The sequence below is a fragment of the Mobula hypostoma genome, chromosome 7, assembly GCF_963921235.1.
Source record: "Mobula hypostoma chromosome 7, sMobHyp1.1, whole genome shotgun sequence".
Lineage (NCBI taxonomy): Eukaryota > Metazoa > Chordata > Chondrichthyes > Myliobatiformes > Myliobatidae > Mobula > Mobula hypostoma.
In genome coordinates, this window is record NC_086103.1 from 139654060 (window position 1) to 140230775 (window position 576716).

At 42.0% G+C, this 576716-nt stretch overlaps 1 protein-coding gene across 1 annotated transcript; it reads left to right on the forward strand.

Annotated features, from left to right (window-relative positions):
- The first annotated feature begins 25910 nt into the window (after positions 1-25910).
- Positions 25911-317118, forward strand: ddx10 (DEAD (Asp-Glu-Ala-Asp) box polypeptide 10). Its single transcript, XM_063054140.1, has 18 exons — positions 25911-26120; positions 47376-47436; positions 51070-51200; positions 53153-53311; positions 60793-60913; positions 62705-62894; positions 68505-68631; positions 71974-72136; positions 76675-76759; positions 103980-104081; positions 110066-110153; positions 111959-112047; positions 114422-114872; positions 189301-189423; positions 198313-198474; positions 206319-206369; positions 263866-264011; positions 315096-317118. The coding sequence occupies exons 1-18, from the start codon at positions 25938-25940 to the stop codon at positions 315295-315297; spliced, it is 2634 nt and encodes an 877-aa protein (XP_062910210.1). The 5' UTR covers positions 25911-25937; the 3' UTR covers positions 315298-317118.
- Positions 317119-576716: the final 259598 nt, after the last annotated feature.

Below are 576716 nucleotides of genomic sequence, written 5' to 3' on the forward strand. Positions count from 1 at the left end.
GGCATCCAGTCTATCATAGAAGGATTTTCACACCTATCCAGAAAGTTACTGGTGCTGATCTGCTCAGAATTACATCAACGCTTCTGCACAGAATAGATATCAGTGTAGAGAACTCCCCTATGTTTCATGAGAACAATCCCTTGATAACAAGTTGGGCAATCAGAACAAAGTGCCAAAGTCTACAGTTCAAGTTCAGAGTAAATTTAACAGCAAAGCACATACAGTATAGATCACCATATTCAAAACTGAGATTTATTTTCTTGTGGGCATACTCAATAAATCCATAATAGAATCAATGAAAGACTGCACAAGCTTGGACATTCAACCACTGTGCAAAAGACAAACTGTGGAAATACAAAAAGAAAGAAAAAAAATAAAAGTAAATAAATAAACAATAAGTATCGAGAACATGAGATAAAGAGTCCTTGAAAGTAAGTCCATAGGTTGTGGGAACATTTCAATGATGAGGCAAGTGAAGTTGAGTAAAGTTATCCCCCTTGGGTTCAAGAATCTGATGGTTGAGGGGTGGTAACTGTTCCTGAACCTTGGTGGTGTGAGTCTTGAGGTTCCAGTACTTTCTTCCTGATGGCAGCAGTGAGAAGAGAGCATGTCCTGTGAGGTGGGGGTCTCTGATGATGGATGCTACTTTCCTGCAACAACGCTTCCTGTAGATGTGCTCAGTGGTGGGGAGGACTTTACCCTTGATAGACTGGGCCGTATTCACTACTAATTGTAGGATTTTCCATGCAAGCACATTGCTGTTTCCATGTCAACCAATCAGTATACTCTCCACTACACATCTACAGGAGTTTGTCAAAGTTTGAGATGTCATGCTGAATCTTTACATACTCCTAAGGAAGTAGAGGTGCTGCTGTGCTTTCAGAATCAAAATCAGGTTTATTTTCACCGGCATGTGTTGTGAAATTTGTTAATTTAGCAGCAGCAGTTCAATGCAATACATAATATAGAAGAAAAAAAATAATAACAATAATAAATAAATCAATTACAGTATACATATATTAAATAGATTAAAAATTATGCAAAAAAAGAAATAATATGTATATTAAAAAAGTGAGGTAGTGTCCAAAGATTCAATGTCCATTTAGGAATCAGATGACAGAGGGGAAGAAGCTGTTCCTGAATCGCTGAGTGTGTGCCTTCAGGATTCTGTACCTCCTACCTGATGGTAACAGTGAGAAAAGGGCATGTCCTGGGTTTTGGAGGTCCTCAATAATGGACGCTGCCTTTCTGAGACACTGCTCCTTGAAGATGTCCTGGGTACTTTGTCAGTTAGTACCCAAGATGGAACCAACTAAATTTACAGCCCTCTAAAGCTTCTTCGGTCCTGTGCAGTAGCTGCCCAATATCAGACAAGTGATGCAGCCTGTCAGAATGCTCTCCATGGTATATCTATAGAAGTTTTTGAGTGTATTTGTTGACATACCAAATCTCTTCAAATTTCTTTGTAATTAAAAGTTGCTGACCACCTCTGAGCCTCCGATTTGTACTGACTCATCATCCTCTGGTTTCCTCCTCCTGAAATGAATAATCAGCTCGTTGGTCCTGCTGACGTTGAGTAAGGGGCTGTTGTTGCACCACTCAACCAGATTTTCAATCTCCCTCCTGGATGCTGATTCATCATCACCTTTGATTTCGCCTACGACAGTGGTGTCATCAGCAAACTTGAATATAGCATTGGAGCTGCACTTAGCTACACAATCATAGGTGTAAAGTGAGTAGGGCAGGAGATTAAATGCAGAGTCTTGTGACACACCTGTGCTGATGGAGTTCTTGGAGGAGATCATGGTTTATCATTGTCACATGTACCGAGATACTGTGAACATCCGGGAAAACAGGTTGTGAGGTAGGTACCACGTCTAGGCAATGGTATGAGTGAAGCCTGCTTGAAGCAGGTGGGTACCTCAGACCAGTGAAGCAAGAAGTTAGAGATATCAGTGAACACTCCAGCCAGTTGATCAGCACTGGTCTTTAGCACTTGGCCAGGTAACCTGCCTGAGCGAATGTTTTTCATGGCTTCGCCCTCATGAAGGCTGCCCGCACATTGCCCTAAAAGACTGAAATCACAGGTTCACCCCGGGCTGTGGGAGTTTGTGATGGTTCTTCCATGTTTTGATGGTCAAAGCGAGCATGGAAGGCATTGAGCTCATATGGAAGTGAAGCCTTCTCACCAGAGTCGTTTGATTTAACTTTATAAGAGATTGATTTATCAACCATCAGTACTTAATTATAACCCCATTTATAATCTGATCAATTATAAAGCACTATTACAAATGGTTACTCGTGGATAAAAATTACTTACAAGTTTTTTAATCACTGTAAAGAGCAAGGTAGTTTTTCTTTCAAAATGATTGGACTTGACTGATCTCATTGGACTGTTCCCTGTACTGTTGGCTACTAAACACCAAGGAAAATAATTACAAAGGAAAAACAATTACTGAATGTTCCTTATGAATCATGGAAGCTATCTGTCTTGTTTTAAGATTCTAATTCAATCAAGTAAGTCAGTTGGAATTTCTTAATAAGCTTTATGGATCTGTTAAATATACAGTCCAATTGCTGTTAGTGGATTGGTTTGTGTACCGTAATCAATTTAAGAATTTAATTTTGCGGGGAGAGTCATTGAAACTTTTAGAGATTATCCTGATAAACATGCATACGAGTGACAGCAGCTTCCACATTTCACATGCATATTGTCTGGGAGTAACGGCCAGTGATTGCTCTCTGACACTAGACACTTCAGGCTTTGGACTGCACTTCTGATGATTCCATACATTTATTATCTGGACTCCTTAAGTTCGTTATGTCCAGCTCACGTGGAGTTCAGGAAATGCGTACTTATTGAACTTAGAACATACAATCATACCACGTTGGATGGGCCATTTGGCCCATTGCGTTGTGCTAATTTTTAATGCCAATTTATACTAAATGTGCTCCGCCTGAGTATCATCCATATCTATTCATTCCCTTCAGATTTATGTGTTGATCTAAAAGCCTCAAACTCCACCAAACTGCCTGCTTCCACTACTACCCACGGTAACCTATTCCAGACAACTCCCATTCTCTGTATTAAAAAAACTTGTCCTTCTCATCAACTTTAAACTCCCACCCCCACCCCCGATGTTTGACATTTCTACCACGTGGAAAAGATAGAGAACGTCTACTCTATCTATACCTCTCATGATTTTATAAAGCTCTACCAGGTCTCCACTCAGTTGCCAGCACTCTGCAGAAAACAACCCAAGTTTGTCCAGCTATTCCTTCTAGGCAGCACCCTGATAATCCTCTTCTGAACCTTCTCCACATCTTTCCTGTAATGAGGTGACCAGAGCTGTGTGCAATGCTCCAAGTGCGGTCTGGCTAAAGTCTTATACTGTATACCGTAGTTACAGCATAACTTTTCTACTCATACTCAACACCCCTACAAATGAAGGAGAGCTTGCCACATACCTCCTCTACCACCTTATCAACTTGCACAGCCACTATCAGTTAACTATGGACCTGGACTGCAAGATCCCTCTGTACCTCAATGCTATAAGATTCAAGATTTGTTAATGTTATTTCCTATACACAGGTGTAAGGAGAACAAAAGAATTGTCACTGTAGCTCAGATGCAGCACAAAAAAACCACAGAAGATAAAGAAAACAATAATAATAAAAAACACACAATAAATATAAATACGTAAGATAGCTTTTATACGTAAATTGATCATAAAGTGATGCTCGGCTGTACAAAAGGTAACTGACAGGAAATAATGAAGTAGTGTTGGAGTTAGTGGGTGGAGGTGTTGATCAGCCTCACTATTTGGGGTAAGTAACTGATTTTGAGTTTGGTGATCCTGGCATGGATGCTACGTAATATCATCCCTGATGGGAGTAGGACAGACAGTCCATGAGCTGGGTGTGTGGGATCCTTCATGATGTTACTGGCCCTTTTCCAGCACCTTTCCGTATATATGTCCTTGATGCCGGCTAGGCTGGTACCAGTGATGGTTTGGGCAGTCTTGAGCTTCTTGAAGGCCACAGTGCAGTTTCCGTACCAAGCAGTGATGCCCCTTGTTAGGATACTCTCTGCTGCTCATCTGTAGAATGACACCAGTGTAGATGTCCAAAGTCCAGCTCTTTTCAGCTTCCTCAAAATGTAGAGACTGGTCTTTAATTGTATGTTTTCTCCTTCAATTTGACTACTTCCCAAGGTGCAATACCTCACAATTGCCTTGAATAAGTTCCATCTTCCATTTCTCAGTAATTGATCTCTCTCTCTCTCCCTCTCTCTGTCACACACACACACACACACACACACACACACACACACACACACACACACCTCCTCTCTCTGTCTTCTATGGGCAAGCCAGTTCTGAATCCAAACTTGCAATTCAACCTGTGTTCCACGCGTCTTTATCTTTGGAATCAACCTACTATGAGGGTCCTTATCAAGCGCCTTACAAAAGTTGATACAGATAACATCCACTGCCCGACCCGCATTAGCACCTTGGTTACTTCATCAAAAACTCAAATGAAGATTGTTGGGCATGACCTGCCCCATACAAAGCAAGCAACACACACAAAAAATGCTGGTGAATGCAGCAGGTCAGGCAGCATCTATAGGAAGAGGTACGGTCGACGTTTCCGGCCGGGACCCTCCGTCAGGACTAAGAAATGCACACAAAGCAATGCTGTTTGTCTCTAAACAGGCCACCCTTTTCCAAATGCACATAAATCTTATCCTTCAGTATCCTCTGCAGCAGTTTCCTTACCCCTGATGTGAGACTCATTGGCCAATAGTTAACTGGATTATTCCTATTTCCTTTCATGAACAAATGCACCATATTGGCTACTGTCCAGTCCTCTGGGATCTCACCTGTTGCTAGCAAAGGTACCAAGATCTTTGTCAAAGCCCCAGCAATCTCCTAACTTGTTTTCTTCCAGTTTCTCGGATATATGCCATTGGGGACTTATCCATCTTAGTGTTTTCCAAAAGACTAAGCACTATCTCCTTCTTAATCTCAAAGTGTCCCAGCATATAGTATGCCCCACCCTGCCTTTACTATCCTCCAAACCCTTCTCCTCGGCAAACACCAAAAGAAAGCATTCATTTAGTACCTCACCCATGAGCTCTCATTCCAACACAAATTCCCTCCTTTATCCTTGAGTGGACCTACCTTCTCCTTAGTTATCCTTTTTCTTAATGTAAGTGTAAAATTCCTTGCGATTCTCCTTGACCCTGCTCGCCAAGAACATTTCATGACCCCCTTTTAGCCTTCCTAATTGCTTGCTTGAGTACTTTCCTGCTATCTTTATATTCTACAAGGACCCATTCTGATTTTAGCTTCCTGAATATTTTGAATATTTCCTTTTTCTTCCTGACTAAACTTAGGACCTCGGGTCATCCAAGTTTCCCTTACCTTACCATTCCTGTCCTTACTCGTAATTGGAACATGCCGATCCTGAACTCTGATCAGCTGGTCTTTAAGCAATTCCCAAATGTCAGACATGGCCTTTTCTGAAAGCAGCTGCTGCCAGTCAACATCCCTCAGCTCCTGTCTCATCCATTCATAATTTGCCCTCCCCCACTTAGTACCTTACTGCAAGATCTGATGATATCTTACTCAGAACTATCATAAAGTATAATGAGTGTGTTGTCTTTACCCATAATAGTCCTAGTGTTGAAATAATCACAATTCAGCCCCATCATGTTCTTTAATCTGCCCTTTGCTTCCTTTCTCTTTGCGATTTACACAAGAAAGTACGAGTAGAAGTCTGAAATGTGGCCATGAGTTTGCCCCGAGGTTTGCTCTGCTTTTCAAAGTGATTCAGGCCTCAACTCAACTTTTGTACCAGGTGCCCATAGCCATGAATTGCCTTATCATTCAAAAATATGTCTACTTCCTTTAAATATTTCCAAATATTTTAAATACTTCCAAAAATCTAGCCTTCACAACTCTATAGCATACAGAATTCCAGGAATTTGCCATCTTTTGCAAGAAGAAATTCCTATGCAATTCAATTCTAAATAACCCCCTTACCTTGTGACTCTGGCACCAGTGGAAACATCCCAACAACTACCTTGATATAGTAAGATCAGCTCTTATTCTCCTGAACTCTGAAGAATACAGATCTGCCTTCTTTAGATGCTCATGATAGGAAACCCTCTCAGCCCAGGAGTTTGCCCAGTGACTCCCTTATGGACTGTTTACAAAGCTGTGGTAGCACTGCAGTTATTACAGTTCGGGGCGTTGGAGTTTGCAGTTCAATTCCAATGTCATCTGTAGGGAGTCTATACATCCTCTCCATGGAATACGTGGGTTTTCTCTGGGTGCTCCAGTTTCCACCCATTGACAAAGTCATACCAGTTAGTAGGTTAATTGGTCATTGTAAATTGTTCCATGGTTAGGCTAGGGTTAAATTGGGGGTTGCTGGACGGCATGGCTTGAAGGGCCGGAGAGGCCTATTCTACACCGAATCTCAATTAACAAACAAACACATGAATTAGTTAATTAATTGAGAGACCAAAACTCTGCACAGTCCTCCAGGTGTGGTCTCCACAGTGTCCTGCACAATTGTAACAATACTCCATAATATTTAAACCCCAATTACAATAATGAATGTAGCATTTACCTTCCTAAACACTTAGAAACCATAGAAACCATAGAAAAACTACAACACAGAAACAGGCCTTTTGGCCCTTCTTGGCTGTGCCGAACCATTTTCTGCCCAGTCCCACTGACCTGCACACGGACCATATCCCTCCATACACCTCCCATCCATGTATCTGTCCAATTTATTCTTAAATGTTAAAAAAGAACCCGCATTTACCACCTCGTCTGGCAGCTCATTCCACACTCCCACCACTCTCTGTGTGAAGAAGCCCCTTTAAAGTTCCCTTTAAACTTTTCCCCCCTCACCCTTAACCCATGTCCTCTGGTTTTTTCCTCCCCTTGCCTCAGTGGAAAAAGCCTGCTTTCATTCACTCTATCTATACCCATCATAATTTTATATACCTCTATCAAATCTCCCCTCATTCTTCTACGCTCCAGGGAATAAAGTCCTAACCTATTCAACCTTCCTCTGTAACTGAGTTTCTCAAGTCCCGGCAACATCCTTGTAAACCTTCCCTGCACTCTTTCAACTCTAGTTATATCCTTCCTGTAATTTGGTGACCAAAACTGAATGCAATACTCCAGATTCGGCCTCACCAATGCCTTATACAACCTCATCATAACATTCCAGCTCTTATACTCAATACTTCCATTAATAAAGGCCAATGTACCAAAAGCTCTCTTTACGACCCTATCTACCTGTGACGCCACTTTTAGGGAATTTTGTATCTGTATTCCCAGATCCCTCTGTTCTACTGCACTCCTCAGTGCCTTACCATTAAGCCTGTATGTTCTACCTTGGTTTGTCCTTCCAACGTGCAATACCTCACACTTGTCTGTATTAAACTCCATCTGCCATTTTTCAGCCCATTTTTCCAGCTGGTCCAAGTCCCTCTGCAGGCTCTGAAAACCTTCCTCACTGTCTACTACACCTCTAATCTCTGTATCATCAGCAAATTTGCTGATCCAATTTACCACATTATCATCCAGATCATTGATATAGATGACAAATAACAATGGACCCAGCACTGATCCCTGTGGCACACCACTAGTCACAGGCCTCCACTCGGAGAAGCAATTCTCTACTACCACTTTTTGGCTTCTTCCATTGAGCCAATGTCTAATCCAATTTACCACCTCTCCATGTATACCTAGCGACTGAATTTTCCTAACTAACCTCCCATGCGGGACCTTGTCAAAGGCCTTACTGAAGTCCATGTAGACAATATCCACTGCCTTCCCTTCATCCACTTTCCTGGTAACCTCCTCGAAAAACTCCAATAGATTGGTCAAACATGACCTACCACGCACAAGGCCATGTTGACTCTCCCTAATAAGTCCCTGTCTATCTAAATGCTTGTAGATTCTGTCTCTTAGTACTCCCTCCAATAACTTACCTACTACCGATGTTAAACTTACTGGCCTATAATTTCCCGGATTACTTTTCGATCCTTTTATAAACAACGGAACAACATGAGCCACTCTCCAATCCTCCGGCACCTCACCTGTAGACAGCGACATTTTAAATATTTCTGCCAGGGCCCCTGCAATTTCAACACTAGTCTCCTTCAAGGTCTGAGGGAATACTCTGTCAGGTCCCAGGGATTTATCCATTTTAATTTTCCACAAGACAGCAAGGACCTCCTCCTTTTCGATCTGTACAGTTTCCATGATCTCACTACTTGTTTCCCTTAATTCCATAGACTTCATGCCAGTTTCCTTAGTAAATACAGACGCAAAAATCCTATTTAAGATCTCCCCCATTTCCTTTGGTTCCGCACATAGCCGACCACTCTGATCTTCAAGAGGACCAATTTTATCCCTTACAATCCTTTTGCTCTTAATATACCTGTAAAAGCTCTTAGGATTATCCTTCACTTTGGCTGCCAAGGCAACATTATGTCTTCTTTGAGCCCTCCTGATTTCTTTCTTAAGTATTTTCTTGCACTTCTTATACTCCTCAAGCACCTTATTTACTCCCCGTTTCCTATACATGTCATACAACTCCTTCTTCTTCTTTATCAGAGTTGCAATATCCCTTGAGAATGAAAGTTCCTTATTCCTATTCACTTTGCCTTTAATCCTGACAGGAACATACAAACTCTGCACTCTCAAAATTTCTCCTTTGAAGGCTTCGCACCTACCGATCACATCTTTGCCAGAGAACAACCTGTCCCAATCCACGCTTTTTAGATCCTTTCTCATTTCTTCAAATTTGGCCTTCTTCCAGTTCAGAACCTCAACCCTAAGACCAGATCTATCCTTGTCCATGTTCAAGTTGAAACTAGTGATGTTATGATCACTGGAACCAAAGTGCTCCCCTACACAGACTTCCATCACTTTTCCTAACTTGTTTCCTAACAGGAGATCCAATATTGCATCCCCTCTAGTTGGTCCCTCTATATATTGATTTAGAAAACTTTCCTGAACACATTTTACAAACTCTAAACCATCTAGACCCCTAACAGTATGGGAGTCCCAATCAGTATATGGAAAATTAAAATCCCCTACCACCACAACTTTATGTTTCCTGCAGTTGCCTGCTATCTCTCTGCAGATTTGCTCTTCCAATTCTCGTTGACTATTGGGTGGTCTGTAACACAATCCCACAAATGTGGCCATACCTTTCCTGTTTCTCAGCTCCACCCATAAGGACTCAGTAGACAAGGCCTCTAATCTGTCCTGCCTGAGCACTGCTGTAATATTTTCCCTAACAAGTAATGCTACTCCCCCACCTTTCATTCCTCTGCCTCGATCACATCTGAAACATCGGAACCCTGAAATATTAAGCTGCCAGTCCTGTCCCTCCTGTAGCCAAGTTTCACTAGTTGCTATAACGTCATAATTCCACGTGTCAATCCACGCCCTCAACTTACCCGCCTTCCCCGCGATACTCCTAGCATTGAAATATATACACCTCAGAAGATTTTTACCACCACTCACAACCTTTCTATTAGTGGATTTGCTTGAACTTTTAACATCATTTATTTTCACCCCATCCACACTGTCAGCTCTGGCACTCTGGTTCCCATCCCCCTGCAAATCTAGTTTAAAGCCTCCCCAATAGCACTAACAATCCTCCCTGAAAGGATATTGGTCCCCCTGTAGTTCAAGTGTAACCTGTCTCTCTTGTACAGGTCCCACCTGCCCCAGAAGAGGTCCCAATGATCCTGAAATCTGAAACCCTGCCCCCTACACCAGTTCCTCAGCCACTTGTTCATCCTCCAGAGCATCCTATTCCTACCCTCACTGGCACCTAGCACAGGTAGCAATCCTGAGATTACCACCCTTGAGGTTCTGCTTTTCAACTTCCTACCAAGCTCTCTATACTCACTCTCCAGGACCTCCTCACTCTTCCTTGCTATGTCATTGGTACCGATGTGCACCACGACATCTGGCTGATCACCCTCCCACTTCAGAATGTCATGCAAGAGACATCCTTGACCCTGGAACCCGGGAGGCAACAAACCATTCTGGATTCTCTGTCACGACCACAGAACCTCCTATCTGCACCTCTAACTATCGAGTCCCCTATCACTACCGCTCTCCTCTTTTTCCATCCTCCCTTCTGCACTGCAGAGCCAGACTCAGTGCGAGAGATCTGGCTACTGCAGCTTGTCCCAGGTAAGTCATCCCCCCCAACAGTATCCAAAGCGGTATACTTGTTGTTGAGAGGAATGGCCACAGGGGAACCCTGCTCTGCCTGACCTTTCCTCTTCCCTCACCTGACAGTGACCCAATTTCCTGTTCTCTGCTCCTTTGGCGTAACTACCTCCCCGTAGCTACTATCTATAATCTCCTCATTCTCCCGAATGATCCGCAGGTCATCCAGCTCCTGCTTCAGTTCCCTAACGCGGTTTGTCAGGAGCTGCAGCTGGATGCACTTCTTGCAGGTGTCGTTGTCAGGGACACCGGAGGGCTCCCTGACTTCCCACATCCTGCAAGAGGAGCATTCCAACATCCTGCCTGGCATTCTCTCTACTCTAAACAATCTGAACAAAAAACTTACCGGAACCTACCCTGGCCTCTGCCTGTTCTCACTGAAACCTGTTGAGCCAAAGCCGTCCCACTCTGACTCAGTCCACTCTGACGATGGCCGCTGTATATGGCGGTCTGTTTTTTATATGCTTTTTCTGTCTGTTTGTCTTGTTATACAATACATTGTGCTGTTTATGATTTATACACAAGATCATCTAGATCCCTCTGAACTTTTCACATTTACATTTTTCCCCAGTTGGATAATTGTCTGCCTTTGATTTCTTTAATTAATGGAAATGCATAACCTCACACTTTTACACATTAAGCTCCATTTGTCAAGTTTTCTCCTATTCGCTCAATCATCTATATCCTTTTGAAGGGTATAAATATTCTTATTACAACGTGCTCTGTTTTAGTGTCACTCACAAATCAGAATACCTTACACACTTGCCCCTCCTCCAGATAATTAATAAAAATAGCAAATAACTAAGTCCAAGAACTTATTTTAGGGGAACTTCACTAGTTAGAACATTGCAACCTAAGAAAGACACATTTATTCCAATTCTCTGTCTTCTCCAAGATAACAGTCTAGTTACTTGCTAGATACTTACTCCAAACCCATTACCTTTAGTCTTGTGCATCAACCACTTATTTTGCACCTTGTCAAATGCCCCTTAGAAACTAAGGGAGGGGTCGATAGGAAGCTACAAGCCATGACAACAATCATTGTCAGCATCGCAGCTGAACGGTTCAGAGAAGAGGAGAAGAAAGGCTCCAAAACATCTTACTCGAAGAACCAAAGAGCATTGAGGATCCACAACATCAGGCAGAAGATGAAAGCGCTGAAGTCCCAATACAAGGAGGCAGGAGAAGAGGAGCGCATTGGCTTGGCCCAGCTGATGTGCATACTACGAAAGAAGATCAGGGTCCTCCACCGGGCAGAGTGGCATCGGAGGCAGCGTCGTGAAAGGGCCCGAAAACGTGCTGCCTTTATCGCCAACCCCTTCAAGTTCACCAAGGAGTTGCTGGGGGAGAAGCGCAGTGGGAAACTGGCCTGTTCGCAGGAAGACATAGACCAACATCTGAAGAAGATATATAATGATCCTGAAAGAGAGCAGGAGTTGGGAGAGTGCGACATCCTAATAGACCCACCTGACCCGGATGTGCAGTTCGACATGTCAGAGCTGCAGCTAAAGGAAGTCAGAGAGGTTGTCTGCAAAGCAAGGGCAACGGCCCCAGGACCAAGCAACACCTTGTACAAAGTGTACAAGAACTACCCCAAGCTCCTGCTGTGTCTGTGGAAGATCCTGAGAATCTTCTGGAGAAGGGGAAGATCCCAGAACAGTGGAGAATGGCTGAAGGAGTGTGGATCCCAAAGGAGGAAAGTGCCACCCAATTGACCAGTTTTGCATCATCTTCCTGTTGTGTGTCAAGGCGAAGATCTTCTTCAGTGCCGTTTCTAATCGGCTGTGCACCTACCTAGCAAAGAACACCAATATTGATACATCAGTCCAGAAGGGTGGCATTTCAGGGATGCCGGGCTGTCTAGAGCACATCGGTGTGGTGACACAGCTCATCAGGGAGGCCAGAGAGAACAAGGGCAACCTGTCAGTGTTGTGGCTCGACCTGGCAAATGCATATGGCTCCATTCCGCACAAGGTGGTGCAGCTCACACTGATCAAATATCACATCTCCAGCAGAATCAGAGACCTCATCATTGATTATTACAGCAACTTCAGTATGAGGGTCTCTTCAGGAGCAATTACATTAACCTGGCACAAGGTGGAGATTGGCATCATCACAAGGTGCACCTTCTCAGTGACACTGTTCTCCCTAGCCATGAACATGTGAAGCAATATCAATTACTCCAAAAGACTGGAAGTAGAGTAAATACTGAAAGGCTTTTATTAACAGTAAAATGGATCCACGCCCATGCTGTATGTCTGTCCTGGACTGTGGGAGGAGCAGTGACACAATCTCCTTCATTCAGGGGTCTGTGGGAGGAGCCACAGGAGCAGTCAGCAGAGGGGCGTGTCCAGGCATGTCCAGACAGGTAACCCAGTTACAACCTATATACATGGTTTACCACAACATGCTCACTAAATCTGCTGAACCAGAGTGCAGAGGGCCCAGAATGAATTCCGCCCAACGGCAACCACCTATCTGGGCATTCATGGATGACCTCACAGTCAACGCAGAATCAGCCCCAGGCTACCGGTGGATTCTGCAGGGGCTCGAAAAGCTGGTGGAGTGGACCCAAGTGCGTTTCAAACCAGCCAAATCAAGATCGATGGTGCTGAGGAAAGGGATGGTGGAGAACAAGTTCCGGTTCAGCATCGCAGGCACAGCCATCCCAACCATCACAGAAAAGCCAGTCAAGAGCTTGGGTAAGGTTTTTGACAACTCTTTAAGGGACACAACATCCATTCAGGCAACCTGCTCCGAGTTGGATGGCTGGCTGAAATCTGTGGACAAGTCTGGCCTACCTGGGAAGTTTGAAAGCCTGGGTGTATCAGCATAGCATTCTTCCCAGAATCCTGTGGCCCCTCCTCGTCTATGCAGTTCCGATCTTGACAGTCGAAACCTTACGAGAGGAGGGTTAGCAACCACCTCAGGAGATGGCTGGGGCTGCCAAAGTGTCTGAGCAGCATCGCACTCTGTGGACACCACAACAAACTGCAACTGCCCTTCAAATCCTTGGAGGAAGAATTCAAGGTAACAAGAGTCAGCGAAGTGATACAGTATAGGGACTCAAGTGACCCGAAGGTGGCTAGAGCAGGGATCCAAGTAAGTACTGGCAGGAAGTGGAGGGCAGAGGAAGCTGTTCAGGAGGCAGAGGCGAGGCTGCATCACAGGAGGCTGGTGGGAGTGGTCACATGAGGCCGAGCTGGGCTAGGATCCTTTCCAACTCCCCAAATGGACACCAGAGGGAAGGAAAGGCGTTGTCTAGTTCAGGAGGAGGTGAGAGCAGTAGTGGAGGAGATGAGAGCCTGCAAGGCGGTGGGAATGAAGCAACAGGGAGCTTGGACAAGATGGGAGAATGTGGTTGAGAGGAAAGTGACCTGGGCTGATCTTTGGAAAGCCGAACCACACCGCATCCAGTTTCTCATTCAGGCGGTGTACGATGTGCTTCCAAGCCCATCAAACCTGCACACATAGGGCAAGGCAGAGTCATCTGCGTGCCCACTGTGCTCCAAGCGAGGAACCCTGGAGCACATCCTCAGCAGCTGTGCAAGGGCACTTGGTGAGGGACGGTACAGTTGGAGGCATGATCAGGTCCTGAAGACCATCGCTGAAGCCGTCAGCGCAGGAATTGTGTGGGTGAAGCGGTCCCGACCCTCCAAGCAGACCATTGCCTTTGTCAGAGCTGGGGAGCAGCCAATACCTGCCAAAAGAACATCTGCAGGCATTCTGACCTCTGCAAGGGACTGGCAGCTGTTGGTGGACCTCGAACGGCAGCTGAAGTTCCCCAACCATATCGCAGCCACCACCCTGCGACCAGACATTGTCCTAGTGTCTGAGTTGTTACGAGAATACACATAAAATTAAGATGTTTGCTGGCCTGGGTTAGCATCAGTGACATCAGCAAGTGGTCTGCTACCTGCCCTCAGGGGAAGGAGAGATAAGGAACAATGGAGCAGCGTCTGGAGATGTGTAATGAAGGGATGCGGGAGAGAGAGCTGTCTGGAGCGGCTCCCCCCTTTGAACCTTGAACTGTTTGAAGTGATGGACAGGCGATACCCCAGCAGGGGGATAAAAGGGACAGGTTCGCTAAGGCAGGACACACACGACACCCGAGGTAACGAGACCCTGGAAGCGGTGCGCCTCTCACGAGTGGTGAGAAGTATCAGACAACGACCAGGGTGGAAAGGTACGATCAGCGGGAACCCGGTGTGTGTCCGCCCTTGCCTGGGTGCCGGGTTCACTGCAGAGGATCGACCGCATCTGGAGGAGGGGTCACAGTCGGTGACCTTAGGTGACATCACCAAGGACCCGCCCAAAAGTTGCTTGTGAGCAATCTCGCCGGTCTGTGAGTGAAGCTGTGCTGAATGATCAGTTGTTCCTGTTCTATCTCTCTCTTCCCCCACGTTGTCCATCGCCATGGCAACGATTACTGCGAACTGAACTTTGAGTCACTTTGAAATTTGGTCATTTACCCCTAGACAACGATAGAGCTTGATTGATGCTGTTATCTTAATTCTGTGCACATGTGTGTTTATCATTGTTGAACTGTTGCATTTATTATCCTTTCGATTACTGTGTTGCTTGTTTCTTTAATAAAACTTTCTTAGTTCTAGTACTCCAGACTCCAACTGAGTGATCCATTTCTGCTGGTTTGGCAACCCAGTTACGGGGTACGTAACAGAGTCTACTAAGCAAGTGGTGCTGCTGGAGCTGACAGTCCCATGGGAAGATAGCTTGGAGGAGGCCTTTGAAAGGAAGCTCTCCAAGTACGCAGGACTGGTCAGCAACTGTCAGCAGGCTGGATGGAGAACGAGGTGTCTCCCAGTGGAGGCTGGTTGTAGGGGATTTGTAGCCCGTTCTTTAGTTAGAGCCTTCAGCAAATGGGCATCAAGGGAGAAAGGAAGAGGAGAGCCATCCGCAGTACCACGGATGCGACAGAGAGGGCCTCAAGATGGCTGTGGCTCAAAAGAGGGGAGCCATGGAGTCATAAGTAGCTAGCCATCTGGACAAAAGCTGGGATCTGATCAGCTCCAGCTGGGTCACCTGGAGGAGGGTGTATGATGTTGGAAGACCCGAAACACCCGATGATTCCAGGAACATCACTGAAGATGTGTCCAGAGGCATCAGTAGATGTATGTACACAGCTGCCTTTGATTTCTTTAATTAATGGAAATGCATAACCTCACACTTTTACACATTAATCTCCATTTGCCAAGTTTTCTTCGAAAAGGGTATAAATATTCTCATTACAGCGTGCTCTGTTTTAGTGTCACTCACAAATCAGAATACCTTACACACTTGCCCCTCCTCCAGCTAATTAATAAAAATAGCCAATAACTGAAGCCAAGAACTTATTTTAAGGGAACTTCACTATTTGGAACATTGCAACCTAAGAAAGACACATTTATTCCAATTCTCTGTCTTCTCCAAGATACCAGTCTAGTTACTTGCTAGATACTTACTCCAAACCCATTACCTTCAGTCTTGTGCATCAACCACTTATATAGCACCTTGTCAAATGCCCCTTAGAAACTAAATGTGCTGCATCTGTAGGTTCCCATTTTTATAGCAATTCTTATGTCTTTGGGCTGCACTGCTGCTGCAAAACACCAAATTTCACAAAGTATAAGTCGGCAATGAGAAACCTGATTCTGATCTTGAACAACTTTGCTTTTTGAAGACATTTGGAAAAAGTGCCAACATGATTTATCTCTCATAAAATCATTTGTCTTGGTTTGATTGTATTGAACTTTTTGAAATGTCTGAACATTTCTTCCCTGATTTTAGACTCCATATTTGAAAATTCTCAGCCGAAATATCTCTGCAGCCACCTCCCTTGAAATACTAGGATGCAGATATGATTTCAGCCAAAGTCTGTGATTGTTGCAAGCTCTTGTATTATTGAAACTAGACCGTCTGTTTTCTTTCTGATATCTACCATGTCTGCCATTTTGAACATCATGTAAAATATTTGTTTAATTTATCTGAAAAATTTCCCTGCTTCTCTTTATTAAGTCCCCCTTTTCATTCTCCAAAGCTCTAACCCTGTTCTTTTTATGCATCTTCAGAAGTCCTTATTGTTCATTTTCTTAATATTTGCAGGGATTTTTTTTTCAAAATCAAATTTCTCCCTCCTCTAGTCTCTTGCTACTGGTTCCTGAAAAACCTGTAGGCTTTTCCAAGCTCAAGGTTACAATTTAATATTTTTCTTGGTCATTATTGTTAACCAGAGATATTTTATCTTAATCATGGAAATTCAAGTTACAAATTAGCATAAACTTCTGTTAAGTACATTGAATTAACTGCTTAATTATCTGGTCATCCACTGACATATCCCTTAGCACATTTGCCCAGTCCACTCTAGACAATTCCACTTTCATATCATTGTGACAGCTATTATTTCATGGGAAGACACTGGTTTTGGATCTGTGATGTTTGCCCTCAAAATGTATCTGGATTTCTACCATGGTGTGTCACAATTTCCTTAATCAAAAGATCTATTATTATAACTATCTCATTACAAGTGACCACATTTCTTTAGAGATGGAGGACCTTGGTAAGTGTTTGTTAATTTAGATATTTTTTAAAGCAATCTTTTGGGTCTAAGTTTTAACCGGTTCTTTGTTTTTTCTGTTTTTTACTTACTCCATTCTTGGGATTGAAAGTTGCTGGATAAACAATATATTGCCAACCTCCAATTTGCTCCTGAGAAGCCATAAGCAGAACAGTGATTGCTGGCAGTTCACTGCTCCAAGGAAATTATTTAATATTTTGATGACAGTTGTTGCCTTTTGAATTGTAGTTAGGGATTTTGAGATGGTTCCGATAAAAACAACCAACAGGCCAGATATGATTTGACTTATGGGCCATATGTTGTGCACCAGTGCTTTCACAGAGATCCATGGGACAAAAAAAGTCTTGTTCGTATCCATGCGGATCCATTTTCTAACACATAACCAAACTCTTCAGTATCATGGCATTTCAGGTGCCCATGTAAAAACATTAAATATTGAGAGGGCCTTTGTCTCCGCCACGCCCTTAGCCTCTGCCATCAGCAAATTTGCTGATCCAGTTTACCACATTATCATCTAGGTCTTTGATATAGTACATTGTACTATAGTATAGCGGTTGGGAAGCTTTTCAACCTGAGGAGACTTCAAGCTATTACCAAAGTGAAGGAGACTGTTCCGAGAGACTTCCTCTTTGCCAATGACTGCGCTCTGTATGCTGGCTCGGAGCCAGAGATGCAAGTCAATATGGACAAATTCTCCATGGCTTGTGACAACTTTGGACTCACCATCAACATCAAAAAGACCGAAGTCATGCAGTAGCCTGCCCCTCATGGACTGTACACAGAACCCAAAATCACAATCAAAGGACAGAAACTACAGGCAGTGGACCAGTTTATTTACCTTCACAGCACCCTCTCCCGAGCAGTGACTATTGATACAGAAGTTAACGGCAGAATAGGGAAGGCAAGTTCTGCTTTCGCTAGACTGCGCTCCACTGTATGGGAACGTCGAGGAATCAGTCCAGCAACAGAACTGAAGGTCTACAGAGCCGTGGTACTCACTACCCTCCTGTATGCCTGTGAAACGTGGACTGTGTATCGAAGGCATGCAAGACAGCTCAACCATTTCCACATGACTTGTCTTCGCAGAATATGAGGCATCAGATGGCAAGATAAAGTACCAGACACTGAAATTCTCTCTGGAGCAAGTCTACCATCAGTCCTCACACTGCTGATGAGAGCATGGACCTGGTGGGCAGGTTATGTCATCCGCATGCCGGACGAGCGCATACCCAAGCAGCTCCTTTTTGGGGAACTCTCTGCTGGAAGACGCTCACATGGAGGGCAGAAGAAACGTTACAAAGACACAGTAAAGGCCTCCCTGAAGTCACTTGACATAGGCACGACCTCTTGGGAAACGCTGGCACAAAACCGCCCTGCCTGGCGCGGCCTCATCCACAAGGGCTGTCAAGCTTACGAAGCAAGGCGCATTGCTGAAGCACAACATAAGCGCGAGCTGCGCAAGTCCAGAGCCACCAGCACAACAACTGCAGTGCCTACACATGTCTGCCCAACATGTGCCAGGACATTCCATGCCTGAATTGGCCTGACCAGTCATCTTCAGACATACCGCGTCCAGTCTCAAAGTGACTAATGGTGTCGAGGTCTTCATCGACAACGATGGACGAACCACATGATAGATGGCATACAACAATGTATTCAGCACCGATCCCTGCAACACACCATTAGTCACAGGCCTCCAGTTAGAGAGGCAACTATCTATTACCACCCTCTGGCGTTTTCCATGAAGCCAATGTCTAATCCAATTTACTTTCTCACCATGAACCTTCTTGACCAACCTCCCATATGGGACCTTGTCAAATGCTTTGCTGAAACCCATGAAGGTAACATCCATGGCCTTGCCTTCATTAACTTTTCTCGTAACTTCCTTAAAAACTCTTTAAGATTGGTTAGCTATGAATTACCATGCACAAAGCTATGTTGACCCTAATCTGTCCCTGTCTATCTAAATACTTATGTACTCGGTCCCTTAGAATACCTACCAATAACTTTCCCACTACTGATGTCAGGCTCAGTGGCTTATAATTTCCTGGCTTGTTCTTAGTGCCTTTCCCAAACAATAGAGCAGCGTTAGCTGTCCTCCAGTCAGTCGGTTCCTCACCTGTGGCTAAGGATGTTTTATACATCTCTGCTAGGGCCCCTGCAATTTCCACACTAGCTTTCCACAGTGTCCAAGGGAACCTGTGTAAGACCCTGGGGATTTATCTTTTTCTGAACCATGGTCTCAATCTCTCAAAAACCAAGGATGCTTAAACCTGTTATTCCTGCCTTTCATTCTGACAGGCACAGGCAAGCTCCGTACTTTCAAAATTTCGCTTTTGAAGGCCTCCCACTTACCAAGTGCACCTTTGCCAGAAACAGCCTGTCCCAGTCCACACTTTCTGATACCATCAAAATTGGCCTTCCTCCAATTTATAATCCCACCTCGTGGACCAGATCTATCCTTTTCCATAATTACCTTCAAACTAATGGTATATGATCACTAGATGCAAAACGTTCCCCTACACAAACTTCTGTCTCCTGCCCTACTTCATTCCCTACAGGGACATCTAATATCACAACATTAAGGATGCATACAGCTCTTCTCCCCTCCCACCACTGGGAAGGTCAGACCACAACCTGGTGCATCTAAAACCCAGCTACGTGCCTCTGGTGAAGAGTAAACCAGCAACCTTGAGGACAGTGAGAAAATGGTCGGAGGAGGCTTATGAGGCGCTCCAGGGTTGTTTTGAGGTGACAGACTGGCAGGCACTCTGTGAGCCACATGGAGAGGATATTGATAGGCTCACAGAGTGCATCACTGATTACATCAACTTCTGTGTGGACTGCAATGTTCCAACAAGAACTGTCCTTTGTAATTCAAATAACAAGCCATGGGTGACAAAGGACATTAAGGACATCCTGAATGTTAAAAAGAGGGTGTTTAGAGATGGAAATAGGGAGGAGCTGAGGGCAATTCGGAGGGACCTGAAAGCCAGGATCAGGGAGGTTAAAGACAGGTACAGGAGGAAGCTTGAGTGGAAACTCCAGCAGAACAACATGACAGAGGTCTGGAGGGGGATGAGGACCATCACTGGGTTCCAGCAAACTAGCAACAGAGGAGCTGAAGGCAGTGTGGACAGGGCCAACGAACTTAACCTGTTCTTTAACAGATCTGACATTGTGGCCCCTGCCCATCCCCCACATGAGCCATCTGTTGTCGGCCCCCAACCAACACATATTCCACTCTCCCCTCCTACCCCTCCTCACAGTCCCCCACCCTGCTCTCATGACTATACCCCTTCCCCACACGAAACCACCATGGTGGGCTACACAGCTGAACAGGTGAGAAGACAGCTGAAACGTCTCAACCCAAGCAAGGCTGCAGGACCGGATGGTGTCAGTACCAGGGTGGTCAAAGCCTGTGCCCCTCAGCTATGTGGAGTACTTCGCCATGTATTCAACCTGAGCCTGAGGCTCTGGAAGGTTCCTGTGCTGTGGAAGACGTCCTTCCTCGTCCCTGTGCCGAAGACGCCGCGCCCCAGCGGCCTCAATGACTACAGACCGGTGGCATTGACCTCCTACATCATGAAGACCCTGGAGAGACTTGTTCTGGAGCTGCTCCGGCCTATGGTCAGGCCACACTTAGATCCCCTCCAGTTCGCCTACCAGCCCCGACTAGGAGTTGAGGATGCCATCGTCTACCTGCTGAACCGTGTCTACGCCCACCTGGACAAGCCAGTGACCACTGTGAGGGTCATGTTTTTTGACTTCTCCAGTGCGTTCAACACCATCCGCCCTGCTCTGCTGGGGGAGAAGCAGACAACAATGCAGGTGGATGCTTCCCTGGTGTCATGGATTCTTGATTACCTGACTGGCAGACCACAGTACGTGTGCTTGCAACATTGTGTGTCCGACAGAGTGATCAGCAGCACTGGGGCTCCACAGGGGACTGTCTTGTCTCCCTTTCTCTTCACCATTTACACATCGGACTTCAACTACAGCACAGAGTCTTGTCATCTTCAGAAGTTTTCCGATGACTCTGCCATAGTTGGATGCATCAGCAAGGGAGATGAGGCAGAGTACAGAGCTATGGTAGGAAACTTTGTCACATGGTGTGAGCAGAATTATCTGCAGCTTAATGTGAAAAAGACTAAGGAGCTGGTGGTAGACCTGAGGAGAGCTAAGGTACCGGTGACCCCTGTTTCCATCCAGGGGGTCAGTGTGGACATGGTGGAGGATTACAAATACCTGGGGATATGAATTGATAATAAACTGGACTGGTCAAAGAACACTGAGGCTGTCTACAAGAAGGGCCAGAGCCGTCTCTATTTCCTGAGGAGACTGAGGTCCTTTAACATCTGCTGGACGATGCTGAGGATGTTCTACGAGTCTGTGGTGGCCAGTGCTATCATGTTTGCTGTTGTGTGCTGGGGCAGCAGACACCAACAGAATCAACAAACTCATTCATAAGGCCAGTGATGTTGTGGGGATGGAACTGGACTCGCTGATGGTGGTGACTGAAAAGAGGATGCTGTCCAAGTTGCATGCCATCTTGGTCAATGTCTCCCATCCACTACATAAGGTACTGGTTGGGCACAGGAGTACATTCAGCCAGAGACTCATTCCACTGAGATGCAATACAGAGCGTCATAGGAAGTCATTCCTGCCTGTGGCCATCAAACTTTACAATTTTGCTGTGTGTTTCAATGTTTTGATGAACACATGACAAAATAAAGCTAATCTTCTTGTGTCAAATTTTATTAAAGCTTGACTGTGAAATATTTTATTTCCCTTTGAAGTTTGAAAGTTTCAGTGGTGCAACTGGCTCAGAGGAACAGAGGCCTGGATTCAATCCTGACATTGGATAGGGCCTAACTAACCCACTTGTTTTCATTCATGGATTGCAATTCCCCTGTTCTTTTCACTCACTGGGGCTCTGTTCCTGGGTTCACTTTAACTCTCCTGACACTGTCCCTGGGTTCACTTTAACTCCCCTGACCCTGTCCCTGGGTTCACTTTAACTCTCCTGACCCTGTTCCTGGGTTCACTTTACCTCCCCTGACCCTGTCCCTGGGTTCACTTTAACTCCCCTGACCCTGTCCCTGGGTTCACTTTAACTCCCCTGACCCTGTCCCTGGGTTCACTTTAACTCTCCTCACCCTGTCCCTGGGTTCACTTTAACTCCCCTGACCTTGTCCCTGGGTTCACTTTACCTCCCCTGACCCTGTCCCTGGGTTCACTTTAACTTTCCTCACCCTGTCCCTGGGTTCACTTTACCTCCCCTGACCCTGTCCCTGGGTTCACTTTAACTCCCCTGACCCTGTCCCTGGGTTCACTTTAACTCCCCTGACCCTGTCCCTGGGTTCACTTTAACTTTCCTAACCCTGTTCCTGGGTTCACTTTAACTCCCCTGACCCTGTCCCTGGGTTCACTTTAACTTCCCTGACCCTGTTCCTGGGTTCACTTTAACTCCGCTGACCCTGTCCCTGGGTTCACTTTAACTCCCCTGACCCTGGGTTCACTTTAACTCCCCTGACCCTGGGTTCACTTTAACTCCCTTGACCCTGTCCCTGGGTTCACTTTAACTCCCCTGACCCTGGGTTCACTTTAACTTCCCTGACCCTGTTCCTGGGTTCACTTTAACTCCTCTGACCCTGTCCCTGGGTTCACTTTAACTCCCCTGACCCTGTCCCTGGGTTCACTTTAACTTCCCTGACCCTGTCCCTGGGTTCACTTTAACTCCCCTGACCCTGTCCCTGGGTTCACTTTAACTCTCCTCACCCTGTCCCTGGGTTCACTTTAACTCCCCTGACCCTGTCCCTGGGTTCACTTTAACTTCCCTGACCCTGTCCCTGGGTTCACTTTAACTCCCCTGACCCTGTCCCTGGGTTCACTTTAACTTTCCTAACCCTGTTCCTGGGTTCACTTTAACTCCCCTGACCCTGTCCCTGGGTTCACTTTAACTCCCCTGACCCTAGGTTCACTTTAACTCCCTTGACCCTGTCCCTGGGTTCACTTTAACTTCCCTGACCCTGTTCCTGGGTTCACTTTAACTTCCCTGACCCTGTTCCTGGGTTCACTTTAACTCCTCTGACCCTGTCCCTGGGTTCACTTTAACTCCTCTGACCCTGTCCCTGGGTTCACTTTAACTCTCCTCACCCTGTCCCTGGGTTCACTTTAACTTCCCTGACCCTGTCCCTGGGTTCACTTTAACTCTCCTCACCCTGTCCCTGGGTTCACTTTAACTCCTCTGACCCTGTCCCTGGGTTCACTTTAACTCCCCTGACCCTGTCCCTGGGTTCACTTTAACTCCCCTGACCCTGTCCCTGGGTTCACTTTAACTCCCCTGACCCTGTCCCTGGGTTCACTTTAACTTTCCTAACCCTGTTCCTGGGTTCACTTTAACTCCGCTGACCCTGTCCCTGGGTTCACTTTAACTCCCCTGACCCTGTCCCTGGGTTCACTTTAACTCCCCTGACCCTGTCCCTGGGTTCACTTTAACTTTCCTAACCCTGTTCCTGGGTTCACTTTAACTCCTCTGACCCTGTCCCTGGGTTCACTTTAACTCCCCTGACCCTGTCCCTGGGTTCACTTTAACTTCCCTGACTCTGTTCCTGGGGTCACTTTAACTCCTCTGACCCTGTCCCTGGGTTCACTTTAACTCCCCTGACTCTGTCCCTGGGTTCACTTTAACTCTCCTCACCCTGTCCCTGGGGTCACTTTAACTCCCCTGACCCTGTCCCTGGGTTCACTTTAACTTCCCTGACTCTGTTCCTGGGGTCACTTTAACTCCTCTGACCCTGTTCCTGGGTTCACTTTAACTCCCCTGACCCTGTCCCTGGGTTCACTTTAACTTCCCTGACTCTGTTCCTGGGTTCACTTTAACTCCCCTGTTCCTGGGTTCACTTTAACTCCCCTGACCCTGTCCCTGGGTTCACTTTAACTCCCCTGACCCTGTTCCTGGGTTCACTTTAACTCCTCTGACCCTGTCCCTGGGTTCACTTTAACTCCCCTGACCCTGTCCCTGGGTTCACTTTAACTTCCCTGACTCTGTTCCTGGGGTCACTTTAACTCCTCTGACCCTGTTCCTGGGTTCACTTTAACTCCCCTGACCCTGTCCCTGGGTTCACTTTAACTTCCCTGACTCTGTTCCTGGGGTCACTTTAACTCCTCTGACCCTGTTCCTGGGTTCACTTTAACTCCCCTGTCCCTGGGTTCACTTTAACTTCCCTGACTCTGTTCCTGGGTTCACTTTAACTGCTCTGACCCTGTCCCTGGGTTCACTTTAACTCCGCTGACCCTGTCCCTGGGTTCACTTTAACTTCCCTGACCCTGTTCCTGGGTTCACTTTAACTCCCCTGACTCTGTCCCTGGGTTCACTTTAACTCCCCTGACCCTGTTCCTGGGTTCACTTTAACTCCACTGACTCTGTCCCTGGGTTCACTTTAACTCCCCTGACTCTGTCCCTGGGTTCACTTTAACTCTCCTGACCCTGTCCCTGGGTTCACTTGATCTCTCCTGGCCCATTTCCTTGCTTCCTTTAGAATCACTGGAGCTTTGATTTAGATGCTCACCTTTTATACACAGGAACTCAAGTTGCTCTGCACCGTTTTAAATAGTGGGGCCTTGATTCTCATGTTTCCTTCAAATCATCGATGTCCCCATTTCCGTGTTTCCTTTCACTGCTGGGGGTGGGGTTGCTGTCTTCAGTCTTAATGGATTTACTGACACATTTATTATTCTGATGTGTCAGGGCAAATTAAAGATGAGTTGAAATATTATAGGTATAGCATTCAATAGTGTAGAAAATCAGAAAATGCTAGAAGATCTCAGCACATCAAGAAGCATCTCTGGAAAGAGAAACAGTTAATGTTTCCGTTGGAAGACACCTCATGACAACTGATGAACAGAACAAATGCTGTATGAACTGCTAAGTTATTCCAGCATTTTCTGGTTGTGTCTTTGATTTCCAGTATCTGCAGTTTTACTTTCTATTTTTTTTGGTCCTGAAAAATTGATGAGTCCAGCAGCATTAAGGTCCCAAATTTGTCAGATTAACAGAGTTTACTGTGTTGAACATTAGCTGTAGGAACACACAGGGTGCTGGAAGAACTCAGCAGGTCTGGCAGCATCTGCGGAGTGAAAAGGGCAGTGTACGTTTCAGCTCCAGACCCTTCACCTAGAGTGGACAAATTGTAGGGATCAGATCAGAACAGATTTAATATCACTGGCAAATGTCATGAAAGTTGTAGCAGCAGTACATTACAATACACAATAAAATATAAATTACAATAAAAAGGATATTTAAACAAATGAAATGAAACAAGTTATGCAAAAAGAGAGCAAAAAATGTGAGATAGTGTTCTTGGGTACATTGCCCATTCAGATATCTGATGATGGAGGGGAAGAAACTGTTCCTAAAAAGCTGAATGTGTCTTCAGGCTTCTGTACCTCCTCCTTGATGGTAGCAATGAAAAGAGAGGATGTCCTGGAATGGGGGTCCTTGATGGATGCCGCCTTTTTGAAGATGTCCTCGATGCTGAGGAGGCTAGTGTCCCTGATGGAGCTGGCTGAGTTTACAGCTTTCTGCAGCTTTTTACAATCCTGGTGCGGTGGTCCCGTTAGAATGCTCTCCACGGAACATCTGTAGAACCTTACTTGTGGCTTTGATGACATATCAAATCTCCTCCAACTGCTAAAGAAATACAGCCGCTGTCGTGCCTTCATCATGATGAATTGGTATCTTGGACCCAGGATCCACCTTCAGAGATGTTGGCACCCAGGAACTTGATCCTGTTCACCCCTTCCACTCGATCAAGACTGATGTGTGTTCCCTTTCCCGAAGTCCACAATTAATCCCTTAGTAGGAGTCAAGATAAAAGAGTGGAGTATGAAAAGGTCCGTCGAGTTTACTGTTTGCTGCGTTGCTCGGGCCGTCTCCATGATACAGAAACTTTTCCCGGGTTGACCGCCCGCGACCTGCCGTCGGGTACCCTGACATCATTAATACGCGACAAGCTTGACCGCTGGCGTAATTACTGTGCGACGGAAAGTTGATCATTTCCACGTTCTTTTCAGGCATGGGCTTCGTTGGGGACTCGGCTGCTAGTGCTAGTCGCAGCGATATTATCAACAACTACGAAAAATGGAAACAGAAATACCAAAAGAGAAAGGCCAAGAAGAAGTTGTGGAGGAAGAAACGAAAACCCGAGTGGCTGTTGGAGAGGGAGCAGATCGCCAGGCTGGTTCGTCGCTATTCGCAGGTAGGAACGGTGACGGTGGAGTGAATGTCTCCGCTCGGCACGGGACCCGAGCAGGCCCGAATCTGTCCCCCCAGTTCGGCTGCTTGGTAGTGAAGGATGCTGGCGGACTCATATCCCTGCATCGTGTGGAGCGCAGTTCAGTCCCGGTATCCATGGAACTAGATCAGGCCGTAGCATTTTGCGAAGCACCAGTGATTGGTATGAATGACCCAATTATTATTGGCTGTAATAGTCCCAGGAAGATACAATATGTTGTCATACGGCTAAAATGTGTAAAAAGTATAGTTAAAAAACCACTGATACCTTGCAGAACCTTGGTTTAGACGTGTTGTTTTCCACAGCAACACACAAGGTGCTGCAGGAACTCAGTGTGATTGTTGTGATTGAGGAACTCTGCGGGTCAGGCAGCATCTGTGGAGGGAAATGGGCAATCGACGTTTCGGGTCGAGACCCTGCACCTGAACTGAAAGATAGAGGGGAGATAGAATTAAAAAAAAGTGGGGAGAAGGGATAAAGCAAGATCTAGCAAGCGGTTTATTGATAGCAATGGATAATTATTTGCCGATATCTGTGTATGAGTTTATAGATGCTAGGTTATGTGTTTAACAAGGTATTTGTGAAATATGACAACTTAATATAGTTTGCTTATCTTGAACCTGGTGGTTTTATTTGAAAGCAGCGCTGTAAACTCTAAATTATATAGTTTTATTTGAAAGCTAACAGGTAAATTATTTTGAACTCTTTTAAACTGCTTCATGAAGAATATACAGTGGATTCTGGTTAATCAGGACAGCAACTTATTTGGGACAACTCTTAAAGAGCAAAAACCAATTGAGAAAATAGCTGGGATTCCTTTTGATTATTTAGAATTTATTTAAATCTTGCATCCATTCCACGACGTGAGGGAGTTAAAATCTTTGTGTTATGACTCTGCCATGTACAGACATGTGAATTTAAAAATCTAATGGCTTGTAGAAAGAAGCTGTCCTGCAGTCTGTGGTCCTGGCTTTAATGTTGTGGTACCGTTTACCAGACAGAAGCAGCTGAAACAGTCTAAGGTTGGGATAATCTTCCAGGCCTTCTTTCCAGACCTGTTCCTGTAAATGTCCTCAATGGAGGGAAGTCCACAGATGCGCTGGGCTGTCCGTACCACTCTGCAGTGTCCAGTGATTAAGGTTGGTGCAGTTCCCATACCAGGCAGTGATACAGCCAGTAAGTATGCTCTCAGAGGTACCCCTGTAGAAGATCTTGAGGATTTGGGAGCCTATACTGAACTTATTTAGCTGCCTGAGGTGGAAAAGATGCAGTTGTGCTTTTTTTGCCACAAAGCTGGTATGTACAGTCCAAGTGTGTTCATTGGTGATGTGTATACCGAGGAACTTGAATTTACTCGCCCTCTCAACTGCAGAGCCACTGATGTTGATTGGGCTGAGCCTGTCTCCGTTCCTCCTGTAATCCACAATCAGCTCTTTTGTGTTGTGGACATTGAGGGAGAGATTGTCAACCTGGCATCACTGTGTTTGGGTGTCAACCTCTCCTCTGTAGGCTGTCTCATCACTGCTAGAAATAAGGCTGATCAAAATCATGTCATTTGATCAGTAGATTGGAGTTGTATGTGTGGCAGTACAGTCGTGGGTATAAAAGGAGTAGAGAAAAGGACTTAGAACACATCCCGGGGGCATCTGTGTTGAGGGGCAGAGGTGAGGGAGCTCATTCTTCCCAGCTGTCGGTGATCGGATAGGAAGCCTAGGATTCAGCTGCACAAGGTGGGGTGCAGGCTGAGGTCTCTGAGCTTCCTGTCAAGTCTGGAGGGAATTATGGTGTTAAATGCTGAATTGTAGTCTGGGAACAGCATTCTAATCTTCTCCAAGTGATTGAGTGCAGTGGCTCTGGCATCATCGGTAGACTGATTCTGTTGATAGGTGAAATGTAGGGACACTGTTCAGCTGAATTGGATCAGGAGAGTGTTCGTGAAGAGCTTCTGACTAGAATCAGATGTATACACTTGAGTGGTTACGCTTAGTGTGAACGGTTTTTAAATAGCATCAGTAGTGTGCGCTTGTGTTCAAAGTGCAGTGACTTTTGTTACTGGTAGTTGGAGAGGACTAAGCAGTAAGACCGTTCAGAACCGTTTTGCTCACTGTGATTTCAAGCATTTAGGCTTGGAGATGCTGCAAACGGCTGGGAGTGAAAATGAAAGGATTTTGCTACTTCCACAAGTTCAGAACTACAAAGAATTTGAAGGTATCGACAATCATCATGAATGTTATAATGAAAATGAAGATTAGGAGGATGCCATCGATGATAGCATTGAATGAAGGCAGTCCATTATCTACACTAGGTATCTGCTGATTTTGTTAATTTACAGTGAATCAAACAAATATGTACACTAGATGGATTTCTCTGTCGATAACTAATTCAGTTTTATGGTACCTGGTGGTATTGATTGTGTTCAGGACAGCATCCCTGAAGTGGCCTTCTAGCTGGACGGTTTCATCTCTTTTGGGCTGACAAAATTCCCATGATCTCTGGCAAGACCCATGTTGGAGGTGTATGTATCTACGTTAATAAGAACTGGTGTGTGAATGCTTTGGCTTTGGTAGTGATGGCACTGTTCATCTGTGGTAGAGTTCTTAAAGGTGAAGAGCAGGCCTTTCATCTGCAGGTTTCTCCCGCCATCCGAAGATAGAGCATTCCTGTGAAACGGTTCGTAAACTGGAATGTCGTAAAGCAAAGAAGCAATTACCAGTTATTTATATGGGAAAAATTTCTGAGAGTTCGCAGACCCAAAAATAACCTACCAAATCATGCCAAGTAACACATAAAACCCAAAATAACGGTAACATATAGTAAAAGCAGGAATGATATGATAAATACACAGCCTATATAAAGTAGAAATACTTCTCTACAATCGTTGCCGCACTGTTCTCCGTAGCGAAAACCTTATGCAAGCGCTCTCGGCAGAAAATCTCACGCAAGCGCTCTCGGCAAAAACACTCTCCAGTAACCTTTAAGCTATAAAGCTGCCAAATCATGCCAAATCATACCAAATAACGCATAAAAATACACAGCCTATATAAAGTAGAAATAATGTATGTACAGTGTAGTATCACTTACGGGAATCAGGAAGACAGCGCAGTGCACATGGCAGTTGCCTCTGATCTGGGCCGTCATTCATGTGCTGGGGGGGCACCTAATTAATTAGCTTGTTTATTTCAGCTTTTTTCTTAAAGATGTGCTGGGTGCGTCCCGGCTACTGCTGCATTCTTCGCGACCCGACTACCGCTGCATTTTCCGCGGCAATGTACCGGTCCGCGGCCCGGGGGTTGGGGTGGTGGGACACTGGGGTGTAATCTCATCGTTGATCAGGGCAGGCAGGTCATCTTCTATGTCTGCCTGCCTCGATGTTGAAGGTCGAGGTTCGTCGTCTGCTGTGGCTGATGTGGAAGGCTTGCTTGATTGCTTAGCCTCGCGCATTTTTAGATCATACAGTTCTTTGTAAGGACTCAAACTATCCTGCAAATATGCCCTAAACCGACGTACCCTTTCAAAATTAAGGTCGTACTTTATCATTGCAGCAAAAATCTCACGCAGTTGCTTCACGTTCAGTTCCTGGACGACTTCACTTTTGCTACTGCATTCAGTTTCGATTGTTAGCCTTTCCTCTTCCAATTGCATCAGCTCTTCATCTAGCAGATCTTGGTCATGGGATGCCAAAACATCTTCAACCTCATCTTCGTCAACTTCCACAAGCCAAACTCACTTTGTCCTTACTTCGTTCACCACGATCGAAACACTTAATTATGTATAGTTTTACGCTAAGTGTAACACCCTTATGAGCTCTTTTAGGCTTTTCCGATACCTTAGAACTCATCTTGCTAATGGTTGCTTACAGGCACGTGTTAAAGCAACGCCGGCGAGAATGCAGTTCCGAATCCGGGGAGAGCGGCTGCTCGGGGCGCATGCTGCCTTTTATCGTGTGCTGCTTTTTTTTTGCGCGCTGCCTTTTTTCATAACAGTGAAAACACCTGTTAGCGAAAACAGGTCACTAATGTAGGTTTTTCGTAACAGTGAGGTTTCGTAAAGCGAATGTTCGAAAAGCAAGGGACACCTGTACTGAGGGAGTTCACTGCTATTGTGATTTTGGCTGCAAACATCACCCTCCCCCCCCCCACCCCTGTGCTAATGTCACCCTCAGTGACCTGCAAACCACACACTCTGATGGTTTCTTTATTGTTGTTGGTGACATCAACCATGCTAACTTTAAAACAATTCTGCCTAAATTCTATCAGCAGGTTGACTTTGCTACCAGAGGGAAGAACAAATTTGACCTTGTTTATACTGACATCCCTGGTGCATATAAAACTGCTCCTGTCCTTACCTTGGATTCTCTGGCCACTTATCTGTTGTGCTAATTCCTGTATGCTGACTACTGAGTCAGGTGTCAAACCAGTTGAAAGGGAGATGAAAAGCAACACACACACACAATGCTTGAAGAATTCAGCAGGTCAGGTAGCATCTTGGACATGAGTACAGTCAACGTTTTGGACTGAGACCCTTCTTCAGGACTGCGAAGGAAGGGGGAAGATTCCAGAGTAAAAAGGTGAAGGGAGGGGAAGAAAGCTAACTGGAAGGTGATGGGTGATACCAGGTGGATGGGAAAGGCCAAGGACTGGAGAAGAAGACGAGGAGAGTAGACCACAGGAGAAAGGAGGAGGAGGGGATAGGCAGTTGAGAAGAGGTAAAAGGTCAGAATGGGGAATAGATGAAGAGGGGGCAGGAAGTTTGTTCAATGAAAGGAGAAATCAATTTGCCTGCCATCAGGTTGGATGCTACCCAGACGGAATGTAAGGTGTTGCTCCTCCACCTTGAGGATAATTTGATGGATGCGGACGCTGTTCGGGTGGTAGGTAAGGACAAGCGGGACTGTATCATTACGGTGGCCGTATGATGGGTGAGCGTGAGTGTACGGGAAATGGAGGAGATGCGGGAGAGAGCAGCGTCAGTGGTAGAGGGAGGGTATCCCCATCCTTTAAAGGAGGAGGACTGCAGTGGAATGGAATGCTATGCATACTCTAGCCACTAGGAATCACGGTAAGCAGTTACTTGTAAGTAGTTTTACAAAATACAAACGTAATTGTTGAACGGCAATGAAAGTGACAATTGAAGAGTTGGATTCAACAGTCTATACACTGGGGCTAGAAGTACAGCCAGGTAATTGGACTTTCCAAAGTGTGGGTATGCGGATGGCACAGTAAGTGTTCTTCATGGTGGTATAACTGTGGCCAGGTCTGTTGGTTCTTCTGGCTTCACAGGTGATATATTGGTGATAGTTGTTCAGAGACTTCTTCAAGCTGGCGTGTTTGAAATCTCCCGCAATGACAGGAAATGAGTTGGTGCACGGTTCCGTGCCTGCTGACTATGGAGCTTAGCTCCTCCACTGCCTGTCTGACGTTGGCCTGAGGTGGAATGTTTATCACTACTCAGATGATGATGGAACCTCCCTTTGTAGATAAAATATGAATTGAGTTGACTTTATTTCTTACATTCTTCACATACATGAGGAGTAAAAATCTTTACATTGTGTCTCGGTCTGAATGTGCATTGTGCAAATTATAGTAATTTGCAATAAGTAGTATGCGCAGTAAGATATAAAATAGAACAGTCAGTATAACATAGAAATACAGTAGCGTCAGTATGAGATAAGCAGTCTGATGGCCTGGTGGAAGAAGCTGTCCTGGAGCCTGTTGGTCCTGGCTTTAATGCTGCGGTACCGTTTCCTGGATGGTAGCAGCTGGGACAGTTTGTGGTTGGAGTGACTTGGGTCCCCAATGATCCTTCGGGCCCTTTTTACACACCTGTCTTTGTAAATGTCCTGAATAGTGGGAAGTTCACATCTACAGATGTGCTGGGCTGTCCACACCACTGTCTGCAGAGTCCTGCGATTGAGAGAAGTACAGTTCCCATACATGTTCTCAGTTGTGCCCCCATAGAAAGTTCTTCGAATTTGGGGACTCGTGCCAAACATCTTCAACCATCTGAAGTGAAAAAGGCACTGCTGTGCTTTCTTCACCACACAGCTGGTATGTACAGTCCATGTGAGATTCTTGGTGATGTGTATGCTGAGGAACTTAAAGCTGTTCACCCTCTCAACCCCAGATCCATTGATGTCAATAGGGGTTAGCCTGTCTCCATTCCTCCAGTAGTCCACAACCAGCTCATTTGTTTTTGCGACATTGAGGGAGAGGTTGTTTTCTTGACAGCACTGTGTCAGAGTGATGACCTCTTCTTTGTAGGCTGCCTTGTTATTTGAGTTCAGGCCAATCAGTGTACGACACAGTCATGGGTACACAGAGAGTAAAGGAGGGGGCTTAGGACACAGCCCTGGGGGGCACCTGTGTTGAGAGACAGAGGGGCAGAGGTGAGGGAGCCCACTCTTACCACCTGTCGGCGGTGTGACGGGAAGTCCAGGATCCTGCTGCACAAGGCAGGGTGAAGACCGAGGTCTCTGAGCTTCCTGTCAAGCCTGGAGGGAATTATGGTGTTGAATGCTGAACTGTAGTCCAGGCACAGCATTCTCACATCCTTCCTCTCCAGGTAAGTAAAGACGAGGCTATTGCGTCATCTGTTGATCGGTTGGGTTGGTAGGTGAAGTTAGGGAGTCCATTGTGGATGTTAGCATGCTGCAGATGTAGTCCTTGACCAGCCTGTCAAAGCATTTGCGTATTATTGAGATGAATGCGACGGGACGCCATGTTACCTTTGTCTTTTTAGGTAAAGAGACAGTGGTGGGTGTTTTGAAGCAGGAGGGCACTCTATATTGGGAGAGGGAGGGATTAAAAATGTCTGTAAACACACCAACTAGTTGTGCCGCTCACATCCTGAGCACTGGCCCTGTGATGCCGTCCGGTCCCACAGCCTTGTGGCTCTCCACTCATTGGAAACGCCTGCGTACTCCAACCTCAGAGATGACCACGGTGCAGGCTGCTTCAGCAGCTCTCCTCGGGGGCTCAGTGTTGGCGACATTGAACCGAGTGTAACAAAAAGATTGAGCTCATCTGGGAGAGAGGCAGCGATGTTGAAAACTCCACAGCCTGCAGAGGAATATACACAGACAACACTTGACTACTCATGTTCTAGGTTGGGTGAGCTGGACTGAGACAGGGCTACCACGTTTGTGCACCACAATAAGTTCATCATAAACATATTCTATCTCCTCGGTGTTTAAAACACTGAGCTGTCCTATCTTTGCGAAGAATGGTGAAGTCATCTTGCTTCAGTGCTGCATCTGAAATAGCAGGTGTTAGCCATGTTTCTGTGAAGCAAAGTACACAACAGTCCCATGCACAGAAGCCACGGCCAACAGTACAGATGTCTGGACATTCCTGAGAAATCATCATGCTGCCTTCAGATTGGAGGACAAGACAGTTCCCAGGTCAGCAAGAGCTGTGTTCTCTTGTGTCATTGGGAAGCAAAACGGGATTATTCATGGAGAGTGTACAGCCATTTCTGGGACATCAGAGATGTGAGGTGCATGTGGCAGGGCATTCAGACCATAACACCACAAATCCACCTTGCAAGTCAACGACAGAGATGCCTCTCTTCCTGATAGGTTGAACATCTTTTACGCTTTGTTTGATGTGAGAAGTGATGTACTGACAAGGAAGGCCACCCTTCTCTCTCCCATCGATGAGCAGGCAATCTGTCTGGATGTGAGGAAGACCCCATCTAGGGTCAACCCATGTAAAACTGCAGGGCCTGGTAACATACCTGGTCGGCTGCTGAAGGACTGTGCAGCCCACCTAACGGAGGTTCAAACAGACATCCTCAGTATCTCTCTGGAACAGTCCACTATCTCCTCAGGCTTCAAGGCAGCTGCCAACATCCTAGTGTCTAAGAGAGCAATAGTAACCTGTCTCAATGATTACCATCTAGTGGGCCTGACATCAACAATAATGAGGTGCTTTGAGTAGTTGCTTATGGATCATATTAAATTCCATCTTCCTGCTACAATGGACCCTTTCCAATTTGCTTATTGCTCAAATTGGTCCACTGATGATGCTATAGCCTTTGCATTCCTCTATCTTGTCCCACCTGGAAAATGGTGCCTCATGTGCCAGAATGCTGTTTGTTGAGTTTAGCTCGGCGTTTAATATGATCATCTCTCAGAAGCCAGTGTGTAAACTGTCCTCATTGAGTCTCAACACCTCCCTCTTTATCTGGGTCATGGACTTTTTGACAGAAAGGCTACAGTCATCTGTGTTGGCAGCAACATCTCCAGCTCCATCATGCTGAGCACCAGTGCTCTCCAGAGCTGCTTGCTCTGCCCGCTGCTGTTCACACTGCTGACGTATGACTGTACTACCAGATCTAATTCAAACCGAGTCATCAAGTTCATTGATAACATAAGTGGTTGTCCTCATGAATGACGACGAGCCAGCGTACAGAGAGGAGGTGGAGTGGCTGGTAGAATGGTGCGAGCACAACAACTTGAGTCTGAACGTAGACGAGACCTAAGAGATGATTGTGGACTTTAGAAAGGTGCAGGCTGTCCACTCCTCACTGCATGTACATGGCTCCTCTGTGGAGAAAGTTAGTAGAACTCAGTTTCTGGGAGTGCACATAACAGATGATCTCACAACCTCTTTGGTCAGGAAAACACAGCAGAGTCTCCACTTCCTGAGGAGATTGAGGTGAGTGAGGCTCCCCTCGCCCTCCACCACTTTAACCAATTTTTTGCAAGAGCACCTGACCAGCTGGACCAAAGTTCAAAGTACCTTTATTATTAAAATATATATGTTATGTACAACCTTAAAATTTGTCGTCTTACAGGCTGCCACAAAAACAAAGAAACCAGTAGAATGCATTAAAAAAGACTCAAATATCCAGTGTGCGGAAAAAAAATTGTACAAAAAATAAAAAGTAAATCAATAACATACAGAGAGTGAGACCACAGCTACGAAGCCAGTTTGTCGCTGTAGCCCGTCAAGGAGCCCATCGGTTGCAGGCCACACCTCAGTTCAGCGCAGAGACAAGTAAACCTCGAGGAGCGGTGGGCTGAACATCAGCCCACCGCTCGCCTCTGGCCCTGACACCCTGACCTTTTCAATTTGGCCATGCTCTTAAATCGGCCAAACCTTGGCCTGTTCCTCGCTCTCAGGTCCGAGCCCCGCTACCTCAATTTGGCCCAAACCCAATCTTTTCATTTTGGCCCTCAGACTGTTCTAGCAATGGCCAAACATCGGCTCTTTCTTCTCTTGTGGGCCTGAGCCCCTCCACCTCAATTCAGCTCAAACCACACTGCACCTTCGAAACTCCAGTTCAAAGTCCCCCAGAACACTGCCAGGTCATGCCACTCCAAAAGGGAAGTTGTAGGCTATTGATTACAGTTCCAACAGACTGCTCCGGCAATTTACGCCCGTCAGTTTGGAATAGTACTCCGGACATACTGGGCAAACTGAGCTGGTTTTTCCTTTCAGTCTGGGGCTCGATTCATTATCATGATCATTTCTGAGGGTTTCCAAGGGACATAAACCCCAACAGTCCATTCCACATTACCGTCTGTTGCTTGTGGTTTGGGCAGTTGTCTAGTCGGATATTGCCCTGGGGTGCTAATTTGGACCTCTTCCAATTGCTGGGTAAGTTCTGCCACTTCTTCCCCTGATCTCTATTCTGAGTTTCTTCACGCCTCTTATTTCTTGGATTTAGTTTTACTCGCTCCCCTATACCTGATCCCTCAGGGTCTCAATAAGGATGTGCGGAATTATAAAGTGGAGGGGGTGCTGAGGCATGCTGGTTTGGGCCAGGGGGTATCAGGACTCTGGGAAATAATCCCCATTCCTCATCCCTATCAGTGTCTTCTGAATCATCAAGCAGGGTCGGTATGCCAGATGTAGGATCGGGATCCCGGGACCCTTTTTGCTCTTGTTCACCGCGCTTTGCCTTAAACCCTCCTTTCTATCTTTTTCGGCCTTTTGCTGTTTTTGCTGTTGTTCTTTTTCCCTCTACTGTCTGCCCATTCACATTCGCTTCAAGGGTTTCCCAACTCTTAGGAGTTCCGTCAACAGCACATACCTCTATTCCTCTATCGCATGCGTTATTCCTCCAGCTGGCCAGTAAAGTATTATTCCATTTTACATCTGCTTTATCTTTCCATTCCTTAATCAGGAATTTCCATTTCTTTCCACAGTTCTTTTTCCAGATTAAATTAACTGCTTGTTCACATGACTCTATATCCCAAGTTCCCCAAGGGGACCAAATATCAGATCCCTAACATTTAGTAAGTGCAAAACTTAATCTTCGTAAATCGTCCTCTGATTTGGGTAATTTTTCACACATACTTTGAAGGGGAGTTCCTTTTCCAGCTGTATCAAGGGCCTGTCCCATTATTGCCCTTATTATATTATCAGTTATTCTTATTTGTCAAGTCAAGTCAAGTTTATTTGTATAGCACATTTAAAAACAACCCACATTGACCAAAGTGCTGTACAAAGCCAAGCAAGTAGCTAAAATCACAAGTACATGAAACACAGACAAACCAACGAGGCAAACAGCTTATAGGCACAAAATACACAACACAAAGGCCTAGGCACAAGCCAAAAAAACAGTCACTGTTTATGCCACTGGGTGAGAAATTTAGCCAACCTGCCTCCCCCTTAATCAATTTCAACAGGCCATATTATCAGGAGGCAGCTGATATGGTCAAATCCATCAGGTAGCGGTGGCCGCCTCTTGGGATCGGGATCCCCAGTCCTGACTCTTTCCTTAGGAACAATACAGAATACCCAATGTCATCTGCAGCCTTTAATTCTCACAAAAACCGCTAGCCTATTTTCCATTAATATTCGCAAAAAAAAACTCTCACATACTCCGGAGGCCTTTCCTCCTTTATCCTGAACTTGTCTCATTAAATTTCAACCGGCCATATTTCTGCTGCCAAGGTGAGAATTTTACCGGGCTGCCAGTCTCATATCATTTTCAAATTTCAACCGCCATATCTTGAGACATGTGCAACCCCTTTTCCGAATCATCAAATTTCAACCAGCTATATCCTGTCACCCATAGCAACGTAAGAGAGACAACTGCTTACCTTAAATCCTGTATCCAAACGGGTTGTCCGATCCCTTCAAGGTACCAATGGGCGAGGGGCAAAAATGCTCGGTTGGACACAAGGAGTAGCCAGAGATAAACTACCTCAGGGTGCCTGCCACTCAATTGTGTTCGTTTCAAGCCCCCTGTCACTTACTCAGCCCAGAGAGACTTCCCTTGTGTTGGGATCTGAGTCACGGCACCAAATGTGGAATTAAGTAAAATCGGACACCGTATAATTTCAACCAACCGTTTCTTCTTTATTACAACTTCAGCCGGTGAGAGATCCGAGATCTACAGTTGGCAAGACTCAAGTCTTCTTACCGACCAGGCCTTCCCAGGATCTCTGATTATACTATAGATGTAGCTTATTTTATAGTCATTGAGTATGTGACTTGGATAAGGTTCACTCATTGTGATTATAACATTGTTAACCGTCATGCTGAATCAGTTCCCCGTTATCAGTTCCCCTCAAGGGGGCTAATAAGACAATAGTTCATTGTACTAGACAGCGATTCTACCCATAAGTTAATCACACATCAGAAACAAGTTTAGGTAGTTCAGACAGTTTCAACTACAAGTTAATTATAAAACAGGAACAAGCTTAAACTGCTAGGACAAGCTATTTCATTGCGGTTACAAGTACTTGACAAGACGTGTTATTTTGCTAATATTTAAAAAGAATCGGCAAAACATATATTCACTCTTTAACTTCATTAATGCACTTCTTTATCATCATGTATGAAGCACCAGTAATATTATACTGTTTACTTTTTAACTTGTGTTGTATATGTACCTTATTGTTTGTTAATTTATTTCTGTTAATATTACTTTGTGTTATGTGTGTGAGTTATTTGCACTGTGTTGATGCACCTTGGTCAGGTTTATACATGCTGAATGACAAACTGAATTAATAATAAGTTTTATTATTTGCACCATTTTCTTTTGAACATTGTCAGTCTTCCTGTATAGGTTTTTACAATTTTATTCTATTTTATTTTCCTGTAAATCCTTGCACAAAAATGAATCTTAAAGTAATATATAGTGACATATACATATTTTGATAATATACACTTTGAGTTCAACTCTGAAGAAAAGAGAGTACCAGTCCAAAACTCAGTCTCAGCTCAGCCTTCTGTTGTGGCAGGACTTGCACATGAAAATGGACTACAAAATGCAGTTGGTTAGCATCGCCGACAACACAACACATCCCATCCCAGTGCACGGTTGAACAGAAGGGAGCTGGCATGTTACCTCCCAACCCGATGGCCTTCTGTGCAGCTGAACTGTTATGGATGTAAGATGAATCTTCCAGGGAGTGAATCCCTGGAAAGTGTGTGCCTAGATGGTGTCCAAGGCCATAGGTATTTACAGACACTTCTCTCCTCTCTTTGCTTCAATCTGTGGTTCTCTTCTGGTTTAAGAACATGACTATCATCCCAGTATGTAAGAAAAACAAGATAATATGCCTTTATGACAACCACCCATTGGCTTTGACATCTGCCATCATGAAGTGCTTTGAGAGGCTGTTATGTCCAGCTTTCTAGACAGTCTTGACCCACTGCAATTTGCCCACCGCTGAAACAGGTTGATGGTGGACAACATCTCCTTAGCCCTGCATTCATCTCCAGAGTATCTGGACGGTAACGATACCTATGTTAGACTACTGTTTATTTACTACAGCCCTGTCTTCAACACCGTCATTTCAAGCAAGCTCTGGACTCTGGGAGTCAACACATCCCTCTCCATCTGCTGTCTCGTTTTCCTGACCAAAAGATCACATTCAGTAAGGGTAAGCAGCAACGACTCCACCATGATTACTGGTGCTCCACGAGGATGCACTCTCAGCCCCTTACTCTGCTCCCTGTACACTCATGACTGCATGGCCAAATTCTGCTCTACCTCCATTTATAACTTTGATGGTGATACTACCATAGTTGCCCATACTTGAAATAATGCTAAGCTGGAGTACAGGAAGGACAAGAAGTTTAGTTACAGGGTGTTGTAGCAACAACCTTAATGTCAGCAAAACAAAACAGCTGGTCATTGACTTCAGGATGGAGTGCAGTGTCTATGTCAGAGGTGTAAAGGTCGAGAGCTTTAAGTTCCTTGGAGTGAACCTCGTTAATGGCCCGTCCTGGTCCAACCATGTATATGCCATGATCAAGCAAGCTGACTAATGCCCCTACGATGGCATTTGGCTTGTCACCATTGAACCTTAAAAATTTCTAGAAAGCATCCTGGCTGGATTCATAACAGCTGGTATAGCCGCTGCTTCGCCCGTGATTGCAAGAAACTGCAGAGTTGTGGACGCAGTCCAGCACCTTACAGAAACCAGCTTCCTGTCCACAGACTCTGATTATGCTGGCTGTCCTTAACAATGGGCGCTGCCTTTCTGAGACACCGCTCCCAAAAGCTGTCCTGGGTACTAAATGCTCAGGATTTAATACCATTATTCCCACAATCCTGATAGAGAAGTTGCAGAACCTGGGCCTCTGTACCTCCCTCTGCAATTGGATCCTTGACTTCCAAACCGGAAAACCACAATCTGTGCGGATTGATGATAACATATCCTCCTCGCTGACAATCAACACTGGCGCTCCTCAGGGGTGTGTGCTTAGCCCACTGCTCTACTGTCTGTATACACATGACTGTGTGGCTAGGCATAGCTCAAATACCATCTATAAATTTGGTGGTGATATAACCATTGTTGGTAGAATCTCAGGTGGTGACGAGAGGGTGTACAGGAGTGAGATATGGCAACTAGTGGAGTGGTGCTGCAGCAACAACCTGGCACTCAACGTCAGTAAGATGAAAGAGCTGATTGTGGACTTTTTTTATATAGAAACATAGAAAACCTACAGCACAATACAGGACCTTCGGCCCACAAAGTTGTGTGGAACATGTCCCTACCTTAGAAATTACTAGACTTACCCACAGCCCTCTATTTTTCTAAGCTCCATGCATCTATCCAAAAGTCTCTTAAAAGTATCTGCCTCCACCATCGTTGCTGGCAGCCCATTCCACGCACTCACCACTCTCTGTGTAAAAAAACAAACAAACAAACTTACCCCTGACATCTCCTCTGTACCTACTTCCAGGCACCTTAAACCTGTATCCTCTTGTGGCAACCAATTCAGCCCTGGGAAAAAGCCTCTGACTATCCACAGGATCAATGCCTCTCATCATCTTATACACCTCTATCAGGTCACCTCTCATCCTCCATCGCTCCAAGGAGAAAAGGCTGAGTTCATTTAACCCGTTTTCATAAGGCATGCTCCCCAATCCAGGCAACATCCTTGTAAATTTCCTCTGCACCCTTTCTATGGCTTCCACATCCTTCCTGTAGTGAGGCGACCAGAACTGAAGGGTAAGGTGACTTCAGGAAGGGTACGACGAAGGAATACGTACTGATCCTCATAGAGGGCTCAGAAGTAGAGAGAGTGAGCAGCTTCAAGTTCCTGGGTGTCAGGATCTTGACGATCTAACCTGGTCCCAACATATCGATATAGTTGTAAAGAAGGCAAGACAGTGGCTATACTTTATTAGGAGTTTGAAGAGATTTGGCATGTCAACAAATACACTCAAAAACTTCTATAGTTGTACCGTGGAGAGCATTCTGACAGGCTGCATCACTGTCTGGTATAGAGGGGCTACTGCACAGGACCGAGAGAAGCTGCAGAAGGTTGTAAGTCTAGTCAGCTTCACCTTGGGCACTAGCCTACAAAGTACCCAGGATATCTTTAGGGAGCAGTGACTCAGAAAGGCAGCGTCCATTATTAAAGACCTTCAGCACCCCGGGCATTCCCTTTTCTCACTGTTACCATCAGGTGGGAGGTACAGAAGCCTGAAGGCACACACTCAGCGATTCAGAAACAGCTTCTTCCCCTCTGCCATCCGATTCCTAAATGGACATTGAATCTTTGGACACTACCTCAATTTTTAAAAATATATAGTATTTCTGTTTTTGCACATTTTTAAAAAATCTATTCAATATATGTAATTAATTTACTTGTTTGTTTATTATTATTATTTTTTTTTCCTGATAGGTTATGTATTGCATTGAACTGCTGCTGCTAAGTTAACAAACTTCACGTCACATGCTGGTGGTGATAAACCTGATTCTGATTTACTGATGCAGCCAGAATATAGACAAAGACTCTAGTTATCCAGGACATTTTCTCTCATCTCCACTTCCATCGGGCAGAAGAAACAAAAACCTGAAAGCATGTGCTACCAGGCTCAAGGCAGCTTGTACCCCGCTGTAATAGACTACTAAATGGTTCCCTAATACTATAAGATGGACTCTTCTTACGGTCTACCTCATTACCTGCACTGTAGTTTCTCTGACACTGCTACATTTTATTCTATGTTGTTATTGTTTTATGTTGTTCAACTTCAAAAGTATTGATCTGTATGAACAGTGTACAAGACAAACTTGCCACTGTATCTCAGTGCGTGTGACAAAAATAACAAAAAATCTTATATGTTGCTCGTTCAATTGAATCATATTCCACAGAAAGGAGGATGATAAATTTGCCAATTTTACTCCTGAATGATCTTGCTTTAATTTTATGATTATACTTGGAGGAAACGATCTCATTATTTATGATATTTAATAATCTTTGAATTAATCCATTCATCTATTTAAACAAATAAGGTTAAATAGTTTTTATCCATTTAAATAATCTGGGTAATTTAACATCTCCAAATTACTTTGCAGATGATTTAAAATTCTATTCTCCCAATTTTCCAAAAAAATTACTATCTCAAATTTAAAATACTTAAGACATTATTATAAATTTCTCCAGTACAATAATTTGTAAGTGGAAAATATCTGGTGATTGGTATGATCCTTAACAGTGTTGATGTGCATCAGGATCTTGGGGTTTCCAAGTCCATAGCTCACAGAAAATGGAGCACAGCTTGATAAACTGGAAAAGAAGGTTCAGTTGGCCTTCCTTATTTGCGAGGGATTGGTTCCGGGACCCCTCGCGGATACCAAAAACCATGGATGCTCAAGTCCCTTTTTCAACCTGTCTCAATGCAGTGGACCTTCGGACCCAGCGGAACCCCAGACCTTATTTAACCTGTCTCAGTGTGGTGGGCATTAGGACCCGGCAGCGGAGCTCTGAATCCGCAGTGTTCCTGTTCACGAAAATAATCACGATCACGATTGAAAATAAAGTGGAAATAATAAAGCGATCGGAAAGAGGTGAAATGCCATCGGTCATTGGAAAAGCGTTAGGCTACAGTCGGTCAATGATCAAAACAATTTTAAAGGATAAAGTGAGAAAGGCCCTGCCCTGATGAAAGTAACAATTATTACTAAGCAATGCAGTGGCTTAATTATTGGGTTTTGGGGTTTTGGGTTTTTGATCCTCCACATCAACCCGGGATGGATGGACCGCGCTCGGGAGCAATCTGTCACTGGATCTAACTCGGGAACTTCTGTTCCTGATCCTGGCGCTGAAACATACAATTCTTAAGTGTTTTATATGCACAGAAAGGTAAAATATATACTATATACTAAGACAAACGTTTGACTGACTGACGCTAAATAATACCAGATGTACCTGTTCCAACTTACTGAGTACGAGAACTTCTGGTTTTTTATCGATCCCGATCCACGATAACCTACGCACATCCTCCCGTATACTTTAAATCATCTCTAGATTACTTATAATGCCTAATACAATGTAAATGCTATGTAAAATAGTTGTTATACTGCATTGTTTAGGGAATAATGACAAGAAAAAAGGTCTGTACATGCTCGAACAACAAGTGCTGGAAGAGCACTTCTGGGTTTTCTTGATTTGCGGTTGGTTGAATTCGTGCATGCGGAACTCGTAGATAAGGAGGGCTGACCGTTTATGGCATGCTTGGCTCCTTTCATTTGTCTCAAGTGTTATGTATTCAGTTTTTAAGAAGAGAAATCAAGCTGAATGCAGTTTTGAGTGTTTCTTATTCATGAACCATACAGTTATACCAGAACCTTTCTATTTTTATATTCCATCCTCCTTGCAGTGAAGACCAACATTGTAGAGCTGGGGAAGAGAGGAAACAAGTTAGTTTTATATAGCACTAATGGTGGAGAGGAATGCTTTGGACAAAGGAAATATCTTGGCACGGCTTTTCATAAATCAAGTTCTGTATGACATTTGGAGAATGTGATTTGTATTTGTGAATACAAATATATTCTGTCAAGGCTGCTGTGGGAATAAACAAAAGATGTAAATTGATTTTTAATTTTTCTACTCAATTTGAGAAGGAAAATATTCAGGAAATATTGAGCTCTATTCTGGTTGCAAATTGGTAACATTTTGGACCAAAAATTGGCAAGGCGCTCTATTAGAGAATATCAAATGTGAGTACTGTTGAATGCTTTGTAATCTTTAATTTGATAATTTTAAAGCTATTTTCTTAGTAGTTATTGAGACTGGGGTAACTTGCTACTTTTGCTTATGTGATCTATAAGCACTTAGATCGTTACGGTTTGAGAGTTAGTTCCATTGTTAGGAAATCCCTCTACTTTTGTAGATGATAAGTGGTGACCCCTTTTTTGTGTAGCTCCAATGGGAATCATCAAATATTCCCATTTAGGGCTACTACAGCTGAAATCCACAGGCACAGTCATGGTTACTTCAGTAAGTAACATCGTTTTAAAACGTTTAAAAAAATCTATATACTGTATCCTCAATCAGTAGACCCCAGACTGCAGACATGGGTTGCGAGTGCAGTTTCCCCTTAACAAAAAGGAAATGAGGAAAGCATGCTGGTCTGAAAGTAACGCAGAGCCCTTAGTACCACTTTGTACTATTCTACTAGTGCATGTACAGTTTCTAGAAAATAAACCTAAAGACCTCAGAGCAAGATTGCAGTACCAGAGGGACATCAGGGACTGCTGTGTACTTTGTTTATGGAAACATGGCTCATCCCCGTCATTTTGGATGTTTGCTGCAGCCTGGGGGCTTTACCATCCACTGCAATGATAACTGAATCTCCTAAAGGTAGAGGAGGCAGAGTATGCTTCATGATTAACTCTTCGTGGTGGTTCATGCTCAGTCCTGCTCACTGACCTGGAATATCTATGGCTCAAGTGTTGTCTATTTTATCTACTGAGAGAGCTTTTCGTCATAATCCTGGTAGTAGATGTCAGGGACACACTGGAGGAGCTGAACATGGTGATCAGTCATCAGGAAACAGTACACCGAACCCTTACCAGCTGCTGCGGTGGATTTCAACCAGGCCAGCTTAAAGAAGTCTCCAAACTACGATCGCCAAGATATCACCTATTGAACCAGAGGAGCCACCGCGCTTGACCACTGTCGCACCACCATCAAGAACGCTTGCCATACCACCCCATGCCTGCACCTTGGAAAGTCCAATCACCCTGATGTACTACTTCTCCTGGCATACAGGCAGAAAGTGAGGACTACACACTAGTGGTGAAAACCACAGAGATATGGTCCAGGGAGGTGGAGGAGCACTTGCAGGATTGGTTTGAATCAGTGGACTAGACAATATTCAACGATTCATCTTCAAATCTTAATGAATACACCACAGTTGTCATCAGACCTGCTTGGATGAGTGTGTGCCTTCGAGAACACATTGGATATATCCAAATCAAAAGCATTGGATGAATCAGGAGATTTGTAATCTGTGGCATTCAACACCGGTGATCCAGAACTATGCAAGAAATTCAGGTGCGGCCTACAGAAATCTATTTTAAAAGCAAATAAACTATTCTGATTGAAGTTGGAGATGGGATCTGGTGCTTGTCAGCTCTGGCAGCGTCTGGAGGCTATTACTTCCTACAGGATGAATTTTAACACCATGAATGGCTATGATGTCGCACTTCCAGATGGCCAATGCCTTTTATGCATGCTTTGAAAGGGAGAATAAAACTACACCTCTGAGTGGTTGCAGCATCTGGTGACGTTGTGATCTCTTTCAGAGGCCAGTGTGAGAACATCTTTCAAGAGCATAAACCCTTGCAAGGCACCAGGCCCTGATGCTGTATCTGGTAGGGCACTGAAAACTGATTGTCAGGAGAGTTCAAGGACATCTTCAAACTCTCACTGCTGCAGCCGAGTTCCCACGTGCTTCAAAAGGGTAACAGTCATACTCGTGCCCAAGAAAAATTAGGATGAGTTGCCTCAACGACAACAGCCCAGTTGCACTCCTATCTGCTGTGATGAAGAACTTTGAGAGGTCGATTGTGGCCAGAATCAGCTCCTGCCTAAGCAAGGATCTTTTCCCACTGTACTTTGCCTATCACCTCAATAGGTCTACAGTAGACGCAATCTCACTGGTTTTCCACTCGTCCTTGGACCACCCGGACAATAGCAATACCTAGGTCAGGCTGCTGTTTCTCACTACAGCTCAGTGTTCAACATGATCATACCTGCAGTTCTAATCACCAAGCCCTCTGTACCTCCCTCTGCAACTGAATCCTTAACTTCACTGGCAGGCCGCGGTTTATGTGGATGGGAAACAACAGCTCCCCAGTATTTAGAGCACCTTTAAAAAGTACTGCCTCAAAAAGCTGGCATCCATCATTAAGGACCTCCGTCATCCAGAACATGCCCTCTTCTTATGACTACCATCAAAGAGGTAGTACAGGAGCCTGAAGGCACATATTCAATGTTTCAGGAACAGTTTCTTACCTTCCACCATCAGATTCCTGAATAGACAATAAACCCATGGAAATCATCATTTTTTTTGCTCTCTTTTTGCACGATTTCTTATTGCAAGTCATAGTTTTATTTTGTTTTGCATTGTACTGCTGCCGCAAAACAGCAGATTTCACGGCATATGCAGTGATACTAAACTTGATTCTGATAGTTTTTCAGAATCAGTTTTCTGATAAATTTTTTGTGTGTTTTGCAGATGAAATTCCTAAAAGATATGCTGTAGGTTTTGGTGTTGTTCAGGGAAGCTGCCTTGGTCCCCTACTCCTCCCCTTTGGAGACAGCCTTAGAAAGCATACATTTTGATTTCCACAGTTATGCAATGGCACACAATTGTATTTCATGGTTGAACCTGACGATGAAAACACTCTGCCTTCTCTGATATCTGGTATGGCTGCAATAAGCAAATGGAAGAGCAATAATTTTCTAAAACTAAATGAAGATAAAACTGAAATACTTTTGGTTGGTCCCCGAGTCAAAAGAGATAAATTTCTTGATAAACTTGGGAACTTGGCTGTCCTTGTAACTAGCCTGAATGTTACCCTTGGTTCAGATTTGAATTTTAAGTCCCATGTAAATAAAGTGACCAAAGCAGCATTTCTACACTTAAGAATTATTGAAAAGGTATGTCTGTTTCTATCACTTAATAATGATGAAAAACGAATTCATGCCTTTATATCGAATAGACTGGATTACTGCAGTGCACTTTTTACTGGCCTTCCAAAGCAATAAACTTCAACTCATTCAGAATGCTGCTGCTGAACATATAACTAAAACCAGATGAAAGAACTTATTACCCCCATCCTAGCTACTCTGTATTGGCTTCCTCTTGTTTTTAAAGCTCTTCGTGGTTTGGGACTGAAGTACATCACTCAATCATATTAGCTTTATAATCCTGCTCAAGCTCTTGGGGTTTCCTCCACTAGACTCTTAAATTTAAACAATCTCGTTCAAAAAGTAATAGGCAGGTCAGCTTTTTTGATCTATGCTCCTGAACTCTGAAATTCAATATGGGATGCAGACTCAGTTGACACTTTTAAATACAAGCTTAAATCCTCTTTATTTAACCTTGCTTTTAACTAACATCTTTTTGTCATTTATTTTCATGTTTATTTTATTTTTTAATTTTCATATTTGTACTTTATCCCACTGTAAAGCACTTTGAAAAGTTCTCTATAAGTTTTGACAAAAATTGGCTGTTCTATGCTTTGAATTGAATTCAAAATAAGATCCTGTTGATACAACTTATCAAATATTTAAAGTTTTTTGGTAGTTCTCTGAAAGAGTGTGACTTCGCAAGAATCTTTAGAAGTCGACTCCTGAGTTCTTACCCTATTTGTAAGAAAAGTGAAAGATCTACTGTAAAGTTTGTAATTGGAAAGTGTTTTGAAAAACTCGTAACTTGTATGAAAAGCGCAAAAAGATTCAAATCTCTTTTGTGAAATGTGCTAATTAATATTTTTCTGACTTTCAGATAAATGCCAACGCGATACTGCAATTTTCAGATTTTCCATTGTCCAAAAAAACTATTAAAGGTATGTTCTGTTCTACTTTTTCCATTGCTTTTGAATTATTGATCTAAGTCAATGTATTGTTTGTGCTAACAACAGGAATTCTGCAGATGCTGGAAATTCAAGCAACACACATAAAAGTTGCTGGTGAACGCAGCAGGCCAGGCAGCATCTCTACGAAGGGTCTCGGCCTGAAACGTCGACTGCACCTCTTCCTAGAGATGCTGCCTGGCCTGCTGCGTTCACCAGCAACTTTTATGTATTGTTTGAGCTCTCTATATTGCTTTGTAAACCGCCAGTTGGGTTTGCTTGAAGCACAGCAGGGTATTGGTTGCTCACTTGCTATTTCACTTCTGCTCTTGCTCTGAGATCAGTATTCTCATTTAACCTATTGCTGCTTGCAGCTAAGAGATCTGTGGGTGAAAATGTGCCTACTTGACTGACTGGAAGTTAGAAGTCTGGCTGATTTTTCTGCACTTAGCGAAAGTGTTGCAGCATTCAGAGTGTGAGAGTTCAAAGTTCATTTATTTTCAAAGTTTGAGCCACAAAAGAAACACAATAGAACCCTTTTTTAAAACACACACACACACACACACACACACACACACACACACACACACACACACACACACACACACACACACACCTACCTGTTAAACATCCAATGTTGGGGAAGAACCAATTGTGTAAACAGTAAAAAAAAAGTAAGCGAATAACACACGGAACATAAACCACAAAGTCCCTAGAAGTGAGTTTACAGCCACAGAGGCAGTTCACTCGCTTCAATGTTGAACCTGGCCCAGGAGTCTGGCACCAGGTCATGTTCAGTGTTGTGGCAAGTGCTGATGGCTGCAGAGTCACTTCAGTACTGAAGTGCCTTGATTAAGTTACACAAATAGTTTTAAAAAAAATGTCAACAAAAATACATGGAAAGTGAGTTGCAGATTTCCCAAAAGTGACTGCGCAGGAGCCCGTTCAGTGCTGAGTGAGTGAAGCTTGTCTAGGAGCCTGAGGGCTACAGGGCAACAACTGCTCCCAGAACTGGCAGCATGGGATTCAAGCTCCCTGTGCCTCCTGCCCGATGGTGTTAGTGAGAAGAGAGGGAGTTCCGTCAAACACACGCAGATGACGCTGAATAGCTGTTTGCTTTTTGCTGTCATCCGCGACTATTTTAATGTTGGTCGACGCTTTAATCGGTGAAGAGTAATGGCATTGCTGCAGTGTCCAGCTTCAGCGATGACCGCCACACCTGTACCTACACTCTCGTGAATCTATTTATTGCTACGTTGCTGTTCTGGGATGCATTTTTACAACGTTCAAGGTCAAAGAACTGAATTATTTTTGTTACCTTAGCTGGAGAATGGAGGAGAAAGGAATTTTGACAGTGAATGTTTCAAAAATTGTCGAACCATGTATGGGAGGCTAGATAAGTTATGTTTTTTTGGTCTGTTTCAGTGAAGCTTAAAGACCAACATACATGGCTGTCATCTAATACTTGACATGTTTACTTTGTTTTCTTGGGTTATTAATAGAAGAAAACTAATAGAAAGTTTACTGATTTACTGCCTACTTTTGTATGTCGGGTAATTTTTTTTCAGAGATGGTACCAGAGGTTATAGCTGAGGATAAAAAAGAATAGGCCTAACTCTTTTTTTGGAAAAGTGAGGGATTAACCTGATCAGTGATTAACTTCATGTAATGGACTAATAGGTTAGATGTGGACATGTTGCCATGGAGCAATGGATAACAAAGGGCTTGATGCAGCTCAGGTTTAATGCAGAGAAATGAGAGATGGTGCACTTTGTTTGGAAGAATGAAGAGAGGCAATATCAAATAAAAGGGACTGTTCTAATACAGATACAGGATCAGAGATATCGATGGTAATCCCGAAAGCACTCTTAATCACAATTTTATATACCCTGAAGCTGCATTTTCTGTGTGTATAACAAAACGTAAATTGGGGGGAAAACACATTTTGTGTTTCTTATTTGCTTTTCTTCCACATAAATTCTGTAACACCAAATTTTATTCCATATCTGAAATTTTTGGCTAGTGACTTCTGAATTCTCTAAGGACAAAGTTCTGTTATCTCCACTGCCATAATGTAGGAAGCCATATACAATTCTGGGCTTGATCAATATAGGCATGGAATATAAAAGGAAGGGAGCTATATTAAATCTTTATTAAAACACTGTGTTTGCCTTAACTAGAGTACTGTTTTCAATCAGAAGGATGTGTAGCATTAAGGTCCAGAAATGATTTATGCCATTGCTTCCTGTGAATGATAAGGGAGAGTGGCTTAGAGAGGTTACAGCCATGTTTGTTATTGGAAAAGGCTGGGGAAAATTTGATTAGGAGTTTATGAAATAGACTCTGTGGATAGGGGAAACTTGTTCTCTTTAAGGATTTGGGATCAAAATTCTCAAGTATAAAATAAGGGCAATACTTAAAAATGTGCTGTCAACCTGCTGGACCTGTCACACAGCTCCTTCAACAGTACCCCAGAGCTCATGACTTGTACCAGCAAGAAGAAAGACTTTAAGTGCATGGAAATATTATTACCTGCCCGTTCCCTGGCAAACTACATGTTGGAGACACACATGATTGCAGATGCTGGAATCTGGAGCAACAATAAGATAAAAAATCTCAGTGTGTTTGGACCAGATGCGGCTCTTGACCTGAATTGTTGACAGTCCCCTTTTCCTCCACAGATGGTGCCTGACCCACTGAGTTCGTCCAGTTTCTTGTTTGAAATTGCAAACTGATTTGGAAATTTAGATGTTATCTAATTTAAGACATTTAACAAACTAACATCAGTATTCTCTTGCAAGATTGTATCCCCAGCTCTGAGGCTCTAAATGCATATCCAAAATAAGTTCTAAAGGATTTAAATGTGCTATTTTTGTTTAGTTTTTAAAAACGATTTCTTGGAATTGAACCAGATCTAAAGTAAAAGAAAAGCCAGTAAGCTGGAAGTTACTAACGTTTGCTACTAAATTCTGAGTCTGCATCTAAGAGTTGATCACAGGAAGAGTTTCCAATTTTTTGGGAAAAATGCTTTCATATAGCCCTCACTATAGACAGGAGTAGGCCACTCAGCTCTTCGAGCCAGCACCGCCATTCACCGTGATCACTATGAGAACTCTTTCCACTTTCATGTAGTATTTATCCCTGAAAGATGTAATTATATTTCTGTTCATATTTAGGAGGAACTTTGATTATCAAAACTTCTGTGTATGTGAGTAGAATGACATTATAAACTTGTAAGTAGATATTTGCATTCCTCTCCAGCCCCTTCTCCACCGAGATAATGCTGTTTTCTTTTGCAGGTGATAATGGTAACGAATTGAAGGGAGGTTTTTCTGATGTGTGCCAGCATTTGGTTTCTTAAAGTATTTTTTTTCCAAATAATTTTAATAGTTGAGGATCATTTTGATAACTGATCTTATTTTGGTTATAGTGATAAAGGAGTATTTAAGGACTAAAGTGAAGCACATTGTTGGACACTTGATATTGCAAGATGTTCTATTTACATACAGATTCTTTCAGTGCAGTGCTTCTCTTTGATTGGAGGGGAGGAATAGAGTATGGTTGTATTAAGCAGCAAATGCAGTGATGCTTAACTGATTTGAAAATCTGAAAGCTGTTTTCTTCCAGGCTTGATGGAGGCTGAATTTCGACTGCCAACTGAAATACAGAAGCAGACAATTGGCCTCGCCTTGCAAGGCAAAGATGTACTTGGTGCTGCAAAAACTGGATCTGGAAAGACATTGGCCTTTCTTATTCCCGTAAGTAACTGGGACTTAATGCTTTGTAAAACTGGTTTCTTTAGCATTGGCCCAAGCAAACTTGAGTACTTCTAAAGGAAATGTTTGTTTTGTGATACAATTCTATGTAATTTCTTTTTTTATCTAGCTGTTCTTTTAGTGAAAGAATGCAAATACACATAAGCCATTTCTCTTGTATTTCTTCAAATTTCTAACACCATAATTACAAATGACTGTGATTTGTACTATAAGGGTGAAGCTGCATCTGCATCCCTATTCCAATTATTCCTTAATCTTTTAGTATTAGGAGGGGTGATTGATAAGTTTGTGGCCTAATGTAGAAGGAGTCCATTTTAGAAAACCTAGCACATTTATTTTTCAACATTGTCCCCTCCTACATTTACACACTTAGTCCAGCGGTTGTGGAGCATACGGATCTTGGACCTCCAAAAAGTGTCCACAGCAGGGGTGATTGATAAGTTCGTGACCTAAGGTAGAAAGATGAGTTATTAACTTCAGACTTTATGCAGAATAGTGTTGGCATGTGGCCAAGTGGTTAAGACGTTCGTCTAGTGATTTGAAGGTCGTTAGTTCAAGGCTTGGCTGAGGCAGCGTGTGTGTCCTTGAGCAAGGCACTTAACCACACATTGCTTTGCAACAATACCAGTGCCAAGATGTATGGGTCCTAGTGCCCTTCCCTTGGACAACACTGGTGTCATGGAGAGGGGAGACTTGCAGCATGGGCAACTGCTGGTCTTCCATACAACCTTGCCCAGGCCTGCGCCCTGGAAACCTTCCAAGGCGCAAATCCATGGTCTCATGAGACTAACGGATACCTATAAATATGCATAGTCACTCAAAGAGTTGAACTGCATGTGCATTTAGTAAGAGCTGTATAACACATCTCCGTCTACCGTAGGCCACGAACTTATCAATCACCCCTGCTGTGGACACTTTCTGGAGGTCCAAGATCCGTTTGCTTCACAACCGCTGCACTAAGTGTGTAAATGTAGGAGGGAGCTATGTTGAAAAATAAATGTGCTATGTTTTCTAAAATTGACTCCTTCTACCTTAGGCCACGAACTTGTCACCCCTCATATTTCACTGAAAGCCTTGGTTCTCCTTGGACCTTACCATGAGAATTAATGTTATATTTGTTTAACATGCTAGTAAAGTAATAAATTACAATAAAAACATTTTGACTACTATTTTACTCTTATATTCTGTAAAAACAGCCTTATGGAAGAGGGCAAGTAAGATGGTGTTCACTGGCAAAATATTGTGAGCCAACTCCTTTGAGTTGTATGGTTCCTAGTTGCAGTGTAGTTTGGTAATGAGGTTTTGGAGTTTTATTTGCCAAAGCAATGGATTAAATTAGCTACAGCAGGATTTCAGTCAGCTGTAAAGTTTGGTGTAAATGGTAAGTAGGGCTTTTGGATGGTTGTCATTCTTAAATCTGCTGAATGAGTATGTTATTCTAAATTTTATACATTACCATTTAAATATGTTTATATTTGGTTAAATCATACCTGGAGTAATATTTAGTTCCTGGCATAAAAGAAGGAACATACTGGCAGTGAGAATGCAGTATAGATATAATAAAAATGATATTTGGTTGCAGAGTTAAATTTTGAAGGAAAATGAATCAAGTTCAACTTAAGGAATGAAGGGCAGAAGTATTAATCATTGGTCAGCAAGGATTCTGTTGAACAGCAGAACAGGCAGGAAAAACTAAATGGATATTTATTTTATGGAACATAAATTTACATGCAACTTGGTTTTTTTGTGTTAGTTGTGCACCTGAAAAATATAAACTTTTCAAAATAGTAATACTGTTGTGAATATAATAAGCAATCACATAAATGCAAATTCAAATTTGACAGCATGATGATAAGTTGGTAGAAAGTGATTTTTTTTTTGTTTTCTTTTTTGAACAACTGGTCTTCAACAACTTATTTTTTGCTATTCCTTAGGTACTGGAATGTCTTTATCGTCAGCAATGGACTTCAGAAGATGGAATGGGTGCTCTCATTATATCACCCACCAGAGAACTGGCTTATCAGACCTTTGAAGTCCTGCGGAAAGTGGGAAAAAACCATGAATTTTCAGCTGGACTCATAATAGGAGGGAAGGTGGGCATTAGGAAAAATCACTAAATGCTTCATAAGTTGAGATGCAAAGTTGTTCTAAGAAACATTTTTGTTTTAAGTATTGGGGGAACATACAATATATTGTAGGTGTCTGCCATAAATATGTTAGACAATTAGCAATATTACAAGTTTTCCCGGCTATCCGAAGGTAGAGCATAAGCCGGAATGTCATAAAATGAATAAGCAATTACCATTTATTAATATGGGAAAAATTTTTGAGCGTTCCCAGACCCAAAAAAACCTACAAAATCATGCCAAATAACAAATAAAACCTAAAATAACAGTAACATATAGTAAAAGCAGGAACGATATGATAAACACACAGCCTATATAAAGTAGAAATACTTTTCTGCAGCATTGTCTAGCGCAGCTAAAATCTCACGGCAGCACTCTCCGCAGAAACATGGCACAAGAGCTCTCGGCAGAAACTCTCTCTCCAGTAACCTTTAAGCTATGAAGCTGCCAAATCGTACCAAATAACACGTAAAAATACACAGCCTATATAAAGTAGAAATAATGTATGTACAGTGTAGTTTCACTTACCAGAATCGGGAGGACTCCAATAAGTTGCAGTTTCGTCACAGTTAAACACTTATACGAATAACTACCTTCTGTAATTAATTTCTTCAGTTCTGTTGGGAACTTTTTGGCAGCTTCAGTATCAGCCGAAGCACTCTCTCCGGTAAACGTTTAAATATGAAGCTGCCCTCGCTTCAGAAACGTATGTACAGTGTAGTTTCACTTACCAGAATCGGGAGGACTCCAATAAGTTGCAGTTTCGTCACAGTTAAACACTTATACGAATAACTACCTTCTGTAATTAATTTCTTCAGTTCTGTTGGGAACTTTTTGGCAGCTTCAGTATCAGCCGAAGCACTCTCTCCGGTAAACGTTTAAATATGAAGCTGCCCTCGCTTCAGAAACCGATCAAACCACCCATGACTACATTTAAATTCCACTTTCGCAACACTTTCATCACCATCGTCCAGTGCTTTCTATTTCAGCTTATTAAACAGACTGACTGATTTCTCCTTAAGTATAAGAAAACTTAACGGAACACCACGCTTTGTACACCCATCAATCCACTCAAGCAATAGACTTTCCATTTTATCTATTAGCGGATGCCGACTAAGAGAGACCACTTTGCTACGAGCAGAACCAACAGTAATGTCGGCAGCTTTCAAAATTCTTTCTCTCTGCGTATAAATAGTGCGAATGGTGGACGCAGGCAAGTTCAACGCACGGACAATGTCCTTACTTTGTTCACCACGATTGAAACGCTTAATTATGTCTAGTTTTACACTGAGTGTAACACCCTTACGAGCTCTTTTAAGCTTTTCTGATACCTTGGAACTCATCTTGCTAACGGATGCACAAAATAAATCGAGATAAAGCGCGTGTTTAAGCAATGCCGGCTAGAATGCTGTTCCGGGGGAGGAGCTTGGCTGTTCGGGCGTGTGCTGCCTTTTTTCATAACAGTGAAAACACCTTCTGTTAGTGAAAACAGGTAACTAATGTAGGTCTTTCGTAACAGCGAGGTGTCGTAAAGTGAACGTTCGGAAAAAGGGGGCCACCTGTACCTGCAAATTTCAATGTTCAGCTTCTCTTTGTTATTGCTACCAATGCTAAATTGTCTTAATTAGTGATTTTTTTTGGGAGTATTTTCCATTGCTTTATGTTAATTAAGTGAGCTTGGAAAGATTGAAACAGTTAAAGAAAAACTGTCTTAAAGCTGGCAGTTTTGGATGTTATCCTGCACTTTGCTGTCAAAATATTATTTATGTTGTGGCTCTCCCTGTTATTTATGTGTAAATGGTACATCAGCTTTCTGTTTCCAAGCACTTAAATGTCCAAATTAACTTATGATCTTGTTATGTTGCAAAGAAGGTGAATGACTTCCATAACATATTCTTGCACTTTGCTTTCAAGGTATCCTTCATGCTATTCCCCTTAAATTTCTTACAAAAATGTCTACTGCATACCAACTTTAGTAGTTTCCTTTTGACCTATGTTCTTGGTTAAAGAACACTACCATTTTAAAATGTTCACTTTGGTTTGGAAATCTTTCATGGTCTTGCCCTATGCTATATTCCTTTAGCCTTATAACCTTATGAGATAAGTGCATCCAATTCAGACCTTTGAACTTCTCTGATTTTAGTTGATTCACTTTTTGTAGTTGTGCCTTCAGCTGTCATGGTTGTGTGTGGTGGAATATCCTGCATAAACTTCTCTAATCGCTTGCCTTTATTCCTTGAAGATGCTTTTTGAAATCTACCTCCATTCAAAAAATTGACCTGAATATCCTGTTCTATAATTGGTGTCAGTTTTTTGTCTGGTGATACCGATATGTTTTACCATGTTAATTATACAATACAAGTGGAAATGTTTGCTACAGAAAGTTTAGTCATTTTAATTCCAGGTATTTTATTGATAATTACCTGTCAATCTTTTGACAACGACTGTTAAATTCTATAGTTGCAATGTTTCATTCCTTCAAATGTTTATTGGTTTTGGAGGGTTTATAGATAATCTGGATATAAAAATTCCCAACTCCTATCTGTCCCATTTTTTTTCTCACTGTCTACTGATTATCCATTTTCATGTTCATCAGCATACCCCACAGAAGGTTTAATGCCTATACATATAAGGACAAAAAAACATGGAATTGTTTGCTATATTTCCTTTTGAGAGCTGTGCTGCCTGTAGTATCTACCTCAAGGCACTGGAAATCTGACACCAGTGGTCTTGTGCAAGTCATTCTTTAACTCCAAGGGATGCATTTGTCGACCTACCTCTCTACCAGAGGTCTTTAGGTTCAGATCCAGGGAAAAATTGTCAAGCACAGTTTGCTTAAAACTACATATTGTTTATTAGCAAGCTTGTGTTGCTCAGTTGATGAAATAGAGTCCCCGCTCGCACAGCCTGGGGAAAATCTGCAAATCAAGCGAGCAGCAGAGTACTGTCTGGGCTGCTGTTTTACATAAGTTATCACATACATACTTTGATAAGGGTACACAGAGCAATTTTCTCATGCAACAAACACTTCTTTGTTCATACATTATTCTCACAGCATGACTTGTCAAACTGCCAATAAATCAGTTAGGTTTTAGCCCTTTTAATTCTTCATGTAATCCCTTACATAGTCTGAGTTGGGATAGTCAGCATAGCTTTGAGAAGGTAGGTCATGCCCTATGAGTCTGATTGAATTCTTTGAGCAAATGACAAAACAAATTGATGAAGGTAGAGTGGTGGATTTGTTTTATATGGATTTTACTATATTGCTTGACAAGGTTCCCCATGGTTGGCTGATTCAGAAAGTCAGGAGGCATGAGATCCAAGGACTTGGCTGTGTAGATTTAGCTGACAGAAGTCAGAGGCTGGTAGTAAATGAGGCATATTCTGCTCGGAGGTTGGTGACTAGTGATGTTCTTCAGGGGTTTGTTCTTGTACCCCTACTGTTTGTGATTTGTATAAATGACAGATGAAGAAGTATAATGGTGGGTTAGTAAGTTTGTAGACGACACAAAGATTGGTGGTGTTGTGGCCAGTGTAGAAAATGTCGTAGGTTATAATGGGACATTGTTATAATGGGTGCAGAGCTGGGCTGAGAGGTGGCAGATTGAATTCAAAGTATGTAGTGATATGCTTTGGAAGGTCAAACTTGAAGGCACAGTACAAGGTTAATGCAAGTATTCTTAGCTGTGTGGAGGAATCCTCAATCATGGATCCCTCAAAGCTGCTGTGTAAGTTGATAGGGTGGTTAAGAAGGCCTATGGTGTGGTGGCCTTTATTAGTTGGGTGTTTGAGTTCAAGAGTTGTGAGGAATATTGCAGCTCTGTAAACACACTTTAGACCACTCTTGAAGTATTGTGTTCAGTCCTGGTTGCTTCATTATAGGTAGGATGTGGAAGCTTTAGTGAGGGTGCAGAGGATGCTACCTGGATTAGAGAGCATGTCTTATGATGAAAGGTTGAGTAAAGTAGGGCTTTTCTCTTTGGAGCAATTGTGCATGAGACGTGACCTAATAGAGGTGTGCAAGTTGGTAAGAGGATTGGGTAGAATGGACAGCTAGCGCCTTTTTCCCAGGGTGGAAATGGCTAATAAAAGAGGACATTATTTTAAGGAGATTGGAGGAAAGTATGGGGGGTGGTGGGAAATGTCAGAGGTAAGTTGTTTACACAGAGTGGTGGATGTGTGGAGCCTGCTCCTGGGGGGGGGGGTGGTAGAGTGGGATATAAGAGACACCTATGTAGTTGGGCACGTGGGTGAAAGAAAAATAGATGGCTCTGAGGGACGGAAGAATTAGCTTGATCTTAGACTAGTTTAAAAAGTCGGCACAACATCGTGAGTCAAAGGGCCTGTACTGAGCTGTACTGTTCTATGGTCTGTGGATTGTTAAAGAAGTAGCAAGCAAATTTATTTCAATTGAAACAAGCTCAAAATTGTATTAAAAACATAAATATAATGCTTAATTAGAGTTCAGAAACACTTAGTTCTAAAAAAAATTTATGTCTGAGATTGTGCAGTGTATACCTTTAAGCAACTTCATATACTACTAAAACTCTCATGCTCTGTTTGTTTGTGACCTCCAATTAGCGCAAAAAGTGCATTACAGCGGCACTTGGCTAAATCGAATTAAATGCGCTAACTTACAGAATGTAGGCAAAGTTCAAGGTTTTCTATTCGTATAAAATTGCTCCTTCGCAAAAATCAACAGGCTCGCATTTACCTGAGAGCCGGTTCGCCATCATGGAAATCGGAAAGTAACAGCCCGACGCATGCACACGGCTACCCTCAGCAGCGACACCTACCGGAGCAAAAGGACAGGGCAGTTCTATTTCGAGCAGTCACATTCTGCTAATCACCATCAGCATGTGCAGGATTGGGACAGATCAAACTGAGACCCATCAATAGGAGATAATTACATCTTATTGAATGACGCACTTCGAGACACCCATCAAACCCTTTGCTGCAGTCAAAGGACAGCGGCGACTATATCACATCCATTTAGGAGAGCGCCAACCACATCATCAAGAATAATTAGCATCCTTTGGTGTTACTGCTTCGTATCTTCTATGCAGCATTAGGGTTAAAGAAAAAAGGTCAGTGTAATTATGCCGCGTGGAAAGGGAAGGGGGACATTATGGTCAAGAGATGACGCCAAATGTCTTTGGGAAGTGGCAAGGAGAGGGAAAGAACAAGAATCGGATGAGGCCAAAGCTACACGACTCCTGATCAAAGAGTCAGGACAAAAAAAGAAGAGAGAAGAGGAGGAGAGGCATGTACGACTCCAGGATCAGAGACAAAGAACAAACAGCAGAAGAGATGAAGAGACGGGGGATGAGAGGACTGCACGTCTCCAGAATGACAATGAGAGGCACAAGGGTGGCAGATAAACGAGAAATGATGCCATCAAAAGTGTCCTTGGTTAAATGAGAAGGAACTATATTTGCTTTGCTACATGTCGTTCTTCTTTAATAAACTGAGGTTTTCTACTTCAGTTTCCAAAGCAAAGCGATACCAATAGCATCCAGGAAAATTTAATGTTCATTCTGGTCACATCAGACTGCACTACCCTTCTCTCAAAGGGTGTCTCAATGGGTCATCCCATTGTCTAGTTTCTCCTAAATTTTGTTTTTACGGCTATCCTGCTGAACACTTTCTGTGTCTGTCTGTGTAAAAGAATCCAGTATAAACAGTCTGTACACTTCTTTCCTATACCTTGTATCTATATTCTGACACTCAAACCATTCTTCAGAATGGCAAAATGATATGTGGGTTGTGGGCCTTTCTGGTAACATATTCTTACTGAAAAGCAGTGTGATACAAATCAGTATTTTAAATATGAACTAAACTGATAGTAAAACTGGTATGGTCACAATATGGCTTATCAGCACCTTCTATCGCGAAGAAAGGAATAAGCAATAAATGTTGGCCTTGCTAATGATGTATGCATGCTTTAAAATAAAATTTCTTCACAGTAGCAGAGTAGTCACCTCCCCTTTTCCTTTGATTCCTGAATTTTCACGACAGCCAGAACTGTGCCTAGTACTGCACACTTGGCCATATCCATGTGTAATCCCAAAGAAGATGATTTTCACCTCCCAGGGAATTGTGTTCTGTTCTTCTGCTGTACATTCCAAGATCCAATTAGCTTTCTTTGTTCCTGACTATCTCAATCTGACAAAGCAAGATGTCTCTTCTACTCTGTGTCCTGCAACCTGGCGGGACTTAATTTAAAATGCCCCAATTACTTTTCTTGGCTAGTTTTGGTATCTTGCATTTGTCACTGTGTTAATAATAAGTTTCCACTCAGTGTAACCGATTATTTCCCAGGTGGCACTTGCATCTTTTTCTCATGATTAATATGTCTGTCATTAATTTGGCTGCTATTTCTGGTTTTGCTAACTACTTTAAAAGTCCTAACAACTGTTTGCTTCTCGTGTTACCTTTCTGTCCTTTACCCTTCATGGCCAGTAAGTGACTAACATAGGAGAAAATTTCAGATGGTCATCATATACCATCTTATGATTTATGTGACCTATGTGTTGGTATCTTTGAATTGTAATAATGATAATGTATGTGTAATATTGATGTATGTTAGTTTACTGATACCTATAATATTGTCTGATTGGGAAAAGTCTTAATGGAAAAGTTAATTAGGCAATATGTTAGTCCTGTATATGCTTATATGTTTACAAGAGGAGAGGAGAAGATGGCGGCGCGACGCAGCTCGCAGCGGCCTCTCCGGTGATGATGTCTGTTATTTGTCAAGTAGGGTGCCGTGCACAATCCTGATTTGATGGAGACAGACGTGAGAGCACGGAGGAACATCTGGTGAAACTTCTGAAATGCCTGCTTCGCTGCTGCTGCTACTGTGTGGTCCGAAATCTCCAGAGGGGGAAGGCCCCGAGTCCTCGGCTTTGCTTGTTGCTCGGTGGCCGGGGCGGGGTCGAAGCGCTCGGCAGAAGATGGTGCTCTATGCCTGGTGTTGAAGGGCTGGTCGGAGGCTCGAAGTTTTCAGACGGACTCAGAGTCCGCTGCGGTCGGGTGCTTCCAATGGTGCTGCATCGGCAAGTTGGCGGCGCTTGGAGGTTCATGGCAGGGAGAGTTTCTCCCTTCTACCGTCTGCGTGAGATGATGAGGCTATTGGGACTTTAAGACTTTTTTTTACCGTGCCCATGGTCTGCTCTTTATCAAATTTTGGTATTGCTTTGCACTGTTGTAATTATATGTTATAATTATGTGGTTTTGTCAGTTTTAGTCTTGGTGTTTCTGGTAGTCCTGTGTTTCTTGTGATATCATTCTGGAGGAACATTGTATCATTTTTTAATGCATGCATTTCTAAATGACAATAAATGAGGACGGAGTGTCCTCATAATCTAATCTAATCTTTCTTGCCCTGTTTCTATTGTAGTAGTCAATTTAATGTAATTTTTAATACATATAATTACTTGCAATAGGATTTGGAAGGAGAATCGGCGAGGATCCATCAAACTAATATTGTCATCTGTACACCTGGCCGTCTCCTGCAACATATGGATGAGACATCATATTTCCATGCTTCTGACCTTCAGATGCTTGGTAAGTATGTCTGGGACAATACATCCCGTTTGTGGTGGTGGGAAAAGTACTGTCTTCAAACATAATTGATATTGATTACTTTCAGATATAAATGTTATTAAAATATCTCTATATAGAGCGATGGATCCTTGTCATTCAAAAGAATTGGAGTTTACAAAATGTCTCCATTTTCCTTCCTTGTCTCCCTATCCTGCCAGTCTTGGTTTTGAAGTTTTTACTGTTGGCTGCTCTAGACTATTAAATAGTGAAGCAATGAGCAGGGTGTTTTATAGAGTGCTAGGTGGTGCATATGATCTGCACTTAATGTTGTAGGAGAGATTGGAATCCAATTGCCTGTGATCTTGTGATGCAGTGTATTGGTGCTTCAGTGCACACCTCTAATTCACCACTGAGTTAAACATCTCTAATGCACCACTGAATTAATTAGCTGGTCATGGTAGAGCAAATGTGTTGAGCTGAAGTATTCAGATTTTCCTGTCCTAGTTGTTACAAGTAAGTGTTTTATGCTCCTCTATTAATTTCTGTAGTACTTTGCTGCACATTTTCTAATTACTATATAGTACATTTCTGAAAGGTATGCAACAATGATTAGTGTTAATTTGTTTGAATCCTTTTCCGTTAAGAAGTGCCTAGCCTTTCTTCCATTGCAATGTGTTATATATTATTTTTCTTTTGAGAATTGGTCTCCTTGTCTTCATTGAAGTTACCAGAATGATTAAGGTGAAGAAAGGAGCCTGACATGCCATAACTCACTGGTGGATTCTTTCAAGATTTTTCTGGAGTAAACCCTGACTTAGGCAACAGGAAACAGACTGAAGTTTATAAAAGTTGACTTGAATATGCAGAAAGTGGAGAAGGACTTTCTGCATGTTTGTGTACTTTTGTTTTTATAAGCTAGGGCATATGCAAAAGCAAGGGTAGATTCGAATTGGGTTTGCCTGTGTAATGAGATTAATTACTATAAATGAATGGTATATTTTTAATAGCTGATGTGAGAAGAGGTTGAAGTAGTGTCTGAATATTAATACCTGGGAAACGAAAAGGATAATACTGTGCTTGTCTGCGTGTCCCACTCTGTTTTGTCACCATGACATTATTCTCATGTGCTGGACAAATGTGGGTTGAGAAAAGTTTAGTGTACAAAGATAGTGTGCCTTGGAGAGCTGGATGTTGAGGTAGGGACTGAAGCAGATGTCCCTGTGTGAATTGTAATGTGCAAGAATATTGATATTTTTAATGAGTGACTCCAATTGAGTTAAAATAAACAAGTGACCTGCATGTTGGGTAATTTATAATTAGTTTTGTATGCTTCTCAATGCTTGTTATGTGGTAAAAGATGCCTTGTAAATAGGTAATAGAATAACTTGTAGCTTACCAGGGAGAGAAGAGCTGAGATAATTCATGGGCAGATCATAGCCCGTTTCAAAGGGTGGAAAACTTTTGGTGTTGCTTGGAAGTCAGGTTTATGAATACATACCTTGTTCTTTGGGCACAATGTATTGGAGAAGTAACATCTACACATTGCTGCTCTGGGGCAGTGTGATAATTTCTAGGACTGCAAGAGGATAATGTTGGGGATAATAGAAAATACTGAGATTGTTTTGAAGCTCTCGTGTGATTTGTATTAGACCCTACATTGTACAAAATTGGAAGAGAATGTATCGATATTTATAATGGCCAGTCTGAATTACTATTATTATAATGGGTAGGTTTCAGCAATAGACTGTATTCTTATTGTGACTAAATGTATATAATCCTTGCCTTTGTTGAGAAGTATTTTTTCTCTTTTAGTATTGGATGAAGCTGATAGAATTTTGGATATGGGATTTTCTGAGACGATGAATGCCATTGTTGAAAATTTGCCCAAGAAACGCCAGACGTTGCTTTTCTCAGCAACTCAGACAAAGTCTGTGAAGGATTTGGCACGATTGAGTCTGAAAGACCCAGAATATGTTTGGGTGCATGAAAAAGCTAAATTCAGGTAGGTGTTCATTTGGATGGATATAGTAAGTTTGTAAGTTACAACGGATTCTCAAACTTTTGTTTCCTTTAGGTTAGGCATTAAATTCTGGCTTTGTCAGTGAATTCCTTGTTTCAATGGACCACTTTTAAGCACTAAATGTTCTTTGGCTATTGACATCTTTCATAATTGACTGTTTCTTTAACATCTGGCTGGTTTTCTTTCCAAGTTCCAAATTTAATTAAAAAAATATCATGAAGCTACAATACAAAGATACTGTTTACCCTCTTTGGACTGCTTCGTGAGTTTTCAAGATTTTAATTTATTTTTATTCCTTTCATTTGCTCTGTTTTTGCGTGCATATTCGTTTGCATATGGATTTGGTGGTGATTGCAGTTTGCATATGGTTTCTTCCATTTAAAATTGAATAAAGAATAGTGGATTACACTGCCTTAGTAACATGAAGAATGGACAATCTACATTTCTTAAATGGCGAAACAAAATTGCAAATTCCATGAAAAACAAATAAGGGAAGCATATATACGTCTCAAAACAATATCAACACTATTTGATTATTTTATAATTCCTAGTAGGTACTGTAATTATTCAAAGGTGAGGAATCTTAGATCAGTGGATGTTAGTGTTTTCTAATTGTTTTCTAACAATTTCACCATTACAATGTAGGATTGGACTGGAGTTATTTTAATTTCTTATTGATGAAAGTTCATTACCTACAAACTTGCATTATTTTATCTACTGAACTCAGTGGCCATTAAAATAGTTGTCAGTTAATTGGAAGACCCCAATGTTTTTGCAGCATTCCTCTTCGGAATGAGTATTCTTCTTTTCTTACATTTACCTATTCCCTTCTACTTCCCATTCTTATTACAAACATGGAATAACTTTTTAATACTGTGCTCCCTAGACATTATCATGAAACCATCTAATGTGGCTGCCTTCTCGCAGGTTGGGACAAAGATGTTGAGAAAACTAATTGTCATTGTCAAATTTCAGTCTTAATGGAGAAAGTGATGAACCTGCAGATTTTAGATTTAATACTTGTTCAATTTGCTAAATTTGGAAACAGTGTACATAAGCATTGCTGAGCTTTGCAGGTACTTGCCAATTTTTTGTTAGGTTTCATACAAGCTGTACGACGTGTACTTTTGGATGAGGGAACTGAATGCACAATCTGTGATGACAGAACAGCGGCATCAGTTTCCAAATGAGACAAAATTGTAATTTGGCATTGTATGAGATGTGTTTTTTTTTATATATAGCAATACAGTGTTGCGTAAAATCTTGTTTAGTGAGTGGGGACAAAAGACCTTAAGATATAAGACCGAGAATTATGCCATTTGGCCCATCGAGTCTGCTCCACTCACTAATGATACGTAGGTTAACTATTTATTTACAGGACAAGGCAAACACTGAATATTCAGTAAGGCCTTTAAGCTGTACTCAATTACAAGTACTTATATAAACTGAGTGTCTGAATTGGAAGGATAAACACACTAAATATACGTACAGTGGCAAATAGCTAAAGTGTGCGCCTGGACCCTCTATACTACGTCACACCTCCATATTTTACCATTTCCATGGCACACTTGACTACCTGCTTCACGATGACCCAGAGAGCAAAGGAGATCACATAGTTACAATGTGAGGTATTTAAACTACCGGTGCTGTGATGTCATCAGTTAAATGGCAGGTAGTGGGATGGGCTGCAATGCATGGGGGAATGGCTTTTGATGAACGGGCAAGCTAGACACTTAATGCAACAAACATTTACTCATTAACTCAACAAAGCATCTATTTCTAGAGAGTTGTATAAATTCCTAAATTTATATTTCTTTGGTTCCATTTATCTGGTTAAAGCCGTCAATTCAGAGTAATGTTGGGCAGTCAACTTTAATGAATTTCATTCAGGCTTGATCATACTGTTAATGATGCTACTTTTAACTAGTTGTTCTCCATTTAATCAGCAGCCACGTATTTCAGTTTTATAGCACAATATGTATATTTACAATGGACAATTTCTGTCATTATCTTAAAGTATTTCATAACTATGGTAAAACTGCAAAATCTTTGAATTTTTATGGTATGAGAAATCTATTTTTCCCAATGAGTCCATCCTAATGTAAAGCAATCTATTTAGACTCATTCTTCAAGAACTTTCCTTGAAAATATTGTATTCTCAAGTATTTATCCAGCTCCCCTTTTTAAAACGCTGAAAGAAGCTGCAGAATCTTGCTCCATCTTGGGCACTAGCCTACAAAGTACCCAGGACATCTTCAGGGAGCAGTGTCTCAGAAAGGCAGCGTCCATTATTAAGGACTTCCAGCACCCAGGGCATGCCCTTTTCTCACTGTTGCCATCAGGTAGGAGGTACAGAAGCCTGAAGGCACACACTCAGTGATTCAGGAACAGCTTCTTCCTCTCTGCCATCCGATTCCTAAATGGACATTGAATCTTCGGACACTACCTCACTTTTTTTCATACACAGTATTTCTGTTTTTGCACTTACTAAAAACTATTCAATATGCCTAATTGATTTACTTTATTATGTTTTGTTTTGTTTTATTTTATTATTATTATTTTTTTCTCTCTGCTAGATTGTGTATTGCACTGAACTGCTGCTGCTAAGTTAACAAATTTCATGTCACATGCCAGTGATAATAAACCTGATTCTGAATAATTGTATTTTCACCTTTGCAGACAGTGACACCTAGACCTTAATCACTCAATGCGAGAAATAATAGATTCTTTTTCCCTAGCAATACACACAATCTGGAGGAGCTCAATAAGTCAGGTAGGATCTATGGAGGGGAATAAGGCTCCCAGGATTTTGGTCTGAAACATTCACTGTTCATACTGTGACGGGGTCATAAATTACCCCTATGAACTGTGCTGTTGAAGAGAGAGAGAGGTATTTAACACCGACATCTTGTTGTGGAGAGAGACAGAGAGAGACACGGAGACGGAGAGACGGACGGAGACGGAGACTAACTTTGGGATTTCTGCTAAGTTGGAGAGAGAGGGCACCGAGCAGCTCGTAAGTCGCTATGGTGACTGAGGGTGGCGTTATTTGATGGACAATCGATGTTATAGTTTCTCTGGAGTGTGTTTATACTTCCCAAGAACATGGCGTGCTAGTGCATTCTTACACAGACAGAGATGGGAGGAGTTATTTGAATGACAGTTGGTACTCAGTATGGTGAGATAAATAGGAGGTCAGATAGACCTGAGGCACATGTTTTTTGGACACTGAATGAGCTTTGTTGTGCCCAGAGAAAAAGTGGGGTTTTGGAGGATCAATCAGGTGAATCGATCAGTAGCTCTTGCAGTGAGAAAAGGTAGTGACCGGTGGGGAGTTGCCCATGTGTCCACCCTTGCCTGGCTTGATGATTCCACCATAGAAAAATGGTCCCCTTTGTTGAAGTCACAGTCGGTGACTTCTAAAGGATTTTGGAGGACAACGAGAAGAGTGGCGTCAGCTCACCTGAAGACTCAAATCTCTTCTCCCCCCCCCCCACCTCCATCACTACTCAACTCAATACCACGAACTGAACTGAACTTTACTCATCATCGTAAGACTGCATCTATTTACCCCTAGACTTGAAGAAGCTTGGTTTTCCTATATATTCCACACTTATATATAATCATTGCTAACCTGTTTGATTTATCTGCATTTATGTCATTGTATTGCGTAGTTACTAATAAATATTATTAGTCAATAGCAATACTGGACTCCAAAGTGTTTTCCATTTCTGCTGGTTCTTTAACCTGTCACGGGGTACGTGACAATACTCCTTCATAGATGCTGCCTGACTTGCTGAGTTCCTGCAGCTTTTTGTGTTTGTCGCTCAAGATTTCCAGTATCTGCAGAATCTCTCTTGTGTTTATTCTTTTTCCTTGCATTCTTTTTACCCGCAGTTCACCTCATAACTTTTGCCCATTACTTTGAAACAATGTCATCTGGTACTTTAACCATCCTGTGATGAGAAAAGTTTATCAGTAGTCACTCTGTTTGAACCTGTCATAATCTTTGAACACCTTTTATTAAATTAACGTCCAACAATCCGTACCTCAAGAAGAAGAGTCTAGATTTATAACTGGAATCTTTCAATCCTAAAACCTTTTACAGTCCTAAACTATTCTAGTGTATTATAAAACAAAATAGGCAGGGAAAATTCGGCAGATAAAGTTGTGGGTAGAGAATCATAAAAACAGTTCTGATCAATTGTCCTGGACCTGAAACTTTAACTGTTTTACTTTCTGCTGGTACATCTGAATTGGAGTGTTTCCAACATTTTCAGTGTTTTTTATTTCAAATATCTGGCATCTGCAGTTTTTTTTGGTTTATTGATCTTTGCTTATCAGTGCACAAATGCTGTCTTGTGTTTTTGATTTTAAAAAAAGCCAAGGGACAGTCCCTTGGATTAGTCATTGAACTTCATCTCGTATACAATAGCAGTGATCTTGGTCGACGTATCAGAATTTGTAGTCCATTTAGTTTGAAACCTTTATCCCCGATATGGCAAAGCAGATTTTAATAGTCTGCATCTATTTTACATCTTCTGTGTGTTTTGTTAAATAAATACAATGCCAAAATAATATTGGGTTGTGTATAATGGGATTCTGAGAGTTCTCTCTAAAAAGCAGAATTATTAGAATAATTGACATCAGTTAAAAATGATTAAATCATGACAAGAGAAATGAAGAAGAAGCAAAGATGAAGGTAGCAGGAGTAATCTTGAATTTTATATGTAAATTAACTTGGATTTTATTTGTACAATTTTAATAACTGAAGGAAAAGATTCAAAGTTCCGAGGTATATTTATTATCAAAGTATACCACTCTGCGATTCGTCCTCCTGCAAGCAGTTATGAAACAAACACCATTTAAGAAAATATGAAACACCCAACGTGCAAAATAAAAGAACAGATTGCACAAATGGCAAAAAGCAAATAGACTATACATAGAATATCAAATCAGGAGTCCAGTATATCCAGTTTATTTTAGTTAAGCATTGCGCTGCTAGCGGACTGCAGGCCACAAGGCAGAGCGTTCTTTTCTGAAGCGTCCCAGACCGCATCGATGTCCTGAACAAACCACTCAAGCACGGCAATTAAAAAGAGTAACCATAATCCAGGAGCGTATGCAACATGAACCCTAACCTCCCCCAAAATGAGACTACAGCCTCTCTGGTCAATCCTATCATAATGGATACCAAGATAACTGCACTTTCCTCTGACAGCAGCTAGCGAGAAGGAGAGGAAGACTGGCCAAATGCAGGCAGACAGCTCCAAATGCCCACCTGTCCTCTGCTCTTATCCTTGTTGATTTCAACCTTGCTTGATGCCTCCATCAGAGAAAAGCAATGGAGTCAATAATAGGCTCCAGACTTCCAGTCCTCCAGGCCACACACTCCGCTCCAAACCTCGCTTTTTGTGTTTAACAGAAATCCCTACCTCTAACATTCCCCACCTGTACTTTCCTCCAATTACTTCACAATTATGCCCCTCCTATATTATATACCTGTAAACTCCACTTTGTTCCTGCTTTCCACATATGTTTATTTATAATGTGATCTTCTGCATGAATGTTGACGCGAGTTTTGTGTTGCAGCACCCCTGGAACACTCGAACAGAACTACGTGGTTTGTGAGCTGCACCAAAAAGTAAACATGTTGTATTCATTTGTGAAGAATCATCTAAACAAGAAGACGATTGTCTTTTTTTCAACCTGCAAACAAGTATGTATTTCCATTTCCATTTTGTGTCTTTATTGTTTTCTTGCTTAAACTTATTTCTATATTTTTGGGAATACATTGAAAGATAACTTTATTACAATAAACACACACAAATGCTGGAGGAACTCAGTAAGCCAGGCAGCATCTATGGAAAAGGGTGCAGTCGACGTTTCAGGCGGAGTTTCATGACTGGAGAGAAAAAAAAGATGTCAGAATAAGAAAGTGGGGGGAGGAGAGGAAGTAACACAAGGGTGATAGGTGAAACCAGGAGGGGTGAAGTAAAGAGCTGGGAAGTTGATTGGTGAAAGAGATACAGGGCTGGAGAAGGGAGAGTCTGATAGGAGAAGATTGAAGGCCGTGGAAGAAAGAAAAGGGGATGGAGCACCAGAGGGAAGTGATGGGCAGGTAAAGAGGTAAGGTGAGAAAGGAAAATGGGAATGGGGAAATCGGGGAGCGGGGAGGGGGGTGGGGTAGGGTGGCATTACTGGAAGTTTGAGAGATCAATGTTCATGGCATCAGGTTGGAGGCTACCCAGATGATGCTCCTCGGTCTGAGTGTGGCCTCATTGTGACAGTAGAGGCCATGGACTGACATGTTGGAATGGAAAGTAAAATTAAAATTATAAACCCACTGATTCTTATAGCTGCCTGGATTATACCTCTTTCCACCCTGTTGTTTTTTAAAAAAAAAACAGGCCATCCCCTTTTCTGAATTCCTCCATCTCCATCGCATCTGCTGTGAGGATGAGGCTTCTCACTGAAAATCTGGGGCTTCCCTTCCTCCGTCAATACTGCACTCAACTGCATCTTTTCCATTTTGCGCATGTCTGCCCTCTCCCCATCCTCCCGCCACCCCACCACAGTAGGATTCCTCTTGTCCTCACCTACCACCCCTCCAGCCTCTGGGCCCAGCACATAATTTTCCATAACTTCTGCCATCTTCAGTGGGATCCCACTACTAAGTACATCTTCTCCCCCCCCCCCCGCTTTACGCAGGGACCACTTACTACACATCTCCCTTGTCCATTTGCCCTTCCACACCCATTTCCCTCTTGGCACTTTTCCTTTCAAGTGGAAGTAGTACTACACCTCCCCCTACGTCTTCTCCCTCACAACCATTCAGGGCCCCGAACAGTCCTTTCAGGTGAAGCGATACTTGATCTGTGAGTCTGTTGGGATCATTTACTGTATCCCATGCTCCCAGTGTGGCCACCTGTATGTCGGTGAGACCCGATGCAGATTGGGAGACTGCTTCGCCGAGCACCTACACTTCATCCACCACAACTGTGCTTCATCCACCAGAACAAGCAGGATCTCCCAGTGGCCACCCATTTTAATTCCACTTCCCATTCCGACATGTCTATCTATGGCCTCCTCTGCTGTTGCGATGAGGTCACACTCAGTTTGGAGGAGTAACACCTTGTGTTCCATCTGGGTAGCCTCCAACCTGATGGCATGAACAGCAATTTCTTGAACTTCTGATAATAACCCCCCCCCCCACACACACTTCATCATTTCCTATTTTCATTTCCCTCTCTCACCTTATCTCCTTGCCTGCCTATTGCCTCCCTCTGGTGCTTCTCTCCCTTTTCTTTCTTCCATGGCCTTCTGTCCTCTCCTATCGGATTCCCTCCTCTCCAGCCCCGTATCTCTTTCACCAATCCACTTCCCAGCTCTTTACTTCGCCCCTCCAAGTTTCACCTATAACCATCTGGATCTTCCTCCCTTCCCCAACGACTCATTTTTTTCCCCAGCTCTTCTCCCCCCCCCCCCACTGTTTCCAGTCTTTTTCAAGACCTATGAAGGGTCTCAGCCTGAAACATCAACTGTACTCTTTTCCATTGATGCTGCCTGGCCTGCTGAGTTCTTGCAGCATCTTGTATGTGTTACTTGGATTTCCAGCATCTGCAGATTTTTCTCTTGTTTGTGATTTCATTTAAATAAACTATATGATTGACATTTCCAGACATGAGCCCCAGGTGAACATAAACATTACTGAGCTCTCTGCCATAATGTGTTTTTAGATATGGGCTCTCGGGCTTGCAACTTGGAGAGAAACCTCATCTTGTATTGTTCTGAGCTGTCACCCATTCACAGGACAAAGTTAGTTGTAGTCTTGATCTGAAGGAAAGCTAACAGTTGGAAGACAGAAATGCTTGCACATCTAATCCTTGGATCCTTGTTATCAGCAAAGGAAAAGATGAAAGTTTGATTAAAAGCGAAGTGTTGACTATTATACTTAAGTGCATTTTCAGTTTACTGAATTTTGGACTGAGAGCAAATGAAAGAAAATGTTCTGAATGTGATACAATAGAAAGAAATATTTGTTCTTTTTCCATGTAGGTATCAAAGTTGCCCTCGCATCTTTTGAAGGATTAAGGATTATGGTTTGTTATATAGTCTTTTGGGTAAACTGCAACCTGCTTTATCTTGTAAATGGGTGACAGCTCAGAACAATACAGGATTAGGTTTCTCTGCAAGTTGCAAGCCTGAGAGTCCATATCTAAAAACACAGAGCTTACTTGGCTTCATATCTGGCAATGTCATACAAACCGTTTATTGTAATGAAGTGTCTTTGAAGACTTGTCTACAATGTAGATCTTTAAGAAAATATTTCAAGTTCAAGTTTAGTGTCAGTCAACCATTCAGATATATTCAGCTAAAAAAAACAATTCCTCTTGGACCAAGGTGTAAAACACAGTACATTTATCACAAGCAACACTTAAAAATAATATTAAAACAATAACAACAAATAGAGAATTAAAAACTCTATAGATGTACAAATTGACAAAGTGCATATATGACATAATTAAACATACACCAGTATAATGCTACTGGTGCTGTCATAAATAATGTGTACTGAGTACACATAAATGTGTAAATAATGTGTACTGGGAAATCTCACAGCATGCTATCTAGCCTAACAGACCTTACTCTTTATACTGTGGTACCTTCCGTCTGACTGTAGAATGTTGATGAGTTTGTGGGATGGATGGGAGGGTCTTTGATAATACTGAGAGCCCTGAGAATGCACCACTTCTGGTATATCTCCTGGATTGAAGAGAACACTATGAGTTTACCCATATAACGGTTGAATGTTAGTGGCAAACAAGATTTGCCATAATATATTGTTTGACTAGCATCGTGAATTAAAAGTGGGATTGGGAGGGGAAATAAACAATTCTTGAAATGGAAGTTTGAAAAAAGTGTTTTACAATTTCAGTCCAAACACCTGAGGTGAGTATTTTCAGCATTTATTGGTTTTATTCCAACAAAAAAACAATTAGATTAACTTTTAAAACTTTTTAAGAATTGTAACCTTCACATTTATGTTTCTCTACATTAGGTCCAGTATTTATTCCGGGCATTTTGCCGTCTGCGTCCTGGATTACCAGTCCTAGCACTTCATGGCAAACAACAACAGATGAAAAGAGTTGAGGTCTATAATGATTTCTGCCGGAAAAAGGCTGCTGTCCTGTTTGCAACGGATATTGCTGCTCGAGGACTTGGTATGTAGTCTACAGGATGAAGAATGTAGGCAAATGATAAGGGCAATTCGAACTTTATTTTTATCTATTGACCTGAATAACCTGAGGAATTTTTTATTGTATGTATTTAATCAGCATCAGGTGTAATATCAGAGGCATATGACATGAAATTTGTTTTGCAGTAGCAGTACATTGCAATATGTAAAAATATTATAAATTACATTAAGAAATATATATTTAAATTAAATAGGGCAAAAGTAGAGGGAAAAAAGTAGTGAGGTAGTGTACGTGGGTTCATTGTCCGTACAGAAATCTGGCAGAGGGAAGGCTCTTTCAGGCTTCAGGCTCCTATATCACTGCCTTGATGGTAGCAATGAGAAGAGGACACGTCCTTCGTGATGGGAGTCCTTTATGATGGATACCACCTTTTTGAAGCATCACCTTTTGAAGATGTCCTCGATGCTTTGGAGGCCAGTGCCCAATTTGTCAGTCTTCCTGACTTTTGAGTGCAAGGTTCTTGGTACGACACTACCCAACAACTGGTCTATCTCTGTTCTGTACGTCTCCTTATCATCTGAAATTCTGCCATAATTGTGTTGTCGGCACTTTTGTAGATGGCATTTGATCTTTGCCTAGCCACACAGTCATGGGTGGAGAGAGAGTAGAGTAGTGGGCTAAACACACACCCTTGAGGTGCAGCAGTGTTGATTGACATTGAGGAGGAGATGTTATTTCTGATCTGCACTGACTGTGGTCTCCTGATTAGGAAGTCAAGGATTCAGTTGCAGGGTTTCAGATTTTGGAGTTTGTTCAGTCATACTGAGGGTATGATGGTGTTGAATGCTGAGCTGTAATCAATAAACAGCAGGCTGATGCAGGTATTGCTATTGTCCAGGTGAATCAAGACCAAGTGGAGAGCCAGTGAAATTGCATCTGCTGTAGACCTATTACGGCGATAGAGGCAGTGGAATCAAGTCCTTAGGCAGGAGTTGATTCTGGCCGTAACCAACCTCTCAAAGCACTTCATCACAGTAGTGGACCTGAGTGATACTTGATGGTTAACACAGGTTTTCATTGTCCTACCAGGTACACCATCAGGGCCTGACATCTTGTGAGTGTTCATGCTCTTGAAAGATGTCCTGATGTTGGCCCCAAGACAGAGGTCACAGAGTCACCAGATGCTGCAGGGATTTGCACAAGTGTAGTTTTATTCTCCCTTTCAAAGTGTGCAGGGAGCTCATCTGGAAGTGAGGCATTACAGCCATTCCTGATGTTATTCTTCACTTTGTAGGAAGTAATAGTCTGCAATGCTTACCAGAGCTGATGTGCATCAGAATTGTTTTTTTTTTGCTCTTAAAATAGCCTTCCATAAGTCGTATCTGGACTTCTTGTATAGTTCTGGATCACTGGTCTGGAATGCCACAGATCTAGCTCTCAGCGGGCTATCAATCTCCTGGTTCATCCACAGCTTATGGTTTGGGTATGTCCAGTCTATTCTCAAAGTCAAACACTAATCCACATGGGTCTTGGTGAAATCAGTGACAACCGTGGCATATTTATTCAGATTTGAAGATAAATCCCTGAATATTCTCCAGTCCACTGATTCAAAGCAGTCCTGTAACCTCTCATCCACCTTTCTTGACCATACTTTCATGGTCCAGAGTGTGAGCGTGGGATGGCATGGCAAGCATTCTTTCTGGTGGTGTAACAGTGGTCAAGTGTATTGGTCCCTCTGGTTCCACAGGTGATATGTTGGTGGTACTTGTTCAGAAATTTCTACAAGCTGACCTGGTTGAAATCCCCCCGCAGTGATCGGTGGTGCTGTTTTGTAACTGCTGATCGCAGTGCTCAACTCCTCCAGTGCCTGCCTGACATTGGCCAGGAGTGGATTGCACACCACTACTAGGATGACAGTGGAAAACTCCCTCGGCAGATAAAATGGACGTAACTTGACCACTAGATGTTCCAGGTCAGGTGAGCAGGACTGAGACTCAGCTATCCTGTCTTTGTGGTGGATGGTAAAGCCTTCGGCTTGCAATGCAGCATCCAAAATGATAGGGGGTGAGCAATATTTCCATGAAGCAAAGTACAAAGCAGTCCCTGATGTCCCTCTGGTACCGCAATTTTGTCTCAGGTCTTCAGTTTTATTTCTGAGAGACTGTACATTTGTTAGCAGGCTAGTAGGAGGTGGGAGGTAAGAGCTCAGTGTTCCAAGCTTGCTTGCAGACCAGCATTCTTTCCTCATTCCCCTTTTCTTAAAGGCAAGCTGCACTCGCAACTTGAGTCTGCAGTCCAGGATCGGCATTTTTTTGAGGATTAATAAGATTTTTAAATGTCTTAAAACGATGTTGCTTATTGGTACCCATGGCTGTGACTGTCGATTTTAGCTGAGTCCTTGAACGTTGTCCAGTCCACTGACTTGAAGCAATCCTGTAGCTGCTCTTCCGCCTCCCGTGACCCTCTCTTTGACGTCCTAATCTCTGGAGTCTTGCTTTTTAGCCTCTGCCTGTGTGCAGATGGGAGAAGGACAGCCAAGTGATCAGATTTTCCAAAAAGCGGTCTGGGTGTGGAAAGGTAGGTATTCCTCATCATAGTATAGCAGCGGTCTAGAGTGTTGGGGCCTCTGATGCTACAGGTTATAAGCTGATTGTAATTGTGCAGGGCTTTCTTCAAACCGGCCTGATTGAACTATATAGTCAGGATCACAGAGGAGAACTCTTGGTAAGTAGAATGGTCAGCATTTGATTGTTAGGTGTTCAAAGTCGAGAGAAAACAAGCATGTCAGAACCGCCACATCAGAGCACCACAAAGTTTATCATGAGAGTTTCGTCTGGGTTAATTTGAAGTAGCCAACTAAGTTGTTAATCATGTATTGGGACACGAAAGGAAACTGAAGCACATGGAGGAAACAGACATGGTTATGGAGAGAACTTGTGAACTCGGTACAGAAGGCACCCTACATTGTGATTAAACCCAGATCCCTGGAGCTGTGAGACTGTGGTACTAACTGTTGTATCACTTGGCTGTCCTGTTGTATTCACCTGCATCTTCCTTTCTCATCTCATTTATACTAAACTCTTGGTAGCCTGGCAAGGCTTTATAGTTTGGTTAAAGATCCTTCTACTTCCTGATCTGCGATTCACAGCGAGGAAATCCTCTGTAACAGTGACTCTGCAAACATGGTGAATAGGATACTGTCAGAATATCTGTGAGATTAAAACTGGTAATATGTTGAGTATCTTTACTACCAATAATAGTAGAAATTGGTTATATTCTGGCTTAGTATCTTCCTAAGTTTGACGTTGAAGACAGGATCAACCCTTGTTCAATAATGACTGCAGAAGAGCTTGTTAAGAACAGTGCCAGTCATACCTGAGAATTTATTTATTTAACGATATACCAGGTGGCTCTTCTGGTCCTTCAAACCATGCCCCCCCAGCAACCCCTGACAAGCCCAATTAACCCTAACCTAAACCTGGGACGATTTGTAATGATCAGTTAACCTACCTGGTATGTCTTTGAACTGTGGGAGGAAAGCAGAGGTCCCAGAGACAACCCACGCATTCCACAGGAAGGACGTACAGAGACTCCTTACAGAGGCACTGGAATTGGACCCCGGAAGGCTCTGAGCCTTAATAACGTTGTGCTAACTGCTATGCTACCTTTTCAAAGTAGGGGAGCTCAAATGATGAGACACAATACAGAACTGCTTATATGCTTAGCAACAAAAATAGTATATGATGAGCAGAGCTAAGTGATCTTGCAGTCAGCTAGTCAGATCATAGCTCAGGAGTCTGTTTCATTTAGTCGTGAATGATCATGGGCAATTAAACAGCTAATGGACAAAAGAGGTTGCAAGAATGTCACTATTCTCAATTTGGTAGGGTTCAGCATCTGTGTGCTTAAATAAAAAGATTGAAGTATTCGTATCCACATTCAAACAGAAATGTCAAATAGATTATCCATATTTGCTGCTTTTATAGAAACCAATCACAAAGAAACCTGTCTCTGGCCATTTTAATTCACTGCATGTGATATTCAGTGCCCACAAACCTTTCTTGATGCAGCCAAGGTTTTGAGACCAGACAGGATGCCACCTATCGTATTGAGAATTTGCAGAACAAAACTGCCTGCTCCTCTAATTAACCAGTTGCATTGTAGCATTAATCCAGCAGTGTGGGAAATTACCCATGTATGTCTGTTCAGACAACATAAGGCATGAAATGATAAGTGGCAAGTAATATTCACATCACAGTAGTTCAGGCAATGACCATCTTCAACAAGGATGAAGTCAAAGTGTCAAAATAATATAAAAAGGACAGCAGGAGATCATGCTGGATATTCGACAGGATACATGTGGAGATACTTTCATCTATGGGAGAATCTTGAACAAGAAAACATAGTTGCATGATTAGAAGCTTGTCATTTAAAACTGAAGTGAATAGGAACTTGTCACAGAGGGAGATGATATCTAGAATTCTCAAGTTCATGTGCAGAATATACAGCTTTTTATTATACTATTGAAGTGTCTAATTAAAAGAATTTTTTTTTTAACCCAGATTTCCCTGCTGTGAACTGGGTTCTTCAATTGGATTGTCCAGAGGATGCTAATACTTACATTCATAGAGCTGGGAGGACAGCCAGGTATTGTGAAATGAATCCATGCTTATCTAACTGTATTCCTGTTCTTTTGGTGAATTTTATTATAGATATCATTTGAGTGCTTATAATGAATAGATTATATGTAACTTTATAGATTAAAATGTAACTTGACTTTTAAAGAGTCATACATTTTCTTTACCTAGCTTGATAAATTAATTTCTTTTGGTTATTTTCTTTTATGTTACAAATTGTTATGAATATTGCAATGGTTTTCTTGGTCTCTGTTTAATGCTACTACCTGTGTTCTGGAAGAGGCAAAAAGAGTGTGAGTGGATTCAAAAATGTTGTACTGCTGAATATTTCCTGACTGAACTGGAAAAATATGTTAACTTTCACACTTAAAATATTTTTTAAAATTTCATATTTAAAATGTTAAATTGTCCACCATTTAGTCAGGCATTACTTGCTCTATATGTGGTATATCCTGGGGGGTTCCCAGATTGACCTCAGAACCCATCGAACTGGAGTGGAGACAAATTCTCCTTGGTTCCTCAGGGACCACCTGAGAAGAAAAGAATGTCTGATAGAGATAAGAGACTGCATATGCTGGAATCTGGACCAAAAAGCAATGCTGGACAAATTCACGCAGCATCTATGGAGGGAAATAGACAGCCAACATTCTGGATTGAGACCCTTTGTCTGGACTGCAAGATGGAGGAAAGATAACCAATATAAAGAGAAGGGGGTGGGGGGAAAGAGTAAGAGCTGGGAGGCGATGGGTGGATCCAGGTGAAGAGGGATGATTGGCGGATGGAGGAGGGAAGAGTGGATATCATGGCAGAGGCTGGAGACAATAGTGGAGACATCAAAAGGCTATTGCTGATGAAGTCTGAAAGGAAAGGAAAGTGGAGCAAGGAGCCAAGTAAAGGAGATGGGGTGAGAAGGAATGTCTTTCAACCTTCACACCAAATTTATATCTGTCATACATTGAAATACATTCCTTCAAAAAGGGCAATACAATATTTCAATCACCTGATAAAGGTAGGCACCAATTGTAGGGAGCATGAAAGTATGAATTTCAGTGCTAAACTGATGGATGTTTCTTTGGAACTTTATTGTAATGGGTGTTGGAATATTTAGTAGTATGTCAGCAAGTCAATACTTAATTGGTAATACACCAGTTTCCATTGCTTATGTTGGAAATTAATTTATTTTGGCAGGAGCATTTTAAAGAATTTATTGTACAATAAATTATGTAAGATTTCATGTCTATTTACTCGAACACCACAATCTGCTTCATGGAAATATTTATTGGATTTTTGAGATTACATTTAAGATTAACTGTAGAACTTTGCAATTTGCAGTGACTACTCTTCAAAGAGGGGAAAATTTGGTTATCTTTAATTTGTACATTTCTGAGGATCTGAGCACTGTTGGTAAGATGAACTGCTCAAACTTGTGAAGGTGGTGGTGTGAAGCTGTCTTAAATGGCCAGAGTCCTCCTGTTGGGTGTGGAGTTCCAGGATTTAGATCCTGTGATGACATGGAAATGGTGATCCATTTTCAAGTTGGGATGTTGTGAAACTTCGAAGGGAACCTGTAACTGTTCCTCTTCTTAAAGTTCTCATTTTAGTAGTCAGAGAAAGGTCATTTCTTTTTTTTTAAATTTTTAAAAAATATAATTTTTATTAAATTTTCAAAATGAATACATGGAAGATAATATCTACCCTCCCCCCCCCCTTAACCCTCAATATAAATTGATAACCATGATCCCATAGGATTTTTTTCACTGGATTAAATTTCTTCCTTCTCTTCAAAAGTTCATAACTTATGTCAGGGTAGAAAAAAATTTTGTTCCCTTGAATCATCAATGGCCCTTTTCTATTCTTGGCAGCTTGGGCAGCTGCCTGTAGAAACCTTTCCTTGTCTTGAAATCTTAAGAATTTTATTAAAATTGCTCATGGATATTGGTCATCTTGTGGTTTTGGTCTTAGAGCTCTATGTGCCCGCTCGATTTCAATTGATCGGTCCTCCTCTTTCATTTGCAAAACTTCCGGGATCCATCTTTGAAAAAATTTTATTGGATTTTTTCCCTCCATACCTTCTTTAAGACCAACAATTTTAATATTATTACGTCTACTGAAATTTTCCAACCTGTCCACTTTCTCCAAGAGTCGATTTCTTTCCGTGTTCCAGACAAGCAGATCATTTTCTGTTTTTTCCACGCTATCATTAATATGGTCCATTTTTCTTTCCATCTTCTGAAGCTTCTTATCCATTTTATCCTGTCTTTTCATAGCTTTATTATAGCACATCTTCATGTCTCTAAGCTCTGCTCTTACTTTTCTTAGTTCAGCTGTTAATTACAATAAAGCCTCTCTTATGTCTCTGTCATCTCCTTTACTTCCAATCTCTTCCAGTTCTTCCTCCTCTTCTTCATCTGTATTCTCTGTGGTATCCGATTCTGACTCTGAGTCACTTTCAGTTGCAGTGGCGGTCGGTTCTTGTAGTTTGAGTTGTGTCGATTTGCGCATGCGCATTTCCGGCATCATCTTCCGAGAGACTGCTACCGCCGCCATTGGTCCCTGTTCTATGGCGGGGATAGAATGCATCTCCTCCAAAGGAGATCCAACCTGAGTCCGAGGCTCCATCGCTGCAGTAGGCCCTTTTTTCTTCCCATCTCGCGGCGGCTTCGCAACAACAGACTTCTTCTGTTGCGGTTTAGGAGGCATATTGTAAAGTAGTCTTGCAAAGTTTATAAATAGTTTTCGGAAAGTATTTATTAACTTTGTTTTGTTTAAACGGTACTTTGCTAATTTTTTACGGGAGAGCTGGATTTACATGTCTGAATCCCACGTCATCACGTGACGCCCCCCCGAGAACGGTCATTTCTGACAGTATCAGAAATCATTGGTGAGTGTGGACTGGGACAGCCTGTTTTCTGGGAAGGGTGTACTTGGAAAGTGGGAGGCCTTCAAAAAATGTAATTTCAGAAGTACAGGGCTAGTATGTGCCTGTCAGAATAAAAGGTAAAGATAACAGGTGTGGGGGAACCTTGGTTATTAAGAGATGCTGAGGCCCTGGTTAAGAAAAGTAGGAGGTGCACAGCAAGTATAGGCAAATAGGAACATATGAGCTGCTTATGGAGTACAAGAAATGCAAGAGAACACTTAAGAAAGAAATCGGGAGGACTAAAAGAAAGTGTGAGGTTACTCTGGCAGACATGGTGAAGGAGAATCCTAAGGGCTTCTACAGATATGTTAAGAGCAAAAGGACAGCAAGGGACAAAATTGGTCCTCTGGAAGACCAGAATGGTAATCTATGCATGGAGCCAAAACAGATGAGGGTGATTTGAAATGCATTCTTTGCATCTGTATTTACTTGGGAGACGGATACAGAGTCTATAGAAGTGAGGCAAAGCAGTATCAACATGGACCCTGTACTATAAACGTAAATTCACTGGATCAAATAACGACAGCACAAAAAAAATCGTTACTTTTCACCCATTTATTTCTTCGAGCTCAGCCGGCGAGTGAACTTGGACCCGACATCAGGGAGAGAAACATTCTCATCTCCCAGGAGGTTCAACAAGTTCGCTGCCTGATGTCAGAATTGTTAGAAGTTATAAGGCCACCGATACAAAAGAACAATCAGTTTGATAAGCATTCCAGCCAAGTCAATGGACTATTGATACAGAGAACAATCAGTTTGATAACTATTCCAGCCAAGTCAATGGACTATTGATACGAAAGAACAATCAGTTTGATTACCATTCTGGTCAAGTCAATGGATTATTGATACAAAAGAACAATCAGTTTGATAGACACTTCAGCCACCTTAATGAAAGAAAAGAATGTCCTACCTGGTTTGTTGGAGCCACAATTTAATTACAAAGATGCATCAAATTTATGCTTTAATTAAGAAGGGAATGTCCTGTCTAATTTTCATCAGGTACTGCCTTTTGTCAAAATCAAAAGGTCTGAAAAGCCCAGAGACATCTTATGTGGATCTGGGTGAACTTTAACCCTTATCTTGCTCCAAAGAAAACAGCTGTGACACATTATTCAAACACACTGCAGTCACAGACATAGTCAGTACTTAACCCATTGTTTACAGGAATCTGAGAATCCCCCATTCCCTTAAACTTTATCAGTACAGATTACAGAGGAGGAGATGTTTGCTACTGTGAGGCAACTCAGGGTAGATAAATTCCTAGGGCCTGATAAGTCGTTCCCTCGGACCCTACGGGAGGCAAGTGCAGAATTTGCCAGGGCCCTGGCAGAGATATTTAAAACATCCATAGCGACAGTAGAGGTATCAGAGGATTGGAGGACAACCAATGTTGTTTAAAAAGGGTCTGAACAGAATTCAGGATATAGACTGGTGAATATGATATCAGTTGTGGGAAAGTTACTGGAAGGTATTCAATGAGACTGGATATACAAATTGGCTTTGCGGGAGAAGTCAGAGTGGTAGTAGAAGATTACTTCTCTAACTGGAAGCCTGTGACTAGTGGTGTGCCGCCGGGGTTGGTGCTGAGTCCTTTGTTTGTCATCTGTTTCAATGATTTGGATGACAGTGTAATTAACTGGATCAGCAAATTTGTGGATGACACCAGGATTGGAGGTTCGTGGACAGCGAGGAAGGCTATCGTGGCTGCAGAGGGATCTGCATCAGCTGGAAAAATGGGTTGAAAAATGGCAGATGGAATTTAATGTAGACAAGTGCCAGGTTTTGCACTTCAGTTGGACCAACCAGGGTAGGTCTTGCACAGTGAACATAGAGATCTGGGAATACTGGTATATATTTTGCTGAGTGGCATCATAGGTAGATAGAGTTGTAAAAGCTTTTGGCACATTGGCCGCCTTAAATCAAAGTATTAAGTCCAGGAGGTGATGTTATGTTGAAATTGTATAAGACATAAATGAGGCCTGATTTGGAGTATTGTGTGCAGTTCTTGTCACTTACCTACAGTAAAGAAGTAAACAAGTTTGAAAGAGTGCAGAGCAAATTTACAAGTATGTTGCTGGGTCTGGAGGACCTGAGTTATAAGGAAAGATTGGATAGGTTAGTACTGTATTTTTTCGAATGTAGATGATTCAGAGGAAATTTGTTTGAGGTATACAAAATTATGATCAGGGCCTGATCAGTGGCATCCAGGTCTGGCGACCAAGTTTGAATATTGGTGAGACCTGACGTTGATTGGAGACTGCTTTGTTGAATACCTCAAGTCCATCCTCTGAAAGCAGAATTTCTCAATGGAAAATCATTTCAATTCCTATTCCTATTCATGTTATGACATGTCAGTCCATAGCCTCCTCTTCTGCAAGGACGAGGCCACTCTCAGGTTTGAAGAACAGCACCTTGTATTCCCTCGAGGAAGCCTCCAACCTGATGACATGAACCTATTACTCCAACTTCTGGTAACTTTTCCTTTCCCCCTCCCTCCTCTTCATTTCCCCTCTTTGTCCTCTTGCCTCTTCTCCTCACCAGCCTATCACTTCCCCTGGTGCCTCTCCTTCCCCTTCTCCGATGATTCTCTTTCCTTTCCTATCTAGATTCCTTTTTCTCCAGCCCTTTGCCTTTTCCCACCTCCCACCTTATTCTGACTTCTTCCCTCTTCCTTTCTGGTCTCGATGAAGGATCTTGGTCCAAGTTTCCATGGATGCCGAGTTCTGCCATCATTTTGCATGTTGCTGTGGATTTCCAGCATCTGTAGCATCTCTTGTGTTAATTTATTAGTCCTTGGTGGAATGCTGTCTAGATCTTGCTTTATTCAATTGTGGACTGGTGTATTTGCTAAGGAGTTGTTAAATCAGAATGAATATTGTAAAGTAATATCAAAACTTCTTTCCTTAAATATCTTCTGGTCAAGATGGTGCTTGCGTACAATGCTCCTTTGCTTGACATCTTCAGCATAGATCATGAAACCATCTTTTTCACGTCTTTTATGTTTTTTTCTTGTAATGAGTGTGATTCTGGAACTGTTGGAGCCTGTGTTTTGTTGTGGAGATCATTTGGGTGCTTCAGCACTCTGCAGTCTCCAAGAAAATTCCAGGAGGCAGAGGCAGTGTGAGCGAACCTTGTGGCAGACAGGCTGCATGATGGTGTGCGAGATGATTTGGGAGTTGATTTGCCTGTTTAGGTTTTTTTTGTGGGAGGTGGGATTTGGGGGTTGTGCTGCCTTTCTTCTTTCTTGGTTTCATGGCTACCTGGAGAATTGAAGAACCCTATACTTTGATAATGAATTTTTGAACCTTATAATGGAAGGAGATTCACTTATGGTTGTAATGAAAACAGAAAGTCAATGTCAGATGAGTCAATTTTGATGAAGGATTCTCAACCTGAAGCGCTGATACTTTTCTCTTTCCACATATATTGTCTGACCTCCAGAGCCTTTTCAGCATTTCTGTCCTTGTATCAGATTTCTAGAGTTTGCAGTTTTGTTGTTTTTATAATTTTTTTTGTTTATTGATAGCTGCCCTGAGAAACTCCTGCAGTAATTGAGGTTAGATATTTACTCCATCATATTCACTGACTGCAGGTTTACCAGATTTCCTTGATGTTACGTTTGATCAAATGCTGCCTTGATATTGAGGGGAGGGAATGTTTGATAGATCCCAGTATTATAACTGTAATGGAACAGCTTGGTCAGATTGTGTCTTGTTCTGGACCTCAAGTTTTGAGAAATAGAGCTGAAATGTTTTCCTGTCTCATAGCTTTAGATAGATAGATAGACAGATATACTTTATTAATCCCGAGGGAAATTTGGTTTCGTCACAGCTGCACCAACCTAGAATAGAGCGTAAATATAGCAATACAAAAACCACCAACAATCAAACAGCAAAATGCAAACTATGCCAGATGGAAAATAAGTCCAGGACCAGTCTATTGGCTCAGGGTGTCTGACCCTCCATGGGAGGAGCTGCACGTTTGATGGCCACAGGCAGGAACAACCTCCCGTGCCGCCTAGTGTTGTATCTCGGTGGAATGTGGCCGAAGTCCAACAGTAAAAAGTTCAATATCCAGTCTGCAAGCACGTTCCTCAATCGTAATATGATCGGAATTGCACCATCTGTTGTTAACCAGATCAGTAAGCACCCAACTCCTTTACGCTTACTGCTCTTAGTGCACTTCCGGTCAGCCGGAACGGTATTACCCACCGAACTCCTCTTCTCCATAAGTCTCTGTTGTCTCGACCTGGTCCTCTTTCCTCGACTTTGTGATCCCCCTCTGCATCCTCTGTGCGTTTTCCTCCGGATTTCAGCAGGGGTGTCTGTCTCTCTGCTCGCTAAACCGGCCGGCATTAGCTGGAATACACAATGCGACCTTGCTTCTGTCCCGCATGTCGGGATGTAACCATTTCCAGCGCTTAAAAAAAAACCCAAATAAAACTCTCTCTACCAGCATGTTAGAGAGGGTGCAGCTTTGACGTGTTACCGTGAGAGAAAAAAATACAAAAAATAAAGTAAATTAAAAAGTAAGAAGAAGGAGGTAAGAATAGATTGGAACGGCTGTACTAGGCTGCATGCACGACCGGCCCATGCGCACTTATATAAGTGTATCCATTATAGAGGTGTCTATTGCTCTCAAATCATTCTTGCTATCCCATGGAATGAATTCATTTGGCAGAAGACCAGCTTCTATGATTGTTGGCATTTCAGGAAGAAGAGAGATGGGTCGGATAGTTGGCACTGTTGACTGAATTATTTGGTGTCTTGAAGATGATAAAGTAATTTTAATGTGCTTCACTGCTGCAATGTAGGAGGCAGTCAGCCAGACTGCACAGAGACTTCGCAAACTGTAATCAGCTATGTTGCTTGAGTGCTAAATGTTATCCAGGGCAATGACATCCTTGGTCCTTTTCCATATCACTGAGTCTCTTGCATCTGCCAAAAAGGTAGAAGTCAAACAAAGTCCAAATTTTAGAACAGGCACTATTTATCTCTGATATTTATCCTTTTACTGTAGTTGAGAGTTTATGACTAAAATGTAGTGGATGACATGTAGCACAGTCATACAGCATAGAAACAGGCCCTTCAGCTCAACTGGTCAATGCTGATCATGATTCCCATCTAAGCTGGTCATATTTGCTTGCTTTTGGCTCATAGTCCCCTAAACCATTGCTATCTGTGCATATGCCCCAGTATCTTTCAAATGTTGTTAATATACCTCCCTCAACCACTTCCTCTGGCAGCTCATTCTATATTCATACCACCCTCTGGGGTGGATGGAGGAGGGAGATGGGGCACTGTGGATTAAACCCTCTATGCCCATCATAATTATACAAACGTTTGTACTTTCAAAGGTTCAAAGATCCAATTTAATGTCAGAGAAATGTGTACAATATACATCCCGAAATGCTTTTTCTTTGCAAGCATCCATGAAAACAGAGAAATGTCCCAGAGAATGAATGACAGTTAAACGTAAGAACCCCAAAGTCTCTTCCCTCCCGCACGTAAACGACAGCGAGCAACAATCCCCCCTCCCCCATCGGCAAAAAAAAAAGCAAACATTGGCACCTCCAGTGAGCACTCCAGCATGAGCAAAGCAATAGCAAAGACACAGACTTGCAGTTACCCCAAAGACTTTGTGTTTCACCCGGCATACGACATGTCACAGGTTCTCTCTCTCCCTAATAAGGGAGAAGGAGGTGTCACCATTTTTCATTTTCCCAGCGAGTGGGGACTCACTTGTTTATGATATTAAAAGTCTGTTACGTTGCTTTTTCTGAGCTCTGTTCCCAAAGATCTCGGGTCTTAGATTTTCCGACTTCCCTGAAGACACACGGGTCTCCTGTCTTGACACCAACCCTGGATCCGCCCGTCTCCAGAGCTCTGAGATCTTAGGCTTTCAAATCCGAGGCAGACTCTCAGGCCAAACCCTTGGCGTGCCGAACAACAGCCAGTCCTGAAACCCTGAGAACGGGTCTGCAAAGAACCGAATTCAGTGTGTAACTCCAGGTCAGGGTCTTCAAAAGAACCCTGAAAGGGAAAAATAAAGATATTAAAGATGGAAATAGAGCTGTTTCTGAAGATGCAAGCGAAGGTGTTGTCGTTCAGCGTCATCTTAACTTTGCTCCGCGCCCCCCCCCCCACCGAAGATACAAGGTTCCTCTTGCCTGCCTCAGAGGTCAATTGATGGTCCATTGATGTTCCTTATGGAATGACCAAATCTGCCCTTCATGAGATGCTGAGGACCAAGTTGTGTTGTGAGCTGTCTCCATTGCTTCTCTTTGTCCTCCACTGTGCTTACGTGATCTTGCAGCTACACCCTCAGCTATCAACTGCAGATCTTATCAGGTTCCTGGACTACTTGGCTGTGATAATTGCCAGAGTTTAGTTTGACTGGCCAACATTTAGTTCACGTTGAAAATTAAAAAAAACTGCAAAAATAAAACTAGAAGATGCTGGAAACACTCAGCAGGTCAGGCTCCCAATGAAAGTGAAACGGAGTTAATGTCCTGTTCAGGATCCTTTGTCAGAACTGGGAAGGAGGAAGAAAAAGGATGTTAGCTTTCAGTAGGAGAGAAGGCAGGGGAGGGATAAATAGAACAGCGAGTATCTCTCATTGGCTAATACTAGATGTATAATGGGTGCGGTAACAAGCCTTTGATGCTTCTCTAACCACCTGTTGTGTTGCAAATGGTAAGGCCGCAGGACATGTCCAGCATGTAGACTATATGAAGCAAAATAAAGACAATAAGAAATGGCCAGTTCTGATACACACAAAAAAGAACAAGTTATCTGACACTGGAGAATTCAGTACACCCAGACAGAAGGTGAGGTGTTGGACCTCGTTCTGAAAGTGCAGGAGATCACAGGTCAGAATGGCAATGGGATGGAAGATTAAAGTGGTAGGCAGCCCAGGGCCATTCCTGTGGACTGAACGGGTTTGGTCATCCGCCACTCTTAATTCACCATTCCAGTCTTAAGGAAGCAGAATTGAAAGTTATACTTTTATTATAGCGAGTATTCTTGCTTCTGACCCTATAGAGGAGAACAGGCCATTATCAGAGCAGCAGAAAATTACTGTGTCTTGAACAAAGCCTTGGGAAACCGCTGCAGAGAAATGCAATGATGATTGGCCTCCAATAATCACAACAGTTTTCTTTCACCAGGTCAAAGACAGTGACGACTTATTTTCTTTAAGTTTTCTTCTGCTGTGAATTTCCCATAGCTTTGTCTTTAATAATATATCATGCTGCTTTGTCTGTGTAACCTGTTAGTAACCACACCCATTAGGACTCATTCTATTGGAGATGTTCTATCCATCTCTCCACTACCTTTGCACCTGGCTGATAGCAAACTTGTATTTCTCTCTTTCCCAGCTCTGATAAAGGATTTTGGATCTGAGATATTAACTCTTTTCCCTTGTGCTTGCTCCTGACTTGTTGAGTGTTTGTTGCATTTTTGATTAACATTTTTAAAATCATGCACTAGCCTTAATTTCTTATTGATATATATTTTTAGTCAATCAGTGATTTACAATTAAGTTGCACTTTATGTTATAAAATACACCAGTTGATACTGCTTGTCATTTTGTACCCAATTCATCTTGTCCATTTGGTAGATGATTTGTGGAATCAGTAAACACGAGGAAATCTGCTGATGCTGGGATTTCAAGCAAAACACATAAAAGTTGCTGGTGAATGCAGCAGGCCAGGCAGCATCTCTAGGAAGAGGTACAGTCGACGTTTCAGGCCGGAACCCTTCGTCAGGACTAACTGAAAGAAGAGCTAGTAAGAGATTTGAAAGTGGGAGAGGGAGGGGGAGATCTGAAATGATAGGAGAAGACAGGAGGGGGAGGGATGGAGCCAAGAGCTGGACAGTTGATTAGCAAAAGGGATATGAGAGGATCATGGGACAGGAGGCCCAGGGAGAAAGAAAAGGGGGAAGGGGGAAACCCAGAGGATGGGCAAGGGGTATAACGAGGGGGACAGAGGGAGAAAAAGGAGAGAGAGAAAAAGAATGTGTGTATATAAATAAATGACGGATGGGGTAGGAGGGGGAGGTGGGGCATTAGTGGAAGTTTGAGAAGTCATTTTTCGTGCCATCAGGCTGGAGGCTACCCAGACGGAATATAAGGTGTTGTTCCTCCAACCTGAGTGTGGCTTCATCTTTACAGTAGAGGAGGCCGTGGAAAGACATCAGAATGGGAATGGGATGTGGAATTAAAATGTGTGGCCACTGGGAGATCCTGCTTTCTCTGGCGGACAGAGCGTAGATGCTCAGCAAAGCGGTCTCCCAGTCTGCGTCGGGTCTCGCCAATATATAGAAGGCCACATCGGGAGCACTGGACGCAGTATATCACCCCAGCCGACTCACAGGTGAAGTGTTGCCTCACCTGGAAGGGACTGTCTGGGACCCTGAATGGTAGTGAGGGAGGAAGTGTAAGGGTATGTGTAGCACTTGTTCCGCTTATAAGGATAAATGCCAGGAGGGAGATTGGTGGAGAGGGATGGGGGGGACGAATGGACAAGGGAGTCGCGTAGGGAGCGATCCCTGCAGAAAGCAGAAAGTGGGGGGGGGGGATTTTTATTAACGACCTGGACGTGGGGGTAGAGGGGTGGGTTGGCAAGTTTGCAGACGACACAAAGGTTGGTGGTGGTGGTGTAGATAGTGTAGAGGATTGTCGAAGATTGCAGAGAGACATTGATAGGATGCAGAGGTGGGCTGAGAAGTGGCAGATGGAGTTCAACCTGGAGAAGTGTGAGATGGTACACTTTGGAAGGACAGACTCCAAGGCAGAGTACAAAGTAAATGGCAGGATACTTGGTAGTGTGGAGGAGCAGAGGGATCTGGCGGTACATGTCCACAGATCCCTGAAAGTTGCCTCACAGGTAGATAAGGTAGTTAAGAAAGCTTATGGGGTATTAGCTTTCATAAGTTGAGGGATAGAGTTTAAGAGTCGTGATGTAATGATGCAGCTCTATAAAACTCTGGTTAGACCACAATTGGAGTACTGTGTCCAGTTCTGGTTGCCTCACTATAGGAAGGATGTGGAAGCATTGGATAGGGTACAGAGGAGTTTTACCAGGATGCTGCCTGGTTTAGAGAGTATGCATTATGATCAGAGATTAAGGGAGCTAGGGCTTTACTCTTTGGAGAGAAGGAGGATGAGAGGAGACATGATAGAGGTGTACAAGATAAGAAGAGGAATAGATAGAGTGGATAGCCAGCGCCTCTTCCCCAGGGCACCACTGCTCAATACAAGAGGACATGGCTTTAAGGCAAGGGATGGGAAGTTCAAGGGGGATATTAGAGGAAGGTTTTTTACTCAGAGAGTGGTTGGTGCGTGGAATGCACTGCCTGAGTCAGTGGTGGAGGCAGATACACTAGTGAAGTTTAAGAGACTACTAGACAGGTATATGGAGGAATTTAAGGTGGGGGGGTTATATGGAAGGCAGGGTTTGACGGTTGGCACAACTTTGTGGGCCGAAGGGCCTGTAATGTGCTGTACTATTCTATGTTCTATGAAAGATGTGCTGAGTGGTGGGATCACATTGGAAGTGGCGGAAGTTATGGAGAATTATATGTTGGACCTGGAGGCTGGTCGGGTGGTAGGTGAGGACAAGGGGAACCCTATTCCTAGTGGGGTGGCGGGAGGATGGAGTGAGAGCAGATGTGCGTGAAATGGGAGAGATGCGTTTGAGAGCAGAGTTGATGGTGGAGGAAGGGAAGCCCCTTCCTTTAAAAATGGAGGGCATCTCCTTCGTCCTGGAATGAAAAGCCTTATCCTGAGAGCAGATGCAGCGGAGACGGAGGAATTGCGAGAAAGCGATGACATATTTGCAAGAGACAGGGTGAGAAGAGGAATAGAAGAGGACTGTCTACTATAAGCCTACTGACTCTCACAGCTATCTGGACTATTCCTGTTCTCACCCTGTCTCTTGCAAAAATGCCATCCCCTTCTCGCAATTTTCACTCTTCTTCTCTGTAGTTTCTTCCATCCCTTCAGCTTTTCCACATCTATTTTCTTTCAAAGCTGTTGTCTTGTCGAGTTGGCTTTACTTCGTTATAGTACGGGTTTCAATATGGCTTCAGCTTGTCTGAAGTATTTTAAAATTCTAGATTGTTTAATGTAATTTCCTGTATACATATGTAAAAGAGAATGAAATTATGACTCCAAATCCAATGCAGCATAAAAGATAAAGAACACATTAATACAATAAGTACATAAGGTAACAAATACATTGATTGTATGTCCATAAAGTGATGCTGAGCTGTACAATAGGTGACTGACAGGAAAGAATAAAGTAATGGTAGAGTTAGTGGGTGGAAGTGTTGAACAGCCTTACTGCTTGGGGAAAGTAACTGTTTTTGATTTTTGAGTCCTGACGAAGGGTCTCGGCCTGAAACGTCGACTGCGCCTCTTCCTATAGATGCTGCTTGGCCTGCTGCGTTCACCAGCAACTTTGACGTATGTTGTTTTTGATTCTGGTGGTCCTGGCGTGGATACTATGTAGCCTCTTCCCTGATGGGAGTGGGACAAACAGTCCATGAGCAGGGTGGGTGTGATCCTTCATGATGTTACTGGCCCTTTTCTGGCACCTTTCTGTATCTATGTCCTTGATGATGGGTAGGTTGGTGCCGGTGATGCTTTGGGCAGTTTGGGCTATCCGTTGTAGAGCCTTCCCTGTCCACCAGAGTGTAGTTTCCGTACCAAGCAGTGATACAACTTGTTGGAATGCTCTGTACTGTGCACCTGTAAAATGACATGAGAATGGATGAGCAAAGTCCAGCTCTTCATCCTTCTCAGACAGTAGAGGTATTGGTGAGTTTTCTTGACTGTTCTGGGACCATGAGAGGTTGTGTGTAATGTGCACCCCAGGGAGATTTTTTTTAGATTACTTTATGAGGACACTCAGTCCTCGTTTATTATCATTTAGAAACGCATGAATGCATTAAGAAATGATACAATGTTCCTCCAGAGTGATATCACAAAAGAAAGGACAAACCAAAGACTAACACTGACAAGCCCACATAATTATAAGCAATACCATAATTTGATAAAGAGCAGACCATGGGAACGGTAAAAAAAAAAGTCTCAAAGTTCCGATTGACTCCCGATAGCAGGCAGCAGAAGGGAGAAACTCTCTCTGCCATAAACCAACATGCACCGACAACTGTCGATGCATTTGAAGCACCCAACCATAGCCGACTCTGAGTCTGTCCGAAAACTTTGAGCCTCCAACCAGCCCTTTGACACCGAGCACCATCTCTGCCGAGCGCTTCGACCCTGTCCCGGCCGCCGAGCAACAGGCAAAGCCGATGATTCGAGGCCTTGCCCTCCAGAGATTCTGGATCTCAGAGTAACAGCGGCAGTGGAAAAGGCATTTCAGAAGTTTCTCCAGATGTTCCTCCGTTCTCTCACGTCTGTCTCCATCAAATCAAGATTGTGCACGGCACCCTACTTGACAGATATTATTCTCTGGAGTGGCCGTGCAAGCTGCTTCGCGCTGCCATCTTCTCCTCCTGCTGTTGCACCAATGTTAAATGGGGTGTGGGTGGTGCGAGTTCTTTCGAAGTCAAAAACCATCTCCTTTGTCTTGTTGGCATTGAGGAGCAGGATATTTCCCTGGCACTAGGCCTTGAGCTCTTCCATCTTCTTTCTTTAGGCTGTCTCACCGTTGTTGGTGATAAGCATCTGTCATGTCATCAGCAAACTTGACAGTACGTTAGGGAAATCTACTTCATCTTTTTTTTCTCTTCAGTCCTGCTAAAGGGTCTTGGTCTGAAATGTCAGCTGTACTCTTTTCCATAAATGCTGCCCGGCCTGCTGAGTTCCTCCAGCATTTTGCGTGTGTTGCTTGACAATGTGAATACTTGGGTGTTTAGCTGTGCAGTCGTGTGTGAGCAGAGTGTACAGCAATGGCCTCAGTACACAGCCCTGGAGGACACCCGTGTTGAGGGTGATGAGGAGGGAGGGGCAGTTGTGCATCCTGACTATCTGAGATCCTTTCTTAGGAAGTCCAGCACCTAGTTGCACAGCACTGTATTTAAACGAGGAGAAGGAATTTGTTCACCGAAGTCTGTGGGACAATAGTGTTGAATGTTGGACTGAAATTCAGAAACAGCATTCTAGAGCAAGTGAACTTGTTTTCTAGCCCTAACACACCTAGGTGCATGACAGATACTATGGCACATTTTGTATGTAGAGCAGTTACGTCGGTAAGTATGCTGGAGAGGGTCCAATGTGGCAGGGATGGAGGTTTTGATATGTGCCATTATCAGCCATTCAAAGCACTTAGTAATGATTGGCGACAGTAATCATTTGGTTCTGAAGATGTAGAGTTCTTTGGTACAGATGAGAAGGTGGCTTCTTTGAAGCAATGGGGAGAGGGTGTTGAACTTCTTGGATGAGTGAAATGATGAAAATGTCAGTGAGCTGGTGTGCACATTCCCTGGCTAGGGATGTTGTCTGGCCTGGTCGCCTTAGACCGTAAGACATAGAAGCAGAATTAGGCCATTCAGCCAATTGAGTTTGTTCTGCCATTCCATCATGGCTGATCCCGGATCCCACTCAACTCCATACACCTGCCTTCTCACCATAACCTTTGATGCCCTGACTGATCAGGAAACTATCAACTTCCGCCTTAAATATACCCATGGACTTGGCCTCCTCTGCAGTCTGTGGCAGAGCATTCCACAGATTTACTTCTCTCTGGCTAAAGAAATTCTTTGTTATCTCTGTTCTAAAAGGTAGCCCCTCAGTTTTGAGGCTGTGCCCTCTAGTTCTGGATACCCTCCACCATAGGAAACGTCCTCTCCACATCCACCATATCTAGGCCTTTCAACATTTGGTAGATTTCTTTGAGATTCTTCCCCCCCCCCACCCCACCCCGCCGCCTTCTAAATTCCGGTGATTACAGGCCCAACGCTGCTAAACGCTCCTTATACGTTAACCCCTTTATTCCTGGAATTATGCTTGTGACTCTCCAATGACAATACATTGTTTCTGAGATATGAGGTTCAAAACTATTGACTTGCTCTTGTTGACTTTCTGCAGAGTCCTCATATCTGCTGCTGTTACGTTTGGTGGCTGCTCACTTTGGAGAGGTTAGCTTTTATGGCTGGCATTGTGTTGCATGCCTCGAAGTGTGCAGAAAAGTTGTTCAGTGCATCAGGGAAGGAAGCGTCACTGGTAAAGTCGACGCTGTTTTTCCTTATGTAGGGAGTAATGCCCAAATTCAAGAATTAACTGCTAAAGCTCTTTGCTTCTCTAGTTCTCTGTTTAAACCTTTTAGTTGATGTAGCAATACTGCTAAGATGCACCTTCCTCAAAAAGGCAAATAATGCAAGTTGTTGGCCAAATTTAATGTGCAACTCAATTGGAGTTGTAATGCTTAGATTCAATGGAAATGGCAATCATATTTTAATGTAATATATATTTCAAAATAGATAAAATTGTTGGGTAAACAGATAATTGTGTTTTTGCAATATGTCTTGATAATATTGTTGTTTTGTGAAAATGATTTGACCCTAATTAAATCCATGATGAACTTTCCTCGGTACCGAACAGTATTGCTTATGAGTAGCTCGTGATTGAATTCTTACTGCAATTTGAGAGGGCAAAGCATCACTCATGTGTATCAGTTTCACTGTGGAATAAAGGTGATTACAGAGGCACGAGAAAGGAGCTTACATAAGTGTATTGGAGGGCGATACTGGCAAGGATGATGGCAGAGCAGGGATGGTTGAAGTTTCTGGAAATAGTTCACAAGGCGCAGGATAGATATGTCCCACAGAAAAGAAGTTGTTAAATGGCAGGGGTAGGCAACCCTGGCTGACAAGGGAAGTTAAGGACTGCGTAAAAGCCAAATAACGGACATTTGAGGTGGCAAAAGAGTGGGAAGTTGGATCAACACACAAAATGCTGGTGGAACGCACCAGGCCAGGCAGCATCTATAGGAAGAGGTACAGTCGACATTTTGGGCCGAGACTGATTGGGAAGTTTTTAAAATCCAACAAAAGGCAACTAAAAAAGCTATAAGAAGGGAAAAGATGAAATATGAGGGTAGACTAGCCAATAATATAAAACAGGATACTAAAAGTATTTTCAGTTAAATAAAGAGTAAAAGGGAGTTGAGAGTTGATATTGGACAACTGGAAAATCATGTTGGTGAGGTAGTAATGGGGGACAAAAAAATGACGGATGAACTTAATGGGTACTTTGCATCTGTCTTCACTGTGGAAGACACAGTGTGCCAGTAGTCTGTGAGTGTCAGGGAGCAGGATTTAGTGCCATTGCTATTACGAAGGAATAAGTGCTAGGCAAACTGAAAGGTCTTAAGGTGGATAAGTCACCTGGACCAGATGGACTACATCCCAGAGTCCTGAAAGAGGTTGCTTTCAAGAATCACTTGACTCTAGCATGGTCCCAGAGGACTGGAAGATTGCAAATGTTACTTGATTCTTTAAGAAGGGAGGAAAGAGGATATTATAGGCCAGTTAACCTAACTTCAGTGGTTGGTTAAGTGTTGGAGTCTGTTATTAAGGATGAGGTTTCGGGATACATGGAGACTACTGATAAATTAAGTCAAAGTCAGCATGGTTTCTGTGAAGGGAAATCTTGCCTGACAAATCTGTTAGAGTCCTTTGATGAAGTAACAAACAGGGTGGACAAAGGAGAGGCAGTGGATGTCATTTACTTAGATTTTCAGAAGGCATTTGATAAGGTGCCACACATGAGGCTGCTTCACAAGATAAAATCCTGTGGTGTTACAGGAAGGATACTGGCATGGATAGCTATAAGGGCTGACAGGCAGGAGGCAGTGAGTGGGAATAAAAGAGGCCTTTTCTGGTTGACTGCCAGTGACTAGTGGTGTTCCTCAGGGGTCAGTATTGGGACCGCTACTTTTCACATTGTTTGTCAGTGATTTGGATAATGGAATTAATGGCTCTGTGGCAAAGTTTGTGGATGATATGAAGATAGGTGGAGGGGTAGGTAGTGCTGAGGAAGCAATGCAATTGCAGCAGGACTTGGACAAATTGGAAGAATGAGTACAAAAGTGGCAGATGGAATACAGTGTTGGGAAATGTATGGTGCATTTCAGTAAAAGGAACAATAGTGCAGACTATTATCTAAATGGGGAGAAATTCCAAACATCAGAGGTGCACAGACACTCCCAGAAGGTTAATTTACAGGTTGAGTCTATGGTAGAGAAGGCAAGTGCAATGTTGGCATTTATTTCAAGAAGAATAGAATATAAAAGCAAGGAGATAATGCTGATCCTTTATAAGACACTAGTCAGGCTACACGGAGTATTGTCAACAATTTTGGCCCCATATTTCAGAAAGGATGTGTTGTTATTGGAGAAAGTTCAGAGGAGGTACACAAGGATGATTCTGGGAATGAAGGAGTTAACATATGAGGAGCTTTTGGCAGCTTTGGACTGTACTCACTGGAATTTAGAAGAATGTGTGGGGATCTCATTGAAGCCTCCGGAATGTTGTTATGACTAGATAGGGTGGATATGGAGAGGATGTTTCCTATAGTGGGGGTATCCAGAACAAGAGAGCACTGCCTCAAAATTGAGGGTCAACCTTTTAGAACAGAGGTAAGAATTGAATTGAATTGACTTTATTACTTACATCCTTCATATTCATGAGTAAATATCTTTGTTATGTCTCTGTCTAAATGTGCAATTTATAGTAATTTGTAACAAATAGTATGTAGAACGGGACAGTTCATATAACTACTACTACTGCGCTGACTCAGGCCTAGGGGGCCGGCGTTGGGCAAATCAATATAACACAGAAATACAGTTGTATCAGTATGAATTAAGCAGTCGGATGGCCTGGTGGAAGAAGTCTGTTGGTCCTGGTTTTAATGCTGCAGTACCATTTCCTGGATGGTAGCAGCTGGAACATTTTGTGGTTGGAGTGACTCGGGTCCCCAATGATCCTTCGGGCCCTTTTTACGGACCTGTCTCTGTAAATGTCCTGAATAGTGGGAAGTTCACATCTACAGATGCGCTGGGCTGACCGCACCACTCTCTGCAGAGTCCTGCGATTGAGGGAAGTACAGTTCCCATACCAGGCAGTGATGCAGCCAGTCAGGATGCTTTTAGTCGTGCCCCCATAGAAAGGATTTGTGGACTCATGCCAAATTTCTTCAACCGTATGAGGTGAAAGAGGTGCTGTTGTGTACTTCTCACCACACAGCTGGTATGTACAGACCATGTTAGATCCTCGATGATGTGTATGCCGAGGAACTTAAAACTGCTACCCTTCTCAACCCCAAATCCATTGGTGTCAATTGGGGTTAGACTATATCCATTCCTCCTGTAATCCACAACCAATACCTTTGTTTTTGCAACATTGATGGAAAGGTTGTTTTCTTGACACCATTGTGTCAGGGTGGTGAATTATTAGGCGGTAGGCTGCCTCATTATTATTTGAGATTAGGCCAATCAGTGCAGTGTTGTCAGCAAATTTAATTAGCAGATTGGAGCTGTCGGTGGTGACATAATCAAGGGAATGCAGAGAGTAAAGGAGGAGGTTTAGGACACAGTCCTGAGGGGCAGAGTTGAGGGAACCCATTCTTACCACCTTCTGGTGATCTGACAGGAAGTCCAGGATCCAGCTATACAAGGCAGGGTGAAGGCTGAGATCTCTGAGCTTCTTGTCAAGCCTGGAGGGAATTATGGTGTTGAATGCCGAATTGCAGTCCAAGAGCAGCATTCTTCCAGAAGCATCCTTCTTCTCTAGATGTGTAAGGACAGTATGTAGACCAGTGGCTATTCCGATTGACAGATGACGCTTGTGTCGGTAGGTGAATTGTAGGGTGGCCCAATTTGGGTGGTAGCATGCTGCAGATGTAGTCCTTGACCAGCCCCTCAAAACATTTGCTTATTATTGAGGTGAGTACGACAGGACACCAGTCGTTCGGACATGTTACCTTGGTCTTTTTAGGTACGGGGACAATGGTGGGTGTTTTGAAGCAGGAAGGCACTGTACACTGGGAGAGGAAAGATTAAAAATGTCTGTAAACACACCTGCCAGTTGTGCTGAGCACACTCTGAGTACCCGCCCTGAGTTGACGTCCGGTCCCGTAGCCTTGCGGCTCTCCACTCGTTGGAAATACCTGTGTACTTCAGTCTCAGAGATGACCACGGTGCAGGTTGCTTCAGCAGCTCTCCTCGGGGGCTCAGTGTTGTCAACATTGAACCAAGTGTAACAAAATATTTAGCTCATCTGAGAAAGAGGCAGCGATGTTGGCAGCATCACTTTGCTTCGCTTTGAAGTCTGCGATGGTGTGCAGACCTTGCTGTAAGCTGTGTGCGTTGTTGGTGGAGAGTTGTGTCTGGATCTTTTCCCTGTATTGTCATTTTGCTGCCTTGATGACTTTGCGTAGGTCAAAGCTGCATTTCTTGAGCTCTAGCAATGTAAGCTCTGTGTCGAGTGGTAAGTGTTGTTCATACGGAATCGTTGATCCAGGGGTTCTGGTATGGTTAGACCCTGACTGATTTCTGGGGGATAACATTCTCGATGTACCTCCGGATGAAGCGTGACCCCATTTGTGAACTTGGTAACATCCTTGTCGCAAAACACATTCCAGTTGACGTCATCAAAGCAGCCCTTTATCATGGAGACCAATTGGTTGGACCAACAGTAGACGGTTTTAACTATGGCCGCCTCTTGTTTCAGCTTTTGCCTGTACATCAGCAGAAGCAAGATGGAAGAGTGATCCGACTTTCCAAAATTGGGCGCAGGAGCACTTTATAAGCATTGCAGAAGGGAGAATAGCAGTAGTCGAGTATGCTATCTCCCTGTGCGCTTAGCTAGATGTGTTGACAAAACTTCAGAGAGAATTTTGACAGTGACGCTCTATGAAAGAATTTTTTTAGCTAGAGAGTAGTAAATCTGTGCAATGCTCTGCCATAGACTGCAGTGGAGGCCAAGCCTGTGGGCATATTTAAGGCGGAAGTTGATAGTTTACTGATCGGTCAAGGCATCTAAGGATATGGTGAGAAGGCGGGTGTATGGGGTTGAGTGGGATCCAGGATCAACCATGATGGAATGGTGGATCAGACATATAACATATAATCATATAACCATATAACAATTACAGCATGGAAACAGGCCATCTCGGCCCTTGTAGTCCGTACCGAACTCTTACTCTCACCTAGTTCCACCAACCTGCACTCAGCCTGTAACCTTGCATTCCTTTCCTGTCCCTATATCTATCCAATTTAACTTTAAATGACAACATCGAACCTGCCTCAACCACTTCTGCTGGAAGCTCGTTTCACATAGCTACCACTCTCTGAGTAAAGAAGTTCTCCCTCATGTTACCCCTAAACTTTTGCCCTTTAACTCTCAACTCATGTCCTCTTGTTTGAATCTCCCCCACTCTCAATGGAAAAAGCCTATCCACGTCAACTCTATCAATCCCCCTCATAATTTTAAATACCTCTATCAAGTCCCCCCTCAACCTTCTACACTCCAAAGAATAAAGACCCAACTTGTTCAACCTTTCTCTGTAACTTAGGTGATGAAACCCAGCTAACATTTTAGTAAATCTTGTCTGTACTCTCTCAATTTTATTGACATCTTTCCTATAATTCAGTGACCAGAACTGTACACAATACTCCAAATTTGGCCTTACCAATGCCTTATAGAATTTCAACATTACATCCCAACTCCTATACTCAATGCTCTGATTATAAAGGCCAGCATACCAAGAGCTTTTTTTCACCACCCTATCCACAAGAGATTCCACCTTCAGGGAACTATGCACCATTATCCCTAGATCCCTCTGTTCTACTGCATTCTTCAGTGCCCTACCATTTACCATGTATGTCCTATTTTGATTAGTCCTACCAAAATGTAGCACCTCACACTTATCAGCATTAAACTCCATCTGCCATCTTTCAGCCCACTCTTCTAAGTGGTCTAATTCTCTCTGCAAGCTTTGAAAACCTATTCATTATCCACAACGCCACCTATCTGAGTATCATCTGCATACTTACTTATCCAATTTACCACCCCATCATCCAGATCATTAAAATATATGACAAACAACATTAGACCCAGTACAGATCCCTGAGGCACACCACTAGACACCGTCCTCCAATCTGACACAAGTTATCCACCACTACTCTCTGGCGTCTCCCATCCAGCCACTGCTGAATCCATTTTACTACTTCAATATTAATACCTAACGATTGAACCTTGCTAACTAACCTTCCGTGTGGAACCTTGTCAAAGGCCTTACTGAAGTCCATAAAGACAACATCCACCGCTTTACCTTCATCAACTTTCCTAGTAAGCTTTTCAAAAAAATTCAGTAAGATTTGTCAAACATGAACTTTCGCACACAAATCCATGTTGACTGTTCCTAATCAGACCCTGTCTATCCAGATAATTATATATACCATCTTTAAGAATACTTTCCATCAATTTACTCACTACTGACGTCAAACTCACAGGCCGATAATTGCTAGGTTTACTCTTAGAACCCTTTCTAAACAGTGGATCCACATGAGCAATATGCTAATCCTCCGGCACCATCCCCGTTTCTAATGATATTTTAAATATTTCTGTCAGAGCCCCTACTATTTCCACACTAACTTCCCTCAAGGTCCTAGGGAATATCCTGTCCTGACCCGGAGACTTATCCACTTTTATATTCCTTAAAAGCACCAGTACTTTCTCTTCTTTAATCATCGTGCTTTCTATAACTACCCTTCTTGTTTCCCTTGCCTTACACAATTCAATACAGGTTTCCCCCACCATCTGAAGGTAGAGCATTCCTGTGAAGTGGTTCGTAAACCGAAATGTCGTAAAGCGAAGAAGCAATTACCATTTATTTATATGGGAAAAATTTGTGAGCGTTCGCAGACCCAAAAATAACCTACCAAATCATGCCAAATAACACATAAAACCTAAAACAACAGTAACATATAGTAAGAGCAGGAACGATATGATGAATACACAGCCTATATAAAGTAGAAATACTTTTCCACAATAATTGCCTGCACTGTTCTCCGTAGCGAAAATCTCACGCAAGCGCTCTTGGCAAAAACACGGCGCAAGCGCTCCCCAGTAACCTTTAAGCTATGAAGCTGCCAAATTATACCAAATAACACGTAAAAATACACAGCCGATATAAAGTAGAAATAATGTATGTACAGTGTATCACTTACCGGAATCGGGACAGCACCGAGCACACTGATGATGGTGTGTTAGACTGAGTTGTCGGAGGTTGGGGTGGTGCAGTGGCCTCCACCCTCCAGGCAGCGAACCGATACCGATCCGCGAAGTGTGCAGCGGTCCAGCGGTGCCCGGGATGCACCCAACACATCTTGAAGAAAAAAGCTGAAATGAACAAGCTAATTAATTAGGTGCTGCCCAGCATGTAAATGTTGGCCCAGATCAGAGGTGACGCAATCGGTAATCACCTCTGATCTGGGCCGACATTTATGTGCCGGGCGGCACCTAATTAATTAGCTTGTTTATTTCGGCTTTTTTTCTTAAAGATGTGCTGGGTGCCTCTTGGCTACCGCTGCATTCTCCGCGGATTGGTATCTGTCTGCGGCCTGGGGTTTGGGGTGGTGGGACACTGGGGTGTCATCTCATCGTCTGTTTCCATGAGGGTAGGCAGATCATCTTCTTCTATGTCTGCCTGCCTTGATGTCGAAGGTCGAGGTTCGTCATCTGCTGTGGCTGATGTGGAAGGCTTGCTTAACTGCCTAGCCTCGCGCATTTTTCTATCATACAGGTCTTTGTAAGCACTCAAACCATCCTGCAAATATGCCCTAAACTGACGTACCCTTTCAAAATTAAAGTCACACTTTATCATTGCAGCGAAAATCTCACGTAGTTGCCTCATGTTCAGTTCCTGGACGACTTCATTTTTGGTCTGTTCGCTACTTCATTCGGTTTTGATTGTTATCCTTTCCTCTTGTAATTGCATCAGCTTTTCATCTATCGGTTCTTGGTCATGGGATGCTAAAACCTCTTCAACATCGTCTTCGTCAACTTCCACAAGCCAAATTCACTTTGTCCTTACTTCGCTCACCACGATCAAAACGCTTAATTATGTCTAGTTTTACGCTAAGTGTAACACCCTTACGAGCTCTTTCAGGCTTTTCCAATACCATAGAACTCATCTTGCAAATGGCTGCTCCCAGGCACGTGTTTAAGCAATGCCGGCGAGAATGCCGTTCCGAATCCGGGGGAGAGCGGCTGCTCAGGGCGCGCGCTGCCTTTTTTTTTGTGTGCTGCTTTTTCCGCGCGCTACTTTTTTTCCGTAACAGTGAAGACACCTTCTGTTAGCGAAAACAGGTAACTAATGTAGGTCTTTCGTAACAGTGAGGTTTCATAAAGCAAACGTTTGAAAAGCGGGGGACACCTATATCCTTCTCCCTAGTGAATGGCCTAATTCTACTCCTATCTGTTGTGGTCTTATTTGGATTCCAATGTCACTGAACGTGATCTCAGCCATCCATTGCACGTATACCAGCTGTGAAGACATATTGACATAATTAGCATCAATTTAACGTTGCATAGCAAGTGTGAGAATCAAGTAGCAGTAAATTTCATATTGTGAGATCTTGCTTGCAGCCCATTATGAAGTGCTGCAACTGCTTTTGAATGTTAAAAAATTTTATTGAGAATTTGCCTATCTATGTGTAGTATACGTATCAGATATTTTGTGATGTAAATTAGTCCAAATGAATTCTAATTTTCTAAGGAATTAAAGATTATTAGATTTATTTCTGCATTCGAGTCTGTCATTATTCTGAATATACAGTAGATTCTGGCACAAAGTTTTGTTCAATTGATTTCTGCACTATCTCTGTTAAAATCTCAACCTGTGCAATTTCCATGTATTTTTTCAAAATACAGAGAATTGTATCTTGCGAAGGTATGAAATGGAGTATTGGTTGCATCAGGAATTATTCATAACTCTGCTTTTTTCAACTGTATAATTTACTCAGATCACAATGTTTTCAAGATGAGTGATTCTATAAGAAGTGGAATAATTTTTTCCTTTTATGCTTATTTCAGTTGTATGAAGTCTGTTGCAAGTTGCTTTGGGTTCAAAATGATTAATCCCAAAAATATTTTTAACATGTGGGTGACTGTAGTAAATTTAGTTTTTATATAGCGACTTGTTTTTATATAATGGTTTGTTTTCCATGAAGAGCAAATAGCTTTCCATAACACATTATATTAGGAACACAGAGCACTGCGATAGGAAACATCGAACATGGAATATAGAACTTTTATAGCACAGGAACAGGTCCTCAAAATTCTCATGCATGTGTTGATTGAGTATGTTTGACCCTCTATTCCCTGCCTGTGTTGTGCCCATATGAATGCCTTTTAAATGTTAATATGCTGTCAGGGGAAGTGATAGAATGTTCCAGGGACCTACCACTTCCAGTGTAAAACAAAAATAACATATACTAAATTGCCTTGCATATCTTTGAAACTTCCCACTCTCACCTCAAAGCTATGCCCTCTAGTATCTGATATTTCCATCCGGGTAAAAACCCTATCTTTGGCTTTTCATAATTTCGTTTCTGGCAGGTCTTCCCTCAGCCTCCAGTGCTCCAGGTAAAATGATCCAACTTTGTCCATTTCCTTTTATAGCTAATACACTCCATTCCAGACAACCCCCCCGTTGAGCCTCTTCTGCAACCTCACCAAATCTTCCACATCCATGTCGTAGAAACCAGAACAGCAGAGCTTTATGTAGCTACAACATGGCTTGCCAACTTTTATACTCAATGGCTCAACCAATGAAGACAAATGTGCTGTATATCACCTTTGCCACTCTATTTATTAGAGTTGCCTCTCTCAGGGAGCTATGGACTTGCAGTCTAAGAACCTGCTGGCTATCAGTGCTTTTAAGGATCTTGCCATTTATTTTATATTTTCTTCTTGCATTTCACCTCACACTTCTCGAATTTAGATTTCCTCTGCCATTTCTCTGCCCTAGTTTCCAACTGACCTGAATCTTGCTATGGACAGACTTCCTACTATCCACAATTCCACCAGTTTTTGTTTAGTCTGCAAACTTACTAGTCATGCCATCTACATATCCATCCAAATCATTTACATGTGTATATTGCAATCAACAGACGTGCCTGCACTTGTCTCTTGTGGAAACGGTGCTGGTACCTCTGGTCAGAAAAACACCCCTCCACCACAATCCCCTGTGTTTTATGGCAAAGCCAATTTTGCACCCAACTTATCAACTCACCATGGATCCAATTTGACTTAATTTTCTGAATCAGCCTACCACGATGGACCTGTTCAAATGCTTTACTAAAGTCTATGCTTACAATATCCATTGCCTAATGGAAAAAAAAACTCCTCAAATTTGTGAGGCCGGTCCTCTGCTGTGCAAAGCCTTGCTGATGATCTCTAAGTAATTACATGCTTTACCAAATTTGAGTAAATCCTGACTCCTGGCACCTTCAATAATTTCCCTACTACCAATATAAGGCTCACAGGATTATAATTTGCTGTTCTGTCTCTCTTGTCCTTTTTAAACAAAGGAACAACTGCTTTGGATCATTTGGATTATCTGTAGTCAGTATGTAACATGACATGGTAGTGCAAAGAATAAAGTAAATGTACTTTAGTGGCATTAAAGTTGTGATTATGGGCACTTGCAAATGTCATATTGTAATATGATGGAAGAGTTATATCAGAAGAGGATAATTTGGGAGAGCAACTTTTCCAAATGCAAATAAATCAAATCCTCTCCAGTAGCTTTCCTACTGGGCCTATAATTTGCCGGATTATCCCTATTCTCCAAAAGTAAAGGAACAGCATCCTCAACTCTCCAGTCCTTTAGAACTCGTCTCTTTTAATGCCCAATAATTTCCTCTCTTGACTCAATTATTTTGGATAGATTCCCTTAGACCCTGGGGACTTAACTACCTCAATTTTCTCTTGGAGACCTTCAAAACCACCATCTCCTTGATATCACTAACATAGAACATTATCAAACCCTACTCTGATCTCTTTATCCACCATAATCTTTTCCTTATTGAATACTGATGTCATGTTCTCATTTAGAACCTTGTACACTTTCTGTGGCTTGCAATATAAATTCCCCCCATTGTCCCTTGAGAGGCCCTACCTATTCCCTAGCTACAATCTTGTTTTTAATCTATGCATAAAATGCCTTTGTATTCTAATTAATCCTGCTTCTTGAGGACACTGAGTTCTGATATTCATTGATGTGGATTTTACCATGCACTGGTATTTAAATCTATCTTTCATTTTCATAGGTACAAGGAAGGAGGTGAAGCTTTGCTTGTTTTACTTCCAAATGAAGAAAAGGCCATGGTGAAACAGCTGGAAGAGAAGAAAGTCCCCATCAACAAAATAAAGTAATACTTTTACCTCCTTGAATTTTAGTGCAGTTAGTGCATTACACTGGCTAAGAAAATCACAAATATTGCAGCAGCTAAGTGTTTCGAAAATTACCTGACTTGTTGAAGTGGTCTTAAGTGAAGCTTAAAGCAATGCACCTAATTGTTTCGAAGTCAATCTTTCCGATCCGCACAGAAAAAGTGCACAATTTTAGTTTAGATTTTCTATTTGTACATGATGTAGAGGGATGTATTGATGGTAATGTAAGTAGATTTCTGCTATTTCTGATGTAATCCTGCTTTGCTGGGGGAGAAGCTGACAGTGATGCAGGTGGATGCTTTCCTGGTGTCATGGATTCTTGATTACCTGACTGGCAGACCACAGTACGTGTGCTTGCAACACTGTGTGTCCGACAGAGTGATCAGCAGCACTGGGGCTCCACAGGGGACTGTCTTGTCTCCCTTTCTCTTCACCATTTACACTTCGGACTTCAACTACTGCACAGAGTCTTATCATCTTCAGAAGTTTTCTGATGACTCTGCCATAGATGGATGCATCAGCAAGGGAGATGAGGCTGAGTACAGGGCTACGGTAGGAAACTTTGTCACATGGTGTGAGCAGAATTATCTGCAGCTTAATGTGAAAAAGACTAAGGAGCTGGTGGTAGACCTGAGGAGAGCTAAGGTACCGGTGACCCCTGTTTCCATCCAGGGGGTCAGTGTGGACATGGTGGAGGATTACAAATACCTGGGGATACGAATTGACAATAAACTGGACTGGTCAAAGAACACTGAGGCTGTCTACAAGAAGGGTCAGAGCCATCTCTTATTTCCTGAGGAGACTGAGGTCCTTTAACATCTGCCGGATGATGCTGAGGATGTTCTACGAGTCTGTGGTGGCCAGTGAGATCATGTTTGCTGTTGTGTGCTGGGGCAGCAGGCTGAGGGTAGCAGACACCAACAGAATCAACAAACTCATTCGTGAGGCCAGTGATGTTGTGGGGATGGAACTGGACTCTCTGACGGTGGTGTCTGAAAAGAGGATGCTGTCCAAGTTGCATGCCATCTTGGTCAATGTCTCTCATCCACTACATAATGTACTGGTTGGGCACAGGAGTACATTCAGCCAGAGACTCATTCCACCGAGATGCAACACAGAGCGTCATAGAAAGTCATTCCTGCCTGTGGCCATCAAACTTTACAACTCCTCCCTTGGAGGGTCTGACACCCTGAGCCAATAGGCTGGTCCTGGACTCATTTCCTGGCATAATTTACATATTACTATTTAATTATTTATGGTTTTATTACTATTTAATTATTTATGGTGCAACTGTAACGAAAACCAATTTCCCCCAGGATCAATAAAGTACAACTATGACTAACATATGGTTTGTTTTACTTTGGGCATTATTCTACAGGTTACTTGCAGTAAACAGAGAAAAATAATCTTGCCATACATGAATAATCATCAGGTGGGGTGTATTTAAGGTTTCAGATACATATAAACTTTGGAATAAAAAGTTGGCAAGGATATGTCATTAATTATTGATGGTTAAGTCATGAGAATATTCGAATATACGGATGTAGTTTCCAGTAGATTGTGCAGCAAACAAAAATCATTTTGCATAAATTATATGGTTTTACAATATTTAAATGAAAGTTATACCTTTTTACAGGAATGATTTTGCTTCTGTTGCTTTGCATCTGCTGAGCTCTGTAATATGTTTCACCCTTTGAAAGCTGTTTATTGATTACGATTCAGTGCTCAACACAATCATACACTCAGTTCTAATCAACAAACCCAGAACCTGGGCCTCTGAACCTCCCTCTGCAACTAGGTTCTTGACTGCCTCTGCGAGAGGCTGCAGACTATGTGGATCAGAAATGACATCTCCTTGCTGACAATCAACACTGGCACACCTCAAGGATGTGTAGTTAGCCCACTGTGTTACTCTTTCTACCCCCACGACTGTGTGGCTCGGCACAGCTCAAATGGCATATATAAATTTGCTGAATATGCAACTATTGTTCACAGAATGTCTGGTAGCAAGGAGGCATACAGGAGTGAGATAGAATCTGAATCAGGTTTAATATCACTGGCATATGTCGTGAAATTTGTTGTTTTGCAGTAGCAGTACATTGCAATACATAATTACAAATTTCAATAAGTGTGTATATAAGGAAGAAAATTAAATGAAATAGGTAGTGCAAAAAGAGAGGTGGAAGATAGTGAGATAGTGTTTATGGGTTCATAGAAGTTCTCTAACTTCTCCCCTTCCTTTCCAGTCCTGAAGAAGGGTATCGGCTTGGAACATTGACTGTTTACTGTTTTCCATAGATGTTGCCTGGCCTGCTGAGTTCCCCCAGCATTTTGTGTGTGTTGCTGGCAGACTTTGCAACTTTCTGCAGCTTTTTCTGATCCTGTGTAGTGGCCCCTCATGCCAGACAGTGATGCAACCAGTTAGAATGCTCTCCATGGTACTACTGTAGAAATTTGTGGGTCCCTTTGGTAACATACCAATTTTCCTCAAACTCCAAATGAAATATAGCCATTGTTGTGCCTTCTCTGTACTTGCATCAATATGTTGGACCCAGATTAGATCTTCAGAGATGTTGACACCCAGGAACTTGAAACTGCTCACCTTTTCCACTTCTGATCCCTTAATGAGATTGGTGTGTGTTCCCCTAAATTCACCCCACCTGGTGAATATTTGTTTACAGAAAGATTATTTTTCTCTGTTTACTGCAAGTAACCAGTACAATAATGCCCAAGGTAAAACAAATGAAGGAAAAAAAAACAATAAATACCGAGAACATGAGATGAAGAGTTATCTCCACTGTGTCAAGAGCTTGCTAATTTCAGCAGCGAGAAGGAAGCATGACCTGGGTGGTGGGATCCCTCATGATGGATGCTGCCTTCCTGCAACAGTGCTCCATGTAGATTTGCTCAAAGGAGGGGATGGCTTTGCCCATGATGCACTGAATCTCTAAATAAAAACAAATATGAATGGTGGTGTTCATGGATTGTTCACAAATCTGATGGCGAAGGGAAAGAAGCTGTTCCTAAAATGTTGAGTGTCGATCTTCATCCTACCCATGTAGTAATGTGAACAGGGCCTGTTTTGGATGGTGAAGGTTCTTAATGATGGATGCTACATCTTGAGGCACTCCTCTCGAAGAAGTGCTCGATGGCAGCGAGGGTTGTGCCTGCGATGGAACTGGCTGAGTCTATGACCATCTGTAGCCTCCTGCGATCCTGTATATTGGAGTCTCCATACTGGGTGTATGGCAACCAGTCAGAATGCTCTCCACCATAGATCTGTAGAAATTTGCAAGAGACATTGACACCTAAATCTCTTCAAATTCCTAATGAAGTGGAGCAGCCGGCTTCCCGTCTTCATGGTTGATTCGATGTGTTGGGCCCAGGATAGACCACCTGAGGCGTTGATGCCCAGGAACTTGAAGTTGCTCATCCTTTCCACTGCTGACCCCTCAATGGGGACTGGTGCGTGGTTTCCTCACTTGCCTTTCCTAAGTTCACAATCAATTCCTTGGTCTTGCTGAGGTTGATTGCGAGGTTGTTGTTACACCTCTGAATCTGATCACTTCTATATACCTCATTGGCATCTACAATCAACAGTGATCTCATCAGTGGTATTTGAGCTGTGCCTGACAAGCTTGGAGAGAGCAGAGCAGTAGGCTAAGCATGCATGCTTGATGTGTGCCTGGGTCGATTGTCAACAAAGTTATTTTGAAAACTGGTAACATGCTTGAACGGCCCTTGTGCAGAATGAGCTGGAATTTTATTTTCCATCTCACTCGATGAGTACAGCACAGAGGCATCTCATTTGCTGAAATCATTGGGCAAGATGGATGAAATAGATATGTGCAGAGTTTACTTCAGCTCTTTCCCCTTTTAAAGTCAATAATTTGTACTGTAAGTCTATCTTAGACCATTCATGTTTCCATTCTATTTAAATACATCATAGTAAAACGTTGCATCAGATGTTGCTGCATTCACTTTCCAGAGGGGGTCACTGGATTTCCAGTAATATTATCAATTACTGCAGTTATTATACACCTCAGGTTTGCCTGCTGATTCATCCTTACTTGAAACATTAGGTATGAATCTCAGCTACTTTACTGCAGGTTGGGGATTGTAGTTTGTCCTGCTGCTCTACTGAGCTGAATATCATGGTACAGAATGGATTTACCTCCTTTGAAAGTGAAATTGATTCTTGCACATTTTTTCCCAACCTCAGCAGCAAACTTGCTTTCTCCTTTTAGTTCAAATTAATAGTGTGAGAATTGTACTTGACTGCTATTATCTGTCGAAGAAGTTAAAGTACACTCTTCTTATTTGGTACTTATGTTCTGGGAATGCTACGGAGCTATTCATTTCCTCCTTTGTGGGTTTGCTTAATTGATAAGATAGCTCCTTATATCAGCAGAACCTTTGGTTGTTCTTCTGGCACTGGCCTATATGTGGACTGCAACAAATGAGTCCCACTTCTCATTTCCCCTTTACTCTTCCTCCACTCCCTTCAGACTTCCTTTTCAGTCCTAAGAAGACATCCTTAACGGACACTAGGCAGGCAACGGGAGGTGAAGTTGTTTCAATAATGAAAGATGACATTTTGGCAGCAGTGAGGAATGATCTTGGTTTTGAAAGTCAGAAAGTAATACCATTTTTTATGGTGATCAGAGAGAGCAAAGGAGAGAAATCGTTGCTGGAAGGACCCGTGGGCTCATTTGCAGTGGTATTGATTTATGTACAGATTTACAGTTTAAAAAAAACTTGTCTGTATGCTGTTACACAGGGCATTGAGTAGGACAAGGTGAAACAATAACAATGCAGAATAAACTGTAACAGCTACAGAGAAAGTTTAGAGCAGGTAGACAGTAAAGTGCAAGATCATAATGAGGTAGATTGTGATGATGAGCCACCTTGAACTGCTGCAGTTGAAAGGAGTAAGAGCAGAAAAGTACGAGAAATACTCACCAAATTGTTTCAGATCTGAGAAGCAAAGTTAATGTTTCAGTACTGGAAAAAATATAAATCAAGCATTTTTTAAATTGCTGGAAGGCAAGAGGTGAAGGGAGGAAAGACAATTTCTGTGATATTTCTTCTGTTGACTATTAAGAGAGGGAAATGAATGCTTGTAAAATTTTGCAGGCCTGGAGGACTTTAATAGAAGAGGATAAGTAAGGGCAATGCTGTAAAGAGAAACAAACTGTCCTGGAACTAAGATATGGAGCGCAGTTGCTGGAAATCTCTTCATGATGCTTGTCTTATCAAAAGTGATGTTATGTTCACCTATCATTGTAGAGTAAATTAATTTGTATTGGCTCCAGATGTACTAGTGACTTCATCCTTGTCCTGTATCTGTTTAATTTTCAACTTTGCTCCCTCTTTAATGCTGGCTGTCACTATACCTTCGGTGCCCTTCTTTTATTGCTCTTTTATTGTTTAGCTTCACATTTTTGATTATTATGCTTCATCAGATGGAGGGTCTGGGTCCTGAGTGTTAACGGTGTTGATGTCTGGCCTGCTAGGTGTTTTTAGTATTTTCTATTTTTATTCCAGATTTCCAGCGTTTGCAATTCTTTGAAAATCATTAGTAATCAAATAATTGTTTTCATTACATACACTGCAAGTTTCACAAACTGCACACGTTAAAATTTAACTTGCAGGAAATAGGAGGCACAAGAGACAGCAGATGCTGGAATATAGATCAACAAATTACCGGCTGGAGGAACTTGGGTGGCGCAGCATCTTTGGGGCAGAGGGGCGGGTCGGGGGGTGATGTGGAAACTCTGAAACACTGATTCTTCTCATCATCAACAATTCTTTACCTCGTACAGATGCCGCTCAACCTGCTTGGTTCCTCCGGCAGATTGTTTGTTGCTTGGGTTGATATTTTTTAATTGTTATTTTAGTAGCATTGCTGTGTGTATTAATGTGTTATCAAGAAGTTTAAAAGAAACTTTATTTTATGCAGAATCAATCCCGCAAAACTGACAAATATACAGGCAAAGTTGGAAGCTTTTTTAGCTCAAGAGCAAGAGCTGAAGGAAAGAGCGCAACGAGTGAGTACAATAACTTTTACTGTGATTCCCTTTTTTAAAAAATGTTTTTGTTTAATTTGGTGTAAAAGCAATAAAGGCATGAGCACTGTGGATGATCACTTTTCCTCCCTTCAGCTGGCATAACAGGCATTTTGCAGTCACCAATGCACCCGAGAGGATTAGCACAGGTCTAGATGTTGAAATATTGTTTTACTTTGGTTGGAAATTTGATAATTGAGTGCAATGAACACAATGGTGATAATAAATCAAAGCTTGAATCCTGTGGGACACAGCAGAGAGCTACTGCAGTGAGCTATCGGTTTCCTAGTCTTGGTATCAAAAATGGTTCCCGATATAGTATAGAACACAGCAGAATCGAAAAACTGCCTTTCAAAGAGGCTTGATTTAGGACCTTTTATTTGAAGTTATTGCCTTTCATTGGTAAATTGTTTCATTAATTAGTATTGATAAGTTTAAGGAAGTAGAAATTTTTAGAAGCACTCTAATTTGGATTTTTATAAGATCAAAGACCAAGGAGCAGAATTAAGCTATTCAGCACATCAGGTCTGCTTCACCATTCCATCATGGTCGATATATTCTCAACCCCGTTCTTCTGCCTTCTCCCCATAACCTTTGACACTCTATCCACCTCCACTTTAAATATACCCAATAACTTGGCCTCCATTGCCAGCTGTGGCATTGAACTCCACAGTTTCCTACTCTCTGGCTAAAGAAATTCTGCTTCATCTCTGTTCTTAATGGGCGTCGCTCTATTCTGAGGCTGTGCCCTCTGGTCTTAGACTCCCCCACTATAAGAGACATCCTTTCCACGACCACTGTACCTAGGCCTTTCAATATTCAATCAGTTTCGATGGCGCTCCCCCCTCATTCTTTTGAACTCCAGCAAGTACAGACCCAAAGCTATCAAATGCTCCTCATGCACTAACCCTTTTATTACCAGATCATTTTTGTGATCCTCGTCTGTACTTTCTCCAATGCCAGCACATCTTTTCTTAGATAGGGGGCCCAAAACTACCGACAATACTACAAGTGCAGTCTGACCAACATCTTATAAAACCTCAGCATAATATGCTTACTTTTATCTTTTAGTCCTCTTGAAATGAATGCTAACATTGCATTTACCTTGCTTGCCACTGGCTCAACTTGCAAGTTAACCTTAAGAGAATCTTACCGAGGGCTCCCAAGTGCCTTAGTACCTCTGATTTCTGACTTTTCTGCCTGCTTAGAAGATGGTCTGCATTTTTATTCCTTCTACCAAAGTGCATGACCATACGCTTCCCTATACTATAATCTATCTGTCACTTTTTTTCCCCTTTCTCCTAATCTGTTGAGGCTTTCTGCAGACTCCCTGCTTCCTCAACACTACCTGCCCCTCATCTTTTTTTTGTTTCATCTGCAAACTTGGCAACAAAGCCCTCAATTCTGTTATCCAAATCTTTGATGTATAATGTGAAAAGAAGTGGTCTAACACAGTCCTCTGAAACACCGATAGTTATCAGCAGCCAAACCAGAAAAGGCTCCCTTTATTCCCACTTGTTGTCTTCTGCCAATCCTTGTTAGATCTTTCCTGTAATACCATAAGCAGCCTCATGTGCAGTACCTTATCAAAGTCCTTCAGAAAATCCAAGTCATCAGCATCCACTCTCCTATGGCTATTCTGCTTGTTCTGATACCTTTCTCTGTTGATCTGCATACCACTGTTTCATTGAGTTGGGTTTGACGCATGCAATCTTAAGTAAATAGTATTGTAACTTTGAAATTGTTTTTAATGTCTGAAATATATCTGTTTTCCTTCTCTGTTCCAGTGTTTTGTATCCTATGTGCGATCGGTCTACCTGATGAAGAACAAAGATGTTTTTGATGTTTTCACACTATCTTTGAAGGAATATGCTTTGTAAGTAGCATTTTTAATAGGTGATAGTTGTGGGGTTTGAGTGAGGGCATGTAGTAGCTAGATCAGGAACAACTTTAACAGGAACAGAAAACATTGCCACGTTCAGTAACAAGTGACCGTATTGTGCAATCTCAGCCCTATTAGAATGTGGACTGCTTGAAATTATGGCTCCTTGCTCGTTAAAAAAATAAACATTTCTCTTGCAATTTGATTTTTTTAAAAATTTCATTCTCTGCATCTTAGTTGTATTTATTGGGTTATTGTTAGTTAAATTTTTGCCACATTGATTTAGTTTGTTGTAATTTTTAAGTGCACTTCTGTCATTCCTCAAGTTCCTTTGACGTTATTTGTTGTCCAAGAGAATATTGGATTTTTAATTGGCATCCATCATTGTAATGAAAAATTAAATATTTGATGTTTACAGTTTTTGACTGCAGAGGATTATTTAATGTATTTTAGTTGCTTTTTTTAAAGTTTGTAATCATTTTAAGCTCTGATCAAAAATAAGGTCATGACAGCTTTAGCAGTGTGCAGATCCTGGGACTATTCAGCCAGCTGTCTGCTTTTTATCCCCCACCAGTATTTTCATAATGGGATTTTTGCTGCCCAACCACTTCTCCCACGATGCCCCCTGATTGACTTGAGTAGAAGCTACGGACTTTCAATTTTTTTTTTTGGATCTGCTAATGCCCAGTTATTGCCAAAACCATCCTGATTTTAAAATCGTAAACACGAGGAATTCTGCAGATGCTGGAAATTCAAGCAACACACATCAAAGTTGCTGATGAACTCGGGAGATGTCCTTTTTTAAAGAAAGGGGCTTCCCTTCCTCCACCATCAACTCTGCTCTCAAACGCATCTCCCCCATTTCACGCACATCTGCTCTCTCTCCATCCTCCAGTCACCCCACTAGGAATAGGGTTCCTCTGGTCCTCACCTACCATCCCACCAGCCTCCGGGTCCAACATATTACTCTCCATAACTTCTGCCACCTCCAACAGGATCCCACCACTAAGCACGTCGTCCCCTCCCCCCCCCCACTTTCCGCAAGGATTGCTCCCTACGGGACTCCCTTGTCCATTCGTCCCCCCCCCCCATCCCTCCCCACTAATCTCCCTCCTGGCACTTACCCTTGTAAGCGGAGCAAGTGCTACACATGCCCTTACACTTCCTCCCTTACCACCATTCAGGGCCCCAGACAGTCCTTCCAGGTGAGGCAACTCTTCAACTGTGAGTCGGCTGGGGTGATATTCTGTGTCTGAAGCTCCCGATGTGGCCTTCTATATATTGGCAAGACCCGACACAGACTGGGAGACCGTTTTGCTGAACACCTATGCTCTGTCCGCCAGAGAAAGCAGGATCTCCCAGTGGCCACACATTTTAATTCCACATCCCATTCCCATTCTGATATGTCTATCCACAGCCTCCTCTACTGTAAAGATGAAGCCACACTCAGGTTGGAGGAACAACACCTTATATTCCGTCTGGGTAGCCTCCAACCTGATGGCATGAACATCGACTTCTCTAACTTCCGCTAATGCCCCATTTCCCCCTCGTACCCCATCCGTTATTTATTTATATACACGCATTCTTTCTCTCTCTCTCCTTTTTCTCCCTCTGTCCCTCTGACTATACCCCTTGCCCATCTTCTGGGTCCCCCCCCCCTTCTCCCTGGGCCTCCTGTCCCGTGATCCTCTCGTATCCCTTTTGCCAATCACCTGTCCAGCTCTTGGCTCCATCCCTCCCTCTCCTGTCTTCTCCTATCATTTTGGATCTCCCCCTCTCCCTCCCACTTTCAAATCTCTTACTAGCTCTGCCTTCAGTTAGTCCTGACGAAGGATCTCGGCCTGAAACGTCGACTGTACCTCTTCCCAGAGATGCTGCCTGGCCCGCTGCATTCACCAGCAACTTTGATGTATGTTGCCTGATTTTAAAATGACAAGATCCTGAAAAGAATCCAGAAAGCCCACTTTATATAGAAAACCAGCTGGAATTCTTTTGTCACGTGAACAAGGAATGTACAAACTGCCTTGTAATTTTGTTAGAGATTAGTAAGAGTTTGTAGTGCCAGAAATGGACAAATTATTTTGTTTTGGATGGAGTGAATTCTTTTGTGGAGATAGAAATAGACACATAGTTCTGTTTTGCTTCCCTTTCCTTAAATAACCTGATTCTCCATCTGGAGTCATGAAAGTGTGACCACATTGAGAAGGTAAGGTGAATAGTATAAATAGATTCAAAGTGCTTCTGGATAAATAAATAAAGAAGAGAAAGAAGATTTATGATGACAGTAGAACAGGAGGTGACCTACTTGGGTGCTGTCTTATTTTGAAAGATCAAGTTGTGAAATATGTGATGTTCCCTCTTATTACAGCTCCTTGGGTCTTGCTGTTCCTCCCCGAATTAGATTTCTTCAGAAAGCACAAAAAGAAAGAGAAATGCTTTCTATGAGCAATATAGCCGAAGGTAGCGAGCCAGCTGTTGTGAATGATTCTGCAGCAGAAAGCTCTCAAGAAGGAGCTGATGAGGAATTAGAAGACTTTAAGGTTCTATTTCGGGAACAGACCTCTTCCCAACAAGAGGCCAAGAAGAAAACCAAAGAGAAAATAGCTAACAAGGACAATTTGTGCTTTCTGGATGATTCCATTGATAACAACGATCCAAGCACTGAAGAAGAAGAGGATAAACAAGAAGCAGCACTCCAGCTCACTGATGATGATGATGATGCTTTTGATGACCATGATGATTCCAACCTTCTTGTAGTGAAGCGGAGAAATGTTTTCGGCTTTAAAACAGAAGAAATTGAAGAAACTGAAGAAGAAACAGTAAGTTGGTCTTAATTCATTTGAAGTAAAGAAGAGGGCTTGGTTTATTGAACGTGGTTTACATGCAAATACTTCCTTCCTTGCAACCACACTTGTCATATTTCTGCCATCTTAAATACTATGCAAATTTCCAGAGGCTGATTTTCAATTTTTCAATTTCATGAATAGCAACTTACATGAATTAATAGAAAGTGAGTAGAAAAATTTCTAATAATGAATTGTTAAGCATTTATGAATATATTAAGTTCATGCAATTACCAAAATATGCATAAGTGTTTTAAAACATTGTACCATGTTTCTTTTTCTCTGAAGTAATTGATTCTGAAAATGTCCTAATTTAAACAAAGATACTTTTTTCGTAAGATAACATGTGACTAGTCATTATGTGAGGTATATTCTCAGTTAAGTAGGGTGTTGACTATCACTTCAGACTATGTGCTTTCTTGAATCAGAATCGGGTTCATTATCACTGACATATATTGTGAAATTTGTTGTTTTGTGGGAGCAGTGCAGTGCAGTACCTAAAAATTACCAGTGCAAAAAGCGAGCAAGATACTGAGGTAGTGTTCATGGATTGTTCACAAATCTGTGGTGGTGGGGAAGATGTTCCTAAAACGTTGAGTGTGCATCTTTAGATTTCTGTACCACCTCTCTGATGAAAGAAAAGGGTGTGGCCTGAATGGCGAGGGTCCTTCATGATTAATGCTGCTGCCTGAGGCAGGAGCATTTTGAAGATGCTTCCTTTTGAAGATGTCCTCAGTGGTGGGGAGGCTATTGACCACAATGGAGCTGGCTGAGTTTTCAACTCTCTGCAGCTTTTGTGGATCCTGTGCATTGGTGCCTCCGTACCAGACAGTGATGCAGCCAGTTAAATGCTTTCCACGGTAGAAATACACCTGTAGAAATTTGTTAGGGTCTCTTGGTGACATACCAAGACTCCTCAAGCTCCTAATGAAATATAGCTGCTAGCATGTCGTCTTTGTAATTACCTCAATATGTTGGGCCGACAATAGATATTCAAAGATGTTGACTCCAGGAGCTTGAGGCTGCTCACCTTTTCAGTGCTGACTCCTCGATGAGAACTGCTGTATGTAAGAACATAAGAAATTGGAGCAGGAGTAGGCCGTCTGGCCCATCGAGCCTGCGCTGCCATTCAATAAGATCATGGTTGATCTGACCATGGACTCATCTCCACCTACCTGCCTTTTCCCCATAACCTTTAATTCCCCTATCATGCAGAAATCTATCTAACTTTGTCTTAAATATACAAACCCCATTTCCAGAAAAGTTGGGATATTTTCCAAAATGCAATAAAAACAAAAATCTGTGATATGTTAATTCACGTGAACCTTTATTTAACTGACAAAAGTACAAAGAAAAGATTTTCAATAGTTTTACTGACCAAATTAATTGTATTTTGTAAATATACACATACTTAGAATTTGATGGCTACAACACACTCAACAAAAGTTGGGACAGAGTTAAAATAAGATTGAAAAGTGCACAGAATATTCAAGTATCACCGGTTTGGAAGACTCCACATGAAGCAAGCTAATTGGTGGCAGGTGAGGTATCGTGACTGGGTATAAAAGTAGCGTCCATCAAAGGCTCAGTCTTTGCAAGCGAGGATGGGTCGTGGCTCACCCCTTTGTGCCAAAATTTGTGAGAGAATTGTTAGTCAGTTCAAAAGGAACATTTCTCAATGCAAGATTGCAGAGAATTTAGGTCATTCAACATCTACAGTACATAATATTGTGAAAAGATTCAGAGAATTCAGAGATATCTCAGTGCGTAAAGGGCAAGGTCGGAACTGTTGAATGCGCGTGATCTTCGAGCCCTCAGGCGGCACTGCCTAAGAAACCGTCATGCTACTGTGACAGTTATAGCCACCTGGGCTCGGGAGTACTTTGGAAAACCATTGTCACTCAACACAGTCCGTCGCTGCATCCAGAAATGCAACTTGAAACTTTATTATGCAAGGAGGAAGCCATACATCAACTCTATGCAGAAATGCCGGTGAGTTCTCTGGGCCCGAGCTCATCTCAGATAGACTGAAAGACTGTGGAACCATGTGCTGTGGTCAGATGCGTCCACATTTCAGCTAATTTTCGGAAAAAGTGCGTGTTCAAGTTCTTCGTGCCAAAGATAAAAATGACCATCCAGATTGTTATCAGCGAAAGGTGCAAAAGCCAGCATCTGTGATGGTATGGGGGTGCATCAGTGCCCATGGCATGGGTGAGTTGCACGTATATGAAGGTACCATTGACTCTGAGCCGTATATTAGGATTTTAGAGAGACATATGTTGCCATCAAGGCGACGTCTCTTCCCGGGACGTCCATGCTTATTTCAGCCAGACCACATTCTGCACGGGCTACAACAGCGTGGCTTTGTAGACACAGAGTGTGTGTGCTTGACTGGCCTGCTGCCAGTCCAGATCTATCTCCTACTGAAAATGTATGGCGCATCATGAAGAGGAGAATCAGACAACGGAGACCACGGACTGTTGAGCAACTGAAGGCTTGTATCAAGCAAGAATGGACAAAATTTCCAATTGCAAATCTACTACAATTAGTATCCTCAGTTCCAAAACGATTAAAAAGTGTTATTAAAAGGAAAGGTGATGTAACACAATGCCTCTGTCCCAACTTTTGTTGAGTGTGTTGCAGCCGTCAAATTCTAAATTTGTGTATATTTACAAAATACAATTAAGTTGGTCAGTAAAACTGTTGAAAATCTTTTCTTTGTACTTTTGTCAGTTAAGTAAAGGTTCACGTGAATTAACATATTACAGATTTTTGTTTTTATTGCATTTTGGAAAATATCCCAACTTTTCTGGAAATGGGTTTTGTATTTACTGAGGTAGCCTCCACTGCTTCATTGGGCAGAGAATTCCACAGATTCACCATTCTCTGGGAAAAGCAGTTCCTCCTCATCTCCATCCTAATTCTACTCTCCCGAATATTGAGGCTATGTCCCCAATTATGTTTTCCAATTTCCCCTTCCTGAAGGCCATGTTCAATTCCTTGCTTACTGACATTGACATCACTGAAGTAGCTGATCGATCTCACTCTTGTACACCACCTCGTCACCATCTGTGATTCTGCCAACGACATTTGTGCCATTGGCGAATTTATAGATGGTGTTTGAGCAGTTCTGAACGATACAGTCATGAGTGTAGGGAGAGTACAGCAGTGGGCTAAGCATACATCCTGTGTTGGCAACGAGGGGATGATGGTGTTGAACACTGTTGTAATCAATAATCAACAACCTGATGTTGGTATTGCTGTTGTCCAGTGAGATTGCATCTGCTGTAGCCCTGTTGTGGTGATAGGCAAACTGCAGTGGGTCCAGGCCTTTGCTCAGGTAGGAGTTCATTCTAGCCATGATGGACCACTCAAAGCTTCAATTTTCACCATCTCTTTGTCATATTATTGCCATTGTGGTGACACAATGGTGCAGCATGTTAGATTCTGATCAGTTGTGCTTTATATTGACAATTTGTACTTTCTGTCTGTGACTTGAGTCAATTTCCTTCAGGTTCTCTGTTTTCCTCCCACAATTCAAAAGCATGTAACTTAATTGGCTATGTACCTTACTCCTCTGTAGGTTAGTGACAAATTAATCTAAGGGAAGTTATTAAGAAAATGAAAGTGAGAATAATTTACAGTTTCATGAAATTGAGAGGGAGAATGGAACTGATTGGTTTGCTCTGTTGATAGCCAGCGTAGGTCTGTTGAGTCAAATGGTTGGTTGCTTGTATTGTAAGTTACTGCAGTGGATTTTGGCTTGATCCTTGGTCTTGTCCCATTTCCTGGGAGTTTCTGAAAACACTGCAGTTTCTTTTAGATTCAATATTTTAAGGTTCTGTTTTCACTCAGCTTACCTTCAATGAGATGGGGTGGCATGTGTACATAAGAGAGGTTAAGGCCATTTCATTTGAAAGATGCTTGCATCATTGAATATCTTTCTCAAATGGACATAAAATTCCATGCATTACTTTGAAGATTGGGGGAGTTAAATCATGTGTTCCTCTCTCAATATTACTCAACTAGTTTTATTTCATGTCCATGCACAAATCGGTTGCAGTATTTTCCTGATTTTGTATTTTACACAAAGAGCAACCTTTCACCAGCAGTACTTAAGAGACTGGTTGGTGATTTAATGTTGTACTTATGCAAGTAGTCAGTCATAATACAGTAATTTAAATTCCAGACCATTCAAAGTATTAAACATTAAGCTTTTAACAGAACAATGAGCTTTGTTTTCTTAAAGTAAATAGGTTAACTCAGGCAAAACATAATTCAATAAAATATTTACACAGAATACAGAGAAGCATTGCTGTTTTCTTTAACATTAAATGTGTGTCTATAAAAAGCATTAGGTTATATTAAACATTATATGAGACTGCACCAATAATTGATGATTACCGAAGAACTGCAGGGGCTTCTTGGTCCCAATGGATCCTTTAATGTATTTTAGCATTGAGGAAAAGTTACGATGGCGTGTCACATCAGTGCAACTTTATAAATTTTAGATCAACACTGCCGGCCAAATAATATTTGTTTAACTGTAAATTTTTAGTTTCATAAGGCATGAATTTTTTTTTATACAAGGAACAGCAAAATAGTGCATTTAAAAAAAATTTTGCTAATGACATCAGTGGAGTGCTGGAACATCAGTGAATTAAACTTGTTTTTTGTCTTATTAAAGTAACACTTTAGTTTGTTCCTGTGCATGGCCCAGTGTTTTTTCTCTGCACTTTGGCAGCTTTTTCACATTTGATGCCAGTTTTTACACTGTGTTCAGCAATTCTTTCAGTAACATGATGAGCTCCAATCCAGTTACACTGAGCATATCCATGTCGCATTCTTCTTTCATTAATATTTGTAGACAAAGCACACACAAAAATGGGTTAACTGGATATCACATTATAGATTCCTACCTGGTTTTATTTATTATTTATTTGTAATTTTTTTAAAATCAACATTTGGTGATCTACAGATTAGGTTTTAGAATATGCTTTGTTCAGGATTTTTTGCCACCACATTTAAACGGGCTACACATTTCTCAGTCCCTCACATACCAACTCCAACTTGTCAGGGTTACTATTGATCATTGCACCTGGAAAAGAATAACACATGTTCTTCAAGCTATCGAGATAGTACTGGAAACTTTCATTCCCCATTGTTCTTCCAAAAACAAAATCGGTTGCAATAATGTTTCCTATAATACTGCAGTTGAGAGAGAAGAGGAAATAAGTAGTTAAATGTAAAATTGAATGTAAAGCTACTACTGAAATCCCAAAATGGACCCTGATTTTGTAAAAGCAAAATTATGCAGATTCTGCAAATCTGAAATTTAAAAAAATATAGCATATTCAGTAGTTCAGGCAGTAGCTAGTGAGGCAGGAACCGTTAATGTTTCAGATTGATGGAATTTTAACTCTGTTAAATGTTAGCACCTTATTCTAAGACACTACTTTTCCTAGCTTTGTCTACTGGAGGAAATATTCCGACTGTGTCCATCGTTTATCTTTTAGTAAGGTCTTCTAAACTCTATAGGTTAAACATGGTAGATGTTCTTGCACAAGATATTCATATTTTATAAAATATTTCATATTTTACTGAAATCTCCAAGATAAGTATATTCTTTCTAAAATAAAGGGAGTAAAGTTGTAGCAATTTTTTTTTCTATTTTTGTACACCTCTTCACTTGTAATATAGGCTAACACTTCATTTGAAGAGCAGAGTCGATGGGCCGAAGGAGCACAATTGATCCACGTGTCTTGTGTACATATTTGTCTGCCCACTTACTACATTTTTGTTTTGTATATGTTAATATTACTGGTCTCGCACAATTCAATTAGCATTCTTTTTTTCTGTTCTTCTGGCCAAAGTGGAAAGCTCAATTTCCTCACATCATCTTACATCTGCTATAGCTTCCCAGTAACAGCACCTTTTTTTTTGTTATCTTAGTATTTTGTGTTGTCATCAGAAATGTATTTCTCACCCCCTATATTTACTACAGTATAGCATCTTTGGTCACCTTGCCTAAATTATAAAGATAATTTGTAGATAGTAGAAACCATAGCTGATCTCAATGGCACCCCACTTTTGCAGATTTCTAAGTGCGTGGCACTTGGTTACAAACAGCTCCAGCATTTTCTCAATTGCAGAGGTTAACGAGCTTGTATTCTTTTCTTTTGCCCTTTTTTAAACTATGGTGTGACATTTGCAACTTTATCTGCTGGGATCTCTCCAGTATATAGTGTAACCCATGAAGGTTGCAATTAGTGCATCCATGATCTCTGCATCCTCTTTCTTTAGTACCCTTGTATGTAGCTTAAATACTCCTTTCAGTGAGAATGATTATTTTTCTCACTCCATTTTCCCTGCTGAATTTCAATTATTTCTGCACATCTTCTCAATCTCTCTTGTGGGGAAAAAAAATGTTTAATACCTGTTGCTTATACAATTTCTATAATTAATTTCCTTGTCTCTGTCTTTAAAAGAGCAATGTTGATTTCTCCATCTTTTGGTAACTCTCTTTCTGCCTTTTATCATTTTGACTAAGTATAACTTGTACTCTTTGGCTTGTATCAAAGCCTTGCTATTAGCAGGCCATTATACAAAGAAGCATTATTTGATCCTATGTGGTTCTTTTTACTACTGTATTTACTCATTTGGTCTTTCTTTAATCAGCGCTATTTCCTTTGATCTATCCATCCCTACTACCACTGAAAACTAACTTTTGTTTTTCTCTGTTTCTCAGGCCTAATGAAGAGTCTTGCACCTGAACCGATAGCTCTGTTTCTCTTTCTATAGATGCCGCTGAATGGCTGAGCTTTTCCAGAATTTTGTCTTTTTTATTTTTATTTGCAGTTTGTTTTGTTTAGTTTTCATTTATATCATATTCTCTAATATAATTTCTAATCCTTTGTCATTGGTTCTTTTGTTCACATGTAGATCTACTGTATATTTTTAAGTTTTAAGACATTGGTTTTGGATCTGCATTTGCTACTTTCAAGCAGAATGCATTCTTCTGTTGTTATGCTCGCTCTTCCCCAGCTGAAAGGGCTAATTAGTTTTATCTCCATACATATTATCAAATCAAAAGTAGGCTATTTCCTGGAATCCTGGAACACTGAGCTGCCAGGCCTGCCCCTCCTGCAGCTAAGGCTTACTAACAGCTACAGTGTCATAATACATGAGCTCTCCAATCTGTCCTGTCAGTGCACTCAAGGCATTTTCCCTGACTAGTAATGCCACTTCTCTCCCTTTAATCCCTCCTGCTCTCTCACGTCTAAAACAATGGAATCCTGGAACACTGAGCTCCCAGTCCTCACCCTTCCTGCAACCAATGCTTATTAATGCCTTCAATGTCAGAATTCTAAATGCCAACCTATGCTTTCCTACATACTCTTAGGGTTAAGTACAACTTATCTGTTGCAACTTTATAACACTCTAGTTAGGCCACATCTGGAGTACTGCGTACAGTTCTAGTTGCCCTACTGTAGGAAGGATGTTGAGGCTTTGGAGAGGGTGCAGAAGAGGTTTACTAGAATGCTGCCTGGCTTAGAGGGCACATGAATATGTTCCCTGAACTCATTATCACGAGATTTGACTGTTGATATCATGTTGAGGTCACTCATGATAGCTGTTGAGTAATTTTTTGCTGAACAAAATGGCTGCTATTAAGTTGCCTATTAACTATCCCACCAGTGATTTTATTTCTTATGCTTCACCTAAACTGGTTCTATCTAGCAACCTTTTGAGAAAAGGTTATTTATCTCTGTTGTTCTAATGTCATTCTTTTTATCATATTTACTGTACTTAATTTTACAATTTGCCCATTCTTTTGGTGTCAAGTAGAATATTCAAGCTGAATATTCAAGTTCCAACATAAATCATTTTGCGATCATATCTCTGGTATAGTTATTAGATCATACCCATTTATCTCGGTTTGCGCCACCATCAATTCAGCTACCCTTTTGTGCATTTTGGTAGAGAACCTGCAGCTTTTGACTTCCAGGATCCTATTTGCATACACTCTTCCTATAATTTTCTGACACTGACCATGTCCGACTACTTTCTCTTTTCTCTTGTCATTTTGTGCTGTCTCCCCATCTCATTCATCCCCACTCTTCCATTTGCCATGATCCAGTCTACTCACTGAGTTTGTCATGTTCTCCTGTAGCGTACATACTCTGTACCCACAATCCCACCGAGTTTAGCATTGTCTGAAAGCTAGGAAATATAACATTTAGTCTTTTCAGGTAAATTGTTGATTTAGATCAAGAAGAGTTTGGACTCCAAGTACAAACCCCTACTGTTATTAGATACCTTCCATTAATTACATTTTGCCAACCAGAGAATGATCTGTTTATTCTCACCCTTTGCTTTCTGACTAGTATCTAATTTTCTGTCTCAATTTCTATGTGCTTTAACTGTGTTGACCAGGCTCATGTGTGGGCTCTTAGCAAAAGCCAAATACACTGGATGCCCCTTACCTATCCTAATACTTAAATCATCAAAGAACTCAAGCAGAACAAATGTGTTCTCCCGCCCCCCTTTTTAAACATGTGCTGACTCTGCTGAATCCATTTACTCTTTAAAGTTTTTTTTTGCAATTACTTCCTTCATTATAGATTTCAGCATTTTACTTAACACCACTGTCAGGTTGGAGTTTGCGTTTCCCTGTTTTTTCTTTCTCTGCTTTCTGAAGTAAGTGAAGTCATACTTTATACCTTCTGATCATTTCTGTAGAGCCTTGGAAGACGATGACCAGAGTATCCTCATCTCTAAAGTTTTGTCTTTCAAAGCCCTTGTATATGGATCATCAGGTGCTTGGACTCCAATTTTAAAGTGCACCATCTTCTCTAATGACACAGGATATTGTCAAAATCTGGATATGCTGAGCAACACACACATAATGCTGGAGGAACTTGGCTGGTCAGACAGCATCTTTGAAGGGAAGGTCAGCCCTTTCCTTTCCAGTCCTGCTGAGTCTCAGCCTGAAATGTCAACTGTTTATTTCCATCCATAGATGCTGGCTGACCTGTTGAGATCGTACAGCATTTTGTATGCTTTACAGTATCTTGTCAAATACAGGGTCCCCCTAGGTTACAATAGACTTGACTTGTAGAAATCTATCTATACAAATTCTCCATAAATTTTTAAAGAATTTTTCAAGATAGTAATAATGAATATCGTGAAACATTTTATTGTTAATAGCTGGATGTAGGACATGTTCCTTTACTTTAATTATGTTTAGTGTTAGGGTGAACGTAGAAGATAATTGATGTAACGAAACAATTGAAGCAGTATATTTAGTGCATTGAGATATGGGTAGCTATAGAAAATGGACATCTTCGACATGAAAAAGATGTGTTTAAGGTAATTTCTGAGCAATAGAAACCTTGTGCATCTCGGGGATTGCTTGTCCTACTTTATGACTTGATATTTCCTCATTCCCTTGTTCTCACTTTACCCTTGATGCTCTAGAATGTCCAGCAGATATTGTGTGCCTTTTGTAGAGCTAGATAATAAGCCAACATTTACTCTCACTGATACATTTTCTTCCGACATGCCTATAAAAGTTCTTGCAGCAAGTTTTTGGGTTCTTTGCTATTTAGTCTCATCTTGATCAGTTTCTCACTTTTCTTCTGCTGGGCTCCAAAATGGCTTCAAGTTCTTAGACCTGTAGCTGTTTCTGACGACCAATCAAGTATCTTTTTTAAAATTTAATTCAATCTCTAATTTCTCTGGCTACCTGTAGATGAATCACTTTTCATTCTGGGCTTTTGTATCTTAAAGGAATATAGGAATTTGTGCATTTCCTTAAAATCTAGCTGTTGCCAGCGCACTGTCATGCCTTTCGGTATATTCCTCTCATCAGCCATAGTCTCCTGTTCTTCCATAGCTTCATAGTTTCTTTTTTTGGCATTTAAAATCCTTCTTTTGGTTTGAGCTATATGTCTCTGGAATCCAATGTAAAATTTGATTATGTTATACTTCATCCCTCACAGTAATTCTTGACAACAGCCATTCACTGTCATTGCACCAAACAAGATTCATAATAATCTTTTCCTAGTTGGTCCCTTCTCAACATATTGATCTAGAAAAGTGTTGGATAAATGCCATTGTCCATATCATAACACAGTTCTCCAGCCCATATATACTGTAAGTTATATTGCTGTACCTTTGAATCAGGTTTGCAGGAAGGTGAGTGAGACAGAAAACACTGGCTGTGAATAACTGTATTAATCATTTATTTACAGACAGTAAAAATTTGACCAAACGTTCATGTTCTCCAAGTTACAGAATCTACAAAGTTGAAAATTCAACAAACGTACTTTGTTAAAAGTGTATGCAGAGCATACTTTTCCAATGGCTATTTACGCTGCTTGCCTTAAACAAAGGAAGAGTTAGCAAGCCACTACCACATGCTCTTTTATACTGGGATATTTGAAACTGGACACCAGACAGCTAACCAATGGGGAGAAAGCAACTGCAGTTCTTAAACTGACCAATCACAATGAAGGTGACTTTTGACAATCAAAATAAGCCATGCACCCCACAGAACAAGCGCAGCAACATGACAACTATTATTTGGTGGCTTATTGATCTTCACATCCTTTTTTCTTACCTTGATCCACATTGATTTTAATTCTATTTCTCTTAGGTCAAGGTTATTTCCCACTAATCTCCTCCCTTATTATACTACACTAATCCTTTTCCTTTTTTATCCGTCCTTCTTTAACATTTAATACTCTGGAAAATTTAGTTCCAGGTTTGGTCACCCTTCAATGCACTACTGTTATTTTCATGGAGCAAAAAGCCCGAGTGCTGGAAGAACTCAGTGGGTCAGACAGCATCTGTGGAGGAAATGGACAGCCAACATTGTGTGCCAAGAGGCTTCATCTGCACTGAAAGAGTAGAGGGGAGGTAGCCAGTATAAAGAAGTGAGGTGCTGACGGGTGGAGTGAGGGAAGAGTATGTCCTGGATGATGGGGTCTTAATGACGGATGCCGCTTTTTGGAGGTGTCCTCAATGCTGTGGAGTCTAGTGCCCCTGATGGAGCAGGCTGAGTTTACAACTCCCTGCAACTTTTTCTGATGCTGTGCAGTGGCCCCTCCATACCAGGTGGTGATGCAACAAGGCGGCATAAGGGTAATGTATGAGGTTAAAGAAGGTGCACGTGAATTTTTGCTTCACATGGAAGGACAGGTTAGGTCCCTGCATGGATCTGGAGAGCTCCTATCACCCAGCTTTGTTCTCTCTCCCCCCCCCCCCCCCCCACCACCTACTGTTACCTTTTGGCCACCTTTCCTTCCTAATTTGGTTCCACTCATTATTTTTCCTTTCAGAATCAGGTTTAATATCACTAGCACATGTTGCGAAACCTGTTGTCTTTGGGATGCATAACAGAAGAAAAGGGGAAAAAAAAAGAACTGAATTACAGTAAAGTTTTGGAGTTTTTCAGTCTGAACTGTAAACGCTGAACTGTAGTCAATAAGCAGCATCCTGGCATAGATATTAGTATTCTTCAGGTGATCCAAGGCTGCATAGGGAGCCAATGAGATTGAATCCGCTGCAGATGATGGAATCTTAGCAGACTCCATTATCTGCAGCCCTTTGATACCTCCAGCTATTTGCTTTCCCTCCCTGCCAGCCAGTTATCCCTTCCTCACCTGGATTCATGTATCACTTTCCTGCTCTTGGCACACTGTTAACCCCAACATCTTTATACTGGCTATCATTACTCTTTTGATCCACGTGAAGGGTTGTGTCTTGAAATGACGAATGTCCATTTTTTTCCACAGATTCTGTCTGACTTGCTGAGATCCATCTGCAGCTCATTATTTTGTGTTGTGTGCCCATCTTGAGCTAGTTGGATGTTTCAGGCAAAAATAAATAAATTTAGTTCCACAATGTCAATTTTACAGCAAAATTAACAAGCACCGTGTGTGTTATATTTTTGAACATTTGTCTAATTGAATTCACCTGTTGTGGGTATTCTTGAGGCTAAGCAACATTTTGTAAAGATATGTTGTACATTAAGTTCAAGGAAATGACGGTTACAGGTTGCTATTTGGTGTAAAAATAGTGCATAGTTCTTTAATCACTACGACAGTATAAGAGATGTGCAGCATGACTGCTGCGAATTTTAAAATGAGGTTAAGATTTATAGATTTTTGTAACAGCTTGCTAACAATCATCCATTCTGGCAATATGTCTGATAGTCTGAAATGGTTGTTTATTATATGTCACTGATCACTATAGAACCTGTGGGTAACTTGGGTTGCCAAGTGTTACATCAGGAAATGTGATTCGAGGTGATTTTAAGTTATATACGATGTTGTATCATGTTGTGCTCATGTTAAGTTGATAGTGCACCATTTGCTTTATGATTGTACAGTAAGGTTTGTTTCAGAAAGAGTTAATTCTGGTTCAATGGGAAGTACAGATTAACTGGTCCAATTGGTTTCAACTGATGGCTACAGATACTGCTGAAGTTATTATGTTTTGTAATTCTTAATAGATGGCAAGCATAGCTATTGCAAACCTCAATTTTAACATTTTTGAAAAGCTCTGACAAATGACAGGTTGCTTATATTTCCATAAACATAATAGTTGTTCAGTAAACTTCCTGAACAAGACAAAGGAGGTGATTATTAACTTCAGGAGAGCTCGCACCACTCACACCTCCCCCTTTTAATCAGCGGCACAGCAGTGGAAACTGCAAACAGTTTTAAGCTCCTGGGAGTGCACATTACACATAACCTCTCATGGCCCCAGAACTCGTCCTACATTGTCAAGAAAGCTCACCAACGAGGAGGCTGAAGAAAGCTGGACTTTGCACATCCATACTCATGTCATTCTACAGATGCGCAGTAGAGAGCTCCCTAACAAGCTGCGTTGCTGCTTGGTACGGAAACTGCACTGTGGCGGACAGGAGAGCTCTACAATGGTAGTCAAAACTGTCCAATCCATCACTAGCAGCAGCCTACCTCTATTAAAGACATTTATATAGAAAGGTGCTGGGAAAAGCCCAGTAACATCATGAATGATCCCACCCACCCTGCTCATGGACTGTTTGTTGCACTCCCACCAGGGGGGAGGCTATGTAGCATCCACACCAAGACAACCAAACTCAAAAACAGTTACTTTTCAAAAGCAGTAAGACTGCGAGCTCCATCTTTAATCTATTGTTTCTCATCAGTTACCTTATTGAACAGCCTAGCGTCACTTTATAGACATACAATCAATGTATATAAGCTATCTTATATATTTATATTTATTGTGTTTTTTAAAATTATTATTGCATTCTTTATTTTTGGTGTCTTTTGTTCTGTATCTGATCTGGAGTAATTTTTTTTTCTCCTTACACTTAAGTGCAGGAAATGACATTAATCAATCTTGAATCTTTAAATGAGGATCATCTCAGCAGTTGTCTTACTGCCCAGCATTGCTGTCAGCCTTTTTTCGGTCAAATTGCAAGGATTTTTTTTCAGCCCTCAGAGAAACCTGACCTTTTCCAAACCACATCTTGTGGCACAACAGGTAGGCAGGATGGTGAAGAAAGCTTTTGTCACACTGGCTGTCATCGGTCAGGGAATTACAGATAGAAGTTGGGATGTTATGTTGCAGCTCTACAAGATGTTGATGAGGCTGTTTTTGGAATATTGTTTTCACGCTTGGTCACCCTGCTAATGAAAAGATGCTATTAAGCTGGGAACAATGTAGAGGAGATTTATAAGTGTGTTGTAGGGAATTGGGGTATTATTCATTGAAGCATAGAAGAATCAGAGTTGATATTATAGAGATCTATAAAATCATGAGGGGGCATTGAAAAGGTCTCACACAGTCTTTCTCAGAGGATGTTCTGTATATTATGCGAGCTGCCAGAGAAGTGTTTGAGGCATTTAAAGCACGTTTGGGCAGGTACATGGAAAGCAAAGGTTGAGAAGGTATGAGCAAATGGGACTAGTTTAGATGGGAATCTGGGTTGGCATGGAACACTTGAGCTGAATGACCTACTTCTGTGCTGTGTGACTTCAAGACCCTATCTAGCTAAATCATAACTCGAGTTGCTTATAGCGCTCGTTAAAATATTGTTTGTAGGCAGTGATGATTTCTTCTGGTTTGTCCACTTCCAACAAGCATCAGGTGACTTTTATTTATTCTTTATTTGTTGGGCTCGTGGCCAAGTGGTTAAGGCGTTTGTCTAGTGATCTGAAGGTCGCTAGTTCAAGCCTCAGCTGTGGCAGCGTGTTTGTGTCCTTGAGCAAGGCACTTAACCACACATTGCTCTAGTGTCTGTGCAAGGAGTGGCGCCCCACACAGACTTCCAATCTACGCCTTGTAAGGCATGAAAATGCCCGACGCAGGCCTCTCACGGTCTTGAGTCGACATTCCCTCCCTTATACAGGTACCACTAATGTGTCACCTGTATAATATACATTGAATGATAGATGTATGCATGCTGGCATTTCACCACAAAGCAGTGTTTAAATGTGTATTTTACATTAATTCTGTATATCAGTCTTTGCGAATTCAGCAGCTCACATATATATTGTACGTATGCAAGTACATAGATTTTCTGCCAACAGCCAGCAGAACCAAAGACAGATAAAATGTAAAGATGGGTGCATTAAATGCAAAGCAGCTGAAGTTGTTGAGCATTTCACAGGACAAATGAACAGATGGCTTTGTTAAAATGTAGCTCATTAATAGAACTCTGAGAACTCTGAATGAATTATTTATTTTGAGAAATGGCATTACGTTAGCCATGGGGTGGTTTTGAAATTAGACGATAGTTTTATAATTATTGCTAGTTGTTGTTTATTCGTAGAAGTCAAAGAATCATACGGCATGGAGACAGACCAGTAGGCTCAATGCATTCATGCCAACGAGTGGACACCCTTACATACTCATCTGATCCCCCCCAGTGCTTGGCCGATAGGTGATTCAGATGCTCATCCAAAAACTTTGTAAATGCTACCAACAACCCAGCTTTAATCACTCATTCCAGCAGTGCATTCCAGGTACTTGCCACTGTCTAGGTGAAGGTGGTGCCTTCATATCCTCTTCAAAATCTTTGCCCTCTTACCGTTAATCTGTGTCCTCTAGTTTTATCTCTGAAATGCGGAGTAGTTTCCTGAGATCCACCTTATCTATCTGAATCAGGTTTTCTCTCAACATCCTCAGCTCTAGAGAGAACAGACCTAGCTTCTCCAGTCCCTTCACATATCTATCCCAGGTAGCATCCTGGTGAATTTACTCTGAACCCTTTCCAGCACTATCACACACTTCCTGTTCACTGGAACTTCACATGATATTCTACCCGAGGCATAACCTCCCTATTTCTGCTTTTGATGTCCTGGTTAATGAAGACCATTGTACCATATGCCTCCCTAACCACATTTGGGACCTGTGTTACTCCTTCAAAGATTTCTCTGTTCTTCAATACTCCACTATGTCTAAAGGCCAATTTATACTTGTGCGTCAAATTGACGCTGTAGGTAGTAGCTGCATACCCTACGCTGTAGCCTGACGTGCACCTCCCCAGAAATATAACTATGCGTCGTGGCGATGCAGACCGCAACAACTGTGATAGGTCTGCTTGGTAGCATCACATTTCCTCCTACGCTGCAATAGCTTCCCATTGGGCGACCGAAGAGCAGGGATGGAACTCTGGCTGCAATACTTTCCATAAAGCTTTACAGACCTCCGAAATTATGGAGGACCCTGTGCTTGACGCCAGTTTGAAGCTAGCTGCTACAGCCCGTTGACTTCCACCTGAAGCTAAAACTCGAATGGTGATCGTCAGTCTCTGAGTATACTGTGCGTACACTGATGCAAAATAAATGGTTGGAGACGATGAACCAAATCGTCAAATTCACCTGCCGACATCTGAAAATATTTGAAATGCATTTCCTCGTCTATGTCTCTCAGTGGCCGGACAAGCACAGAAAATTCACCCTCCTTCAGTTTCAGTCGCCATTGTTTGAAGTTTGAGTTTCTTTGTGTTGAGTTTCAACATGAAGAAACTCAACACAATGGCACAGAAACCCCACCGCCAACTAGCGTTTTGGTGAAATGCAGAGCAACACAGACACACCAACGCACACGTATAAATGCTCACAACAGCGTAGCCCACTTGCGTAGGCTACGGTGTAAGCTAGTACGCACAAGTATAAATCAGCCTTAAGCCTCATTCATGCTAACAAGATGTACTAGTTTATTTGTCTGAATTAAATGCCATCAGCAAGACTGCTTTCTGCGCCATCAGCAATTTTACCAATGGCTCCCATGTCCAAACCATTCACATTTATTACAAACAGCAAGGTCCCCAGCAAAAAGAACTCTCAAGCATCACCTTTTTTTTCTCCTATTTGCTTGACCTTTTGTTTTATTCTCCATTCCCTTATTGCTGCATTTCTTTTTAATCATTGTCAGTGTCAATTGGCATTTGTGTAACTACTGAGCATGTAGTAATTTATGTTTAAATGTATAATTATAAACCAGTACCAAAATCTATTTTACTGTGACCTTTAGAAAGTTATTGAATCAAGTATAGAATAATATTATGTAGAGAATTTTTTTATAGAATTGTTTGTTGGAGCAGTTGGGAAGGGTTTAAATTAATTTAGCAGGGGGTGGGAACTGGAATAATAGGGGTGAGGATTGAGCAGATGGTATACAAGTTGATGCAGTGTGCAGTGACTGTGAGGAAGGACAGGCAGATAATAGGGCAAAATTGCAGTTACTGGGATGAGTTGAAGTGTAACATGGGGACAACATTGGACAGGGTGATGAATACAGGACAAGGTGGAGTATTTGAATGCACACAGTATACAGAATAAGGTAGATGATCTTGTAGTGCAGTTAGAGACTGGCAGTAAGGTGTTGTGGGAATCACTGAGTTGTTGCTGAAAGAAGATCATTGTTGGGAGCATAGCATGCAAGGATACAGTTTGTATCGAAAGTATATGCAGATAGGCAGAGGGGGTGGGGAGGCTCTGTTGCTTAAAAAAATGAAATCAGATCCATAGGAAGAGTCCAGTGTCTCCTCTCGCCTCTCTTACTCTTTATGTATTTGAAAAAGCTTTTGGTATCCTCTTTTATATTATTGACTAGCTTCTCTTCATATTACATCTTTTATCTCCTTATGGCTTCTTTAGTTGTCCTCTGTTGGTTTTTAAAAACTTCCTAATTTTCTAACTTCCAGCTAATTTTTGCTATATTTTATGCTCTCCCCTTCCTTTTATACTGTCCTTGACTTCATCTTAGTGTTCTAAATGGAGTTGAACATTGCCTCGTGCCCCATCTCAAAGTTTCTTAGCCTCAAGGACATTTGAACTCGCTTCCTGGAATATCTCTCCCCCCCTTCTCCCCCCCTTCTCTCCCCCCCTTCTCTCCCCCCCTTCTCTCCCCCCCTTCTCCCCTTCTCTCCCCCCTTCTCTCCCCCCTTCTCTCCCCCCTTCTCTCTCCCCCCTTCTCTCTCCCCCCTTCTCTCTCCCCCCCCTTCTCTCTCCCCCTTCTCTCTCCCCCCTTCTCTCTCCCCCTTCTCTCTCCCCCTTCTCTCTCCCCCTTCTCTCTCCCCCTTCTCTCCCCCTTCTCTCCCCCTTCTCCCCCTTCTCTCCCCCTCTCTCCCTTCTCTCCCCCTTCTCTCCCCTTCTCTCCCCCTTCTCTCCCCCTTCTCTCCCCCTTCTCTCCCCCCTTCTCTCCCCCTTCTCTCCCCCCTTCTCTCCCCCCTTCTCTCCCCCCTTCTCTCCCCCCTTCTCTCCCCCCTTCTCTCCCTCCCTTCTCTCCCCCCTTCTCTCCCCCCTTCTCTCCCCCCTTCTCTCCCCCCTTCTCTCCCCCCCTTCTCTCCCCCCCTTCTCTCCCCCCTTCTCTCCCCCCCTTCTCTCCCCCCTTCTCTCCCCCCTTCTCTCCCCCCTTCTCTCCCCCTTCTCTCCCCCCTTCTCTCCCCCCTTCTCTCCCCCCTTCTCTCCCCCCTTCTCTCCCCCCTTCTCTCCCCCCTTCTCTCCCCCCTTCTCTCCCCCCTTCTCTCCCCCCTTCTCTCCCCCCTTCTCTCCCCCCTTCTCTCCCCCCTTCTCTCCCCCCTTCTCTCCCCCCTTCTCTCCCCCCCTTCTCTCCCCCCCTTCTCTCCCCCCCTGATCTCCCCCCCTTCTCTTCCCCCCCTTCTCTCCCCCCCCTTCTCTCCCCCCCCTCTGTCTCATTGAAACCTATCAAATATTGAATGGTCTGGATAGAGCGGATGTAAGGAGGATGTTTCCTATAGTGGGTGAGTCTAGGACTAGGGGCACAGCCTCAGACTAGAGGGATGTCCATTTAGAACAGAGATGAGGAGGAATTTCTTTAGCCAATGGGTAGTGAATATGTGAAATTCATTGCCACAGGTGGCCGTGGAGACCAAGTCAGAGTATATTTAAAGTGGAGATTGATAGATTAATATTCGTCAGGGTGTCAAAGGTTAGAGGGAGAAGGCAAAATAATGGGGTTGAGAGGGATAATAAATCGACCATGATGAAATGGTGGAGCAGACTCGATGGGCTGAATGGTCCAATTCTCCTATCTCTTATGGTCGTATCTTTGGTTGTGATCATAATGACAACGACAGTATTAAGAATGCACTGTTATAAATTTATGATTTGCATATTAAGGCTTTATTGATTGGTTAGAGGTAACATGCTTTGAACCATATCATTTCAGTACTCAACGATGTTATTGCACAGTTATATTACATCGATGGAATATAGTGTAGTTGACAGAATAACTGTAGATGCTGGATACTTGTATAAAAAAATGAAAATAGCATGTCTCACCAGATGGGGCTTGATCTGTAGAGTATTTCCAGAGTTAATCTGTTTTCATTTCTGATATAAAAGTTTGTAACTCGGGTAGTCACGCAGTCAGTAAGAAATCTTTACCTCTACAATTATTACTCATTGCATTAATCTTTAATCTGTCAGTTGGTTTCAGAAACCAGCTACTGCACTTTTGAAAAATGTTGCTGACTAAGCCCCTGCTTTAGTGAATCTACCATACTTCTGAAAGGTTGAGTAGTGTAGAAGTAAATTTGCATCTGGATTACCCTAATGTATTTCCTTCATTATGCTCTTGTCACTGTCCAAGTCATTGCTGTCATATTCTCAATTGAGGTCAGAATTGGATTTTTTAAAAATTGTGATGCTTTTTAGATGAATAGTCAAGGTGTCCCAGCTTACTTTCCCATCAAAGGGTTTCCATCATTTAAGGTGCTCTAATTAAATTGCTTGATTAACTCTGAGGTCAGCGGTTTATGAGTTTAAGGTTTTATCCCAGTTTCAATCTTTTGAAAGAGAAGATGCGAAGAAATTGACTGATCATCTAACTTGGATCAGTTGTCTGCTCTTTTCATGAGTCAGGAACACATTTAACATATAATCTTGTTACTGGAGTTGTCACCTTCTCAACATGGTTCAATTTACATTCTACTGGTGCATTCTTCAAGGTAGTTCTCCTGGTGCCTAACAAATACTTGTCTATTAACTACATCTCAGAAACAGGTGAATAGGTTTTTCTTTCATTAAAAAGTACTTGCCAAGGTGCCATTAAGTGATGTGTTTTCAGACTTTTGAAGTTGGAAAGATGGCATTCTTTTGATAGGAAAGGACCGATCGAAAATAATTCACATCCTCTGCTTTTTGTCTCATATGAAAAATCTAACATGCATATGGATACGCTGTCGGGATTCAAGTATTGAGATCACATCCCAGTGACATGCCCTGTTACTCATTTATTAATCAGGAGTGCAGTAGGCCTTGCCATGGCTTTTAATTACCCCAGTGGGCAAATGCATTATCACTTCTAGATTTCTTTTAAGCATATGTTCAATTTGATATTCTGATATTATCCTCTTGAAAATTAATGTGTTAGTTCATGGACAATCTACTTTGAGTTTGAATGCATATCAATAACCGGCAGTGATAATCCTGAAAGCAGGGTGTTTTGAAAGTCTTTCTGTGAGGCGAGGTTGTAGATCTAGGTAGGTGATTAATTACAGGAAGATGAACTCCAATGGGACTTTCCTTCATTCCATCGTTATTTCACACTAAGTGAACACATCAGTGACCATTGATAACTTTTAAACAAAAATGCTTATAATCTTTGTCATTATAAGAATGTAATATATCTTCTATTTTGACTAGAAGTTTGAAAAACAACCGAATAGAAATGACTATAGCGAGAAATATTAACACATTTATGTGGCAAGATTTCATCTTAAAAAAGTTTTAGTACAAACATCAAATGCAAGATCAATTGTTTGTATTTTGTTTTACTTATTTCTTGTTTCAAGTTTGGAATTTCAGTAGTATGTATTTCAGAGTAGTAGTATATAGTTCGTATTTAAGGGATACCGCAGTCCCACATATCCATTATAATTGTATACTTCATGATACCCTTGCCAAACGTTCATTGACAGCCACCTTTAAAGAAATCAATATCTGAGTACCGCACTCTCATAAGAGGGAAAACTCAAGATTTATGCTTCTCTCTGTATATTAGAATTTCACTTCCAGAAGGCCCATCTTTAATTTTGACTCCTTAAATCCAGATTCTCACCAGAGGGGAAAATAAGTCAACTTATTGAATCATTTTAATATCTTTGCCAGCTTCAAATTGCCCACAGCTGCCCTAATTCTTCAAGGAAATAGAAGTCAGATTTATGCACTCATCAACATAATCCTACACTATGACATGGTTTCTTTTACTGAGCGTGTGCTGTACACGCTCCATGTCGACAATATCTTTCCTGTGATACAGTGCTCAATAATGAATGCAATACTGGATAAGCTTTACTAGTTGTACGTTTGTATTAGTAGTATTTCCTGAACGGTTTTGGATGATATGTTGGAGGTATGAGACTGGATCATACAATCAAAAGGTGGTGTACTCACTGTAAAGTAACAGTTATTATCTGTGACGTAGGCTGTAATGGGGAGTTTGTTACCTATAGCAATGAAAAAATCTACTTGGGCTCACTTGAAAGAACAAATTGTACTGGAGATAATTGATTTTTCAGTTGGTGTCCCAACTGCAGAATAAATGTACAGGTGGTTGTTTGCCTGGTGTCCTTTTAATCCAGTTATCTGAGATACTGCAGTCCACCGATAGCACTAAATAGCAATGCCTTTGATGCTGTTTTTTTAACAGATATCCAACACTGCTACTAGTTTAACTTAATTTTGGATTCTTGACCAAATAAGGTTAATGTAATTCTTATTATTCTTAGTGTTTTAAAGTATGAACAATTTTAATGGTTAGTTCTAATTTGGTATGTTGCTGTCAAAATCCTCCTTTGTATAAAATGTTGCCCAAGGTCACCTGCAAGTTTCCTATTCAAACAAAATATTTTTATGGCATAAAAGTGTCAGTAATTTGTGACTATAATGGCAGAATTCTGAATTTGTGTGTTTTTTTTTAATAGCTGGAATAACAGTGTTAATAAATACAACCAGCAAACTATAGTGTGTTTGGTGGTGTGCCTATCAATTTTATATTGAACCAAGATTTTATTATATTGAATGCTTCTCTAAAGATGGATTTTATGGCCAATGTGAGGGGTCACAAATCAGAATTTCTTCAGTACTTGACTGCTTTGACGATGTTGCTGACAATATTTTGTGTGCCCTGCAACACCTCTAGTGGCATGAATGGCGACTTTGCTTTCAGACTTGCTTTGAAATTGGCAATCACCATCTTTATGTTAAGAAACAGGTTTGCTGAAATAATTAGTCTCTGGCCAGATAGATAACCAGTTGAAAAGCAGTCACTTTTGTTATACTCAACAGCGCTATATGATCCTTTGATTGTTCAGCTATATCTCGCGGGCTGCATATCTTTTGTCCCTTATATTTTGTCACGATGTGTTCTACTTGGGTGCTAACCTTTTCTTTTGACAATATAAGGTTTGTTTCTAGCCTGTGCTTGAAAATGGTTTAGTGACCTAATGTTCTGTGTATAAATAGGAAACTGATGCAAATACATTGTTTTTCAGATAAATGTCATGCAGGAATTAATATTGAAATAGGTTGTTGATTTGCATCATTTATTTTCATGAATATAAAATTCACATCATTTCAATAGCAAGGCAAGAGTAATGTTTTTAAGAAATGCTTCTTGGTAACAGAATATCTGCAGCAAGAATTTCTCTGTAAGCTTGGTAATTGGGTGTGGTTTTATTGATTATGGAAATTGTGCCGTGCTCTGCAGAATTGCAATTACAGGTAAATTGTTTCTGAAACAAGTAACTTCCTCGGAAATTCCTGTAGAAATGATAGGTCATGAACACAACTGCTGAGTAGAGGAATTGTACACCCCGATAACATACCTATTGAGAATAACTGATTTTGAAGGGATCTTTCTGATTGATTAGTTTGGATATTGATGGGTGAGGAGGGGGTGGAATTCAAGATTGTTTAATGTGATTTCCTGTACATAAGTGTAAAGGAGAACAAACTATTTATTACTCTGGATCCTATGCAGCACCAAAAAACCCACAAAAGATAAAGAACTCAATAATAAAAACACAATAAATTTAATACATAAGAAAGATATACACTGATTGTACGTCCATGAAGTGATGCAAGGCACAGGAGAATCTGTCCATGAGGTGACTGATAGGAAATAATAAAGGAGTGATGGTTGGGAATATGGAGGGGTGGGTTAGTGGGTGGAGGTATTGATCAGCTTTACCACTTGAGGAAAATAATTGTTTTTGAGTCTGGAAATAGCCCACAAGCAGAGTGGAGCTGGGGGTGGGGGGGATGGGGTGCAGGAGAGGGAGCTCAGGCTCTTTTAGATAATGTCTCTCATCTGAAAGGTGAAAACTCTATGACGACGTCAACTCAGGCCTAGGGGGCTGTCGCTGGGCATGATGACGGACTCTCCATTTCTCCTTCTCCCTCATCAGTGTGTTCAGTTCATCGACATTAGCCGTGCTGCTCTCTTCTAGAAGTGTGTTGACCATAGTCTTGTGAGGGCGCCCAGGGACTCTGGATAGACACAAGATTCTACAGATGCTGGAAATCTTAAGCAATACACAAAATGCTGGAGGTTAGGCAGCATCTGTGGAGGGAATGTTTCAGTCTGAGGAGTCCTGATATAGGGTCTTGTCTGAAACATTGACTGTTTATTCCTCTCCATAGCTACTGCCTGACTTGCTGAGCTCCTCCAGCATTTTCTGAGTATTGCTCCAAAGGACAACAGTTATATATAGGCTTTGGGCAGCTAGTTATTTATAATTTTTATATTCAATGACTTTATTTGTAAAGATACAGAGTTATTAGGTTTCTTTAGCAACAGAACAAATGCAAGAATTTGTATTTTTATGTATTTTATTATTCAACCTTCTGGCTTGAAGTATTTTGGCATTGCATTTTACAAAATGCAGTGACGTAAGCAGAAACAAAAGTAAGCCACTTTGCTCCTTACGTCTACAGTGTTATTGAATGAAATACATGGTTGATTAGTTAACCTCTGTACAACTTTCTTATGTTAACCCTATATCCCTTGATTCCCTTAATATCTAAAAACCTTATTGATCTGTGTCAAGGATATATTCTGACTCAGACCCCAGAGGATTCTTGGATTGAGAATTGGAAAGACTTGCTGGCCTGTTTTATGATTGTACAACAGTGTTTCCCAATCTTTTTTAGCCCAATGTCCCCCTAAATCTGGTTCAAGTTGTGACAGTAAAAGCCTCGTGCGTAACGATGTCCAAGCAGTTTCTGTTTTTTGTGAGTATGCCTCATTCAACAAGGAAGGAGGATGTAAATGTAATGAAGAGCAATTTGGCTCTTTTCCAAAGACCAGGAAACTTCATATGACATTGGAGCCACATACCACAAAAGCTGACATTTTGGAAAAGCATTTTCTTCATCATTCTAAATTTTGATAATTTATTCTTGCAAGCTCTTTTCCTGTTCTTCCACCTTGCCAAGAAATGGGCTAATTGCCCAGACTGGAATTTCCAGTTCATTCAAATCCTTGAATTGTATCTGAAAATCCTTCTTCAGTGACTGTAGGTATAAACAGTACTCTTGTAAGTCACCGTCTATGAAAGGGAGTGCCACACTTTCCATGCAGGTAAACTGAGAACATTCTTCTCCCAATGTTTTGCTTATTTATTTCCAATTTTCCGATAAAAGTGGGCACTGCACTTTTTGCCTGGATTAAATTGAAATTCCCACCCTGCAGTTTCATATTTAGAATGTTCATTTTGCCAGACAGATTGGCTAAGTATGCCACATTTCCACGTAGAAGTTCAATCTAGTTTCCCAAGTTCTTGTCGATTTGAGCAAAAATTCAACCACAGTGTCAAAAGGATGAAAGAAATGTTTTAAGCAGCAGCTGTTTGACAGTCAGTGCACTTCAGTGTGAAGAAGCAAGTGTTCTATGGACAAACTGTTTAATTTTTCCACTATTTCATTACTTCCTGACTGTCACAGTCTGTAAGGAACTTGTATTGTCTAACTGGTATTTTCTTCTTTACGTGTTTACTTTTATTGTCCAGTTTCATATTTCTTGCTTGCTACCCAATCCGGCTGCTTTTGGGTTAAAAGTCCTCATGTCTGGATGTTTTCACTGATGTTTTACAGAAAATTAATAAAAAATATAATTTTACATATTGCTGACTAACCTTAGTTTCAAAAGATTATGCATAGCACATTTAAACTGTATAATGAGAGCATTTGAAATGGTTACACACAACAGGAATTCTGCAGATGCTGGAAATTCAAGCAACACACATAAAAGTTGCTGGTGAACGCAGCAGGCCAGGCAGCATCTCTAGGAAGAGGTACAGTCGACGTTTCAGGCCGAGACCCTGACGAAGTCCTGACGAAGGGTCTCGGCCTGAAACGTCGACTGCACCTCTTCCTATTTGAAATGGTTCATAATTTTTGAAGTGCCGTAAATTCTGGTGTATATGCTGAGAATTTGGCCCTAAATTTTGGTCCTAAAATTAGGGGGTCGGCTTATACAGAGGGTGCCAACTTTGGAAAAACGAATACACGGAAGTCAGGTCGTATTTATTGGCTGTTTTTGAGTCAAATACAAAAGAAAATACAAACAGTCATGAAATCTACGATGCATGAATTCTTTGAATGGTTTGTTTAAACTCACATCTAGTGGCTGGAGCACAGACGTCAAACCACCGGGGATGACTGCAACGTCCGCATTTTCAGCTTTCAATGCTGCTTTTGTCTCACCTGACAAGTGCGCTTTGAACATGTCCCAGACAAGTAGCGACTTTTCCTTCCCGAAACCTTCGGGATGTTGGCGCCACACCTCTTTAACCCACTTCAAGCAATCTGCTTCGTCCATCCAGCTGCGTTCTTGAACATAAACAACACCCCGCTGGAATTTTTCTTTCTTTGGGAATATTTTCCTCTTAAAAATCACCATCGGTGGTAGTTTGGTTCCATCAGCTATACACGTTAACATGGCAGTAAAATGTTGCTTCTCGTGTCCAGTTGTTTTGACAAAGACTGTTTTCTCCCCCTTCTGATTGACAGTGCGGTTGCCAGCAAAATCAAAGAATAATGGTGTCTCCTCCATGTTACCAATCAGTGAGAGCGGGTAAGAATGTGCCTTTGGATGCTTGAGTACAAACAATTGGAAGGCCGAAATCTTATTCTCAAGGTCGCTCAGCAACTTCTGAGCAATCTTTGTTTTTTGTCTCAACACAAGATCACGTTTATTCATAAGTTGGGTGCACCAACTTCGCGTAGCTTTGAAATTTTTACTGACCTCACGGTGTTTTTCGGCCCATTTGAACGCTTGAACTCGAATCATTTCTCTGGTAACAATGTATCCAGACGATTGCTGGTGATTCACCCACTCTAAAACTTTTCCTTCCAGTTCTGGCCACTGGCATGTTTTCCTGCGGTTTGCACATTTCGTCTTTGGCATTTCCCTCAGCATGTCCTCTGCCTTTCTCCACTCTCTCACTTGTTTCTCGTTTACCATAAACTTTTTAGCAGCTGCAGAATTATTCGTTCCTTTAGCAAAATCAACAACCTTCAGCTTGAAGCCAGCATCATATCGCATTCGTTTTAATCTTTTGTACATGGTGGTCGCAAACTCAATACTGAGTACACGTACTGATCCCGCTACCCCGTGTTATGTTTTAACGAGATTACGATGGGCGCTAAATGGTTTCACGGGGGTTACATTTCAGAGGATTCTTTACCATTGGGAACCTAATCCAAAACTTCCCTCCCTGATCCAAAACCTCTACAAAAGGGGTCTGCTTATACAAAGGTAACATGGAAGAGTCACTTTTTTAACCTTGAAAATGAGGGGTCAGCTTATACATTGAAATTTACGGTATGCACATTGAACAATACAACTGACATCTAGTTCTGTGTGTTCAGAGTTGAATATTTTTGGCATGAAGTTCAACTATAAATCTTTTATCAGGTGGAACAATGTATTTTCTGCAACTGTCATTTATGTTGCATCTTTAATGGAGGGGGCATTCCAAGGCCCTTCACTGGAGTCTAATTGGGGGTAAAATATGTCATTGAGTCACATTCTAAAGCTTACTCAGTTGGTTTTTAAGAAGTTTCTACAAGAGAAAAGAGGGATGTGGAAGATGGAGAATTTTAGAGAGGGGTTCAAAGCTTTGAAGCTATACAACTGAAGTCATTGCCACTGATTGTAAAATGAATGAAACTAGAGGTGGCAAATTGGTCAGATTGGAATTCTGTATTAAATTATTTCTATATCCTGCTGTCTATTTTAATGTATCAGTGCCATAAAGAGAAAAGATACAGAAATCTACAATGGGTTCATAATACAAAAAAGTATATTGCTCCTTTTCTGCAGTGCCCTGATGTTCCAGCGGCTTCCATTTCTCAATATCCATTTGGGTTGTCATTTCATATTCTTTGGTGATCTAAACATACAAACACAGAGCTACAAACAGACAGGCACTACCTCTTTACCTCTCTCTGCCTCGATTTCACAGTCTACTTGCTAATTTTTAGTTCAGCCCTTGAATGTGGAATACCATAGATACTGTGTGCGCAATACAATGGTAAAAATGTTCAGTGTTTTATTCTTTATTATACTCATTACTGGTATTGAAAGTAAATTTATTATCAAAATACAATATTTGTGACCATATAGAAACCTGAGATTAATTTTCTTTGGGGCATACACTGTAAATCCAAAAACCAGAATAGAATCAATGAAAGATCGCATCCAACAAGATGCACAGACAATCAATACGCAAAGGATCACTGTAAAAATACAAAAGAGAAAAAATATATAATAATAAGCAATAAATATTGAGAACACAAGATGAAAGGCCATGAGACTGTCCATCGGTTGTGAGAGAAGTTCAGTGAAGTTGAGTGATGTTATTCTTTCTGGTTCAAGAGCTGATGGTTGAGGGGTAATAACAGTTCCTGAACCTGGTGGTGTGGGTCCTAAGGCTCCTGTACTCAGCTAGAAGTGAGCATGACCAGGGTGATGGGAGTCCTTGAAGAAGGATTGGGAAGGGATTGAAAAATTACTTGGGTATGACCTGTCCACAAAATGCTAATAACGACCTCATTTGTCTATACTTAGTGATATATACTTAGGCCCCCGAGGCGGCAGCAGTAGTAGTAGTAGTAGTAGTTGTGATAGGAGATAGAGTGTGCAATACCTTCAGTTAACGGTTACATACTGGTGACTTTGTCTCTCGCTGGAGGCATGTCAAACACTAAGGAAGGGGGCTGTGGTTGTTGAAGATCAATCATCTCAATCCCAGGGCATTGTTTTATGAAATCATTATCTAGTGTTCTTGGCTGAAGCACTTAGTAGCTCTCTAATGACCTTGCTTCAGTTATAACGTTGGAAGTGGGTGTTCACTGATAATTACAAAATGTTCAACTCCATATTTGTCAGTTAATATTTTATCAAATCAAAGGCAATGAAACCTTTAATAATAACTATTATTACTGAAGAATCACACCCCAGATCTAGCCATGCCTCCAGTCAAGTTGTTTCAGCATAGTTACCAAACATAGTTACTCAGCTGTACAGAAGATTGTAAGATGCGTCCTGTTAACAAAATGCAGTACAAATCCACTTTGGATAGTTACTGCCCAGTCTGTCTATTCCCACAGTTTTGGTTCAAAAGTTGGAACAAAAGTATATTCTAAAAGAGAAGCAACACACATAAAATGCTGGAAGAACTCAGCAGGCCAACCATCTATGGAAAAGACTAAGCAGTTGACATCTTGGGCCGAGACTCTTCATCAGCTCTGATGAAGGGTCTTGGCCCGAAATGTCGACTGTTTACTCTTTTCCTTAGATGCTGCCTGGCCTGCTGAATTCCTCCAGCGTTTTGTGTGTGTTGCTTGGATTTCCAGCATCTGCAGATTTTCTGTTGTTTGTGATTGTTCAAATAGTGAAGTGAGGATGATTGTCTTTGACATCAAACAACCCCGATGAAACTAAAGTCAATAGGCATCTCGGATAAAGCATTCCAATGGTTAGAGTCATACCTCATGCAAGAAAAGAGCCTTGTGTTAGCTGTACTGCTCATCAGTACCAGAGAAAAGGTGGTGTTGCTATGTTTGAATGGATCAATCTGCTCTCTCTGGGGGTTGGTGGGTGCGGTGATGAGGTTTGAATAGGAAGAGCAGGTTATGGGGGAGGATATATGTGTTAAAGGACTTGCTGTAAGCTTTATCTTAACTGGAAAAAAACATTTTGTTGGAAGTTTTATCTCTAGACAGTGCTCTGGATATGGATCCTATTGAAGCTTCCTAACTGAAAGGTCACAGTCTGTGCAGATTGGTGATAACATCTCCTCGCTGACGATCAACACTGGTGCACCTCAGGGTGTGTGCTTAGCCCACTGCTCTACTCTTTCTATACCCATGACTGTGTGGCTAGGCATAGCTCAAATACCATCTATAAATTTGCTGATGAAACAACCATTGTTGGTAGAATCATCAGATGCTGACGACAGGGCGTACAGGAGCGAGATATGCCAACTAGCGGAGTGGTGTCGCAGCAACAACCTAGCACTCAACGTCAGTAAGACAAAAGAGCTGATCGTGGACCAGGAAGGGTAAGGCAAAGGTACACATACCAATCCTCATAGTGGGATCAGAAGTGGAAAGAGTGAGCAGTTTCAAGTTCCTGGGTGTCAAGATCTCTGAGGACCTAACCTGGTCCCAACATATCGATGCAGTTATAAACAAGGCAAGACAGCTACTATACTTCATCAGGAGTTTGAAGAGATTTGGTATGTCAACAAATGCTCTCAAAAACTCCTATAGATGTACTGTGGAGAGCATTCTGACAGGCTGCATCACTGTCTGGTTTGGGTGGCGGAGGACTACTGCACAGGACTGGAAGAAGCTGCAGAGGGTTATAAATTTAGTTGGCTCCATCTTGAGTACTAGCCTACAAAGTACCTAGGACATCTTCAGGGAGCAGTGTCTCAGAAAGGCAGCGCCCATTATTAAGGACCTCGAGCACCCAAGGCATGCCCTTTTCTCACTGTTACCATCAGGTAGGAGGTACAGAAACCTGAAGGCCCACACTCAACGATTCAGGAACAGCTTCTTCCCCTCTGCCATCTGATTCCTAAATGGACATTGAACCCTTGAACACTACCTCACTTTTTAAATATATATTATTTCTGTTTTTGGTATGATTTTTAATCTATTCAATATACGATGTGACAACAAACCAAGTAATCAGAAGATTGATGCTGATGAGAGAGATAAGGGAGACAATGGAGAAACATTCAAAATGCTAATAAGAGAGAAGAGAGAGATTAACGAAAAGAGACACAGTTCCGAGTATTGACAGACCGGTTGCTTTGAACCTGAACTGTTTGAAGTTTGATGGACAGGCGATAACCCAGCAGGGGGATAAAAAGTACAGGTTCGCTAAGGCACGACACACACCACGGGATCACGATAACGAGACCCTGGAAGAGCAGTGTGCCTCCACAAGTTGGTGGGAGTTTGGAGGTCTGGTCGCGGGAACCGACCATAGACACACAGGGTGAAAGGGTACGATCGGCGGGAACCTTGGTGTGTGTGTCCGTCCTTGCCTGGGTGCCGGGTTCACTGCGGAAGAACGGTCGTATCCGGAGCGGAGGGGTCACAGTTGGTGACCACAGAAGACATAACAAAGGGTCTGCCCGAGATCTAACTGCGAAGAACATCAAAGGTCTGCTGAATCAGATTTGCATATCTTTCTTTTCCTCTCCTCTTTTCTTCTCTTCTCTTCTCCCCCCCTCTCCCCCTCTCTCCCCCGGCACAACAGCGATTACTGCGAACTGTAGTAAGCTGAATTAAACTCTGCGTCACTTGAGACTGATCATTTTACCCCTAGACTGCGATAGAGCTTGATTGATTCCTATTACCCTAGTTCTGTGTACATGTGTGTTTTATCATTGCTAACCTGTTGCATTTATATCCTTATGATTAGAGTACTATGTTACTTATTTCTTTAATAAAACTTTATTAGTTCTGTTAAACCAGACTCCAACTAAGTGGTCCATTTCTGCTGGTTTGGCAACCCAGTTACGGGGTACATAACAACGATTACTGTAATTTTATTTATTTTTTTTCCCCCTCTTGCTTCTATATTATGTATTGCATTTAACTGCTACTGCTGCGTTAACAAATTTCACAGCACATGCCGGTGATTATAAATCTGATTCTGAACTGAATCTTGCTGGCATTGTTTAGCTGTTCATATGAAGCCTAGAGTTTGGGGAAGGGTGGTCTTGTTAGATTCTCAAAGCGTTACACTGGAGATTTGGAATCAGGATCCTGTACCAGTCTGACTTGATATGATATTTATCTGACTTAAGTGCTTCCCCCAATTGCTTTCCAGTCTTTGGTCTCAACTTTTGCTAATCTGCCAATTATTTGCACTGTCACATTGCTTCTACTGAGAGGAATGCAGATTAGATTGCAGGAAGACGGCGTATTTGACCCCAGGACTAAGAATGGCTTAAAGTTTCTATAAAAAATTTGGATCATATTAGGCAGATGATTGTGACAAAAGAAACATGCCCTCTTTTCTCGGAGCCATTAGATTTGAAATGTTTGACTGTACTTTTACCCATGTTGGTGCGTGGTTAAGGCATTCGTCTAGTGATTCGAAGGTCACTAGTTCGAGCCTTGGCTGAGGCAGTGTGTGTGTCCTTGAGCAAGGCACTTAATCTCACATTGCTGTATGACGACACCGGTGCCAAGCTGTATGGGTCCTAATGCCCTTTCCTTGGACAACGTCGGTGGCATGGAGAGGGGAGACTTGCAGCATGGGCAACTGCTGGTCTTCCATACAACCTTGCTCAGGCCTGTGCCCTGGAAACCTTCCAAGGCGCAAATCCATGGTCTCATGAGACTAACGGATGCCTATTTTTTTTTTAAAAAAAAAGACTTTTACCCACTGTCCAGTTCAGTAGGTCCATATTTTTCAGTCTAGTTATAGCCAAAAAAATCACTGTCAATGGCTTCTGTTCCTTTACTCATACTGTTGTGTTTTGTAATTTTCACAAGGGTCAATCCTTGCCTCCCTCCTAGTTCTCATCTACATGTTTTTTAATGACAAAATTGTCTAAAAAAAAGGTAGCTGTTTCCAGATGTGTAAAAGTGTCATCTAACTTTGCCTTGCAACTGCTTTGCTTGAACCTCTCCACTGTCTTTAAATTGTCAAGCTGGAATTCAGTGGAATTAGCAAAATATTTATTTTAACTATGTAGGAGGGAAGGGTTAGATTGATCTTAGAGTAGGTTAAGAGCTTGGCACAACATCATGGGCTGAAGGTCCTGTACCATTCTGTAATGTTCTGTTGTAGATGAAGACCAAAGATACCATCATTGTTCATTTCACAAGCACTATTTGCTTGCTGATAACTCCATCCTTCTCCCAACTACCATCTTAAACTGAACTTGACCTTTTAAAATGTGCATTATTGAGTTTCCTACATCACATCTGTGGTGTCAACAAGACAGTCTTCCTCCAGAGCATGATCTGACTTTTCCCCCCTCCAGTGACTCAATCTACACTTCCCTCTGCCTTGGGGAAACAGCAACTATAATCAAAGACCCCTCATACCCTGGTCATTCTCTTTTCTCCCCTCTTTCATCAGGCTGAAGATACAGAAGTTTGAGAGTACATTCCGCTAATCCCAGGATAGTTCCTCTCATGTGCTAGAAGATGAACTCTTGAACTGAACCTTGTGAAGGCCCAAAACATCACCTGTTTATTCCCCTCCATAGATGCTGCCTGACTTACTGAGTTCCTCCAACTTCTGTGTGTTACTATATTCTGAGTGCTATTTTCTTTTTACTTCCTTGATTTAATTACATATATATGGCATGATCTGTGGGTGACACACAAAACAGAAGCCTTTTGGTGTACATCTGACAAAAATACTGTACCATGTACTGATGACTTGGCTACTGTCAGATCTTGTATTTGTGTCTTTGTTATCTCCGATTATCTGAATGTTCTTATAGCTGCTAATTGACCTACAGACTTTTAGCCTTTGGCATGTGAATGGAAACTGGAGTAGAAAGAATGAGCAAACTCCTCGCAGACAGCACCCAAGGCCAGGATTGAACCTGGTCTGTTGGAGCTATGAGGGAGCAGTTTACAAGCTGTGCTGCCTATAAAGTTGTGACTTCATTTTGAAACTCTTATCCTTGCTTGCATATTCTACTGTAGCAGGTATCTTTAACCATATAACCCTATAACAATTACAGCACAGAAACAGGCCATCTCGGCCCTTCTAGTCCGTGCCGAATGCCTACTCTCACCTAGTCCCACCGACCTGCACTCAGCCCATAACCCTCCATTCCTTTCCTGTCTATATACCTATCCAATTTTATTTTTTAAATGACAAAATCGAACCTGTCTCCACCACTTCTACTGGAAGCTCGTTCCACACAGCTACCACTCTCTGAGTAACGAAGTTCCCCCTCATGTTACCTTAAACTTTTGCCCCTTAACTCTCAACTCATGTCCTCTTGTTTGAATCTCCCCTACTCTCAATGGAAAAAGCCTATCCACATCAACTCTATCTATCCCCTCATAATTTTAAATACCTCTATCAAGTCCCCCATCAATCTTTTACGCTCCAAAGAATAAAGACCCAACTTGTTCAACCTTTCTCTGTAACTTAGGTGCTGAAACCCAGGTGACATTCTAGTAAATCTCCTCTGTACACTCTCTATTTTGTTGACATCTTTCCTATAATTCGGTGACCAGAACTGTACACAGTACTCCAAATTTGGCCTTACCAATGCCTTATACCATTTCAACATTACATCCCAACTCCTATACTCAATGCTCTGATTTATAAAGGCCAGCATACCAAAAGCTTTCTTCACCCCCCTATCCACATGAGATTCCACCTTCAGGGAACTATGCACCATTATTCCTAGATCCCTCTGTTCTACTGTATTCCTCAATGCCCTACCATTTACCATGTATGTCCTATTTTGATTAGTCCTACCAAAATGTAGCACCTCACACTTATCAGCATTAAACTCTATCTGCCATCTTTCAGCCCACTCTTCCAACTCTCCCAAATCTCTCTGCAAGCTTTGAAAACCTACTTTATTATCCACAATGCCACCTATCTGAGTATCATCTGCATACTTACTAATCCAATTTACCACCCCATCATCTAGATCATTAATGTATATGACAAATAACATTGGACCCAGTACAGATCCCTGACGCACACCACTAGTCACCGTCCTCCAACCTGACAAACAGTTATCCACCACTACTCTCTGGCATCTCCCATCCAGCCACTGTTGGATCCATTTTACTACTTCAATATTAATACCTAACGATTGAACCTTCCTAACTAACCTTCCATGTGGAACCTTGTCAAAGGCCTTACTGAAGTCCATATAGACAATATCCACCGCTTTACCCTCGTCAATTTTCCTAGTAACCTCTTCAAAAAATTCAATAAGATTTGTCAAACATGACCTTCCACACACAAATCCATGTTGACTGTTCCTAATCAGACCCTGTCTATCCAAATAATTATATATACAATCTCTAAGAATACTTTCCATTAATTTACCTACCACTGATGTCAAACTCACAGGCCGATAATTGCTAGGTTTACTCTTAGAACCCTTTTTAAACAGTGGAACCACATGAGCAATATGCCAATCCTCCGGCACCATCCCCGTTTCTAATGATACTTGGAATATTTCTATCAGAGCCCCTGCTATTTCTACACTAACTTCCCTCAAGGTCCTAGGGAATATCCTGTCAGGATCCGGAGACTTATCCACTTTTATATTCCTTAAAAGCGCCAGTACTTCCTCCTCTTTAATCGCCATAGTTTCCATAATTACCCTACTTGTTTCCTTTACCTTATACAATTCAATATCCTTCTCCTTAGTGAATACTGAAGAAAAGAAATTGTTCAAAATCTCCCCCATTTCTTTTGGCTCCGCACATAGCTGTCCACTCTGATTCTCTAAGGGACCAATTTTATCCTTCGCTATCCTTTTGCTATTAATATAACTGTAGAAACCCTTGGGAATTATTTTCACCTTACTTGCCAAAGCAACCCCATATCTTCTTTTAGCTTTTGTAATCTCTTTCTTAAGATTCTTTTTACATTCTTTATATTCCTCGAGCACCTCATTTACTCCATGTTTCCTATAATTTCCTTCAGTTGAAACCTCAACGCTGGTTCCTTGCCCATACCCAGATTGAAGCACTTGTGTTTCCACTGCCTCTTCATCTGTCAAGGTCATAAGTTCTGGAAAATTGTGCTTTCTCATCCTTGCCGTGCCCATCAAAGAAAAACTTCCCTAACGCTTTCTCATTTTGATAGTTTTAAAAAAAATCCTGAAGACTATCCCTTTGACCAATTTCTTGGTCATTGGCTTTAACATCTCCATATATGACCCCAGCTTTTTGTTTTTGTTTGATAATGGTCTGGGATAATGCCAAAGGAATGAAGTTGTTGCTACAACAGAACTGAACTATAAATCTGCATGAGCACATGATGGGATTTCACTGGGTGCAAGAAGACAATGAGCTGAACTCAAACTAAAATTTTACTGCCTTATAATATCTACAATGGAGAATGATAGTTACTCAGAGTGAGATCGGGTATTGCTGAACTTGTTGTCTGCAAAACTAAATAATTGGCATGTTGCTGAACAGAGTGCCAATATTCACCTTGATTTTGAGTCGCATATATGAATCATCAAATCTCTCCAAAATTACCAAAAGCATTTGAAATTGAATTCCTTCCTTGTAATTTAATAGGGCTTTGAATGACAGTAAATAAATTATTAGACTAGATCTGTAAAAAGTAAATCTGCTCTTCATCTCTGTACTTAACAATTTAATGTATCACTAAATCCAGTTTCAGAAATGATTATATGAATACTTTTTAAAATTTGAAGCGCAATTACATTCGGTGGCTACCTATACATCTAATCATTAGTGCAAATATTCAATCAGCCAATCATGAGGCAGAAACTCAATGCATAATTGCTTGCAGACATAGTTGTTGTTCAGACCAAACATCAGAATAGGGGAAGAAATGTGATTTAAGTGACTTTGACTGTGGAATGATTGTTAGTGTCAGACAGGGTGCTTTGAGTTTCTCAGAAGCTGCTGATCTCATGGGATTTTCATGCACAACATTCTCTAATGTTTACAGAGAAAGCAGCAAAAAAACAAAAAAAAATTCTCACAATGCGCTGGAGGAGCTCAGCAGGTCAGTCAGCATCAGTTGAAAAGATTAGTCGACGTTTCGGGCCGAAACCATTCGTCAGGACTGAAGGAAGAACTTTGGGGAGGGTTTGAAGAACTGAAACGTCGACTAATCTTTTCAACTGATGCTTACTGACCTGCTGAGTTCCTCCAGCGCATTCTGACTGTTCCTTTGACAACAGCATCTGCAGATTATTTTGTGTTATAAAAAAAATTCTTCTGTAGGTAAAAACTCTCATTAATGAGAATGGCCAGATTGGTTCAGGTTGACAATTCAAATTCAGATTTAATTGTCATTCAACCATACACATGGAAATAGCTAAACTCTATTCAGAAGACAAGAAGGTGTTAGAACAGTACTGGGCAGAAGAGTGGCTCTGAAAGCATGTCAAACCTTAATGTGGATGGGGACATAGCACTATGAGACACAGGAGCAGAATTAAGTCATTCAGCTCATCGAGTCTACTCTGCCATTCAGTCATGTCTGATCTATTATCCCTCTTAGTTCTCCTCCCCATAACTTTTGATATCCTTACTAATCAACCTCTGCTTTAAATATGCCCACAAGCACAAACAATTTTGCAAATGCTGGAAATCCGGAGTAACACATGCAGAGGAACTCAGCACATTAGACGGTATCTGTGGAATGGGATAAAGTTGATGTTTCAGGGCATGGCCCTTCATCAAGACTGGAAAGAAACCAGAGTAAGGCGTTGAGGGAGGGCAAGGAGTGCAAGTTAGAAGGTAATAGGTGAACCAGGTGGGTGGTTGGAAGGAGGTTGAAGTGATAAGCTGGTAGGTGATGGGTAAAGGGCTGAAGAAGAGGGAATCTGATAAGAGAGGAGAGTGGACCAGCTGCTTTTATAGAACTGAATCCAGCACTATTTGCTTTTGTGTTGAAGAATCAAGAAATTGTTCATTTTACTTGATTTCCTTCTTGCTTTGCCTGTAACACTGCAGCTCTTCTAGTCTGTGCTGGCATAATTGTAATCTTCCTTTACTACTGCTTTGCAGTTCAGACATCATTTCATTATTTTCCTCTAGGTTTCAATTACCTATTTGTTCCACTATTTGTCGCTCTGTAGTACCCGCCCAAGAATTTCATTGCTCTATTAGTAATCTAAACAAACAGACTATCCGTGATCTCGGCATCTTCTCTCTCTCTTCTGAGTTATATTTAAGAAATATTACTATAGAAACATTTTGTATATTGTTCCATCATTCCTGAACCTTTTGTCCTTGGAGATATTAAATTTACAATCTTTGCTCGTATGTTTTTTTTATATTAGCATGTCATTAGCTCATCTGATGTCTTGTTCCTGCATCTCTCTATACTGTAACTTTGTCACTTGCACTGCATGTCTGACTTGGTTTTCCTTGCATTTGTCTTGTGCCCTATCCCCGCAAACAACAGTACTGTTTGCCTGTTCCAGCTCCTTCCCTTCATTTTATTTCTTATTTCTCATATTTCCTTCAGGTACTAGCGACCTGACAACGAGTAGCTTCATATGTCACGTAAATCAAAACATATAGTGAAATGCGTGGTTTATGTCGAGGATATGCTGGGGGGCATCCCGCAATTGTTGCCATGCTTCTGGTGCCATCGTAGCATGCTCACAACTTGCGAACTCTGACCCTAAACATAAGTCTTTGGAATGTGGGAGGAAAAAGGAGCACCCAAAGAAAACATGCAGTCATGTGAGAAGATACAAGCTCCTCGCAGATAGTGGTGAGAATTGAACACCGACCTTACAGGGGCTATTGTAAAGCATGGCACTCACTGCTGTGTTACCTTGCCACCCACCTGATAGGTGACGCTATACAGTATTCTGAAGCATAATTTCCTTGTCAGGACATTAATCCAAATCTTGTGATTCCATCAGTTATTCCTGAAGCTCCAGGGTAACTTAATTTTTATGTTAATAATTCTAATGTGAAGTACAGCTTCTGTCACTTCCCTGACACCTCTTTCATATCCTTGTCAACATTTGAACAATGCCCTTCCTTTACCTGGGCACAGGGAAGTAAGACCATTGAGCTTTCCCCATCATTGAGCACATCTACACAGTGTTGTTTCAGGAAAGCAGCATCTGCCATGAGGAGCCACAACCACCCAGCCCATGCTCTTTTCTCGCTGCTGCCATTGGGAAGAAGGTACAAGAGCCTCAGGACTCACACCACCAGATTCAAGAACAGTTATTACTCCTTGAACCAAAGGGGATAACTTCACTCACCCCACCACTGAATTATTCCCACAACTTACGGACTTGCTTTCAAGGACACTTTGTCTCATGTTCTCAATTTTTATTGCTTATTTGTTTATTGTCTTTTTTTCTTTTTGCATTTGCACAATTTGTTGTCCTTCATTGCTTCTATTTATGGTTTTAATTAGTATGCCCACAAGAAAATCAATCTCAGTGTTGTATATCGTGACATATATGCATTTTGATAATAAATTTGCTTTGAACTATGTAAAGTCTTGTTGATGGATGCTATTCACCCTTGACTATGGAATTGTCTGTAATTCCTTCATTTCTACACTTTGCTGTGCAATTATGTGCTGCATAATTTGCTGGGCTAAAGTGTTGTCATCCACTGTAAAGGCTAGCTTGAATGTGTCACTTTCCTCGAGATACAGTGGCATGCAGAAGTTTGGGCACCCCGGTCAAAATTTCGGTTTCTGTGAATAGCTAAGTGATTAAAAGATGACCTGATTTCCAAAAGGCATAAAGTTAAAGATGACACATTTCTTTAATATTTTTAAGCAAGATTACTTTTTTATTTCCATCTTTTACAGAAAATAACAAAAAAGGAAAAGGGCCTGAAGCAAAAGTTTGGGCACCCTGCATGGTCAGTAATTAGTAACACCCTCTTTGGCAAGTAACACAGCTTGTAAACGCTTTCTGTAGCCAGCTAAGAGTCTTTAAATTCTTGTTTGGAGGATTTTTGTCCATTCTTCCTTGAAAAAGGTTTCTAGTTCTGTGAGATTTTTGGGCCGTCTTGCATGCACTGCTCTTTTGAGGTCTATCCACGAGTTTTTGGTGGTGTTCAGGTTGGGAGACTGTGAGGGCCATGGCAAAACCTTCAGCTTGTGCCTCTTGAGTAGTCCATTGTGGATTTTGAGGTGTGTTTGGGAACATTATCCTGTTGTAGAAGCCAACCTGTTTTCATCTTCAGCTTTTTTACAGAAGCTGTGATGTTTGTTTCCAGAATTTGCTGGTATTTAATTGAATTCATTCTTCCCTCTACCAGTGAAATATTCCCCCGTGCCATTGGCTGCAACACAAACCCAAAGCATGATCGATCCACCCCTGTGCTTAACAGTTGGAGAGGTGTTCTTTTTATGAAATTCTGCACCCTTTTGTCTCCAAACATACCTTTGCTCATTGCGGCCAAGAAGTTCTATTTTAACTTTATCAGTCCACAGGACTTGTTTCCAAAATGCATCAGGCTTGTTTAGATGTTCCTTTGCAAACTTCTGACGCTGAATTTTGTAGTGAGGATGCAGGGTAGGTTTTCTTCTGATGACTCTTCCATGAAGGTCATATTTGTGCTGGTGTCACTGCACAGTAGAACAGTGCACCACCACTCCAGAGTCTGCTAAATCTTCCTGAAGGTCTTTTGCAGTCAAATGGGGGTTTTGATTTGCCTTCCTAGCAATCCTACCAGCAGTTGTCTCGGAATGTTTTCTTGGTCTTCCAGACCTCAACTTGACCTCCACCGTTCCTGTTAACTGCCATTTCTTAATTACATTACAAACTGAGGGAACAGCTACCTGAAAACACTTTGCTATCTTCTTATAGCCTTCCCCTGCTTTGTGGGCATCATTTATTTTAAATTACAGAGTGCTAGGCAGCTGCTTAGAGGAGCCCATGGCTGCTGATTGTTGGGACAAGGTTTGAGGAGTCAGGGTATTTATAAAGCTTTGAAATTTGCATCACCTGGCCTTTCCTAATGATGACTGTGAACAAGCCACGGCAGAATGGCAAATGACATGATTTCTGGAGAGAGACTGCAAAACACTGGCCTTTTAAGAACACAATCATTGAATTTCTGCTTTGCCTTTGTATGGTATACATTGTTTAACACGGACATAGAAACATAGAAAGCCTACAGCATAATACAAGCCCTTCGGCCCACAAAGCTGTGCCGAACATATCCTTACTTTAGAAATTACCTAGGCTTACTCATAACCTTCTATTTTTCTCAGCTCCATATACCTATCCAGGAGTCTCTTAAAAGACCCCATCGTATCCGCCTCCACCACTGCCGCTGGCAGCCCATTCCACACACTCAGCACTCTCTGCGTTTTTTAAAAAAAAACAACAACAACCTACCCCTGACATCTCCTCTGAACCTACTTCTAAGCACCTTCAAACTATGCCCTCTCGTGCTAGCCATTTCAGCCCTGGGAAAAAGCCTCTGACTATCCACATGATCAATGCCTCTCATACAAACTCTTCTCCCTCCTGCCATCTGGCAAAAGGCACCGAGGTATTCGGGCTCTCACGACCTGACTATGTAACAGTTTCTTCCCCCAAGCCATCAGACTCCTCAATACCCAGAGCCTGGACTGACACCAACCTACTGCCCTCTACTATGCCTATTGTCTTGTTTATTATTTATTGTAATGCCTGCACTGTTTTGTGCACTTTATGCAGTCCTGGGTAGGTCTGTAGTCTTGTGTAGTTTTGTGTTGTTTTGCATAGTTCAGTGTAGTTTTTGTATTGTTCGTGTAGCACCATGGTCCTGAAAAACGTTGTCTCGTTTTTACTGTGTACTGTACCAGCAGTTATGGTCGAAATGACAATAAAAAGTGACTTGACTTGATCATCTTATACACGTCTATCAGGTCATGCTCCATCGCTCCAAGGAGAAAAGGCCAATTTCACTCAACCTATTCTCATGAGGCATGCTCCCCAATCCAGGCAACATCCTTGTAAGTTTCCTCTGCATCCTTTCTATGGCTTCCACGTCCTTCCTATAGTGAGGCAACCAGAATTGAGCACAGTACTCCAAATGGGGTCTGACCAGGGTCCTATATAGCTGCAACATTACCTCTCGGTTCCTAAACTAAATCCCACGATTGATGAAGGACAATGCACTGTATGCTTTCTTAACCACAGAGTCAACCTGCGCAGCAGCTTCTAGTGTCCTGTGGACTCGGACCCCAAGATCTCTCTGATTCTCTTCACTGCCAGAGTCTTACCATTAATGCTATATTCTGCCATCATATTTGACCTACCAAAATGAACCACCTCACAGTTATCTGGGTTGTACTCCATCTGCCACTTCTCAGCCCAGTCTTGCATCCTATCAATATCTCGCTGTAACCTCTGACAGCCCTCCACAACACCCTCAACTTTTGTGTCATCAGAAAATTTACTAACCCATCCCTCCACTTCCTCATCCAGGTCATTTATAAAAATCACAAAGAGTAGGGGTTCCAGAACAGATCCCTGAGGCACACCACTGGTCACCAACCTCCATGCAGAATATGACCAGTCTACAACCACTCTCTGCTTTCTGTGAGCATGCCAATTCTGGATCCACAAAGCAATGTCTCCTTGGATCCCATGCCTCCTTACTTTCTCAATAAGCCTTGCATGGGGTACCTTAACAAATGCCTTGCTGAAATCCATATACATTACATCTACTGCTCTACCTTTTTCAATATGTTTAGTCACATCCTCAAAATCTTGAAGTTATTGTCAGTCTTGTGATCCATTGATGGTGAGCACCGCTAGTTTCATTCTAATTACCACTCCAGAATCTGTGTCAGTCTTGCATTTTTCATTTGTTGTGAAGTTCAATCATCAAGGTTAATTGTGAACTAGAGTTTGAACATGATTTTCTAGTTAAATTTCATGCAGAGCTGGATAAATGCAAGTGTGATAAATCCATTCATCTCAGACAATGTTTTAGTAATTTGATCCAAATTACACTTCCATAAAACATTAACTTATTCATGCCATTTGGGAAGGAATGACGAGGGTAGAAAAATTAGTGTGTGCAGCATCAAATTTTTCTTTATTGAAAGAATTCAGAGAGATTTGAATGAAGTGTTCTTTTATTTCTAGGTAAACTCAAGTATATTTGGCGTGCTCTTGATTTTGATCTTTTGCCAATGTGTTTTACAGCTATTTGCATAATGTGAAATGATTGATATAAATTGCTTTCCTTTCTAATGGGGTATGCATGATCTAATAGGGTATGCAAATCCATTCACCATGACTGAAATCAAGAGCAAGTCACATGGATGCTTTGACATGTGGCTTTATTCTCAATTGAAAATTTTATAAAAATTCAAAGGTTCATTTACAATTCTGAGATTCTTCTGCAATTAGCCACAAAACTAAAAAAAAGAACGGTAACATGATCATCAACCCCCCCCAACACGAAACACAGCAAGAACATTGCCCCCCAAAATACTCCTCTCCACGCACAAAAAAAGAACAAAACGTTACAAGAGGATTGACCCTGCCAAACCCCTCCCCCCAAACAAAACAAAAAAAGAACATTAGCCTCTGTATCCACTTCTCCCTGCACAAAGAAACTAACCAAAAAAGAAAAGAAAACCTACCCCTAGACCCCCCTCCCTTGCACAAAATACCACAAGAATCTCGACCCCTAATTCCCCCTCCCCCACACATAAAAGTATGAGAAAAACGGGCAAAAAGCGCAGAATTTCAAAGAAACAGTAAGACTGAAATATTGTCGATCTTATTGCAAAATATATTTTGTTCCTTCATTGGATTGTCTCTCATCAGCTGCTGTGCTTCCTGACCATTTCCCATATGCATATAAAAGAAAGCCTGTGTGGATGTTCATAAGTAGTTTTGAACTTTTTCCCCCTGAAATTTTAGCTAGTTGGTCATTTCCTGGTCAAGTTGGCATTGAGCTGCGGACTCTATTGAGGTTGTGGTTCAGATTTAGTTGTTGGTTAGGTTTGTAGAAATGATTTTGAGGAAGAAGGGATTTAGGGGTGAGGTTTGGGAATGGGGGGTTGGGGGGAATTAGAAATTAGCCCAGATTCTAGTCCTCTGCTCTGCATTCAAAGGCCAGGGATGAGGGCATGGCATAGCTGTGGTTGGATGCCAGGCATGCAGACTAGTGAGGGGATAAGGGCTGGTAACCTCCCCCCCCCCACCCCTTGGTTAGTGAGTCATTGACTAGTTCCAGGATCAACGTTCGTGTTCCATGTTGGCAGAAGACACACAGGCCCCCTAGGTACGTGAATTGGTGAGACCGAAGTTCAGGTCCTAGTGTTCAGGGTCCTGTCATTGGCAAGTACGGAGTTCAAGACTTAGGACCCTTATCCTGGAGTCCACAAGTGCACTGGAGGCTGAAAATGGCCTTCCTTGGGATTGGAGGGCTGGGTGTGTGCATGGATTGGTAGGAGGGAGGAATGGGGCTTGTTTTGTTGCTTGTGTTCAGTGTTCTTCTGCTGAGCATTGTTGCATGCTTTGTTGGCCCCGAAATGTGTGGCAGCACTTGCGGGCTGCTCTCATCACATCATTAGTTTGTGTTGGTAGTTGATGCAAACATTGCATTTCACTATATGTTTCGATGCACGTGTGCTAAATAAATAAATCTGAATTTTGGTGAGTCAGGAATTAGCAAACTTCATTTAGCAAAGTACAACATGTGGGTTTAGTTGCCAAATTTTAAGCATGTATAGTGATAAGGTTATCAACGCAAAGCTTGACCAGACAAAAAAACTTATTTTTGTTTTAAAACTTTTGGAAGATCTAAACTTGCAATATCTGTGGAAATTTTGCATGGAAGTCTTATTTTAGTCACTGAATGCACGAAGCAATTCAGTGGGAGGAGCTTCAAAGTATATCTGGCACGAAGAAAACTGGTTGCACCACATATTGTGCTCATACAGCATTAATGTGTGATTTCTGCCAGCAACTGAGAAAAAGGGTATTTAACCAAACTCATAGCAGTTGGTGGTTGCTGTGTTACTTGAGTCACTGATTTGTGTTGACTTATTCAGATCCTAGGCTGCTTCCTATAATTGAATAAATGCTTTGTTGAATGATTCACTTGGTGTGCCAACCAACATTAACTTCATGATTGGAGTCACTTTTCTTTATTGATCTGTAAAGTTTTGTTGCTTTTTTTTTAAAAAAGCTAAAACTTAAGAAAAATATGTAGGATATCCCTGAATTATGAATGCACAATTTGTGTACACTTGTACATATGAACTAGCTCACATATTATTGAATTCAAAAGTCTGATGCAAGTTGGTCCATTTAAAAAAGGCAGAACTAATTTCCTCTCCCCCCTCTCCCCCTTCCAGCGCTTGAAGACAAAGCTGTAGTCTATAAACAATAGTCTAATGTAAGTGTCTTTACTGTCCAGATGTTCCTGGGATGAATGTAAAGCCAGGGAAATGGCATCTCCCATAGACCTGTTTATGTGGTAGATAAATTGTAGTGCAACATACATCAAAGTTGCTGGTGAACGCAGCAGGCCAAGCAGCATCTATAGGAAGAGGTGCAGTCGACGTTTCAGGCCGAGACCCTTCGTCAGGACTAACTGAAAGAAGAGTGAGTAAGGGATTTGAAAGCTGGAGGGGGAGGGGGAGATGCAAAATGATAGGAGAAGACAGGAGGGGGAGGGATAGAGCCGAGAGCTGGACAGGTGATAGGCAAAAGGGGATACGAGAGGATCATGGGACAGGAGGTCCGGGAAGAAAGACAAGGGGGGGGGTGACCCAGAGGATGGGCAAGAGGTATATTCAGAGGGACAGAGGGAGAAAAAGAAGAGTGAGAGAAAGAATGTGTGCATAAAAATGAGTAACAGATGGGGTACGAGGGGGAGGTGGGGCCTTAGCGGAAGTTAGAGAAGTCAATGTTCATGCCATCAGGTTGGAGGCTACCCAGACGGAATATAAGGTGTTGTTCCTCCAACCTGAGTGTGGCTTCGTCTTTACAGTAGAGGAGGCCGTGGATAGACATGTCAGAATGGGAATGGGATGTGGAATTAAAATGTGTGGCCACTGGGAGATCCTGCTTTCTCTGGCGGACAGAGCGTAGATGTTCAGCAAAGCGGTCTCCCAGTCTGCGTCGGGTCTCACCAATATATAAAAGGCCACATCGGGAGCACCGGACGCAGTATATCACCCCAGTCGACTCACAGGTGAAGTGATGCCTCACCTGGAAGGACTGTTTGGGGCCCTGAATGGTGGTAAGGGAGGAAGTGTAAGGGCATGTGTAGCACTTGTTCCGCTTACACGGATAAGTGCCAGGAGGGAGATCAGTGGGGAGGGATGGGGGGGACGAATGGACAAGGGAGTTGTGTAGGGAGCGATCCCTGCGAAATGCAGAGAGATGGGGGGAGGGAAAGATGTGCTTAGTGGTGGGATCCCGTTGGAGGTGGCGGAAGTTACGGAGAATAATATGTTGGACCCGGAGGCTCGTGGGGTGGTAGGTGAGGACCAGGGGAACCCTATTCCTAGTGGGGTGGTGGGAGGATGGAGTGAGAGCAGATGTACGTGAAATGGGGGAGATGCGTTTAAGAGCAGAGTTGATAGTGGAGGAAGGGAAGCCCCTTTCTTTAAAAAATGAAGACATCTCCCTCGTCCTAGAATGAAAAGCCTCATCCTGAGAGCAGATGCGGCGGAGACGGAGGAATTGCGAGAAGGGGATGGCGTTTTTGCAAGAGATAGGGTGAGAAGAGGAATAGTCCAGATAGCTGTGAGAGTCAGTAGGCTTATAGTAGACATCAGTGGATAAGCTGTCTCCAGAGACAGAGACAGAAAGATCTAGAAAGGGGAGGGAGGTGTCGGAAATGGACCAGGTAAACTTGAGGGCAGGGTGAAAGTTGGAGGCAAAGTTAATAAAGTCAACAAGTTCTGCATGCGTGCAGGAAGCAGCGCCAATGCAGTCGTCGATGTAGCGAAGGAAAAGTGGGGGACAGATACCAGAATAGGCACGGAACATAGATTGTTCCACAAACCCAACAAAAAGGCAGGCATAGCTAGGACCCATATGGGTGCCCATAGCTACACCTTTAGTTTGGAGGAAATGGGAGGAGCTGTAAAAGACATGTTGAGGTGAGCTTAACCCTTCTTGAACACCTCCCCCTGCCCCGGTCGGCCGGTCCGCAAGAATATTGTCAATATTAAACCGGTCCGTGGTGCAAAAAAGGTTGGGGACCCCTGCGATAGGGTCTTTTAAGAGGCTTCCGGACAGGTACGGAGCTTAGAAAAATAGAGGGCTATGGGTAACCCTAGGTAATTTCTAAAGTAAGGACATGTTCGTCACAGCTTTGTGGGCCGAAGAGCCTGTACTTTGCTGTAAGGTTTTCTATGTTTCTAATAGTTACCAGTGAGCTATGCAATGCCATGGCAAGCACAGAGACTCTTGATGTTCTGACATGAATTAGTAACCTTAGTGGTCATCTCCATCCACTAATGGAACTGCTAAACTGTGCATTTCTTCAACAAGTTAATAAAGGAATTATATTCCTAAAGAGCCTTATGTTATAAGAAAAGTTATACAGTGGAACATATAGTAAACACTGATTTTTTTTTGTGCCTCTGCGAGCCCGCATGGATGGTGAGAAGTGACTTTGGGATCTTGTCAAAATCATCCCTGGCAGTAAACCAAAAACCAAGTCGCTCTAGTAGTCCGATCCAAAACGTAGAGAATTGCTTTCCTCCCGTAAGATGCCGCTTGACCAGCTGAGCTCCTCAATCAGACTTTGTTGCTCCAAGATCAAACCATGCTTGTTTGCCAAGTTAAAACAAATAAGTCATGCGTCGGTTGGTTATTATTGTCGGATGAAAATGCATAGGTACTTGAGATTTGTTTATATTTAAGAAACTCCTTTCCAATGACTAAATTCAGAAAAAATAGTTTAATGTTACTGGTTTTTACAGATCTAAGACGGTCTCTAAATGCATAACTCCAGGATGTATTTCAATAGGTAAAGTGTGAAGACAACTGGTTTGATTTTGATAAGATTTCACATCATTTCCTTGCAATTTAAGATCGATTTCATTGAACTTTACAAATAATTCAGACAAAAAAGTAATATCATGCCTAATGTTCTTGAGTTGGTAACTGAGTAAAGAATTTGAGCCTTCAAAGGATTTTATCAGTTTCAAATAGCACATAAAAGCACTTTAGGCAGTTTCTTTATGAAAGCTATCTGACTTCTGTGTGCAACAGCCAACATTCAAACTGTTCATCATTCTCAATACAAAGCTCTTGAAATAGTCAATACAGGTTTCCCCCCGCCATCCGAAGGTAGAGCGTTCCTATGAAACGGTTCGTAAGCCGGAATGTCGTAAAGCGAAGAAGCAATTACCATTTATTTATATGGGAAAAATTAGTGAGCATTCGCAGACCCAAAAAAATAACCTACCAAATCATGTCAAATAACACATAAAACCTAAAATAACAGTAACATATAGTAAAAGCAGGAATGATATGATGAATACACAGCCCATATAAAGTAGAAATACTTTTCCACAATCATTGCCGTACTGTTCTCCGTAGCGAAAATCTCACGCAGGCGCTCTCGGCAGAAAATCTCACACAAGTGCTCTCGGCAGAAACGCTCTCTCCAGTAATCTTTAAGCTATGAAGCTGCCAAATCATACCAAATAACACATAAAAATACACAGCCTATATAAAGTAGAAATAATGTATGTACAGTGTAGTATCACTTAGCGGAATTGGGAAGACAGCGAGCACACTGATGGTGTGTTAGGCTGAGTCGTCGGAGGTTGGGGTGGTGCAGTGGTCCCCACCCTTCCGGCCGCCAACCGATAAATTGCCACGAAGAATGCAGCGGTACAGTGGTAGCCGGTTCGCACCCAGCTCATCTTCAAGGAAAAAGCCAAAATAAACAAGCTAATTAATTAGGTGCCGCCCGGCACGTAAATGTTGGCCCAGATCAGAGGTGACGCAATTGGCAATCGCCTCTGATCTGGGCCGACATTTACATGCCGGGCGGCACCTAATTAATCAGCTTGTTTATTTCAGCTTTTTTCTTAAAGATTGTTACGAGAATACACATAAAATTAAGATGTTTGCTGGCCTGGGCTAGCATCAGTGACATCAGCAGTTGGTCTGCCACCTGCCCTCAGGGGAAGGAGAGATAAGGAACAATGGAGCAGCGTCTGGAGATGTGTAATGAAGGGATGTGGGAGAGAGAGCTGTCTGGAGCGGCTCCCCCCTTTGAACCCTGAACTGTTTGAAGTGATGGACAGGCGATACCCCAGCAGGGGGATAAAAAGGGACAGGTTCGCTAAGACAGACACACACGCCACCCGAGGTAACGAGACCCTGGAAGCGGTGCGCCTCTCACGAGTGGTGAGAAGTATCGGACAACGACCAGGGTGGAAAGGTACGATCAGCGGGAACCCGGTGTGTGTCCGCCCTTGCCTGGGTGCCGGGTTCCCTGCAGAGGATCGACCGCATCTGGAGGAGGGGTCACAGTCGGTGACCTCAGGTGACATCACCAAGGACCCGCCCAAAAGTTGCTCGTGAGCAATCTCGCTGGTCTGTGAGTGAAGCTGTGCTGAATGATGAGTTGTTCTCTCTGTCTCTCTTCCCCCACCTTGTCCATCGCCATGGCAACGATTACTGCGAACTGAACTTTGAGTCATTTTGAAATTGGTCATTTACCCCTAGACAACGATAGAGCTTGATTGATGCTGTTATCTTAATTCTGTGCACATGTGTGGTTATCATTGTTGAATTGTTGCATTTATTATCCTTTCGGTTACTGTGTTGCTTGTTTCTTTAATAAAACTTTCTTAGTTCTAGTACTCCAGACTCCAACTGAGTGATCCATTTCTGCTGGTTTGGCAACCCAGTTACGGGGTACGTAACAAGATGCACTGGGTGTGTCCCGGCTACCGCTGTACTGCTGCATTCTTGGCAGATTGGTATTGGTCGGCGGCCTGGATGTTGGGGTGGTGGGACACTTGGGTGTCATCTTGTCGTCTATTTCCATCAGGGCAGGCAGGTCATCTTCTTCACGTTCAGTTCCTGGACGACTTCACTTTCGGTCCGTTCGCTACTGCATTCGGTTTCGATTGTTATCCTTTCCTCTTCCAATCGCATCAGCTCTTCATCTATCAAATCTTGGTCATGGGATGCCAAAACCTCTTCAACATCATCTTCGTCAACTTCCACAAGCCAAACTCACTTTGTCCTTACTTCATTCACCACGATCGAAACACTTAATTATGTCTAGTTTTATGCAAAGTGTAACACCCTTACGAGCTCTTTTAGGCTTTTCTGATACCGTAGAGCTCATCTTGCTAACAGCTGCTCAAGGGCACGTGCTTAAGCAATGCTGGCTAGAATGCAGTTTCGAATCTGGGGGAGGAGCGGCTGCTCGGGGAGCATGCTGCCTTTTTTTCGTAACAGTGAAAACACCTTCTGTTAGCAAAAACAGGGAACTAATGTAGGTCTTTCGTAACAGCCAACGTTTGAAAAGCGGGGGACACCTGTATTTGAGAGCATGGGACTTGATTTTTATTTACTGCTGTGATAACCGTATTTAATGAGTTGTGCAGCCATTGATTTGGGTGTTTTGCATCAAGATACTGCACAGTGAATGGTAAATATATTAGGTACAGCTGTTTTCAAGAAAGTAATAACCCTCTCCCCCCCCCCCCGGTGGCGTTCTATCATTGATGGTGCCCCATTTGTTGCACAAGCAAGGATGTTGGTGAGCAGAATGTCCTTCTCTTTGAAAAATCGCTCAACAACCCAAGATATTGTCTCCCCCTCTGTATCTGTTTCTAGTCCCATATCAAATAACATTTGAACCATGCTTTCATCTTTATGAAGCAAGCGTAAACCGGAAGCAAAGATTTGTTGCCTGGCAAAGTTGACTTATCCAACTGCAGAGCAAGTTCTGTTGTCCTATGTATGTTGCACAATATGTCTTCCACATTCATCTTTTTGTCGTTGAACCGAGTTGTTGCTGAGCGGAATTGCTTTAATTATTTGGTCTGATGACTTTTGCAAAACTGTGCTCAGAACCTCCCTTACTGATAGCAGAATTGGTTCTTCTCCATTGTATTTCTTTCAATTGTATCAGTTCTTCTCCAATGAGCAGTGAAATGTATGAAGCAAGAAAATCATCACTGTTTTGTTGTGAAGTGCTGGCAAACATATTTTGAAGCATTTTTTGTTTCTAAAAGTTTTCATTAAGTGACTGAAATTGTTTGCTTTCTCACAGTGTATTCACTTCAAATATTCAAGGAGCCTAGATGGTTACATTGTCCCATTTGGGGGAATAAAAAAACTTTTTCCCATAACAGACACATTGGCAGCTGTTGGTTTCTTCGTGCTGGTATAAAACCATATTTCTGATATGATACTTTACAGATAGTATTCTTCTTCTTCTTCGTGTGCCTTGCGTGTTACACGCTTGGGCGATCATGGCTTTCTACATTGAACAATCCCATGTAGCATCAATGATAACTCACACACTTAGATCTGTTAGTTCTTTCACAGTGTCCATGTATTTTCATCTTTGCCTTCCTCTTCCGCGTTTCCTAGGCATACGGCCTTGTAATGCAAGGTATTCTATTTCTCCCTTTCTGATGATATGACCCAGGAATTTAAGTTTCCTCTCATTTAATGTTATTATTAAAGATCTTTTTGTATGGGCACGTTGGAGTACTGTCTCATTAGTTACCCTATCTCTATGTGATATTTTCAGCATTATTCTAAGAAACCACATTTCTGTTGCTTCTAAGTTTCTTTGGAGTTCTGGTGTTATAGTCCATGTTTCTGAAGCATACAGCAAGATTGACCAGATGTAACATTTTAGTAGCCTAAACCTTGTTGTCATGGAAATGTGTCTGTTGGTAAAACTGGGTTTCATTTTTTGGAAGTTGTTTCTGGCAATGGCAATTCTTCTTTTTATTTCTACTTTACTTCTAGCATCTTGTGATATAAAGCTACCAAGGTAATTAAAACTAGTCTTCTGTTCAATCTCTTGGTTACCGATGTACAGTTGGCAGTTGGGAGTATTCGTCAGTCCTGATGAAGCGTCTCGGCCCGAAATCTCGACTGTACCTCTTCCTATAGATGCTGCCTGGCCTGCTGCGTTCACCAGCAACTTTTATGTATGTTGCTTGAAATTCCAGCATCTGCAGATTTCCTCTTGTTTGTGGGAGTATCTGCTGTTTGGTATTGTCTGCATATCTTATATTGTTGATGTTAACACCTCCAATTTTTATCCCATCTAGGTCTTCTATTTCTCTGAGAATCATTTCACTATAGATTTTAAACAATTCCAGTGAGGCAACGCCTCCCTGTCTAACTCCTCTTTGAATTTTAGTCCAACTGCTTGTATTATCATCAATTCTTACTGCCATCGTTTGGTTCCAATATAAATTTTGAAGCAGTTGTTGGTCCCTTCCGTCAATGTTTAGATTAACGAGAATTTGAAATAATTTTTCATTGCTGCATTTTGTCGAATGCTTTAGTGAAATTAATAAAACATGAAAAGACTTCATTTTGATATTCAGTTGCCCTTTCTGAAAGCATTCATAGTATGAAAATTGCGTTTCTAGTTCCTCTATCCTCAATAAACCCATATTGTAGTTTAGAAGTTTCTGGTCTTAATTTGTTTTTAATTGGATATTATGTGACTCATAAGACTGATTGTTCTATAATTTTCACAGTTCCAGGAATTTTTGGCAGAGTGATAAATACTGATTTCAAGTGAGCATCAGGCAATACACCAGACTCATATATGCTATTAAACATTTTAAAGAGAATATCTATGCCCAGACCTTCTAGGGCTTCTATCATTTCCACTGAAATTTCATCAGGTCCAGTGGCTTTACCATGTTTCATGCCTTTCATTGCTTTAGTTATTCCTTCTTTGGTAATAGGTGGGCCAGAATTAGGGTGTTTAATATCTGGGGTTCCCCTCCATTATTCTCAAACAGCTGCTCTATATACTGAATCCACCTTTCACATACTTTATCTGGATCTGTTAGTATGGATCCGTCTGCTGATCTTATGCATCCTGTAGAGGAAGTTTTCTTAATTCCAGTAATTTCCTTAATTTTCTTGTGCATTTTGCTGTTGTCAATTTGGCCTTCTATTTCATTGCATTTTTGATTCAGCCATTCTTCCTTTGCAATATTGCTCAATTGTTTGGTCTGTCTGTCTAGCTCTCTGTATTGCACTTCATCATTCTTCACTAACCTTCTTTGTTCCATCAGATCTAGAATTTCTTTGGTTATCCACTCCTTTTTGGTGTGTTGGATTTCTTGTACTGGGATTACCTCCTCTGCTGATTGCTGTATAGCATATTTAAATCTGTCCCAAAAAGAAGGTGTTATGTTTTCATTGAGGTGTTCTTCTACAGCTGTCTAGAATTGTTGCTTAAGTATGCTATCTTTTTTAAGTTCTCCCAACATATACTCTTTCTCTTTTTTCCATATTTCAGTTTCTTTAATTTTGTTTTGATGGTAGCTATTACTGGATGGTGATCTGAACCATAGTCTGCGCCTTGGTAGGTTTTAGAATTTGTGATGTTATTTCTAAAGCATTCATTGATGGTAATGAAATCTATTTGATTCCTTGTTCTAGCTCCAGGGCTTATCCAAGTACACAATCTACATGGATGGTTTTTATACCAAGTATTGGTGATCACTTGGTTGTTTCTGACACACCTTTCTCCATTTTCATTTTTCTCCCCTAATCCAAAGGGTACTATTATGATATCAACCCTTTCCTGTCCAACTTTGGCGTTTAAAATCTCCCATGACTCATTTTATATCCTGAGATTTGAGACGGAAGTTGTCGCAGGCTTGTGAGAAGCAGTCCATTTCACGCTACATCTCCTGTTCTGTGCTGGCGTTGAGTGCGCAGTCATCAGCAAACAAGAAGTCTCTGATGACAGTCTCTTGTACCTTCGTAACTGCCTGCAGACGCCTAAGGTTGAACAACCTGCCATCAGTCCTGTACCTGACGTGGATTCCTTCTTCGTAGTTACGGAAGGCATCTGTCAGCATGGCAGAGAATACCATACTGAACAGAGTCGGGGCAAGAACGCAGCCTTGTTTGACGCGATTTGTCACTGAGAAGGCCTCCGACTCGTCGCCGTCATCCAGAACTTTCACCATCATACCGTCGTGGAACTGCCGGACGATTGTGATGAACTTGCTGGGGCAGCCAAACTTCTCCATGATCTTCCACAAGCCTTCTCTGCTGACCGTATCGAAAGCCTTGGTTAGATCGACAAAGGTCACGAAGAGGTCGCTGCGACAACTTTGCTCTCACTATCAGTACCAAAAAGATTGAAGTTATGTACCAGCCTGCCCCAGGAAAGCCATACCAGGAGCCGCGCATCATGGTGAAGGGCCAGAACCTCCAGGCAGTCGACAACTTCACCTACCTGGGCAGCATACTCTCTCGCGCAGTGAACATAGATGCTGAGGTCAGCAACAGGATTGCCAAAGCCAGCGCCGCCTTTGGGAGAATCCGTGAGAAAGTCTGGGAGCGGAGAGGACTCAGCCTTACCACCAAGCTGAAGGTCTACTGTGCAGTGGTCCTTACCACCCTCCTTTATGCCAGGGAGACCTGGACTTTCTACAGCACGCCAAATAGCTCAACCACTTTCACCTGAGCTGTCTCCGCAGACTCCTCCACATCAGGTGGCAGGACAAAGTCCCCGACACGGAAATCCTGGAACGAGCTGGGCTCTGCAGTGTCTATACCCTCCTGCTGAAAGCCCAAACCAGGTAGGCTGGACATGTGGTCAGAATGCCAGATAGCCGATTGCCTAAGCAGCTGCTGTACGGAGAACTGTGTCAGGGCAAGCGCTCAGTCGGGGTGCAGAAGAAACGTTACAAAGACTGCCTCAAAGCGTCCCTCAAAGGCCTGGGTGTCGACATCAACATGTGGGAGACACTTGCCCTCGACCGTCCAGCTTGGCGCAGCAAGATCACCACAGGAGCCCGTGCAGCTGACGTCAGGCGCATCATCGAGGCGCAATGAAAACGTGCTGTGCGCAAGGCCCGAGCAGCATCCACTGCCACGACAGCACCCACCCACTTGTGTCCCACATGTGGGCGAGCCTTCAGGGCTCGGATTGGCCTTATCAGTCACCTCCGGACCCATAGCCACCAATCTCCCATTTGACTTTGAAGCCATGGTCATCTTCGACTACGAAGGACGAACAACAACAACATCCTGAGATTTACATTGCTCATAAGCACTGTCGAGATCTTCATAAAACTTGTTGATATCCTCTTCATCTGCATTATTTTGTTGGCACGTAGGCTTGGATTATGCTAATGTTAAAAGGGTTACCAATTAATTTAACTAAAAGCAGCTGATTGGATATCGCCCAATATCCCATAAGACATTTTGATACTGCAGATAGTATACCACATTTTTTTGTTTGGGTCTGCTTCTGCTTTTTTTGTTCTGGATTAACTGTCGCAGTCAATTGCCTATTGTTTAAGTCCAACCTCAAGCGCTGTGGTCAATAAAGGGGAAAGTTAAGATGTCATTATAGGTCAAGCAAAACCTGATTCTCTGCCTGAAGGTAAATAAAGTGGAGCAATGATATCTCTGGGCCATGGGCTAGAGAAATGTGGTCAGAACCATATGAAAAGGCAGATTCTGAACTCTACCCATTGAATGCTATATTCTAATTCACAGGAATTGTGTTACTCTGTGACTAGAGTATGGGAATCATACTAGCTAACACTGTTCTCTAGCAATAATGTATGGCCAGACCTGGAAATAGCATGACTTCTACAGTCTAGATTTCTCATGATATGCCAAATACAGAAGTGCCACATTGTTTTTTAACTACTATAATGTGCTTTGAGCAAAGTCGAAGAGGGTGGTGAGTTAGCAAGAGATGAGGTGATTGCGTGCTCATTATAATCAGTTATGAGATATGACCTCCAAAAAATGGCAAAGTGGCAATTTCAGTCCAAATTTGAATCACAGAAGGATGCTCAACAACTGTGGTAGGGCTTGAAGGCTATCACCTCCTACCAAGTGACACATATGCCAGCAAGGTTTCACTCCTAGATGAGCTGAATGCCTATTATGCTTATTTTGACCGACAAACGTGGAGGCATCTTAATGAACTCACAAACCGTGACGACCCTGTGATTTCATTCTCTGGGGCCAATCTGAAAGTAGCCTTCAGGAGGGTGAACCCCAGGAAGGCATCTGGTCAATACAGGGTTCCTGGCCAAGTACTAAAAACCTGTGCCGATTTACTGGCTGGAATCTTCCCTGATATGCTTAACATCTCGCTTCAGCAATCTGAGGTACCCACATGCTTCAAGCCGGCTTCAATTATACAGGTGCCCAAGGAGAATGTGGTCACCTGCCTCATTGACTGTCCACAAGACCATAAAATATTGGGCTGTTTAGCCTGAGTCTGCTCCGCCGTTTCATCATGGCTGATCAATTTCCCTCTAAGCCCAAATCTCTTGCCTTTACCCCTTATCCCTTCATGCCCTGACTAATCAAGAATCTATCAACCTCTGCCTTAAATATACCTAATGACTTGGCCTCCACAGCTGTCTGTCTCAACAAATTCCACAGATTCACTGCTTTTTGGCTGAAGAAATTTCTCCTCATCTCCATTCTAAATGATGAGGAGGATGTCCTTTTATTCTGAGGCTGTACCATCTGGTCTCAGACTCCCCTACCATAGGAAACATCCACTCCACATCCACTCTATTGAGGCCTTTCAACATTCGATTGGGTTCAATAAGATCCCCCTCATTCTTCTGAATTACAGTGAGTACAGGCCCAGAACCATCAAACACTCCTCGTATGATAAGCCTTTCAATCCTGGAATCATTTCCATGAACCTCCTGTGAATCCTCTCCAACGACACCACTTCCTCCTTAAACTAGAGACTAAAACTGCTCACAAAATTCACCAGTGAGGCCGCACCAGTGCCATAGAGAGCCTCAACATTACATCATTGCTTTTATATTCTAGTCCTCTTGAAATGAATGCTAACATTGCATTTGCCTTCCTTGCCATCGACTCAACCTGCAAATTAACTTTCAGGGAATCCTGCACCTTTTCCACCTCAAGATTTTTGAATTTTCTCTCCATATAGAAAGTGGTCTACCCTTTTATTTTTTCTACCAGAGTGCAAGACCGTCTGCCACTTCTTTGCCCATATTCCGAATCTGTCTAGTCCTTCTGTAGCCTCCCTGCTTTCTCAGCACGACCTGCCCCACCATTTATCTTTGTATCGTGCGCAAGCATGGCCTCAAAGCGATTAGTTCCTTCATCAAATCATTTTCATATAACGTAAAAAGAAGCAGTCCTAACACAGACTCCTGTGGAACACCACGTCACTGGCAGCCAATCAGAAAAGGCTCATTTTATTTCCACAATTTACCAATCAGCCAATGCTTTATCCATGCTGGTATCCTTCCTGTAATACAATGGGCTCGTAGCTTGTTAGGCAGCCTTGTGTGGCACCTTGTCAAAGACCTTCTGAAAAATCCAAGTACACAATATCCACCAATTCTCCTTTGTTTGTTCTACTTGTTATTTCTTCAAAGAATTCCAACGGATTTGTCAGGCAAGATTTTCCCTTGAGGAAACCATATTGACTATGGCCTATTTTATCATGTGCCTCCAAGCACCCCAAAACCACATCCTTAACAATCAAGGCCAATATGTTACCAACCACTGATGTCAGACTAACTGACCTATAATTTCCTTTCTTCTGCCTCTCTCCCTTCTTGAAGAGTGGATTTCAGTACCCAGAATCCAGAATCTATTGAACCTTGAAAGACCATTTCTAATGCCTCCACAATCTTTTCATCCACCTCTTTCAGAACCCTGGGATGTAGACCATCTGGTCCAGGTGCTTATCTACATTCAGACCTTCCAGTTTCCAAAGCACCTTCTCACTAGTGAAGGTAACTTCACACACTTCATGACCCCTGACACACTCAAACAGCTAGTGCCTTCCACAGTGAAGATTGATCCACTATTTCCTTGTCCCCCATTACTGCCTGTCCAGCATCATTTTACAGCAGTCTAATATCCATTCTCGCCTCTTCTTTTACTACTTATATATCTGAAGAAACGTTTGGTACCCTCTTTAATATTATTGGTTAGCTTACTTCCGTATTCAATCTTTTCCTTTTTTAATGACTTTTTTAGTCGCTTTCTGTTGGTTTTTAAAAACTTCCCAATCCTCTTAACTTCCCACTAATCTTTGTTCTATTTTATACCCTCTCTTTGGCTTTTATTGTGGCTTTGACTTCCCTTGTCAGCCAAGGTTGCGTCATCCTGCCTTTGGAATACTACTTCTTTTGGGATGTATCTATCCGGTGCCTTCCAAATTTCTCCCAGAAACTCCAGGCACTGCTCTGCTGTCATCCCTGCTAGTGTTGCCTTCCAATCAATTTTGGCCAGCTCCTTTCTCATGCCTCTGTAGTTCCCTTTACTCCACAGTAATACTGATAAATCTGACTTTAGTATCTCCTTCTCAAATTGCAGGGTGAATTCAATCATATCATGATCGCTGATCCTAAGGGTTCTTTTACCTTAAGCTGTCTAATCAATTCTGGTTTATTGCACAGCACCTAATCTAGAATAGCAGATCCCCTAGTGAGCTCAACTACAAGCTGCTCTAAAAAGCCATCTCCATAGAACCATAGAACCATAGAAACTACAGCACAGAAACAGGCCCTTTGGCCCTTCTTGGCTGTGCCGAACCATTTTCTGCCTAGTCCCACTGACCTGCACACGGACCATATCCCTCCATACACCTCCATGAGACATAGGAGCAGAATTAGACCATTCAGCCCATCGAGTCTGCTCTGCAACTCCATCATGACTGAGCCCCATTCCACTCAACACCATACACCTGCCTTCTCACTATATCCATTGATGCCCTGACTGATCAGGAAACGACCAACTTTTGCCTTAAATATACCCACGGACTTGGCCTCCATCGCAGTCTGTAGTAGAGCATTCCACAGATTTACTACTCTCTGGCCAAAAAAAATTCTTCCTTCCCTCTCTTCTAAAGGGTCGTCCCTCAATTTTGAGGCTGTGTCCTCTGGTGGGGGTATCCAGACCTAGAGGAAACATCCTTTCCACATCCACCCTTTCTAGTCCTTTCAACATACGGTAGGTTTCAGTGAGATCCCCTCGTATTCTTCTAAATTCCAGTGAGTACAGGGCCAAAGCTGCTAAATGCTCCTCATATGTTAACCCCTTCATTTCCGGCATCATCCTTGTTTACCTCCTCTGGATTCTCCAATGACAACGCATCCTTCTCTGAGATAAAGGGGCCAAGGCTGTTGACAATCTTCCAAGTGCGGCCTGGCTAGTGTCTTATAAAGGCTCAGTGTTATCTCCTTTCTATTGTATTCTATTCCCCTTGAAATAAATGCCAGCATTACATTTGCCTTCTTTAACACAGACTCAAACTGTAAACTAACCTTCTGGGAGTCTTGCATGAGGACTCTGTGCACCTCTGATGTTTGAACCTTCTCCCCATTTAGATAATAGTCCGCACTATGGTTTCTTTTACCAAAAGGCATTATCATACATTTCCCAACACTGTATTCCATCTGCCACTTTTTGCCCATTCTTCCAATTTGTCTAAGTCCTGCTGCAATTGCATTGCTTCCTCACCACTACCTACCCATCCACCTATCTTTGTATCATTCGCAAACTTTGTCACAAAGCCATCAATTCTACTATCTAAATCATTGACAAACAATGTGAAAAACAGCGGTCCCAATACCGACCCTTGAGGAACACTACTAGTCACCGGCAGCCAACTGGAAAAAGTTTCCTTTATTCCCACTCACTGTCTCCTGCCTGTCAGCCATTCCTTTATCCATGCCTGTATTTTTCCTGTAACACCAGAGGATTTTATTTTGTTAAGCAGCCTCGTGTGGCACCTTATCAAATGCCTTCTGAAAATCCAAGTAAATGACATCCACTGCCTCTCCTTTGTCCACCCTGCTTGCTAGTTCCTCAAAGAACAGATTTGTCAGGCAAGATTTCCCTTCACAGAAACCATGCTGACTTTGACTTATTTTCTCATTAGTTTCCAAGTACCTTGAAATCTCATCCTTAATAATAGACTCCAACACTTCCCAACTTCTGAGATTAGGCTAACTGGCCTATAATTTCCTTTCTTTTGCCTTCCTCCCTTGAAGAGTGGAGTGACATTTGCAATCTTCCAGCCCTCTGGTATCATGCCAGAATCAAGTGATTCTTGAAACATCATGACCAAAGCATCTGTTATCTCTTCAGCAACCTCTTTCAGAACTCTGGGATGTAGTCCTTCTGTCCAGGTGACTTATCCACCTTAAGACCTTTGAGTTTGTCTGGCACTTTTTCCTTTGTAATAGCAGTGGCACTCACTCCTGCTCCCTGACACTCATGGACCACTAGCACACTGCTAGTGCCTTCCACAGTGAAGACAGATGCAAAGTACTCAATAGGTTTCATCTGCCATTTCTTTGTCCCTAATTACTACCACACCAGCATGATTTTCCAGTGGTCCGATATCAGCTTTTACCTCCCTTTTACTCTTTATATAACTGAAAAACTTTCGGTATACTCTTTTGTATTATTGGCTAGTGTGCCCTCATATTTCATCTCTTCCCTTCTTATAGCTTTTTTGGTTGCCTTTTGTTGGATTTTGTATACATTGTACAAGTTCCCCCTCTTGGGATCCAGCACCCACCTGATTTCCCAATCTACCTACATATCGAAATCCCCCTATACACATGTCTTTAATATATATATATATAAAAAAAAATGTGTGTGTTTCTGTATACACTCACTCATTTCCATCAGGGTCGTTTTACCGTTGCAGTTTTTCTTTAGCTCTACCACCAATGATTCTACACCTTCCAATCCTATATCACCTCTTTCTGAGTATTTGATTTCATTTTTTAACCATCAGAGCCATGTCACCCCCCCCCACCCCCCGCCTTCCTGCCTATCCTTCCGATCCTTCCGATACAGTGTGTATCCTTGGACATTAAGCTTCCAGCTATAATCATTCAGTGGCAGTTGCGTCCTCTGTGATGAAGTGTTTTGAGAGGTTGATAATGAAGAACATTAACTCCTGCCTGATGAGCGACTTGGATCTGCTCCAATTTGCCTATCCGTCACAGCAGGTCAACAGTGCATGCCATTTAATTCGCTCTTCAGTCAACCCTGGAACATCTAGGCAATGAAGATGCATTAATCAGGATGTTCTTCATTGACTGCAGCTCTGCGTTCAACACTATCATCCGCTCAACACTAATCAACAAGCTCCATCACCTAGGGCAATAGATACCCGATTTTCACACTTGCAGCTCCAGTCTGTTCAGATTGGTAGCAAGATTTCCTCTACAATCACCATCAGCACCAGTGCTGCTCAAAGCTGTATGCTTAGCCCCCTGCTCTACTCGCATTATACTTATGACTGTGAGATTAAGTACAACTCCAGTGCCTTATTTAGGTTTGTTGATCAGAGCACTTTCTCGGGCTGAATCGAAAGTGGTGATGAACCACTATATAGGAGGGAGATTGAAAACCTGTCTGAGTGGTTCCACAACAACAACCTCTCACTCAATGTCAACAAAACCAAGGAGCTAATTATTGACGACAGGAGGAGGAAACTAGAGGACAAGGAGCCAGTCCTCATCAAGGGATCAGAACTGGAGAGGTTCAGCAGCTTTAAATTCCTTGGCATTTTTATTTCAGAGATTCTGTCCTGTACTAACATGTAACTGTCATTGCAAAGAAGGCACGAGGCACAGCAGTACCTCTATTTCCTTAGACATCTGTGCAGATTCAGCATGTCATCTAAATCTTTAAAACTAAAACTTTAGAACTGAAGTTCTTCATATTTATTGCTTATTTATGTATGTTATTATATATTTCTTTGTGTTTGCACAGCATGTTGTCTTTGTAGTTTTTCATTGATTCTATTGTGTTTCTTTGCATCTACTGTGAATGCTCACAAGAAAATAAATTTCAGGGTGGTATACGGTGGCACGTATCTGCTTTAACAATTTACTTTGAATTTTGAATTGACCTTTGCCCTTGGTTTTCCTATCTCTGTTTATGTATTTCAACCAGATTTACTGAATTTTGTGATTTGTATTAATGTGAAAATGAGGAATGAATTTTATTGTACATATTGTGGCACAGTGGTCTATTTAAATGTGTCATTTACTGGCAAATGTCCAGTGTTTTGCCACTTGAGATCTGATGAGCATTGATGAAAACTAAGTGATTGTCCGTTAATAATATGCTGCCACTTCAATTTGTACTTCCTGTAGTTCTCATTTAAATTGAAATGCACAGCCCATGTTATTTGTAAATGATATATCTAGGCCTCCAGTGCTAGAATGAATAAAACCAACAGTGTCTTGAAAAAAACAGCTGTAAATTTTCCATTGCAGCTGTGCTGTTATTTTCAATTTTTTATTGTAAAATTCAAAGGTTAACTATTATAACACTCTTCTTTCATTTTCATACAATCATCAGTGCTTCAAGAATGTAAAATCCAAATAATTATTAAAAGGGTTATAGATGTTCTAGAATTCTTCTGATCTGGTTTACAAATTATTTGAAAAAATAAAGAACTTAGCAGCATATCTTACATAAACCAGGCAGAGACCATTAATTGAATTAATTGTACTGTGAATGAAAGCGATTGCATGGTATAATTCTCATGACTTCTTGTGGCTCAAAATTACTATCCGTATTTACATTTCCACTTTACATTTTTTCCATAAATGTTGTTTACATCATTGTTATTTTACAATTTTTAATGATTAATATTTCTCAAATAAGATATTTGCTATTTAGTTCAGTTTAATTTTACCCCATACATCAGAAATGGGAGCATAGGTTGGTAATCATCTCCTTATGCCTGGTTTGTCATTTGATATTTATGGCTAATATTTTGCTTCAATTCCAATTTCCAACATAATCTCTATATTCCACAATTATTTTGATATGTACTGTGTCGATATCTGTTTTCAATGCAGCCAGAAACTAAGCTTCCACTGTTCTCTGTCTTACATCACCCGTAGATCTAGATTTCTCAGTCAGGGATACCATCCTCCTATAACTTCCCTATCAAATTAACTATGCATTTTACACTACTTTTTTCTTGGAGCAAATACTTTTAAATTCTAAAAGATCGAGACCTGTATTTAGGAGAGGATCTCTCCTGTAATGTCAGACATGCTGTCCCAGGAACTACTTTGGTGACTCTTGGCTTCATTCTCTTTATAGCAAGTTTCTCCTTTTCAGGGGAGGTGACCAAAATTATACACGCCACTCCAAGTGGTCTCATGAAGGAAAGATTTCACCTTTTATTTCTCTTAAAAGTGTGGCTTTTTATTTTTAAAGAATGCTGGATCATGGAAAAAAATGACGTTGAATTATTTTAAGATGACTTGAATTCAGATGTACTGACAAATTCAGATTTATTTATCACATGTACATTGAAATGTGGGGTGAAGTGCAACGTTTGTGCTAACAACCAACAGACCCAAGGCTGTGCTGAGGCAGTCCGCAAGACAATATAATATGCTACCATGCACGCCTTATTGTTTTCCGTGGATGTAACGTTCAAAGACCTGAACTGTTTTGCCATTTCCATTTCTAATGATTCCATATTAGGAAGAATATTAATATACTTATAAGCCAGATAAAACAAGAAAAGGATATTCTTTTTTCTTAGCTTTGCTGTTTTCATAATTTATACATTTATCCTACATTTGTATCTCCAAAGCTATCACATTTCATTTTTTTTAAAACTTACTGGGATATGTAAGGAAATTGCATATCTCAAGTTGATTTTGAACTAGCTTATGCATTCAATGTTCGGGCTGAAGAAGAACTGTTTGAAATGAAATTTACATGCAGAAAAATGCAATTAATCCAATAACATCAGGTAATAGATGTGATGGGGCAATTGGCTGCCTCCTTTTCTGTACAGTGTCCGATTTAATAATTCATATCCTTCTCAGTTTTCTTTAAATTGTAACAAATAATTTCCATAAGGCCATAACTTCCATTTGCTATTAAAGATTGGCTGCCATTAGACTGAGGAATCTTCACGCTGGATGATTTCCGATGTGTATGGATGATAAACAGAAGTACAAGACTAGTGATGCAGATATGAAGCAGATTAATGTTGCTGACTGAAATATATTAACTGTTCAGTATGTGTTATGTCTGGTCTCAGTTGCACCATTATTTTGTCATCAGACCAACAGAACCTTATCTTTTCATTATTAATGTAAAGGCTTGGCACAATTCTTTGGACACCTATAACAAGTAGTTTATTATGAGTTATTAATATCTAGTGTTGATTCACAGCAGTGAATTTCAAAGTGTGGATGATTTATTGTCATCACAGACTATATAGTGTGCCTATTTTGCTGTAAGCAAGGTACTCTTGCATTTTCCTGTGTACTCTATTCAGCAACAGGCAGAACAGTCCGATTTCCACCTCTTTACCATATTTGCTCATGTTAATTTTTATAAGCATGATGTAAATCTTACAAATTCTTATATGGAATGTATTGCCTAAAATTGTATTAATATTATTTCTAGTTTATAATGTTGCTGAATCAGCAAGCTGCTCTGAAAAAAGAGAAATTCAAATAAAAAATAACTGAGTCTAAATACATTAAAATATGTAAATAAGAATATTTGAGCTTCATAAAAGTGTAAAAGTTGCAAGTTACATGTAGCTCTTAATAATATCATTGTTTTATTCTCATTTTGTGTTCAGTTTGTGCTCTAAAGTGCATTTTAACGTCAGGCTTCTCTAAATTTGCATGCTATAAATCACTGAAAATAATTACTGAAATGTTTGCTGTTTCAAAAAGTACGTTTGTATTTTTAAAGATGAAGCACTAGAATCACGAGTTTCATTTTGAAAATAATGCCAAATGTTCAAGGGGAGTAGAAACACTTCATTAGTCACATCAGGTGGTCAAATAACTCAAAATGAATTTCTGAAGTCATAGGCTTCAATTCACGCATAACAATGATTCAGCTTTCTTCATTAGAAAATGGTTTCACTTATTGCATTTGTAAAGTATGTATGTTCACAATTTGGTTCTCTTGAAATAAATTATGCTTAAAATACTGATAATAAGCTGAAAATTAGGATGGGATTCTTTTTTTATCCAGCAGTTTTACCAGGGCAGAACATTTATGAAACATTAGGTTTTTTAAAATGAAGTGCTCATCTGCTTTTATGTTCACCGGGCATCCTTGTTAATCTGTTTTTTGCAAACCCTACCCATATACTTATCAGAATCAGATTTAATATCACCAACATATGTCATGATATCTGTTAACTTTACTGTAGCAGCACAATGAAGTACATGATTAATAAATATATAGAAAAACAGAGTTGCATGAAGTATATACAGTATATATGTCTATTATATAGTTAAAATAACTAGTGCAGAATAACATTAAAAAAGTAGTAAGGTAGTGTCCATGGGTTCAATGTCCATTTAGAAATCGGATGGCAGAGGGGAAGAAGCTGTTCCTGAATCGCTGAGTGTGTGCCTTCAGGCTCCTGTACCTCCTTCCCGATTGTAACAGTGTGAAGAGGTCATGTCCTGGGTCATGGGGATGCTCAGTGATGGATGCAGCCTTCCTAAGGCACCGCTCCTTGAAGTTGTCTTGGATACTACGGAGGCTGGTACCTATGATATGCTGACTAATTTTACAATGTTCTACAACTTATTTCAATCTTGTGCAGTGAGCCCCCCATACCTGACAGTGATGCAACCAGTCAGGATGCTCTCCATATAGATCTTTTTGAGTGTTTTAGTTGACAAATCGAATCTCCTCAAACTCCTAATGAAACATAGTCACTGTCAGCACAGAAACGGACTTATTTCCCCACCATGTCATGTTACCCAACTATCTCTCTATACCAATTCCGTTTAACTACTCTCATCTCTCTTACATTTTCATGAAGGGAAGCGTTAACATTTTTTGGCTTTCTACCAGTGTGTGGCTTGCTAAGTGTTTCCAGTATTTTCTGGGTTTTTTTTTGGTCAGTGTTCCAGCATTTGCAGGTTGTTAGATTTCCATTTCCCCTATGACTTTATAAAGAAAAGAATGCCATTTATGAAACAGTTGCACTGAATATTGTCCTGAGGAACTCTTGCACTAGTACCTGGGGGCTCAAATAGTTGGCTTAAGCAGTCACAACTGAGTTATGAGTTTGACTATTTAAATATTAACATGAATATACAACATATTTTATAGCAGGAGAATGTGGCACAATGTAAGCCATATCCACATTACTGATTTAAATATGGTGTTTATTTAAAAATAAGCATTTTACTGCTTGTTATGTGCATTGTGGGTGTTTATAAGCTAAAGCCATCAATATATTAAAAATATGTTTTGTATAACTGGTTCTAGAAAAAGATTCCATTATTTTTTCTTTTTCTTATTTCTTTTGTTAATAAGCTGTTTTGGGTTTTAGTCTTTTAGTTTTTCAACGACTTAAATTATGCACTGAGAGTAACAGGATGCCTCCTTATAAACAGCAGTTTCCATAATCCATATGTGCTCACTTCAATCCAGGATCCAAGAAATTGTTTAATTTCTTCTTCACAAACTCTCACTGTACAGGTATTTCACTAGAAAGACATGGCAAAATAGGACAGAAAATGTGCTAGTTCTCAATCATTTATCCATTAACTGTGATAGAAAAGGGTAATGTTGGTAAATTCAGATTAAGTTTGAAAGAGTACAGAAAAAATTTACAAGGATGTTGCTGGAACTAGAGGACCTGAGTTATATGGAAAGATTGAATAGATTAGGACTGTATTCCTTGGCACATAGAAGACCGAGAGGAGATTTGATCGAGTATACAAAAGTTGAGCGATATAGATAGGGTAAATGTAAGTAGGCTTTTTCCATTGAGGTTGGGTGGGACTACAGCCAGAGGACATGGGTTAACAGTGAAAGGAGAAATGTTTAAGTCTTTACTCAGAGGGTAGTGAGAGTGTGGAATGAGCTGCCAGTGCACGTAGTGGATGTGAGCTCGATTTCAGCATTTAAGAGAAAAGGTATATGGTGAGTAGGGGTATGAATGGTTATGGCCCAGGTGCACGTTATTGGAACTAGGCAGTTTAAATGGTCTGACACAGACTAGATGGGCTGAAGGGCCTGTTTCTGTGCTGCACTTTTCTATGACTAAGTGTATTTTTAAAAGGACATAAATCTTCACAACATATCCAATCATGTATTTAATTTAGTAAGTATGCAGTCTTAACTCCTTATATTATTGAAGTTACGGTTGAAGTCAGAAGTTTACATACACCTTAGACAAATACATTTAAACTCAGTTTTTCACAATTCCTGACATTTAATACTAGAAAACATTCCCTGTCTTAGGTCAGTTAGGATCACTACTTTATTTTAAGAATGTGAAATGTCAGAATAATAGTAGAGAGAATGATTTATTTCAGCTTTTATTTCTTTCATCACTTTCCCAGTGGGTCAGAAGTTTACATACGCTTTGTTAGTATTTGGTAGAATTGCCTTCAAATTGTTTAATTCGGGTTAAACGTTTTGGTTTGCCTTCCACAAGCTTCTCACAGTAAGTTGCTGGGATTTTGTTCCATTCCTCCAGACAGAACTGGTGTAACTGAGTCAGGTTTGTAGGCCTCCTTTTTCGCACACGCTTTTTCGGTTCTGCTCACAAATTTTTTATCGGAATGTAAACTTCTGACTTCAACTGTATTTTCAATTTATTTTGTTTCTGTTTCTCATCATTTTCTTACTACGTACTCCATAGCCCATCTGAAGAAGGTGTATGACATGCTGCTCTTCATTATCACTTTGTCTACATGTATTGCCACTTTTGAGAAACTATGTACAGTACTTGTACCTCGAGGTCTCTCTATTCTACAGCACTCTCCAGGACCCTGTTATTTACTGTGCAAATCTTGCACTGCTTTAATTTTACCAAAATGTATCACTTCACACTTGGTTGAGTTCTGTCTGCTGCTCCTTTGCCCAATTTTCCAGTTGATCTAGATCATGTTAAAACCTGTATCAATGTGATGTAGAGGCATTGTATAAGCTCTGTCTTGGGGGGAGGGTGTGGGGGGAAGACTGGCTCCGCCACAATAGCAGGGTGCAGGTATTTTGTTATAAATATTTGCACAGATCAACCGATAGTCACACCTTCCCCAACTTAATTCACACTCACTGAAGAGAACCAGGGTCTCCAGCTCACCCCCCCACCCCTCATTGTCTGTCCCTTCTGTACACTGTGCATGTGCAGCTTCTGACAAATAATACCAGCCAAGAAACAGTGCCCCGTTTATGCTGAGACGTACCCTGAGCAGTCAAACCAAAAACAGTCCAGTGGGACGCTCAACAGACAACAAACGTAAAACATTCATGTGTTAATAGACTTCATTATTATTCCATGTATGTGTTTGTATTTAAAGTTATTGCAGTGCTGCCCAAGGCCAGTGACTGAGCCCTCTATCACATTACTACTCCTCTCCAGGATTGCCACTGTTCGGCAATCTGGACAGGTAGTCAGCTGTAATATTCTGTCCTCCTGCTTTGTGATGAATGTTGAATTGGAAGGAGTGCAGAGCACTCTGGCACTGTGGTCTTTCATCGTCTGGATTCATGTAAATGCCCAGTGGTTAATGTCTTGCTCAAACTCTTGCTCGACTACTGTATCGGAGGCTGTCGTGCCCACTTGATGGCAAGGCACTCCTTTTCTATGCTCGAGTATCTCAACTCCCTGGACAGAAGTTTGTGGCTGAGATAGAGGATTGGCCATTCGTCTCCTGCCTCTCCTTGTGCCAGCACAGCTTCAATACCTGAAGCCAAGGTTTCCACCTGCACCAGGAAACACTTGTTAAAATCTGGGCTTTACAGGTTGAGAGATAAGCAGTGGTGGACCTTGGGGGTGAAGAAAGCCTATTCACAGTCCTTAGCCCATTCCACTGGATTTTTCACAGACTTGGTGGTCGGATTTGTCATGGGTACTGCAATGGTGTCAATCTGGGGAATGAAGTGCATTTACCACCCAACAAGCCCCAAGAAAGATCACACCTGCCTTTTTTGTACAGGATCTTTGACTGATACGTATGACCTCTACCTTATCACCTTGTGGCTGGCCTTCCCCCAGCTGGTAACGTAGGTAGGGGGTCTCTTGCTTTGCCCAGTCACACTTTTGTAGATTTAGCGTGAACGTGAGTGTGTCTCAGGATCCGGCGCAGATGCTGGAGATGGCCACTCCAGTTGTCTCTGTAGATGATCACATCATCTAAATAGGCCGCACAGCAGCCTTGACAGCCTTGCAGAACCCAGTTCATCAATCTGTGTAATGTTGCAGGTGCTCCATGTAATCCAAAAGGCATGACTGTGAACTGGTACAGGCCTATTGCTGTCCTAAATGCTGCGTACTCCCAGGCCTTGGCTTCCAGGGGAACTTGCCAGTACTCATTGCAGTGATCTAATGTTACAATGTACCTGGCTCTTCCAATTCTTTCCAACGTTATCAATTAGAGGCATAGGGTAGGCACCAAACTAGGAGGCTGCTTTGAGCTTCCCGAAATCCAGGCTGATTCGTAGGGAGTTATTCTTTTTGGGAATAACAATTGGGCAGTTTCATTCACTTTTAGAAGGTTTGATTACCACCATTTCCCTCATAGTTGTAATCTTCCTCTTTAGTGGCTCTAACAGTCTTTCAAGCACCCAGTATGGTCTCTGACAGATTGGAGTGGGGTCTTTCAGATGGATAGCATGCGGTAATGACTGGGTTTTTCCAGCCCTTTGCCAAAATAGGGCTGGATACTCCTGGAACACCCTTTGCAGCTCAGCAACTTGGCCTTCCTTCAGGAGATCTAAATTCAAAGGTGTCTGGTGTTGCCATGTCACACCCCTCTTCTTCATCTTCCTCCACCTTCCGAACCACCAGTGCCATCTCTGTAGTGGTTGCCTCCCTTTCTTTCTGTTCTTTGATGAACTTTACATGGTAGGTTTGCTTGTCCCTCCCCTTGTCTGGATGATGGATTTCATAAGTGACAGGGCCCATCTTGCAGATGATGGTGTAGGGTCCCTGCCACTTAGTCAGGAGTTTGCTGGAGTTGGACGGTTGGGACAGCAAGGCCTTCTGAACAGGCAGGTACTCCCTATGACAGGGTGCTGTTCAGACCACCTCCTGGTTTTGTTAGGCTTCCTGGAGGTTTTTTTGGGCTCCCCCTATCCCCCCGTACTGTTCTTGGTGCTCTTGCATCAGTATTACATACTGCACAGTCCCTTTGTCTAAGGACATTGAAGTTGGTGCCTCCCAGCTCCTCTTCATACCACCCATGCAACAGTTCAAAAGGTGAAAATCCTGTTGATGTTTAAGGCACTCCCAGTGGGCAAGTAGTAAGAATGGCAGCCATTTGTCCCAGTCCTTGCTGGTATCCACTACAAACTTTCTGAACGTATTGTGGGTTTGGTCAAAGCATTCAACAAGTCCATCAGAATCAGAACCAGGTTTATTATCACCGGCATGTGATGTGAAATTTGTTAACTTAGCAGCAGCAGTTCAATGCAATACATAATCTAGCAGAGAGAGAGAGAGAAAAGAAATAATAAATAAAATAAAACATAATAAATAAACAAGTAAATCAATTACATATATTGAATAGATTTTTAGAAAATGTTTAAAAACAGAAATACTGAATATTAAAAAAGTGAGGTAGTGTCCAAAGCTTCAGTGTCCATTTAGGAATCGGATGGCAGAGGGGAAGAAGCTGTTCCTGAATCGCTGAGTGTGTGCCTTCAGGGTTCTATCTCCTACCTGATGATAACAGTGAGAAAGGGACATGCCCTGGGTGCTGGAGGTCCTTAATAATGGACGCTGCCTTTCTGAGACACCGATCCCTAAAGATGTCCTGGGTACAGTCTGTGGATATACCACTCCTTCCTCAACTTTGTTCACAATCACCTACCACAATTAGGATCCATCTCCAACCACACCTGGAGATATACTGAGGCCCATTTTGTACCTTTTAGCTTTGCCCACCACTGGCAATTGTCTATGGCATGTCCCTTCTGCACACTCCACCGACAGTTGTCTATGGCAGGTCCCTTCTGCACACTCCACCGACAGTTGTCTATGGCAGGTCCCTTCTGCACACTCCACCGACAGTTGTCTATGGCAGGTCCCTTCTTCTGCACACTCTACCGACAGTTGTCTATGGCAGGTCCCTTCTGCACACTCCACCGACAGTTGTCTATGGCAGGTCCCTTCTGCACACTCCACCGACAGTTGTCTATGGCAGGTCCCTTCTTCTGCACACTCCACCGACAGTTGTCTATGGCAGGTCCCTTCCGCACACTCCACCGACAGTTGTCTATGGCAGGTCCCTTCTTCTGCACACTCTACCGACAGTTGTCTATGGCAGGTCCCTTCTGCACACTCTACCGACAGTTGTCTATGGCAGGTCCCTTCTGCACACTCCACCGACAGTTGTCTATGGCAGGTCCCTTCTTCTGCACACTCCACCGACAGTTGTCTATGGCAGGTCCCTTCTGCACACTCCACCGACAGTTGTCTATGGCAGGTCCCTTCTGCACACTCCACCGACAGTTGTCTATGGCAGGTCCCTGCTTCTGCACACTCTGCATGTGCATTTTTGGAAAAATTATACCAGCCGCGAAGGAGCACTTTGGTTTTGGCGAGATGTACCCGCTACCGCCAAACCACAAACAAATGAACAGGCAAGCAATCCAGTGGAGCGTTCGCCAAACAACAAATGTAAACCATTTATGTACTAATAGATTTCACTGTTATTCCCATATGTGCTTGTTTGTTGCTTTGTGGTTGTAAAATTATTGCAGTGTTGCCCGAGGCCAGTGACAGAGCCCTCACTGTCATCAATCAACTTGTTTAACTCATTTTCCTAGTTCTGAAGTAGGGTCTTCAGCTTTCACTTCCCCTCCACGTATATGTGCCTGATCTGCCAACTGTTTCCAGTATTTGTTTTCATTTAGATTTCCAGCATCTCTAGGGTTTTTAATTTTTATTTGTGTGTGTTGTGTTTGGAATTATGAGCTCCTCTTGTCAAAGCAGTTACCTTCACAAGCTGAAGGTCAGCCATGTTGGAGATTTACGATTATGTTGGTAGAAGAGAAAGATACCTGACTATACACTTACAGCTCAGTATAAGATTTCAGATTCAGTATCTGTTCAGAATCCAGGAATTAATTTCAGAGGAAGAATTACAGGCTATAAAACTAATGTTGAGTATTTATTATGACATCCATAGCTTGTTCGTACTTGAGCAGAGGTCCATCACTTAGGACATTTTCAGGAGTTAGAAACAATCTAGTAAGATACAATTACATAGCTGTACAGACTGCAGTCACCTTGTGTGCTGCCTTTTGAAGCCAAGCTGTCATACTTGCAAGTTGAGTGTTCTAATTTTGAAGCGATTTGTATTCCTCTCCTCTTTCCCTGGATTCTGTATAATTCACTAGATAAGAGAAGATTAAATCAATAGTTTTCTCCTAACGTGCTTATTACAAATTGTTGCTCGTATATTTGCTGCCTTTTCTCATTTATTTATTCCATCATTTTAGATAAAGCTTTTTGTAAGTCTCAACATCCTCAGAATCTGAATCTGAATCGGGTTTATTATCACTGTTTTATCGTGAATTTTGTTGTTTTGCAAAAAATTACTAAGTTACAAAAAATAATGGCGGGCTGCAATCATAATGATTTCTTGGGCAATGGCAATTAAAAAGAAGCAAGGTATCAGCAGAGTGGTGTTGTAGGAGTGTACAGCATTAGTGGTCAGGATTTTGCACAATGGGTTTAGGTGAGAATAGGCTTGGACAAGCACAGGTGGAGGGAGATTCTAAGTAAGTTTCTAGTAACGTTTTGTTTTTTTCTTTATCGATTAGTACATGGCTGGTTCACTGAGAATGGGTCCAGAGTGATATTCTGGTACGAGAACATCTGGTGTGCTCTTTGTATGAGATGTGGGAACTCTGGAAAACCTCCAGATTTCCTGTTAATTACATCTGCACAAAGTGCACCGAGCAGTAGCTCCTTACAGACTATGTTAAGGAACTGGAGCTGTAGCTCGATGGCCGTCAGCTCGTAGAGGAGAATTGAGGAGGTGAAAGATAATAGCTACCGGGAGGTGGTCATTCCTAAGTTGCTGGAGGCAGGTACCTGGTGACTTTCAGGGGAGGGAAAGGGAATAGATAGCCAGTGCAGAGTACCTTTGTGGCCGTTCCACTCAGCAATGAGTATGCCACTTTGAATACCATTAGGGTGACAACCCACAAGGGAGAAGCTGCAGCAACCAGGTCTCTGTCACTGAACCTTGCTCTGTGGCTAGAAAAGAGGGGAGAGGAGGAGTGCAGTAGTGTAGGCTGATTCCATAGTTGGAGGAGCAGATGTGAGATTCTGTGGATGTGAAAGAAGCACCCAAATGGTATGTTGCTTCACAAGTGCCAGGGTCAGGGATGTCTTGGATCAGGTCTATAGAATTCTAAAGAGGGGGGTGAGCAGCCAGAAGTCGTGGTACATATTGGTATTAATGACATGGGTAGGAAAAGGGAGGAGGTCTTGAATAGAGAATATAGGGAGTTCGGTAGAAAGCTGAACAGGAGGACTCTCCAGGGTAGTGATCTCTGCATTGCTGCCTGTGCCAAGTGCTAGTGAGGGTGAAAATAGGATGATTAGGCAGATGAATGTGTGGCCAAGGAACTGGTATAGGTGTAAGTTTGGCCAAGTTTATGGACACACAGAGATAGGATTCTGCATAAGGATTTGGACAGATTGGGAGAATGCGCAAAGAAATGGAAGATAGAATAGAGTGTAGGGATGTGTATGGTCATGCACTTTGGTAGAAGTAATAAAGACATAGATTATTTTCTAAATAGGGAGAAAGTATAAAAAATAGTGAATCAAAGGGACTTAACAGTTCTTTAACAGGATTCCCTAAAGCTTAACTTGCTAGTTGAGTCGGTGTAAGGAAGACAAACATAATGTTAGCATTCATTTCGAGAGGGCTAGAATATAAGAACAAGAATGTGATGTTGAAGCTTTTTAAAGCATTAGCCACACTGCACTTGGAGTGTTGTTATTTGTTTCGGGTGCCTTATCTAAGAAAAGATGTGCTGACATTGGAGGGGGTCCAGAGGAGGTTCACAAGAATGATTTTGGGAGTGAAAGAGTTAATATATGAGGAGTATTTGATGACTCTGGGTCTATACTCACTGGGATATAGACAAATGAGTGGGAATCTCATTAAAACCTATCGATATTGAAATGTCTCGATGGAGTGGAATGGAGAGAATGCTTCCTACAGTGGGTGAATCTAGGATCAGAGGGCACAGCCTCAGAATAGTGGGACGTCCATATAGAACAGGTGAGGAGGAATTTCATTAGCCAGAGCGTGGTGATTTTGTGGAATTCATTGCCACAGATGGCTGTGGGAACCAAGCTATTGGTATATTTAGTGGAGATTGATACGTTCTTGATTAGTCAGGGTGTGAAAGGTTATGGGGAGAAGGCAGGAGAATGGGATTGAGAGAGTTAATAAATCAGCTATAATGGAATGGCGGAGCAGACTCGATGGGCTTGATGACCTGATTCTGCTCCTGTGACTTTTGGTCCTTTACATTGGAACCTCTGTATCAGACGGTGATGAAACCAGTCAGAATGCTTTCCACTGTACATTTGCTAGAGTCTTGGTGATGTGCCAAATCCCCACAAACTCCTAATGACGTATAGCTGTTAGCCTGCCCTTTTCAGTGTGCTGGCCCAGGATAGATCCTCCTACATGTTGATGCTCAGGGATTTGAAACTGTTCACTCTTTCCACCACTGACCCTCAATGTTCTCCCAATTTCCCCTTCCTCATGTTCACAACCAGTTCTTTGATTTTGTTGACATTCAGTGCAGGAATGTTGTTGTGACAACAGCCAATGTCTTTAGATCATTGAACGTGACTGAGTCTGCTTTACTTTTCCTGTTAAGGTACTCTGTTCTGACTTCTGGACTGGTTTTAACTTTTTTGCTTAGAGCAGTGTTCTCTTTACTGAGCAAGCTTGGACTTTGGGAACTATTTAGTTCAAGATCCACAGCAAGATGGTTTTGTAATTCTATTGACAATCATTCATTTGAGGACAGCAGCACATGAAAAGTAGCTGCATTTCCAAGCCATAGCTTTTCTGATGTAATGTACTCAAGGTATGAAGGCGAAAAATGACAAAAGGTTTTTTTTTTCTGAAAAATCTTCTTTTCTGCTAAATCTTTAATGATGTTTTGAATTTTGCCGTTCTATTGTAGTATTACTTATATGGCACATTGGTTCCAAGGTATTTTTGTATAAACCAAAATTTCAAGTAGCTGTGATTGTTATAGGCAAACTGACTACTGCCTCAGGATAATCTGTATATGCTTTTTAATGATTTTTATTGATTTTAACACAAAAGATCCAGCTGCTTAATGTAATTTAGTAAAGCAACTAATTGTCATTAGCCAATCAGATTTGTTATTAGCCAGTCAAAGTGGGGTTGTTTGAACTAAAATACGTATCACCTTTTTAATTCATAGGTACCTCAAAAAGAAAAATTAAAGAAAACAACAGCAAAGAAAACAAAAGTCAAAGAAGCAAAGAAAGTTTTGAAGAAGAAATTTAAAGTGAATACAAAAATAATTTTTGATGAAGAAGGAGAGGTGAGTTTCAGATAAATGATAAAAAGCTGAAGTACTGTAGGTCATCCCTGCCGTGCAGTAAAATCACAGCTAATACTTCATCTCTTTCCTGCACTAATCTTTCTTTCTTTCTTTTTAAATCTTTTTATTGAGTAAGTATACAAAAAAGGTAAGCCATATAAACATTAATACAATGTTAAAGTACAATAAAATTCCAAAAGATAACAATACCAAAAAGAAAATACTACAAACAATGTAATTTAAGCATAAGAAACCAAGATAACATAATAGTATACTAGATTTTATATATATCAATGGAAAAAAAAAAGAAAAAAACCCCCCCAAAAAAAAACCCACCGTGCAACTACCTAAAAGCAAAGCAAAGCAATGGGCTAACTTGAAACCAAACAGAGTTAAACTTAAAATCACGTCCTCAATCCCGACCTCCATTAAAACAGTGAAAAAAAAACAAGAAGGGTAAATATTACATTAAATGAAAATATCGAATAAAAGGTCCCCAAATCTGTTCAAATTTAAATGAAGAATCATAAAGGTTACTTCTAATTTTCTCCAGATTCAAACATAAAATCGTCTGAGAAAACCAAAAAAAGGTAGTTGGAGCATTAAGCTCTTTCCAATGTTGTAAAATACATCTTTTCGCCATTAAAGTAAGAAAAGCAATCATTCTACGGGCTGAAGGGGAAAGATTACTAGAAATTTTAGGTAGTCCAAAGATAGCAGTAATAGGGTGAGGAGAGATATCTATATTTAATACCTTAGAAATAATATTGAAAATATCTCTCCAAAAAGTTTCCAAAGTAGGGCAAGACCAAAACATATGAGTTAAAGAGGCTATCTGCCCCGAACATCTATCACAGAAAGGATTAATATGCGAGTAAAAACGCGCTAACTTATCTTTGGACATATGTGCTCTATGAACCACTTTAAATTGAATTAGGGAATGTTTAGCACAAATAGAGGAAGTATTAACTAATTGTAAAATCTGCCCCCAATCATCCACAGAAATGGTAAGCCCCAATTCCTGTTCCCAATCTACCCTAATCTTATCAAATGGAGCTTTCCTAAGTTTCATAATAATATTATAAATCATAGCCGATGCACCTTTCTGACATGGATTAAGGTTAATTATCGAATCTAAAATATATATAGGAGGAAGCATTGGAAAGGAAGAAAGTATAGTACTTAGGAAATTTCTAACTTGTAAATATCTAAAAAAATGTATTCTTGATAAGTTATATTTATTAGATAATTGTTCAAAAGACATAAGGGAACCATCTAAAAATAAATCCAAAAACCGTAAAATACCCTTAGTCTTCCAAGTTTGAAAAGCGCGATCCGTAAAAGAGGGAGGAAAAAATATGTTGCCTAAAATAGGAATCGCTAACCCGAATTGATTAAGATCAAAAAATTTTCTGAATTGAAACCAAATGCGCAAAGCATATTTAACTATCGGGTTAGAGACCTGCTTAAGGCGTTTCAAATCAAAAGGAAGAGAGGAACCTAAAATAGAACCAAGTGTATAACCCTGAACAGATTGTAATTCCAATGCTACCCATTTAGGAATAGATAGTATGTCCCGGTCAAGTAACCAAAATTTCATATGTCGAATATTAATAGCCCAATAATAAAATCTAAAGTTAGGTAATGCTAAACCTCCATCTCTCTTAGCTTTCTGTAAATGTATTTTACCCAGTCTCGGATTCTTATTCTGCCAAATAAATGAAGAAATTTTAGAGTCAACTTTATCAAAAAAAGATTTAGGAACGAAAATTGGTAATGCCTGAAACACATATAAAAATTTTGGCAAAAAAAACATCTTAACTGCATTAATACGACCAATCAAAGTTAAATATAAGGGAAACCATTTAGATGAAAGTTGAGTAATATGGTCTATTAATGGTAAAAAGTTAGTCTTAAATAAATCTTTATGTTTACAAGTAATTTTAATCCCAAGATATGAAAAGTAATTATTAATCAATTTAAATGGAAATTTATAATATAAGGGAAGATGTTTATTAATCGGAAAAAGTTCACTCTTACTAAGATTTAATTTATAACCTGAGAAAAGACCAAATTGTGCTAATAACTCTAAAACAGCAGGAATGGATCTCTCAGGATTAGAAATATATAAAAGTAAATCATCAGCATAGAGTGATAATTTATGGGACTTTAATCCCCGAGTTATCCCAGTAATATTTGAAGATTCTCGAATAGCAATTGCAAGAGGTTCTAATGCAATATCAAATAATAGGGGACTAAGAGGACAGCCTTGTCGAGTACCACGAAAGAGAGGAAAAAAAGGTGAGTTTAAGGAGTTAGTACGAACCGAGGCTACAGGGGAGTGATATAACAGTTTAATCCAGGATATAAATTTCAAGCTAAAATTAAACATTTCAAGCACCTTAAATAAATAAGGCCATTCTACTCTATCAAAAGCTTTCTCGGCATCTAAAGAAATAACACACTCAGGAACATTTTGTGAGGGAGTATAAACGATATTTAACAATGTACGAATATTATAAAAAGAGTAACGACCTTTAATAAAACCCGTTTGGTCTTCCGAAATAATAGAAGGAAGTACTTTTTCTAGTCTATTTGCTAATAACTTAGAAAAAACTTTAGAATCAACATTTAATAAAGATATTGGTCTATAAGATGCACATTGAGCAGGGTCTTTATCCTTCTTTAGTATTAAAGAAATTGATGCTCTATTAAAAGATTCCGGAAGTTTACCAAGTTTCAAAGAAGCCTCAAAAACCTTATAGAGCCAAGGAATCAATAAAGAAGCAAAACATTTATAAAATTCAACGGTAAACCCATCAGGGCCAGGAGCTTTCCCCAGATTCATAGAAAAAATAACATTCTTAATCTCATCCATTGTAATGGAAGTATCTAATAAAGAAGACATATCCTGTGAAATCTGAGGGAAGTCTAACTTATCTAAAAAATCATTCATATATTTAGAATCTCGAGGAGACTCTGATTGATATAAAGAAGAATAAAAATCACAAAAGGTTTGATTAATCCCCACATGATCCAATATCAATCGATCATTTTGGTTATAAATCTGATTGATTTGAGATTTAACATAATTAGATTTCAATTGATTAGCCAGCAGCTTGCCAATTTTATCACTGTGAACATAAAAATCACTTCTTGTTTTCTTTAATTGGTTTACAATCGAGGACGAGAGTAGTAAACTGTGTTCCATTTGAAGTTCAGTTCTTTGTTTGTATAGCTCCTCAGAAGGAGCCATAACATATTTCTTATCAATTTCTTTAATCTTGTCCACAATTGCCATCTCCTCCTGCTTCTGTTTCTTCCTCAAAGCAACGGAATACGAAATAATCTGACCCCGAATATAGGCTTTAAAAGTGTCCCAAAGAGTGTTAACCGAAATATCTTCTGTATGGTTAATTGTAAAAAAAAGCTCAATCTGTTCATTCATAAAATTAACAAAGTCCGAGTCCTGAAGCAACAGCGAATTAAAACGCCATTGTCTATTGTTTGGTATATTGGCCATAATTTTAATAGAAAGCTTAAGTGGAGCATGATCCGAAATGGTTATAGAATCATAATCACATTTAATCACTGAAGGAATGAGACGAGAATCAATGAAAAAATAATCAATTCTTGAATAGGAATGATGAACATGTGAAAAGAAGGAAAAATCTTTTTCCTGAGGATGCAGAAAACGCCAAATGTCCGTCGACCCAGAATCAGAAAGGAAAAAATTAATCAAATTTGCAGATTTATTAGGTAAAGTCCGTAAAGGAGCCGAACGGTCCAAAGCTGGAGATAAACAGGTATTAAGATCTCCGCCCCAAATCAATGAAAACTCGTTCAAATTCGGAAACTGATCAAACAATGATTTATAAAATTCCGGACAATCCATATTAGGAGCATAAACATTAACCAAAACTACTTTTTTATTAAATAGTAAACCACTAACCAGTAAAAATCTACCATTCGGATCAGAGATAATATCCTGTTGTATAAAAGTAACTGAGGAGTCTGCACTAATCTTATATCCTTTGATTTCTTTAATATCCAGAAATCTTTCAGTTTGCCTTGAATATACTTTGCAATTTGAGTTCCAAGCAGTGAAGTAGCAGTGAAATTAAATAGCGAAATTTCAAAAAAGTTACTGCTGAATGAAAAACAAAATTTAATCTTATCTGTTCTGAATGGTCAACCCATCTTTTAGATTTTGTCTCCTAGTTCTTGACTTGCCAACGAAGGGAAACTCAACTGTATCTAATTTGCCAAGCCCTGTTAAAATTTTGAATGCTTTAATGGTTTCATCTCTCTTAACAAGGTCCTGCATTGTATAGTATTCATGGTGGTACTTGACATGAAGTAGCTTGTTTTGTGGCAGCAGTATAGTGCAAAGACAGTAAAAATTACTGTAGCTTACAAAATAAAAGTGCAAAAGAAGGAATATCAAAAGTAGCATTCTTGAGTTCGTGGATCATTCTGAAATCTAGTGGCAGAGGTTAAGGAGGTGTTCCTAACATTAAGTGTGGCTCCTCCTTGATGGTAGTAATGAGAAGGAGGCATGAACTAGCTAGTGGGGGTCCTCACAGTTGGAGGGCACAAAGGATCTGAGGCACGATGGCAAACTGAATCCAAAACTGAAGCATGAGAAACTCTGCAGATGCTGGAAATCCAAAGCAATACACATAAAATGCTCGAGGAACTCGGTAGATAAGGCAGCATCTGTGGAAATGAATGAGCAGTCAACATTTTGGGCTGAGACCCTTCTTCAGGACTGGAAATGAAGGGGGAAGATGCCAGAATAAATAGGTGGTGGAGGAGGAGGAAGGAGGAGGGGACCCAGAGAGAGGTGATAGACAGGTGTGAAGAGTTAAGAGGCCAGAGCGGGAAATAGAAGAAGAGTGGAGGGGGAAGGAAATCTTCTTTAATCTCCTTCCCCCAATGCACTGAAGTGTATCCAAATCAAATCAAATCAAGTTTAATTATCATTCAAGCCATACATAGATACAGCTGAACGAGACAGTATTCATCTGGGCAAAGGTGCAAAACATTCAAAATAGCAAGCAAACATTCAAAAAGAGTGAGCAACAAATTCAAAGAAGCATATTCACTCAGGAAAAAATAATGTGTGTGTGTGTGTATATATACACACGCGCACACGCACACACACACACACACACACACAGTGGCATGCAAAAGTTTGGGCACCCCGGTCAAAATTTCTGTTACTGTGAATAGTTAAGTGAGTAGAAGATGAACTGATCTCCAAAAGTCATAAAGTTAAAGATGAAACATTCTTTTCAACATTTTTAGCAAGATTAGTGTATTTGTGTTCTACAGTTTTAGACTGAAAATAAAAGAAAGGAGCACCATGCAGAAGTTTGGGCACCCCAAGAGATTTGAGCTCTCAGATAACTTTCACCAACGTCTCAGACCTTAATTAGCTTGTTAGGGCAATGGCTTGTTCACGGTCATCGTTAGAAAAGGCCAGGTGATGCAAATTTCAAAGCTTTATAAATACCCTGACTCCTCAAACCTTGTCCCAACAATCAGTAGCCATGGGCTCCTCTAAGCAGCTGCCTAGCACTCTGAAAATTAAAATAAATGATGCCCACAAAGCAGGAGAAGGCTATAAGAAGACAGCAAAGCATTTTCAGGTAGCCGTTTCCTCAGTTTGAAATGTAATTAAGAAATGGCAGTTAACAGGAATGGTGGAGGTCAAGTTGAGGTCTGGGAGACCAAGAAAACTTTCCGAGACAACTGCTGGTAGGATTGCTAGAAAGGCAAATCAAAACCCCCGTTTGACTGCAAAAGACCTTCAGGAAGGTTTAGCAGACTCTGGAATAGTGGTGGTGCACTGTTCTACTGTACAGCGACACCTGCACAAATATAACCTTCATGGAAGAGTCATCAGAAGAAAACCTTTACTGTGTCCTCACCACAAAATTCAGCATCTGAAGTTTGCAAAGGAACATCTAAACAAGCCTGATGCATTTTGGAAACAAGTCCTGTGGACTGATGAAGTTAAAATAGAACTTTTTGGCCGCAATGAGCAAAGGTATGTTTGGAGAAAAAAGGGTGCAGAATTTCATGAAAAGAACCCCTCGCCAACTGTTAAGCACGGGGGTGGATCGATCATGCTTTGGGCTTGTGTTGCAGCCAGTGGCACGGGGAACATTTCACTGGTAGAGGGAAGAATGAATTCAATTAAATACCAGCAAATTCTGGAAGCAAGCATCACACCGCCTGTAAAAAAGCTGAAGGTGAAAAGAGGATGGCTTCTACAACAGGATAATGATCCTAAACACACCTCAAAATCCACAATGGACTACTTCAAGAGGCGCAAGCTGAAAGTTTTGCCATGGGCCTCACAGTCCCCCGACCTAAACATAATTGAGAATCTGTGGATAGACCTCAAAAGAGCAGTGCATGCAAGACGGCCCAAGAATCTCACAGAACTAGAAGACTTTTGTGAGGAAGAATGGGCGAAAATCTCCCAAACAAGAATTGAAAAACTCATAGCTGTCTACAGAAAGAGTTTACAAGCTGTGATACTTACCAAAGGGGGTGTTACTAAGTACTGGCCATGCAGGGTTTTTATATATATGTACACACGAGGCCGAGCTGGGCTAGGATCCTTTCCGTCTCCCCAAATGGACACCAGAGGGAAGGAAAGGCGCTGTCTAGTTCAGGAGGAGGTGAGAGCAGTAGTGGAGGAGACGAGAGCCTGCAAGACGGTGGGAATGAAGCAACAGGGAGCTTGGACAAGATGGGAGAATGCGGTTGAGAGGAAAGTGACCTGGGCTGATCTTTGGAAAGCTGAACCACACCGCATCCAATTTCTCATCCAGGCAGTGTACGATGTGCTTCCAAGCCCATCAAACCTGCACACATGGGGCAAGGCAGAGTCATCTGCGTGCCCGCTGTGCTCCAAGCGAGGAACCCTGGAGCACATCCTCAGCGGCTGTGCAAGGGCACTTGGTGAGGCACGGTACAGGTGGAGGCATGATCAGGTCCTGAAGACCATTGCTGAAGCCGTCAGCGCAGGAGTTGAGTGGACGAAGCGATCCCAACCCTCCAAGCAGACCATTGCCTTTGTTAGAGCTGGGGAGCAGCCAATACCTGCCAAAAGAACATCTGCAGGCACTCTGACCTTAGTTAGAGCCTTCAGCATTTTGGGCATCGAGGGAGAGAGGAAGAGGAGAGCCATCCGCAGTACCACCGCACGCAATCCAGCCTGTTATTCCACCACTCAGACAAGGGAGGGAAGCACCAAGGGACAAGGCCAGGTCCCAGCCGAGCCGAGCTCCACCATGCTGCAGTGCCTCCATTTCTCCCACCTGGTCTTCAGCAGTAGGAAACTCTGAGGCTTGTGGCCAAGTTTTCAGTACCAACTGACAGCTCTCATGTCGACTGTCCCTCCACCAGTCAAGGGAAACAGACCTATGGTAATTTACATTATCACTCCCCAACAGAGTCTTACGATCACAAGTGAAATGTCCGAGACAATCTCCACGGTTATACTGCACCAACTCTGATGCTTCCGAGTAGCAGGGAGCAACACGGTCTGCAGCCAGGTCAGCTCCTCCGAACCCAAACCGTATCCTCCGACCTCTTGGCCTTTGACCTCTTGGCTGGCTCTCCCCAAAATCCTAACCTTGGCTGGCTCTGCTGCCGACACCTGTCGGCTATTCCGATCAATGAGCAACTCACTGACGGAGTAGCCCTGCAGTCTCCAATGTTCTTGGAGTTGAATTGTCTTTGGATCGTAAAAAAACAAATTTTACAAAGGGAAAAAAGCACCTTTGGTTGGCACCGGAGAGGCCGCTGCATCTGCATGCGCTGCTGCCATCTCGTGTATGGGTGAAGTTCTGGAAGATGGGATTAATATGGAGGCGGATGTCCGTTGGTCATCTTGGAGATGGTGGGCTGAATGGCTGGTGGGGGGGTTGGGAGAGAGCGTGGTCATAGCGTATTGAGTGAGTTAATCATTCATATTCTCATTGAGTAGACCAATCAGAAATCTGATGCCAGATGGGAAGAAGCTGTTCCTAAAATGTTGATTGTGTGTCTTCAGGCTCCTGTGCCTCCTCCCTGATGGTAGTAATGCAGAGAAGGCAATCCCACATGGTGGGGGGGGGGTGTCCTTAATGATTGGTTGCTTTTGAAGATGCCTTCAGTGGTGGGAGGTCTGTGCCTGTGATGGAGCTGACAGAATCTATAACCGTGTGCCTCTTACAATCCAGTGTCTTGGTGTCTCCATACCAGACAGTGATTCAACCGGTCAGAGTGCTCTCTAGATGCTGGAAGAGTTGATACTAGATACTTAAGAACATACCTATCTATGAAACATTAATTCCCCGAATTAAAGAATTCCTTTCTCTAATTTATGCCTCATTTTCTTGATTACATTTGAGAATGTTTTGTAAGGATTTATTACTCAGATTAACTTTTTTTGGGCAGTTCAATTTCTTCTGGAGGCAGTGCTTTTAAATTGGGGTTTTCATTGTATGTTAGCAGTAATTAAGTTATAATGACATTAAATTTTAAATTACTCTCTAACATAAAGCTGTTGATTTAATTTTGTTAGGAATTTCTTAAATAATGTTCTTAAATATGTTCCTTAAATATTTTAAGCCCTAATTCTTGATTTTAACAAGGAGCTAAAACTAACTCTTTGAATTTAGGCAACTAATTAATGTATAAATCTGAATTTATTACGCTAATTTTGTTATTTTTAATGCAAATTGAAGGTAATGTGTGCGGTTATTTTTATAATGCTGTTGTAAGAAGATATTTTAAAAGTTTTATATTTGTAATGTAATTAAATTTCATTCAGCACCAGTTTGTTCTTCCTGCCATTCACAGTTGTCCACTGTTTTTATACTGTAGGTGGTTCAGCAGTGGCCACCCATCCAAAAAAGCAAAGTAGAGAATATCACAGATGATGATAATGCAGGGGGAATAAATATGGAGATGGCAAAAGAGAGGCTTCGTAAGGAGGATAAATATGACAAAGAAGAGTACAGAAAAAAAATAAAAGAAAAACACAGGGTAAGTGGAATTCTGTAATCTGAGAAATTGAAATTTATACTAGTATGATATTTTTGTTGAGGGAAGTGTGAATGAGGGGGAACTGGACTTTACATTATCCTTCACCCCAGTGAGAAAGACGTTGTCTGGCTTCTTCATGCTCTCTGCTAGAGGTCCAAGAAATTCAACCGTCTTCTGTCTTTCCTTTTCCTGCAGTTTTTCTTTTCCTCTCATCAACTTGTCATAGATGTTTGCTGCATACTGATCCTGTTGTGTTTACCATTATAAACGTACATTGAAGTAGTCATCTCCGAACAAATGAATTGTTAAAGAATGATGTTGAACATCTTTAACTTCAGTTAGACATTTACAATATTTAGCATGGAACAGTACATCACAGTACAGGCACTTCGGCCCACAATGTTGTACCAACCTTTTAACCTACATCTAAATCTTCCCTCCTACATTGCCCTCCATTTTTCTTTTATCTACAGTATATGCCTATCTATGTGTCTCTTAAACGTCCTTAATATAACTGTCTCTACCACCATCCTGGCAGTGTGCTCCACACACCTATTACTTTAAAGGAACTACCTTTGGCATCCCCCTTATACTTTCCTAGAAACACCTTAAAATTATACTAGACCAAGTCGCTGCGTATCCACTTTGTTCATACCTTTTGTCATCTTTTATGCCTCTGTTAATTCACCTTTCATCCTTCTTCGCTCCAAAGAGAAAAACCCCTGCTCACTCAGTTTTTCCTCCTTAAGATATGCTTGCCAATCCAGGTAGCATCCTTGCAAATCTCTGCACTTTCTCTAAAGCTTCCTATAGATAGATTACCAGACCTGAACTTAATACTCCAATTGTGGTCCAACATTACATCTTGAACATTATCTCCCCAGTAATAAACGCCAATACAACATGCGTCTTCATAACCTCCCTGTCAACTTGTGTGTGAACTTTCTGGAGTCTATGGATATGGACTCCCAAGATTCCTCTGTTCTTCTACTTTTCACTACTTGTGATGATTTCAACAAATAATGTGTGTGTACCTTTAGTTCCCTGTGTTCCATTACACTCCTAGTGCCTTACCATACATTGTACAAGTCCTACAGTGATTCGACTTTCCAAAATGCATCACCCACGCTCTCCTATATTGAATCCGGTGGCCACTCTTTGCCCCACTTTCCTGACTGATTAAGATCCACCTGTAATCTACGATGAAAGAGCAGCCATTGTAATGAACGGTAGAACAGACATAAGGAGCGAATGGTTGCTTTCTCTTAGTTCTGTGTCTTTTCTTTGCATCAGTGCTTGACGCAATGTGAAATTTTGTAAATAGGCTTCTTTTCGAAAATGAAGATCAAAATGAAAGATCCAAATCTATTTTACTGAACTTAATCTAGTCATTGGGTTTCAGATTTAAAATTACAAACGTTTGTAAATAATTTGCAGTTAGATACAACTAGAAAAAGAGAAGACTTCTAATGTAGAGAATGCATAAAAAAATCTTTTGATAATGAATCATTTTAAAGCTTGAAATTTTTTCATACTTGAACTGTTTCTCAATAGAATAGGGAGGAATAATTTATGATGGTGTAATTGATTCTATTTTCATCTGTACCTTCATCTGTACCTAAATTGTGTGAACCTAAGCATTGACAGAAAGTTATTACTAAGAGTGCATGGTCTTCAAATTTCAAAATGACTGCATTGAGAGCTTAGCCAGGGAATAAAGTAAATATCTAGCAGATCTTAAATTAAAAAAAATAGTAGGATGACTTGAGTTAACAACGAATATAGTTAAATATTGAAAGGATAACTGAGCAAGGTTCAACAGTGAAATTCGTAATTACCTGTTTTCCTCTTTAAAGTGTGGAAAGTGAAATTGATTGATTCCACTTCAGTGTTGAAATAGAAAATTCAATGTTTGATTACTATTAGTGTGCCACATGGAATGCAGGATGCCCCCGCTATCCGAAGGTAGAGCGTTCCTATGAAATGGTTCGTAAGCCGGAATGTCGTAAAGTGAATAAGCAATTACCATTTATTAAACTGGGAAAAATTTTTGAGTGTTCCCAGACCCAAAAAGTAACCTACAAAATCATGCCAAATAACACATAAAACCTAAAATAACAGTAACATATAGTAAAAGCAGGAATGATATGATAAATACACAGCCTATATAAAGTAGAAATACTTTTCTGCAGCGCTGTCTAGCGCAGCGAAAATCTCGCGGAAGCGCTCTCGGCAGAAACACTCTCTCCAGTAACCTTTAAGCTATGAAGCTGCCAAATCATACCAAATAACACATAAAATTACACAGCCGATATAAAATAGAAATAATGTATGTACAGTGTGGTTTCACTTACCGGAATCGGGAAGACTCCAATAAATTGCAGTTTTGTCACAGTTAAACACTTGCTTATACAAATAAGCACCTGACGCAATCAGCAATTGCCTCTGATCTGGGCCAACATTTACGTGCCGGGCGGCACCTAGTTAATTAGCTTGTTTATTTTGGCTTTTTTCTTAAAGATGTGCTGGGTGCGTTCCGACTACCGCTGCACTGTTTCATTCTTCGCAGCAATGTATTGGTCCGCGGCCCAGAGGTTGGGATCACTGCTTAAACTATGAAGCTGCCCTCGCCTCAGAAACTGATCAAACCACCCATGGCTACCTTTAAATTCCACTTTCGCAACACGTTCATCACCATCATCCAGTGCTTTCTGTTTCAGCTTATTAAAAAGACTGACTGATTTCTCCTTAAGTATAAGAAAACTTAACAGAACACCATGCTTTGTACACCCATCAATCCACTCAAGCATTAGACTTTCCATTTTATCCATTATTGGATGCCGACTAAGAGAGACCATTTTGCTACGAGCAGAACTAGTAGTAACATCGGCAGCTTTCAAAATTCTTTCTCTCTGTGTATAAATAGCGCGAATGGTGGACGCAGGCAAGTTCAACGCGCGGACAATGTCCTTACTTCGTTCACCACGATTGAAACGCTTAATTATGTCTAGTTTTACGCCAAATGTAGCACCCTTATGAGCTCTTTTAGGCTTTTCCGATACCTTAGAAGTCATCTTGCTAACGGATGCACAAAATAAATCGAGATAAAGCACATGTTTAAGCAATGCCGGCTAGAATGCAGTTCCAGGGGAGGAGCTTGGCTGTTTGGGCGCGTGCTGCCTTTTTTCGTAACAGTGAAAACACCTTCTGTTAGTGAAAATGGGTAACTAATGTATGTCTTTCGTAACAGCAAGGGTGTCGTAAAGCGAACGTTTGGAAAACGGGGGCCACCTGCACACACATTACACTTGATGGGTGATCTAGAAGGATTTTAATTTTTAAGTAATCACTGCTGGTTTCCCTTATTCTTGGCCTAGAACATCTGGTTAGCAACTTATAATTGCTATTCTTGCATAATTTTATATAATTTATCACATCATGTTTCTACTTTCCTTACAGCGGTGCTGCTCCTAAATATGAATGACCTGATGATTTTATTTTATTTACTTGCTTGGTCTTGCTGATTTAAGCTTGTTCTTCAGCACTGTACTTCCACTGATTTTATACTCCGTTACCCTGTTTGCACCAAAACAGTGCATCTACATTTGTACAAAATCAGATTCTGTTTTAGAAAGGAAGCTTTTGTTTAGTGCATTCCACTATCTCAATAAGCTATTAGAAAAAGGTAGACTTCCTACACAAGGTCTCCATTTCTGACAGTGTAACATTGCCTTGTTCCTGCACTGAAGTGCTACCTTGAATAAGTGAAAATAATTCTCTGGGGCAGTTTGAACCCAGCTGAGTTGCAACTAGTTTATTTTTTTCCCCCTTATCCAAAAAAATAATACTGGTATTTTTGGAAAGTGGCCGTGAATTTCATCAACAATATCTGCTTTTGCCACAAACTAGCTTTTCAGATATGGGGAATGGTCCATGTTTTCTATGGTCTAGCCACAATCGTCTGGAATGTCTACTGATTCCAGTGCTCCCTATACAGAGTTAGCACCCCTGTGATCACATGGGTTTCCTCCTGCATCTCAAAGACATTATCCCTAATGTGCAGGTAAAGAGCAGAATCTGGGGTTAGTAAGGATAACGCAAACATGAGAAAATCTGCAGATGCTGGAAATTCAAGCAACACACACAAAATCCTGGTGGAATGCAGCAGGCCAGGTAGCATCTATAGGAAGAAGTACAGTCCTGATGAAGGGTCTCGGCCCGAAACGTCAACTGTACTTCTTCCTATAGATGCTGCCTGGCCTGCTGCGTTCTACCAGCATTTTGTGTGTGTTGCTTAGCAAAGATAAAATGGGATTAGTTTAGGAATAGTGTAAATGGGTGCTTGATGCTTTAGCAAGGACTCAAGAAATATGACTATGATAAACATATAGATTAGGAGCAGAAATAGGCATTCAGACCCATGGGCCTATTCTGCCATTTAATAAGATCATGCCTAATCAAACTGTAACCATAACTCCACATTTGGCCTACCCATAGTAACTTTATAACTCCTTGCTTATCAAGAATCTATGTGTCTGCCTGAAAACCTTCAAAGCCTTTGCTTTTATTTAAGCCTGTTATCATCTAAGTTTGAAAGACTTTACCCTCTAAGAGAACGTCTGTTGCTGGTAATAATGTAAAGGGTCTCTGGGAAATCCCATTTCAAGACTGTTGGCCACATTTCATTGAGTGCAGGTTTCACATCTGCTTGTGGTGGGATGAATTATTTTTAATGTTTTAATTGTTCAGTTTTGTTTCAATTATTTTAAAATATCTCTAATTATTGTACAGATTTCAAAACAGCAGGAGGTGACAACGGTCTATTACAATAGTAAGGATTGAGTCTGAGGATCTATTGACTTGAAATTCTACCAATAGATTGTTCTTCTTTACAGTACATCTGCAGCTGCAAAGACGGGCTTCATTCCTCCTGTAGGAGGTTCATGCCGATGTAGGGGGAGTACGGAGAATGAGAAAGTGACAGTAATTAGAATGAACACAAGATGAACCATTTTTTTAATGTAATACTTTATTCCAACAACATTTCACATTCTTCCTCTATTAGTATAGTATCTGCATTGATCTCTTTGTGAGAAGATATGCAAGTATTCAATAACCATGATGACATCTTCCACTTTCACACGCCATTACCGCTTTGGACCTTAATAAATTGCTGTCTTTCCTTTTGTGTTAGGTGGAATCATGCTCCATTTAGTCTGCTGCTCTCATTCATCTATGTGGTACCTTTCTTTGTAAAATCTTCCAAATTCACTGGAAGGAGAGCAAACCAACATCAGCGTCCTCTCCCAGGCCAACATCCTCAGTATTGAGGCCTTAGTTGCATTCAGTCCACCAGATTGGACAAACCACATAATTTGGGTTCACAGTACCTGACTCCAGAAAGTTATGAGCTTTCTGATGGAAAAAGTCTACAAGTTAGATAAAGAAAAATGATTCAAGGCTGTGCTGAAAGCCTCCTTGAAGCACAACATCCCAGTAACTCCTGCAAAAATATGGCTCATGACTGCTCAAATTGGGAATTGAGTTTTCTGTATGGTACTGAGAACCAGGACAAGCACATTGGGAGCACACACAAGTGGAAAGAGTCATTTACGCACTCAGTGCTGTCCTGAAGAAAGGTCTCAGCCTGGAACGTCGACTTTGTTCATTTCCATGGATGCTGCCTGATCTGCTGAGTTCCTCCATCATTTTGTGTGTGCTGCTTTGGATTTCCAGCATCTGCAGAATTTCTTGTGTTTTACCCACTCACCTGCCTTCTCGGGCACCACCTGTTCCACCTGTGGAAGAGTCAGTGGTTCCCACATCTCCTTATTAGCCACCTCAAAACCGCAAACACTGTGGAAGTTAGTCATCCTTGTACAGGAAGGATTTCTTAAAAAGAAGAGTCCTCTGAAAACTGTGACTCTCAAAACCCATGAAACCTTTGTTTTGCAGCTGTCCTACAAGCAGATCAGGCTCAAGAGGGTACCTCTAGGTGAACTGGAGACACAGGAATAGTTAAGTTGTTGAAGTAATTAAAATGATGAAGAATTGTTTAAGATAAACAATTAAAGCCCACTAAATTACTAGTAATTAATTAAAGCAAATATTCAGTGAAATAAAGAAATGTAAATAAAGCTGAAGATTGCTGACGCCATGATGTAGAGGTGGATGGAGTTACAGGGAAAAGAAGGATTGCATGCTGGTTGCGGGGTAAAGGAGTTGCCTTATAACAGCTCAATGGTAGGTCAAAAGGCAAGAAATTTGACTAAAAGCGTCACTAAAAGCACCTTTTCTGAGGTAAATTGTACTGAATTATCACTGCGAACAGTGAGGGGGCGAGCGATGGTGAGGTGAGTTTGGGGATTGAGCCGGGAGGCTGTGCTGCAGCATCGATGCAGATGGAGTGGGCCATTCGAAGAGGAGAGGTTAGGGCAGTGGAGTACAACTGGCGTGGATGCAAGCTGGGATTGCTCTGGGCACTGTGTTGATTTGAAGAGGTTGAGAGCAGCTTCGGGCTGGACGACGAAATCTGGGCTTGGAGCGAGTCACTGGGCAGCGTGGTCTAGGTGCTGAGTACTTCGCAAACAGCCGGGTCCTAGTGCGAGGCATGATCTGCTGTTTTGATGCTGTCCCAGATAGGCTGAAAAGACAGAATGTTGGGATGGAAGTGTCTAATGATCTTCCTTTTCACTCCCGAAGAGCAACCCTTTTATTTGAGGATCCATTATGCAGTTTTTTCTTTGTCAATTCCTCTAAGAATTTTGTGGTCACCTCTCATTCTTCTAAATTTGAGGGTTTGATTTGATCCAGCTCACCTAATACCTCCCTGATAGGGCAGATCGAACATTCCAGGAATCATTCTTGTGGACCTTTTGTTCACACCATCTATCGCGTCCTCTCTTTGGTCGAGGGAGCTTGGCAAGTAAAGGAATTTCATTTATCTGGTCAATTTAAGGTCAATTGTTACATTTTTCTTTGTCCTGGCTAATATGCAAATTTAATTCAATTTAAAAGCAGCAGAGAGATTGATAAATTGAACCACTGCAAAACTTAGGTTTGTTTGATATTGAAATTTTGCAGACACGACTTTCTTTTCCATCTTCAGACGTGTGATAATTCAGTGTTACAACTGTGAAACTGTGATAATCATTGTTACTATTCACATTTCTATGTGTAAAAGTTAAGAAACTCTTTAGGCACTTGGGTCTATCTGCTGACTTCAAAAATCAAGGAAAATTATTCCTTGTTCTAACAAGGAGAAACTATTTAACTTTGCGCTAGGAAGAAAAATAAGTTTGAAGATGAATCAATAAAATATATCCAAATATCATTTTAAAATGTTTGTTCTGCTTTGTTTGAAAATAATCTGGGAATAGAAAAGTTTTTCTTTAGGTGTTATCCTTAAGAAAATTACAATTTGAGTAACTCCTTTAAAAAAAGCTAAATCAATTTCTTCTTGAAATTGATACCACTATATTTGACCAACATGATTGTAGGGCAAAATTTAGCCTGTTTCCTGGAAAATGCAATTTTATGTATCTATCTAATCCCAGTTAGAATTGGGGCCAGAATTCCATAATTCATTTTATTTCAGAATTTACAGTTAATATTTCTTCCTCCACCAGTTTGGCTAGATTATCACATCTTAGTACACTGCACTATTCAAACCTCGGGGGAAATTTTCAAAATCACAAAAGGCAAATTAAAATTGAGGCGATGCTTGATACCTGAGGTTATAAAGAAACAGAATTTACTTTATAAGGAAAAATAAATTAAACTTTAACAATTGGTATGTTATGATTCTTAGAGTTCAACTTGTCAATTTCATCTTTTTTTTTAAGGTAAAGAGGCTTAAGGAAAGAGCAGCAAGAAAGGCCACAAGAAAGAAAGATGTAAGTATTTTACTTTTGTGTATTGTGAAAATTCTCTTCAGAGACAGGAAAAGTATTCAAACATACTGTAACAACACAGAAGAATATTCTATACAAGGCGATTGCTAAACTGGTGTAGATAGTTCAGCTTTACTGATCTGATATCTACATGATCTTCAAGTTAAGTACTTGTAGAGTACCAAAAACTAATCTTGTATTGTCCAAACTTCCTTATTATTGATATCTAAATGTGTATTGGGTGTTTTGAACAATTCCTTTAAAACAAAAAGTCATTTTTTTTACATTTTGGAATTGTTTCCAAGTTATTTAATTGCTTAGTTTTGGGTAATTTAACTGTAAACTATATTACTAGTATCTTAACTCATAAGTTCCAGCTCCTGCAATTGATACTCACTTTGTTCCACCAGAAAAGGTTAATTATTCCAATTTTAGTATGTGTGTAAAATTGTATTCCCTGTGATGTTGGATAGTAATTACTCAGTTTTAGTATGTGTGTTCCCTATATGGGATTAGTTAATTTGTCTTTGATGTTTTAAGTGATGCCTCATTTTCACTGAGGCCTTGTTGCACATTTTGGATTAGCAGGATGGACCTTTAGAATCCAAGGAGGTAAGTTGGAGGTAGAATGGTGTTGGCAAACCAATTAGATTCAGTAAATCCAAGACTTTTAACAGCATTTTATTGTGATTGTCACTTGTTAAATGCAAGTTCAGTTTATTTTGCATTTGAACTCGAAGCTGTCGTAGCTTGCAAACTTCTGTAAGGTTTAGTAGGGTTTTGTTGCATTTTGTAATACTGTCATTGGATATTGTTTCATACTGGAATTATTGTCAAATGGTGTCTATATTGATATAACTGCATTCACTTTGTAAAGTGGTTTAATGTCCATTGTTGAGCAGACATGCATAATAAATAGAAGTGGGTGCAGGCCATTCAGTCCACTTCGGTAGCACTTTGCAGTACTTTTGTCGAGTTCCTTAATTCCCTTATTGTCCAGAAACATATTGATCACTTTTTGAATGAGCATTAAGACTTAGCTTCCACAGTCATCTGGGGTAGAAAATTCCAAAGATTCTTCATCTTCTGAGGACATTTTCCCTTGGTCTAACTGACCAACAGATTTCCTTCATCGTTAGCCACTGGTGAAGTTCCAAAAACTGGAATATTGTTTTGTTATTTACGAAGGGCAACAATGACAAGCCAAGGAACTGCAAGTCAATCAGCCTGACATGAAACGTCAGAAGTATGGAAGTTACTGGAGGGAATTCTGAGGAACAGGATCTTATCTGATGTGGAGAGACTGAGTCTGATTACGAGGAGTCAACCTGGCTTTGTGCATGAAAAATCACATTTGACAAACCTTTTAGAGTTTTTTGCAGAGGTAACCAAAAGGCTTCCACAAGGACCCACACGGCAGGCTGGTCTTGAATGTTAAGTCACAAGGAATCCAGGTTATGCTGGTAGAGTGGATTCAAGATCGGCTCACAGGTAGTAAGCAGAGGGTGGTGGTTGAAGGACTAGTAGAGTGCTACCATGTTGCTGTTGAGACCCTTGTTATTCATTATTTATATAAATGATTTTTGACACAAATACACAAGGTTTGATAGTAATGTTATGGATGACACAGAATTAGGTGTTGCTTGTGAGGAACATAGATCAGTTTGAGAAATGGACCGAGAAGTGGATTTCCAGTTATCTGGATTTCAAAGTAGATAGCTGTGTGGCGATGCATTTTTGAAAATCAAACCATTGTAAGCATTTTGCTATAAATGGTAGAGCATGAGGGAGTACAATTGACAGGGACTTGGGAGGACAAGTGGATGATTTGTTGAAAGCAGCATCACAAGTAGACAGTGGTGAACAAGGGTTTTTGCACACTTCATCAATCAGGGCATTCAGTATAGGAGTTGGAAAATTGTGTTGCAGTTATGTAAGTCGTTGGTAAGGCTGCACTTTGAGCACTGTGTACAGTTTTGGCCACCCTGTTATAGGTTAAACTCAAAAGAGTGCAGAAAAGATTTGAGGATGTTGTCAGGACTAGAGGACCTAGTTATAGGGGGGATTGACTCGGCTAGATCTTTATTCCATGAAATGTAGGAGAATGAGGGATGGGACTTGTAGAAATGTTTAGAAGTCTGAGATGCATTGATAAGGTGGGCAGTTAATCTTTTCTCCAGGAGAGTCCAGAACTAGGAGGCATAGGTTAAAGGTGAAAGGAGTAAGATTTAAAAGTGACCTAAGGGTCACACTTTTCCATGCAGTGTGTACTGACTATATGGACTGAGGAAGTGGTTAAGATAGATACAATCACAGCTTTTAAGAAACATTTGGATGGGCAGGGCTCAGAGGGATAGGGGCTAAACACAGGTTAGTGGGACAGGTTGGATGGGCATGTTGTATCCACACTCTGACTCGAAATCTATCTACACCATTCCACTGGTTTGCTCCCCTTCTGTACTCTATTGATCAGATGCTTAAAGAACTTGACAAATTTGTTAAATAATGTTTTCCTTTCTTAAATCCATGCCAACTGAGGTCAATTCTATTCTATTTATGGTGTTCTTTTACTATACTTATTGAGATACTTGTAGTATTGAAGCAATCAATTCCCTCACCACTCTTCCCATAAAATAAACTTAAAATTGTCAAATTTCTAATGCAAATGTTTGTCAATATCATTCTGTTATTTAAAGGGGAGCGAAGGCAGAGTAGTATATAAGGGCTCATCGTGAGAAATATCTGAAACGGTTGGTTAGGACATCCAGGATGATAATTTATGCAAATAGCAAAGTGGGAAAACAGCAACTTATGAAGCACAAACACGAGGAAATCTGCAGATGCTGGAATTTTAAGCAACACACATAAAAATTGCTGGTGAACGCAGCAGGCCAGACAGCATTTATAGGAAGAGGTACAGCCGACGTTTCAGGCCAAGACCCTTTGTCCTGACGAAGGGTCTCGGCCCAAAATGTCGACTGTACCTCTTCCTATAGATGCTGCCTGGCCTGCTGCATTCACCAGCAATTTTTTTATGTGTGTAACTTATGAAGCAATTTATATGGACAATTGACAGCTATTTGGAAGAGTATATTTGGTTGTATACTACAATTGAAAGGTGTCTATATTAACACAGAAGTTTTACACATTGTAGTAAGTTAATCACCAAGTACAGCACAGTATTTCAGGTGCTTGCAAAACAACTGAGAGATTTAAACTAATAGCCTATGACAGTTTTAAATAATACGTATTATCATTTTATAGATAACTGTTTATTGTATTTTCATAGTCCCGGGAGATGAGACAGTGTCTTGAATAAACATAAGCATCTTGCTGTGAATTTTGGTCTTGATTTTGCTTTCAAAGTGTGTATGATGAATGTCTATGGATCTTTTTTTTAGTAAATCCAAGTATATTTTCATATGTATATTAATCATTTTGCATAAAACTTGCATCACCTTTGAAAAAAAACTCTCAGTGGTAGATAGATTAAGTAGTACATGCTGTCAGTTGCTCTTATTTCTATGCTATTGGTGTGTATGGTGATTATTTGCTAAATAAAGCACTATTAAACAAATATTTTCTGGTATATGACCAAAAATGAGAAATAAAAGCTCTTTTTATACTAAACAATGAGAATTATTACATAAATATAGTCATAGAACTAGGGGTGAAATACAATCCATCAGAAGTAATTACAGGTGCAAAAAGCAAAACAATAAAATCTCTGAAAACAAATAAGAGAAAGTCTGCAGATGCTGGAAATCTGAGCAACACACACAAAATATTGGAGGAACTCAGCAGTTCAGGCAGCATCTATGGAAAAAAGTACGGTCAACGTTTCGGGCTGAGACCCTTTGGCAGGACTGGAGAAAAAAAGCTGAAGAGCAGCGTTAAAAGGTGGCGGGAAGGAAGAGAGAAATACAAGGTGATAGTTGAAACCTGAAGGGGAAGGGATGAAGTAAAGAGCTGGGAAGTTGACTGGTGAAAGAGATACAGGGCTGGAGAAGGGAGAGTTTGATAGGAGAGGACAGAAGGCCATGGAAGAAAGAAGCGGGCGGAGGAGCACCAGACGGAGGCGATGGGCAGGCAAGGAGATGAGGTGAGACAGGGAAAAGGGAATGGGGAATGGTGAAGGGGGGAGAGCATTAACGGAAGTTCGAGAAATCAATGTTCTTGCCATCAGATTGGAGGCTACCCAGGCGGAATATAAGGTGTTGTTCCTTCGACCTAATTGTGGCCTTATCACAACAGTGGAGAAGGTCATGGATGGACGTATCGGAATGGGAATGGGGAGTGGAATTAAAATGGACGGCCAGTGGGAGATCCCGCTTTTTCTGGTGGACAGAGTGTAGATGCTCGGTGAAGCGGTCTCCCAATCTATATCGGGTCTCATCAATATACAGGATGCCACACTGGGAGCACTGGACACAGTATATGACCCCAGATGACTCACAGGTGAAGTGTTGCCTCACCTGGAAGGACTTTTTGGGGCCCAGAATGGTAGTGAGGAAGGAGATGTAGGGGCAGGTGTAGCACTTGTTTGGCTTGCAAGGAAAAGTGCCGGAAGGGAGATCAGTGGGGAGGGATGAAAGGACAAGAGTCGGACAAGGGAGTCTCATGGGGACTGATCCCTGCAGAAAGTGGATGGGGGGCGGTGGAGAGAGGGAAAGATGTACTTGGTGGTGGGATCCTATTGAAGATGGCAGAAGTGGAGAATTATGTGCTGGATGTGCAGAGCTTTTATGTTCCTGTCAGGATTAAAGGCAAAGTGAATAGGAATAAGAAACCTTGGTTCTCAAGGGATATTGCAACTCTGATAAAGAAGAAGAGAGAGTTGTATGACATGTATAGGAAACAGGGAGTAAATAAGGTGCTTGAGGAATATAAAAAGTGCAAGAAAATACTTAAGAAGGAAATCAGGAGGGCTAAAAGAAGACATGAGGTTGCCTTGGCAGTCAAAGTGAAGGATAATCCAAAGAGCTTTTACAGGTATATTAAGAGTAAAAGGATTGTAAGGGATAAAATTGGCCCTCTTGAAGATCAGAGTGGTCGGCTATGTGCGGAACCAAAAGAAATGAGGGAGATCTTAAATGGGTTTTTTTGCGTCTGTGTTTACTAAGGAAACTGGCATGAAGTCTATGGAATTTAGGGAAACAAGTACTGAGATCATGGAAACTGTACAGATTGAAAAGGAGGAGGTGCTTGCTATCTTGAGGCAAATTAAAGTGGATAATTCCCCAGGACCTGACAGGGTATTCCCTCAGACCTTGAAGGAGACTAGTGTTGAAATTGCAGGGGCCCTGGCAGATATATTTAAAATGTCGGTGTCTACGGGTGGGGTGCCAGAGGATTGGAGAATGGCTCATGCTGTTCCGTTGTTTAAAAAAGGATCGAAAAGTAATCTGGGAAGTTATAGGCCAGTAAGTTTGACGTCGGTAGTGGGTAAGTTATTGGAGGGAGTACTAAGAGACAGAATCTACAAGCATTTGGATAGACAGGGACTTTTTAGGGAGGGTCAACATGGCTTTGTGCGTGGTAGGTCATGTTTGACCAATCTATTGGAGCTTTTGAGGAGGTTACCGGGAAAGTGGTTGAAGGGAAGGCAGTGGATGTTGTCTACATGGACTTCAGTAAGGCCTTAGACAAGGTCCCGCATGGGAGGTTAGTTAGGAAAATTCAGTCGCTAGGTATACATGGAGAGGTGGTAAATTGGATTAGACATTGGGTCAATGGAAGAAGCCAAAGAGTGGTAGTAGAGAATTGCTTCTCTGAGTGGAGGCCTGTGACTGGTGGTGTGCCACAGGGATCAGTGCTGGGTCCATTATTATTTGCCATCTATATCAATGATCTGGATGATAATGTGGTAAATTGGATTAGCAAATTTGCTGATGATACAAAAATTGGAGGTGTAGTGGACAGTGAGGAAGGTTTTCAAAGCTTGCAGAGGGATTTGGACCAGCTGGAAAAATGGGCTGAAAAATGGCAGATGGAGTTTAATACAGACAAGTGTAAGGTATTGCACTTTGGAAGGACAAACCAAGGTAGAACATACAGGGTAAATGGTAAGGCACTGAGAAGTGCAGTAGAACAGAGGGATCTGGGAATACAGATACAAAATTCCCTAAAAGTGGTGTCACCTGTAGATAGGGTCGTAAAGAGAGCTTTTGGTACATTGACCTTTATTAATCAAAGTATTGAGTATAAGAGCTGGAATGTTATGATGAGGTTGTATAAGGCATTGGTGAGGCCGAATCTGGAGTATTGTGTTCAGTTTTGGTCACCAAGTTACAGGAAGGATATTAATAAGGTTGAAAGAGTGCAGAGAAGGTTTACAAGGATGTTGCCGGGACTTGAGAAACTCAGTTACAGAGAAAGGTTGAATAGGTTCGGATTTTATTCCCTGGAGCATAGAAGAATGAGGGGAGACTTGATAGAGGTATATAGATAGAGTGAATGCAAGCAGGCTTTTTCCACTGAGGCAAGGGGAGAAAAAAACCAGAGGACATGGGTTAAGGGTGAGGGGGGAAAAGTTTAAAGGGAACATTAGGTGGAGGTGCTTCTTCACACAGAGAGTGGTGGGAGTGTGGAATGATCTGCCAGATGAGGTGGTAAATGCGGGTTCTTTTTTAACATTTAAGAATAAATTGGACAGATACATGGATGGGAGGTGTATGGAGGGATATGGTCCATGTGCAGGTCAGTGGGACTGGGCAGAAAATGGTTCAGCACAGCCAAGGAGGGCCAAAAGGCCTGTTTCTGTGCTGTCGTTTTTCTGTGGTTTCTGTGGTTTCTATGTGGAGGCCAGTGGGGTGGTAGGTGAGGACAAGAGAAACTCTAGCCCTCGTAGTGTGATGGGAGGAAGGGGTGAGAGCAAACATGCGTGAAATGGAAGAGATTTGGTTGAGGGCAGCGTTGATGGTGGAGGATGGGAAGCACCCTTCTTTGAAGAAGGAACACACCTCCATTCTGGAACTAAAGGCCTTATCCTGAGAGCAGATGCAGTGGAGACTTGAGAGAAGGAATGGTGTTTTTACAAGTAACAGGGTGGGTGGGGTTGTAGTACAGGTAGCCGAGAGTCCATGGGTTTGTAATAGGCATCAGTAGATAAGCTGTCTCCAGAGATAGAGAGAGATCAAGAAAGGGGAGGGAGTTGTCAGAAATGGATCAGATAAATTTAAAGGCAGGGTGTCATGATGAGGCCACACTTGGGTTGGAGGAACATCATTTTATATTCCTCCAACCTGATGGTGCCGAACATGTACTTTAGAAATGCTCGAGCTTCTGGTAATGCCCCCCACTCCCTCTCACCTTCACCAGTTTCCATCCCCTTTTCCTTCTCTCACCTTATCTCCATGCCTGCCCGTCGCCTCTATCTGGTGCTCCTCCCTCCTTTTCTTTCTTCCATGGCCTTCTGTCCTCTTCTATCAGATTCTCCCCTTCTCCTGCTCAGCATCTCTTTCACCAACTAACTTCCCAGCTCTTTACTTCATCCTTCCCCCTTCAGGTTTCACCTATCACCTTCTGTTTCTCTTCCCTCCCCCTCCAACCTTTTTAATCTACTCTTCAGTTTTTTTTCTCCAGCCCTTCTGAAGGGTCTCGACCCGAAGCATTGGCTCTACATTTTTTCCATAGATGCTGCCTGGCCTGCTAAGTTCTTCCAGCATTTTGTGTGTGTTGCTAAAATCTCTGAAAAATATCGGTGGTTCTGACGTTTGGAAATGTGAAATAAATTGTTTGTAAATAATTTTGAAATAAATTTTAGTTGTTTTGTTTGCATTTAATATTAAGAGGGTTCTTGGGGTCCAAGTCCATAGGACACTCAAAGCTGCTGTGCAGGTTGACTCTGTGATTAAGAAGGCATATACAGTGCATTGGCCTTCATTAACCGTGGGATTGAGTTTAAGAGCCGAGAGGTAATATTACAGCTATATAGGACCCTAGTCAGACCTCACTTGGAGTACTGTGCTCAGTTCTGATCACCTCACTTCGGGAAAGCCGTCTCTATTTCCTGAGGAGACTGAGGTCCTTTAACACCTGCCGGACGATGCTGAGGATGTTCTGCGAGTCTGTGGTGGCCAGTGCTATCATATTTGCTGTTGTGTGCTGGGGCAGCAGGCTGAGGGTAGCAGACACCAACAGAATCAACAAACTCATTCGTAAGGCCAGTGATGTTGTGGGGATGGAACTGGACTCTCTGACGGTGGTGTCTGAAAAGAGGATGCTGTCCAAGTTGCATGCCATATTGGACAATATCTCCCATCCACTACATAATGTACTGGGTGGGCACAGGAGTACTTTCAGCCAGAGACTCATTCCACCGAGGTGCAACACAGAGAGTCATAGGAAGTCATTCCTGCCTGTGGCCATCAAACTTTACAACTCCTCCCTTGGAGGGTCAGACACCCTGAGCCAATAGGCTGGTCCTGGACTCATTTCCTGGCATAATTTACATATTACTATTTAACTATTTATGGTTTTATTACTATGTATTATTTATGGTGCAACTGTAACGAAAACCAATTTTCCCCAGGATCAATAAAGTATGACTATGAAACTATAGAAAGGATGCAGAGGAGATTTGACAAGGATGTTGCCTGGATTGGGGAGGATGCGTTACGAGAATAGGTTGAGTGAACTTGGCCTTTTCCCCTTGGAGCAGCAGAGGATGAGAGGTGACCTGATAGAGGTGTATAAGATGATGAGAGGCATTGATCGTGTGGATAGCCAGAGGCTTTTTCCCAGGGTTGAAATGGCTGGCACGAGAAGGCATAGTTTTAAGGTGCTTGGAGGTAGGTACAGAGGAGATGTCAGGTGTAAGTTTTTTTATGCAGGGAGTGGTGAGTGCGTGGAATGGGCTGCTGGCGACGGTGGTGGAGGCGGATACGACAAGGTCTTTTAAGAGACTCCTGGACAGGTACATGGAGCTTAGAAAAATAGAGGGTAATTTCTAAAGTAAGTACATGTTCGGCACAGCATTGTGGGCCAAAGGGCCTGTATTGTGCTGTAGAGTTTCTATGTACATTTTTTTTGAAAATGTAAGCAGGCAATATTCTGGGCTAGGCAGTATCCATGAATGCAGCAATTATGGTTGATAATGTTTCAGTAAAGATGAGACCATAGCAGTTAAACATAATTTAAGTTTCAGAGGAGGGTTGGAATGGCGAAGAAAGTGACATTGATAATACAAGAGTTGGAAGAACTGGATGAGAAAGAGTGGTGAAAACCTGTCAATCATCCATGATGTATCCAGAGGAGATTTATGGAAACAGAAAGGTTAATTAAAAAAAAGTGCTGCAACTGAGATTCAGGTGAAAAAAGCAAAACACTGTTGATGCTGGAAATCTGAAACTGAAATAGAAAATGTTGGAAATAGACTGACCGACATCTGAGAACAGGGTGATACTGAGTAGTAAAAATGATGCTGTAATAAAGCACTCCTGGTGGAGCGAACTGAGGTGTTCTGCAAACTGGCCGTTAGTCTACATTGATTTCCAGCATAGAGGGGATTGTTTATCTGATTAAAATAAAATCCAAAGTAAAATGAGAAAAACGGTTTGATCTTCTGACAACACACATTATGCTGGAGGAACTCGGCAGACCAGAGCACAGTCAACGTCTCAGCCCGAATGTCGACTGCATTTTCCAGTCTTACTGAAGGGTCTCGGTCCGAAATGTCGACTGTACTCTTATCCATAGATGCTGCCTGGCCTGCTGAAATGCTCCAGCATTTTGTGAATGTTGCTTGGGTTTTCAGCATCTACAGATTTTCCCTTTTGAATTTCTGACAAAGCACATTACTGTCCTGAGGACTTAGCAATGAATTCAACAGCTTCAGAGAATTGGCTTTATCAGCCTGCTGTATTAGTTTCCAATATACTGGTTTTATTTCAGATTTACAGCATAGCATTCTTTTTGCTTTTGGTTGTTTTTATTTGATATATAAAAATAGCTAAGCACATTGGATACAGCAAAAAAGGCTGTGTTCCCTGACTATATTCTGGCAATAGTACTGAAGACTTGTGTTTCAGAACATGACGTGCCTTTGGTCAAAATTTTCTAATAGAGCTACAATACTAGCATCTCCCTGAAAATGTGGAAAATTGTCTCAGTATGTCCTGCTGCAAGAAGCAGGGCAAATCACACCCAGCCGTAAATACCGTCCCATTACTTGATCATTAGCAAAGTGACAAAAGGGATTATTGATGGTGTATTAAGCAGTAACTGATGGAGCTGGTTGAGTTTACAACTTTCTCCCACTTTTCCCAAGCCTGTGCACTGGCTGCTGATGAGGTGCCTTGAACTCCTGCAGGGCTAGTGGGAAGGTACTCCCAAACTGCTATTGGATAAAAAGTTCTATGATTTTGACCCAGTGGTTGAAAAATGGCAGTTTACTTCAAAGTCAACTTGAAAATGACTTAGAGTAGAACTTGGAGATCTAAGCAATCCCTGTAGCTTCTGTCTTTGACATTCCGGATAATAGACATTGTATATTTTAACAAGTAATTTGGGAAGAAATCTTGCTGTGTTGCTGCAGTATATTTTCAGGCTGGTCCACTTTGCAGCTATGGTGAATTTTGAAGTAAGTGGTTAATGTGGTTGGAATGCCAAACAATGCCAAACCAAATGATGTTTTGTCCTGAAGAGTTTCTTGAGTGTTGCTAAAGCTACTGTCTATCAGGAAGGTTGAGAATGTTGCATTAGGTGTATCATGACTCCTTCCTTGCAGATGGCAGAAAGGCTTTTAGGGAGTTGGAAAGGGAGTTGCACATCACAGAATGGTGTGACTATGGCAAAAGTAATAGACACTTTGGATGGCTTTTGCCTGAGTATTGTCCTGTTGTTGTTGGCAGTTACCATCTTCCTTAGCTGTGGAACGAAAAATTAAACACATGGTACAACGATGGGCAGAATTCTAATGGAGGGTCAGAAATTGATGAAGCTGCTGAAGATGATTATTGATGTGTTATGCTCTGCCCCTTGGTAGAATTTGCATGACTAATAACTATACCCATTTTTCAGTGTATAGAAAATTTTCTCCTTGATTTCAATTGGCTTCAATTACTCTTGAACTCTTAAGGCTCCATTCGATCAAACGTTACTTTTTGATTACTGCATTTCTCAGCCAGCCCCGGAAATTCAGCTTTTTATCCATGACTGAAAACTGTAATGAAGTCTCAATCTAGATGTTTCTGATGGAACACAAACTGAGCATCATCAGGTAAGTTATTGCATGAGTAAGTGATGCTCGATGGCTCTGTTGATAACACCTTCCATCACTTTGTTGACTAAGGCAACACTGAAGCTGTAGGAATAAATCAGATTGGATTTGTTGAATCTTTTATGGACCCTTTATATATGCAAACTTTTCCACATTTTTGGAATTATTCTCTGTTGTAGCTCTCCTGGAACACCTTGACAAGAGGATTTGATAATTTCAAAGCAACTTTCAGATCAAAGTGAGGATGTTATTGGGCAAATTGACTTGGCTGCATCCTGTGCACTCTGTTACAATGTTTAGATTTCTCTCATAAAAGCAGAAATATGTAGATATTTTTGGGGTTGCTTGTAACTTTTAAAAAAATTTAGCGTAGCAGAAATGAATACTCAGTCCATTTCAATACTGCTTGTTGCCCAGTGTTTATTTACCTTTTCTTTGTGTTTTTGTCTTCCACGTCCCCTACACATCACCCTACTACATTAAGACTCTGTCAAGACTTGCACATTAGCACAGCTATTTGGGGAGAGAATAACCCTCTAGTTTTTTGATCTATCTTCATTACAGATATCTCAATTCTTGAAATCTAGTTCACTTATTGTTTGTATCTTGGCAATGTTATCCATACATACAAAATTAACTTTCATTTGTAAAGAAATATTTATCTTTGTATGATTCACTAGCTGCTTAGTTGTCATTAAATTGACTGAACTATGGCATCTTGCAAGAATACATCACATTTAAGTCTTCCTGAACATTCCTGCCATTGGCACAGAATCTCACCGTAAATAGTCAGTAAAACTTAAGATCAGCTTTAATACGCTGATTGACTCTGAAATCAACTATTACTTAGACCCTGTATCAGCACCAAAGATGTCTGATTCCACCTGAGATTCATCAGCAACGTCCACTTCACTTTTGCAATTGAAACATTTGCTAATGTTTCTTACTGTTGATTATGTATTTGAGTGTTCTAAGTGCTAACTGAACTTCCATATCAGAAAATCCTCCAACATCAAGAATTTGCTTGACCCAAGTGCTATCCCATTCATGTCAGTTCCTCCACTCTAAGGACTTTTATTTAAAATCCCTAGGCAGAAATCTTTTACCCGTTCCCCATTGTGAAATTTTTAGATTGTCATGCCTTCTTATACAACCTGCCTACCATGTCACTCTCTATCTTCCTCTTCTATTGCTGGCAGTAGAAGATTGAGCCATCTTTTCTCCTTGCTCTAAAACGTAATCCCTCAGTGCTTTACTTTTGATGTATCTGAATAATTTCCCTGAATCCTGCATAACACTGCCCTTTCAAACACCTTCCCATGCTTTTATGGCATATTATTATTAAGATACATTTTTTTCTATAAAATTACTGACATTGGGAAACAATTGCAGCTTGCTAAAGTAAATGGATCTTGTTCTGATCAATAGAGAAACATAAATTAATCTAATATCTATGCTCAAAGTTCAGATTTGAAGCTATTTGTAACTTGATATGCTTGTATAACTTAATGGTCACATTTCAGCAAATATTATTCTTGCTTCAGGAAGGGCACTTTGCAAGCTACAAGTGTTTGGGCTTCAGCATAAGATCATAAGATATCGGAGCTGAATTAATCTTCATGGCCCATCATGGTTGATTTTCTTCCCAACCCCATTTTGTAACCCTTAACCCCTTCACCAATCAGTAGCCCTATTATTTTCTGCCTTAAATGTACCCAATAAGTTCACCTCAACTGACTCACAGATTTATCATCCTCTGGCTGTAGAAGTTCCTTGTTACCTCAGTTTTTAAGGGATACCCTTATTTTTTCAGGCTGTACCCTTGGATCCTAGATTTTCCTTCCAAAAGAATTTTCACCGCTATCCACTTTTTCCAGGTCTTCATGTATTTGGTAGGTTTCAATGTGTATCTTCTGAAATATGAGCAGGCAAATAAATGGAGCTTGGTTATATGTCATGTCATATGATTGTACTCCAGCTTGACAGCTTGCCTTCTCTAAAATATAGTCACAATATAGTTTCATCAATTTCCTGTTCTTTTTGTGATTTCACTGGCAAGGAGAAACAGATGGTATTATAAATTTCTTAATCAGTAAGAAATAGGAAGACTATCTTTTCCATTTCCAAACTTCCAAAAAAACCTAAGCTTCATTTCAGGTGCAGCTGCAGCCAAGTTGATACAAAGCAAAAATCTGCTAACTCCTAAAGAAAATTTCTTTTGGATGAGTTGTAGCAAGATAAGGCTGACATAAGTGGTGTTTTTCAAAACAGTTCTGCTGTTGTCGCAAGTGAAAATCTTTATTCAGCACTGGTGCTAACATTCTAGTGAAGTAGTGACAATATTGATAAATTGTAGGTAAAAATAGGCAATTAAAAATCTTGTAGCTCAGTTTATTTTTGGTCCAAACATTTTTGTTTGCTTTTTTTTTTATAAACTGGTTGTCTCTTTGTCCATTTCTGCAGACTTTATATTTGAAAAATATATCTGTGGAAATTGCTGAGCGTGGTTGTGATGAAGATATTTCCTTAGGCTTCAGAGTCTTGGCCTGAACTGTGTAGTTAACACTGAACTAATAATGCCGGTCAATGACTTCAAGGAAGCTGTCAGCAAAGATTGATCAATCTCTACGTGGTGGCTTTTCTCTTTGCTACTCTGTTGCTATTCGATGTTTGTGGAGATCTCAAGTTTTGCTATCAATAATGTTATAAAGCAGAACAAATTACATATACTTATTGTGATAGCTAAAGTGAACAGCTTAATTCATTTTCAATATTTTATGAATTTGGAAATAACAATTAGAACATAACTGAAAATATTAAAATTTTTATTTCCACATTTTGCTTGACTTGGTAGCAATTTTGAGAACTGGCAATGTTGCTTACATTATAGGTCATAGTGCAGTGGCTGTGTGGAAGTGGTTCAAAGTTCAATGTAAATTTATTATCAAAATACATATATGTCATCATATACTACTCTGAGATTCATCATCTTGTGGGCATTCACAATAAATAAAGGAAACGCAATAGAATCAGTGAAAATCCACACACAACAAAAAAACTGTAAATACAGCAGAAATAATAATAACAAATGAGCAATAAATATCGAGAACATGAGATGAAGAGTTCTTGAGAGTGAGTCCATAGGTTGTGGAAACAGTTCATTGTTGGGGTGAGTGAAGTTATCCCCTCTGGTCCAAGAGCCTGATGGTTGAGGGGTACTAACTGTTGCTGAACCTGGCTGTATGGGACCCGAGGTTCCTGTACCTCCTTCCTGATGCCGCAGCGAGACGAACGGGTGGCCTGGATGGTGGGGGTCTTGATGAATACTGCTTTCCAGCAATAGCAAACCTTGTAGGTGTCATCAATGGTAGGAAGGGCTTTAACTGTGATAGACTGGGTTGTAACCACTACTTTTTGTTCAAGGGCGTTGGTGCTTCCATACCAGGCTGTGATGCAACCAGTCAATATACTCTCCACCGCACATCTGTAGAAGTTTGTCAAAATTTTAGACGACATGCCGAATCTTCCAAACTTCTAAGAATGTAGAGCGCTGCTGTGCCGCCTTTGTGATGGCAGTTATGTGCAGGCCCCAGGACAGATCCTCTGAAATGAAAACCGTCTTTGCCATATGGGTTCGAATGTAGACTGCTGCAACTTTCGTGGACTCAGGGCCTTGGACTTTTTTTTTGTGTGACTGTATTTTACTGATACCTTGTATGTGCTATATGTGTCCTGTGCTGTGTATGACTGTTTTGCACCTTGACCCTGGAGTAATACTGTTTTGTTTGGTTGTATTTACGGGTATTCATGTATGGTTGAATGACAATTAAACTTGAACAAAGGGGGAGGTCATTAGTTGAAAAGCTTCAATTATGTAACCACTGGCAGTATCTATCTTTATTCTGAAAGAGCAAAACATCTTGGCTTCTAAAGCCTTCCAGAGAATCCAAAGACTCACTACCCCTTGATGAAATTTCTCTTCATCCAAGTCCTGAATGGCTTGTCCCTCACTCTCAAACTGTGCTTTTTGGTCCTAGACAACTGCATCAAGCCAATCAAACTTTAAAAAAAAAGTGTAAGTTTCAATTAAATCCTGTTGCCCTTCGGAACTCCAAAGGATGCAGTCCCAGTTCGTGGAATCTCTTATCATACAGCAAAGCTCCCTATTCCTAGTGCATTTTTGCTGAACTCCCTCTGTGGCAGATACATTCTTTCCTAGTTCAGGACAACATTGGATCTTGGTAAGACCACACCTGGAGCAGTGTACACCAAGCACCCCATAAAAACAGAATTGTCAGTCATCTTCCTTTCATTGCACAAAAAAGATCAAAAATTACTTTTCTAGTTGGTTCTGTAACATTTTGATCTAGAAAACTAGGAAACTGTAAGGAGTTTGTCTGTTCTCTCCGTGACCATGTGGGTTTCCTCCCACAGTCCAAACTGGTGGGTTAATTGGTCATTGTGATTAGGCAAGGGTTAAATCGGGATTGCTGGGCGGTGCGGCTCGAAGGGCCAGAAGGGCCTACTTCACACTGTATCTCAATAAATAAATAAACAAAGTTCTCAAATGGTGCAGGAATGACAAGGTTTACCAGGGTAGTCAGTCCTTTTTGAGGTTGAGGTGGTCTGTGTGTGCTGGGGATACATGATGCTGGAGGCTACAGGGAGAGGATCAGTAAAGGAAGTAAGGCCTTTGTCTGGAGACAATGGCTGTTACTTTATGTTGAAGCAATTGCCCAGAAGACAGGGCAAGAATGTGTCAGAGGGAGTTGGCATTCAACCTCTGCGTGGTGGCTATCAATCTGCCTTGCAACAGTACTTCCTTTACCAGTAGATTTGATGACAATGTTGGAGTAGGTTCTTAGCAGGTGGATTACTGCAAGTAGTGTGTCATTTTTGTCCCAGTAATGGTCATATTAAGTCATAGAAAATGCAGACTGAAATACCATTAAAATAAATCATGTTTTTGAACTTTGAAATATTTAGTTGAGGCAATGACAATTAACACTTAAAGTATTATTTTTAGAGTTTAAGAACTGGTGATTGTAACTGGTCCATATCATTTATACCTTGTGCAACATCGTGTTAGATTTTCATGGGTTTTGGCCATTGAGTGTACATTCCTTCAATAGGGGCAGTGCAAGATTTCAGTATTTTGCAAAGGTGACTGAAAATCAGTGCTGACATACCAGTTTCCATTGCACGCACAACAATGCATTTCATAACCAAGTGGGTCATTATTCAAGGCTGATTCTAGATTTCTGTGCTTAACTGAGCATTTGTGCCTTCAGAAATTGCTGCAGGTTTTGCAGTGTAATCACAATCATGCTAGCTTTCTTATATTTCCACTATAATTGCAAATTCCAAGACATTATTTCAGATACATGTTAAAGGAATACTACATTTGTGAACATTATGTTGCTCTTAAGTACCACTGAAATCCTACCTTTCATTACCTGGCTACAGAGGATGGCCACTAATTTGTCATTACGTTGGTTTTAGTGTAATATTTATAGTGAGTGTTCCAGTGTTATATTTTAATGTGACATACTTTTGCCAAACAACATTCATACATTTCTAAATTTGGATTTTTAAAATTGTGTGTATTTAATAGAATCCAAAATATTTATCAGTGATGGCGGTTTACTTTGATGGAATGAAATTCTGTATTGAAGTTGAAACTGTTTAGATATGTTGTGGTAAACTCAACTTGGAAAAATGACATAATCAATTAACATTTCTGTGGATACTTCATTGATCCCAAAGGAAATTATAGTGTCACAGTAACATTACAAGTGTACAGATGTGCAAATATTACAAGAGAAGTAAGAAAGAGTAAAAATAAGTTACTCCTAACAGTCTCACAGGAGGGGGTCATCACTTTCCTGGCTCTAGGTTGTCTCATTATAGAGCCTAATGGCCAAGTGTAAGAATAACCTCATATAGTGATCTTTGGAGCATCACACCTTTAACATAGTAAAAGGTCCCATGGTACTTAAGAGAAACATAATTAGACACAACATAACTCCAATTCAAGGAAGAAGTTTCAAAGAAAAAATTAATGGAGGAAGGTATTCTGAATTTTATGACTCATACAGTAGTTGAAGGTAGACACAAAGAAGTGAGGAACAAAAGGTCAGGATTGTAAGAATCCGTTATTGATTGTTGTTCTGTAGTACAAAAATAAGTTCAATTTAAAAAGGAGTGAGAAGTTAAAAATTCATCTTTAATGAACAACCATGTATTGTATTTTTAGGATGGTTCATAAAACATAATTGTTAAATGATGTCTCACTTTATAGTGTTTTAAGAGCAAACATAGAACATAGAAATCTACAGCACATTACAGGCTCTTTGGCACACAATGTTGGCCCAACCATGAAACCTACTCTAGAAGCTGCCTAGAATTACCCTATTGCATAGCCCTCTATTTTTCTAAGCTCCATGCACCTATCTTAAGAGTCTCTTAAGAGACCCTATTCTATCCCCCTCCACCACTATCACTGGCAGTGCGTTCTATGCACCCACCACTCTGTGTGAAAAAACTTGCCTTTGACATTCCCCTTGTACCTACTTCCAAGCACCTTAAAATGTGCTCGCCTCATGTTAGCCATTTCAGCCCTGGGAAAAAGCCTCTAACTATCTACACGATCAATGCCTCTCATCATCTTATACATCTCTATCAGGTCACTTCTCATCCTCCGTCGCTCCAAGGAGAAAAGGCCAAGTTCACTCAACCTATTCTCATAAGGCATGCTCTCTGATCCAGGCAACATCCCTGTACATCTCCTCTGCATTCTTCTCTATAGTCCCTTTGCCCCAAAGATCCGATCTATCTTGACTTACTGATTTTTTTTTTGTTAGCTCTGATGTGAATGATCAGAAATCTATCATTTACCAGAATGTACATAAAGCGAGGCCAGTCAATGTGCTTCGTTGTTATTCATTGTGCAACCAACACCCAGAATAAAAAAAAACAATTTAAGTTCATTTGTGAATAACTGTATAAACCCTAATTGAAGTTAGGAAGTTAAACACGAGTGCCATGAGTTTTGTGAAATAGTAGTAGGCAGTAGTCGATCCCAGGGGATCATGGGTTTGCGCCTCTGGTGGACTGTGTCCTTTTCAGGGTGTAAGCCTGGGTGGGAAGATTTGAAGAACTGGCTATGGCCCATGCAGCGGGTTCCCCCTCTCCACATCACTGATGTAGTCCAGGGGAAGAGCAAGCGCTGATACAGCTTGGCACCAGTGTCATTGCAGAGTTGCCAGAGTGAAATTGTAAACAAAGTCAAACTGCCTTAGGGACCCCAGCTTCAGATTTCTTCCTCGGGGTTTACTCCCAAATCCTTTGCCATGGGTGGGTATGGCCACACGGCAGCGAAGGAGTTTTCCTTCTCCTCGGCAGGCTGCCGTCCAAGGCTGACGAGCCCCACCTATCCAAAGCATCTGGTTTTGAGGTACCAGTGGTGCACCTTTGCGCCTTCCCTTATCAGTGGAAACAGTTCCGCCGGGCCTAGTTGCTAAGCCACGCGTGAAGGCCAAGAGTTGGACTTGGTTGTCAGAGGCTGTTACAGTGACATGCCATTTGGAGCACTTTGTAGGTAGTGGCAGCTTAAACCCACTGTCATCCCCAGCTATGACAAGCTTAGGAACCTGTGTGAATTAACTAACATTAATCTGGACATTTACCAAATAGATTGAGGAACTGCTATTTAATAGCGAATTACTGGCAGTAAATGTCACCATAGATGTTGCAAAGTGATGTAATTGTATAGTAATGCATACAAAATGCTGGAGAACTACTGCCATGATGAGGCCACTCTCAGATTGAGGGAGCTACACCTCATATTCTGTTTGGGTAGTCTCTCCCTGGTGCCTCTCCTTTTTTCCTTTCCCAATGTTCCACTCTCCTCTCCCATCAAATTCCCCCTTCTTCAGCCCATTAACTTTTCCACCTACCTCCCCCCACCCAGCTTCTCACTTCAGTCCCCCTTCCCACCCATCCTGCTTCCCCCATCACCCGCCAGCTTGTACTCCTTCCCTTCCCCCCTCACCATTTTGTTCTGGCTTCTTCCCTCTTCCTTCCTTTCTTGTGCTGTTGAAAGATCTCAGTCTAAAAAGTTGACTGTTCCTTTCCATAGATGGATTTGCAGAACTTCTTGTGTTCCTGTATTTGCATGTTTGAATAAATTTAATTGGAAGCTAGTATCAGTCTTTGACTCCACTGTTGGGTTACATGATTGGTTTTTTAGTTCTTCCATAAAGGAATTTTGAGCATGATCTATTTAATGGGATTGGTACGGTGGTTGGTGTGGATTGTGTCTGGGAAAAATTAAAATTAAGGTTAGACTGCACCATCTCAAGATATCATGAAACACTATGCACAAGAGTTAGAAGGAATCTGTTTTTCCTACAAAAGCTTTTGAGGAAGATTGAAATTTTCCAAACTTTTAAAACTGTGATTGATAGATTTTTGTTATGAATCAAAGGAAATGGAACAAACTTGGATAAATGAGTTACAATACTAAATGGTTGTTATTTAAGTGGCTGGTGCATGTCTTGAAGAACAGCCCCCGTCTTTCTTCCCGGACCTCCTGTCCCATGATCCTCTCGTATCCCCTTCTGCCTATCACCTGTCCAGCTCTCGGCTCTATCCCTCCCCCTCCTGTCTTCTCCTATCATTTTGCATCTCCCCCTCCCCCTCCAGCTTTCAAATCCCTTACCCACTCTTCCTTCAGTTAGTCCTGACGAAGGGTCTCGGCCTGAAACGTCGACTGCGCCTCTTCCTATAGATGCTGCTTGGCCTGCTGCGTTCACCAGCAACTTTGATGTGTGTAGCCTCTAATAATGTGGCATTTTAGTGTTCACCCTCTTTAAAAATGAAGAACTATTGGGATTAGCAAGGATATGCTGTAGCATGATCATGGTCCCGTTTTGAAGGGCTGAAGGGCTGAGAACTGCCTTTCTATGAATGTTCAAAGCTTCTATTGATTGTGAAATTACAGTGTCCACTTTGAATTTGAATGCAGTGGTGATATCCACATATAACAGAGGAGTAGATCATTGTTAGACTTTTTATCTGGTGGATTCCTGCAAAGTGAGCACGTTGCTTAGGCACTGAATCATGCTTTTCTATTTATATGACAACTATTTAAGGTGGATAATTGCTTGAAAGGAACACATTCACCAGAGCGTGCCCATTAAGAAGTTAAAGCAGTGCTAAGCATTATGTATTATTGAATGGTGTTTATTTTACGGTTTGGGAGCTGCACTTTTCCTGTAATCTTATAATTAATTTATTTCATTTACTAGGAATGACTATTGCAGTGCTTTAAACCATTGCATTAATTCAAATCTTAAATCTATCTGCCAAGCTTGGGACATATTTTTTGTATCGAGGGGAAGATGAGTTTATTTTGGATTATACAATTTACCTATTCAAAATTTATGAGATTTTCTGACTGCATTATGTAAAATAAATTCTACAGATATTAAGAAATTAAACAGCATTATTCAGTAGAGAATTTTCATTTCAGTAGGGAACAGAAATATTTTTCCACAGCATGTAAACGGCAGGGTTTTCCTTTTGATATGTTTTTGTTTTGTTGGAGGTCCAATGTTGAATGTTGAGAGGTCTGTTAGTGTGGTTGGTGAGAATAAAGGGAAGTCTGTGTTGGACTGGTCTGGAGTGAAATATACAAGCTAAGAATAAGGAATAGTCAAAGACCTAGTCAACCTCAACTGAAGCAAAAGAAAGGTGTATTGTTTGCAAATTTTGAATGCTTTATTTTTTCTACTCATAAATTAATTATCAAATTTATTTTGTGTATCAAATTACACTTCACTGAGGATGACAAAGAATGCTTAGTTATCACTTCACAAAAAAAAATACCAGCTGTCTTTAAAAATGTGGTCGTATTCTAGTGCAATTTCAGATCTCTGTTAGGTGTTGTAAACTTTGATATTTTGAAAATGCAGATCTTCAACAAAACTGGGTAATTAAAAAGGATTGACAATCTTAGACATCAACACCATTAAAACAGCAGATTTGTCAGGTGCTGACAGTTTAGAATCAGGGTTATCACTGGGATGTGAAATTTGTTTTTTGGTAGCAGCAGTACAATGCAATACATAAAATTACTGTAAGTTCCGAAAAGAAACATCAAAAATATAAATAGGTCGTACAAAAAGAGAGCAAAAGCTGAAGCAGTATTCATGGCCCATTTAGAAATCTGATGGAAGAGGGGAAGTAGCTGTTCTTAAAATGTTCAGTATGCATCATAAGGCTCCTGTACCTCCTCGCTGCTGGTAGCAATGAGGAAGGTGCAGGTTTGGATAGTGAGAAGTCCTTAACGGTGGATGCTGGCCTTGAGGCATCGTCTGTTGAAGTTGACCTTGATGGTGGGGAGGCTAGTGCCAGCGATGGAGCTGGCTGGGTTTATAAGCTCTACAGCCTTTTCAGATCCTGTGCATTAGCACCTCTGCACCAGATACCAGACAGTGATGCAACCAGACAGAATGCTCCGGTGAATTTTGCTGGAGTCTTTGGTGACATATCAAATCACCTCAAACTCCTAATGATATGTATTCAATGACATGCTTTCTCTTTAATTTCATCAATGTGTTGGGCCTGGATAGATCCTTTGAGATGTTGACACCCAAGAACTTGAAACTGCTTAACTGGAGTGTGTTCCCTCGACTTCCCCTTCCTGCAATCCACAATCAGTTCGTTGGTCTTACTGATGTAAAGTTGTTGGTGTGACACCACCCAACAAGCTGATTTAGCTCACTCCTGTCCTGTACAACAGTAAATATTATAGAAAATTACACTCTTCCTCTTAATCTTGGTTATCATATTTCTTCTGTTCCATGTTCAAGAAATGCCATCTAATAGTACTGGCTATATAAAGTCTTGCCAGGTTGTCAAGCTGTGATTCCAGGTACAGTGGGATCCAGTTCATTGATATAATGCATGTGATTAAATTGTGCAATGGTAAAACTGGACGGTCTTATGCTCGCCCCCCCCCCCCCCATAATGAAAGTGGTGTGGATGGTTGTTGGAAAAATGAGAGAAAATTAACAGTGAACTACAGGTATATGCAGAAAGTCACAAGAAGCCATTTGAAGATGAAGGGGAGTTATCAGAGTGGAATAAAATTATAACAGCATTTATTGGCAAAGAATAATAATGGTTTAACCCTTCAACAACTCCACAGTGATTTTCTCTTTTCTGTCGATATTGCTGCTGCTTCTCCATTAACTCATACTTCAGTTTCAGTTTCTAATTGAAAGGTCTGATCCTTGTATTCTCCTACTAGATGGAGAAAATATCTTTAAAATTCAAACATTCTGAACTCTCCAACATTTTTGTCATTATCACTTCAAATTGTGAATATTCAGTTGTCTTTCTTTGATGACTGTTAATCATGTTCCATAGGACCACCACCTCACTTGAGTTGTTGCGAATATTCTCAATAAGTTTTGATTAAAGCTTCAACAACCCCCTAATAAAGAAATCTTGTGTTTTCCATCATCTGATCAGAATCTGTTGCAAAAAATGATCACTTCAAACTATCTTGCATATTTGTAGCAATTAATGGATGTATTGTTTATTGTGGAGAGCACATTGAATGTATGTTCAACATTTGGCACGGTATCTAAAACGTTGACAAACTTCTACGTTGTCTCGTGGAAAGTGTATTGTCTGGCCGCATCATGGCTTGGTATGGAAATACCAATGCATTTGAAGGGAAAATCCTACAAAAAGTAGTGGATTCGACCCAGTACATGACAGGTAAAGCCCTTCCAACCATTGAGCACATCTACATGAAACACTGTCGCAGGAAAGCGGCATCCATCATTAGAGACTGTTACCACCCAGACCGTGCTCTTTCTGAATGCTGCCATTAGTTAGAAGGTACAGGTGCCTCAGGACTCGCACCACCAGGTTCAAGTACAGTTACTACCACCAAACATCAGGATAATAAACCCACCTGCCCATCTATTGAGATGTTCCCACAACGGAGGATCTCACTTTAGGAATTCTTTATTTCATTATCTCATGTTCTCATTATTTGTTGCTATTTATTTATATTTATATTTATTTATATTTCCATTTGCACAGTTTGTTGTCTCTTGCACTCTGGTTGATCTGTCAGTGATCTTGTTATAGTCACTATTCTATAGATTTGCTGAGTGTGCCCACAGGAAAATTAATCTCAGGGTTGTATATGGTAACTTATATGTACTTCGATAATGAATTTACTTTGAACTTTGAACAGGAACCTTGTTTCCAAACAAAAGATAGTTAATTAAAGCTAGTAACTGAACAGCATCTTTTAAGTAATGAGTTAAATATTATTTTGTTGTAATTTATTTAAAACGTTCATTTTCTCTGTGTACCGAAACTCACTCCCTCCACTGTGAAGCGTGCTACAGAATGAAACTGACCAGGTTTTCTATCGTCGTACAATTAACTCAGAACTTTGCAGACTGAAATTCATTGAATTGCCATATTTAACTTAGAAGCTCATTTTGGTATACAGAATGGCAATAGTAATACAATCCAAATCCAAAAAGGAATAAAAATGCAAATGTCTAATAAAGCACCTTTTTTAATCGATATTAAATATATTGAAGCTTTGACAGTGACAAATGGTGCTTACCAGAGAATATGGACTCTGCTGACAGATAACAATTCCTTAGATTATCTATTGTACTTCGCTTAAAGTTTATTGCATCAAATTCTCTGTTTCATTAAAATTACGATTTGTATGATAAAAATAACTAGTTTATTTTTAAAATTGATTAATGAAGGATTAAAAACTGATCTTGTGGATCCTGTTGCCATTTCAGTAAGTATAGGTTAGAATTTTTTTTTACCTGAATGTTACTTCTGTTTGGGTCACTAGTTGCTGCAGTTATGTTTAACTGGAATATGTTTAGTTCTGGTTTTAAGAGTTTTACATTCTGATTAATTTTTGGATTTTATAGATTTCATTAAATGCCAGCACGGAGTTACAGCAGAACAATCCATCCTGTCCCTACTTCTAATCACTGCCCTTAGGTTCTCTCCCCTCCTTTACAAAATTCTCTCCCTTTTTCTGTCATTTAGTCTTTTTTAAAAATTCCTGCCTATTCTATGTTTCTTTTCCTTTCTGCAATATTATTCTCATTACCTATTGCTAGTTCTGGCTGCTTCTATTTGCTTTAACCTGAGGGCCTTCATTCTGGGAGAAATAAAATGTATTTATCAGAGTTGAAGTGGTAACAAAGAAATTAACTGGCCATCTGCTATTTTCAGAAGGACTCAGAATTGATATTCAGGAGATGCATGGATGAATCCTCGAATTGAACATAAGAAATAGGAGCAGGAGTCGGCCATCTGGCCTCTCAAGCCTGCTCTGCCATTCAATAAGATCATGGCTGATCTGACCATGGACTCATTTCCACCTACCTGCCTTTTCCCCATAACCTTTAATTCCCCTACTATGCGAAAATCCATACAGGCTTGTCTTAAATTTACTGAGACAACCTCCACTGCTTCATTGGGCAGAGAATTCCACAGATTCATCACTCTCTGGGGAACGCAGTTCCTCCTCATCTCCATCCTAAATTTACTCCCCCAAATCTTGAGGCTATGCCCCTGTTCTAGTTTCACCTACCAGTAGAAACGACATTCCTGCCTCTATCTTATCTATCCCTTTCATAATTTTATAGTTTCTGTAAGATCTTCTCTTGATCTTCTGAATTCCAGAGAGTACAGTCCCAGCTGACTCTATCTCTCCTCATAGTTCAACCCGCTCATCTCTGGAATCAACCTGGTGAACCTCTTCAGCACCACCTCCAAAGCCAGTATATCCTTCCCCAAGTAAGGAGACCAGAACTGCACGCAGTACTCCAGGTGTGGCCTCACCAGTACCCTATGCAGTTGCAGCATAACCTCCCTGCTCTTAAATTCAATCCTGCAAACCAACCTTTTGTGATTCATGCTCAGACACTCTCAAGTCCCTTTGCACAACAGCATGCTGCAATCTTTTACTATTTAAATAATGAGCTGATCTTCCATTTTTCATTCCAAAGTGGATGGCCTTGCATTTACCAACATCGTACTCCATCTGCAAGACCCTTGCTCACTCATTTAACCTGTCTATATCTCTCTCTGCAGACTCTCCATATCCACGGCACAGTTTGCTTTTTCACTCAATTTAGTGTCATCAGCAAACTTAGATTCACTATATTCAGTACCCTCTTCCAGATCGTTAATGTATATCGTGAACAGTTGCGGGCCCAGCACTGGCCCCTGGAGGCATACCGCTCATCACTGATTGTTAACCAGAGAAGCACCCATGTATCCCAACTCTCTGCTTTTCTTTTGGTTAACTATTCCTCTATCCATGCTAATATGTCACCCCCAACTCTATGCATCCTTATCTTATAGATCAGTCTTTTATGTGGCACCTTATCAAACACCTTCTGGGAAGCCATCTGTTCCCCTCTGTCCACTGCGCTTGTTCTATCCTCAATGAACTCCAATACGTTTGTCAAACAGGACCTGCCTTTGCTGAATCCATGCTACATCTGCCTGATGGATCATTTTCTTTCCAGATGCTTCACTATTCTTTCTTTAATGCTAGCTTTAAGCATTTTCCCCTCTACAGATATTGAACTAACTGGCCTATAGTTACTTGCCTTTTGCCTACATCCTTTTTGAACAGTGGCATGACATTTGCCGCCTTCCAATCCACTGGGACCTGCCCAGAGTCCAGAGAATTTTGGTAAATTATCACCAAAGCCTCAGCTATAACTTCTGCCTTTATTTTCAGTACCCTGGGATGCATTCCATTGGGACCGGGGGACTTGTTTACATTTGCTCAACACTACCTCTTTAGTGATAACTATTTTATCAAGGTCCTCACCTCCCATCGCATTCATAGCATCTCTTTTGTATGTTAGACATCCTCTATCGTGAAAGCCGACACAAAATAGTCATTCAAAGTCTCATCCATTTCCCCATTACCCAATATCGATTTCCCCCTTCTCATCCTCCTACATTCACTTTGGACACTGCTTCCACTTTATATACAGGTTCCCCCCCCGCCCCCATCCGAAGGTAGAGCATTCCTATGAAACGGTTTGTAAGCCGGAATGTCATAAAGCAAAGAAGCAATTACCATTTATTTATATGGGAAAATTTTGTGAGCATTCGCAGACCCAAAAAATAACCTACAAAATCATGCCAAGTAACACATAAAACCTAAAATAACAGTAACATATAGTAAAAGCAGGAATGATATGATAAATACACAGCCTATATAAAGTAGAAATACTTCTCCACAATCATTGCCTGAACTGTTCTTTGTAACGAAAATCTCACGCAAGCGCCATCAGCAAAAAGACGGCGCAAGCGCTTTCGGCAGAAAATCTCACGCAAGCGCTCTCGGCAAAAACACTCTCTCCAGTAACCTTTAAGCTATGAAGCTGCCAAATCATACCAAATAACACGTAAAAATACACAGCCGATATAAAGTAGAAATAATGTATGTACAGCGTAGTATCACTTACGGAATTTGGAAGACATCGAGCACACTGATGATGGTGTGTTAGGCTGAGTCGGAGGTTGGAGTGGTCCAGTGGCCCCCACCCTGTGGGCAGCGACCCGATACCGATCCGTGAAGCATGCAGGGGTACAGCGGTAGCTGGGACGCATCCAGCACAACTTTAAGAAAAAAGCCAAAATAAGCATTGCGTTGCCTCTGATCTGGGTCGACAATTGCGTGCTGGGCGGCACCTAGTTAATTAGCTTGTTTATTTCGGCTTTTTTCTTAAAGAAGTGCTGTGTACCTCCCGGCTACCGCTGCATTCTCCGCAAATCGGTATCTGTCCGCGGCCTGGGGGTTGGGGTGGTGTGACACTGGGGTGTCATCTGTTTCCATTAGGGCAGGCAGGTCATCTTCTTCTATGTCTGCCTGCCTCGATGTCGAAGGTCGAGGTTCGTCGTCTGCTGTGGCTGATGTGGAAGTCTTGAAAAATGACAGTATGCTTGACTGCTGAGCCTTGTGCATTTTTCTATCATACAGTTCTTTGTAAGGACTCAAACCATTTTGCAAATATGCCCTAAACCAACGTACCCTTTCAAAGTTAAAATCGTACTTTTATTACTCATTCGATTTCAATTGTTATCCTTTCCTCTTCCAATTGCATCAGCTCCTTATCATGGGATGCCAAAACCTCTTCAACATTATCTTTGTCAACTTCCACAAGCCAAACTTACTTAACCCTTACTTCGTTCACCACGATCGAAACGCTTAATTATGTCTAGTTTTACGCTAAGTGTAACACCCTTACGAGCTCTTTTAGGCTTTTCCGATACCTTAGAACTCATCTTGCTAACGGCTGCTCACAGGCACGTGTTTAAGGAATGCTGACGAGAATGCAGTTCCTAGGGAGAGCGGCTGCTCGGGGCGCGCACTGTTTATTTTTCCGCGCACTGCTTTTTTTCGTAACAGTGAAAACACCTTCTGTTAGCGAAAACAGGGAAGTAATGTAGGTCTTTCATAACAGTGAGGTTTTGTAAGGTGAACGTTCGAAAAGCGGGGGACACTTGTAATTATAAAAACTTTTACTATCCATTTTTATATTTTGTGCTAGTTTATTTTCATAATATATCTTCCCTTTCTTTCGCTTAGTGGTTCTTTGTTGCTTTTTAAAGTTTTCCCAATCTTCCAGTTTCCCACTATTCTTGGTAACTTTGTACACACAAGCTTTTAGTTTGATGCCTTCCTTTATTTCCTTAGTTATCCATGGCTGTCTCTCCCCACCCTTACTATCTTTGCCTTTAACTGGAATATGCTTCTGTTGAGCACCATGAAAAAAAATCTGTTTGAATGTCTTCCACTGTTCCTCAACTGTCCCATTGTATAGCCTATGTCCTAATCTACCCCATCCAACTCCTCCCTCAGCCCATTGTAATCTCCCTTGTTTAGGCATAATACACCGGTTTTCGATCGAACTATTGCACCCTCCATTTGTAGGAGAAACTCAGTTATACTGTGATCACTCTTTCCACGAGGATCCCTAACTACAAGATTGCTAATTTTACCTGTTGCATTGCACAGAACCAGATCCAAGATAGCACGTTCCCTTGTAGGTTCAGTAACATGCTGTTCAAGAAAGCTATCTCGTATGCACTCCATGAAGTTCTCCTCAAGACGGCTTCGACCAACTTGATTCACCCAACTTTAACTGTGGGCGAATTGAAGTCCCCCATGATAACTGCTGTTCCATTCTTACATGCCTTAGATATTTCTGTTTATTGCCTGTCCCACTGTAATGTTACTATTTGGTGGCCTGCAGACAACCCCCACCAGTTATTTATTTTTTCCGTTTACTGTTCATATTCTCTAACCAGATAGATTGAACATTCCGCTCTTCAGATCTTATATCGTCGCTCACTATTGGCCCGATCTCATCCTTAATTAAGAGTACTACCCTACCTCTCTTACCTTCCAGCCTATCCCTCCATATTACCTGATGTCCTTGGGTATTTAACTCCCAATCTTCTCCACCCTGCAACCATATTTCTGTAATGGCCACTAAATCATATCCCTTTGTACTGATTTGCACCACAAGTTCACTGAACTTGTTACAAATACCACAGACATTCAGATAAAGTGCTCTTGCACACATTGTGCCTTTAAGATCTAGTAATCTTTGTCTCTTATGCACTTGACTTTTCTGCCCTCCACCCTTACTTTTCTCTTTTTTAATTGAAGAGTGGGATTATTATGATTTAGCAGCAGCTTTTCAATGGCTTGGACCCACAACACAGCAACACATAAATCTAGGTGTTCTACACAGATTCCTAGAATACAATTGTAATAGTTGGGAGCAAAAGGAAATCTTGGTAAGATTATGCTTTAAGTGTGGCTAATGGAAGAGGCTGATCACTAATTTCTTCCAGACAGATTTCATCCCATATAAATGGAATATGTTGTCACCTGGGTGATATGTAGAATACAGGTAGTTTTGCATTCTTTTTTTTCTCCAGTCCTGATGAAGTGTCTCGGCCCGATACTTTGGCTATCCTCTTTTCCATAGATGCTGCCTGGCCTGCTGAGTTCCTCCAGGATTTTTTGTGTGTTGCTTGGATTTCCAGCATCTGCAAATTTTCTCTTGTTTGTGTAGGCAGCCCTGCTTGTGAATCATGCAAAACCTATGATGGCCATTTTCTTATAGATCATATGATTCTTTTTCTGGACTTTATCTGAATTTTTGTACACATCAACATTCTTCTCAACTCAGTCTCAGTTTGGAACAATATTGCCTGACATGCCCTTCATGTGGTTTCAGGATTTTAATTTTCTGATTGAGCAACATCTACAAATACCTGCCTTGCTGGACTTTGAAAATGACACCTCTTTGATAAGTACTGATCCATTTGCTAAGCACTTCAGCACATTTTCTCCCTGGTGAATGTAAATCTTGGTGCTTTGTTTGACCTGAAACTAAGCTTCAGAATCCACATCATAACAATGATCAGGAACACTTAATGCTACTTCTGCAACTTCATCAATTTCTGCTTTGTCTTCACTCCACATTTTCAGTTAGTGTTTTCCTGCTTTCTCTCACCTACACTTCCTTAAGAAATACAGCTGACTAAACTTTGTAATCTTTAATTGCTTGATGATATGATGATTGAGCTAAGGATATTAAAATAAATTAACATTGCTGAGAGTGGAAATTTTCTGTTTAACAAAAAAGAAAGCCAGAACAAAAAGACCTTACAGATAAACCTCCTCAAACTTTGAAGCAATCTCTTTAAATTGCAGATATTAATTCAAATCTAAATTCAAACCAGTGGTAGCAATTGGAACATGAACCTCGAACTAGAAGCGGTGATGAAAGCAGACATCCAATAACAGAGTGCTCTGCATCCTAATGACTATTTCTTTATAGATCTCTTAATCTCTCACTTCTTTTGCTGATATTTTTAAATTTATGGATTTTTTGGATTGAGCCACTGACAATTGCAAAATCATTTTTCCTTATTGGTCTTTTCGATCCATTAATGAAAATTTTCCTCTCAATTTTCTTAATCATTTGATATCAGAGCCTATTTTTAATATAGTCAATGTTGTGATAGATGTGGAGAAAGAAGTCTTGTTCATTTTTTTATCACTGACATCTCTTGTTTGTTAGTTGCTTTATTCTTCATTATTCAGGTTTAATTTTTGTAATGACAATATGCAGGGAGACACAAACTATCCGGAGCAGTGAAAGTCAGTTAAGCTATCAAACAAAAAAAATTATGTAGCCTAGTTTAATTATTTTGAGTTTACTAGCCTGTGATTGCTGAAGGGTTGTGTCTGTATTTGGGTACTGTAAATGGCAGATTCTGTTCATAATTTTAAAATCTAAGTTGTTAATGCGATGTATTGTAAAATTCCTCAATTGTTTTAAAGCACGTGTAGGGCATAATAATGAAGAACAAAGCCAACTTGGAATTGGAAGGGAAAGTTGGGGGACTTCTGGTAGCGCTCATGGAGTGAAGTCGTGTTCTTGACTCGCTCCATTACCTCTGAGTTTTTCTTCTTATAATCAGCTATATTTTAATTAACCATTAAGGCATCAACTTTTACAATATTTTGAAACAAATTGGGCTCTTCAATAATTGGATGAGTTTAAGGTCTGCTATGTCTAAGAATGGAAAAAACGGGAAGTACGGCAAACCTCCGGTTAGACCGAAAGGTACCGATTTCCCTCCGACTGAACCACCGGTGACTTTGAAAGCTATATCGGAGCTAATTCATGAGGAAATTTCAACTAGTTTCCAGAAAATTGCCGATTCAATCGAGAAGATACAGATATCTATTACGGAACATCGGTCGGCTATATCTGATCTTCAAAAATCCACGCAACAAAGTGAGCTCAAGATGGAGAAAATCGAAGAAACAATTAATGTAATGAAGAAGAAACTCGACTTTCTGATCTTTAAAAACTCTGACTTAGAATCCAGAATGCGACGGCAGAATCTTCGAATGATTGGGGTGCGTGAAGCTGTTGAATCCGATAACCCTATGAAGTATTTTTCTCAACTTTTAAAAGATGCATTTCCTACTGTATTTCCTGACCAACCACCGTTATTGGATCGTGTTCACAGAGTTCCATCATACTCGCCTAGGTCAGATAAACCTAGACATGTCATTTTACGTTTTCATTACTTTCAAGACAAGGAGAAACTGTTTCGTTTCGTTCGATCTAAAGGTTACATTGATTTTCTGGATCTTAAGTTCCGATTCGTGGAGGATTTCAGTAAACCAATCCGGGATCAACAGGTTCGTTACAGATCTGTGATGTCGGAACTCTACAAGAGGGATTTAAAACCAGCGCTGCTTTACCCTGCACGTCTAAGAATTCGTACGTTGGATGGAGCCCTCCGTTTTTTTGAATCTCCATCGGATGCCCAGAGTTATCTGGATCAATTTTCATCTTCAACATCTTAATCGTAATTTTTTAACTATCTCCGTTAATCGGAGGTTGTGAATTTGTCGGTCTTAATTTTTTTTTTGCCCTATATGGGCAGAAAAGTTTATTTTTGATTATTTAATATGGTTGCTAAACTTTCTTTTTGACTGCGTCATTTCTTTCTTTTTCCCAGGGGATTCTGGGTGGTTATTTCCTCACTGTCATTTTACGTATTTCCTTTGTGGCCTTAAATTTTGTAATTTTTTTAAAAATCTATTTTGTTTTGTAGGTTTTTTATAACTAGTTTATGTTAATAATCTCATTTTTTTTTGTTTTGTTTACTCATGGGTCTGGAGTTTATTGCGGTTTTTTTTTATATTTTCTGGCTTTTATTCTGTTATATTATGTGTTTATTTTAATTGAGTTAATCTTTTTTTTTATTCTTTTACTGTTTTATAATCAGCTGATCTTTTTTATATGTACACTTTTTTTAGGGAGCGTATACCGGAAGTCATGGGGGTAGTTTTAGTGCTTGCTTCTTTCAGGCTGGTCTGCATTTGATTTAGCCTTGGGGTCATGGGGTGGGGGGTGGTGGGAGGGGCTTCACGTTTTAGTTTCCTTCTTCTTGGGCTATGTACATTATTGAAGTATTGGTTGCGTTCTTCTTCCCGGTATCTCTTGTATGTTCTGTTCCCTTTCCGGGTTCGTGAGTCGAGCCTATCGTCAATCCTCCTTGTTGCGGGTTGACTTTAGGGTTTATGAAGTCTATTATTAATTTTGTCTCCTGGAATACTAATGGTCTTAATCATCCTATTAAAAGGAAAAAAGTTTTTAAAGACTTAAAGCACAAATTTTATTTTTACAAGAGACCCATGTGCGGAGGGGGGGACAGACTACGTTTTTTTAAATTCTGGAAGGGACAACAGTTTCATTCGAACTCCAATACTAAGATTCGAGGTATCTCTATTTTTATAGACTCCTCAGTTACTTTTATACAACATGATATTATTTCTGATCCGAATGGTAGATTTCTATTGGTTAGTGGTCTACTATTTAATAAAAAAGTAGTTTTGGTTAATGTCTATGCTCCTAATATGGACTGTCCGGAATTTTATAAATCATTATTTAATCAGTTCCCGAATTTGAATGAGTTTTCATTGATCTGGGGCGGAGATCTTAATACCTGTTTGTCTCCAGCTTTGGACCGTTCGGCTCCTCTACGGACCTTACCTAATAAATCTGCAACTTTGATTAATTCATTCCTTTCTGATTCTGGGTCGACGGACATTTGGCGTTTTTTGCATCCTCAGGAAAAAGATTTTTCTTTTTTTTCACATGTTCACCATTCCTATTCAAGAATTGATTATTTCTTTATTGATTCTCGTCTTATTTCTTCAGTGATTAAATGTGATTATGACTCTATAACCATTTCGGATCATGCTCCACTTAAGCTTTCTATTAAAATTCTGGCCAATATACAAAATAATAGACAATGGCGTTTTAATTCGCTGTTGCTTCAGTACTCGGACTTTGTTAACTTTATGAATGAACGGATTGATCTTTTTTTTACAATTAACTATACAGAGGATATTTCTGTGAACATTCTTTGGGACACTTTTAAAGCTTATATTCGTGGTCAGATTATCTCGTATTCTGCTGCTTTGAGGAAGAAGCTGAAGCAGGAGGAGTTGGTAATTGTGGACAAGATTAAGGAAATTGATAAGAAATATGTTATAGCTCCTCCTGAGGAGTTATATAAACAAAGAACTGAACTTCAAATGGAACACAGTTTATTACTCTCGTCCTCGATTGTAAACCAATTAAAGAAAACAAGAAGTGAATTTTATGTACACAGTGACAAAATTGGCAAACTGTTGGCTAATCAACTGAAGTCTAATTATGCTAAATCTCAAATTAATCAGATTTATAACCAAAATGACCGACTGATACTTGATCATGTGGGGATTAATCAAACCTTCTGTGATTTTTATTCTTCTTTATATCAATCAGAGTCTCCTCGAGATTCTAAATATATGAATGATTTTTTAGATAATCTAAACTTCCCTGAGATTTCACAGGATATGTCTTCTATGTTAGATACTCCCATTACCACGGATGAGATTAAGAATGTTATTTTCTCTATGAATTTGGGGAAAGCTCCTGGCCCTGATGGGTTTACCGTAGAATTTTATAAATGTTTTGCTCCTTCATTAATCCCTTGGTTCTGTAGGGTTTTTGAGGCTTCATTAAAACTTGGTAAACTTCCTGAATCTTTCAATAGAGCGTCAATTTCTCTAATATTAAAGAAGGATAAAGATCCTGCTCAATGTGCATCTTATAGACCAATATCTTTATTAAATGTTGATTCTAAAGTTTTTTCTAAGTTATTAGCAAATAGATTAGAAAAAGTACTTCCTTCTATTATTTCGGAAGACCAAACGGGTTTTATTAAAGGTCGTTACTCTTTTTATAATATTCGCACACTGTTAAATATTGTTTATACTCCCTCACAAAATGTTCCTGAGTGTGTTATCTCTTTAGATGCTGAGAAAGCTTTTGATAGAGTAGAATGGCCTTATTTATTTAAGGTGCTTGAAATGTTTAATTTTAGCTCGAAATTTATATCCTGGATTAAACTGTTATATCATTCTCCTGTGGCCTCGGTCCATACTAACTCTTTAAGTTCACCTTTTTTTCCCTCTTTTTCGAGGTACTCGACAAGGTTGTCCTCTTAGTCCTTTATTATTTGATATTGCATTAGAACCTCTTGCAATTGCCATTCGAGAATCTCCAAATATTACTGGGTTAACTCGGGGCTTAAAGTCCCATAAAATATCACTCTATGCTGATGACTTACTTTTATATATTTCTAATCCCCAAAAATCCATCCCGGCTGTTTTAGAGCTATTAGCACAATTTGGTCTTTTTTCAGGTTAAAAATTAAATCTTAGTAAGAGTGAACTTTTCCCGATTAATAAGCAACTTCCCTTATATTATAACTTTCCATTTAAATTGATTAATAATTATTTTTCATATCTTGGGATTAAAATTACTTGTAAATACAAAGATTTATTTAAGATTAACTTTTTACCATTAATAGACCATATTATTCAACTTTCATCTAAATGGTTTCCTTTATATTTAACTTTGATTGGTCGTATTAATGCAGTTAAGATGTTTTTTTTGCCAAAATTTTTATATATATTTCAGGCATTACCAATCTTTGTTCCAAAATCTTTTTTTGACAAAGTCGACTCTAAAATTTCTTCATTTATTTGGCAAAATAAAAACCCGAGACTGGGTAAAATACATTTACAGAAAGCTAAGAGAGATGGAGGCTTAGCATTACCTAACTTTAGATTTTATTATTGGGCAATTAATATTCGACATATGAAATTCTGGTTACTTGACCAGGATATACTATCCATTCCTAAATGGGTAGCATTGGAATTACAATCTGTTCAGGGTTATACACTTGGCTCTATTTTAGGTTCCTCTCTTCCTTTTGATTTGAAACGCCTTAAACAGGTCTCTAACCCGATAGTTAAATATACCTTACGTATTTGGTTTCAATTCAGAAAATTTTTTGATCTTAATCAATTTGGGTTAGTGATTCCTATTTTAGGTAACATATTTTTTCCTCCCTCTTTTACGGATTGTGCTTTTCAAATTTGGAAGACTAAGGGTATTTCACGGTTTTTGGATTTATTTTTTAGATGGTTCCCTTATGTCTTTTGAACAATTATCTAATAAATATAACTTATCAAGAATACATTTTTTTAGATATCTACAAGTTAGAAATTTTCTAAGTACTATACTTTCTTCCTTTCCAATGCTTCCTCCTACATACATTTTAGATACTATAATTAATCTTAATCCATGTCAGAAAGGTGCATCGGCTATGATTTATAATATTATTATGAAACTTAGGAAAGCTCCATTTGATAAGATTAGGGTAGATTGGGAACAGGAATTGGGGTTTATCATTTCCGTGGATGACTGGGGGCAGATTTTACAATTAGTCAATACTTCCTCTATCTGTGCTAAACATTCCCTAATTCAATTTAAAGTTGTTCATAGAGCACATATGTCCAAAGATAAGAGCGTGCTTTTATTCTCATATTAATCCTTTTTGTGATAGATGTCCGGGGCAGATCGCCTCTTTAACTCATATGTTTTGGTCTTGCCCTACTCTGGAAACTTTTTGGAGAGACATTTTTAATATTATCTCCAAGGTATTGAATATAGATATCTCTCCTCACCCTATTACTGCTATCTTTGGACTACCTGAAATTTCCAGTAATCTTTCCCCTTCAGCCCGTAGAATGATTGCATTTCCTACTTTAATGGCGAAAAGATGTATCTTACAACATTGGAAAGAGCTTAATGCTCCAACTACCTTTTTTTGGTTTTCTCAGATGATATTATGCTTGAATTTGGAGAAAATTTAGAAGCAATCTTTATGACTCCTCATTTAAATTTGAACAGACCTGGAGATCTTTTATTCAATATTTTCATTTAATGTAATATATACCCTTCTTGTTTTTTTTTACTGTTTTTAATGGAGGTCAGGATTGAGGACGTGATTTTAAGTTTTTTAACTCTGTTTGGTTTCAAGTTAGCCCATTGCTTTGCTTTGCTTTTAGTTAGTTGCACGGTGGGTTTTTTTTTTGGGTTTTTTTTTTCCTTTTCTCTATTGATATATATATAAAAATTAGTATACTATTATGTTACCTTGATACGTTATGTTTAAATTACATTGTTTGTAGTTTTTTTTGTATTAATATCTTCTGTAATTTTATTATATTCTAACAGTGTATTAGTGCCTATATGGCTTACCTTTTTGTATACTTATTCAATAAAAAGATTTAAAAAGAAAGGAATTGGAAGGGAAAGTTGTAATGACAAATATGTGAGAAGGTGTCAGTGATAACCTGGAATCTCTCGAAGTACAGTTTTATAATTGCATGTCTATAGATATTTAATATAAGGCTTTATACATCAGTCGAAAAGGCAGGAACAGGGTACTGATTGTAGGTGATCAGCCATGATCACAGTGAATGGCGGTGCTGGCTCGAAGGGCCAAATAGCCTACTCCTGCACCTATTGTCTATTCCCAGATCATTAGCAAGTCTGAATTCAATAGAGAAACCAGTCCATAATTCTACCAGTTCTGTGCATCCTGAGGTGAGGAGGCTAATACGGAGTTTGCAATCTCCTGGATGTGTGGGGCAGGAGTTATGCGGGTTGATCTATCTTTGTTTTGTGGATGGTAAGTTAAAGACCATTGCCGTTAGTGTTTCAGTGAATGAGTTATCAATGACCTCCAAGCATCATCTGCAAGCTGCAGCTCAGATACTGAAGTCAGGTGACCTGGTTTCAGGAGGATGAATGAGTTAAGCTGAACAGTACCACATTTGCCTTGTAGATCAGGTCCTCTCCAGTGGTAAGGTTTGAAATGGAGCATTGCAAGAGAATTATGGGGTAGTGATGCAGGCCTGCTTGACACCAGTCCGTATCAAGCTTGAGTCTTGTTGTGGATCTGTTGCATGAAACAGATAAATGCTGGAAGCAAATTTCTTTGAGCAGAAACGCAAGAAGGATGCTCCAATGTCTCACTTGATTGATGCGGTCAATGACTTTTGTAAGGCCAAGAAAAGCCATGTATTACACAGAAGAGAAGGGATGAGAGGGTAACCAGAATAGGGACTGGAAAAGGAGAGAAGGGGAGAGGGGATTATTACTAGAAGTTAGAGAAATCAGTGGCCCAAAACATCAACTGTTTATTCCCCTGCATAGATGCTACCTGATTTGCTGAGTTCCTCCAGCATTTTGTGTGTGTTGCTCAGGATTTCCAGCATCTGTGGAATCCCCTGTTTCTAGGGTAGGTGTGACGTTTTTCAGACTGGAGGTCTGTGACCATGTGATCCATATTTATCAGTGCTGGGACCTCTATAGTTTATATATTAAAAAAATTGGCTTGGATGAAAATGTAGCCTGTCTGATTAGTAAGTTCGCAGATGACATGGAAATTGGTGGGGACAGGATTGGTGAAATTTATTGTCAAAAGGATATGGATCACTTGGAAATTTAGGTGGAAAAATGGCAGATAGAATTTAACCTGAACAATTGTGAGGTGATGCATTTTGGAAAGTGGAATGCAAGATGACAGTAAAGTTATTGAGAAGCAAGGTTTTTGGGCTACACATCCATTGCTCCATGAGAGTGGAGAATTGGTATACAGCATGGTTATCTTCATCCACTGGGGCACTGAGTAAAATGTTGGTAAGGTATGTTGCAGCTGCAGAGAATTTTGGTTAGGCTGCATTGGGAATATTATGTATAGTTCTGGTCACTACATTACATGAAGCAGGCTTTGCAGAGAGTACAGAAGAAGCTTGCCAGCATGTTACATGGATTCAAATGCATTCGCTGTAAGGAGAGTTTGGACAAACTCAGATTGTTTCCTCTATAGTGTCAGAAGTTGAGGGGTAACTTGATAGAAGTATATGAAAATAACGTAAGGGATAGAAAGGATTAGATACTCTCATAGTCTTTTCTCCCCCCAAAATGGAACTGCCAAATCTTAGGAGACATAATTTTAAGGTAAGAGGGGGAATGTTTAAAGGAGTTGTGTGAGGTTGATTTTTTTTTAACAGAGAGTAATAGGTGCCTAGAACGTGCTGCAGGTATGATAGCAATGTCTACGAGGCACTTAGACAGGTACCTGAACAAGCAGGGAATAGAAGGATACTGACCACATCTAGGCAGACTGGGTTAGTTCAGATTGGCATCATGAGCATAGCAGACATGGTGGGTCAAAAGGCCTGTTCCTATACTGTACTGTCAAATAAATACCTTTTTGTTTTTTTATAAGGGAAATCCAATAAGATAAAATAATACTGCAGCTTAGTACATTTTTTTCTGTAAATGTCTGCAAGAAATTGTAGTTCAAGTTAGTATATAGTAACATATACGTAATTTGACAACAGATTTACTTTAAACATAAGAAAATAATGCCACAGCTTAGTACTGAGGAACAGAGGGATTTGGTGACCAAGTATAAGGATCTCTGAAGTCAGCGGCTCAAATAAGTAAGAAGGCATATGGAATATGTCTTCATTTGCTTGAACTTAAGGGCTGTTATGGTACTACTTCATAAAACATGGGTTGGCCCACAGCTTGAGTGCACGCTGTAAGAAGGATGTGATTGTGTAGGAGAGGCTGCAGAGGAGGTTTACAAAGACGTCTGAGATGGAACGTTTCGATTATGAAGAGGCAGCAATAGGCTGTGTTTTACCCCCCGGAGTGGAGATAGCTGAGATGGGATCTTCTTGAGGTCTACAAAGTTAGGAGGGATGTAAACAGGGTAGATGGTGAATTTTCATGATTTTGTTGTTCTCTGGAGCACAAGGTCTATAACTAGAGGGCTTAAATTTAATGTAATGGAATAAGATTTTCAGGAAGAATTTTTTCACCAGAAGGTGGAATGTGTCACTGGAATTTTAATAATAGTCATTACTGCATTAGTAATTGCCTCATCTCAGCATTAATCTTTCCGAATTCTAAGGATTTTAGGTAGTTTAATGTAATAAGCATTAATTTAGAGCAAGATGAAAGCTAGTCCTGTTTAATAGCTACTTTCTATATGATGACAGTAAATGAGTCTCAATAATTTGCAGCCAAATAATCCTTACAGAGTTTGAAAACTAAGTCAGAATAGTTCATCTAAAACTTAATAAAAATCATACATCAGCACATTTTCCTCTTTGAAATGTGAACTAGACAACTGTAAGGTCTTGTTGCCAGGAGTTTGTTTTCGTATGATGGGTGTGTAATAAATTAAGATTTTAACAGTTCTAGTTGTTGCTATAGACACAAAGCATTTTCACTGTTTTGGAGGAAAAGGTAGAGCTAGTTATTAACCGCTTTTGATGAAGTTATTTTAAAATCTTTTTTAGATATGAATATTGAGTGTCAGGTTTTAAAAGGTGTAGGGAGCATGAGTTGATTTCTAATTTTAAACTGAGCTACAAATTACTTTTTATTGATTGGGAATAGTATGCCCAAAAATGCAGCTGTTCTGGGTAAACAAAAATAAAGTTAAACAAGATAATTGTTCTGAAGTTTGCCTTTCAGCAAGTGCTGTGTAAATATGCCTACAAATTGTTGACTTAACAAGGCAGAAAATGTTTGCCAGTTTATTAAAATGTTGCCATCTTTCTCATCATATTTTAATTTATTTGAACTCTACAGCAGTTTCTTCCCTACATAGATGTGTTTTATCCCAATAATGCTGGCAAATGTTGGTCTTGGATCATGATTGGATCAACATTGTTTTATATACCTAGTTAATAATTTCCACATTTGAAGTACAATTAATGAAAATCCAAGAAGGAGAGGGAGATTTCCTGATGGCATGAGCTTGCAATGGTGTTGCCAATTACTAAGGCAGTTTGCAAAAGCGACAATACTGCCGATACTGCCTAGCTAAGATAAAAATGGGAAATGCCAGGAATGCTCAGCCATTTCAATTGACTGATGTCAGGTCTTTTGTTTGAAAGCAAGTAGGGGAAATCAAGTGAAAGAGCATTTCTGTGATTTGTGGTGAAATTTTTTTTCATACTTAGCAGCTCAAGAATGTTTTTTTGAATGTGGCAAACTATATGAGATCTAAGTTGAAGATCTAGCAGCATTTGCTATTGCTTCCCATTGAAGGAGGTGGTATGCATTTCAGACTATGGATTCTGTGGTTTATTGCATATAATTTCAATCTGTGATGTACATTCATGCCAGTTAATATTATGCAATATAATCTTGGTATAAAATTCTTGTAATCATGACTATAATGCTCCATAGTTCCTTGTATATCCACCTCATATTGATCACGGGTAAATTTTTGTTAGTTTAAGGACCATAACTGACATTGTACCAGTGAGCTGTGAAATTCCTGCCTACAGCTTGCTTAAAAATATAATTATTTTCATTTGCAGTATATTTATGTAGCAAAGATAGAGTGCAGCTTAAGAGTTGTTTATAGCTGATGCTTTGCCATTACCACCTGATGGGGCATAAGACCCATCATTCTGTATATTAATAGTTGGTGTTATGTACAACATTGGCAATTTAAGCATTTTTAACTCTTAAGGTTCTAAGGAATAAGCTTAGCATTTCAGTAAATGCAATGGCAGGAACTCTGATATTTGTCAGGTAGATAGGTAATCAGTGAGTACAACGGGGAATGAGAATCCAGTGCAGGGCAATACATGCCATTGGGCAAAGTTTTAAAACAGGTTTAGCTCATTGTAGCTAAGCAAATTGTTATATTAGGTTATGCCCTTCCCTCATTATAGAAATAGATCTCAACATTGATATTTTCTTTTTCCATGTCATTGTTCAGATTTTGACATTCTTACTCTCTTCAAATTCATCATTTACACAGTCCTTGGAGCATGCTAATTTATTCTGCTTGACCATATTGTTTAGAAATTAACTTTCTTTACTGAGCCAAGTGTAATAGGTGATGGTGGTAATGTTATCTATCTTCAGCCACTGTTTCACCACTTTCAAATCCATCTTCATCGTTCCTCTTCACAAAAAAGTCACCTTACTACCTCTGTCCTCACAAACCATCATCCTATCTCCAACTCGCTTTCCCATTGAAGATCTTTGAATGAGTTGTTATGTTCAAAACCTGTAATTGCTTTCCTAGAATTGGACATCTAAGTGCCTCCAGCCTGATTTCCGCCTGTGTCACCACATTACATCACAAGTGCCACATTGACGTTTTACTGTAGTAAATTACAGCAGCACCTCCTCCACGACCTGGTTTCAGCCTTCACCGCAGCTCCAGCAGTGCCTCCCTGTTACTATCCATCTGGGCAGAATTGCCTTTGTTTAGTTCTTATTATCAAGCCACAACCATCATCTGCAGAGGCCCATGAGATGATATTTTGCTTTTCGTGATCCTCATCACTGTTACCCTTCCAAATTTTCAATGTAATATTTGACTATCAGGAAGGTCCAACTCGATATCTCTTTTTGGGCCATTTGCTTTCATACTATTTATCTAACATTCAGTGTTGCATGAGCAGGAAATGTTAATACTGAAGCAGATAACTTACAACCTTGGTGCTTTCTTTGTAAATTAAACTTTTGATCTGGCATGAAGACTCACGTTTCCCATTTTCTGATCTAAGGTGACCCTACTTTTTGAAAGCTTACCTGGTCTGTGCCGTTGTTACCTCTGGATATGGCTGTTCCAATACTCTCCTGGCTGGAGTTCCCTATTACACCTATCTACATAAGCTTATGGTCAGCTTTGTACATGTGAACTCCTGTTGCAATAACACTTCAGTTTTAAAACCAACATTGAAACGAATCAAAATTGCAGGTGCTGGGATCTAGTAAACAGGAACAGAAGTAGTGGGAAAACTCAGCCAGTCAAGCCGCATATGTGGAAAGAGAAACCAGTTAACATATTGAGTCAAACAACAGGAATTCTGCAGATGCTGGAAATTCAAGCAACATACATCAAAGTTGCTGGTGAACGCAGCAGGCCAAGCAGCATCTATAGGAAGAGGCGCAGTCGACGTTTCAGGCCGAGACCCTTCGTCAGGACTAACTGAAGGAAGAGTGAGTAAGGGATTTGAAAGCTGGAGGGGGAGGGGGAGATGCAAAATGATAGGAGAAGACAGGAGGGGGAGGGATAGAGCCGAGAGCTGGACAGGTGATAGGCAAAAGGGGATACGAGAGGATCATGGGACAGGAGGTCTGGGAAGAAAGACAAGGGGGGGGGTGACCCAGAGGATGGACAAGAGGTATATTCAGAGGGACAGAGGGAGAAAAAGGAGAGTGAGAGAAAGAATGTGTGCATAAAAATGAGTAACAGATGGGGTACGAGGGGGAGGTGGGGCCTTAGCGGAAGTTAGAGAAGTCGATGTTCATGCCATCAGGTTGGAGGCTACCCAGACGGAATATAAGGTGTTGTTCCTCCAACCTGAGTGTGGCTTCATCTTTACAGTAGAGGAGGCCGTGGATAGACATGTCAGAATGGGAATGGGATGTGGAATTAAAATGTGTGGCCACTGGGAGATCCTGCTTTCTCTGGCGGACAGAGCGTAGATGTTCAGCAAAGCGGTCTCCCAGTCTGCGTCGGGTCTCACCAATATATAAAAGGTTACATCGGGAGCACCGGACGCAGTATATCACCCCAGTCGACTCACAGGTGAAGTGATGCCTCACCTGGAAGGACTGTTTGGGGCCCTGAATGGTGGTAAGGGAGGAAGTGTAAGGGCATGTGTAGCACTTGTTCCGCTTACACGGATAAGTGCCAGGAGGGAGATCAGTGGGGAGGGATGGGGGGGACGAATGAACAAGGGAGTTGTGTAGGGAGCGATCCCTGCGGAATGCAGAGAGGGGGGGGAGGGAAAGATGTGCTTAGTGGTGGGATCCCGTTGGAGGTGGCGGAAGTTACGGAGAATAATATGTTGGACCCGGAGGCTGGTGGGGTGGTAGGTGAGGACCGGGGAACCCTATTCCTAGTGGGGTGGTGGGAGGATGGAGTGAGAGCAGATGTACGTGAAATGGGGGAGATGTGTTTAAGAGCAGAGTTGATAGTGGAGGCATATTGAGTCAGGAGCCTTTCCTCAGAACTGGTCCTTCCTATAGCCTAAGCTCTGAAAATAGCACCCCAATTTCTTTTTACTTTAATTTTTCCCCTTAAAGCCTTTGTTACTAAACTTGTAATAAAGTTACCATCAAGTTTTGTTAGACTTTCATCATGTTCTCATTAAGTGCCCTGGTAAGAATCAGTGAGTGTGTTGGAGATGTTATGTAAGACAAGTTGTTGTCCTTATTAATAGTTCAATGATTTCATAATTTTAATATAATTTATAAAAAGAATGTCTCTCTTGTGTTTGTGGCAAAAAAGCCTTATCGCACCCTGTTCATTTTTTTTTTAGCAGATCTTCATTTTCTTTCCTTCCTTGAGAAACTTGTTCATAATGAAGCACGTGTGTTTAGAGAGGAAAAGTGAAATAGCAACAAAATGCTTGATTCTTTCGAGTGCAGTCTAGGAACCTATTAAGTTGTATTATCAGCTGTTCAGCACTGTGTTGCTCACCAGTTCCCAGAAAATCTGATGTGGGGAAGTTTAAAACATGGAAGAAAATGCATCTTTAAAAAGATCAAGGTATAATTTTACACTGGGAAAACCTGAAGCAACGCTAAATCCTCCCTTTAAAAATGTCATAGAAATAGAATTAGAATTGCTTTTATATATAACTAAATAAGTGTATGGAAAAAGAAGTTTCTCCATGAACCATTCAGGACCTTGGTGCATTCTTCTGATTCTCAATCAGAATTTGGTAAAGACAGTTAAATTAATTTTGTTTTCATGCTTGAGTACTTCTTTATGTCATTTAACTCTTCCATACAGAAATCCAGCAAAGCTGTGAGGCCTTGGAGCAGATAGCTCAGCTACTCGGCTGCTTATGTCACAGTACATTACCTGTGCTGCTCCTGTTCTACAGATACTGACAGTGACAAATGAATTGGGCCATCAGTATTTCTTGGTTGATTGCTCGTACTGGGTTAAAGAAGAAATGTTCTCATCAAGTCAATTTACAAACCATTACTAAACTAAGTCGGTGAGATTCTGAATTCTCCTCGGCAATTTAATTCACAGAACCATCATAAATAAATCCAAAACTTCCTTACTGTTTCCCTGACTCTCAATTGCTTCAAACTCGAGGAAATTACGTATGGGAGACAATTTTTAAATATCCTACATATTTTGATCTTAATTCGACTGAAACTTGTAGAGGTAATCTGTTTTACTTCCACTATTAAAATTTCAGTGTGTATCCTGAAAAAAATACTGTCTGGTGCACATTGATGTCTTCGTGCTCTTTCTGGTTATTTCTCATTATGCCTACTGTTGCTTCACATGAGCTTCTTACCAACTGTTTCCATTAGACTCGGAGCATGTTTTTGAATCTTAAGGATCATAAATTGAAGCGTTTCAAATGAAAATGCTAACCCAGAAAATCATATTCTGCATTAGATATAACTGCTTCCATGTTGTAATCTTTTATAATCAAGCAAAGGAGCATTCTGAACAATTTCTTCATATAGTTCAAAGGCATGTGATTACAGGTGACCCTCATGTTATGGTTGTTAGGTTAATGGAAATTCACCGCCATGGAGTTCACAGATCACTTTGAGATGCAGAGTAAAATTCCCTCTTACAGAATTTACATGGAGAAAAGATAAACAGAAGATAGAAACAATCAATGCTGTTGATTGTGTTGGCAGTTACAGTCAAGTCCCTCTTTGGAACACACTCACCTGTCTGAGGACGTGTTTACATGTGAGCCGTCCTGAGTTGCAGTATTACCACGCTCTTCACCTGCAAGGCATTTTCTCTGATATGGTGCATTGTGGGGAGCCCACAGTAGCCATGGCCAGCTCCTTTAAGTAATTCTTCAGCCTTTACTCTAGTTCCGCCGTCATTATGCTTTAACCTATTATCCTCTGAACTCCCTCCTACGCCACCTTTCTCCCATGAACCCTGATGCTCTGATCCTAGCCTTTTCCTTGATATCTCCATTTCCTGAATTCTTTCCTAATCCACGAGCATTGAGCATCAGAGAAAATGCCTCAGGTGAGAGAGAGCAGCAGTGTTGCACTTTGAAACGTCTGTCCACGTGTCCACAGACCGGAAAGACTGAGCTGTGACTGCCAACCCAATCCATGTAGTGACATCATGGACAAATCTTAATGTTCCATACTATTGAGTAGTAAAAAATAAAAATCGGTGAAGTTTATTTTTTCCTTTGCATGAGCCTATTTCATCCATAGAGTCTAATGTTGACCTTTGCTTTTGAATAACAGCAATGGGTCACTTTGACATTTCCTATTAAAATATCCTAACATGAAAGAAATACATCCCACAGGAATGCATATTTACATAACAGGGATTCAATGGAAAAAAGGGGTTCTCATTATAGAAAATTACTTTCTAGGGATACAACTGTTCTGCAATGCAGAAGTCACTTGTATTAATAGATATTTTATTTCACATTGTATTGCCATTGTATGTATGAGTTTCAAAGAATATATCATTGAATAAAGCCACGCACCAAGGAAACTAAATAAACAAGTGTATTGCGTTAAATGATGTGGCTTGTCACACCTCAGGCCTGTTTGCAAGATGGTAATTCTGCAGGAAATAGAATCAATTTTTATCTCAAGTTATTACCATAAAAATGTGAAACAATATGATTCCTATTCCTCCATTCCCTGCGTGTTCACGAGCTTGCTGAAATGCCTCTTAAGTGATACTATTGTATCTGCTATCAGCCTCCCTCACCAGTCAGCTCCTCATAATTTTATTATCTTCTGTCAGGTCTCTCCTCAACTTCAGAGAAGATAATCCGAGTGTGTCCAACCTCTCCATTTTCCTGATATTCTGTAATACAGGAAACATCCAGTGAACCTATTCTGTACCTTCTCCAAAGTCTCCACATTTTTCCTGAAACATGGCAGCCAGAAATGCCCACATTGCTCTAAATGTGGCCTAATCAAGAGCAGCAACGTGACTTGATAACCTTTCTATTCAATGCCCTGACTGATGAAGGCAAACATGTTGTTGTTGTTGTTATTGTAGTACATAATTGATAGCATTTTTTTTTGTTGAATTATTTCATACAAGGAAGCCAGAGCTAGTGGGAAGATAGAGGATTGGGGAGCTTTTAAAAGCTTGCAGAAGGAAACTAAGAAGGTCATTTGGAAGGAAATGATGAATTATGAGAGGAAGCTGGCAACTAATATCAAAGAAGATACTAAAAGCTTTTTTAAGTATATAAAGGGTAAAAGAGAGTCAAGGGTAGATATAGGACTGATACAAAATGATGCTGGAGAAATTGTAATGAGAGACGCAGAGATGGCAGAGGAACTGAATGTGTATTTAGTATCAGTCTTCACAGTGGAGGACATCTGCAGTATACTAGACTTTCAAGAGTGTCAGGAAAATGAAGTTTGTGCAGTGAAAATTACGACTCAGAAGGTGCTCAGGAAGCTTAATGGTCTGAGGGTGGATAAATCTCCTGGACCTGATGGAATGCACCCTCGGGTTCTGAAGAAAGCTGGAGAGATTGTGGAGGCATTAACGATGATCTTTCAAGAATCTACAGATTTTGGCATTGTACTGGATAACTGGAAAATTACAACTGTTACTCTGCTATTTAAGAAGGGTGGGAGGCAGCAGAAAGGAAACTATAGACCTGTTAACCTGACATCAGTGGTTGGGAAATTGTTGGAATTGATTGTTAGGGATGAGATTATGGAGTACCTGGAGGCACATGACAAGGTAGGCCAAAGCCAGCATGGTTTCCAGAAAGGAAAATCCTACCTGACAAATCCTACTGCAGTGCTTTGAGGAAATTACAAGCAGGGTAGACAAAGGAGATGCAGTAGACATAGTGTACTTGGATTTTCAGAAGACCTTTGGCAAGGTGCCGCACATGAGGCTGCTTAGCAAGATAAGAGCCCATGGAATTACAGGGAAGTTACTAGAGTGGGTGGAGCACTGGCTGGTTGGCAGAAAACGGAGAGTGGGAATAAAGGGATCCTATTCTGTCTGGCTGCCGGTTACCAATTGAGTTCCACAGGGGTCAGTGTTGGGACCGTTGCTTTTTATGTTGTATGTCAATGATTTGGACTATGGTATTAATGGATTTGTGGCTAAATTTGCTGATGATACAAAGATAGGTAGAGGAGCAGGTAGTGTTGAGGAAACAGAGAGCCTGCAGAGAGACTTAGATAGTTTAGGGGAATGGGCAAAGAAATGGCAAATGAAACACAATGTTGGAAAGTGTATGATCCTGCACTTTGGTGGAAGAAATAAATGGGCAGACTATTATTTAGATGGGGAGAGAATTCAAAATGCAGAGATGCAAAGGGACTTGGGAATCCTTGTGCAAGATACCCTAAAGGTTAACCTCCAGGTTGAGTCGGTTGTGAAGAAGGCGAATGCAATATTGACATTCATTTCTAGAGGCATAGAATATAATAGGTGTCACCTGATGACATCTGCTCCTGGCTGAAGGCTATGGTTACCTAATAAGGTAACTGGAGAATGCACCCTAACAGGTATATGTAACAAGTAAATAAGAACAGGGATGTGATGTTGAGGTTCTATAAGGCACTTGTGAGACCACGCCTGGAGTATTGTGTGCAGCTTTGGGCTCCTTATTTTAGAAAGGATATACTGACATTGGAGAGGGTTCAGGGAGGATTCATGAGAATGATTCCAGGAATGAAAGGGTTACGTGTGAGGAACTTCTGGCAGCTCTTGGACTGTATTCCCTGGAGTTCAGGAGAATGAGGGGAGATCTCATAGAAACATACTGAATGTTAAAAGGCCTGAACAGATTAGATATGGCAACGTTATTTCCCATGGTAGGAGATTCTAGGACAAGAGGGCACGGCTTCAGGATTGAAGGATGTCCATTTAGAACTGAGATGCAGAGAAATTACTTTGGTCAGAGGGTGGTAAATCTGTGGAATTTGTTGCCATGTGCAGCTATGGAGGCCAAGTCATTGGGTGTATTTAAGCCAGAGATAGATAGGTTCTTTATTAGCCAGGACATCTAAAGGGTATGAAGTAAAAGCAAGGGAGTGAGGATGACTGGAAGAATTGGATCAGCCCACGATTGAATGGTGGATTAGACTGGATGGGCCGAATGGCCTACTTTTGCTCTTATATCTTATGATCTTATGGTCTTATTTCTGTCGCCTTCAAATTTATCGATTACTCTATTACACATCAAAGTACTTTCTGTGCCAAGCTCTACCATTCCCATTCTAGAGTAGATGAGCATGTCCTCCATTTTACCTAACATGATGGTATAATTACAAACCTCATACAAACTCTCTAACTTTCTCGAATACAGTACTTTTGATCAATAAGTATTAATAGCTGATGCTTTTGAATTATGGGAGGAATGAAAGGCAGTTGGATTTTCTACTACGTAAATAATCAAGCTACTCATAATATCAATCATTTCTAAGCCCTCATTTAATTTTGTTGGCTTCTTGCTTTCTTCTGCAAACTCCCTGTTTTGCTCTTGCTGCCTTACCCCCAGTTTTGGTTTTATGCCCGCCCATTTTCTCTCCCTCTTGGATTTTTGCCTCAACCCTGTAACCTTAGTCTTGTTTTTCCAGTCAGGTTTCTTCTTGCTATTTATCCTGGCATATTTATTGATTGTCCTTGAGAAGGTGACGGTGAGCGGCCTCCTTGATCCTCTGTAGTCCCTGTGGTGAAGGTAGTCCCACAGGCCTGTTGGGTGGGGAGTCTGATGATTAGAGCCTGCAATGATTGAGAACCAGTGATGCATTTTCAAATCTGAACAGGATGCAGCTTGGAGGGGTCTTGCTGGTGGCAATGTACCCATGCACCAACTTTTCTTGTTTTCCTTCGTGGAGGTGTTAGGGTTGGGAGGTGTAGTTGGAGTAATTTCTGTGTGTAACCGCACTGTAATTTGTATGGTTTGGGAGGGTTTAAACTAATTTGCAAGGGGGATGGGACCCGGAGCAATAGAGCAGTGAAAGAAGTGCATGGAGTAAAGCCGGATCTAACATACACAGAGGCTTTGAGGAAAGAAAAGCAGAATAAAAGGTGTAAAGGTGGTAAGGTAGAAGGGCTAAAGTGCGTGTACTTCAGTGCAAGAAGCATCAGGAACAAAGGTGATGAACTGAAAGCTTGGATACATACACAGAATTATGGTGTAGTGGCCATTACAGAGATTTGGCTGGCACCAGGGCAGGAATGGATTCTCAATATTCCTGGATTTCAGTGCTTTAAAACGGATGGGGGGGGGCGGGGAAGGGGAGGAGGGGTGGCGTTACCGGTCAGGGATACTATTACAGCTACAGAAAGGGTGGGTAATGTAGCAGGATCCTCTTTTGAGTCGGTATGGGTGGAAGTCAGGAACAGGAAGAGAGCAGTTACACTATTGGGAGTATCCTATAGGCCCCCTGGTAGCAGCAGAGGTACCAAGGAGCAGATTGGGAGGCAGATTTTGGAAAGGTGCAAAAATAACAGGTTAAAGTTATCATGGGTGACTTTAACCTCCCTAATATTGATTGGCACCTGATTAGTTCCAAGGGTTTAGATGGGGCAGAGTTTGTTAAGTGTGTCCAGGACGGATTCCTGTCACAGTATGTTGACAGGCCGACTAGGGGAATGCCATACTAGATCTAGTATTAGGTAACGAACGGGGTCAGGTCACAGATCTCTCAGTGGGTGAGCATCTGGGGGACAGTGACCACTGCTCCCTGGCCTTTAGCATTATCATGGAAAAGGATAGAATCAGAGAGGACAGGAAAATTTTTAATTGGGGAAGGGCAAATTATGAGGCTATAAGGCTAGAACTTGTGGGTGTGAATTGGGATGATGTCTTTTCAGGGAAATGTACTATGGACATGTGGTCGATGTTTAGATCTCTTGCAGGATATTAGGGATAAATTTGTCCTGGTGAGGAAAATAAAGAATGGTAGGGTGAAGGAACCATGGGTGACAAGTAAGGCGGAATATCTAGTCAAGTGGAAGAAGGCAGCATACATGAGGTTTAGGAAGCAAGGATCAGATGGGTCTATTGAGGAATTTAGGGTAGCAAGAAAGGAGCTTAAGAAGGGGCTGAGAAGAGCAAGAAAGGGGCATGAGAAGGCCTTGGCGAGTAGGGTAAAGGAAAACCCCAAGGCATTCTTCAGTTATGTGAAGAACAAAAGGATGACAGGAGTGAAGGTAGGACCGATTAAAGATAAAGGTGGGAAGATGTGGCTGGAGGCTGTGGAAGTGAGCGAGGTCCTCAATGAATACTTCTCTTCAGTATTCACCAATGAGAGGGAACTTGATGGCGGTGAGGACAATATGATTGAGGTTGATGTTCTGGAGCATGTTGATATTAAGGGAGAGGAGGTGTTGGAGTTATTAAAATACATTAGGACGGATAAGTCCCCGGGGCCTGATGGAATATTCCCCAGGCTGCTCCACGAGACAAGGGAAGAGATTGCTGAGCCTCTGGCTAGGATCTTTATGTCCTCTTTATCCACGGGAATGGTACCGGAGGATTGGAGGGAGGCGAATGTTGTCCCCTTGTTCAAAAAAGGGGGTTAGGGATAGTCCAGGTAATTATAGACCAGTGAGCCTTACGTCTGTGGTGGGAAAGCTGTTGGAAAAGATTCTTAGAGATAGGATCTATGGGCATTTAGAGAATCATGGTCTGATCAGGGACAGTCAGCATGGCTTTGTGAAGGGCAGATCGTGTCTAACAAGCCTGATAGAGTTCTTTGAGGAGGCGACCAGGCATATAGATGAGGGTAGTGCAGTGGATGTGATCTATATGGATTTTACAAGGCATTTGACAAGGTTCCACATGGTAGGCTTATTCAGAAAGTCAGAAGGCATGGGCAGGAAAGTTTGGCCAGGTGGATTCAGAATTGGCTTGCCTACAGAAGGCAGAGGGTAATGGTGGAGGGAGTACATTTGGATTGGAGGATTGTGACTAGTGGTGTCCCACAAGGATCGGTTCTGGGACCTCTACTTTTCGTGATTTTTATTAACGACCTGGATGTGGGGGTAGAAGGGTGGGTTCTGCAAGTTTGCAAACGGTGGTGTTGTAGATAGTGTAGAGGATTGTCGAAGATTGCAGGGAGACATTGATAGGATGCAGAAGTGGGCTGAGAAGTGGCAGATGGAGTTCAACCCGGAGAAGTGTGAGGTGGTACACTTTGGAAGGACAAACTCCAAGGCCGAGTACAAAGTAAATGGCAGGATACTTGGTAGTGTGGAGGATCAGAGGGATCTGGGGATACTTGTCCACAGATCCATGAAAGTTTCCTCACAGGTCGATAGGGTAGTTAAGAAAGCTTATAGGGTGTTAGCTTTCATAAGTTGAGGGATAGAGTTTAAGAGTTGTGAGGTAATGATGCAGCTCTATAAAACTCTGGTTAGGCCATAATTGGAGTTCTGTGTCCAGATCTGGTCGCCTCACTGTAGGAAGGATGTGGAAGCATTGGAAAGGGTACAGAGGAGATTTACCAGGATGCTGCCTGGTTTAGAAAGTATGCATTATGATCAGAGATTAAGGGAGCTAGGGCTTTACTCTTTGGAGAGAAGGAGGATGGGAGGAGACATGATAGAGGTATACAAGATATTAAGAGGAATAGGTAGAGTATATAGCCAGCACCTCTTCCCCAGGGCACTACTACTCAATACAAGGGGACATAGTTTTAACGTAAGGGGTGGGAAGTTCAAGGGGGATATTAGAGGAAGGTTTTTTACTCAGAGAGTGGTTGGTGCATGGAATGCACTGCCTGACTCAGTGGTGGAGGCAGATACAGTAGTAAAATTTAAGAGACTACTAGACAGGTATATGGAGAAACTTAAGGTGGGGGCTTATATGGGAGGCAGGGTTTGAGGGTTGGCACAACAATGTGGGCCGAAGGGCCTGTACTGTGCTGTACTGTTCTATACACACTTGTGCTTGCTGAGGGGACTGAATGTGTTGGAACGTTGATGGGGCACCAGTCAAGTGGGCTGTGTTATCCTAGATAATGTTGAGCTTTTGGGGTGTTAATAGAGTTACATTGATCCAGGAAGAAGCTGTTCCTAAACATTGAATGTGCGTCTTCAGGCCCCTGTATCTCCTCTCTGAAGGTAGTGATGCAAAGAGGGCATGTCCTGAATGGTGAGGGTCCTTATTGATGGATGCCACCTTCTTGAGACATCTCCTTCTGAAGATGTATTTGATGGTGGGGAGGCTAGTGGAAATATTTCAAAATCTACCCTGCCATGTCCCTGTACGTGTTTCAATAAGGTCACCCTCCACATTCTTCAAAACACTGAGGGATGCAGTACTTAGTGCAGCCTCACCAATATCTTGCATATTTGAAATATGCTTCCCTCTTTTTCACTGAAACTACTAAGTTCAGAATGTCATGTGTGTGCAAAACAAAGCTTTTCTTTTGGTGCCTGTGACAATAACAAACCAATTCTCAAATACATAGTAACTTAATGCCAAAATGAACCGTCAGGTATTATTATTTTACACTGCTCTCACTTAGTTACAACTTATTAATATAAAGAACTCATCAATTGTCAGATGAAAAATACTGGTACCTGTTCAGTCCTTGAACCCAAAATCTTACTTTATTTTCCTTGTTTAGTTTCCTTTGTTCAATCTCCCCCAGATAAGACACCAATCATTCGTAATCAAAATGTGTATTTGTTCATAAAATATAGGTCAGTACCATGTATCCACCATCTTGGCCTGTCAATGATGGTGATTTAGCAATATAAGCATCTGATATGCTCCTCTGCAGTAAAACCAAAGCACAGTTGTAGGGAAACATAAGTTTAAGTTCCTTATGTGACACAACACAGAACTGGAATTTTGAGTTGTTTGGAGGAGGAGAAAGAGATGTATCCATCTACATTATTCCTCTGTTTTGAGTCAGATCTGGTTATATTTTTCAGCAGCAGGCGCCTGGGATTTTTTTCTTTGTATGTAACTAATTTTCTAAATCATAAGTTAATTAATTTATTAAGATATGGCATGGAATAGGCCCTTCAAGCGACACTGCCCAGCAATCCCTGATTTAATCCTAGCTTAATCATGGAACAATTTACTTCCCAATCGGTACATCTTCAGACTGTGGGAGGAAGCCAGAGTACTTGGAGGAAAACCATGTGGTCACGGGGAGAATGTACAAACTTCTTACAGCAGCGGTGGGAATTGAAGATGGGTTGCCTGTACTGTAAAGCGTTGTGCTACAGTGCTCCCCCCACCCCAAATATATTCAAGAATAGTCAATTTGGAAGGAATATTACTATTATAAGGATTGTATTTATGCGTTCAGCTTTGTATTGGTTAGAATTTTGGACAGTTAATACACTTTGCTGGCTAACATTATGTAATTACACTCTCAGGATAGTCCCCTGGTATCTTTGTATGCTTTGATCAAAATTACTGCTTCTACTCAGTATTCTGAAAGCAATGCTTCTATTGTAATCTGTTCAAGTGGCCTTTTCATTATGTTTTCTCAAAATGACAGATTCTTTTGAATGAGTGATACATCTTTAGGTTTTCCTTCTGAAAAATTGTCTTAAGTTGCACAGAGCAAGTGTATTGATAGACTACAGATTTTTTAAAAAATGAGTTTCAATTTGCACTAATACCATTGTTGTATGATCTTCATTGTGATCTGTAATTGAATAGAATTGATATCATTTTCTATCATCATTGAATCTCAGGTATAAAATGGACTTGGATATGGGCATATTTTTTAAGTTTTGTGCAGCAATCTTCAGCTTCACCATTCAGCACAGATATGAATATTAGGTTGCAACATTGTAGCAGTATTTCTTGTAATAAGATCATAGGGTATAAGAGCAGAATTAGGCTATTTGGCCCATCAAGTTTGCTCCATCATTTCATCATGGCTGCTCCATTTCCCTCTCAACTCCAATCTCCTGCCTTCTTTCACTCTCTGGCTAAAGAAATTCCTCCTCATCTCTGTTCTAAATTGGCGCCCCTGTGTTCTGAGACTGTGCCCTCTGGTCCTAGACTCCCTCACCATAGGAAATGTCATCTCCACATTCATTCTAGGCCTTTCAACATTTGATAAGTTTCAATGAGATCCCCCCCTTGTTCTGAATTCCAGGGAGTACAGTCCCAGAGCCATCAGTCGGACCTCATAGAGTATCCCTCTCATTTCTGGACTCGTTCTCATGAACTTCCTTTGAACTTTCTCCAATGTTAGCATATTCTTTTTTAGATAAGGTGCCCTAAACTGCTCACAATACTCCAAGTGAGGCCTCACCAGTGCCTTAAAAAGCCTCAACGTTACAGCTTTGCTTTTATATTCTAGTCCTCTTGAAATGAATGCTTACATTGCATTTACCTTCCTCACCACTGACTCCACTTGCAAATTTACCTTTAGGGAATCCTACTTGTGGACTTCCAACTCCCTTTGCACCTCAGATTTTTGAATATCCTCTGCATATAGAAATTAGTCTATGCTTTTATTTCTTCTATGAAAGTGCGTAGCCATACACACTATATTCCTTCTGCAGCCTCCGTTTCTTCAACACAACCTGCCCCTCCACCTGTCTTCAAATAGTCCGCAAATTTGGCCACTGAGCCATCAATTCTGTCATCCAACATAAAAAAGAAGTGGTCCCAACACAGAGCCCCTGAAGATTCACATTCACATTTTTTATTCACATTCTTTGCTTCCTGCCAATCAGCCAATGCTCTATCCATGCTGGTATTTCTCTTGTAATACCATGAACTCTTAACTTATTAAGCAGCCTTATGTGTGGCATCTTGTCAAATCCAAGTGCACAGCATTCATCGATTCTCCTTTGTCCATCCTGCCTGCTATTTCCTCAAATAATTTCCACAGATTCATCAGGCAAGATTTTCCATTAAGGAAACTATGCTGATCTCAGTCTATTTTATCAAGTGCCTCCAAGTACCTCGAAACCACATCCATAGCAGTCGACTCCAACATCTTCCCAACTACTGAGGTCAGACTAACTGGCCTACAATTTACTTTATTCTGAATCCCTCCCTTCTTGAAGAGTGGAGTGACATTTGCAATTTTCCAGTCCACTGGAACCATGCCAGAATCTATTGATTCTTGAAAGATCATTACTAATGCCCTCACAATCTCTTCAGCCATCACTTTTAGAACAATCGAGTGTAGACCATCTGGTCCAGGTGATGTATCTACCTTCAGACCTTTCAATTTCCCAAGCACCTTCTCTTTAGTAATGGCAACTTCACTTACTTCTGCTCCCTGACACTCCTGAAATTCCAGCATACTGATAATGTCTTCCAACAACTGCCATTACTATGTCTCCAGCATCATTTTCCAGTGGTTCGATATTTACCCTTGCCTCTCTTTTACTCCTAATACATCTGAAGAAACGTGTGCTATCCTTTTAAGTATTATCGGCTAGCTTACCTTCGTATTCCATCTTTTCCCTTGTGATTTTTTAGTTGCCTTCTGTTTGTTTTTAAAAGCTTCCCAATCCTCTTAGCTTCTGACTAATTTTTGTTCTACAAAGTTTGTATTATATGCTCTCTTTGGTGTTTGACTTCCCTTGTCAGCCATGGTTGCGTCATTGTGCCTTTATCATACTACTCCTTCTTTGGGGTATATCAATCCTATACCTTCTGAATTGCTCCCAGAAATTCCAGCCATTGCTGCTCTGCTGTCATCCCTGCTAGTGTCCTTTTTCAATCAACTTTGGCCAGTTCCTCACTCATGCCTCTGTAACTCCCTTTACTTCACTGTAATATTGATACATCTGACTTTAGCTTCTCCCTCTCAAACTGCAGAGTGAATACTCTCATATTATGATCACTGGCCCCTAAGGATTTCTTTGCCTCAAACTCACTAATGAATTCCGTTTCATTACACTACACCCAGTCCAGAATAGCTGATTTCCTAGCGGGCTCAATCACAAACTGCTCTAGAAAGCTATCTTGTTGGCATTCTACAAATACCTCCTTTGGGATTCAGCACCAGCCTGATTTTCCCAATCTACCTGCAAATTGAAATCTCTCATGAATATTGTAACATTGCCCTTTTCCCATTGCTTTTTTATCTCCTTTTGTCATTTGTAGCCCACAACCTGGCTACTGTTCGAAGGCCTGTATGTAATTCCCCTCGGGGTCTTTTTACCCTTGCAGTTTCTTAGCTCTATCCACAATGATTCAATGTCTTCCGATCCCATGTCATCTCCTTCTAAGGATTTGATTTCATTTTTACCAGCAACGCCACGCTACCCCTTCAGCCTCCCTGTCTGTCCTTTTGATACAGTGTGTATCCTTGGATGTTAAGCTTCCAGCTATAATCTTCTGTTAGCCATGACTCAGTGATGCCTACAATGTCATACCTGCCAAACTCTAACAGTGCTACAAGTTCATCTACCTTATTCCGTATACTGCGTGCATTCAAATATAACACCTTCAGTCCTGTATTCACCCTGCTTTTCAGCTTTCTGCCTCGCTCCCTAAAATCTGTCTTCAGGACCTCCTCGCCTTTCCTACCTATGTCATTGGTGCCAATATGTACCAAGACTCCTGGCAGCTCACACCTCTCCCTTTAGGATGCTGTGGACCCGATCTGAGACATCCCTGACCCTGGCACCTGGGAGACAACATGCCATCCGGGTGTCTCTATCATGACCACAGAATCTTGTCTCTATTCCTATAACTATGGAACCTCCTGTGACTACTGCAGTCCCCTTCAACTCTTCTGAGCCACAGTGCCAGGGTCAGTGCCAGAGACCCAGTCGTCGCCCCCTCAATAGTACCTAGAGCGGTATACTTATTACAGTATTGAGGGGAACAGCCACTTTTGTTAATAATGTTAGTTTACTGAAATAATATTTCCTTTACTTACAGTATTGTTTCTAATGTAAAGTGTTTGAGAATATGGGTTTCTTTTTGCTCTGTGCATTCCCTTACATTGCATCCTTTAAGTAAAATTGGGGAAGGTGAGTGTTATAGAATAGTTTGATGGTGCAGCTCATGCTGAAGAAATCAAGCACAGCAGGTGCCAGTGAGGAATCGGTACGCACAATTTTTTAAGCTCTTAAATGTTGCTGTGGAAAGAAATGAAATTTATTTCAAGCCTGAACTGAATGACTACATTTGTTTTTAGATGATAAAAAATAATTTACCAAAAAGTTTATTTTACTGAATGTTATTGTTTTGCCTTGTTATCTTAGCAATCTGAAGAGGAAGCTGTTGCTTACCTGGAACGGAGTGACGGGGAGGAAAGTTTTGATCCTTCTGATCTTCCTGATCCTGATAAATGTAGAGACTCCGATGAGAACAATGACAGTAGTGTTTCGGAATCTGAAGACTATTACAGGTTAGTTTTCTTTTGTGCAGAGGAATCTTTGTTCTTGTTTCGTACAGAGAACTGTTTTGCCCATGCTTAAAAGTGAAAAGGGCCTTTACAAAATGTTCCCTGATTGCTAGTAATTAGTTCAGTTACCAGTATTTTTAAAAGTTACAAGATTTCAAAGACCCTGTTTTTTCAGTTTCTATGGGAACTAATCTGGCTAAGAAAGGAAGGGGAAATTCTTTAAAGTTTTACCAGATTATCTTGTCAGCAGCAAATGAAAATTGAAATTTAATGGATGGAAAATGGAGATCTTTGTGCCACATTGCTTTAGTAGGTATCTTTATGACTATGCCATACTAGTTGCATTCAGGTACTGCACTCTAAGATCTATGGAAGTCACTGTAATGACATGAGAGCTCTCTGCACAATGACTGAGTGCCTTTGAAATTGCACTGACTATACAAGATATCGAATCTTGTTGATTTCTAAATAATTGTTTCCAGAGAGACGATCCATGTTCTTTTTTGCCAAGGCATTTGTCCATTGTAAAAAATATTGTTCGTGTCTTATTTCTCTGATTCGGATAGCTTAATTTATCATTTTTGCCTCTCTTATGGAGATGAAATGCTTTTGTTCAACCAGCATGATTATTAGTTTAGTCATTTACTTTTTAGTTTTCCTTTCTTTATTATGTGATAGTTTTTTTTTAATGACTGTCCAAAAGGAATTCTCCAGGCTTTCTAATATTATTACAGCTTCTGTTGCTTTCTGTTGTACACCATAAGAAATGCTTGTCAGTTAGCTTTAATGTTGAAGTACTGTAAGTCTTAAATATGCTGCTTTTCCCTGTTCTTTTCAGTGTCCCTAGTTTACTGTGCACAAAGCTATTCTGAGATCTGTGCTGGACTCACTCACTCACTCATCTTGATAATTGCAAAGTGCCTTCCTTTACAGCCTTTGGGCTGGCTTGCTGATTTGATAAGTGCACTTTCCCAAAAATGTAAAAGCACTTTTCATGTATCTAATTAGCTGAGATGCTTTATTTATTGAGGCCTGTATTATTTTATTTGGATTGATGAGGCTATACACTGTGTTTAAAACCTCATACGTTATTAAGAAAATAAGTGGGTGATACTTAAAAGTAGCATCACATTGCTGGAAAATAACTGGAAGGCTTAAGCATCAGTTTAATTTGGAATCATTTTGTTTTGAGTTACAAGAAAAAAGTTTTTTTTATGTATGATCTTAGGAATTGTTTTAAAATAACTTGATGTTGGCAAGCTTTTGCCAGAAACTCAGGTGGACCAACTAATTGAAACCATGGTTACAAGAGCACAACATAATTTGCGTCCAACTCAGTCTTTCCTCCAGCTTTGGGGCAGAAGCACTTGGACAGATTATGGAAATGGTCAAAGATGTGACAGATGGAATATAATGCAGGGAAGTGCATGGTCATGCACTTCGGCAGAAGGAATAAAGACTTTCTAAAGGGGAGAAATTCAAAAATCAGAGGTGCAAAGAGATTTGGGAATTCTCATGCAGGATTTCCTGAGGTTTAACTTGCAGGTTGAGTTGGCAGTAAGTAAGGCAAATGCAATATTAGCATTCATTTCGAGAGGGCTAAAATACAAAAGCGAGTATGTAATGCTTAGGCTTTATAAGACATTAATTGGACCGCAGTTGGAATATTGTGAGCAGTTTTAGATGTGCTGGTATTGGAGAGGAGGAGGTTCACCGAGAATGATCCCAGGAATGTAAAGATTAACATATGAGAATCTTTTGATGTCTCTGGATCTGCACTCACTGGAGTTTAAGAAGAATGAGGGGCAGAAGAATCTTATTGAAACCTATCGAATATTGAAAAGTCTGGATGTGGAGAGGATGTTTCCTATTGTGAGGGAGTCAAGACCAGAAGGCACAGCCTCAAAACTGTGACTCATCCATTTAGAACAGAGATGAGGAAAAATGTACTTAACCAGAGGGTGGTAACTCTGTGGAATTAATTGCCATAGGTGGCTGTGCAGGCCAAGTTATTGAGTGTATTGAAAGCAGTGGTTGATAGGTTCTTAATTTGTCAGGGCATCAGCTGTTACAGGGAGAAGGTAGGAGAATGGGATTGAAAGGAATAATGGATCAGCCATGATGGAGAGGTGGAGCAGACTCAATGGGCCAAATGGCTAATTGTGCTCCTATGTCTTATGGTTTCAGGCAGAATTATAAGCTTGATAGGACACTTGTGCATCTGTAAAGAGTGACCACATGTTGAAATGAAGCGGAAGAAAAAAGCTGAAAGCTTTGTTCGGGAAAAAGATCTATTGAGTCCATTTCTAAGTGGGGAGGGGCTGGCTTTTTTCTCATCTGTACTTAAGAGTAGAGCTGGATTTAAAGGAAAGGCTGTATTTATTTTTACTTTTTTGACACACAGTGTGGAGTAGGCCTTTCCAGCTGCGCCACCCAGCAATCCTCCAATTTTAATCCTAACCTACTGCAGGCCATGCTCATGGCTAGAAAATGTAAGCATTGTACACATCCTTGTCTGAGATGAGGTAATTGACAGATGTACAGAGATAAATGGACAGGGATATGCAGTTCGAAACAGCAAAGTTATATTTTGCTTAATTTTCATTGTAAGTTTCAAACCAGATCTAATGCCTTTATATTTTTGCTCTCTTCATTGCCGATAAACACAAAAAAGGCAGCCAACCATTAGTATCCATCCCTGAGATTTTCACCACACATTGAAACACCTGCCAACCTACCCACAGTCTTGTTCAATCTTAGTGCGGCTAAACCCCACTTCCCTTTTTTGTTAAATGTATGTTGCTTGCTTACTGATTTGCATATTTTCATAACTGTTAGTAGTAAGGTAAAAAGTATATGTAATAAATAGAGGGGGCATCTTTGATAGGTTTCTGAATGGAATGGTCAGTAATGCAATTTGAGCCCCAAAGCACCAAGCTAACAGATTTAATTTGTGTTTTTTTAATATTCATTTTTGGGATCCTGAATCAATGCTATCTTTCAGGGAAGTGTACTCCCACAATGCTTTTGGGAAGTGAAATTTTAGGCCTAGTAATGACGAAGGAAGATAAATATATTTCCAAGCCAGGATGGTGAGGAACCTCAGGTGATGATATTCCGATTTGCCCTTGACCTGTGTGGTAGAGATTGCAGATTTGGGATAAGTTATTCAAGTAACCGAAATGAATAACGCAGTGCATTTTGTGGATAGTATCACTACAGCTACTGTGTACCAGCAGAGTAGATAATGAATGCTTTGGGTATTGATGAGGTGTCAATCAAGCAGGTGCCTGGTGCTGAATGGTCAGGAGAGATTTTGCCACCACTTTCCATGACTCCTTGTTTCCTTCAGGGGCAGAAGGCCCGTAGAGTCAGTGCCACATGCAGAACAGTTGCATTCCTCCACTTGGATCCCCCAACCTATTCTCTCCATATTCTCATCAACTTGCCCCAAGTTCTGCCACTCACCTGCATGCTTGATGTAATTTACAGCAGCGAATGAATTTGTCAACCCGCAGGACATTGGGGTGAGGGAGGAAACTAGCATACCTGGAGGAAACCAATCTGGTTCCAGGAAGAACCTTCAAACTCCATACATATGTAGCACGAGTTCAGGAATGAGTGCCAGGTCACCGTGGTTACCTATTCCTGTAACCATGGTGTTTTGTCATTGGTCCTATTGACTTCCTGGTGAATTCAGGATATTGAAGTTGAAGGACTCGGTGAAGGTAATACCTAACTACTTTCACTACTTTCAGATATTGTAAATTTGAAAAGGAGACCATACTATGCATGTGTTTTTATATAAAATGGAATTTAATTTATTCATTCATTGTAACACAGTCATCCTGATCCATAAAGCATTATTGTTATAAAAGAGCAAGTTCTTCAATTCTCCTTGCGAAGCAGTTTAAGTTTTATTGACCCTTGGAAGAAGACCCTTGGAAAATGCTTCTGTTGGAGGAGGCAGCATTTTTCTGATTTTATACAGCTGAAGCTGAAAGAAACATTGCAAATTTTGTTTTACTAGTAGCTTGTAGATGTATTGGATCTATTGTCATGCCCCTCGCTTGGGTGGTGTGGTGCTCAATTTGTAGTTTAAAGGGACTTGGAGACTGCTCAATCTGGTATCTGCTGATGCTCCCCTAACTTCCTGCTGACACTTCTCTAAGTGTTATGGAAATATTTAACTTTTGAGTTGTATGTGATCTTCACTGCAGACTATAGAGGATGCTTCAACATATTTCAATGTGAAATGCTTAACAATCTGATAAATCTCTGTGCTAAAATTGAAGTTTATTGTTTAAATTAATTTTCAACCACTTTGGCATTTTTTTTTCTTGCTAAGTACTGATAAACTGATTATATAGAAAATAAGAGGCACACATTTATGGTTTTCATAAAATAACTCCTTCAGTGTGTGTGGGATATTTGATTTTAGATCAACTAATTTTTTTTAACTGGAGTTTTATTTTTATTAAAAATACATTTTGCTGAGGTTTCTTTTGTTCTATTTGATTTTTTCTTTCAAAATGTTCTGTAAAGCTTTTCTGTCTTGAATTTGCTGGGGTTTCTCTCTTTTTGTTTATAACAACAAATTAAGTGCCAAGACTGAGCAAAGAGTACTTCCATGATCGTTGGTTTGAGATCACAATGATCTGTCATTTACCTCCATGTACCTTCTCTTATCACATCTCTTTATGACTAAAAAACTATTGATTTCAGATACAAAATAAGCAATTGAGCAGGATTCAGTTGCTGTTTGCAGAAGAGACCCAAATTCGTTCTATGCATCCAAGGGGACATTGCTTTGTGGATCCAGAACTGGCTTGCCCACAGATGGCAAAGAGTGGTTGTAGACAGGTCATATTCTGCATGGAGGTCGGTGACCAGTGATGTGTCTCAGGGATCTGTTCTGGGACCCCTACTCTTCGTGATTTTTATAAATGACCTGGATGAGGAAGTGGAGGGATGGGTTAATAAATTTGCTGATGACACAAAGGTTGGGGCTGTTGTGAGTTATGTGGGGGGCTGTCAGAGGTGACAGCAGGACATTGATAGGTTGGAAACTGTCTGAGAAGTGGCAGGTGGAGTTCAACCCAGATAAGTGTGAGGTGGTTCATTTTGGTAGGTCAGATATGATGACAATATAGTATTAATGGTAAGACTCTTGGCAGTGTGGAGGATCAGAGGGATTTTGGGGTCCAAGTCCATAGGACACTCAAAGCTACTGCACAGGTTGACTCTGTGGTTAAGAAGGCTTACGGTGTATTGGACTTCATCAACCGTAGGATTGAGTTTAAGAGCCGAGAGGTAACGTTAAAGCTATATAGGACCCTGGTCAGACCCCACTTGGAGTAGTGTGCTCAGTTCTGGTCACCTCACTATGGGAAGGATGTGGAAACTATAAAGAGGGTGCAGAGGAGTTTTACAAAGATGTGCCTGGATTGGGGAGCATACTTTATGAGAATAGGTTGAGTGAACTGGGCCTTCTGTCTTTGGAGCAACGAAAGATGAGAGGTGACGTAATAGAGGTGTATAAGATGATGAGAGGCATTGATCGTGTGGATAGTAGAGGCTTTTTCCCAGGGCTGAGAGGGCACAGTTTTAAATGCTTGGAAGTAGGTACAGAGGAGATGTCAGGAGTAAAGTTTTTACGCAGAGAGTGGTGAGTGCGTGGAATGTGCTGCCACAACGGTGGTGAAGGCGGATACAATAGGGTCCTTTAAGAGACTCCTGGATAGGTACATGGAGCTTAGAAAAATAGAGGGTTATGGGTAACCCTAGGTAACTTGTGAAGTAAGTACATGATCCACACAGCTTTGTGGGCCGAAGGGCCTGTATTGTGCTGTAGGTTTTCTATGTTTCTATGCATCAACCAAAATAATTTTCTACTGTTTTACTTGAGTTATATTGAAAACTTAAATCATTGTCCTCTAGATATCTTAATTCCAAGTAACACTATTGTAGTTTATGCATTCTCTCCTCATAATTTAATCCTTGAATTCCAGGAATCCTTATGGTAAATTAATGCTCCAGGGCCAGTAAGTTCCCTGAACTGCTTATAATACTCCAGATTTTATTGAACCAGTGCTACAAAAAACTATACATAACTTCTGTTATCCTGAACTGTACTGCAGTTCTCTGGCTGTTCAGTTTTGCAGTCCATTAATCTGTTTGAATATTTTCTGAACCCTTCCTTGACTTGTTAATGATCTAGTTACACAGTCTCCTGAGACACTTTGTAACTCTGTTGCTTTTGAAAGTACTCCATTTTATCCCAAATAGGCAACAAAGCATTTGTATACTTTGAAATCTGTTTACTACAACCATTTTATGATTTTATGTTTTCATCGGTATTACTTGTAATATCATCTACCACTCTGACATTGTCAAACTTGGATCCATGCCTTTCTGTTCCGTTCTATAACTAATGTCTAATAGTGAAAAAGTGTTATGGCAAATTGATGAAGCAGAATATTTGGCCCAATAGATTTTTAATTGCTAGTTAAAGTTTATGATAGAATACCCAATACAAACTGCCGTATTATGCAGAAGTCTTAGGCAAATATAAGTATAGCTAGGGTACCTAAGACTTTTGCACAGTACTGGAGTTATCAACATGGATTGGACAACAAGGTAAGTCTGGCGGGAACAAAGAATATTGGGAGTGTTGAGGGCGGAGTACCATGGGAGAGGTGTGGGACATGTATCAGAGAAAGAGTGCCAGGGCTGGGGATGGCATGGGTGGAGGTATACCCAGCTCTGGGATACCAGGCAAGGTCATTTCATTCTAAGCAAGTGGCTTATTGATCATTACAGGATGTCACTCTCTGGTGCTTTGCGTTCCCTCCCCTCTCCCTTCCCCCTTTCCCAACCATGCTTTCCCTCTTGCTGTCCCTTTCCCGCAGTCAGTCCACAATACAGACCCATTAACAGAATTGGGTTTATCATCACTCATATGTCTAAATTTTTTTAAAATCATGGCAGCAATACAATGTAATAGCTACATATGTGCCTAAGACTTTTGCACAGTACTGTACATGTTGGTTCTCCATCAGCATACATGCTGAGTGGTGCCACAATAACAATCTCCTGCACAATGTCATCAAGACCAAGGAGCCGATTATTGACTCAGGAAGAGGAAATCGGAGGTCTAGGAGCTAGTCCTCATCGGGGGATCAGAGGTGGGGAGGGTCAACAACTTTCAATTCCTCGGTGTTATTGTTTTGGAGGACCTGTCCTAAGCATATACAATTATGAAGAAATCACAGCAGCTTCCTTAGAATTTTGCAAAAATTTATTATGACATCTAAAACTTTGACAAACTTTTATAGATGTGTAGTGGAAAGTACATTGACTGCCTGCATCACAGGCTGATATAAAAACGCCAGTGCCCTTGAATAGAAAATCCTACAAAAAGAAATGGATATGGCTCAGTCCATTATGGGTAGCGCCACCATTGTTGCAGGAAAGCAGCATCTATCATCAGTGACTCCCATCAGCTCGGTCATGCTCTCTTCCTGCTGCTGCCATTAGGAAGAAGGTACTGCAGCCTCAGGACTCACACCACCAGGTTCAGGAACAGTATTACCCCTCAACCAACGGACTCCTGAACCAGGGAGCATAACTTTACTCAACTTCAATTGCACCAACACTGAACTATTCCCACAACCTATAGACTCACTTTCAAGGACTCTTCATCTCATGTTCTCGATAGCGATTGCTTATTTTTGTTCTTCTTTTTGTATTTGCACAGTTGGTTATATTTTGCACACTGGTTGTCGCTCAGTTGGTGCAGTCTTTCATTTATTCTAATATGGTTATTGGAGTTATTGAGTATGCTTGCAAGAAAATGAATCTCAGTTATATATGGTGACATATATGTACTTCGATAATAAATTTATTTTGAACTTTGAACTCTCTTTGCAGTGTAGCATTTCTGTGTAATGACTTGGACTAATCAGAATTTTCAAATTATAGAATAGGAATTAGCTGAGACGTTGACCTCAATGCATATATGCTGCAGTTTGAGGTATTTTGGCATTAATATAATCATTTAAACTAATTTTTAAATTGCTGATCAAATTAACTCTTACTACTGCAACTAAGAGCATTGTCAGTCATCTTTACTGTGATTCATAGGTACAAATAATTATCAAGCGGTCAAGACAAGCTTTAAAAAGCCGGGTTGCATTGTGCAATTATGGAATGTGTTAAATGTGCTCATGTAGGGAATCCAGGTTGGGGTTGTTGCTGATATATCCTGATAATTGATATCAGATCATCACTATGACTCATGCTGAAGAAGCTTTGTGTCTTGTTTTTTTCGTGGTTATCATTAAAGTGCAATTCAATGTACTACATATAATTGCCATCATGAGGCTACTTCCCACTTATCCTTCCAGAAGCAATAACAAAGACAACAATAAGTTGAAAAACCAGCTCTCTCACTAATGCTTAAATTAGTTAATATAAATGGCAAGCAGATTTGTTTCTGTAAGTTGGAACCATAACTACTTGCTGTTCTATATATGAATATTTTATATTACTTAAAATATTCATTGCATGTTGTATGTACGTATAACAAGGTTTTGAGTTGCATCATGTTTTCTATAGTCCAAAGATCACCCTTCTTTTTGTTTCCAGTTAATTTATGTTTTTTTTCAAAGAAAATTAGTCTCAGTTGTTACGTACCCAGTCACTGGGTTGCCAAATCAGCAGAAATGGAACGCTCGTCGGAGTCTGTGATTACTAGGAACTAATAAAACTTTATTAAAGAAATAAGTGATACAGTACTCTAATCGTAAGGATATAAATGTAACAGGTTAGCAATGATAATACACACATATACACAGAACTAGGATAATAAGAATCAACCAAGCTCTATTGCAGTCTAGGGGTAAAATGATCAGTCTCAAGTGAAGCAGAGTTCAGTTCAGTTCAGTGCAGTTCGAAGAAGTCGCTGTTGTTTTACCGTTGGGGAGAGAGAGAGAGAGAGAGTGGGAGATGCAATTGGTTTCAGGCAGACCTTTTGATGTCTTCGCAGTTGGTTTCGGGCAGACCTTTTGATGTCTTCTAATCCCGCTGTGCTCACCGACTGTGACCCCTCCGTTCCAGATACGATCGTTCTTCTGCGGTGAACCCGGCACCCAGGCAAGGGCGGACACACACCCCAAGTTCCCACCGATTGTACCTTTACACCCTGTGAGCCTCTGATCGGTTCCCGCGAACCGGTCCTCCAAACTCCTACCACTTGTGGGGGCACACTGCTCTTTCCAGGGTCTCATGGCGTGTCTCGTGCCTTAGCAAACCTGCTCCTTTTATCCCCCTGCTGGGGTATCACCTGTCTATCAAACTTCAAACAGTTCAGGTTCAAAGCAACTGGTCTGTCAATATCTGAATTGTGTTTCTTTCCTGTTAATCTCTCCCTTCTCTCTCATTAGCATTTTGAATGTTTCTACATTGTCTTCCGTTATCTTTCTCATTAGCATCATCCGTCCGGTAACTCTGCTTGGCGTAACACATGACACAGTTAATTGAGAATGTTTTAAGTTTTACTAAAATAAATAAAAGCTCTGTATTCTTTTATTTACCTGTTTTCTGGTGCACTTTGGCAAGAAGTTGATCTTAATTAATCTTTTAACTGAGCCCTAAGCAAATTAAAACATATTTTAATATTGAATAAAACAGTGATCCATTTTCCTGGAGGAATCAGTCAAAACTTAAAGAGATTCAATTTCACATTAATATATTTAAACACAAGAAGTCAATGTTTTCAATGCTTGAGAGAAGTTTGGATAGGTACATGGATAGTAGGGAAATAAGGGATTGTGATCCAGGTGCAGGTCATTGAGAGTAGGCAGTTTAAATTGTTTCGACATGGACTAGATGGGCCAAAGGGCCTGTTTCTGTCCTGTACTTCTCTATGATCCCAAGTAAGAGACACTACACATGGATTTGAATTCTAAATCGCTATACAATTTCTTAAATTGTGACAGGAAATAGGAGCTAAAAGAAAACAGTAAACACAGATGACCATCTGTGCTTTAGGCCATTATGCCAAGTGTGATGAAATACTGCACCATGAAGGCCCATCTGAAATGTTATCAATGCTTGACTGAAAGCTGTGTAAAAGGGGGAAAAGCTCGGTGAAACCTGAAAAATGAATGTGGCACCACAAATATTAAGCTGTGTGTTAAAAATAGCAGACTGAAGTTCACCGGGCCAATGGGCATGCTTTTCTTGCTTCCACTGTGATGTTCACAGCCTTACAGTTAACTCTGGTCTTCTGTCTGCCATGACCTTTATCCATAATTTTACTAATTTACAGCTAATTAGAGTTAATTTGCATTGTGTATGCTATTTTGGCAAAGAGAATGGAACTATTACACAATGCACACCTCTGGCTGTTGATATCATTCTGCGGATATTGTATTGACATATTGTATGCACAAAGTCATTTTAGTTGAAGTGAACTGGCTGCACAAACTTCCATTAAGCAAAGTTATACCAAAAGAAAAACAAAAGGCTACTGAAATAAAAACAGAAAATAGTGAAAATACTGTATCTTGCCCTCTAGGATATTTCTGGCAATTTTTATTTTTATATCAATTTGCTGTAGTTTTGACTTTGGAACTGGTCTTAATTTCCATTAATAACCTTGGATTTCTGTCAAAGAAAGGAAATCTGTGCTGAATTTCATCCATCCATTGTAGAATCATAGAAAGTTACAGCACAGAAGGAAGTCCCTCTGCTGATCATATGCATGAATCCCACTTGAGACTTTGTGACTGCCAGTCTGTAGGTTATAACAGGTCAGAAAAGTACTTTCTAAATATGGTGAGGGTTTTTGTATCCAACAGCTTCTCAGATGCACCAGTCGTTGGAACTGCTATTCTACTTCTTCTAGCATTACCTTAAATCTGTGTTCCCTACCTTTCAACTTCTCTGCTGTGAGAAAAAGATTCGTCTTTTATTCAGCCAGTCTTACTTTCTCACAACCTTTTGTACTAATAAAACAACCAAAGAAAAGAATCCCAGCCAATCTTGCTTTATAATTTGCATTCCCCAAATCTGCCAGATTGCTCATCAATCTCATCTCTTCCCTTTCTAATCTTATCACATCCTCCCCATAATAAGGTGTTAAGACAATCCTTAGTTAGCTGTGCCTAACTAATATTTTCTACAATTCTAGCAAAGTCTCTGTACTTTAACCTTCAGGAATCTGCAAATATTCAGCCAAGATCCTTCTGTTCCTTTACACTTCTTAATATCTTACTAGAATAGCTTATTTCCTTGCCTTATTTACACACTCTTAAGTACATTTCTCACATTTCTTTACACTTAATTCCATTTGTTACAGTTTTGTTTAGCTGATCAATCCATTGGTTTATTTTTGGAACCTCTTCCCCTTAGTCAACCATATCACCATGATTATTAATTGTGATTCTTTAAGTTTAATATAAAAAAGGAAAGGTATGTCACATCTGGAGTTTCTCCAATTAGCGGACGATTTCCCTCCTCGCCTCTCTGATGTAGTGGGGAACCGTGTACGAGGCAAGTTACAGCAGTGGTTTGCCATTGCCTTCTGCCGGGTGAGTTTCCAAAGAGATCACCAGCTCGTAACCCAGCACAGATAGAAAGCGTGCAGGGATGCCGGCTGGATTCGAACTCGGGATCTACTCCACCAGCCGGGTCAAGTTTAATATAGACATGGAGCCAAGGTATAGTTGCGAGACCTGCAGAACCCTCTTGCCTGGAGCCTATTTATTTAAAGCCACGTGCTTTCTGTCACAAATGGTATGAAATCAGAATCATTGGGTCCATTGGGTGTTACTTTTCCAAGCAGTTTGCCAGGTGATATTTTGTCAGACACCTCTCTAAGTACACATTGACAATGTGATCCAAATCACATACCTTGCCCTCATCCACTCTCCTTGTTATTTCTTCAACCATTAATCAGAAATCACTTTAAATTAAATATCCATGCTGATTGTCCTTCATTAAACTGTGTCTTTAAGGAAAAATTATGCATTATCCAGAGAGAATGCCTTGGATTGTTAATCTTCAGAATAGTGTTTATCACCTCATTGGATTAGAAGTGGGAGATGTAATTTGCCTACACAGTTTATTTATTAAAGAAATTGTTTTGATGGACATCTCATTGCTTTGATGTCTGGTTATTTTGGTTTTATGTGTGTCATAGTCATAGTCATACTTTATTGATCCCGGGGGAAATTGGTTTTCGTTACAGTTGCACCATAAATAATAAATAGTAATAAAACCATAGATAGTTAAATAGTAATATGTAAATTATGCCAGTAAATTATGAAGTAAGTCCAGGACCAGCCTATTGGCTCAGGGTGTCTGACCCTCCAAGGGAGGAGTTGTAAAGTTTGATGGCCACAGGCAGGAATGGCTTCCTATGATGCTCTGTGCTGCATCTCGGTGGAGTGAGTCTCTGGCTGAATGTACTCCTGTGCCCACCCAGTACATTATGTAGTGGATGGGAGACATTGACCAAGATGGCATGCAACTTAGACAGCATCCTCTTTTCAGACACCACCGTCAGAGAGTCCAGTTCCATCCCTACAACATCACTGGCCTTATGAATGAGTTTGTTGATTCTGTTGGTGTCTGCTACCCTGTGTGTGTGTGTGTGTGTGTGTGTGTGTGTGTGTGCGTGCGTGCGTGCGTGCGTGTGTGTGCGCGCGCGCGCCCTTAACTCCTGGTGGAGTCATCGGGGCGCCATCATGACAAGCTTTTTTTGCACCGATCTTTTTGGTATGCTCATCGTACGGCGTGTCTTGGGCATCTGAAACCTGAAGCCCATCCCTCTCCAGGTTTTTTTTTTACGAGGTCGAGTTGTTAGCTTGATACTCAACCCAGGCACAGATGGAGAGCGTGCAAGGGTGCCGGCCGGATTCGAACTCGGGACCTCTCGCCCCAAAGTCCAGCACTGATGCTACTATGCCACCAGCCGTTTATATGTTTTAAATTGTTGAGAAGTTATTGTCAATGAAAATTGCTTAATTTTATACCATAATACCATAAGATATAAAAGCAGAATTAGGCCATTTGGGTCTGCTGCACCATTTCATCATGGCTAATCCATTTCCCTCTCACCCCAATCTCCTGCCTTCTCTCTGTAACCTTTCATGCCCTGACTAAGCAAGAATCTGCCTCCACAGCCACCTGTGGCAATGAATTCCACAGATTCACCACTCTCTGGATAAAGAAATTCCTCCTCCTCTCCATTCTAAATGCCTGTCCCTCTATTCTGAAGCTGTGTCCTCTGGTCTTAAGAGTCTCCCAACCATAGGAAACATCCTCTCCACTCTATCAAGGCCTTTCAATATTGGATAGGCTTCAATGAGATCTCTCCTAATTCTTCTGAATTCCAGCGAGTACAGGCCCAGAGCCATCGAATGTTCCTCATATGATAAGCCCCTTTCAATCCTGGAAACATTTTCATGAACCTTGTTTGAACCTTCTCCAGTGTCAGCACATTCCTCCTTAGGTAAGGGGCCCAAAACTGCTCACAGTACTCCAGTTCACCAGTGCCTTATAAAGCCTCAACATTACATCCTTATTTTTATATTTTAGTCCTCTCAAAATGAAGGCTAACAGTGCATTTACCTTCCTCACCACTGACTCACTCTCCAAACTAACCTTTAAGGAATCCTGCACAAGCACTCCCAAGTCCCTTTGTACCTCAGATTTTTGAATTTTCTCTTCATTTAGAAAACAGTCTAACCTTTTATTTCTTCTACCAAAGTGTATGACTATACACTTCCCGACACTGTATTCCATCTGCCACTTCTTTGCCCATTCTCCTCATCTGTTGTTTGGATTGTATCTATCCAGCACCTTCTGAATTGCTCGAAGAAAATGCAACCGTCACTGTTCTGCCGTCATTCCCGCTAGTGTCCCCTTCTAATCAATTTTGGCCAACTCCTTTCTTATGCCTGTGTAATTTCCTTTATTCCACTTTAATACTGATACATCTGATTTTTACCTGCTTCCCAATTTGCAGGAGAATTATATCATATTATGATCACTGGCCCCAAAGAGTTCCTTTACTTTAAGCACCCTTACCAAATCCAATTCATTGCACAACACCCAACCCAGAATACCTGATCCCTCAGTGGACTCAACCACAAGTTGTTCTAAAAGCCATCCTGTAAGCAATTTACAAGTCCCCCCTCTTGGGATCCAGCACCAACTTGAGTTTCCAATTTAGCTGCATATTGAAATCTCCCATGACTATCATAACATTCCCAATAATGTTGAACCTGAAAGAGTCAATATATTCATTGGATATGTACTTGGTTATAGAAAGGCAGTATTAGTTTAAATTTAGAGCATCTCGGCCTATTTTACTGGTCCAAAGCAACATATTGAAGATGCTGCAATTCTGAAATAAACTGAAAATGCTAGAAATACTCATGGTTTTAGCAAATCTGTAGAGAGAATAAGCTTTTCAGATCAATGATCTTTCAGCCCTGGAAAAAGTTAGACGTTATCAAAAAAAATTTAAATGCCGTAGGCATGGCAAGGGCAGAGATAACAAAAACATTGGAATGCAATGGATGGGGCAGGTGTGAATAATAATCATTGGTGATAAAGCCGTGTGGCAGAGAGTCAACAAAGTATTATTAAGGAATAAAAATGATGTGTCTGGAGATGATGGAAATATATAATAATTCGCTGAAGTTGAAAACAGAAATGGTTAAAAACTCAAAGAGTTGAACATTATGAATGTGAGAAACGGTGCTGGAACCATTGAACTCTGATTTTGAGAGCAGGAATTTTCAATGCAGCTAGTTGGAAAATAAGGATTTATTCTTTATGCTTATGTTGGGCTTCATGGAACCTTTATGGGAGGCTGAAATCCAAAGTCAGTGGGAATGGGTTAGACAATTAAAAGTAAGGCAGAAGATTGAGGGTCATATTCATGGACTGAGCAGCAACATTCTGCAAAGTGGCTGTCTAATCTGCTTTTGATCCCTCGGTGTGGAAGATTTCATATCATGAGTAGTAAATGCTGTACATTAAGTTTGAAGTACAAATGGGGACCTAAAAAGAGCGTTTGAGCTTCGATATAGCGAGAAATGCGAGGACGGGAGTGGTCATTGATAGTAAATGTGAAGCAGGGATTATCAGGAAGAAGAGTCCAGTTGAGATGCTGTAAGCAGGGTGATGATGAAAATGTGCCTGATGCTGGCATTCTGCTTAGAGGTAACAAAGTACAGAGAGAAGATGTTGAACTTGGAGGCTTGTGGGGTGGAAAGGGAGACCTTAACCTTACTCTGGACTTGCAGTGGATTCTGCTCTCTGATCTAGAAATCAAGGTTTAAAAAGGCAAGTTGAGGGAAAGTGAAAGTGGGAGCAGATTGAAATTTGGCTCGACTTATTTCCTTCATTGCTGTTTAAGGAGCAGTTTAATGTGAGGCCCAATTTCAGCAAGTGGAAGGAGGGTGGCAGTGGGAGTTGAGGGTCTGATTGGTCCTCTGTTCAAGAAAGAAATGAAGAGTCCAGAGGTTGTTTTGATAGGGAATGATTAAAAAGAATTAGATGTCCATGAGGACAAAAGATAGTTAGGGCCAGATTGTTCTACTAAACTAAAAGCAGGTTGCTGGAATTAACTTCAGGTCAGGTGGCATATGTGAAGAGAGGAAACAGCTAATCTTTTGGGTGGATGAAAGTGCGTTGACATAAACCATTAATTCTGTTTCTTTCTCCATAATCGCTGTCAGATGTTTTCCAAGAATTTCTGCTATTTCAAGCTCCCAATATCTATAGAATTTTTGCTGTTGAATTACTATTTCATTTCCTTTTGTTTTTGTTTTCTCTTGGATTTTGTTTTATTTTACTTTTAATTCAAAAGCTATTCATAATATAGCTAGAACTATTCAAGCAATTATTTCATATGGCCCACCATGAGTTCGACAGAGAGGCCACTGTTCCAACTAGAAAGGAATAATCGGTCGACTGTTTATTCCTTTCCACAGATGCTATCTGACCTGAGCACCCCAGCATTTTGTGTGTGTTATTCCGAATTTCCAACATCTACAGAATCCCTTGTGCTTGTGTCTCTTCTAAGTGTTTGTAATCCATAATCTTCTAAATCTGTCTGAGTAAACATTAGCATTTTCTAGGAACAAAATACTGCATTGATATTATTCTGAGCCTATTTATTAAGTTCATTGCCCATCAGTCCTTCAGAACATGTATTATTTATGCCCAGTTGTTCAGAATCAGCTTTATTATCACTGACATTAATCACAAAATGTGTTGTTTTGTGGCAGTAATACAGTGCAGGCATAACAAATGAATTTCTGGTCAAAATGACGCCAGAGAACGATTCCTCAGGCACCATCTTCCAGATAGTCAGTCATTTCATTCTTCTACATCTTCTGCTTATTCTTTTTATCTTAATTTTGTTTTTGAAACTGACTTGGTCTGTGGTTTGTTCGAGTGAGCTAGCACTCTGCTGTGACTGAGAAAACACCAGGGGAGAAACTACCACAAAGAGAAGCTCAGCAACAAGGTGAAGAGCCATGATCGACTATATTTCTCGCCGATTAAAGTGTCAAGGAAGATTGAAACATCGAGGCAAATGCGGAGAAAAGCGAGTGGTTCTTGGAGAGGCCACCGAAGGGGCCGGTGATTCAAGTCATAGCCCTCGGACGGGCCGGTGGTTGGAGTCGCTGCCCTTGGAGGGGCCGGTGGTTCAAGTCATAGCCCTCGGAGGGGCCGGTGGTTGGAGTCGCTGCCCTCGGAGGGGCCGGTGGTTGGAGTCGCTGCCCTCGGAGGGGCCGGTGGTTCAAGTCATAGCCCTCGGACGGGCCGGTGGTTCAAGTCGTTGCCCTCGGAGGGGCCGGTGGTTCAAGTCGCTGCCCTCGGAGGGGCCGGTGGTTCAAGTCGCTGCCCTCGGAGGGGCCGGTGGTTGGAGTCGCTGCCCTCGGAGGGGCCGGTGGTTCAAGTCGTTGCCCTCGGAGGGGCCGGTGGTTCAAGTTGCTGCCCTCGGAGGGGCCGGTGGTTCAAGTCACAGCCCTCGGAGGGGCCGGTGGTTGGAGTCGCTGCCCTCGGAGGGGCCGGTGGTTGGAGTCGCTGCCCTCGAGGGGCCGGTGGTTGGAGTCGCTGCCCTCGAGGGGCCGGTGGTTGGAGTCGCTGCCCTCGGAGGGGCCAGTGGTTGGAGTCGCTGCCCTCGGAGGGGCCGGTGGTTGGAGTCGCTGCCCTCGGAGGGGCCGGTGGTTGGAGTCGCTGCCCTCGGAGGGGCCGGTGGTTGGAGTCGCTGCCCTCGGAGGGGCCGGTGGTTCGAGTCGCTGCCCTCAGAGGGGCTGCTGGGCCCCGATGCTCTTGAAGATGTTATCGAAATTCTGAGAATTATGGATTGGACTGTAGTTCATATTGGTCTCTTTCAGTTCTATGTTTTTATCATGTACTCGCCCATTCTTTCTTGTTGGGATTAATGGGTTGGGGAGTTGGGTGATCTGTTAGTCTTTGTGTGAGGGAGGGGTTGGCAGAGTTTGGGGTTTGTGAGTTTTTGTTATTTTTCTTTTCATGCGGGGGGATTGATGTCTTTCAACTACTCTGGTTTTCTGTATTTTGTGGCTATCAGGAGAAGACAAATCTCAGAATTGTGTTCTGCATACATACTTTGATAATAAAATGAACCTTTGAAATTACTATGCTACAATGAAAATAAATAGTTTAAAAGAGTAATAGTAACGTATTTTCATGGATGTGTGAACCACTTAGAAATCTTTCCATCACTGACCCCTCAATAAGAATGTGTATATATTCTCCTGATTTCCCCTTCGTGAAGTCCACAATCTATTCCTTGGTCTTGCTGACACTGAATGTAAGGTTATTGCTGTGAGTCCTGTCTACCTCCTCACCTCTATCTGCCAACAACAGTGGTGTAATCAGTTTGTAGATGGCAGTCGAGCTGTACCTAGCCACGTAGTCATGAGTGTACAGAGAGTAGAGCAGCTTGCTGAGCACAGGTCATTGAGACGCCCCTGTGATGATTGTCGGTGGGGAGGAAACGTTGTCACCGGTCTGTACTGACTGGTGTTCTGATGAGGAAGTCAAGAATCCAATTGCAGAGGGAGCTTAGAGGTTTAGAGTTTGAAGTTTGTTGATTAGCACTGAGCAGATACTGATGTTGAACACTGAGCTGTAAATCGATAAACAGCAACCTCACATGGGTAATGCTATTGTTCAGATGGCTCACAATCCAGTGGAGAGCCAGCTAGATTGCATCGGTTGCAGACGTGTTGTGGCGGTAGGCCAATTGCAGTGGATCCAGGCCTTTGCTCGGGCAGGAATTACCTCTGCCTTTGAACAACCTCCCAAAGCACTTCATCACAGTAGTGGTGAGTGCTACTGGGCAGAAGTCATTAAGCAGCTCTCTCTTCTCCTGTTGGGCACCAGTATGCCCTTTGGAAGCAGATAGAGAATGCCAGCTGCAGCAATGAGATGTTGAAGATGTCCTTAAACCCTTGGTTGGCACAGGTTTTCCTCACCCTGCTAGGTACATTGGAGTCTGACACCTGGCGAGGATATGTTAGAAATACAGATTTCACTAAGATGTGGTCTTCCACACCTTACATTCTAAACAAAATATGAATACTCTTACAGAGATTGCAGTGTTTATCAGCATTGCTTATGTTTCCCCAAGTAAAGATTTAGAGATATGAATGTTCTATTCTTTGTTGTTTTTTTGGTGCTTCAAAGCAAGGCAGGTAGAACCTTGCTTTGAAAGCAGAGCAATTTTTGAACAATGCAGTTTTATTAGAATTGTGAGTTATGCTATTTTCTTTTCCTGATGAGTTACCTGCATCAATCTTTTGCATGAGGGTTCTATGCTTTGGTTCCGGAAGTACCAAATGCATTAATGAAAGAACAGCTATTCATATGACTTATTTAATGGTGATATAATATTCCTCAGAGTCTGCAGAGTTTCAGTTTGGTGAGTAAAGGAGACGGGAGTGACAGTAAATAGGGATGTTCAGTTGAAAGTGTGAGTCAATACAAATCAAATATTTTTCTAAGAAGTTGGTGAATATTTTTTGATTTTTTACTTTATAGCTATCAGAAAAAGTGAGAATATTTTTGCACACCATACTCCATTTCACGTCTGCAACCCAGTCACTTAACCTGTCTCCATTCTGTTGTAGACTGTGTATCTCACAACTCACATTCACATTTAGACATGTGTCATCACTAAACTCAGGTACATTTTCATCTGATTAGTAAAAATCATGAATACCCTGTGCCCATTACAACCCCAGTTGCACCCTTTTAATAACAGTTGGTCAAACTCAGTCCTGTTAATTCTGACTGTTTGATGTCTGCCCTCATTCCATGCCAACCTTGTGCATCCTTGCATCATCTTATGAAACACTTCTTTAAATTTGATTTGAAATAGAGGTGTATTACATCTAGTAGTTTCCCTCATCTGCCCTGCAAAATTACATCCTCAAAAACTGAATTTGTCATTAGCTTTTTACCCTTCACAAACTGTGGTCACTGATATGCTGTTCTGTGATTTTTGTAAACGTCTTGTTACCACATTTTTGTATCTTTCAAGCATCTGGTATCAGGCCAAGAAGTTTATAGTTCCCATTTCACCTCACTTGAAACAATTATGTTTACAAAATTCCAGTTTGTTGGTCTTATTCCTGAAACTAGGAGCTCTGAAAGATCATGACTAATTCAGCTGCCTGTTTTAGAAATGTAGGATGTAGACGGTAAGACCCAGAAGGTTTGCCAGATTTCAGTCCCTTTCATTCCCTTTCATTCCAACGCTATGCTCCCTTTATAGATATGGTGCCACTCTGTTTCTTCCAGCATGATCTCGGGTACATTCTTCCAAAAGGAGTCCAGATCCCAGCTTGTTGGCATATAAGCAACATACATCAAAGTTGCTGGTGAACGCAGCAGGCCAGGCAGCATCTCTAGGAAGAGGTACAGTCGACGTTTCAAGCCGAGACCTTGAATTTCCAGCATCTGCAGAATTCCTGTTGTTGGCATATAAATGGCCTCTTTCAATGAATGTATCTGGCTGCACTGAGAATGGATTTGACATCAAATGTTTCTCCAGTTGGCAATCAGTGGTGAGTGGTGTGCTGCAGGGGTCAGTGCTGGGCCCACAACTGTTCACAATATACATTAACGATCTGGAAGAGGGGACTGAGTATAGTGCATCTACGTTTGCTGATGACACTAAATTGAGCAGAAAAGCAAATTGTGTAGGGGATACGGAGAATCTGCAGAGAGATATAGATAGGTTAAGTGAGTGGGTAAGGATCTGGCAGATGGAGTACGATGTTGGTAAATGCGAGGTCATCCACTTTGGAAGGAAAAATCGATGTTCAGATTATTTAGATGGTGAAAGATTGCAGCATGCTGTTGTGCAGAGGGACTTGGGAGTGCTTGTGCATGAATCACAAAAGGTTGATTTGCAGATGCAGCAGGCTATCAAGAAGGCAAATGGTATGTTGGCCATTGCTAGAGGGATTGAATTTCAGAGCAGGGAGGTTATGCTGCAACTGTTATAGGGTACTGGCGAGGCCGTGTGCAGTTCTGGTTTCCTTACATGAGGAAAGTTATACTGGCTTTGGAGGTGGTGCAGAGGAGGTTCACCAGGTTGATTCCAGAGATGAGGGGGTTAGACTAAGAGGAGAGATTGAGTCACACACATAAAAGTTGCTGGTGAATGCAGCAGGCCAGGCAGCATCTCTAGGAAGGGGTACAGTCGATGGTTCGGGCCGAGACCCTTCGAGCTAGTAAGAGATTTGAAAGTGGGAGAGGGAGGGGGAGATCCAAAATGATAGGAGAAGACAGGAGGGGGAGGGATGGAGCCAAGAGCTGGACAGTTGATTGGCAAAAGGGATATGAGAGGTCATGGGACAGGAGGCCGAGGGAGAAAGAAAAGGGGGAGGGGGGAAAAAGCCCAGAGGATGGGCAAGGGGTATAGTGAGAGGGACAGAGGGAGAAAAAGGAGAGAGGGTAAAAGAAAACAACAGGAATTCTGCAGATGCTGGAAATTCAAGCAACACACATAAAAGTTGCTGGTGAACGCAGCAGGCCAGGCAGCATCTCTAGGAAGAGGTGCAGTCGACATTTCAGGCCGAGACCCTTCGTCAGGACTAACTGAAGGGATTTGAAAGTTGGAGGGGGAGGGGGAGATCCAAAATGTTAGGAGAAGACAGGAGGGGGAGGGATGGAGCCAAGAGCTGGACAGGTGATAGGCAAAAGGGATACGAGAGGATCATGGGACAGGAGGTCCGGGAAGAAAGACAAGGGGGGGGAACCCAGAGGATGGGCAAGGGGTATATTCAGAGGGACAGAGAGAGAAAAAGGAGAGTGAGAGAAAGAATGTGTGTATAAAAATAAGTAACAGATGGGGTACGAGGAGGAGGTGGGGCATTAGCGGAAGTTAGAGAAGTTGATGTTCATGCCATCAGGTTGGAGGCTACCCAGACGGAATATAAGGTGTTGTTCCTCCAACCTGAGTGTGGCTTCATCTTTACAGTAGAGGAGGCCGTGGATAGACATGTCAGAATGGGAATGGGATGTGGAATTAAAGTGTGTGGCCACTGGGAGATACCGCTTTCTCTGGCAGACAGAGCGTAGGTGTTCAGCAAAGCGGTCTCCCAGTCTGCGTCGGGTCTCGCCAATATATAAAAGGCCACATCGGGAGCACCGGACGCAGTATATCACCCCAGTCGACTCACAGGTGAAGTGTTGCCTCACCTGGAAGGACTGTTTGGGGCCCTGAATGGTGGTAAGGGAGGAAGTGTAAGGGCATGTGTAGCACTTGTTCCGCTTACACGGCTAAGTACCAGGAGAGAGATCAGTGGGGAGGAATAGGGGGGACGAATGGACAAGGGAGTTGCGTAGGGAGCGATCCCTGCGGAATGCAGAGAGAGCGGGGGAGGGAAAGATGTGCTTAGTGGTGGGATCCCGTTGGAGGTGGCGGAAGTTACGGAGAATAATATGTTGGACCCGGAGGCTGGTGGGGTGGTAGGTGAGGACCAGGGGAACCCTATTCCTAGTGGGGTGGTGGGAGGATGGAGTGAGAGCAGATGTACGTGAAATGGGGGAGATGCGTTTAAGAGCAGAGTTGGTAGTGGAGGAAGGGAAGCCCCTTTCTTTAAAAAAGGAAGACATCTCCCTTGTCCTAGAATGAAATTCTCATCCTGAGAGCAGATGCGGTGGAGACGGAGGAATTGCGAGAAGGGGATGGCGTTTTTGCAAGAGACAGGTTGAGAAAAGGAATAGTCCAGATAGCTGTGAGAGTCAGTAGGTTTATAGTAGACATCAGTGGATAAGCTGTCTCTAGAGACAGAGACAGAAAGATCTAGAAAGGGGAGGGAGGTGTCGGAAATGGACCAGGTAAACTTGAGGGCAGGGTGAAAGTTAGAGGCAAAGTTAATGAAGTCAATGAGCTCTGCATGCGTGCAGGAAGCAGCGCCAATGCAGTCGTCGATGTAGCGAAGGAAAAGTGGGGGACAGATACCAGAATAGGCACGGAACATAGATTGTTGCACAAAGCCAACAAAAAGGCAGGCATAGCTAGGACCCATATGGGTGCCCATAGCTACACCTTTAGTTTGGAGGAAGTGGGAGGAGCCAAAGGAGAAATTATTAGGAGTAAGGACTAATTCCGCTAGACGGAGCAGAGTGGTGGTAGAGGGGAACTGATTAGGTCTGGAATCCAAAAAGAAGCGTAGAGCTTTGAGACCTTCCTGATGGGGGATGGAAGTATATAGGGACTGGACATCCATGGTGAAAATAAAGCGGTGGGGGCCAGGGAACTTAAAATCATCGAAAAGTTCAAGAGCGTGAGAAGTGTCACGAGCATAGATAGGAAGGGATTGAACAAGGGGTGATAAAACCGTGTCGAGATATGCAGAAACGAGTTCGGTGGGGCAGGAGCAAGCTGAGACAATAGGTCGGCTAGGACAGGCAGGTTTGTGGATCTTGGGTAGGAGGTAGAAACGGGAAGTGCGAGGTGTGAGAATTATAAGGTTGGTAGCAGTGGATGGGAGATCCCCTGAGCGGATAAAGTCAGTGATGGTGTGGGAGACAATGGCCTGGTGCTCCTTAGTGGGGTCATGATCGAGGGATAAATAAGAGGAGGTATCCACGAGTTGTCACTGTGCCTCGGCAAGGTAGAGGACAGTACGCCAGACTACAACAGCACCCCCCTTATCAGCGGGTTTAATAATAAGGTTAGGATTAGTGCGGAGGGAGTGGAGAGCAGAGCGTTCCGAAGGAGTGAGGTTGGAATGGGGACAAGGTGCGGTGAAGTCGAGACGGTTGATGTCCCGTCGGCAGTTAGCGATAAAGAGAACCAGAGCAGGCAGAAGACCAGAGCGGGGTGTCCATGAAGAAGAGGAGGGTTGAAGACGGGAGAAGGGGTCATCGGTGGGGGTGGAAGAGTCCTTGCCGAAGAAGTAGGCTCGGAGACGGAGACGGCGGAAGAAAAATTCCGCATCATGGAACACGGAACTCGCTGAGGTGTGGGCGAAGGGGGACAAAGGTGAGGTCCTTACTGAGGACAGAGCACTCTGCCTCCGACAGTTGAAGGTCGGAGGGGATGGTAAAGACCTGGCACGGATGAGAGCTGGGATCGGAGGGGGAGGCTGGGGGTGTCAGTGGAGAGGGGAGGGTTGGGGTGAGAGGAAGATGGAGCCTCTGAGGACCCAGGAGCTGACGGTGGGATCTGAAGGAGATGGGATTGCAGAGTATTGGTGGGGGAAGGGGAGACAGGAGTCACAATAGCAGCATATAAAGACCCGGCCTGGTGTTCAAAGCTGGAATCTTGAGAGCTCGGATCAGAGGGGGGAGGGGGGAGGCTGGGGGTGTCAGTGGAGAGGGGAGGGTTGGGGTGAGAGGAAGATGGAGCCTCTGAGGGCCCAGGAGCTGACGGTGGGATCTGAGGGAGACGGAGTTGCAGAGTGGTGGTGGGGGAAGGGGAGACGGGAGTCACAATAGCAGCATATAAAGACCCGGCCTGGAGTTCAAGGCTGGAGTCGCAGTTCACATAAAGACCCGGCCTGGAGTTCAAGGTAAAAGAATGTATGTATATAAATAAATAACAGATGGGGTACGAGGGGGAGGTGGGGCATTAGCAGAAGTTTGAGGAGTCAATGTTAGTGCCATCAGGTTGGAGGCTACCCAGACGGAATATAAGGTGTCGTTCCTCCAACTTGAGTGTGGCTTCATCTTTACAGTAGAGGAGGCCGTGGATAGACATATCAGAATGGGAATGGGACGTGGAATTAAAATGTGTGGCCACTGGGAGATCCTGCTTTCTCTGGCGGACAGAGCATAGGTCTTCAGCGAAACGATCTCCCAGTCTGCATTGGGTCTCACCAATATATAGAAGGCCACATCGGGAGCACCGGACGCAGTATATCACCCCAGCCGACTCACAGGTGAAGTGTTGCCTCACCTGGAAGGACTGTTTGGGGCCCTGAATGGTGGTAAGGGAGGAAGTGTTCCTGCTTTCTCTGGTGGACAGAGTGTAGGTGTTCAGCGAAACTCTCACTCTACCCCTTGCCCATCCTCTGGGTTCCCCTCTCCCCCTTTTCTTTCTTCCTGGGCCTCCTGTCCCATGATTCTCTCATATCCCTTTTGCCAATCAACTGTCCAGCTCTTGACTCCATCCCTCCCCCTCCTGTCTTCTCCTATCATTTCGGATCTCCCCCTCCCCCTCCCACTTTCAAATCTCTTACTAGCTCTTCTTTCAGTTAGTCCTGACGAAGGGCCTCGGCCTGAAACGTCGACTGTACCTCTTCCTAGAGATGCTGCCTGGCGTTCACCAGCAAATTTTATTTGTGTTGCTTGAAATTCCAGCATCTGCAGATTTCCTCGTGTTTGAGAGATTGAGTCACCTGGGACTGTACTCACTGGAATTCAGAAGGATAGATAAGATACAGGAAGGAAAGTTGTTTCCACTGGTAGGTGAAACTAGAACTATGGGACATACTCTCAAGATTCAGGAGAGTTAATTTAGGATGGAGATGAGGAGAAACTGCTTTTCCCAGCGAGTGGTGAATCTGTGGAATTCTCTTCCCAATGAGGCAGTGGAGGCTACCTCGGTAAATGTATTTAAGACCAGGTTGGATATGTTTTTGCATAGTAGGGGAACTAAGGGTTACAGGGAAAAGGCAGGTAGGTGGAGATGAGTCCTTGATGAGATCAGCCATGATCTTACTGAATGGCGGAGCAGACTCGATGGGCCAGATGGCCCACTCTTGCTCCTACTTCTTAAGTTCTTAGGTTCTTCGTTACTATGTCTGATGGTTTTGAAAGCACAAACACAAAATGCTGGAGAAACTCAGCAAGTCAGGCAGCATCTATGGGCATAAATAAACAGTCGACGCTGTAGTACTCTTCACTTTTTGACTCTCTCTGACGATTATAGCCCTGTATTATCCTAATATTATGTGATACCACTCTCTGAGATAGTGTATTCTGAAGCGAAATGCAATATTTTTAATGTCATAATCAAATGATTTAACTCATCAAAATCCAGAATTGGAGATTACTGGTCCAAATAGTTAAACTCTTCATTAGATTAACTCAGTCATTCAGGAGCCTGCAGGTGACATGATTAGTGCTAATCTATTTTACTTCTGTGCAGCAGATTGCTGAGACAGCTTGTTATAAGGTGATGTCAAGAGCCTTATTTTATAAGACACTAATTATTCAGGTTTATGTAACAACTCAAGCAAATTTTGTTTGTTAGTTTTCACAATGAGGTGACAACCTGTTGGAGCAGGACAATTATTGTCAGCATTGCAATAAATGAACATTTCTCCCTATGATAGTGAGCTGTATTAAAAAGTCATTCCAATACACTTTTTTTCCTCCCTGGATTCAGGAGCCTCTAATAATTGTTGTTGTTGATTTTCAAGTTCCCATTTGAAAGAATAACATCTGTAAAGTATCGGTAGTGCAATTTATCAAGACACCTGATTTTATTCAGCCTGCAGGGCTGTTTATTACAGACTACATTTTTTTTAATGAGTACAGCAGGTTTAATTGACTTTATTAGGGTGCACTGAGATGATGTGCATTTGGAAGCAATAATTAAACTTGAACATGAAAACTTTTAAATACAATAGAAAATTTTGAAGAATAATTTCGGTCAAATTTAAGATAACTAGTAATGAGGAATATAGCAGCTTGTCTTGCAGGAATATTTCTGAATCGTTTATGAAATGAGTTCTGCTTTTCCGTACTTCATCTCTCCACCCACCGATAGAAGCCATTTTCAGTTTTCCAGGATCGTGGGGACAGGAGAGGTGATCGAGCCCTCTAGTCATTTATTTGGATCTTCTATACCCCAACTTCATTTTTAATACTTGGCCCTTGAAACACCCATGTGCAAAGGTTTTTAATCTCAGTTAGAAAATGAATTTACTCAGTGTTTACATATTATATAGTAGTAATGATATTTCTATTGGATATGTAATGCATCCTTAAGTTTATAATTTTATTCATGATTGTTTTGTGATTTTATTTGCAGATACCTGATGGGATGGCTAGATAGTATTCTGGTCATCTTTATGCAGCCATTCCTTTTTTACATCACTTACTTCTGCTACCTGTCCCACACCTCTCCCACAGCACTCCACTCTCATTATTCCCAATATCCTTTACTCCTCCGCTCCGCATTGACAAATGCAGTGCTGTGCAAAAGTCTAAGGGAACCTTAGCTATGCCCAAGATCTTTGCACAGTACTGTGTTTTCCATTAATTCTGTTCATTGCATGTGTGCGATCACTTAGAATTTTCTGTGGTGCACAGGGACTTGCATATCGCCTGGGAACCTTCCCAGTGCCTTATGGATATTTCCATTTGTGTCATGTCAGTGCTTTAAAAAAAATTAGGATCTCAGAGGTTTTCAGATTTTGGAATTTCAGATAAGGGTTGCTCAACCTGTATTTGCTTTGAGATTACAATTGTATCAAATGAATTTCTTAATTGATTGTTCCTCTGATATTGTGCTGGTACAAAGAGGGTTGCCTCCTGTAGTGCACTAGGGAGAAAACAGATGTAACAAGGTTCCACCTCATCCTCAATATATTGACTACTTCAGCTCCTTTATCAATGAATATGTAATGATGAAATTTAATTAGAACGAACCAATAAGTTGTTAGAAAACTTTGCAAAGTTGGAACAGAGTCCATTTTCTTGTTAATCAAGTGGTGTGACTGAAATTAATTTTCTGTGCATAATCTAGATACAACTAGTCCCCACACACTGCATTTTTATTTGAAGAATTTGCTTCATTTTAATTTGAAGTGCCACTAGTTTGTGTTTCCTCAGCTCTTGAGATGTTTTCTAAATTGGGTCTGCAGTAAAGTTGACTGTTTGCTTTCAGTAATGTGCTTTACCCACCTCTCATTGACTGATGTTATGTTGTCAATGAATGTTCTGTATTCAAGTAATGAGCAAAATGAAATGAAATATTATCATTTAACTAAACTTGCAGTTGCAGAAAATGAATAATTTATTACATTACTTAAATTGGGTCAGGTCGTGTTACTGAATAAGTTATTTACACTTTCTTATGTTTGAAGATTAATTTTGCAACGAGAAATTTAATTGAATGTGGAAGATAGATTGAATTAATATATAATGTGTGTGTTTTCTGTTGTGGAGCAAGAAATAAATAACTTTTATCTGAAATGTAGCGATCTTAGCTTGGACATACAGTACGTACTATGAGAAATCAGTGAAGAATGAATTAACAATTAATTTGAATGAAGATAAAATAATAGGTCAGTGGGAAGACACATTTAATGTCAGAGAAATGTATACGATATACATCCTGAAATTCTTTTTCTTCGCAAACATCCACAAAAACAGAGAAGTGCCCCAAAGAATGAATGACAGTTTAAACGTTAGAACCTGGACTTCTGGCTGGCAGCCACATGGAGTAGTCGCAGAGAACCGGCGCTCCTTTCTAATTTTTTATTCCACACTCCTTCTTCCCCCTTTTCTCATACTAAGCTGATGGACTTTTTGCTCTTCCCCCTGCCTGCAACTATGCTCGTTTCACAACGACCTCAAAGAGTACTAAATCTGGGAAAAAAGATGATTCGGCGGCCTGTGACTATGCTTGCTTCACAGTGACCTCAGAGTACTAAATCCGAGAAAAAAGACGATTTGGCGGCTGGCTTGACAGTTGAAGCTATCTCCACGCTGCTAAACCAACACCGTGAGGCGTTAGCTGCCGAATTTAAATCTTTTTTCAGTCTGCTGGAAACGAAACTCTACCAAATCCAATGCAAAGTGGAGGACCACGGCCAACGCCTACCCTCTCTCGAGCTCGCTACGGACGACCTGAACCAGCGCGTCAGTGAGCTGGAAAACATCTGCTCCAGCTTACGTGAAAACAATATCAAGCTAATGGCTAAAGTTACTGACCTGGAGGGCCAGAGCAGACGGCAGAACCTATGCATCCTGGGCCTGCCGGAATCTATTGAAGGCGGGCGTCCTATTGAATTTTTTCCAGTCTGCTTTGTGAGATCTTTGGGAAGGAGATGCTCCCATCCCACCTTTCATTAGCAGCTAAACCAGCCCCAGGACAGAGACCGTGCCCGGTCATTCTTCGCCTGCACTACTACCAGATTAAAGATCTCCTGGTTAGAGAGGCCTGGCGGAGAGGAAACTAGAATACTGCGGCCAGCAGATTCGGGTTGTAAAGGACGACTCTCCCGAAGTTTTAAGCCTGTGAGCCGAGTACAGAGAAATAATGATGGAGCTATACAACGGAGAACTCAGGCCTTCTCTACTATACCCTGCACGGCTCCGTATCACACTTCCCAGCAGTGACAAGAGGTGGCTATGCTCGGTAGATGAAGCATGGAAATGCATCGACAGCCTCCCCACTACACCTTCTTTTCTCCCATACCTTCTGCAGATAACGTTAGCAATACTTGGATAGCGAGATCTGGTCTGGCTTGGCCGGGTTAGGTACTGACTACCACGATAGTGGAACAATATTCATTCAGACTGCTCTCTCTCTCTCGAGAGAGAGAGAGTATTTCCTTTTACCTTCAATTCAGTGAACTCTACAACCTTTCGTGGGAAGAACACTGGGCTAAGGCTGTTTATTTTTTACTTTTTTCTTCAAATATTAGTTTATATTTCTGTTTTGTGGTTCATTTTTCAGAGCCATGTTTAATAAACTTTGGGGGAATTGTTTTGTCTCTCACTAAGCACAATGTCAGTTTAGGAGTGTTGAATGCTTACTGTTTCCTTTAAATATCAATAACGGAGTTGAAGGTGATGCTACGAGTGACAGGAAATTGTATTGTTGGATGATCATTGTTCTTACCAGCTTGCTGCTGTGCTCTCTGGCAGCTGTCTTGTTGTGAGTTGGGGCGGGGGGGTGGGGGGAGGGTACTCCAATGCCGGTATTGTTTTAAGAAGCCTTGGAAGTTCTTGTTATACAGGATTTATTTCTGACCTGTTTCTCTTTGTTTTACATTTTTACCTCAGAGCTGAAACCCAAAATCTTGACACTGCTTATGTCTATCAACTTGTATCTCTTTTAAAGGAGAATGGTTAGTCCGTTAAATTTTGTGAGCTGGAATGTCAAGGGGCTGAATCACCCTGTTAAAAGAAGGAAGGTGTTCTCACATCTCAAACAGTTTAATACAGTGATTGCATTTCTACAAGAAACATACATTTGCATTTCTGACAATTCCTGTCTTATGTCACGATGGGCGGGGCAGCACTTCCACTCCACTTTTCAGGCTAAGGGTGGGGGGGGGGCTCAATTCAATTCTCATAAATCAAAACGTTCCCTTTGAGCTCCACAATACAATATCAGATACAATCTCAGGGAAATTATATAATACACTGGTAGCGTTGGCTAACATATATGCTCCTAACTCGGATGATGTGGACTTCTTTGAACATTTTTTTTCTGTGCTACCTGATCTGAGTTCATACTCTCTCATAGCTCTCTCATACTAGATGAAGCCTTCAACTGTTGGTTAGATCCAGTGCTGGATTGATCGTCTCCTATTCCCAGAGTACTAAGCAAATCTGCCTCATTAATTCAGTCCTTCCTCTCCAACTATGGCATCTCTGATGTATGGCACTTTCTCCACCCAATAAGAGAGAATATTCTTTCTTCTCACATGCCCATCACACCTTTTCTAGAATTGACTACTTTCTAATTGATAACCAGCTGACTCCATCAGTCCGTTCCTGTGTTTATCAGAGTATAGTGATATCAGACCACGCTCCAGTTGTCCTGTCTATAATTTTTCCTGGCCTTCCTCAAATAAATAAGCATTGGCGTTTTAATTCGACCTTACTGTCAGATAATGATTTTGTAAAATTTATGGAGAACCAGATAATCTTTTTCCTTAATACCAATACGTCACCTGAAACCTCAAGCCTGGTTGTTTGGGACGCTTTGAAAGCATACCTCAGTAGTCAAATAATTTCCTACACTGCTAGCATGAAAAGAAAGACCCATAAAGAACGACTAGATCTGGCCAATCAAATTAAAGAAATAGACCAACAATATGCTCAAATTAGAAATCTGGAGCTGTACAAAAAACGAGTGGAACTTCAAACTAAATTTGATCTTATTTCCACTCACCCAATTGAACGCCTACTTTTGAAGAGCAAAAGCCAGTTCTATATCCATGGCAACAAATTTTTAGCCAACCAATTAAAGGGCCTCAAAGCCAAACAACACACTACAAAAATTCGAATGGAAAATGGAAGCATCACCTCGAATCATTCTGAAATCAACGACACATTCAGGAATTTTTACACCCGACTTTACATTTCTGAATCCCCAAGTGATAACATTTCGGTGGGGAATTTTTTAAACAGCTTAAAAATCCCCACACTTTCTCCTGATCTCAAAATGAGACTGAATGAGCCCAATATCTTTAGAGGAAATATCCTCAGCCATCTCGCTACAGCAGACTGGTAAATCTCCAGGACCTGACGGGTTCCCTGTAGAATTCTTTAAATCATTTTCATCACTGCTCTTACCTCAACTAACCTTGGTTCTGTCTGATTCACTTAAACAAGGTAAACTGCCAGCATCATTTATGAGGCATGCACCACTCTTCTAGCGAAGAGAGGCAAAGATCCAACAGAGTGCTCCTCATACAGGCCAATCTCTCCTTAAATGTTGATGTCAAAATCTTAGCTAAAGTTTTGACCCGTAGACTGGAGAACATCCTACCCTCAATTATTTCTGAAGACCAAACCGGTTTTTGTCAAAAACTGCCTCCACTTTTTTAACATATGCCGTCTATTAAATATTTTATATTCCCCTTCAGTTGGGATCCCTGAATGTGTCATCTCCTTAGACGTAGGTAAAGCATTCAACCGTGTGGAATGGAATTACCTCTTTGCTGTTTTAGAAAAAATAGATTTTGGACCAAGTTTTATCACAAAGATTAAACTGTTATATCCGTGTCCCACCGCCTCTGTTTTGACCAACTCTCAGTAATCCCAACCTTTCAACCTCAAACGTGGAACCTGCCAATGGTGCCTTGGCCATAGAGCCACTGGCGATTGCGTTCCGCAGTTGTGCGGATCTGACGGGGATTTGGAGGGAAGCAGTTGAGCACAAAGTCTCCCTTTATGCTGATGATCTTTTACTTTTTATATCAAACCCGATCACCTCATTACCCCCATGTTTTCACTCTTTAACAAATTTAGCCAGTTTTCAGGATACAAACTTAATTTACACAAGAGCGAACTTTCTCCAGTAAATGGAGAAGCACAGGCGTCAGAGTTCCATAACCTCCCTTTTGAGGCAGTGAATAACAAATTTACTTACCTCAGCGTCACAGTAACAAGGAAACATTGAGTGTCTTTTTGGAGAAAATGTCATTAATTTGTTAAATCATGCAAAACAGAACCTAGCACAGTGGTCACCCCTGTCCATGTCCCTGATGGGCCGAATCAATGTTGTCAAAATGAACATCCTTCCTGAATTCTTATACCTTTTTCAATCCATACCACTTTCATTCCTAAAGCCTTCTTTGACTAGCTAGACTCAGTCATATCGTCCTACTTATGGAAGGGCAAGCGTCCCCGAGTGAATAAAGTCCATCTTCAAGAATCTAAAAGTGTTGGGGGCATGGCTTTGCCCAATTTGTGCTTATATTACTGGGCAGCTAATATACACTGTCTCATCTTTTGGGCTCATTTTTATAACCAATCTGACTGCTCAATATGGGTGGCAATGGAGCTGAACTCCATTAAGAATTTCTTTATCTCCGCACTTCTTGGATCAGCACTCCCTTTTCTTAAGCCTAAACCAATTGTTAATCCTGTTATCAGGCACACCTTGAGGGTATGGGGTCCGTTCAGAAAGCGTCTCCATGACTTCTCTCTTTCAAGTCCTATGTAATCATCTCTTCCAGCCTTCTGTACATGATTCAACATTTCAACACTGGTATAGAAAGGGCATCAGGCGCTTTAATGATCTTTTTATAGACAACTGTTTTGCATCATTTGAACAACCGTCTGCAAAGTTTAACCTATCCAACACCCATTTCTTCAGATAGTTGCAAATTAGACATTCTAGGAGCCCTTTGATATCAAATTTCCCTGAGGCACCCGACACAAACATTGTTGATATGTTTTTCTGCATGAATCCATTGCGCAAAGGTCTAATATCTACTTTTTGCAACAAGCTAGCGGTCCTGAGGCGAGCCCCATTTGACAAAATTAAAACTGCCTGGGAGCAAGATTTAAATTTCTCACTGTCAGATGATGTATGGGATTCAGTTCTTAAGTTAGCTAACTCAACCTCTTTATGTGCCTGCCACTGCTTGTTACAGTTCAAGGTTGTACACAGGGCCCATATGTCTAAAACTAAATTATCTCACATGTACCCAGATGTTAATGCCTGCTGTGACAAATTCCCTTATTCAAATGTACTGGACATGCCCTAGCTCGGAAAAATACTGGAAAGATGTTTTCCAAACTCTATCCCAAATACTTAATTATAATTTGGAACCTAATCCTTTGATTGCTCTTTTCAGCACCTCTGGAAAGGGGGACACGCACTTAAGTCCGACCAAATGTCGCACACTGTCTTTGGCCTCTCTCTTGGCCAGGCGCGCAGTCTTGCTCGGGTGGAGGGATGCTGTCCCGCGCACCCACACTCAGTAGCTCAAGGACATCATGTCTAGTCTACACCTTGAGAAGATCCATTATTCAATTCTCAATTTGGACATAAGGTTCCAAAAGGTGTGGGGACCCTTTCTTGAATATTTTCAGAATTCCCAGCCAAGCTAAAGGTCCATCCTTTCTTCCTTTCCTCTGCACATAAATCTCTGACTTTCAGCATTTCCCAGTAAAATTCTACGGACCTAGACTTGTAAACATACAATAGTTTATGTATTAGGAAAATACACCTTCTCTATACCAATGCAGCTCTGTGGGGACAAAGGTTCTGTTTAATCCTTTCTGCTAATGCAGTGATGACTTGGAGATGGGAATTGGGAGGAGTGGGTTGGGGCAGGGAGGCAACTAAAGCATGATTGTACTATGGGTGCATCTCTTTCATAGATGTAAATTGTACATTTAATACATTTGTTATGAACTGCACAAACCTTTATACCATGCTCTCTTTATTTAAAAAACCAATAAAAATATTTGAAATAAAAAAATGTTAGAACCCCAAAGACCCTCCCCCAGTTCCCCCTCCCATGAACAAGCAGCAGCAGGGCAATGACCCCCCCCTTCACCTCCCACTAGCAAAAAAGCATCAGCACCCTCCACCAAGCACTCAAGCGTGCAGCAAAGCATCAATAAAGACACAGACTTGCAGTACCCCAAAAACTACTTGTTCACCTGGTGATTCGATATACCACAGACTCTCTCTCTCCCAAATAAGGGAAAAAGAGGTGTCCTTATTTCATAGCGAGAGGGGAGACATAACAAAGAATTTGCTGATTTATGATGTTACAACTGTTGCATCGCTTTCTGGGCACACAACCCCCGGCAGCTAACCCACTACTCCCAGTGTTCTGTGTTCTCCCGCGACGCTTCAGTCAGGGGCACCGGCCTAGAATCAGCATGTCTCCAGAGCCACGAAAATCTGGAACCCTGAAGGCGCACTCACCTTCCAGGCTGCGTCCTTGGGATATCAAAAAGCGGCCGGTCTTGAGGGCCTGAGAATGGGTCCCATTCCCACAAAGAATTGAAGTTAGAGTAACTTCAGGTCAGGGTCTTCAAAAGAACCTTGAAAAGGGAAAAAAAATACCAAAGATAGAAATAGTTGTTTCTGAAGATGCAAGCAAAAGAATTGCCACTTAGCGCCATCTTGACTTCACTTAATTGGCAGAAGCAACTTTAAGTAAGGTTAATTTTTTGTTTTAAAGTTGCATTTGTGATTTTTAGAAGAAGGTAGATCTATGGATAGGATAAAAAGAGACCAGAAAATAGCCTTGGACTGTATGACCCTCCATAAATACTGCTATAAGCCGATGTAATCCATTGTTGTCTTTTTAAATAGACTTTAATCCCATTAGAAGTCGATTCAGTAATGCTTCTTACAGCCAGCTTCTTTGCAATAAGTTCAGTAAGATAGTTGAATCAAAAACAAGAGAAAATCTGCAGGAGCTGGAAATCAAAGTAATGCACACATGAGGGTTCTTGGCAGAAACATTGACTGTTTACTCTTTCCCATAGATGCTGTCTGGCCTGCTGAATTCCTCCAGCATTTTGTCTCTATTACTGTCAGTAAGATAGTTCATACTTGTGGATTGTTTTTTACAGAAATTGTAGAGAAGGCAATTACCATTCACAGTTCCTACAAAGGAAATTGGACAAGAATCAAAGTATTTCAAGATATATGATTAAACATAGCACTTGGGTTGTTTCCGTCCCAGATTTCCTGCTCCCCTCAGTGACTTTGATAAACTGGATTCTCATGAGGTTACTTAGAGGTTTGTAGTCTGCTGAGGGCTAGATTTGTCACATTTAAGTCTGGCGATCCAGGTCTGTATAAGAAAACCAGGTATGATTTGGGGAGGACTACTTCAAGAGCCAAGAAACAATTCTGAGCGAGGTGGGAGGAGGCAACGGATGCATGTCAATTCTGGCAGGGTTTGCAAGACTTTACTTCCCACAAAGCGAAACCCAAAATCATGAATGGCAGTGATGCTTCACTACCAGACAAGCTCAACACTTTTTGTGCCCGCTTTGAAAGGGAGAATAAAGCCACAGCTATGAGGATCCCTGCAGCATCCAATGACCTTGTGCTTCTTGTCTTGGACCTGCGTCAGGCTGCCTTTCAAGAGGGTGAAGCCTTGCAAGGCAACTGGGCCTGATGGAGTACCTGGTAAGGCTCTGAAAACCTGTGCCAACCAACTGGCAGGAGTATCAAAAACATTTTCAGTCTCTCACTGCTACCATTGGAAGTTCCCACCTGCTTCAAAAGAGCAACAATTATACCAGTGCCCAAGAACAGCAGTGTGAGCTGCCTCAACGACTATTGCTAGCGATTCTATGGCTAGAATCAACACCTATCTTGGGAAGGACCTGGACCCACTGCAGCTTGCCTAGCGCCACAATAGGTCTATGGCGGATGCGATCTCAATGGCTGTCCATGCAGCCTTGGATCACCTGGACTTTGCAAATACCTATGTCAGGATGCTGTTTATTGACTATAGCTCAGCATTTAACACCATCATTCCTACAGTCCTGATTGAAAAGCCTCTAGGCCTCTGTACCGCCCTCTGCAAATGGATGCTTGACTTCCTAACAAGAAGACCACAATCTTTGCAGATTGGAAATAACACCTCCACCTTGCTGACAACTAACACTGGTGCTCCACAGGAATGTGTGCTGAGCCCACTGCTCTACTCTCTCTACAGCTATAACTGTGTGGCTAGGCATAACTCAAACAGCATCTATAAATTTGCTGATGACACAACCATTGTTGGAAGAATTTCAGATGGAGATGAGAGGGTGTACAGGAACGCGATATACCAGTGAGTGGAGTGGTGTCGCAGCAACAACCTCGCACTCAACGTCAGTAAGACCAAAGAGCTGATTGTGGTCTTCAGTGAGGGAACACGAAGCAATCCTCATAGAGGGATCTGAAATGGAGAGAGTGAGCAATTTCAAGTCCCTGGGTGTCAATATCTCTGAGGACCTAACCTGGACATAAAATATTGTTGCAGCTATAAAGAAGGCAAAAACCCTGTGGGGGAAAAAAGCGGCTATATTTCATTAGGAGTTTGAGGAGATTTGGTTTGTCAACTAAAACACTTGAAAGCTACAAATGTATGCTGGAGAGCATTCTGACTGGCTGAATCACTGTCTGGTATGGAGGGGCTACTGCACAGGATCAAAGTAAGCTGCAGAAACTTGTAAAATTAGTCAGCTCCATCATGGGTACCAGCCTTGTTGTATTTAAGACATCTTCAAGGACCAGTGCCTTAGGAAGGCAGAGCCCGTCACTAAGGGCCCCTACAACCCAGACATGCCCTCTTCTCATTTTTAGCATCAGGAAGGAGGTGCAGAAGCTTGAAAGCACACACTCAGCAATTCAGGAACACGACCTCTCTACTTTTTTCTTTTATTTGCACTATTTACTGTAACTTAACAATTTATTACTTATATGTATGTGTATGTATAGATTTTTTTTCTCTATATTTATTTGTCATGTTTTTCATTGTACTGCTGCCGTAAAGTTAACAAATTTCAGGACATACGCCGGCGATGTTAACTCTGGTATTTGTAAGAAAGCAGGTATAATTTTGTAGTACTTAACCATTAGAAACTCATCAAAGATTTCAAATGAGAGTGGAGTTTTAGCTTCATGACAGGTCTTAATACAGGCCTGTCCTTCTGTACTAAAATTAACTTCTAAAAGTTTCTTCAGAATTTAATATTGGGGATTTTGAAAAAGCTGAATGGAAATTAGTTTTTGGTTTTTTTTGGGGTCTTATTTTCTTCTTTTTATCCCATCATACTTTCCTCATATTTTGCTTTTTTTTTTGGCGATTTGGCTTTAAATTAACTAATTTAACTTGTTTAGGTCATAGAGTTCCCTGGAGCACAGTGGTAGTTCATTGGTTGAATGGGGGCAGTGAGCAGTCTCTATTTCACAAGTGGTATTGGAGAAAAGTATCTCAATTTGTCACCCTTCAGAATTCACAAGATTTTAGATTGGATCCAACTGGTTTAAAAGTGGCAATTATAATCCTGTTCAAGAAAAAGGAAGAACAAAGGTCAGTTAGTTTGACATCAATAGTCAAGGAATATGGGGAGAAGGCAGGAAAAGGGTACTGATTGTGAATGATCAGCCATGATCACAGTGAATGGCGGTGCTGGCTCGAGGGGCTGAATGGCCTACTCCTGCACCTATTGTCTATCTATTGTCTATAATAGTAATTTATTATTAGAATTGAGAAACAGAATACTTTGTAAATCATATTAATACAGTAGATTCCTGTTAATTGGGCCACTGGTCAATCATGGCTACCGCTTATTTGGGACAACTCTTGAAGTTCAAAGAGTGAGTGTAATTATTCATATTTTGCCAATGAAATATTCTGGTTATGTAAAGAAGCTACAAGGGGGATAGAGACATGACTGGGCTAGGTCATGGCATTTGAAATACATATAGAAACAGCAACTAAAAATGTGTATAAAATGTAAACAGTGAGGAGTTGAGAAATGCTAGTATACTGAAGTCTCACTCTCTGCCCCCCCTACCCCACGCCCCCCCGCCACGCACCCCCTACCACACCCCCTCGCCCACACACCCCCTTGACCTCACCCCACCACACCCTCCTCTGCCACACCCCATCTACCTCTCTACCCCCAGCCCTTAACCCCCTCTACAGCACTACCCTCTACCCCATTAGTCCTTACCTCCCTCTACAACCCTACCCCCTACCCCATCCCTCCTCTCTCCCTCTCTCCCCTCCCCCTCTCCTTCCCCACTCCCTCCCCCTCCCACCACACCCCCTCACACCTCTCCCCCCTGCACCCTGACCCTGAAGCATCGACTGTACTTTTTTCCATAGATGCTGCCTGACCTGCTGAGTTCCTCCAGCATTTTGAGTGTATTACTCTAATATTCCTTTCACACTAAGCAGCTAACCTCTCTCTTGTATTGATAGTTACAGGAACATAATTATCTGTTCAGTGGTTGACCACCTGCCAACATGGAATTTTATATTCCATGAGCAAAAGATTTAGTAGAGCTGTTTTATTAAAACTGTGGTTCCAATACTTTTTAATACTGTTTGCTTACTGCATTTGCCAAGGATCTATTCTGCACAATGCTAAACTTGCAATTAAATCTTTTATAAGTAGTAGTATAACCAAGGGCGATCAGTGGGTTAGAAAATCTGGTGTAAATTGTATTTACAATTTTTTGTTATAAACTCTAGACTGGCATTCTATGGGCCAGCGTTCTTTGAATCTGTAGTAAAGATTTGCACTGACTAATTCTAATTAAGGTTTAACTGGATTAGAGGGTTTAAACTATAAGGAGAGGTTAGGCAAAAATTGGTTGTTTGCTAGAGAGCTTTGGAGGCGAAGGGGAGACCTTACAGAAGTTTATAAGCTAATGACAGGCATAGATAGTGTGAACAGACAGAATCATTTTCCCAGGATAGAAATACCAAGAACTAGGGGACATGGATTTAAGGTAGGAGGCAGAAAGCTTGTTAACACAGAGAGTGTAGGTGCCTGGAATGGACTGAGCAGGGGAAAAGTAGAAGTAGTTACAGTAGTGATGCTTACGAGGTTGTTAGATAGACGTAGGAGTCTGCAGTGTATGAAGGGATATGGATCGTGTGCAGGCAGAAGAGAATTTGTTTAATTCAGCACATGTTGTAAGCCTAAGGACATGTTCCTGTGCTGTATTGCTCTATGTTCTTAACCAAGATGTAAATTTAGCTAGAATCTATTCTAACTTGTACTGAATTAACCTCCAAGTGCAACTTTTGCAATCACACCTGGCAGCGATTTTGACTTACAAAAGTTTCAGGTTACTGACGGTACTCAGAGCCCTTTCATAACCAGTGAATGACTGTTTTAAAAAAGAAGCAGTTCTCCTTTCGAGGATCAATTTCTACCATCCAGTATTTTCTCTGGTCTAGCACTAGACAAGTATCAAGGGTGCTGAACTAGAGAGCTTCAAACTGAAGTGGAATAGGTGTCTAAGTGTCTGGCTTACAGCTGGCAGTGAGAACACAGTGACGGTGCCACCATTAACAACTGAACTGCAGAAAAATGGAAAATATAGCTGAGTTGGAGGATGAGAGAATGGAACCAGACAGAAGAACCTGCAACTCACTGTGCTTTAAAGGAAAGAACTCATTTTCTTCTGAGCTCCTAGATTATTAATTGTCAGAAGGATTAGGCCAGAGCCACATTTAACTAAGAGTTGAAAACCTGATGAACGTAGACAGTAGCACGTGAAAATTTAGTTCTAAGGTCATGCACTATTCTGGTTGTGTGATCCAGCATGGCAACTCTACACTGTAAAACTGAACGCTAACTTTCAAATATTGCGATTTATTGTAGTGCAAGTATTAGCACAAAATTTTGTTAGCACATATATGTATGTCAGTTAACATAAACAGGTTTGCAGAGTTTAAAAAATATTCTGACTATTTAAGCGTAACTTTATATATTCATGAAAAATAATCATAATCGTCTGAATTTCCTGGCATACTGTTTTCTTTTCATATGCTAAGATTCAACACTGTAATTGAAGTGCTCAACCTAGAAGATATTTATAACATTCTTTGAATTTTTTTCTGTTTTTGAGAATGCCATTTTAATTTAGACTTTATTTCCAATATTTAAAAAGTTATGTTAAAATTAAATATGAATATATTGAGATCAAGTGCAATATTTTCTGTACAATCATTTTCTTCAGGGGGTAAAATTGTAATCCCAATATAAGGTATCATTGCAAGTTGATTAGTAATATTATGCAAAGCATGGTGCATTAATTTACCGGTTTAAAGAGTTGTGTCCAAACTCTTGGCTCTGCAGTGGGAAGGATTGAAATGATCAGTCATTGTTGAAGACAGTGTTGATGAAAACGAAGGTGGACAGACAAGAATTGGTGTGAGTTAGGATATAGATGTCAGAGTTGTGAAGAAAGTTGATGTTTATGGAGCTATTTGAAAAGTGAGCTTTTGAGTTTTATTGATTTCTTATCAGCTTGATTTTTATTTTCCTGTTCATTTGGAGTTCTATTATGTTTAAGGCAGAGAAAATCATATATTGAGACCTGTGTGTTCTCAGTACATAGGTTAAACCCATCAATCAGTAGAGTTTTGGAGGGGTAATTCCTGCACTGATGGTGCACTGATACTCCCTGGGATGCTGTACAGATAATGCTGCAAGATTTTGAAGTAGCATATGGCCTCTGCATCCAGCCTAGGGATCTCTGAATGAACAAGCACTACAGGAACCATTTCTGGGTAGTTAGCCCAGCCAAGATAAGCACAGGAGTGGTTCTCTTCAAGGAGCCTGTTGGCTCAGAGCTGTACAGCATCGAATCAGATCCTTCATCTTAATGCATCTTTGCCAACCATGATGCCTGTCTATACTAATCCTACTTGACTGCATTAATTCTAGTTACCTCTTAAATACTATTACTGTTCCCACCTCCTCCACCAACCTCTGGTAGCTCGTACTAGATACCAATTACAGACATCCCACTCTGCAAAAACTCATTTCAGGGAGGTAGCACCCCTGCCTCCCCGCAACCCCATATTCCCACCCCCCACCCCCCCGTCGACCTCCAAGGGTGTATGTAATACTTTGTTTAGTGATTTTGTCTAATCTGTAAACCAAGATGGGTATATGCAGCAAATGTGACATTAAAATATGTACTTATATTATCATGTTTATTCTATTACAACTTTAAGCAAGTCTACAGGGAGTTTGGCCTCATCACATAGGACATCAATAGCGTAGCTCCTTGGCAGCTAGCCAACTAGTTTAAATCAGGGGTCCCCAACCTGTTCTGCACCGCGCACCGGTTTAATATTGACAATATTCTTGCGGACTGGCGGACCCAGGGGGTGGGGTGGGTGGGTGTTAAACGCGACCGGAATATAGGTGATACGTCAACTATAAGTCACTTTTAAGTAGCTAATACACTCAAATTCGTTTCTAAAGGGGTTTATCTAACAAAATTAATATTAAACACACAGCGCATATTTTCCTCGCATGAATATAGTGATAAGTCAATTATAACAGTGGTCCCAAACCTCTGGGCCGCGAAGAATGCAGCGGTAGCCAGAACACACCCAGCACATCTTTAAGAAAAAAGCTGAAACAAACAAGCTAATTGATTAGGTGCCGCCTGGTACGTAAATGTTGGCCCAGATCATAGACAACGCAATCGACAATCGCCTCTGATCTGGGCTGACATTTACGTGCTGGGTGGCACCTGATTAATTAGCTTGTTTATTTCGGCTTTTTTCTTAAAGATGCACTGGGTGCATTCCGGCCACCGTTGTATTCTTCGCAGCTTGGAGGTTGGGGACCACTGAATTATAAGTCACTTATAAGTCAATAGCATCATAACATTTTAAGTAACGTTTGGATATTAAACACACAGCGCATATTTTCCTCATATGAGCATATAAAATCATTGCAACACACCAATATCACTGAATCAGTGGGAGCCCTGGGTTTGTTTCCCTGCAACAAGACGGTGCCATTGAGGGGTGATGGGAGACAGCGATACTCGAAGGGGGTTCCTCACGTCCAATCTATTCCGCAATTTAGTTTTCATTGCATTCATTGCAGAAAACTCCGCTTCGGTGAAATATGTTGGAAATGGAAGCAACGTTTTCAGTGCTTTCGTGGCTATCTCAGGATATTTAGCCTTGACTTTGATCCAGAATGCCAGCAGAGATATTATGTCAAACATACTTTTCAGCCCACTGTCCTCTGCAAGCTCGAGGAGTTGATCTTTTTCCTGCGCTGACATGGATGATTCACCAGAAACATTCACAAATGGGTCACGGACCTATTCTTTTGCACGTCTTGGGTCACTGATGACCTCGCGTGCGTTAAAATTCAACAGTGCGCGTGACAAGGAATGAGGAAAGGTGCAGCTGACTCATATTGCCAAATCATATTGTTTCCTCGCGGCCCAGTGGTTGGGGACCACTCTTAGCATGAAGAGAGACCAATCAGGATGCTCGCTCTCCCGCTCAAAAAATCTATTTCCGGGATATTGTATATAATTTCCGGGCGTCAGGGAGCCACTATCAATATGCGGGAGACTCCCAGAACTTCCGGGAGAGGTGGGATGTCTGCAATTACTGTGTGTGTGTGTGTGTGTGTGTGTGTGTGTGTGTGTGTTTGTTTTTTTTAACCTCTCAGGTGTCCTTTAACCTCTACCATCTCACCTTAAACCTATGACCCTAGTTTCCAACACCCCTAGTATGAGAAACAGACACCGATTATCTACCTGATCAAAGCCTCTCCTAATTTTAAATGCTTATCTTGTCAAGTCATTATTCCATTAACAAATCTGTATTCATGAGGATTTTTTTTAAGAATTGTGCATTTCGCTTTTTCATTTATAATTTGCATGTTATATCAGATGAGAATGGACAATTAAACTAAAATGGTTGGCATGGTAACCGTCCCCAAACTCATTCTAATATGTTGGTCCACGGCCGCCTCCACAGCAATGATGAGGCCGCTCTCAGGTTGGAAGAGCAACACCTCGTACTCTGTTTGGGCAGCCGCCAACCTGACAACGTGAACATCGCTTTCTCCAATTTCTGGTAATCTCTCCCCCTCCCCCTCCTCTCCTTTTCCAGTTCTCATTCTGCCTCCCTTTTTACCCTCCCCTCACCTGCCTATCTCCTCTGGTGCCCCCCTCCTTTTCTTTCTCCCATGATTCACTCTCCTCTCCTGTCAGAATCCTTCTTCAACTCCTGTACCTTTTCCACCTATTATCTCCATGCTTCTTACTTCATCCTCCTTCCCCCTACCTGTTTACCTTCCCCATCATTTGGCTTCACCTATCCCCTTCTAGCTTGTACTCCTTCCCCTCTCTCCAACTCCTTATTCTGGCTTCTTCCCCCTTCTTTTCCAGTCCCGATGAAGGGTCTTGGCCTGAAACGTTTGCTCTTTATTCCTCTCCATAAATGCTGCCTGATCTGCTGAGTTCGTCCAGCATTTTATGCATGTGTGTTTCCTCTAGGTGGGGCATCAGTTAGTGCAGCGCTATTGCAGTTCAGGGTGTCGGAGTTCAGAGTTTGATTCTAATGCGCTCTGTAAGAAGTTTGTACATCCTTCCCATGAGCACATAGGTTTCCTCCGGGTGCTCTGGTTTCCTTCCATACTCCAACGCGTACTGTTAGTGGGTTAATTGGTCATTGTAAACGATCCCGTGGTTAGGCTAGGGTTAAAAAGGTGGGTTGCTGGGCCAGAAGGGCTTGTTCTACACTGTATCTCTAAATAAATAAACATTTCCAGCATCTGCAGAATCTCATTTTACAGGCTTTAATGTTGAATTTTATTTTCTTGTCATTCTGTTACTCTTAAATTCTTAATACTGCTGCAGTATAGTTCTAAATGTTTGCTTTGAACAACATATTCGGCATGCAAGGTTGAATGTGTAAAATATGATCAGGAGCAAAGTACTAATTAATGAATTCAGTTTAGGAGATTGCAACAATAGTATTAGAGATCAGGGAGGTCAAGGTTATCTTCACTTTGGTGGATTTATTGGAAAAAGTTGTACTCTTTGAAGCAGACTTAATAAATATTGGTGATCACTCAGTGATAATGGGAAATGATGGATGATTTGGGCTGCTTTTTACAAGTGTTAACTATTTAAAATGCAAGAGATGAAGAAAGAGATTTTTCCAGTGTCGAAATGTACTCGCAAATGTGGGCAGATGTTGCTGTTGCAAGCCTGTTTTCCCCCCTTCCTGCATATTAATTAATTAAACCCTTTCCTGTAGCCTGGGGTCCACAGATAATGTGGGATCTTGGCTAATACTGGGATCAATAACCAGTGGGGTTTAACATTTGAGGAAGAAGCAGAGGCATAACCGAGAAGGCAGGTGAATTAGAGTTCACTCTGGTTCAGAGAGAGAAGTAAGCTTGGAATTGATTTAGGAATGGTGGAAAAGAAGAAAGCGGCTTTGCATTTGCTTTCAGAAGTCAATAAAACAGATTTACTGAGCTGTTCAAGTTTATTTCCTTCAATTAAAAATAAGTCAAAGTAGGTTTCATTTTTTTTCCGGGAAAATAATAAGATCACAGCCAACTCCTATGCAATTTATTTCATAGAATAGCAGAGCTTGTGTGTGGTGAATGCACAGTATTAGTTCAGACATGTAAAACTAGACCACAACTGGTAAGTGGTCACCGTATCGATAATAAATAAAATTATACAACTGGTAAGTGGTCACTGTATCGATAATAAATAAAACTATACAACTGGAAAGTAGTCAGTATATTGATAATAAATAAACCTATACAACTGGTAAGTGGTCACTGTATCGATAATAAATAAAACTATCAGGCCAATCTACCAAATCTGCCTAAATCCCATATGCCTTAATCTTCTACATCAGTCTAGCGTGAGAGACCTTGTTGAAAACTTTGCTACTAAAGTCCATTGCCTCATAAATCGTCTTCATTACCTTCCTCAAAAATCCTAACATGTCCTCCCTAACTTTCCCTAATAAGTCTATGCTATTCTTGATGTGTGTGGATTCTAGCCCTGGGAATCTTCTATAATTCCCTGCCACTGATGTAAGGTGCACCAGCCTATGATTGTCTCTATGCCAAGACAAAGTTGGCTGTTCTTTTGTCATCAAAAAGGGGTCTTTTAGCAGGAGGGAACTCATCGGGGAATCAGAAACGGCAAAAGAGGTCAAGACATGTCCTTGGCAATAGATTCATTAGAACAAAAGGATATCAGGGAAAGGGTAGAACCCAACAAGGGGCCAAAGACAATGATCAGGGTACTAAGTTAACACTCTACATTGGTTGAGCTAACTTTTTTTTTACTTACTTTTTTACTGTTTTACAATTAGCTGATCCTTTTCATATTTATACCTTTTTTTTTTAGGGAGCGTATACCGGAAGTCATGGGGGTAGTTTTAGTGCTTGCTTCTTTCTGGCGGGTCTGCTTTAGATTTTGCCTTGGGGTCTTGGGGCGGGGGGGTGGTGGGAGGGGCTTCACGTTTTAGTTTGTTTCTCTTTGGGCTATATACATTATTGAAGTACTGGTTACGTCCTTTTTCCCGGTATCTTTTGTATGTTCTGTTTCCTCTCCGGGTTTGTGGGTCGCGCCTATCGTCAATCCTCCTTGTTGTGGGTTGACCTTAGGATTTATGGAGTCTATTATTAATTTTGTCTCCTGGAATACTAATGGTCTTAATCATCCTATTAAAAGGAAAAAAGTTTTTAAAGTGTTCCGGAGACTTAAAGCACAAATTTTATTTTTACAAGAGACCCATGTACGGAGGGGGGACAGACTACTTTTTTTCAAATTCTGGAAGGGACAACAATTTCATTCGAACTCCAATGCTAAGATTCGAGGCGTCTCTATTTTTATAGATTCCTCAGTTACTTTTATACAACAGGGTATTATCTCTGATCCGAATGGTAGATTTTTATTGGTTAGTGGTTTACTATTTAATAAAAAAGTAGTTTTGATTAATGTTTATGCTCCTAATATGGATTGTCCGGAATTTTATAAATCATTGTTTGATCAGTTTCCGAATTTGAACGAGTTTTCATTGATTTGGGGCAGAGATCTTAATACCTGTTTGTCTCCAGCTTTGGACCGTTCGGCTCCTTTACGGACTTTACCTAATAAATCTGCAAATCTGATTAATTTTTTCCTTTCTGATTCTGGGTCGACGGACATTTGGCGTTTTCTGCATCCTCAGGAAAAAGATTTTTCCTTTTTTTCACATGTTCATCATTCCTATTCAAGAATTGATTATTTTTTCATTGATTCTCGTCTTATTCCTTCAGTGATTAAATGTGATTATGATTCTATAACCATTTCGGATCATGCTCCACTTAAGCTTTCTATTAAAATTATGGCCAATATACCAAATAATAGACAATGGCGTTTTAATTCGCTGTTGCTTCAGGACTCGGACTTTGTTAATTTTATGAATGAACAGATTGAGCTTTTTTTTACAATTAACCATACAGAAGATATTTCGGTTAACACTCTTTGGGACACTTTTAAAGCCTATATTCGGGGTCAGATTATTTCGTATTCTGTTGCTTTGAGGAAGAAACAGAAGCAGGAGGAGATGGCAATTGTGGACAAGATTAAAGAAATTGATAAGAAATATGTTATGGCTCCTTCTGAGGAGTTATACAAACAAAGAACTGAACTTCAAATGGAACACAGTTTACTACTCTCGTCCTCGATTGTAAACCAATTAAAGAAAACAAGAAGTGACTTTTATGTTCACAGTGACAAAATTGGCAAGCTGCTGGCTAATCAATTGAAATCTAATTATGTTAAATCTCAAATCAATCAGATTTATAACCAAAATGATCGATTGATATTGGATCATGTGGGGATTAATCAAACCTTTTGTGATTTTTATTCTTCTTTATATCAATCAGAGTCTCCTCGAGATTCTAAATATATGAATGATTTTTTAGATAAGTTAGACTTCCCTCAGATTTCACAGGATATGTCTTCTTTATTAGATACTTCCATTACAATGGATGAGATTAAGAATGTTATTTTTTCTATGAAGCTGGGGAAAGCTCCTGGCCCTGATGGGTTTACCGTTGAATTTTATAAATGTTTTGCTTCTTTATTGATTCCTTGGCTCTGTAAGGTTTTTGAGGCTTCTTTGAAACTTGGTAAACTTCCTGAATCTTTTAATAGAGCATCAATTTCTTTAATACTAAAGAAGGATAAAGACCCTGCTCAATGTGCATCTTATAGACCAATATCTTTATTAAATGTTGATTCTAAAGTTTTTTCTAAGTTATTAGCAAATAGACTAGAAAAAGTACTTCCTTCTATTATTTCGGAAGACCAAACGGGTTTTATTAAAGGTCGTTACTCTTTTTATAATATTCGTACATTGTTAAATATCGTTTATACTCCCTCACAAAATGTTCCTGAGTGTGTTATTTCTTTAGATGCCGAGAAAGCTTTTGATAGAGTAGAATGGCCTTATTTATTTAAGGTGCTTGAAATGTTTAATTTTAGCTTGAAATTTATATCCTGGATTAAACTGTTATATCACTCCCCTGTAGCCTCAGTTCGTACTAACTCTTTAAACTCACCTTTTTTTCCTCTCTTTCGTGGTACTCGACAAGGCTGTCCTCTTAGTCCCCTATTATTTGATATTGCATTAGAACCTCTTGCAATTGCTATTCGAGAATCTTCAAATATTACTGGGATAACTCGGGGATTAAAGTCCCATAAATTATCACTCTATGCTGATGATTTACTTTTATATATTTCTAATCCTGAGAGATCCATTCCTGCTGTTTTAGAGTTATTAGCACAATTTGGTCTTTTCTCAGGTTATAAATTAAATCTTAGTAAGAGTGAACTTTTTCCGATTAATAAACATCTTCCCTTATATTATAAATTTCCATTTAAATTGATTAATAATTACTTTTCATATCTTGGGATTAAAATTACTTGTAAATACAAAGATTTATTTAAGACTAACTTTTTACCATTAATAGACCATATTACTCAACTTTCATCTAAATGGTTTCCCTTATATTTAACTTTGATTGGTCGTATTAATGCAGTTAAGATGTTTTTTTTGCCAAAATTTTTATATGTGTTTCAGGCATTACCAATTTTCGTTCCTAAATCTTTTTTTGATAAAGTTGACTCTAAAATTTCTTCATTTATTTGGCAGAATAAGAATCCGCGACTGGGTAAAATACATTTACAGAAAGCTAAGAGAGATGGAGGTTTAGCATTACCTAACTTTAGATTTTATTATTGGGCTATTAATATTCGACATATGAAATTTTGGTTACTTGACCAGGACATACTATCTATTCCTAAATGGGTAGCATTGGAATTACAATCTGTTCAGGGTTATACACTTGGTTCTATTTTAGGCTCCTCTCTTCCTTTTGATTCGAAACGTCTTAAGCAGGTCTCTAACCTGATAGTTAAATATGCTTTGCGCATTTGGTTTCAATTCAGAAAATTTTTTGATCTTAATCAATTCGGGTTAGCGATTCCTATTTTAGGTAACATATTTTTTCCTCCCTCTTTTACGGATCGCGCTTTTCAAACTTGGAAGACTAAGGGTATTTTACGGTTTTTGGATTTATTTTTAGATGGTTCCCTTATGTCTTTTGAACAATTATCTAATAAATATAACTTATCAAGAATACATTTTTTTAGATATTTACAAGTTAGAAATTTCCTAAGTACTATACTTTCTTCCTTTCCAATGCTTCCTCCTACATATATTTTAGATTCGATAATTAACCTTAATCCATGTCAGAAAGGTGCATCGGCTATGATTTATAATATTATTATGAAACTTAGGAAAGCTCCATTTGATAAGATTAGGGTAGATTGGGAACAGGAATTGGGGCTTACCATTTCTGTGGATGATTGGGGGCAGATTTTACAATTAGTTAATACTTCCTCTATTTGTGCTAAACATTCCCTAATTCAATTTAAAGTGGTTCATAGAGCACATATGTCCAAAGATAAGTTAGCGCGTTTTTACTCGCATATTAATCCTTTCTGTGATAGATGTTCGGGGCAGATAGCCTCTTTAACTCATATGTTTTGGTCTTGCCCTACTTTGGAAACTTTTTGGAGAGATATTTTCAATATTATTTCTAAGGTATTAAATATAGATATCTCTCCTCACCCTATTACTGCTATCTTTGGACTACCTAAAATTTCTAGTAATCTTTCCCCTTCAGCCCGTAGAATGATTGCATTTCTTACTTTAATGGCGAAAAGATGTATTTTACAACATTGGAAAGAGCTTAATGCTCCAACTACCTTTTTTTGGTTTTCTCAGACGATTTTATGTTTGAATTTGGAGAAAATTAGAAGTAACCTTTATGATTCTTCATTTAAATTTGAACAGATTTGGGGACCTTTTATTCGATATTTTCATTTAATGTAATATTTACCCTTCTTGTTTTTTTTTTACTGTTTTTAATGGAGGTCGGGATTGAGGACGTGATTTTAAGTTTAACTCTGTTTGGTTTCAAGTTAGCCCATTGCTTTGCCTTGCTTTTAGTTAGCTGCATGGTGGGTTTTTTTTGGGGGTTTTTTTTTTCTTTTTTTTCCATTGATATATATAAAATTTAGTATACTATTATGTTATCTTGGTTTCTTATGCTTAAATTACATTGTTTGTAGTATTTTCTTTTTGGTATTGTTATCTTTTGGAATTTTATTATACTTTAACATTGTATTAATGTTTATATGGCTTACCTTTTTTGTATACTTACTCAATAAAAAGATCTAAAAAGAAAGAAAGAACACTCTACATTGGAGAAGGGAATGAATGATAGCAGGGAGGGAAATGTTCATTGGACATATCAGTATTAAGGAAGAGGAAATGTTGGGTCTTTTAACGAACAGCATTGAGTAGATAACCCTGTCAGGCCTTGGAGACCTATGCCAGTTATTGGGGAGGCAAGTGTTGATTGCTGACACAGATCTTTGTACCCTCTTTAGCCACAGAGAAGGTCCCAGAGCAGTGGAAATGCTGGACAAACTTTGATTGTTTTTTCTGGAGTGTCAGAAGCTGAGGGGCCATTTGATAAAAGTATACAAAGTTATGAGAGGGGCAGACATGACAAATACTGAAGAGTGTAACTGAGGCGTGAGGGAGAGAGTGTAAAGGGGATTTACATGGCAATGTCTTTTATTCAGAGGCTAATAAGTGGCTAGAACACACTGCCAGGGGAAGTTGTTGAAGCAGGGACTTTAGCAAAGTTTGAGATATTCTGACAGACACAGGACCAGACAGAAATTGCGCACCATAGTTTAAAATTGCCATTTTGTCAGCACAGACTTCGTAGGACAAAGAGACTGTTCCTGTCTGTTCTGTTCATTGTTTAATTAATTAGTTGAATTATTATGTGGCAATATGAGAACTATTCAGATTTCCTCAGATTTTGGAATCAGTCTGAAGCTCAACTGCCCAACTCCATAGATTCCACCTGTAGCATCTTGCATTTGGAGTTTTTAATCCCTAAATTTAAAAGGGAATTGAGCTTTGGAGAATAATAGTGAGCACCTTTTGTAATTTTGCATACGTGTAAGGAAACCCTAAACTTGTTGAGTGTTTCCTGGGCAAATGTTGCTAGCTTCACTGATGCATCTCGGGGCCATTATATTAAGCAGGCATACAAACAATGTTGGAGTGCTGCATTTGCACAACGACAAGAGTACAAATCACTTGTGAACATTTGTTGAATCAAAATCAAGTTTAATGTCACTGGCATATGTGGTGAAATTTGAAGTGATTGATGTAAGTCATTTAAGGAGAAGCTGGTTAAACACAAGGGAGAAAGGAATTGAGTATATTGATGTGGCAAGATGAGAAATGTGGAGCATAAACTTTGACGTGAACCTTTTGGGCTGAATAATCTGTCCCTCCACTGATAATATAACTAATTAATGAAGTTGAACATCCATTTTCCACTGTAAATTATTTCATTAGTTACCAAAGAATACGGAACATACATTTGTTCCACAAAGTGCAATAAATCGGTATTTTGTTGAATGCAGTAATGCAATAATTTGCATGTGACTAAATGAATTGCAAGGAGTATTTCATGGTCACTCTACTGAAGGTAGGAATTAATTAACAGTTTAATTAGGTTTCGCTACAGGATTGCAATTGCTGAGTCCTAATGTTGGTTTCATTCTGGTACCACTTACTTGGATTACCTTTCAAAATGCTGAAATTCAACTTTAAAATTAAATTATTGATTCATATTGTAATATATGTGATTTATTGCTGTACTTAAAGTTTTGTTATTGATTTTTACATTGCTCTATCTTATATGCAGCAAATCAAATGAAGTAAAATTCAAAAGGAAGAGAAATGACAGCAGCAGCAGCAGCCAGGAGGAATGCAGGGAGATGACAGCAGCTCGGCAGAAGAGAATGAAGTCTGAAATTGATTCTGATGAGCACAGGCCACTGGACACTGGCCTGTCCCTGGCAGAAGATGAAGAGCTAGTACTTCATCTGTTGAACAGCAGAAACTAATTGCAATCTTTAGGCAGCTTTATGGGTCGGCCCTTTTACTGTGCTAACCACGTTCATGCGGTTGCAATCAAATGAGAGCAGGTGGGCCTGTCTGACAGTGATGAATGCTTTCTGAGCGGGTTGCTGCATATCTGTAGATGTCTGCCAGAACACTGTCCACGCTGTTGCAGTGGTGAAAAATCTTGCACTCTATAGAAGACACCGAGTCTTTGCTTTATTGGAAAGCTTCTCTCATTAGTATGTCAGATTTATATAATTGACATCCTCTTATGTGTTTTAATTCCAAGTAGACAATTGGTGGTCTCCTATCGAAAGAGCATTTGAGAAAATAAAGTCAGCAGTCAGAGCATATTTTATTATGGAAGCTTTCAATCAATTTTCATACAGTAAAGCAATGTGTAGATACTGATATTATCTTGTACCTCGAAAATGAAAATAACTGGACAAGAGTAAATTGTTCAGATTAAAATGTACTTAATAAATTTCAGGAGTTGGTTTTATAAATTATTGCAATGAAAATGTTTAAGAACATTTTTTGTACATTTTAGAGCTAGATACTCCAGTTTATTTGGCCTGCTCTGTTTCCTAGAGAACTCTGATATATCTGTCTCTTGCAAGAGATCTGTTTTATTTCATTTGGTCTCTTTTGCTGAATGTGAAAAATAATGTGAACATTTGTTTTTGTATGCTAACTTCCCCTTTTCCAATGGGATTCTAGATAACTTTGCTACTAAAGGTTCATGGGTAGTGTATTAATGCGGTAACAATCCTTTACCAGACAGAAATCATTAATATTTTTGAATGACATTAGCACTGTTGGGATTTTTGAAATGATTTCAGCAGTGTGAAGAGTGAAAGAAGAAAGAACGGTCTGAGCAGAAGCGAAAACCAGTGGGAAAACAAAGGCTGGAGGAGATAACCACTAAGAATATTAAGATGATTTCAGGAAGTTTTTAAAAGCCGTGGGCTTGATAAGATGGTATCACGCCCTTAACTAGCCAACATTACTTGAGACTATACTGGAGACCAGCTTGTGATGCTGGAAAATTAGCTGCTGAGCAAGTAGCTTTAGAATAATGGCAATCAATCATGTCTCGGTTTTCACGGGTGAGAATTGGCAATAGTGGCCAGAGGATTTTTTAAAACGATGGGGAAAAAATTAAGATAGTTTCCAGGAAGGAGGTTCTTGTAAAACTTGGCAAAAAGTCATAGAGTTATACAGCATTGAAACAAGCCCTTCAACCCAGCTCGCCCATGCTGAGTGAGGTGCCTACTTAAGATAGACCCACTTGTCTGTGTTTGGTCCATATCCCTTTCCTAACCATGTCTTTGAAATGTATCCTTCTCTATCTCTTCCTTGTTCCATATGCTCATCACTTTCTGTGTGGAAAAACTTGCCTCTCTGGTCCCCCTTTAAATCTTTGTTCTCCCATCTTAAATCTCTAGTCTTAGACTCCCCTATCCTGGGAAAAAGACTGACCATATCTATGCCTGTCTTGGCTTTTACAAATTTTTAAGGGTACGCTTAAATGAAGGCCTTCTTCATTCCAAGGAAAACAGTGCTGCCTTTCCAGTCTCTCCTTATAAGCTCAGGCTCTCCAATCCTGAGTGTAAAGTTATTCACAATGCAATCAAAAGGTGCAGAAATAAAGCAAATGAATGAAGTTCAAGAGGATCTGGAAGTTCTAGCACATGAAACACAAAAAGAGGGAAAATGGATTTTTGAAAAATTATGTAGTTTGAAGCCATCGTAGAATCAGAAAATTGAAGGGTTATTGGCCCAAGTCATGTATTTTTCAACTGGATCTATTAAAGTAATAATCTGCTCCTCTGCATTCTGTGCATCCTCCTTCAACAACAGTGGCTTGAGACAAAACGTACAGTTTTGGGAACACTCAAGAAGAGAAAAACCTGTGCGTTTATTTAACCTTTGTGAATGGTTCACAGATTTGTCTGGTTGTGTTATCATTTCTGGACAAGAGCAACTTGCTCAAATTAACATGGGTTTTTAACTTTAAGAGTTGGCTTTTTAGACCATTAGAAATGAAAATAAGAAATGTTTTTAACACTGTGTACTTCCATTTATTTTCCCTGCTCTAATTACTGCATAGCCATTTTGATATACAGTATCTGCCACTTAACATTGATTTTTTTCTATTTTGTTCCATTTTCTTTTCTCCTGAAGACCAGTCTAGCTGTTTATTAGAAAGGTCTAGATCAGGAGTTCCATGGGCCTCTCGGCATGAAAAAGGCTAGGAACCCTGGTCCAGGTTGACATTCGGTAACGAGGGAAAGAACTCAACAATGTGACTGATGTCGGAAGGCAATTTAATTTGGAATTGAGTCTATCTTTAAAATGTATGTGCATGAGAAGATTGATTTTTCTTCAATTTTGAGTTACTTTTTCATCGATTTCTATGTCAACCAGGACTTAATTTCTACAAGTCTGCTGTAGCTGTTAATGCATATCTTTTTTGGTGTGTTAATTTTATGCTTTACCCAATGCCAATGAGAGGCTAACTGATTTATGTTTCAGATTTGGTTGTTCCTTCCTGCAGAGTTACAATTGCCTAGTGCATTCTCTGCAAAAGAACCACATGTCAAAGATTGCAGTTTACCCTTTTCCATACCACCATCACAGTGGTCGTCAAAACTAAGCAACACACACAAAATGCTGGTGAACGCAGCAGGCCAGGCAACATCTATAGGAAGAGGTACAGTCGACGTTTTGGGCCGAGACCCTTCGTCAAGACTAACTGAAAGAAGAGATAGTAAGAAATTTGAAAGTGGGAGGGGGAGGGGGAGATTCGAAATGATAGGAGAAGACAGGAGGGGAGGGATGGAGCTAAGAGCTGGAAAGTTGATTGGCAAAAGGGATACGAGGCTGGAGAAGGGAGAGGATCATGGGACGGGAGGCCTAGGGAGAAAGAAAGGGGGAGGGGAGCACCAGAGGAAGATGGAGAGCAGGCAAGGAGTTATTGTGAGAGGGATAGAGAAAAAAAGGAATGAATGAATAAATAAAGCATGGGGTAAGAAGGGGAGGAGGGTGCATTAATGGAAGTTAGAGAAGTCAATGTTCATGCCATCAGGTTGGAGGCTACCCAGATGGAATATAAGGTGCTGTTCCTCCAACCAGAGTGTGGCTTCATCTTTACAGTAGAGGAGGCCGTGGATAGACATATCAGAATGGGAATGGGACGTGGAATTAAAATATGTGGCCGCTGGGAGATCCTGCTTTCTCTGGCAGACAGAGTGTAGCTGTTCAGCAAAACGGTCTCCCAGTCTGCATCGGTCTCGCCAATATATAGAAGGCGACATCGGGAGAACCGGACACAGTATATCACCCCAGCCGACTCACAGGTGAAGTGTCGCCTCACCTAGAAGGACTGTCTGGGGCCCTGAATAGTGGTGAGGGAGAAAGTGTAAGGGCATATGTAGAACTTGTTCTGCTTACAAGGATAAGTGCTGGGAGGGAGATCGGTGGGAAGGGATGGGGTGGGGGGGAACGAATGGACAAGAGAGTCATGTAGGAAGCGATCCCTGCAGAAAGCAGAAAGAGTCGGGGGAGAGAAAGATGTGCTTAGTGGTGGGATCCTGTTGGAGGTGGTGGAAGTTACAGAGAATTATATGTTGGACCCTGAGGCTGGTGGGGTGGTAGGTGAGGACAAGGGGAACCCTATCCCTAGTGGGGTGGCAGGAGGATAGGGTGAGAGTTTCCAATATGATGGCATGAACATTGACTTAACTAACTTCTGTTAATGCCCCTCCTCCCCTTCTTACTCCATCCCTTATTCATTTTATTTATTTATTTTTTAAATTCCCTCTCCCTCTCCCTCTCCCTCTCCCTCTCCCTCTCCTTCTCCCTCTCCCCCTCCCCCTCCCCCTCCCCCTCCCCCTCCCCCCCTCTCCCTCTCCCTCTCCCTCTCCCTCTCCCTCTCCCTCTCCCTCTCCCTCTCCCTCTCCCTCTCCCTCTCCCTCTCCCTCTCCCTCTCCCTCTCCCTCTCCCTCTCCCTCTCCCTCTCCCTCTCCCTCTCCCTCTCCCTCTCCCTCTCCCTCTCCCTCTCCCTCTCCCTCTCCCTCTCTCTCTCCCTCTCTCCCTCTCTCCCTCTCTCCCTCTCTCCCTCTCTCCCTCTCTCCCTCTCTCCCTCTCTCCCTCTCTCCCTCTCTCCCTCTCTCCCTCTCTCCCTCTCTCCCTCTCTCCCTCTCTCCCTCTCTCCCTCTCTCCCTCTCTCCCTCTCTCCCTCCCTCCCTCCCTCTCTCCCTCTCTCCCTCTCTCCCTCTCTCCCTCTCCCCCTCTCCCCCTCTCCCCCTCTCCCCCTCTCTCTCACAATAATTCCTTGCCTGCTTTCCATCTTCCTCCGGTGCTCCCCTCCCCCTTTCTTTCTCCCTCGGCCTCCCATCCCATGACCCTCTCCCTTCTCCAGCCTTATATCCCTTTTGCCAATCACCTGTCCAGCTCTTAGCTCCATCCCGCCCCCTCCTGTCTTCTCCTATCATTTCGAATCTCCCCCTCCCCCTCTCACTTTCAAATCTCTTACTATCCCTTCTTTCAGTTAGTCCTGACGAAGGGTCTCGGCCCGAAACGTTGACTGTACTTCTTCCTATAGATGCTGCCTGGCCTGCTGTGTTCACCAGCATTTTGTGTGTGTTGCTTGAATTTCCAGCATCTGCGGATTTCTTCGTATTTGGGTAATCAAAACTAGTTAATCTAAACTAATTGAGTTCTCTGCTTAAAAATGCTCCTTTTCAATCAATTCAGTACATGAAAGAAGTGAATAGAAACAAGCTACCCTGTTTATTGTTAGGTCTTGGAACACATATCAGCCACCCCACTGAAGCTGAAAAGTGCTCTAGCCTGTTTGTTCAGAGGCAAAGAAAACATCTCAAGATTTGCTTGTGGTGTGGAGCAGAGGCACGTCTTTTTCATTTGTAGGAGGGAAGATGAAATGGATTCAGACTTTCCAAACTTGAATGTGACTATCATATTCATAAGAGTACATTCGCAATGTAATCTTTGTAATGTCACTTAAACAACAGACTGGAAATGAATTCGGAAGAAATGGGGGAAGAATTAAAGATGGTAAGTAGAGATAAAATCAGTTGGAAATATTTAAAAATGAGTGATCAAATAATTCAGTAAGAAGGTGGCTAAAAGTGACTAAAAGCCCAAAATGACATAAACCAAAGTGGCATAATGAAATAAACTTCAAGGTTGAGGTTAAAAATGTTACTGTAATTGGGGTAAGTCTGTGTTGTATAATTTGCTTAGGCTGGAAGCATCAGGGATACTAGTCAGTTCATTGCAAGAAATGAAACCCGAGATGAATTTGGCATATACAGTGTGCCACAGAACCCTTAAGATTAGTAACTCCACCCACCTTAAAGCATCAATTTATTTTCACTTTAGTATACAAGGAATCACTGAGCACAGGAACAGACCCTCCAGCCCATCTAGTGCATGCCACCTGGGTTTCTGTCTTGTCCCGTCTACCTGCATTGGACCACAGCTCTTCATACCTCTCTTGTCCTTGTACCTATCTGAACTTCTCTTAAATATTACAATTAAAACTCATTCCATACATGCACCACCCTCTGAGTGAAGTAGATTCCCCTTAAATGTTTCGCCTTTCACGTGGGACCACCTCCTAAGTTGGGCATAATCATTGGTGAGAATGTAGCACTGCAGAATATCTGCCCTATAGTCCAATTTTTGGCAGCTTTGATTCATGGTTGGTTTATGGAGCCTTCGCTAGAAAGCCTGGAAGTCCTGTTGATACTGTCCCTCAGTCCTTGCCTTCCCAACAGGGTGCATTCATCAACTGGGATAAGTAAACTATCTCACTGCATTTGCTTGGCAATCACTCAGCCATACCTAACCTGCAGCTGCACTGGAGCATGTACTGTGGCATTCTGTTTGGAGATGCAGCCTAACCTGCAGCTGCACTGGAGCATGTACTGTGGCATTCTGTTTGGAGATGCAGTGTAACCTGCAGCTGCACTGGAGCATGTACTGTGGAATTCTGTTTGGAGATGCAGCCTAACCTGCAGCTGCACTGGAGCATGTACTGTGGCATTCTGTTTGGAGATGCAGTACTCCACGGAGCAATCATTGCTTCAGCAGCAAACCTATTGTTGTGCTCAGGGAGCTCCCATTATCTTTCTCAGTGGGTTGCAACCATTATCAGAGGTCGTTCATTGGTGATGCCAGCACAGGGTTTAAAAAGAGCACGGGTGCTTTTTGGCTGTTTTCTGGTGGGCTGGAACTCAGCACAGGGCCAATAAAAATAAAGGAGATTTAAGCAAAGTAGCCAGTGGGGCAGTGTTAGTGATCTGCTTTGGCTCAACAAAGTTAGGCAAGAATGGACGGGCAAGCACAGGTGGAGGTTCTAAGTAAGTTTCTACAGAGCTTTTTTTTCTGTAATTCATTGCTGGTGCACAGAGAATGGGTCCAGAGGTATGTTCTTTGTGTGAGATGTGGAAACTTTGGGACACCTGCAGTCTTCCTGATAACTACAGCAGCACAAAGTGCACCAAGCTGCAGCTCCTTGGAGACCATGATAAAGAAATGGGCTGCACCTTGATGACCTTCAGCTCATACAGGAAAATGAGGTGATAGATAGGAGCTACATGGAGGTAGTCACCCCTAAGCTGCAGAAGGCAGGTAGCTGGGTGACTATCAGGAGAGTGACAAGGAATAGGCAGACAGTGCAAAGTGCCTCTATGGCAGTTCACCTCAATAATAAGCATACGGCTTTAGATATTGTTGTGGGGGTGTGGTGAAGCAACCTACCAGGGGATAGCCACAGCAACCAGGTCTCTGTACTGCATCTGGCTCTGTGTCTCAGAAGGGAAAGGGGAGAAGTAGAGTGCAGTAGTGACAGGGGATTCCATAATTAGAGGAACAGAAAGCAGATTCTGTGGACGTGAAAGGGACACCCGATGGTATGTTGCCTCCCAGGTGCCAGGCTGAGGGATGTCTCAGATCAGGTCCACAGTATTCTAACGGGAGAGGGTGAACAGCTGGAAGTCGTGGTACTTACTGGTATCAGTGACATAGGTAGGAAAAGGAAGGAGGTCCTGAAGAGAGAATATGGGGAGTTAGGTAGAAAGCTGAAAAGCAGGACCTCCAAGATGGTAATCTCTGGATTGTTGCCTTTGCCAAGTGCCAGTGCGGGTAAGAATAGGATGATTTGGCAAATGAATATGTGGCTGAAGGATTGGTGCAGGGGGCAGGGCTTCAGATTTCTGGATCATTGGGATGGTATGACCAATATAAAAAAGGGTGGGTTACACCTGAACCTGTGGGGGACCAATATCCTGGTGGGCAGGTTCGTTACAACTGTTGGGGAGGGTTTGAATTAATTTGGCAGGAGGGTGGGAACGGGAGTGATAGTGCTGAGGATGGGGCCATTGGTACACAAGTAGATGCAGTGTGTAGAAAGAGTGTGAGGAAGTACAGGCAGATGGTGGGGTAAAATTCCAGTGATGAGTTAAAGTGCAATGGGCCAAAATCAAAATGGATAGTGAATACAGGGCAGTAGGTGTTATATTTGAATGCACAGAGTAGATGAAATAAGGTAGATGAATTGTAGCGCAGAGGTTGGTAGGTATGATTGGTGGGCATCTTTGAAACGTGGCTGAAAGAAGATCATAGTTGGGAGCTTAACTTCCAAGGATACACATTGTATCAATTAATAGAATTCACCCTGCTATCTGAGAGGGAGAAGATAACGTCAGCTATATCAGTATTGTAGTGGTGTAAACGTATAAAGAATAAAGTATAAAGTAAATGTAATTGGAGGCATGAGAGAGGATGTAGCAAGGATGAAGGCAGAGCAGCAATGACTGGAGTTTCTGGGAGCAATTCAGAAGGGGCAGAGTAGATCCATCCCAAAGAAGTAGTAATATTCTAAAGGCTCAAGGTAACGACCCCCCCCCTTCACCATTCCCCATCCTCTTTTCCCCTCTCTCACCTTATCACCTTGCCTGCCCATCACCTCCCTCTGGTACTCCTCCAGCCCTGTATCTCTTTCACCAATCAACTTCCCAGCTCTTTATTTCATCTCTCATCCTTCAACTTTCACCTATCACCTTATATTTCTCTCTCCACTCCTTCCCCCATCACTTTTTAAATCTACTCCTCAGCTTTTTTTTTCGCCAGTCCTGCTAAAGGATCCTGGCCTGAAATGTCGACTGAACTCTTCTCCATGGATGCTGCCTGGCCTGCTGAGTTCCCCCAGCATTTTGTGTGTGTTGCTCGGATTTCCAGCATCTGCAGGTTTTCTCTTGTTTGTGAAAGGAGAATCGGCGTATGTTTTGTACTTGGATTTCCAGAAGGCATTTGACAAGGTGCTGCACATAAGGTTGTTCAACAAGAGAAGAGCCCATGATATTACAGGAAAGATGCTGAATAGAGCATTGGCTGATTGGCAGGAAGCAATGAGAGGGAATAAAGGAGCTTTTCCTAATTGGCTGCTGGTGACTAGTGGTGCTGCGCAGAGATCGGTGTTGGGATTGCTTCTTTTTACATTATATGTCAATGAATTGGATGACGGAATTGATAACTTTATGGCCAAGTTTGTGGAGGATATTAAGGTAGGTGGAGAGGCAGATAGTGTTGAAGAAGCAGAGAGGCTGCAGAAGGATTGGGACAGATTAGGAGATTGGGAAAAGCGCAAATGGAATACAGTATTGGGAAATGTATGGTCATGCACTTTGGCAGAAGGAATAAAAGCACAGACTATTTTCAAAATGGGGAGAAAATTCAAAGATCTGAGGTGCAAAGGGACTTGGGAATCTTCATGCAGGATTCCCTAAAGGTTAGTTTTCAGGTTGAGTCAATGGTGTGGAAGGCAAATGCAATGTTAGCATTCATTTTGAGAGGATAAGAATGTAAAAGTATATAGAAGTATAGGGGATTAGTTTAGTTGGCCACTTGATTACTAATTTTTTTGGTTCAGCACAACATTGTGGGCCTGTGCTGTATTGTTCTATGTTCCTGTCGACCCCATATCTGGATGTATATGGCTAAATGTATATCCATAAAACACGAAGAGCTTTATGAATGGGGAAAGAATCACCACTGAGACCAGCCTTGCACCTCTTGCCTGATGTCTACTGTGCCCCTTTACGCCCCAGACTCTTGAATTGACTGTGGCTGTCTCATATTCTTCCCTGTCAACTCCATCTCTACAGCACTCCTACATGGAATGGTGAAGGTGAGCTCTGGCGTTGCTAAAAGTTCCACTCGAATGTTTGGGCCAAAAAGCCCACACACCCATGCTCTGCCCAGAAATAATGCAAAATTACAATTTCTCACTAGTTATCTCAAATCTACAATGTAATTTGCCTAGTATTTCCCTGGCATTTGATTATATGTTTTGAATTTGAACCTCCAAGTTCCTTCGAGTTAGCTTGTATGGATGTACAGGCCCATTCCAGTATTAGGCTTGCTTTCCTTCCCAGATCACTGCATTTTTTAAATTAAATTTTTACTTGTAACCTCTACAATATTATTAATTTGAAGAATATATTGAACGTGTTGTTCAAGTTAAGACTAAATGCCCTTTTATATTCTATCTTATTTAATGCACCCAACATCCCCCATTGTCCCATTTCTGATATCTTGCCTTGCTACCTATTGTTTCAGTACCTTCTTCTCTGCTGAGCTCTCTTTAAGTTGCAGACTCATCAGTCTCTCTCTATCAATACTCATCACCCCTGCATAGTAATTAATTTTTGTTTTAGTAAGTAAAGGCATCCGTTAGTCTTGCGAGACCATGGATCTGCGCCTGGAAAGTCTTCACTCTCCAGGGCGCAGGCTTGGGCAGTTGCCCATGCTGCAAGTCTCCCTTCTCCACGACACCGATGTTGTCCAAGGGAAGAGCAAGGGCGGATACAGCTTGGCACCAGTGTCATCGCAGAGCAATGTGTGGTTAAGTGCCTTGCTCAAGGGCACAACACACTGCCGCAGCCTGGGCTCGAACTCACAATCTTCAGGTCGCTAGTCAAATGCCTTAACCACTTGGCCACGTGCCCACATATGGGGGTACATTAATACTGTTTAGTACTGTTAAGTATTATGTAGTCCAAATGCAGTGACTCAAACAATCTTAAGGGAATACTTACATTTTACAATATTATACACGTATTACAGGATAATTAACCTGTAAACAAGCAAATCTAAAAGGGGTAAAAACCTGGGCCACAAGGTGTGGCTCCTGCATGTTCATGGAAATCTGGGAAGAAATAGCTGAAGAAGTGATTTTAATTTTTATTTATTGAGATAGAGTGTGGAGTAGGCCCTTCTGGACCTCCAAGCCAGATTACCTAGCAACCCCCGATTTAGCCCTAGCCTAATCATGGGACAACTTACAATGACCAATTTACCTACCAGCTGGTACAACTTTGGGCTGTGGGAGGAAACCGGAGCATCCGGACGAAACCCACGTGATCACAGACAGCGGTGGGAATTGAACCCGGGTTGCTGGTACTGTACAGTGTTGTGCTAACTACGACATGATACAAATTTTCCATTGAAAGTGTGTACTGTGTCAAAGAAATATTGGATACTAATGTTTTTTGTCTGTATACTTGAATTAATTTAATTTAAGTTTTCTTAGTTGCCATGGTGAAATTTGAAGCCTTGTCTCCAGATTGATGGTGCAGACATCTAGATAGCTAGTTCAGCAATTCAACCACTATGCACTATAACTTCAGCATCCTGAAATTATTGCCAATTAATTCACGTTAGTATATTGTTCACAATGGCATAGAAACCAATAAAAATGAATGGTGGACGGGATGTGGGAAGACAGCAGGTTACTTAAGATATTAAAAGTAGTAATAAATCTACGGTGCAAAAGTCCTAGATTATTTTATATGTCCTAGATTACATGGTTTCAGATGGTGGGGCCTCCACAGAGCCTTGATCTCAACATCATCGAGGTTGTCTGGGATTACCTGGAGAGACTGAAGCAAGCCAGAGAGCCAAAGTCTATGCAAGAACTGTGGCAAGTTCTCTTACATACTTGGAACAAGCTACCAGCTAATTTTCTTATAAAACTGCATGACTGTGTACCTAAGAGAAATAATACAGTTTTAAAGGTGAAGGGTGGCCTCACTAAATATTGATTTGATTTTTTAACTGTGTGTTGATCTTCATAATAGTTTTTTGATATTTAGAAACTTTTCATTATTTATGAAAGCATTACAGAATTTTTTTTACATATGCCAAGAGTTTTGCACAATACTGTATTTCTGGGTATACAGAGGTGAAAAGCAACGGTATTAGATAGATACAGTATCTCAGAAAACAGATACTGTGTACATTTCTGATCTCAGAACTGTTAGAACAATATCAAAGGACCAGAGAAAATACAGATAATGCTACCAGCAGCTACCTAATGAGATTACGTAGGTGAGAAAATCTTTAGAAAAGACATTTTGGAGATAAAATACGGATCTTTAAAATGACGAATGGGGTAGTTAGTGTAGAAATGGATAAAATGTTTTCACAATGGATCGTCAATGCAAGGTAAAATAAATCCAAAGAGTAAACAGAAATGTCTTTTATTCAGAGTGTGGATAAAATATTGGAACTAAATATTGCAGGAAGCAGTTAAATGTAAGTATCTTAGCAACACACACAAAATGCCGGAGGAACTTAGCAGGTCAGGCAACATCCATGGAAAAACTGTCCTCCAAGGAAAGTATCTTGGATGTTTTCAGAAGGGAACAAGAAGAGAGCAGCTTTGATTATTGCAATTATTCATCTTTTGATATGCTGTATATTTAGAATATTTAGATCGTCTGGGTTCAAGCCAGGCAGAACCTCTCTTTAATTTGGTTCCTTGCCATCTGGCTAGACCTCAACCATCTCTGTACGGTGGAGAGCTTTGCACAACCACATGTGTAAATTCCACGAGAATTTTAAAGTTTAACTACTTAGGTATTGAGGGTTTCTAGTGCATTAACGTTTCAGATTAGAGCAAACAGGTTTAAGCAAGGCATGTTAATGAACTGTATCTACCCTGAAACCCTGTGTCTCACTGAAGTGAGTTACTGACACCATGAGAGATATGCTGTAGAGACAGCTCAGGTTCAAGATCTCAATCCTGTGTTGCTACTTCAGCAATGCTGCAGAACTTCCCACCGGGGAATTGTTTGTAATTAAAAAAAAAATAAACTGAAGCATGAATCTTGGAGAAGAGCAGAGAAAAACTGGCAAAAGATGGATTTAAGACTGTCAAAAAAAGAATTCAATAACTGGTTATATACAGAATAGTAAGGTATTGATAGCAAGAATGCTGTATTCAAAAGCCTGTTAGATTTTTTGGTTCAGTGATGAGAAACCACTCAGTTGGAGGGGAACAAAAATGTTAGTTTGCAAGGAATGGTTTGATGATCTGCAATGAACTTTCATGCAGTTCTGGAATTATCTTCAACTCCCCAAAAGGAAGATTGTCTGTCACATTAGTCTAAATTACCAAGCCTCAAAGGTGAACAGAGAGTGATGGAAGGAGGAGAGGAGAAGTGGCAGTCACCAACTTTTCCATCAATTACGCAAATACAGATTGCTATGGACTGAACACCTGAGACAGCTAAGCATTTTTCATAAGAAGTTAAAAGGTTTTAAAACCATTGAAAAAGTGAATGTAAGAATACAATTCTGCCTAGCTAGCAAATCTTTGGAAGTGGTGGTAATAATTTACAATTATCACAAGGACAAGAAAGAGAGGTTTGGATAAATTTCTTTCTGTGGTGGTCTGTAAGAATTAAATGTTTCCCAGCAGGAAAGTGGCTGAAGTATGATCAATTGTATCTTGAAAAAAAATCTAAATCAAGTTCATTATTATTGACATATGTCACAAAACATGTTGTTTTGCGGCAGTAGTATATTGTAAAACATAATCAAAAACTATAAACTACAATAAGAAATTTGTGTGTTTATTTTTTATATATATTATACACAACTCTAATAAGTAATCTAAATTAATTACAATTTTAAAACACAAAATAATTGATTGTATAAGTATTCACCCCCTTCAAGTCAGTATTTGGTAGATGCACCTTTGGCAGCAATTACAAGCCCAAGTTTGTGTGGGTAGGTTTCTAGCAGCTTTGCACATCTGGATACTGCAGCCTTCCCCCATTCTTCTTTACAAAACTGCTCAAGCTCTGTCAGATTGCATGGGGATCATGAGTGAACAGCCCTTTTCAACTCCAGCCACAACTTCTCAATGGGATTGAAGTCTGGACTCTGACTTGGCCACTCCGGGACATTAACTTTGTTGTTTTTAAGCCATTCCTGTGCAGCTTTGGCGTTGTGCTTGGAGTCATTGTGTTGCCAGAAAACAAATCTTCTCCCAAGTCGCAGTTCTCTTGCAGACTGCATCAGGTTTTCCTCCAGGATTTCCCTGCATTTTTGCTGCATTCATTTTACCCTTTACCTTTGCATGCTTTCCAGGGCCTGCTGCAGTGAAGCATCCCCACAGCATGATGCAGCCACCATGCTTCACGGTAAGGATGGTGTGTTTTTGATGATGTGCGGTGTTTGGTTTATGCCAAGTGTAGCATTTAGTCTGATGCCAAACAAAAAGCTCAATTTTGGTTTCATCAGATCATAGAACCTTTTTCCAATGACTTTAGAGATTCCCACATGCCTTCTGGCAAACTCAAGCCAAGATTTCATGTGAGTTTTCTTTCAACAGTGGCTTTTTCTTTGCCACTCCCCCAGAAAGCTACAATTGGTGAAGCACCCGGGCAACAGTTGTTGTATGCACAGTCTCTCCCATCTCAGCCACTGAAGCTTGTAACTCCTCCTGAGTTGTCATATGTCCCCCGGTCGCCTCCCTCACTAGTCCCCTTCTTGCACGGTCACTCAATTTTTTAGATGGCCTGCTCTAGGCAGATTCACAGCTGTGCCATATTCTTTCCATTTCTTGATGATTGACTTAACTGTCCTCCAAGGGATATTCCATGGCTTGGAAATCTTCTTGTATCCATCTCCTGACTTGTGCTTTTCCTGAAGTTGCTTGGAGTGTTCTTTTGTCTTCATGGTGTAGTTTTTGCCAGGATACTGACCCACTGGCAGTTGGATCTTCCAAATAAAGGTGTATTTTCACTACAATCAGTTGAAACACTTTGACTACACACAGGTCTCGAAAAACATCTCCATTTAACTAAGTATGTGACTTCTAAAACTAATTGGCTGCACCAGTGATGATTTGGTGTGTCATATTAAGGGGGGAGGGGGTGAATACTTATGCAATCAATTATTTTGTGTTCTATATTTGAAATTAATTTAGATCAGTGTGTAGAGATCTGTTTATTCCTTGATACAAGAGAGTGTAAAAAAAAAACAAATTAAATCCACTGTGATTCATGTAAAACACTAAAACATGAAAACTTCCAAGGGGAGTGAATACTTTTTTTCGTAATTCAAATTTTTATTATTATTTATTCTTATTTTACAAAGCAGCACAACATATCATAGAGCAGATACAGTACAGCATATTTACACAGCCATCCCATGACAGGACAACAAATAAAACTTAGAAACAGAAAAAAGTTCTAATTTAAGTTTAAATTAACATACAACCAAAATTGATCCCAAGCATCCTGCACTTTTCCCTCACTGTTAGTTCTTCCCAATTTCATCGTTCGTATGATGAAATCTTAATCATTTCCTCAGTCCATTCTTTCACAATGTATAGGCGTTGTGTGTGTATTGGGGAGGCTAGTGCACATGATGAAGTTGGCTGAGTTTGCAACTTCCTGCAGTTTTTTTCTGATCCTGTGTTATGGCCCCTCCATACCAGACAGTGACACAAACAGTTGGAATGCTCTCCATGGTACGTCTGTAGAAATTTGCGAGAGTTTTTAGTTACATTCAAAGTCTCCTTAAGCTCCTAATGAAATATGGCTGCTGTTGTGCCTTCTTTGTAATTACATCATTATGTTGGGTCCAGGATAGATCATCAGAGATGTTGTCATAGAAACATAGAAAACCTACAGCACAATACAGGCCCTTCGGCCCACAAAGTTGTGCCGAACATGTCCCTATCTTAGAAATTACTAGGCTTACCCATAACCCTCTATTTTTCTAAGCTCCATGTACCTATCCAAAAGTCTCTTAAAATACCCCATCATATCCACCTCCACCACCATTGCCAGCAGCCCATTCCATGCACTCACCACTCTCTGAGTAAAAAAACTTACCCCTGACATCTCCTCTGTACCTTCTCCCCAGCACCTTAAACCTGTGTCCTCTTGTGGCAACCATTTCAGCCCTGGGAAAAAGCCTCTGACTATCCACATGATCAATGCCTCTCATCATCTTATACACCTCTATCAGGTCACCTCTCATCCTCCGTCGCTCCAAGGAGAAAAGGCCGAGTTCACTCAACCTATTCTCATAATGCATGCTCCCCAATCCAGGCAACATCCTTGTAAATCTCCTCTGCACCCTTTCTATGGCTTCCACATCCTTCCTGTACTGAGGTGACCAGAACTGAGCACAGTATTCCAAGTGGGGTCTGACTAGAGTCCTATATAGCTGCGACATTACCCCTCGGCTCCAAAATTCAATTCCATGATTAATGAAGGCCAGTGCACCATACGCTTTCTTAACCACAGAGTCAACCTGCAAAGCTGCTTTGAATGTCCTGTGGACTCAGACCCCAAGATCCCTCTGATCCTCCACACTGCCAAGAGTCTGACCATTAATACTATATTCTACCATCATATTTGACCTACCAAAATGAACCACTTCACGCTTATCTGGGTTGAACTCCATCTGCCACTTCTCAGCCCAGTTTTGCATCCTATTGATGTCCCGCTCTAACCTCTGACAGCCCTCCACACTATCCATAACACCTCCAACCTTTGTGTCATCAGCAAACTTACTAACCCAACCTTCCACTTCCTCATCCAGGTCATTTATAAAAATTATGAAGAGTAGGGGTCCCAGAACAGATCCCTGAGGCACACCACTGGTGATCGACCTCCACCCATAATATGACCCGTCTACAACCTTTGCCTTCTGTGGGCAAGCCAGTTCTGGATCCGCAAAGCAATGTTCCCTTAGATCCCATGCCTCCTTACTTTCTCAATAAGCCTGGCATGGGGTACCTTATCAAATGCCTTGCTGAAATCCATATACACTACACCTACTGCTCTTCCTTCATCAATGTGTTTAGTCACACCCTCAAAAAATTCAATCAGGCTCATAACGCACGACCTGCCCTTGACAAAGCCATGCTGACTATTCCTAATCATATTATACTTCTCCAAATGTTCATAAATCCTGCCTCTCAGGATCTTCGCCATCAACTTACCAACCACTGAGGTAAGACTCACTGGTCTATAATTTCCTGGGCTGTCTCTACTCCCTTTCTTGAATAAAGGAACAACATCGGCAACCCACCAATCTTCCGGAACCTCTCCCATTCCCATTGATGATGCAAAGAGCATCCCCAGAGGCTCAGCAATCTCCTCCCTCACCTCCCACAGTAGCCTGGGGTACATCTCATCCAGTCCTGGTGACGTATCCAACTTGATGCTTTCCAAAAGATCCAGCACATCCTCTCTCTTACTATCTACATGCTCAAGCTTTTCAGTCTGCTACAAGTCATCACTATAGTCACCAAGATCCTTTTCCATAGTGAATACTAAAGTAAAGTATTCATTAAGTACCTCTGCTATTTCTTCTGGTTCCATACATACTTTCCCATTGTCACACTTGATAGGTCCTATTCTTTCATGTCCTATCCTCTTGCTTTTCACATACCTGTAGACTGACTTGGGCTTTTCCTTAATCCTGCCCGCCAAGGCCTTCTCATGGCCCCTCCTGGCTCTCCTAATTTCCTTCTTAAACTCCTTCTTATTAGCCTTATAATCTTCTAGATCTCTAACATTACCTAGTTCTCTGAACCTTTTGTAAGCTTTTCTTTTCTTCCTGACTAGACTTCCTTCTTGTCATCCACGAACTTTAAACTACTCACCCCTTTCCACTGTTGATCCCTTGATGAGGTCTGGCGTGTGTTCCCTTGACTTCCCCTTCCCAAAATCCACAATCAGTTCCTTGGTCTTACTGACACTGAGTGCAAGGGTGGTGTTCTGACACCACTTAACAAGCTGATCTACCTCGTTCTGGTATGCCTCCTCCTCATCATCTGAATTCTTTGCACCAAAGGAAGTTACAGGCTTATCGAGCTATGAAGATTCCAGCAATGAACCAAGTAGCCCTTTGTCTGTTGAAAATTATGATTCTTTTGAAAAATACAACTTCTATTGATGTATTGAACTGCCTAGGATGTCAGACACCACATCAACAGAGTAGGGCAAAAAGCTCAAATAAGGTATCTCCAAAGGATAGGCATACTATATAATGGAACATCAGAAAGATTATACTCTGCCAATGTAAGATTATTTCTATTTAATATGAAATCTCGATGGCTTTACTTTAATTTTAGATTTTAGCCATTGTTAACTCCCTGAAAGATTACTTCCTGCATCTGGACTACCTATCAACAATTATTTTCACCATTAAGCAGTATGTAATTTTAATTTGAATACTTCCTCAACAAGAACAGATATATTTTAGCTGAGCATCATATCTCTTTAAATACTTCTCCCAGCTCGTCGTTCTATTCAAGCTGGGCAAAACTGTTTAAAAAGAACCACTCTCACATTTTGACACTTCACATGTCTCCAAAGCCTTCAATTCAATGACGTACAGTGTTGTTTTGAGAAATATTTTAATGAGTATAGTACATTCTGCCTTGTCATTTTGAAGCAATATTTGCTATCTTTGTACTAATGCATAATCATTTTCATTTCTAAACTAAATTCAGTTTAAATCTCTAAATGTTATCCTCTTCCATTAGATATTTAGGCATTCTATTTTTAATATCTTAATTATGTCCTATTGACACAAAAATCATTCAATAAGCCACATCTAAATCTGGCATTTAATTAGCGTATGTTTAGAAGTTAGTCTCCCATTTGTCAGCATAGTATCTGATGATGTCGGATTGGATCAGTAGAAGAACTTGTGTCTCTGAGCTAGAAGGTCATGAATTCAAATTTCACCAGGTAATTAAGCATTCCAATCTAGGCTTATTATGATATAAAATGATTGCATTTCAAAAGCAACTAACTTTCCATGAAATAATTCAGTTCATCGTGAATACAAGAAAGACGCACATTCATTCATTTCCTTTTCCTCTCTTTCAGTCAAAAGCTTTAACTCGTGCTATGCTGTTATGAACCACATCAATCATCTTATCAAAAAGTGGAATTAATGCTTGTAGAATATAGAAGACTACAACGGGCCCTTTGGCCTACCTACAGTGTTGAGCTGAACCAGTTAAATTAGTAATGAAATGCCTAACTAAACTAATTCCATCTGCCTACGTAATATCCATATCCTCCATCTGCCTATCTAAGAGCCTCTTGAAAGCCGCTTAACATACTTGGCCCCACCGCCATTCCAGCGTATTCCATGCACCCACCTCTCTCGTTGTAAAGAAAACCTCATCTCCTTCGAACTCAGTCCTTTCTCACCTTAAATGCATGTCTTCTGGTGTTGTATATTTCTACCTTGGGATAAAGACACTGGCTGTCTATCTGTGCCTCTCATAATCTTATAAACCTCTATCAGATCTCCCCTCAGTCTCCAGCACTCCAGAGAAAACAACCCAAGTTTGTTCAGCCTCTCTTTATAGCACATGTCTCCTAATCCAGACTTTTGTTTAAGAAATTAGATCAATTGTTAAACGAATTTAAAGAATGCAAGTCAACACTAATATAGGTATGGTTTCTGATAAATTATTTGCTTATCTACTCTGTGACTATTTTCTAATTTGTTCTTATTAATATCTGTGTGTTGATGGAAGTGCCTCCTGGGGCAGAAAGTTGAGAATTTCTTCTCGGTCTTGATATCATTTTAAGTAGAGGAGAGGTATTCTTCCTGTGTAATGGCCAACATTTGACCTATAAACATCAATGCATCAATTACCCAGCCATTTGTCTGTTTGTTATGTACAGCACTTAAACACACTTAAGAGTTCCAGAAGATGTGAGAGGCAGTATATCAATAGACTTCCTTTTTCTAAGTATGTTTTTCTAATATGGTATATAACCTACTCATCTTCCAGTAATCTAATTCCCATGGTCTGTGAAATAACCCACTAATCGTTCTGCACAATTATATCTGTTCTAAATGTTTGTCCATTGAATTGCACATTAAACTAGATCAAACAAAAACAGTTTTAACACACTTGACTCTGTTGTCTGCTCAAAAATGACGATTCCCAGAGGCATTCCATATAAAGCAAAGAAAACCTGACAGAAAAATGCAACAAGTCACGTAGGAGGCAAAGGGATCACCGATGTTTTGAACTGAGACCTTTCACCAGTTAAACAAAGGCTAGACAAGGTGACCATTTTGCGCTCTATCCACAGTGGCCATGTTAAACATTGGTTGCATGTAATTTTAACTCTCCAGCTTCCACATTGGCCTATCTGTATTCTGTCTTCATTGCTACAGTGAAGCTAAATGCAAATGTTCTGCTGCATAGCTAATGGTATGAAACCCGATTTTTTCATTTTCAGGTAACCCATGCCCACTATTTTCTCCTATGAACCTCTCTACCTAGTTTCCTTCTCCCTTTGTTCACCTCTCATAAGTCTACCCTCCAAAACTGATTCCAGCTGATCATCATCCCCTCCCATTTGGTTCTACCTATTTTCTATCGTCTTCTATCCCAAATCCCACTCCCAGCCCCTCCCACTGCTATATACTGCCAACCAATTCCTCTCCCCTCTCAGTTCCAATGCAGGGTCCTAATCTGAAGTGTTGACTTACATTTTATCTCCGCAGATGTTGCTTGAACCACTGAGTTCTTCTATCCTTCTGTTTTTTGTTCCATTCTGGGTTTTGTACATTTCAATGTAGCCGATGAGGCCAATGTGGCAGCTGTAGGCCCTTCCATAAGTGGGGTCAGAGATGGCTAATGGTAAATGATGTTTAATGAGGCACTCCATTCTAGCCGCTGCTCAAGAAGGTTTATCTGTGTTTTGGTTTTTAGCTCACCAACATTGGTTCACCTTCTTTGCCTGTAAATTAGAAGGATTTTGTAGAGATCTTGTGGGTGATATTGAGATACTTGCCGTATGTGGTTAATATTTTAAATACAAATGGGACAACTGATGGACACCCAGTGGGTCATGAATTGTGTTTACAGTTCTTGATCTTCAAATGCTCTGGTCATCCGTCAAACAAGGCAGTGGTGGTGAATTTCATCATTGATATCTGCCTCTGCCAAGAGATGGGAAGGGGTCATTTTCCAGGGTTTTGATATGTTAGTTTATTGGTGGGGAGAGCAGTGTGGTGTAGCAGGAGTAGGTTTGTAGGTGGTCTTCATTTTACAGCTATGTATAAGACCCATTCTCTGTTGAATGAGTCAACAGTGTCTTAGAGTTTAGTCTTCTAGTGTGAACTGATACAAGCTTCCTCTATGTTGCATGTTGACTACTGAGGTTTACTGGTTTCTGCAGTTTGGTGACCACTGGTTGAAGCTTCTTCTTTGAGTTCTGAAGATTAGCTTCATTTCTGCACGGCGTTGGTTCGAGGTAAGGTGCAGCATTACTGTGAGAAAAATGGACTTCACTGAGATTTGATTCTGTTGTGGTTGGTTGGTTGTTGGTATCATAGCTTGCATGCCATCGTGGTGCAAACGTGAACTGCGTACAAATTTCAACAGAGGACCCTCCTGAATGATGGAGTCAAAGGATTTAGGGAGGTTGAAGGGACCCGTAAGATCCCCCGCATTTTGCTAGTTGTGGCCTAATGAGGATTACATGTTTATATCTTTAGATAGAACAAAGAGCGTAGAACAATATAGAACAAGATCATGTCTTTCAGCCCACAATGTTGTACCAAACTAGTTAAGTTAACGATGCCTAATTAAACAAGTACATTCTGTATGCATGTGGTGCAAATCCCTCCATTCTCTACTTATTCCTATACCTAGTGACAAGCTTCTTAAACACCTCTGCCTCCAATGCCACTCAAGCACACATCACTCCGTGTTCAAAAAAAAGGTTGCCCCAGACATCTACTTCAAACTTTCCCCCCTCACCTTGACTGCATGCCCTCTGGCATCAGTAATCTTGACTCTGGGAAAAGGGTACTGGCTGTCTATCTCTGCCTCTCGATCCCCTCAGCCTCTACCGCTCCAGAAAAGTCAACCCATGTTTGTCCAACCTTTTCTTACAGCATGACCACAATTATGGCACCTCTGTGACTCTTTGGTAGATCCATGAGATCGTGGATTTGTGACCAAAGCTCTTCGAGTTTTTGGATTTCAGCAAGACAGTGCCTGCTCCCAAAGCCTTTGACTTTGAATATGGCCTTTTCAGCTTGTCAGTGAGAAGTGTCAACCTGGCTGGCCTAGAATAGAATCAAGGTGTCTCACCTCAAGGACAGAGTCTCATGATGAGCTGTAGACCTTCTGTGGTTTTGTGGGCAGAGAGTTGACAGGCTGTCTGAGTGAGGCCATGTCTAGGAAGAGCTGCTTTTGTGAGCTTTGGTGTCATCTGTTTGTGGCAATGCTTCTGTTGATACTGATACTTTGGGGTGAAGTTCACTCTGTGTTCCTTTTCCAGTTTGCTTCTCTAGGCCATGACTCCCATTCCAGCTCCCTCCCCATCCATTCCCTGCTGCCCTTTGCACAGGAACACTTACCCACTTCCTCCCTCTGTTTCTCACCTGTGAATCAGTTTGTGACTCCAGCTCACACAAGGTCATGATTCTGTCCTTGGCTTCGGATACACTTCCTTACCCCCCTGCCCACATTCCCAACCCCGAGCTTTGGATCGTGATATGGGCTTGGTGTTAAATTTGGCCTTCAATATTCCTCATGAAAGCATTTTATAAATACAAGTGTGAAAAGGAGAATTACCTGGAACTCAGTGAAAGGTCAATGATCTGAAATATTCACTCTGTCTCTGTCCACCGATGCTACCTGATCTGCTGAGTGTTCCCGGCATGTTCAGTTTTATAATAATCACAGGTTGTTGGTGTAGAGTGTACACTGACAGCTAGGGTCACCTTGCTTGGCTATTAAATATACATTAGAATGATCTTCCTTTATCTCAGCACATAATTGTTTGACACATTTGAAATAGATTTTTAAACACAAACGTTAACATACCATTAGGTCTCTTTTTCATTGTCCTTCTAGGGTGCTGACTAGGCAGTAGACAAAGAAATCCAAATACACTTCAATTGGGATTGTTTAAAAACTGACAGATTTACATTACCTCTCCACATCTATCTAGTTTCCTTTGGCACCCTGTCTTGAATGTTTAGCATTAGATTTTAAGGGCTATGATTGAAACAGATGAATAATTCTGACAATGAAAAGACGAGCAGGAGTCCAGTCAGCCTGTAGTGCCTGTGATGGTTCTTTGTAAACGTGACAGAAATGCTTTAACACACCAGCAGTTTCCATACAACCTCCAACATTAACCTTCGGGTTTAATCCCCTTGTAGATTCTGATTCCACCATTCTTTTCAGCTAGATGGCGCTAATCCCCATTTCCCACAGGTTGCTTTACCATTTCTTTTGATTTAATGGCTATTGATCCATTTGCCTGCCACAGAGATTTCTCTGTGCTTAGTTTTATTAAGTCCCAGGAACACATTCTCTAATATGTCTGCATTACTCTCACAATTCCTCATTCCTGGCATAAAGTATACACAAATACTCTACATCAAAAAATTCTCAGACTCCAGCTGAGAATTAATTAATGACCTGTTGTGGGCCAGCATAGTAACCCATGTCCTTTAATGCCAAGCATCCAATATGATTTTTGACTGCCATTGTCTTGCTCTGCCATCTGCAAGGATTTGAAATGTGCATCATCTCAGAGAGCACTGTTTAGATTATATACTGCTTCTCTGTGTTGTTTTCCCTGAACTGCATTATCTCTCACCCATTTTAAATAACATCTGCCACATATCAGCCATCTTAATTAGTCTATATTTCTGCTGTTCACTATTTAAAATGTCAACGTGATTTATATCATCCACAGCACTGAAATTGTGTGTCCTTTTACTCTCATCCTGGCCATTCTGCATAACTAGAACAATAAAGGTTGTATTTGCTCTCGGATACAAAGAATATTCATTCACCAGTACTTTCTCTCTCTTTGTCTGGACCAGTTCTGAACCCAGGTTAATACTCTGCCTTTAAAATAATATGATTTAATTTTACAAAGTCTATTCTTTAATTAATCAAATATGCTTTATTTCTCAATATTCATATTTACTGAATTGCCTTCATGAAGCCTTCATCAAAAAATTTTATTGATTTTGTCAAACACAGTTTGTTTTTAACAATGTTTAAGGACAAATAGCAGCATACTAGCTCCCTTTGTTTTCCAAGTAACTTTAACTTTCTCTTTGACAAGGTCTTCAGCAGTTTTCCTTCAGTAAATGTTAGGTTAATACCTGTAGTCATCAGGTTTATCCCTTTTTGAAGTGTGGCACATTTTCAAACCTCCTGTTATAGAATCATAGAGCACAATAGCACTGAAACATTCCCTTTGGCCCATCCAGTCCATGCTGAGCTTATCTTCTGCCTAGTCCCATTTAGATGTATAAGATGATGAGAGGCTTTGATCATGTGGATAGTCAGAGGCTTTTTCCCAGGGCTGGAATGGCTAGCACAAGAGGGCACAGCTTTAAGGTACTTGGGAGTAGGTACAGAGGAGATGTCAGGGGTAAGTTTTTTACGGAGAGAGTGGTGAGTGCATGGAATGGGCTGCCAGTGACAGTGGTTGAGGCGGATACAATAGGGTCTTTTTAAGAGACTCCTGGACAGGTACGTGGAGCTCAGAAAAATAGAGGGCTATGGGTAACCCGAGGTAATTTCTAAGGTAAGGGTATGTTTGGCACAGCTTTGTGGGCTGAAGAGCCTGTATTGTGCAAACAACAGGAATTCTGCAGATGCTGGAAATTCAAGCAACACACATAAAAGTTGCTGGTGAATGCAGCAGGCCAGGCAGCATCTCTAGGAAGAGATGCAGTCGACGTTTCAGGCCGAGACCCTTCGTCAGGACCAACTGAAGGAAGAGTGAGTAAGGGATTTGAAAGTTGCGGGTGGGGGGGGGAGATCCAAAATGATAGGAGAAGACAGGAGGGGGAGGGATGGAGCCAAGAGCTGGACAGGTGATAGGCAAAAGGGATATGAGAGGATCATGGGACGGGAGGTCCGGGAGGAAAGACGGGGGGGGCGGACCCAGAGGATGGGCAAGGGGTATATTCAGAGGGACAGAGGGAGAAAAAGGAGAGAGAGAGAGAGAGAAAGAATGTGTGTATAAAAATAAGTAACAGATGGGGTACGAGGAGGAGGTGGGGCATTAGCGGAAGTTAGAGAAGTCGATGTTCATGCCATCAGGTTGGAGGCTACCCAGACGGAATATACTGTAAAGATGAAGCCACACTCAGGTTGGAGGAACAACACCTTACTCACTCTTCCTTAAGTTAGTCCTGACGAAGGGTCTCGGCCTGAAACGTCGACTGTACCTCTTCCTAGAGATGCTGCCTGGCCTGCTGCGTTCACCAGCAACTTTGATGTGTGTAGACTGTATTGTGCTGTAGGTTTTCTATATTCTATCTAAGCCGGACCATATGCCTCCAAAGTTCTCTCATCCATGTACCTATCCAAACATTTTAAAGACATTATAATTGAACCTGCATCTATTGCTTTTATTGGCAGCTTGCTCCACACTCACACTACCTCTGAGTGAAGAGGTTTTTCCCTCAGGTTCCCCTTAAATATTTCAACTTTCACCCTAAACCTCTAGTTCTAGTCTCATCCAACCAGAGGGGAAAAGATCAGCATGTATACACCTACCTATATCCCTGATAATTATATCTCTATAAGATTTTCCCTCATTCTTCTACACTTCTGAGAATAAAATCCTAACCTATTCAACTTTTCCTCATAACTCAAGTCCCGGAGACCCAGCGACGTCCTTGCAAGTTTTAAATGAGGAAGTCTGCAGATGCTGGAAATCCAAAGCAACACACACAAAATGCTGGAGGAACTCAGCAGGTCAGGCAGCATCTATGGAAATGAATAAATGGTTGACGTTTTGGGTGAAGACCCTTCATCAGGACTGGAAAGGAAGGGGAAGATGCCAGAATAAAATTGCCAGGGGTGGGGGGAGGGGATGGAGGCTAGCTAGAAGGTGATAGGTGAAGTCAGTTGGTAGAGGGCTGGAGAAGAAGGAGGAAGGAATCTGACAGGAGAGGAGAGGGCACCATAGGAGAAAGGGACCCAGGGGGAGGTGATAGGCAGGTAAGAAGAGGCAAGAGGCCCAAGAGGGGAATAGAAGAATAGGGGAGGGGGAGGGAAAATATTTTTACTGGAAGGAAAAATCAATATTCATGCCTTCAGGTTGGAGGCTACCCAGACAGAATATAAGGTGTTGCTCCTCCACCCTGAGTGTGGCCTCATCTTGACACAAGGCTAGGCAATGGACCGTCATGTCAGAAAGGAAAGCCACATCCTGGGAACGGATATGGTGAAGACAAAGGTGAATAACATTTTCACAGAAGACAGGGTGGGAAGAGGTCCAGATAACTGTCGGAATTGATACATTTGTAAAAGTTGCTGGTCAACAGTTTATCTCCAGAGATGGAGACAGAATTCAAGAAAGGGATGGGTGGTGTCAGAAATGGACCAAGTGAATTTAAGGGCAGGGTGGAAGTTAGAGGCAAGGTTGATGAAATTGATGAACTCAGCATGCACACGTGAAGCAGCACCAGTATAGCTGTCAAAGTAGCAGAGGAAGAGTTGGGAAGCATTACCAGGGAAGACTTAGAACATGGACTGTTCTACAAAGCCAACGAAGATGTGGGCACAGCTGGGGCCCATGCGGGTGCCCGTGGCTTCCTTTTGAGTCTGGAGAAAGTGGGAGGAGCTGACAGAAGATCATTGTAAATTTTCTCTGCACTCTTTCAATTTTATTGACAACTTTCCTTTAGGTAGGTGATTAGAACTGCACACAGAACTCTAAACTTGCCCTCACCAGAATCTTATTCAACTTCAACATAACATCCCAACTCCTGTACTCAGTACTTCAATTTACAAAGGCCAACTTGCCAAAAGATCTCTTTATGACCTGATCTACCTGTGATGCCAATTTCAAGGAATCATGTCCTCTTTTAACCCCTCTGATTTCTCTCAAGTGTTCTCTTGTATTTCTTGTACTCCTCAAGCTCTTCATTTGATACTAGCTGCCTGTACCTGATCTGCATCTCCTTTTTCTTTAATGTGACCTAAATATCCCTCCATCTGTTAACCTTGCTTCTATCCTCACAGGAAGGCAAAGGTTCTATATTCTCAAAATTTCACTTTCAAATGCAACCAGGGCCTGTCAGGATGTGTCAGGGCAGCAAGACGTCACGGAGTTAGTTGGAGACAGTTCGTTGTGGATTTTACACACCAGGCTTCATAATAAATATTATTTTATTGTGTTTTTTTCATCTATATTATGTATTTCATTGTTTAAAAAATGACTGAGGCCTGTCAGGACATTATGTGAGCTGCAATCATCCTGAAAAGTCATTCATTGGTGAGGCAGCGTGAGGTTTAATTAGATCTCAGGGCCTTTTGGAACTGTCTGGTGGGCTACAATCATAATGATCTCGTAGGCACTAGGTGGGGATCAATCAAACGAAGTGGGGTGTAAGTGGAGTGGCCATCATGTGAGTGGACAGTGATAGAGTGGTCAGTCTTTGGTTCAGTAGGCTTAAGGCTGATTTATACTTGTGCATTGCCCTACGCTGTAGCGAGCATGCGTAGTTGTGTCTGCGGCGCTCTAATTCACCACCAAAACGTTAGTTGGCGGTGGGGTTTCTATGCCACTGTGTTGAATTTCTTTGTGAGAGACATAGATGAGGAAATGCATTTCAAATATTTTTGGATGTCGGCAGGTAGATTTGACAATTTGGTTCATCGTCTCCAACCATTTATTTCGCATCAGTGTACAGACATGGCGGAGAAAAGCAACCGGAAATGTGTAGGAGGAAATACGATGATGCTACCAAGCAGACCAATCACAGCTGTTGCGGTTTGTGTCACCGCAACGCGTGAGTTACATTTTTAGGGAGGTGCACGTCACCCTACGGCGTAGGGTACGCAGTACCTACGGCGTACATTTGATGCACAAGTATAAATCAGCCTTTAGGTGAGAACAGGTGCAGACTAGAACTTAAACTTGAGAGGTTGGAGGTCTAACACGTGTATGCAGGATGGTAGTTCAAACAGTGGAAAGCTCCTGCTCTGAGAGATGTGGTTTCAGGGTAGCTTCAGGTCTCACTGATGACTACATCTGCAGGAAGTGCATCCAACTGCAGCTCCTGTCTGACAAGGTCAAGGAACTGGAACTGGAGCTAGATGTACACAGGACCAGCCAGGAGGCCGAAAACCTCATAGATGGGACTTTTACTGAGGTGGTCACACCCAGAGTACAGGCTTCAGATAGTAGATGGGTGACCACCAGGAGAAGTAAAGGGAGTAAGCAGTCAGTACAGGGTGCCCTTGTGTCCATAGCCCTTGGCATCAAGTGTACTTCCTGTGGATACTGTTGCAGGTGGGAAATGACCTGACAGAGCAGAGCAGGTGAGAAATGACCCATCAGGGCACAGCAGGTGAGAAATGACCCATCAGAGCACATCAGGTGGGGAATGACCTATCAGAGCACAGCAGCAGCAAGACCTGTGGCACTGTGGCTCTGAGGCTTTGCAGGGAAGGGTCAGACAGTGATAGGAGACTCAATAGTCAGGGGATTCTGTGGCCATGAAAGAATCTAGTATGATGTGTTGCCTCCCAGGATCCAGGATGGTCAGAGTGGCTAGAGCATAATCTCAAGAGGGAGGGTGAGAAGCCAGAAGTCATGGTGCACATTGGCACCAATGATATAGGTGGAAAAGGGGAAGAGGTCCTCTGTAGTGAGTATAAGTTAGGGAAGAGGCTGGAGAGCAGGACGTCCAAGATAGTAATTTCTGAGTTACTCCCAGTGCCACGTGCTAGTCAGGGCAGGATTAGGACAATAGTACAAATGAATGAGTGGCTGAGGAAGTGATGTAGAGGGCAGGGTTTCAGATTTCTGGCTCACTGGGATCTCTTCTGAGGAAGGTATGCCCTGTACAAAAAGGATAGGTTACACCTGAACCTGAGGGGGACCAATATCCCTGTGGGCAGGTTTACTAGAGCTTTTGGGGCAGGGGGAAGTTTAAACTGATTTGGCAGGGGGATGGGCAGTGGAGTGGTAGGGCTGAGGATGGGGCAGTTGGTTTACAAGTAGATGCAGTGTGTAGTGAGACTGCGAGGAAGGACAGGTAGATGAATGGGCAAAATTGCATTCAGTGGGATCAGCTGAAGTGTAATGTGGGTTCAAAATCAGAAAGGTGATGAATACAGGACTGAGGGTGTTACATTTGAATTCACGCAGTAGACAGAATAAGATAGATGATCTTGTAGTGCAGTTAGAGATTAGTGAGCATCACTGAGTAGTGGATGAAAAGAAGATTATAGTTGGGAGCTTTACATCCGAGGATACACATTGTATTGAAATGAAAGGCAGGTAGGCAGAGGGGGTGGTGTGGCTCTGTTGGCAAAAATGAAATCAGAAAGAGATGACATAGGATCGGAAGATATAGAATCCTTTTGGGTAGAATTAAGAAACTGAAGGGTTAAAGGCCCTAATGGGAATTGTATACAGGCCCCTGAATAATAGCCAGAATATGGGATATAAAATACATTGGAAGCTAGAAAAGGTATGTAACAAAGGCAATGTTACAATAGTCATGGTGGTTTTACTATAACAGGTAGGTTGGGGTAATCGGGTTGGTGCTGGAACCAAGGAGAGGGACAAGATAACTCTTTATAGCAGCTTGTGGTTGAACCTACTAGGGGAAAGGCAATTCTGGATTGGGTGTTGTGTAATCAAACTGATTTGATTAGGGAGCTTAAGGTACAGGAACCCTTAGGACACAGTGATCATGATATGATAGAATTCACCTAGCGGTTTGACAGGAGAAGCTAATGTCAGATGTATCAGTATTACAGTGGAGGAAGGGAACTTACAGATGTAAGAGGGAGGAGCTGCCAGAATTGATCAGAAGAGGACACTGGCAGGGATGACAACAGAATAGTAATGGCTGGAGCTTCTGGGGGCAACTTGGAAGGCACAGGGTTGATGCACCCCAAAGGTGAAGAAGTATTCTAAAAGCAGGATGAGGTAACTAGCTGACGAGGGAAATCAAAGTCAGTATACAAGGAAAAGAAAGGGTATATAATATAATAGTGGGAAGCTAGAGGACTGGGAAGCTTTTAAAAACAAACAGAAGGCAACTAAGAAGAGCAATAAGGAGAGAAAAGATGAGATATTAAGGTAAGCTAGGGAGTGATATAAAAGAGTATACCAATTTTTTCAGATATGTAAAGAGTAGAAGAGAGCGGAGAGTGGATAGTGGATTGCTGGAGAGGTAGTAATAGGGGACAAAGTAATGGCAGATGAACTTAATTAGTTTGCATGAGTCTTCACTGTAGAGGACACTAGAAGGAAGCCAGAAATTTGAGAGCGTCAGGGCAGAAGTGATTGTAGTTGCTATTACTGAGGAGAAGGTGTTTAGGAAGGTGAAAATATCTATCTGAAAATAGATAAGTAACCTGGGCCTTATAGAATGCACCCCAGGGTTCTGAATGAGGTAGCTAAAGAGACTGTGGAGGCATTAGTAATAGTCTTTCAAGAATCAGTAGATTCTGGAATGAGTCCAGAGGACTGGAAAGCTGCAAATATCACTCCACTATTTAAGAAGTGAAGGGGGGAGAAAAGGAAGGAAATTATAGACCAGTTGGCCTGACTTCAGTGGTTGAGAAGATATTGGAGTCTATCATTAAGGATGATGCTTTGGGGCACTTGGAGGCACATGATAAAAGAGGCCAAAGCCAGCCTGTTTTCCTTCAGGAGAAATCTCGCCTGACAGATCTGTTGGAATATTTTGATGAAATAACAGGCAGGATAGACAAAGAGAGCCAGTGGAAGTTATTTACTTGGATTTTCAGAAGGCCTTTGACAAGGTGCCACACATGAGGCTGCTAAACAAGATAAGAACCCATGGAATTACAGGAAGGATACTAGCATGGTTAGAAGATTGGCTGACTGGCAGGTGGCAAACAGTGGAAGTAAAGATACAGTCGACGTTTCAGGCCGAGGCCCTTCGTCAGGACTAACTGAAGGAAGTTAGTCCTGACGAAGGGTCTCGGCCTGAAACGTTGACTGAACCTCTTCCTAGAGATGCTGCCTGGCCTGCTGCGTTCACCAGCAACTTTTATGTGTGTTGCTTGAATTTCCAGCATCTGCAGAATTCCTGTTGTTTGAGTGGAAATAAAGAAGTCTGTTCTGGTTGACTGCCAATGGTGTTCCTCAGAGGTCGGTGTTGGGACCTCTTCTTTTACATTATACATCAACGATTTAGATGATGGAATTGATGGCTTTTAGGCCAACTTTATGGATGATACGAAGACAGGTGGAGGGGCAGGGACTGTTGAGGAAGCAGAGAGTTTGCACAAAGACTCAGTCAGATTGGGAGAATGGGGAAAGCAGTGGGAGATGGAATATAATGCAGGGAAGTGTATGGTCATGCACTTTGGCAGAATGAATAAAGGTGTAGACTAGTTTCAAAACAGGGAGAAAATTCAAATATCACAGGTGCAAAGGGACGTGAAAGTCCTTGTGCAGGGTTCCCTAAAGGTTAACTTGCAGGTTGAGTCAGTGGTGAAGAAGACAAATGCAATGTTAGCATTCATCTTGAGAGGACTAGAATACAAGAGCAAGGCTGTAATGCTAAGGCTTTATAAGGCATTGGGCAGTCTGCACTTGAAGTATTGTGAGCAATTTTCACCATAGACCGTAAGACCATAAGATATAGGAGCAGATTTAGGCTATTTGGTCCATTGAGTCTGCTCTACATTTCATCATGGCTGATCCATTTCCATCTTAACCCCATTCTCCCCGTTACATTTGATGCTCTAATTAAGAATCTATCAATCTCCGCCTTAAATATACCCAATGACTGGACTTACACAGCCGCCTGCAGCAACGAATTCCACAGATTCACCACTCTCTGGCTAAAGAAATTCTTCCTCATCTCCACTCTAAGTGGATGTCCCTCTATTCTGAGGCTTTGCCCTCTGGCCCTAGACTCTGACACCAATCTGCTGAGGCCTTTCAACATTCGATAGGTTCCAATGAGATCTTATGCCTCCCCCCACCCCCCCACCCCCCGTTCTGGATTCCAGTGAGTACAGTCTCAGAGCCATCAATTGGTCCTCATATAGTATCCGTTTCGTTCCCGGAATCATTCTTGTGAACCTCCTCTGAACTCTCTCCAGTGTCAGCACATCCTTTCTAAGATACGGGGCCCAAAGCTGCTCTCAGTACTCTGAGGAGCCTTTACCACTGCCTTATAAACCCTCAACATTACAGTTTTGCTTTTATATTCTAGTCCTCTTGAAATGACTGCTAACACTATACTTGCCTTCCTCACCACTGACTCAACCTGCAAATTAACTCTCAGGGCAAGGGTTTCCAACCTTTTTATGCCATGGACCAAAACCATTAAGCAAGCGGTCCGTAAACCACAGGTTGGGAGCCCTTGCTTTAGGGAATCCTGGATGAGGAGTCCCAAGTCCCTTTGCACCTCAGATTTTTGTATTTTCTCTCCATTTAGGAAGTAGTCTACACTTTTATTTTGTCTACCAACGTGCATAACCATACACTTCCCGACATTGTATTCCATCTGCCACCTCTTTACCCATTCTCCTAATCTGTCTATGTTCTTCCGCACCCCCTCTGCTTCCTCAACACTACCTGCCCCTCCAACTGTCTTCGTATCACCCGCAGACTGACCATGGATCCATCAATTCTGTCATCCAAATCATTAACACGTAACATAAAAAGAAGCGGTCCCAACTCAGACCCCTGTGGAACACCACTAGTCACTGGCAACCAACCAGAAAAGGCTCCCTTTATTTCCACTCTTTGCCTCCTGCCAATCAGCCAATGCTCTATTCATGCTAGTATCTTTCCTAAAAATCCCCTGGGCTCTTAATTTGATAAGTAACCTCGTCTGACAGGCACCTTTTCAAAATCCAAGTACACAGCATCCACCAATTCCCCCTTGTCTATCTTGCTTGTTATTTCTTCAAAGAATCCCAACAGATTTGTCAGGCAAGACTTTCCCTTGAGGAAACCATGTTGACTTTGACCTATTTTGTCATGTGCCTCCAATTACCCCAAAACCTCATCCTTAACAATCGATTTCCAGCATCTTCCCAACCACTGAGGTCAGGCTGACTGGCCTTTAATTTCCTTTTTTCAGCCTTCCCCTCTTCTTGGAGAGAAGTGACATTTGCAATTTTCCATTCCTCCAGAACCATGCCAGAATTCATCACCCTTTTCGATTTTGTCTCCCTTTTACATTGCAATTCATCCCATTGACTGCAATTTTGCTCTATCATCTGTCTGTCCTTTCCAGAATTCTTACTACATGCTGCCTCTGTTTGTTAGCCAACTGCCCCATTCCCAGGTCTATCACTCCATTTCCCATCCCTCTGCCGAGTTAGTTTAAATCCTGCTGAACAGCTTCGGCTCCTTATCAAAGAGGAGATGTGCTGGTGTTTGAGAAGGTACAAAGGAAATTCACAAGAACAATTCTGGGAATGAAAGGGTTGATGTATGAGGAGCATTTGATGGCTCTGGTCCAGTCCTCACTGGAGTTTAGAAGAATGAAACCTGTTGAATATTGAAAGGCCTAGATAGAGTGGATGTGGAGAGGATGTTTCCTGTAATGTGAGTTTAGGACCAGAGGGCCTCAGAATAGAGGGACATCCTTTTTGCATAGAGATGGGGAGGAATTTCTTTTGTCAGAGAATGGTGAGTCTGTTGAATTTATTGCCACGGATGGCTGTAAAAGCCAAGTCATTGAGTATATTTAAAATGTAGTTTGACAGGTTCTTGATTGGTTCATCAATGTTTACGGGGAGAAGGCAGAAGAATGAGGTTGAGAGAGATAATAAATAATAAATCAGCCATGATGGAATGGTGGAGCAGAAACAATGGGCTGAATGGCCTAATTCTGCTCCTATGTCTTATTGTCTAAAAGTATCCTACTTACTAACTATCTCTTTGCTGGATCAACCTATTTCAATTCATGCCTGCCAACCTACTTCTGATGCCATCAAAATTAGCCTTATTCCAGTTTAGAATATCACAGGACCAGTACTCCTCCGTATTTATTTTGAAACTAACGGCATTCTGACCACTAAATCCAAAGTATTCCTCTACTCACTGTTCTGTCACCTGCCCTGTCTCATTTCCTAACAGGAGATTCAGTTTTGTGCTCTCTGGTTGGGACCTCTGTTTATTGATTTAGAAAACTTTCCTGAGCACATTCGACAAACTCCACTCCATCCAATCCTTTTACAGAATGGAAGTCCCGGTCAACATATGGAAAGTTAAAAATCACCTATCACAACCTTGTATTGCTTTCATCTGTCTGCAGTCTGCTTCAGCCATTAGCATCTCCAAGGAAAGAATGTGGTACTATTTATTCATACTGTCCCTGATTTCTTTCAACAAACTGATTCATCTGGACTGTGTGTCTTGTTAACTTTGACTGATTCCAGTCTTTATCATACTTTTTTTTATTATATCATCTTCGTCTCAAAGGCAATGGTGTTTAAAATTATAAGGGAGCCGTAAAGAGAGATAACAGACAATAGTTTCCAGTGATTGACGTGGTTGCAGTGAGGGGTCGTTGATGTGATATTGAACATAAAAGAAAAACTTCATCATGCAGGATGTTGTGGGATTTGTTTTCCGGGAAGAAACTGTATCAATATCCTAGAGAAAATTCAGTAGATGGATGAAGGAAAAGGAATTAAAGTACCGAACGAAAGATATAATGTGAGTTGTATTGTTGTGATAGAACGTGGCCAGTGATAGGGACTTGAACAGACAGCTCGTTTTTACTTATTTCAAGGATTCAGCAGCAGAAATTCGTGTTTGTTTTAAATGTGTGGTTAAAACTTCTTCTAAATTCAGTAATTTAAATGTATTGGTTACCTTAGTTATTAAAAAGCTGAAGGTCAGTTGCGATAAATTCCTTACTACTGTGCAATTCACAAGACCGTGACCCAGTCCAATATTTGCCCACACTAATCAAATCTCTTTTGTATCTGTAAAATGGATTTGGGTTACTGTTTTAAATCAATGAGGCACTAAAGTGTTTAAGAATAGCTCTGCCTTCCCAAAGTTTAGCTATCACCCTGCAATCCTGCACTGATCATTTTGTGAAATCTCCTGCAGCACTGGAATAGTTTTTTCAATCCTTTAGTGAAAACACAGGCAAGAGGAAAAGTGTAATGAATCGTGTGGACCTGGTAACTGGTTTCTGAATGCCCTCAGATTTTCTTTCATTTTAAATTTAACCAACAGCTTCGTGCTCCCAGTTTATACAGCTTTTACCAAAGATTGTAATTCTTTAAAGCAAAACCATCTCATAGAAAACCAATTCTTTCATTCGAACACAAGAGAACACAGATCCTGTGATCTGGAGCAGAAACAGCACGACAGGATCTGGAGGCTGTTAGAGTTGGGGAGGGCTGTAGGGGTTGGAGGGGGTTACTGAGACAGGGAGGCCGAGATGGTCTGATATTCCACCCTGATAGTCTACAACTCAATACTATGAGCAATGAATTTTCCAATTTCGGATAACCGACACCCGTGTTTCTTTCTTTCTCCTGATCTGCTCATGATCTCTCACGCCCCTTTGTCCAAACACTTTCACTTCCCCTAGCCCACCATTACCCAGTTTCATCCTCTACCTCGCTTGATTCCACCTGTGAATCACCCACATACTTAATTTCAAGGATTTTCTACCCATTCCCCAAGCTGCTTGCATCTACCCATCATCTCTCCCTGACCTGGTTCCATTTTACACCTTCCTTCCCTTTCAGGTTCCAGCACCCGCAGCTTCAGATCTCCACATTCATCACCCCCCATCTTCTCTCTACAACTCCACCCCCCCCACCCACTCCATATGCCCCCTGAGTTCCACCTGCTCCATCTGTCACCAGCCTCCTTTTCTCAGTTCCTCCATGAACGCTGCATCTGCTCTCAGGATGGGCTTTTCATTCCAGAACTAATGAGATGTCTTCCTTCACCAAACAAAGATGTTTTCCTTCCTCCACCATCAACACTGCCCTCACTTACATCTCTTCCATTTCGCACACATCTGCCTTCACCCCATCCTCCCACCACCCCACCAGGAACAGGGTTCCTCTTGCCCTCACCTACAACCCCACTAACCTCTGCATCCAGCACATAATTCTCTATAATGCCTGCCATCTCCAATGATCCCACCACCAAGCACAGCTTTCCTTTCCCCTCTTTCTGCTACGCAGCTCCCTTCTCCATTCGTCCCTCCCCACCGATTTCCCTCCTGGCACTTATCCTTGCAAGCGGAACAAGTGCTACACCTGCTCCCTCACTACCATTCAGAGCCCTAAACAGTCCTTCCAGGTGAGGCAACACTTCATCTGAGAGTCTGTTGGGGTCATCTATTGCACCTAGTGCTCCCAGTGTGGCCTCCTATATAATCAGTGAGTCCCGACGTAGATTGAGAGACTGCTTTGCTCAGCATCTTCGCGCCGTCCATCAGAAAAAGCGGGATCGCCCAGTGGCTGCCCATTTTAATTCCACTTCCCATTTCTTCTCCAATATGTGGGTCCATGGCCTCCTCCACTGTCACACTGAGGCCACATTCAGGTTGAAGGAGCAAAACCTTATATTCCGTCTGAGTAACCTCCAATCCGATGGCATGAACATCGATTTCCTCGAACTTCTGGTAGTGGCTCCCTCCCCCCCACCGTCACCATTTTCCTCTTAACTTATTTCCTTACTTGCCTATCCCCTCCCTCTGGTGCTCCTCCCCCTTCCCGTTCATCCATGGTCTTTAGTCCTCTCCTATCAGATTCTCTCTTCTCCAACACTCAATCTCTTTCACCAATCAACTTCCTCACCAACTCTTTACTTCACCCCTCTGCCCCGGTTTCACCTATCACTTAACACCTTGTACTTCTTCCTCCCCCCTTGCTCTGACTTCTCATCTTTTCTTTCCTCCCCCAGTCCTGAAGAAGGGTCTTGGCTTGAAACGTCGACTGTTTACCCTTTTCCATAGATGCCACCTGGCCTGCCGAGTTCCTCTGGCATTTTGTGCATGTTGCTCAGAATTCCAGCACCTGCAGATTTCCTCTTGTTTGAGGAACAGCTACAGAGAAAGTACAGTGCAGGTTGACAATAAGCTGCAAGATCATAACGAGGTAGATTGAGTGGTGAAGAATCAATCTTATTGATACTGAAGAACCATTCGGTAGTCTTATAGCAGCTGTCCTTGAGTCTGGTGGTACCTGCTTTTAGACTTCTGTATCTTCTGCCCAGTAGGAGAAGAGAGAAGAGAGAATGCCTGTTGTAGATGGGGTCTCTGATTATGCTGACTGCTTTACTGAGGCAGTGGGAAGTATAGACAGAGTCCATGGTGGGGGAGGCTAGATTACTTGATGTGCTGATTGGTGTCCAGAACTCTGCAATTTCTTGTAGTCATGGGTAGAGCAGTTACCATAGCAAGTCACAATGCATCCAGGTAGGATGCTTTGTATGGCAAATCGATAAGGAAGAAGAAGCATTGGTGAGCTTTCTTGGCCGTGGTGGCCAAGTTGCAGGACCAGGACAGGCCTGAAAGTGATGGATACAGCCCAGTCCATTACAGACAAAGTCCTCCACACCACTGAGCACACTTACGTGGACTGCTGCCACAAGAAGGCGGTAACCATTATCAAGGACTCCCACCTTCCAGGCCATATTCTCTTCTCACTACTCCCATCGGGTAGGAGGTACAGGAGCTTTAGGTCCCACACCACCAGGTTCAGGAACAGTTATTATCCCACAACCATCAGCCTCCTGAAACAGCATGGATAACTTCACTCATCTCAACTCTAAACTGATCACTGAACACAAGTGATGGACTAACTTTCAGGGACTCTACAATTCACATTGTTTATATTTTTATTCACACAACGTGTCTTCTTCTGCACCTTGGTTGTCTGTCAGTATAGTGTTCATAAGTTCCATTATATTTCTTTACTCTCCTGTAAATGCCTGAAGAAAATGAATCTCAAAGTAGTATATAGTGACATGTACATACTTTGATAATAAATCTACTTTGTCTTTGACCTTTTCTATCCATGCGACTGTCATATAAACGTTGTAATGGTATCTCTTACTCTGGCACCTTCTTCCATTAATATACCTTTTTCTGTGTGAAAAGCTGGCTTCCCAGGTCCCTTTTAAATTGTTCCCCTCTCAATCTAAATCTCTTCCCTATGCCTTTAGACTCTTCTATCTTGGGGAAATTACTTTGGCTTTTCATCTTATCTGCACCACTCGTGGTTTTATAAATCTCCGTAAGGTCGCCTCTCAGCCTCCTGTGCTTCAAAGGAAAAAACACCCTGGACTAATCAGCCTCTCTTTCTAATCCAAGCGCTCCAGTCCCAGTAACATCCTCCTAAATCTTTTTAAAAGCTTAAATCTCTTTTCCGTTGCTCAAAGAACTCGAGGAACCTTTTGACACAATCTTGATTAGTTTTGTTATTTTTCTGTAAAACTTTGGGCAGCTGAAACTCTGAATAGGAATGGATGGGTATAGCTTTACCTAGCCCACAGTGTCGATAGCGGCCTTACCTTGCTAGTGAGCCTGCAGTTTGCTCCTATATGACAAGGCCTTGCTAGTGAGCCTGCTGTCTGCTCCTATATGACAAGGCCTTGCTAGTGAGCCTGCTGTCCAATGACAAATTATAGCAGAGAAAATATAAATACCATTTATCCAAGTATCTTCAGTTCCATTTTCAAACAGTACAGCACCTAATGTGTGTTATAATTTAATGAGCGTTATAATAAATCCATTGTTGAACTGATCATTCTTTATCTTTAAATGTTTCCAAAATAACTAGGTCCTTCTGAATTCCGTTTTCTTCTAATGGGTTTGTAATTGGGTGCCAACCAAGGCTATCATCCATTGCCAGTTGGTCTTTGCAAAATCAATAACATTTCCACAAAATCAGATTGTGATTGATACACTGCTTTGGCAAACGAATCAATGCTTTAGGTGTAATTGAAGTAAAAAGGTTCAACAATGGTGATTGTCTTTGAATATGGAAAAATCTTTGATTTTGATAGTAGGTGTTGGTTTGGACAAGAGCTGATTGGGCTCCTTCTCTGCGATGGTCATCTCCATGGTACTGAGGCTATGGACTGCCCCAGCTGCTGTGTTCTGTGCCCGTTAACATGATGAAATGATAAGTGAGGCTTTGGGCCTACTCTAGGCTGCTCCAGGGTTCAGATCTGAGGACTCCATTTTGGTTGGGAATGCTGTTGTTCATTTCAATTGTTTGCATGATTTGTATTTCTCTTCTCTCCTGTACATCAAGTGTTGGTCTTTTATTCTTATTTTTATTCTTCTTTCTTTAGTTGGGTTCTTTCGGGTTTCTTGCTAACTGTGAGCAAGCAAATCTCAAGGGTGCATAATTTATACAATCTTTAATAATAAATGTACTTGAATCTTTATGAAGAGACATAAGATTGTCAACCTAAGTGAATGAACGATGTCTAACGTGTCACCTTAAATGCACTCGGAACAGTGGTCTCAGCAGCAGCTTATACTGCCAGCCGTTTAAAGTCAGCGTCAGCATTAGAGGTAAGTACTTGTCCAAACAAGAGATTTACATTAGCTGTACTCTGTCTCCAGGAAAGCCAATATCGAATGAAGAATGCCCTTGAGCTTTTGTGATGGAAGCTAAGCTAAATGAAGCAGCATAGCAGAATAACGGGGAACGGTCCTCCTCAAATAACAACACAAATTTAGCAAATGAAGACTTCTTGTTTATATCCAGATATTGGCAGAAATCACGAGAACATCAACCAATCACTTTTGTGCACCCTCTTAGTGCCTGTCTTTGGTGTTCCCCACCAGTCTTGCCTGAGGATGGTCTCCACTTGGATGTCAAAGACGTGAGCTTCCTCCATGTAACTCTGCTTCTGCAGCAGAATCTATCAAACGCTGCCTGGTAGTTGGGTCCTCAAGAGCTGAGGTGCTCCTTCCCCTCCAATGACTGCACAGGAATGAATGGGCTCCAAACTTTACAACCAGCTCGAAGCATGGCTGGAATCATAACATCTGGCACAGACTTGCAGGCAGACTGATCAATGCACCAAATGCAGTCCATCTCAATTGGCTGTCCCATCAACGCGCTCATCTGCGAGTCTAGAGCAGAATTTATGTACGGCCTTCCCCCTCAAGTAGATCTCACCTGAACTGCCATTTTCCTCTGTCTGGACATTATCCAGTAACTGAGCAGCTGCAGATTTCACCTCAGCACATTGAACAGTTCCTGAGGCTGGTTAAGCGTTGGATCTAATCCATTCATTGTCTATGATTTATCTCATGGGGGGGTTGTTCCGATTGTGCCTCCTTGAAAAACAAAGTCCCCATTCTCCACCAATTTCTGGTCACCCCTCCTCAGTTCTTTCTCTGTTTTTGATCTTGCTGCCAAGGTTATTTGTTGCGGTAGGATGTAGATTTCAGTAGCAGCTGACCTTAAGTATAAAATTGGGATCATGGAAGGCAAAAATGTCCAAGCCAAAGTCATACAAAGATTCACTCCAATGAATGCCCTGCAGAGAGTTTTCTCATAATTTATTTACGGACAATATTGTCTGTCCATCCGCAATGGGTCCTTGAACAGAGTGATTTGCTGGGCCATTTTGGGATATGGTTTTAAATCATCCAGATCTGGAGGCTAGACTAGACCAGATAAGGATAGCAGACTGGAGGGATGATAGTGAACCCATGAGGGTCTTTTTAACGAGATGACAGAGTAATGTCTGTGGTTATTGTTATAATAGACCTGTCAGATGAGCCACAATGGGACGATCCACCTAATCAGATCTTTTAACGTTCAGCAGTTGGCCAGGTCATTAGGAGAACTCTACTACTTTGCTTTGTATACAATCTTGAGATTATGCTGGTAGGGAAAACTGAGTCTAGGTCAAACATCTAATCTGACAGTGCAGCTGTCTTTTGGCACCACGGCCCTGCAGTGATGTCATTCTGGATAACAGCAACAGACCTATGTAACACCCATACACTGGTGCCTACTCTCCTGGCTTCACAACACGTTCATTAAAGTTCTTTTCCCATACAGCTCAGTTGTCAATTGAACTGCACAATTACATTGCTGCATGTAGCTGAACTGCCAAAGAAATCTCTAATAGCCCAGTGCACTTATTCACCACTGAGTGAACTGGTGCTCATCCAGTTCTGAGTTTGAAATGCCGTGATTAAATCTGTGATTTTATTTGCATTGGGATGAGGGGTGCTGCTGAGGGTCAATTGGAGTGCAGATAGGTAGTCAGGAAGTAGATGTTGGGAGTGTGGGGTGGGGAGTAGTGGAGAGATCTCCAGCCAGGGAGGGAGCATCAGCAAAGGCTGAGTCAGCATGTTAGTGAGAACAGAGGCAGAAATGGTATTTGCATGACTATGGTGTACTGGGACCTGTTCAGACAGCTTCTCTCTGTGTATGCTGTAGTGGCCTCAGGCCTTGTGACAGATGCTTCTGCAGGAGTTGTCCACGTACACTTGACTATCTCAGCAGTGGTGTCCACTGTGTGCTGCACGCGTTTTGGATCCAACTGCGCTAGTTCATCAGACACACAGGGGACTCGAGCAGTACCACAGGCCTCATGAGGGTCTTAGTAAATCGTCGATTTCCCTTCACATTTTATTTAATTGAATCACAGAGAATATGCCAAGTATGTGACCCAGTTTGTCAGCTCCAATTCTGTTCAAATATAAATTGTAACAACTCATGAAAAATTCAACAGTATTTCATATATAGATATCGTACATCCCTGAAATAAAAAAAGCTAATGAATATATTTCTATGTAAATATCACTCAATTATTTAATGTGGGGTTGCAAATAATTCAAACCAAGAACTAACATAAACAATATACGTAATATTTTGCTTGCTGGTTACAAAACTGCATGTCGTACAAATGTCCATCTGGTTTTGATTCCGAAAGGCAATACGTAACAATTTCAAGTCTATCTGCTTCTCAGACTTGCAACATCACAACAGCCAGTGCGTAAAGCCGGGCTAAACATGGTATTCCATAGTATTTAAACAACACTGGCCGTGTAAACTCAGGCCGGCTGTCCTTACCTTGAAGAGTGATGCAGAGATGTCAGTAAGTTTACATCAAGTCTCTGGCGTACTTGCAGAGTTGTATGTGTTAGTGATGGCTGTGTTATATTTTTATTTTCCTGTCAACCACTGGAATCTGGTTAGCAGTATGTCGATACAAAGTAGTAATTTAACTCACAGAAACATTCCTATCTTCTTTAAATAATATCAAGATCTATGGTACTAATTCAACAAAGGCTCAGCAAATTCAAAGCACAAACATAGTTAAATACTGATTGACTCTTTTCCATGAAGAAAATGTTATCCACATAAATGTAATCCATTTATTTGTGGAATGGTGTAGCGGAGAAGGAGGCTGCTCCAGCCATTAGTTCTGCATTCACACTTGACAAGACCGATCTGATTATACCCTTTGAAATGTTCACCATCCTGTAAATATCTTCCCTTCAAGTGTTTATCCAGTTCATTCCGAATATTATAATTAGGCCTATTTCTACATCTTTCAAGAAGAGTATTCAAATTCAGATCATAACAACTCACTGTGTACAAAAGATGTTTCATCCTGTTCCCTGTGGTCCATTTGAGAGATCTGATATCATTTTATATCTGTGACTTTTTTGCCACTAGTAGCAAATTCTCCCAATTCACTCTATATTTAAAAAAAACATGATTAAAAAATCTCATACGTTTGCTACTTCAAGAAGAATAGAAGCATTTTCAACACCAATGTATTTGTCTCTTGTTCTTCCAGAAAATCTCTTTGGCACCTCTGTAGGGCCTACATATTGGACCTGACAGGCTGAATAATTAGTTTCTGGCTCAAGGCTGCAATGATCCCAATCTCTATTTTTCTCATGATAAGAATTTCCTTTTCAGGTGCAGTTCTTAAAGTGCAACATTTAACATTCAAGATAGGGTGCCAAAGTGAATTCAGTCAATATGATCGCAAACAACAGGAATTCTGCAGATGCTGGAAATTCAAGCAACATACATCAAAGTTGCTGGTGAAGGCAGCAGGCCAAGCAGCATCTATAGGAAGAGGCGCAGTCGACGTTTAGTCCTGACGAAGGGTCTCGGCCTGAAACGTCGACTGCGCCTCTTCCTATAGATGCTGCTTGGCCTGCTGCGTTCACCAGCAACTTTGATGTATGTTGTCAGTCAATATGATGCCCAGAATATATGTGATAACTCAGCTGAGGCCTAACCAGTGATTTATAAGTGTTTAGCATTATTTCCATGTTTTTTGTGTTCTTATTTTTCATGAATATAACCAGGGATTTATGATCATCTACTCCTACTTCAGCCATCTTTAAAGACTTCACTGGATCCATTAGACCCATAGATCGCCTGTTTTCCATTCAGAAATTGTACCATCTCCATACCTTAACTGCTAAATTGCTCTCACATTACATTAAACTACTTCTGTGACTGCCGAATTTCTGTCATGCATCATTGCTAACCTGAGGTTTGCTGCTGTTTCCAGCTCAATCCTTCCTTTAGTCAGCTGTCTGCAAACTTTGAAGTTATCCTCGGGGACTGGGCCAGCTCATCAATACCAACTCCAGTCTAGTTGTCAGGTGTGGCATAGTTTACGTCCCACAGCTGGCTACAAAATGAAGTCAGGCAGCATCGCCCACAACAGCACGCCTCTTTCTGATGAATTTAATGCATTCTAAGCATATTCTGAACAGGAGGGGAGTGTTTTATCACCACACACCCGACAGCCTGCAATGTACCTGATCTCAAAGTTACTATTGCAGGTATAGATTAGTTATCTGGAGGGTGAGCCCACAGAAAAAAGCTGGCATAGGTGATGTCTCTGGCTGTGTCCTTAGATCCTGTGCAGTGGGACAAGATTGTCTGGGAGGCTGGAGTTAAACAGGTGGTGGTAGTAACCTCATCTCACTTCTCTCTGAGGTTTCTATCTGTTTAAGAAGACCACTATCATCCTAGTACCTCAGAAAAAGAAGTTTAAATTGCCTTGATGACTACTACCCAGTGGATCTGACATCCGCTATCATGAAATGTTTCAAGAAGCTGGTCTGGCAAATACTAACTCCAGCTCTCAGACAATCTTGTCCCTCTGCAATTTGCCTTTGAATGAAACAGGTCTACGATGGATGCTAATTCCCTGGCCCAATGCTCCTCTCTGGAGTATCTGACTTATAAAGACACACGTTAGACTACTGTTCATTGACTATAGCTCTGCCTTCAATTCCATAATTCTAAGCAAACTCTGAGACCTGGGAGTCAACACCTGCAATTGATCAGCAGTAACATCCCAGCTACGATTACCTGCAATACCGGTGCCCCACAAGGCTGTGTCCCCAGTTCCCTACTTTACTCTGTATATAAGCACGGCTTGATGGCCAGTCTGGCTCCAACTCCATCTACAGGTTCACAGATGATACCACTGTAGTGAACCATATCTCAAATAACAATGGATTGGAGCTCCGAAAGGAGACAGAGAGCTAATGCAGTGGTATCATTTCCCTCAACATCAGCAAAACAAAAGACCTGGGTATTGACTTCTGGAAGACGGGTGTCTATTACACTCCTGTTTACAACAATGGTGCTGAGGTTGAGAACGTCAGGTACCTAGGAGTGAACATCACCAATTGTCTTCCCTGGTTCACCCACGTAGAAGCCATGACCAAGAAAGCTCACTATCACCTCTACTTTATTAGGAAGCTAAGGAAATTTGGCATATCCCCTTTGATCCTCCCCAATGTTTACTGATGCATCGTAGAAAGCATCCTATCCCAATACATCATGGTTTGGTATGGCAACTGCTCTGCAAGAGACCGCAGGAAACTGCACAGAGTCGTGACTGCAGCTCAACGCAGCATGGAGACCAACCGCTCCGCCATGGACTTGCTGCCTTGGCGAAGCAGCCAACGTAATCAAAGACCCCACCCCATCTGGGGACTAGCTTTTGCCCTTCAAAAACCCTGAAGCACATAGCGCCAAGCTGAAGGGCAGCATCTATTGCACTGTTATATAAGACTATTGACCATTCCACCAGTACATTAAGATGGATTCTTGACCTTACAATCTACCTGATCTTGGCCTTGCATCTTCTGTCTGTTGGCATTGCCCTCTTTCTGCGGTGGTTACACTTTATCTGCATTTTGCTCTTGTTTTTCCCTTGTACTATCTCATTGCACTGATGTGGTAAGATGACCTGTACGGAAGGCATGCACCACAGAGATTTTCGCTGTGACAGTAACAAACCAATTTATCAATTTATGACATTGGTTGTGAACTGAATTGTCAGGAATACCATCACCACATTTATTTGAGTATTTCCAACTTCAGATCAGAATTCCTCAGCTCGAATTAGATAGCACACTGTCTCATGATGCTTCTGAATCCCATTAGTTGCTCTGCAACCCGTATTGCACAGAGAAACGTTCACAGGTTTCATCCCTGCCTGTGAAAACCTCGTCATGTGCTTGTGATTCGCAAAACATCAATTCAGTGGCTGTGTGCAAAGAACGATCCCATCTGTGCAGATTTAGGTGAGCTCTCAGTGTGATTGTTCTCAATAGACCAGTGCCAGTGCCAGTAGCAGTAGAGTGACTTTGGTGTTTCCGATTGCAATTGATTTGGGGGCAAGTCCCCTGATCTGATTCAGGGAAAAGATTAGATTTGAGTCACACCAAAAGGCCGAAAGCCTCCCATGAAAACCTAGAGGAATCTGGTCCACTCGTGCATCAGGGAACGAACCATTATTGTCTTCTATGATAGACTCAGCGTTGGGCTTGAGGTGACTGGCTTCTGTTTTGAAGTGCATGTTGTTTTACCTTCGTGTATCTGTGTTCTGCTATATCAGTGACAGCTGCTGTCTGTCCGGCGTTACATTGAGAACTGCACAGATTCTATGTTGCATGCACACAGTAACAGTATGCATGCTGGGTCATCCCAGTCTGTCTTTAATTGATCTGCGTTTGTATAAGATGATGAGAGGCATTGATTGTGTGGATAGTCAGAGGCTTTTTCCCAGGGCTGAAATGGCTAACATGAGAGGGCATGGTTTTAAGGTGCTTGGAAGCAGGTACAGAGGAGATGTCAGAGGTAAGTTTTTTTTACGCAGAGAGTGGTGAGTGCGTGGAATGGGCTGCCACAACGGTGGTGGAGGTGGAAACAATAGGGTCTTTTAAGAGACTCCTGGATAGGTACATGGAGCTTAGAAAAATAGATGGCAATGGGTAACCCTAGGTAATTTCTCAGGTAAGGACATGCTCAGCACAGCTTTGTGGGCCAAAGGGCCTGTATTGTGCTGTAGGTTTTCTATGTTTGTACCTATAAAACAGATCAAGCAACTGAATAGCAAGACTGCTGTATGCAAAGTTCTGGATTTAATTTCCAAGATCTGAACTTAAAGATCTCCCAAATCCCAGTCAAGCAACTATATTTGGTGGCTGGAGATGACAATCCTTATCAATGTAGAAAATGATCAGATTTAACTTCCTTCCTTTACTTTGCTGGCAAGGCCAGCATTTACTGTGCACCCTCCGCTACCCTTGAGCAGATGGTGAGCTATTTTCTTTCACTACAGCAGTCCATCTGGTGACAGACCTCCCATAACGCTGTTGCATGGTTTAATAGTGCCTGATTTCCATGACAAAGCACATGGGAATAACAGAATATGGGCAGGAGCAGGGCACTGACCCCCTCAAGCTTCCCCACCATTCAATATGATCATGGATTAGCCACCTCAGGCCTCTGCTCCTCTTCTCTTCCATGCTAGTTCCCCACAGCCATCAATCCCCGACCTTCCAAAAATGAATCTACCTCATTTGATTTAGTTTCCATAGCCACTGGAACACCCAAGGTTCACCCCCTCTGCGAGAAGAAATTCCTTGGCATCTCTGTTGCAGGAGATTGTCCTATTCCATCACTTTAGACATGGTGCCAAGTGTGTTCGGTGCCCTTGCTGCTTCCAGCATTTCTCTCCAGTGTCATTCAGCTTGGAGGGTAGAGTACTCTGTTAGTGGAGCCAAGGCCTCGCAGTTTCAGCTGCCCGGGTTGGGTCCTGACTTCAGATGCTGTTCATGAGCAGTTGGCATGCCCTCTGTGACCACGTGGGTTGCCCTGGGCACTGACGTTTCCTCTCACATCCCATATATGTAAGTGTAACAGGTCACTGTGAATTGCCCTGGCATGTATCTGGGTGTTATAACTTGCAACCGGTTGATGGGAACGCGTGGAGAATAAAATAGGGTTAGTGTAGGATGGGTGTTTGATGGTTGACATGGACCAGTTGAGCTGAGGGGCCTGTTCCACACTACTGTTACATACCTCAAGGAGATCTTCTGTGATTTTTTTTGTGAGAATGATGTAATGGTCTTTTGGAGGTCACCTGATGTAATTTTCCCACTGATGTGAGGTCACGTGATGACGTGTGCACCACGGGTATATAAGGGAAGCCCTCAGATGACGCAGTTAGTTTTTAGTTTTTAGTTTTCCAGCTAGAATGTTGATGTGTCTCCATTTCTGTTGCGAATTTGTTTTTATGACGCAGTTTCATTTTTAAAACAGAGTGTTACGTTCTGTTGCAAGGTACAATAGTGCTGGACAGGAAATTTTTGTTAGATGTGTTGATGTACCTTATTCCAGCAGTAGTACGGGAGAGTGAAGACTTTACCGAAGTACAGGACTCGAAGGATTGAGAGGAGTCAGTATCGTTCGGCAGTTTAACAAACATTGACCTTATTGAGTCTTCGTTGAAGGAGTAGCGACCTGCATCGAAGGTAACTCTTGCCAAAAGAGCAAAGAGTTCTTGCAAGGTGCTCTCTAGAATTTAAGGTCAGTTGTTTTAAACTGTTTATTTCCTGCATCGTGAATCCTTTGGACAGAACCAACCGGAAAGTCGCGTCTATGAAGAAATCCTTCTCCAAAGAAATCTCTCCCAATTGAACGTATAAATCTGTTGCATTTTCGAATTTACCATTTTAAGAACTATATCTGACTTTATCGCTTTAAGAACTGTTTTCACATTTAACGCTTTAAGAACCAGTGCCGAGTGACAATTTGTTGAATGGCTGCACAGTGGTTAACTTCCGGTTAAGGTTTTCGTTTGTTTTTTTTATTGTTTATCCGTGTTTAATAAATGTTTGGTTGTTTTTATATAACCTGTCTCGATTGATGTTCATTGTTGCCAGTTACGTAACAGTACAATTCCATGGGCCCAGTGAGGGGCCTTTTCCACACTGTACAACTCCATGACCCAGTGAGCTGAGGGGCTGTTCCACACTGTACAATTCCATGGGCCCATTGAGAAGCCTGTTCCACACTTTATAGCTCTATGGGCCCAGTGAGGGGCCTGTTCCACACTGTACAACTCTATGGGCCCAGTGAGGGGCCTGTTCCACACTGTACAATTCCATGGGCCCATTGAGAAGCCTGTTCCACACTTTATAGCTCCATGGGCCTAGTGATGGGCATGTTCCACACTGTACAACTCTATGGGCCCAGTGAGGGGGGGCTTGTTCCACACTGTACGATTCCATGGGCCCAGTGATGGGCCTGTTCCACACTGTACGATTCCATGGGCCCAGTGAGGGGGGGCTTGTTCCACACTGTACGATTCCATGGGCCCAGTGATGGGCCTGTTCCACACTGTACGATTCCATGGGCCCAGTGAGGGGGGGCTTGTTCCACACTGTACGATTCCATGGGCCCAGTGAGGGGCCTGTTCCACACTGTACGATTCCATGGGCCCAGTGAGGGGGGGCTTGTTCCACACTGTACGATTCCATGGGCCCAGTGAGGGGCCTGTTCCACACTGTACGATTCCATGGGCCCAGTGAGGGGGGGCTTGTTCCACACTGTACGATTCCATGGGCCCAGTGAGGGGCCTGTTCCACACTGTACGATTCCATGGGCCCAATGAGGGGCCTGTTCCACACTGTACGATTCCATGGGCCCAGTGAGGGGCCTGTTCCACACTGTACGATTCCATGGGCCCAGTGAGGGGCCTGTTCCACACTGTACGATTCCATGGGCCCAGTGAGGGGCCTGTTCCACACTGTACGATTCCATGGGCCCAGTGAGGGGCCTGTTCCACACTGTACGATTCCATGGGCCCAGTGAGGGGCCTGTTCCACACTGTACGATTCCATGGGCCCAGTGAGGGGCCTGTTCCACACTGTACGATTCCATGGGCCCAGTGAGGGGCCTGTTCCACACTGCACGATTCCATGGGCCCAGTGAGGGGCCTGTTCCACACTGCACAATTCCATGGGCCCAGTGAGGGGCCTGTTCCACACTGTACAATTCCATGGGCCTAGTGATGGGCATGTTCCACACTGTACAATTCCATGGGCCCAGTGAGGAGCCTGTTCCATACTGTACAATTCCATGGGCCTAGTGATGGGCATGTTCCACACTGTACAACTCCATGACCCAGTGAGCTGAGGGGCTGTTCCACACTGTACCATGCCATGGGCCCATTGAGAAGCCTGTTCCGCACTTTATAGCTCCATGGGCCTAGTGATGGGCATGTTCCACACTGTACAACTCTATGGGCCCAGTGAGGGGGGGCTTGTTGCACACTGTACAACTCTATGGGCCCAGTGAGGGGGGGCTTGTTCCACACTGTACAATTCCATGGGCCCAGTGAGGGGGGGGGCCTGAGAAGCCTGTTCCGCACTTTATAGCTCCATGGGCCTAGTGATGGGCATGTTCCAAACTGTACAATTCCATGGGCCCAGTGAGGGGCCTGTTCCACACTGTATGATTCCATGGGCCCAGTGAGGGGCCTGTTCCACACTGTACAATTCCATGGGCCCAGTGAGGGGCCTGTTCCACACTGTATAATTCCATGGGCCCAGTGAGGGGGGGCTTGTTCCACACTGTACAATTCCATGGGCCCAGTGAGGGGGGCCTGTTCCACACTGTATGATTCCATGGGCCCAGTGAGGGGCCTGTTCCACACTGTACAATTCCATGGGCCCAGTGAAGGGCTTGTTCCACACTGTACAACTGCATGTGCTGCATGAATCTGTCAGCTGTGCGAGAATGGTTGGTGATTCCTTTGCCCAGGCTTGCTATGAGCCTTAAGGGACTGCAGTCGATGGTGCATGGTCTGAGGGCTATTCCCTCCTACTTTTGTGCAATTGAACAACCCTGGCTGGTACCTCAGTCCTGCCTGTGGCCCAGTATATACCGGTGTTGGTAATGAAGTACTCACGCACACTGACTGTTCTCCCAATTCAGTCAGAAATGCTGAGTAAGACTACATCTGTGGAAGGAGATGCCTAACATTTCTCTTCCAAGTCATATGTTCTGACTCAGAGCACAGAACATAAAGCATTACAACACAGTATAGGCCCTTCAGCTCAAGATGTTGTATTGACCTTTTCACTTAGTCTGAGATCATTCAACCTTACTTCCTACATAGCCCTGCATTTTTCTATCATCTATGTGCCTATCCAAGAGCTTGTTAAATGTCTCTAGTGTATTTGCCTCTACCACCAACCCTGGCAGTGCTTTCCACACACCCAAACTCTCTATAGCAATCCTACCTCTGACATCCCCCCTATACTTTCCTCCAATCACTTTAAAATTATCCCAGCCTCGTATTAGCCATTTCTGTCCTGGGAAAAAGTGACAATCCACTTGGTCTGTGCCTCTTATCATCTTGTACACCTCTATCATGTCACCTCTTGCCGTCCTTCGCTCTAAAGAGAAAAGCCCTAACTCGCTCAACCAACCTTCATAAAATCTCTGATCCAGGCAGCATCCTGGTAAATCTCTGTCTCGTTTCTAAAGCTTCCACATCCTTCCTATAATGAGATGACCCGAACTGAACATAATATTCTTAGTGAGGTCCAGCCAGGGATTTTCGAGCTGCAACGTTACCTCATTGCTCTTGACTTGCTGAACATTTCTAGCACTTTCTGTTTTTATTTTCAATTTCCAGCATCTATCAGTTTTTAAAAATGTTCTCTCCCAGATGGGTCCCTGGATATATGAGAGGTTACGAAGCTAGATTTTGCTCTGTCTGCAAGTAGGCCTAGATTTAGACCTTGTTCTGTTGTACTGCAGCAGTCCAGCTGAACTGAATGGCCTGTCAGACTATTTCCAAAGGCAGCTGGAAGGCAACCACATTAGTCGGACTAGCGGCGCATGGAACAGCGATTTTTTAAATCTAAAGCACAATAGTAAAGGAGATAAATTTTCATGACAGCTGAGTATTTTTGTGGTCATCATTATTAAATCTGTATTTTGAGTACATTACAACATTTTTCACCTTAGGAACATCTGGTAAAATGCTGGCAAGCATTATATACTTTCAGCTTGCAGAGATAAAATGAGACTTGTTGGCTCAGGGACCAAACAGGAGGAATTGTTTGAGAGCTTACTTCTGTTGCCGCATACACAGGAATTTTTTCCGCTAGACTGAATTGACTGTTACTTCAAATTCAAACTGAGTCGGTGAAGTTATTTGTGAGCATGCTACCTTTTAATTTCTGGTTCCCATTGTTTGTTGCTTTGTGTCTCTCAACCACGCCGTGTTCTGCAGTATAACTTTCATAGTTTAACCATCACCAAAAGGGGAAATCAGTGGATGGATCTCTCTCAAAAGAACCTGTCTCCCACTCCCTTTTAGAAATTTGCTTATAAGTTAGTTTGAGTCCCAGGTGTGTAAATAATGGATATAAATTCAAGAAGAGAGTATGCCAGGATGCCTTCAATTATCCTGCTAGCCTTACATTAAGTCCTTCCCAGATCTCCAATGCCACTGCTGAGAACCCGCATCTTCCCAATCAAATTCCCTTAGATTTAACTTTCAGTTCCTTGGCGCTGTCATTTCGGACAATTGATCATGAGTGCAGCATGTAACAGTCGTGACAAAGAAGGCACAGCAGTGCCTCTACTTTCTTAGTTGCAAAGATTTGGCTTGACATCTGAAACTTCGACAAACTTCTATAGATGTGCATGGAGATTTTACTGACTGGTTGCATCACCTACTGGTATGGAAACACCAATGCCCTTAAATGAAAGACCCTACAAAAAAATAGTGGATACAGCCCAGTCCATCACGGGTAAAGGCCACCCTGCCATTGAGCACATCTACAAGGAGCGCTGTCACAGCAAAGCAGCATCCATCATAAGATCATAAGATACTGGAGCAGAATTGGCCCATTTGGCCCATTGAGTCTGCTCCGCCATTTCATCATGGCAGATCCATTTTTCCTTGCATCTCCAATCTCCTGCCTTCCCCCTGTATCCCTTCATGCCCTGACCAATTAAGAATCTATCAATCCCTGCCTTAAGTATACATAAAGACTTTGCCTTCACAGTTACCTTTAGCAAAGAATTCCACTGATTCATCACTGTCTGGCTAAAGAAACTCCTTCTCATCTCTGTTCCAAAAGAACACCCCTTTATTCTGAGACTGTGGCATATAATAGAGCAAGGATTAGTGGGAAGCTAGAGGATTGGGAAGCTTTTAAAAATCAACAGAGGGCAACTAAAAAGCCACAAGGAGAGAAAAGATTAAATATGAAGGTGTACTAGCCAATAATATCAAAGAGAATACCAAAGCCACCCTTCCTATAGAATATTTCTTCTTCTTTGGGATGTATCTATCCTGCACCTTCTGAATTTCTCCCAAAAACTCCAGCCATTGCTGCTCTGCTCCCACCCCTGCTAGTGTCCCCTTCCAGTCAACTTTGGCCAGCTCCTCTCTTGTGCCTCTATAATTCCCATTACTCCACTGTAATGCTCATATATCTGCGTATAGCTTCTCCCTTTCAAATTGCAGAGTGAAGACTATCATATTGTGATCACTGGCTCCTAAAGGTTCCTTTATGTTAAGCTCCTTAATCAAATCTGGTTCATTACACAACACCCAATCCAGTATAGCCTTTCCTCAAGTGAGCTCAACCACAAGTTGCTCTGAAAAGCTATCTCATCGGCATTCTATAAATTCTCTCTCTTAGGATCCAGCACAAACCTGATTTTCCCAATCTACCTGCATATTGAAATCCCCCATGACTATTATCACATTACCCTTTTGACATATGTTTTCTATCTCCAATTGTAATTAGTAGCTCACATCCTGGTTACTGTTCAGAGGCTTGCACGTAACTCCAATCAGGGTCGTTTTACCCTTGCAGTTTCTTAGTTCTACTCACAAGGATTCTACACCTTCCGATCCTATGCCACCCCTTTCTAAGGATTTCATTTTCCATATCCGAGAACAAGGAACAACCAGAGGTTTGTCTGATTTTTGTGCCGGGCCACATTGAAAAGGTCAGAGTGTCAGGGCCAGAGGAAAGGGACAGGCTGTTGCTCAGCTCAGGTTTACTCGTCTCTGCACTGAACTGGGGCTGTGGCCTGCAACTAACAGGCTCCTGGATCGGCTGCAGCGATGACTGGCTTCGTGGCTGTGGTCCCAAGATGCCATTTTAGAGCAGCTTGTTGTTGAGCCCACCAGGAGAAGGTTCTGTTCAGTTCCGTTCAGCTCGTGATCAAGCCCACTAAGGCAAAGTTCAGTTCAGTTCTGAAACTTCTATTGTTTACACAATTTGTTTTTTCATTTCTGCGCATTGCGTGTTTGACATTTTTTTTTAAAAAATAGGTTCTATTGGGTTTCTTTGTTTTGTGACTGCCTGTGAGGAGACAAATCTCAAGGTATAGATTAGATTAGATTTAGATTAGATTATGAGGACACACAGTCCTCTTTTATTGTCAGTAACCCATGCATTAAGAAATGATACAATGTTCCTTGAGAAGGATATCACAGAAACACAAGACAAACCAAGACTAAACAAACTGACAAAAACCACATAATTATAACATATAGTTACAACAGTGCAAAGCAAAAACGTAATTTGATAAAGAACAGACCATGGGCAAGGTAAAAAAAAGTCTCAAAGTCTCTCGAAAGTCCCATCATTTCACGCAGATGGTAGAAGGAAGAAAAACTCTCCTTGCCACGAGCTTCCAGCGCTGCAAACTTGCCGATGCAGCACCCTGGAAGACCCGACCACAGGCGACTCTTGAGTCCGTCCAAAAACTTCAAGCCTCCGACCAGCCCTCCGACACCGAACTCCATCTCTGCCGGGCGCTTTGACCCCGGCCCTGGCAACAGGCAATAGGCAAAGCTGAGGATTTGGGGCCTTCCCCTCTGGAGGTTCTCGATCGCACAGTAGCAGCGGCAGCGAAGCAGGCATTTCAGAAGTTTCTCCAGATGCTCCTCCGTGCTTCTCACGTCTGTCTCCATCAAATCAGGATTGTGCACAGTACCTACTTACAAATATGATATCATTTCGGAGCGGCCGCGAGCGCTGCCATCTTCTCCTCCTCTCCTGCATACTTTGATACTAAATATACTTTGAACTTTTGGAGTTTGATTTTATTTTTTACCAATGGAGCCATCCCACCCTCTCTGCCTACCTGCCTGTCCTTTCGTACAGTGTGTATCCTTGAGTGATAAACTCGCATCTATAATCTTCTTTCTGTCACGACTCAGTGATGCTCAAAACGTTATACCTGCCAATCTTTAACTGTGCTGCAGAATCATCCATCTGATTCCGTATACTGTGTGCATTCAAATACAGCACCTTCAGTCCTGTATTCGTCACCCTTTGTGATTTTTGTCTCCATGTTAAACTGTAACTCGTCCCACTGCCTTGTCATCTGCCTGTCCTTCCTGACAGCCTCACTGCACACTAAGCAACATCTAGTTGTTTACTGACTGCCCCATCCTCAGCCCTGTCACTCTGGTCCTATCCCTGTGCCAGTTCAGCTTAAACCCTCCCCAACAGCTCTAGCAAACCTGCCCACAAGGATATTGGTTCCACTCGGGTCCAGGAGTAATCTGTCCCAAACAGGTGTAACCATACGTTCTTGATAATTATTGTTTATTTATTTATTTATTATTATTATTTTGTTTATTTTTTTCCTTTTTGTATTTGCACAATTTGTTGTCTTTTGCACACTGGTTATTTGTCTATGTTGTGTGAAATTTTTCATTGGTTCTATTGTGTTTCTTTGTATTCAGTGTGAATGCCTGCAAGAAAATGAATCTCAGGGTAGTATCTGGTGACATATATGTACTTTGATAATAAGTTAACTTTGAACTTTTAAATAGTCCTTTAAAGGGCAGAGCTTATCACACACTTCACCCAACAGAACACACTGCCACCCCCCACCCCCCACAAAACAGGTTCCATTTATCCTTCTTTTCTCCTGCATTGGTTCCAATTCTCACATAAGAAATAGGAGCAGGAGTAGGCCATCTGGTTGATCTGGCCATGGACTCATCTCCATCTACTTGCCTTTTCCCCATAACCTTTAATTCCCCTACTATGCAAAGAAAAAGCACCTGTTTGACAGCAGATTTCACCGTTGGTAGTCTGTTTTCCATCTTATCACCATCCTGGTTGTCTCACCCCATCTGGCTCCATCTATCATGCACCTGTCACTGTCGACCAATGCCATCCCTACCTAGCTCCATTTGTCCTGACAAAGGGTCTCAGCCCAAAACATCGACTGTTTATTCTTCTCTATAGACGCTGCCTGATTTGCTGAGTTCCTCCAACGTTCTGTGTATGTTTCTCTGGATTTCCAGCATCTTTAGAATCTCTTCTGTTTCCACGTGTCCATCACTCCACCTACTGGCCCCTGTTTCAGCACTCCTCCCTCCACTCATTATACCAGCTCCCTTCCCTCTCCAGCCTCAGCCCTGATACAAGGTTTTAACCTGAAATGCAGACAATTCCTTTCCTCCCACAGATGCAGCTTGATCTCTGAGTTCCTCCTGCAAATTGTTTCAAATTCCTGCATCAGCAGTTGCTTGGGTCTCCTGACCAGCACTGTGGTGTGGAGCTCCGAGATAGATCAAAGTCATCGGTGTTTTGTAGCAGAGGCTTGTGACTTTGGCAGGGCGGATGGGATTTGTGTGTCAGTAGTTAAAGCATGCTCAGTTCCAATTTTCCACAGCAGTACAATCAACACAGGAATTCAGGAGAGTGATGAGGAAATTTAAATGGCATAATCTGTCTTGGCTGTTCTCACACCCTGTACTGGGAGTTTAATTGTTGATGTTGTGGATGGCTGCAAGATTTACCAAGGAGTTGATGCCATATATCAAGCGTATTGTACCTTATAAAGTAGACACAGTTGGCTTTTGCCTCTGTTTGGCATGAACTTTGCTTGAGTTATTGGAATTGGTTTAAACTGCAGTGAATGCTGATGCCAAACAAGCAGACTGCTGAACTTGGATTTGACACAAGGAGATTTGGCTGTTTTATCCGCTGATGTAAGGTATGCTTATGTGAAAATCTAGAATTTTACTCCAAACTATTCTGAGTTATTGTTAATTACAAAATGAAGAATAACCTCAATTTCTGATTCATATTGTATCTATCTCATTTGAATCTTTTTTAAGATTATAGAGATTTAATATAGGTTTAATTTATCAATTTATAGATGGAAAATCTAGCCTTAGTCACCTATTCCAAGCTGTCCTTAAGAGGTTGGCAGTGAGCTGTCCTGTGAAATGATTGCAGCATTGTTGTCAAAGGGAGTTCCAGGAGGCAGATGCAGCCATTGTGGTAGATGGCTTCAGGGAAGCCTAGCTGAGTTGCATGCCCCAGGATACAAAGATATAAAGCCTCCAGCCTGCCCTTGTGGTTCATCGGGCTGAGTTTCTGGAGCGCAGTGAACCCTGATAATGGTTGGCTACTCGGAAGTGGTAATGCTTTGAATGTGTTTGATAATTGGTTAATTATTGTCGCATGTAGCAAGATACTGTGAAAGTCTGCTGAAAACAAGTCGTGAAAACATGTTGCCAAAACATTTCAAAACATGAGAACATCAAGATAGCACAAAGGGAGTGCGGTGACAATGCAGAATACAGTGTTCCAGTGACAGAGAATTGCAACGCTGGTAGACACAATGTGCAAGGGCCCCAGCGGGGCAGGTTCTGAGGCCAAGTGTTCATCTTTATTATACTGGAGCAGGGTGGTGAACCTTTTTGAGAACATGTGCTCAAATTGGTGATGATCGTCTACAAAAATTCTCTATGTACTGTACTAATTTTGAGCAGAGATTATTATTGCTTAATGAATTAGTGACAATAATTATGGATTTTTTTTAAAAGGAAAAGGGATAAGTTCTGATGCTTATTTGTACATTTTACTATTAATAAACAGAGGGAGATTGAAATAAATGAAACATTTTAGAAAACCCATTCAAAAATCAATGATATTAATCCTTAAAAAAACAACTGAAGAGTAACATCTTTTCTAAATAGTACAGATATCGTACCTCTTGTATAACATAAGAAACATGAATGTGAAATTGTTGGGAAAGGAAAATAAACACACTTTACTCTCAGTGAGACTTTTGTTTGTTTCAATTACTTATTTTTATTGTTGATGATATTTGCCTATACCTACAGAGTCCATGGTATAACCGGCCCATAGTATTTACAAACACCAATGGGAGTTACTGAAGACAATGATCTAAATTCTGCCACCTCTCAGACGAGAGGCTGCTTTATCCTTCACCAGTTCCAGAAGAACAAGCTGTGGCCATTGTTGGCAGGCCACAGCCCTCCTTTGGTGACCGGTGACTGGGGACTGGGTCAGACTCCGCACTTGGCCTGGAGTGGCAGACACTCTCAGGAACTGGTTGATTTGTTTGCACCTTGGTAACCTTAGATATCTCCCCTAGACCTGGACGAACCCAGCCCATTTTGTCTAGCACACAGTAATCAAATGCCCCTTGCTGTCTGCAGCAATGCTGAAACTCCTGCAGATCGGTATAATCAGTGTAGGTCCAGCAGTCTGTGATGGGTTCAGCACAATGGCTCTTTATCGTCTTGAAGAACTCGCGTGCACACTCGTTGACCTTGCACCCCCCCCCACAGGCAGCACTATGGGCCCTACCCTCCCAGCATGAACTCCTTGTTGGGTTAGTCACACTGCGAGCTGTAGTGCTGGGTTACCACCTGCACAGCCGTACGGTTCCTGCAACCTCAGCAGCTCCACTCCAGCCATGATATCACTGTTTGCTGCTGCCCAGCCCGTCGGTCCCCCTCAGCCTCATGCTCCAGGTTGCTGCACTATTGCAAACATTTTATATCCAGCTTGTATTTGGTTGTTTCCAGACTTACATGTATATTCATGAAGGTGCTAAACTGCACACAGTATTTGTCACTGAATATCCAGTATTTGCTCACAAACAACAGAAGTAAAATATATCATGAACAAAGCCTTTGCCAACTGGTCCAGATATTTACTATACTAACACTAATGTGCACTCCGGTTTGGTGAGCATTTCAAAATATATCATTCAACGTCGTGTGTCATCGCAACTGTCTAGCTGATGCAAAGCCGGCGTGAGACGTTCCCTGTGAAAACATCTCACTTCTCTCAGTTGTAAAAATTCATTTGCTCCTTCAGTTGGCAGCAAAGATAATCATTTATGTTTTTTCTTATTAAGGGTGGGATTTAAAGAATTGAGGGGTAGTGCTGCATGCCAGGTGCCAACAAAATTCTGGTGTCTGCCATCCTGGGCACACGTGCCATATGTTTGCCACTTGTGTTAGAGGTTTGTTCAAGGGTAGCGGGATAGAAGCAGACCTTGCTGGAAGGGAGGAAAAGAGCGGATGACCTGGGTGGGAGGGTACTTTTACAGACATCCCACCTCTCCCGGAAGTTCCGGGAGTCTCCCTGATGCCCGAAAATTATATACAATATCACAGAAATCAATTTTTTTGAGAGTGTGCAAGAGAAAGCAAGAGAGAGCGCGAGAGCGACCACGAGAGAGAGTGCACAAGCAAGCAAGCGAGAGGGCGCGAGCGAGAGAGAGAGAGAAAGCAAGTGAGAGCATTTGAGAGCACATAAGCGACCACGAGAGAGAGAGAGGGAGCGCGAGCGACAGCGCGCCATGGCAGAGCGTTCCAAAAAAAATATAAAACGTACGACATCCCAAACTACACTAAAGTGTACCCTTGCCTAATAGGGGTCAAAAATAATGACAGTGTTGCTCGCTGCACTGTTTGCAACAGTGACTTTTCTGTTGCCCATGGTGGGTTAAGACTGTAAAAGACACTTTGAGGTGAGTTTAACAGGTGTCATTTGTTCATTAGCATAGCTAATGTTATTTAAACTAGCTGGCCAGCTGCTAAGGAGCTACTCTATTGCAGACATCCCACTTCTCCCGGAAGTCTCCCGCAAATTGATGGTGCTACCTCCCTGAAATGAGTTTTTACAGGGTGGGATGTCTGCTTTTATTCTGTTGGCTGTATGGGGTAAGTGTAGACTGAGTTAATGGAGGTGGATGCTAATTTTGTGATGGACTGGGTTATCTTCACAACTTTCTGCAATCTCTTGTTGCCATTCCAAGCCGTGATACATCTGGATAGGATGCTCTCCGTGGTGTATAAAAATACCTTGAGGAAACAAGAGGTGACATTACGCTTTCTTGGCTAAAACGGGCACGAATTGCAGGTAGACTTTCTTAGCTTAACATTCCTTGGCACTTTCAATATTATGCGCCACATACTGGTCTATAAACGTTGATCAAGTCTTATTCATGCACAGAATTAATTTACTTATTGAGATACAGCACAGAATAGGCCCCTCCGGCTCTTTCAGCCACGCCGCTCTGCAAACCCCAATTTAACCCGAGCCCGATTACAGGACAATTCACAATGACCAATTAACCTACTAACCAGTACATCTTTGACTGCAGGAGGAAACCGGAGCACCCTGGGGAAACCCACGCGGTCACGGGGAGAATGTACAAACTCCTTGCAGGCAGCGGCGGGAACTGAACCCTGGTTGCCTGCACTGTAAAGCATTGTGCTGCCCACTATGCCAGATAGGCTCCTTCATTTTCAGGGGGATTGTAAATGGTTTAGAACTGAACATTGTACAATGAATAAAAATAGATTTAATTATGGAGGAAAGGTGTTTGATGAAGCTTCTGAAGATGGTTGTGCTAGGGCTGTCTGAAAAATAGAAATGTCCTGGGGCTGGGATGATTGACTTCAATAATCACAACCATCTTTCTTTCTTTGTGTGAGGTTTTGGACTGTTTTTTTCTTGATAACTAAAGGCTTCAGCGTTACCAGGACTCCTTAATGGCATTTTTCAGTCAAATGCAATTACTATATTTAGGAGACATTTAGACAGGCACTTGACTAGTCAAAGCATAGCAGGATATGGACCTAGTGTGGGCAAATGGGATTACTGGAGACGCTGTGATGAGCCACAAGGCCTGCCTCGTGCTGTATAACTCCCACTGTTTTCACCAGTGTGTGAGTGCAGATGAGAGCACATTCACTCATTCTCCCAGTCCATTGTGGACACCGATTGAGTGTAGACTGAAGGAGCTGACTGTCCTGGATGGGATTTGTACAGTGTCTTCTGGACAGGATGTAATCCTGACAATTTCTACCTTGTCAGGTAAATGTAACCAAATGGGAATGGCCTGGCTGGACGTCTCACAAGTTCTGTGGTTTTCAGCACTGTAGCTGTGACGTCGATTGGCCCATAACGTTCTGCCCCTTCAGGAGTCCTCTACTGTTGCTTAATGTTGCCTGATGTGAATCAAATAGTCTGCAGACTGGGATGAGCAATGGGGAACCAACAGTGATACATAGAAACATAGAAAATAGGTGCAGGAGTAGGCCATTCAGCCCTTCGAGCCTGTATCGCCATTTATTATGATCATGGCTGATCATCCAACTCAGAACCCCGCCCCAGCCTTCCCTCCATACCCCCTGACCCCCGTAGCCACAAGGGCCATATCTAACTCCCTCTTAAATATAGCCAATGAACTGGCCTCAACTGTTTCCTGTGGCAGAGAATTCCACAGATTCACCACTCTCTGTGTGAAGAAGTTTTTCCTAATCTCGGTCCTAAAAGGCTTCCCCTCTATCCTCAAACTGTGACCCCTCGTTCTGGACTTCCCCAACATCGGGAACAATCTTCCTGCATCTAGCCTGTCCAATCCCTTTAGGATCTTATACGTTTCAATCAGATCCCCCCTCAATCTTCTAAATTCCAACGAGTACAAGCCCAGTTCATCCAGTCTTTCTTCATATGAAAGTCCTGCCATCCCAGGAATCAATCTGGTGAACCTTCTTTGTACTCCCTCTATGGCAAAGATGTCTTTCCTCAGATTAGGGGACCAAAACTGCACACAACACTCCAGGTGGACCTTCTTCCTTGTCTTTGGCACTGAGGTACTGGTCCATGTCTTTATGATAGGGTTGTTCTTGAAACTTTGCATTTCCATTAGTTCAATTATCCTTCACAGCAACTTTGCCAAGTTTAAAATAAACTCACTAAAATCTTTTTTTCTCTCTCTGTAATTAATGTGGCCATGTTATTGTTCCATATTTCTTGTTGACTGCTTTGTTTTAAATACCTCCAAAGAGAACAGGCAATGCTGGAAAGGCCCATTGCAACAGAAAGAGCCAATGAGCCAGCTGGGTGGAGAGCTCCAGGATTTAGACTCAGTGTTGGTGACAGGACAATCCTTTGCAACTCAGAATGGTGCAAGCAGGGACGGGCTGAGGGGTTGGAAACAGAACGGAATGCTGCACAATCATCAGCAACATGATGGAGAAAAGGTTATTAACAAAGTGATGGAAGGATCCGAGGCCCAGGGCACTGGCGTGGGGATAAGGTGACCTTCCTCCAGCGTCTGAAGTGCAACCAGTTTCATTTTCACTAGGTGTGCTCAAGTCTGTGGAGAGATTCCTTCTTGATTCCTAATGAATTAAAAGTTACCAGGACTCCTGAAACCTGGCATAGTGGCATCAGCACCGGACTTTGGAGCGAAGGCTCCCGAGTTTGAATCCAGCTGGCTCCCTTGCACACTTTCCATCCGTGCTGGGTTGAGTGTTGAGCCAGCAACTCGGCCTCGTAAAAATAAGAAAGCCTGCTAAAAAAGCACTGTCATGACGGCATCCCGATGACTCCATTCAGAGTTAAGGGCTTTCTACTTCTTCCTGATACCACAACCAATTACATAGAACAGTACGGCACAGTACAGGCCCTTTGGCCCACAATGTTGTGCCAACCCTCAAACCCTGCCTCCCATATAACCCCCCACCTTAAATTCCTCCATATATCTGTCTAGTAGTCTCTTAAATTTCACTAGTGTATCTGCCTCCACCACTGACTCAGGCAGTGCATTCCACACACCAACCACTCTCTGAGTAAAAAACCCTCCTCGAATATCCCCCTTGAACTTCCCACACCTTACCTTAAAGCCATGTCCTCTTGTATTGAGCAGTGGTGCCCTGGGGAAGAGGTGCTGGCTGTCCATTCTATCTACTCCTCTTACTATCTTGTATACCTCTATCATGTCTCCTCTCATCCTCCTTCTCTCCAGAGAGTAAAGCCCTAGCTCCTTTAATCTCTGATCATAATGCATACTCTCCAAACCAGGCAGCATCCTGGTAAATCTCCTCTGTACCCTTTCCAATGCTTCCACATCCTTCCTATAGTGAGGCCACCAGAACTGGACTCAGTACTCCAAGTGTGGCCTAACCAGAGTTTTATAGATCTGCATCATTACCCCGCGACTCTTAACCTCTATTCCTCGACTTATGAAAGCTAACACTTCATAAGCTTTCTTAACTATCCTATCTACCTGTGAGGCAACTTTCAGGGATCTGTAGACATGTACCCCCAGATCCCTCTGCTCCTCCACACTTCCAAGTACCCTGCCATTTACTTTGTACTCTGCCTTGGAGTTTGCCCTTCCAAAGTGTACCACCTCACACTTCTCCGGGTTGAACTCCATCTGCCACTTCTCAGCCCACTTCTGCATCCTATCAATGTCTCTCTGCAATCCTCGACAATCCTCTACACTATCCACAACACCACCAACCTTTGTGTTGTCTGCAAACATGCCAACCCACCGTTCTACCCCCACATCTAGGTCGTTAATAAAAATCACGAAAAGTAGAGGTCCCAGAACCGATCCTTGTGGGACATCACTACTCACAACCCTCCAATCCGAATGTACTCCCAATTCTGAATCCACCTGACCAAACTTCCCTGGATCCCATGCCTTCTGACTTTCTGAATAAGCCTACCGTGTGGAACCTTGTCAAATTCCTGACTAAAATCCATATAGATCACATCCTCTGCACTACCCTCATCTATATGCCTGGTCACTTCCTCAAAGAACTCTACCAGGCTTGTTAGACACGATCTGCCCTTCACAAAGTCATGCTGACTGTCCCTGATCAGACCATGATTCTCTAAATGCCCATAGATCCTATCTCTAAGAATCTTTTCCAACAGCTTTCCCACCACAGACGTAAGGCTCACTGGTCTATAATTACCTGGACTATCCCTACTACCTTTTTTGAACAAAGGGACAACATTCGCCTCCCTCCAATCCTCCGGTACCATTCCCGTGGACAATGAGGACATAAAAATCCTAGCCAGAGGCTCAGCAATCTCTTCCCTCGCCTCGTGGAGCAGCCTGGGGAATATTCCGTCCTAATGTACTTTAACAACTCCAACACCTCCTCTCCCTTAATATCAACATGCTCCAGAACATCAGCCTCACTCATATTGTCCTCACCATCATCAAGTTCCCACTCATTGGTGAATTCTGAAGAGAAGTATTCATTGAGGACCTCGCTCACTTCTACAGCCTCCAGAAACATCTTCCCACCTTTATCTATAATCGGTCCTATCTTCACTCCTGTCATCCTTTTGTTCTTCACATAATTGAAGAATGCCTTGGGATTTTCCTTTACCCTACTTGCCAAGGCCTTTTCATGCCCCCTTCTTGCTCTCCTCAGTGCTTTCTTAAGCTCCTTTCTTGCTACCCTATATTCCTCAATAGACCCATCTGGTCCTTGCTTCCTAAACCTCATGTATGCTGCCTTCTTCCACCTGACTAGATTTTCCACCTCACTTGTCACCCATGGTTCCTTCACCCTACCATTCTTTATCTTCCTCACCGGGACAAATTTATCCCTTACATCCTGCAAGAGATCCCTAAACATTGACCACATGTCCATAGTACATTTCCCTGCAAAAACATCATCCCAATTCACACCCGCAAGTTCTAGCCTTATAGCCTCATAATTCGCCCTTCCCCAATTAAAAATTTTCCTGTCCTCTCTGATTTTAACCTTTTCCATGAAAATGGTAAAGGCCAGGGAGTGGTTCAAATTAGTTGAACTTAAGTAACGTTGCACAGTTTAATTTAAATCTGGGGCCAAGTAGCCCTGCAGAAGCAAACTTTGTGTTTCATTGGAATAGACCTAATGAAACTTGATAGCACAGTTGGGGACATGTTCATTCACTTTGCTGATATAATGAGCTATATCAAATTGTGAAATGGTCAGAAGGAGACTATTAGTCTTATTGAGTCTGCAATATTTGTATCAGCGTGTAAGCAGCCTCCCTAACTAATGTTTTTCTCCTTGAACTGATAATACAATTTCATTTTTTAAGTCAACTTTGAATCTGTATCCACCGTCAATAGAGGATGCATTCTATGTTTCAGCTATTGGTTGTGTCAGAATGTTTCTTTTATCAAACACTTTAAATCTGTGCCCTCTGTCCCTTTGGTTATTGAAAAACCTGCGCTCCTTTTTATTCCGTCTAATGCTCCATCACTTTGAGCAACCCCAACAAAGCTTTTCCCATCCTGTTCCTCCCCTGCAGGGGACTGATGGATTTTTATGGCAGTTTAAAAAAAACCTGAATTTAAATTGTACAATTGTCAAGATGGAATCTGAAGTCAGTATAACTAACCAGAGCCTCTGGATTGCTCATTTAACAAGTTAACCACTGCACCAGATCGTTTGTATCTGTTGTGCTTCTACCATACTTCTAAATCTCCTTTTATCCTCGGCTATGGTTTTCCCTCTCAGCTGGGTCTGCTCCATTTCCAGAACTTTAATCCCCTCTTACTTCTCTCTCTCGCCCTCCACATCCTCTGTAATATCTTCTCCATTCAGCATAATGTCACCTGTGGGCATACCTCTCCCTCCCTTCTCCTTCAGCTTTCCCAAGGACCCGTTGCCTCCCTGACCCCCATCTTCACCACTATACATTCCCCTCTGTACTTCCCTGGCAAAACCTACCCTTTTCCTCTTCTCTTGCCTCCATCCAAGGACCCAGACTCCTCTGCATTGAATACAGATTGGCTAACTCCTTTATAGAATACCACTATTCAGTCCTTAATGGTGATCCCAAGCTTCCATTAGCCTATAACTTTAATTCTCTGTCTCAGCTCCAGCTTTGATTAAAAAGACCGCACTACCATCGGTCAGTTAGCGCCACCAATTTTTGTGTCATTTGGCTCTCTCCTGGCCTCCCTCGGACTTCGCTGCCCCTCCCCGACCTTTTCAGCAGCTGTTTGATGTGTAGGTTTTGTTAGTTCAGATGCAAGGTTCATGGCCTGAACCTTTAACTGCTGCCTGATCGCTGTCTTGTTTTATATTCCAGATTTCCAGCATCTGCTTTTCAACTTCATTTCATCTCATGATGTTTGCAACTACCTTTCCCCATCTGTATTATGACAAGAAAATCAAATCACACAAATGAACAGGTAATATTTTGGCATTTGAAAATGATATGATTATGCTCAGCTTGAAAATAAGCAGGCAGCAGTGTAAGAGCAACAAAGCAGTTAAAAGCTGTTTGACAATAGACCAACGAGGCAGTAATTGGCTGGATTGGATATGCCCTGCGTTTCTGTGGACAGGTCATAACCGGCTAATTCTCCATATTATTACCTTATTGCATCACTTTAATAATTTTAGCATTCAGCCACTGCTTATCTTGTGCTTTTGGCTAAAAGCCTAATTTTATGCATGGCCAGTGCTAATTTACACAGACTGCACCATTTAAACTGGCCGTTGAAGGAGGAGGAGTAGTCATTTATATCTGAGGATTTTGTCACGAATATCAAGGCCAGGGTAATTTATTGCCCATCCCTCGTTGCTCTTGAGAAGGTGTGGAGATCACCTATAGAAACCATTGCAATGCTCCTAATGAATGTTCCAATGGGCAAAGTCAAAGTGCAGTTATTATCAAATTACGTATATCTTATACAGCCCTGAGATTTGTCTCCTTACAGGCAGCCACAGAACAAAGAAACCCAATAGAACCCATTAAGACAAAAGAAGGCTGTCAAACACCCAGTGGTGATATTAGGTTGGAGTTCTGGGGATTAGAAAGACTGATGATGAAAGAACGGTGACATATTTCCAATATCCGGATGATGTGGGACTTGGAGGGTAACTTGGTGGTGTTCCCATACACCTCCTGACCTCGTCAGTTGTGGCCTCGAGGTTGGAGGATTCCCTCTGAATATCCTAGGCAAGTAACAGCGATGCATCCTGCAGACACTTTGTGCTGACAGGGATAGGAGTGAGATTTAAATGTGCTGGGTGGGGTTGTGGCAATCAAGTTTGGCGTGCTTTTGGGAGAGATTTTGGATCAGTACATACTGTGTCCAGGCAAATGGATAATACTCGATCGCAGACCAGACTTGTGATGGTGGATGGTTTTGAGGCATGAGGAGGACGGTACTCACTGCAGGGAGACCAACCTCTAACCTGCTCTTGTAGTCACTGTATTTATATAGTTAGTCCCTGGTCAGTGGATGTTGATGGTTGGGTACCCAATAATGGTAATGTCAATGTGGTTGGTCTCTTGGTGGAAATGGGAATTACCTGGCACCATCAGGGAGCCAGCAACCGCTCTGGCCACATTGGAGAGAAACGATATACCTGTCCTCATCATGCTTGTCGGTGGCCATGGACTGCACCCTCCCCGGTAGTGTCTGAAAGCAAGAGAGTGACCGTGAAGACTCTGTTTTGCCCGACCCCTTCACTTTTACAGGCAGAAGCTCAGACAGCAACACCCTATGCATGGCCAGGATGCGGGATTCTGTCCTTGTTACTGGGCGTGAGGGGAGGTGCGGCTCTGAAGAGGTGAAATCTCAGCAGAGGATGCAATAGAGAACGTTTTAGAACGGGCTGTCAGAGAGGCACATGGCAGAAAGAAACACAGACCTGCCAGAAAGCCTGCGATAGAAAGAAATATAACATACAGAGATCTGGCATCATGCTCGCATGTGGCTCTGTAATGAACGAGGGGCCTAGCCTTTCCAGTATGAACGAGGAGGCCAAGTTCGGTCGCACACTCAGACCAAACCACTTGTCCAAGCACTGGGGGCTCAGCTTCCACCTGAAGCTCAGGTTGCAGGTCACTCTCATGGTTGTGGATGCCATTGCGTAAGGTGGCTTGTGGGTGATAAATGGGTCCAGCATTTTGACTTCCAGTGCATTGCGAGGATTGCTGTAGCATTGCACAGCCTTTTGAGGCCAGGCTTTCATGGTCCAGGATTATCCTAATCCGAATGCAGTGTCAACCCTCTGCAAGAAGCCTTCTAGCAGCCCTGATGCAGCCACCAGGGGGAGCTCTGTCTGACTCATTCATCCAGCGCAAGGCTTGGGATAAATAGGCTCCACAGAGGGAATGTGGTTCACAGCTGACATGCCCTGGTTTACACATTTGTGTTGAACACTTTTGTTCTGAGTTGGCTTCTCCTCTGTTTTTATGGGTAAGCAGACAGTTTGATGATCAGCAAAGGTGGTTGGATGGGAACAGTTGGTGAAAGGGGAATTTAGTGGTGATGGTATAATCATTTTCCAGCCATCTGCAATTCCTTACAGTGGACACATAGATTAGTGTATGCGAAAGGATATTTGACCTTACAACTCTTTCTCTTGCCCCAAGTATTGAAAATAATCATTACTCCAATATATTGTCCAAAATTCTCCTTCATCTTAAGTAAAATGTACTTCACAATACATGATGAAATCATCAAAATTATTCTAATCTTTAAAATCATTAACATTGAAATAAAAGATTAATTTGGTTGACAATTATGAAAAATGAGACAAAGGTGTACTTTAAAAAAAGAATGCATTCTTGTATTGATATATTCTGCTCAGGTTTCTTCCTCACCAACTGAGCTGTGTGCAGCTGATGAAAAGGCCTGTCCCCTCATTATCGCATGGCTGTAAATGGAGTGATTAGCTTTGCTGAGTACTCCAGAGTAGTCCAAGCAACGGAACTAGTGCTCGAGCACAGTAGTCGTTTGCTCTATCGGGTAGAAGTATGTCATTTATTTAACGTGTATTTCTTTAATGTTTGTGGACCCTTCCCACCAAGACCCAGCTCCATTATTCGGAGCATTCTCCACACTTCCCTGTATTGAAGCTGATCATTCCCTGGGGTCAGTGATTGCAGGTTTCCCCACTCAGCAGCTCTGCTCCTTCTTGCTGAGTACTTCATGGACCCACTCACTGCCCAGAGCTCCAAACCTGCTTACCACCTACTCCATCATTTTGCCCCAATCCTTGCACACCTCATTCATAGACATAGAACATAGAATAGTACAGCACAGTACAGGCCCTTCAGCCCACAATGTTGTGCCAACCCTCAAACCCTGCCTCCCATATAAGTCCCCACCTTAGATTCCTCCATATACCTGTCTAGTAGTCTCTTAAACTTCACTAGTGTATCTGCCTCCACCACTGACTCAGGCAGTGCATTCCATGCACCAACCACTCTTTGAGTAGAAAACCTTCCTCTAATATCCCCCTTGAACTTCCCACCCCTTACCTTAAAGCCATGTCCTCTTGTATTGAGCAATGGTGCCCTGGGGAAGAGGTGCTGGCTATCCACTCCATCTATTCCTCTTATTATCTTGTACACCTCTATCATGTCTCCTCTCATCCTCCTTCTCTCCAAAGAGTAAAGCCCTAGCTCCCTTAATCTCTGATCATAATGCATACTTTCTAAACCAGGCAGCATCCTGGTAAATCGCCTCTGTATCCTTTCCAATGCTTCCACATCCTTCCTATAGTGAGGTGACCAGAACTGGACACAATACTCCAAGTGTGGTCTAACCAGAGCTTTATAGAGCTGCATCATTACATCGCGACTCTTAAACTCTATCCCTCGACTTATGAAAGCTAACACCCCATAAGCTTTCTTAACCACCCTATCCAGCTGTCAGGCAACTTTCAGGGATCTGTGGACATGTACCCTGAGATCCCTCTGCTCCTCCACACTACCAAGTATCCTGCCATTTACTTTGTACCCTGCCTTGGAGTTTGTCCTTCCAAAGTGTACCACCTCACACTTCTCCGGGTTGAACTCCATCTGCCACTTCTCAGCCCACTTCTGCATCCTATCAATGTCTCTCTGCAATCTTTGACAATCCTCTACACTATCTACAACACCATCAACCTTTGTGTCGTCTGCAAACTTGCCAACCCACCCTTCTACCCCCACATCCAGGTCGTTAATAAAAATCACGAAACGTAGAGGTCCCAGAACAGATCCTTGTGGGACACTACTAGTCACAATCCTCCAATCTGAATGTAATCCCTCCACCACGACCCTCTGCCTTCTGCAGGCAAGCCAATTCTGAATCCACCTGGCCATACTTCCCTGGATCCCATGCCTTCTGACTTTCTGAATAAGCCTACCATGTGGAACCTTGTCAAATGCCTCACTAAAATCCGTATAGATCACATCCACTGCACTACCCTCATCTATATGCCTGGTCACCTCCTCAAAGAACTCTATCAGGCTTTTTAGACACGATCTGCCCTTCACAAAGCCATGCTGACTGTCCCTGATCAGACCATGATTCTCTAAATACCCATAGATCCTATCTCTAAGAATCTTTTCCAACAGCTTTCCCACCACAGACGTAAGGCTCACTGGTCTATAATTACCTGGACTATCCCTACTACCTTTCTTGAACAAGGGAACAACATTCGCCTCCCTCCAATCCTCCGGTACCATTCCCGTGGACAACGAGGACATAAAGATCCTAGCCAGAGGCTCAGCAATCTCTTCTCTCGCCTCGTGGGAATATTCCGTCAGGCCCCGGGGACTTACCTGTCCTAATGTATTTTAAGAAGTCCAACACCTCCTCTCCCTTAATATCAGCATGCTCCAGAACATCAACCTCACTCATATTGTCCTCACCATCATCAAGTTCCCTCTCATTGGTGTATTCCGAAGGGAAGTATTCATTGAGGACCTCGCTCACTTCCACAGCCTCCAGGCACATCTTCCCACCTTTATCTTTAATCGGTCCTACCTTCACTCCCGTCATCCTTTTTTTCTTCACATAATTGAAGAATGCCTTGGGGTTTTCCTTTACCCTACTCGCCAAGGCCTTCTCATGCCCCCTTCTTGCTCTTCTCAGCCCCTTCTTAAGCTCCTTTCTTGCTTCCCTATATTCATCAATAGACCCATCTGATCCTTGCTTCCTAAACCTCATGTACGCTGCCTTCTTCCTCCTGACTAGATTTTCCACCTCACTTGTCACCCATGGTTCCTTCACCCTACCATTCTTTATCTTCCTCACCAGGACAAATTTATCCCTTACATCCCGTAAGAGATCTCTAAACATTGACCACATGTCCATAGTACATTTCCCTGCAAAAACATCATCCCAATTCACACCCGCAAGTTCTAGCCTTATAGCCTCATAATTCGCCCTTCCCCAATTAAAAATTTTCCTGTCCTCTTTGATTCTATCCTTTTCCATGATAGTTATAAAGGTCAGGGAGCGGTGGTCACTGTCCCCCAGATGCTCACCCACTGAGAGATCTGTGACCTGACCCAGTTCATTACCTAGTACTAGATCTAGTATGGCATTCCCCCTGGTCGGCCTGTCCACATACTGTGACAGGAATCCATCCTGGACACGCTTAACAAATTCTGCCCCATCTAAACCCTTAGAACTAATCAGGTGCCAATCAATATTAGGGAAGTTAAAGTCACCCATGATAACAACCCTGCTATTTTTGCACCTTTCCAAAATCTGCCTCCCAATCTGCTCTTCTGTATCTCTGCTGCTACCAGGGGGCCTATAGAATACCCCCAGTAGAGTAACTGCTCCCTTCCTGTTCCTGACTTCCACCCATATTGACTCAAAAGAGGATCCTGCTACATTACCCACCCTTTCTGTAGCTGTAATAGTATCCCTGACCAGTAATGCCACCCCTCCTCCCCTTTTTCCACCCTCTCTATCCCTTTTAAAGCACTGAAATCCAGGAATATTGAGAATCCATTCCTGCCCTGGTGCCAGCCAATTCTCTGTAATGACCACTGCATCATAATTCCATGTATGTATCCAAACTCTCAGTTCATCACCTTTGTTCCTGATGCTTCTTGCATTGAGGTACACACATTTCAGCCCTTCTACCTTACTGTCTTTACACCATTTATTCTGTTTCTCTTTCCTCAAAGCCTCTCTGTATGTTAGATCTGGCTTTACTCCATGCACTTCTTTCACTGCTCTATCGCTCTGGGTTCCATCCCCCTCGCAAATTAGTTTAAACCCTCCCGAACCATGCTAGCAAACCTACCTGCAAGGATATTGCTCCCCCTCGAGTTCAGGTGCAACCCATCCAATCTGTACAGGTCCCACCTTCCCCAGAAGAAATCCCAATGATCTAAAAATCTAAAACCCTGCTCCCTGCACCAACTCCGAAGCCACGCATTCAACTGCCATCTCCTCCAATTCTTACCATCTCTGTCACGTAGCACTGGCAGCAATCCTGAGAACGTCACCCTTGAGGTCCTGTTCTTCAGCCTTCTGCCTAATTCCCGAAACTCACACTTCAGGACCTCATCCCTCTTCCTGCCTATGTCATTGGTCCCAACATGTACCACGACTTCTGGTTGCTTTCCCTCTCGTACCAGGATGTTGTGCACCTGGTCGGAGACATCCCGGACCCTGGTACCCGGGAGGCAACAAACCATGTGGGTGTCCTTCTCACATCCACAAAATCTCCTGTCTGCTCCCCTGACTATCGAGTCTCCAATGACGACAGCTCTCTTCTTCTCCATCCCACCCTTCTGCACCACAGGGTCAGACTCAGTGCCGGAGGCCCTGCCACCGTGGCTCACACCTGGTCGGTCGTCCCCGCCGAGAGTATCCAGGACGGAAAACTTATTATACAGGGGAATGGCTACAGGGGTGCTCTGCACTTCCCTGGAGCCAGTTCCTGATCCTTCTTGCAAACACCGATGACCCAGCTTGTTGCATCCATTCTCACTCTGTCCACTTATGTTGCTTGCCTACCTGACCCCAGATTGTAACTTACCATCTCGTCCTCAACTTCCCAGTTCTGGCTCACTTGGGTGAAAGTTTGGAAAATCAATCAAAGTTTAGAAATCCGATTTGTGAATGCAATAAATTACCAAAACCAATTATGGATATTTTACAATGTAATATATAGCTAATTAATAAAATGCTTAGAATAAATAGTTAAAACATGAGGGCACAGTTTTAAGGTGCTTGGAAGTAGGCATAGAGGAGATGTCAGGGGTAAGTTTTTTACGCAGAGAGTGGTGAGTGCGTGGAATGGGCTGCTAGCGACGGTGGTGGAGGCAGATACAACAGGGTCTTTTAAGAGACTCCTGGACAGGTACATGGAGCTTAGAAAAATAGAGGGTTATGAGTAAGCCTAGGTAATTTCTCAGGTAAGGACATGTTCAGCACAGCTTTGTGGGCGAAAGGGCTTGTATTGTACTGTAGGTTTTCTATGTTTCTATGTTTTTAAAAGGTCAACGTTAAAACAGTTTTAGACGCCTTGCTAAACTGGATTTGAAAATAGCAGAACAAGGTGTTATAATCTGGGGAATGTTAAATTGGACAGCAACTTGTGAAAAGTAAGAATGATGGTATTTATCGAGCCACGTAATTCTCCACCCAGCCCACTTGCTGCACTCATTATCCACACTTCTTTGGCTCTGTGGGTCTAATTGTACCAGAGCCCATGCTGCCCCGGATGTCTGTGAGGCAACTTGTTGGCCCAGATCCTGACCCCACATCACACTAATGTCTCTTTAAGGCCTTTGAACTTTTAGATATATCTGACGATCCAGCCCAATGAACAATATTATTTAAGGATTAATTAAAATTGAATAATGACAAAAATATTTTAAAAACAATATGTTGACTTAAAAGCCTGCAAGACCTGAGTGTTAATTAAAAACATCAAATTAAAGAAAAATGTATTGGCACTTACGACTTCCAGTAAGTTTCAGTGCCCCATTTCAATGAATGGGGAATGCCATATTTGCTACTACTTGAATTCCTAGCTTAGCAGTAAGTTCTGCTTTGAGGATGCACTGATTCTTGAGGTTCCCTGCCTCAGGAATCAGTGCCAAATCCAGCAGGTAGATGCTCTGGAGTCTGGCCTACAGATCATTCCAAGCTTCATTTTACAAGGAGCAGATGAGAACAAGCTGCCTCACACATTGCAACAGGCTGATGGTTTGCCATCCAAGTACTATCTAAAAGATCAGTACATCCTGGCCCACCAACATACCAAACAAGGAGAGCAGTTTGCCCACTGGAACCCCGCCAGCTATCAGCAGAACAACCCTATTGTACGGTCATGTAATGAGTGATGGATAACACGTATTGTTCATAATAGAAACTGTTATACATAATTCACAAACACCGTTATTGAGCCGTTGAGACAGTGTCTGACGTAATTGCATCACTGTAAGGTGATTGCTTCTGGCTTTGTTCATAATGGAAGTAAAGGACTGTGGATTTTGTTAAGCACTTAAAATGACTCTTGTGAGTTTAATTCACGAAACGCGACGTTGGTGAAGCTGACCCTCTCCGATGATACCAGAGTTACTCCATGACATGCCGACCAACAGATTTCTTTGAAGTTGCCGGAGTTTTGGAAGTAGACGCTACTGTGTGGTTTGCACAGGCAGACGCCGGGTTTGCACTGCAAGACATCTCCACGGGCAATACCAAATTTTGTTCTGTTGTAGTATTGCTAAGTAGTTCCACTGGAGTCAGAGTGGCGAGTCTACTAGAAGAGCTGCCTGCACATGGTAAATATCTCACTCTGAAAACTCACCTATTGCAGACGTTGGGCTGTCTGAGTCTGAGCTTGTCAGAGAGGTGCTCTCCTTGCCCAGTCTGACCTTCACAACTAATGGACCACATGCGATCTCTCCCGGGCAATCGCTACCCTTATTTTATTTTTAAAGAACTCTTCATCCAACAAATGCCTGATCAAGTTCACATAACCCTCCCTAATACACCTGTGAAGGACGATAGGGAACTTGCTAAAATGGCCGATAGTCTACACTCCGCCAAGTAGAGGTGCATTGTTCTTCCTCCATTTGGGTTTCAATGAGCCCTGTTGGCAGAACCTCCAGCAGACTCACACCCACACCTCCAAACTGGACAATGTCGAGTCTGTGTTTTTACCATTGATTGATTCTATTATGCATTTATTGAGTATGCCCACAAGAAAATAAATCTCAGGGTTGTATATGTTGACAGAAACATACTATTTACTTTGAACTTCAAACTTACCATGCACACTTTGGCAGGAACGCCAATAGGTGCCGACCACTATGCAGCTTTGGGATATTGGAGGTCCGTGAACACCATGGCTTCCAGCTGCTATGGACGTCTATTGTTCATTGTGGACATCCTTTCAGAGTGATGCTTTCTGTGTGACACAGGTGTCAATTGCTCATTACAGACACCCTTTCATAGAAACATAGAAAACCTACAGCACAATAAAGGTCCTTCAGCCCTCAAAGCTGTGCCAAACATGTACTTACTTTAGAAATTACCTAGGATTACCCATAGCCCTTTATTTTTCTAAGCTCCATGTACCTATCCAGGAGTTTCTTAAAAGACCCTATTGTATCCGCCTCCACCACCGTTGCTGGCAGCCCATTCCACACACCCACCACTCTCTGCATAAAAAAAACTTACCCCTGACATCTCCTCTGTACCTACTTCCAAACACCTTAAGACTGTGCCCTCTCATGTTAGCCATTTCAGCCCTGGGAAAAAGCTTCTGACTATCCACACAATCAATGCTTCTCATCATCTTATACACCTTTATCAGGTCACCTCTCATCCTCCATTGCTCCAAGGAGAAAAGGCCAAGTTCACTCAACCTATTCTCATAAGACATGCTCCCCAATCCAGACAACATCCTTGTAAACCTCCTCTGCATCCTTTCTATAGTTTCCACATCCTTCCTGTAGTGAGGTGACCGGAACTGAGCGCAGTACTCCAAGTGGTGTCTGACCAGGGTCCTATATAGCTGTAAGATTATCTCTCAGCTCTTGAACTCAATCCCACGATTGATGCACCGTATGCCTTAACCACAAAGTCAACCTGCACAGTAGCTTTGAGTATCCTATGGACTCCGACCCCAAGATCCCTCTGATCCTCCACACTGCCAAGAGTCTTACCATTAATACTATATTCTGCCATCATATTTGACCTACCAAAATGAACCACTTCACACTCATCTGGGTTGAACTCCATCTGCCATTTCTCAGCCCAGTTTTGCATCCTATCGATGTCCCGCTGTAACCTCTGACAGCCCTCCACACTATCCACAACACCTCCAACCTTTGTGTCATCAGCAAATTTACTAACCCATCCCTCCACTTCCTCATCCAGGTCATTTATAAAAATCATGAAGAGAAGGGGTCCTAGAACAGATCCCTAAGGCACACCACTGGTTACCAACCTCCATGCAGAATATGACCCATCTACAACCACTCTTTGCCTTCTGTGGGCAAATCAATTCTGGATCTACAAAGCAAGGTCCCCTTGGATTCCATGCCTCCCTACTTTCTTAATAAGCCTTTCATGAGGTACCTTATCATATGTCCTGTTGAAATTCATATACACTACATCTACTGCTCTACTTTCATCAATATGTTTAGTCACATTCTCAAAAAATTCAATCAGGCTCGTAAGGCACGACCTACCTTTGGCAAAGCCATGCTGACTATTCCTAATCATATTATGCCTCTCCAAATGTTCGTAAATCCTGCCTGTCAAGATCTTCTCCAGCAACTTACCAACCACTAAAGTAAGACTCACCGGTCTATAATTTCCTGGGCTATCTCTTTTCCCTTTCCTGAATAAGGGAACAACATCTGCAACCCTCCAATCCTCCAGAACCTCTCTAGTCCCCATTGATGATGCAAAGGTCATTGCCAGAGGCTCAGCAATCTCCTCCTTTGCCTCCCACAGTAACCTGGGGTCTATCTCGACCGGTCCCGGTGACCTATCCAACTTGATACTTTGCAAAAGCTCCAGCACATCCTTTTTCTCAATGTCTGTATGCTCAAACTTTTCAATCCTCTGTAAGCATCCTTACAATCGCCAAGATTCTTTTCTGTAGTGAATACTGAAGCAAAGTATTCATTAAATATCTCTGCTATCTCCTCTGGTTCCATACACAATTTTCCACTGTCACACTTGATTGGTCTTATTCTCTCACGTCTTATCCTCTTGCTCTTCACATACTTGTAGAATGCCTTGGAGTTTTCCTTAATCCTGCTTGCCAAGGCCTTCTTATGGCCCCTTCTGTCTCTTCTAATTTCATTCTTAAACTCCTTCCTGCTGGCCTTGTAATTTTCTAGACCTCTATCATTACCTAGCTTTTTGAACCTTTCGTAAGCTTTACTTTTCTTCTTGATGAGATTATCAATAGCCTTTGTACACCATGGTTCCTGTACCCTACCATCCTCTCCCTGTCTCATTGGAACGTTTCGATGCGGAACACCATGCAAATATCCCCTGAACATTTGTCACATTTCTGCCGTAATTTCCCTCAGAATATCTGTTCCCAATTTATGCTTCCATGTTCCTGTCTGATAGCTTCATATTTCCCCTTACTCCAATTAAATGTTTTCCTAACTTGTCTGTTCCTATCCCTCTCCAATGCTATGGTAAATGAGACAGAATTGTGATCGCTATCTCCAAGATGCTCTTGCACTGACAGATCTGACACCTGACCAGGTTCATTTCCCCATACCAGATCAAGTTCAGCCTCTCCTCTTGTAGGTTTATCTACATATTGTGTGAGGAAACCTCCCTGAACACACCTAACAAACTCCACCCCATCTAAACCTCTTGCTCTAGAGAGATACCAATCAATTTTGGGGAAATTAAAAACTACCACCACAACAACACTGCTATTATTACATCTTTCCATAATCTGTCTCCCTATCTGCTCCTCGATGTCCCCGTTACTACTGGGTGGTCTATGAAAAACACCCAGTAGAGTTATTGACCCCTTCCTGTTTCTAACTTCCACCCACAGTGACTCCATAGACAATCCCTCCATGACTTCCTCCTTTTCTGCAGCCATGACACTATCTCTGATCAGCAGTGTCGCACCCCCACCTCTTTTGCCTGTCTCCCTGTCCTTTTTGAAACACCTAAAGCCTGGCACTGTTAAGTACCATTCCTGCCCCTGAGCCATCCAAGTCTCTGTAATGGCCACAACATCATAGCTCCAAGTACTGATCTACGCTCTAAGCTCATCCACTTTGTTCATGAAGCTTCTTGCATTAAAATAGACACATCTCAAACCATCATTCTGAGCGCATCCCTTCTCTATCACCTACCTATCCTCCCTCTTGCACTTGTCTACAAGCTTTTTCTATTTGTGAGCCAACTGCCCCTTCCTCCATCTTTTCAGTTCAGTTCCCACCCCCCAGCAATTCTAGTTTAAACTCTTAGCAAATTTCCATGCCAGGATATTGGTCTGTCTGGGATTCAAGTGTGACCCGTCCTTTTTGTACAGGTCATTCCTGCCCCAAAAGAGGCCCCAGTGATGCAGAAATCTGAATCCCCGCCCCCTGTTCCAATCCCTCAGCCATCTATTTATGCTCCATCTCACTCAATTCTTATACTCGCTGTCGCGTGACACAGGCAGTAATCCCGAGATTACCAGCCTTGTGGTCCTGCTTCTGTGATGTTTCCTGTGTGATACAGGTGATTATTGTTCATTACAGACGGCCTTTCAGAGTGATTTTTCCTGTGTGACACAGATGTCTGTTGTTCATTACAGACGGCCTTTCAGAGCGATGTTTCCTGTGTGATACAGGTGATTATTGTTCATTACAGACGGCCTTTTAGAGCGATGCTTCCTGTGTGACACAGATGCTGGACTGAATGTGCTGCCGGGCAGAGAATGGCAGACCTTTGCTGGAGGCTGCCAGTGGCAGCAGGATTTAGACTTATGGGACATGATACAGATGGCACCGTGGGTGATGCTACACATGGGACCTTCTCTTGGCTAAATCCCTGCTCGGCACAGATTTCCTGTCCACCAAGAGACTGTTAGTAGATCTTCAGGACTACTCATAACAAGCTGGAGGAACTCAGCAGGTCGGGCAGCATCCGTGGAAAAGATGGGTCGACGTTTCGGGCCGGAACCCTTCGTCAGGACTGTAGGGGGGAGGGTCAGAGGCCCTATAAAGAAGGTGGGGGGAGGGTGGGAAGGAGAAGGCTGGTAGGTTCCAGGTGAAAAACCAGTAAAGAGAAAGATAAAAGGGTGGGGGAGGGGAAGCAGGGAGGTGATAGGCAGGAAAGGTGAAGAAGGAGTAGGGGAAAACACAATGGGTAGTAGAGGGAGGTGATAGGCAGCTGGTGGAGGGGGCAGAGTGAAATAGGGATAGAGGAAGGGAGGGGGAGGGAATTACCAGAAGTTGGAGAACTCTATGTTCATACCAAGGGGCTGGAGACTACCTAGACGGTATATGAGGTGTTGCTCCTCTAACCTGAGTTTAGCCTCATCATGGCAGTAGAGGAGGCCATGTATGGACATATCTGAATGGGAGTGGGAAGCAGAGTTGAAGTGGGTGGCTACTGGGAGATCCTGTCTGTTGTGGCGGACGGAGTGGAGGTGCTCGATGAAGCGGTCCCCCAATCTGCGTCGGGTTTCACCGATGTAGAGGAGGCCACACCGGGAGCACCGGATGCAATAGATGACCCCAACAGACTCACAAGTGAAGTGTTGCCTCACTTGGAAGGACTGTTTGGGGCCCGAGTGTTGCTTTGACCCCAGCACCTGCAGATTATTTTGTGTTTAAGATCTTCAGGACTGTCAGCTTATGGACGTGAAGGATTTTGGGTTGCGGCCCTGTACTCCCAGCAGGTGGCAGCTCTGTCAAGCTCACGCAGCACCACATGGGCACTCACTCGCCTGCTGGATGAATTCCCAAACCTCACCAAGCCCACGTCTTCCACTACAGTCACAAAGCACTATATTTCCCCCACTGGCTTGTTGTTCTGTGCCCGTGCACAAAGATTGGACTCAGAAAAGCTGGGCAGTGCGAAGGCTGAGTTTGATAACATGGAATTGCTTGGTATTGTTCGCAGGTCGAATAGCCCTTGGGCTTCACCTCTCCACATGGTCCCTAAGCCTGACGATGGCTGTCATCCATGTGGCAATTACCGCTACCTTAACGAGGCCACCGTGCCCGATTGTTATCCAGTCCCACATATTTGAGACTTTTTGGCACAGTTAGCCAGAAAAATAACTTTTTCTGAAGGTCACTTAGTCACTACCATCAGCTGCCTGTGTGCACTGAGGACATTCCCAAAACTGCTGTTATAACCCCGCTTGTCCTATCTGAGTTTCGGCACATGCTGTTTCAGCTGAAAAATGCAGCACAGACTTTCCAGTGACTAATGGACGCTGTGCTCAAAGACTTAGATTTTCTTTCTGTTTACCTGGACAACATTTTTGTCACCAGCGCATCCAAAACCAAACACTTCTCACATCTCTGCACACTTTTCAACATCAGCTGACTATTAACCCCGCTAAGCGCCAGTTGGGGTTGTCTACCATTGACTTCCTCTGCCACCGCATTGCCTGTGGTCGAAAGTCGCCGCTATGATGGACTCTCCGCTGTCCTGCACTTCCAAAGCATTGCAGGAATTTTCAGGTACGGTGGATTTCTGTCACTGTTTCATCCCGCAGACTGCTGAGTTTATGTTCCTCTTGTATAGTGTGCTTGAAGGCAGTGTCCCTAGTCACGTGCTTGAGTGGTCAGCAGACGTGACCAAAGTATTTGATGGCACCAAGTGAGCTCGTTCAAACGCAACCCTACTGGCGCTCCCACTCCCCAGTGCACCTATAGCCATCACTGCTGATCCCTCAGACTGTGCTGTGGGAGCTGTTGGTTGGAGGCTAGTGGTAGCTGCTCGTCTTCTTCAGCCAGCAGTTCGTTCCCCTCTTCTCTCCCCCCGCCCCCATGAAGTACAGCACATTTGACTGCGAGCACCTCACTCTTTATTTGGCCACCCGCCATTTTCAGTTTCTACTGGAGAGTTAGCATTTCAGAGTATTTGTTGACAAACCCCACATGTACGCGATGACAACACCGCCTGGCTTACGTTTCGGAATTCACCACACAGCGTATACAGTACATTGAAGGGAAAAGTAATGCTGTGGCTGATTGCGTCTCATGGCCCGCCATCAATGCTACACACACTGGGTTAACTGTGCCAGCATTGCAGCCAAGCCAGCTACCGACCCTGAGGTCTCAGCTTACAGAACAGCAGTCAAGTGCCAGATTTAGGAATGCAGGTGTTTCTCTCCTCTGCAGTATCTCATCTAGTCGCCCTTGCCCCATAGTGCTTGCAAGCTGGAGGTGAACTGTTTTTAACTTCGTTCATGGCCTCTCGCATACAGGCGGGAAGGCTTCGCCAACTGGACCGCGGCCTGCGCTGTGTGTCAGCGGGTGAAAATTAACCGTCACGTTCAGAACACCATCAGCACTTTTCAAAGTCCCTGAGTGGCAGTTTGATCATGTCGATGTGGAGCTGGTTGGTCCTCTGACTCCCCCCCCCCCTGCGGTTTCCTCTTTGCCATGGAAACTGTACCATACTACCAGGCGGCCAGGGATTGTCCCACTAGTGCCGACGGCTTCGGGCATGGCTCCGACTTTCATCAACGCCTGGGTCGCTCGGTTTGCCACCCTAACTGATATTTCTTCCGACCGCGGTTCCCAGTTCATGACAGACCTCTGGGCCACGATGGCCCAGAACCTTGGCGTTAAATTGCATCACACTATAGTGTATCTCCTGCAGTCTGTGCGAGCGGTTTCACGGTTCCTTAAAGGCTGCTCTGAGAGCGTCCCTGGCAGATGAGTGTTGGCACAATCATCTCCCATGGGCCCTGCTGGAGCTCAGAATGGCTCCAAAGGAGGACCTGCAGTCCTCCACAGCTGAGTTGGTGTCGTGCAGCCGGGACGGGTGCCAGGTGATTTCATTTCTGAATGCCACAGCCACCCAGTCGGCATCTCAGCAGCATTCTGCCCTCCTTGGTAAACTCAATTTTTTTTACACCTACAGTATTTCTCCCTCCCATCATGTGGTACATCATTCTTGGGTTCCAGGTGACCAACGTTCTACCTTGTTTGTTTTTGTGGGCGATGATGCATATCAAAACCTCCTAGAGATGCCATAAGATGCCTGTTCTGCGTTTTGGAACCAGGCGAAAAGACCTTTACTGTAGATAGGAAGGGTAAACCTGAACGTATTTCTGTAGATCGACTTAAACCGGCCACCGAGACCAGGGTGGTTCCACTTCCATGCCCCCGCAGAAGTGACCTGACTGTGTGCATGTCAGCACATCCCTGGACGAGCCAGAGGCACCTGCTGTTACTCCACTTAGCACCTGAGCCAGGTACAAGTTCCAGACAGACTCACATTGTCAGTTGTGGTGAATTCTGGGGAGGCTTGTCGAGGGTAATGTAATGGGTGACAGGTGACATATATTGTTCATAATAGAAACTGTTCTACATAATTCACAAACAACCTCACTGAGTTGTTATGGGCACTTTAAGAGACAGTGTCTGACGTCAGAGTAAGGTGATTGCTTTTGGTTTGTTTGTCATGGAATTAAGGGCTGAAACTTTTGTTAAGCAGACAAAATGAGTCTCGCATGTTTTATCCACAAAATCCTGCACTGTCATTCGTTCTCTGTCTCATTAACCCATGAACCTGGCAGCCTACTGTCTTCATGCCATTCCATCCCTGTATTTTTCACTCCCCTGCCACCCTACATTATGAATAATTTACAACAAGCCATTAACTTGCCAACCACTACGGTTCGAGGACGATACTGAAGAACCAAGGGGAACACATGCAGGCACAAGGAAAATGTGAAGCTTCAAACAAACAAAACCCGAAGTCAGAATCGAACTGTGTGTCTGGAGGTGAGAAGCAGCAGCTCTAATTACTGTAATGTTGTGCTGCCCCATTACAATAAGGAAAACCAAAACTGTATTCAACAAATTTAATGGTAGGCCACCTTTTATAATAGCTGCTTTTTAAAAATAGTAAATTGACTTCTGTACCCGATTGTCAGTCTGTCAGTGAATGGAGAAAAAACCCGAGCATGGCCGGTTAGTTAATATTCTTTTGTCTGCCTGCCACATAACATTTCTCTACATTCTCCTTCTCCTTGTTTGCTTTCCTATATGATGGCATCATTACACTCATGTAATGTACATATAAACACACACACACACACACACACAGTCTCTTACTCAAACACACACATTCTCACATATACACACACTCACTCTCACACACGCACTTGCACTCACAAACACATTCACACAGACACACTCACAATCACACTCACACACACATATGCACACTCACACACTCACACACGTACTCACACACATTCACAATCACACAGTATCTTGCATTCACACTCACACACTTACACACATTCTCACATTTACACACACTCACACTACACTCACACTCACAAACACATTCACACTCAGACACACTCACAATCACACACAGACACACTCACTCACACACATACACACTCATACACAAACACACTCACACACTCACTCTCTCACACACACACACATTCACACACACACATTCATCATACACACACACTCACACACATACACTCACAAAAACACACTCTAGCATTCACACCCACTCACAACACACACACACACACACACACACACACTCTCACACCCATACTCACACTCTGTGTGTGTGTGTGTTGTTCAACATGAAACATTCAGCCTTGTCCAGGATCTAAGGTTGTAACACAGCAAATGTTTCTATTTGCCCTTTCTCCCGCCTAACATTTTCTTTCTGTTCTCACCCTCTCCTCCTTACGTGGTAAGTGGTGCCTCGTGGTGCAGCTTTGCTTTCTGCATTCCCTGCCCTGATTCTGAAGTGTTCCTTCACACCTACCCGCTCCCATCTCCCATTCACCTGTCACCTCATTCCCTTCCTCTTTCTGGACTTTCTTCTCCTGTGTGAAAACGGCCCATTATACTTGCACACAAATTAATTTAATTATGTACAGGTCATTCAGGATGTTGGGGACGGATTAGTGAGTTGTGATCCTACTTTAAGAGGAACATTATGTGCTTGTGAAATTTCCAAAAGTATCAATGAACCATGAAAAGTACAATCTCATCACCATCCGCATTAAAAATAAAAGCTGCATTTTCATCTTCCAGCGATTGAGTTCTTCCCTATCATTATTAGTTCATCACCCAGTGGAAATAAATTTTACTTTTTTTTCATTAGATATCCTTCATGAGTTGAGTACATGAATCAGATTCTGTATTACTAGCTGTTTAATGAAAACACTGTTTCTCCAGTAGGTCTACATAATACAGACCTTCAAATTAATCTTAAAAACACCTTCTCATATACACTAATAGCCTTACCTTTCATTCCGAAATTTAAATGTATTATAGTTTAAGTTGTAGAGAAACAGAGAATTGTGCTTTAGTTCACTGAAGAAGCAAAGGCAATTGAAACTTGATCCACATCCTTAAAGAGCTTATGATATTGTTTAAAGTGGATTGTTTTATTGAAAAGCAATTGATATTTGTTTCACAGCAGAAGTATATCAGTCACTGGCTAGGATGTTACTGAAGGTTACAGCGAAGGTGAATACTCCAGTGAGGTCAATGGTTTCTTTGCTGCTTGCATTGAACATCAGCAGTGTGAACGATTCAGTCATGACTGAATAATTTTAGTCAATAGACAGACTGTATTTTTACCAACAGGAGAGAGAATGTTTGCTCAAAATATGTAATACGAGGGGTGATTGATAAGTTTGTGGCCTAAGGTAGAAGGAGTCAATTTTAGAAAACCTAGCACATTTATTTTTCAACATAGTCCCCTCCTACATTTACACACTTAGTCCAGCGGTCATGAAGCATATGGAACCCTTCTTTGTAGAAGTTGGCGTCTTGGACCCCCAGAAAGTGGTCCACAGCAGGGGTGATTGATAAGTTCGTGGCCTAAGGTAGAAGGAGAGGAGTTATTAACTTCAAATTTTCTGCATAATCATTCAACTGCATGTGCACATAACGAGAGCTGTATAAATCATCTCTTTCTACCTACGACCATTGGACTAAGTGTGCAAATGTAGGAGGGGACTATGTTGAAAAATAAATGTGCTAGGTTTTCTAAAGTTGACTCCTTCTACCCTAGGCCAAGAATTTATCAATCACCCCTCGTATCTTGGTTAGAATTTGTTGCTGGTTGCAAAACTGTTCAGATTCAGAAAGACTTGAACACAGAAGAAAAAGTTGCTTATATTAAAAGCAGAAAATACTGGATATACATCTTTAAAGCATCTATAGAAACAGCAGAGCGTCACTTTTGGAGAATATGGTGACTAACAAATCCACTAATCTAAAATAAAAACTTGCGGAATTTTTATTGTGAAGAAATCAAGGGAGGACTTGCAATTTAAAATGTATAATTCAATGCCACATTATCTACAGAGAGCAAAACAAGGTGAGAGAACGAAAAATGACATTAAGTGTGTGAGAGACAGAAAGATAAGTAATAGAAATGAAATGTAATAAACATACTGTAAATGTTCAACAATACTTCATTTTGTTCATTCACTGTTATTGCATTTATTATCTCTCTTGAGGAGACATTTTAGAGGTAATGGATCTGGAGTGTGTAATACACCAGGTTGGGAAAGGACAGTAAACTCTTTCCCTGAAGGAAACGAGTGAACCAGATGAACTTGTGCAAGAGTCTGGTATTTCATAATCTTCAGATCTGACACTTGCTTTTGCTCCCTTTCCACATTTATTTAATTATGTACATTTAAATTCCAGATGCTATGTGAGATTCAAATTCATTATCTCCAAGTCAACAACCCAAGCCCACGGATCCTTATCCAGTTCTCAATTATCGTACCCATAAGGAATGAGAATCCAGTAAATTGTCAGTGTTAATGCAGGAATAGATATTTCCTGACATTTTCTGACATAATTAATGACTACCAGTCCTGTAAACAGCATAGTTCAGACATCCCACTCTGCAAAAACTCATTTCAGGGAGGCACCACCACCTACCACCCCCCCCACCACAACACAACAATTTATTTGATCACAAATTGAAACTATTCACACACACACATGTATATATTTCTTGTTGAGTATTTTGTTGGCAGTCTCAATGCTGATAGCTAAATGCTAATGCAGATAGCTTTCCTATTTCTTTTGCAAACTTTCCTTGTACTGTGATGTGGCTTGCTTGGCAGATTTGAGCATTTTGCCGGAAGTCTCAACCTCATAGCAGTCTGTGTCACTGAATTTGTTAATTTTGCAAGACATCAGGTTCACAAGATTCACAATTATATTATATTATCATGGAGTTGTTTTTTTATTCTATTACAACTTTAAGCAAGTCTACAGGGAGTTTGGCCTCATCACGTAGGACACCAATAGAGTAGCTCCTTAGCAGCTAGCCAGCTAGTTTAAATAACATTAGCTATGCTAATGAATGAATGACACCTGCTAAACTCACCTCAACATGTCCTTTACAGTCATTTAACCCACCATGGGCAACAGAAAAGTCACTGTTGCAAACAGTGCAGTGAGCAACACTGTCATTATTTTTGACCCCTATTAGGCAGGGGTACACTTTAGTGTAGTCTGGGATGAAGTATGTTTTATATTTTCTTTGGAACGCTCTGCCATGGCGCTTCAGGATACTAAACTGAACTGATGGACAATGAAAGAGAGAGAGAGGTCGACTGTAAAGCCCGCCCACAGAGAAAACTGATTGGTCTACTTAACACAAAGAGAGACCAATCAAGATTCATTCTTCCTCTCTCCTCATCGACTTCCAGGATATTGTATATAGTTTGCGGACATCAGGGAGCTGCTTTCAATATGCGGGAGACTCCCGGAACTTCTGGGAGAGGTGGGATGTCTGCATAGGTTGATGACTTTACGTGTGCTATTCATCAGGAAAGTTTATAAAGGAGAGGCCTAGAGAAGACAGCTCTCTAAATACTGCTCAGATACGTAGAGCATGTGGGGACCATCAGCGGATGTTTGATGGTTAATACATCATACATTGCAACCTCAGCATTCAGATGGCAGAGCCAAAACTCATACATAGTCTTCACTTGACAAATGAGTAATTGGTGTGGAGACACGTTTAAGGAGGCTACCTCTTGTTTAAGGCACTCAGGACACCTGGCATGAAAAGGCCACAGATTTAGGCCCAAGTCTGTCTCTGCCAGAGGCCTGGCCTGGGGTTAAAGGACCGTGTTATGTGAGTGGATGGAAGGGAGGAACAGGGCTTGTTTTTGTCGCGGTTGTATGCTGATCGTGTGGTCTGTGTTTTTGCCGCGGTTGTTTGCTGATCGTGTGGTCTGTGTTTTTGCCGCGTTTGTTTGCTGATCGTGTGGTCTGTGTTTTTGCCGCGGTTGTTTGTTGATTGTGTGGTCTGTGTTTTTGTCGCGGTTGTTTGCTGATTGTGTGGTCTGTGTTTTTGTCGCGGTTGTTTGCTGATCGTGTGGTCTGTGTTTTTGCCGCGTTTGTTTGCTGATCGTGTGGTCTGTGTTTTTGCCGCGTTTGTTTGCTGATCGTGTGGTCTGTGTTTTTGTCGCGGTTGTTTGCTGATTGTGTGGTCTGTGTTTTTGTCGCGGTTGTTTGCTGATCGTGTGGTCTGTGTTTTTGCCGCGTTTGTTTGCTGATCGTGTGGTCTGCCAAGCATACTAGGCATGTGAAAGTGGTGCTAGAAGGCATGACACTGCAGGTGCCCCCATCACACCCTCAGCTGTGTTGGTTGTTAACACAAACAACATATTTCACTTTATATTTCAATGTGCATGGGACAAACAAACTTGAATCTTGAATTTTAAATACATATTCAGTAGGGAAATAGGGATAGAATATCTGTCCTGAGCCAACACTTAATCAACGTGGATCCTGCCAGCTGCTCCTCTCTTAGCCCCAGTTAGTGCTGCATTACTGCTTCTCACCGTCCAACCTGCTCTCATACCACCTGCACAGTCTCATTCCCGCTGCTTGATGCTGCCTCACCTTAACTTAACCACCTGAAGCAATCAAACCATGTTTCTGACCTAGTTGACCCCCTGTTTTGGCCTTGCTCAAGTTCCCCTGCTGCTGTTCCCATGGGACAGTTTTGGGAGGTGTTTTTTTTGGCAAGTTACCTACTACACTATATTAAAGGCTGGAGCTCAATATTGAAACGTTCTGAAGCTTTACTAATCAGGAGCAGGATAGTTATAAAATTGGATGCTCCAAAATGTTTGAGTCAACCTGCTCGCTCTTCCTTTAACTCTTTGATCCTCCAGTTTTCTACTCTTTGACATAACCATGAAGGAGGCACGCTAGTCACTATACTTCATCAGGGGTTTGAGGAGGCTTGGTATGTCACCAAGGTCTCCAGCGAGTTTTTTACAGATGTACTATGGAGGGCTTTCGGATTGGTTGCATCACCACTCGCAGTGGAAGCTCCAATACACAGGATTGAAAGAGGCTGCAGGGGGCTGAAGACTCAAGTAGCTCCTTCGCAGGCACAACCCTCCCCATCGTCGAGGATATCTTAAGGCCACCCTGGTCCTCTTGGACCTCAGGCACTCCAACAGTTCCATGACCATCTGAACAGTATACATCCAAACATTCAATTTATGATGGAGAAGGAGAAGAATGGTTGCCTCCCATTCCTGGACACTCTAATATGACAGAAACCGGGTGGTGGCCTCTGGCATGGTGTCTATCAGAAACTCATTCACATGGACTTATACCTCAGCGATAACAGCCACTGTCACACCTCCCAATGTAGATCGGTTCTTTCTACTTTGATTAACTGTGCAAAAACTATTTCAGACCTGGAGAGTCTCCACAAGGAGATAAGATGTTTGCGCATGGCGTTCCTACGGAATGGCTACAAGGTGAAGGAAGTCAATCGGATCCTTAAAAGGGCCAATGGAAAAACCAGGAAACCTATCAACAAGAAGGAACCCCTTGCTACCACCTGTCTTCCCTATATTTCCATGGTTTCTGGAAGGATCACCAGGATCCTGGAGAAATACTGGATTAATACCATCCACAAACCCGTAAGGAAGCTCAAATCACAGGTTATGTGGGTCAGAAATGACCTGGGTCTCAGGATGGCTGGTGTTTACAGGAGTCCCTGTGAATGTGGAGCAGCAGCTATTGGCCAGATGAGACATAAGGTGGAAACTTGCGTCAAGAGCACAGGAGGTGTATCATTTTGAGTTACCCAGAGAAATCGGTGGTAGCAGAACGTTCCATTCACAATGGCCAGAGGATTGACTTCAATGGCACAAGACTACTGTGCTACTCTAATGGCTTTTGGGACTGCCTGATGAAGGAAGCCTTTGAAATAAAACTAGAGGAAAGGATTTTTAAGAAACTCTAAGTAATAACTGGAATTCAACTGTAAACAAGGTGGGACAGTGGAAACCTGATTGGATGAGGACCAGCCAATCGGGAGGGACAGATGACGGGGGTATATATGCTACTGGTTGAGACATGCCTAGGCATCATCCCCGATGAAGATAGCAGAGTCTGTCTTCGAAGCGTTAGTTAAAATTGATCCCTGTACCCTGCTGGAAGCGTTTATTTGTCATATACATTGAGAAAGAACTAGATCCTTTCTCATTTTATGTCTTGCTACAACAAAACAACAAATTTCATGACATATATCAGTGATAATAAACCCGATTCTGAATGTTTAGTTTGGACCTGTGCAACAAACCTTTGGATGTACGTGTGAGCTCGACTTGTGTACAACTCCAGCTGATATGCTTGTGAGCTTCACTATGCTGTAGCTACTTCCTGACTTGATAGCGTAGTCACCATTTGGTTTAAAACAGCTTTAAAATGAGCATGACTCTTTTCCAGGCATTCTAGTCAGGATCTGAGTTTAGCAAAGGAAACACAAGAAACTGCAGATGCTAGAATCTGGAGCAACAAACAATGTGGAGAGTCACTCGGCAGGCACTTCTTTCCTCCCACAGATGCTGCATGACCTGCTGAGATCTTCTACCACACTGTTTGTTCTTCTGCGTTTAATGAGTTGTAACGTTAGAAGAGTTCAGTTTGTTGGAAGACAGAAGAAGAGAGGCTATAAATAATTTGGACTGAAGATGAGTTATGATTGTTAACAGGATCTTCTTAAACATCGGACACAATAGGCTGTTAAAAGGAATAAGCCTTTATCTCAGGCTCTGAATTTTGAAGGACCAAAGACACTGAATTCTGACAATAGGGGTTCACATTAGCTTCTGTGATTCATTACTAAACTCAAGTGCAAAGTTTAGCATGATTTTTGTACCTGCTAGACAAAGTAACTACTCCAACATGTTTGGGAATTGCCTGAGTTTGATTTACTCTTCATTTAAGCTACAACTGATTTTCAACATGCAGGAAGTTAATGAGGCATTGCATCGCAGGTGATTCAAGAGTGACCTTTTCCTCCAGTGAGTTAGCTTAAAATTGGAACCATACACTGTCTGTAGTTTATATTCCTGGGAGGCTGTCATTGTAATGACCCATTATCAGATCCCGCACCCTTGGTGCTCTGCAGATTGGAATGTCCAGCCTATAATGTGAAAGATCGCAAGATGGTCGCACTGAAATCGTCATAGGAATACAAACTACAATCAGACGAATAATTCCAATTTTAAGATAATTCTCCAGAAAGTAAATGGGTGGATTTGAACCACCTGCAATTCATTGAATTCACAAGCTGAAAATCAATTGTAGCTTACAATAGCCCAATGAAACTAGTCACGTTAATTGTGGGATGAAAATAGGGCACATCTGTTTGCTCTATTAGTATCAAACTGACCAATAACTAATGAGTAGTTATATTTCACTTGGACAAATCAACTGGGCATGAATATTGATCTTAATACAAAATGAGTACAAGAATGTTGCCAGCAACATAGGTGTTAAATTTCAGGGACTCCCTAATAAAAAATGAGTGCAATGAGACTTTAGCTCATCCAGAAATGAAGATGACAGTTTAGAAGAAAGTGTCCGTAAAGATTCATCAGGATATGTGCTCCGCTCTGTAGTACTTCTAGAAGGACCCAGCAATTGTCTTTCAGCCAAACAAGTCTCACATATTTGAACAGGGTATGGAGCTATACAACTGAGTCCTTGTGCTATTACCACAGAGATACAAATATGCAACATTTGTGAGTTGAATCCCACTATAGATTAACAATTGGAATGCGTTTCAGAAAATTTTCCCTGTTGAGATCAGGTTGTTGTAAAACCCCAAATGGTTCTGTGATATCATTTATGGAATACACTGCTTGACGAGGGATTAATGTTTAGTCTTTCTGGTGATGTGCTCCCAGAATCTATAGTAAATGTAAATTTTTGGTTCTTACTTGGAACTTTGTTGAGGTCTTATGAGGGTGTTAATGTCAGATATCATGGAGCAGGGTGGAAGTGAGGGAAACGGTGTGGATGGAGAGTTTAACACACACTCTCTCCTTGTTGGGAACTTAAATGCAGAAAATTAAACTAATAAGAATCAATGAGATTAAAATGACCAACAGCTGGGTAACATAACGATGTTTCTTCAGCATCTTGTAATTCAACGTAAATGATGTTAGCAGTCATTCCTCTGTGAGATCACCCCGTCACAAAACTGGATCAAGCCCTCCTGCTTTTGATCCCCATGAACATGCCGAGTGTTTCCCAGCATTGAGTGTGCTCCCAGTGATGTTGATTACTGTGGATGGACGTTCCAGGCCTATCCCCATCCGACATAAGATGGACCCTAACACTCTCACAATGGTCACCAGGAACACACAACCTTATGATCTTGCTTTAGTTGTCATTGAAATAACCCTTCACTGATGTTAGCGCACAGCTCAAGACAGCTTCAGAACTGCTTGATCTGCTCTCCTAACACGCACTGAGCACTTAAACCTGAAAGGTTGGCCTTTTGCTGAGCTGTCAGTCAGTGGGCACTTTGCTGACAGCATCCATTATGAAGGCTTCTGGAAAGGCAAGTCTTGTCACAATGGGATGATTGTCCTTGGTTTGGGAAACAGAGGCAACTCACCGATAGACAATCTGTTCATATGCCTGTAATGTATAAGGCTGTAATTACAGGCACATGACATTCTGGTGATAGTTCCTTGCCTGGAGATAATGTGTGTATGCTGGTGGTCGTGGTAACTCAATTTCCCAACGACTGCATCACTCTGAGTACCTGGTATCGATCTCTCCACCATGTTTCACCATTTGCTGCTCACTGCAGCACTGGCAAGTCAATTGTGCTCTGTACACAATTCTTATTTTATGTCAGGAAGATGTGACGGCCTGTGCACTGGAACTTATCAATGCCAGTCTACATTGATAATTGATGTATTTGAAGATGATATTGTCCACAAGGTCCTTCAGAAGTCAAGAATGATGCATAAATCTTGTGGTTACAGCTGTTTTATTTGATGTTCATAACAAAGAAATAACAGTGACCAAGACCAAAGAAAGAAGACAAAAAAAAAGACAAGAACAAAGAATTTATCATTGTCTTTATACAGAAAACTAGCTCAGTCTAGAGAGGTAATAAAATTCCATTGATAAGAACAACCAATGAAAGAATTTGATTTATGGTGCAATACAGACTGCAGACAAGAGAAACTACAAACATTGCAGAACCAACCGTATTACATATTACTGAAAACTCACCGACCATTTATAGACAAATAGGTGATCATATAAACAAATGAGCAAGCATAAATAAAGTTAAACCACAAGAAAAATGACAATCCAATCCTTGTTTACGAAAGTGACTTGTCGCAACAGCAGTGTTTTATGATGAAAGACAGCTGGCATAGAGCAGCTCAGTCTCCACACCAGTTCCATTTCTCTCTGAGGAGCTCCAGAATGCAGGTACCATATAAACATTTGTGCTTTGGCCAACTGTTCAGCACTGATGGTAGATGTTCACCATTGTAGCCAATGCAGCTAAGAGTAATAACTATCCCTCTACTGTACATTAATCAGAATGGCAAACAGTGGTGTGGTGATGCATCGAGGAGCTAACATTTTATACCAGTTAAATCCATATTCATTCATTGATGTGAAATCTGTCACAGAAGTCCAATGAATTAATCTGAAGTCATTGAACCAATTGACTCTGTTGAAGTACAGAGCAGGGAAAAGCTGATGAAATATTAGCGACTGAAGCACTAGAATTTGTCTATTCATAGTAATTGGATGAAAATGTGCTCTCACACTATGTTTCTCAAGCAGTCACTTTTGCCTAATACTCAATTAAGTGTTCCTGTTTTTAATCTGTGCATAAAGGGGGGGGGGGTTCCTCTAGAGCAGGGGTTCCAAACCCTTTTTATGCCATGGACAGACACCTATCATTAACTAAGGGGTCTGTGGACCCGACTTTGGGAACCACTGCTCCAGAGTTATTAGCATTCAGTAAGTGTTACAGCTCACCAAGAGTTTTCTCCCCTTCCTCAGTCCTTTGGGAATGGTGGTGGATACCATTATTAGTATCTGCAGGAGCATGTCACCCGGAGAACAGAATCCATGTCATAACGGTGATCTACTCATTCCTAGATGCAATCACACACCTAGTCTGTTATCAGCCAAGAACTTCAGTGATTAGCTGCAATGGGACACACTTTCACAGTGAAGCATCCCCCGTTTGTCGACAGCAACCAGGGGCCCTGTCAAACTTCCTTCTGCATTCCTGTAGGAGAAAATATTTGACTGTCACTTACACCTTAATTGTTGATGAAAGCAAAGTCAAATAAAACATAAATGGATAATTGTTAAGCTTTTCTATTAAGTTAAATCCTTTGATGTGTTTCCCTTTACACAACCCTACAGATGGCTGTAGATGGCCCAGGGTCAGATCCCCCACCCCACCCCAGCTGCTTTCAGGTATTCCCCTTACCTTTCAGGTGGATACTGATGACCCTGCAGAAGTCCTTGCAGTGGATGGGCAGGACTTGCCCATCAGCTGGGGGAATCTGCGATGGCTGACTGTGGTAACAGGTAAGTTGCTGACCTTGTTGTACCAGGCAATTGCTCAGGGGTCTGTGCGGACCCCTGCCCATTCCAGTGTTTGAGCTGCTCTCTCTGCCAGACGCTGGTGTTCGTTGTCTTCATCCCTCTCCTCAGAGTCAGCCCTGTGCACAACCTGTATTCACGGTGAAGAGGGAGGATGGAGGATTTTGTTTCTGCTCCTGCTGAATGGAAATGAATTTGTTTGTTGGTACATCCACCACTTGAACCAATGGGCAATGTGTGATTGTATTGATTCTGACCCTTGTGGATGACACCTCCTGAACTCCAAGCTGAAGCCCTAGTCCCCTCACACTATGCAACCCCCTGTATGGGAATGCTGGCTGATTTTCTACACTCCGCATCACCTCCTGTCACTGGTCAGCCAAGCCTGATGGGCGTCCCCATCACCTCCTGCCACTGGTCGTCCGCATCAGACTTGGCAGTATATCCCAGTCGTGGCCCTCACCTGATACAATGGGAGGAGGTCATACGTCGACTTCAGCTCAGTACCTGGTCCCCCCCACCCCTCACTGCAAGAGGTCCTCCTCAAGATTCTCTGCACATCCACTGAGTCAGCAGACTGCTGATGCCTGATGACTCATCCTGTGACACTCCTTCATCCAACACACTTCCTCCTTGTGGCGCCATGAGTTGGGAATAAAGGTAACTTTGTTCACCATCTTCCCCTTCCCTCTCTTCCTCCTTTCTTCCTTACTGCTCTGTGCCCCAGTGTTCAGGGAGGGAAAGGAAGGGGCCTCTCTACAGATCCAAGAACAAAACCAAAACTAAAGACAGTTGCACTTACAAACTGTGCCTGAAACAGCCCTGGTGATGCAGCAGCATATACGGTGGTGGAATCCACTGTTTCCACAACAGGGTGTAGCCATCAGAGTGAAGCATTGTCGATAATATATCAGGCAGATTATGTAGTGCTTCTGAAACTGTGCTGGTCCCTGGCTCTGTAACCCCTCCGGCCAGAAGGAAGATCATCTTCTCCAACCTGGTGTGGAACTGATACAAAGTGTTAATGATTTAGTGTGCATTAACAATAGGTTCAATCCAATCTATGCATTTACTATGTCTAAAGTTCAAAGTTCAAAGTAAATTTATTATCAAAGTACTTCTATGTTACCACATACAACCCTGAGATTCATTTTCTTGCGGGCATACTCAACAAATCCATAATAGAATAATAACCATAACTGAATCAAGAGAGACCACACCAACTCCGGTGTTCAACCGGTGTGCAAAAGACAACAAACTATGACTATACAAGTTGTTTACTCATTTGCTTAATAAATACGTGAACAATAAATATCAAGAACATAAGCTGAAGAATCCTTGAAAGTGAGCCCATGGGTTATAGGACCATCTCAATGATGGGGCAAGTGAAGTTTTCTCCTTTTGTTCAAGAGCCTGTTGGTCCTGGTGGTGTTCCTGAACCTGGTTGTGTGAGTCCTGAGGCTCCTGTACCACCTTCCTGATGGCAGCAATGAGAAGAGAGCATGGCCTGGGTGGTGGGGGTCCCTAATGATGGGATCTGCTCTCCTCCGACAATGTTTTGTGTAAATGTGCTGAATGATGGAGAAGGATTTTCCCTCCAAGGGTATTGATGTTTCCATACCGCTTTGATCACATTGCATTAAACTGGCTTTGGTGTGCTTTTCCCCCCTTCTCATTTTTGTAAACATTGCATATAATTTATGTTTAATGTATATTTTTCTTGTGAATACTGCTTATCTGATGCTATGTGCCTGCAATGCTGCTGCAATCTACTGAGGACTCACAGCTCTCAATTTATCTTGTTATGATCTTGCACCTTAGTGTCTACTTGCTTTGCATTTTCTCTATAGCTGTAACACTTTAATCTGCATTCTGTTCTTGTTCTATCTTTTCCTAACTCAGTGCACTATGTAATGAATTGATCTATATGAACAATATGCAAGGCAATCTTTTCACTACACCTCAGTAAATGTGATAATAATAATCAAATTCCAATTCCATTTTTCATTGCACCTGTGCACACAAATACTGGTGCAAATGACAATAAACTCGACTTTGACTTTGGTCTCCAGTCATGTGCCTTCAATATTATTTCTTAGATACTGAAATTTTCTAACAGCCATTCAATATAACGATTGACTGTAATGTGCTAAACTTTCACAAATGCCTTTAATGCCATTGGTGAGTGAAGGTTATTGGATTTTTTTTTCAGATTCCCTTCATTTCCCTGGCCTCTGATCTGGAAAACTTTACCACCTTGTTGCAGTTCAACTCCTCAATCCTGGTTTCACTCTGGTGCCCCAGATAAATTAGGCTTATTCATGGATGAACATTGACAATAATTTCTGAGAAACAATTCAAAAAAGAAATAACACAGTTGGCTATGATATAAAATACATGTATTGGTAATCTTTAATAAATGCAGAAAGCTTTAGAAATATTAACGGGTCAGGCATCATTGATGGAGAGAGATCTGATAGAAATGGAGAAAGACGGTCATCTGGAACGTTGTTTAACCAGCACCCTACCTCACTCCAGACCTTAAGGAACTGCATTTTCCTTTTCTCTTTCTCCTCTGTCACCATCCATATCTTCTCCAGACAGGCCACACGTCTACTGTTGTCTTTTAATGTTCATTCCATTGGTCTATATTAAATGGGCACTTGCAGGAGAAGACAGAGTTAATGCGATCACTCCATTCGTGATTATCACTGAGATTCCCTCATTCAACGTTGGTCAGGGATTGAATGTAGTCTACAGCATTCAACCTGGGCTTGTTCACTTGGCTTGAGAGAGATTTAGTTAAAACCTACTATAGATAAGATTACCTGCTTATGGTTCAGATAGTACATAGGATTCTATCAGCGACTTTTGCTATTTATTGCGGTTAATTCTTTTTCATGATGCGAATGGCTTCTTTTCAATTCATAGACTTTCCTTATGATCTACCTGGAGGTATTGAAGGAACTCAATATTATTGATCACTTCTTCACGCTTCTCAGCCCTTCTCAGCTGTCTCTGCAGCAGAGAGCAGGACTTGTAACAATCAATGATTGCTTTGCTTTCACAGTCGATCCCAAGGTTATAGAATTTCTCTCTTTTGCGGGTTTTATTATTCTTTTCAACAGCTCCCTTCCATCGTAAAATCCGCTCATTTACTTTTTAAGAGAAATTCCTACTGTTTTTAAACAGAATAAAAATTATATAGCCCTTACATGCTGGATCCAGCATACCCAGGGATATAAAGTTACTGAGCCTCTCCACCTCTGATCCCCTGATGATTATTGGCTCATGGCCCTCTCATTTCCCTCTCCTGAAGCCTACAATCAGTTCCTTGGTCTTACTGATATTGACTGAGAGGTTGTTGTTATGACACCACTCAGCCAAATTTTTAATCTCCCTCCTGTGTACTGATTCATCACCCCCTTTGATACAGCTCACAGCAGTGGTATCATCAGCACACTTGAATATGGTATCGGAGCTGTGCTTAGCCACACAGTCACGGGTGTAATGCGAGTAGAGCAGGGCTCTGAGGACACAGCCCTGTGGTGCACCTGTGCTGATGGAGATCGTGGAGGAAATGTTGTTCCCAATCCAAACCGACTAGGGTCTACAAGTGAGGAAATCCACTCCTATTACTAATAAAGTGGCTACTGAGGGCATATGTTAATGTAAAAACAATTAAAAGACAGTTGAAGGGCATGGGTGAGAGAGAATAAGATTCCCATAGAGGAAAAGAAGGAGAGAGGGAATGGATTAATTGAATAACTCCTTCTTTTCCAGCACCAACCTGATTTTCCAATTCTACCTGCATACTGAAATCACAACAGGAGACAGAAAACACTCGTCAAGAGGGCAATGTCATGATGGTCATGGGGGATTTCAATATACAGGTAGAATTGGAAAATCAGGCTGGAACTGGATCCCAAGAGAGGGATTTGTCAAATGTCTATGAGGTGGAAGCCACAGCCAATGATCTCACTTCCCTCTTTATTTAATTATTTAATGTTCTTATTATTTATTGCTATTTGTTTATATTTGCATTTGCACAGTTTGATGTCTTCCGCATATAGTTGATCTTTCATTGATCTTGTTATAGCTACTATTCTATAGATTTGCTGAGTATGCCTGCAGGAAAATGAATCTCAGGTTGTATACGGTGATGTATATGTACTTTGATAATAAAATTTACTTTTTAAAACTTTGAACTTTGAACCCGGTGTGCCCTTTTGCTGCTGTAGCCCATCCACTTAATGTTTGATGTCTTGTGCATTCAGAGATGCTCTTCTGCACATCTCTGCTGTAACACGTGGTTATTTGAGTCACTGTCGCCCTCCTTTCAGCACAAACCAGCTTGGCCATTCTCGTCTGACCTCTCTCATTAACAAAGTGTTTTCGCCCTCAGAGCTGCCGCTCAATGGATGCTTTCTTTTGTTTTTCACGCCATTGTCTGTAAACTCTAGAGTTGCTGTGCATGAAACTCCCAAGAGATCTGCAGTTTCAGAGATACTCAAATCACCCTGTCTGGCATCAATATTCATTCCATGACAAAGTCACGACGATCATGTTTCTTCCCCATTCTGATGTTTGGTTTGAACAACTACCGAACCTCTTGACCGTGCCTGCATGCTTTTATGCCTTGAGATGATTGACTGATTGGATATTTGTATAAAAATGAGCAGGCGTACAGGTGTATCTAATAAATTGGCCACTGGTTTAAGGTGTAGCTCATAGTCGTCAGTTTGTCTTTCAGACGTGGGAGGAAACAGGATCCCCCAAACGAAGCCTGATGCTCATAGAGAGAACGTGTAAAAAGGACAGCATCCATTTCAGAGGTCAAAGTACATTTATTGTCAAAGTTCATATGTGTCACCATATACAAGCCTGAGATTCATTTTCTTGTGGGCATTCATAGCAATACAAGAAACACAAAAGAATCAATGAAAGACCACACCTTACGGGATGGAAAGCAGCCAATGTCCAAAAGGCAAGAAATTGTGCAAATACAAATACCAAACGTGGAAAATTAAAATAATAATTATTACGTAAGCAATAAATATTGAGAAAATGAGTTGTAGTGTCCTTGGAAATAAGTCCATAGGTTGTGGGAACAGTTCAGTGATGGGGCAAGTGAAGTTGTCTTCTCTGGTTCAAGGGCCTGACGGTTGAGGGGTAATAATTGTTCCTGAACCTGGTGGTGAGGGCCCTGAGGCTCCTGTACCCGCTTCCTGATGGCAGCAGTGAGCAGAGAGCATGACGTGGATGGTGGGGGTCCTTGATGATGGATGCTGCTTTCCTGCAACAATGCTCCGTGTGGATGTGCTCAGTAGTGGGGAGAGTTTACTCGTGATGGACTGGGCTGTATCCACTACCCAGGGTCAGGAATGAACTTGCCTTCCCAGGGCTGGGAATACTTGCTGCTGCACCATTGTGTACACAGAACCCCAAAAAGTTTAGTATACTTAATGTTCTGATTTTAGAATTTTTTTTTCAAAGTTCCAGAACTTGTTCCCACTTTATTTGGAAGATTTCTATATTAGCAGCCATCACACCACAATTTTAATCAAGCAGAAGATTTGAGTATTATATATCATCGAGCTCTAATTCCTAATTTTTTACATTGAAGGATTATCTTAGGGAAACGTGAACAGATTACACATTGAGTGGCATGACAGCTTGACTGTGGCTTATGTTATCATTAAAATAATGTTAAAAAGCTGATTAGGTGGAAATGTAAGGGCACGCAAAGATATGAAGAAAATTTTAAAAAAGTACAGATGCTGGAAATGCAAAACATAAAGTGCTAGAAACACTCAGCAGAACAGGTAGTGTCTGTGGGTAATATTTCAGACCGTGGACATGTTGTCAGAAGTGTGAAAGTGAGAAAGCAAGTTACTTTGAAGTTGCAGAGAGGAGATTTGGATTGGAGAAAAATAATACCTTTGATAGGTCAGGATTGCTGAGGTAATCCTGATGTTTATAGAACTATCTGCTTAATAGGTTAACAGTTGGGGAGGGGGTAGAGGGACGGAGAACAAATAAAGATACATTATGAATCTGTGAATAACTTTTACTGCAACCTGAAACCAAAGGACAATGCCAGGAATGTTCAGCAGATGAGGCAGTGTTCCGAAGCAAGAAGCACTAAAATTACTGTCAAATGGTTCTGAGACAGAACTGGCTGATGCCTGCTGCAGGCAGGAAGAAAATTTATTTGAAAATGTTGAATTGGATATGAAGGCTGCAAGGTGTGTAGACAGAAGCTAAGTGGTGGTCTTCAAGTTTACATTGGGTATCGTTGGATCGATTTAGGTGGCCACAGAGGAGAAAGGCCAAATGGGAATGGGACAGAAAACAAAAGTGGCAATCAAGCTGGCTGAAAGATTAGAGTTGTTCCTGTGAACTGAATTGATGTGTTCTGCTAAATAGTCAATAAATCTGTGTTTGGTTCCTCCAGCACAGGGGAGAACTGGTGTTCCTCCTGGAATGCCTGTTTCAGTCTCTAGAAACAACGAGGAACAAATGGAGTTTATCTCCTTCAGTTGCAATGGAAAGTGCAGTGGAGGGGTGGTTGGTGGAGCTAAAAGGGTGAAACAAAAATCCAGATATTGAAAGAGGGGAGAAGGCTATGGAGTCTCGTTAAATGTACTGGAGTTTTTAAAAGGTGTTCCCTTAAAGGCAAAGGGTGGTTTTGGCCAGGGGGAGAGGGGTTCACTGCAGAGGTGCAGGAAGTAGATGAAGTTTGGTCAAGAGATCTGACAATTATGATAGAGGGAAACCCACAGCTGAGGAAAAAGGAAGACATCTTAGAAGCATTGGTATGGAAAGTCTTGTCATCAGAGCAGATATGACAGAATGTAAGAGAATCCTTCCAGGAAGTGGGATGGAGAAAATACGATTGAGTTGCTGATTGGGTCTGTGGGCTCGTGAATTCAATATTGGTCACATCCCCTGAAGTGGAATCAGAGAAATTCAGGAAGGGAAAGGAAGGGTCAGAATGAACCACATGAAAGTGAGAGCAGTGTGGAAAATGGAAGCACGAGGAATGAAATGTTCAAGTTCTATTTATGTTCAGATATCAACATTTCAGAAAAAGAACTGAGGGATGACCCTCAAGGTGACTGAAACTGTTCCAGGGATCCAACAAAGAAATTGATGTAACTTGAGTCAATGTGAATTCTCATAGTTAATCTTTGATCAAATGAACAAACACATTTTCAAAGTTAATCCACTTATGATTCTAAAACAGAAAAGTATTTTGATAATAAAATACATTTAGTAGATTTATAAAGATCAAATTTGTAAAGTCATTCAGAGGGATATTTTGTGTAGGGCAGCAAGTAGATAGGGAACTCTTGTTCACCTACACCTTAAAATTAAGAATCCAAGAAGAAATTCATCTACATAGTTCTTCTCCCAATACTTTTTCCAAATGTAATCTGTTATATTCTCATAATTAGATCATGAAAGAAAACTCAGGTTCAATCATAAATAAGTTTAACCTAACCATCATTATTTCCCTCTTCATTCAGCTAGTTCTCTACAAACACAGGCTCATTGTTAGACTTGCCCACAAAAGTTTGTTGCTCAATGTTCCTGAATACTAAAATAAATAAATTCACATGAAAATGCACTTTTGCTGAGGTAAGTGTATGAAACTAGAGGAAATGACTACATGGAAGAGCTTGGCTCGTACTTTAGTTCAGTATTTGATCTTTGTCAGAATGTATTTAAATATAGACTACTGTATAATAGAGGTTAGACTATCAACAAGCTTGCTTTCAATGCAACTTTTATACGAATCTGGCATCCTTTCTCCCTTTTCAATTCTATTCCTCCAGAAAGAAAAATCATGCTAAATTTGATTTTTTTCTAAGCCTTAATAAGCCTACAAGATTAATGCGGCTTTGTAATTTGTTGTAGCTCTTCTTGCTATCGATTATTCACTCTAAATTGGTCTCACCTACAAATTTAAAACTTTTGGTTCTGAAGTCAAAATCATTAACATAAATTCTCAAGAACAGCAGACTCAGCACTCATCCTTGCCATTCCACTTTCCGCCCTCTGCCCCACTGAGTAGCTGTCCCATATCAATTCTTTCTGCCTCCTGTGTTCCAGTCAGCCAGCCGGCACTGCACAGATAAATTGTTCTCTGATTTTACATGTTCTGACTTCATTCATTAGTCTTAATATGTGGCACCTTATTGAAGGAATCTAGGAAGTGTAGATACATTACATTAAATACATCCCCTCATATACCTCCAAAGAATTCAATGAGACTGACAGTCAATTCATTGCATTTCTAATCGTTTTTCTAATTCCTCTTTCAGAATGAATTTTAATTACTTTTCAAGCTGTCAGTGTTATGCTGATTGGTCCATAATTCCCTGGATGTGTTGTGTATGCCTTCTTATATACTGTATAAGATTAAGAGAAAGGGAAGAATAAATAGATAGATAAGGTGCATAGGTATGCTTGTGAGAATGTGTATGTGTGGGTGAGCAGTGTTGGAAGCTGCTTTAGGACCCGCATCAATCCCTTAAACATCATCACAGCAAGTCAAGCAGCAACGTGAAGGTAGACTGTTCCTGGACTAACAATAATCACTCAACAGTGAACGTAAGCCATCTGGACCATGGGTTTTGTCCTCCTTACATTTGATGGCATACCTATAGTTCCCATTTTTCAAAGATTCGAAGTACATTTATTATCAAAGTACTTATTCAGTGTACAACTCTGACATTCATCTTCCCACAAACAGCCTTGAAACAAAGAAACACCGTGAAATCCACTCAAAAAAATCAAACACCCAGCGCACAAAAAAAAACAAATTGCACAAATGGCAGAAAATAAGGGTGAAAACACACACAGAATACATGGGACAACAAATCTTTCCAAAAGTGTTGCTACCTCAGAGTTTTTCTTTTGTTTATGATAGACAGCTTGAAGCTGAACACAAATATAATTTCAGACTATTTGTATCAGGTAGGAATTTGAAGAAACAGGATATTAACTTTAATTGAATACAATGCATTTAATTGCATAACGGTGCTGATGCTTTGCAATAGTTCAACTGACCTAAAAATATTTTGTTGATGATTTTCATTTGTACTCAGCGTCTGAGGCTTCTAGCTTAAGTGTCCAACAATAATCAGCCAGCATTGATGGATTCCAGTTGCCCTGATACTGTTTCTCCATGACCACAATGTCCTGGTGAAATCTTTCACCATGCTCATCATTGACGACATCAAGATTTGCCAGGAAGGGGTTCCAGTGATGTCATCGTTCAGAATGGCATCTTAAATCAACAGCTCCTCTGGAAAAACGCATATTTTGCCCCGTTAATCTATCAAATACAAGATCTTTCGAAAATATCTGAATTGATAAGGGGGGCAAGAATGGGGAAAAAGAATGGAGATAAAAAAGCATCACTGCGGAGCCTATGGAAGAGAGAGGTGTGGCGCGCAGCTCTCCTACACGTGAGCGTGGCGGCGAAGCTGACGCTGGGCCTCGTGCAGGCGAAGCGGCAAATATGATAAGGATTTTGGAAAAGATAAGGGAAGTCCAAAAAGATATAAAACAGCAATTCAATGATATAAAGTCAGAGCTCGCCAACGTCAATCAGAAAATAGTGGTGGCAGAGACTTGAATTGAGAAGATGGAAGATCGCGTGCAAAACGTGGAACAGATACTAAGTAAGACGATAAAAATATTAAATCAACAGGAAAGAAAATTGCTTGACCAAGAGGGAAGATTGTGACGGAAGAATATCAGGATTTATAATGTGCCCGAAGGAGCGGAGGGGTTGTCGATGATGGACTTTGTAGACAAGCTGCTGCGGGAAACACTGGAGATTCCCTCGACTATGGAGGTTGAAATTGAGAGGATGCTTCGTTTACTCGTTCCACAGCCTCCCGGAGATGGAGAAAGTAAACTGCGCTCAATAGTACTTAAATTCCTTCGATTCAAGAGCAAGGTAGAGATTCTACGAAGGGCCTGGGGTAAGAAGAGGGTGCTTTGGAACGGGAAGTTAATATACTTCGATCATGATTAACCCCCAGCGGTCCTACAGAAACGGAAGGAATATTCCAAAGCGAAACAAATATTAAAGCAAGAAAAGATTAAATTCCAAACCCCGTACCCTGCTAAACTGAGGGTGTTTGACCAAGAAGGGATACAACTATATCAGACGGTGGAAGAGGTGACTACAGACATGAACAACAGAGGACTGCCCATTAGCGTGGTCAAACCAAGGGAAAGTCTGGCTGAGCAGTTATCCCGATCTGCTTGGGAAATAGTAAGAGAACTGAGAAAGCAGGGGATGGGAGCAGGACGAGAGAAGGATATTAGAAAGAGACTGTGAGTTCTCTGAGGACAGCCCTCACCTCCTCCAGAAGAGCCATAAGGTTTGGCTAACTTTAAAAGTGCTGATAAACTAAACGGAAGCAAAAATAGATGGTGATATACCTATCTCGAGAAATACGTATTATAATGTGGATTTTATATTACACAATTTTTAAAAATTCATTTATTCATTCCTTTTTTCCCCACCTAAATGAGAATATATACATGGGAGGAATACACAGGGAAATCATTTCTGTGTAATGGACATAGTTTTTTTAACTTACTTTTATAGGCACTGCAACAGGGGCCCTCAACCCACAGGTAGATGGGGCTATTCCACACAGCTAGACTTTTCTTCTAGCCCAACCCAGGGTCATCTAGAGACCCCAGCCTTGGAATCACACCTTCCTTACCTTTTTTTTAAATTATTCGCGTTTCTTGGCTCTTACTTGTTCAGGGAGTAGATCGATTAAGTTATATTCTGCAAGTTTCAATGATATACTAACAGATAAATACACATGGCTAAGGACAAAGTAAAATTCATTTCTTTTAATTTTAATGGGCTGTTGAATCCAGTCAAGCGCAGTAAAATTCTATCAAAAATAAAAAAAGAACAAGCCCGTGTAGTATATTTACAGAAAACTCACTTAAGTGATAATGAGCATGGAAAATTAAAGAGAATGGGTTTCACTAATTTGTTTTTCTCCTCATATAAATCAGGACATAGAAGAGGAGTTGCTATTCTCATCTCAAGCAAGCTAAATTTCGAAGAAGTATTTGAGATGGGAGATAAGGAGGGCAGATATATTCTGGTAAGGGGGAATATAGATGGAAATCCAATTACTTTATTGAATATATATGCACCCCCAGGAAGTGACAGTAGTTTCTTCCAGAAAATTACTAATATTATGGTAACAGAAACAGAAGGTCTCTTGATATGTGGGGGAGACTTAAAGTTACAATTACAACCAAAGTTAGACTCTTCCAATAGAAAAACTTATGAAACAAAGTCCTTACATAAGAAAGTTAAAACTCTTTTTGAGGATGTTGGTCTAATTGATATATGGAGGGACCTTTCCCCCGACAGAAGGGATTATACTCATTATTCTGCCCCCATTCCGTATATACAAGAATAGACTATTTCATAACATTTGGAAAAGATAGAGACAAAATAATCACCTGTGGAATTGGGACAATAGATGTAAGTAACCATGCACCTATATATTTATCTGTTGATTTTGACCTACAACCAAAGAATACTATTTGGAAACTAAATTCAAGTCTACTCAATGATCGCTATTTTAAGGAACAAATGAAAAAAGAAATTGGTCTTTACTTAGAATTCGATGATAATGGAGAGGTTTCACCTCCCATTCTATGGGATACTCTGAAGGCTGTCTTAAGAGGGAAAATTATAGCAATATCTTCATATAAGAAAAAAATAAGGAATAGAACATTAGAGGAATTACAAATTAAGCTGAACGAACTAAAAAAAACAGAAATTGAGTTTGGCACAGGATACACTAGAGGAAATTTAAAAAATTAGGAATGAAATTAATAGTTTGGCTACACAAGAATTTAGAACAAATTTAATGTTTCTGAAACAGAGACATATGAAAGTGGATCTAAATCTATGAAAATACTGGTGTGGAAACTGGAAAAAAGATAGCAGAAATAACAATTCATAGAATTAGGGATCCAAGAACAAAAGTGATAAAAAAAAATAAGCTAAGTGAAATTCAAGAAGCTTTTGAAGTATTTTACACAACTCTATATTCCTAAATTCCAGGGGGAAGCATAACCCAAATTGACACCTTCCTGAATTCTTTAGAGTTACCCACTTTAAGCAAAGAACAAAATAGAACGATGGCTGCTGACATAACTGAAGCTGAACTAAAAACTGCAATTAGTGTGCTTAAATTAAGCAAGTCACCAAGATCAGATGGGTATACAGCAGACTGATATAAAGAGTTTAGAAGTGAGTTACTCCCCACACTGAACTGGACCCTAAGAAAGGCACAAATGCCACCCAGCTGGAAGGAGGTGATAATCTCAGCTATACCGAAAGAACGCAAGGATAAAATGGAATGTGGGTCATTTAGACCAATATCTGTTCTTAATGTGGATTATAGAATACTTACCTCCATCATGGCCAAATGATTAGAAGAGTTTCTACCCACACTGATACATAATGATCAGACAAGTTCTATACAACAACGCCAAACACAAGACAATATATGAAGGACACTTCACATTATGGATCATATTTTAAAAAATGAAATTGAAGCAATAGTGATAAGCGTGGACACTGAAAAGGTATTTGATTCAGTTAATTAGAATTTTCTCTATAGAGTTTTACATAGATTTGGTCTACATGACACAATTATTAAAACTATACAGGCACTACACTACAATCCTACTGCCAGGATTAAAATCAATGGATACTTATCTAATAGTTTTACCCTAGAAAGGGGCACGAGACAGGTTGTGCATGGTCACCGCTACTCTTCGCATTATATCTGGAACCACTAGCTCAATACATCAGACGAAATGAGATATCAGGGGAATTGCTATTAAAGGGATTAAATTGCTACAAATTGGCCTGTTACGCAGATGACATTTTGATCTATCTAGGGCAACCAACATATTCTTTACCTAAATTGATGCGATCCTTTGAACAATATGGCCAATTATCAGGATACAAGATCAATATAGATGAAACCCAACTACTTTCATATAACTATAGCCCACCAAGAGAAATTGAAAGTAGATATCCTTGGGCATGGCAAACAGAGTCCGTCAAATATTTGGGCATCATTATGCCAAAAGATTTGGCAAAATTATCAGAATGCAATTATCAGCCTATATATAAAAAAATTAAAGAAGATATAACAAGATGGAACCTAATTCCTTTTCTTGGTCTCAGTTGAAGGATTGAATCTATTAAAATGAATATACTCCCCAGACTACTATATCTCTTTCAGACCCTACCGATAGAGATTAACCAAAATCAATTCAATGAATGGAACAAGATGCTATCAAGATATATATGGCAAGGTAAAAGGCCTAGGGTTCGTCTCAAAACTTTGTATTTAGCCAAGGAGAAATGGGGATGGGGCCTACCTTCTCTTGGAGATTATTATTTTGCAGCACAGTTGAGAGCCGTGATATGCTGGTGCAACCCATCATATGACACTCAATGGAAAAACATTGAGGAGAGGATACTTTCCATCCTCATACAGGCAATTTTGGCTGATAACAACCTACAAAGTTACATAAATAATATTGACAGCCGGTGGGTGGAATGGACTCTTAAAATATGGAGAACTATTATAAAAGAATATAGACTAGAGAGAGACATTGCAATTCTTAAATGGTGTACATATGACTCAGATTTTACACTGAATAAACTGGATGCTAGATTTAAGGACTGGACAGCTAAAGGAATAACAGCTATTTGCAATATAATGAACGAAGGAACACTGTTCAGCTTTGAAATGCTCAAAGAGAAGCACTTATTAGAAAAACAAGACTTTTACCGGTATATACAGATGTGACAGTATGTTAATAGGACGGTTAAAAAAGGAAACCAAGGCATGTACATGGCTGATAGAGCTACTTAGAAAAGCATATTATTCAGACAATGGTAGTAAAATAATTTCAAGCGTTTATAAGGGTTTGTCAAATCCTAAAACACATTCGACTTCATACATTAAAACAAAATGGGAGAAGGAAGGAGGGATAATAATATCTGAGGAATACTGGACAATAATATGGAGGTATCAATGGAAGTGTACCAGTTCACAGAAATGGAGGGAGTTCGGGTGGAAAAACTTGATAAGATATTTTATTACACCCTCCCAGAAATCCCATTATGATAGTAACTCCCCTGCTTGCTGGAGAAATTGTGGAAATCAAAATGCAAACCATTATCATATTTTCTGGGAATGCCCTGTTTTCAAAGACTATTGGAGTGGGGTACATAATGCCCTACAAGACATCTTTAAATGTGAAACACCCTTAGAGAGTAAGACCATATATTTTGGGTATATACCTCAAGAATGGCTGAAAAGAGATAAATATTTAATGAATGTACTGCTGGTGGCTGCTAAAATGACCCTTACCAGGAAATGGTTATCACAGGAGAGCCCAACTTTAAATGTATGGATGGAAATTACAATGGACATTTACAAAATGGAGAAGATAACAGCATCCTTTAATCATAAGTTGGAACAATTTTATTCATACTGGAAAAAATGGCTTAACTACATAACACCTCATAGGCCTGATTTTATTCTCACAAGTCAATGAATATGTTGTAAAAAAAAGATCACTCCCTACTCTGTACATAGTTTTCTTCTTTCGATTGTTCTTTCTTTCCTCTCCTTTCTATAAGTGTTTACCTCAGATAAATATTATGTAGAGATTTATGACAAATATGATTATATAATATATATGTACAGTATTTGAAATACATCTTATGGAAATGTTTGTTTGATGATGAAATTTAATAAAAAATAAATTACAAAAAAAAAAGATTTGCCAGGCATGCATTATCAACCAGCTGCATGTAGTTTGGTGCTCTGTAGTCGCCAAGAACATTTTCAACAACATCGTTGAATGCCTTTCATGTGATTTTCTCTGGTTCCACTAGAAATTCTTCAAAATGCCTGTCATTGATGATCTGTTTGATTTGTGGAACAAAAATGCCTTCTTTACTATTGGCATCACTTATTCTGGGAAACATCTGTCTCAAATATCGAAATCCTTCATCTTCCTTGTTCATTGCTTTCACAAAATTTTTCTGAAGACCCAGTTTTATATGAAGAGGATGCAAAAATATTTTTGTTGGGTCTACAAAGGGCTTTGTCAAACCACAGAGTCCTTGAAACAGTCTAGGATGTTCATTTCAGTTCAATTCAATTTAGCTGAGTCGTTCGTTGACTGCAGATTGCAGTCCCAACTCACCCTGATCAAAATTGCGTAAAATAGTAATAAAAAAGGAATAACTAGAAACCAGAAGCACATATAACGTGAACTGCAGAGTCCTCTATATTATATGAGTCCAATTCACAAACAAAGCTATTCAAACCTCGTCCAAGACCCAAGACTCCGGCACCTCCCTCCAGCAGTCGTGAGCGAGAGGGAGAGGGAGACTGGTCAAACACAGGCAGACGGCGCTGAACACCTGCTCGCCTTCTGCTCTCGTCTGCGTTGATTTCACTCTTGCTTGATGCTTTAATTGGCGGGATCAGCGAGAAATGGAACCAATCATGGGTTGGCGCTCTGCTATCAGGCCACAGCCTCACTCTCAAGCACACCGAATTCCCTCGGAGACAACAAAAGTGCCAGATCACTCAGCTGGCCCAGAAATACAATCAAAATGTAAATTACAGGCTCCAATTGCATACAAGTTAATAATAGAAGATTATTTAAAAGAAGAAGGTGAAGAAGTAGATTCGTGAACCGTCTGCATGACATCGCCATTAGTGCCATCATTCTAATTCCAGATTTCCACAGTCATGGCGGCCCGGTAGCATAGTAGTTTGCACAGCGCTTTACAATACCAGCAACCTGTGTTCAATTCCCTCCGCAGAGTTCGTATGTTCTCCCCCGACCACGTGGGTTTCCTCCAGGTGCTCCGGTTTCCTCCCACAGTCCAATAATGTACCAGTAGATGAACTGGTCATTGTAAATTGTCCTATGACAGGGCTAGGATTAGATCTGTGGAATTACTGGGTGGTGTGGTTGAATGACAGCGAATAAATAAATAAATAAAGAAGGAAGCGAAAGCCACTGGTTACCTCACCTTGAATTGTCACCTGTGGGCACTGTATGACGGCCCACACCTTGAATTGTCACCTGTGGGCACTGTATGACGGCCCACACCTTAAATTGTCACCTGTGGGCACTGTATGACGGCCCACACCTTGAATGGTCACCTGTGGGCACTGTATGACGGCCCACACCTTGAATTGTCACCTGTGGGCACTGTATGACAGCCCACACCTTGAATGGTCACCTGTGGGCACCGTATGATGGCCCACACCTTGAATGGTCACCTGTGGGCACTGTATGACAGCCCACACCTTGAATTGTCACCTGTGGGCACTGTATGACGGCCCACACCTTGAATTGTCACCTGTGGGCACTGTATGACAGCCCACACCTTGAATTGTCACCTGTGGGCACTGTATGATGGCCCACACCTGGTCCAGATGTGGAGAAATGATGCACTGGCTCTCTGTGTCCACCAGTCAGAGGTGAGGTTGTAGACGTGACTAGATAATTTGTAGGCCTATATTCTCCATTGAAATCAGGAGTACTGATCCATTGAAAGGTCAGGTTGGGATCCGGATTGTAGAGCTGATTGCCTAGAATAGCACAATGGGTTTCTGGCCTCAGGACTCCACATGGTGTTCAGCAGTGTATGCCCACATGTCTGAAGTTTGATTCAGTCACATCCTGACATTCTGATTGGTTTTGTGGTCTCCAGTCAGGAAGATTCCTACCATTTTGACTTTATAATTTGTGATTTGATCCTGCCCATCTCCTATTGGCTCTGACCCACCCTCAAATTTCCTGCGTTTTATATATTTGTAAACAATAAATTGAGAGGCAGCAATATACAGGCTGCTTGCTGCGTCATTATGTTTGCTCGGTTCTGTGTTGAGCTGAGGTTATGACCTGCTCCAGACTCACTTTGTTCTGAACGCTATTTGCTTTCTTTTATTGTTTGCACGATTTGTTTTTTTGCCTCTCTGCAATTTGGGTGTTTTTTTACGGGTCATTTTAGGTTTCTTTGTTTTGTGGCTGTCTATAAGGAGGCACGGTAGCATTGCGGTTAACACGACACTTTGCAGTACAGGCGATCTGTGTTCAATTCCCATCGCTGCCTGTTAGGAGTTTGTACGTTCTCCCTGTGACCATGTGAGTGCTCTGATTTCCTCCCTCAGTCCAAAGACGTACCGGTTGGTAGGTTCATTGGTCATTGTAAATTGTCCCATGATTAGGCGAGGGTTAAATCGAGGGGGGGTGGTTTGCTGTGCAGCACGGCTTGAGGGGCAGAAGGGCCAACCCTGTGCTGTATCTCAATAAAATAATAATAAATAAAAAGGAAACGAATCTCAAGGTTGTATGGTGTATACGTACTTTGACAGTAAATGTATTTTGAACTCTGAAGGATACGCATGGCATCAGAAGATGGTTTTAGAAATGATTGATATTCATTGCTAACTTACTGTAGGTTCCTGAGGGAGAGATAATGATGGCAACTCCTACCACACTTTTCGATGCTGGTTTGCCATCCAGCTTAGATACTACCATGCATGTGGTCCTGGAAGAATGCTTGAAGTTACCCTCCACGACTCTCTGCAGCCTTCTCCACCAAACAACAGCAGCCTTCCACCAGCAGCATGCAGACAGGCAAAGCAACACAGAACAGAGGTACAGAAAACACATAGAGAATATTTTGTTTGTATGCTTTATGGGATGAAGACATTTTTAAGTGTGGATCAGAACACTTATAGGGGTTTCTGGCTGAGAGGACAATTTCAGAAGGCTGGTCCAGTGGGTGATTAGGAATTGGGTCTGGTTCATTATTGTTGTGTAGCCCCCCCGTTAAATCTCAGGGTCGCTCAACTCACTGTCACCTAGGGGAAATAGTCCTCGGCCCTGCCAAACTGGGTAATAAAGTTTGTGTGGATGCTGTGTGATTGTACCCCACCTCACCAAATAACAGACAAAACACCATATACGATTAATTGATTACAATTTATAGATATTACTGGAACCATATAATTAATAGAGATAAAATATAAAAGGAAAATACAAGGCGCCAAACTTATCAAAGTTCAATCTCTTCATGCACAAACAGTTGGAGCTCTAGTAACGATCCTCTCTTCACCATTCGATCCCCTCTGACCACTTCAACCCGCTGCCTGGGACCAACCATGGTGGTCGACCAGACACCCCACACAAGTCTGTCTCCGTCTCCTCTCCTCACCGAAGACCCTGGACCTCGGACTCTGGCTCAGGGTCCGACCCCGCTAGCCAGCTCACAGGTGCACCGTGTCCACTCTCTCTCTCTCCCCATCGCGCCTTCTGCCCAAAAACCCGCACATCACAATAGCTTCCAGACACACTAGAAAGGATAACATCTATCCCAATTGGTTCGTTCGCTCTCTTATCAATAATATAACCCAAACAAGCTGCTAGCGAGAGAACTTTCTCAGCAGTTAACATAGCAAAGAAGCCATTTTAATTAGCCTACACAGTAACATAAAAGAAGAAACCCCTTACACTTGGATGAGAATTAGCTCTTTGTTCCCAGTTTGAGCAGAAGATGTTGCTACATCCCTTCATCTCTGTCTCATCCTCTCTCATGTCATCGTTCTGAAAGCAAAGAGCGTGTGCATCCTGCTGATGATACAACCTCAGATACGTTGACTCCAGCATACTTCTTGTTTGTGTTTGCTGTCTATGATTTTATTATCCATCCTTTGATGGCTCTGTTTCTCTTCGAGCCTTCCTGATTTTTATCTTTTTGCTTGCTCTGGTTGGTTGCTGTGTGTGATGACTGCATGAGTGTTTACAACTGGATTAATGATATTAAGCATTATTCATTTACTTCTAACTTGTGGTAATTTTAATTTCTTGCACTGTACTAGTGCCACAAAACAACATCTGTCAGTGACAATAAACCTGATTTGGATGGAGTGCAAGGAGTCCATGGAATGTGAAGCATGGAAGGCTTATAGATTTGGCCCTGGGCTTGCTGTGATGCCCAGTGGTTTTCTGAAAGGTTGCCTTTGGCATTAGACTTGCAAACATACTCAGTCTGTTTGTTTTGTGCCTCTGTGCTCTGCTGTCACTCTTCAGTACAGGTGTTTTAATGCTGGGATCTTTCCCCGTGGCCCACTGCTCTGCCAATGCTCTAATGAAGCCAAGCGTTTCACAGCTATTTATTAATTCTGGTTTAATAATTTGGGCTACTTGTTTAATAGATCATCAATTATCCCTAAAGTGCAGCTGATTAATTCTGACTTTTCAGCAAGTTGCTGACTCCACGCCTGCTGATCTGCCATCTGCTGATCGTTTTAAACCAGCGAGCTACGTATGAATAGGAATGGGTCCAACCTCACTTCTTCAAGTAGGATGCCTGCTCCCTGCTTGTTCCCCCTATGGTAGACATTGATCTGTTAATTCTTTCCTCTCTGACACTTATTACAAACTACGTTACATTTGCAGGTTTCTCTATGATAGGAAACTAAGAGGGGAAGTAAGTTAAGAGGAGGATGTGAAGGAACTTCAGGGGGATCAACATAAGCTAAAGGGAGGATCAGAACATGACCAATGGAATATAATGTGCAAAAATGTGAGGTTATTCAGCTGCATGTAGAAAAACAAAGTGCTTTTTTAAATACCGTCAGAATCAGAGTCAGGTTTAATATCACCAGCATATGTCATGAAATTTGTTCACTTTGCTGCAGCAGTACAATGCAATACATGATAATATAGGGAAAAACTGTGACTTACAGTGAATATATATATATATTATACACACACAATCAACTCTTTGCTCTTACTGACATTGTATATATATAAAATAGTTAAATTATCTAAGTAGTGCAAAAACAGAAATAAAAAAGTAGTGAGGTAATGTTCATGAGTTCAATGTTCATTTAGAAATCGGATGGCAGAGGGGAAAAAACTGTTCTTGAATCGTTGTGTGTGTTCCTTCAGGCTTCTGATGGGAACAGTGAGAAGAAGGCATGTCCCGGACGGTGGGCTCCTTAATGATGGACGCTGCCTTTCTGAAGCACTGGTCCTTGAAGCTGTCTTGGATACTACGGAGGCTGGTACCCATGATGGAACTGACTAATTTTACAACTCTCTGCTGGCTTAATTCAATCCTGTGCAGTTGTTTTCACTGCCCCAACCCATACCAAATAGTGTTGCAGCCTACCAGAATGCTCTCCACGGTATATCTGTATAAATTTGCAAGTGTTTTAGGTGACAAACCAAATCTCCTAATGAAATATAGCTGCTCTTTTGGCTTCTTTATAGCTACATTAATATGTTGGGACCAGGTTAGATCCTCAGAGATCTTGACACCCAGGAAGTTGAAATTGCTCACTCTCTCCACTTCTGATCCTTCCTTGATGATTAGTGTGTGTTCCCTCATTTTACCCTTTTGGAAATCCACGATCAGCTCTTTGCTCTTACTGATGTTAAGATTGAGTGCAAGATTGTTGCTATGACACCACTCAACTAGCTGGTATATCTTGCTCCTATGCGCCCTCTCATTACTATCTGAGATTCTGCCAACAATGATTGTAAATGTTGATGTTTAAAGCAATATAATTTCCTCGTGTGCAAGTCACTGAAATCAGTTCAGCAAGCAATTAGAGAGGGAAATGGTGTATTCTCCTTTGTTACAAGAGAATATGGGTAAAGGTGTTTTATTAGGATTATATGGGAGGCAGTGAAACCCACCCTGGAGTGTCACATATTGTTTCAGTCTCCTACCTGGTTTCTGAGATGGTTTGTTTGCCACAGAAGAAAGATAGACAGCTTTCTCCAGAGTTTATAACAATAAGGGATAACCTTATTGGAACTTATGACAGTACTTGCCCCCAGCTCAGGAGTCTAGAATCATGGGTATCGTAATAAGGGTTGGGTCATTTAGGACTGAGTTAGGAGAAGGTTATCTCACTCGGAGAGTTATGGAGGCTCATTCAGTATCAGATTCAGAATCACATTTGTTATCACTGAGTTGTATGAAATGAAATTTGTTGTTATTCAGAGGCAGTAGAGTGCATAGACATAAAAATTACAATGGATTATAAATTTAAATTGTCCCGCTTGGTGGCGAAATAATATCAGCGCCAGACTCCGGAGCGAAGGTTCCCGAGTTTGAATCCAAGTCGGGTTGGACGTTGAGCTAGCAACTCGGCCTCGTAAAAACAAGAATAGCTTGCAGCGGAAACACCGTCAAAAGGATGGTGCCCTGATAACTCCACTGCTGAGTTGAGGTCTATTCTTCTTCTTTCTCTTCTTCATAAAATTAAATAAATTATGCAAATATAAAGGAATATCGGGTAATGTTCCTGGACTATGCAGAAATCTGATCGCATGGGGGAAGAAGCTGTTTCTGACTCACTGAGTGTGGGTCTTTAGGCTGCTGTTCCCCCTCCCCATGGCAGTAATAAGAAGATGGTAAGGTTACTTTATGATGGACTGCTGCCTTCTTGAGCACCACCTCTTGGAGATGTCTGCAGTGGTGGGGAGTGTTGTGCCCCGAGCCTACACCCTCTGCAACCTCTTGCAATCCTGTGCAAGAGCCTTTGGTGACATACTGCATCTCCTCCTAGTCCTAGAGAAGTTGAGCTAATGGTGTGCCTGCTTTCTGATTGTACCAATGTGTCGCTGAGTTCATTCAGAACAGAGGATGTAATGCAGGAAAACTCAGTTGAGATAGAGAGTCAAACATCATCTTCAAGAATGGCAGAGCTGGCTTCATGGACCTACTCTAGCCAGGTGATGTGCCTCAGCTTGAAATATCAACTCCCTCCACTGATGATGCCTGGCCTGCTGAGTTCCACCAGTGACACGTGGTTTGGTTTAGATTCCATCAGCTCCAGTGTTTTGCATCTCAGATCCTAACCCCTTTTGTTCTTAAATTTCTATGAGAAGGATTGCACACAAATAGTGATAGTAGGTTATACTGTGTACTGCATTTATGAAATCGTCGAGTGTCCTTCCAATAACTCATAGTGGATTTATCTTTTGCTGAAATAAAAAATATGTGCAAATTTTACGCCTTTTAATATTGCATGACAGAATTCAGTTCACCTTAAAATAATTTAAGAGTTACCATTTTAACTATGAGCCATATAAAGGTCAGATGAACTTAATGAAATACTTGTTTACACTTGTACCTGAATATCTGTAGGACAAGTATCTCCATACGTCTAACCTGTGTTTACAGGGGTTGGGGAATGAACTACTGCTGGCTGTGTAAGAGTCCAAGCCAAGGATTTAATAATTAATGACAGACTGGAATTTCTTATTCTTTTATACTCTACCTTGATTTGAGTTTGCAATAACTTTTTGTGAGGGCTCACATTACACTGCCAGAAATACTTTCCCTCTAAGTTATAAGCTTAACCTGAATTCTAATGGAATCACAAGTGACTGTAGATGCTGAAATCTGGAGCAATATCCAAAATGCTCAAAAATTCAGCAGGTTAGACACCATCTATGGAGGGAAATGGGGAAGGGTCTCAAACTGAACACCAGCAGTATGGTTTCCCTCTGTCGATGCTGCCTAATTTGCAGAATTCCTCCAGTGTTTTGTGAATTGCTTCTGCATACACTTGACTATCTTGTAGTTATTAGTCTATGCCTTCTGGTGGTCACCCCTCCCTTACTGCAGTCCTTGTGTGGATGAGAGACGGATCAGTTAAGTCCAACATCTGTAGCATATTACCACACACTGGACCCCCTACAATTCGCCTACCGACACAACCGATCAACAGATGACACAATATCCACAGCTCTATATACTGTCCTTACACATCTGGAGAAGAAGGATGCTCATGTAAGAATGATGTTCTTGGACTATAGTTCAACATTCAACACCATAATTCCATCCAGGGTCAACAGGAAGCTCAGAGACGTCGGCCTTCACCCTACCTGTGTAGCTGGATCCTGGACTTCCTGTCAGATCGCCGGCAGGTGGTAAGAGTGGGTTCCCTCACCTCTGCCCCTCTGACCCTCGACACAGGTGCCCCTCAGAGCTGTGTACTAAGTCCGCTCCTTTACTCCCTGTATACCCATGACTGTGTCACCACCCACAGCTCTAATCTGCTAATTAAATTTGTTGATGACACTACACTGACTGGCCTAATCTCAAATAATAATGAGGTGGCCTAATCTCAAACAACAGGGAAGAAGTCATCTCTCTGACACTGTGCTGTCAAGAAAACTACCTCTCCCTCAATGTCACTAAAACGAAGGAGCTGGTTGTGGATTACTGGAGGAATGGAGATGGGCTAACCCCTATTGACATCAATGGATCTGGGATTGAGAGGGTAAACAGCTTTAACTTCCTTGGCATCTACATCACCGAGGGCCTCACGTGGTCTGTACACACCAGCGGTGTGGTGAAAAAGGCACATCAGCACCTCTTTCACCTCAGATGGTTGAGGAAGTTTGATATGGGTCCCCAGATCCTAAGAACTTTCTACAGGGGCACAATTGAGAGCATCCTGACTGGCTGCATCACTCTCTGGTATGGGAACTGTACTTCCCTTAATCATAGGACTCTGCAGAGAGTGGTATAGACAGCCCAGTGCATCTGTAGTTGTGAACTTCCCACCATTCAGGACATTCACAAAGACAGGTGTGTAAAAAGGCCCCGAAGGATCAATGGGGACCCGAGTCACCCCAACCACAATCTATTCCAGCTGCTACCATCTGGGGAAGGGTACCACAGCATAAAAGCCAGGACCAACAGGCTCCGGGACGGCGTCTTCCACCAGACCATCAGACTGATTAACTCACACTGTTTTAAGTTATGTTACATTGATTGTTCTATTTATTATAAATTACTATGATTGCACATTCAGACAGAGGCATAACTTAGAGATTTTTACTCCTCATGTATGTGAAGGGTGTAAGAAATCAAGTCAATTCAATGCAATTCAATTCAGTCTTCCCAATTCCCCTTTTAGATCTCTAAATAGCATTTGCGTTAACTCCATCTTTCTTACAGCTGCAGTCTGTGAATTCTGCTTGTCGAACCTCCAGGCTATCCTTTGCTTAGGAATTTAACTTGGACTTATCTTTGTCTATTTTTTATCTTGTGTCAACATTACATTTGCTTTAAATACATCTCAAGTGATCACAGATCCGCAATTATGTTATGCTGGGTTAGAAAATACAAAGAGGAATCTATGTAACTGTATATCCAACTACAAGCCACCATCCCTCCTTTGATTGTACCGCCTTCATCATATTTGTTGTTCTCAGTCCGTGAGTTAACAATCCAATATCAAAAGGCAGTCCTGTTCTTTGGGGAGATCAGCCATTATCATTCAAATATGTTTTGATGAGAACAGTTCTGACTATACTTCATTCAGAGTTTGAGAAGATTTGCTATGTCACCAAAGACGCTAGCAAATTTCTACAGATATACCGTGGAGAGCACTCTGAATGGTTGTGTCATTGCCTGATTTGGAGGCTCCAATGCACAGGATCAAAAGGGACTGCACCAGTTTGCAGATTCAGCCACTCCATCACGGCACAGCAGTCTCCAGTGGTGAGGAAATCTTCGAAAGGTGGTGCAGACAGAAAAAGTGATCATTAACTTCAACAAATATATGCACGAATTTGCAACATTTTCTTTAGCTTGCAGATTTACTTTGAATTTTATTACACTTTAGTGACCAATATAACAGTTTAATAAAAACACATTTTTTTCCACAATCCCATTTAATTTCTTATAATTTAAGATGCATTTCCTTCCCCTTTCTTCCCTATGAATTGCTTTGTGTTTTTCTTCCCTGAAACCTGCTCCCATCTGTGCAGAATGATGGCCACCTTGGTCCTTTTGGCCATCATCGTACATTGTTAAGGTTTCATATTCCTCTAATTAAGGGATATTTTAAGTAATTCTCCTGAAATGCCTAAATTCAGTTTTTGAGTACAACCATTAGTAGTTTGTCTGATATCCTCCAGTAATTATCATGAAGATTAGAAACAATTCTAGTGATATAATACAGTTTCTTCAGAGAACCCATCTATCATCTGCTGAAGCATAGCCACAGAACGTAGATTCTTGACTCTCCCCAGTCGTTGTCTCGTAAAGTATTTTTGCTGTTTGAAAGCTTCCTTACATTCTTGCCTCTCCCTTTATGTTTCTCTGCCACCTGAAGTCCCGATGTCGTTGTGCTGAAATTCTTCTAGGCAGGGCCTGCTACTCAGACTCATTGACATGCACTTACCTGGTGAGATGCAGAGGCTCGCACAAGCTGACCCTCTTTAATGCTCAGACACTCCTGCTGAAGGGACCGCGGGAGAGACTTCCAGAGGCTGCAAGGCTGGAGTTATATCACTGCCTTATATGGAGCCCATCAATAATTGGCAACATTGTTAAATTATAAATTATTTATAAATTATTAATCAAAATTAAAAATTATAGTCATTTAAAAACAAGTTAATTACTTAAAATGTTAAATTATGTTCAAAAGAAACCTAACTTATCTTTGTCCTTAATTTCAGACTGTAGAAGGGAAGTGGGTGTCAGAGCAATATTTAAATAAGGCTATTTAAAGTAAACATGTTTCACAAAGAAAGAGGAGAGAACAGTCACATCTAAAGCCTTTGACTGACACGGTTACAGTGAGTGTGGTAAGGCAAAATAAGAGCTCATTGAGATGAGTATAGAAAACATGGTGGTTGCCCATCATATTGGACGATAACTGAAAATCTGTGTGGGAGTTTTTAAAGTGAAAGAGCCGTTGCACTGGGACAGTTGTGCTCTTTTGACCTCGGAAGCCTGTGTCCAGTGGTACGAGTAGTCATCGCAAACTGGGGTCTTCCTTGGTTGCAGTGGATACCATGATATCTTCTGTGCCTTGACATGCCCTTCGCTCTCCTCGGAGCGTTGCAGGTCCGCCTTCCTGATCATAGGATCTCACTGTAGACCTCATCCGCCCCGTCCGCCGGAGGTGGCTTCGCAAGCTGGGACAGGTGTGTTCCCTTCTCACCGGGGTATGAGGATGGCCAGCTAGCCTCTCCTGGTTTAGCCCGCCGGTCAAAGTGGCGTACTGGGGTGTGGCCGCTGTCACATGTAGACAGCTACTTGGAGCCACAGGTGAGAGTGCGTGTCCGGTGGGACCTAGGGTGAGTGACCCGCCCTGGATTGGACACGATAAGCCCCTTCACCAGCGGAGCTACCCCTCCCTGGACACCGCATACACCCTAATAAAAATATAGGGTCAAATTAAAAGGCATATTAGAAAAGCAAAGAGAGGAAATGAGAAATATATTGACAAGGAAAATGAAATAAAATCCAAAGATGTTTTATATTTACAAATGTGGAGGTGAAGGATGTTTAGCAAATATTTAAGTGCCTGTCTTTACAAAGGATGGGGAATGCCACTGAGGAGAAAGAGAATGAAATATCAGACGAGTAAACATATGTGAGGATGTTTCAAAGTTCTCAAAGGTTTCAAAGGTACATTTAATGTCAAAGAAATGTATACAATATACATTCTGAAATGCTTTTTCTTCACAACCATCCATGAAAACAGAGGAGTGCTCCAAAGAATGATTGACAGTTAAATGTTAGAACCCCAAAGTCCCCCCAAGATCCCCCCCGTGTGTAAGCAGCAACAAGCAACAATCCCCTTCCCCCCACCGGCAAAAAAAGCATCAGCACCTGCTACTGAGCACTCAAGCATGAGCAAAGTAACAGCAAAGAAACAGACTTGCAGCTACCCTTCACATTTCACCCAGTATTCGACATACCATAGGCTCTCTCTCTCCCTAATAAGGGAGAGAGGAGACATAGCAGACACATTGCTGGTTTATGATTTCACAGTGAGAGGGGAGACATAGCAGACAAATTGCTGGTTTATGATGTTAAAAGTCTGTTATGTCACTTTTACCGAGCTCACAGCCATAGATATTCCGACTCCCCCAACGACACACAGATATCCCTCCGTGACACTGACTTTCGATCTGCCCGTCTCCAGAGCCCTGAGATCCTAGGCCTCCAAAGTTGAACTGAACTCTTAGGCCGAGCCCTTGGGGTTCCGAACAACGGCCAGTTTTGAAACCTCGAGAAGGTGTCCCATTCCTGCAAAGAACCGTAGTCAGCATGTACCTCCAGGTCAGGGTCTTCAAAAGAATCCTTAAAGGGAAAAATAGAGATATTAAAGATGGAAATGGAGCTGTATTAAACAGTTTCACATCCTTCAAATAAAATTTATTCTAAACTGTTCGAAGAAACAAGGCAGGAAAGTGTAGAAGTGCTGACAACCATTGTCCAATTTTCCTTTGCTATAGGAGTGGTGCCAGAGGACTGGAGAATTGTTAGCATTATTTAAAAAGGAAAGTGGCCAAATTTTTGTAATCAGTTTTGAGGGATAGCATACACCTCAAACAGAATTGCAAAAATGAATCAAGAACAATGGCATGAATTTACTGACAGAGTTCATGTCTGACTGACCTGACTGCATTTTTTTTTGCGGAGGTAACAAGAAGAGCAGGAATGTTATCAGGGCTTTGGAGAAGTTTGCAGAGGAGGTAGCTATTTTCAATATGGTTCACAGCGAGGGGAATATCGGTGGATTGTGAGTTGGACAAGCTAGTTGCAAATGAAATTTAATCCAGAGAAGTGTGAGGTAACACGTCTGCAACGGGGCTGTGAAATACAGAAGAAACAGGAGGAACTTATATCCGTCGAGGAGCGGACGGGGGTAGCGGAATGACTCCAGGGACCCAGGTTCAGTCCTGAGCTTTATGGATGTGCACACTGTCAACATGACCCAGTTAGTCTGGTTTTCTCCCACATTCCTCTGAGATGTAAATTTCCCTTGGGTGTGAGTGAGCTGCAGAACCTGGCAGGAGTTGAAAGGAATGTGGAGAGAATAGGTTAGAAGGAAAGTAGTGGGTGAGCGGATTGCTCTGTGAGCTGAGTAGAGTCAAGGGATTGAAGTGTTCACCTTCTGAATGTGGTAAATTAATAGATTCCTTAAGGTAGCAAAATATGTTGATAATGGATTAAGAACCAATATGGAATGCTTTCAGTTGTTAGTCAATGGCAGAATAGAAAACCAGGGATGTAATGATTGGGCCACAATTAGCTAGGCCACATTTTGTGTACTAGATACAGTTATGGTCACCACATTACATGTTCTGGTCACTACATTACATGTTCTGGTCACTATATTACATGTTGTTTTCACTACATTAATGATCAGCCACAATTTGCTAGGCCACAGCTTGTGTACTAGATACAGTTCTGGTCACTGCATTACATGAAAAGTCTGATTGCAATGCACAGGGTCAAAGGAGACTTGCAAAGATATTACTAAGATTGGAATATTGTACCTATGAGGAATGAAAAGAAATGTTGGAGCTGCTGGTTTTGAATCAGAGGGGACTAATGTAAACTATGAGGGAGCCTGTGTTGAGAAAGTAGGTCAGACCTATTTCCTTTAGCAGTAAGGGTCAAGAACCAGCAGCAGGGATTCAGTCATTGGAAGAAAGATTAGAAGGGAGATGATACTTCAATTAGAGGCTGGAACTCATAATAAAAGCATAATCGAGGCAGAAAGTCTCAAACACTACTGAGATGTGTTCTTGAAGAGCCATGTCCTACAGCACCACAGAGCTGATGACGTGATGGAAAGTCCGATTATACCATATATTTGCTTTTTTTATAAGCATATACAAGATGGAGTGGCCCCTTGTATTGTAAATTTTAAACGAGAAAATTTGCAGATGCTGGAAATCTGAGCAACACACACAAAATGCTGGAGGAACTCAGCAGGCCATTGTAAATTTTACAATGTTTTCCAATAGTTTTCATGCTAATTGTGGTATCTGCATAATTTCTCTATTTTATGTCAACAGTTGCAGAACATCTGTGAAGAACTTGTTTTCACACCCTCCTTTTCTTACACAAGTTAGCATTTTGGTTCCTTCAGGTGCTACTCATTCCTTAATAATTCTTTTGTTCTTAAAGCACATAAATGAGTTACAGATTTTCTTTCTTTTTCTGCTAATATTTTTCATCCCCTAACTTCGTCTTTTTAAAAATTTCCTTTTAATTTAGCTCCTACATGTCTTATACTCACCTAAACTTTCTGGACCATTAATTCCTTGCTGTCTAACAAAAGCATGACCTTCTTTCCTCATCCAACCTTCTGTACCTCTTGTAATACAAAGTCCCCTGAAATTTCCTCTCTTTGCCCTTCTCCTTTTGAACATATTTACCCAAAAATTCAGAATTCTCTCCTTAAATTAGAAAAATAGATGGCTAGGTGGTAGGGAGATTGTAGGCAGTTTCTAGAGTAGGTTACATGATCAGTACAACATTGTGGGCTGAAGGGCCTGTAATGTGCTGTAGATTTCTATGTTTCTATGTTAAATTTTTGGCATCACTGTCAGTCTGATCTGCCTTCATGCAATTGTTTACAGTCCACTTTTACTAAATCCCCTCTTTGCTGTGTAAAGTTGATCCAACCCACTTTGGAAACTTCATTCATCTTTTCCATTACTTTGCTAAATTTAGTTGAATTATGCTTGACACTACCAAAGTGCCCTCTCATCTTCCATCTGCCAAGCTTCATTCCTAAAAATTAAATTGAGAACTCCCAGAGGATTTAGTCCAATCATTTATTTATTTATTTATTGACATACAATGCGATTAGGCCCCTCCAGCCTTTCGAGCTGCACTGCCCAGCAATCCCCTGATTTAATCTAAGCCTAATCATAGACCTCCCTTCCTCCTTGTTGGGTTTAGGACAAGGTGACTGAACATTTTTCCCCTGAGTGCAATTTGGGAATTCTGAGCTTTTTTGTGCCTTGTACTCTGACTGTCTTCCATTTAATATTACAGTAATTGCAAATCCCAGCTGTTACTGCCCTAGTGCTTTTCCACGTCAAAATTTTGTATCATATTTGTTCTTTATATCCCTCAGTCCACTTATAGCCTGATTAATCCTTTCCTGTTATTTAGTTCAACCTAATTTGTGGATAGTCTCCTTATCTAATATTGTAAATCCTGGCATTTTATCCTCTTCCCTCTCATCTGAAAGCTCTGTTTCCAGGAACATTAAGCTTTTGGTCATGTCTCTTCTATGGTTGTGTTTCAATAATATTTGAAGTATCATACTTCTATCTAGCAACAAACAATCTTCTAAAAGATTGCTGCATCTGTGGTAGGAAAGGAATTGTCAACGTTTTACGTTGAAACCCTGCATCAGGACTGAGAGTGGAGAGGTGAAATAACCTGTTTAAAGGGGATAGGAGAGCGGTGAGACAGGATTCTGAGGTGATTAGTAGAATGAGGAGGGTGTAAGATAGCAGGCAGGCAGTGCCAGATTGATTTTTTAAAAATTACCAAAATGTTGCACAGCTCAGCACCTCAGACAACATAACCTTCCCCCCCCACCCCCCCCCACCCTTCACCCCATGGACTCTGTCTATACTTCTTAATGCCTCAGGACAGGAAAGCAGTCAGCATAATCAAAGATCCCATATATTTTCTTCAATTAACAACACCCACCAACTGGTTCAAGCTTATCTTTTTTTGGTTAAGAAATCCTAAAATATGCATTTTACCTGAAAACTGAGGCAAAGGGTTTGTAAAGTGCCTTGCCATTCCCTGCTCCAGACCGACTAGATTGCCTTCTCTATCATTCGGCAGTCTCCACATTTACATTAAGGATTTCCCTGCTATTGCTGGAATTACTAAAAAGCTTTTAAATTGCTTTGGTTATTCAAACCCTTAACCTCCCTTTCTGTATTTTTTCTACATTTTATATTTTATGGTTTTCATTTTCATTGTTTTGCCTGTAAGTAGAATGGCAGCAATAAGTTATGAACTGTTCCCGTTGGTTACAAAATGCTTGCCTCCAGCACTGACCCCTATCGAATGGAGCTGAGGGTAACTCCTGACTCTCGCCTGCCTCAAGAATATGAAATTATTTCTGGCATGTTTCAATACCCGAGCCACATCATTGAAGGATCTTTTCTAGGTTGATCGTACACAAATGTAGGAGTCTTGGGACTGTGTAAGAAAGGGTTCCCAGATGTTGATGATGTGTCAAAAAAACACCTACAGTGGGATAGGTTGAAAATGTTCACTACAATGCCATTCTACATCACTTAACAGTGAATTAGCTTGGCACTTTCCCCAGCATGCTCAGTTTTTATTGCTTTTGTACAGGTTTGAAGCGTTTTCACTTTTCTGTCATGTCTTTGCTGGGAGCCCGACATCAGACATTTAAAGGAGCTGCCTTTTGACCAACACATAACAGCATCCTTTTTTGAGATGCATTGCTCGTGTCACAACTGTTAAGCAGGCATGTGGTTCGGCCTCCTTTATGGATTCTTTGTACTACTTTCACTCATGTTTTATTCTATATAATACAATTTTTTATAGCAAACTTTCACCTTTGAGATTGAGTCTTCCCTCTCAAGATTCACAGCTGTCTTTAACTCAGCTGGATTGTCTGTTTCTGTAACCTGTACGCAGGCAGCTCAACCAATGCAGCAACTGCCAAATAATTACTCAAATACATAACTCAAGTTAACTGTAGTGATATCCATTCAGTTAGATATATTCGGACCTAGATTCTGGTGCATCACCACTGTATACAATTGAAGAAGCAACAGCCCATTTTCAGAAACAATGCAAATGTTCCCATTTAGTAACTGGAGTCGGTCACAATTTATGTATCTGTACTGCACCATCTACAAATCCTTTATTGGAGTTACATGCACTTTATCTGAACCTTCACTGACCATTAAATAAATTACATTTCACAATGGACGATCAATTAATAATTACTCCAAGCTCCTTAGAGGAGAGCCTGCAGCTAGGACCACTTACTGTCATATTAAGACTGTTACTGAGATTCTTTACAGTGAAAATCTTCTTATCACTCTGCTACACTAAACTATAGCACTCCTATACACTATTCTTTAATAGCTTGACTGCTATGAATGTGTGCAAATACTTCTTTACATTTTGTTTGATTTGACGTAATGTGCGCCTCAGCACAATGTAGATTGACCCATGCAGAACCTTTGAACCTTTGAACATTTCGAGCTGTTATGGGCAGTCCATCATCTAGTTTCAGCTGGTATGAACATTCCTTAGTGATGCCAGGCTTACAAGTTGGAGAGTGGAGGGAGTTGCCACTTCAAGTGCAAAACCTGGGGGAATTCAAATTTTGGAATTTTTTTTTGTTCTTTACAAGCTGAGCAATCAAAGAGGTTGCTGCTTTGCATAGTGGTCAGCTTTTAACTCTAGATTGATCATTTCTATATAGCATAGAATAAATAAACAAAACACACTAGAAATCTAAAATAAAAGTGGAAAAGGCACTAGCACTTTTCTCCTTCCACGCTCTGCTAAATATTTGCAGCATTTTTATTTTTAAAGCTGTAAGTGTCAACTCTGCATCTGTCTCTGAGTTTACCCTCAGGGTGTGGCCTGTATTTTAGAATTACAATGTGCTGTAATTCAAGTATCTTTGATTTGGACTTCTATTCTTTAACGTGGTCAGACTTTTTTGTCTGGCACACAAAACGATTCCCCTGCAACAACTGAGATTAGACTAATTCTGGACTATTTGACCTTTTTTTTTAGTTATTTGCTTCTGAGCATTTTCATTAATCTTTGTTATTAATGATTCTGCTTCCAAAACCCAACTTTTAAGATTCTGCTTATGCTAGGAATGTTGCCTTGTGGACCGAGCTGACGCATAACAGTTCTGACTCTGTTACTACTGCGTCTGCAGCCTTTTAGGTACTGAAGTACTGAAACAACTGCAGCAGTATTAATCTTCATTACAGGGACTGTTTGTTCATTCACCATGCTCCATGAATGATTGTGCCCGGTTGCTTTCCACCACAGTCACTCTACAGAAGATCTTTCTCCAGGAAAGGTATATTCAGAATGATCGGACAAACTCCAGCACTTACAGAGGTGCTCTGCACTTAGTATGATGGGGAGTGAGGAAAGCTTGATCTTGGTTTTTATGTTTGCTTGCATCTCATTGTTCAGTATTTCAGAAACAGTGGAAGTCTCAGAGGAAAGGTAATATTTTAAAGCATGCAATTTCCTTAACGTCATTTACTTTATTGCTTGATGCTCTAGGGTCAGGTTTCAATATGTGCAGAAAGTATGTGCAATGAGAGCAAAAGAGATTCAGATAAAAGGGACAGACAATGAAAGAGAGATATATTGGAGAGCTCCTCGAAAGTTCAAAATGTATTCCAATATGCTTCACAGATGATGTTAGAGAAATGACTACTGAGGGGTGGAAGGGAGAAATGGAAAGGTTCAATATTGTAAGTCAGTGAGATTTGTTAGGGAGAAAAGGAATTAATAAAGAAGAGGAACGCAGAAAAGGAGGTATAGAAAGGACAGAGTTATGGGGTTAGGGAATAGGGTGGAACAGGGTGAAATAGCATATCATGAGGACATTGTATTATCTCAAAAGATGATACATTTAAAGTCACAGTTCTAGCTTATATTGAACTAGTATTTTAGGCTTTCTATATTTACATGGACATAGAAAAGGAAGCTACTGAACAGAGTTTTGAAATAGAATGTTGTGTTTCAATTGGTGAGAAAGGATATTTACTGTGATGTTTTCAATTAAAAATTTTGATCTAGGTTGTTCAATATATCAGCATCTTTCTGGCAATTTCTCACAAGCTGTAAAGGGTTTATCACTTTTTTTTATAGCACTGAGCAGCTAAAATTAAATGCGAAGTGAGGATAAGATTGTGTCCAAAAATTATGCTTACTCCCAAGGTAGCATGACCAGATATTAAAACAACAGATCACCGTGGTTTTTATTTATGGAAAGAGCTGAAAGGAAAGAAACTGAAAATGAGAAATACAACTCTCAGGTCTCAGATATTTTTAATTTTGAATCATCTTTATCGGTGATATCAATGTGAATGCTAGCAAGATGAAATCTTCTGTACATATACAAATACCTGAAATCAAATAAAATTCGTAACACATATTTTAAGAGACTATTGGATATTTATTAATGCCCTTAATTTAATGGGGTACTTTCTGTTAGGATGGAGCACCTCCAATATCACGCATCAACACCTCACCCCTCAGCCTCAAACACCTGTCCAGCACCTATGGGTCCTCCACTGTTTTACACCAGCACTGCATTAAATATTGCATTGGTATGAAGAAAACTTGATGCTAGGGAGGAAAGTAACATTAACATGATCAGAATCAGGTTTATTATCACTTAGATAAGTCATGAAATTTATTGATTTGTAGCAGCAGTACATTGCAATACATAATTATAAAATTAAATAAAATGGAGGCGACTCCAATGCACAAAGTAGGTGCGCTTTCACACAGATAAGGGGAGCTTCCATTTACATTAAAATATTTATCAAAGCAATGGAATGCCAGCCTGATTTTATACTATCACAGGTGATGTAGTTGCCTCACATTGCTGTAGAGCCAAACTCCGTCAGACAGCGGTAGAAATGATCAGCTTTTAGATGATAACTTCAGGAAATTTCAGAAGCAGCTGAAGAGATTTGCATCATCATATTACAAGCCCAATGCTGAAAATCCAGAGCGATCAAGTCCTAGTGAAGGGTCTTGACCCGAAACATCGACCTCTTATTCCCCTCTACGGATGCTGCCTGACCTGCTGAATTCCTCCAGCATTTTGTGTGTGTGTGTGTGTGTTGCATCATATTAATGCTTTGAAAGGAACAATACTTGGAAAGTGATTAAAGTGTTTTTTAACAGAGGTTTGATCATCTTGACAAGAAAAAAACAGGGAAAATTTTATTATATGTAAGGTTAGATTATTAGAGTTCTGAGCGGTGATGCAGCACAAGACGATATCTGGAGTCTATTATATCCCATGATTGTTCCAATTACTTTTCAGCAGAAGGAGGTTAATTTAATATATTTTAAATCATGTATTTTTTCTATTTCTCCTTTCAACAATTTTTATTTGAGTGACATGCATCTTTGAACCCTAAGTAGATATCCAAGTATTTCCTCACCTCAGGTGCTTAGAAGGTTCGGTCCTATTGATTTTTAAAACTAATTAAGGCTTTTATAGATTTAGAAATAGAATCCATCAGTCACATATTAAGTTCTCCTATAATTTTATTTTTCAAGTCACTGAGATAGAAATTAATTGCTTTCAGCCTTCCAAACCTGAGCTTTGTTGTTCGACAGACTGAACAATGTGTGAGAGAGGAGTGCAGAGGTCTGCGTTTTGTAAGCTGCACTAGGACCGGTTGAAAGACCAGCCATTGTACTGTTAGGAACACAAGCAGCAGGAGCAGCACTAGGACATGGGGCTCCTCAAGTCTGCCCTGCCATTCAGTTAGAACAGTTATGCCATCCATCTGTGTCTATCATTGAATGACCAGGTTCATTGTAGGCCTCGGGGCCTACAACACAGAAACAGGTACTTTGGCCCATCTAGTTCATGCTAACCTGGCCTTCTGCCTAGTCCCATCTATCTGCTCCTGGGCCACAGCATCCCCCCCCCGCCGCCCATACCTCTCTCATCCATGTACCTATCCTAACTTCTTTTAAATGTTACAATTGGACTTGTCTATGCCACTTTCCCTGGCAGCTCATTCCACACTCATCCCACTCTCTGAGTGAAGTTTTTCCCCTTAAATATTTCACCTTTTGTCCTAAACCCGTGACTTCTAGTTCAAGTCTCACTCAACCTGAGGGGAAAAAGCCTACACACAATCAGCCTATCTATACTTCTCACGGATGGCAAGCTATTCAACCTGCACAGGCTCCAAGCCGTTACTAAGGTCAAAGAGAGGGTGCTGAGAGACTTAATGTTCGCTGGCGACTGCACTCTCAACGCAAGCTCCGAGTCTGACATGCAGGACATCATCAGTAAATTGTAAATGACAGCAGCAGAAAGAATGAGTAGCAAGCACCTCCACTACAGAACCCTCACACACTTGTCCCATGCGTGGGAGGCACTTCCTAGCCCGGGCTTGACTCATCAGTCACCTTCAGACACACAAATAACAAACACACCCACCCAAGGATGGCAGTGGTCTTTATTGCTCGCAATGGACACACACACACAGACACACACACACACACACACACACACTCACACACACACACACACACACACACACACACACACAGTCCTCATAATTTTGTATATCTCTGTAAGATCTTCCTTCGTTCTCCTGTGCTCCTGTGCTCTAGGGAATTAAATCCAAACCTATTGGACCGTTCCCTATAACTCAGATCCTCAAGTCCCAGCAATATCCTTGTAAATTTTCCATACGCTCTTTCAAGTGTATTGGTAACTTTCCGGTAGGTAGGTGACCAGATCCAGTTGCACCGGTTTTTCTAACCATGGAAATCTCTGGGTTTGATCTGGAGGATCCAGTAATTTACAAAGGTTATCAAGTGGCTGGAGGCTTTGGAGTAAACATTGAGCCACCAGGACAAATGTCCACCCAAACTTGGGCCTTCAGGCTGAGTCTGAGGCTACAATTAATGTGAGTGCACCAGACGTTGGAGGCCGAGAATTTGCATTATTTGTTGGATGTTAAACATGTCCCGTTTGCTCTCTGCAGCCTGAAACCTGAGAAGTATTGTGATTGCATCCCTGCAGAAGTTGCCTGGCATGCACATTTGTGCATGTCTTTCTCCTTTAGGTGAGAAAGCTGAGTGGAGGACCAAGGCAGAATTTGGGCTTGAGTAAACTGAGTACATATCAATGATAGAAGGGGAGCAACTGAGCAAAGATGGAGTTATTGGAGCATGAAGAGATTACATTGCTGTGATTCTGGAAGTGCTGATGTAAATGACTGAGAGAACAAATTGAAGTGGGGGAGTGGAGGGAAAGGGAGTTGGACATTGTAGGGAGATGAGGAGGGTGATGCAAGGAGGTTATCATAGATGGTCCAAAAGTACATAAGACAATGGCATAGCAGAGCCAAGTGAGATGGCAAAATCAAAGGAGAGGGAGTGAAGAGGGTTTGGGGAGATTTTAACAGAGGAAGAATGTGAGGGCGAATGGACATTACTAATGTTAACTGATCTCAAAAACACCTTTAGACTAGGGGCTTCAGCTACAAGAACAGGGCACTTAACACCTGGTAAACAGGACTTCACAGCATTTGCTGGCAGTGGAAATACAGTTTATTATATCCAAAACTGTGATTTCATTACTCTGAACAAAAGGTCATGATCTTGTCATAAATTCCGTTGAAATCTTTACCACCAAGAAATAATGTGAGGGAGATTTGACGTAGGAGGTCATCAGCGCCTAACCCTAATGCATGGGTTTGGGTTTCATGAAGTGAAGACGTTTTTCATTTACTGTTAGAGTTATGGAGTCACTTAGCACAGAAACGGGCACTTTGTTCCATCATGGCCATGCTAGCTATCATCAAGCATCTATCAATGATAATCCAATTTATGAGCACTTGGCCCATAGCACTCTATGTCTTGGCTACTCAAGTGCTTGTCAGATGTTTTCTGAATGTTGTGAGGTTCCTGCATTCACTACCCACCCAGGCAGTGCATTCCAGATTTCAATCACTCTCTGCTGAGGAAATCCTTCCTTTATCCCCTCTGAACCTCCACCATCCTAAACCCATGTCCTCTAGTTTCAGACAGCTTGGCTTCAGGGAAAGGTTTCTGCCTGTCTATGCTCTGCCCCTCATATTTTGTATTCCTTTATCAGGTCCAACCTCAGACACCTCCAAGACTGAAAAAACACAGAATACCCCAGCAAAACCCAGATACTCTCCTGAAATTCTCCACCCAGAAGCACTTTGGCAAATATTTTCTACATGTAATCAAAGCCTTCCTAAAATGAAGCACCATATGCAATATTCCATTGTGGCCCTGCCAGAATTTTATACCTTTATACCATAACCCCCTTGCTCTTAAATTCTATGTCTTGGCTAAAAGACAGGTATCCTGAAATCTTCTTCACCATCTCATCAACTTTACTGCTACCTTCAGGGATCCTTGAACTTCCTTACCATTCATTGTGTATGGCCAACCACTGTTAGCCCACAAAGTGTCAATTTTGCCCTTATCCAAATTAAGTTCATAGAACATAGAACGTAGAACAGTACAGCACAGTACAGGCCCTTCGGCCCACAATGTTGTGCCGACCCTAAAACCCTGCCTCCCATATAAGCCCCCACCTTAAATTCCTCCATATACCTGTCTAGTAGTCTCTTAAACTTCACTAGTGTATCTGCCTCCACCACTGACTCAGGCAGTGCATTCCACGCACCAACCACTCTCTCAGTAAAACACCTTCCTCTAATATCCCCCTTGAACTTCCCACCCCTTACCATAAAGCCATGTCCTCTTGTATTGAGCAGTGGTGCCCTGGGGAAGAGGCGCTGGCTATCCACTCTATCTATTCCTCTTATCATCTTGTACACTTCTATCATGTCTCCTCTCATCCTCCTTCTCTCCAAAGAGTAAAGCCCTAGCTCCCTTAATCTCTGATCATAATGCGTACTTTCTAAAGCAGGCAGCATCCTGGTAAATCTCCTCTGTACTCTTTCCAATGCTTCCACATCCTTCCTATAGTGAGGTGACCAGAACTGGACACAGTACTCCAAATGTGGCCTAACCAGAGTTTTATAGAGCTGCATCAATACATCGCAACTCTTAAACTCTATCCCTCGACTTATGAAAGCTAACACCCCATAAGCTTTCTTAACTACCCTATCCAGCTGTGAGGCAACTTTCAGGGATCTGTGGACATGTACCCCGAGATCCCTCTGCTCCTCCACACTGCCAAATATCCTGCCATTTACTTTGTACTCTGCCTTGGAGTTTGTCCTTCCAAAGTGTACCACCTCACACTTCTCCGGGTTGAACTCTATCTGCCACTTCTCAGCCCACTTCTGAATCCTATCGATGTCTCTCTGCAATCTTTGAAAATCCTCTACACTATCTACAACACCACCAACCTTTGTGTCGTCTGCAAATTTGCCAACCCACCCTTCTATCCCCACATCCAGGTCGTTAATAAAAATCACGAAAAGTAGAAGTCCCAGAACAGATCCTTGTGGGACACCACTAGTCACAATCCTCCAATCTGAATGTACTCCCTCTACCACCACCCTCTGCCTTCTGCAGGCAAGCCAATTCTGAATCCACCTGGCCAAACTTCCCTGGATCCCATGCCTTCTGACTTTCTGAATAAGCCTACCGTGTGGAGCCTTGTCAAATGCCTTATTAAGATCCATATAGATCACATCCACTGCGCTAACCTCATCTATATGCCTGGTCACCACCTCAAAGAGCTCTATCAGGCTTGTTAGACACGATCAGCCCTTCACAAAGCCATGCTGACTGTCCCTGATCAGACCATGATTCTCTAAATGTCTATAGATCCTATCTCTAAGAATCTTTTCCAACAGCTTTCCCACCACAGACGGAAGGTTCACTGGTCTATAATTACCCAGACCACCTACCGTTGCTCCAGCTATTTTGTCTGATTTCACTTATCACTCAACTGCCTCTTCCTCCCAACTCCATCCCTCTCCCACCCAACGTCTGCCCAACATCTCTCATCCTTCCTTAGTCCACCTATTTCCTATCAGCTATTTCCCCTTCCTCTCTCCCACTTATACCAGCTACCTTCCCTCTCCACTGTCCACTCTCCATTCTCCTCTCTCCACTTTCCACTCTCAGTCCTAACGCAGGATCTCAAAATGGCAACAGTTCTATTCCCCCTAAAGATGCTGCTTGACTTACTGAGTTCCCCCAGTAGTTTGTTTATTGTTACCACTGACCACTATCATCAGGTCCAACCTCACACTCCTCCATTACAAAAAAAAAGCACAGAATACCCCAGCATAACCCAGATTCTCTCTGAAATAATCCACCCCAGCAACATTTTGATAGATCATTAATGTATATTATAAACGGTAAGGGTTCCAGAGCTGATCCCTGTGGTCACAGGCTTCCAATCACAAAAACAAACTTCCACAATCATGCTCTGTCTCCAGTGATCTGCTCTGGATCCAGTCTGCCAACATGGCTTAGGTCCCGTCAGCGCCAAACTTTTAGACCAGTCTCCAGGCGGAGCTTGGCAAAGACCTTACTGAAATGCACGTAGATTACGTTAACCATGCTGGCTTCATCAATACACTTTGTTCCCACTGAAAAATTCAGTCTAGTAGGGCACACGGGTTGCCAACATCACCAAACCATGACGACTTCCAGCTCCTTTGAGTGTAGGTTCGACCAGTCCTTCAGAAGTTCTGCCAATAACTTCCCTGGCACTGATGTTAAACTCACGAGTCTGTAATTACTTGTTTTAGCTTTGACACCTTTCTTGGATAAAGTTAACAGATTTGCTGTCTTCCAGTCATCTGGCTCCTCACCTGTGGCCAGTGTTGGATTAGGGTCCAAATTGCCATTTTTCTTGTAGATTAACTTTCTGCTTTCTTATCTATTTGTATAATCACCTGTTTGTGTTTTGGTTCTGTACTTCTTGTAGTTTCTTTGTCTCTAAGCCCAAGGCTCACAGCAACATAAACCAAGGCTGCCCTTGTTTTCTTGTAGGCTGTTCTTATCGAGAGAATCCCCTTATGAATAAAGATCGACCAGGAGGCAAGGCGCTTTGTTTTTTTTTCTATTTTCTCCTTACAGTAAAGTGAGTGGTTACAGTGAGAGTTAGACACCTCTGCTGTGCTTTACTGTTATTTTTCTATGAACATCTAATAAAATGTTAGAGTAGGGATTTTGAGGCTTTAGCTCGTCGAGGCTTCAATGAGGAGGGGCTCAAGTGAGAGAAGACAAAAAGCTGTAGGTAGATTTTTTTTCCAGTTTATTTATTGTTTCCTTCTTTATAACTGCACAGTTAGAGCAGGAGGAATGACAAGCAGGGTAGCTGAATGCTCCTCTTGTGGGACGTGGGAAGGCAGGGAGGCCTCCAATGTCTCTGACAACTTCACCTGCACAAAGTGCATCCAGCTGCAGCTTCACATTAAGGAGCTGGAGCTGGAACCAGAAGAACTCCAGATCATTTGGGAGGCTGAGGGGGTGGTAGGCAGGACATATGGAGAGGTAGGACACAGGACCCTGGGTGACAGTCAGGAGGGGGAAAGAGGTTAAACAGCCAGTGCAGAGTACCCCTGTGGGCACCCCCCCTCAACAACCGGTATACCACAGGACTGCTGGGGGGGTGGAATGACCTAACAGAGGAAAGTCACAGCAGTCAGGTCTCTGGCACTGAGTCTCTCTCTGAGGCTCGAAAGGGAAGGTAGGGGAGAAGATCTGAACTGTGGTGATGGGGGAATCATTAATTAGGGGAACAGAAAGGAGATTCTGTGGATGACAATAAGATTCCTACATGTTATGTTGTCTCCCAGGTTGCCAGGGTCCAGGATATCTCAGATCGAGTCCTCAGCATTCTTTAAGTGGGAGAGTGAGCAGCCAGAGGCTGTGACCTATATAGGTACCAATGACATAGGAAGAGGACAAGGTTCTTCAAAGTGAGTTCAGGGAGTTAGGTGCTAAGTTAAAGGGCAGGACCTCCAGGATTGTTACCTGTGCCACGTGCTACCGAGACCAGAAATAGGAAATCATGCAGTTTAACACATGGCTAAGGAGCTGGTGTAGGAGGGATAGCTTCAAATTCTTGAATCACTGCGCTCTCTTCCAGGGAAGGTGGGACCTGTACAGAGAAGGGAGGCAGTTTGTACCTAAATTGGAGGGGGACTAATACCTAGCAGGAAGGTTTGCAGGTTTGCTAGTGCTGCACGGGGTGGAGTGGTTTAAACTGGAGTTGCAGGGGGCTGGAAACCAGAGTGCCAGAACGGATAGTGGAGAGGTTGTGGAGGAAGACGTTAGGAATCAAAAGGTTGAGTGTAGTTGGACTAATGTTCTGAGTTGTGTATATTTCAATGTAAGAAGTATTGTCAGAAAGGCAGATGAGCTCAGAGGACACGGATCAACACATAGAATCATGATTTTGTATTCATTAGTGAGACTTGGTTACAGGAGGGACAAGACTGGTAGCTCGATATTCCGGGGTTCCATTGTTCGGATGTGACAGAGTGGGAGGGATTAAAGGAGGCTGGGTGGTGTTACTGGACAGGTAAAACGTCACAGTAGTGCTCAGTCAGGACAGACTGGAGAACTCATTTAGTAAGGCTTTATGGGTGGAATTGAGGAATAGGAAATGTTTGAACACATTAATGGGGCTATATTACAGACCACCCCAACAGTCTGAGGGATTTAGATGAACAAATCTGCAGGGAGGTTGCAGACTAAGCATACGGTGTGATAGTAGGTTATTTTAACTTTTCACACATTGACTGGGACTCCCATGCTGTAAAAGAACTTGATGGAATAAAGTTTGACAAATGTGTTCAGGAAAGTTTCCTTAATCAGTACGTGGAAGTCCCAATGACAGAGAGTGCACTACTGTATCTCCTTTTAGGGAATGAGACAGGGCAGGAGACAGAAGTTTGCGTGGGGAACACTTTGCACCTAGTGATCATAATGCCATTTGTCTCAAGGTATTTATGGAAAAACATAGGTCCAGTCCTCGGGTTGAGATTCTAAATTGGAGAAAGGTTGACTTTGATGGTCTCAGAAAGGATCTGGCAAGTATGGATCAGGAAAGGTTGGTTTCTGATAAAGGTGTACTTGGTAAGTGGGAGGCCTTTAAAAGTGAAATTTTGAGAATATGAAGCTTGATATGCCTGTCAGAATAAAAGTCAAGGTTAACAGCTTTAGGGTAAAGTGTTTAATGTGTAATGTTTAAGGGGAACATGATGTTTAGGGTGAAATGTGAAGGGTGAAATGTTTAATGTGTAGTGTTTAAGGGGAACATGAGGTTTAGGGTGAAATGTTTAATGTGTAATGTTTAAGGGGAACATGAGGTTTAGGGTGAAATGTTTAATGCGTAGTGTTTAAGGGGAACATGAGGTTTAGGGTGAAATGTTTAATGTGTAATGTTTAAGGGGACCATGAGGTTTAGGGTAAAGTGTTTAATGTGTAATGTTTAAGGGGAACATGAGGTTTAGGGTGAAATGTGAAGGGTGAAATGTTTAATGTGTAGTGTTTAAGGGGAACATGAGGTTTAGGGTGAAATGTTTAATGTGTAATGTTTAAGGGGAACATGAGGTTTAGGGTGAAATGTTTAATGCGTAGTGTTTAAGGGGAACATGAGGTTTAGGGTGAAATGTTTAATGTGTAATGTTTAAGGGGACCATGAGGTTTAGGGTGAAATGTTTAATGTGTGATGTTTAAAGGGACCATGAGGTTTAGGGTGAAATGTTTAATGTGTGATGTTTAAAGGGACCATGAGGTTTAAGGTGAAATGTTTAATGTGTAATGTTTAAGGGGACCATGAGGTTTAGGGTAAAATGTTTAAGGAGAATATGAGGGAAAATTTCTTCACTCAGAGGGTGGTGAGAGTGTGGAATGAGCTGCCAGCACAAGTGGTGGATACAATTTCAATTTTAACATTTACCAGAAGTCTGGATAGGTACATGGATGGGAGTGGTATGGAGGGTTATGTTCTGTGTGTAGGTGGATGGGAATAGGCAGTTTAAATGGTTTGGCATGGAATAGATGGGCCGAAAGGATTGTATCTGTGCTGAAGTTTTCTATGATTCTCTGGCTCTATGGCTCTAAAATGGCTGTGGCCACAGTATTTGCCTCTCATTCTTGACTTCTGAAGATCCTCCTGGGCGATATTATTTCCAGATCCAACAGCAGCAAAGATTACTCTGAAGGTTAAAAGCCACTGCAAATCAAGCAACTATCTACAATTCTTAACACCAGCATATTTCATTAGTAACTAAACAAGGAAGTCCAGATGACCATAATAATCCCTCACCGTCTCCTATGTAGGGCCATCTGTATTGAACAAAATACATCATTGAATAAATGAAAAGGCTCTGAAAATTGCCCGTGAGGACATAAGGATGTCAGAAAATAGGATCTGGAACAGGCCACCAGGCCTCTCCATTCAATATGATCATGCCTGATCTCTGCTAGTCTCAACTCCCCTTCTGTGCCAGTTCCCCATCTTTCAATTCTTTGATGCTTCAAATATTTATCCCTCTTCACTTTAACTATAGCTAAAAATTTATATGTACCTCAGTTTTAAATGACTGGGCCCTTATTTTGTAGCTATGTTCTCTTGTTTGAGACTCTCTCTCTCACGACACGAAGTTTATTCCTCACTGCTTGAGTGGCCTGGGATACCACAACTGGAGGAGACAGCAAGAAACATCTCCTACCAGGCTCTTCCTGACACACACATTATCTCACTTAAACTAGGGTCCCCTCCCTCTCTACTTCAGTCTACGACTTCTCTGTGACAGCTTTGATAGTGTTTGCTTGGCATGTGTCTAGGAAGGACGGCTGGGGAGTGATGTCTTTCAGACCTGAAGCCCTTCTCAGTTTGCTGCACTGTAACTTGTCAGAAGCTCAACTGAATGTGGTACCTGTCAGGAATTATGCATGCCCCACCTTAGCAAATTTCTGATATAAACCAATCTAAGGCCATTTCAAATGCCCTTCAGACAGTTTAGCAAGTTTTTGATGGGAAACTGAATGGCTAATATTACTCCGCACAGCACAGGTTAGAAGATCAAAATAGTGTGAAATCAGATAGCTAAATAGTGAAACCATGAATATTTAAGACTGTAAAATTCTTGTAGCACGGTGGTCAAGAAGTTTGTGGATACTATTGTACTTGTAATACTGACTTGCTGAACACAAAAAGCTACTGGCACTGCTTTCTGGTTGGAAGTCTGTAATTAAAGCATGCATTCTGCTGACCTCCGGCGATTTAATAAAGATATTTTCTTCCCATCATTGCCTGCAGTCAGAATCCCATCAGTGCGTTTTTTACAATCTGCTGTAGCTATATATGTCTTTTGGATTAGCTGAAATTTATGAGAAACCAATCAATGGTGATGGGAGCCATTATTAGGTGACTGTTGTGTTATAGAATCATAGAGCACAGATATAGGCCTCTCCAAAGACAGTGCCCATCAGGCTAGTCCCAACTTGCTGCATTCAGCCCATATCACTCTGAGATCCAGTGCTCCGTGTACTCATTAAGTATTTCTTAAATGATACTATCGTACCTTCCTCAACCACTTCCACTGACAGCTTCTCCCTATCATCTGTGGTCCCTTTTAAACCTTTCTCCTTTCACCCTAGATCTCTAGTTTGCTCTCTCCGACTGCTGTTGACCACCTATCTGAGCCGCTCAAGTGATGGCTGATGAAAAATAGAATCAGTAAGACCCTGGCAGAGGTAGGCATGTTGATATGTTCAGGGGATTAGAACAAAATCAAGATGTCAAAACGTACCAGGTGCTGCTGCAATATTAACACTTTGAGTGCTGAAAGCACCACTTCTGTGAGACACCTGGGCTTTTCTGGCTAATTGGCTGATTTCTGGCGAACTGTGTTTATGTTGAGCTTTTGAGTATGAATGATTTGGAATGAAAATAGATGCAGCAAAGACGAAGATGATGGTCATATCACGGAAGAAAGAAGTCCTCAAAATCAGTATCAAAATTAACGGCATAGGTATAGAGCAAGTCAAGAAGTTTGCGTACTTGGGACAGATGGTCACAGAGGATGGGAAATGTGATACAGAAATTAGACGAAGAATTGAGATTGCAAAATCAACGTTCTGGAGCCTGAGTGATGTGCTGTGTGGCAAGAGGTTGGACTTTGGGCTGCATTGTAGAATTTGGAAATGCTACGTCTGGAGCAGTCTGTTATATGGAGTCGAATCATGGACCTTGTGCAAGGAAGCGCAACAACGACTGGAGGCATTTGAAATGTGGTGTTTAAGGAGAATGCAGAAAATTAGATGGGTGAGGAAGGTCAGCAATATGGAAGTGTTGAAGAGAGTGAGGAGAGAGAAGGAGTTGTTGAAGGATGTGCAGAAAAGGAAGCTGGAATAGGCCGGGCACTTGTTAAGAGGTGGTGGACTGCAGAAATTGTTATTGGAAGGGATGATAGAAGGAAAAAGGGAAAGAGGAAGGCAGTGAACCACTTGATACGATAATGTGAGGCAATGGACTGGGGTGAGTTATGCTGAGGCCAGAAAAAGAGCGCAAGACCGAAGAAGATGGAGGTGCATAGCCGCCAACCCCAGATTCAGGATGGCACCCACTGACTGACTGACTTTGAGTATGGAGAGAGTAGTACTGATACTGATACCCCAGATTAAGGTCACTGTAGATGTAAGTGGTTAATTGTATTATACTGATACCCTTCACTGAAAAAGCCTAAGTAAACTCTCAGTGACCTCAGATTTTGTCCAAACGTGTTTCGTTAATATGTTTTAATGTCACCGGATTCATATTTCAAAGATCAGAACATTCAGTGTTAACCTTATAGTTAAGTGATGAGGATCCTGTATCAGAGGGAGGGAAAACTTCCGTTTCATTAGGCTGCAGCTGCAGGCAAGTTCATATCCAAATACACTTCTTCTATTTCGTTGCTGGTCTCAAGTCTGAGTGGTGAGAGGATCCTCTCACAACCCAAGTTAGTAAATAAGTGAGACTTGGAATGCAATGCATCCTCAGCTGAAGGAAGACTTTAAAATCAGTGCACCAAGGCATAACAGAGAGAAATAAAAGTCAGGAGATTATAGAACGAACTTAATGAGAATAATTTGCTAATGTGTTAGAGAAATTAGTGCCGTTTTGATGCTGCATTAATGCCACAAATTAAGCAAAATAAAATTAACTTGTTTCTGCTGTAACTAGTGCATTGAGCACAGTAGGTAAAGGGTAAGGTAGCTTACAGGCTAATTACATGGAATAAAATGCATTATGTTATCTGACAACAATTTCTAAACAGGATCTTTGAAATAGAAAAAGAAGCAAAGTGACTTCACAGGGAAAATTAAAAAGGAAGCATTACCAAGTGCTGCTGGGCACAATTTAGGGGAAATGACTGTTTTTGGTTAAAACATTGCATTGTAAACAAAAACAAGATAGAGAAAAAAGAGCAGAGGGGTTTGTGCAGGAAACTTATTGGCTTCACTGACAGGTGTGACATTACTTGGATGGGGTTATCCTATTGGTAATTCAAGCAATTGAATTTCAATGAAATGAGTGATGTCAGTGCTTCACACACTAAATGCTGGAGGAACACAGCAGGCCAGGCAGCACCTACGGAAAAAAGCACAGTTGTCATTTCGAGCCGAGACTCAGTGCTTATTCACTTTTTGTTCCTCTTTGTCTCTTCCTTTGTCTTTGTTCTTGTAACAAGGTATACAATTAAGTACGAAATGATTGTAAGCAACAAATTTTACACCTCATTCTTAATTGTTGAATAACCTTTGGATCACAATGGTATCAGGATCCAACAGCTTTGCAGGGTGGTTGAGAAGTTTTAAGGACGTGGAAAATTTCCAGATGAAGGGGAAAATTTCAATGTACACATTCAATAGGAGATAGGACAGTCCTCCTTTTCTTAATTGTCTAGTTCTTGCTTCAATACAGCATCTAAGGAGGTTTAACAGTGAAGGAACACTACTATGTTATGCTCGATTCTGATAAAGTGAAGTGTGCTTTAAAAACTTCAGTTGCAATCTGTCAATAATGTGGTTACAGTCTAATGAAATTCCTGTTGCAATCTAGTGATAAAGAAGCAAACAAAAATTAAGGTGTTCTACATAACAAATATTGTTACAGGCCAGTGGAATAACAATAAAATTAAAATTGTTACAAGCTGGTGAGTGGCAATAAAATCATCAGCTTGTCCAAGATGACTGTAAAAGGAAGCATAATTTAAGAGTTCTGCATCACAAAATTAATGTAGTGGCCAAAGTAGTGAAGTTCATTTCAGAAAAAGGGGGAACTGAATTTCCAGTTGTTACATGTGACTGATGACTGATGATTTGAGTTCTTACTTGAACAAAGTTTTTCAATTTGACAAGATTAATGAAGACACCAGGATGAAATATACTGTCAACGTTGAGCCTATGAAATGTGACTGGGATAAAATGAAGAGAGTGCTTGAGGAAAAGAGGAAAACTGGATGGAGTTTAGCAGCTTATTGCAGTTAACAGAATAAGTGATAAAGTCAGAATCAGAATCAGGTTTATTATCACTGGCACGTGTCGTGAAATTTGTTAACTTAGCAGCAGCAGCTCAATGCAATAAATAATATAAAAGAAGAAGAAAATAATAATAATAATAAATACATAAGTAAATCAATTTACTGTATCCCTATATTGAATAGATTAAAATCATGCAAAAACAGAAATAATTGGATATTAAAGAAGTGAGGTAGTGTACAAGGGTTCAATGTTCATTGAGGAATCGGATGGCAGAGGGGAAGAAGCTGTTCCTGAATCGTTGAGTGTGGGCCTTCAGGCTTCTGTACTTCCTACCTGATGGTAACAGTGAGAAAAGGGCATGCCCTGGGTGCTGGAGGTCCTTAATAATGGACGCTGCCTTTCTGAGACACCGCTCCTTGAAGATGTCCTGGGTACATTGTAGGCTAGTACCCAAAATGGAGTTGACTAGATTTACAACCCTCTGCAGCTTTTTTCGATCCTGTGCAGTAGCCCCCCCGCCCCATACCAGGCAGTGATGCAGCCTGTCAGAATGCTCTCCACGATACATCCATAGATGTTTTTGAGTTATTTATTGACATGCCAAATCTCTTCAAACTCCTAATGAAGTATAGCCGCTGTCTTGCCTTCTTTATAACTGCATCGATATGTTGGGACCAGGTTAGATCCTCAGAGATCTTGACACCCAGGAACTTGAAACTGCTCACTCTCTCCACTTCTGATCCCTCTATGAGGATTGGTATGTGTTCCTTCATCTTACCCTTCCTGAAGTCTACGATGAGCTCTTTCATCTTACGGACGTTGAGTGCCAGGTTGTTGCTGTGGCACCATTCCACTAGTTGGCATATCTCACTCCTGTACACCCTCTCGTCACCACCTGAGATTCTACCAACAATGGTTGTATCATCAGCATATTTATAGATGGTTTTTGAGCTATGCCTGGTCACACAGTCATGTGTGTATATAGAGAGTAGAACAGTGGGCTAAGGACACACCCCTGAGGTGCGCCAGTGTTGATAGTCAGCGAGGAGGATATGTTATCACCAGTCCACACAGATTGTGGTCTTCCAGTAAGGAAATTGAGGATCCAATTGCAGAGGGAGGTATAGAGGCCCAGGTTCTGCAACTTCTCAATCAGGATTGTGGGAATGATGATATTTAATGCTGAACTATAATCGATGTACAGCACCCTGACATAGGTGTTTATGTTGTCCAGGAGGTCTAAGGCCACAAAAAGTTACAGACAAGAGAGAATCTGCAGATGCTGGAAATCGAAGGAATACACACACGATGCTGGAGGAGCTCAGCAGGCTTAGCAGCATCTATGGAAAAGAGTGAACAGTCAACTGTTTACTCTTTTCCATAGATGCTGCCTGGTCTGCTGAATTCCTCCACCATTTTAAATGAAAAAATTAATTGGACAGGTGGAAAAGGAAAAGGATAACTGTGATAAACTATAAAAACAGTATGATAGAGAAAGTACAAAGTCTAAAGTGTAAATATTTGTATTAACTGAACAAGTAATCAAAGTGCATGGTATGGAGCTTCAAATTAAACTGAAGCAGTATCAGAAAACCCACCAGAGGGCTCAAGGGTGTGGTCCTGCAAGTGCCGCTTCTCCTTAGGAAACACCCCTTACATCGGTCTGTCCCCCAAAACAGCGTCACCATCTGAACTCTGAGGAATTTTGGCACGGACATGACATGGACTCTACAGCGGCCTCTAGTGACTCAGGTGAGGATGACAATGGGATTGGCAGCCATGTCATGACTTGCCCCAACAAAAACCAAGGAAGAGAAGACACACAAGGCCTGGTGATGGAACCTTTGAAAGGAGACAGATGGTTTTTCATCAACCATCTGAACCAGAAAAGGTTGGGGAATGGTCCAAAGAAGTTCCACATCCTAAAAGAGGATATTTGAAGACCTGGGATAAAATTCAATGTATTAAGAACATATACAAATTGTACTTATATGATGGCATCCATGTTTTGGCTACTATATTGTCTTTTCAACAAATCAGCCAGTTGACTTGTAGAGTTGACAACAACTTAGGGAATGATAAACAAAATCTTCAAGGTGGTTGGGATGCTCTTAAGAGGTATTGGAAGAACAGACACTGATATTGGAAGAAAGTGGTTGATTGCAAGCAAAAGATTTCTAAGGATGTCCCTGAATATGAGGACAGCTTAGTTAAGTTACTCAGGAGTTCTGGGAGTAAATGAAGGTGACATAGGGGGATCTACATATGGTCCCTTGAAGTCAAATTTTTTGGATGGCTTGAAATCAAGCATTGCCAAAATGGTGAAGCTGACAAAATGAAATTGGAGTGAAATCAGTGTTCCATATAGTAAGCTAGTGCAAGCTACCAAACAAATGGAAAAAGATATTGAAATCCAAGTAAGATCATCCCAAGCGGGGCTTTTATCCATTGATCAACGGTCACAGCTACTGCAGGTGAGCCAATGGCCAACACCAATTAACCAACAGAAAAAGTGGGACTGGAATTCATCATGTGCACCATAGCAATCGCATTTTGAGCCACACCTCTGACGCCAATCCCCTGAAACAAAATGTCACTATTGTGATGAAAGGATATGTTGGGACAGAAGTTGTTGGCATAGTAAACAAGGTAGTCAACAGAAACAAGCTCACCACATCTTCAATTCTCTGCTCCACAATGTCAGGAAATCCTTATCAGATGATATGGATTCAATAAGTAGTTTTGGATGTAATGACTGAATGGTTGAAATCAAAAATGATCAGGCACTTTCCTGCAGTCCTTGCTTGCCTTGATAGAGCAAAACCCAGGTGGGTTATATGTTAATTTACTGATTGAGAATGAATGTGCTGAATTCTTATTGGACACTCTCTCTCTCTCTGTCTTGTTTTACGGCAGTTGGCACCCAGCCTAATGGTGCATTACTGCCACCTTCTGCTCCAGAGTGTGCAATAGACTTACGTTCTAAATCCCTTCACCCAATCTCACACACACATACCCTAACCTACACTTTATCCTCCCATCTTTGGCCATCCTAGTACCCTATTCCTGTTTATCCGTCATATCCTATAAAAAACCCCTGTACCCCTTCAGAAAGCTAAAAAAAACCCTAACCTGTGCTCTGTCACCCATGCCCAGCAACCCATTTAATGTGAATTCCTGCAGCCCCCAATTCCCTTAGTTTAATTCTCATCATCTCTCTCTGTATCCCATATTTCCTGCAACTCAGAACTACATGTTCTACTGACTCCTCTTCCTGACATTCCTCACACAATCCTGTCTGGTGTTTCCCTATCATTTTCAATGTTTTGTTTAATGCACAGTGCCCCATTCTTATTGGACATGGAGAACTATGATGACTATGACTGTGCAAGGATAATACCATTCAATGAAGATGCAAATTATTACAAAGAAATGCCTGTATTGAATCCGGAACTGATTCTGTACAGTGTTGGCTCCTCAACAACTGAGGGAGGAGTTTGAAAGGCTGGTTGGGTTGTTTTTGAAATTGAAGTGCTGGCAAGGCTTCTGGCGCCTCTGTGCAACGGGCAGAAATGAAAATGCTGTAGAAGGAATATCTGCTAATATCTATACTCATTCTTGATATGCTTTTGGAGTTGTTCAAGACTATGGAAACTTATGCAAGGGGGTTTCCTTACAAGAGTAGGAATTCCAATCATGAATGGCCAACTAGTACAAGTGGACTACAGTACTTTGCCAGAGTGTTAAGGATCTTCTGACATTTGATAAAGGTGGACATGTTTTCAAGATGGGTGGAAACTATTCCTGCAAGGAAAGCTACTGCCACACACACAGCAAAAACTCTGATTAAGAGCAATATTCCCAGATGGGGATTGCCAAATGTCACGTTGATTCTGATCAAGGAATACATTTCACTGAGAGTGCTTGGAAGGAATTATGTCGACTGATGAACATTGAATGGTCTTTCCATTGTCTACATCTCCCAGAGTCATCAGGACAAATTGAACAAATGGAATCACCAAGCAACGACTGGCTAAGTATCATGAAGAGGGAGTACAAAGGTCTATGGCCCTTCCTATGGTCTTATGCAGCATCAGAACAGTACCAAATGATGAAAGTAAACTAAGTCCATTCAGAGTAATAACAGGGCCCTCATGTCATTTCCAGAAGTTCTTGGTCTCAGAGAGGCTGATATACACAGTATGGCAGAAATTTTAGTTAGCTACATGATTTCCCAACATGTCAGAACCGCGTGGAAGGAAATTAGATTAGATTAGATTATGAGGACACTCAGTCCTCGTTTATTGTCATTTAGAAATGCATGCATTAAAAAATGATACGATATTCCTCCGGTATGATATCACAGAAACACAAGACAGACCAAGACTAAAACTGACAAAAACCACATAATTATAACATATAGTTACAACAGTGCAAAGCAATACCATAATTTGATAAGGGCAGACCATGGGCACGGTAAAAAAAAGTCTCAAAAGTCCCGATAGCCCCAACATCTCATGCAGGCGGTAGAAGGGAGAAACTCTCCCTGCCATGAGCTTCCAGCGCTGCAAACTTGCCGATGCAGCACTCTGGAAGCACCTGACCACAGCGGACTCTGAGTCCGTCCGAAAACTTCAAGCCTCCGACCAGCCCTCTGACACCGAGCACCGAGCACCATCTCTGCTGAGTGCTTCGACCCCACCTCAGCCATCGAGCAACAAGCAAAGCCAAGGATTCAGGGCCTTCCCCTCCGGAGATTTCGGATCACACTGTAGCAGCGGCAGGGAAACAGGCATTTCAGAAGTTTCACCAGATGTTCCTCCGTGCTCTCACGTCTGCCTCCATCAAATCAGAATTGTGCACGGCACCCTACTTGACAGATAACAGATATTCATCACCAGAGAGGCCATGCACGCTGCGTCGCGCCACCATCTTCTCCTCCTCCTTCACCCACTAACCGGAAAATTCCAGATGCGACATACAAAAAAAAAGTGTAAAATTAACCCAAACTGTACAGTTTGCTTCCCAACATGTTTCTGCTGCTTGGAGTGACCCAACCCTGATTCCTAGTGAGTGGGTCTGATTTAAAAAATGCATAAGGATCCACTGGGAGCTCAGTGGGAAGGTGCTGTTAGTTACTAACTCAGTAGTGAATGTAGAAGGTAAATGTGAATGGATACATGCTGGTCAATGCAAGCACGCTAAGGTGGTACCTGACGAAGACAAGCACAGAAGTTAAGGTGCTTGTTGTCTCTGTTTCAGTGTCTACACTGCTGTGTATTTGTGGGTATCACATGAATTTGCTGATGCCTCCAGCTGTTGGGTCTGTCAATATATACCACACACTTCAAAATATTCACCCATGCTAGGCATTCCTGCAGATCCAGTACGAACATGCACTCTGTTCCTTGAGTCAAGTTTATTATTACAGTCAGCTGTAGTGATATTGACGTTGTGCCCATGATTCATATTCTCAAAGGAGACATAAATATACAGTGATCATTACCCCCACATTCTGTCTTGAACTAGACCATTATGTAAATATAATCAGCATGAGTTAGGGAATCATATCATATCTGACCCAGCTCATGTCTTATCCTGGGATATCTCCATGTCTGCATCTGAAGTCCATGCCAAAGCTATTAAGTCTTTTCATGTATTTACTACAAAAGCTACCTTTTGCTTGAGTTCAGAACGTATCATTCTAGTGGAGTAGAGTTTATGCAACTATACTCTACACCAGCCTTTCCCAACCTTCTTGCTCTGGCGGAATCCTTGAAATAATTTGCAGGTCTCAAGGAACACCTACGTAAAAATTATTAAATCTACAGCTCCTGGTTAGTTAGTGTGATCAGTAATTTGTAGATAAAATAATCTAAAAATAATTGTCAATGCTCTTTTGAGTAAAGAATTAATTTATGGCCAACCTTCTTGAAAAAACGGGTAGTTAAGCTTAGTTTGCCTATCTTAAAATTAATCTCTTTCTTTCCCTGTCATAACTTTTGAAAACTCGTAAGGCAAACATAATAAATTTCTGTTAAATAATTGGCTTAAGTCAAAATGGGATTTAATTTTTCTAAAGGTAGGCTCGGTAGATTTAATTCAAATAAAGCTGGAAAATTGATTTTAATTAATGCTATTTACAACATGAAAATCTATTGATGATGTCAAATAATAAAGTTATTAAAAATCATAAGCCAAAGCAATATGAATAAAAATATAGCCCAAGACACAATTTTATACAAGACTTTGAAAAAACATTTTCTTACTCAGTGACACGATCAGGCTCAAATCTAGGCCTAGCATGTGAAACCTGTGCTTGTTTTTTGTTGCACAAATGCTCAATTCTGGGTCCAACTTGAGATAAGCACACACGGATTTCACCTTCAACTGAAATGAGATGATTCTATCCTTGCTCTTGATGCTTGTTAAACAATAAAAAGCATGCTCACACATTTAAGAAGTTGAAAATTGCAGCAAAATATTCATTGGTTTTCTATAAATGGCAGGATACTCTTCTTTTACAGAAATCCAGAACTTGTCCAGGGGCAGGTCAGTAAATCTCATCCTGAGTGCACGATCAGACTGCAAGTCACAAAGTTCTTCCTCTTCTCTCAAAGTCAAGTTCTCAGGCTGAGCAGAAGATTCAGAGAAAGGTTTCCTCACCCAGTCATATAGTTGTGTCGAAAGGGAGCAAAAATACTATTCAATTTTGTTCTGCAGTTCTTCCAGGTGGCTTCCAATAAGACTCATGACTTTCTGATATCCTACCTCACTCTCAAGCCCAGGCAGCAGTGGAAATATTTCACGAATTCCTTTTGCGGCATGACTTCTCCAAAGGTTCAGTTTTCTTCATCCAAGTGTTTTGTCACTTAAAGTCAAAACGTTTTCTCCAAGGCCTTGAAGAGACTTGTTCAACTGGTTCATATGATGAAAAATATCTTTTAAATAGCCATTCTTCGTCTTCAAAGCACTCAGCAATATCTTGCCTACTATTTTCTTGAAAGTACTCCTGCAATTCACCTTTAAGCTCAGACACCCTGTTGAAAACTCTTCCTCTGCTAAGCCACCGGATTTCTGAATGTCGCAGGAGACTGGTGTGCTCTTTGTCCAGAGTTTCACACAGTTTTTTAAATATTCTCTAGTGAACTGGTCTTTGTTTAATAAAGTTAACCATTTTTTAGCATCATCCAGAGCTTCTTTCATTTCATCTCCAAGAGTTTTTTGACATCAGCACCTCTCTGTGAAGAAAGCAGTCTGTTGTGACACCATCAGGATTTTCTTTTTTACAAGAAAAACGGAATCTCTCATGGAGCCAACCATTGATGGGGCACCATCAGTACAGATGCCAACACAGTTCCTCCAAGACAGACCTTTTGTTTCCAGATATGAAGACAAAACATTAAATATATCTTGACTTTTGCTTGTTTTGGGCAGCTCTTGGCAACAGAAAAAGTTTCCTTGAATTTTGGCAACATTTACAAATTTTACAAATGCTACAACATGACTTTTATTGGTGAAACCCATTGACTCATCAACCTGGAAAGAGAAGCTGTTGTTTTTCAGTTCATCATACAAAACCTTTTCAGCATCCTGTGACATGTCATCAATACGTCAACTTGCGTACTGCCTGAGAGTGGACATCTTCTTGCCTGAACAAAAACAATGCAAGAGCCCATTCTTGAGCTACTACACGTGGGCGATTGTGCTCTTTTCATGCACACAGAGGGCGTGCTACAGGCTGTAGTCACAGTTCGACAAGGCTGCAAGGGCTTTCGGGTTAACAATCAATCTGAAGCAAACAATGATCTTCCATCAGAAGCCATCTTGTGGCGTTTACAACCCGCCTTGTATCACCATTGACGACCACCCTCTCACCACGGTTTATCGGTTCACCTACCTGGGCAGCATCATCTCCAACGACACTACGGTAGTAAGGGATGTTGACAATCGACTCGCCAGAGCTGGCAGTGCTTTCAAGCGCCTCCAGAAATGTGTTTGGAAGAACCATCAGCTGCGTCTGTCCATAAAAATCCAGATATACACGGCTGTCATCATCACAACACTGGTATACAGCTTCGAAGCCTAAGCTTAAGTCTTGTTCCGCAAACAAGTCTGTTTGCTCAAGCGCTTCCATCAGCGCTGCCTCCGCACCATCATAAGTATCAGCTGGCAGGACTGTCTCTCCAACAACTAGACCCTGAAGAAGGCTCAACTTCCAAGCATTGAAGCCACTCTGATGCTCAGGCAGCTCTGCTGGCTAGACCACGTGTCTTGCATGGACAGCTCCAGGTTACCGAAAGCAGTACTCTACGGAGAACTCTCTCAGGGCAAAGAGAGATTATGGTGCTCCACGCGAATGGTATAAAGCCCAACTTAAGCAGCAGCTCTTTCAGGCAAATATTGAGGTCGATGAGTGGCAGCAGCTGACTTGTGACAGAGACCGCTGGAGAACACTGATCCATGGTGCAACCAAGAATCTTGAGGAATCCAGGAGAGCGACTGCCGGAGCGAAGAGGAGACACAGGAAGGCTCCTACCACACAAGCATCCCAGCTGTTCCCATGTCCCTACTGCTCCAGAGTCTGTAGATCCAGAAATGACCTCTACAGTTGTGCCATCACTCCTGAGGACTCTTCTCCCCTCTTGATCTTTGCAAGTGAAGAACCAGCCATTATTCATCATTGAGAGTGAAACCTTTTCAATTTCCTGTACTGTTTCTTGTCCTAGCATTTTACCCACCGTAATTATACATGCTGACATTATTAAGTTTTCACCAACTGTGTGACTTGTCATTTTCTGTGTAATAAGTTCTGCTACTAATTAACTCACTTTCTGGGGCATTTTACTGACTGTGACTTTATTAACAAAAGCTTTACTCTGTTTGTTTTGCGATTTCAGTAGCTGTTTGAAATAACCAGCACTTTTTTTTGTGTCATATAGCTGTGATTTGTAGTGTCTTTTCAATTTCGCTGGAGCCATTGCTGCATTTGCAAGTTGTTTGCTACAGACTAGGCACAATGGAATGGGACAATTTGGATCATCAGTCCATGTAAAACCCATTGGTAAGTAGTCTTCATTATAAGGACATTTTGTGTCCATTGTTGCACTAGTTCAGTGAAATAACTCAAAAGACAGTAATTCAAAAATCGCCACATCAGACTGTCAGACATGTCTGTAAAACATAGGGGTTAATAATATTAAAATGGGCAAGTCCATTCAATGCTCGGAAAACACACTTCACACTCCTTATCAGCCTACGGTCCTCCCCTCTGTGCAATACAGCGCTCACCAATTATCAACGGCCTCCCCTATCTCACATCAAAAACTGAGAATGGACCCAACCAAATAAACCTGGTCCTACATCCCACTGCCATATTGTAGTGAGAGTCCCCCAACAACATTGCTGACAGGGCTGGTCAGTCACTGCCCACCACTGTGAGTGCTAGTGTAGCATGTCACGTGAAGTTCAAAAAGCAATGAGTGTTAGTATCGCACGATGTGCGAAGTTCAAAAGGCAGTGTTTTTTTTTAATCACGATCTCTCGCAGAGCCCCAAGTGACCTCTTGCTGAATCCTAGGGATTGACAGAACTCCGGGCGACCTCTCAAAGAACCGTAGGGTTCCACAGAACCTCGAGTGACCTCTCGCAGAACTCTAGCGTTCTGTGGAACCCCGATGAGAAACTCTGCTCTACATTGTCCGAAACGGGGGAAATGACTCCAGAATTTTCATTGATGATGCCCATCAGGAAAATATTACAGCTCAACAAGGTTCTTTTCAACTGACAGGGAATGGTCTAAGTTCATGGAATAATACTTGTGGAAATGGTGCTTATATCTCCCTCCCACGTAAGTGGTTAGGAGCTTGTTATTTGGGTTTTTTTGTTATTTCTGAGGAAATTACAAGTAGACTAGACAAGGGAGATGCAATGGATGTTGTGTATTTGGATTTTCAAAAGGCTTTTGACAAGGTGCCGCACATGAGGCTGCCAAACAAGATAAGAGCCCATGGAATTATGGGGAAGTTACATACGTTGGTTGATTGGCAGGAAACAGAGAGTGGGAATAAAGGGATCCTATTCTGGTTGGCTGCCGGTTACCAGTGGTGTTCCACAGGGGTCCGTGCTGGGGCCACTTCTTTTTACATTGTACATCAATGATTTGGTTTATGGAATAGATGGCTTTGTGGCTAAGTTTGCTGATGATACGAAGATAGGTGGAGGGGCCGGTAGTGCTGAGGAAACAGAGAGTCTGCAGAGAGACTTGGATAGATTGGCAGAATGGGCAAAGAAGTGGCAAATGAAATACAATGTTGGAAAGTGTATGGTTATACACTTTAGTAGAAGAAATAAACGGGCAGACTATTATTTAAATGGGGAGGGAATTCAAAGTTCTGAGATGCAACGGGACTTGGGAGTCCTCGTGCAGGATATCCTTAAGGTTAACCTCTAGGTTGAGTCGGTGGTGAAGAAGGCGAATGCAATGTTAGCATTCCTTTCTAGAGGAATAGAGTATAGGAGCAGAGATGTGATGTTGAGACTCTATAAGGCACTGGTAAGACCTCACTTGGAGTACTGTGGGCAGTTTTGGGCTCCTTATTTAATAAAGGATGTGCTGACATTGGAGAGGGTTCAGAGAAGATTCACTAGAATGATTCCGGGAATGAGAGGGTTAACATATGAGGAACATTTGACCACTCTTGGACTGTACTCCTTGGAGTTTAGAAGAATGAGGGGAGACCTCATAGAAACATTTCAAATGTTTCACATTGTCAGAGTGGATGTGGCAAAGTTGTTTCCCATGGTGGGGGAGTGTAGTATGAAAGGGCATGACTTAAAGATTGAAGGGCACCCATTCAGAACAGAGATGCAAAGAAATTTTTTTAGCCAGAGAGTGGTGAATCTGTGGAATTTTTTGCCATGGGCGGCATGGAGGTCAAGTCATTGGGTGCATTTAAGGCAGAGATTGATAGGTATCTGAGTAGCCAGGGCATCAAAGGTTATATATGGTGAGAAGGTGGGGGAGTGGGGCTAAATGGGAAAATAGATCAGCTCATGATAGAATGGTGGAGCAGACTCGATGGGCCAAATGGCCGACTTCTGCTCCTTTGTCTCATGGTCTATAGTCTTATGGGTTAAGTCTTTCCTGCTATGAGTCATACACAGACATAATCTTTACATCCTGAGTCTAGAAGTAAATGAGACATTTCAGAAGGAGCTTGTTTTGCATCAATTTTATTCCCATTTATGGTGTTGCAAGGAGTCTGAGGCCTCCATCGGTTAGAGTTGACCATGGATAGTGCATCCTAGCTGTCTGGATATGCGAGTCTGGGCAGTACGATATGGAGAGCACAAAATAATCTGCAGATGCTGGGGTCAAAGTAACACTCACAACATGCTGGAGGAACTCAGCAGGTCGGGCAGCATCCGTGGAAAAGATCGGTCGACGTTTCGGGCTGGAACCCGATGAAGGAAACATCGACCGATCTTTTCCACGGATACTGCCAGACCTGCTGAGTTCCTCCAGCGTGTAGTGACGACATGGAGAGCAAGCTGTTGCCCATGTAGCAAGCTCCCCCTCTCCACGCGTCTGATGAACCCAAAGGAATGGCCGAGACTGATACAGTTTGGTACCAGCAGTGTCGCAGGAGTTGCCAGGCATCATTGAACTCAATGTAGGACTGCGCTAAGGACTCCAGCTCCAGACTTTTCCCTTGGCGTTTCCTCCTGAAGCCTTCCTCATGAGTGGGTATAACCGCAAGGCAGCGGAGGTTTGAGATCAGAGTTTTCCTTCTCCTAGATGAGCTGGCAACCATGGCTGATGAGCACCATCTGCCCAAAGCGACTGGTTTTAAGGCACCAGTAACCCACCTTTGTCCCTTCTCCAGTCAGTAGAAATGGTTCCCCTGGGCTTCGTAGCTAAGCCACACATGAAGGCCCGGAGCTGGACTTGGTTGGCAGAGGCTTTTTGAGGCACACGCCATTGGGAGCATTTAATAGGTAGGGGGAGCTTGTCCTCATCACCACCTCTGGCTAAGACACCCTTAAGAAACCTGGAGTATAAGAGAGATTAAATGTACTCCTGCAGCCTTAGAAAGAGTAAAGCAGTGACACTGCTGGTGCCTTAGAGAAAATAACAACAAAATTTGTTGCCATACCTAAGATGGTTCTTCAAAATCGTATGGCATTAGGTCATTTCTTAGCAGCGTGCAGTTAAAGGAAGGGAGTGTTGCACTTACATAGCTGACAGTCTGAAGACATAACTAATTTGGCTTATTATATTAAAGAAACAACTAAAATACATCAATCTGATGGATGGGATTTCTTTGACTGGATTCAATTAAGTCTGGAAAGCTGGGGTTACTCAACATTTTGAGTCATAATATTTGCCCTGATATATCTTATCATAATTTACATCTTTTTTACTTGTATAAGGCAACCATTAATAGAACAGTTTAAATTTGTGTAAGTGTACCTACTTACAAAGATAATCTGCCTAACAATGGTATATTCCTACGAATATACTTTGATATTTCTGTAACATAGATGAACTTTTGATTATTTTATACTTAATGTTTTTTACATGGACTGGTGAGAAGTTGCTCTGCCTCTGCCAAACATGTATTTACTTCAGAAATTACCTAGAGTTACCCACAACCCTCTATTTTTCTAAGCTCCTTGTACCTATCCAGGAGCCTCTTAAAAGACCCTATCATATCTGCCTCCACCATAGTCGCTGGCAGCCCATTCCACGCACTCACCACCCTGCATAAAAAACTTACTTCTGACATCCCCTCTGTACCTACTTGCAAGCACCTTAAAACTGTGCCCTCTCACATTAGCCATTTCACCCCTGGGAAAAAGCCTCTGACTATCCACACGATCAATGCCTCTCACCATCTTATACACCACTATCAGGTCACCTCTCATCCTCCGTCGCTCCAAGGAGAAAAGGCCAAGTTCACTCAGCCTATTCTCATAAGGCATGTTCCCCAATCCAGGCAACATCCTTGTAAATCTCCCCTGTACCCTTTCTATAGTTTCCACATCCTTCCTATAGTGAGGTGACCAGAACTAAGCACAGATTGAACTGTAGAATTGCTATTTTCCTTGTACTTTAACTCCCGTATGTTTGTATTTTTGGTAATCACCTATATACATGTTCAGTGAGCTTTGTATTTGAGTTCCTCTGTATTTTTTGGAAACTTGGTTTCAGTGGTGGGTGCCACATGACTTATTGGTTAATTTAGGCAACGATATTTCAATGGGATATCAGTGCTTGTTCACTTTTTCTTTCCTTTTGTTTTCTCACCACACTTCTCTTTTTGTCTTCTTTGTTCTTGTAACTCTTAATAAAATGACCATAAGTAACAAGTTCTATACCCCATCTGTAACTTCCAGAGAACTTGTGGATCACAACAGCATCAGGATCCAAAAATAATAGTGTGATGGTGTGGGTAAACAGCCTTGTTCTGAAATAGATTTAAAACTCATCTCATAGCTGTACCGAGCACGAGTGAATCAGTCAGCCTGATTCAGTCCGTATGTGGCTGGAAAGAGCAAAAATTGATTTATGTTAGAAAAATTGATTTTATGTTAGAGGTAGAGGTCTTCCCAAATGTGAAACCATTGTTTAAGATATGCTGGCCACAGCTGAATGAGCAAGAGCACAGAATTAAAATGGGTGTTAGAAAGCTTGTCTTTGACAATCATGATGAATGCTGAGGAAAAGCTGAAGAATAAGATTTGCAGTTTTACCATCTGGTATTTGTGAAGTTTCGGCACACTTGAAATTTACTGGGTTCACCAAAAAGTCTTTTTATACTATTGTATTGTGTAACAAGATAATTTTGAAATGTTATATTAACTGAAATACATTAAACTGTCCAGAGATTTTCCCAGTATTGAACCACCAAGGTCCCAAGAATGCTGGAATAACAGCATTTCCCTATTAATTAGCTTTTCCAATTCCACTGCTGAGGGGGTGCTGCAGTTAGTGAGGTGTATCAGAAATCAATACTCCTGATCATTTGCAGGAACAAATACTGAAAAGTTGTACAGTATGCTTAGTTGTTGGATAAAGTAACCTTCTGTCATGGTCCAGTTCGGGGTCTCTTCAAATTTACTTTGTTTATGTTACGATCCGGACCGTTGACTCCCTGTTTCCCTTCGGTTCCCTGTTTTCCCATGTCCCTCGGCCTTGGTGATTAGAGGCAATTTACTCTCGTCTGAACCGGTAGTTTATGGTCTCCGGCTTTCAGCTGTTCAGCACGAGAGCGCCTGCAAAGTTACCAAAGGTACGGTGCGCCAATGTCATCTGGCCGGAGCAAGCCTAGTCTCCACCCGAAGTGAGTGCCAGTGATTCGCCTTTCCTCACCGGAGCAACCCTGTCAAGTTACCTCGCCAAAGCGAGCCTGCAAAGTTTCCTCACCGAGGTGGGTCCATCAGTTAACCCACTGGAGGGAATCAAGAACCGCTGTCTACTGTTCCCGGGCCAAGTCGAGAGCTCGCCACTACCCGGAGGCTCCAAGTCAAGTCCTGGCTCCGGGGGCATCCAAGTACCCACTCAAGTCCTGGCTCCGGGGGCATCCAAGTTCCGAGTCAAGTCCCGGCCCTGGCGGTCTGTGATTCCTGTCCTACCCCCCGTCTGAATCCCTTCTCTGCCCCTCTCGCCTCTAGCCCTTGTCTGCAGCCCTTGCCTGCACTCAGTCTAGTTCTATCGCCAGAGCTAGATAGGTACTGTCTGGTGTTCTTTCGTGTTTGTCTTGTCTTGTCCTCGCCTCCGTGGGGTAAGTCAGGCCGTCTTGCCATTGTCCCGCAGGGGGTCATGTCTTGTCGTGTCTTGTCCTCGCCTCCGTGGGGTAAGTCAGGCCGTCTTGCCATTGCCCCATGGGGGATCGTAAGTCCCGGCCCTATGTCCTGTACCCAAGGAGGGGTCCTGGCTCTCTGTTGTGTGTGTGAGTCCCGGCCCTATGTCCTGTGCCCAAGGGGGGGTCCCGGCTCTCTGTTGTGTGTGTGAGTCCCGGCCCTATGTCCTGTGCCCAAGGGGGGGTCCCGGCTCTCTGTTCTGTGTGCGAGTCCCGGCCCTATGTCCTGTACCCAAGAAGGAGTCCCGACTCTGTGTTCTGTGTATGTGTCCATGGTTCCATGTACCTACTCTCCCGAGACCGAGGCTCTGTTTTTCCATGTTCCTCCTCTCCCTAGCGCATGTCATGTCCATGCCTGGTTCTGGGGTCCGAGCCTGAGGCTAGACCCAAGTATTGGGTCCTTGCCCAGTCTCTGGCTCGGAGTCCATACCTTAGCCTCTTCATGTCGCCTCTAGTTTTGGGATCCGATTCAGAGTCCAAGCCCAGACCCTTGGTCCCAGCCTAGTCGTAGTCCTGAGTCCTTGTCCAGGTCGCCATTCCTGATCCTGCCTTGCTCTCCTGGTATCGAACAATAAACTAAATCTAAGTAACCTCACAAGATGTGCCTTGCATTTGGGTCCACCCTTGCTCCCATTGTGACACCTTCAGACTCAAGTAAGGAGTGCCTGCAGATGATAAAGGATTCCAACAGACACAACATGGGACAACACATGCCAAAAATTCAGCACAACACACGTAAAATGCTGGGGGCGGGGGTGTGGAGGAAGGGGCAGAAATACAAGTTATCAACTGATAGGTGAAACCAGGTGAGGGGTAAGGTAAGTAAGGATGGGGGAGAGGGATGAAGTGGGAAGCTGGGAGGTGATAGAAAAGCTAAGGGGCTGAAAAAGAAGGAATTTGACAGGAGAACGGAGTAGACCATGGGAGAGGAAGAAGGAGGAGGGGCACCAGAGGGAGATGATGGGCAGGTGAGGAGAAGAGGGGAGTCAGAATGCTGAAAGGAAAAAGAGTTAAGGGGAGGAGGAGAAACTACTTGACAATTATCCAAGTAGATTGAGCATAATTAGCCAGTATTTCAAATATGTGTCAATATCTTTAGGAGGAAACATTTGTAAAGCGTTAAAAAGCACTGCTGAGGAAAGACAGCATCATATTGTGTGAAAGTCCATGTCCACTGCACGATATCAGATTTTACCCTCACCTGTACACTTTCATGCTCTGAGGTACGCTGAAGTCAGGAAGAACAGTCCTGAGAGAGATAAGAAGTGGTACTGAGGTTTACATCATATATCTTACAATTGCTTTATTCATTATAATGGCAATGGAGATGTGAGGGCAGACTGCCTTTTCCATGCAATCAAAAGAACTAATTGGGTAGAAAATTATTTTCTGCACCAGTATAGTTATTGCAAAGCTGCTTGACTCCTGTAAAGATTGAAAGCAGGATTTGGTTGACTGCGGCTACTTCTGGTAATATCATTACTGAAATTTAATTCTGGCAGCAGCTGGTGGCTGTGATACATTCATAAAATGCACACAGAGAGGAAAATGCCATTGGTTCCTTGTGTATGGTTATACTCTTTAATCTTTAATGAAATAGACGGAGCAAGTTTTCAAAAATCCCTTCCCTTTTCAGAAATTATGCAATTATATGTTAGGAATATACCAAAGCTTATAATTCTACACAAAACATTAGTGGCATTTATCTTAAAGCTTTTTTTTACTGGTCTTTCCTTTCCCTAGAGGCTGTTTAATGAATTGTAATGATAGCAAGCTTCTAATGAACGAAAGCAATTGAAGCCTGTATGCATTTTTATCTCGCAAATTTCATTGCCTTTTCTGTTCAAGTATAAGGATCTGAAGAGAAGAAAATGTAAATAGACCCAAAGGCCTAAATTTCCTTATGCTTAAGCCCACAGGTTGATACTGGCAGGAGGGTAGAAATGGGGCCAGGAGGAAAAACTTCCATTGCTTTTATCTGAGGAGCATAGTATGTGTAGCCTACAGAGGCCACTAAAATGTTGGCAGTTGTTTGCAATTAAGATTAAATTAGAGGCTAGCATTTCAACTTTTATTGCTTGGTTCCTGCTTTTAAACTCTCAAAGGATGTGGGCTTCCATGGACAAGATTAGTGTTTAATGCTGAACTGTAACTAGACAAAGGAGGTGATGATCAGCCACATCCCTGGACCAGCACATTAGTTTAGTGGTAAGGACCGAACTCACATTTCTCTCATTAGTCCATTGCCTCAGGACTGCTAGTCCAGCAACATAACTACAACATCACTACTCAGCACTGATCCTCGCTCTGAGGCCCTTTAACCATTTGTGGTTCTCTCACAATTGTGTTTCACTTGGAGATTTCTCATTTTCTCTGCTAAGAGAGGAAGGAGGTAAAGGAGCCTGAAGACTAGCTTACAGAGCGGCCTGGGTGGTTAGATAGCAGAGTCAGCATGGAGTAAGTCTTTGAAGGTATCCGGGTCTCTGTGCATGTTTGCCAAGGGGTCCAAACCTAGCCACGTGGAGATGGTTGGAGGGTCAAACTCCCCCTGTAAGGCACTGGTGCAATGGTGCCACCTCTTCCTTGTCAATCAGGGGTGCAACTCCACGAGAATAATTCACAAAACACAATTCACGCTCTTTCCTGTAGACTTTGTGCATCAAAATGAGAAGACTGATGGATATGCTTCTAGAGGTGAAAAAAACAATTGTCTGAATAATTTCTGTAAGTGTTGGTATATTAACAAGGATATGATACCAAACAGAGGAGTAAGCTACATAAGAGTAGCTTATGACTGCAAGCTGTAAGACATTTGTTGGCATGGCGTACAGGGGACGTAGATAATGGCAGGTTAATACATGTAATGATAAGAAACAAGACCATATTTATTACCTGTCACTCAGTGTAAGTGGCGATAAGCTTTCTCTTTAACTACAGCCATTGTGCTGTTGATACTCCCAAGATTCTATTGAGTAAAGACTTCTTGTTGCAGCAAATGCTATTTTATATAGCTATTCTAATGATGGGTGAACAGACTTACTCTACTAACTGGGTCCAGTGAAACTGCACAATGTTCTGTCATCACACTTTTCAGGTTGTATCACAGATGTTTTGCATCACTTCGAGTTACTTCAAGTATGAACAGTGCCTTCCTATTCTTTGTTTTCCATCATGGAGTTAAACAAGCTTTCAAACAATCACCAGATGCCTACAGGCAGCCTTTTCCATTGCTCAGCGTGTTCTGCGCAGACCCAGAACATCTGGATAATTTGTACGAGCCTTCAACCTGTCTGCAATAACCTAAATCACAGAGGATAGAATTTCCTGATAAATGATAGACAATATTACTTTTTCCCAATATAGATAGCAAGAAAATGGACAATGATTTAATCTACCTGTGAACTGATAAATAATCTTTGACTCAGATGAAAAGTCGATCACTCGAGATGAGCTGTGGTGCTTCCTTGTTGTCACTGGATTTTTGGTGAAACATGATATGGAGCTGGATTGCTTTTAATGTTTACTTTTTGTTGCATTTTGCTTTTATTTAATCTTTTATGTTGGATAGTACATGTTTAAACATGTGTTTAGACATGTGTTTCTCAATGTCAATTACTCTGTGATTTTTATGCACTGTTAATAAATAAATTGCAGAAAGGCATAAGCAATCCCTGTGATTGGAATTAGACCTGGTAATGAGAAAAATTCTCAAAATATTGTTGCTCTTTCTCCAGTTGATGAAAAAGGTTGTAGCCCAGGAAGGTACTTGACAAATTTACCCTGGAAATAGGAAGTATTTTATAGTATTAGAGATGGGAGGATAGATATTGATTCCTCAGGTAGGGTACTGATTAAATGGACTGCATTGCCCTGGTTACAAAGTGTTGTTACTGCTTTACTCATTCAAGCAAGTTGTAAGTGTTCTATCAGACTTGAGAAATATAGAAAGCGAAAGGGCTTTGAAGAGTCAGAAGGTGGGATAATTATTGTAAAGATAATTATTGTACTCTTCTAGCTATTCCAGATTCAGATGTCAATACGTTTATCATTTATCACATTTATCTGATTTTCTGCTCGCATACCCATCTGGTATCAAGATTTAAAAAAGTAGAAATGTTGGGAAATAGATTCCCTAAGCCAAGTTTATTGATGGTAAGCACCTGGGAATTTGGGTTCCCAACCATGCCCCCCATCATATTTACTACAAGCCTGTTTTCTGATCCATCCTTTCGGTTAGGCAAAGGTTAGGTACTGCCAACATCTGAAACTTGCATTTAATTAGATAAATGATTGAAAGTGCTTCTACACTGAATTTGATAAATGCACGTAGGTGTGCATTTGATGCAAGCAATTACCTTGTCTACATGTAAGACTCTGCTTTAAAGGTTTGTGGCTCTGCGTTTAAATGTTAAACTTTAATTATTTGCTTCTGCACTGACCATTTTGCATAGTTTTATTTCTCTCAAGATTGTTGACATTTTATGGAAGTACTCATTTTGGAAATGTAACTTTCCTGATGTTCTGATAATTTTACATTGTATAAGATACATGGAAGGAAATCGAAATGGTTCCAATATTGGAATTGGAATTTGTTTACATGTACCAAGATACAGTGAAAAACTTGCCTTGCATATTGCTCATGCAGACCAAATCATTACACAGTGTATTGAAAAGAGTAGAACAATTATGATAGAAGTAACAAGTAGATTTGCAGACAACAGAATGCAACAGGGTGCACATAATTTCTCAAGAATTGGGTGCAGAGGACAAATTCATCAGGTTAAAACATCCTCGGGTCTACCTCTACATCAGATGGTCATTAAAATTCAGTCTCCTTTTGTGTGGGGACATGTACTTTTTTTGTAGCTTCAGCTCAGAGCTGGTGCTCAAACAGCATCCCTTGTTTCAGGCTGATTTACAGAAAACTTCAAAGATTAAGATTAATCTTCTCGTTATTTAGTTCACCAATGCATTAAGTTTTTATTCATAGGATTCTCCGGAGAGTGTCTGCAAGATAGCAGATGACTAGTGAATATGCATTCCATGGAAGTGACATATAGACAGAAAGAGAACATTGGACTTTCAGGACTCTGTGTTAATCCCAGAACACATTTCAGCCAGCTGTTAGGGTTGGAGTAGGAAGTCGGTGTATGTGTTCTATTCAATACATGTGTAAACATTTTCTGACCCATGAAACGCAATCAGGCACACTCATCGGGTCTCTTACCTGCTTTCATTATCATGCACTAAATCTAAAAGTCACTTTACTTTACACCATTAACTGGATTTCTGAAAGAACACAATAGTAATGCTGCTGCAGTAATTTTGTGATGTGACTCATGGCAAGGATACTATACCAAAGGCCAGGAAAAGTTCCCCTCCTCCTCCTCCTCCGACTCTCCAGCTGCTGGCTCAGAATGGGTGAACAAATTCGGTTTGGGCACTCAGTCTGCTGAATACTGAAAGATACACAAAATGGTGGAAACATCCTGCAAGTTCAACATAACCAGGCTGAAAACCCTCCATCAGAGCTGGAAAAGAGCAAAAATAAGTTAGTTTTAAGTTGCAGAGATGGTGGGAAATGATAGAAAGATAAAGAGAATGTTTGTGGCAAAGGGAAAACAGATTTGTTATTGGGAGGTCATCTGGTCGATGGACTAATGGACAGTGAGAAAATGAAGCTATTAAGTAAGAGAACTCTGAGAACCAGAGCAGCAATACAAGGACGTCAAAGTTACCAAGGATAGGGTTATTGAACTTGACCACCAGGTCAGCACGTGCCAAAGGAGAGAAAACCCAAGTCAAGGTTAACAAATGGATAACTAATTTCTACAGCTTTTTTTTGTATTTTCATACACGAAAGCATTCTTGTGGAATAGAATATTCTGGGCAGCAGACAGATTACTTGAGGATTGTGTGGTATGTTGGTTCTACAGTCTGACAGCTGCAGTGAACTGGAATTGGCCATGTCCTTTTGTGCCATGTGGAGTTTTAATATTCTTTCTGGTTTGCCTGATGTTCAGATTTCATGGGCTACTGTAAATAACTTCCTGTGTAAGTGGCTGGTGGAAAATCAGGCATGACTTGGGATCATGGAAAATAGGCATGCATAGAAGTGTCAATCCCAGGGGAAAAGGCAGTGGTTGTTTTGAGACCTGACACTGAAAGAAAATATGAAAATATAGAATATATGACTACATATGACTACTTTGCATACTTCGAATATGTGTGTGAGCATCATGTCGCCTCTCCCCCTTTCCAATAATATGTTATATGGATAACAAATGCCTGCAAATGTATCATGCATAAAGTTCTAGACAACTCAACATCTATGTATGAAGTCCAAACAATGAGAACAATCAAGCCAATACGCATTGTTTCAATTACATGTCTACATCCTCTGCCCAGAATCAATGCTAACTATCGTAAATCAGTTTGGAAAATTAAGGCCTAATTTAAGCACATTTACATTTCATGTTTGACTCTTGAATGTTAAAAGGTCAAATCACAGGGTGAATGCATGAATCAAGACACATCCTGGGCTGAGTCATGATTAGTTCTGGCTGAAAAAAACAGATGTGACTGGCAGACACTTCATTGCTTTTGTCTAAATCACTCAACATTTTAAGAAATGTTGCTACGATACAGAAACACTCAAACAATATATATATTTTTTCTAAAATAAAGCAATCTTGACAAGTTTAAATGGCAGGCATTTCCAGAAAGTTGACAAAGACAGATTTTGAGAAACAGCTTTTTCAAGACAGGTGGAGAGATTTTGTGAACAGTGCATTATCCTTGTCTTCTGCATTGTGAACTGTTTGCATTAAAAATACAACTTGTGATTGTGCTTCAAGATCAAGCACGGAGGAAAATTGAGCAGGTTTAAGAATAACGATAAAGATAGGGAGATTATAATTGGTTTCAGTGGAGTACTGATTTCAAGCTTTCAGGCATGCTTAGATTGATATAGAGTGGACAATCGATCACAACAGCTTGTCATGGTGGCATAAAGCAGACAATGCTGAAAGTACCCAACAGATCAGAAAGGACCTGTGGGGAGTGAAAAACAACTTAATGCTTCAGAATCATGATCTCCTAGACATTAGCAGTGCTGTAGAGAAACGTGAGAAGAGTTTGGATAGGGGAAAATAATTTAAGAAATAATATCTTTGAGATAAACACAGACTGAAATGGCATTCTACACTAACATTTCTGCTGGTGAATCTTAAGGAGAAGGTTTAAGCAAGCTGCATGCGGAACCATGACTATGAGACTAAAAGTTGTCCAGAGAAAATGGGATCATTCACTATCTAAGAAACTATGGTCTACATTTTGTGGTGGTGTTGTGGTGCAGAGGGCATTCTGTGGAGATGTCAGGGAGCTGGCATTAAGCCTTCACAAGATAGAGGTCAGGGTACCAAATAACAGTGGCACCAACCATGTCTGCAGGTTTGATGACAACTGAGGGGTTGAATCACCACACACAGGCTGCTGTAAGTTCAGGGCGGAGGGGTGCTTGGTCAGAATGAGCAAGCGCAGATGAAGAAAGATCTCCACAAACTGTGGAGTTGTATCTTCGTTGAATGGTAATATAAGGAGGAGAATCTGGGGTCACTATGGAGATCAGATAATTCACTGTTGGAAGGTCAAAAAGGGTTCTGAAAACATGAGCATTATTCTCCTTGATCAGCATTTAAAAGTATAAAACCATGGAGTAGTTTTCTACCCTCCATAGATACATTCCACAGAAGACTTGAAAGCCAAAGAAGATTATATTACAAGTTATCTTGATGGAGATAAAAATCATATGAATTGATCACCTCTGAAAGATGTTTGCTGATCTTTCCCAGTTTGGCTTGCTGGGCATTAGCAAGGATGCCATCAAAAATTCTGACTGAACGCACAGACAAATGTAAAGTGAGCATCCTTTCCAACCTCCCACAACATTCGGTTAGGAATAATTGAAGTCAAAATTTCAAGTCTGTGGAACTTTGGAGCCAAAATTTTCCAATTCATGGTCCTCAATAAAACAATGTGAAAACCAAGGTTTAAAGCATAACATTCCATCTCAGCAGAGAAGCAGGCCAAACATGTATCAAGAAAATCAATCTGTCCACAGCACTAAAGTACATTAATCAAATTAAATGTCATTCAGGCAGAGTAACTTTTGTGCCAGATCTTCAGTTTCATTGATCTTAAAGACAAATAGCACATGGACATTTACTAAAATGCTAAGTTAGTTTTAGAAATATTGTTATTTATGCTTTGAATGAGTGTTTCAACAACCACCCTCTTGTGTTCTAGCAAATAACTTTAGATCATCAATCACAATGCTTAATGCAGTCAATGCTCTAGGGTTGAAGAGGATTACTTGGCATTATTTGTGCTGACATATGCGTTTATTCAACAGGAACATGGGCCCATAAGCAGGCATTGCATACATTCAACTTGAACTCGAAAGAAAGAAAAAATGACTGGGTTCACAGGCTGAGATGACTGAGATGTGAGATTGTTCATATATGAGCAACAAATTGAAAACCCATTACGGTCAGATAAAACAATCCGTCTATTCATTGTACCATGAATTCTTCCTACATGGAAGGAGATCCTTTTGTTTCTGAAGGGGATGGGTGTTGGAAGGCAGCAGTGAAAAAAACAATAAAAGCCTCAACTAGGATCGGAAGAGTGAATATCGACAAGATATTTCTTCACTTAATACAATCATATTTGCCTCCTTTTTTGCAATTATAACATTACTCCTTCCCTTTTCCTACTTTGCTCAATCTGCCCATCATCTTTCACACCTTTTCAGTCTGCCAACTGGCTCCTGTCTCACCACTTCCTCTTTCCTCTTTATGACCATAAGTTAGGAGCAGAATTAGCCCATCGAACCTGTTCAGCCATTCTATCATGGCAAATTTATTTTCCCTTCTCCACTTTGAAAATAATCCATGGCTACACCTTTATTCCTTCTACCAAAGAGCATGGCGGCACACTGTCCTACACCTATTCCATATGCTACTTCATACACTCGATTCCATATGCTACTTCATACACTCGATTCCATATGCTACTTCATACACTCGATTCCATGTGCTACTTCATACACTCGATTCCATGAGCTACTTCATACACTCGATTCCATGAGCTACTTCATACACTCGATTCCATGTGCTACTTCATACACTCGATTCCATGTGCTACTTCATACACTCGATTCCATGTGCTACTTCATACACTCGATTCCATGTGCTACTTCATACACTCGATTCCATGTGCTACTTCATACACTCGATTCCATGTGCTACTTCATACACTCGATTCCATGTGCTACTTCATACACTCGATTCCATGTGCTACTTCATACACTCGATTCCATGTGCTACTTCATACACTCGATTCCATGTGCTACTTCATACACTCGATTCCATGTGCTACTTCATACACTCGATTCCATGTGCTACTTCACACACTCGATTCCATGAGCTACTTCACACACTCGATTCCATGTGCTACTTCACACACTCGATTCCATGTGCTACTTCACACACTCGATTCCATGTGCTACTTCACACACTCGATTCCATGTGCTACTTCATACACTCGATTCCATGTGCTACTTCACACACTCGATTCCATGAGCTACTTCACACACTCGATTCCATGTGCTACTTCACACACTCGATTCCATGTGCTACTTCATACACTCGATTCCATGTGCTACTTCATACACTCGATTCCATGTGCTACTTCATACACTCGATTCCATGTGCTACTTCACACACTCGATTCCATGTGCTACTTCACACACTCGATTCCATGTGCTACTTCACACACTCGATTCCATGTGCTACTTCACACACTCGATTCCATGTGCTACTTCATACACTCGATTCCATGTGCTACTTCATACACTCGATTCCATGTGCTACTTCATGCACTCGATTCCATGTGCTACTTCATGCACTCGATTCCATGTGCTACTTCATGCACTCGATTCCATGAGCTACTTCATACACTCGATTCCATGAGCTACTTCATACACTCGATTCCATGTGCTACTTCATACACTCGATTCCATGAGCTACTTCATACACTCGATTCCATGTGCTACTTCATACACTCGATTCCATGTGCTACTTCATACACTCGATTCCATGTGCTACTTCATACACTCGATTCCATGAGCTACTTCATACACTCGATTCCATGTGCTACTTCATACACTCGATTCCATGTGCTACTTCATACACTCGATTCCATGTGCTACTTCATACACTCGATTCCATGTGCTACTTCACACACTCGATTCCATGAGCTACTTCACACACTCGATTCCATGAGCTACTTCACACACTCGATTCCATGTGCTACTTCATACACTCGACTCCATGTGCTACTTCATACACTCGATTCCATGTGCTACTTCATACACTCGATTCCATGTGCTACTTCATACACTCGATTCCATGTGCTACTTCATACACTCGATTCCATGAGCTACTTCATACACTCGATTCCATGTGCTACTTCATACACTCGATTCCATGTGCTACTTCATACACTCGATTCCATGAGCTACTTCATACACTCGATTCCATGAGCTACTTCATACACTCGATTCCATGAGCTACTTCATACACTCGATTCCATGTGCTACTTCATACACTCGATTCCATGAGCTACATCACACACTCGATTCCATGTGCTACTTCACACACTCGATTCCATGAGCTACTTCATACACTCGATTCCATGTGCTACTTCATACACTCGATTCCATGTGCTACTTCATACACTCGATTCCATGAGCTACATCATACACTCGATTCCATGTGCTACTTCATACACTCGATTCCATGTGCTACTTCATACACTCGATTCCATGTGCTACTTCATACACTCGATTCCATGTGCTACTTCATACACTCGATTCCATGTGCTACTTCATACACTCGATTCCATGTGCTACTTCATACACTCGATTCCATGTGCTACTTCATACACTCGATTCCATGTGCTACTTCATACACTCGATTCCATGTGCTACTTCATACACTCGATTCCATGTGCTACTTCATACACTCGATTCCATGTGCTACTTCATACACTCGATTCCATGTGCTACTTCATACACTCGATTCCATGAGCTACTTCATACACTCGATTCCATGTGCTACTTCATACACTCGATTCCATGTGCTACTTCATACACTCGATTCCATGTGCTACTTCTGTTACGTACCCCGTAACTGGGTTGCCAAACCAGCAGAAATGGATCACTCAGTTGGAGTCTGGAGTACTAGAACTAAGAAAGTTTTATTAAAGAAACAAGCAACACAGTAATCGAAAGGATAATAAATGCAACAGTTCAGTGATGATAAACACACATGTGCACAGAATTAAGATAACAGCATCAATCAAGCTCTATCGTTGTCTAGGGGTTAAATGACCAATTTCAAAATGACTCAAAGTTCAGTTCAGTTTGTAGTTCAGTTCGCAGTAATCGTTGCCATGGCGATGGACAAGGTGGGGGAAGAGAGACAGAGATAGAACAGGAACAACTGATCATTCAGAAGAGCTTCACTCACAGACCAGCGGGATGGCTCACAAACAGCATTTGGGCGGGTCCTTGGTGATGTCACCTGAGGTCACCGACTGTGACCCCTCCTCCAGATGCGGTCGATCCTCTGCAGTGAACCCGGCACCCAGGCAAGGGCGGACACACACCGGGTTCCCGCTGATCGTACCTTTCCACCCTTGTCGTTGTCTGGCACTTCTCACCCACTCGTGAGAGGCGCACCGCTTCCAGGGTCTCGTTACCTCGGGTGGCGTGTGTGTCTGTCTTAGCGAACCTGTCCCTTTTTATCCCCCTGCTGGGGTATCGCCTGTCCATCACTTCAAACAGTTCAGGGTTCAAAGGGGGGGAGCCGCTCCAGACAGCTCTTCCTCCCACATCCCTTCATTACACATCTCCAGACGCTGCTCCATTGTTCCTTATCTCTCCTTCCCCTGAGGGCAGGTGGCAGACCAACTGCTGATGCCACTGATGCTAGCCCAGGCCAGCAAACATCTTAATTTTATGTGTATTCTCGTAACACTTCCCCCCTTTAAGGATTTTTACCGGGAGGTAAAAATTACAAACATGACTACATTATCTGATACATACACAATATACATCTTTAACAGTTATTTAGCTAATACAGAGAATTTGAAGCTGTCAACACCTTGACAGACAGTCATCACATTTTCTGTTCCTTTTACACGTGTTATTAATAATCCCTTAGACCAGGCTCCAACTCAGCAAACTTCATAGTGGCCAAAAACACTGATGAATTGCGACCAATGTAACCTCTCATTTGGTTTTGTCCCGGACCACAATAACAAGGGTCGTCCCATTCCGACTCAGTTTTCTCTCGCAAGGGCTTAGTAGGAGGGGGACGGGTATTGACCGCAGAGTTATTGCAAAACTTCCTGCAGTACCCCACCATCTCCAAGAGCCTTCTGAGGGCCCTCTTGTCTGTCGGGGTTGGGAGGTCAGCGATAGCCTGCATTGTAGCTTGCATCACTGCCAGCTGCCCCTGTGTCACCACAATTCCCAGGTAAGTGACATTCGTGTGGCCGAATTCATTTTTTCCAAGGTTCACTATCAAGCTGGCTTCAGACAGCCGTGTTAAATTGCCAATACACACCTCTGTGTTCATCAGCCCTTTAGTCACTGAATTACTCAAAAAATATGGGTGTTGTTTACTTGGCCGCCCTATTGTAACAGGCATAACCCAACGTCCCAGTTCTTTGCATTTCCTCGGGACAATCAGACACATGGGTGCGAGTCGTTTAATTACTCCTTCGGGGATTAAGGGAGAGACCTTATCAGTAGACCTGGCCAAAACAATAGCCTTCTCCCATCTGACCGATCCCATCCTAATCTTTTCAAAATGGTTTTTTTCTCTTATCAAGGGGCCCCTAGCTTCATTGATTTCCACGCTAACACCGACTAGTTTTGTTAGCATATCAAAAGCCGGTGACCGTCTCAGTTCGCGTCGGTCATGATCAATAACATTCTTCCCCCTGGGCAGCCGGTAAATCTCTTTCATGATTCCACCAACTGTTTCCCCCAGCACCGCAAAATGTCCACCGGGGGGTACCTCGTGGGCCATGTTAAAAACCTCATCCCCATAACTCTTTTGCACCACCCCCCACTCCTCATCTGCGGATGCTGTACTTGATTTCCCTTTCTTCCTTAGCACCTCCTCATCCGCACAATAGCTTGTCAAGGCTGTGTCAGAGAGAGCGGTCTCGGCCAAAACCATCAGCCCCTCGTCTCGCTCCTGCGTCTGCACAAATTCTTTCCTGGCTACTGCTACGTCCGTCCCAGCTCCCTCACTACCTCTTATCTCACTACACCCTGTCTCATACAAGGTTGGCAGAAATGTTTCAGCCAAATTCACCATCGCGGGCGGGGCCTCCATGCTGGCAGGCTGACCCGTCAATCTCACGACTGGGAACACGATTCCTCCGGCGATGTCATTACCGAGCAAGACTTCCACGTCTTTCATCGGTAATTCGGACCTCACCCCGATCGTGACTAGTCCAGAGACCAGGTTGCTCTGTAAATGTATCTGGTGCAAAGGGACTGACTCTGTCCCTTCCCCAACACCTTTGACCTCTACCTCCCCAGTCTGGGTCTCTGAGCTAAACTCTAATACACTCTTCAGTATTAGTGACTGACACGCTCCCGTGTCTCTCCAGATCCGCACTGGAACTGGTTTTAACCTCTTTTTCACTGACACCAGTCCGGCCGAGATAAACCTCTCGCGCCCTTCCTGGACTTTTTCAGACCTGTCCTTCCCTAGCGGTTCGCTTAACAGCTCAATACAGCCATTCCAAATTTCCGCTTTTTCTTTCCCCGTCTCCTTTCTTGGGGCAAAGCACCTGGACGCAAAGTGTCCGACTTTCCCACAATTATAACAGACGACCCCAGGAGACTTCCTACCAGACTGCTCCCGGTCTACCTTATCCTTTTCACTAGTCCCCGGCTTACTTTCTGACTTTTCCGGTGGACTCTCCCCGCCGTCCTGACTACCCTTCTGGTAGCCTTTACTCGGGGCAACCTTCATTTTATGCGTCAACGCATACTCATCCGCTAACTTAGCAGTTGCGGCTAACGTGGCTGCCTCTTTCTCATCGAGGTAGGGTCTCATACCCTCAGGGACACAACCTTTAAACTGCTCAATCAGAATCAGTTGCAGCAGTCTGTCGTAATCCCCCTCTACCCCTTTCGAGGCGCACCAACGCTCACAATATGTTTGCATCTCACGAGCAAACTCCAAATACGTGCGGTCCCACTGCTTCCTCGCATTCCGGAACCTCTGCCGGTATGCCTCCGGGACCAACTCATAAATCCTGAGGATGGCCTCTTTCACCACCTCATACCTCTGGGCATCTTCCGCGGATAAAGCTGAGTAAGCTTGTTGGGCCTTCCCTTTCAGTACACTCTGAAGTAAGACAACCCACTTATCCCTCGGCCATTCCTGACTTATAGCTACCTTTTCGAAGTGGAGAAAGTACCGATCCACATCGGTATCGTCAAATGGGGGAACCAGCCTAACCTCCTGGGTCGCCCGGAACCCTCCACCTTGGTTCAGCACGAGCCCCTGCTCGGCCCTTATCTTTAACTTCTCCAGCTCAAATTCCCTTTCCCTCTGTTTCTCCTCTCTCTCCAACTGTCTGTCCCTCTCTCTCTCTTGCCTTTCTACCTCTCTCTCCTGCCTTTCTAACTGCTTCTCTTCGTGTTCTAACTGCCGTACCCGGAACTCGTGCTCGAGTCTCAGTTTTTCAAGCTGTACCTGTACCGCGTCTCCAGCAGGTTTTTCAATAGACACCTCCCCCAGCTCACCTTGGGGAAACACACCTTTAGATACATAGTGCTCTACAATAGCTCTGTGTATCTCCTCTCTCCTCATTGTCGACTTCACCTTAGCAAGATTCACCCGTTTTGCCACAGCTATCAATTCCGATTTCCTGGCATCCTCTAATGCCTCCAAGGTCGGCGCCTTTATAAATTCCTCAACCTCCATTTCTGCTGTTTGTCTTTTCTTTCTTTCGGGAATTTTAACCCAATCAATTTACTCCGTCCCAAATTTAGCGTTCAAAATCGCGGACGAGAACCCCACTTATGTTACGTACCCCGTAACTGGGTTGCCAAACCAGCAGAAATGGATCACTCAGTTGGAGTCTGGAGTACTAGAACTAAGAAAGTTTTATTAAAGAAACAAGCAACACAGTAATCGAAAGGATAATAAATGCAACAGTTCAGTGATGATAAACACACATGTGCACAGAATTAAGATAACAGCATCAATCAAGCTCTATCGTTGTCTAGGGGTTAAATGACCAATTTCAAAATGACTCAAAGTTCAGTTCAGTTTGTAGTTCAGTTCGCAGTAATCGTTGCCATGGCGATGGACAAGGTGGGGGAAGAGAGACAGAGATAGAACAGGAACAACTGATCATTCAGAAGAGCTTCACTCACAGACCAGCGGGATGGCTCACAAACAGCATTTGGGCGGGTCCTTGGTGATGTCACCTGAGGTCACCGACTGTGACCCCTCCTCCAGATGCGGTCGATCCTCTGCAGTGAACCCGGCACCCAGGCAAGGGCGGACACACACCGGGTTCCCGCTGATCGTACCTTTCCACCCTTGTCGTTGTCTGGCACTTCTCACCCACTCGTGAGAGGCGCACCGCTTCCAGGGTCTCGTTACCTCGGGTGGCGTGTGTGTCTGTCTTAGCGAACCTGTCCCTTTTTATCCCCCTGCTGGGGTATCGCCTGTCCATCACTTCAAACAGTTCAGGGTTCAAAGGGGGGGAGCCGCTCCAGACAGCTCTTCCTCCCACATCCCTTCATTACACATCTCCAGACGCTGCTCCATTGTTCCTTATCTCTCCTTCCCCTGAGGGCAGGTGGCAGACCAACTGCTGATGCCACTGATGCTAGCCCAGGCCAGCAAACATCTTAATTTTATGTGTATTCTCGTAACACTTCATACACTCGATTCCATGTGCTACTTCATACACTCGATTCCATGTGCTACTTCATACACTCGATTCCATGTGCTACTTCATACACTCGATTCCATGTGCTACTTCACACACTCGATTCCATGTGCTACTTCACACACTCGATTCCATGTGCTACTTCACACACTCGATTCCATGTGCTACTTCACACACTCGATTCCATGAGCTACTTCACACACTCGATTCCATGTGCTACTTCACACACTCGATTCCATGTGCTACTTCATACACTCGATTCCATGTGCTACTTCATACACTCGATTCCATGTGCTACTTCACACACTCGATTCCATGTGCTACTTCACACACTCGATTCCATGTGCTACTTCACACACTCGATTCCATGTGCTACTTCATACACTCGATTCCATGTGCTACTTCATGCACTCGATTCCATGTGCTACTTCATGCACTCGATTCCATGTGCTACTTCATGCACTCGATTCCATGAGCTACTTCATGCACTCGATTCCATGAGCTACTTCATACACTCGATTCCATGTGCTACTTCATACACTCGATTCCATGAGCTACTTCATACACTCGATTCCATGTGCTACTTCATACACTCGATTCCATGTGCTACTTCATACACTCGATTCCATGTGCTACTTCATACACTCGATTCCATGAGCTACTTCATACACTCGATTCCATGTGCTACTTCATACACTCGATTCCATGTGCCACTTCATACACTCGATTCCATGAGCCTCTTCACACACTCGATTCCATGAGCTACTTCACACACTCGATTCCATGTGCTACTTCATACACTCGACTCTATGTGCTACTTCATACACTCGATTCCATGTGCTACTTCATACACTCGATTCCATGTGCTACTTCATACACTCGATTCCATGAGCTACTTCATACACTCGATTCCATGTGCTACTTCATACACTCGATTCCATGTGCTACTTCATACACTCGATTCCATGAGCTACTTCATACACTCGATTCCATGAGCTACTTCATACACTCGATTCCATGAGCTACTTCATACACTCGATTCCATGTGCTACTTCATACACTCGATTCCATGAGCTACATCATACACTCGATTCCATGTGCTACTTCACACACTCGATTCCATGAGCTACTTCATACACTCGATTCCATGTGCTACTTCATACACTCGATTCCATGTGCTACTTCATACACTCGATTCCATGAGCTACATCATACACTCGATTCCATGTGCTACTTCACACACTCGATTCCATGAGCTACTTCACAAAAACTCGATTCCATGAGCTACTTCACAAACTCGATTCCATGAGCTACTTCACACACTCGATTCCATGTGCTACTTCACACACTCGATTCCATGAGCTACTTCACACACTCGATTCCATGTGCTACTTCACACACTCGATTCCATGAGCTACTTCACACACTCGATTCCATGTGCTACTTCACACACTCGATTCCATGTGCTACTTCATACACTCGATTCCATGAGCTACTTCACACACTCGATTCCATGAGCTACTTCATACACTCGATTGCATGTGCTACTTCATACACTCGATTCCATGAGCTACTTCATACACTCGATTCCATGTGCTACTTCATACACTCGATTCCATGAGCTACTTCATACACTCGATTCCATGAGCTACATCATACACTCGATTCCATGTGCTACTTCACACACTCGATTCCATGAGCTACTTCACAAACTCGATTCCATGAGCTACTTCATACACTCGATTCCATGTGCTACTTCACACACTCGATTCCATGAGCTACTTCACACACTCGATTCCATGTGCTACTTCACACACTCGATTCCATGAGCTACTTCACACACTCGATTCCATGTGCTACTTCACACACTCGATTCCATGTGCTACTTCATACACTCGATTCCATGAGCTACTTCACACACTCGATTCCATGAGCTACTTCATACACTCGATTGCATGTGCTACTTCATACACTCGATTCCATGAGCTACTTCATACACTCGATTCCATGTGCTACTTCATACACTCGATTCCATGAGCTACTTCATACACTCGATTGCATGTGCTACTTCATACACTCGATTCCATGTGCTACTTCATACACTCGATTCCATGAGCTACTTCATACACTCGATTCCATGTGCTACTTCATACACTCGATTCCATGTGCTACTGCGTACACTCGATTCCATGAGCTACTTCGTACACTCGATTCCATGTGCTACTTCATACACTCGATTGCATGAGCTACTTCATACACTCGATTCCATGTGCTACTTCATACACTCGATTCCATGTGCTACTTCATACACTCGATTCCATGTGCTACTTCACACACTCGATTCCATGTGCTACTTCACACACTCGATTCCATATGCTACTTCACACACTCGATTCCATGTGCTACTTCACACACTCGATTCCATGTGCTACTTCACACACTCGATTGCATGTGCTACTTCATACACTCGATTGCATGTGCTACTTCATACACTCGATTCCATGTGCTACTTCATACACTCGATTCCATGAGCTACTTCATACACTCGATTCCATGTGCTACTTCATACACTCGATTCCATGAGCTACTTCATACACTCGATTCCATGTGCTACTTCATACACTCGATTCCATGTGCTACTTCACACACTCGATTCCATGTGCTACTTCACACACTCGATTCCATGAGCTACTTCACAAACTCGATTCCATGAGCTACTTCACACACTCGATTCCATGTGCTACTTCACACACTCGATTCCATGAGCTACTTCACACACTCGATTCCATGTGCTACTTCACACACTCGATTCCATGAGCTACTTCACACACTCGATTCCATGTGCTACTTCACACACTCGATTCCATGTGCTACTTCATACACTCGATTCCATGAGCTACTTCACACACTCGATTCCATGAGCTACTTCATACACTCGATTGCATGTGCTACTTCATACACTCGATTCCATGAGCTACTTCATACACTCGATTCCATGTGCTACTTCATACACTCGATTCCATGAGCTACTTCATACACTCGATTGCATGTGCTACTTCATACACTCGATTCCATGTGCTACTTCATACACTCGATTCCATGAGCTACTTCATACACTCGATTCCATGTGCTACTTCATACACTCGATTCCATGTGCTACTGCGTACACTCGATTCCATGAGCTACTTCGTACACTCGATTCCATGAGCTACTTCATACACTCGATTCCATGTGCTACTTCATACACTCGATTCCATGAGCTACTTCATACACTCGATTGCATGTGCTACTTCATACACTCGATTCCATGTGCTACTTCATACACTCGATTCCATGAGCTACTTCATACACTCGATTCCATGTGCTACTTCATACACTCGATTCCATGTGCTACTGCGTACACTCGATTCCATGAGCTACTTCGTACACTCGATTCCATGTGCTACTTCATACACTCGATTGCATGAGCTACTTCATACACTCGATTCCATGTGCTACTTCATACACTCGATTCCATGTGCTACTTCATACACTCGATTCCATGTGCTACTTCACACACTCGATTCCATGTGCTACTTCACACACTCGATTCCATATGCTACTTCACACACTCGATTCCATGTGCTACTTCACACACTCGATTCCATGTGCTACTTCACACACTCGATTGCATGTGCTACTTCATACACTCGATTCCATGAGCTACTTCATACACTCGATTCCATGTGCTACTTCATACACTCGATTCCATGTGCTACTTCACACACTCGATTCCATGTGCTACTTCACACACTCGATTCCATATGCTACTTCACACACTCGATTCCATGTGCTACTTCACACACTCGATTCCATGTGCTACTTCACACACTCGATTGCATGTGCTACTTCATACACTCGATTCCATGAGCTACTTCGTACACTCGATTCCATGTGCTACTTCATACACTCGATTCCATGAGCTACTTCATACACTCGATTGCATGTGCTACTTCATACACTCGATTCCATGTGCTACTTCATACACTCGATTCCATGAGCTACTTCATACACTCGATTCCATGTGCTACTTCATACACTCGATTCCATGTGGTACTGCGTACACTCGATTCCATGAGCTACTTCGTACACTCGATTCCATGTGCTACTTCATACACTCGATTGCATGAGCTACTTCATACACTCGATTCCATGTGCTACTTCATACACTCGATTCCATGTGCTACTTCATACACTCGATTCCATGTGCTACTTCACACACTCGATTCCATGTGCTACTTCACACACTCGATTCCATATGCTACTTCACACACTCGATTCCATGTGCTACTTCACACACTCGATTCCATGTGCTACTTCACACACTCGATTGCATGTGCTACTTCATACACTCGATTGCATGTGCTACTTCATACACTCGATTCCATGTGCTACTTCATACACTCGATTCCATGAGCTACTTCATACACTCGATTCCATGTGCTACTTCATACACTCGATTCCATGAGCTACTTCATACACTCGATTCCATGTGCTACTTCATACACTCGATTCCATGTGCTACTTCACACACTCGATTCCATGTGCTACTTCACACACTCGATTCCATGAGCTACTTCACAAACTCGATTCCATGAGCTACTTCACACACTCGATTCCATGTGCTACTTCACACACTCGATTCCATGAGCTACTTCACACACTCGATTCCATGTGCTACTTCACACACTCGATTCCATGAGCTACTTCACACACTCGATTCCATGTGCTACTTCACACACTCGATTCCATGTGCTACTTCATACACTCGATTCCATGAGCTACTTCACACACTCGATTCCATGAGCTACTTCATACACTCGATTGCATGTGCTACTTCATACACTCGATTCCATGAGCTACTTCATACACTCGATTCCATGTGCTACTTCATACACTCGATTCCATGAGCTACTTCATACACTCGATTGCATGTGCTACTTCATACACTCGATTCCATGTGCTACTTCATACACTCGATTCCATGAGCTACTTCATACACTCGATTCCATGTGCTACTTCATACACTCGATTCCATGTGCTACTGCGTACACTCGATTCCATGAGCTACTTCGTACACTCGATTCCATGAGCTACTTCATACACTCGATTCCATGTGCTACTTCATACACTCGATTCCATGAGCTACTTCATACACTCGATTGCATGTGCTACTTCATACACTCGATTCCATGTGCTACTTCATACACTCGATTCCATGAGCTACTTCATACACTCGATTCCATGTGCTACTGCATACACTCGATTCCATGTGCTACTGCGTACACTCGATTCCATGAGCTACTTCGTACACTCGATTCCATGAGCTACTTCATACACTCGATTCCATGTGCTACTTCATACACTCGATTCCATGTGCTACTTCATACACTCGATTCCATGTGCTACTTCACACACTCGATTCCATGTGCTACTTCACACACTCGATTCCATATGCTACTTCACACACTCGATTCCATGTGCTACTTCACACACTCGATTCCATGTGCTACTTCACACACTCGATTGCATGTGCTACTTCATACACTCGATTGCATGTGCTACTTCATACACTCGATTCCATGTGCTACTTCATACACTCGATTCCATGAGCTACTTCATACACTCGATTCCATGTGCTACTTCATACACTCGATTCCATGAGCTACTTCATACACTCGATTCCATGTGCTACTTCATACACTCGATTCCATGTGCTACTTCACACACTCGATTCCATGTGCTACTTCACACACTCGATTCCATGTGCTACTTCACACACTCGATTCCATGAGCTACTTCACACACTCGATTCCATGTGCTACTTTACACACTCGATTCCATGTGCTACTTCATACACTCGATTCCATGTGCTACTTCACACACTCGATTCCATGTGCTACTTCACACACTCGATTCCATGTGCTACTTCACACACTCGATTCCATGTGCTACTTCACACACTCGATTCCATGTGCTACTTCACACACTCGATTCCATGTGCTACTTCATACACTCGATTCCATGTGCTACTTCATACACTCGATTCCATGTGCTACTTCATACACTCGATTCCATGTGCTACTTCATGCACTCGATTCCATGTGCTACTTCATGCACTCGATTCCATGTGCTACTTCATACACTCGATTCCATGAGCTACTTCATACACTCGATTCCATGAGCTACTTCATACACTCGATTCCATGAGCTACTTCATACACTCGATTCCATATGCTACTTCATACACTCGATTCCATATGCTACTTCATACACTCGATTCCATGTGCTACTTCATACACTCGATTCCATGTGCTACTTCATACACTCGATTCCATGAGCTACTTCATACACTCGATTCCATGTGCTACTTCATACACTCGATTCCATGTGCTACTTCATACACTCGATTCCATGTGCTACTTCACACACTCGATTCCATGTACTACTTCACACACTCGATTCCATGAGCTACTTCACACACTCGATTCCATGAGCTACTTCACACACTCGATTCCATGAGCTACTTCACACACTCGATTCCATGTGCTACTTCATACACTCGATTCCATGAGCTACTTCATACACTCGATTCCATGTGCTACTTCATACACTCGATTCCATGAGCTACTTCATACACTCGATTCCATGTGCTACTTCATACACTCGATTCCATGTGCTACTGCGTACACTCGATTCCATGTGCTACTTCATACACTCGATTCCATGTGCTACTTCATACACTCGATTCCATGTGCTACTTCTTTGCCCTTTCTCCCAATCCGTCCGAGTCCTTCTGCAGACTCCCTGCTTCCTCAACACTACTTATCCCTCCACCTGTTTTTGTATCAATTTCAAATTTGGTCACAAAGTCATCAATTCTGTCATCCAGATCATTGACAGACCCAACAATGACACTAAGGGAACACTTGTCACCAGCAGCCAACCAGAAAATGCTCCTTACCAGAAAAAGTATCTTTCCTGTAATACCATGGGTTCCTATCTTGTTTAGCAACCTCATGTGCTAAACTTGTCATCTTGTCAAAAGCCTTTCCAAGTAAAGAACAACCACTGACTCTCCTTTTTTCTATCCTGTTTGTTACTTTCCCCAAGAATTCCAACAGAATTGTCAGGTAAAGTCTCCCCTTAAGGAAACCATACTGACTTTGGCCTATTTTTATCCTGTGCCTTCTAGTACCCCGTAACCTCATCCTTAATAAGAGACTCTGAAATCTAATCAACCATTGAAGTTAGGCCTATAATTTCCTCTCTCTTTTTAAAGAGTGGAGTGACACTTGTGATTTTCCAGTCCTCTGGAACTATTTCTGACTCTTGTGATTCTCGAAAGATCACTAATAATGCCGCCTTAATCTCTTCAGCTACCTCTTTCAGAATCCTATGGTGTAATCCACTCAGTCCAGGTCACTTATCCACCTCAATAACTTCCAACTTCTCAGGCAACTTCTCCTTAGTAATAACAACTTCACTCACTTCCTGCCATTTCTGCTGATTGTTAGTGTCCCCTTCCAATCAGCTCTGGCCAGCTCCTCTCTCATGATTCTGTTGTTACCTTTACTCAACTATGATACTGGTACATCTGATTTTAGCTTGTCCTTCTCATACTGTAAAGTGAATTCTATCATATTATGATTCCTGTCTCCTGAGGGTTCCTTTACCTTATGTTCGTTGCAGAACGCCAAACCTGGAATTACCTTTTCTCTAGCTGTCCCAACCACAAACCCATTCTAAAAAGCTATCTCCAAGGCATTCTTCAAGTTCCTTCTCATGGGTTTCATTTGTCAACATGATTTTCCCTGTCTACTTGCATACTGAAGTCCCCCAAGACCACTATATTTTACTTTTGTTATATGCCTTTTTGACCTCCTACTCTAATTTGCACCTCACATTCTGGCTTCTACTCAGAGTCTGTATAGATCTCCAATCAGATTTTTATTTTACCCCTGCTGTTTCTTAACTCTACCCAGAAGGGTTCTGGATCTTCTATGTCAATTCTTGCTATGGATTTGCCTTCACTACAAGCTATCTTCACTCCTTGTTCTGATGTATGGGTTCATCAAGTTTCCTTTCCCTCTCACAGATGTTGCTCAACCCACTAGGTTCCTCCAGCAGATTGTCTTTGCCTTATATATATCTGAATAATTAGCTCCTGGTCTTTCTCCTCAAGCCAGTCCTGGAACTCTCTGGTAGGGAATCCATGAGTCTCTTCAAAGGTTCTAACTATCAGAACGATCCAGATGTTGTTTGGTCAGATCATGGGTGAAGTTTTGTCAGACAAAATACATGTGCAAAGTCCATGGGACCCTCAGCGCTGATTTTCACAAGACAATATTTCTGTTTCCTTCATTGTGCTGGGGCCACACTGATGAAACTAATTGCACTGAGTAGAGGATGCAGTCGTGAGTCAGCAGCTTTAGTTGTGTTTCCTTATGAAGATGATACATGGTTAAAGCTTACATACCAAAACCTTTCATTATAATGATTATTGTCAGTTTGTTTCAAACAAATTATATTACGCATTCTGAATTTTAGTGTGCTTGTTTTCATCATCCTTCAAGATTCAAGATTGTTTAATAATGTCATTTCTAGTACACAAGTGTGAAGGAGAATGAAATAATTGTGACTCTGAACAAAAAATTGCTATGCAGCACAAAAAACCCACAAAAACACAATAAAATATAAATAACAATAACTAAAAACACAATAAATATAAATATAAGATATCTTCTATACACAGATTAATTGTATGTCCATAAAGTAATGCTAGTCACAGGAGTGTCTGTACATAAGGTGACTCTGACAGGAAGTGATAACGTAGTAGTTGTGGGGGGTGAGGAGGGGGTGTGGAGGAATGGGTTAGTGTGTGGAGGTGTTGATCAGCCTTACTGCTTGGGGAAAGTAACTGTTTTTGAGTCTGGTAGTTATGGCAAGGATGCTTCGTGGCCTCCTCCCTGATGGGAGTGGGACAAACAGTCCCCGAGCAGGGTGGGTGGGATCCTTCATGCTTGGAACACTTCTGCAGAGATGTCCTTGAGGGGAGTTAGGCTGGTGCTGGTGATGTGTTGGGCCTTCCTGTCTGCCACAGTGCAGTTTCCGTACCAAGCACTGACGCAGCTTGTCAGGATGCTCTCTGCTGCTCATCTGCAGAATGATGTGAGCATGGATGTGCATAGTCCAGCTCTCTTCCGCCTCCTCAGAAAGTAGGGCGTTGGTGAGTTTTCCTGATTGTGTAGGATGTGTTCTGGGATCAAGAGAGGTTGTGTGAGATGTGCACTTTCAGGAGTTTGAAACTGCTCACAGTTTTCACAGCTGTGCTGCTGATGTACAGAGGGGTGTGAGTGGAAACAAATCACCACACCCTTTGTCTTGTTGGCATTGAGGAAAAGGTTATTAACCTGGTACAAGGCCTTGAGTTCTCCCATCTCCTCTCAGTAGGCCGTCTCATCATTATTGATAATGAGCCTCCCCCCCACTATCATGTCATCGACGAACTTGGGAATGTGAATACTCGGGTGTTTAACCATGTGGTTGTGTGTGAGCAGAGTGTACAGCAGTGGGCTCATCACACAGCTCTGGGGAGCAAGAGGTGGTGGTGTGGGGACCCACATTGAGGATGATGGGGAGGAAGGACTGTCTGAAGTCTATTGGTTAAGAGGTCCAACACCCAGTTGCACAGTGGTGTATTTAGACCGACAAGTAAGATTTTGTTCACCAAGGTCTGTGGGACAATAGTGTTGAATGTTGAACTGAAATCCAGAAAGAGCATTCTGACATAAATGTCCTTGCTTTCCAGGTATGTCAGGGCCAGGTGCATAGGGCGGTTCTGTAGGGAAGCATAAGTAGGTTAAGTGTCCAGGGCATGAGGAATGGAATTGTTGATATGTGCCATTACCAGCTGTACAAAACACTTCATGATGATTGGCATCTGTACCACTGGGCAGCAATGGTTTAGTTCTGAGGGTATAGAGACCTTTGGTACAGGGATGATGGTGGCTGATTTGAAAGATGTGGGGACAGCAGCCAGGATGATCGAAGTGTTGAAGATGTCCGTGAAGATGTCAGTGAGCTGGTGTGTACACTCCCTGAGTACCTGGTGGGATGTTCTCTGGCCTGGCTGCCTTACGAGGATAGACGCTCTGCAGAGTCCTTCTTGTGTCTGCTGTTGTTACAGACAGTGGCTGCTCACCTGGGAGGGGTGGGTATTTTCACGGTCAGTACCGCGTTGCACGCTTCAAAGAGTTCAGAGCATTAGGGAGGGAGAGGTCACTAATACAGTCGACGCTGATTTTCCTTCTGTAGTCAGTATTGCCCTTGATGCCCAGCCATATATGCTGGGGATTGTTATCAGATAGGTATTCCTGAATTTTTTTTGTATGCAGGCATTCGTTTTTCTCTTGACCCTAAGATGAGCTTTCTCCCGGATGCTTTGAGAACTGCTCTGATTGCAGTCCTGATGGCAGCGTGCCAGGTTTTTAGTACAGACCACACCTCTGCAATCAGCCAGGGCTTCCGGTTGGGCCTTGAAATGGCTATTCTTGAGAAACCAACATTATCTACACACTGACAGATGTAACCGGTGACAGATGGGACATATCCCTTCAGATCTGCGTCCTCTCCATTTGTGGTGGCTCCTCAAACATCTGCCAGGTAGTCAGTTCAAAGAAGTGGTGAAGCATAGAGATGGTCCTCTTGGATGGTTTCTCCTTTTTCAGCAGCTTTCGATGCACTGGGATTAACTTTATGGTGATGTGGTCAGATGGCTTTGTAAGTACGCCTGTTTGTATAAATATGGTCCAGTCTGTTCTCCAAGTGACCTGTTGGTGGAATTTGGGTAAAATGTCCTGTAGTTTAACATGACTGAAGTCTCCTGCAGTTATGAGGAGACCATCAGGATGCTTGTTTTTTAGAGAGCTGATGACAGTGTAAAGCTCTCCCCGTGCGTCCTTGGCATTCACACATGGGGGATTATAGACAGCAGTGATGAACACAACAGCGAAATCCCTAAACAAGTAATTTAGCTGGCACTTAAATATAAGATGTTCAATGGCCCCAGAACAGTGACTGCTAACTACAGATGGGTTTGTGCACCAACTTTTATTGACGTAGAAATAGAATCCATCTCTTTCAGATTTCCCTGGCAGAGAATTTCTGTCTCAATATGGCTCCTGAGGATGAGGTCAGCAAGCTGTTTACTGTGTACTATTTACCTGTGTTACATACATCACTTGTATTTTGAATGATATTTTATTAATGTATTTGTGATAATATTTTGTTTTGTGTGCTGTATGTGATATATTGTGGGTTCACCATAGTCTGAAGGAATGTAGTTTCATTTGGTTTTATGTATCCACAGTCAGATGACAATAAACTTGAAGTTGAACATGATTTAAATGTTTTCAGCAATTTTTTTTAGATGATAAGGACACTCCGTCCTCATTTATTGTCATTTAGAAATGCATACATTAAAAAATGATACAATGTTCCTCCAGAGAGATATTACAAGAAACACAAGGCAAACCAAGACTAAAACTGACAAAACCACATAATGATAACATATAGTTACAACAGTACAAAGAAATACCATAATTTGATAAAGAGCAGATCATGGGCATGGTAAAAAAAAAGTCTCAAGTCCTGATAGCCCCATCATCTCACGCAAATGGTAGAAGGGAGGAACTCTCCCTGCCATGAACTTCCAAGCGCCGCAAACTTGCCGATGCATTGGAAGCAGCCGACCGCAGCCAACTCTGAGTCCATCTGAAAACTTCGAGCCTCCAACCAGCCCCTCCAACACAGCCTCTCCGAGCGCCATCCTCTGCCGAGCGCTTCGACCCCACCCCGGCCGTGGAGCAACAAGCAAAGCCAAGGACTCGGGGCCTTCCCCTCCAGAGATACTGGACCACACAGCAGCGGCGGCGGTGAAGCAGGCATTTCAGAAGTTTCACCAGATGTTCCTCCGTGCTCTCAGGTCTGTCTCCATCTAATCAGGATTGTGCACGGCACCCCACTTGACAGATAACAGATATCATCATCACTGGAGTGGCCGCTGCGAGCTGTGTCGAGCCGTCATCTTCTCCTCCCTCCAATAAAATTTCTGTTTTATTTTAAGACTTCTTGCAGTTTTTTGTCTGTTGCTTTTATAAAAATTAAATTTCCAAGCCACTCATGGGAGTAACTATTGAACTGAACCTAAGAATTTTATTGATGGCAGGGACAATCCATAGTGATCATATTATTATTAATAATTATTAATAACACAATAATATTAGCAATTAACAAATTGGAGGGACCTGACCCAAAGGAATTTATTTATAACTTACAGTTCTCAAATTGTAGATTACTCAACTAGTTATATAATGGAAGGTGACCGGGTCAGTGAGCATTTGATTCTTTTCATCCTGAAGTCTGGATGAGCGGACTGGTGTTACAGAGCCAGAAGTTGGAAAGGTGCCTGAAAATGCTGGTGCCAATAAATTATTGTTCAGAGCCTTGACCTTAAGACAAAATGATACTGTTTTCAATATGTTCTCATTATATAAAGAATGTTACAATAAATGCAGAGTCACTGAGATGGCTTTATTAATGACTTTGAATAGTTCAATTTATGAGTGATCAGGTCATCTTTTACTTCTGCTTTAGTTGCTGCCTGTTATGCCACTGGGCAGTAATGAGGGTCCTCTGTCTCCGTCTCTCCCTGGCCGACATCTCTATTGTGCCCAGGTGTGGTTCACGGTCCTCATTTCTGCCTCTATGGTACGGCACTAAGTTGTCTTTGGTCTCCTGCGTTTCCTTTGCTCTTCAGGGATCCAATGAAGTGCTGTCTTGATGATGGAGTTGGCCTGTCTTGTCATCACGTGTCTAATCCATCTGCAATGTTTTTCTCATGTCCTCTTGATGACACTGAAGGAGCAGGGTGTGGTTGGAGATCTTTCTTGGCCAGAAAACACGGAGGATCTTCTGGAGGCCCCTGGTGTGGAATGACGACAGCTCAGCAAGGTTACTCTCTGTCAGGTGCCAGCATCCTGATCCGTACAAGAGTGTGGACAGAAGACAGCTCTGGTACAGCTTCTCCTTGGTGTGGATGCTGTACTTGGTTGATCCCCATATGAGCGACTTCTGCTTTGGTCTGCACGTTATTACCCCTTGCCATAAACAACTTCATGAGTCAAGACGAAGATAATAAATAGTAAACTTTTCAACAGAAGTTATACCTGACTGGGTATCTGCAGATTCAGCAGCAATAAGATGCAGGTTCAACCTGTCAAATCATCCACTGGTAAATGTTAATTGCTATTTAATCATAAAGTCTGAAATCCTTATTAACGTTAACAGATATAAAGATAAAACCAAGAGTAACCAACAAGCTCATGCAGTAATATCTGTGAAATTGAAGTGAAGGTTCATTTAGCCACTATTTGATTGGATGTTTCCTGTCAATTTGCTGATGATACAGACATACATATCTAAAGTACAATATGTGATATCAGCAGATGCCTGTGAAATTCCCTTGTCTTTTAGGAAAGAATATGTACTAGATGCTCATTCATACCGGAAGTGTATGACGTGGGCAGTCCATGACACCAGTTGATACCTCACACTGACTTGGTGTTAACATTGTGTGTTTTAGTTCAGTAACTTAGCTACACAGCAGCTTTGGTAGTTTGCATTGACTGATTTTGCAGATAGAAATCCAAATATATTAACTTTGAATCTTAATAGTGAAGCTATGGATGTGGATGTTGGTAGGCCAGGATTTGCTGATACATTTATTGACACTTGTTGTGTCTGTACAACTACACATAAAGGCACACACTCAGAGGTGAAGTCAACTTGTATATTTGCTTTGCAAAGAGAGCAACAAATCAATGCACATGGATAAGTTATCAATCGATAATTAGTGCTGATGGGAGTAATTGCGCTAAAAAAAAGATCCGTACACTATACTTCCTCCCCCTTTAGATTAATAGAACCATAGAACCATAGAAACTACAGCACAGAAACAGGCCCTTTGGCCCTTCTTGACTGTGCCAAACCAATTTCTGCCTAGTCCCACTGACCGGCACACGGACCATATCCCTCCATACACCTCCATCCATGTATCTGTCCAATTTATTCTTAAATGTTAAAAAAGAACCCGCATTTACCACCTCGTCTGGCAGCTCATTCCATACTCCCACCACTCTCTGTGTGAAGAAGCCCCCCCTAATGTTCCCCTTAAACTTTTCCCCCCTCACCCTTAACCCATGTCCTCTGGTTTTTTTCTCCCCTTGCCTCAGTGGAAAAAGCCTGCTTGCATTCACTCTATCTATACCCATCATAATTTTATATACCTCTATCAAATCTCCCCTCATTCTTCTACACTCCAGGGAATAAAGTCCTAACCTATTCAACCTTTCTCTGTAACTGAGTTTCTCAAGTCCCGGCAACATCCTTGTAAACCTTCTCTGCACTCTTTCAATCTTATTTATATCCTTCCTGTAATTTGGTGACCAAAACTGAACACAATACTCCAGATTCGGCCTCACCAATGCCTTATACAACCTCATCATAACATTCCAGCTCTTATACTCAATACTTCGATTAATAAAGGCCAATGTACCAAAAGCTCTCTTTACAACCCTATCTACCTGTGATGACACTTTCAGGGAATTTTGTATCTGTATTCCCAGATTCCTCTGTTCCACTGCACTCCTCAGTGCCTTACCATTAACCCTGTATGTTCTACGTTGGTTTGTCCTTCCAACGTGCAATACCTCGCTCTTGTCAGTATTAAACTCCATCTGCCATTTTTCAGCCCATTTTTCCAGCTGGTCCAAGTCCTTCTGCAGGCTCTGAAAACCTTCCTCACTGTCTACTACACCTCCAATCTTTGTATCATCAGCAAACTTGCTGATCCAATTTACCACATTATCATCCAGATCATTGATATAGATGACAAATAACAGTGGACCCAGCACTGATCCCTGTGGCACACCACTAGTCACAGGCCTCCACTCAGAGAAGCAATTCTCTACCACCACTCTCTGGCTTCTTCCATCGAGCCAATGTCTAATCCAATTTACCACCTCTCCATGTATACCCAGCAACTGAATTTTCCTAACTAACCTCCCATGTGGGACCTTGTCAAAGGCCTTACTGAAGTCCATGTAGACAATATCCACTGCCTTCCCTTCATCCACTTTCCTGGTAACCTCCTCGAAAAACTCCAACAGATTGGTCAAACATGACCTACCACGCACAAAGCCATGTTGACTCTCCCTAATAAGCCCCTGTCTATCCAAATGCTTGTAGATTCTGTCTCTTAGTACTCCCTCCAATAACTTACCTACTACTGACGTTAAACTCACCGGCCTATAATTTCCCAGATTACTTTTCGATCCTTTTTTAAACAATGGAACAACATGAGCCACTCTCCAATCCTCCGGTACTTCACCCGTAGACAGCAACATTTTAAATATTTCTGCCAGGGCCCCCGCAATTTCAACACTAGTCTCCTTCAAGGTCCGAGGGAACACTCTGTCAGGTCCCGGGGATTTATCCACTTTAATTTTCCTCAAGACAGCAAGCACCTCCTCCTTTTCATCTGTACATTTTCCATGGTCTCACTACTTGATTCCCTCAATTCCATAGATTTCATGCCAGCTTCCTTAGTAAATACAGACACAAAAAACCTATTTAAGATCTCCCCCATTTCCTTTGGTTTCGCACAAAGCCGACCACTCTGATCTTCAAGAGGACCAATTTTATCCCTTACAATCCTTTTGCTCTTAACATACTTGTAAAAGCTCTTTGGATTATCCTTCACTTTCACTGCCAAGGCAACTTCATGTCTTCTTTTTGCCCTCCTGATTTCTTTCTTAAGTATTTTCTTGCACTTCTTATACTCCTCAAGCACCTGATTTACCCCCTGTTTCCTATACATTTCATACAACTTCCTCTTCTTCTTTATCAGAGAAACATAATATAACATAAAACTGTATATGTAACAAAATATTCGATTTCCCTTTACCGGATCATGTTCAAATAAACATGCTTTCACAATAACAGTGTCTGCTTGATTTTTAAAAAAAATAAAGTCCATAACTAACTTCATAGTTCTAAAGGTTCAGTCTTCTGGGTGGTGCTCTGTTTCTTTCAGGATGGTGCCTCTGGACCTGTGGAGTGGCATCAGGTTTGGCCGGTGTCTTGTCAAGGACAACTTCCTCTGCTGCAGGTGTCACGTTGCTCTTAGTGACATGATCATCACTGAGAGGTAGGTCCAGTGCCTGTAATCTGTCTGTCTTGTTGGACGCCGAAGACCCAGGTGTATTCTTCTACTGAGCAGCCAGTATCTGGTCCACATGACATCGCCACGTATGATCTCCAACATCCACTGTGAACAAAACTGATCTGGGTCTTGTAGCTATCCTACTAGGTGTCCACTTGTCTTCTCAGTAATCACGCACTAGGACTTCCATTCCAATCTTGAAGCTCCTTGTTGATTTACTTGCCAACTGGCTGAACTGTTTATTCCGAACTTCCCTCCTTAGACCTGGTTTCAGGAGGTCTATATGAGATCTCAGATTCCTGCTCACGAACAGCACTGCAGGCGTTTGATTCACCATCTCATGAGCAGAGTTCTGTTACATAAAAAGGAAGTTGTCCGCTTGTGATTGGAGAAATGCCCATCGCTTTAATGGACTCGTTGAATGTTTGGACAAACCTTTCAGCTAACTCATTTGTTGCTGGGTGGTGAGGAGTTGACTTGAAATGATTGATGCCATTTTTCTTCATGAATAGTCTGAACTCTTCTGATGTGTACTGTGGTCTGTTATCATTCACAATTGTTCGAGTAAGCCACTTTTGGTGAAGATAGTCCTCAGGGTGGAGACAGTCTTTGCTGAGGTGGTTGACTTCATTGGTATAACCTCCGGCCACTTCGAATGAGTATCCACAGCAATCAGAAACATGGAATCCACGAATGCCCAGCAAAGTTAATATGTACTCTTTGCCATGGTGAAGACAGCCACTCCCACGGGTGTAAAGGTGCCTGCAGGGATGCGTTTCGAACTTTATGGCATCCTGAAGGGGTTTTGGTCAAGTCTTCAATCTGTCTATCTATTCCTAGCCAGCACACAGTTCCGGGCAAGACTCTTCATCTTGACTGTACCCAGGTGTCCTTCATGCAGATTTTCTAACACGCTGGTACACATTTTAGAGGGAACCACAACACGAGATCTACACATCAGGGTTCTTTGACATAGAAACAGTTGGTCTTGTCTCACTAAGAACTTTGGAGACATAGAGATACCATGAGCTGGCCATCCTTTCATGGTGAACCACCAAGACAGTAAAGAAATGATCTCCATAGGCCAACAAACCTCGAAGGACTTCTATGAAGTTACTGACTGGAATGTGCTTTGTGAACCATATGGGAGGACGCTAACAGACTTACTGATTGCATCGCTGGCTACATCATCTTCCATGTGGACACTGTAATACAATCAAGGGCTGTTTGCTGCTTACCCAACAACAAACCATGGGTCACCAGTGATCTAAAGGCTCTGCTTAACTACAAAAAAAGAGTGACTTTGATCAAGAGACAGGGAGGAATCAAAACATGTGCAGAGGGAGCTAAAGGAGAAGATCAGGTTGGCTAAAGAGGAATACAGGAGAGCTGGAGAACAAGCTTGGGCAGAGTAGCTCACAGCAGGTGTGGAGAACATCACTGGCTTCAATCAGACTAGCTGTAGACCCTCAGAATGCAGCTGTGAATGGATGAATGAGTTAAACCAACTCTTTAATAGGTTTGACAATTGTTTATTACTATTGATGGTGTAGACGTGGATGCGGTGAGGACCTACAGGTACCTGGGGGTGCACCTGGATGACAGACTTGGGTGGAGCATCACCACAAAGCCTGCGTACAAAAAGGGCCAGAGTCACCTCTGCTTCCTGAGGAGACTGAGGTCCTTTGGAGTATGCAAACCTTTCCTTCACATGTTATACCAGTCTGTTGTTGCCAGTATAATCTTCTATGTGGTGGCGCCCTCGGGCAATGGAGTTTTCCCGGAGACAATTTCCCTCCCGCTCACACCCCCCTCAGCACACCAGTCCAGGTGCCAAGGCCCTCAGCACCAACATCTCCCCTCCACCCTCCTCCAGTTCCACATGTGGATGAACAACACAGGCTAAGATTGTGTACATCTCCTCCTTGCCCTCCACCTACTATCCACACCTCCACACACCAACTGCTATTGTCCCAATCTTAACCTCCCCCAGTCCCCGTCTTCCACCAACTCCCCAAGCATAGACTCACCTTCACTACTCAGTAGGTGAGTTGGGCTCTGAGGAAATGCAAAAATGCCTTCTATTTGCAGCAGGGATGCACAGTACACAGCACAGGGATGATGCTCACTTTGAAGTCCCCATATATGTGAACAGCTCTGTCCTTCCCTACCTTGATCACTGGGACAATGGGCATGGCCCAAGCGCTCCACTCAACCTTGGAGAGAATGCCAGATGCCGCCAAGCTCTGAAGTTCAGCATCTACCTTAGGACACAATGTGTTAGGCACTGGATACACTTAATGGAATCTTGGTGTTGCTGCTTCATCTAGTTCAGTTCTGGCCTTCATGCCTCTGAATTTACCAATGCCTTCTCAAACACCTTCTCATTAGCATTAAGCAGCTGTGACAGTCTCTGGTTAGTGCTACCATTTGGGCTGCCAGTCTAGTTGGATTTTTCTTGACTATTCATGTCCGAAAAGTGCTGGCCCTCCATTTTTCAACTTATAAAACTCTAACTGTTGTGTTTGGCCTCTATACGTCACATTCAGTTTGCCTTTGGGAGAACAACAGGAATTCTGCAGATGCTGGAAATTCAAGCAACACACATCAAAGTTGCTGGTGAACGCAGCAGGCCAGGAAGCATCTGTAGGAAGAGGTGCAGTCGACGTTTCAGGCCGAGACCCTTTGTCAGGACTCGGCCTGAAACGTCGACTGCACCTCTTCCTACAGATGCTGCCTGGCCTGCTGCGTTCACCAGCAACTTTGATGTGTGTTGCCTTTGGGAGACACTTTTTGCCTGTTTGGGTTTTACCATCACTGAGGTCTTTTCTAATGGTAGCTTAGGAAACAGTCTGTTGTAGTCAGCCTCTGAAATATAGACAAAGCTGACCCTGTATCCAGCTCTATTTTCAGTTTTACACCAGACACATCTGTTGTGATCCATATGATTTTGCGATCTGCTTCAGTACTGCTATGCAGTTCTAGGCATGACAGCTCAACGTTGTCAGGCTCTGTGTTGTCTGATTCAGTTTCACATTTGGTCGCTTTATGCATTTGTTTACTTTGTGTTTGAAACTCCTCACTCGGTGTGGTACTTCTCTTTGGTTGTGCTTTTTGTCTGACTTGCACACACTCTCTCTGTGTGGCCTTGTCTGTGACACTTTCTGCAAACTTCTTCTTTGAACTAACAGTCATTTTCATCATGGGAGGCTTTTCCACATTTCCACATTTTTGGCTCATTGCACCATTCAGGGACATTTTGTGTGTTTCACATTCTAAACTTTTTTCCCTGTAGTTTTGACACGTCCTTTGCAGCAGTCTTTAATCATATTGCAATGATCAATGCCCATTCTTAGGTCTCTTTCTGAAAGTAGCCTCTTTTGAGTGTATTGACTATACATGCCATATACAAGCCTGTCTCTTAATGCATCAGAAAGTCCATCTCCAAAGTCACAGTACTGGGAAAGTTTTCTCAGTTCTGCAATGCATTCAGAAATACCTTCATCCTTTGATTAGTCCCTTTTGTGAAATCTAAATCTCTCAGCTATTACTAGCGGTTTTGGGCTCAAGTGATTTTGTAAAATTTCAACAATCTCACCAAACGCCTTGCTTGCTAGCTCTTCAGGAATTACTAAGTTGCGTAAGAGACCTACGTTTTAGTATCTATTAAGCTAAGACGCATGGAGGCTTTCTTTTCATCATCCGTGTCATTAGCATTACAATACAGTTCAAGTCTCTCGATATGTGATTCCCAGTCCTCAATAGCACTATTAAATTCATAAATTTTCCTGATTAAGGCCACCGTCATGTTATTTTCACTTTAGCTTTGCTAGTTGTGTATCTCTCACTGTGTACCATACACTGTCTCACACACACATCCCTGAGCTAGCATCCATGACTGCCTTCTCCATACTGGTCCACTCTTCCCTCTCGCTGTCTTTCTCCCTTCCTCCGCGTTCTGTCATCTCATAATCTCAGTGCATTTGGTGATATTTGCTAATATTCAGCTTCATACTTGTCGCCAATTTGTTGTGCCTGTACAACTACATATCAAATAAATAAAGGCACACACTTGAAGGTGAAGCTAACTTGTATATTTACTTTGCAGAGAGAACAACAAGTCAATGGACATGAGTAAGTTATCAGTCAATAATTAGTGCTAAGGGGATTGCATTAGCATTGCATTTTAGTGCATTATGCTAAAAGACATAGATCTGTACATTACAACATTGACTACACATATAAGGATATTAAATTTCCTGTGACTCTGCACCTACACCCTTAGGAATGTACTCCTGGTAGTCACCACAATTCATATTCCTTCCCATTGCTGCTCTCGTATGTACCTGGAGAACTTTCTGGCTTCCTGTAAGTTGGTAATCACCATGCCTCTAGCTTGTTAGCAGGGCCGTCAGTGCTCCATTTGTAAACATGGGTTCTGATCTTGTTCATAACTAGCCATGACTTCCACCAAGCTGTCAAGAAAGAATTTCCACTGTAAAGTACTTCTTTAAAAGATCAGCTTTAAGCAGCACTGCACTAGACTCAAGGACAAGATCTATTCTGCTCTTATAAGACCATGCATTGGTCATGATCTTTCAAGAATCACTTGATTCTGGCAGGTCCCTGACGATTGGAAGATTACAAATATCACTCTACTCTTTAAGATGGGAGGAAGGCTAAAGAAAGGTAATTATAGGCCAGTTAGCCTAACCTCAGTGACTTTAACTTATTTTATCATTAGTCTCCATGTACCTCAAAACTTCATCCTTCATAGTAGACTTGTCTTCAATAGATTTGAGTTCCTCAAGGAAGTACAAGCAGAGTGGACAAAGGAGAGGCAGTGGACATCATTTACTTGGATTTTCAGAAGGCATTTGACAAGGTGCCACACATGAGGCTGCTTAACAAGATAAAATTCTATGGTGTTACAGGAAAGATACTGGCATGGATAGAGGAATGGCTGACAGGCAGGAGGCAGTGGGTGGGAATAAGAGGGGCCTTTTCTTGTTGGCTGCCAGTGACTAGTGGTGTTCCCCCGAGGTCAGTACTGGGACCACTGCTTTTCACATGGTTTGTCCATGATTTAGAAGGTGAATTGATGGCTTTGTGGCAAAGTTCGGAGGGGTAGGTAGTGCTGAGGAAGCAATATGATTGCAGCAGGGCTTAGGCAAATTGGATGAGTGAGCAAAAAAGTGGCAGATGGAATACAGTGTTGGGAAATGTATGATAATGCCTTTTGGTAGAAAGAACAATTAGTGTGGACTATTATGGGCATGCAGGTACAGCAGGCGGTGAAAAAGGCGAACGGTATGCTGGCATTTATAGCGAGAGGATTCGAGTACAGGAGCAGGGAGGTACTACTGCAGTTGTACAAGGCCTTGGTGAGACCACACCTGGAGTATTGTGTGCAGTTTTGGTCCCCTAATCTGAGGAAAGACATCTTTGCCATAGAGGGAGTACAAAGAAGGTTCACCAGATTGATTCCTGGGATGGCAGGTCTTTCATATGAAGAAAGACTGGATGAACTGGGCTTGTACTCGTTGGAATTTAGAAGATTGAGGGGGGATCTGATTGAAACGTATAAGATCCTAAAGGGATTGGACAGGCTAGATGCAGGAAGATTGTTCCCGATGTTGGGGAGGTCTAGAACGAGGGGTCACAGTTTGAGGATAGAGGGGAAGCCTTTTAGGACCGAGGTTAGGAAAAACTTCTTCACACAGAGAGTGGTGAATCTGTGGAATTCTCTGCCACAGCAAACTGTTGAGGCCAGTTCATTAGCTATGTTTAAAAGGAAGTTAGATATGGCCCTTGTGGCTACAGGGGTCAGGGGGTATGGAGGGAAGGCTGGGTTCTGAGTTGGATGATCAGCCATGATCATAATAAATGGCGGTGCAGGCTCGAAGGGCCGAATGGCCTACTCCTGCACCTATTTTCTATGTTTCTATGTTTCTATTATCCAAATCGGGAGAAGGTTCAAACATCAGAGGTGCAGAGGGACCTCGTGTAAGACTCCCAAGAGGTTAATTAATAGGTTGAGTTTGTGGTAAAGAAGGCAAATGCAATGTTGGCATTTATTTCAAGGGAAATAGAATATAAAAGCAAGGAGATAATGCTGAACCTTTATAAGACACTAGTCAGACAGCACTTAGAGTATTGTCAACAGTTTTAGGCACCATAGCTCAGAAAGGATGTATTGTCATCGGAGAAAGTCCAGAGAAGGTCCACGAGGGTGATTCTGGAAATGAAAGTGTTAAGATAAGAGGAGCGTTTGGCAGCTTTGGGCCAGTACTCACTGGAATTTAGAAGAATGCGTGGGGATCTCATTGAAACTTACCAAATGTTGAAAGAACTAGATAAGGAGGATTTAGAAAGGATGTTTCCTATGGTGTGAGTATCCAGAACTCGAGGGCACAGCCTCCGAACTGAGGGGTGACCCATTAGAACAGAGGTAAGGAAGAATTTTTTTAGCCAGAGAGTAACAAATCTGTGGAATGCTCTGCCACAGACTGTGATGGAGTTCAAGTCCGTGGGTATATTTAAGGTAGAAGTTGATCGTTTCCTGATCATCAGGGCATCAAGGGATATGGTGAGATGGCAGGTGTATGGAGTTGATGGGATCCGGGATCAGCCATGATGGAATGGTAGAGAAGACACGATATGCCATGGTCCCTTCTGGCAATCCCCCACCTTACCATTTACCTCAGGAATTGGGCCTCAATCCCCTCGTTCAATTTCCAATCATTCCCAGGTTTCACTAACTACACACACCAGCTTTCCATCAGAAAATGCAGGATAATGACCCTGTGATCACAACAAGGAGCTGCCAGTTCATTGGTCGACTCCAATGCGAGTAACCTCGTTTCATGGTTCTAAGGACTGTCAGTTCTAAGTGTAGCATTGCTCCTGGATTCTCTCCAACCCCAAGACTTCGGGTAAAGACTCTCCTGGAAACTGATTCCACACTCGCTATGGCGATAACACTTCCCGACTCTGTCCCCCGCGCCTGTGTCCACCGCCATGCTCGTGTAACAGAACAAACTGGCCACAATGAACCCAGTGGACACGGATCCCGTACAACAGGCCCTCGCCAGCCAGGGCTACCTACCGGGCGCCCACGACCAACTACTTAAGGAGGTCACGGAAAACCTTCAGATACTATCCATGAATGTTCGGAAGGTCAGTGCGCAGGTGGACCGAGTTTCTGCTTCCCTTTCTCCGTCCCCTCCAAGAACCCCGACTACCCAAACCACACCACTCGGGATGGCGTCGCCCCTGGGATCAGCAACACAGTCCCCTCGAGAGCCATACGTACCCGAGCCCGAACCCTACGCTGGGGACCTAGGGAGGTGCAGGGCCTTCCTGTAATGATGCTCTCTGGTCTTTGAGCTACAGCCATGTACCTACACTTCAAATAAATCCAAGATCGTGTACATCATGGGGCTGTTACGAGAGGATACCTTGGCTTGGGCAACCGTAATATGGGATAACCGACCAGAGGTTCGTTCCTCCTTCCCCTCCTTTGTTGCTGAAATGAAGAAAGTCTTCGAACAACCCATTCATGGTAAGGATGCCGCTAAACGCTTGCTGGCTCTTTGTCAGAGTTCACGAAGCGTAGCAAGGTATTCCATCCAGTTCTGAACCTTAGCTGGAGACTCAGGGTGGAATGATGAGGCCCTACGGGAGGTGTTTCGACAGCGTCTCTCGGACAAGATAAAGAATGAACTGGCAGCGAGGGACGACCCGAACTGTCTGGACTCTCTGATCTCGCTAGCCACTAGATTAGATAATCGACTTCAAGAGCGGCTGAGAGAAAGAACCAGTCGCCCTGCTCCTCGGGGAAGCCCACGGTCCACCATCAGTCTCAGCCGGCCTCCCTTCCTCAGCCGCTCCAAGTGTGGCTCCTGCTCCGACCGTCCCCACCCCCCTGGGGGAGGAACCGATGCAGCTGGGACAGAACCGTCTCTCCCTGGCCGAACGACTTCGGAGGTGGAGAGCTGGGGATTGTTACTATTGTGGCCAGCCAGGACATTTCCGGGATACCTGCCCTTAGTGGCCAAAAGGGAAAGCTCACCAGTGAAAAGAGGGGCCCTGGTGAGCTGGACGATACTCCCTTCAGCCCCCCAGATTCGGATGCAGATCCTGGCTACCGTAAATTACCAACGACAGTCCCTGTCCCTATCCACTTTGGTGGATTCCGGTGCCAAGGGCATCAACTGGATGAAGACATAGCCTCCCAGGCTGGAATACCTCCCGAGCCGCTAACTACCACCTGGAGGCCCGGGCCCTGGACGGAAAACTGCTGGCTCGGGTGACCCACTGTACGCCGCCCCTGACCTTGATCCTATCTGGCAACCATCGGGAGGAGGTACGATTCAGTCTCATTCATTCACCTCAAGCCCCAGTAGTTCTAGGGTATCCATGGCTGACCCAACACAACCCCTACATCGACTGGTCTACCGGGAGGATAGCCAAATGGAGCCAGTCTTGCCACACCAAGTGTCTGCGGTCAGCCCCATCTCCCAGAGAAGCTACCGCGACCCTGCCTGTCCTAGAACCCCTCGATTTGTCCCAAGTCCCCACAGAATACCATGACCTGGGACAGGTATTCAGTAAATAACGGGCCCTCTTCCTCTCCGCACCGCCCATATGATTGTGCCATCGACCTTCTCCCCGGGGCCCTGCTACCCACCAGTCGCCTTTTTAACCTATCCTGACCGGAGAAAGAGACCATGGAGAGGTAAATTAGCGAGTCCCTCGTGGCGGGCATTATCAGACCTTCATCCTCCCCGGTAGGCGCCGGTTTCTTCTTTGTAGAAAAGAAGGACAGGTTGCTTCATCTTTGAATTGATTACAGAGGCCTAATCAGTATAACAGTTAAGAATAAGTACCCTCTACCCTTCATTAGTTTGGCTTTTGAACCACTACATGGAGCCACCATCTTCTCAAATTTGGACCTTCGTAGCACCTACCATCTAGTCAGGATGAGGGAGGGGGACGAGTGCAAGATGGCCTTTAATACACCTCTGGGCCACTTCAAATATTTGGTCATGATACTTGACCTCACCAATGCTCCTGCCGTTTTTCAAGCCCTAATCAATGACGTACTGAGGGATTTTATTAATCGGTTCGTATTCGTTTACCTCGATGATATCCCGATATTTTCTAGCACCCCCCAAGAACACCTTCACTATGTCCGTCAAGTACTCCAGAGACTGTGGGAATACCAGTTATTTGTGAAGGTGGAGAAATGTGTGTTCCACGTTCCTTTGATCAGCTTCCTGGGTTATATCATTGAGAGCGGGGAGGTAAGAGCAGACCCCGAGAAGATCCGGGCAGTGGAAGAATGGCCTAGGGCCATGACCCGCAAACAACTTCAATGATTCCTGGGGTTTTCAAACTTCTATCACTGATTTATCAGAGACTACATTCGAGTGGTGGCTCCCCTTACCCAGCTTACCTCGCCTACTACCCCCTTCGGTTGGGACTCTGAAGCTGACTCGGCGTTGACTGACCTGAAGAGGCATTTCACCACTGCTCCCATCCTGGTCCATTCGGACCCAGCCCGTCAATTCATTATCGAGGTGGACACCTCTGACTCCGGGATAGGAGCAGTCCTGTCCCAACGATCAAGTTTGGACGAAAAGCTTCACCCCTGCGCCTTCTATTCTTGCTGACTGTCCCCCGCAGAGCGGAATTACGACGTGGGGAATCGGGAACTCCTGGCGGTCAAACTAGCATGGGAAGAATGGAGGCACTGGCTAGAGGGGGCAGAACAACCATTTGTGCTGTGGACTGATCATAAAAACCTGGGGTATATTCAGTTTGAACTCCCAACAGGCCCGTTGGGCATTATTTTTTGGATGATTCAAGTTTTCCCTCACATACCATCCAGGGTTCAAGAACGGGAAGCTGGACGTGCTCCCCTGCCAATACGACTCCAAGGTGGACACTTCCAGCCCAGCGACTATCCTCCCACCATCCTACGTGGCTGCCACCCTCACTTGGGAGATCTAGTCTAAAGTAAAAGAAGTCCAGCGGGATGACTCCGACCCCAGCAATGGACCTGGTGATCACCTGTATGTGCCCATTTCCGTCAGATCTCAGGTTTTCTGATGGGGGCACACATCTCAGTTCGCCTGCCACCCCAGGAGTGATCGGGCCCTAGCGCTCCTGAAAAAACAGTTGTGGTGGCCGCCCATGGAGGCGGATACCCGTTCCTATGTCTCGGCATGTTCCATCTGTGCCCTGGGAAAAGCCTCTCATCGGCCACCTGCGGGTTTACTTCATCCTCTACCTAGGGTTGCCAATTTTCTCACTCCAAAATAAGGGACAAAAGTAGCAGTCAAATACGGGACACTTATGTTTACCCCGAGAAAGACTACCATGACCATGAAGCCTTGCGTGGGCACCTGTGTGCGCAAGCATGTGCATGCCGATTTTTTTTCTACAAATTGGTTTTGGCTTAATCTTCCTGATTCTGCTAGGTGAAACTACACTGTACATACCTTATTTCTACTTTATATAGGCTGTGTATTTATCATATCTTTCCTGCTTTTATTATTTGTTAGTGTTACTTTAGGTTTTATGTGTTATTTGGTATGATTTGGTAGATTACTTTTGGGTCCGGGAACGCTCAAAAATTTTTCCCATATAAATTAATGGTAATTCCTTCTTTGCTTTACGCCATTCCGGCTTACAAACGATTTCATAGGAACGCTCTACCTTAGCAGGGGAGATACGGGACAAGGGCGGTCCCATATGGGACAAACCAATTTAGCCCAATATACGGGATGTCCCGGCAAATATGGGACAGTTGGCAACCCTACCTCTACCTGTCCCTGGTCGTCCCTGGTCACACATCACCCTAGACTTCATCACCGGTCTACCCCCTTCACAGGGAAACACCACCGTACTCACTGTGGTAGACCGGTTCTCTAAGGCGGTGCATTTCGTAGCCCTCCCTAAACTTCCTTCCTCTCAAGAAACCGCAGATCTTCTCGTCCGCCACATCTTCCGCCTCCACGGAATCCCTGCGGACATCGTCTCTGATCGAGGTCCCCAGTTCGTCTCGCAGGTATGGAAGGCCTTCTGTCAAGCCTTGGGCGCATCGGTCAGCCTGTCATCCGACTTCCACCCCCAGATGAACGGGCAGACGGAACGGGCAAACCAAGACCTGGAGGCAACGCTATGTTGTGTAACGACAAACAATCCGTCGACCTGGAGCGACCACCTCCCGTGGGTTGAGTATGCCCACAGCTCTCTGGTCAGCTCTGCCATTGGGAGGTCTCCGTTCAAGTGCTCCCTGGGGTACCAACCCCCGCTGTTCCCCGTGCAAGAAGAGGAGATTGCAGTACCATTGGTTCAGGACCATATCGATCAGTGCCTTAAGGTTTGGGAGGAGACACGCACGGCCCTACTCAGATCAGCAAATCGCAATAAAAGGACGGCCGACCAACACCGGACTCTGGCGCCTGAGTACCATCCGGGGCAGATGGTGTGGCTTTCATCCAAGGACACCCCGCTCAAGGTCGAGCAGAGGAAACTCACCCCTTACTACCTGGGACCAATCAGGGTCGAAAGTGTAATCAACCCCGCAGCGGTCTGCCTAAAACTGCCAAGATCTATGTGCATCCACGTGACTCTTCATGTTTCCCAGTTAAAGGCAGTTTCCGTCGGCCCCTTGTGTCCCCCGGCTGAGACTCCCCCACCTGCCCGTATCATCGACAACCATCCGGCATACGCCGTCCGACGACTACTAGATGTGCACCATCGGGGCAGGGGTCCCCAATATCTGGTGGACTGGGAAGGGTACGGTCCAGAAGAGCATTCCTGGGTCCCCTGCTCCTTCATCCTAGACCTGTCCCTCATCCAGAACTTTCATCGGGACCATCCGGACAAGCCTGGAGGATCACCTGGAGGCTCCCGTTGAGGGAGGGATACTGTCATGGTCCCTTCTGGCTATCCCCATCTTACTATTTACCTCAGGAATTGGGCCTCAATCCCCTCATTTAATTTCCAATCATTCCCAGGTTCTACTAACTACACTCACCTGCTTTCCATCAGAAAATGCAGGATAAAGATCCTGTGATCACAACAAGGAGCTGCCAGTTCGTTGGTTGATTTCTGCACTTGGGTTCGGCCACTGCCATGCTCGTGTAACATGATAAGTTGAATGGCCTAATTCCGCTCCTATATCTTATGGACTATTATGGACTATTGAATTGTCCCCTTGTATGATAAAGATGGTCTCTTCACCTCACTATTCACCTCAATATGCCCTTGCACCTTTTTATCTCTGTAACTGGAATCTTCTGTAAGTAACATATTTTCTGCATTCTGTTATTGCTTTCCTCTTCTACTACCCCAATGGTACTGATTTTCTGTATGGTGCCATGAAGAATAAAAGTTTGTCTCTCTACCGCAGTAACGGTGACAATAATTAACCAGTTTACCGATTTATCTTTCCTAGCTAGCGGGTAACAAGCAGCAACAGAGCACTGACTACTTGCTGTAATAATAAGCTGAAGTACACAGCATGAATTTCATGTGAAGCCAGCATTTTCAGAAGGGCACAAGTCAGGGTGTTCCAAATGCACCATTAATAAAGCGTGGATAGCCCATTGCTCTTATTTTTGTGTCAATGCAACACTTCTTTCATTCTGTCTTTAAATCTTTCTTCCACATCGATTGTTTAGTGACAGCATAATTGCCATCTGAGTCAAGGTCACATGCTCAAGCCTGATTCCACAGGCTTATGCATGTTGGCTTGAAATGAATTGTGCAGTGTTTATCTTTTGGAAGCCACACAGAATATTTAAGACCTTGCTCAGAGTAAATGCCCTTTTTCATCCCTACTGACTTAAATTGGAGCAGAAAGTTTCATAGTTTATTAAAGCTGGAAGCACATCATGTGTGTTGTACTTTCCTTACTATTTAAAGGGAGACTCCACTGAGGTCGTCAGAAAACATGACTGGAGATAAGTGGTTGCGCGGTGTTCAAAGATCTCTAAAATCCACAGTTTAGCAGTGAGTAGTTTACCTTGCTGAGAATTCCTTCCTCGGTAGTAACGCTCCTGTCAGATCTCCAGTACAATAGGAGTCACTGCAGCCACAACTGTAAAAGCAAAAGAAAGGGCATACAACAAAGCAAAAATTAGTGGGAAGACAGGGGATTGGGAAGTTTTTAAAAACCTACTGAGGGCAACTAAAATATCATTAGAAGGGAAAAGATGAAGTATGAAGGCAAGTTGGCAAATAATATCAAAGTGGATAGTAAAAGTTTTTTCAAGTATGTTAAAAATAAAAGAGAAATGAGAGTGGATATAGGAGAGCTAGAAAATGAGGCAGGAGAAATAATAATGGGGACAAGGAAATGGTTGATGAACTAAATGAGTATTTTGCACCATTCTTTACTGTGGAAGACACTAGCAGTATGCCAGATGTTATAGTGTGTGAAGGAAGAGAAGTGGGTGCAGTTACTGTTACAAGAGAGAAGGTGCTCAAAAAGCTGAAAGACCTAAAGGTACATAAGTCACCCGGACCAGAGGAACTGCACACTAGGGTTCTGAAAGAGATTGTTAGAGATTGTGGTGGCATTAGAAATGATCTTTTAAAAATCATTGGACTCCAGCATGGTGCTAGAGGACTGGAAAATTGCAAATATCACTCTACTCTTTAAGAAAGGAGGAAGGCAGCAGAGAGGAAATTATAGACCAGTTAGCCTGACCTCAGTGCTTGGGAAGATGATAGTCAATTGTTAAGGACGAGGTGATGGAGTACTTGGTGACAGGACAAGATAGTACAATGTCAGCATGGTTTCCTTCAGGGAAAATCCTGCCTGATGAACCTGTTGAAATTCTTTGAGGAGACTACAAATAGGATAGATAAAGGGGATGCAGTGGATGTTGTATATTTGGACTTTCAGAAGGCCTTTGATAAGGTGCCACACATAAGGCTGCTTACCAAGTTAAGAGCCCATGGTATTACAGGAAAGTTACTGGCACGGTTAGATTGGTAGAAGGCAGCAAGTGTGAATAAAAGTATCCTTTTCTGGTTGACTGCCAATGACGAGTGGTATTCCGCAGGGGTCGTTGTTGGGACCGCTTCTTTTTATGCTGTATATCAATGATTTAGATGATGGAATAGGTGGCTTTGTTGCCAGGTTTGCAGACGATACGAAGCTTGGTGGAGGGGCAGGTAGTCTTGAAGAAACAGGTAGGATGCAGAAGGACTTAGACAGATTAGGAGAATGGGCAAGAAAGTAGCAAATGAAATACAATGTAGGAAAATGGATGGCCATGCACTTTCGTAGTAGAAATAAATGTGCAGACTATTTTCTTAACGAAGAGAAATTCTGGGAGTCTGAGATGTAAAGGGACTTGGGGATCCTTGTGCAAATCACCCTGAAGGTTAACTTGCAGGTTGAGCTGGTGGTGAGGAAGGCAAATGCCATGTTAGCATTCACCTCAAGAGGTCTAGATTACAAGAGCAATGATGTGATGCTGAGGCTTTGTAGGTCACTGGTGAGGCCTCACCTTGAATATTCTGAACAGTTTTGGGCCCCTCATCTTAGAAAAGATGTTCTGGCACTGGAGAGGGTCCAGAGGAGGTTCACAAGGATGATTTCAGGAATGAAAGGGTTATCATACAAGGAACTTTCGATGATTCTGTGTCTGTACTCATTGGAATTCAGAAGGATGAGGGGGATCTCATTGAAGCCTTTCAAATGTTGAAAGGCATAGACAGAGTAGATGTGGAAAGGATGTTTCCCATGGTAGGGGAGTCTAGGACAAGAGGGCACAGCCTCAGGATAGAGGGGCGCTCTTTCAGAATAGAGATGCAGAGAAATTTCTTTAGCCAAGGTGAATTTGTGGAATTTGTTGCCACATGCAGCCGTGGAGGCCAGATCATTCAATGTATTTAAGGCAGAGATTGATAGGTTCTTGATTGGACATGGCATCAAAGGTTACGGGGAGAAGGCCGGGAACTGAGGTTGAGGAGGAGAAAAAAAAAGGATCAGCCATGATTGAATGGTGGAGCAGACTAAATGGGCCAGATGGCCTAATTCTGCTCCTATGTCTTGTGGTCTTATGGACTGCTCACTCAGACCGGCTCAGGGGACCTAGAGGCAAAACACAAAGATGTCCTCAGGGGACCTTGTGGCAAAAGACAAATCAGTGAAGAGACTTCTCACACAGAGTTTTCAGAAATACTATGTCACTGATGGACTAGGTATATATAGGCTTATATTATCTTAGGGTTGTGAGTTCCTGCAGGAAGACCTTTGGTCACACTCTTATACATGAACTACTCTTTGGCTTTGGATGCTGAGCTCACTTTGACTGTGAACCTCTTGCCCCAGGATCTCTCCAAGCAGTTGTTGCCATGTTCCCTAGCTTGTTACATTGGAATGGTCACCAGGCATTTTATTTGCAAAGAAACTATTTCATTTACACTGCTTTCAATGAGAATCAAGTGACCCTTAAAATCTGACGGGTTGAGTGCAGGCATTGACTGGATTCAGATACCCATAAGGCCTCCTCTTAATAATCCTCACCTCTTCATGACTAGAAAAGAGGTGCTCTAGGTTTTACTTGTGCGACATACAGACTGTAGTGGATCATGAGTGGAATTTCCCAGTATTTTATGAAGTATTTGCCGCCTTTATACAGGGGGAGTCTCCATGTTGTTGCCTGTTTCAGTCCAGGGCTAGCCTGCAGTGCATGTGGCAATGTCACAGTTGTGTGCGCTATTTGCGGCACAACCACAGGGAGGGTGGCCAGTCCCAGAGCCTGGGGTTAATGAGTCAGAGCCTTGAATACGTCACCATGAGGCCTAACAGGAAGGAGGAGTCTGCCAGGACAATGGCCCTGCTCAGCACCCACAGCCTCACCATCTAGTTAAACAGAGAAGGAAGATACCTGCTGTATAATATTCAGGGGAATTCCTAATTATGAGGTGATTTTCATAAGGAGTCAGTAGATAAGATTCCCCAGTGCCAAACAACTGACCCTCCCACACTGCAGTATCATGGTAAATCAATCAACTGTGAGAGGCTAGATTATACATAAATTCCCCTCACATCTTACTGTGCAAGTCCACCTGCACGGAATAAGAATGAATGAGTCCCATTTTCAATTACTTTAATGGCTTGCTACATCTCTGTACTTCCTGATGAGAGGCTCCTTGCTTACAGAACTCAAACCCCTACATAGCAACATTTCACTTTGCAGGTATAATCAGTAGTATTCAGGTCACCGTGTGAGTTAATTACATTTCTTTGAATATCAATTCATTGTGTGGGGACACACACATCCAGGGGGAACGTCGGCTCCCACCTCCTGTTGGCCTTTTATGCTGGGCCCAGCATGTTTCTTCATTCCTGAAGCACAGGAGACTGTCAGTCTGTCATGTATCTTGTTTAGCAAGGCTTATGTGTCTTTTTAAGTGAATGTGTGAGCTTTTCCATCTCCCCTGCAGCTCTTCACTCCTCCATGGTAGCCAGAGTGTGCTGTTGCTGTGTGTCCACCAGGCAGACGGTCAGATCGAAGGTCGTGACCCTCTCTAAAATGTGAGAGGTTGAAGGAAGATAAATCCCCAGGACTAGATGGGATTTATCCAAAATTCTGGAGGAACTCAGCAGGCCAAGCAGCATCTATGGGAAAAAAAGTACAGTCGATGTTTCAGGCCGAAACCCTTTGGCAGGACAACACCTTATATTCCATTTGGGTAACCTCCAACCTAATGGCATGAACATCAATTTCTCAAACTTCCTTTAATGCCCCCCACCCCCATTTCCTATCCCCTTTTCCCACTCTCACCTTATCTCCTTGTCTGCCCATCATCTTCCCCCCGCTTTTTCTTTCTTCCATGGTCTTCTGTCTCTTTCACCAATCAACTTCCCAGCTCTTCACTTCATCCCTCCCCCTCCTGGTTTCACCTGTCACCTGGTGTTTCTCTCTCCCCTCCCCTTTTAAATCTATTCAGCTTTTTTTCTCCAGTCCTGCTGAAGGGTTAAGGAAAAGAGTAGTCTCAGCCTGTCCTGCTGAGTTCTTCCAGCATTTTGTGAGTGTTGCTTGGATTTCCAGCATCTGCAGATTTTCTCTTGTTTATGGTGGGATTTTTCCAAGGCTGTTGCAGGTGGTAAAGAAAGAAATTTCTAGGCTCTGGCTGTGACTTTTAAATCTTCACTGGACGTGGGAGTACCAGGTGTATGGAAGACAGCAAAGATAATCCCACTTTTCAGGAAAGGCCGCTGGGAAAAGCCTGGTAACATTGGACCTGTGAACCTAATATCAGCACGTTGGCCTGTTGGCACATGGGCAAGTGGTTAAGGCGTCAGTCTAGGGACCTGAAGGTCACTAGTTCGAGCCTCAGCTAAGGCAGTGTGTTGTGTCCTTGAGCAAGACACTTAATCACACATTGCTCTGCGACAACAACGGTGCCAAGCTGAATCAGCCCTAGTGCCCTTCCCTTGGACAACATCGGTGGCATGGAGAGGGGAGACTTGCAGCATGGGCAACTGCCGGTTCTCCATACAACCTTGCCCAGGCTTGCGCACTGGAAACCTTCCAAGGCGCAAATCCATGGTCTCACGAGACTAACGGATGCCTATATAATATCAGTGGTTGGGATACATTCCAAGGAAGAGGGTTAATGATCACATGAAACAACAGGGACAAATCAGAGACCACGGACATAACTTTACCAAGGAGGTACTGTCTGACCAATTTAATTGAATTCTTTGAAGAGGTAAAAAGTGTATTAATGTGAGTGGGACTGTAGATGTGATGTACACAGACTCTAGTAAGGCCTTTAACAAAGTTCTAAATAAGAGGTCAATTCAAAAGGTTAGAACCCATGAGATCAAGGGCAAGTTGGCAAAATGGGTCCAAAATTGGCTTGGCAACAGAAGAAAGCGTGTTGGCAGAGGGTTTTCATGATTGGATTCCTGTGACTAGTGGTGTTTCACAATGACTAGTGGTGTTTCAACAACCCTCGTTGTTTTAAGGTACATGAATGACTTGGATGTGGATATGAAAGCCATGTGCAGTAATTTTGTGGATGACAAAGGTTGGTAGGATGTTTAATAGATTTGACTGATGCGATTTATTAATGTTTTGGTGAAATGGGCTGAAAAATGGCAGGTGGAATTTAATCGGGACAAATGTAGGTAATGGATTTTAGGGGACACTAATGAGGCTAGGTCATACAACATGAAAGGTTGGGTCTGAGAGAGGACTGAAGATCTTGGAGTACAAATCCATGAATCCTTGAAGGTAGCAACACAAGTAAATAATGTGGTTGGGAAGGTACGAGACAGTTTATTAGTTTAGGCATCAAATATAGAGAGGAATGTTCAAATGTTATAAAACATTAGTCAGACCTCAACTGGAGTTCTACATGTAGTTCTGGTGGCCATGCTTGTGACTTTGTGACTGTGTTGGAGAGGGTGCAGACGAGATGTACCAGGATGGAGCATTTCAGTTATGAGGAGAGATTGGACAAACAGGTTTGTTCTCCCCGGAGCAGAGGAGGTGAGAGAGGACCTGGTTAAGCCATATAAAATTATGAGGAGTGCAGATAGGGTGGATAAGTTCTTCCCACGGCAAATGAAGATCAAACTAGTGGACATAGATATGGGTTCATGGAAAAGAGACTGAGAAGGAGTACGAGGAGGAACGTCTTCAGCCTGAGAGGGGTAATTACCTGGAATGTTCTGCTGAAGAGAGTGGCTGGATGTGGGTCACTGACAGCATTTAAGCTGTGTATAGAGGAGCATTTGAATGCTTCGGCATAGAAAACCATGGACCAATGGACCATGGTCGATGAGATTAATACGAAAGAGTGCCCTGGGTTCATGTGGGTGAATTGAGCTGAATAGTCCCTCTCTATGCCATTTGATTGTAAGACTCAGGACACTGGCCCCACTGCAGAGCATGCTACTAAATGTAAATCATCTCCACGCTGTTTCAACCTGGATTTTAGTCCCATTCACATAGCTTGCAGGGCATCTGACCAGGTGCTGACACTAACCAGAGACAGACGAGCAGGTCCGCTAAAATACTTCACTGTATTGTTCAGGGAAGGGCACTTTTGGGTGAGCCATAAAAGATCTTTGAGCCATAAAAGATCCCGGGGATTAGGTTGAAAAACAAGTGCCCCAGTGGCCTGGCCTCCTTTTATCCCTCTACCACTGATGCAAAAGTTGTACACGCCATCTGTTATATGCTTTAACAATCCACACGTTGGCTGCAGTATTTCTGTACATTACAGCCGTATACGATTTGTGAAACCGTTAAAAAGTACTTCATTGACCATGTAACACTTGCAACGTCCCTGGTACTTGACAGGTGAGGGATTGTGTAGTGCGAAGTCAGGCCCACTGCCCGGACACCCCACCCAAGCTGACAGGTGAGGGACTGTGTAGTGCAGAGTCAAGGCCACTGCCTGGACTGCCCACAGCTGCCCACACTCCCCTTTTCTGGGTGTGGAGGATGGAGAAAGCTGACACACTGCATCTGTGTGGAAGAGCAGCCCCCAGGAGATGAGCTGTACCTCAGAGTGTGGACTACCCTGGTGGTCTTTGACAGTTTGCTGCAGTCAAAGGACTTTAGACTATTTTTGGATTGAATCATTTCAAAACAGTTCAAATGGATAGAACAATTAAATCCTTAAAAATCCAAACTTTAAAAGATTCTTTAGAATAAGATTAATTAAAAATAATATAAAGTGCTTAAAATAATCGAAGACATAAACATGAAGCAAAATCTATTTGAACATTGGTGTATACACTAACTTTTTCTGCAGGGTCAGTGATGGGGTTAAATGTGCGTGTTATCATCCTGTCAGTAGGACTGAGAGCGAAGGCATCAGTCCCACTCTTCAACACATTAGTCCTCCTCCATGGTACTCAATAGCAAGTCCAGTGGCAAAAGAAAAGGTCAAATGCTTCATAATCATAGAGAGGTACAGCACAGAAATAAGCCTTTTTCCTCACCGAATCCATGCCAACCACCAACAAACTATCTTTCATTAGTCTCAGTTTTCATTCTCCCCACATTCTCCTCAGCTCACCCGGATTCTGCCATTGACATAGAACATAGAAATCTACAGCACAGTACAGGCCCTTCGGCCCACAATGTTGTGCCGACCATGTAACCTACTCTAGAAACTGCCTAGAATTTCCCTACCTCGTAGCATTCTATTTTTCTAAGCTCCGTGTACCTACTTAAGAGTCTCCTAAAAGACCTAGACCTACACTTATGGGAAAACTTACAGTGCTAAATTACCAACACAAACACAAGAAAATCTGCAGATGCTGGAATTTCAAGCAACACACATAAAAATTGCTGGTGAATGCAGCAGGCCAGGCAGCATCTCTAGGAAGAGGTACAGTCGAAGTTTCAGGCTGAGACCCTTCGTCAGGACTAACTGAAAGAAGGGATAGTAAGAGATTTGTTTATTTGGTAAGAGACGTGTTTTTGGGATGCATAAAGAAGCCAGAACACTTAGGGAAAAAAAACAGGGAGAACACCCAGATAGCATATGAAGTCTGGATTCATGAAAGTGTCTGACCAGATGATTTCCATCTTCCATGTTTAGCCATGCATGTGTGAAAATGGGAAATGGACTTGGCTGCAAAAAGTGGTTCACTATTAAACCTATACTGTAAACTCAAGAAATTCTGCAGATGTTGGAAATCTTGAGCAACACGCACAAAATTCTGGAGGAACTCAGCAAGTCAGACAGCATCTGTGGAAGGGAGTAAACAGTTGATGTCTCGATCATCAGGACCAGAAAGGAATCGGCAGAAACCAGAATATAAAGATGGGAGGAGAGGAAGGAGTACAAACTAGTAGGTGATAGTTAAGGGGGGGAGATAGGTGGGCGGTATGCTGAGGAGAGGGATGAAGTAAGAAGCTGGGAGGTGATAGGTGGAAGAGTTAAAGGCTGAAGAAGAAGGAATCTGATAGGACAGGAGAATGGACCATGGAAGTAAAGGAAGGAGGGGAACCAAGGGAAGGACTCGATGGGGAGGAAAAGTGAGGGGGTGAGAAGGGAGGAGGAATAGGAATAAAACAAGAGAGAAAGTGAGGGGGGAGTAATTATTAGTAGTTAGAGAAATCAATGTTCATGCCTTCGGGTTGAAGGCTACCTATATGGAATATGAGGTTTTCCTCCTCCAGCTTGAATTTGGCCTCATCATCACAGTAAAAGAAGCCATGGACAGACATGTTGGATTGGGAAAGAGGTCAAATTGAAATGGTAGCCACTGGGAGATGCTGCCTTTGGCAGTGGACAGAGCGAAGATGCTCGACCAAGCGACCCCCCCCCCACCCCCAGTCTGTGTCAGGACTCACCCATGTAGATGAGGCCACACTGCGAGCATCGGACACAATAGATGACCCTGACAGACTCGTAGGTTAAGTATCATCTCATTTAGCAGGACCTTCTGTGTCCTGAATGGTGGTGAGGGAGGAGGTGTAGGGGTAGGTGTAGCACTTGCCGCACTTGCAGGGGTAAGTGCCAGGAGGGAGGTTGGTTGGGAGGGATAAATGGATAGGGGAGCCACGTAGAGAGTGGTCCCTAAGGAAAGCAGAGAAAAGGGAAGGAAAGCTGTGTTTTGTTGTAGGATCCCACTGGAGTTGGCTTGTGGAGTGGTAGGTAAGGGCAAGGGGAAGCCTAATCCTGTAAAGAGAGGGAGAGGTTGGGGTGAGGACAGAAGTGTGGAAAATTGAAGATTTGTGAGTGAGAGCAGTATCAATGGTGGTGGAAGAGAAATAAAAGAAGACCACTAATGTTCTAGAATGGAAAACCTTCGGTGGAGACAGAGGAACTGAGAAAAGGGAATAGCATTTTTACAAGTGACGGGGTGGTGTATCTTAACTATACATCCTCCCACCCTGTTACTTGTAAATCTTCTCTTCTTTTCGCCTGCCCATCACCCCCCTCTGGCTCCTCTCCTTCTCTTTCTTCCATAATCTACTGTCCTTCCCTATTAGATTCCTTCTTCTTCAGCACTTTTGTTCTTCCACCTATCCCCTCCTCGCACTTTACTTCAACGTCTTTCCCCACCCACCCACCATCACCTGGGCTCACCTATCACCTGAAAACTTGCACTCCTTCCTCTCTCTTCACATTCTTTATTCTGCCTTCTGTCCCTTTCCTTTCCAGCCCTGAGGAAGGGTCTTGACCCAAAATGTGGACCATTTACTCCCCTCCACAGATGCAGCCTAATTTGCCAGGTTCTCCTCCAGAATTTTTGAGTGTTTAAATCTCTATTAGTTTGCTTGTCAATCTCTCTTGCTGGCATTCAAAGTACGATCCACAATTAACCAAACTAAAGCGGCCACATATAATATTTGTTCAAAAACTACTCGTGGAAAATATTATTTTAAGGGACATGTAATTCTGAAAATCTAACAAGTTAAGATTTTAGTATTTGCAAATAAAAATATTTGCCATCTGTTAATAGGGATGCCATTTCCACATAAACATCAATGTCAGCTGCTTATGAATTATTCAGTAGCCTATGCTATTTACACTTGTGTAGATAATGTCATCATTAAATTAAAAATGCCATTAGATTTTGGAATATTGCCCAATGCTGAAATGTTGTGAAATATATAAAGCCAAAAATTCCTTGATTTTTAATTAAATTGTGACTGTTAGCCCACAGGACCACGTACAAAGTTATCTCAAGATTCTGTGTAAAATGGAATTCACCAAGTATCCAATGATAACATTTCTACTTAACACAACATTTAATGTGCTTTCATAGGCAGACTGGTGAAGTATTTAAATTGCTACAATAATACAGCAACTTTAGATCAAAGCATATTTACCAAACAGAAGAAAAATTACACATTTACCAAAAAGCACTTCAAATAATTCTGAAAGGTAAACAAAAGATCTGCAAGGAAATCTTAAAATAAAATCCTTTAAGTTGTTTGAAATGAGATCAGGCATCATCAGTAATGATAGCTGACATATCAATGCTTCACATGTTCGCTGCAGAATATTACAAATCATCAACAGTTTAAAAAGAGCAGAACAGAGGGATGAGAAAAAGTATTTCAATTAGACACTGGAATGGTGAGCAGAATCAAAACGTGATGGGTTAGAACTAGGGGATGACTGGTGAAGTAAGCAGCATCTGATGCAGAGTGGTGGCCTTCAGTACAAGAGACTGGGCACAGAAGAAAAGTGATGCTGACGGATCTGACCAACCCATCAGCAGAGTGTTCCAACGGACAGCATCCCTGCCCCAGGCAATAACCTGTCCCATCTCTCAGACATTCCAGCACTTCCTGCAAAGAGAAAGTGGGAGTTTTATTTAACATGAGAAGTTCTGAAAGCAAATGGCACTAATTTTGCACAACTCTCATTTTATTTTCAATACTCAAGCCCCTGACAAAATTTCTAACTTCAGTTCAAAGAAGAACTGATAATGCAAAGCCACTGACAGGCGTCAAGGCTGTACAGATGTACATACCTTAACTAATTCATTTTGCGGCTAGTTTTCTTCGGGTTTTTTATTATTGCTTTGAATCTCTGTAGGAAATCAGCTGTTGGAGTAGGTATTTTCATTCGTGTGATGTGAGTGCTACTGCCAAGGTCATCATTTATTGGGAGTGGTGAGGCACCATGTTGAGTGACTGACCTCCACGTGGTGAATGAGTGATCTGCACGGCCACTTGTGAGGATGTGCAATGGTAACCTGATATCTCCATAGGCATCTCTGTTTATCATCATACTTGTCCATACCTTAGACTAAAGAATCTATCCAAGCTTTTCAAAATATCAAATTAGCCAGAAGCTCCAAAAGGGTGAAGTGGGTGGGCAAAACTTTGGTATGCTCGGATCAGGCACAGAAACAAGTAAGAGTAAAGGTACAAAATAAATTAAAACAACTGTTAGCCTTTAATCTCAAGAGGCCTCAAATAGAGGGTGGTTACAGTTCTGCTGCAGTTGCATAAAGCTCTGGTTGGCCATGTTGTATTCCACATAATGCATCTCAGGAAAGATACACCAACCTTAGGTGTGGATGCATTAACAATCAGCAAAGGTTTAAAGGGTTATATTACAAGGCAGGCTGCATGTACCATATTCCCTTGAAAATGGCAGATTGATGGTTGATCTAATTCAGATGTTTAAGATGATTAATGGATTTACCATTTAATAGAAACTATTTTCTCTGATACGAAACATTTAAGGAAGTCTAAGTTTTGCCAGGCTATTTAGGGTGATATCAGGGGACACTACTTCACTTGAAATGTAAAGTGAAGGACCCTTCATCCTTCATTCAAGAACAATCTGAAATTCTGTCTGTCAAAGAGCTGCTGTGGCCAGGTTAGTTGTAAAATTCAGAACTGGTGTGACTAATGTTAGGTGATGTCATTGATGGAAATGGAACAAAAGCTGAGGCAAACCAACTTATTGCACTGAACATAAATGGTGAAGTGTACTTGAATGATCAAATGATCTTTAACAAAAACAGAAAATGGTGGAAACAATCAGTAGCTCAGGCAGCATTTGTGGAAAGAGAAAGAGATAATGTTTCAGGTCCATGACCCTCCATCAGAACCCAAGAAAGAGAGAAGTTCAGGTTGGGGAGGGGACGAGTAGAACAAAAGTAATGATCCTGATAGGTAAAACAGCAGTTGAACGATCAGTGGCAACAACTACATCTCAGTGTTAAGGTTAGTTTGATTTACAGAATAGGGTAAAGTGCTGTAGGTGATCTATAGTGTAATCAGAGTTGGAAAGTTGAGGAAAGTTACATTCTATGGTGACCGCAGTAGCCATCTTCCATTTTAATCCAATTTTAGGGTCTTAAAAGAAAGGCTATACAGTTGGGTCAAAGATTAGGTGCTTACTCCGAATAGCTCAACTGCTACTTCTTGTATGGGTTTTGGCATATGTCTAGGATAGCAAGTGGAAAGCTGGGAGGAAAATCATTAAACATGGAAATCTGTTACCATGTGGAATATTTTTCTACAGGTGGCTTTTTACAATGAATATTTGGAAGAAATTATCTTGCCCAACCTCAGATAACTATTGAACTGATGCAGATGTCAATGTTCCAGCGATAACACACAATGCCAAATTTAGCTCAACATTGACACATTCAGAGTGATAACAGCCTCCTGCCTATAAATGATATTTCAGAAAATCAGCATGATTCATTTAATGGTGACTTTTTATGATTTGTTGTACTTTTATTAATATGTTTCATTATCAACTAATTGTGTCATATAGAGTGGGCCTATTAAATAAACATGCACAAATAACTCATTGAAGTGTTATGGATTCTTGCCAAATTCAGGACTTTATATTAAATACTCCACAATAATCTACATAATTAGAAGTCTTGAATTTAGCAAGTATCTATTACAATTCAATGTGTCATACACTTAATTTATATTAATCAGAGGTTCATGCTGCGCACAGCAGAAATATAAACCTATTTAAAATAAGTGGATTGGGTGTTTGGTAAAATAGTGAAGAGAGAGATTATATGTGTTAAGCAATTGCTCACTAGTGTTCAATGACATCATTTCAAGGCCAAACATCTTGAAAATAAAATAAGAGAATAATCTATCAGGAAGATGGTATGCACTACTCATTGAATGGTTGGTTTATGAGCATGGTTAACTTTCAATAGTAAATATATTATCTGTTCTCCAGTCATTTATATAAATGATATTTAGTTGAATGCATTAAGTGCTAATGTAATTTCAAAACCACTGCTACTTTTACTGGGAATTTGGAGTGACTTTTGTACTGCACAGAAAAAAACATCTCCATTGGGAGCACGTGCTACAAACTGACAGATGGAAAAGGAAAGTGCTTTTAGAATTAGCAACTGGCCATGAAAGCATGAAAATTATGAAGTTCGAATTGTGTTTTAAACTCTAAAGAGCTGAATAGTTCATGTGAGAGTCAGATGCGGCTGAATTAGTTGATTACAACAATCCTTGCCAACACTCCAGATTGGCATTGAAGATGAGTATCACTGTTGGAAGACCATCCTTTGAAAGAACTGCTAACCTTATGGCCTCTATGCCATTTTAAAGAGGCAGGTATTGGTATTATATTGCAACATTATTTTGGAGAACAGCAAGTTGGTTATCTCAACTTTCCTGGTCTATATTTTGACCATAAGACATAGGATCAGAATTAGGACATTTGGCCCATCTAGTCTGCACAGACGCCAACATATTATGGCCCTCTCAACTTCATTCTCCTGCCTTCCGCTCATAACCTTTGATGCCCTGACTAATCAAAACCCTATCGACTTTCACTTTAAATAAATTGTACCCAATGTCTTTCCTCCTTACCTCTGTTCTAAATGGATGCCCCTCTATTCTGAGGCTGTGCACTCTGGTCCTAGACGCTCCCACTATAGGAACATTCTCTCCAAATTCACTCTATCGAGGCCTTTCAGTATTCGATAAGTTTCAATGAGATCTCCTCCTTATTCTTCTAGACTCCAGTGAGTACAGGCCCAGAGCCATCAAACACTCCTCATACATTAACCCCTTCATTCCCTGAATCATTCTTGTGAGCCTCCTCTGGACCCTCTCCAATGCCAGCACATCTTTTCTTAGACAAGGGGCACACGACTGCTCACAATATTCCATGAAGTCTGACCAATGCCTTATTAAGTTTTTGCATTTCATCCTTGCTTCAATATTCTAATCCTCTTGAAATGAATGCTGGCATTGCATTTGCCTTCCTTACTACTGACTCAATCTGCAAGTTAACCTTTAAGAAGTCCTGAAAGAGGACTCCTAAGTCCCTTTACACATCTAATTTTTGTATTTTTTCCATGTTTAGAAAATAGTCTACGGCTTTATTCCTTCTATCAAAGTGCATGAACATACACTTCCCTATACTATATTACATCTGCCACTTCTTTGTCCTCTGCTCACTCTCCAGTTAAAAGCACCCATCCATCTTTTCTTTCCTTATGGTTTTTTAGTTGTCTTCTGTTTTTAAGAGCTTCCCAATCCTTTAACTTCCACTAATTTTTGCCATATTATGTTCTCTCTCTTCTGCTTTTACGTTGTCTTTGACTTCCCTGGTCACACATGGTTGCCTCATCTCCCTTTAGAATACTTCTCTATCATTGCGATGTACCCATCCTGCACCTTACAACTTTTCCCTAGAAACTCCAGCCATTGCAGTTCAACTGTTATCCCTGCTAGTGACCCTTCCAATCCAATCCTGGCTAGCTCCTCTCTCTGCAATTCCCATTACTCCACTGATACACCCGACTTTAGCTTCTCCTTCTCAAACTACAGGGTGAACTCTATGGTATTATGACCCAAACACAAAGCAACAGGGACAATTTAGGAGTGAGTGATAACTTTGATAATAAATTGCAAAATAATACACTAAGAGGGGCCAAAAAATAAGAGTGAACTGATACTTAACTCAACAAGGCATCCAAGTGCTAGGAGAAACTGGTTGAGGCTGGCTGGTTCATTGAGGGAACAAGGGCTGTGGATGAGAGCTGGGTTTAAACAGGCTGCTGGTGATGAGTTGGAAATAAGTGGCAGATGATTCTTGTTAACAGGGTGGAGATTGGGAGGTGCCCACCTGCGCAGACCTGACAGATCCAGCACCAACCTGAATTTCACCAACCATCTGCATATTGAATCCCTCCTGATCGTAGCATTGCCCTTTTTACATGGCTTTTCTATCTCCCATTTTAATGTATACCTCACATCCTGGCTACTGTTTGGAGGTCTGTATATATGTAACTTCCACCAGGGTCTTTTTACTCTTAACACTCCCCACAAGAACTCTATATCTTCTGATCCTATGTCAGCACTTTCTAAGGATTTGATTTCATATTTTACCAATAGCATGCACCCCACCCTAGCCCTTCTGCATACCTGCCTGTCTTTTCAATACAACGCGTATCCCTGGATATTTAGCTCCCAAGTTTGATCTTCTTTCAGCCACAATTTAATATTGCCTACAACATCATAATTGCCAATCTCTAACTGCGCTACAAGATCATCTACCTTATCCCATTACTCACTACTGTAACAACTTCATGACAACTTTATTTAACAAAAAAAAACAATTCATCCAGCAACGATCTTTATTTTTCTGGAAGTATTCTAGACAAAGTTGGCCATTGTTTTCCCTAGCTGACAAAAGTGACTATTCTGTAGAAATACTTCAGTGACTATAATGCATTTTGGGACTTGCCGAGGTCTTGAAAATCCACAAGACTGTCTTTTTATTTCAGATTTTATTGCATAAGATGCCCCACGTTGGCACTGCTGCCCAGTCTGTCCTATTTTGTCACTCATTTCAGAAGTCAATGAACAGAGGCAGAACGTGACGATATAGTGCAATTAGTGGAGATGGTATTTTTTAAGACAGATATCCTTTATCAACATTTTAATATCTTCATTTTCTTAGGATGTCCCTAGAATCAAGGATGACTTGCTTCCATTCCACTCTGTGGGTTCTTAACTGACTGGTGAAACCATTGTGGGCCTCCCAAGATCCTGCACTGGTGTGACATGAGTTGTTTAATGGGATAGGTGACTGGTTTAATTGGTGGTGTCCTTCTTCCACCATTTACGCTGAACTTCTGTATGCTTCCAATGAGCAGATCTTAACATCATTTGGAAAGCCCTTCTCCATTTTGAACCATCACTATTTAGGGCTTCCACAAGTTAGTGGTGAAACTTTGAGAACATGCTTCAAGCTCTTGTTGTATTGGAGCTCAGATTGGAAAATCCATTTCAGGGATCTGTGGTGAGCTGCGTAGCCTGTATGGTGAAGCCAGCTGAGTGTAAGCAGGAACTCAGAGCTGGGGTGTGGCCTGGGAGAGACTGCTGACCTTGGTTCTCTTGTCCTTCCAGTGAATTGGACAATTGTGTGGATTCAGCATTAATGGTCCTTCTCCTGTGCTAGGGGGTCCACTGAAGGTGGCATCTGCCTCAGAAATGTACATGATGGAAATGTGGACTGAGCTCTGCACAAGGCATAATGTTTGATTTCACAACTAATCTTTTCTTAGATGACAAAAGGTTGTGCTGGACTACTGAAATTCGTGGATCGTCAATGCCTGTTTTGATTGGGAGATAGCTGCAGGGACATTGGGAATGTTCCATGTTTCCTATCTTTCCCGTTGATGGTCCCTTTTGGGCAGTGGCGGCAGGTTAATCGGGGATCTCTGTTTTGTACTTGTCAAGCATCAGGCCCATTCTCTTGAATAGTTCAATGACCTGGAGCCTGGACATGCGAGATATTGGAGTATGCAAGCAGCATCCGTACACAGCAGCTTAATGAGGGAGCAAAGTGAAGTTAGGGTGACCGTGTTTATGGAGTGAAGGGGAAGCAGGTTGGACAGCTTCCCATTTCAGCGGAATGATTGTTGGAGGTGGGCTACAGTACTGTAGGAAGGTTTCTCTTTCTCTCCCTCATTTGTAAGAAATTAATTGGAGTGAATTCTGAGACAGAATCACTTGGATAGTCAAGGTCTGATCGGGAATAGCCAGCGTGGTTTTGATTGTGGGAGGACATATTAGTAAACACTTTGACCCGGTCCCACATGGCAGACTGGTCTGGAAGTTCAGGTCACGTGATTCAGAGGGAGCTAGCAAGGTGGATTTTGAATTGTCTCAATGATAAGAAGCAGAGGGTGGTGCCTGAAGGTCAATTCACTGGCCAGAGACCTGTGACTAGTGGGATGTCCCAAGGGTTAAGATTGGGATCTCAGTTATTTTTTATTATTTATGTGGAGTATTTGCATATGGATGAACATCGCATGATTAGCAAGCTGCTGAAAGTTCTAAATTAGGGGACTTGTTGATAGTGAAGCAGGTTACAATAAAAAGCAATGAGATCTTGATTATTTATTGACTGACGTACAGCTTGGAACTGTCCCTTCCCCTTCAAACCACACAGCCCAGTAACCCCCAATTTAATGCTAGCCTAATCAAGGGACAATTTACAATGACCAATTAAACTACCAACCGGTACGTCTTTGGATGGTGGGAGGAAACCAGAGCACCCAGAGGAAACCCACGCAGTCACAGGGAGGACGTACAAACTCCTTACAGGTAGCTGTGGGAATTGAACCCGGGTCACAGGAACCGTAAAGCGTTGTGCTAACCACTATGCCACTGTGCCACCCCATGGTTAGTTTGGGAGATGGACGTTGGATTTCAACTTAGATAAGTGTGAGGTGATTCATTTTGGATATTCAGACCAGTGCAGGACCTAAAGTAGACAGGATGGTGAAGAAGGTACGTAGTATGCTGACCTTCATCAGTCAGAGCATCGAGTTTAGGAGAAGGAATATTATGTTGTAGTAATGTAATTTGTTTACGAGGCTGCACTTGGAGCATTGTGTACAGTTTTAGTCATACTGTCACAGGAAAGACATTGTCAAGCTGGAGAAGGTGCAGAAGAGACTGACTGCACAAGTATTCTCTCGCTCTCTTTCTCTCCCCCTCCTTCTCTCTTTATATAAGTTCTATATTGAAAAATAGGACACACATAAAAATGTGACACTCTTGTTATGACAGAAATACTACATTGGTGGACTCCTTTTCCAGGAAAATCGATTATTTCACTTAGCTGAACACAGAAGACGATTTTGTTGGTAGCATTTCAGAAATCGATTCAAGCCCTGTTGAATAATAAGCTAAAACTGATTCGTCAGCACAAAGAGCCTGTGCCAGGGACCTGGCCTGCCGTAGTTCATTTTTAGAACTTACAAATAGCACAGAACCCATTACTGATTTCCTGGGAGGGCAACAGTGCACATTTCAGGCTGCAATCTCTTACTTATTTGCAGTCATGAAAAGAAACAAATTGTTAAATTGTTTTATATGAAGAGGTTCATATAACAAATATTTGTTGCTAAATTGTATTATTGCTTATTGCATGTCTTGGTAATTAAAAAGTATCACTCTAATTTCATAACACTGATCATAAAGCAAATCATAAAACAAGTAATGCTCAGAATATGGAAATGTTGGATCTAATCTCTTTTAGCTGATGAAGTGAGACGACATATGACTCTAACACTCTCCTTGACAACTTGTAACAGAGAATGTGCGGCATACTGTACAGGGTTAGTTTTCCCTTTGTGGACTTGGTTCCATCTCTGACTGTGACTGAAACTGATAAATGCATCAACAGGGGCAAATGATAGTCAAGCAAAAGCAAATCTTAGAACCAGAAACAATATGTCTTTTGGCACTGAAGTACTTGTGAGATTAAAGTTGATAAATTGCATTTGCACACAATCTACTTTGAAGACGATAAGACCATAAGATATAGGAGCAGAAGTTGGCCATTTGGCCCATTGAGACTGCTCTGCCATTCAATCATGGGCTGATCCAATTCTTCCTGTCATCCCCACTCCCCTGCCTTCTCCCCATACCCTTTGATGCCCTGGCTAATCAAGAACTTATCTATCTCTGCCTTAAATGCACCCAATGACTTGGCTTCCACAGGTGCTCTTGGCAATAAATTTCACAGATTTACCACCCTCTGACTAAAGTAATTTCTCCTCATCTCTGTTCTAAATGGACATTCTTCAATCCTGAAGCTGTGCTCTCTTGTCCTAGAATCCCCTACCGCGGGAAATAACTTTGCCATATCTAATCTGTTCAGGCCTTTTAACATTCGGATTGTTTCTATGAGATCCTCCCCTCATTCTCCTGAACTCCAGGGAATACAGCCCAAGAGCTGCCAGACATTCCTCATTCAGTACCCTTTTCATTCCTGGAATCATTCTCGTGAATCTTCTCTGAACCCTCTCCAATATCATTATATCCTTTCTAAAATAATGAGCCCAAAAATGCACACAATACTCTAAGGCTATGTCCACACTAGACCTGATAATTTTGAAAACACCAGTTTGGCGTAAAAACGATAGGCATCCACACTAGGTGTTTTTGAAAATACCTCCGTCCACATTAAGACGGGTATTTGGGCGAATCTCCTCCTACTGGGCATGCGCAGGGCATATCTACAGAAAACAAGCGAAAAGGAAACAATATACTTGGTCACACATGGAATTCTGCAGATGGTAGAAATTCAAGCAACACACATCAAAGTTGCTGGTGAACGCAGCAGGCCAGGCAGCATCTCTAGGAAGAGGTACAGTTGACGTTTCGGGCCGAGACCCTTCGTCAGGACGGTATACTTGGTGCACATTTGTCCAGTTACAGACTACAAAAACTTAAAAGGAAATTGCCAAATGAAAGACTTGGTGCGCGTTTGTCCAGTTAGAGACTAGAAACACTTAAAAGGAAATTGTCAAAGGACGGACAGCTGTTGGCTCTCACGCAGGAGGACTTAAAACTGAAAAAAACAAATACTGGAGCATATGGAGGCAACCGACAGGGAGTTCACGGACAGTATGACCCAGCTGATGACGAACATTGAAAAACTGACTAACTGTTGCAGAGGGATTTGCAATGATGAGGAATATGATGGCTCCCACCCAGTACTTTTCACCGCTACGATACCAGCCTCACAGCCACTACGATAGCTACACATACGGACACACAGACCCCCGGGTGGCCTCACCAACATCTTCCCCACTCCCACAGAGGGCTCACCCTGGAAACATTTCCTACAGCCATTGTCCCTTCATCGATAAAAAGGGTGACAGCTACAACTAAGTGCAATAAGGCTTGTTACTGGGCAAAAGTGAAATTTGCTATTACCTCATTTGTTTGCCTTTACTTTTGCAATGTCTTTCTGTATTATTTTGCTGTATTTAACATGTGCAATAAAACGAGTTACCGGGCAAAAGTGATTTTATTTTTACCTGAGTAAAAGTGAAACTTACAATTTTCCTTTTTAGGCCTTAACATTTTCACGTCTATGCCAAACATAAGCTACCACTTAAAAATGACATTTTGGAAGTAGTGACAATTGCATCTATTGAATGTTTGCACAAGCAATACATTAATAAAGCACCTTGTTAAATGTATAAAACATGTCTGCATCAGTGTTATCTTGTATTTCCATACAATGTTACATTTGGCTGTTACACATCTATTGTCAGATATTGTTGTGGTGTTGGAGGTTGCGTTCAAGAAAACAACGAAATGCCACACTGCCGCCACCATCTGACTCGGCACATCATGACAGTGGTTTTGAAAAGCTCCAGTTACCCCATACACACTATACCGCTCAACCGGCGTTTTCAGATTTAAACAGCGTTTTAGAAAAGCTCCGTTTTCGGGGGAGGAAAATGCAGTTTCAGTGTGGATGGAGGGTCAAAACGAAGAGAAAAGGCTTCTGTTACGGATTTATCTGGTCTAGTGTGGACATAGCATAAGTGTGGTCTCATGAGTGCCTTATAGAGGCTCAACATCACATCCCTGCTCTTTATATTCTATATCTCTAGAAATGAATGCCAACATTGCATTCACCTTCTTCACAACTGACTCAACCTGGAGGGTAACCTTACGATATCCTGCACAAGTACTCCCAAGTCTCTTTGCATCTCTGCATTTTGAATTCTCTTCCCATCTAAATAATGTCTGCCTATTTATTTCTTCCACCAAAGTGCATAACCATACACTTTCCAACATTGTATTTCATTTGCCACTTCTTTGCCCATGCCCCGAAACTATCTAAGTCTCTCTTCAGGCTCTCTGTTTCCTCAACACTACCTGCTCCTCCACCTATCTTTGTATCATCGGCAAATTTAGCCCCAAATCCATTAATCCAATAGTCCAAATCATTGACATACATCGTAAAAAGCAGCGGTCCCAACACCGACCCCTGTGGAACTCCACTGGCAACCGGCAGCCAGCCAGAATAGGATCCCTTTATTCCCACTCTCTGTTTTCTGCTTATCAGCCAAATGCTCCACCCATGTTAGTAACTTCTCTGTAATTCCATAGGGTCTTATCTTACTGAGCAGCTTCATGTGTGGCACCTTGTCAAAGGCCTTCTGAAAATCCAAGAAAACTATGTCTACTGCATCTCCTTTGTCTACCCTGCTTGTTATTTCCTCAAAGAATTGCAGTAAGTTAGTCAGGCAGGATTTTCCTTTCAGGAAACCATGCTGGTTTTGGCCTATTTTATCATGTGCCTCCAGGTACTCTGTAATCTCATCCCTAACGATCGATTCCAACAACTTTCCAACCACTGATGTCAGGCTAACAGGTCTATAGTTTCCTTTCTGCTGCCTCCCACCCTGCTTAAACAGCAGAGTAATATTTGCAATTTTCCTGTCATCCAGCACAATGCCAGAATCTATCGATTCTTGAAAGATCATTTTTAATGCGTCTGCAATCTCTCCAGCTACTTCCTTCGGAACCCGAGGGCACATTCTATCAGGTCCAGGAGATTTATCCACCCTCAGACGATCAAGCTTCCTGAGCACCTTTTCAGTCGTAATTTTCTCTGCACATACTTCCCTTCTCAGACACTCTTGAATGTCCGGTATACTGCAGATGTCCTCTACTGTGAAGACTGACGCAACTACGCATTCAGTTCCTCTGCCATCTCTGCGTGTCTCATTACAATATCTCCAGCATCATTTTCTATTGGTCCTATATCTACCCTCAACTCTCTTTTACCCTTTATATACTTAAAAAAAGCTTTTAGTATCTTCTTTGATATTAGTCACCAGCTTCCTTCCATAATTCACCTTTTCCTTCCTAATGACCTTCTTAGTTTCTTTCTGCAAGTTTTTAAAACCTTCCCAATCCTCTATCTTCCCACTTGCTTTGGCTTCCTTGTATGCCCTCTCTTTTGCTTTTACTTTGGCTCTGACTTCACTTGTCAGCCACAGTAGTGTCCTTCTTCCATTCAAAAATTTTTTCTTATTTGGAATATATCTGTCTTGCACTTCCCTCATTTTTCACAGAAACTCCAGCCATTGCTGCTCTGCTGTCCTTCCTGCTCATGTCCCTTTCCAGTCAACTTCGGCCGTTCCCCTCTCATACCATTGTAATTTCCTTTATTCCACTGAAATACCGACACATTGGAATTTAGTTTCTCCTTCTCAGATTTCAAAGTGAACTCGATCATATTGTGATCACTATTCCCTAAGGGTTCCTTAACCTTAAGCTCTCTTATCACCTCCGGATCATTGCACAACACCCAGCCCAGCACAGCTGATCCCCTAATGGGCTCAACAACAAGCTGTTCTAAAAAGCCATCCCTTAGATATTCTACAAATTCTCTCTCTTGAGGTCCAACGATTATCATGACATTGCCCTTCTGACATGCCTTGTCTATCTCTTGCTGTAATTTGCAATCCACATCCCGGCTGCTGTTTGGAGGCCTGTATACAACTTCCATTAGGGTCCTTTTACGCTTGTTATTTCTTAACTCAACCCATAGAGACTCTACACCTTCCAATCCTATGTCATCCCTTTCTAATGATTTCATATTATTTCTTATACACAGGGCCACACCACCCCCTCTGCCTACTAACCTATCTTTCCGATACACTGTATATCCTTGTACGTTCAACTCCCAATGGCAGCCATCCTTTAGCCAAGTTTCAGAGATGGCCACATCATACTTGCAAATCTGTAGATGAATTTCAAGATCGTCCATTTTATTTCTTGTGCTGTGTGCATTCAGGTATAACATTTTCAGTCCAGTATCTGTTGCTTTCTGTTTTAACTGCACCATGCCTCTATTTCCCTGTAACTCATCTCACTAGCTGTGATTACGCCTCATCTCCTGCCTGTCCTTTCTATCATCTCTGTTGCGCGCTATCTTTGATTTATTTCTGTTTTCCCCTTCCTCATCCCTATTGCTCTGGTTCCCATCCCCCTGCCAAATTAAATTAAACCCTCCCGAATAGCTCTATTAAGCCTGCCTGCTAGGATATTGGACCCCTTTGGGATCAGGTGTAACCAATCCTTTTTGTACAGGTCGTACTTCACCCAGAAGAGGCCCCAATGATCGAGGAACCCGAAGCCCTGCCCCTACACCAGTCCCTCAGCCACGCATTAATGTGCCTGATTATGCTATTGGTTGCAATATAAAAGAAAACATATAAATATATAATATTCTGTTTTTGCATTTGGTTGCAATCCTATTCACTTCCTAAAGCATGCCAAGTGAGTTAAGCAGAATCAAGTGGCCCATCAGAAACTGTAGACACATGGATATGGGTGAGGTGGGACCTGACTCAACTGTGATACCTTGGCCAGTCTGCGATCCTTTCACCACCAAGGCTCATGTTTGAAAAATGAATCAATCAGAAGGAACCAGAATGAATACCACAAATCGTGGCAAATGCAATGTTAGCATTCAATTCAAGAGGTCTAGAATACAAGAGCAAGGATGTGATCCTGAGGCTTTATAAGGAACTGGTGAGGCCTCACCTTGAGTATTGTGAAAAGTTTTCGGTCCCTCATCTTAGAAAAGATGTGCTGCCATTGGAGAGGGTTCAGAGGAGATTCACAAGGATGATTCCAGGAATGAAAGGGTTATCATATGAGGAACATTTGATGGCTCTGGGTCTGTACTCGCTAGAATTTAGAAGGATGAGGGGGGGATCTCATTGAAACCTTTTGAATGTTGAAAGGCCTACAGAGTAGATGTAGAAAAGATGTTTCCAACGATGGGAAAGTCTAGGAAAAGAGGGCACAGCCTCAAGATAGAGGGGCATCCATTTAAAACAGAGATGCAGATTAATTTCTTTAGCCAGAAGCTGTGGAGGCCAGGCCATTGGGTATATGTAAGGCAGAGATTGATAGATCCTTGATTGGACATGGCATCAAAAGTTATGTGGAGAAGACCGGGAAATGGGGTTGAGGAGGAGATTTTTAAAAAAGGGTCAGCCGTAACTGAATAGCAGAGCAGACTCAATGGGCCAAATTGGTAAAGGTGCTGATTTTACCAAATTGGTAAAGGTGCTGAGGAAGAGGATTTCTTGGAATGTATGCGGGATGGTTTTTTGAACCAACATGTCGAGGAACCAACTAGAGAGCAGGCTATTCTGGACTGGGTTTTGAGCAATGAGGAAGGGTTAATTAGCGATCTTGTCGTGAGAGGCCCCTTGGGTAAGAGTGACCATAATATGGTGGAATTCTTCATTAAGATGGAGAGGGACATAGTTAATTCAGAAACAAAGGTTCTGAACTTAAAGAGGGGTAACTTTGAAGGTATGAGACGTGAATTAGCTAAGATAGACTGGCAAATGACACTTAAAGGATTGACGGTGGATATGCAATGGCAAGCATTTAAAGGTTGCATGGATGAACTACAGCAATTGTTCATCCCAGTTTGGCAAAAGAATAAATCAAGGAAGGTAGTGCACCCGTGGCTGACAAGAGAAATTAGGGATAGTATCAATTCCAAAGAAGAAGCATACAAATTAGCCAGAGAAAGTGGCTCACCTGAGGACTGGGAGAAATTCAGAGTTCAGCAGAGGAGGACAAAGGGCTTAATTAGGAAGGGGAAAAAAGATTATGAGAGAAAACTGGCAGGGAACATAAAAACGGACTGTAAAAGCTTTTATAGATATGTAAAAAGGAAAAGACTGGTAAAGACAAATGTAGGTTCCCTGCAGACAGAAACAGGTGAATTGATTATAGGGAGCAAGGACATGGCAGACCAATTGAATAGTTACTTTGGTTCTGTCTTCACTAAGGAGGACATAAATAATCTTCCAGAAATAGTAAGGGACAGAGGGTCCAGTGGGATGGAGGAACTGAGCGAAATACATGTTAGTAGGGAAGTGGTGTTAGGTAAATTGAAGGGATTGAAGGCAGATAAATCCCCAGGGCCAGATGGTCTGCATCCTAGAGTGCTTAAAGAAATAGCCCAAGAAATAGTGGATGCATTAGTGATAATTTTTCAAAACTCGTTAGATTCTGGACTAGTTCCTGAGGATTGGAGGGTGGCTAATGTAACCCCACTTTTTAAAAAAGGAGGGAGAGAGAAACTGGGGAATTATAGACCGGTTAGCTTAACGTCGGTGGTGGGGAAACTGCTGGAGTCAGTTATGAAGGATGTGATAACAGCACATTTGGAAAGCGGTGAAATGATCGGACAAAGTCAGCATGGATTTGTGAAAGGAAAATCATGTCTGATGAATCTCATAGAATTTTTTGAGGATGTAACTAGTAGAGTGGATAGGGGAGAACCAGTGGATGTGGTATATTTGGATTTCAAAAGGCTTTTGACAAGGTCCCACACAGGAGATTAGTGTGCAAACTTAAAGCACACGGTATTGGGGGTAAGGTATTGGTGTGGGTGGAGAATTGGTTAGCAGACAGGAAGCAAAGAGTGGGAATAAACGGGACCTTTTCAGAACGGCAGGCGGTGACTAGTGGGGTACCGCAAGGCTCAGTGCTGGGACCCCAGTTGTTTACAATATATATTAATGACTTGGATGAGGGAATTAAATGCAGCATCTCCAAGTTTGCGGATGACACGAAGCTGGGTGGCAGTGTTAGCAGTGAGGAGGATGCTAAGAGGATGCAGGGTGACTTGGATAGGTTGGGTGAGTGGGCAAATTCATGGCAGATGCAATTTAATGTGGATAAATGTGAAGTTATCCACTTTGGTGGCAAAAATAGGAAAACAGATTATTATCTGAATGGTGGCCGATTAGGAAAAGGGGAGGTGCAACAAGACCTGGGTGTCATTATACACCAGTCATTGAAAGTGGGCATGCAGGTACAGCAGGCGGTGAAAAAGGCGAATGGTATGCTGGCATTTATAGCGAGAGGATTCGAGTACAGGAGCAGGGACGTACTACTGCAGTTGTACAAGGCCTTGGTGAGGCCACACCTGGAGTATTGTGTGCAGTTTTGGTCCCCTAATCTGAGGAAAGACATCTTTGCCATAGAGGGAGTACAAAGAAGGTTCACCAGATTGATTCCTGGGATGGCGGGACTTTCATATGAAGAAAGACTGGATAAACTAGGCTTGTACTCGTTGGAATTTCGAAGATTGAGGGGGGATCTGATTGAAACGTATAAGATCCTAAAGGGATTGGACAGGCTAGATGCAGGAAGATTGTTCCCGATGTTGGGGAAGTCCAGAACGAGGGCTCACAGTTTGAGGATAGAGGGGAAGCCTTTTAGGACCGAGATTAGGAAAAACTTCTTCACACAGAGAGTGGTGAATCTGTGGAATTCTCTGCCACAGGAAACTGTTGAGGCCAGTTCATTGGCTATATTTAAGAGGGAGTTAGATATGGCCCTTGTGGCTACGGGGGTCAGGGGGTATGGAGGGAAGGCTGGGGCGGGGTTCTGAGTTGGATGATCAGCCATGATCATAATAAATGGCGGTGCAGGCTCGAAGGGCCGAATGGCCTACTCCTGCACCTATTTTCTATGTTTCTATGTTTCTAAATGGCCTAATTCTGCTCCTATGTCTTATGGTCTTAACCAAAGTCAATCATTTCAATGAGAGTTGAGTTGAGATGTGATGTGGAGTGGAGGAAATGGAGGGATGGAGAGTGCAGAAGAGAATAGGTAGAGGAAAACAGTCAAAGACATAGAACTTAGCAAATTCCAGCAGATCAATTTTGGCATATTGCTCAACCAATAACAAACTAAATAACTCAAGACTGAAACAAACACACAGCGGGATGTAAATGTGCACACATCACATCAGTTACACAGACAGCCATTCAGATTTAATTTTGAGAATATCATTCATCTTAAAAAGATATGTTGGTCTTGGGGGGGGGATCAGTCACCATCACAAATAAACTGCATTAACTTTAACTTTAATGATTAACTGAACTTTAATGAAAAAAAATGTCCAAGTTTCTCATTTTCTTCTTATCATCCCTGAGAAAGCTGAAGGATAATTTGACCTTTGCTATTGAAGGAATGAAACTCAACACTGAATTTTCAGTTTCAATGAATTTGCCTGGCAGGAATTAAAGTTTGTCACACTGGTTAAAAAAATACTACTTGGACGGTTAATCTCTAATATTCCAGTATCTTTGAGAAGGCAGGGGAGTGGGACTAAATGGGAGAATGGATCAGCTCAAGATAAAATGGCGGAGCAGACTTGATGGGCTGAATGGCCGACTTCTGCTCCTTTGTCTTATGGTCTTATGGTCTATCTCCAATGCAATGCACAGGAATGGGGAGTCAGGTGGCAAAAGTCGCTTCAGCTAATCTGCAGACCTGAGACTGCAAGGAAGTTCCAGATGTTTCTCAATTCGATTTCCTTTGTCTGAAGTTACTGTTCAAATTGAGCATAATTAAAAATAAGCATTATAAACTTCACTGTTATCTTCACAGGAGATTTCTTCCTTCAGCTGAGGCTTCCATTATGGAGGGAACATAATTGGAACTGGTTTATGATTGCCACATGCAACAAGACAAAGTGCAAAGCTTATCTTGTGTACTGTTTCTACATAACAATTCATTACACCCTGCATTGAAGTAGTGCAAGATAAACAATATCAATGCAGAACAGACTTGAACAGCTACAGAGAAGGTGCAGTGCATGTAAACAATAAAGTGTAAGATCTTAATGAGGTAGATTGTGAGGTCAAGAGTCCATCTTATTGTACCAGAGAAGTATTTAAAGTCTTACTACAATGGGATAGAAGCTGCCTTTGAGCCTGTTGGTACGTTATTTCAGACTTTTGTATCTTCTGCCTGATGGAAGGGGTGAGAAGACCAAATGTCCAAAGTGGAAGGGATCTTTGATTCTGTTTGGTGCTTTATTGAGGCAGCAAGAAGTATAGAAAAAGTCAATTGATTGGAGCTTTCCATGATGTGCTGAGCTGTGTCCACAACTAACTGAAGTCTCTTGCAGTCATGTGCATAGTAGTTGCCATACCAAGCTGTTATGCATTCAGATGGAATGCTTTCTATGGTACATCAATACAAATTGCTAAGGATTGATGGGAACGTGCCAAATTTCTTTAGCTTCCTGAGGAAGTAGAGGCATTAGTGAGCAGAGGATGCAGTGTATATGGATTTCAGCAAGGCATTTGATAAGGTTCTCCATGCGAGGCTCCTTCAGAAAGTAAGGAGGCATGGGATCCAAGGGGACATTGCTTTGTGGATCCAGAACTGGCTTGCCAACAGAAGGCAAAGGGTGGTTGTAGGTGGTTCATATTCCGCAAGGATGTTGGTGACCAGTGGTGTTCTGCAGGGATCTGTTCTGCGACCCCTGCTCTTTGTGATTTTTATAAATAACCTGGATGAAGAAGTAGAAAGGTGGGTTAATAAGTTTTCTGATGACACAAAGGTTGGGGGTGTTGTAGATAGTCCAAAGGGTCGTCAGAGGTTATAGCGGGACATCGATAGGATACAAAACTGGACTGAGAAGTGGCAGATGGAGTTCAACCCAGCTAAGTGTGAAGTTGTTCATTTTGGTAGGTCAAATTTGAAGACAGAATATAATATAAATGGTAAAGCTCTTGGCAGTGTGGAGGATCTGAGAGATCTTGGGGTCCGTGTCGATTGAACGCTCAAAGCTTCTGTGCAGGTTGACAGTGCTGTTAGGGCATAAGCATGTTGGCATTCATCAACCATGGGGTTGAGTTGAAGAGCCGTGAGGTAATGTTGCAGCTATATAGTATAAGACATTGGTCAGACCCCACTTGAAGTACTCTGTTCAGTTATGGTCACCTCACTACAGGAAGGATGTGGATACTTTAGAGAGAGTGCATGTCATGGTCTGGATCGGGGTCCCTTTAAATTTAGCTTGTTTATTTTACGATCCGGACCGTTGATTCCCTGTTTTCCTGTGTCCTTCGACTTTGGTGTTTAGAGGCAACTAACACTCGGCTGAACCGGTAGTTTATAGTCTCCGGCTTTCAGCCGTTCGGTGCTGGAGCATCAGCAAGATCTGCAAAGTCACGGCGTGCCAATGTCATCCGGAGCAAGCCTTGTCTCTGCCGAAGCGAGTGCCGGTAATTCGCCTTTCCTCACCGGAGCAACCCTGTCCAGTTACCTCGTCGAAGCGAGCCTGCAAAGTTTCCTCATCAAGATGGGTCCGTCAGTTAACCCACCGGAGAGAATCAAGAGCCGCTGTCTACTGTTCCCGGGCCGAGTCGAGAGCTCGGCACTACCCGGAGGTTCCAAGCACCACGTCCTGGCTCCGGTGGCATCCAAGTACCATGCCCACGTACTGGCTCCGGCGGCGTCCAGTTCTGAGTGAAGTCCTGGCCCTGGTGGTCTGTGATTCCTGTTACCCCTTGTCTGAATCCCTTCTCTGCCCCTCTCGCCTCTAGCCCTCGTCTGCAGCCCCCGCCTGCACTTCGGTCTAGTTCCATCACTGGAGCTAGATAGGTACTGTCTGGTGTTCATTCATGTTGGTCTTGTCTTGTCTTGTCCTCGCCTCCGTGGGGTAAGTCTGGCCGTCTTGCCGTTGCCCCGCAGGGAGTCATGTCTTGTCTTGTCCTGTCCTGTCCTTGCCTCCGTGGGGTAAGTCAGGCCCTCTGGCCGTTGCCCCGCAGGGAGTCATGTCTCGTCCTGTCCTCGCCTCCGTGGAGTAAGTCAGGCCATCTTGCCGTTGCCCCGCGGGGAGTCGTGTCTTGTCTTGTCCTGTCCTCGCCTCCATGGGGTAAGTCAGGCCATCTTGCCGTTGCCCCGCGGGGGGTCATGTCTTGTCGTGTCTTGTCCTCACCTCCGTGGGGTAAGTCAGGCCATCTTGCCGTTGCCCCGCGGAGGCTCATGAGTCCCGGCCCTATGTCCTGTACCCAAGGAGGGGTCCTGACTCTGTGTTCTGTGTATGTGTCCATGGTTCCGTGTACCTACTCTCCCGAGACCGAGGCTCTGTGTTCCCATGTTCCTCCTCTCCCTAGCCCACGTCATGTCCATGCCTGGTTCTGGGGTCCGAGCCCAAGGCAAGACCCAGGTACTGGGTCCTTGCCCAGTCTCTGGCTCGGAGTCCATACCGTAGCCTCTTCATGTCTCCTCTAGTTCTGGGAGCCGATTCCGAGTCCAAGCCCAGACCCTTGTCCCAGCCTAGTCGCAGTCCTGAGTCCTTGTCCAGTTTGCTACTCCTGCTCCTGCCTTGTTCTCCTGGTATCGAACAACAAACTAAATGTAAGTAACCTCACAAGATGTGTCTTGCATTTGGGTCCACCCTTGCTCCCAATGCCCCCGCCATTGTGACAGTGCAGAGGAGATTTACAAGGATGTTGCACGGATTGGGGAGCATACCTGATGAGAATAGGTTGAATGTACTTGGCCTTTTCTCCTCGGAGAGACAGAGAGATGAGAGGTGACCTGATAGAGGTGTATAAGATGATGAGAGGCATTGATCGTGTGGATAGCCAGAGGCTTTTTCCCATGGCTGAAATGGCTAACACGAGGGGGGCGTAGTTTTAAGCTGCTGGAAATTGGCACCGAGGGGAGGTCAAGGGTAAATTTTTCACACAGAGAGCGGTGGTTGTGCAGAAGGCACTGCCAGTGGCGGTGGTGGAAGTGGATACAATAGGGCCTTTTAATAGGGTCTAGGTACATGAAACTTAGAAAAATAGACAGCTATGCGCTAGGGAATTTCTAGGCAGTTTCTAGAGTAGGTTACATGGTCGACACAACATTGTGGGCCAAAGGGCCTGTAATGTGCTGTAATTTCTATGTTAGACCATAAGACATAGGAGCAGAATTAGGCCATTTGGCCCATCCAGTCTTCTCCGCTATTTAATCATGGCTGATCCTTTTTTCTCCTCCTCAACCCCATTTCCTGGCTTCTCCCTGTAACCTTTGATGCCATGTCCAATCAGGAACCTATCAATCTCAGTCCTCAACACACCCATCGACCTGGCCTCCACAGATGCATGTGGCGACAAATTCCACAAATTCATCACCCTCTGGCTAAAGAAATTTCTCCATATCTCTGTTTTGAAAGGGCGCCCCTCTATCTTGAAGCTGTACAGTCTTGTCCAAGACTCTCCCACCATGAGAAACATCCTTTCCACATCTACTCTATCTAGTCCTTTCAACATTCGAAAGGTTTCAATGAGATCCCCCATATCCTTCTAAATTCCACTGAATACAGATCCAGAGCCACCCAAATGTTCCTCGTATGATAACCCTTTCATTCCTGGAATCATCCTTGTGAACCTCCTCTAGACCCTCTCCAATGCCAGCACATCTATTCTAAGATAAGGGGCCTAAAACTGTTCACAATACTCAAGGTGAGGCCTCACCAGTGCCTTATAAAGCCTCAGCATCACATCCCTGCTCTTGTATTCTAGACCTCTTGAAATGAATGCTAACATTGCATTTGCCTTCCTCACCACCGACTCAACCTGCAAGTTAACCTCTGGAGTGTTCTGCACAAGGACTCCCAAGACTCTCCGAGGAGAAAAGGCCAAGTACATTCAACCTATTCTCATCAGGTATGCTCCCCAATCCGTGCAACATCCTTGTAAATCTCCTCTGCACTGTCACAATGGCGGGGGCATTGGGAGCAAGGGTGGACCCAAATGCAAGACACATCTTGTGAGGTTACTTACATTTAGTTTGTTGTTCGATACCAGGAGAACAAGGCAGGAGCAGGAGTAGCAAACTGGACAAGGACTCAGGACTGCGACTAGGCTGGGACAAGGGTCTGGGCTTGGACTCGGAATTGGCTCCCAGAACTAGAGGAGACATGAAGAGGCTACGGTATGGACTCCGAGCCAGAGACTGGGCAAGGACCCAGTACCTGGGTCTTGCCTTGGGCTCGGACCCCAGAACCAGGCATGGACATGACGTGGGCTAGGGAGAGGAGGAACATGGGAACACAGAGCCTCGGTCTCGGGAGAGTAGGTACACGGAACCATCTCAGATTTTTTGATTTTCTCCCCATTTAGAAAATAGTCCACACATTTATTTCTACTACCAAAGTGCTTGACCATGCATTTTCCTACATTGTATTTAATTTGCTACTTTTTTGCCCATTCTCTTAATCTCTCTAGGTCCTTCTGCATCCTACCTGTTTCTTCAACACTACCTGCCCCTCCACCAATCTTTGTATCATCTGCAAACTTGACAATAAAGCCATCTGTTTTATCACCTAAATCATTGATATACAGCATAAAAAGAAGTGGTCCCAACACCGACCCCTGCAGAACACCACTGGTCATTGGCAGCCAACCAGACAAGGATCCTTTTATTCCCACTTGCTGCCTTCAGCTAATGCTCTAACCATCTTAGTAACTTTCCTGTAATACCACGGGCTCTTTACTTGGTAAGCAAGCTCGTGTATGGCACCTTGTCAAAGGCCTTACGAAAGTCCAAATATACAACATCCACTGCATGCTTTTTATCTATCCTACTTGTAATCTCCTCAAAGAATTCCAACAGGTTCGTCTGGCAGGATTTTCCCTTAAGGAAACCGTACTGACTTTGTCCTGTGTCACCAAGTACTCCATCACCTCATCCTTAACAATTGACTCTAACATCTTCCCAACCACTGAAGTCAGGCTAACTAGTCAATAATTTCCTTTCTGCTGCCTTCCACCTTTCTTAAAGGGAGGAATGAAATTTGCAATTTTCCAGTCCTCTGGCACCATGCCAGAATCCAATGATTTTTTTTTGAAAGATCATTTCTAATGCCACCACAATCTCTAACGCTATCTCTTTCAAACCCCTAGGATGCAGTTCATCTGGTCCGGGTGACTTATGCACTTTTAGGTCTTTTATCTTTTTGAGCAACTTCTCCCTTGTAACAGTAACTGCACCCACTTTTCTTCCTTCGCACACTACAACATCAGACATACTGCTAGCGTCTTCCACAGTGAAGACTGATGCAAAACACTCATTTAGTTCATCTGGCATCTCCTTGTCCCCTGTTATTAGTCCTCCTGCCTCATTTTCTAGCAGTCCTACATCCACTCTCATCTCTCTTTTATTTTATACATACCAGAAAAAACTTTTACTATCCACTTTGATATTATTTGTTAGCTTGCTTTCATATTTCATCTTTTTCCTTCTAATAATTCTTTTAGTTGCTCTCTGTAGATGTTCAAAAACTTCCCAATCCTCTACCTTCCTGGTAATTTTTGCTTTATTATATGCCCTCTCTTTTATTTTTACATTAGCTTTGTCCTCCCTTGTCAGCAATGGTTGCACTCTTTTGCCATTTGAGTATTTCTTTATTTTTGAAAAACACATGTCCTGTACCTTCCTCATTTTTCCCAAAAGTGCATGCCATTGCTGCTCTGCTGACATCCCTCCCAGCAACTCCTTCCAATTTACCTTGGCTAACTCCTCTCTCATACCACTGTAATTTCACTTACTCCACTGAAATACTGCTAAGTCAGACTTTACTTTCTCCCTATCAAATTTCAAGTTGAACTCAATCATATTGTGATCATTGTTTCCTAATGGTTCTTTTGCCTTAAGCTCCCTAATTGCCTCCGGTTAATTACATAACACCCAATCCAGTATGGCTGATCGCTAGTAGGCTCAATGACAAACTGCTCTAAAAAGCCATCTCTTGGGTATTCAACAAACTCACTCTCTTGAGATCCATTACCAACCTGATTTTCCCAATCGATCTGCATGTTAAAATCTGCCATGACTATCATAACATTGCCCTTTTGACACGCCTTTTCTATTTCCTGTTGTAATCTGTGGTCCTCCTCCCAGCCTCCCAGGCCTGTATATAACTGCCATCAATGTCCTTTTACCCTTGCGGTTTCTTAACTCAACCCACAAGGATTCAACATCTTCTGATCCTATGTCACATCTTTCTACTGATTTGATGCCATTCTTTACCAGTAGAGGCATGCCTCCCCCCTGCCTACCTTCCTATCCCTCCGATACAATGTGTAACCTTGGACATTCAGTTGTCGACTACAACCATCCTTCAGCCACGATTCAGTGATGGCCACAACATTATATTTGGCAATCTATAATAGTGCAACAGGATTGTCCACCTTATTTCTTATACTCTGTGCATTTAGATACAACACCTTGGGTACTGTATTTGCTACCCTTTTTGATTCTGCATCCCTAATGTACTGATACTCATCCTGTTGGCTGCAACTATGTCCCGTCATCTGCCTGCCCTTTCTGACAGTCTGACTGCACGCTATCTTTACTTTTTTACCATCCGTCCTTTCTTGAGTCCCATCACTCCAGTTCCCACCCCCTGCCAAATTAGTTTAAACCCTCTCCAACAGCTCTAACAAACCTGCCTGAGAGACTATTGGTCCCCTCGGATTCAGGTGCAACCCATTACTTTTAAACAGGTCATATCTCCCCCGGAAGAGATCCCAATGATCCAAGAACCTGAAGTCCTGCCCCCTGCACCAGCTTCTCAGCCACACAGTTATCTGCCAAACCATCCTGTTTCTAACCTCACTGGAGCATGGCACGGGCAGCAATCCAGAAATTACTACCCTGGAGGTCCTGCTTCTCAACTTTCTACCTAGCTCTTTAAAATCTCTTTTCAGGACCTCTTTACTTTTCCTTCCTATGTCATTAGTACCAATATGTACCAATTTCATCTGGCTGCTCTCCTTCCCCCTCCAAAATGTTGTGGATGCAATCTGAGACATCCCTGACCCCGGCACCTGGGAGGTAACATACCATCCGTATGTCCTGTTCACGTCCACAGAATCTCCTGTCTGTTCCCCTCACTATTGAGTCCTCTATTGCTACTGCTCCCTGCTTCTCTCTCTTTCCCTTCTGCACCAAGGGCCCATGCTCAGTGTCTGTAACCCAGTTGCCATGGCGTTCCCCCCGGGAGGTCATCCCCCATAAATGTATCCAAAGCAGTATACTTACTTTTGAGGGGAATGGCTACAGGTGTGCTCTGCTCCAACTGCCTATTTTCATTTCTCCTGACAGTCACCTAGATAATCGTCTCCTGTAACTTCAAGATGACTACTTCCCTGTAACTCTGATCAATTATCTCCTTACTGTCCCATACAAGCCGAAGATCATCCAACTCTGGGTCTCCTAGGACTCCAACATCCGGCATGAAGAACGCAGAACCACCATTTACTATACCAGGTAAAGAGAAAAACAAAAAGAAAACCTTAACGGAAGCTTACCCAGAGCCAAAGCCTCCTTTGAGGGAAAGCCTGACGCTTCTACTCTTGCCACCGGCCTACTGCTGACAATGGCCGCCCAACAATGGCCACTCCGCTTGTTCCTCCTGCACTTTTATTTAGTTTGCAGTGCTCTGCTCCCACCACTGATGGGGCCTCTGCAATGGCCAAACGCCCACAAAGCTCTCTTTTTAAATAAGCATCGCTGACCTGTAGTAGGTTATGTTCTTGGCTGTGATTGGACCAGGACAGGCTACTGGTCATGTTGACTCCTGGGAACCTGAAGCTCTCAGCCCTCTCAATCTCAACACAGTTCATGTGAACAGGAGCTTGTGTATCTAAAGTCAATGACCAGCTCTTTTGTTTCACTGACATTGAAGGGATATGAAGTGGTATTTAATTCTTCGATAAGAAAAAAAAGAAAAAAATTCTGCTTAATGGTTGCTTAGCAGTTTTTAAGATTTATTTTCCTGATTCTGGGCATCACTGGCAAGACCAGCATTTATTGTATGCACATAATGGCTTTGGGAAGGTTGTTGTGAGCTGCCTCATCGAGTGAATGCAATTTTCTCTGGTAAATGTACTCCCACAGTGCAGCTGGATTCAGAGTTTTAGGATTTAGACCCAGCAATAATGAATGATTAAGGGATATATTTACATTTCAGAATGGTGGTGACTTGGTAAGCTGGCATTTCCATGTGCCTGCTGCCCTTGTCCCTCTTGGCAGCAGAAGTCAGGAGCTTTGGAATTGCTAGTACAATTACCTAGGTGAATATTCATAGTACATTTGGTAAATGTTAGGCATTACAGCCACTGCATGTCAATAGTTGAGGGACTGAACACTTCGAGCAGAATAGCATGGAATGGAATGGAATGGAATGAAATGGACTGAAACAGAGCCTTTCAGTCCATCTACTCTGTGCTGATTGTATTGTCTATCTATGTTATTGCAATTGCCCACATTAGGATGGCAGATGGGATATAATTCTAGTGCCTTGAATATTATGGAGCCTCTTGAGAGTTGCACTCATCCAGAGAAGTAGACAGAATTCTATCACGCTCTTGACTTGTACCTTGTAGATGGTGGAAAGGCCTTGGGATCTCAAGGGATGAGTCTCTTGCTGCAGCATATCCTGCTCTTGGCAAGGTACTCAGCGATGGTTATGCCATTGAATGTCAAGGGAAGATGGTTAGAATCTCTCCTGCTGGAGATGGTAATCAATTGGTATCTTGGAGAAAATAACATCACATACCTCTTATCAATCATTTTTGAAACTACCTCGGTATTGTTACATGCAGGATAGGTTGCTTTACTTGCTGAAGATTTACAAATGGAACTGAACATAGTACAATGTTACAATACATAGTAACAGTGCACCCCACACCTTTGGGTCTCGCTTTGCATCTTCACAAAGACAGCACCTCATTGTTTTCAGATATGAGTAATATCTTTCTGATACCCAGTGTACCTTTCTGATTGAATCAGGATTGATCATCTGGCTTGATAGTAAAAGTAAAGTGCAGTAAGGTATAGGTTACATGCAGAACTCTATCTAGACCAAGAAGCTTCAGATTCTGATGGTGCACTTTACAACTGCTATTAAATTAACTGATAATGGATTCACTGTGTGCTATTGACATGCTGGTGGGATGATAATGAAATTAGTCATTCTGTATTGTACAAATTAAGCAGCAATTTACAGGGGAAGGTAACAACCAAAGTCACGAAAAGGAAATGCTGTGAGGTGCTTCAGGAGTCAGGAGGAAATTCAAGATTAAGAAATCAGACTTTTTTTAATTCTATGATAAATGTACTAGTTTTCCGTACAGCATTTTTATTCTATCTTCCAGATAATACATTTAATAATCAAGAGTTCATGGAGACAGCAAAGAGTAATATTTGAGCCACAGAGCATTGCTTAACAAAATTAAATTGTTAATTGGGACTAAGCCAATGCTAATTTCCCCTTGGATCAGAACAGGTTCTCAGAAAAGCACTCAGGGTATGAAAATATTGATAACTTCCCAGAACTATATTGATTTAAGATACATTATAATAAGAAATTAGGGTCTGCTTTTATCCAACTCAGCTTTATCCTGCTCTGTAATGTGCCCTGGATGGAGACAAATATGGAAACAGAAAAGTGTTGCAGTGAAATTGGTCATCAGCAGTAATGCAAAACCTGTGACAGTGGAATTGAAGCTTTCTCTTCTCCTAATCAATTTTCTTTACCATTGGCATTAAATGAAATACTAGTGGGTAGCATATGAAACAGGCTGGTAATGTATTTTTTTTAAATGAAATACTGGTGGGTAGTGTATGAAACAGGCTGGTAATGTCGTAGTTTACGAACGTTAAAGGTCAATTTCTCACCTGTTACATATTAGTGTACTAAAAATACAACTTTCAAGAAAATAAGATAATAGTTATGTTTTTTATTGACTTGTTATAATGGAAGAGTATTACCATCAGGACCATGAATCACTGTAGAAGAGCAGCAATGCCTGGGATTTCTGGAAGCAATTCGAAGGCACAGGATATATGCGTCCCAAAGAGGAAGAAGTATTCTAAAAGGAAGAAGGCACAACCGTGGCTAACAAGAGAAGTCAAAGCCAACATAAAAGTCAAAGAGGACATATAATAGAGCAAAAATTAGTGGGAAGTTAGAGGATTGGGAAGATTTTAAAGACCAATAGAAGGCAACTAAAAAAGTCATTAAGAAAGAAAAGATGGAATACAAAGGTAAGCTAACCAAAAATAATAGAGGATACCAGAAGTTTCTTCAGAAACATAAAGCATAAAAGAGAGGTGACAGTGGATATTGGACCACTAGAAAATGATGCTGGAGAGGTAGTAATGGGGGACAAGGGAATGGTGGATGAACTGAATAAGTATTTTACATAGTCTTCATTGTGGAAAACACCAGGAGTATGCCAGAAGTTTGAAAGTGTCTGTGGGCAGAAATGTACGAATTTGCCATTACTCGAGAGAAGGTTCTTGAGAAACTGAAAGGTCTGAAGGTAGATAAGTCACGTGCACCGGACGGTGCACACACCAGGATTCTGAAAGAGGTGGTTGAGGTGATTGTGGAGGCATTAGTAATGATCATTCAATAATCAATTGATTCTGGCATGGTTCCGGAGGAATGGAAGATTGCAAATGTCACTCCACTCTTCAAGAAGGGAGAGACACAGAAGAAAGGAAATAATAGGCCAGTTAGTCTGACCTCAGTGGTTGGGAAGATGTTAGAGTTGATCGTTAAGGATGTGGTTTTGGGGTACTTGGAGCCACATGATAAAATAGGCCATTGTCAGCATGGTTTCTTCAAGGGAAAATCTTGTCTGACATATCTGTTGGAATTCTTTGAAGAAATAACAAGCAGGATAGACAAAGGAGAACCGGTGGATGTTGTATACTTGGATATTCAGAAGGGCTTTAACAAGGTGACACACATGAGGATGCTTAACAAGTTAAGAGCCAATGGAATTACAGGAAAGTTATATATATATATATATATATGCATCCGTTAGTCTCATGAGACCATGGATGTGCGCCTTGGAAGGTTTCCAGGGCGCAGGCCTGGGCAAAGTTGTATGAAAGACCGGCAGTTGTCCGTGCTGCAAGTCTCCCCTCTCCACAGCACCGATGTTGTCCAAGGGAAGGGCATTAGGACCCATACAGCTTGGCACTGGTGTCGTCGCAGAGCAATGTGTGGTTAAGTGCCTTGCTCAAGGACACAACCCTCAGCCAAGGATCAACTAGCGACCTTCAGATCACTAGACGAATGCCTTAACCACTTGGCCACGCACCAACACACAGGAAAGATACTGGCATGGATAAAACAGTGGCTGGTTGGCAGGAGGCAAAGGGTGGGAATAAAGGGAGCCATTTCTCGTTGGCTGCTGGAGACTATTGGCTTTCCACAGGAGTCTGTGTTGGGACCTATCCTTTTTATGTTATAATAACTTTCTGGCAAATTTTGCATACGATACAAAGATAGTTGAAGGGCAGATACTTTTGAAGAAATAGAGAGGCTACAGAAGGACAGATTAGGAGAGTGGGCAAAGTAGTGGCAAATAGGATACAGTATCAGGCAGTGTATGGTCATGCACTTTGGTTGAAGAAATAAAAGAGTAGACTATTCTTTGAATGGAGAGAAAATTCAAAACTCTGAGGTGCAAAAGAGCTTGGGAGTCTTTGTGCAGGATTACCTGAAGGTTAATTTGCAGGTTGAGTTGGTAGTGAGAAAGGCAAATGGGATATTAGCATTCATTTCAAGAGGATTACAATATAAAACCAAGGATGTAATGCTGAAGTTTTATAAAGCACTGATGAGGCCTCACTTCAACTATTTTGAGCAGTTTTGGGCCCCTACCTAAGAAAGGATGTGCTGACATTGGAGTAGGTCCAAAGGAGGTTCATGAAAATGACTCCAGGATTGAAAGGCTTGTCATATGAAGAACATTTGATGGCTCTAGGCCTGTACTCACTGGAATTCAGAAGAATGAAAGATGATTCAAACTGATTGGATATTGAAAGGCCTTGACAGAATGGATGCGGAGCAGATGCTTTCTATGCTGGGGACGTCTAAGACCAGAGTGCGCAGCCTCGGAATAGAGGGGCATCCTTTTAGAATGGAGATGAAGAGAAACTTCTTCAGCCAGTGAGTGGTGAATCTGTGGAATTCGTTGTCACAGGCAGCTGTGGAGGCCAAGTCATTGGGTATATTTAAGGCAGAGGTTGACAGATTCTTGATTAGTCAGGGGTTGAAGCGATAATGGGAAACTGGGGATGAGAGGGAAATGGATCACTCATGATGAAATGGCAGAGCAGACGCAGTGAGCCAAATGTTCTAATTCTGCTTCTATATCTTATGGTCTTATGGTACTTTCCTTTTCAAGCGTTATTGTTGAAAGACTGGAGCATAATTTAGATGAAGAGTTGATTAGTTAGGAAGCAATATGGTGTGGGGGTGTGGGTGATGGAGGATTTCAAGGGTGGTGAACGTGTGGGAGCAGATTATAGTTTTAAATTGAAGCCCAATGCATCTGGTTTTCTGCTTGTTAATAGATAAAAGTGCCTGGGCGCAGAATGTTGCTTTCAGCCACCAACCAATTTCAGAAATGAGCTCAAATTGGTATTCATCCTTTGATCCACATAGGAAGTGACCTGGTAACTGAATAGGTACAAGGTTGCCTAGCATTTATGATAACCCTTGTAAAGAGCATGTATAGATACAGTAATGCATTGTCTGATAAGTGGTTGTTCCAAAATTAAAATCTGTTACTGTTGCTTAGATATTTAATCATTTAGTGCACATTTTAGGCCACTAGAAGTGATGCACAGAATCTATGGCACCCTCAAGCATATTGAATGATCTGGTTGCATCTGCCCCCCCCCCCAGAACATGCTAGAGATCTGACAATCATCATGCAACATATCATTGACACCTATTCATTCCATACAGGCAACACATCCTGTGTGTCCTGTACACAACAACAGGTTTCACCAGACACAGCACACACATGGGCTGGTCAGCCTTCTTCAATGTCATACACTCAGTGGACATATTTTGTTAGGTACACCTGTACACTGCTCGTTATTGCAAGTATCTATTCAGCCAATCACAGAAAAGCAACTCAATGCACAAAAGCATACAGGCATGGTCAAGAGGTTCAGTTGTTGTTCAGGCCAAACATCAGAAAGGAGAAGAATGTGACCTATGCGACTTTGATCATGGGATGATTGTTAGTGTCAGACAGGGTGGTTTGAGTATCTCAGGATCTGCTGATCTCCTGGCATTTTCAGGCACAACAGTCTCTAGAGTTTAAAGAGAAAGGTGAGAGAAATAAAAAAAAACATCCATTCAGCGGCAGTTCTGTGGACGAAAACGTCTTGTTAATGGGAGAGGTCAGAATAGAATGGCCAAACTGGTTCAAGCTGGCAGGAAGGCAATGGTAACTCAAATAGCCACGTGTTACAACAGAGGTGTGCAGAAGTGCACCCTTTAACACACAACACATCAAACCTTGAAGCGGATGGACTACAGCAGCAGAACACCACGACCAAATAAAGTGGCCACAGAGTGTATTATGCAGTGTTTCTATGAGCTGGAAGATGTTCCCTATTTGTGTAGTTTTTTTGGAAATTTCACTGGGAGGACTGCCACTAGGATAAACTGGTGTGGGCATCCCCAAATAGCACCGTTTTAACAGTGGTTTTTGTATGCAATGGAATTTCTTGACATGCACAAAACTTACTGGCTCTAATAACCTGGGAAGTTCTAGCAATGTACTTATGTTACCAACTTTTCGCTTCCATGATTAATGTCATTACTCTTACAATTCCATAAGCAACTCATGCAAAGTGCTGTAGCAACTCAGTAGGTCAGGCAGCATCTATAGAGGGGAATAAACAGTCAACGTTTCAAGCCAAGACCCTTCGTCAGGACTGGAATATGCAGCCAGGGGTGGTGGTAGAGGAAGACAGGTTAGGAAGAAGTAAGAGACTCTTAGATAGGCATACGGATAATAGATAATTGGAGGGCTGTGTGGAAGGAAGGGTTAGACTGATTTAGAGTAGGTCAAAAGGTCGTCACAACATCATGGATTAAAGGGCCTATACTGTGCTGTACTATTCTATGTTCTATAACTCACTAACAACTGTGTTCTATTACTTACGTAGACTGGAATTTGTTACCCAGGTCAGCAGAATTAACATTAAATGGATGCTATATACAAAGAAAATGAAGCTTCATTAGCATATTAATTCACTGACCTGACCCGCCACCCCGCACCTCCCCTGCCCCCCACAACCTTCACCTTATTGTAGAGGATGGGGATCATGGTTCAGTTTTTTGTTAATTTAATCTTCTGTTCAATTCTCAACTGGTCTTCAAAGATGAAATTAAATTTCCTATGTGCAGTACCTCGTTAAGGTATTGTATGTGTTCAGACAGTGATTATCTTGTGGTCTTTTCTCACACAGTCCCTTGGAATTGAACTTCTGTTTCCACTCCAGCCCACGGGGTCTGCAGTGACGGATCCAGTCATCGTGGGACCTGCCACAAATGGGACAAGATAGTGGGCAAGGTATTTTGTGATGTGGAGTTGCCCTTCTGTCCATTACAGTGGGTTTCAGTGTGCTGCCTCCAGGTGGCCACTAAGTTTTCTGTGCCATTCTGAACGCTCCTTTGCTACTTTGCACAACCGTGGGCCAAGACATTTATGGGATGTTACATCTCATCAAAGAGGCTGATAATCTCCTCCTGTAGCAGAGCTCAGTGCAGAGTGTCTACTTCTCATGTGAACAATGTGTCCTGCCCAATAGATTACTGGGTGCGACTAGGGGTTCACTGCTGATGTTGCTGGGGGAGGATGGTAGCAGTGGTTTGTTTATCCCTTCAGAAAGGGATGGCACAGTAGTGCAGAGTTTCGTTTAATACTATAACAGTGCCAGTGACCTGGGTTCAATTCCACTGTGGACTGTTAGGAGTTTGTACATTTTCCCTGTAACCGCATGGGCTCTGATTTCTTCCCATGTTCCAAAGATGCCTGCTATAGGTTGTCTAAGTTTTCAGGAGGACATATAACAACTATGGATTGGTGCAGCGTTTAGCATCACTTGTGGGCTGTTCCAGCAACCCAGGATCCATCCTGACCTCCACTGCTCTTGGTGGAGAACTTACAACTTCTCACTGGATCTTCTCCAACAGCCCAAAGATCTGCCCTTAGGTTAATTGGCTCTTGTAAGTTTCCCGTGGTGTATGAGGGTACTAGGAGAATTAGGGGGCATTTATTGGGAATCAGAGAGAGAGGAGATTACAGAGAAATCAGCAAGAGAATGGGATTGATGAGAATGCTCTGAGAGCTGGCATGGATTGGACAGGCTGAATATAAGGATATGTTACCTCATGGAAAAACATGAGGTTGTCCCAGGTTTGAGGTCTTGATCTTCAAAAACCTCATAATCAAGAAGAATCTTCTTGCAGCCGAATGCAGTGAAGCTGCTGGCACATATTGTAATGTTCATTTTCTATTCCCAGCTGCCGACCAATAAAAACACAATGAATAAAAAAAGTTGTTTAGTCCACGTCTGCTTGTGAGCTTTTTATGTTTTCTCTGATTACAGGTGAATAAATATAGACTAAACTTCTGAACAGATAAAAATCTATAAAATTCCTTTTGCAGCCCTGAGAATAATCTCTGCTGAAGAATGAGGACTTCAGTCCAAAGCTACATTCAATGTAGACAAGAGCCAGTTCTAGACAACACAAACAAGAACCCAGGGGAAATACAAGCATTAGCTGAGATTTCCTGACTGGAAGAGAGCCATTGTGCTCTAATTGTTGTACTTGTTATATTTTCAGGGCTCAGCCATATTTTAATGGTGTGGCTGAGCTCCAAGCACTTGAAATAACTTTGATTGGAAATTTAATCTTGAACCAATCCATTCTTCCCTCACTACGTGCTTTCCGTCCCTATTTAAATCTGTGTACTTTTCTCCTCTCCTGTTGCTTCTCTTCAGTGTGAACTGAGAGCCATTATTTGGAGAGGTTGCATCAAAGGCTAATAGGATTCTTCACACAGCAGATTAACCCTTGGAGGGAGTTACTTGTGGATTCAACTCAGGAATCTGTGTTTGAGTGGGCTGTCCTTGACATTACATACCAGCTGTGCAGGGCTTTAGAAATACATGGGCTGTCTAGCACGTTTTCGTTAAACGCAGTTTTCTGCAAGTCACCTCCCACTGTTGCATTTCTCCCCATGAACCACTTGTACACTGCTCAGCTGTTTCTAAATTCTGTGTAAGGCATCCTAGTTACTGCCAGATTTCTAGTAAGTTCTATCTCCTGCAGAATGCAGGAACTTTGAACAAAGTGGTCTATTCTTTCACAACAAGGAATTGTCACTGCAAGAAGGACTTCCTGTCATGGACATGATGTTGATGCTACATTTCCAGACCGCAGACCTTATTTACACAGCCAAGCATCAAACATCGTTTCGGAAAGTCGAAAGGCAGCAGAATACATCCTAGCCCCGGGATCCGAACAATCTGTGCAAGATACTGACCATATAATTTCTTCTTCTCCTGCACTAGTGATCTGCTGTATCAAGGAGCCAGAGTAATAGCTGGTCCTGAATATTCATGAGATGGGAGTATGTGGGGTATTGAGATTCTAATCAAAGTGCTACATGCTTCATCAAAGCCTGAAAATAGCAAAAGTTTTCAAAAAGTTCAAAGTATTTATTATCAAAGTACGTATACTATATACAACTTTGAGATTCGTCTTCTTTGCAACGATTCCACAACTGATGGTTGTAGCTTGTAATGTAAAATTATTTACTCCATAGATGCTGCTTGGCTTGTTGAGTTCCTCCCGTGCTTTTCGTGTTGCTGCAGCATCTTATGTGACTGTTATATGGAGGTCAGAGGGGAAATTCTCCATTCCATTATCATTCACCACCTCACTCCACCGCTGGGTGAGAATGTTTCCTGTCAATTTTTCCCCATGGCCTTTCTCCATGTTCCCCAGTTTGCTTATGTTCATCCAAGCATCTGAATCTTGAGCTTTGCTTCACTGCCTCCTTATGTATTGTTCTTTGCACGCCTTGCTGATTCTTCCACTAAAAATCATTTTGCTATAATATCTCAGATGAGCCACATGCTACAAATACTTGGCAGTCATTTCAGTCTTTCAAACCATTTCTTCCTTACCTGCTTGTCAGGACTGTGCAGACAGGCACCTCCCAATCTCTACCCAGCTAACAAGAGTCACCTGCCACTCATTTCCAACTCATCAGATGCAGCCTATTTCACCCCAGCTCTCATTCACCACCCTTGTTCACTCATCAAACAAGCCGGCCTCACCCAGTTGTTCCTAGCCTTCAGGTACCTTGTTGCCTGTGGGTTTAGTCTCTGTTCTCACTTGTTTTGTGACCCCTCATAGCTTGTAATTTTGCAGTTGATTATTAAAATTATCACTCACAACTAAATCATTGTTGTTGCTTGGCTTTTGAGTCAAACTTCTTCTACATTTCCTGACAGGATGAGTGAACCATCGATTAACCCAACAGAGTATGCACAGTACAGAGAATGGGCAAAGAAGTGGCAGACGGAATACAGTGTATAGTCATGCACTTTGGAGAAGAAAGAAAAGCATAGATTATTTTTCTAAATGGGGAGAAAATTCAAAAATCTGAGATGCAGGGCGTGTTGGAAGTCCTGGTGCAGGATTCCTTAAAGTTAACTTGCAGGATGAGTCAGTGGTGAGAGAGGTAAATGCAATGTTAGCATTCAGTTCGAGAGGACTAGAATATAAAAGCAAGAATGTAATGTTAAGACTTTATAAAGCACTGGTGAGGCCTCACTTGCAGGATTGTGAACAGTTTTAGGCCCATTATCTAAGAAGGGACATTAGAGAAGGTTCAAAGGAGGTTAACGAAAATGATTCTGGGATTGAAAAACTTATCGTATGAGGAGTGTTTGATGGCTAAGGGCCTGTACTCACTGTAATTCAAAAGAATGAGGGGGAGATCTCATTGAAATCTATCAGATGTTGAAATGATGTGGAAAGGATGTTTCTTATGATGGGGGAATCTAAGACCAGAGGACACAGCATCAGTATAGAGGGATATCGGTTTAGAATGGAGATGAGAAGGATTTTATTTAGTCAGAGAGTGGTGAATCTGTGGAATTTGTTGCCACAGGCAGCTGTGGAGGCCAAGTCTTTATGTATATTTAAGGCAGAGGTTGATAGATTCTTGATTGGTCAGGGCATGAAAGGATGTGGGGCAAAGGCAGGAGACTGGGGCTAAGTGGGAAAAGGATCAGCCCCAGCCATGACGAAACGGCGGAGCAGATTTGATGCGCCAAATGGCCTATTTCTGCTTCAATATTTTATGGTCTTATGGTCTTGTGGAGATGCGCACACGACATGGTGGTGTGATAATGTAAGCCATTCTTCACATGTTCTCCCAGTCTGTTGTCGCCAGAACGCGCTTCTACGCGGTGGTTGCTGGGGCAATGGCATTAACATGGATGATGCCAACAGGCTCAATAAACTGATTAGAAAGGCTGGCTCTGTTATAGGTGTCAAACTGGACACAGCGGAGGCGGTGAAAGAAAAAAGGCAGAAAATCCTGGCAGTTCTGGACAATGTTTCTCACCCTCTGCATGCCACCTTGGCTGAACAGAGGAGTACTTTCAGTAACAGGCTAAGACAACTGTGCTGCTCCAAAGTGTGACATATGAGGTCATTTTTACTCTTGGCCACTCAGCTCTGTAAAGAGTCTAAGTAACTTATTTTTTATTCTTTCTTACTTCTCTTCTAACATTTGTATTTTTGTATATCTGTGTACTTGTAATGCTACTGCAACACTGTAATTTCCTTTGGGATCAATAAAGTATCTACCTATTCATGTACTTTTATAACATACAAACACACACACACACACACACAGAGTATACTATATAATACAACCACTGTATAGAAATCCACATCATAGTAAATTATAAATTATTCTTGTGGGTTAGTGTATTTCTTGACAGGGGGCTCACTGTGCTTGGTGGGAGAAACTATCTCAGGTTCTGGGGCCTTCTCCGTGGTGGTTGTAAGGGCTGACTCTGGCCTTCTCCATGGTGTTGTAAGGGTTGACTCTGGGACAGCAGGAAGTGGTTCTGACAGCTCTGGACACTTCCCTCCTCCTTTCTTCTTTCTTCTCCCAGATACTCTTGACACCTTCTGGACAAGTTGACATCCCGAACAGTGCATGGCTCTGATCTATCCCAGGCCACCAGACAAAGCTTTGAGCCAGTGTTTTCATTTTAACCACACCTAAATGACCACATAGCTTCTCCAGTACTTTAGCTCTCAGCTTGGATGGTACAACATCTCTCAATTCTCACATAAGGAAACCTCCATCAAGGGCAAGATCATCCCAGCACTGGTAAAAATGAAGGAACTGGGATTGCTGCTGCACATTCCAGCCATTTTGAGAGGCCATGTAGACCTGACATGGTGTGAGGTCTTTTCTAGTTTCCCTTTGGATCATCCCTGCTGTAATAGGGAGACTTTTGATTTGCATAAGAGGGAATATGTCAAGGGTAGTGTCCTCTTTTGTAAATTTTTCAGGTATTTCCTCTTCCAAGGGTAAATGGGGCAAGCCATCAGCATTTCCATGATTAGTTGCCCTCTTGAATTTGATCTTGTAGTTGTGTCCTCCAAGAAACAGCCCATCTCTGCATTTGAGCTTGCTGCTGGTAGTGGAACACCTTTCTATTGATTGATAATGGACACTGGTGGTTGATGATCAGTAATGAGAGTAAACTCTCTCCTAGGCAAGCACAGGTTGAAATGTCTTACACACCAAACCAGACACAAGGCATCTCTGTCAATCTCTGTGTAATTTTTCTCTGCAGAGGTAAGGGAACGTGATGCAGGAGCTGTGGGCTGTTCATTTCCATCACTCACAACGTGACATGACTGCACCATAAGGCGAGGCAACACAGGCAAGATTCACTGGACAATGTGGATCATAATATCTGAGTACAGTGTCTGACATCACCATTTCCTTTGTCTTTTGGTAAGCCACATCACACTGCTTTGTCCGTTGCCATTTCTTCCCGAACTATAGTAGTGAGTTCAAGGGGTGGAGGTTTGGTAGGAATCAGTTACAGTAATTTACAATCCTAAAAAAGGACTACAACTGTGATATGGGGCATATCACTGCTTGAATTTTCTCAGCACACTTGTGCAATCCTTGTGCATTGATGGTGTGACCATGGTAAGTGATGCTTGGTTTAAAGAATTCACACTTGTCACTCAATGCTCTGAGCCCATAGTCTTCTAATCTTTTTATCCCCCTCTTGAGATTTTGGAGATCTTTTTGTCATCCTCACCAGTAACAATGATGCTATCCAGATAACACCGAGAGCTTGGGCAGCCTTGCAATGCCTGGTCCATAGCTTTCTGCCAGGGTTCAAGTGCAGATGCCACTCCAAATATAAGCTTATTCTCATGATAAAGTCCTTTGTGAGTGTTTATGGTGAGAAACACCTTGGACTCTTCTTCCATCTCCATCTGTAGGTAGTCCTCAGCTAATTCCACTTTGCTGAAACGTTTCCCTCCAGAAAAGTTTGCAAAGATATCCTCTATCCTGGGCAGAGGGTGTTGATTTGCTTTCAGTACTAATTTGATGGTGACCTTAAAATCACCACAGATGCTGACAGACACAATTTTCTTGGCTATTGGTACCACTGACATTGCCATGGGCTCCACTCAACCTTGGAAAGAATTTCTTCAACCTCCATGCAATCTACTTTATCATGGATGGTATAAGGAACCAGAGGGGCTTTGTAAGACTTTTCATTTAACACTATTTTATTCTTGATATGTTTGAGTTTACAAATGCCATCCTTGAACACATCATCCAGGAATGTTCTTAATTCACTTGCTCCTGCATGACTTTCACGATATCACCAAAACTCATTTTGGCCGGTTTTGTTGGAGCAATCAGACTTCTACACATACTGTGCTCTTCCACCTAGCACACTCAACAGAATTGGCATTCGCTTTGCCTTGGCTATTTCATTTGCTTCAAAATACTACTCAATTCATTCCTCATACAATATCCAGTTATCTGTTGTGTAATCAAACATACCTATCTTTCCGACGTAGCCAGTTATTTCTGCAATTTTATTTATGATTATTATCACCCATTTGATGTCTCTGTCTCCTTAGAAAGAAAAAAAAATGTGGCGCTTTTATTTAAAACTCGGCCTTGTTTCTCTTCTTGCGAGGAAAGCGTGCTGCAATATTTTAAAAACTCAAATATCTTGCTGCACTTCAACAGGTAGGTACTCATCTCAGGTTCATTTTTAAACTTCTTTATCACCATGATTATGTCTCATAACTCCAAAATATAAAACTAAGTGAAAGATAAACAGGGAAATCAAGAATGATCTACATTAGTTCCATTTTAACTTTAGCAAGAGGTACACTTATGACAAGGTGGCTTGATTATGCATACCATTCACACACTTTTCAATATAACCCGTAATGAATTATTTAAATGAACAAGAATATTTAATCAAACAATATATTTACAACATTACTCAAATGTTACTGGAATATTAAATACACAACATTTGCCTCCTTCCATTGCAGCCATTGTGATCGTGACCTTGGTGAACCGGTTTTCCAAGGTGGTCTATTTCATTAGCTTCCCCAAACGTCCATCAGCCGCCTAAACAACAGACCTGGTTCTCCAATATGTACAGTACCTTGTAAAAGCATTCACATAATCCTTTGTTCGCATAAATGAGTATTACAGCCAAGGATTTGGATCAATTTAACTGATAATTTGTACTTGTTAACCACGTACTCCTTTTTTCACAGTAGAGCCCAAAAAACAGGGAAAATTGAAAAGTATGAAAAACTTACAACTCAAAAACTGTAATGTCAGCAGTTCAGAAGTATTCATTACCCTTTGATCAGTCCCTAGCTGAACCACTTACTGCAGCTATTACAGCCAGCAGTCTTCTTGGATAGGTCACCATTAGTTTTTCAGAATGCGATGGAGCAAGATTTTCCTCTACCTCCTTGCAGAATTGTTCAAACTGTGCCAAGCTAGTTGGGGAGCGGTAGTGGACAGCAATCTTGAGGTCTTGGCAGAGATGTTCGATTGGGTTCAGGTCAGGACTCTGGGCTATTGAAGAACATCAATTTTCTTAATTTGAAGCCACTCCATTGGTTGTTCTGGCAATGTGCTGTGGGTCGTTGCCCTGCTGGAAGACAAACTTCCTCCCTACATTAAGCTTTCTGCCACAGACTAGCAGGTTCTTATCCAGCTTCTGCTCATTCAGCTCACTCAGAATGACTGTTGGCGTCACAGTAACCTCTCTCACAAGTGCCATTCTGCTCTGACGACCAAGTTTAGTGGGGTGGCTATGGTTTCATATTTTTTCGACTTTTTCATGATGGACTGCACTGGGCTCCACGGTATGTTCAGTGCCTTTGAGATGCTCTTGTACCCTTCCCCAGACTTGTGCTTCTCAATTATCATTTCCCTAACTTACCTTGAATGCTCTTTTGTCTTCATTTTGTTTTGGTCTGTGGAAAATCTACTGTACTGTTGGACCTTGCAGAGAGAGGCGGCATTTATTCAGGTGATCCTCCACTTTTCTATATCAACTAATTGGGTGAGTTGGTCAGGTGATATACAGTATTGCACCTGAAGGAAGTTAGCTTAGTAATTACAAAGGGGATGAATACTTTCTCAGCCTTACAATTTCGCTTTTTAATTTTTAGTGAATTATCAGCAGGTTTCCGATATTTTCTTTTAATTTGACATCAGGCACAATGTTTTGAAGATTAGCTTAATAATCCAACTTCAATATATTTTAAAATTAGAAAAAGGGACAGTAGAATGTGAGAATAGTTGGGGAGGGCCGAATGTTTTTTCAAGGTACTGTAGTTCTCCTCTATGGTTTTCCCTCAGGACATGGTGTCGGACCAAGGACAACAATTCGTTTCCCACTTCTGGTGAGCCTTCTGTTTCCTCCTCTGCAGCTCAGTGAGTTTCTCCTCTGGCTATCATCCACAGACCAATAGACAGTCAGAAAAAAAACAATCAGCAAGTGGAGAAGTTTCTGAGATGCTTCGCCACATCTAACCCTTCCACATGGAAGAAATATCTGCCTTGGGCCGAGCTGTCCCACAATCAGCACACCTCATCTGCTACCAGCATGTCACCCTTTGAAATGCTACATGGTTACCAACACCCCCCCGCCCCCTATTGTTCCCACAGAGGAGACAACAGTAGAAATCCTATCAGTCAGAGCCCTGGTTTGCCAATGTTGGAATGGACAATCCATCGCTTATTGAAGGGTTCTACCAGAACCATCTGGAATGTCCTAGGTTGTCAGGTGCCAGCCATGAGGCGGTGGTGGGGGAGTAATTCCTGTCAGACCTTCACAGGCAGGCACTGTCTGTCTCTACTCAGCTAACTGCCACTCATCACCTGCAGCCTAGTTAAACCCAGCTCTCAACCACAGCCCTTGTTCATTCATCAAAACAGCCTGCCTCAGTCAGTTACTCCTAGCCTTCAGTAACCTTGTTGCCTATAAGTTTAGTATTTGTTCTCTCTTGTTTTGTGGCCCCTCATGGCTTGTTATGTTGTAGTTTATTATTAAAGTTATCACTCACTGCTAAATCCTAGCCACTGTTCTGCTTTTGGGTCAAGCCTCTTCCACATTTCATGAAGATGCTGCCAAACTATTAAACCATTCCAGATATCTTAAAAGCAACAATCCCAATTTATTGTCTTCTTCTCTGGAGTTTGCTCACACGTTGACAAATATACATTTGCTGTTGTCTTTTATAGCAAGAACAAGAGGAGATGTTATTTCTGATCCACATGGGCTGAAATTGACAGTTGGCTTGCACTTTACTAATAGCATGCGTCATTCAAGTGTTGTTATTATTTTCAGTGAAATCTGGAAAATTACATTATTTTCTCAGTGTTCAAATGATTAAAAAATGATATTTAAAATCTGCATTAAATTTATCTAAATACATTTATTGGCTCTTGGGTGCTTTCATTCAGGAGCATTTTAAAAATTGCGAGGAGTAGGTCATTAGACTGCCCCTTTGCACAAAGTCATTTAAACTAGGGTGGCTACTTCCAGCCTATTTAGCTTTCTAAATAAATGATCCAATAACTGTTTCACAAATTACTTTTCCAAGCATAAATTGTGGCCAGTAATTCATAAATGCAGAATGTTCATAGATTCTATAGCAGTAATATTCTGTATTTGTAGTATGAGAGATCAACAGAGAAATTCCTGATTGTAGCAATTCCAGATATAAATAGAACATGGAAAAAACTTAACCTACAGATAAATTATAAGTTGAACATCTATGATTCTATTTATCGAGGAAGCAGGCAGCGTTGGATAATAGATTTCTCCTTTCTTGAACTGCATTTTCTGCTAATCTATCCGTAACCCTTGGCTTCAAAGTTTAAAGTATGCTGATTTTAAGTACTTGGAGCCAATTAAGCTATTTGCTGTGTTTTCTGATTTAGCCAACTATAAAACACATATTATATGCAAGAGGGGCTTATACTTTGATTACATTTTTAGTAATTTCTTAGTTTACCCAGTTCCTTATTGAATTATTGGAAAGAAAAGAAGTACCTTTCTTTAATCTGTTACAGGAACTGTAGTTCTAGAATTGAAGTGTAAAGAATGTTGCTATTTTAGTAGTCCAATGTTTCCAGGAATCATATACAACGGGTCATTGATAAGTTCGTGGCCTGAGGTAGAAGGAGTCAATTTTAGAAAACCTAGCACATTTATTTTTCAACATAGTCCCCTCCTACATGTACACGCTTAGTCCAGCGGTCATGGAGCATTAGGATCCCTTCTTTGTAGAAGTGGTCCACAGCAGGGGTGATTGATAAGTTCGTGGCCTAAGGTAGAAGGAGATGAGTTATTAAATTCACATGATCACTCAAAGAGTTGAACTGCACATGCACAAAGAGTTGAACTGCACAAGAGCATCTTGGACCTCCAAGTGGTCCACAGCAGGGGTGATTGATAGGTTTGTGGCCTAAGGTAGAAGGAGATGAGTTATACAGCTCTCATTACATGCACAAACAGTTCAACTATTTGTGTGAAAATGCAGAAAATTTGAAGTTAATGACTCATCTCCTTCTACCTTAGGCCATGAACTTATCAATCACCCCTGTTGTGGACCACTTCTGGAAGTCCAAGACGCCGACTTCTACAAAGAAGGCATCCCTATGCTCCATGACTGCTGGACTAAGTGCGTAAATGTGCTAGGTTTTCTAAAATTGACTCCTTCTACCTTAGGCCACGAACTTATCAATCACCCCTCATACATACAAAATAAAAAAGAAATGCCAAGTGTAATCTCACAAACAAAAGTGAAAGAAAATGAAATAAATAGCAAGCAAGTTCAGACCTGCTATTCTCTGAGGTCAGTGCTCCATTGTAAGGAAAAAAAATTCCAAATGCATAATGACCTGCTGTGTGCTGCAGTTTTGAAATGTAATGATAGGGATACACAGTGTTGGCTCCTTATTCCCAGGAGAATGAGGACTCAACATGAATTTAGTGACACCAGGAAGAAGGTGAAGAAAATTTATGATAGCTGAGTATCGTAGTGGGTTTTTAGAAATTGTATGATGGAAAATTTTGATAGTTGAATCTTAATCTTAATGTTTTTTAAAAAGAATGGATGATTAATAAATCCAGTTTGTGCCTCTTCATCAGGAAGACTAAAAGTACAAAGGAATGGTAAACTCTGATGGCCTTAGGTATTATAATAACGTTGTGTCTCATGTTTATTATTCTCAGTTTATCGACTTAGATGTGAAAAGTAGATACAATTCATTTGAAACAATGTTTTGAGTAAAGGTTGTTTGTATCAGACTGAAGTATTTTACAGTGTACTATAGAATTCGAGCCACAAAGGAAAACTTTAAAAAATGCTTCCACACTTTCTCTATTCTCTTCAGTAATTCAGGGATAATTGTGATTGGAATCATAGTGCTGATGTTGAGATTTATCTCTAAGAGTTAGTGACAAGCTGTTATCCATTAAAATGTTGTCCATTGTCTAATCTCAACACAGAAGGAAGGGAAGCTAATCCATGTGATGCACTATAATTGAATTTTAAATCCAATCACACATTGAAAATGTAACAATTCAAAACAGGAAATGAGCTTGATACCTTTTGTTAGAAATGATACTTGCTACAATTTACAGTGCTTTGAACTGGAATGAAAGCTGATGTAAACCATGCTTAATGTTTACATTCAGTTTTGTGAGTCATGCCCAACCTACCCCATTATCATTGGTCTGCTTAAATATGTCAACTGTGGGTGGTTCTGGATTATAAAGAGTTACTTAAATTGACTTTCAACCACAGCACAACAGAATGTGTTTATTCCATAATCCTACATCAGTTTTCATCCTGCTCTTTGTGGTTCAAAACATAAACAAGAATATTTCACACTTGTAGGTTGCAATGATACTCTGTAGCAGATGTCCCCATGTCTTCCCGGTCAAACTTCGTGGTTCCAGAAGCACTCATGCTCTGCCCTTTCACTGTGCTGTGATTGATTTGCTTCCTGAGCCAGAACATGAGTCATGCACCTGATTTCTTTCAGCTCTCCGGGATCCCTCTCCTTTTACTTCACTCTGAAGCACTTGACAAAGACCAATATATTGTTATTTAATCTGTATCCCTACTGGAATAAGAGCTCAATATAGCTCTTGTCTATGCAATTATCATTGTGCTAAATGGGATATTTTTCACAATAGACTGAGCAGCTCAGACTGGTCGACTGCCATCATCAGCAGCCAAACTAATTTCCATCACAAAAATGTAACCCCATAGACTGGCATAACTACTGTATGACTCTGTTAGTATTAACCCAGGGAACCAACCTGGTCCACTGAAGGTCATGTCTAGAGCATGACCGTGTATGCCTACAAATGAGATGCCAGCCTGGTGTGGTAATATGCATGTTGAGAACCAGGAGGAAGAGCTGAGCAATCTCACAACCAATGGAGCAGATCAATGTTCTGTGATACTACCATATCAATTAAATAGCCAGCCAAGGAGAAGACTTCATGAGCATTGCCATTGTCCACAGCGGTAGAACCCACCAATAGGCGTAAAATTCAAAGCAGAGGTCATCATTCTCAGGTTGTACTCCAGTGCACAAGTTATTCCATTGCACTTACATATATACTGCAATCCAGAAAATTGACCGGCAAGCCTGTCCACAATATAGTAGGACGTGAAGTCCATCAAATGACCTTTCAAAGTGTTCTCACCACTGTTATCAAAGTGACATTCAGTTTGCCTTCCTCCATTATCAACTGGCATCAGACCTCACCACAGCCTTGCTTCACACATGGGACAAGAAAGCTGGATTCCACAGATGAAGTGAGAGTGGATGCCCTTGGCACTGAGGCAGCATAAGACTGAGTGTGGATCAAAGAGCTAAGGTACAGAAGATACAGGAGCAGAATTAGGCCATTCAGCCTATCAAGTCTGCTCCACAATTAACTCATCACTGATTATTTTCTTTTAAAACCATCCTCCCACCATCCCTGAAATCCTTATATCAACTGAGAAGCCAACAATTGCTGCCTGAAATAGACCCAATGACATTCCTGCATAACCCCCTGTTCAATGAATTTCACAGATTCACCATACCCAAGCTGAAGAAATTCCCCCTCACTTCAGTTTTAAAGGGATGTCCTTTGGATCCTTGGCTCTCCTCCTAATGGGAACATCCTCACCACATCCACCGTATCCAGGAACTTAAAACATAAGAAATAGAAGCAGGAATAGGCCATCCAGCCCATCGAGCCTGCCCCACCATTCAATAAGATCATGGCTGATCTGTCTGTAAACTCAGCTCCATCTACCTGCCTTTCCTCCATAACCCTTAATTCCCTTACTATGTAAAAATCTATCTAACCGTATCTTAAATATATTTAGTGAAGTAGCCTCAATTGCTTCCCTGGGCAGAGAATTCCACAGATTCACCACTCTCTGGGAAAAACAGTTTCTCCTCATCTCCGTCCTAAATCTTCTCCCCCAAATCTTGAGGCAATGTCCCCTAGTTCTGGTCTCACCGACCAATGGAAACAACTTTCCTACTTCTATCTTATCTATCCCTTTCAAAATTTTGTATGCTTCTATATGATTCCCTCTCATTCTTCTGAATTCAAGAGAATATAGTCCCAGGTGACTCAATCTCTCCTCATAGGTTAACCCCTTCATCCCTGGAATCAACCTGGTGAACATCCTCTGCACTGCCTCCAAAGCCAGTATATCCTTCCTCAAGTATGGAGACCAGAACTGCACATAGTACTCCAGGTACGGCCTCACCAGCACCCTGTAGAGTTGCAGCATGACCTCCCCACTCTTGAATTCAATCCCTCTAGCAATGAAGGCCAACATTCTGTTTGCCTTCTTAACAACTTGTTGTACCTGCAAGCCAATTTTTTGTGATTCATGAACAAGCATTCCCAAGTCCCTCTGCACAACAGCATGCTGCAATCTTTCACCATTTAAATAATAATCTGCTCTTCCATTATTCCTTCCAAAGTGGATGATCTCACATTTACCAATGTTGTATTCCATCTGCCAGACCTTGGCCCACTCACTTAATCTATCTATATCCCTCTGCAGACTCTCCACATCCTCTGTACAATTTTCTTTTCCACTCAGCTTAGTGTCATCAGCAAATTTTGCTCTGCTACACGCAGTCCCCTCTTCCAAATCACAAATGTAAATGGTAAACAGCTGAGGGCCCAGCACCCATCCCTGCGGCACCTCACTCCCACTGACTGCCAACCGGAGAAACACCCATTTGTACCAACTCTCCGCCTTCTATTGGTTACAGGAATTAAAGAGCAATCAATCCAGTAGTGGGTCTCATACCTCACACAAAGGAACAGAAATCAATCCAGTTGTAGGACTCACATCTACCTAAAAGGAACAGAGAAATCAATCCAGTAGAAGGTCTCATTACTAGCACAAAGGAACAGAGAGATCGATCTGGTAGTGGGACTCATACCTAGCACAAAGGAACATAGGTTGTGTTGCTTTAGACCGATGTAAAAAACATTGCTGCAAACATTCTACAGGGCATTCTGTTAGGCCCAACAGTATTCAAGTATTTCACCAATGACATTCCTTACATTATATGACATTCCAGTCACTGCAAGTGATTGAATTGCATTCACAAATCTTCAGATAATTAGGTGGTGATTACCCAGATGCAGTAGGACCCAGACACCATATAGGTAATGGGTAATAAATAGAGCATAGGATATTATAGCACAGCACAGACCCTTCGATTCTGTGCTGAACTTTTATCCTGCTCTAAATTCAATCTAACCCTTCTGCCTCCCTGCCATAGCCTTCCATTTGTCTTTTATCCATATTCCTACCTAAGACTCTGTTAAATGTCCCTAATATATCTGCTTCTACCACAACCCCTGGCCGTGTGTTCCATATGCCAAATACACTTTGTGTAAAAGACCATTCTCTGACATCCTCCATATACTTTCCTCCAATCACTTTAAATTTATGCCTCCTTATATCACTCATTCCACCCTGGGAAAGAAGTCTCTGGCTGTCCCGTCTATTTATGCCTCTAATCATTTTATGCACCCCTATCAAGTTACCTGTCATCCTTCTTCGTTCCAAAGAGAAAAGCCCGAGCTCACTCAACCTATCCACATAAGACATGCTCTCTAATTCAAGCAGCGTCCTGGTAAATCTCCTCTGCACCTTCTCTAAATTTATTCCAATAGCAAGGAGACCAGAATAGAATGTAATGCTCCAAGTGTGGTCTAACCAGAGTTTTATAGAGCTGCAACATTACCTCATGGCTCTTGAACTCAATTACAAGACCAATGAAGGCCAACACACCATACACCTTCTTGACCACCCTATCAACTTGCACAGCACCTTTGAAAGTTGACCCACAATCCTCTGTTCCTCCACACTATTAAGAATCGTGCCATTAACTCTGTACTCTACCTTCAAGTTTAGCTTACAAAGTGCATCATTTCACACTTTTTTAGATTGAACTCCATCTGCCACTTCTCAGCCCAGCTCTGCATCCTGTCAATGTCCCGTTGATATTATTCTACACTATCCACAACTCCACCAACTTTTGTATCATCTGCAAGCTTACGAACTCACCCTTCCACTTCCTCATCTAAGTCATTTATAAAAATCACAAAGTGCAGGGGCCTTATAACAGATCTCTACAGAACACCACTGGTCATCGACCTCCAGATGGAATATGCTCCATCTACAACCACCCTCTGCCTTCTATTGGAAAACTAATACTTTAATCCATGCTGCCAAGTTTTCCTGTATGGATCCCATGCCTCCTGACTTACTGAATGAGCCTACCATGGGGAACCTTGTCAAACCTCCTACTAAAATCCATATACACCACATCCGCTGCTCTACCTTCATCAATTGTTTTGTCACTTCCTCAAAGAATTCAATCAAACTCATAAGGCATGACCTGCCCCTCACAAAACCATGCTGACTATATGTAATTAGATTCTTCAAATGCTCATAAATCCTGCCTCTAAGAATCCTCTCCAATAACATAGGACTCACTGGTTTATATTCCCAGTGTTATACTTACTCTCTTACTTGAACAAAAATAATAACGTTTGCCACCCTCCAATCTTCTGGTGCTACTCCTGTGGCCATTGAGGATGCAACGATCATTGGCAAAGGTGCAGCAATCTCTTCCTTCATTTCCTTTAGAAACCTATGGTATGCCCCATCTGGCCTTGGAGACTTATCTATCCTAACGTTTTCAAATGTTGCATATATTTTTTAGATGGCATTCACGTCACATTTCTATTTTAGTTTCAGATTTGTAGCACCTGCAGGATTTTGCTTTTGAAATGCAAAATTAAAATGAAGTCCTAGCATCCATGCAAATTCATCTTACAATGATGGGAATGAAATCTGAACAAATGACCAGTCTAGTGTTGCTCAGGGACTTTCAGTATTTACATCAATCAAACAAAATCCTTTCAGATTTTGTTATGAATACTGAACAATCTTAAGATGAATAAGAGGTAATTATGGATTTGAAATCACACTGCTTTACTAGAATATTCATAGTTTTTCATTCATTCAATCTCTTTTCAGCAAAGATTATTCAACTTGCATTTCTGTTTCCTGGCTTTCTGTCCTCTGATTTTAATTTTACAAATCCTTAGTTACCTTCTAGACAGACCTTGTCCTTGCCAAGCTCTGCTGATTGTTTGCCAATGTTAAGGGAAAATGACTGTTTGCCGTTTTCAGGAGAAAGGTACGCTTGAATACATTGAAAGGTATTTCTTCCAAAAATATGGAAATGTAGTGGTTAAGTCCAACGTTGGCAGAGGCAGGAGAAAGGCTTCCATTGGTTAGTGCAGCGGCAGATTCGTCACCCACTTAATTGTCCTTACCATTGTCGACGTGCAACTCTATTATTTTCAAAGCATTCAAGATGGAAATTTTCTTCCCAGAAATTGTGGAAACACTTAGCAAGTCATGAAATGTGGAAAGACGAAGATTTACAGGTATGGGTTCCTGCTGGGCGTTCCCATCATTTACTGTTTTTGATTTCTGGCATCTGAAACATTTGAAAAGTGAATCCCAGGATAGTATATGGTGATACATACATACTTTGATAATAAATTTACTTTGACTTTGATATTTTTTATCTTCATTTTGAAAGTTGCTTTCTTTATTAAGAATTTAATGTGCAAATAATGATCATTATCATGTGTACACTAAGAGTACCATTGAATTTGGTTACTGTTGGTCACTTCCATGTGTGAACTTTGCATTCCCAACAAGCAAGAGAACGTCTTTACTGCCCAATATCTAATTAATGATATTCCACTCTAGAGATTATAAAAGATACTCCATTTAGTGCTGGATTTTATGATCTCATTGAGCAATACACTTCATCTTGTTTCTGAAACTGGTTTGAAAAATGCCAAGTAAAATTAGATTAACCTGGTTTATTTCATACAAAATGTATGAAAGAATGAAGTTGCTCCCTTTTATCAAGAAAATGGCAATGTATTCCCACTGTCTCTATTAATATATCAATTGTGCTTTACAAACTAGTACCTCAATTAATTAGCACTCATCTTTCGTCTTACAAAATACATCTATACATAATTTTGCCTGGAATCACAAAGTTGTTCAGAGCCTGTTAAGTGAGATCGTTCTTTTCCTATCTCATACTCAAAACTGATGATTGAATTCACCAGAGATATAAAGAAGGAGATAAAAGGAAACTTCTGACACAAAGGCACTCTCTGTAGAAGAATAACTCACTGAACCAACTGTGTTGAATGAAAATATTTGCCAATGAGCTATGATAAGTACAATAAATGTTTTCTCTCCTGCTGGGTGTATTGAATGAAAACTATTGTTGTCCTAAAGATTTTGAGTTGCTGAAGATTGTGCTTCATGGTTCACCATAGCGTTATAATTGATGCAATAGATGAGATTATATACTCTGGTTGGACGAACCATCTGATTGTCCAATTAATATACTTAAAATCATCTTCTGGGGTATCTTCTTTTCTGAACTGAAGTTGTATCAATAAAAATCCAAGTCAGATGAAAATAGTATTTCAATTAATGTCAGCTACTTAAAATATAGAGTTTTGATAAAAGTATAAGGCTAACATCCATGATTTCCAACTTATCAGCAGGAAAACTACATAGTAAGGGAACTTTAATT

Excerpts from the sequence above, each read along its gene's own strand:
- ddx10 (XM_063054140.1), top strand. The coding sequence starts at position 25,938 with ATGGGCTTCGTTGGGGACTCGGCTGCTAGTGCTAGTCGCAGCGATATT. Across the intron at positions 104,082-110,065 it reads GTCCCCATCAACAAAATAAA|AATCAATCCCGCAAAACTGA; the intron begins GTAATACTTTTA and ends TATTTTATGCAG. Across the intron at positions 114,873-189,300 it reads AAGAAACTGAAGAAGAAACA|GTACCTCAAAAAGAAAAATT; the intron begins GTAAGTTGGTCT and ends TTTAATTCATAG.